Source organism: Drosophila ficusphila, unplaced genomic scaffold (assembly GCF_018152265.1).
Source record: "Drosophila ficusphila isolate 14025-0441.05 unplaced genomic scaffold, ASM1815226v1 contig_791, whole genome shotgun sequence".
Classification (NCBI taxonomy): Eukaryota; Metazoa; Arthropoda; class Insecta; order Diptera; family Drosophilidae; genus Drosophila; species Drosophila ficusphila.
The window spans coordinates 6984690-7505753 of NW_025064737.1; the positions used below are offsets into that span (position 1 = coordinate 6984690).

Below are 521064 nucleotides of genomic sequence, written 5' to 3' on the forward strand. Positions count from 1 at the left end.
TAATATGTCAATTCAAGTTTTTGGAATTGATTCAAAGAAATATTAAAAGCTATATTTCGAAGCCAAAGGTCTGAATATAAATATGTTTTAGGAAATCAGTGCTTCTTTCTAAAAAAAATGTTTGTTTCCATATGTCCTTAAATTCTTTTTTATGTTTCAATTTTATAAATATTATATTTTAAATTTTAATTAATTCGAAGCTAATATAATAATGCAGATAAATTCATGAATTTTATGAACTGTCAAATTTTTCCTTACCATAATTTTGTAAAGTTTTGCTAATCATGTACTATTTTACAAGCACGAAGTAATGTTCGCCTTCTTAACCTTTTATTTCAACTCTCCACCTTATTGTAGCCCAAATTCCCACATGCTAATTACAACGCTGAAAACTATCAATTACAGGCGATTGGATATTCAATTCACTCGCCGGCTTATAAATCAAAAAACATGTGCAAGCCAGTCAACACGAAAATATATCTGTTGACCATTCAGCCATTGTTAGCAGATGGCGGCCTCCTGAGCAGCGCGCTCAAACAATTGGCCAATTTATTGCATGATTAGGTTTTCTATAAAAAAGAAACAAACACGGCGAGCGAAACAAAACTGAAAATCAATAAAACAAAAGTTCTCGAGGCCCCCAGAAAACGAATTGAGCAAGAAATCAAAACTTTTCAATAAAACCCGAGCCGCGCGGCAATGGAGATGTGGAGATGAAGATGGGGATGTGGACGTGGATGTGGATGCGGATGGCAAGGCGACTAGTTAGCGAACACGGAGCGATATTTGTTTTATGAAGCCGCTGTCTGCTGAGGATTCCACTGCCAACCTCCCTCCCTCAACTCCCTTACCAAAAAAAAAGAGGAAAAAAACGAAAACGAAAACCCTGTTCGATGTGTTGATCTTCAGATTAACAGGCAGCAGAGCCAGCAGGCAAACTGGCAGCAGTTAACCGACAGCAGCCGCTCATGGAGATTCAAATGAGCACGACTTTAATCATGGGTGTAGCGCATAGCATACGAGTATATCGTGTAGGTATAGCCATACCCGGTGTATATTGGAGTGGTCAGCCTATTTACTCACCTGAGAACTCCTCCTCCTTCTTCTCGTGGCGTTGGCGTTTTGTGAGAACAGCGCCAAACTGCTTATTAGACGCAATTAACAGGCCCAGACGATTGGAGGGGGAGCAGATCGCTTTGGATGGGATCGTAGCGGATCGGAAAAGGTGTCCAAACTATGGCCGGGTGTCAGAATCAGAATCGTTGGCGGCGGCGTCTACAGGGGCATTTTACTCTTGTTTTTTTTTTCTAAAGGGATTTCGGTTCGTCATCTTTTGTCGGCATTTGGCGTTAGTTGGTTAGTTGGGTGTTAATTCTTCCATTCGCTTGTTTTGGCCTAAACGCCGCCGTCGCTGATTAATAGGATTTTGATTTCCCCGTCCCCGAAACAACTCTTTGAATTCGACGTAAACCCTCAGCCGTGATTTATGTATGTTTCTGGGCAGTTGAAGCTACCCGTTCATTCATTGATTTGCGGTCTCTGCAATTAAAGGCTTATGCGGGAATAATGCAATAATTTAGCAGTCTTCCGGTTTTTAATTGGAAACGACTGCCTTATTAACTGGGTGGTCTCATTTTGTGGTGGGTGTGAGACCTCTGATTATAGGTTGTGGCTCTTAAAAAACGACCAGAGTTCAAGGTTGGTCCACCACCACCACTGGTGAATCAGCTTTTGAAGATGTTTACTCAATGAAACCCTTTGTTTGAGCTTACGATACAGCAATATAGCAAAGTGGTTAACAACATTTTCACAACAAAAATTGATGCACCTTTTATATTAAAGTATTGTGTTTATTTAATTATAAAAGACTATAATTCAATTTATTCCTAAGAAATCGTTTAAGCTCCCAAGAATCTTGACGACCAACTAAGCTGGATTGTAATTGTTATTTTTAGTAAACAAATGTCATGTTGGTTTATTAACATTCAAATATTTTATAAAAATATACACGTTAAAATTATTTATCATATGATTTGTAAAAAAACAAATATTATAAAATATTTTATACATATTTTTAAAAAATCTTATCAGCTATTTTTTAGTTGCATTTCATGTGTTTCTTAGTTTACTAATCTAAACACTCCAAATCCCGTTGGTTTAAATAAGTTTGGGTACATTTTTAGCTTACCCCTTCTAAAGAATTTTTGATTGATGCAAATTCGAAGCGGAGACATTAAATGCAACAAAAATGAGCACTCAACGAGCTCATTAAAACCCTCCCAAATTCGATTACCGATCTGTGGAGGCGGGGAACCAAAGCAATTGGCTCCACAAAGACCTACACAAAGTCGGGGACGGACCCAACCCGTTATGCCATCCACAGCAGTGGCATAATCTGGAAAAGTTGTCTGCACTTGTTGCCGGTTGTAAGTTGCAAGTTGCCGCCGCAACTGCTGCCCCACTAAAAGCACTCGGTCGCACTGAAAAACTATTTCTACTTATATTTTATTAAAGTCGAAATGCTGCAAATGTCAACAAGTTGGACCGATGACGATGCCGAGATGCCGATGAGTGCTGGGCACTGAGCATTGAGCACTGGATATTGGGTACTGGATATTGGATGCCGCTTATTTCTATTTCACTCGCCTTGCTGTTTTGTGCGAAATCGATTGGCAACAATTTTTCCCTCTTTTTCCATTTGCCACAAGTTGGATTCAAAGCTTTTTCGAACTGGCAGCGGCTGTTTGGGGCCAGCCAACACGTATAAAGATTATTTTTAAGGTGCGCACTTTTGAGGTTGGTCCTCTCCTGATTTCCCAAATGCAACGCCTGTTAGTTTACCGTTTTCGCTTTGCTTTTGGACGCCGAGATGCTGAGAGATGAGGTTGCATGCAACGGGCGGGCGATGTCTCGCCGCTTTCTGAATGCTTTGAGTCATGACTGCCAACAATCGAATATCCAGCAGCAGTTAGAGCAGTGCCTAGTACAGTGGTATCCTTGCAAATAAATTACTTTTAATATGAGCTATGCATTTATGTAAAATTTAAATTCTAAAATAATCTATGCTTCTCCGATTGGTTTCCACTTTGCTTAGTTTTTTTACAGATTACAGAATAAACATTTACTTCGTATAAAAAACCTTGGTACTTTTTGATGAAACACAAAAAATGTAAGTCCGCTCTAAGTTTAAAAACGTATTCTTAATATATTTTAAAATAAAAAAAATTTACGTTTTTTAGTATATGTATGTAATATACTATGTACTTATTTGATAAAGGTTTCAAATTTAAAACCCTAAACATTAATAGTATTAAATCATGCGATACTTATTAAGGAGGTCTGAATTTGTTCAGAGATTTATATTACGACTATTATTATTTTTTTAGGGACTACTATTTTATATTTGCTCTCTGGTGATTTTGCCCCACTGTGACCTGTCTGCGGCGTGTTCTTTGACAATTTTCAACGCCTTCGTTGGCTGGATCTCGGCACCGCTGCCTGCATGAGATGGCAACTGTTGCTGCTGGTGAAGCTGATGCTGCCGTTTGATGGCTGGGGGTTCCTCTGTGTTGCATTATGATTTGGACGGATTTTTTGGGTTTGTTTTGCCAGCGGCAGCTGCCCCGGCTGTTTGTTATTGCGACTGATGATTTTATTATTTTCCCGAATGCATTTCCTATTGGGTAATATTTCGATTTGCATTCCAGTTGATGCGCATCACGCTGCCAGCCAGTCCGCAATGAATTGCATTTTAATTAGATTCATGATGGTTTCTAGGTGGGGTCCCAGAACAAACCCTACTCGCTCAAATGCCTGACCTTTATGGCGATGCCAAAACCCCGAAAAAAATAAAGAAATATTCAGCATTCCATAAAGTTAAACAATTGTTTATTGTGCCCATTCCACATCAAACTTGCCACCTTCCCCCGCCCAAGAAATGGCCAGTTGTTGTGTCAACAAGAGTCTAAAACAAAAATGCCTTCGGGCTGTTCATTAACACCTTTTTAAGACGGAGTCGGTCAGAAATACAAAATCTGAGTATTTCACAGTTTTCACAAATAGAAATTGGGATGCCATGTGAGCGCGGTTTCATTAATTGTGTTTGCTCACCTGGTGTCCGAGTAATGAGATGAGTAGGCGGCAACTCAGAGACTTGTTACAGGTTGCCTGACAGGTATGTATATACGGTATATCCCCCTTTTCACCGATTCTCCGATATGTAAAATTGTGGGTGTTGTCCGGTAATTGGCCGGACAGGTTTGTTCTGGCCTCTCCATAATGCTTAATTGTCTTCTGTTGTTGCTGGCAGTTCTATTATTAGTACTGATATTTCATTGTTATATTATCTCGACGGCAGATCAAACGTGTAATTTCCTAAATGGCGTCAATATCCTATAATTTTGGGTTACCAAATATTTCAGTTGGTTGTAAATGAATCTAATTATGTGTTACAAAAAGTAGCTTTGTCTTGCTTAAACAGAAACTTCAGCTGTGATGTATGTTTATTTTTATTTTATTGGACACACATTTCCATTTCATCGCTCTGGTTTCGAATTACTTTGTGCCCATAGATTTTCCTTTCTCTATCTGTAGGCCTAAAACTTTTTCTGTAACCCAGAACGAAAACGGCCAAACAAATAAAAAAGTCTCGAAACATTTGCAATGACTGCAACCAAGTAAAACCCCAATCCATAGCCGTAACCTTATCAGCCTGCAAAAGTATAAACGAAATTGTTTTAATTTCCAAAATATGAATGGCAATCAATAATCAAATCAACTTTCTACCTGGCACCTCAATCACAGCCTGGCAAGGTTATCCCTTGCCAAATCCTTTCGCCTGGCACTGCCAAAAAGCGCAGTCCAAACAAGGAAGGGGTTAAAAACGAAGAAGAGGCTATTGGTAACGTGACAAAACAAAAGGCAACAGAAGGTAAAGTTTTTGTTTGGCGTGCCGATTTACAAGGATATCGCTTTATAAACTCATGCACCTAAACTGAGAAAAAATAGGCTATACAATTTGGAAAAACTCAAAAAATAACTAAATCATATTAAATAAAAGGTTTAGGCTACAATTATCCTTTTTATTCTATTTTTATAGAAACTTCAAAGTTTTTTTAAATTGTTTAAATTCTTTCAAAATCGGCTTTATAAGTCTCCAGTATTTCCTTTAAATTTATAAAATGCCTTTTCCCTTTATTAATATTTCTTTAATTTGTATTTCAGTGTACCCACAGCCTTGCACGACATGGAAAGGAAATCATATTGATATGGCAATGGTGCAGCCCATTCAGAAAATGGACGGTGGGCGAAAGGGTTTTTGGGGGCGACCTGCCACTTTGTTATGTGCCGACACTTCCGAGTTGGAAATTTGTGCCATGACACGGATTCCCTGGACAGCCGAGACATTATGGTCGCACCTAGAGGCGAGTCAAGTTGAGTCGACTCCCCCGGAACTTCCCTCGAGTTCCCAGCCCAGAAGCATGTCAAGCCTGGGTTCAAGTGGGCTGCCAACTAGAGCAGGTTAATGGACATTGGGGGTGCCGAAGGAAGTGGATCCAAAATCAATAAGCTTAACTACTTTGAAGCTTAAAGGAGAAAATTGCATTAACTGCTTTTATTAAGCGAAAGTCTTGTAGTTAAGATTTGGTGCAATTATAACTATCAGAAATACATTAATGAATGAATTACTAATAAAAAAACATGAAAACAAACCAAGGAAATCAATTTCACAACTTTCCTCTTTTTTCGACTTTAAAGTAATTTATTTAATTATCTACCATTAGTTTGTTTATTGCAGCAATTCAGTAAACTTAATATGAAAGTAAAAGTCGACAAACATACCCACAAACCTTAATTTACCACTGTACATTCTCTATATTTAGCAATAGTTAATGAATCTGGGGCATAGGATTATAACCCGTGACAATAAGATTCTAAAAACAAAACCTGATGACTCAACATCTCTTTTTGGTTGCTTTTGAATGTTCATGGTTCGGTTTTGACTTTCGCTTTGATCTTCCATTGGACATGCCTCAAGTGCACTCGATGATAAATTCCTTCTATGGACATCATCGTCATCATCACCATTGTGGCCTCATGCAAATTTGTGCCAAAAACTCAATTACCTGACGTGTCAAGTCCCGTTTGTGTTTCACTTGTTTCTTATGCTGCCTCCTAATGTTGTTTCCACCGGCAACGTGTTGCGCAATAAAACTCGGCTTCGACTATGCTTCTTTCGGTGGTAATATTGATTTACAATGCTTGAAAACAACAGGCGAACAGCACAAAATTTTCGGTTTAGCATCATTTTGAAAGGCATTTGAAAGATTTACACAACAGAGGGCGCTGCTCATCTTTTAAGTGCTGGTCTTGACAGCCTGCAATGGATTTTCTTTTAAACTTTGAATATTTGTTGGTTTTTCCAGCCGTTTTCAGCCACATTAAGTGGTTATTCAAGCCACACAACAAGTTGACAAAAGTTTTTCTGTTAATTATTCGTGGTGATGTTTTCTAATAGCTGGAAAATTAAGGTAGTAATAAGTCAAACATTTTTAAAATATACAGTGGTCTTACGAAATATGCCAGTTTTTTTTACCACTAGTTTACTATCTGTTTAATTTTAGCTTGGCTATAAATAAGCATAACGACCACCCATATAAAACAAAATATATTTTTTCAACTTTAAAATTATTTTCTTAAAAGGAAAATCACGTAAACATATAATTATGAACATTTTGTTCACGATTGTTAATAGTAATAACCTTTGAATAGCAAAAAATTAAACAAAAAAAACCATAAAGGAAGATATGTACCTTCGGCAAGAAGAAGCTTATTTACCCTTGCATTGATTACAATTGTCGAGCAAAAGCATAAAGGCAAATCAACATTGAACTAATGACTATTTTTCAATTTATCTTGCCATTTTTCACTCATTGTTCCTATGACAGCTATATGATATAGCTATCCGATTTCGATGAAGTTTTATTTAATTACTACTTAAATAAAATCAAAAAAACAGAATTACTTTTAGAGGCTCGCTACTTCAAAACTGATTAAAATTAGAAAATTTATAGACTTAGAATTAGTACATTTTTGTCAACTTTCAGCAAACCCATTCTTTGAAAAGTTGGGAAGGCGTTGTACCAAGCCGACAGAATTCATTAGATGGGAGTTTTAATTGTGCAAATTTTGCAAAAAAAAGAGTATTAAGCTTTGGGAACAAATAAGAAATTCGAAGAGTAGCCACCTACTATAGCTTTGTGTTCGTCTGGTACTTCAAAATCCGTTTGTCTTCTTTACTGCGTTGAAAACTTCTGACTTAAATTATGAAACCCTCTGCAAGGGTATAAAAATTACTATCTTTTTGAAAACATTACGGTTATGGCGAAAAAAGTTTATGGCCTTCGCTTTTCTTTGATGCAACAGTTTAATTTCTTCCAAGTTCCCGGAAAATTTCTCTCTCACTCTGCAATGGAATTTCCCAACAGTTTTTCACTTGCTGCTTACCCTGCCAACTTGTATGCTTCCCCGGCAGATTCTCAACAATTAGCGAATTTATAATTTACAGTTTTCTAATCATTGTGGTAATGACACTTCTGTTGACGTAATTGCATCTCCGAGTCATCAGAAAGTCACACACAACTCTCACACTCGCCCAGTGATCAAGTTTTACAGCTTCCGTCATTGTATGTGGCATCTGTTTTGTGTTTTTGCTTTCCGCAGAGTGGAGGGAAATTTTTGCAACTTAATTTTTATGGCCAACGAAGCCGATGGCGAAGGGGGAAAATCTTTGCTTGTGGTTTCTGTCTTCTGTCTGCTGTCAACTGCTTGATTATTATTTTCCTCGAAACAAAACGGAAAGCCAGCGATCTGTAGGGGGAATAAACGATTTACGATGGGGCCACGTCGAAAAGGGAAAAGGGCGCCATTGGGTTATAAAATCTAGTGGAGAAATGTCAAGTGCAACGCCACTTCTCATCTGCAGCGTCATTCGAATCGATGATGCATTGCTGTTATTTTTAATTACGCCCCGGCAACATTGTCACCAAGTATCCGTAAGATACACACACACACACTCACACACCCAGTGTGTTATTTGCATATGACGTCACTACATTGTTGGGCTGACATTTAAGGCTACCGGGTCACTATTGGATATTTATTATGTTTTGTCTGCAGACTTCTCAGGTTTTTTCTCCCTGTTTTTCCTTGACTCTTTGTGTGTGGCGCCCCATTGTTGGCTGACTGGGCTGGCTGGTTGGTTGGAGGTGCCTCAAGTAGCTGCCTCATATGTACATATAAATGTCAAGGAGCTAGGCCCGCTGTGGGAAAAACTGCGCTTTGATCTCGTTTCTGGCCAGGCCATAAATTTCAATTAGAATTGCCTTCGCAGCACTTTGAACTTGAATCGGTTTTAACCATTAGCCACCATTGGGTGGCGAGGTGACCTCTTCGCTTTTGGGATATTTCCTGAATTGACCGGTTAACCGGGCGATCACGTCGTCACGGGCTTGAGGAATTTCCCTTCTGGCCTGCCCATCCACTAATATCACATTTAATTACTAGGTGTGTGTGTGTTGCTCCGTGTGTGGAAACATAAAAAATCATTTTCATATTTAATTACTGAAAAGCCAGCAAATGAGCTAGGAACTGGAAGATGGGAGCTGGGAGCTAAGAGCTGTGAGCCAGGCGGTGGCAGGTCATAAATGAGTCAACGACTGGACTGCACGGGCGGCATCTCCATAGGCCACATCAAACCAAAACCAAGGCAAGCCAAAAAAAAGGAAGAAAAGTACGGAACGCTACGATCGCTAACCGAATATTCATTTACTCTAGAATCGTTGAAGTAGGTTCTTTGTCTCCAAATAACCCGAATACCAAAGCCGTCTTTAGTTTCTGTGGCACACAACATCTCTTAACTTAATTCACTTGATTAATAGAAGGTCAAAAATTTATAAAATCTTCTTCCACTAAATCTTCCCAAGATATTATATAATTTTAAAGATCTTTAATATTCTGCAGTTAAGCAATCAGTTTGTAAGCTAGCCAAATATTTTTTATAAGATGCAAGACTTAGTAAGAGCTTGATCTATAAGCTCAAGTTTAATTGGTTAAATGGGCCAGAAGAAATCAAATTAGAATACCCCCAGGCAGGGTATTAGGAGAAACGCCAATGCAGAACGCCGTGAAACGAGTTAGCCAACGAACTGTTGGCGATGCCAAAGATTCTGTGGAAATGTTTATTAAACTTGGGGATTTTATGATTATGCCGCCAAACCCGTGGAAGAGCCTGCCAGTAGCTGGGGCCAAAGCCGAGGCCTCCTTCAGCCTGCGAAGACTTTAGACCGAAGATTTGGCCTTCTGCCTCCTGCGTCGGCAATTAAACTACCCGCTCTGTCGGCCGTCGATGAAATGCCATTCATTTGGCTGGCCAACTCACTGACTGCTTTTGGCCAGGCCTTCATGGCTGCCTACCTGCCTACCTGGCTGTCTGCTCGCTCGGCCAGCAACTTTGGCTATTCAAATTTCAACTTTGCATAGCCGGGCTCATTTGGTAATTATGTGAAAAGTGCATTTGGGTGCTGCCAAAAGCGTTTTTCCGAGCCGGTCTAAAGTCATTTGGCCACAGCTCGCTGACTACCGCCAAGTAAGCCAGGTTTTCGTTTTTGTTGTTGTTTTTTCTTCTTGTTTTTGCCAGCTGTCGATGCATGTCAACTCATTTCATTTGCGGCCAAGAAGGAGTGTTCCCACCTCCTGGAAAGAGTTTTCCTCGACTTGTGTGTCAAGCTTTGTTGTCATATTTGTCAATAATGTTGCGTTGCGTCTGCGGCCACCGTTAGAATGTTGCTAAGCTTGTTGATAAGCCATGGGTGATTTGTCAAAGTTTTTTCCCCTCTGGGGAAAATCTAGGAGAGGCACGACCATTTGTGGGGTTAATGGAGTGCACAATTTGAATATTTGGCTAATAATTCAGGCAAGCCACTGACGGCATAGCTGCATTAATTAACCAGAGGAAACAGAGGTAAGTAAAAGGCAGCCAACCAAGGAGTTATGAACCATATACAACACACTTTTGGACATGGAAAAGTGTAAGAAAGAAATTGTAACGCGAGAAAAGTACACAGCTAACATGAAAACGCGAGGAAATATTTTCCGCAATTTTTGCATATCTTGCACAGGACGAGAGCGACAACAACAAATCAAATAAGGAGAAATGTCGCCAAACTTTTCAATTCAACTGTCAATCAGTTTGAGATAGTGTCCGGTGCAGACTCTCGACTCCCGGCTCTCGACTCCCCATTCCCATTCCCATTCCCCAATCCCAATCCGAATCCGAATCCAGCTCTTGACTGCCGCTCAGGCACAGCGGCAACAATAATGACATTTATGCAAAATAGCCACCGAATGAAGGGGAGGGGAGTGGGAAGTATAGAGTGGATCGGATCGGTTCGGTTTGGATTGGATTGGCTGGAGCGAAGCCAAAGACTGGGGGTGACCATCGGGCATTGGCGAACCATCGACGAAAACTGGTCACCTTTTGCCATAATAATTGCACTTGCATTGCATGCAAATCAAATTGTCATCACGCTGAATCTTCTCGGGTCTCTGGATGGGCCCCTGCTGGGTATTTCACTGAAGAAAACTCAGTAAGAGTTGGCCCTTTATTAAATAAAATAACTCAGTTTTAAAATAAATAATTGGGGTCAAAAAAAAAAAAAAAAAATAGAAAGCACAAAAAATAAGTTGTAATTTAAGTACTTATGAGCCCAACTTATGAACTATTGAGCAAGATGTTTTATTTTTATATTTATAATTCTTCAAATATTACTATTGGGTAATATTTTATTAACTCTTTTGAGTATCCAATTCATATCTAATATCATAAATTCCATGAGAAACTGTTTTAAAACACATTTTTTTAAATTAAAGTACTTAGCTTAAAAATTTATTTCGAGTGTGGTATTGATATTGTATTGGGGGTTTGCCCAGGAGCGGCTTTTGCTTTATTGGCCCCAAAGGATAGACTTCTGTCTGTCTGTCAGTCAGTCATCGGATCCAAAGCGAAACGTTGCCGAATGATCGATGACAGAGTTTGTGTTTGATTGAAAGCAATTGGTGGCACCGTCACTTGGTGCCCAGGTTCCAAGTTCCAGGTTCGTTCTGCCGTATCTTTTGCTTTGTTGTGGGCGCACCACCATAGGCCACTCCCCTTCACTTTCCTCCTCTCCCAACCCCTTTCTGTTACCATATAGTTGTTTTTTTGCTGGCTCGGCCACAAAAAATGATTGCCACACGCGTCTTTCCATATAGAAAATTTATTGCCATTGCTTCTGCATTTTTTTTTTTGCTCTGCGTTGGCGTCCGCTAACGGTACATTTTGCGCTATGATTGTTTATGATCCGTAGGATTAGTTATGTTGACAATACCTAATTGTTTCGAGGCATATTTATACTGCATTGGGATCCATTACCATAATGCTTGGGTGTCCACTCTGATGACAAATTTTGTCAGTTGGATTTTCGAATATGAGCTATAGCTCCATTCAACTTTAACAACTATCATTTCACTTAAGATAAGAATGTGCAAATGAGAAATATTCTCAACCGAAAAATGTAACAAATATCAAGATACTAGTAAACCATTTTAAAACTTAAATTAGACATGCCTTGTAATTAGCTGAAATGGAAAATGGGCGAACATAAATTTAAGCATCTTGAGTGCCTTCAGGCATGAGCAATTACTAGACTCGGCTAAGATAGCTAAATACACCCTATCCATATACAGAACCTAATGCACAAAACATTAAGGTGCAAGGCAAATCCGGGTAACAAATTAATTTGTCATATTAACAATTGCCGCATAAAGTCACACGCTCACCACCACCGATCGTCGTCATCATCGCCCGAGGAAGCTGGAGGAGATTTGTGAAGAGGACGAGGATGAGGAGGAGGAGATCCCGACTCGAGGGCTCGCTGACTAACTAAGTGGCCAAGGCTCATAGTCATGGGCTTGTGGACTCGGAATCGAAATCGGGCTAGAGCTACGAGTAATGTGCCCCCAGCGAATAGAGTTGGCCGCAGTAGTAGTTGTTGCACTGCGGGCACTGTGATGCATTTTGTAGATTTTTTAATTGAAAAAACATGTTTTACGAGCGTCGCTAACCACGACAACGATGACTACAACTACACCACCAGAAACAACTCAAGGCGCAGCAGATGACGCTGTCGTTTGCCGAGATTTGCGCACTTTTTCATCCCGAGCTGCTCAGTCTGCCGGCTAACAAGTTGAATTTAAGTACTTCGAGTACGGAACAAACCCCGAGCTCTGAGCTCCGAACACTGAAAACTGAACACTGAACACCGAACAAGACACAGAACAAACGGCTTACGTAATGAGAGCCGGACTTAAAGGCAGAGCCCTTCATTCTGGAATGCGTCATGCATTCGGTGCATTAAACGATCATGTTAATGGAACAATAAGTACTCGAAACGGAATAAATTTGAGTTCCCTTGTCGTTTTTCTCTAGGGTCGTGACTGGACGATCGGAAAGTAATAAAGGGATAAGCCTATTTTTAGAAATTATAATTAGATAGATTTTGAATGGTAATTTAAGAGCGCGTTGTAGTAAAAAGTACGCTTTCAAAGTATGTATTCATGTATAAAGGCTGGTTGGGGTTTTGTTAGTATCGGGAAATATTTAAATTGAATATCCAAAAATTAATCATAATTTGTAGTGTTTAAAAAAAAAGAAATTACCATGTGCTTTAGGATTTTTTAATAACATTTTTCAAGTCATTATATTTAGCGCAATGAGCGGCATTTCCAAATAACTTATAATTAATTGTGATGGGTATAATTTACATAAAATATGTGAATCTTTTCAGTGTCGAACCAAAATAATATTTAGTTACACATACAAAATTCGAAAAATTTTCTTGTCTGAATTAAAATTTGATAAAATGTACATTCCCCAAAATGTGCACTATTTTTAGTTTAACTAGATACAAAGTAAGTAGCCCGTTTGATACGAGTGAGCACATGCGCATGCCTTAACCATAAATATATTCCGCTGTCCAAGTATGTCAACAACCGTTTAACCCCGGACACAACCCGACTGGCTAACTGACTTATCAAATCTCCAAGTTAATTGCCAATTCTTAATTAGTGGCCTTTAAGCAGCGACGTTGCATAATCTGCAGAATGCAATTGCAACTAAGTGCAAGGCAACAAGCGGAAAATTGAACCTTTGCGAGAGCGTGGCGCGGACAGAGTAAATCCGCGCAAGAATTAAATAAAAGTGCGGCAATTAAACGCAACTTGGTCGGCGTTAATCGCAGCGCCGTTGCTGTGAGAAATGCCAGGTGGAAAACGGCACACGCATCTCCCCAGCGGATTGAGACAGAGATGGAGACAGTGCCTCCGAGATGGAGTCTCTGACTGTGACACTTGCAACTTGCAACTTGGATCTTGGATGGCCGGCGAATGGCGGAAGATGAGGCGATTAGGCCGAAAGTCTGTTCTGCACTCAGAAAATAATCAACGCAGTTGATTACAAAAAGTTACAAAAAATAAACTTTGAAAATAAAGGATATTTTTATAATCAACCAAATTATGTGCCCAGTGGCATATCATGTTTTACAGAACTAAAATCTGTCCTAAATATTTTTCTATGCACTAATTATTTCTTTCAAACTTAATTGATTCAAATAAATATGACATTGAGCTTACTTAATATACATTTGTATATTAAATATATAAATAAATAATTTGCAGAATATTCGTTTGTTTTGTTCCCAGTGTAATGTTAAAGTTGATGTTAAATCGGGAAAGAAAGAAAGTTTAGCTGTGTGACCTGGCTACTGAGCCGTTGAAAAATGCACGCAGCGCCAAAAGATGGCGAAATAGAGAGAGATTTGTGGGGAGAATGTGGCAATGCAAAGTAAGAGCCATAACTGAATGCAAAAATCAGGCAAATGGTAATAAAAATTAAAAATGCCGAGAGTGGAAAGCTGTTGCCATTGCTGTTGCTTTTGCCTGCCGTCGTCTGCCGCTTCCCGTTTGCCGTTTGTGTGTGTAACTAACGGATAAGCCTTGGAAAATTGACGCTGACAAGGCTTGGCCAAAGTGGCCAACGTTGCGTATGCTTAATCTGCCTATTTACATCGTGCCCCTCCGTTCGTTCCTCTTCTTTTCTTCATTTTTTTTCTCGTGTGCGTGCAACTGTTGCCATGCTGTGACTATCATTAATTTTTCATACTCATAATCATCATCTAGTCAGCGCCGCGCTGAGTTTCCTCTTATTTTTCGGTGTCAAAATGTTGTTTCTTCTTTCACATTTTTCACGCGATTTATGCACATTCTGCCCTGGCCAGTTCCTTTCTCGCCTCGAAACCCATTTAGTTTCCATCTCCTGGACTTGCCAGCCCCTTGTTATCTGCCGTCGAATGTTTTACATGCAACATATTCTCTAAAATGGGTAGCCGCAAATTTGGGAAGACTCCTTTTTTGGCCGGGTGTTGATATTTTGATAAATGCCCCAAGGAAGATGTAAGATGGGATTCAGACGTTAGTCTGTTCGCTCTTACATGAAACAAAGTTTTTACCATTAAAAGGATTTTAAAAGTAATTTATTCAAAAGGGAAAATTCACTTTGTTTACCAAAAAGTTAAATGAAATGCTTATGAGTCATTTAACCTACCTTAAAAATTAACTTCATAGACAAAAATTCTAATTCAATATGTGAGCTTAACTAATAGTCAAAATTGCTTGTATCTGAAAAGCAGTAAAATATGTTAATGAAAAGATGCATTTCCATTTTCATGTTTTGAAAATATTTTGTAAAATAATACTCCTATGTGCCAATTTCCATTGTAAGTGGCAGCAAACACGTTTTTACACATGTAAATAAATGGCTAGGTGGAATGTGCTAAAAGTGCGGCAATAAAATCGCAAGGCGGAGGGGAGTCAAGCCCAAGTCTGGACCGATTCGTCGTTGAGTCGAACAAAATCGTTAAATTAGTAGAAAATAGTGTGAAAAACGACGCACACTCATGTGGAAGAGGAGGGGAGTGGAATCTGTTAGGCAAAATAAACTTTAAATGGCAATGGGATGGATTTCGGACGGCTGAATGCTTGAATGCTTGTACTACACAACCGAAGACAGTTTAATTACGGCGTGAAGTTGCGCACCGAGTCCGTTGTTTAAACCTCTTGGGCTCTCAGCCCCTCAAAAAACAAAAAAAGAAACAATACACTAACCCTCCATTGGATGGATAGGTTCCATACGGTTTTCTGCGATTTGTTTTCCGCACTTCGAGATGAGGTTTTAATGCAAGCGTGAATCATAAAACGCTCACTTGATGTGTTGGTGTCACTTCGGTTACTAACTTCGGCTTTTGGGCGAGTCTTCAAAGCCTAAAGCCCAAATCCGTAAGTTTGAGTGGGTGCCTAAATAATAATCTATTGCGAATTTCGCCCAAGATAATATTTGCTTTGTCTTTGCTCTGTGGGTCAAAGGTCAAGTGCTTGAGAAATGGTTTTTGGGTCAAGCTTAGAAGTGGAGTTGCTGAACTGTTGCATTAGATGTACTTAGTTTAATTCAATTTTCCCGTTCTACATTTTTAAGTGCCGCATACAAAGCGTTAAAAGTTCAGCAACTTAGTTAAACCCCTTCTTGACATTTTGCAGAAAGTTGTAAGTAATAAATAACCCAAGAAAAAACGTAAAATCTTTATGATGATAACCATCGATCGATTAATTATCCTACTTGACTGATCAAGAATCTTTCCCAAACATTTTGTAAAGAAAAAGAAATCAATATAAGCACGATGACTGAATATCAAACCAAGGAATTCAAATTGTCAGATGGCCATTAATTCTGCAATGACTAATTACTTTGAGTTACGACAAGCCAGGCAACTTTTTATGACCTTAACAAGATGGCCAGCATTCAAATGAAACTCCTTTTGAACTCCCATCAGGACCTCATGCCGTTTACACGACCATTAAAGCCAAGCTCGACTGGCCAAATGATCAAATGTCCGCTTGGCTAATAAATTAATTGCGGACGCGGGCAGAAAATACCCAGCTCATTAGATAGACTCCCAGCGATAAGGAGAAGTTGGAGCCCAGTTGATCGCTTTATTCAAGTTGGTTGGCGCGTGCCGATTGTATATTTTCCAATCTTGGCTCCTTCGCTGCCATCGATAACTCCGCAGTTAACGAACTCAAGCGGTGGTCTGACCAAGAGCCATTTAATAAAGTCAGCATTTGTATAATGTCTTGTCAAAAATTTATTGGCATTTTTGCCAATATTTTGTCGGTTCAATCTACCAATCTTCCCGGCCTCCTGCTCTCCGCATTGATCTGTTCCGCGATGGCGATGGTGATTTCGAATGTGATTGGGATCTCTGGCATGCTAACCGAATGCCTTGAATGGAGTGGACTCCAGTTGGTTCGATGGTTGGTAGTTTAGTTGCTTGGTGGTGCTCCTTGTGGAGTCTCTCTTTTCAAAGGGGGTGTGGGCAATTAAAACACCCATACCCGAGAGATCCCTGGCTGTCTGTTTAGGCCTGTGATGTTCGGCAATCGGGCGCAGGATTAAAGCTGAAAAGTTTTCACCTTTTGTCTCATTCCGAATTGATTAAATTATGCAAATGCTGGCGGTTCGCTCGCGAACAAAAATCGCAACTGTGACAAAAGGCGTTGCCATGCACGCTCGCCTGCATTTCCCTGTGGTTCCCACACCCCCAAATCAGACGAGACCCGGCCAAAAAAAAAAACAAGCAAAGCAAACCTCGAACCAAACCTCAAAAATGAATTTCAGTTTCCTAATTTCCATCAAACGGCGCTTTTTGGTTTTCGGCTTTTGCCATGGCGAAAAAAGATTCTCATGTTGTCTTTGACTCGATGTCGTCTTGCTCGTCGACGTCCTCGTCTTGTAGTCATCGTCATCGTCATCCAAATCCACATCCACATCGTCATCGTCATAGTCATTGGGTATACTTTGCTGTTTTTTGTCGGCGGCGTCGGCGGATTTTCAATTTCTAATGTAGTGCACGTTACGCCCTGAAGGGATTTTTATTTTATACCATTTTTTTCCTGGCTTTACGGGTTATTTATTTATGCTAGCGTTGCTGGGCTCCGAATGCACAGTGGGTTTTGAATTAGCTACGAAGTGGGTTGCTATTGATTAGCATGGCTTGTAAATGTTAAAATGGTTAGGCTTATACAGTAACTGCAAGCTGTTTTGTAAAGGTCCTAATGTTAATTTCCAATTGTCCAGTCTTTATTTGTAAAACAATTTTTTATGGTGGACAAAAAATGAGGAGCTTCAGATGGATAAGATTTGTAATGGCCCTTCTATCAAGTAAAAAAAAGGCTAGTTGACAACTGAAAACCCTATGATAAAATTTTGTCAAACTCAAAATTTGAAAAAAGGAAAAGGAGAGGTAATACTTGTATAAATATGAACTTAGAATCGAAAATCTTGTTAGCACCAAATCGTAGAAGCAAACGACTTTTATCATTTGCAATTCTTAGTTAAAGATCGTTTCTTATTTTTGGTATCCTTTACCACAGTGCCACATGAAGTTGTCCAAGGTATCCGAAAACGTCATTTGATGACAAACTTCAAAACTTGGGCATGCAATATGCCATTTTTTCCCTGTCGTCTTCCTCTTTTTTCTATTGTTGGTCGAGAAGTAATTTTTGTTGTCGTTTTCATGATTGCTTTGGTCTAGTTGTTGTTGCCGGTGGTGCTTGCACTGATGGTGGTTATATCTATTATTTTTTTTGGCTTTGGTGGTGCTGCACACTTTTAGTCATCACCATGTCAGCGACGGCTTCGAGAGTTCAGCCCGAATCCAAACAATCAAAATGATATGCAAATATATGTAAGAGTACCGCTACGAAAAAGGCGTGGGTTAATTGTGACTTTATCATGCGGCAGCGGGGCAAACGAATCCGAGCCAAGGGAAAATCGCAATCGAAAGGAAAAAATCAAATTTATTACAAATTTAAGCATAGAGACCGCGAATCGAGCGAACGGCAAAACTGCGACGGCGACGGCGACGATGGCGATGCGGCGAGTTATAGATTTCGTCATACCGCCGTATCTTTTTGCCCATTCGAGACGTGAAAATTTGAAATAAACCTGTCAACGAACACCAACGCCAATCGACTCCGGTCCCTTGTGGATCTTGTGTGAACTCCGAACCCGCGAACCGCCCATTCGGTGGGTGGGCGGCGCCAAAACTAAGCCACCAAATCGCTTTGAATCACATAAAACACATTAACACGGGGGCAGCACTGGGAACGGAACTGTCGTTCCCATCGAGACGCCGCTAAATCCCAAGTTGCCGAACTCCAATGCCCTCCAGTTGACCAAAGCGTGCTAAATTCCATATGTGCACTTGAAAAAACTTGATAAGGTTGGCATCCAACTTTCTGTCTAATAAAACATCAACTGTCTTTTTGAATATTTCCAATTTATAGAACTTGAACTGAAATAAGTAAAAGTTTTTAGTGAAAAACAAAAAGTTTCAATGTGTCCTGTTTAGGGACAAAAATAGATTATTTTTTCGAAAATCGGTTTAGTTAGTTTTCAGTTTGCTAAAATGTTTTGAAGCTATCAAACATTAATTTCATAATGATTAAATTTAAACAAATTTTATGATTGTTATTCTCCTTATTAAACATTTTTAGATGATATAATTACTTTTTCAATAACTCCAGTGACACTAGTTCAATAAATAAATTATAAGGAATGTTTTTATTATGATTTCAAAGCTCACATTTCCGACAGTGTATCAAAACCAAACAACGGTATAGCCGAGTCAGATCGAAAGTCAGCGGAACACATGCATCTGTGAACTAGTGATCGAGTTGCGGATCGCAGATGGATCTCAGGCACACAGTTCCTGTTTGTAGAGCAGTCGAAAGCCGCGACCCACATATTCGGCGTCGGTGCGAAAGGGTAGGATGATGGGACCTGCGGCGGTGTCCCTCACGGTGGCGTGCATGGTGAAATCTTCGGTGTCCCGTCCGTCATTGAACCGCTCCCCGCAAAGCGGCACCGAGTTGATGGCTATAAAGTCATCTGGGCAGTTGAAGATCCCCGCTCCAGCCTGCCCATCGGCGATCACATCGTTTTCGCCTGTCAAAGAGTGCAAAAATAAATATTTGTTTGAAATTAATTCAAAAGATACAACGGAATAAGTTAGTACCTTCATCTTTGTTGACTATTTGAAAGTCTGGCTGATCGCCTCCAAATTGCTCGGTATTATAGGCCACACTGCAAACGTTCTTTAATCGGTTTAGGCATATAGCATAGTTAAGGTTGTTCTAAATAAATAAAATCTTTTTAAATAAGTTCATAAATATATACCAGTTAATCATACAAAATATGTAGCTTCTCGGTTGTCCACAATCGAACCATCTGTATCGTAATTGAATGATTTTACGATACCCTCGGCTTCAGTGAAATATTGCAGGCAATTATTGGGAGATAAGTCGTCATCCAGCTGAGTGACTTTGATATTGAAGGAACGTCCACCTCCCGAGACTTTCATAAACACAGAAAGATATACTTTGCTCTCGTTGGAATCGCCAACGTGGATATAAACTGAAATGTAATGAGTATTATTTAGAAACTTAACTCAGCCTACATCTACTAACTATGCTGTCCTGTGTTGATGCCACACAAAATGGGAATCTGGAAATTGGTATTGTGCCCCGACACTATAAACTGATCATCTAGGCAATCACCATTGGTGGGACGGCTTAGCTGGAGATCAGGAGGGAAAATCAATTAGAGTAAGGAGTACACATATGGAATTAGAACTCCCACCTCGAACATCTGAAAATCCAGTCTCATTTGCTGCACTCCCTTCTTCACATTGATTATGAGTACACAAATCATCATTTCCCTTACAGCATTCGGATAGTTGGGGCTCTCGAAGTAAAGGATCTGCTGGCTGGTGACATCGCCACATCCATTGACGACTGTTGAGGTGAAAGAAGATCGGTGTTAGATCGCTTGTAAATCAGTGGATCAGTGGACTTTCACTCACACACACAACATACACCCACGCCCTCGGCACAACTCTCGGTGGGAATCCCCCCGAGGCTCTTGCACTCGAACTCGTGGTAGCAGACGCCCTCCATGCTCCGGATGTCCCCCATGGACACACTGCACCTCGTATTGGGGAACTTGATCACCTCGAACAGGCTGAGGAAGCCCTTGCCCTTCGGTCGCGGTGCATTCGGTTTCTTTAGGATTAGATTCGCCTCGATGGGCGAGCCAAAGAGGAAGTTCTTCAGCGTCTGTTGGGGCTGCATGATGGAGGTGTTCGTGGTGGGTGGCGGCGTGGGCACTGGCGGCCTCATCGAGGGTTTTGCACTTGGCCTAGGACTGGGCATCATCCCCGGCGAGCCACTCGGAGTGGGCATCATCATCATCGGATCCGTGGCTGGTGGTGGTGAGGGTTCCTAAAAAAGGGATTAAAACAAGATACTAATATTTATATAAACAGAAGATTAATGGTTTACTTCATCGGTTTAAACCATTATTATCTAAAATATTTTAATGACTTTTATGGTAAATTTATGAGAAATGCCACTCCTTTGGTAACCTTTTTTAATACAAAGGTCATGGTTGATTTCGTTGTAGTTCGTCTTAATAAGTTTTAATCTACTTTTTCTTAAAAAATCTTTGGAGCATATGACTTTTCCATACATTACCAAAATTGGATTATTTATTTTGAAGCAAACTTCAACCTAAAGTTGGGGTCAAAGACATTTTAATAGAGATTTTATTTATGTTTTAATTGAAGCTAAATTCACTTTCACACAAACTGATATTTTGGGGACTCTAACAACACAGCATATTTAAACCCTAGAGGTTATTAGAGTTCAATATTTTCTATAAGATGATTTTATGGTTTTTAAAGAAGAGCCACCACATAAGCTTCAATAAATATCACTTATTACCTCTGTGGGTGCTGATGTGGTACGCATGGGTATCGTTGGCTCCGGTTCCTCGGGCTCCGTGGGAGCTGGTTCAGTGGGTGGTGTTCCAGGAGTTGGCATGGGCATTGGTGCCTCCGTCATACCACCGTCTCCCATTGGATCCATGCCCCCGCCATCACCACCTTCCTGTTGGGCCAGTTTGTGGAGGTGGAAGCCCGGCTGAAAGCGCATGGTGTACTGGAATCCAACGCCCTCCATTATCATGCCACCGGGTCGCAAGGAATGCGACTGGCCACGCCTACTTCTGCGGAGATCGCCCATTGTCACAAATTCTGATGCGTTCCCATCGGCCACGCCCACATAATAGAGCGTCAAAACGAAAGCGCTTATCAACGCATCGGAACGCTTTGACAACATTATTAACGGAAATTCACGCGGCGACTGTGGCAGATGTTGCACTTGCAACAGAAATTGCTGCTGTCGCATGTTGCTGCTGCAGCTGCAGTTGCTGCTGCTCGTGTTGCATCTTTCTTTGGCTTTATTAGAGCATTAATTGTCGCCTTTCCAGCTTTTTTCAACCTTCACTTTTGCAGCAACAATCAAACAACAAAGTCACGCTACTCTGATTGCTCTTGTGATGTTGCTGTTGTTAATGTTGTAGTTGCTGCTGTTGTTGTTGCTGCTGTGAGTGGAGTTGCTGTGGGTAACAGGGTAAATGTTATTTGAGGTATTTCAGTAAGCTCTTTCGGAATTTGTGTTAATTTTAAATGAGAAATTAAAAGGCTTGAGTGCTGAAAGTCGTAAAATAGTATGGAAAAACTCTTGCGAAATGCACACTTCATTAGCAGTCGACCCATCGATGTCAGAGATTTGTGAAACCAATTCAAATGGTAACGAGAATATCGAATTGCGGCAACGATCTATAAATTAAGATAGTGCATACCCGACCATCACTGCGATTGAAATAAAACTTTCATAATTAATAATGCCAAACGACAGCCATTGCAATCACCAATCGATTATGCAAATGAGGTCGATGATGTCTCATATTTGCAAACACGGAATGCAATGCTTCGAAATTGAAATCGATTCAATTGCAAAATCGAAGAGCACTCGACGTGAGATGAAAATCGAAAACATTTAGCAGCTTTTTATGCATCAGCATCTTACTGCAACGTAATGATGATGATCATCAGCGGATTGCGGGATGATCGGAGTACTTTTGCAGCCACATGCATCATGAGCAACAAGGTTAAAAATTGTTAATTGCTGCTGCGACGAACGTCAAACGCCAGCAACTCGCCAATTGGTATTATTATGCACCGCAGCAACCATTTGGCGTTGGCGTCTCCAGTTGCAAAAAATAACTATAAATAATTGCGCACTTGACAAATAAAGCTGCGGAGCCTGTCTATGGAAAATATGATGAGCCAGTCAGGTAAAAAAAAAACTGAAATGCTTTTTTTCGTTGAATGCAGATACATTTGACGCGACAATGCGGGCGTTTAGTTTTAAAGATTATCATTATGAGTGGTTACTTTTAATGAGCGACTGGGGCTGTTCGAGGGGCGTATTTGGAATTTCGTGATTGATGCTCAACGTTTTCGAAATGAATTTGCAATTAATCATGAACGCGGCTACAGCTTCCATTTACTTGGCAAACGCGTCTAATCTTTTATTGGCATGCAGATGCTTTGGGTTTTAGTGCTATAATTTGCATAAGTTGTAAGGCTTAAAAAATATATTCGATCAGCTAAATTTAATGCGATTTACAGGTGGCCTCGAACTTATATTTAACCAAGGAAAAATATTTGCACAAATATACGTACAAAAATATATAAACGTAGCTATATTTTTGTGATTAAAAGCGTCTAAAGTCTATGAAAAGATCATTAATTATTTTCCAAGATTTGTTTCTTTATTCAAATATCCATAATATCAATTTAATATCCAAATCTGCCTACGTTACGTTTAATCTTATTTGCCAATATTTATTTTCGATTACTGCTAAGAATGGTGGTAAGAATCCCCTTCTCCGATTATCTTCACTTGCCATGCCGTCGAGCTTAGTAAACTCCATGTGTTTGCATAGCACTCCAGCTTCTGCAACATCTCCGACATAAAATCCAACTCCATCCACACATCAACCCATCAGCAACTGAAAAGTCTGCCCCGCAGTCTGCTTGATTCACAGACAAACCAAAGCAAAGAAAGGCAAACCAATGCTAAAACCAAAACCAAAACCAAACCAAAACGAACCCAACCCAATCAAAGCACACGTACAGACAATTCCCGTCCATTAATTGAATCAAATCGAACGTTACGCATGCGTCATGGCGAAATGACAAAGGGAGCCGCCAGCACCGCCACCGCACCACCAAAACCACTGGGAAAACCACTGGTAGAGTGGCTCACACATGCAGATGATGACGACAACGGTGATGGTGATTCTTCCCGCCTAGACAGCCCCTCCAAGTCCCCACCCAATCTCCCTCAAAAGCCTTGTGTACACAATATTGTTATAGCTATTACTTCACGTTATGTTATGTTGTGTATTTGTACTGGGCAAAGTGGAAATCGCAGTTGGAGCGAAACTTCTGGAACTCCTGAAAAGTGGAGCGGGAGGAGCCGAGAGTTGGGAGGCGGTGGAGCAGGAGTGGCGACCAAATCAAACTGCCCGACCATCGCGAGTAGTGGGTAAAGCCCACTTAATTGACGTTTAGTGGACACTCGAATGCAAATGCTGCAGCGGCTAAAAAGTTCCAAAGGACACACTGAGGAATATATAGACTGATAAAATGGTCATTGAAGGTCATTTTCGAAGTAATCTCAGAATTAAAACAAACAGCAAGTTCTTATGTTTAATTTTGACCATAACACAAATAATTTTTTTAATTGATTTCCCCTATATTCTAATCATTTTAATATTTTAAATATTTCGGAAGGTTTCAAACTTGGTCCTAAAAAGTTAACGATAAGATTATCGTTATTTCTCTTTCCAACATATCGTTTATAATTATTTATTTTTTCTATAATAGAATTATAGTTATTTTCAAACCGATTTCCTTTGTAAAAAAATTAAATAACTACGAAATCACATTAGTTCTTTTTAAATTTTAGTCATTTAAAAGTTATGAGATTTTTTGATCATATGATAAATACATTGGTTTTACTTTCTGAACTATATTGCTGAGCATGTATCAAAGATCAAATAAAAAATTAAAACTTGTATGCCTTGGTTAAAAAGGTATTTATTTTTCCGCAGTGCATCGATTGTTGGCAGCGAGTGTCAGCCAGGTGGAAGCTGCGTGGATTCGGCGGGCGCGATTCTCATCAGTGCTATAAGTAGTTTTCCTTTTCGAACTCCAACTCAGATGTGGATGGGGATGTGGATGTGTATGTTGATGCGGAGTTCTGTGACTCGGGCCACATTCTAATGCCCCCTCTTGGCCCAATCGCCGCCCAATGATGACGTTGATAATGAGCACGTTGCCCAGTTGCCATTCTTGCTCATGATTTCTGAAGATGCGACTGCAGCAAAAGCGGCAGCAGAAGTAGCCAAAGCCAGACATCATTACAATATAATTGATGGGTTATAGCCGGCTAACGGTAAAGCCAAAATGTTTCCTTTTTTACTCATTCGAGTATTTTTCGGAGGACGGGAGATGTGGAAGCCAGTTTTTGGTTTGGAAATTATCATTGTTCCGCCTGACAGCTCAGAAGTTGTGCGTATGGGCTTAAAGTATGAATATGGAAAATGGTTATAATGCCGCCAAATCGGGTGGGTAATGTGAGCGGTTGACATAGAAAACTACTTAGGATTGGATGGCAAGGAGAGGACTGGGAGGACTTGGATGGAAGCTTCTTGGGACGTAAGCCAACGGGTCAATAAAGTAAGAATTCATTGTTATAAGACATCGGATATAACCAGTTTTCAAAACAGGTGGCAAAATATGCGGAGTTAAAGTAAAATTATTGCACAGATTTATTGCGAATAAATTTGTTATTAAAAAATGTTTACACGGATTAATTGCGCATAAATTAGAAATCGTTATCATAACAATTTTTTTTTTTGTAGGAAAGTTTATATCTTTTGCGTTTGAATAATATATAGTTATACGAATAATAATATTTACAATGATTTTATTGTCTGTTAATTTATGAGTTCATTTGGGTTCATATATTTATTGTGCTTTCGCTCTGGTTTCAAGTTCATATATCAATTCCCATCGCAATTCAATGTCGAAAATCATAACAAAAACCCAACGAGAACCTTCTTCTACATGCCAAATCAACCAATCGATACGCCATCAATTTTTTTGCATCATTAAAAGAAAAACCCTATTCATTTCAATGTCATTTGGAGAAGGAGCAAAAAGCAAAAGGCCAAGAGCATTGAAAGTGTATCTTAAAAAACGTATCAGTATTTGTATCTGTAGCATATCGAATCGAAATCGAGGCGTTTAAGCAAAAACACCTAAAATTACAGCAAAACATTTGCGGTTACCGCATTTTTGTTTATGCGTTTTCCCTTTTGTTTTTGCCGTGGTCTTAGCCATAATGCCACCTAAACCGCAGCTGTGTCGGCTATTTTTTTTCCTTTCTTGTCTTCAGATACGCTGCACGCACCACAATGGAGATGTGAATGAGGATGAGGACCTCGGCGGAGAAGGGATCAGCGGAAAGGATCCACTAAGATGCGGAAAAGGAGAGGTGGAGGCCAGAAAGGTAAACTGCATTCGATCGGGTTGGTGGCCATAAATGGTGCGTTAATTAAATGCTTTATTAACATAATGAAATGCAGCAGGGTTTGGCATAGGAGGCACAACCTGATCCCTGAAAGGTTGAATAAATTTAGATACGATTCTTAAGTACTTATCCTGCAATTAAAAATGTTTATTTATACTTTAATCAGTAAAAATTTTTAATTAAAATTAACTTGATTTGAATGAAAAACAAATTAAGGAGATAGCATTATGTTAATTGTGGATTTTGAAATGAGTACAAAGCTGTAATTTTGATAAGTTTTAACAGCTCTTATTAAATATTGTTAATACAAAATAAAATGGAAAGGGAAAGCAAAATTATTATATGCTTTTAGAACTAAAATGTATTAATCCATTTTTTATATTTATCCCAGCAGCACTAAACAAAATTGAACTTCTGCAAATTGTAGGTTAGGGCAAGCATAAAAAGGTTTTAAATTCAAAGTAGCGCTCCTCGAAGTGCTTCTTGGCCAACACCGATACTTTGGGCTAATCTTCAACGGTCATTTAGCCTTGGGTCGTTGGTTATTTCGTTTCTGCTCCGCTTTTCGAAGCGGGCCATGCGAAATTAGGACCGAAAAAGGATGCGAGGCGGAAGCTTGGCCAACTCTGGATTGCTGGATTGTTGGCCAGATTGTTACCGTTGCCTTTTCGGCCTTTTTGCTCGGTTAGCCGGCAACACTTGTTGGCCTGACCTGGAGCCTTTGCCTTTGTCTCGGAGGGGTTTTCGGAGTGCGTTTATCTTGCGGTTCCTTTTTTCGGGGGTCTCACACACTCCACGCCATTGATCACGATCCATAATGAGCGATAACTGCAGTCGGGCTTTTTTTCTCGGCCGGCGCACTTTGCTTTTGTTAGGTCCTGAGATTGAGAGCGGTATTTTATTTTTGCAGCGCGCTTTTTTCTATGTTACGTATCTGGCGGATACATTAAATATCCGCATATCGTTTGGCTAGCTTGTAGCGGCATTTTTTGTTTGTCTCTTGGTAAATTAAACTGTTAACTTGCCATGTTTAGCTGCCATTGTTCGGCGGACCGGGCCAGCGGGCCGACATTGTTTTGGCCGCTGCTCCTTGGGCCGACCGATCGGCCAACCGATCGACCTACCGCTCGTGGGTTACATATGTCTTTCGGGGGATCGAGTATCTGTATCTGTATCGCTATCTAATCGCTTTCTAATGGTCTCCGCCAGCCACGGCGATCTATGTTAGCTGTCAGTCGGGCTTGTTTGCCAAATAGATTTTTTCCCTCTTTAAACATATTAATAAATTAGAAAATGTTTTTTCTTCTTGCTGCCGCTGCCGCTGGTGCTGCTGCTGCTACCGCTGGATTTTTTCTAAATGGCCTTTAAACTTTAATGCATGGAGAATTGCATGTCGATCGATCGACTCTGCTGCGGAATGGCCAACCTTCAAAATTAAGTTGTCTCGGTTATTTATGTTTAATTACTGGCTTCTGGCTTCAGAGTTTTTCTGCAAGTATCCGTAATTAATTACCGTCTGAAGTGTGATGAACTTTAAGCGGACTTTGATAGCGAATGGTGGTTTTAACGCCACGGATCGATTTGAATTTAAGCAGACGAGGATTAGATTTGGTATTTTTAAACTCAATGGGTCATTCATCAATTGGCTAAAGTGATCGCAGATAGTCGTGAGAAAATCGTAAATATTTAGATACTTCTGCCGCTGAAAGAAAACTCATGCATGTCTAATAGACCCATCTGCATCTGGCTGAACTTCCCTCGAACTTCCTTCGCCAGCCAGTCGGTGAAAAATTACACCCAATATGTTAGAGTCGTACATCAAGTATTTAGCAACTTTCTAACCATCTGCATAATAAATTGAATACATCAGAAACTATAAATAATTGCCAACAACTGCAGGTTCCGACCGGCAGCGAGTCGCTCACCAAAATGAAGAAATTTTGCCAGAATTTCGGGATTTGTGCGTGTGGCTAACACGAAGATGAAGGCGAAGGCTAATGGCCCCCAAACGACCGCAACGACAGGCATTTACAAGTTGGCCAACTGTGCGCGACAAGTGCAGAAAAGTGGCAATAAATACATCGAGGTGCTTTTTCTATACCCTTCGTTAATTATCCGCATACTTGGATTGAAGTGCCTGCTAATATGTATTTAGGCTCAGTTTTTTTCCGCCAATAGAAAGCATATTTATTAGACCGCAAAAACCTAATTACCCTTTAAGGACACATATGTTATAAGTACCTCAGTAGTAAATAATAATTTATATAGGCGAAAGATCATTTAGTTAAAGTCAAACATTCCACAGTTAACCTGATGATTAAATATTTTTTAAAAATTATTTAAATCCGGTGATACAACTCTTCCTTTAATCTAAAAAAGGCAGAGGAATTACTTGGTATTTGAGATTTTAAATTCTATAAAAAACTTCATTTACAAATGAAATTCCCTTTCACCTGCAGATGTAGTGCATTCAGCGAGTTTACCAGACCGCCTCCATCCTTCTGCCAGATGAGCAGCACAACAGTGTGCCACAAGCCAGGAGATGACCGCGACAACAGCAACATTGGTGAGCACAAGAGCAATATCAAGGCGACAGCAACAGCAAAAGCAACAACAACAGGAACCAGGCAATCGGCCAAACTGTCAGACATTGTGCGTTGTGTGCCAAAAGAGCAACCGCAACAGCAAGAGCAACTTGAACAGCAACACCAAATGCAACAGCAATTGCAACAGCAACACAACAGAAACAGCAACAGACAGCCAAGAGACAACGGACAAGCAACAGGCGCAAGTCAAGTGAATGGCCAATGACCACCAAATTGGCAGTAAAGCATACAAAAATAACTTCAAATGGTCAAAAGGTTAACAAAATCAAGCAGAGAACAAGAGGAGACAGCCAGCCATCCAGTAAGGATGCAAGGAGAAGCGGCTGCTGCAGCTGCACGCTCAACATGTTGCCAGCATTCCGTCAGAGGCAGCAACTGTTGCCAGTTGCCAGTTGCCTGTTGCCGGTTGCCGGTTGGCTGTTGCCGGTGTGCCTGTTGCAGCAACGAAGCGACGGGCAACATAATCCCCCAACCAATGCGCAACGAAAAAATGATTAATGAGTTGCCTCATTACCTGGCGAAAATCAATGTCTTGCGCATATTCTGTGGGCCAAGAACCCGAAGCGAGGCCCAAACCTGTCACAGCCACTTGGCCATGTTGCAGTTGCTGCTGCTGATGTTGCTGTTGTTGCTATTGCTGCTGCTGCCGTCGCTGGTTGTCGCATAATAAATCGATCATAATTCTCAACCGAGACTCAAATATCGCATGTGTCGACGCTGATTTCGATGCCGCTGTTGATTCTGATCTGGGACCAACGACAATCAGCTCCTGTCGCACACGACGACAAGCAACAGCAGCAACAACAGCAACAACAGCAACACAACAGCAACATGTGAGTGATCCGAGACGATATTTGCCGCACTTGGGCTTTGACTTTGCCCCTTTTCGATGCCTCTGTTTTTTTTTTTTTTTTTTGCTTTGCTTTTAATTGCAGTCGCGCGCCTGTCTTGGCAACCCATCTGGCTGAAACCGCTGGCTGATTTTATTTATTAAACTGTTGACATTCTGCTTTGCTGCCGCTGGCGCCTTTGATAGCCATCACTCGATATCTGGCCAATATCGAGCGAGAGGAGTGGCGCCTGCAACGGTGCCGATTTATGGCCACTTGCATTATTGATTAACTTCGCAGCCTGGGTTGTGACTTATTGGGAAGATTCTCTCGCGTAAATGCCCGATATTACAGGGGATTATGGCCTGATAAATAAATAAACGATCTCCGACCGGAGATTGAGTCACATTTTATCTTCCGTTCGATAAAGTGAAAGTGTGAACTCGTAAATGGGAAACTATTTAAACAATGATTACACGAATGCACTCGCACTCGCTCGGATATGGATTATTACAATCATTACACAATATTATTTATTTAAAGACCAAGAGTGAAGCGGCAATTGAACAACAAATGTGTGCGAGGCCAATAAACCGATGCGATTGAACTCTTTATCGCTGCCTTATCTACTCCATTGCAACTATGTAAATATGGTAAATCTATAAAACCGAACGGCAGTGCCAAATTGAACTTGATACCTTGAGATGGAATGGGGGAAATTCTACGATTTATGGCCGCTTTATCGGATTCCCAAGAGTGACTGGTTAAGGTTTACCTTTCCCACATAGAGCGCATATTTCCCGGTATCTCTGACGATTTTCAGACTATTTGATCTTGGGGGGATTGTAATAAACGAAGCCCGAAATATTAAAGTCAACAGCACGGCGTTGCTTGTGGTTGCCATAGCTGTTGCTGTTGCAAGTTGCTATTGCTGTTGTTGCTGTTGCTATTATTTTTGTTGCTGTTGTCGGCAGCAACAGCAGCAGTACAAACAAGTTGAATGGCATCCAGAGAGATGAGCAGAAAGAGAGGAGAGGGGCGGGGAAAAGGGCTTGGGTAATGCCAACAGCAGTTTGATTGTTATTGCCAATGAATGAATGCACTTGCTCTGAGGATTTGTCTGCCAGACGACCAACTTATGAGTTTCCATCTACAACTCCGTTCAAAGAGCTGCGGCTCCTGCTCCAGCTTCGTTGCCCCAAGGGTTGTGGCAACACAATTTTGCGGTCTGCAGTTGCAGCTTCTGCTGATTCTGACTCTGCTGCTGCTGCTTCTACTGCTGCCATTGTTTCCACTGCTCCACCGCACCACTGCACCACCGAAACACTGCCCCACCACCACCGACGGCTTGAAGGTTGTGCTGCTCCTGCGTAAGTCGCCTGCAGGGGGTGTTTATGCCGTTTGTTCCTCGCCGTTTCGCCACTGTGTGTTGGCAATGAATTGGCTGCAAACAACATTTCCGTTTTGGCCATTATGTGGCGCCCACTCCACAAATGGGCGAGTGCAATAATAACCGGAGGAGATAGCTCCCCGCCATTCCACCGCTGACATTTTCACACTTCCGAGTGGTGTGAATGGGTGGCCAGATGGTGGCTGGCAAAAGGATTGCCCTTGCATTATCCTTGTTCGTTTCCCTTATGCTTTTATTGTTGATGATTTATTGATGTCTCTTTGTTGTTGGCGCGGTGGAGTTTTTCATCAACTCTTTTTGGGGGAGTTGGGAGTTTAATCAAGGGGGCTAAGAATTATCGCTTAAAGGTGTCAGGGGTAACGAATTAAGAGACAAATAAATAAAGAGCCATGCGACATAAAACTGTTTGAAAAAAGCATTTGCCCACTGAAATATTATTCCCATACTTCATTGTATGAATTATAAAATTTTCTAAGCACACTTTAGTTCAAAAATTTAAAAAAAGAAATTGTAGAAATTTATTAAATTTATTAAATTACAACTAATACTTTGCATCGATGAGTTAATATGTTATGAATTTTAACATATTCGCAAAAGAGAAGCACCAAAGTCTTACCTTCTTTTCTCTCACTGTGTATAGAACGTAATTAATAATTGAATTATTTTAATGTTATGGTATGTAAATTGAAGCGATAATGCATATCTGTTTTTCAGAATTTCAACACCTTCGCCAGACAAAAGCAGCGAGCATACGCTTCGCATGCTGCAACTGCTGCAGCAATTGTCCATTGTTTCGGGTATCCTGGCAACCGGCAATACATAACTACATAAATTAACGGACTTCGATACCCGATTCCAGGAGGAGGAATAGGGGGGAGGAATCGGGGAAGGGATGGAGGGATGGCGCAGTGTCGACAGCAGGAATCGCCACCAGTTCTCCAATTGATTTTCGAAACCACTTTGTTGGTGGGCCCAAAACTCAGGAACGGAACTCGGCAGCAGTTACCGGACCAACGGACATCGGACATCGAACATTTGAAACAATGGGCAGCAGCATAACAAGGGGTATTGTGTGCACATATTGAATGAATTGCCTTTGGCTTTTATTTCAGCCATTTTTTCTGGGGCTGCAGGCTTTGGACTCGCTTTGTCCTGGCCGAGAAAACAGTTCGATTGCGGGGAGAAAATGAAATCAAAGCAGTATCAATTGAAACCTGTTTCGATGTCGTTGTTAACACATGTTAACCAAGCGTCGCCAAATTGCCACGAAAAATACATAAAGCCAGCTAAAGACAACAGACAAAGTGTTCAGATAAATTTTGTTATTTTTCTATCAAAAACTTTTTGTAAGATTAACATAAATTGTGATTTTCTTGGAATAATTTTTTTTAATTTGCAAAATATTCTATTTCTTTTTACTGTTCATTTGTTTACTTATTAGTTAAATAAATATATATCAGGTGATATTATTATTTGCTGTGTTGTAAAACAAATTGTCGGTGTCGTAAATTCAACCTAGTAATTGGTGTAACATTTAAATTATCGAAATCGACTTTTAGTAGGCTCCGAATTTTCTGGCACTTTGAGTCAAGCTCTTGGCCAGTCATATTAAACATATATTTCGCATAACCGAGCAATATTCAAACTAAAAAATATCCCTAAAATTTCGGTTGACATAGTGGACGAACATGTCCAATCTGCAAGAGATATCGCTTGCCGGACCTGAATGTCTTCCAGTGACAGAAACCAATGTGACTCCACCCCCAAAGTCCAATTCCTTGAAGCGCTTCTTCAAGATCAGCAAGAAGCCCCTTGTTCGTGACCAAGTTGACAACGATAGCGTATCCTCCTCCGAGGATAACAAGGAGCTGGGAAAATCCAGAACGATCAGTCGTTTTTTCACCCGCTTGAAGAAAACCAACAAAGGTAACAAATTTACAAAAACATACACTTAGCAAAAAAAAAACTTTTTAGAAAAATAATGTTAAGTATTATATAATATTATAAGTGCTTTGTTAACAAACCCCCAAAAAATTAATAACATTTTAAGTTCTTCTTTAAGCGTTAAAACAAAAGTAACATCTGGTTTATTAAGTATTCTAAATTTGATTAAGTTCTTTATTGTTAACTATTTTTTCCATGCCGGAAAATATCATATTTTTAATATAAGCTGTTTTATTGATATAAATAAATTCTTTAAGTGTCAGTTGATCAAGAACAATCGAGCTCCATTGCCGAACCTGAGGTCCGGGAGAAGCCACCTCCCAATCCGAAACTGAGGGTAAAGTCATCTATTTCATCTTACTGGAAGTTGCTCTTCCAACGCCAAAAGGCCCAGCGGCAGATTGCGGAATTCGGTCTCGAAAACAGTCCGGAAAATATGGTCGAGGAGGTCCACGAGCTGCAGCCGGTAAACCATGAGTCCGAGACCGAAATTCGGCCGACTGAGAATGTGGAAGAAACCGAGATAGACGTCAAGGCGGATTCAGAACCACCGCAGCCGATGGCCAAGAGAAATGTAGCCAACAAGGCTTCCGCCCAGGAGATGCTCAGTGCACTGGAAGGCGGCCAGTTGCCCACCGTCGAAGATGAGGAGGAGGAAACAATTCAGCCTGTGCCCACTTTTGTCAACGAATTTATCTAGGACATATCTGAAAATCACCTAGTATCTCTCCGAAACTCTCCATGAAACCGCTCATAAGTTAATATTTATACGGGGATATTTCCTATATTACACCATTACCACCTCTGTAAACATTTTAAGGATTCAAGATATTCAACCGGCCAATGAAGTACCAACAACATTTCCAATTTCGTTTCACTCATTATAATAAAACACACCTAATAAACACATTTGCTCAAAATACGTTTTAAATCCTCAATATTCCGATGAGCTATCATTCTGGTTAGTAAGCCCATACGTTTTTGGCCGACAGTGGGGTCACAGAGTTCAGTTAAATCGGTTGTTAAAATGTCTGCACTGTAGGTTTCGATTTCCCGAACGAGTTTTGTGTTTTGGGTTGCAAACGTTGGGGTTAAAAGGTGCCGCATAAGCCAGACAAAATACTCGACAACCCCCAGATTTTTTCAAGGTTTTTACTTTCGAAGAAACCTTAAAGTGAGACACCCCCAAATGGTGGCTAACTAAAATCCGTAATGAGTATTTAATTGTAGGAAGGTGTGGTTAAAAGAGGGTGCCAAAAGATTTATTTCGTTCTTATATTACATTGAAGAATAATGTTGTAATTTTTGACCGAAATTAATTGAAAAGGTTTGGGGTAGCTTAGAAGAATTGTAATGTTAGAGTATGCATACATTTATTTACTTGAAGGACTCTGAAATCTCTACACGAAACCGTGGAAAATCTCCAACAGATACCAGTTGCATATCGGGGATAAACAGCTGTGGCATATTTACAAACATTGAGCACAATCTGCGCAAACTCCAGACCCGGCTAGAAATAGTAAATATTTACATCGGCTAGACCAAAACAAACACTTGTTGGGAGTCCGCCGGTAAGTGCTGAAAATGTGAGATAAACACGCGATATGCGCATGTCCTACTTCTCAACAGCTGTTTTTCCGGGCTGCTGCTGAGGGTGGGTGGCAAAAGTGGGTCAAGCACCCACCCCCCAACATTATTTTTCAGAAATTCCTATACATTTATAATATTTATTTCATTAAATACAAAGGTATTTAATAATTGCAAATTTGTATAATACATTAAACTCAAAACCGCTTTGAAAATGTTTTATTTTATTCCATTTAAAGGAATATTGGATCCTGGGGGGTCACAACACGTCCAACAGATAGCCGAACTCTTGCACAGATACACACCATAAACTCAGTTTAGTTATAGAGATTTTTCTTCGTGGACGTGGCTTGCTGTAAAACCCGTAAAAAATTGCAAATCTATTGAAAAAACTAACCAATTTCGAGGTAAGCTTATTGCAAATATTATCCTTAGTTACTTAAGCATATGTGGTTTATGAAAATTCGGAGGTATCTATGAAGGTTTGTCTGCTTTGGAGTATTTTCCAAATGGTAGCATCTTTAAGGGTGCTGCATTACGTAATTCTGGGTGTGGACATTAAAATGTTTTTAGAAAGTATTAATTTAACTAAATTGCAGAATGCGAAGTCCCTCGGCAGCAGTTTCGGCAATGCGAAGGATTTGTCTGATATAATGACTGGCAGCTTTAAGGTGCAACTCATCAACATGGGCACTCGCGCTGCCGCCTGTAAGTTGTCCCCAGAAGTCTCAACTTTCCCGAGTGCTCAGTTCGTGTTTGTTTTTTTTGTTGTGCTTACAGTTCAGGCAAAACTGAGAGCCCTTCATGAATACCACGTTCGTCTATTGCACAACGTCTTACCTGCGCCCTCTGGCGTCGATATTGCTAACAATATCAAGTACTTTTCTCAAACTCTACTAAGTGAGTATACATTTTTCAACAATACATATTAATAATATGACGTTGGGTTCTTTATTTCCTTAGAAAATAAATCAGTTATGATTTGTTTTAAAACGGTGATATTAAAAAGTTGTTTATGATTTGAAACCAACATTTTATTTTCTTCTTATGTTATATAATGACTGAAAATGTTTTATACTGTTCCAAATACATAAGCAATGATCCTGAATAATTAAAAAATTTAATTTACAGCTGTCCTTAAAGATGTGCGTACCTCGCCGCACGAACTTATCCGCGATCCTCTCGAAGATCCCACTCGCATGTCTGCCTATCCTAATCTCGAATATGGCAACCTCTACAATGCTCTTACTATGCTCATCGATGTGGCACCTTGCATCCAGTATGGACAAATCGGTACGAATACTAAATACTATCCAATTTGTATTATATTATATATCAATGTGTTTTTATGCATTACAGTTTTCGGAAAAGCTCTTTTGCAGTGCCTAAGCTGCATCCTACCTTTCCTCGACAAGGATCTTATTGATAATCTACCCTATCTAGTCAGCTCTACTATATCTGTTCTACCGCCAGCGTTGCACCAGGACATTGTCAATGCACTATGCTACTATATCTTACCTTTTACTATAAGTGAGTAGATATTACTTTATCAGGACTTAGGCACTAATCATTATATTTCGATATCAGCCCGTCGCAGCGCCGATGAGCAGGAATGCCAGGCCTGCCAGTCAGTGTCCTCGGTCATTATGATGGTGTTGCAGTACTCCAACAATCCTGCGCACCACTGCCAGCTGCTGGAGTGCCTGATGACCCTCAAACACAACGTGGTCAAGGACATCCTTTGCGTGGTGGCCTACGGCACCGCTGTCTCCCGCACTTCGGCTGCGAAGCTGCTCTTCTACTATTGGCCAGCCTTCAACGCCAATCTATTCGATCGCAAAGTCTTGCTCTCTAAGCTAACCAGTAAGTTGAAGTCTGATCACCATCACCTTTCAAATATTATTTTATTACGTAATTAATTTCTGCCTTATTAGTTTGACATTACTATGATTCGAAAAGTTTAACGAGTAACAAAATAGTATTGGAGTATAACCTTTTCTTACCTGTTTTTAGATTTATGTTAAAATTTAATTGATTGATGTATCCAAATTTAGTTCTCATGAAAAGCAATTAACAACATTTAATTTTTTTAATGCAATATAGATGACCTGGTACCCTTCACCTGCCAGCGGGAACATTGCCCGAACTCCGGGAACGCGGAGGCGGCCAAAGTGTGCTACGATCACAGTGTTAGTATCGCCTACGCCCCCGATTGCCCTCCGCCCCTCTACTTGTGCATCGAGTGCGCCAACGAGATCCATCGGGAGCATGGGAGCCTGGAGTTCGGCGACATCCTGCATCCCATGCAACAGGTGTCGATGGTGTGCGAGAACAAGAACTGCCGCTCCAACGAGAAGTCCGCATTCTCCATCTGCTTCTCCACGGAGTGTGCCAGCTTCAATGGCAACCACCCGATTCGCTACTGCAGCCAGTGCCACAGCAACAGGCACAATTCCCGACGAGGCGGCGACCATGTGGTCCACCGCAGTCTGCAGCCCGCCTGGCAAATGGATCCCGAGATGCAGATGCACATGGTCGAGTCGGTGGTTAGCTTGCTGCGAGAAGCCAAGCCTCTCAACTTTGAACCCGGCAAGGAATCCTCGTCTTCGGATTCCAAGAAGAATGGCTCCCCACTTACGGCAGACAACATTTCGCTGGAGGAGCGCCAGCGATTGGGTCGCTATGGCATTTGGTTGCTGGTGGGTCGATGCACACCCACTGCGGACACTCCCGTCGAAGTGCTGGGCAGGATTCTCAGCATGCTCTTCCACTGGTTCCACGTCACCGCCTATTCATATGATGGTATTTAAAAACATGTATTACTTACTTTACTTTAATTACTTACTATTTCTCGATCACTTCCGATCTAAAAACAGTACCCATATTTTTACTCAGGGTCAACAAAGTCTAGCTGTCAAGATCTTAAAAAAGTATTAAAAAAAATTACTAATTTATCGTGTCCAGCCATGGCTTTAAAATAAGTTTTTAATATACACATCTCTTTGGTGTATGAAATACTTTTTAAACGAGGGCTTAGTAAGATTAAAGCCGCGGATCTCGCCACTAATTTTCCACTAATTTAATTATCAAGCAATAACAATGCTTTCCCTTCAGCTGCCGGTCAAGTGGAGAGCACCATCGAAAAGCTAAAAGTTGATCATGTGTGCGATTGGCTGAAGGACATCTGCCGCATCCACTACAATGTCTTCATCTCCTGCCTACTGCCTCATCCTCCGGAGTATGCTCGCGTTGGGGGACACTGGGAGACATTGGCATCTCGAACCAGTCATTTGAAAGAGGGACTTCAGCGACTGATCTGCCTGGTTCCCTACGAAGTGATCACCTCCGAGATTTGGGACTATGTGATGCCCCACTGGATGGAGGCCATCACAAACGATGTGGCCGAAAAGGAACTCAACGAGCTGAAGATCGTGCTCAGCAAGATCCTCGATCCGGAAATGTCGCCATTGGGTTTTGATGCCAAGACCATGTACAACTTTGTGGCCATTCGATTTGAGAAGACGACGGCCAAAGTGCAGCAGCAAGCTCTCCACTGGCTGCAGATCTTGACTAAGTTGGAGATCCTCATTCCACTGGTGCAGTTATTTGCCATGTTTGGCGATGGTGTTCGCATCATGAAGTACGGCATTCAGCACGAGTTGATGCGCGAGAAGGATGCTCAATCTCAATCCCTGGCCAAAGCCCCGAAGACTCCTTGTAAAGAGAGCAAGGAAACCAAGGCGGACATGGCCAATCCACCCAGACGCAGCTCCATTTGTGAGTGCATCTTAATTAGGTTTTTAAGTACCTAAAATGTAATATATATTTTATATAGCTCCTGTTGTTGAGGACGATTCAGGCAACACATCTGCCATCTCAGATGACGAGGCTCCCACCAATCGTCACACGGAATTCTCCACGGATGCTGAACACAACCTCACCTGTTGCATCTTGATGTTGGACATCCTGCTGAAGCAAATGGAACTACAGGATGTGGAGCAGCACATGGGCATCCACACGAGCGTTTGCGAGAATGTATCCAGGTTGATCAAGTGCATGGTCACCGCAGCTCGAGTGGGTCTCAGCAGTCACGTTTGCGCCTTGAAGGTAAACTAGTCGTATACTTAATGTTTTATGAATTTATAAAAATTATTCAATCCATTATAAGGTCGCGGAATGTGCTTATTGCGAGGCTTCAATCATGTGGCATCAACTCGCCACAAAGCTAGTGCAATTCATGGCTCCTTTGAATCCAGTCAGACCACCAGATGTAGGTCACCCACTTTTTTTAAGGCTTAACCTTTCTATGAGTTTCCTTGCAGGTTCCCATCGAGGATATCATTGAAGAGGAGAAGTCCTCTCGCAAATCTCCACCCGAATCCGACAAGGAAAAGACCCGCGATGTTTCCCTTTCGATGGCTCCATTGCCAATTCCACTGGGACCTCTTGGAGGATTTGCAGGTACGCCGCCGACTTTCCATTCACTTTATGTTTATTTCAAGCCCCCTAAAAGAATCCCGGTTGTATCATAAACCGTCTATAAAGACCCGCCCCAAGTTTCTTTCCCAAAAACCACCCAAAAAACCCACCCACTTATAAATAAACTAACCACCGTAACAGTAAAGCAGTGAAACGTCACCAAAAAGTAGCTAATTGTAGACAGTACTTGAGCCTGGACAATAAAATATATTACATTTTGCGGGCGAATGGTATGGAATGGCGACTCGCCCGTCGAGCGTCCCTATAAACAACCTACTTTAGCCTAAAAACCCACGTTAAAGCGCAAACCGAACTTTGTTACAACCTACAACTAGAAACCTGCACTGCTATGCCTTGTAAACTACCTACTACTTGACCAACCAAAAACTAAACAAAATCCCAGACTAAATCAAACAATCTCAGAAGTATGAACTAACTACCATCTAAACGATCATTCGTGAAAAGCATACCGTCATCCCGATCACCTGTACTTTATCTTTTTCAACCATAACTATTTGTCTATCTTGCTATCTCTCTCTACATATAAATATGTATATCTGTTTCTCTCTCTCTATCTCTAACAAATTCTACTGCGCGTCTGCCTGTACAAAAATAACATAACTAACGCTGTCTCTCTCTCTCTCGCTCGATCGCACCCTATTCCGCGCGTACGAAACTGTCTGTCTCTCTCACACACTCGAAAACTTCTCGTCTATGCCCAAAATAATCTACAAACTAATATCGACTACTACTCATGAAATACTGCAAAACTAATACCAAACTCAATTTGAAATCTATCAATCATTATCAGATATCTTTAAGCTAGATCAATTCTTTTCAGACGATGGAAAAATTATTATAATGGCAGGTGATGCACCACAAGCAAATTTTTCATTCGTTACCAAAAACAAAACCAAAAATCAAAAATACAAATTACAAATTTACATTACATTTTGAAGCATTTGTTGAAACATTTCGTTACTCAACTCAAACAAACCAAAACTACAAAATCTTTTATTAACCACACGACACGAACAACAGAAAAAGACCACAATAGTTTCGCTCGATCACTCCAACAATCTTTATATCCACAACTACACTCCACTCCACACACAACTCTCTATCTCTGTTTAGCGTTACTAGAGTATATGATTTAGCATATCCAAGCTTTTATATCTATTTGACCTCTGTAGATTGACCGCCCCTAGTGAGTTCAATTCCGTTTTGCTACAGATCGATTTTCTTTCGGTTCGGTTATACAATCCTTTCCCAAATACACAGAACTTCGAGTTATAGTCTAACACTACAAGCACAGCTACCACACACGATTTTTTTAACGATCTATGATTTCTCGGTAGGCAGTTTATTCCCTCCGTTGGATTTCAAAGTCTTAAAACCGCAGAATCCAAAATTAAGTACGCGTATGTAGTACCCGATTGGCAGTTTTGTGAAACCACTAGTTAAAAAACCTGCATGAGATACTTTCAGTGAAATTCCTATTTTCAACCTATCCTATAGTGTCATATATAGGATTTCTGTATGTATGCATGATTGATTTGTGAATGCCAATCAGTTGTATGTTGACCACTAAGCCAACTTCATTTTTAGCTGGACTCGTCTTCCCAGCTTCTCCAGATCCGATACTAATCCTATTGTACAATTTTCTTTGAAAAGGTCCTGTGCCAGTGGCTGTTCCCCAACCAGAACCGCACTCTGTGGGCGGAGTGCTCGTCCATATGCCCCACGTCTGTTCCGTATGTATTTCGATCATAAGCAATCCAACCCGTACACATTATGTTCTTTAGTTGTCACCCCCTTATTGACGACCATACTCGAATTTTAAAGTTCTTCACACAAAACAAAATAATGAAAAAAAAAACAAAAGAAAAAGAAATAATAAAATAACAAAATATTATGCGTTGACTGTAGGTATATTGAAACACCCCATATATACATATATATTTTATATATATTTGCTATAAATATTCAAAATAATTAATTACAGCAACAAAGCAATACTAAGTTGAAGTGAGCATTCGAGTTATTTCATTTAATCAACACATAATCTATTCTTGGTTGACTTGTTGATTTTATTAACACAAATTCCAATTCACTGTTTTATGTTTAAAAATTGAAAATCGATATTTGTCCAACGATTATACAAACGTTTTCATTTCTTCATGTATTTTTTATAGAATAACGAAAATGGGCATTCAGTTGATAGTAATGAATTGAGAAAAGTTCACGCCACAGACGAGGTACTTTGTGCATTCTTAAAAAGAAATACCAAGCAAAAGACAAACAATTCAACCAACAAAAGCTATACAACTTTGTTTTCAATTTAAGTTTTATCATTTTCCCAATTATTAAAACCCTCCTACGATTCGATAATTGTATAATTCGTTTTTCAATATCTATAGTTTTTTATGTCCAGTCAAAAAATCGTACTCTTTGTGTTAAGTGTAAATAAATGTACAGAGTGTTTTTCCTGCTATTTAAGTTAAATTTTTTATTATAAAAAATTTTTGAATTTTTTTATTTGGATTATTTTATAAATACGGAAGACTTAGAAGATTTATACAAGCACAATAGAGGTGTGTTTTTATAATTAGCCTTAGAGACATTATAAACGAAAACTAGGATCAAGCAGTGATGAAATAGTAACTTAATTTAGCAACGAATATTTATTGAGTTTTGTTTTAATCTAATTTTCCTTTCCTTTCTGCTAATAATTAAGGTTTAGGCTAACAGACATCATTCACGTTATCTGAAAAAGTGTTTTCTATTAGGGAAAATACCCAACGATACGCTTATTTAACTTAATATTTCAATAGCATCTTCATTCAAATAATAAATTATTTTGAATTAATTTTCGTTACTAGTTTTTTAATCATTTTATTCAACTGTGTCTCAAAGTATCTTGTATGTGTGTGAAAATAAATTACAAATTATCGTAAATCGAACAAAAAATCGAAAATACGAGTTTTATAAATGTACATTTTATTTAAGTCAATCTCAATTTAACATATCTTATTTAACATGTAAATATTGCGTTCAATGCTAATTTTATTCACATAACAGATAACTCTTTTAATTTATGGATCATTGTTGAAGAGCATGTTCAATGTACAGCACTGTCACAGTTAATTTCCTCACCCCAATACCAATAAGTGAACAATATAAAAAGTACTATTATTATAATCACAGAAATGCACAAACAAATGTAACGATTTTATGCAATTTTACGTGTGTTATGTAACGTTTTTGATGTAAATTACTTTGTTACCTAAACGAATCTTAAGACGGATATGTGAGTGTAAACGAAATGTCAAAGCTCCCCGAACATTGCATTTGTCTACATGTGTTGTCCAAGGAATGTAACATACCGTACACACCATGTAAACCACGTGTATATACGATGTAAAGCTGTGCGAGTCCCATGATTGTGATCTTCCCCGCTGATCAAGCCCCCTTTGTCTCATGCAGATCATGACGGCGACGGTTGAAACAGTTTCAGAACAGCTTGACCTGGCCTCCATCCTGCCCACAGACCGGGCCATAGCCCGCTCTATAACCCTTTCCGACGCGGACGTCGGCAGCGCTAACGTGAGCGTGACCAAGGCCTCGGTGATGGGTGAGAACGGCGCCAATGGCGGAGCGGCCTGTGGCGGCGGCGAGAACGGCAGCGGTTCCGAGGAGGACGAGGAGGAGGAGGACAGCGACGACTTCTGGCACACCTCCGTCGGCAAGTTTAAGTTCACCCTGGATACGCTGCCCCAGCCACTTCAGTACATCCATCAGTTGCTAACGGTAAGAGATTGTAAAAAAAAAGTGAAAAAGAAAAACTATAAAATTTGCTTTTAATACAAATTATTATAAATCTTTTGTTTACTAAAAAAAGTTAACACTAAAGAAAAATGTCTTTTTTTAGTAAATTATTTTATGGCTTTTTAAAAGGCAGATTTAGAAATCTTTGTCTATAAAATGTAATGTAAAATCTTGGTTCTTGGTAATTTTGTTTACATGGGTCTGTTTTTCTTTGATTTACGTTTTCTTGTCAACTTTTTTTAAACCTTTTAAAATAGTAAACTCTTGCTTTCGTCTTTGATGAGGCCTAAGTGTTATTATTAATTATCTTCTATCCCCTAAAGGAAATACCGACTATCAAGAAGCCGGAGATACTTTACTATGTTCTGCAGTGCTTGAACACGATGGCTCTTCATGGCGATGCTTTGGCTAAGGCGGCGAGGGAGCAACGTGGCTTCTTCATTTGGTGCCAGGAAAATCTGCTGATTAAGAAGTATGTAAAAATCATCACATTTACATTCTATTATAATCCATTAAAATACCCTTTCTTTTTCAGCCTGTGGGAGCTATGCAACGCGGAGCACTCTCACATCTGCCAAGTGGGCGTGCCCCTGCTGCTGCACTGCATCACGCTGCCACTGGGATCGGATGTGTTTTGGCGCGTGGTGCAGGAGGCTTTCCACGATACGGACTGGCGGGTCCGGTTTACGGCAGTGGAGCGAGTCACCGTGATTACCCGCTTCATGGACTCCACTCCGCTGCGCTCCGAGGTGGGTCTGCAGACGGCGCTGGCCACCGCCTTCTGTCACCTAATCGCCAGCATGGACGACATCAATGTGTACGTGGCGCAGCGGGCGACCCTTTACATTGGGACCATCCATGACACGGCAATTCGGTCGCTTCTCTTCTGCCTGGAATCTCAGTTCGATCTGTTCATCGTCGATCGTCCGGTGGTGCTGCAGTCGGTCTACCAGCTGCACAATTCCCTTTCCGATCGCAAGATGCTCGGCTGGGAGTTCTTCTTGAACCGCTTCGACACGCTCTTCGTGGAGGCACAGATCAATCTGGAGAAGTGCGGCGACATTTCGTATCTGCGCGATCTGAGGAACTCGGACAACGGCAGCGAAGCCCTCTCGGCCAAGATCCAGAAGGCCAGGGAGGCCCTTAGCCAGTCGGACACCAGTGGCAGCATGGCCAAGACGCTCAGCGCTTCCTTCGGCACCAAGTGGCCCTACAAGCGAACCATGTCCGCTCCTGCCAGCATGGCACCTAGACAGGATAGCAAATTCGGTAAGTTTATCAGGGTTTTAAAAGAAGAGTGAATTTTTACTTTTTGTATTTATTAATATTTGTTTTTATTATTATTTGTTTAAAAATAATAAATATATTATCTTGTTAAAATTTCTGTGTGCCATGTTAAAAGATTTAGTAGATAAGTATGTCAACACTGCGTATTAGGAATAAAATATAAAGATTATTGCTTATACGCACCGTTGATGCTTACTGCATATATTTTTTTTAAAGTTTCCCTTGATTCATTTGAATTATTTTCTGTATACACATTAAAATTTAAAATATATTTTTATATGATAGTACAATTTTGACATAACGTAAAAACAGATTTAGAAATATAGTATGCAGAATTAAAAGTCAACACTGCGTATAATGAATAATTCCATAAGATTAGTACTAATACGCACCGTTATTGCTAAGGGCTTTTACTTTTTTTAACATTGTCTTACGAAATTCGGATTTTAGTGATTAATTTCAATATACATATTAAAAATCTTGAATATCTTGAATAGTTAATTTGTAGAATTGCAAATAGTTAATTTGTGGAATTGCAAATAGTTAATTCATTTTGGTATTAGAAACGTTCTTATATTTTGTAACATATACTCCTAATATTTAATGTTTTTCTTCACAGTGCCCGAGAAGGAGAAGATCTACAGTAGGCAGGTGTCGGCGCCGATCCTCAAGCGGAAGACCTCGCGCTTCGGACTGGGTCAGTTCCTGGGCGGTAGTAGTGGGGGGGCTGCTGGCGTCAGCCAGTCGGGGAACCAAGCAGCAGCGGGGTCAGCGGGCTCCGCGCGGCCCAAGCCGCCGCCGTGTCCCGTCCACCAGTCGGCGCACACGGCCTTTCCCTATCACAGCTACACGCACACCTTCACCCACCACCACCCACACGGCCACCACCCGTACTCTCACGCCCATCCACACCACCATCATCCGCATCACCATGCCGGTAGTAGTGCACACGTAGCCTCCACCTCCAACTCCGCGGTGGCCACCACCTCGGCCGGTCTCGTGTCGACGCACAGCCAGAGCCACCAGTACCTGGTGCACTGTGTGCCCCCGCCCAGCCACCACAGTCCGATGCCGACGCTGCAGGAGGCGGAGACGCTGCTCCGCTCGCAGGCAGCCGCCGATGCCGCAGCGGCAAGTGGATCAGCTGGCGGATCGCTGGGTCATCCCGCCCCGGAATCAACGGGCGGATCGGGAGGCGGCTCGGGCTATCCGAGTGCGCACCACTCCTTCCACTCGCACTTCCAAAAGCATCCGTCGGCACCCAATCTGCTGCCAACGCAGCCGGCCGTCGTGCCGGCCCCAAGTCCCAGCCCCTCGACTCTGGCCTTCCCCCTGCACTGCACCTGCGATGCCGCACCCCATCTGCATCCCCAGGTCCCAGGTGCGGCGGCCACCGGCAGCGCGGCGAATCCAGGTAGGTGCTAGAGCATGTGTGTCAGTTCCGCCGTGTCAGTGCGTTCCATTCTAACCGTGCTCCCCTCCCCTCGGTGGCGTCTGATGATCGGTGTTCTAGCAAAGGGGGTACACCACTCACGAGGAAGTTTTTATTTATTTATTATTTATTTATTTTACATTTGATTATCATTTTAGAAAATCCAAAGCCAATGATATCTTTACCGATTTATTTTAAATTATGTCTTCTTATATGTACATTGCATTATAGGCTTATCAATTTTATATCAACGTTTTTTTTTTTTGTAAATAAAAAGTATGTCCCCTTTAGAATTTATATATGTGCTCACTATTAAAAAATAATACATCCTTGTGAGTGGTGGATCCAATTTTCGGTGTTGCTTTGGCTTGGTCAGTGTGTTAACACCATTCACATTATCATCCAGAACAACCAAGACCGGAGAAACTTTTGGTTGTAGATATATTTTAGGTAATTTTTTATTTTGAAATACATTTCTGAAAATTTTTTTTCATAAAAGTATGAATTTATTTAATAAACATAAAATCAAATTTAATTTTGAGTGAAATAACTTCCAAAAGTCTATTATAAAATAAAATTTATAGCTAGTTATACATTTTTATTGTATTTTATAAAATTACTTTTTTAATTTAGAATTTGAATAATTTAATTTGCATGATGATAGGAACAAAGTGTATTTAAAATCATATAAAACACTCAAGCATGTACATAAACAAAACCTGAAGCATCCCCATTTACCATATTTCCATTCATATAACTCCTTGCTCTATATAAGTGTTATATCTGTATTATCCAGCTATCTCAGCTTGTTATGTGTGTAACTCTGCTTTGCAAAAACAAATATCGTTCTAAGTGTGTTCCCCTTCGAACTGGTATGTATGCTCAACATTTCTATCGCGGATCACTCTACAAAAGAAAACTCTTTTTCTACCTCCAACTATTTCTATTTCTATCTTTTTGTACAACCCTCGACAAAATTAAATTGAATTTTAATTGGCTTTTACTCAACAGAGACATTTCTGTATATTATACAAGATTCATACAAAATTTTAAATCTTCATAAACGAAAATCAATCTAATTGTGAAATTGGCATGTGGCTGTGACCCCAAAAAAAAAAAAAACAAAAATCTAAAAGATATTGGTGTTTTTTCCCCTTCCCCCTCCAAACAGTTGTATATTTTAATGACATATCCGATTATTAAGAAAGTGTTTTCTCTGAATTCAATATAGATGGCCACATACATTCGTTGGGAGGTTTGAATGATGATAACCTCATTGGATTGCTTTCGAGGATCACGGAACTGGAGGAATCTGATCGAGAAACTATTCACTTACTGGTCTTTATGCTGATGCAGTTTATGTCCCGAACTGATCAGGCCTATCCTTCCGAGGAGAAACCCATGACGAAGACCCAGAATATTGTGCTGAAGCACCTTTTCCTGCTTTTAGGCCATAACCAAATTGACAAGACGTTCCATACAACTCCGGAATCCCTAAGGTAATCTTTAATCATACTCCTGAGTGGCTGATTTTTATTTCCTTAATTTTTCCCTAGGGTTTCTGCCGTGTTTAACGCCTTTTTGGCCAACCTTCCACAAGTTTTGGACCAGAACCACTTGATTGGCGGCCTCATTTTGCCCTCCGTTATGCAAATTATTCTGTATGCACCCAATCCGACGAGCACCTCTGGTGAATCCTACCAGAATATTGTCTTTAACTATTCTTTGTGGCACCTGGAACAGTATCCGCGTCGCAATTGGGTCTTCACCTTGCTGGTGGTGCTCTACAAGTACTCCTATACCCAACCACCACTCAGTGGATATGTCATCGCGGGAATCCGCTTGATCATGAACAGCCTGCGTGGTCATTTCCATCAGTGTCGACGCATTCCGACCACCACAATTCTGGATATTCAGGGCGTGGGTGGAGCAGCTCGATCTCGGGATGTCAGCCAACCCTCACTGGGCACTGATCCCGATGACAAGGAGGCCAGTCCTCCCGCAAGTCCAATGTTTCCCTCGGAGGGAACCAGTGCAGCTTCTAAAAGCAAGGGTCAGAATGTGGCCTTCACCCCGAAGCTGCAACATGCATTCCGAAAGTACAATGACTCCAGCTTGGATGCAGATGAAACGGAATCCGAATTGGTGGCCATTCCGGAAAGCGATCTCTCGGACAGCACTTTACATGGCAGCAGTGCACCAGTAAGTTTGATATTTTTTTTTTAAATTTTAATACCATAAAATGTAATTTTTAATACAAAGCGCTTTTAGAATATCGAAATTATTTGGTTTATGGTTTACTCTTTTATTTCCTCAAAAACCCAATATTTCATTATACATATTTTTCAGGGATCATTTGATGATACAATCCATTTCGAGGATGTAATGCCCCGCAATCGTCGAACCGTTGAATACACTGAAGAGGTAAAACCAACTATAACTTCAAGATCTTCCCAATCTTAGTAAACTAATCCTTTTAGAAATCCACGAAATCCCACAAGTCGATGATCACCACCAAGGTGGGCGATACGTACACCACCAAGATCAAGGCCACCACCACCAGCGAGACGATGGTGACCACCCACGCGAGGCACAGTCTGCAGGAGGGAGTTCGCATGATCGTCACTCCACTCGTGGGTGCGGAAACCACAGAGACGGCTATAGTTAGTCCTCCAGTGGATGTCCATCGGGCAGTGACCGTCCGCAACAAATCGCTGGAGAATGCAGCTGCCTCCACTTCGAAGATGTTCGCTGCCATAGCCACAAATCACCTGAAGGCACTGGGAGCTCTCCAGGATTTACCCACTCCGGGGGAAAGGAAAAATGGATCCAGCAGCGGAAGCGGAAGTCGATCGGCTAACGGAAATGGTAACGGCAGTGGAGGAAGTGCTCCAGCTGCCATCCAGGCTTCATCTTCTGCAGCTGCCAGCAAGCCAATCGGACGCCACAAGACGATTGTGGAGTGCAGTGCTGGAAACTCGAGCTCCTCGGCGGATGATTCGCGTCAGAAGAAATCACAAACCAAATCTCTGAAGCGCACGGATAAGAACTATGGCTCACCGGAGTCGCCGCTCTCCAAGATGAGTGTGATGCCGAATCCTCGGGATGAGGTGGATGAGGGAATTCAGAGCTTGCCACCACCCAAAAACATTGCTGCCTTGGAGATACCAACTCCTGAGCGCCTGCTGCCCATTGGAACCCAGGACACAGTGGCCACGTTGGTGGAGCGGGTCAGGGATGGTTTGAACCTGCCGGATATCAGTCATCTCAAACAGGACAGCTTGGATGTATCGGAGAGCACAAAGGATGATGTGACTCCCAGTAGCAGGACTAATTCCCCTCGTCGACTCATCAAGCAGGTGGCATTGGAATCGCCTCCGAATCCAAATGCTCAGCTTCCCACGCAGACGTCGACCGATCTGCACACCTCAATCCTGAAGAATGTCCAGCAGGACCTAAAGCAAACTGCAGGAGCCTCTGGAGGTGGTGGCCTGACCACCAGCAACAGCATCAAACGTCCTCGCCAGAAACTGGCTCCCTTCAATGTGGACAGCAATGCCATTCCGGACATCCGGTCTAGGTTTGCAGGCTCTTGGCCTCCGCCTCCTTTCCAGCCCGTGGATCCCGATCCCGACGATGACGAGGATGTTGGAGCTGAGGCCTCCAACGGGCATGGGAATCATTCCACCGCTCATGCTCCTCGTGGGGTAAGTTTAAAAAAAAAATTAATCGAAATCATTTTAAGCAATGTTCATAAAACAATCTAATGGTTTCGTTTTGTTGGTCAGAATGATTTATGTTCGAAAATTATTTTTGTGTGTTTAAACTAATAATAGGTTGATTAAAAATAATCAAAGAGATTTAATGGCGCTGTATGCAATTTAAACTTTGTTCATTTACACATTAAAGTGCCTAATTGTCGTACTTGGTGCTGAAGTTGACACTTTTATTTACGGTTAGGAGAATCTATAAAGTAAAAATTTTAATTCTTAACCTTTTTATTTACAGCAAAGTTCCCGTCGTGTGGGCAATTACACCATCGTGGAGCGATGCTCCGACTGTGGAGCCCACATTGAGGAGTACACAGATGAGGAGATCGGCATCTTTATAGTAATCCTGGGCACTTTTATCCATAGAGAACCCGCAATGGCAGCGCCTTTCCTGCCCGAGATTCTTACCATGACTTCTCGGTGAGAAAGATTATCCAAAATTACAATTTTCTGTACTAAGTAACTCTTTATTTTAGCATTTGTTTGAGCAGCACACACGCCTGGCAGGGCGAGAATGGTCCACCTTTGGCCAACAGTGCGCAGGCGGTGGCTCTTCAGTTCTTCCGCTGTGTCCTACACCAGTTGGCTCCCAATGGAATCTTCTTGCAAGTGTTCCAAACCCAAATGAAGAGTAAGTAACCTTCATAAAATAATTATAAATATTTATAAATAATTTCTTTACCTAACCCACCTTGCGTATTCAGTGAAAATCCGGCACAACCACTTCCGCAGCATTGCGAAGGCCCTGCAAGATTTCCAGGATCTGAATGCCACCAGTCCCATTTACATGGTCTGCGATTCGCTGACCTCCAAGAAGGCATTGCCAGTCGAACAGCTTCCCGTGATCTTCCGCAACATGGCCGAGTATCTGAATCTCCAGTGCGTTCCGGCGGAGGCGGGAGTGGGTTTGGCCGTCTGGTCACAGGCGATGCAGGCCATGGAGTCGCTCATGCGCCAGGTGATCGTAATCATGCCCAGTCTGACTAATGCAGAGTACATGCTAGACATCATGGCGGCCACTTTGCGTCTCAATTGCGTGCCAAAGACGCTCCTCGATCCGTACTCCAAGATCATGGCCTACTGTGTCCAGCACACGAATCTGGAATACCAAACGCTCTACGATCTGTGCACTCTGAACATTCGATCCTTCAGCAAGGATCGCGACAAGAACTTGTTATGCCGCCAGATGATCTTCGAGTTTGTCCAAGCTCTCAAGTTTAAAACTAACATTCCGGATCACAATCTGCTCACTATAATCGGATTTGTGCTTCTGGATGCTGGCGGAACTCTGCCTCCTGGAGCTGCTCCTGGTTTGCCCGATGCTGCTCCCATGATGACCACGAACTCGGCGGACTGTTTGAGGCAGTATATCAACGATGTTATTGACTTTCTGGCCGATTTCCACACGCTCAGCAAGATTAAGGTGAGAAATCTTTTGAAACTGCTTGTTAAAATCTAAAGATATATATTTTGTTTTATCAGAACTTTAAGAATGGTCAAACGAGCAATGGACTCGGCGAAGACACTTTGGGTGGAGTGCTTAAGGGAGCGGTGGCTCAATATCTGGCACTGGAGATGTCCCGCGGTAACTCAAGGGACAACAAGGCAGTTGCTCGATATTTACCTTGGTTAAACAATGCTCCATCTTCACTTCAACAGGGGTAATTAATTAGATTGACAGTACAAAGTCTTAAGACTCATTTAAATCACTAATTTTATATTCATACTCAGACCCAAGGAGTTCACCGAGTGCGTGGGCCACATGCGCCTGCTGTCCTGGTTGCTTCTCGGCTCCCTTACTCACATGGCACTGATGCAACGTCGCCAGGAGACGCACAGCATTCCAACGCCGCTGCCTCCGCAAACTGGACAAGGAACTGGTCCAACAGCCAGTGTGCATTATCAGCATCAGGGGGTAACCTACTCGCAACCAGTGCCACAGGAAGCCTCCTGCCATATCGCCGATCACATCCAGGTGATCTTTGCCGGGTTCGCAGAGCAGTCGAAGACCTCTGTGCTGCACATGTCCTCGCTGTTTCACGCATTCACCCTCTGCCAGCTGTGGACAGTCTACCTTGAGCAGATGGCCCACAACACCAACAGCAATGCGGAGGGCAGCACGTTGGGCGTGCTCTTTGAGTTCTGGGCAAAGGTGACGCCATGCATTCTGCAACTGGTGTCTCATGCTAAACCGACAGTCAATAAGGATCAGCCGCAGACCCCCTTGGACTTCCAGACGCAAAGCGCCAACTCCAAGCTCTCTGAGATGGTCAACCTGCACTTCCTTAGTCTGCTGGAGGCGCTAAAAGATACCAATTCCACAGTACTGGGCAAGCTGCTGCCCATGTGGAGTCCAGTTCTCTCCTCGCAGACGCAACTTTCGGACACGTTGCATGTTAGGTTGCAAAACGTGAGGGACTATGCACCGGACTACGAGGAGCAGCAGGCCTTCAAGTCTGAGGCTCTGCTCAAGTGGCTGCAGCGCCTGCAGTTCAAGATGGGCCAAATCGAGTTACAGGCCTCCACAGCCACGCAATTCTATTCTATCTAAATATCACACACAGTGGGTTATATATGCAGTCTTATTTAGTAATTGTTGCCTACGCGAATAAATAGTTCACAATGTTTGTTGGTAAAAGTAAGAGCAGAAATGGGATTCAATCACATGCTACTCCACCGCAGATTACTCGAAAACAGTGTAGTGAATCCCACTGGTGGCCGATCCTTTATCTTGAATTGAAGGATCGTGCACTTCGTTTGCCTCGCTGGCCTTTTGCCTGCCTTCAATAAGGAAGTTGGCTTGGGGATCACGATAATTGCGAAAGGACTCCTTTGTTTTCAAAATTGATTCCTCGGGCAGACTTAATCCGGCTGCCAGCCTGGACTCCTTGTGCCTGGCAAGCCGCTGTTCAGCCTGCTGAATGCGCACCTCCTGTGAATAAATTAGATTAAATTGCTAGTCCGGTGGGGCTATTTAGAATATGTTACCTTAACCCGTTGCATATAATCTATTTGCAGCGCAGCAGACTCCGCTAGCGGCACCAGCTGCACTTCCTTGTGCTGAATGAGTGGAGGAGTTGCTGCTGTGACCTCCCAGTGTTTGCCTTTCTTGCGCACGCGCTCCTTGTCGGGGTCATGAACGTTGGATTTGGTGGTCCGGAATGGCATAAACTTTTCTCTGGCAGGAGCATTGGCATTTGTTTCCGTTTTATCGATGAGGTAAAGAGCATGCTGATCGGGTGGCTGCTCCTTACTCAGCTTGGCGGCCACCTGACTAGCGTCTATTTCTATGATCTCTGCAGGCAGGGAGCTGGTGTCACTCTGTCCAGCCAAAGCGGAATCTGGAGAATCTGTTGGCTTCTTGAACTCCTCAATATCCGCTAAATCTTCAGCTGTAATAAGACTTGCTTGTGGGGGAATCACCTTCACCTTCTTTTCGTGCATGGTGCCCTTGGCAATAATCTTAAGGGGATCCATCTCCACCTCATCATCGCTATCCAAAATGTCGTCCACATGGGCGCCTTCGTCTGTGGCCCTGCCATTCCACTCCAGATTGTTTAGAGCGATCTTTCCCTTTGCCGCAATGTTGAGACCGCTCAGCATTCGAGTCGCCTCTTCCACTTCATCGCGACGCCTGATCTCGTCTAGCAATTTGTCGTAAGCCTCCTGCAGCCGCTTTCCCTTGTCCGGCAACTGCAGTAGTCGCTTTCTGGCGCGAAAAAGTGGGAAAAATCAGTTGGAACTCCACAGGTTGAGACCGAAACTCACTTGAATGAGAGAATGTGCGACTGCCTGTCCTTAATCTCAAGCAGTTGCACATATGTGAGAGTTTTTAGGTCCTTGCTGTGCTTCTCCTTCACTTGACTGGTGCCTGGGATTCGATTTAGCGGAGCAGCAATCAGATTTTCAGTCATTTTCGCAATTTCGCTTGTTTTGGTTTTGGTATTAGTGTGACCGTGGCATGTTTGTGTGGTATTACCATCGAACGAGGGCTACGCAAGTCCGCTGATTGTATATCGGTATCGGAAATGAGCGCGTTATTCAAATTTTTAGTTTTCTAAAGATTATTGTTCTAGGAGTTTTTTCGTAAAACTTAGATTTTATTCTTATTTTTGCCCAAGTGACTTTACTCAATAAAACTATCGCTATTACTTTTCCAAAGACAAAGCAAGTCATTACAAATAGCTCCTTGTTTCCAATGTTAGGACTCGACGCAGTTATTTAATTTCACATGCCAAACGACTCTATTATATATTCTGGACCCTACGAAGTTATTCGCCTTCGTCGTCGGCGGGATGAGCGGGTAAGGGAGTACCTTTTCAGACGGTCCATTCGCACCGCCGTTCATGAGCCCGAGTTCACCATGTGTCGCATCACCAAACTGGTGGCTTACTTCCTCGTCTTCTTCTTCTTGCTGGCGGTTTTCACGGGCGGATTGGCTGTGCTGGTGATGACCTACCGAATACCAGATGACAAGCCGGCATGTAGAAAGTTTCCTGGTCTTAGCACGGTGCCAGGAACGCATGTGGGCGATCAGAAGCAAATTGTGTGGAGTTCTGAAAACCAAAAGCAGCTGGCAGCGATTCGGCGGCAAATGTCGCGAATGCTGGAGCGGTACGGCCTTGAGGGGCCCAAGCGCGTGGTGGCCTGCAACCTGGATGACAGCTGGGGATACGCAAGCGGCCAGCCGTGCATCCTGATGAAGCTTACCCAGGTACTCGGCTTTGAGGCGATCACCTACAACGATGGCATATCTCTGCCCGATATGGTCCCGGATGAAGTGTACGACTATATAAGCGAACTGGGCATGGAGGAGCGGGTCAACCGCATCTGGCTGGCGTGTCAGGTGAAGCCGGAGGAGGGGGTGGACGTTGAAATTGAATATGTGCCAGATCGCTACTGGGACGCAGAAGACCTCTTTACCAAGGGAAATGTCTACCTAAACGACTCATCCGATAATGATGGTGGTAGCTACACCGAAAATCCTAGTGTGAGGCGACTTGTTGGAGTTAAATTCAGGAACATTCCGCCTAATAAGGACGTCTTAGTTAGGTGCCAGGTGTGGGCCAAAAACATTCCTCTTCACATGGGCACTGCCAGATTTTTACTCCACCATATAGCAGCTGTTGAGCCAACCACTCCGTTGTTACTAGATGAGTGGTACGAGTGAGATGTCTTGCTATTACGGAGTTAATTAATTTATTGTTTGGATTATCAGCTTGTTAACGAACTTATAAATGGCACATGCAATAAATGATTTTCGGTCTTGTTAATATAATCGTCTCGATCTTTTAATAAGAATTCCTAATTGTCTTATGCCTTTTGCCTTTCCTTATGAAGCCAAAATATGTTGCAAGCTGAAGATTTCTAATAAATGTTGAGAGACGGTATATAATAACCATCTGATTCATTGAAGCTTTTTAACCATCTTTAAGTTATCTGTTATTCTCCCTAGACTGCCTCCTTATTTTTTACTTTTAAATTGAAATTTGATTTTCAATAGAAGAAACTTTACTTTGCTTTTGATTTCACAGTGAATGGATATCACATATCAAGATATTTGTTTACAAATATAATCACAAAATGCCCGAGGATGTGATGGTCCCCGCGGGGGACTACAAGCTGGTCAAGCAGTTCCGCAGGGAGAACGAGAAGCGTCGCAAGAAGGACCTGCCGTGGTCGAAGCGGGTGTTTGATATAGACGAGCACAAGCTGTTCGGTCGCACAGCTTGGGCCTGGTTTCGGATCACGTTACTCTATCTGTTCCTGTACCTCCTAGTTCTCCTTATAGTGCTTTTTTGGATTGGAATCTTTTGGGTGGCGATCATAGATCCACATGAGCCGCGCTGGCTAAAGGGTCCTCCGGGATTGTCGGTGGTTCCGGCCAACAGGAGCACACTCACCTGGTACACCCACCTGATGAACGAAATCTACCCGATTGCGGATAAAATCGACGATTTCTTGAACTCGCTGAACGACAATGGAATCGACTTCTTCGGCGATGCAAACCAGGATACGATGTGGGGCTACGAATCGCGAAAGCCGACCGTTTTTATCAAGCTGAATAAGGTGATTGGCTTTCAGCCGGAGACGTATGACACTCCCGACGACCTGCCCAAGGAGGCCCCTGCGGGACTTGACGACACCGTGCGCAAGTACGGCGGCTCCCCGAAAATCTGGATGACCTGCGAGGTCACCGAGGGACCCAAGCCCGAACTAGTCTTTCTGCCGGGACCATTTTACGAAGCATCTGAGAAAATGACAGGCGTGCAGCGCGTTGTGGCCGTCCAGTTAAACAAAATGCCAAAGAACAAGGAGGTTATAATCGGTTGCAAAGTCTGGGCACGAAACATTCCCATCGATGAGAAGTTCCCTGGCAAGGGCCATGTTAGGATCTCGATGAACATGCGCGTGGAGACGGTCAAAAAGCCGAGTGCAGAGGACGTCAAGGGCTCATCAACCACCCCAAATTCTATAACAGCTCTCATAGAACCCGAAGAGCCGAATCGGGATCGCTATGTAGCTTTGGATATGCCAGCACCGCCAAGAAGGGAACCGTCCAGGAACGATAAGCCCGGGAATAAATTTAATAAAGAGCCACTGACGGAGCCCCCCAGCTAAATATTAATTTTCGATTTCAAATTTCTATGCTATTTATTTATGTTTTCAAATTCGGCGGTTTAAATCCGAACATAAATTCCACTTATGAGTGTACCAAAATTAGATCCAGTGCACATTTTCTTATATAATATAAGCTAGATAGTAACGTACTTTATCCAAATTGCATTTTCAATTTTGAAATTGCATAGACATGTAGCTTTCACATATTGACCGAAATTTGAATTTATTTGAATACGATTATTTTGCCTTCGGGTAACTTACTTAGTTTACTAGTTGGCAATTTTTGGTTGCCTTAAAGATCAAAAATAAGATATTGGAATAAACTTGCACCATTTGGCAAATGTAGTAGGAATCCTATATAAGAGTCAAGGGAGTTCCCCTTAAAATTGTAGCTAGCTGCCCATCCCTGACTTCACCTATCGATAGTCGGCACCGATAGGTGCCCTCCGCCTAGTGTGACCGTATGGTCTCGGCCAAATTTAGGCTCTAAAAGTATTTTGCATGAACATCGAATTTTATCTCCGCTTCGACACGCAGTAACTTGACAACAAAAACCCATTACTAATATATTACTGCCGTCGATTTGCAAACGCGTATAGTTCCCGAAACCAGGCAAATCGCAGCCCCCAGTTGTACGTCACCGTATAAGTAATAAATCAGCGGCAAATCGCATAATTTGGGCATTGATATTCCGCCTTGAAGTGTGCGTGTGCGAGTGTGTGTATGTGCGTATGACTCGTGTTTTAGCCGACAATTGGAGAAAAAAGGCATTAGATATAAATTTGGCAACTAAACGCCGCTAATTTGGTCAAACAAAAGCATAAACATAAACAAAGAGTGCAAGTGTTTAAACTTGGCAGCGAAACAAACGCCTCAGTGGTTCTGGCATATATATCTATATATATAAATTATAAATTAAATATAGAAAGTGCGTGCGAAGGTTAAGCGCCGAGTGCAACCGCATTTGCATTTGGAAATAATAAGTTCACCTGCAAAATCGCAATAAATCTAATTCTGTATTCCCACTCTCCCGCAGCGAATCAAGCAGGAAAATACCGGATAATTTTTCGCCAAGATGCAGATCAAAGAATTGTAAGTATGCATGTTTAAAGTTTTACTTTTAATTTATTTATTTTACGTTAAAATAACTGAAAAGCTGGGCATGCCGCAAATGATTTGTGATAAATCGATTTTTGGCTCTCTCCCCATGTCACATTCTCTCTTTTGCTCTCTTCGTCTCTCTCCTGTCGCGTGTCGATTCTCTCTGGCATTGTTTTTGTTGTATTTAAGTTTGCGGGCATTTTCCGCAACAACAACAAAATAATGTGTTTCTTATCAGCCCCCAGACGCCCCTTTCCCTCCCCTTTTCTTTCCATTTTGCTCTATCACAGGTATTTTGCAGCTGCGACTATGACGTAATAGAATTTAAGTTAGATCTGAAGCTATGAAATCAATCTTATTCCAAAGCATTACCACTGCTAATTAGTTTTTGGAATCTCCTCTGACTCATCAAAGTATGTTTAAAAAAAAAATGCTTTTCAGTTGCTCAAGCGACGCCACGTTGTCGATTTGGCCGTTTTCGTGAGTCACTCTCTTTTGCGCCTCTCTTTTTCCATAACTCTCTTTTCTCGGCATTTCGAACTACGATTTTAATCAAACAAGTTGTTAAGTGCGATAAGGTCGTTGCGTAAACCCCATAAAAATGACTCACTTGCGTCGCAAATCCTTTTCGGCGGCTATACATAAGATGATATTCTTCCCATTTGCAAATGGCTCACGTTTTCCTCCTTCTCAGTCCCCTTTTGGCACTGATACTTTTAATTTATTAACGGAAATTGCCAAAGGCTGAAATCAAATGGCCTGGCTTATAATTGCTTTGACTTTGACAGCTGACGAAAAAGCAAGAAAAATCTAAACAAACTGCACACGAGATTGCGATGGTTCTCTCAATAGGCACACAGTTTTAATCTCGTTCTTATAATTTTGCTTTCCTACATTTTAAAGTCGCTCCTACACAATCTTTCACATCAATCTGATAATTGAACTTTGATTGAATATAAAGAGAGCCTATTACTGATAATTGTTGATAAGTATATGCGGCTTGTAAAGCTTTTAATTCTCGTATAATTGGGGGAGCGTTTGTTGGTTTAGAGTTTTTCTCATGTCGAGGTTTTTTGCTTAAATATATTTTTCACCTCTCTCCTTTAATATTTTGAGCTTGCTAAACAATAACAATTAACACTATATAACAGGTTAACAAAGCATTCTCACACAACCTTAACTCTTTTTCATATATGTATGTATGTATATTGTTTAATGGCATATTAGTAGTAGTTAAAAATGTCCCATTTGATGACAGTTTTAGGCTAGACAAGTACCAAAGGCCGCTGAGCTATGCTACACACAAAAAGGCTTTTGGAGTGGCATTTTAACGGAATTTTATGAATTTAAGGACCTGTAGGCTGGCAGGCAATCTTCATGTAAGGCATTATCCTTTAATTATTCTCGATGCCTTTTGGCATTTGCATTTCGAAAAGCTTTTTTTCTGGCAGATTTTCTCGTTTTTCCGACTGCCGCCTGTTGAAGTGTAAACCATTTGGCAATGAAAATTTCAACACCATCATTAAATGAAAAACAAACGTGGAAATAAAAGCAACGCGTGCCGGACCAGGTTGCTGCAGGTTGATAAACAATTTTAAATTGCCGCGGGGCAAATTGACCAAATGAATCAAAAGCAGCAGAAAAGTAACAAAAACAAATTGTGATAGACAACACTTTGCATGTTTCATCTGATATTGTGTTTTATTGTAAACAGCAATGCTTTAAACGCTGCTCTTTATTTATTGACATGGTAATCTGAGTAGTGGGCTTAGCAAAACAAATTATCATAGATAAACTGTGTGGTTTTGACTATCTGATAGAAATCAAATCATTAGCATTGATAACATTGATGCAAATAATTTAAAGCTCAAAAGTTTACAGCTCACTTTAAAAAAATTAAATTCGTTTTTTAAATAGAGTTTTTCAAGTATTAGCCAGTTTACTTAGCTAATTTCTATATATTATAAGCTTTGATTTCCGCAAGATTTAAAAACCTCAAGTGCGAGAGTTTTCTACCTAAAACCTTCTCAAACTTTGCTCTCTAAAAGCTACAGTTCGTTTCAATGTCAGTCCTCGACGGTACTCATCAAAAACCAGCTGTAGCGTGACTTTTACTGCCCCAACTGATTGGCTCAGTTTGGTATACCACATATGTATCCGTCAGATACTGCTCTCCCCGTTCCCCTCTCGCCCTTCCCGTAATCAATTTGAAAATGGCACGAGCTCCAATTTAGTTCCACCATTTGTGTTTTTTATGTACTGCGATAAGATAACACGAAGCGTTTGGTTTTCGGTTTTGTGTCCGTGGTTTTACTTCGCAATGGCACGGTACTCATTACTTAGTTTGAGCGTGAAGTTTCAGTTGTTTCGCAAAAGGTTGGCAATTGAGTGTGACTGCTGCTAAGCGCCAGCATAAATGGTCACCGAAAAATGATTAGTATGCCGTACTCACATCTGGGTTAGCCAAAATGCTAATTTCAATAATTATTTTGTCAAAGTTAGAATAGTTATAGGTATCTCACGATCTTCTTAAAATCTACAATTATGGTTGAACTTCAAATGTAATTTGTATTTCTGGACGATAGAAGAAAAGTATTAAACAGATTTAAGTCACTTCAAACAAGCACCTCGTCGACAAACAACAAAACAATAAATTCTTGAATTTATTTTAACAGTAACTTTCATAAGCTACGCCTTTTAGCTAAAAGAAATTGTACTTAAATTCATTATTTGGTAGCAGGTTTAAAACAACAGATTTAATTTCAGGCTCGAATGACTCACTGCTCTGTTATTCATTGAGTCCACTGGGCAATCTCTCTGTGACATCTTTATTGCGGGTAAATCAATTATTACTTGGCTTCGGCCTTCAATTGCGGCTGTGGCCAGTGGGCGGCCCTCAATAATGGCCGCCACAAGAGCCTTGGCCGAGAGCTTTCCCCTCGGTCCGCCCACACGCGCCCACTCTCAGATGCGGACACACAGCGCCACACACACAATCACTTTCCATTTTCAATTATGCCAACAAAAGCAAACAATTCCCCTTGTTCATGGCCACAAAAGAGGGTTGAATGAGTAGGTCTCCAGAGTGTTTCTTTCGGTAACTTTGGTCTCATTAAGAGTTCTTCTTCAACATTCTCCTGCTATTGTTTTTGTTTAACACGACTCCTACCAACTTCCATCCACTCCCATGTGTGGCAATTTCTTTTATGTTTCTGTTTTCGTTTTTGCATAATTTCTTCATTTCTCTCATTGTGCTTTGATTTGTGTGAAAATCACGCTGAAACTTTGCTATATCGTTTGATCTTTGGCATTGGGATATTCAACACAGTTAGAAGTTGTTTTGTTGACTATTTCGTTTGCCCTCAACTCTTGGAAGTACTACACACATACATACATATATATTTGCTTTTTTCTACTTAACTTATTGGGAAATAACTTTTGTCACACAAACACGTTCTGCTTCTCTGTCTGTGTTTCCCTATAATTTTGCCTTCTAATGATTTTTCTTCTTCTGGGTTTTAAGATCGTACGAGTTTCCCAGAAATATGACTTCTTTATTGCCAAGGAAAAAAGTTTGGTCCATGAAGGCACAAGAATAATTTTTAATGGTTAAAAAAGTTTTACAATCGGATTTTATTAAACGACAAATGCTTCGTGGAAAATTGTTGAAAAGAAAAGTTATACGGTTTGGAAAATTAAAAGATTTGTCAAAAGAAAGAGGAGAGCAGAATTCAATTGACACTTTCAAGTTGTTGGAAATTGTTAACCATCGTGGTATAAATTCTTGCATTATAAGCAATTTATTTGTTCGTCGTGATCAGTAATTGAGCGTGATAAGAGATTCAATTTGTATTTATTTTGTTTACATGGCAAATTAAATTGTTTGACTATTGCCTTATAGGTTTGCTGTTTAATGAATGTTTAATTAAATACCCTAAGCGGAAGTGTTTATTTCACTCCGATGAACTTAAACTTCTAGAGCTTAGTTCCGTACGTTTTGATTATTCAATGATTAAGTCAAGTTCCAGATAACTTCATTAACAATTAAACACCGCAACCCAATGTTTTACCTTGCCCTGAGCCCCTTTATAGTTCTAACTTTTCCGTGCCCCTGCCCTCCACACGCACATACAGTGGCTCGCAGCTTATTTCGTGCAGTTACCTAAAAAAAGTTCAAATCGTTATTCCTGCTAAACTAAAGAAGATAGCTGAAAAATTTAAACGCAGTATTTTAATATGGAATATTAACTTATTTATTGAACGAAAGCGATTTTCTTAATCATAAAAACAAAAAAATTATTTAATAAAAACAAAATGTACAGGGTTTTTCGATGCCGCAGCTTATTTCGTGCAGCAGATTCTACTTAACTTATTATTAGTAATTTAACAGATACGGTTTTGTATGTCCATTTTTCTGGTTCAGGACATCTTTGAGATGATTTCCCATGGAGCAAAATAACTTTTTAGTGGTTTCCAGTGGAATTTTTTGCCATTCTTCCATAAGAACAGTTTTCAGGTCGTTTTTGTTCGAAATCTTCCTCTTCCTTATAGCGATGTCCAATATTTCCCAAAAATTTTCGATCTCATTTAAATCTGGAGACTGTGCTGGCGTTATAACGACATGTGGGCAGTTCCAGGTAACCCAAGACTTCACAATTCCTGCTGAATGCTTCGGATCGTTGTCCTGGTAAAATCGAAAACGATCGCGTATGCCCAGTTTTTTAGCAGTTTGCAGTAGGTTATCCTCTAAAATGTTGAGGTACATTGTGGCGTCCTTGATGCCATCCATGAAAATGACTTTGCCCATGCCAAAGGCTGCCTTACAGGCCCAAACCATGGCCTGACCAGCGCCATGTTTGACCGTAGATTTCAGGTGCTTATTTTCAAACTCTGTATTTGGTCACAGGAGCACATACTTTCACTAATTTTGATCTGGGATGACTTTATTTTTGCTGACGAGTCAAAATGTAACATTTTTGGTTCAGATGGACGACAATTTGTGTGGCGGCGACCAAATACAGAGTTTGAAAATAAGCACCTGAAATCTACGGTCAAACATGGCGCTGGTCAGGCCATGGTTTGGGCCTGTAAGGCAGCCTTTGGCATGGGCAAAGTCATTTTCATGGATGGCATCAAGGACGCCACAATGTACCTCAACATTTTAGAGGATAACCTACTGCAAACTGCTAAAAAACTGGGCATACGCGATCGTTTTCGATTTTACCAGGACAACGATCCGAAGCATTCAGCAGGAATTGTGAAGTCTTGGGCTACCTGGAACTGCCCACATGTCGTTATAACGCCAGCACAGTCTCCAGATTTAAATGAGATCGAAAATTTTTGGGAAATATTGGACATCGCTATAAGGAAGAGGAAGATTTCGAACAAAAACGACCTGAAAACTGTTCTTATGGAAGAATGGCAAAAAATTCCACTGGAAACCACTAAAAAGTTATTTTGCTCCATGGGAAATCATCTCAAAGATGTCCTGAACCAGAAAAATGGACATACAAAACCGTATCTGTTAAATTACTAATAATAAGTTAAGTAGAATCTGCTGCACGAAATAAGCTGCGGCATCGAAAAACCCTGTACATTTTGTTTTTATTAAATAATTTTTTTGTTTTTATGATTAAGAAAATCGCTTTCGTTCAATAAATAAGTTAATATTCCATATTAAAATACTGCGTTTAAATTTTTCAGTTATCTTCTTTAGTTTAGCAGGAATAACGATTTGAACTTTTTTTAGGTAACTGCACGAAATAAGCTGCGAGCCACTGTACTTCTAAATCAACCATCTCGTTTGGGGAAATCCCTCAGATGAACTTGAGCGAAAGTTAAACATGGAAGGGTTTCGTGTCCCCCCTTCTCATAAAGCATTGCTCTGCGAACTTTAACCTTTTCAGGGGCGGCGCGTTGTTTGCCAACTTTTGAGTGGGCAGAATTAAAGTGTAGGTCCCTGTGCCACGCCTACCAGTTGCTCTAGTCGGCTGGCAATTAGGAAACACATCATTACGAGTGTCAACAGTGGGCCAAAAGGTTAATTGCGTCTGCAAGACACCCAGCAAACAAAGCACCGAAATTCCCCCCATACTTTCGCGCCATCACTTTGATTGTTCTCGAGTCGTGTCGTGTTTTCTTGTGTCGCATTGTTTGGCATTTGTGTATTATATTATGTGGGGAAGGGAGAACGGATGACAGGCCATAAAGCCGGGCCAGCACGAGGTTCAGATTCTTTATGGCCAAGGAGCTCTAGTTCGCACCTTGCGAATGCGAATGCATGCCAAGGCTTCTCCTCGCACCGGGGGAGCAATTTAGTCTTTATTCGTCGGGAAATATTTCATTTGCCAAGCCGTTGACTGTTGACTTTCCTTGAATTACAGTTTGTAGCTAAATTTTACCTTAAAAATGTTCGAGGTTAGCTTCCGCCAGCAGTTGAGGAAATACCATTATTTCTAATAGACATTTTTATTACTCAACGAAGAATCCGAGCTATGTTATTAAATGAAATTTTAAAAATGTGCCATTATTTAAATAGCTTTTCAAAAGCTTGAATTCAAAAAAAAACGAGTGCCAGGTACTAAATGACTATTGTACAGAAAAATGTAAAAGTCATGATTAGTACGTTTAACACGATATCTGCACCATTAACTCTGATAATGTGATTATTATCAGGTATGTAACTAAAAAATAAAAAGGTTTACTTTTTGTAACCGCTTGTAAAATAAAAAAAATTTTCTAGAATGTAGGAAGCGCAAATCACAGAGCATTGCTCCTTCGTTGAGCTTATCCTTTAAAAGAGGCTGCTAAAATTTTTGCAATTAAATTGTCGCCGCCAAAACCGCAACAAAAGTCAAGCGATGCGAACAAGTTTCAAGGCTCGCATAATTATATGGGGACCAGAACATTTCCTACAGCTAACCACCCATTCCCATTTCACTCTTCCGCTGCCTGCCATTTTTTTTTCTTTTTTTTTTTTTGTTGATAATTAGAGGATGAGTGTGTGCCCCGGAAGAGGGTGTTCCAAAACTCATATGCATGCAAATAAATTCAGAGAAGGCTTGTGGAACTTTCATGTTGCCAGCATTTTTGTTCGGCTGGTTTAGCAATGCCAATGCAGCTACCACTTAATTCTGCTCTCTTAATTAAAAATGTATCATTTAAAATGTGCTGTTTCAGTAACTTTCTCCGTGAAGCTTAGTAAAGTGCCCCTTGAACTAACGTAATCTGATTTTCGTTTAAGTAGACTACCAAACTTATCTTAAGTATCAATTGACTTCAATTGCTTGTCTGCTAAATAAGTTGGCCATTTTAGCAACAAGCCTCTAGATAGTTTGTTTGCATACTTTGGGGCTTGAGTAATTGGTTAAGACAATGTAAAATCAACGGAGAGGACTTATAATTATGCAAATTTAAGGCAAATTTGGACAACACATCTTGGAGCTCCAAGGGGATTACGCAATCAAACAGTATTCATTTTGCCTTCCAGCTTAAAGCCTGAACATGTCAACTCTGTTAAGTAGTTATCAAATTGAATTGTTTATCTTATTGATGAAACAGTAAAACAGTCTGGTTTGGCTATATTTTGTAGTAAATAAATACAAATTCAATCAGCCCATAAACTATTTCTATGTAGTTATTGACATTTATTGTTATTGAGAGTTTTTCCGGTTTGTTGTCACATGACACACCGAAATAACCAAATACTGAACAGTAATCTGAACCGTTATTTGCCATTTGCAATTTAAACACGCTATTAATTGAATTTCTCTGGTTATTGTTAATTATTTTCATATTTCCCACTCCCACTGGGCCCGAAATACCTCGCTGCTCAGTGGGGAGTTAAGGGTATCAACAGCTCTTTATGCACAGGCCTGATATTTAATTAAAATTGTTATATTAAACTTAATTAAAACTGAGTAGCCTTTATGCATACATTCGCTGACACAATTATTCCTTTTTCTTCTCGTTGCAGCCGTGTGACTTTGCCATTGACGGTGGAAGAGGTAATATAGTTAACTGGCGGAAAGAGCGCTCTTGTGCAGAGAATAACTTTCCCATCTTCCCTTTTTCAGTATCAAGTTGCACAATTATTCTCGGTGGCCGAGGCGTCAAAGGAGAACACGGGAGGCGGCGAGGGCATCGAGGTGTTAAAGAACGAACCCTTCGAAGACTTTCCCCTTTTGGGTAAACTATTTAAAATGAATCATTTAAAACTTTAAATAATCCTCTTTCAATCCCCTCAGGTGGCAAATATAATTCCGGTCAATATACATATAAGATCTACCATCTGCAATCAAAAGTTCCAGCCTACATAAGACTATTGGCACCCAAGGGATCATTGGAGATCCACGAGGAGGCATGGAATGCCTATCCCTATTGTCGAACGATTATCACGGTAAAAGGGGTTAAATTAGGGGTACAACAAATATGGGCAGAAAAAACAAAGAATTTTTTCGTTGGTTGTTTTGTTAAGAAGCCCGTCTGATTATTGTGATTATATTGCATTTCTAGAACCCCAAATTCATGAAAGAAGCTTTCAAAATAGTCATCGACACGCTGCACGTCGGCGATGCGGGCGACTCAGAAAATGTAAGTCGGAGATCCACAGCATGATCTTACTAACTTGTATTCTCTTCTTTTCTCTCCACAACATCACATCACCTCATCTCATCTATGCATTTGATTGTGAATACTAACTAACCGCGACTAACCGCATTTGATCAATATGCAATATGATTTTGTCAAAATTCCACGACCCATGTGTTTGGCTTGTTTTGGTTTTGGATATTTTAATTTTTATGTTAAGAATCCTGGTTATATGAATAAGAACTTTAAAATAGACATTTATTCGAACCACATAGAAAATGACATTGGCACTGTTGAGAACGTGAGTTCCGTTTATTTTGTACTTTATTTGCTGTCTGCTCTGTTCAGCTTTGTAGTTCTAATCCGCCATCGATCCATGTGCATGTCTACGTAGTAAACGCTTTCTATGTTATGCCTTTCATGGCCGTAATGAGTATTTCTAAGATGGTTTGCCTTGGCTTTTTTCAGGTGCACGAGCTGACGCCGGACAAGCTGAAAATGCGGGAGGTGGTGCACATTGACATTGCCAACGATCCGGTCCTGCCAGCGGACTACAAGCCCGATGAGGATCCAACCACGTAAGCTACATTAAGTAACTTTCCTTTGGCATTGTTATTAATGTTTCAATTATAATTTTTTAGCTACCAGTCAAAGAAGACGGGCCGCGGTCCCCTGGTGGGAGCCGATTGGAAAAAACGGGTCGATCCTGTCATGACCTGCTACAAGCTGGTCTCGTGCGAGTTCAAATGGTTCGGCCTGCAAACAAGAGTAGAGAATTTTATACAAAAATCGGAGCGCCGCCTCTTTACAAACTTCCATCGGTAAATGTCCACAAATTTTGATGAAAGCTCTTTGTAACTAGTTTTCATATGTTTTGAATATGCCTCAACAACATATTTTCCAAGAAACCATTAGGAAACTAGGAAAATATTGCCTAGTTGATAGTGCATTAGTTGTGCATTACTATATCTTAAAACCTTTTGCTGAAAACTCTACTTATCCCTTTTTTTTGTTTTTAAACCTCAGCCAAGTTTTCTGTTCAACTGATCGCTGGTACGGTCTAACCATGGAGGACATCCGCGCCATCGAGGACCAGACAAAGGAGGAGCTGGACAAGGCGCGGCAGGTGGGCGAGGTGCGGGGTATGCGCGCGGACGCCGACTAAGTGTAGTAGACAATTGTAAACAAAATATGTGTATGTAAAAACCAGGCGAAACAAGAACTAAAAGGCAAAACAAAACAAACAAACAGATTAATGAAATTGAGATAAAATTGCATAAATAAATTTACGATAAAAAACTAACACCAAGCAAACAAAATGAAACGAAACGATATGAAAGCAATGTGAAGCCACAGCAGCGTCAACTGAAACAAAAGCAAACTAAGCAAACACCAAGTGTACGAAAACCGCAGCAACAAAAGCTTAGTTCTAGTGTAGCACACGACAACAAATTAAAGAACCCGAGAAACGGTTGCGACCGCAGTAAGTTAGTTAAGTTCCTTCCACTGCACTGTATGTAAAATGTTACCCGGATACCCGAGCAAACACGAAGGACATCTGTTGACGGCACTCTCCTCCACGCATGGCCTGCATCACGTCAAATCCAATTGTTTAAGTTGCATTTTGTAAATTGTGAAAATAAACCAAATGACAGTTAATGTAAAAAGTTAAACGCAAACATCCTGTATAACCTGTATGAATAACCGAGAATCGATGATAGAAGAAAGAGAGGGCGAGAGGTGGGAGCGTTTTGAATATGTGATTTTCTGAGAATATGTACATAGGAGCCTATGCAGCCATGTCTATTTGCATTCATTGGCTATGCATCTGTGGTCTGCATTTGATTTGCATTTCAAAAAGTCAATGTAACAATCCAATCCCAAGAAAGCCAGGAGTTGGAGGAGAGTCTGAGGGGGCCTTGGGTTTGATTGACTGAGCAAACAGTTGCCTTCCATGGGTTAGCTTGAATGATTTATGAATCGTTTGCGAAAGGAGTTAGCTGCGAGCCATTCGCTTATCTGGCTGCGAACAATAGCATTCCAAGATTGTAAGGGGATTTGCCCGAGAAAATGTGTTATTCCATTCTGAATGATGTTTTCAAACACACTAGGAAACTGCCAATACTTAAATTGCCCAAATAAGAGGATAAACCTTAAAAGAAACCACCTTAGACACACCGTACTCTTCAGCTGTAGGCACATATCCTCGAAATCGCCTCGAGTTTTTTACTATCTGCCACTTGATTCTGCTCAAACGAACAAATATCTCTTGAAATCTATGTAAAACTATTGATCTATCTATGAAACGTCCATTTTAAAGCTGTAACCTCTACCAATACCAAAAATATTTAAAGCTTTTAACAAAATCATTAGTGGAGCTATATTTTCATGATCGAAAAACACGCATACACGAAGATACCACGAGACACTTGTGTCCAGTTGAAATGATGAAGGAAAAATTAAAAGGCAAATGAATTTAATTGAACCTCATAGGCTTAAAGCAGTCAGCTAGCACCATATGGTAATGGGGAATGGAAATGGCTGGGGGGAAATCAGGGGGATTTAAAATGTATTGCATACGCAATGGGGACAAGCAGCTTTTTATTTTTATAGCCAATCGGTTCGAGCACAGACATCCACTTAGCACACAGAATGCATCAGCACAATACTATACATTTGTACATACATACAGAGAGGACACTTGAATCGGGGAGTACTTTAAAAAATATATAATAATGATAAAAGCAAAATGCGTTACGAGATATTCCATAAAGTATAAATTGCGTCAAATTGTTATTTGCTGTGAGTTCTCGTTCGTTCTCGTTCGTTGGTTGATTGAATTGGTTGGTTCAATTATTTATTCAGCTATCGTATACTACGCAAATATGTGTGTAAAATTTACATTTACCAGAAAAATAACTTTTTTGCCAAGCAACGCTCTTAATGTTTACTCGAATTTACTTCAACTACTTCAGAGGATGTGGAATGTCTAAAAATAAATGCTTATTCCCTACGAAGGATTTAAATGAAAAATGTACTTGTGCGGGGTAAGCAAAAAGTTCGGCCGGGTCGAGCTTATATTTTCTCCAACTTTATTTGTAGCAAACTGTCGAGGGACTCAAACTTCAACAATAACTCCTTTTAGGTCCCATCAACCCCTAACAATATCTCATTTGTATGGCACACATCTAGAAGGAACACCAAAATTTAGGCATTAAAATAAAATATACACAACAACTTAGACAAATTATAAGATACAAACGGAATTCTCATTAAACGAAAGACAAACGAAGTAAGGATCAAATAGATCGACATTAAATTATATTTCAATATTTGAAATAAATTCGCGTTCAATTTTTCTCGTAAAAAAATACAACTAAATGCAAAAACTATTTAATTAATGCTGTTAATTAACGTATAATTTGATAACGTAATACAAATGATAATAATAATTATATATATATACACCATAAACAATTTTTAAAGTAAGCTGAATAAAATTGATATATGAGTAACACGTTATAAGCTGTTAAAAATAAAACGAAACCAAATAAAACAAATACAAATTGTATTGTAGTACTTATTTTAATTGAAGAAAATAAAGCATTATTAATGATATATAATATACGAGCGGTAATAGTCCCTTTATTGTGTTCATTGCTAGAACTTTATTTGGGATACACTTGGGGCTACTTTAAAATGTCACATCTGCCAGCCAGAAGAACTGACGCACCTCCTCCTCGTTAGATGGCCTGCAATGCGGGGGCGGGGTGATCAAGGAGTTGCGAAGTGCCTTCATGGCCAGCATGTTGCGCTTCACCGCCAGGGAAAGGTCAATGATGCGCTCCGGATAGTGGACTCCGATCAGGCACTCATACTGCTCCTGCTGCTCGGCAGACATTCGCCAGGGCTCGTGGCTGCGAAAATGAAATGGTACCTAAAGATTAATACTGCAATTTTTGGGAAGGGGTGATTTTCTAATAAAAATCCTAATCACGGTATTTCCCTAATTGTTGTTGATTTTGCTTATTTTTGTGTGCTATTAAAGTTTTTAATTATTTGCCAGTCTTCTTGAAAAATATTCAAAGCGTATCTTACAAAATGTAAAATATTTTCCTTTTTCGTTACGTATACGACTAGTTGAACCTCAGATTATTATAATAATTGCTGTTCAATTTTAAAAACCATTCAAGTTTTAATACTTTTTAGCTAGTTCAACTTTTGTAAACTACATGCTCAACTAATAAAGTTGTAGCTTGTAAACTAGTTTTCTTGGTAGGAGACTTCAAGTAAGCAATGTTAAACATGCCGAATTTCAAACTGAATTACCTATAATAGCTATACTTTTTCAATTAAGAGAAACTCAGACTTAATGAAGTAAAGTAGCTTGAAATTTGCATCTGTTTTTAAATATGTAGTAATAAATATATTCACCGATTATCGTAAATCTGTTTTTGTTAAACTATCTTCTGTGGAAAATGTTTTTGATCAAGCTATACAACTCACACAAATTCCTTGGGAACATTGGCCAACTCCGGAACGTACTGCTTGATGTAGGTCCCGTCGGGGTCAAGTCGCTTGGCCAGAGCCACAGGACAGGTGACCAGCGAGGAGTCCAGCAGCCTTTCGAAGGCCGAACTGGAGACCCACATCCAGTTCCCAGCACACACTGACCAATCTGCATCCAGAAGATACTTCAAGAAGTGCTGCAACCCGTGCTCCCAGCTCTGCCACATTCCACCTCGCGTTAGGAAGGTAGCTACCGTATTGCGGAGCGTGTGGTGAAGCCATCCTTCGGCGAGGAGCTGTCTCATGGCGCCATCGATGAGCGGAAATCCCGTTTGACCCAAACGCCAACGCTGCAAGAGGTCCTCGTTCGGCTTTGCCCACGAAATGCTCAGGCAGATCTCATTGTTCTCCATGCGATCGTAATTAGGATTGTTTACCGACATCGTGTAGAAGTACTCCCGCCAGATCAGCTGACCCGTAATATGTGCTCCACCGGTCATCTGAACTCCTCGAACGCAGGCACGCAACTGCACGTTCTTGAAGAGATCATGAACATTCCAGTAGAAACGGCGAACCGAAAGGCAACCAAAGCGCAAATGAGCACTCATCGACTTGGGCGTGTCCAGAATATTTGGCAATGCCTGATTGGGAAGATAAAAACCCCGCTCAAAGGCGTGTTGCTCCACTTTAAGGCGCTCCTCGAGCAAAAGTAAGGCCTGAGTTTCTCCCCCTCGCCAGTTTATTTTGGCCAGGAAACCCATGTTGTCACTGTAAATGTTGAAATGCTCCGGCGAGGGCAGCTTCTCGAAGTAGCCAAGACTTCTGCGCAACTCGGGATCCAACTCCACAAAGGAGGCGTCTTCTAAACGAGCATCGGCGACAGGGCGCGGTGGTAGCCCGATGATCTGCACAGTATGCTGAATGTATAAATAAAAATAATGCTATTAACAAATAAATAATAATTGTAAAATCAATATGATCTTGATATTATCTTGTCGTTCTACAAAAACGTTAATATTTAGTTTCGCAAATATAATATAAGATTGTTTAAAACTTTTTAAGTTTAAAACTATGTAGTTATTATTTAAAAATATATTTATTTAATATTTTTATGTATTGTAAGTATGATTACTTACCAGGAACATCTGATAGGTAAGCGGCGGAATGCCACCGTTGGTGTCGATTACAGTACGGGGATCCCAGAGCGTGTGCGATACCTTCTCCACGAGGTCGATGCCCAGTTCGCGGCACAAGGATCGAATGCTCTCATCACGATCGCTCCAAATAGGCTCGCAGTCCTGCTCAATGCAGATTTTATAGATGCGGAATTGCTCGTGCAGCCGCCGGAAGATGTACGCCGGTTCGCCCTCGAAGATGTGCAGACGTCCCCGTCCTTCAGTAGCCGCCTGCAGCTGCTCGTCAATGTCCTGCAAGGAATCCAGCAGGAAGCGCATTCGGTTGAACCCCACGCACTTGGTGCCTGTGACAAGTAAGTCACAAAAACTTTTTATTAGGTTTTAGTATTTTCAAGCCAGAATTATATTTTTTCTGATTTTTAACCGAACAATATATAATTATAGAAAAAGGAAATCTTAACACTACTTCTCACAGCCATTATGCTTAACTGACAGCAATGCACATTTTTGAGATTAACTAGACTTCAAGCTTCAATGCTGTAGGTCTAATTTAGAGCTGAAAGGTACCTTACGTGAATTGGCAAATAAAATTAAAAAAAAAAAGAAGATTAAATTGGATAATTAGTTTGGTGAGCCAAGGATTATTCAGCACAATAAAATCAAGAAGAAAACTTAAAAATATTGCCGGACTACTGCTGCAAATCTGTGTTAATAATATTCTGCCGAGTTTTAATTGTTTATTCACGCAGCGTGCATACCATTTAAAAACACTTAAGATTGCATAAGTGTGGTCAAATTATGCATTTCAAACAAGTTTGCTTACTTAAGTGCCACCTTTCAGCAATTTTTTCAGCTTTTGCATACACAAAACGTTAAGTTTAACTCGTTTTCCATTTTCCATTGCAATAATTGTTGTTCCGCTTTTCCTCGCAAAAAGACTCTTATCGGTCAAGTTATGAGCTCTATAGGTACCTTCATTTCTCTCTGACTTAAAAAAAAAACTGTTTAAAAACGAGTACAAAAGCACTAAACTAGCATTCTGGTTTGTTCTCTAATGCCTTTTTACTCAGCTTTCATTGTCTTTCTATATCGCTCTCGACAATTCAACGGCGTTTTCGAAAAACCGCCAGCCGCAAATCGCATTAGAACGCATCGTTTGTTTTGTTCTGCCATGCAAAAGTGCACTAGGTTTCCCCCACCCCACCACAACCCCCTTTCCCATATTCCACGGGCAGGGAAAAACGCTGAATTCGCAGCGGTCGCGGAAAGAGGGAGCATTTGATAACCGATGCAAGTCGCAAAAAATGATATTAGCTCATACGTAGAATGAGCGTGTAATGGCAATCGAGCTAAAAGCCTTTAATTTTAACCCTTTGATGACAATATTTTACTTACGGACTTTTTAATATTTATTATTTTTTTTGTTCAGCCAATTTCTAAAAATATTTCATATTTCAGTTGTTTTTTTTATTAAATTTATTTAAATAGAAATGGTAAACCTTTGCTTATTTCTAAATCTTCAAAAGAGCGTGATTTGTTATCACAGTTTCTCGGTAGAAAAAATTTAAAACAAAATTTATATAGATTACAACCGCTTTAGAACTTTTCTTAATTAATCGAAATTCAATCTGAAGCCGTAAAATTAAATTTCAACGCTTACTATTTGTCATAAAAACTGGGACTTTATTGAGATTATATTGTATACTTTTATTATTCGATTGAGTCCACTAAAAATACCTAATTAAAAGCCTATGATCAACTAAAACCATTTTCCCCACATATGTATACTCATTTACTCATTGCTAACTAGACTTAGAACCGCTCACCTGCACTCTCTCCATCGAATATGAATATGGGTACTATTGATACACCCTGATCCTTATCGGCGAGGGCGGATAATAAGGCTGGATTATCGTGCAGACGCAATCCGTGGCGAAACCAAATCACATTTGCTCCCCTCGTGGCCATCCTGAATTTTTGGAGTGGAAAAACCAGAGATCACTCTCAATATTGATCGGGGAGAACAGTTTTCCGGCTGGGAAAAATTCCGACTCAGGAGAACTACTTTTTCCGCACACGCGACGATCTCGCGCCGGCTGCTAATTGGCGAATGAGAATGCGAATGCGAAACTTGAGCGTTGAGAGCGTTTCCTCCACTGCAGCTCAACGTTCCCAACGGCCAGCAGGTGGGAGTGGAGCAGTGAGAGAGAGAGAAAGAGAAGGAAAGGGGCCTGTGGGAACTGCGCACAGAAACAAATTGATATAAAATAAATAATATAAAACTATAAAACACTATGATTTAAAAAAATTAAATTAACTTCCTAATTCATTATTTTTGGATCAGAGAACGTTTATAGGTCAAGTCACACTAACCAATTTTTCCTGTATCATAGACTTTTGTTTAACAAATGCTAGAAGCAGCCAATATTGATTTTGGATGATCTATTTTGTTCTTAAATTCGCAGAGTACGTATTTTGATAAGGAAAATGGTTTCAAAAAAGCATTAACGGTTTCCAATTGTATTGGTAAATAAAAGGGTTTCAACGATACTTTGAAAAAAGACTCTATTTTCTCTCTGTGTGGAAGCGGGCACTGTGAACCGAACCGGTAACTTGAAGCCACCCGTTCGAGTGCATCAATACAAAAGCTGGCAATGTGTGTGTGCTGGTGCTTGTGTGAGCATAAGTGTGGCATTCTGCCCATGGCAGTGTGCACTTATACCACTGCACTGTACTGCGCTCTGCCGGCTCGGCCCCACCCCCCACACAATTCCGACCCCCCAGCTAGCTGACACCCCCTTTATCCGTTTTCTCAGAGAGAGACAGCATTCTGAGCATATAGAACTGAACCCAACTGTTGCCGCTTGTGACGTAGCGAGCTTTTAACAACGATTCGATCCGAGAGTAACCTTGGAAAGGGTATCAGGTGTGTTGTTAGCTTTCTTGAATTTTAGTGGAGCTTTTCCAATGAAATTTAATTTTATGGTTTAATATAAGATTTATTTGAATGGGCAAAACTGAATAAGGTTTTGTCCTATTATAAATTAGATATTTCATTAAAATCTAAAATTTTTTTAAACTATTATGGGCATTGGTTTAAGTAAAAACTTAAAAGTGAGATTTTGTAATGCTTAAAAAAGTAACAAAGGTAATTTGTTAAAGAGCGAGAAAGAAGCAAATGATGGTAAATACTTCTTTTTAACTAATCATTTTTTTAGGGTTGTAGTTAAGTATTTAGTTAAAAGTTTGCTTGTGTAACCAATTATGTTGGGAACATAATGGCTTTAACGGCAACCGCGATTAATTTTCTCTTTTTTGCCGCGCACTGCATTGGCATGGTAGCCTTAAACGCTGGCCATAAACCCTCTGCCAGCTTTGAGTGAGCATTCCCCCTTTAAAACCCCTACGCACACTAAATGCTCCACATCCCTGGCCGCCCTCGACGACCCTTGTTGTGAGCAAACTACGCAGTTGCATCACAAAAACTTTGGCATTGCATGTTGCCCAGACAACGACAACGGCAACTGCAGGACCAGCGGCAGAAGAGGCATCAGCGGCAGCAACAAGGACCAAAGGAGGCAACGTGCGTAACGGAATGTCAGCTGCAAAGCTCGACGACGCACGTGTCCTGGCAACAACACCAACGAACAACAGCAACAACAACAACACAAGCCACTGCATGCCACAATCAGGCGAAGAATTCAAATGATGACGATGATGAGCCTTCTGTGGTTGCACTTTGGCCAAAACCAGGATGGGACGGGAGATGGGGCAAGGGATGAAGTGAAACGGGTCAAAATGGACAAGGGAGTGGGGACGAACCACTGCAAAAGCTTTAGCACAAAAGAATTCTGCTTGCCTTGTTGGCTTTTATGAAACTAATTTACGTTCATCGTTTGGAGAAGCTTAGAAAAGGACTTAAAGTCCGGATATTTGAGTTTGAAAATGTCCAATTCAATTACTTTTAATGAATGAACTCATATTACCCAATCGCCATGTGTGCTTCCTTTAACATAGCCTTTACCAAATGTTTTTTTGCAGGTCCTTTTAATTTAATTTGAGGGTCCTTTGAAAAGCGACAATTATGGTGAAATTGACAAATGAAAATGGTCCAGTGTAAAAGTGAAAAAGAATTACTCATACGCCAGGTGGCACCAAATGTTCGTTGGCTTTTTATTTAACAATTGCAGATGGGTCGCCATGGTTTCCTTTGCCTCGAAATTTAAGCTCTTTTGAAGCTAATTGGCTTTCATCGTTTGACGTTTCAAAAAGGACTTATACAACAGATATTGGGGAAACCGAGTCGACAATTGCCGAATAATAACCATTATTTCTTACAAGCCGGAGTACAATATTAAAAAGCTTGGAAAATTAATAAAATGATGTTTGGGAATGACTATTAACATTATATAATTATTCAATTGCCTTCACTTTGAAAGGTTTAGGAATGTGAATTGCTATTGTAAATTGTGGTGGAAACTCAATAATACCTGGCAACCAGGTAGGTCCAAGCCTTCAAAGGGATTTCTTTTCTTTTTGTGCAGCTGGTTTGGTATGGTTTCCCCTCCCGAATAGTAAACTCTTCAGCTTTTGCTGGGGTTTCCCACACCATAATTTATCTTCCAGCCAGCGAGTTACGAGCTCAGGTGCAGTGGATCTTCCGTTCAAATGCCGGGCGCCGGCTGCTAGTTTCATTCTTTCGCTCAACACGTCACCAAGGACTTGAGGGGCATCCTTTGTGCAATCAGCAGCAGCACTGCCACTCCCACCCACACAGACCCTGTGTTTGTGTTGATGCTTCGCTACATTACATGATTGCCAGGCTGTAGATTGCCGCTTGTTAGTGAACAGTGTTGCCAGCAGTCGGTTTCGAACCCAAACAGATCAGCAAAAAACACAGGGGAGCAGGACAATTTTTATTTATTTATTTCAAGTTATTTGTAAAGAAAATCAGGTCATTGGATGCATTTTTTTGTCGTACTCTGCTGCATTAAGATTGACAGTCTTTTCAATACAGCATTTAAAAACAGAAAAACCAACGTAAATTAAAGAAATATAAAATTGGAACAAAATGATTTAAATAGATTAATAAATGTATTCGCATATAATCGTAAATCCTTTTCCGTTTTAAAATAAATAAAATAGCAAAACATGCCACCACTGTGTAGGGCTTTTTGCCAAAGGAATGCTCGCCTGCGTAATTCTCCTTTGGAGAATTTTTGTTCAAGTTACATAAGCAATCTGTAACAATTTATGTTTACGTCCCATTTTACACATTTCAAAGGATGAAGCCCTCTCAGATACAGACAATTGAATCTGCAAAGCAATCCATCACACTTTTGTTGACCTGTTATGAAATCGAATTTCTTGTTGAGTGATCCGGACAGGCTGACAATGTCAGATTGAAGTTGCTGATGGCTGAATATATACACAATTTAATTAATAATCATCACACACATTAAGCTTGACAGAAATCTGACAAATGCCAAATTGTCCTTATACTATTTATAAATTCGAAGTGCACATTCGCCTACGAGCAAAAGAGAAATATATGTCTGATGAGGAGATTATGCTGCCCAAGCTTGATTCAGTTGACAAAGCAAATCCCTATCAAACAGGGCGCTGCGCAGATTTTCGAGTCCTTGACTTAATCATCAAGGCTACATTAAAAGAGAGAATATATTTATTATGGTACGATTTTCAGAAAACTTTACTTTCATGTATTTACCTACTGTTTGCAGAAAGAAAGTATTAAACAAATAAGTTATAAAAAACATCTGCGAAGACCTTAAACAGAAATACTTAAATTTTGTAAATGCCTCAAGAGTTCTTATTTTATATATTCTTCATAAATCCTTTTTAAATTAACAGAACACATTGTTACCTCGTTTGCGGGACACAAGTCCGAAATACATTAAGTATGCTTTGTGTCTGCATTTAGCCTTTACTTCGGTCCTTTTGACCTCTTTGGGTATTACTTTTTGCCCCTTTGTGATTCCAGCAGGTTCTGTTCGAGGGCTTTACTGACTTTACTAATACAAGTTAAACAATCAAATATGTCAATTATACGCACCATTGGGTCCTTTGTGCCGACAATCCTATACACACAGTCTGCGAATGCCATGGAAAACCGTCCGTAAAGCAATAATATTTAATGTAATTTTATGTGAATATGTTTGTATAAACGGACACTGACAAAGGGTTTAACTACTCTGTGGGGAAAATTCGCAGGGTCTTTGAAAAGTATTTAATATGCAAAGGGAATTTAACTTAAAGTGTGATTTATTTGATGTGGTAATACATGCAGTTCATAAATAACACCTTCGAAAAAGCAATAGTTTTGTTTTAAAAGAACAAAGCACTTCAAAATTATTTGTTTTAATTTTAAAAGCATTTAATTAGGCAGTTAGAGTATGTAAATTTCCACTTACCAAGTCGAGACCGTATCTTTCACTTGTTATTTTTATGTGGAATTTTTGTAATGTGTTGTGCTTTTGACTACTGTTTATTTTTAGTCAAAATGGCAGCCGCACGCAGACTTGTGTCCACAAGTAAGTGACGGGTTGCGTGTCTGTCAGTGCGTCTGAGTGGGAGCGTGTGTGTTTTTTTATTTTTTGTATTTTTTTATGGCTGTCAACGACAGGCGTCGGCTGTCAGGGGGCGTGGCTCCCAGGCGGTAGCATATTGAAGGGCCTCGTCCTTATTTGTTTGTTTACCTGCGGGTATCACGGACAGACGAAGCATTCGGGCGAGGAAAACTACCCATGGGCCTTTCCTCTTAAAAGCAACATTTCCCAACTGCGGCACTCTGAACTCTACAGGCTGACGTCAACCGGTTGGTATTAATTCCTTCAAATTGTAAATATTGTTTCATGTCTGATTGATGGCGCCCCACTGACCCTTCTCCTTACCCTCCCCCTTTCCCTTCTCCAGCCGCCCCTCGGCCGTCCACCTCTTGGCATATATGCCGACAAATTAACTCGCATAAATATTTATGTAAAGCAGAAGGGACCTTTGAAGTCACCCGGCGGGAGTATCGGCTGCGCAAATCCTGGACCAGCATATGGACCTTCTCGAAGCCAGCGTTGATTGTTCAACAGTGGAAAGATACAGTGAGAGCTTTAAAGGGGGAATACCAATTTTCAAAGATTATATCTTGAATTGATGATAAGCCACTAAAGGATTTTTAGAACCACTGATATTGTTATTAAAACAAATGTATAATTTACTTTAAAATCTTTAAAGTCTAAACTTAGGTTGCCATAATTCTTTTTACACGATTCTTAATAAAATTAAAGTAGTATATTATAAACAACACATTTGGGAAGATTACAAAATGTCTTGCTCTAAATGGGATCCTATAAGCTTAACTAACATCACTGCCCTTTTCATTCTTTGAATCTCTCTTCTTTTTTTTCAGTGCAAATGGAAAAGGAAACATTCCGCTTTATTGGACAATCGAACCTGCAGCTCGTAGGGTTAATTAAATGGGGACTGTCGACAGCGCAGGCGGGCAGGAAAACGAGTTCTTTGAGCAACTTCATTTCAGGACTGCGGGCATTCAGATGGCCAGGACCCCGATATGCAGCAATAAACAACTTTAACAACTTTTCCGATGATGAAGCCTTAGCCGCATTTACGGCTGCCATAACGTTCACCTCGTTCCGGCCAAGAATTAAGCCGCATTATCGCGTCTGTTGGCTCGACCAGGAGTCATTTGTCCGGCGACTTAGGGTCTGACCCTTTCTGCTGGGAGCGTACTAGGAAATTGGCCAATATCCTTGAAATATTCGCAGCCGTAAATCCTCAGCCAGCTATTAATTTGCAGCCAGTCGGGTCGCAGAAAACAGCGAATGTCACATCGCTAAAGCGAGTGCGGAGAAATAAAGTTTCGGATAGAGATTCTCTTTTGGGAAACCATTTAATAAATGTTCCTTTTGCCGCAACCGAAGCACTGAGTTGGGAAAAACAGCGAACAACAGCAGTAAACAAATATTAATCACTCTTAATGAATTTGATGTCAAGCATGAATATTATTATACAACTTTTGCTCTGCGAGCGCTGACAGATAGCGAGTGGAATCCGCTCTGATTAAAAATGCCGACAGCCTGCGAGGCAGAGGGATATAGCAAAGATATAGCTTTGGCTTTGCCTTCGGATTCTGCAGCAGCATCGTCGGCGGCAATGGCAGTGGGAGCGACTCCCTGGGCATTCATAAAAGTAAATTATGTAAGCGAAACTTTCCTTCTACGGCTTTTTTATGCCGCTCTGCCCTGTAAAAGTTCCATTTTCATCAAGCTTCATTTACGTCTTTCAAACTCCTAGAATTTCCGGCCAATTCGAAAAGTTCAAATAATTGTTTTGAACTGAACCCAACTGAACTGAACTAATTTTCATGCGCTCGGAAAATTAAACTTTTCCGTTTACCGTTTGTTTGGTCTCTTCTCCACTTGGACCTGAATTGCTGCAATTGGTGCCAGGTGAAAATGACCAGGTGCAGGCAAAAAACGGACAACGGACAATGGGCTAAAACAGAAATCGATAAACAGCTCTCTGCAATCGAATAAACAAACCTTTGAAATAAAACTTAAAGTAAACCAAATGCTTTGATGCAATAATCTTATTGCAATAAAAATATCACAATAATGGGGACTATTGGATTGATTTATTTCTTAATGCCCTTAAAGGACTCCCATTGTGCAATATTCCTTTGCATCCTCCATTTTCTTTTTTAGGAGGACTCCTACTGCCGGACGACTTAAAGACAACTTAATCTTTGCGCTCAGATCGGGATTGAAAAATGGCTTGATGCGGCGCTAAAAAGATTTGGTCGCATTAAATGCTGTCGTTTATCTGGCACTTGGCTCACACCAAAGGAGCCACTCACACACCACTTCCCCTCCTCCCAAAACCCCAAAAATACACACACTCACACTAAGGCATTCTCAAAGAGGGGCCAGCACGTGTGTTAGTGTTAGTGTTTGTGCGAGAAGCCGGAGGCTTGTGTTTGCCTAATACGCTTCAACTTCTTTGCCCACAAGCCAAAACACAGGCAAACACACGCACACACACTTACACACGGTGGCCCATAAATAGGAACACGGACAAGGGATCGGCATGTCAAAGGCACGTGCAATCCAATATAAACAATTCTGCACATAGGCACACAGAAAAATATAGGAGTAAACTAAAATAAAATCAAAAAAACTTTAATGACATAGTGTGGCGTGTCAACTAAAGATTTTAAATAGGAGGAAGGATTTAATTGTCACAGTTTTAAATATTTTTTTAACAGATCTACAGAAGGAACAATTGTATAAAAAAGCAAAATAAAATAGATTTTGTATTATAGTACAAAAAAAATTAAAGACGTTTTAAACCGCTTAAATTATCTCAATTTCGCTAAACCATCTTTAATATAATACTATTTTTCTCAGTGCACACTTTCTCACATATACTGTTGCGTGCGGCTCTGTTGAACTAACCGGCGGCTTTTCATTTTTTTCCCTTCAACCCGAGCCAGCACATACGGGCCCACACACAAATTTTTCTGGCATTGGCCAGGTTTTGCTCCTAGTGCACATCAATGTGGCCATGTTCGCAATATTTTCCCACTTTTTTTGGTTGGAATTTCTCCTCTTTTTACGTTGCGCCGCCTTACAGGGCCAAAATCCGCCACGGGGGAGCCGCATGGCCAGTAACACCCGAATACAGCTACCAACGTTGCGTATACGTAATGTCAAAACTATCGATGGCGAATTTACACCGCGTTGTGAACACATTTTTTGCCACAGTCAATGTTGGCGTGGTCGTTTTTGTTGTTGATATTGTCGCGTTAGTTGTTGCATCCGCGAAGGGCTTATTTGCGGATCGTTGCCATTGACAACACCCTGTTGTGAGCATATCTTCGACATTCTGAACTTTTTGGTATAATAAAGCTATTTACATAATGTTATTCTTGTTGAGTAACCGTGGTTTAACTTGTTATTTATGTTTAAAAACACTCTTAACCTTTAAAGTCTTTATTAAAAATACAAGGCATTTAGAAAAAATTTAAGATATTGTTTGCAAGTTCATAAATTTAAATAATTTGGCTCCCATTTCTTCGCTCCATAGAGTTAAAAAACTTAATCCATAAAACCATAATATTATTTTCTAAGAGGAGAAAATGAAATATTTTTTTCAAGCCATTCCGTATTTAATTTTTGTATAATTTCGAGGGTACTTTATGGGCCATAACCCGCGATGATTTGATTTCTTTATAGCTGCCGCTCCGCGGGGGAGACCTTCCGCTTCTATCGCATATTTCACTATATTTTCATTTTAGCGCTTTCGCACAGACACACGCAGCGCAGGCACTCACATGGATGCACGCGCACGCATTCACACAAACAAAAACTCATACACACACACACACTTACAGAGAGAGAGTGGAAAGTCGTTGCGTACCGGACGTGTTTTATATTCGAGTGCGCGAAAACAAGTTTCCTACGTTGTGATCCGCGTGTGCGACATCTAAAATTGAAGAGAAGGGGTTGTAGCGACCCATAGTTGTGGAAGGATAAACATACCAGTGTGCGGAGGTCTTCCCTGGACCCCAGAATCCCTCTGGCTCCAGTAGCGTCGGCTCGGCACTGGGACGAAGGGGTGATACCCCCCTGCAGGTGAGTGAAAGCCCTTTTCACTCAATTTTCCGAATTGGGTGATTAGGTCTGCCATCTTCGTGGTCAGTTGACTGATCAGCTGCGCTGCAGAGTTACCAACTTTTGCGCAAGCGTTAGCCGAGCTGCCAACTCGCGGGGAAAGCTCTAAAGCAAGCTCTCCTCCGACCAAGTATAGCATATTTTTAGGCGACAGGTAGGAGTCAAAAGATTTAAAGGATGGCGAGCCGTGGCCCTGGCCCGGTTAGCATAACTAAGGAGACGACTCAGGGCAAGGCCAAAAGCGCAGCAGCTGAAGACTCTGCTGCGCCAGAAGCTGACCCATTTAGGAAGAGTAGCAAGATGGGGAGATCACCGACAAAGGTGCCAAAATCTCCACCCATCTTCTCGCCTGCAGTAGAGCAGGAACAGGCGGATACGGCGCATGCTGGAGGTCCCACAGAAGCGGGGGTCTTCCATTTCAGCGCAATTTCCGAGCAGGGACTGGCTCCGCTTATCGCCAATGGCGACATAGACGGAGTTGTTGGAGCGATCGGGGCGAAATTGTCCCAGCTTAACAGTATGATGTTAGGCAAGACGAGGGTGATGGTGACGATTCCTATGAAGGAACTCGTGCAGCAGGTCATCGCCCTCCAAAAGTCAGCAGTCAGGATTCTGGAGACGGCTCCAAAAAATCCCAGTGAGCAAAAGCCCACTCCCAAAAGGTCACGTGAGAGCCCTAGAGCCGGTAAGCTCTCAGCGCCAAAAAGGCAGAAGGTGCCGCAACCTTGCGGTACAAGCAATAAGGTGGTGAAAGCCATAACCTACGCAAGTGCAGCGAAGCAAATTTCCGGCCCCCTTCCGCCGAGCCATGCGGACAAAGGCACGAAGGAGGGTGCGGAGAAATGGTCGACGGTTACCAAAAAACCGAAGAAGCAGCAGCCAAAAAAGCAGCAGCAGCATAGAAAACTGCCTCCACGCACAGACGCACTAGTCGTCAAGTGTGGCGAGGGCATGCAGTATGCCGACGTGTTAAAGTTGGTGAAAAACAACCCAACTTTACAGCAACACAAAGATTGCGTCAAAGGCATACGGATGACTGGTAGGGGCGAGCTACTCATCAAAATGATGAAAACGGCCGACCCAGCCACATCCAAATTACAGAAGGCAATGCAGGAGACTCTGTCTGATAAGGCAGAGGTTAAAGAATTGAAGGAGCTAGTCCAGGTTGAGATTAGGGACATAGCAGAGTTCTCGTCGAAGGACGATATCATCCAGGCGGTTTTCGCCAACTATGAGGGCGACATCCCACCTGCGGCCATTCCTTCCCTAAGGAAGGCATACGGGGGCACACAAGTAGCCAGGTTGAGCATCCCGCCCGTTCTTGCGGAGAAGATCCTAGCAGAAGGAAAAATCCGCATTGACTGGGCGCACTGTAGGGTCCGTAAGTCCGATGAGCCAAAGCGATGCTATAAATGCCTCGCATTTGGTCACATGGCCTTGCACTGCCGTAGCAAGGTCGATCTGTCCAAAGCGTGCTTTAACTGCGGTGGGCTCGATCACGAGTCCAAAAGCTGCAGCAAAGAGGCACGCTGCCTATTATGCGCAAAAACCCAGGGCGCAAACAGCAAGCACCACACGCTTAGCAGAAGCTGTCCAGCTTATCAGCAGGCTCTCAAAGCAAAGGGGAGATGAAAATTCTCCAATTGAATTTGAACCATTGCAGAGCGGCCCAGGACTTGCTTGCACAAACGGTGCGAGCCCTAAAAATAGACCTGGCCATCTTGAGCGAGCCATACGCAAGTAAGCACGATGGGATTTGGTTTCAAAACTCCCAAGGTGGTGCAGCAATTTGGAGCTGCAGCCCGAGACCACTGCAGATCCAATGCCGGCATTCAGGCAGAGGTTTTGTCAGGGCGAAGGTGGGTAGCCTTACCATCTATTCGTGCTATATTGCACCCAGTGTCGACTCGCAGACATTTGGCAGCATTGTTGACGACATTCTGGAGGACGCCAGAGGACGACACCCCATCATCATTGCCGGCGATTTCAACGCCTGGGCAACGGAGTGGGGCAGTCGCCTCACAAACCATAGAGGCCACATATTGTTGGACGCTATTGCCCGGTCAGGCCTCACTCTGGCTAACACAGGGTCAGCCAACACATTCGAGAAGGCGGGAATGGGTTCAGTGATCGACATCACGTTTATGAGCCCAACCTTAACCAGGACGTCAGCATGGCAAGTCTCAGAGATATATACCGGAAGCGACCACCGGGCCATCACCATGGAAATAAGAGACGGGCGATATAAACGCAAAAACATCAATGCGTCCACTGGGTTCCGAGATTCTACCCTCGACCCGCAAGCCCTGATCTTAATGGCGGAAGATCTCGTGTATGACGAGCGTAAGAACGCCAACGAAAATGCTGTATGCATTAAAAAAGCAACCTGGTCAGCATGTGCAGCTTCCATGGAAAGGAGACGTGCTGGCGGAAATGGGTGTCCCCCGGTGTATTGGTGGACCGATGCCATAGCGGAGGCGCGCAGGAAGTGCCACCAGGCACGAAGGCAATATATGCGCTCTCGAGGTAGGCCGAACTTCGCCTCACTCCAACGCCTCTACAAATCCTTGCGGACGGCTCTTAAAAAGGAGATCTCCGCGAGCAAGAAACAATGCTTCGCTAAACTATACGATGACGCAGACACACGTCCCTGGGGCACAGCGTACAAGCTGGTAATGGGGAAGTTGGCGGCCTTCAGCCAGCCCACCCCAACATGTCCTGAGCAGCTCAGCAACATAGTGGCGCACCTCTTCCCGCCGAGTGTAGTACTGCAGCCACAGCAAGAGCCCTCCCCGCTTCAAAGTGAGATTTTTCCCACGTTCACAAATGCTGCGGAAGTCTTGGCTGAAGTTAGGAGAATCAAAGTCGAAAAGGCCCCTGGCCCAGATATGATCCCTAACAAGGCATTAAAGATAATAATGACGGAGAGATTGGAGATCTTCGTAAAGCTCTTCAATGCCTGTTTCGCACAGAGAACGTTCCCTGAAGCCTGGAAAATGCAGAGATTGGTACTATTACCCAAGGGCAGTCAAAATGACAACCTTGCGGCCTATAGGCCACTCTGCATGCTCGACACTGTGGCAAAGGTATACGAGAGGCTAATCTGCAACCGCATCGAAGTTGCACTGTCCGAGGGTCCGGGCTTATCCCACAATCAATTTGGTTTCAGGAAGAAGCGATCCACAGTGGACGCGATCGGGCTGGTACACAAACTGGCCTCTGAGGCAATCCAGGGAGCACGTTGGCGAGGCGGTAGCAAAAAATACTGCCTTGTGACTACCCTGGACGTAAAGAACGCATTTAATACTGCCAACTGGGTGCGGATACTCTCAGCCCTGAGACGTTTACAGGTCCCCAGCTATCTGGTGGACATAGTCTCAGAGTATCTTAGCAACAGACAGCTTCTATATGATACTGAGGAGGGCCGTCGAAGCTATGCAGTTTCAGCAGGAGTTCCCCAGGGCTCGGTGCTGGGCCCTACCCTCTGGAACTGCATGTACGATGGAATACTGAACCTACAGCTCCCTGAAGGAGCTACGATCATTGGCTTCGCAGACGATATTGCTGTCGTCGCAGTAGCGAAGCACCTAAATGAAGCCGAAGCAGTAACTAATGCGTCTATCGAGCAAGCTTCCCACTGGCTATGTGCTAATGGCCTGAAGCTCGCCGAGCACAAGACGGAAGCCGTCTTGATCAGCAGCAGGAAGGCAGTAGAAACCGCCCAAATAATAGTGGGTAGGACAATTATACGGTCCAAGCCCTTCATTAGGTATCTTGGCGTAATGCTGGACCACCGGCTTACGTACAAATTCCATTTAGAGGTGACGGGCAACAAAGCGGCCAAAGTTGCCACGTCTTTAGCTAGAATGTTAGGGAATGTTAACGGGCCAAAACAGCAGAGCAGGCGCCTTCTGGCAAATGTGGTGAAATCCACAATCATGTATGCGGCACCGATCTGGGCTCCGGCCATGACCTCGCCCACATATAGTCGCTCATGCAGGGCGGCATACAGACGCGCCGCACTCCGAGTTATATGTGGCTTTCGGACCATTTCCGAGGAAAGCGCGTTATTGCTAGCCGCCACGACGCCCCTAGACCTGCTCGCAAAGCAGGCGCAGGAGCTGGCCGGCGAATTTGCATCGATCGAGGAGAGTAGAGCCCGCGTGGTCTCAGCGTGGCAAAACCGGTGGAGTGGAAGCACAAAGGGTAGGTGGACGTACAAGCTACTGCCAGATGTGAAGCGTTGGGTTGAAAGAAAGCACGGACAGGTTGACTTCTACATGACGCAACTGTTGACAGGACATGGGTGCTTTAAATCCTATCTTCATAGGTTTGGGCACGAGACGGACCCGTTCTGCACACAGTGTACTGGGGCAATCGAAGACGCAGAACATGTTTTCTTTTTATGTCCGAAATTTGAAGCTATAAGGCATGAGCTCAGCCTAGCAATTGGGAAGCCGTTCACGGTCTCTGACCTGATGGATACGCTACTGGGCTCACAAAACAATTGGGATGCCGTCAGCAAAATGACAGTCTTTGTCATGAAATCCATGCGTCGCGCTGAACGTCAGCGCAACCGTCGTCTAACCTAGTTTAATTACTAGTTGCGGCTTTTCAGGCCATCTCCCCCTCGCGAAGTAATACCCAAGGTTAACCCCTGCGGTTGTACCGTGAGAAGGGAAACGGAGAGTAGGTTCGGGGTTTTACTGGGTGAAAGACCCAGACTTCGGCTCTTCAAGCTTTACCACCTACTATAAAAAAAAAAAAAAAAAAAAAAAAAAACACACACACTTACACCCCCAACAATGGTCGCACTTCCTGTTTCCGCTTGTTGGCGGCGGTGTTGCAAAGTGTGTGTGTGCGGGGGTTAGAGGTGACGAGAGATGACGAGGGGTAGTGGGGTCGGGTGACACCGGGGTCAAGGGGGAAATTTGCATAAATTTTCCGTACATTTCGCACAGAAGGCAAATTGCATTTTCAGCATAACACGTACTCCATTCTACTTACACCGACATCAGCACACGCACACTCACGCAGTAGTTTTTCCTTTCGCCAGGCCCTTTTTCACCTCCCCCAGTCCGCTCGCCCTCCCCCACTCCCCACTCTCCGGTGAAAGGTAGGCCGTGTTTTCCCGTCGCCATCATCCTTATTTTCATTTTCATCCTGCTCGCATCGTCAAGAGCTCCGTTCTTATCCTGGCGCTCCATTCGTCTGTGTTAGTTTAAGGCATGCAAATGTTACGAAAATTGCTTTTTACTTCCCATCATGCAGGTGAATGAGTTTTCTCCCCTTCTCACCACAACTCACACACACACAAACGAGCACGACATCCTCGCACCCACACACACACACATTGAAGTAAGTTAAGTGTTTGACTTCGAGTTGTTACTGCTAAATTACCTTTTGTTGTCATTTTTGGCCCTGGCCAGGTTTCTTTTCGCACAATGGACACAAAAGTTATTGTTAGCCAAAATCAAATAAATATTAAACTCATTCAACTTCATTGATGGAGCGCTTTTATTCAAAGTTCATGCATGTAGAATTTATTGTGTGTCTAGTGGTGCTGCAAGTTTTTCGCTGCAAAACATAAAATCATTCAAATTTCAATCAGTTTCGCATACAACACGAATGCCTATCATATGAATTTTTTATACTGGTCACTAGTAAAATATTATTTCATGCTTTAAATTGTTTTGTTTCCAGAGAACAGACCTCGCTCGAAATTCTGTTTCAGTATCATTTTTGCTGTACAAATGAAAGTTTATTTTGAAAGTCTGGTGAAACTAAAATCTCTGCATACTTTTTTGGGCAATGCATGTGCGTTCATTTAAACGAATTCCCGAAATCAATGAGGCCATTTAACACACTCAAAATTACTCAACGTTAAATTATTTATAGCTATATGTTTGCCAAACGTGATATAAAAATAAATAGTCAAAATTTAAAATGTACTTTTACACCTCATTTGTATTCAGGCAACAATTTGGGTGATTAAACAACTAGGCATTTTATTGTTAAATAAATATTTAAAGCACGAAATCTATTAAACACCATGGCAAGCAATTCGTTTAATCATTAAAACTAACAATTTTCAATTAAAGTTGGTAATCGCGATGCATGCCATAGATAAAAACTTAATCGCTTTAGTTTAAACCTTATTACTTATTTATTAAATAAAGCCATAAAAAATACCTTGAATTTTTTCAATAAAGGTTTTTTTAAAATATGAGTCCTCAAACCAATATTTTTGCCATTGTCTGAGGTCGTCATTTCGAGCCGCCCAGAAAATCCTGTTAAACGCCTTGTTGTGGGCCAATTTTAGCCAAGCAATCTTTCTCTGAACACTTCTGGCCATTTTCTCCCTCCCCAAAGAGGCTATGACCCATTTCGTTTATTTGCACTATAACATTTAAAACTGATTTATGCAGCAAATTGGAGAAAAAACATTTAATTGCTACAAACGTGTCTCACCTCCAGAGTGTTTTGCGGGTTGCTCAGCAAGAATGTAAAATGCAATGTCAACCAAAAACAAAACCAAAAAAAAAAAGAATTTTGAAGCGAGGGTGGGGAAAAGCCAAATAATATTCTGCATACAAAATAACTTGGTTTCTCTAATGGCTGAATTTTAAAATGCATGAGCTCCACTCCGGCGGTCACCCCTTCGACCCCATAACCCCCTTTTTCCCCTCCAACCCCTTTGGTCCTTCGTCCTGTGAGCATGTTTGTGTTTTCTGCTGTGCTTTGTGAACTGTTGAAGTTTATTTTGCCAGATTTTAATATGTATGAGTTGAAGATGAAGCATTTATGGCAACACAAAACAGTGGCAGATAGAAAACTCTTCTCAGTATGTGTTTGGCATATTTATGCAGGACTTCGACAGAGGGGCGTGGCAAAGGAGGAAGGGGAAGGGGGCGTGCCGGCCTCTCACTTCGGTAATAGCAATTTCCTCCAAAAGCCTCACAGTATTTTCGGCATGCTCAGCAATTTTCCCACTGGCAAGTGACTGACTAATGTAAGTTACGTGTATCCTATATGTATATCCTCGATGTGGACTCGTCCTGGCACTCCCAGTTCATTTCCACCCCTTCCATCCCTTCGCCATGCTCCAATAATGCAAAACATTTGTACTAGACAAGGCCATTCCATTTTCTTTGCTTCGGCCATGTTTCGTGTGGGAAATGTGGCTTCTTTTTTTGCGGCTCGTTAAGTTAGCCTGATGCCATTTGTTTTATGTTGCTAACTTAATTTATGAATACCACTCATGAATCATGGGGACTTTGAACCGCTCTTTTGGGGTTTCCCAGTGCAGCTTTGTTAACAAAAAAGGTTATTAAGATAAAAGGGAATTTCTAAATGCTGATTAAAATCATAAATTATTATTTTTTTCACTGAAATGAACCACAACTGAAATGCGGTGCTTTTTACTTCATTAATTTGAGTTCCACTTTGATAAGATATTAAACAAGAGTTCATTAAAAAAGTATTTGAACTGCATTAAAACTAATTTATTGTAAACAGATATTTTGTTGTAATTAAAAGTTATATTTTGAGCGACAAATTATTCATTTCCATAAATCACATTTACCTCTAAATCTTGTACCATAAACAAAATTTTTTAAACAGAAAAGGTAATTTAACCTTTTCGTTTAATAAATCTAAAGTTTAATGCAACTTGGTTTCATGCTCGTTAATTATCCAACAAATTCACACCCAAAGTCCAATCATCGGGATGAAACCTGATAGATACATATCCTGAGTAGCCTGTTTCTAACTCATACAATATACATCGTCCTGTTTGCATCTCCTAACTCTGTATCTTATTAACCGAATTGATGTGTTTGCCTACCTTATTACGGGGGTTATGTGTTTCTCTTAGTGAATGGGAACCAATCCTCCTTCTCCTTCCCCCCAGATACAGAAGGCTGAGCCGTGTCCTTGGCTCCCCCGGTTTTCGTCCTTGCGTTTTACGTGCTCATTATCTGCGCTTCCGAACAATTAGATTCAATTACCCACCGCACTTCTATTGAAGGGAACTAGGAGCTGGCTGGGAGTCCCCCGATCCGCTTGGCCCTATTTTCCGGCGTGTCTGCCTTTGATAAGATGCGACTTGGACCGGGGATTATTATTCCCGTAACGTTAGCCCGACAGGATTCTTCGCCACACACGCACATATACGTCACGTAGCCGAGAACATCCTGCTGATGCATCTGTTCGTGGCTCAGTACAACTTATCCATCACTATTCGCCGTACATTTTAAATCATTCACCTGGACAGGCTGGATGGGTGGGTAAGCGGGGCATTAGAGAGGTATTAACACCCATCAGAAAGTCAATTGCTTGTAAAATTCCCCTCTCAAGGATATTCCTCAGTCTTCAGTCTTCGACGGGGGACAGGATTTCTTGGAAATTTTTTGCAAGTGACACTTATTTATCATTCGTCCCCAGCCATATTTATCATCAGTGCACAGGAGCAGCAGCAGCAGAGACAGAACGAAACAAACAAATTGAACAAGGACTTATACTTAATGTCGAGTGATTTGTCAGCTCAGATGGAAGATGTCCTTAAGAGGATTTCAAAGGCGGCTGAAATTTAATTTCATACTTTGCCAAAAGGGCAAATCATTTGTAATCGGAGATTAGCGAGGCGAGATGAGTGGGTAAATTAATGAGAAGGTGCACGGATTTAATCCACGATAAAAAGCCACTCCTCGAGTTTCATACAATTACGTATATATATTTATTTTGAGTATTTGTGTCAAGTTTTGTTTGCTTAGCATTCTTAAAAGTTAATTATTGAAAAATCACACAACGAAATGATTTCCTTTTTTATGCCTTACATCTGATCTTAGTGGCTCATAAAAATGAATAACAAAAAAGGCGCTTTGCTACTAAGTTGTCTATTTTAGGTGCCAGAACTTACAAATTAATATCACTATAAATGCTCAAAGGGTTAAGGGTGATGATGGGTTAAATCTTAATTAGAATTCGGTGTGAAAACTATTCGCAGTGTCGATCATCTTGGATTGCAGAAATATCTCAGCATTGTCAGTCATCTGTGGTAAAAAAAAAACATTTTTGTAAGAATTCGATTATTTATTAAATGTAGTATACGATATTATGATATGTTTTATGTTTTCCATTAATTAGGATGTATAGTATGTATAATACATTCTTATATTTTAACACTGAAGGCTATTATTACTGAATTTACTGAACGGGGACCTATTTAATCAGATGCGTTTCTGTATTTTGGTTAGTAGGATATATTTACTATATTTTTCTCACCTCCTTGATGGTTAGCAACTCGTCCTTGTTTTCGTCGCATAGACTAAACAAAGTTGCCGCCTCTTGAAGAGCATATCGCGGAGTCTTGGGATTCACGTAGTTCAGAAGTTCCCCTCGATCCGCTTTGCCGTCGTGGTTTTTGTCGATGATCCGCTTGAACTCCTCGCGTCGCTCCACCAATGTCTTCGAAATCAACGACTTTCTCATCAGATCATCGTCATCGTCCACATTTAGATCGGAGAACTCCTCCAGAGTGAGCTGATCGTCTCCATCCTGATCGAACTGACGCAGCAGATCGTCAACGAGTTCCAAGAGATTGGACACACTGGACTCCGGATGACGGAAACTCAAGTACTCATCGATGGTTAAAGTAAACAGATCCGTTCGAGCTGCCTCTGACCATCGAGCCTTGTCCCTCATCATATCCTCCCTGGCCTTTCGGTTGAGAGCCGTGTGGCGAATCTCGTCGTGCTCATCGATGTCCGCCTCTGTCATGCCGTGTTCCCTCAAGAAGAACCGGTGGTACTCGTCCCAGGTGATCAGTCCATCGGCGGGTCCAATGTCCACCCTCCGGAACTCGCGGGCATTGTTCATGATTGCCTCATCGATGTGCTCCACAATCCGACGGTTGATGTACTGACCCAACTCCTGGATCGACAAAATGCCATCGCGATTGCGATCAGCCCTTCAAAAAATATTAACAAATATTAATAACATATATATAACTATACATATAAATGAATCTTTAAATCATCCCTTTAAATCATCCCCTAAAAGTGTTATAATAAATACTCTCTATTAAACCTAATTACTTTAGTAAGTGAATCAAACAATAAAACAATTAAAGATACATGAATTTTCCATTACATTAAAACACCTTCAAGGACTCCCTTAAAAGTTCCTCTAAATTGGGTAATAACTGCAAACACTTTCTGAATAATTTCAAACGTAACTGAGTTACAGCAGCCAAATCAAATGTACATTATAAATTAACAGCAACCTACTGGCTCCCCTGGCGTTTTGCTCGAGTTCCCTGTTGAATACCTGTCTCGTCCACGTTCTTGCCACACACACCTCACCGGAATCCCCAGCTTCCATTTGCCTCACCGCAGAGAAGTGGTGCCACCAAATGCTGCATGTGACAGCTGTCTAATGATTTCTCAGGCCCGAAGGCACTGTTTGCACTTGAAAAATGATCTAAGTAAGAGCTAGAAATTCAGGAAATAAACAAAGGAAAAGGTACTATATCCAAAAAAATTATACAATTTTTTTATTTTATGCAAAAAGACTTTATCGAGCGAAAATTTTGAATAAAATTTTACAAGCAAAAAAACCGAATACATTTAAAACTGAGTGTACTTTCCAGAAATTTTTAATGAAAGTTTACAATTCTTCTCTTTTTTCTTTCTTTTCTTACTAAAATATCTGTTATTTATTTATTTTCTACTTCTCCCCCGGTGTATAATAATTTAGAATATTTCTTCAAGTGCCCACCTCTCCCCAGCCATGAAGTGCGAATGCCCAAAACAGGTGTCAGATATTAAAGCTGCTTATTGGGGACTTGAGGAGGAAAGAGGAGGTGGCAGGGACCAGGGGGAATTTGGGGGAGTGGGAGTGGCAGGATGAGGCCAGCAAACCACTGGAATAATCAGCGGATGGCAGAGGACCGCGACCATTTGTTTGTGCGAGCAATTGTGTTTGTTTGTTTGTACGTAGATATATAATATATGTATACATTGTGTATGCGGGGAAGTGGGGACCAAGCGGAAACGGAAGTGGCAGCAGCAGCAGAAGAAGAAGAAGCGGAATCAGAGGAGGAGGCAGCCACCGCACAGTGGTTTCATTAGCATATAGTTGATAAATAAATAAAGTTGCAACTAAAACGGTTTCAAGTTGCCTCTTCCTTTGCCGGCGAGCAACTTTGCTCCGCTCCGCCCGGCTAATTCCTCTTTTCGGTCACGTCCTTTGGCTCTCTAGTTTGGCTGAAATGTATATGAGAAACGTTTGTGGTCGGTTCCCCCAGTTTCCGCCAAAGAGGGATCAAGGGGGCTGCCGGCTAAGTCCCCGAATATAAAAACAAAGTTTTCAAGCTTTGCATTTCTTCCTTTGGCGTCTTGTACGTGCAAGAAATTGACTCGCAAAAAAATGCGAATGGGAACAACTTCTGCCATTCGTACATCCCTGCCATTGAGGCTCTGAAAGCGAACCGAAAAAGGGGAAGTACACGATTCAGAAAGCCCTTTTGCAACAGTGGATAGGGGGGCAAAAAGGGGTGATGGAGATTTGTTACAAAGCGCAAAGTGCATTTTGCATAAGCCTGCGGTTCCACTGAAGTTGGCCAATTGCTTCTGCCACCGCCGTGATTCCTGTAGCTCGTTTTTGGGAAGGGGTTTTGTCTAAGGACTTGGCCAACAGGATGCCTCCTCGCATAGAAGGGCTTTTGAGTGGTTCCTAGCACTATTATTTGATTGCATATACACCAGAACGAGGGAAACTTGTGTTCGTATTTATCCGCTCAACTCTCTCGCCCCATCCTTCTCACTCTGATTGGCTGTCTCGCTTGCAGGTTCCTTACGTTCAGTTCTGATGGCAGAAGTTAAGCTCAACTGCTGAAAATTTAATGGGATTACTTCAAACTTGATACCAACTGTTTAGTCTAGGCCTTTCGACTGGAATTGCAAGTTTCAATACCTTGGGGCAGTTTCTAAAGTCACTTTGTTTCTCTCAATTAAATATGAGTCGAAGTTTTAAGCTCTAACTTTTTAGTCAAAGAAAATAAAAGTTTCTTGGTAAAATGCAAAAGTACTTTTCTGGCTGATAGTTTTGAATTGTAAAATACAATAAATTGTATTACAAAACTAATTGCATTATGTAAAGAAGGTTTTAACGAGTTATCCATTGCCCGCAGATAAATTTTGTTAAAATACAAAGTTATAATGAACACTGCCTTTTAATAATTAGCCTTCAATAGCTATAGTAAACCAACTCCTTAGAAAATCCATTCAGTGGCCTGCTCATTGAATTATATATTATTAAAAAGTTTCTACCTCATTAGCGAAGTGAAATAAGTTTTTTTCAGCAAGTCAACATAAGTCCTAAGGTGTTAACTTTTCGGAAGAGAAAAAAGAAAACATAAATCACATTACCGCACTACACACTTACTAAGCGCACTAACAACTACAATAGAAAAGCTCGCGCGAAAAAAGTTTTCCGCGTGTTGCGCTCAAACTTCTGGGAAAGTTTATTGCATACTTTGCTGCGCTCGCACAGGAACACACAAAATGGAAAATGGAAAATGGCGGGGAGGAAAATGGAGGGGAAAAGGGAAAGGGAAGCGTGCAATTTTAGCACAACGCCCAATCAATGAGCAACGTGGGCGTGGCAGGCTGCGGGTGCCGCAGGCAGGCCTAATTGGATGCAAAAGTCAGTCAGGACACGAAACGGAGGATACAGGACACGGGACACGGGACACAGGACATTAGCCCGCCTCACTGGTCGATTCGGTCATGCATGGGATATGAGATTGGAACTGCAGAACGGCAGAATGGCACAACTGCCAACTGTCGATGGCATGTGGCTGCCCGCAGGGAAGGCATCGAGGTGAAGGGACACCGACTGCTCACAATTAAAATTTATAACAATGTCCCTTTCAACAACCCGATGAGGCGACAGTTGCAGATAAAATTTAATTGCTCCTAAAAACGAACAGGACACCCACGGAATAACGAACTGGATGCTGAATCTCACGCCCACTGTCAACCGCATTATTAAAATGGAATTTACATACAGAAACGCGAGGGGGGCGGTTCAGCATTCGGGGGGCGTGGTCACGGAGGCGAAATGCCAGTGGGGGAATGGGGTCGTTTGCAAAATGACGGCTATTAATTTCAGGCAGCAACGCAATTATCACAACATTTTCTGGTCAGTTTAATTGCAGTTTAATGCGAAGGCGACAAGTGGAAATCTCCACATAACTCACTTTGGCCCCGAGGGGCCTTTAAGATCCAAATATTCTGCCAAACAATGCACATTTAAAGCCATTTAGTTTCACGTCCCAGTTGCGTTTTAATTGCCGCTTGGCAGAGTTTAAATTTAATTCGAATTCGATTGTTGGTAATTCAATATACCATATATAGTATGCAGCTATTCAGGACTGGCTTAAATAAATTGCAAATTTGCGGCGCAACAAATGCTATGCAAATAATTTTAATTTTGTCTGAGTAGAAACTGGAATAAATTCCGGTTCCCTCGGGTGTCGATGGTTTTAAATGTTGTCCTTCGTCAAATATTAATAAAGCCTGTGCAAATATGTGCGGCCACATACGCACTCAGCCATTTATCTATAAACAAATACGGACGGTAAATGCGTTTACGTCCGGATTCCTAGCTGTCCGATGAAGTTAAATACCCTGAAGAGGAATCCACACTGACCAACTGGCCCGCGGAGTTGGAAAAAGTTTGGTGTCGAGACCCTCGGTTCGTATTTGCTTTAATCCCTCCAGTGTTTGTTTTCACTGAAAACTAAAGTACATCCAGCGCTCCGTTGATGGACAGCTTTCAGGTGAATGCCTTCCGGAGTTTTAACTGGTTATCGTAAGTACCAAAGGTCGTTAAAAAAGGAACAAAGGCCAAAGGGAAAAGGAGACATTTTCCATGGCCTTGAGCCAAACCAAAATGCGATGAGGCGAAAGCATCGGAACACTTAAGGGGGGAAATACAATTAGAAGGCCTGAAATGAGGGCTATCTTTGGGAGTGGATTGCAAGAAGGGTATTAAATGAATCTTAGTGATTCTTTTTGCATGTTATTAGGTAATTATTGAGCAATTAAAATCAGTCAAGTTTTTTGAAAAATATTGTAATTAAGCCCATTTATGATCAATAATGTAGAGTCGTGTTTTTAGGGAAGGACTTTGCGCCGTGCAGTCTCCAGGTCCAGGATCACGACTTAAACAAAAAACAGCAACTGGGCTTTAAACTTAAAGGTACCGCGCACACCATGAATTAAAAAATATTTAAAAAAAATTATTTTTCCATTAAAAAATTTTAGGTTAAAAAAAAATTTAAAAAAAACGATTTTTTTTGACTTTGATTGTAAAAAAAACATGTTATAACAAACAAATATGAAAAACCGTTATATTCATGGTGTGGAGAATTTAATTTCAAACATAATACAAAAAACCGCATTCGATTAAAATAAAATCTCTGAGCTGTACATTGCACGGCGACTTTGAAAACACGACTTTTCAGGAGAAGCGTTTAAAGTTTACTTTTGTGCATGTCCGCCATATGAGACACCCTCACTAAATTGCGTATAACTCTGAAAATAAGTACCGGACGGCTTTATTCTTTTAAAGGCTTATTCCCAGATATATTTGGAGTACATTAGGCCAAAAAAAAATTTTTCGAAAAAAAAAATTTTCTAATTGTATTTCCCCCCTTAAGAATCTAGCTTGTGGGCAGACTTAAATTCAGAGCTCTCAAATGATCAGCTGTGCGGAAAAGCTATGAATATTGCAGGGTGATTCAACATGATTTATATATTAAATTTTATTTCAAATTCATTATTATTGACAAAATTGATATAGTTAATAATTTTTCTTATTTAGCTATGTCCATTATTTGCAAATAACAAAGTTAATTCATTTTAGAATATTATGCAAAACTCAAAATTTCTGTTTATGAAATATTTGTTGGTTGCCTAATAGAGAGTTTCTCTAACCTGCTTGACTTAACCAGTCATTTGATAAAACGCTCTTTTTATAATAAATGATTTTAAATAATAAATTAACTTGGACAAATAAAATAAATCAATGGCAATAGATAGATAGATTTCAATTCCCCCAATCAGAGAATGTCTGTTTGATTATCCCACAATGCAAATCTGTTAAAAGCATCATTCACTTTGCTCCAAACTTAATTAAACTAACATAAATTCTCATTAGCAGCAAAGGTCAATTGGATATCTCAGTTGGCATTTATAATCCTAGAAGAGCTGAACATCTCGAGGTCACAGTCAGACAGTCAGCCTCAAATCGAAAAATCCCAACAGCCACATGCCTTTCTACTTTATTATTTATTGAATTGAAATGAGTTTTGCCAAAAGACGTTTAAAGTTTACCAACCGCAACTTTGACTGCTTCCACTGGCTAAAGGAGGCCAAAACTTTCGGGTCGGGCCAAGAAGGAAATCGAATAAATATGAAATTGCAGTGACAGTTTGATTTCCCTCCGTTATTTGCCCCAAAATTTATTTTCTTTCAAATTCTTTTCAACACCTCAAGTTTTATTTTTTTTCTGGTTGGCATTTCTGGGTATTTCTGGTTGGTGAATTTCTGGCATACTGACTGCTTGATTACCCCCGTAACCCGAGAGCATCAAATTGCAATTTCAACCAAAACCATGACTGGAAACTTTTTATTTTCCGTCTGACCACCTCTCGCCCAAACACCGGCAGCCATCAACTAATCTATTACGACCTCTAGTGAAGCCAAGTAATTGGCCAATTGCCTAATCGCTTGTGCAGGAGAGCGTTGTGCAAGCGTTTTATATACCTTGTTCAAGTAATTAGGGGAATAGTGCCAGTCATGCGGATGGAAATCAAAGGGGCTTCCGGGAAACCAAGTAAGAGCAAGGCATGGACAGGAAAACATTACTTAAATAGGAAAATTATTAAAGCAAATATAAATATAATTGAAGTTCTTCTACACGAACTCTAATTTAAATTGGCAACTGAAAGTTAGTCTCCCTTAGATTTTGGTTAAGTTTCGTTCTACCAATTCCTGTTGGGTATGATAAATATTTCATTTATTCCCTTTGGACAGCTTTAATTTAATACTTCTTGTTTTGCTCGACGAAACTTTTCAATCAATGTTTACTATGTTCGCGTTGCGGCAAGTTTGTAATTCGATTATCCTGATTGCTCGAAACAAATCAAAAGCATGGCAGTCAACAAATCTCGGTCCGTGTCCTTATTGATTTAATCTGACCCAATCTGAACTAACCTTGCCACCAACTTCTTGGCCCCCTTTTCCTGCGTCAGAACATCCATCAATTCCAGCTGCTGTTGCTATTGCCACTAATTTTTACAATTTGTCCTACACAGAAGTTATTGAATGGTAAAAAGGGGGAGCCCTCGAAGCTGTTGGGGGGAGCGATGAAAGCCGCAGGCAACATCGTTATGCGCAACAATAAAGAAGCCACCGAACTAGTGCCAAATTATCAACCGAACAAACCGAGGCCCAGGGACCAAGGCCATAACTTACCGTTTGAAAGCTTTCGCCAGTATTTGCTTCTCGTTCACATTGCTGGCCGCTAAAATAACTGTTTCTGGCTGGTTAGGGGATTTGCTGGCATTGCTGCTAGCCGCACTTTGCACCGCTTTTTGGGGCCGAATCTGGTGTAGGTGGTGGTATCCGTTCCCCGCCAAATCCCCCAAATCCAAACTGTTTGCCACGGGCTCAGACCTCAGCCTTTGCTCGTGTTTTTGTTGCTGCTCCAGTTCCTGCAGCGAATTTTGTCCGCGTTGGCCGCCATTATGCCCCACGTTGGGCGCCATTTTGGACTCGGCCTGTGTGTTGATGCCACCACTGCTGCTACTGCTACTGCTACTTGTGCTACTGCTACTGCTACTGCTGCCCTGCTCCTTTAGCTGCTGCTGCAGCTTGTGGCTGGTGCTGTGCAGGATCAGGCCAATGAAGAACATATAAAACAAAATTGCGCACAATGTTGAGCAGCGCAGCCAGCGGAAGCTTTTGCTCAGCTTGTTAACGAAAGTCATTTTGTTGCCGCCGCCTTCGTTGTCCTTTTCGTTGCCGTTGCCGTTGCCGTTCTCTTTGTTGTTGTTGTTGCCGTTTTGGTTGTTGTTGCTCCTACCACCGCTGGACAATAGATGGCAGTGGAGTGGCTGATGGCGATGATGGTGATGATGATGGTGGTGCTGCTGCTGATGCCGTTGCGGATGCTGATGGCAATGGCAATGGCGACGGGGGAGGCGGTGGTCGCGTTGATGGCACCAGCTCGAGGTTCTGGTACACCGATTCCTCCTGCTCCTCCTGCGACTCCTCCTCCTCCAACTCCTCCTCCTCAGTCCACTCGACTTCCGGCTGCTGCTCCAACTTGGACCGCAGCTTTCAGGACTCGTTGCGTGTAATTTGCAGTAATTTCTGCCCCTCTTGGAGCCACTGGCCTCTCCTGTTGCTGCTCTTCCCGTCGTTGTTGTAATTGTACATTAATTGACTTTTATGTTGCAAGCAGCGGCAGGCTCCCTCTCCTTTTCCTTTCCTGCAATTTGTATTACTGTGGCCACGCCCACGAGCCGCCCACTTTTTATCCGTAGCCAGCTAGCACGGGGCGTCGGAGTAACAAATTCTAATACCAATTTGATGTGTTATTGCCTTCTGCGCGATTCCGTTGCCGCTTTCCCTTGTTCCTGGGCTCCATCTTGTCTGCGTTTTACACCAATTTTACATGATTGTCAGGGGCGCCATTTCCATTATGCGCGCCGATAATGCTGATGGTGTTTGCCTGTGGGGCGAGAGGGGAAAGAAGAGGGAAAATGGATTTTGCATGAGTAAAGTTAAGGAAATCGTCGCTCACTGCGAATTCGGGTCAATGGGTCTCGAAACTTATTGGGCCACAGTTGGGGGGCTTGAAGTGCATTGGAGTTTTAAGTTTAATAAAATTCAAAAGAGTGGAAGCGTTCAATAAAGATCTGCAAGCCCAGAAACAGCTAGGATTTTTTAAACTTGATATATTACAAAGACACTATTGTAATCTAATAGCTTTATAAATTTATAAAATATTTTCTACCACATTTAAAAACATTTCAAAGATACAAATAAAAGTATCTCGTTAAATTTTTCATTGAAAATACTATTTTAATTGATACAAAAGGCTTTAAATTTCAGGTCATTTTTGTATAAGGCTCATAGCCATTAAAGTTGCTTTTTAAACGCTCTTTAAACCTAATTTACCAAACCTTTATAGCAAGAACATCTTATATGAAGTTTTATGACACTGCTAGGTTATTTTCCCCAAGAAAAAAAGAGCAATTTATAACATTTTCCTTGGATGTCGACACACAGGCACGTAGCCATTCTTTGACATACTTTATCTCTTTTAACTTTATGCGAGTAATTTGCTCTTTTTGAAGTGGCCTCTTTGGCAAAGAATTTATGTTTTACAGTCGAGCGTTCCCCCTTTCAACCATTGCACATCTCCCAAAGAGTTATTAATTAGCCATTGCAAAATCTTTTTGCTCACTTCAATGGCCTCTCAAGGGGGCCAATCAAAGGAACCCAGGGAATGGGGATTCAGCCATTAAGCAGCCAACGAGCGAATTAGAAAGTCCCATAAATTTCCCTTCGTTCTCATTATCGAAGTGGTGGAGTTCTGGAATGAGAGGGGTACGGGGCAAAGTCATAAAACGAGGCCAACCTAATGACTTACATAATAGAAAGTACTAAAACAGCAGTCGTAAATGAGATCAGATGAGATGAGAGTTCAGATGAGATGAGTTTAGGGCAGCTAAGACATGAGATAGGTAGTTAATTTTAAAAGCCCCGCATAAAATTTTCCACGGAGCCCGTCATTAATGAGGCCACAAAAACAGATTTGAATGGATAGAGCAGTAATCAGAACTCGTGACGGGTTTTATAAACTTTGACAGAAAGGTGTATCACAGAGTCAGAGTATTAACATTCAAGATACAATAATATTGAAAACCATTAATCTGAATCGGACATTTTTTATTGAGTTTCTTTTAAAGCTTTCCATGACGACAGCTGCCATAATGTAATTCTCACTTTTATGAAAAGCACCCGCTGTCTGAAATCCATGGAAAGTGGAAATACTTGTCAGCATTTGCCACACCGATTTCCCGTTGTAACAGTAATTTAATCAGATATTTACCCCTGTATATATCTCTGCCATAATATTCCATTCACCAACTGCTCACTTCTTCATCGATATCAGGAATCCACACTTGCCGATGAACGTTTTTGCACCGCTCTCCCCACATTTTCCATTCAATTCGATTTGACTTACTGACTCAATTTGCGTTTCTGAATATGCTGCACATGTGTTCACGGGTCCGTACATTTGTGTGAATTTTATGATTTCTTTCCTTGTTTTTGTTGTTGTTGGACAAGGGTTGTTGTTGTTGTTGTTGTTGCTGGTCTGTTGCCACACTTTTTAACGCTATTGTCTCGCGCCGTTTACTTTTGCTTTCGTTTCGACGGTTGCGCTTGTCTTTGGACCACTCGTGTTGCTGTCTTTTATTGGCCAACACGAAACCAGTTTAGCATCATTTCAAAACCACTGTGCACTAAGAAAAATATCTTAGTTTAGGTACTAAAATTTCTAAGAAGTCTTTGTAAGATGCATTTTTATAAATATTACAATTAAACAAACATTAAATAACCAATTTTAAGAAATAGTCATCCAAAAACCAATTTCCTTTGCTGTTTAAAATTCTTTTTATCAGGGAAATGATTATTAGGTTTTTTCTTTTGAGTGAAACACTTTGGCTCACAGTCAATCTAGACACTCAAAAACACATAAGCAAGTCGCAGATGTTCTTCATTCAACGCTCGTCTTCTATTGTCTTGTGTTGGCCAGCTACATTTGGCCATTCATTGTTGCCACTTTTACTGTTTGTCCGTTTCATTTCTTTATTTTCGTTTGCTGTTTTTTATTAACTGCTTCTCGTTCGCATTCGCTTTTGTTGCTCCCCTTTAGCTGCAGCTTTGTTTTATGTCTCTGTGAACTTTTGTTGGTTATTAGCTTGTCCGCACTCCCAAACAGATGGCATAGGAGGTCCAAGGGAGCGTGGCAACCGAAGGAGATGGAGAAAAAAGTTGGTAATAAATTTTTAATGAAATTTCTGTGCAACCTTAATGAAAATCGACCAGAGAGAAAACGGAAATGGGCAAAGACAAATGGGAAAAGAAGCACTCCCCCAACCAGGAAGATTTTTAATCAAATTTACGTTCATATCGGGAAATCAAATCCAATTAGCAACTTTATAAGAACTTTCCACTTGCCTGAACATTTTACATTTCCCCCAGTCGAGTAACAAAATGGATTCGCTCCAATTGCTGCTGCTCATTAAAAGTGCCCCTCGCAATGAGATTGTTATAAGGATTCATGTCGAAAGCCCACTTTAAGGGACACCCCTCTTAACCCCCACCCCTTCACACTCCCCCTCTCGCCCAAAAGATAGTGTCAATTTCAATAAAAATCGATGATGTAGCAAAAAGAGCAGGGCGAAAAAGCGGAGAGCGGAACGAGAAATGGGAGTTAAAAAAATGCGTTAAACTTTATTGCAAAACTATTGCCAGACAAGTGGCACAGAATGTTGCAAGGGGAGTTGGTGGAATGAGGGGGGATATATCTGCCTGAGAACTCGGCGATAAGCTCCGGATGGCTGCACAAGTTTAAAGATTTGATTTAGCAAAAGCAGCGCCATCGAGAGCAGAAGAGCTATGGGGAATTCCCCGATACCCAGATACCCCGATACCCCGATTCTCCTCCTCGACCATTACAAATCGATGATAACGATGACGATGATGAAATGTTTGCTCAGCCATTGATGGATCTATCCTGGATGCATGGGGAGGGGGGTGCCATGGGAGGTGGGACGATTGGCCAGTCGAGATGGGAAATATCGCTCAGTTGGGGGGGCCAACAGTTTGATTGGGAATGCTTGTTTGCGCCAAGAGAAATGCAGTTCGCAGCAGCACAAAGATAACTTAAATACTCCTAGTTCAAGAATGTTTGAGCGATGAGGGAATGACGAACGGAGAAGGCTAATCTGCGATGGAGTATGCCAGCTTATCAACCGAGTGGGTGGGAAATTCCATCAAAGGACTCACGGTGCGCTGGGTTTTCAAGCCCTCTAGCAGCTTAAATTGATTGTGTAAGGTTGCTTTAATTTTGGAAATTTACTCTGCAGTTTTAGTTTTCTTAAGCTGAACTAAGAACTAAAAACAAAGTGAAAGGGAAAATAAATCTGCCACTATTTTAACAATAATTTACAATAAGAGTGCATTAACCCTTACAGCTAATTACAATTTTTTAGTTAGCTGTAAAATGACTTTATGATTTAAAAGACAACTTACCTAATTAACAACAAACTGTCGAACAAACTGCACATAAACCAATTACATTCAATTGAATTAACTTGCTTAAGGGGGGGGTAAGGTTTTAAAAAATTTTTTTGACATTTTTTTTATATTTTTTTCTGAATGACCAATGTGTCGAGAACATTGTGTAAAAATTTTGAGTCAATTAAAGTCAAACTAACGGAGTTAGAGCGTTTTAAACAACCGTATTTGGACGTATTTTCACGTATAAAAATACTTTGAATCGATTTTGCCGAAGACGTTATTTTGGAAGTCGGTGAACATCAGAACTCAAAATCTACTGAACCGATCCTTTTCAAATTTTTAACACAAATTCTCAATATAAATACGCAGGTAATCAGGAAGAGTTTTTTTTAATTTTTAATTTTTTTCTATTTTTAAAAAATAAATTAACAGCGATTTTTTAAGCGAAAATCGCACTTTTCACTTTCAAGTGCTCCCAAAAATAGACAAAAAATAAATTTAAAAAAAACTCTTCCTGATTACCTCGGGAAATTCATTATCTTTACAACGCATATCACATTTTATTTTTAAGATGATCCGTTAACGCCCTATGATGTTCACCGCAAAACAACTTTTTCTTTGGGCGCTTTGGAAAATTAACCGCCACAGGCTTATTTCTTAATATTTTTTAATAATTTTTTTTTCCTAATACTCTTCAAAAGTTAAACAATAACATGTAATTAAGCTCAATAAAATGAACTTACTCATTTCGCCGCACAAAAAAATCAAACATGGCCCTTTTTTTGGCCTTTAAAACCTTACCCCCCCCTTAATATAATAAATAATGAAACTTAGTACTGCAAATTAAAGCCTGCGTTCATTGGAAATTCTTAAATCTTTGAGCAAAGCAGAAATCGTTCATCGAACAATGTATTTGGAAATTTATGAATTTCTCTCTCCGCGTCAATTTCAATTTGTGCATAAATGTGTAACTCAAAACGGCCAGCCAACGATGGCTAATCAATTGTATTAATTATGGATAACTCTCACAGCACACTATCTCCGCAACAAACTATCTGTCCATTTAGCTCGTTTCTATCTCTATTCCTAATTGAACATCAACAAAATCACTAAAAACCAGGCGGAAACCCCCGACGGCCAATAAAGTATTGAAACCATGGAAACGACAAAACCAACAGCCCAAAATTGCAAAATTCCATAAAATATGCATAGGAAAATCCATTTCAATTTTTTGCCCATAACACTTTTCGAGACTCTGACATTTCAATTAAAAGTGGAAACGATTTGATGAGCAGGGATGACGATGATAATGATGTTGATGTTGAGAAGGATTATAATAGGGCAACACCCGAAGGAATGGGGAGCACCGCTGATAGATTTAATTTAACTTTTTAATGAAGTCGAGGGGCAGTGGGAGCCTATTTGCGGCCAGCATTTATTCCAATTAGCAAAAGAGTTTTTCCAGTTTTCGGATTAAGGATAATTCCCAAGCTGCTCGTAATTTAAGGACCCCACAAAAAATTCCCCTTTTGCTAAAACTGCCTTTAAGGTTCGTTTTCATTTGAATCGGCTTACATTTCATATTTTTATTGCCATGTTTTTTTTTGTGGCCATAATCAACTCTTCTTTTGGCCAAAGTCAAAGACCAGTTGCGAATGTATGTGTTGGCTGCCAGTTGATGTGTGCGAAAACTGCACTCAATCAGTGCCAAGCAAACATCCTGCAAGAGCCATAGCCTGCAACACCAACAACCAAATGCGAGTTGAGGGGAAAAAGAGCAGGGAACAGACAAATAAGTTGATTTGTTTGTTGTTTGTAGAGAATGAAAATGCCGAAAAAGCGCACTGGCAATGCAAATACCCACTAGGGAGATGAAAAGCCGTTGAGGAAACAGGAAAGTGCATTTCTGGATACCCTTCAATATTTGAAAACTATTTTAGAAGCAATAAAGCCCTCAAAGTATTTTAAGACCTAATAATTCCGTTCTTTGTTTCATGTTAGCAATTTATTTTAAAACATTTTCAAAACCATTTTCATCTTTCAAACTAAAAAGAAAAAATGGAAAAACATTTTAACAAGAGAAAGTATCGAAATTATTATTTAATGATTCCTTAAACGTTTTCAAATTCATTTAATAGTAATCAATGCTATCTGTGATAGTGCATCACCAAAATAAAATAACTAATGCTTTTTTAGTTCCCTTTTGCAATAAAACCAAACCCAAAATGATTGTTTTTTCCGCAAGTTTAAACAATAGAGAGATTTTCGTTACATCGCTTTTTTAAGCATTGCGCATTTCACAACTGACAACTAAAACAAAGCGAGTTAGCTGGCAGGCAACACATCGCGTATACGCAGCGTTGTCGGGGCAATGCAGAGCAATTGCTGTGACAAAGCAGCAGGTGGCATCATCACCATCAGCACAGAGCACAGAGCAATTCCGACTGGCAGAAAGGGAAGAAAAGCTGGCGAATGAGCAACGGCTGACCCAGCAAAGTGAACTACAAAACTTGCGATGCACTTGAATGCAAAAGCCTCGACCCGAGGACAAACAAATGAGTGCACACGCACACAAAACAGTTGGCATTCGGGGCCAGGACATTGACACTGCTCGTCGCCCTGGATGTCACTATCCTGCACACGTCCACATCCCGTCATTCGGATGTCAGGTGGTGGATTCGCCACCAGTTCCCAGGGCAACCGGCGACCCGAAAGGAGTTCATCTCGCATTTTTGCACAATTTACACACTGGATACCCAGTTCCGACGAGGCATTCATATGTAAATAAGCTTTTATTAGGTGTTCCCTGGCTGAACGAGAATGGAACTGAACCCAACCGAGTTTTTGGTAGATGCGGAATGGAAATTGAAGTCTGAGTTGCATATTGATTGCTGTTTTGTGTTATTGAATTGATTGTCTCCCTTTTCCTTTGCTTCTCTCAGCTATTTTCTTATCCCTTTTTGATAGTAGTTGGGTTTTGGATTTTTAGCTGAAAGGCATTTTCCAAACATCCGCTTTGGTTCCCTAGAACTTCCCATGATATGTTTTTTACTACGATACAATTTAACTTTAATTAACCTTCCTCTTTGTTTTTTGGCCCACCAAATCCACTGACATTGATAGATGGTGGAAGTTACGAAAAAACAACTGCATAGCTTAGGAGATAAGTTTCCCTGGCTCAGGCAAATCAATCAACTCGGACACTTTGAGCGAATAGAGGGATGAATTCGGAAAACAGATTGCCTCAGTTCAGAGATAATTACTGCAAAGTGGATTAACTAAGCTAATTCCCGCTAACCACCAGATGTCTAGCTCACACCACAACCAAATTAGATTACCAACCCACCTTATTCATTATTTCATTTTTGCCCTGCCTCCCTTTTCCCGGAGCTAACCTATGTTTAATTGCAATTTGATTAGGCTTAACCTGAATTCGTATCAGAACTGGAAAAAACAGTTTACATGAAAAACACATTTAGACCCTAATCTGATATGTTTCGTAAACAGATAAAGTTATAATTTGGTACAACATGACGAATGCGTAATATGCTTTTCATGCCCTTATCTTTTTACCTAAGCTACAAAGTATTGATTTGAACCGAAAATTGTTTCTAATTTTAATGCGTTTAGTTTGTCTGACTGGGTAATACCTGGCTTGAAAATGCAACTAGAACATGGCAATAAAATGCGAATGCCTTAAACTTTCAGTTCTAGTTTGGTACAACATGGCGAATGCGTAATATGCTTTTCATACCATTTCCACTTTTGTTTTGCGTTTTATTAAAGCTACAATGTATTGATTTGAACCGAAAATCTTTCGTTTCTAATTATAATGCGTTTAGTTTGTCTGACTGGGTAATACCTGGCTTGAAAATGCAACTAGAACATGGCAATAAAATGCGAATGCCTTAAACTTTCAGTTCTAGTTTGGTACAACATGGCGAATGCGTAATATGCTTTTCATACCATTTCCACTTTTGTTTTGCGTTTTATTAAAGCTACAAAGTATTGATTTGAACCGAAAATCTTTCGTTTCTAATTATAATGCGTTTTGTTTGTCTGACTGGCTAATACCTGGCTTGAAAATGCAACAAGAACATGGCAATAAAATGGGAATGCCTTAAGCTTTGAGTTCTAATTTGGTACAACATGGCGAATGCGTAATATGCTTTTCATACCATTTCCTCTTTTTTTTTGCGTTTTATTTAAGCTCAAAGTATTGATTTGAACCGAAAATCGTTTCTAATTATAATGCGTTTCGTTTGTCTGACTGGCTAATACCTGGCTTGAAAATGCAACGAGAACATAGCAATAAAATGCGATTACCTTAACCGGTTGCATTTAAGCACTGCCAAAAAACTTTTCGGCAATTGGAACGTTTCGTGGGAAAGAGATGCAAAAAATCGTTGGATGGAGGTTTAGAAAGAGGTAGATAAATATGTAGGAGGTTAAAGAGTGAAGAGACGGGTCACGATTGTCGTTTTGCCAGTTTTTGTTTACGGCTGTATAAAAAGTGAAAGTGCACTTCAAGCCAACAGGCCACACAGACAAGCAAACTGCTTATGCATACAGATAGAAATGCCACATGTCAACATGTGTGTGCTTGTAATTTTAACTGCAACTGTAGATGTGAGCCGACATTTAAACGTAACAGACACTTGAGTCGAGCTAGAAATGTCAGGCCTGGAAAAAAGTGGGTGGGCCCATCTAGCAAAGGGGGAGAGGAAGGGGAGGGGGTGTGGGTAACCCCCCACGAATGAATATACAAGAGTCAGCCATTCTGCAAATTTCTGTGTGTGCTCGCTGACGTTGGTGTTGGGGCAACAATAAACCGTAGGGAAGTGCAACAAATGCATGAATAAACAACAACTCAATTTGAATAAAGCAACAGCAGCGACGTCGGCAGAGGCAGAGGCAGAGGCAGAGACGTCACCAATGGTGGGTGGCAGTGGGCAGTGGGAGGTGGGAGGTGAGCTTTAGGAGGTGTGAAATGTAAACTGAAACTCAGCTTTAAAGTCAACTAAGCTTCTAGCTGCTACTGTGAATTTAACACGTTTAAAAGGCCCTTAAATCAAGTTGCAAATTCTTGGCTTTGGTGTATCACCATTTCAAAAAGGTAATTTTGTTAATTTTATTAAATCTGTATAAAGACTTTGTAAAAGGAAGGCTGGTTTAAAATGTATGCTGAGTAATAATTTACAATGCTGAAAACGCCCTTGGGGTAAGCAGGATACTAAATGAAGGATTAATTATAGATTTTGTATATAAAGGGTTTGGTTAACCACACTTTGCTTAAAGTTCAACTTAGAGGCGAGCTGCAGTTTCTTCTAAAAGTTTGAAATTCAAACTTGTGTGTTTTCTTTGGCTTTTCGGCCGTCGAAACTTCTTAAAACGTAATTAAAATTATCAGGCTAAAAGCGTCATATTTTTTATTGCTTTTAATGAAAAAAACTTATTAGTTGTACATATATATCAATTTATGCCCACAGATACATATCCCAACAATTAATGATTTGAAATTTTTTGTGTTTTGCCAATTATAAAATGAATAATTTAATATTACTAAAATGCCCTCTAGTTGCGCAAAAAGTTATTCGAAATTATTTAATACTCATTAAATACAAAACAATTTGCGAATTGTGGTTGATGCAAACTTTTTGAAAGCTAAAATCAAGCTCCGTCCGAATGTTTATGTAAACCAAAAAACTGATTTTGGCTCCGCTACAAAAACTGGTTGGCAGAGCTTGGACCGTCTTGCGTTTATTGCATACAACAATTGATTTTCGCCAGACGGCGGAAAGCGGGACGGCGAAAATGCAAATGAAAATGGCAAAGAGCTCAGCGCCAAAATGGGGTGGCTGTCAGTGAGAGCGACAAGGATGAAGCTAGCAATATATGTAGTTTCAAACAAACTTCAAATTGGCGAACACAAAAGCAACTCTTAGACACACACACACACTGGCACACATTACATAGTCAGACAAGTGGGTGGGTGGATTAGTGGGTGGTGGATGGTGGAGTGTAGTCGAAGGGAAAGTGGGAAAAGGGGAAGGCGCCACCTGCTGACTGGGCGACTGCAACAAAAATGACAAACGTGCTCTTGATAGACTTGTTGACGACAAGCTCCTGGCACTTGGCAGCTGTCAGCAACAGACCAGAAATGGGCTGACGTTCTCACACACGCATGCACTGTTCAAAAAGGAGGGCTTCAAGTAGTACTTAAATTATGCCACCTAAAAACTCATCGAGTTTTACCTACAAATGCAAACATAAAAATAGTAGAGTTAAATTGATGATATGACTAATATAATATTATCAGATTTATGACTGATATAATTTACTCAATTTTTAATAATTTAAATATGCAGAAATGTGCAAAAACCCCAATAACTAAGACTAAAAAATGTGTTCACAAAGAAAAGCAATTGGTAAAATTAAAAGAATGTAATCTGCATCTTAGTAACTTTATTAAGATTCTAATATTGCAAATAATGCATTAAACATAATCAATTTTACTCATTAAAAAATTATCAAATATCATAGAGATTAAATTCTATGATATTGATATTTTATTAGACACCTAAATTGAACAGTAAATTCACTTAATTTTTTCTGCGTGTATTCACGGTTATTTTTAATGTCTCGGCTTGTTTGTTAGCATATGAAGTGTGGTTGCCAAATGCCGAGCCAGTTGGGAGTTTTGTAAGCAGTTTTATTGCCGATCCTATTAATAATAAATGCTCAAAATCAATAGAATGACTCCTTGCGTTGGCCATTTTTACGGCCGCGGCCACACATTTAAGCTGCATGCGAGTGCGGTTTAATGTATTTTGTGGTCCAATCTTGGTAATTGCAATTACAATCCGCTTTGGACAGCCGCGCTAACGGTAATCAATTTGTTGTGTTATTATGGCCAGTTCATGGTTACTGCAGCAACGGTAACAAAAAATCACGCAAATAACTATCCCTTATATTGCACTCACTTTTGCTTTCAGTTTGTTTTGCTGCCTTTTCTTCGACCAGCTTTTCGTTTTTTTTTCTCTTTTAACTTGGTTTACGCGCGCGGGCCAGAACGAGATGACGACGTAAGTTTCGTAAACTTGTTTTTGGTATGGCCCAAATCAAAAATAACGCAAGTCCGGCTTCACGAACACGACCGTTTCGCAGCAGCAGCAGCAACACACTGGCTTTGTTTTGGCCAACTCGCCAAGCGGAGCCGAAGTGGCCAAAACCGAAGTGGCACGCGAAGCCGACAAGTTAAATCTTACTTATTAGCAAATTATTTAGCTCCAGTAACTTTTACTTATTCTGTTATTTATTAAATCCTTTTCGAAAAGTATAAACTCACTTCTTTCTTTTACTGTCACCATAAATCTTTAAGTATTTTAATGCTACTCTGCTTAATTGAACTACGATTACAATTTTTGAATTCCGATGGATTTGAATCCGGGTAAGATGCAATCAGTGTTGGTAAATGTTATCGATAATCGATAACCAAGGACAACTGGTTCCGAGCGCCGAAGTTGATAGATATATCGCTGCCGCGAACCAGTTCACCTAGAAAAACAACAAACTCATCAACCACATAAAACAGTTAGTCCTATTTTTTGGTACAAAAACTTATCGAAATTATGCCTGTGTAATGCTAGAAAACATTTCGTTGTGTGTGATCAAGATCGAAACCGACTTGGAACCCAATTCAGGTAAAATCCGGAACTGCGACTGCCGCAGACAAAGAAAATGGATTTCGTCACAATAATTTATTCATTCTGGAACAGATTCTGAGGGAGCCGTCTCTGCTGAACATCCCACCAATCCCCGAGTGCTTAAGGAGCGGGAACGTGATCGGGGTCTTCGCCAGGCCCGCGATATCACGATAGAGACATACACCAACCAGCGTTGGACGCGGGAATTGAGTGCTTCGAAGGATCAGGAGACGGAGGGCACCAAGATGAGCTGGGCGCAGCAGCACGTCAACAGCCCCTCGGCGGGCAGTTCTAGAGATACCACTCCGCGAAACGGAGAAGAATCCCAGACGGGCGGTCTGCAGGCGGCCTCCTCCAAGTTTCCCCAGGAGATCGGCTACTTCTCCGGCAATCCCATCGTCGAGGTGACCAAGGGCCTAATCCATCTGTACAAGAAAAAGTTAGTTTCCTTATAGCTTCTCCATATGTCAATACTAATTTTAATTTCATGTAAACCGTAGTGAACGGAAGGCCATCAAGGAGGCTCCATCCAATCAGCTCTGCCTGCTGGCTGTGCCAGCCACTCTAAACTGCCACGATCTGCTGAACTTCATTGCTCCCTGCCATGCGGAGATCAAGCACGTCCAGATTGTCCGCGATGGAAGCCCCAATCAGTTCATGGTGCTGCTTGAGTAAGTTAAATAAATGTGAAAAACTAAGGCATAGCTCACTGATTATTTTTTCATTTACTACTGTCAATAATTTAAACTTCTCAGGCACTTAAGCAGATTATCCTGCTATTAAATACCTATTCATCATTTTCCAATCTAATCCGATTTCCATTGCCTTTTAGATTCCGATCGAATGAATCAGCGTTGGAGTTCTACAACTCCTACAACGGCATTGCCTACAACTCCTTGGAGCCTGACTCACTGTGCCACGCTGTTTGGGTTTCGGCGGTGGAGAGGAGCGAACATGGAGCCCCGCCATTGGGGCACACGGAGCTGCCCACCTGTCCAGTGTGCCTGGAGCGCATGGACGAGAGCGTGGATGGAGTGCTTACGATCTTGTGCAACCACGCCTTCCACGCCAGCTGCTTGATGAAGTGGGGCGATTCCACCTGCCCGGTTTGTCGTCATGTGCAGACCCCGGAACTAATTGGGGAGTCCGTGTGCATGGAATGCGAGGGAACCGACTCTCTCTGGATCTGCCTGATCTGCGGACATGTCGGATGCGGTCGGTACCAAGGAGGCCATGCTGCCGCCCATTACAGGGCCACCAATCACACCTTCGCCATGCAACTGGGCACTTCGAGCGTTTGGGACTACGCCGGCGACAACTTTGTGCACCGTTTGTTTCAAAACAAGACCGACGGCAAGTTGGTGGCCTCTCAAACCGAGAAAGACGAGCGCGAGGAGAAGATCGACTCCATGCAGATGGAGTTCACCTATCTACTCACCTCCCAGCTAGACACACAGCGAAAGTACTACGAGGAGCGGATGGAGAGGCTGGAGCAGGAGTGGCAGGGCTTCAAAGAAACCTCCAACGACTTGCAGCAACTGCAGCAGACCATGCAAAAGGAGAAGATTAACTTGGAACGCAAGCTGGCACAGCATACAGCCAAGTAGATAAATATAATACATAAGCAATGTTTTACAATTGTTAAACAACTATTTCGTTGCAGGTTAAAGGAAGTGCAGAAGCAACTCAACGAGGAACGTGAGCTGTCCAAGGCCCTGCAGACCAACCAAAGTTCCTGGCACGGCAAATACAAAGTCTTGGAGCAGCAGTACAACGAGTTTAAGCACAATCACGACGCCGAAGTCACCGACCTAAGGGAACAGCTCCGCGACATTATGTTCTTTTTGGACAATCAGCAAAAGATGGCAAACTCAGAGCTGGCTGGCGCCTCCATTACTGGAATCGGCGAGAAGGAGCCGGAACCGAACACCAGGCGCGGCAATCGGCGCAAAAAGTAAAATTTACCTATCATACCATGCACATTCATAAATGTATTTTGATTAAGAGCTGCATTGTTTACTCGATTCGCAAAACGAGTATATAAATTTAGTAACAGCTCTTTACATATGTGATTTCCTTTGTGAAGCAAAAACCCAAGGATAAAATATACCTAGTGTACGTGTACTACTACTCTTAAGCTTATTGAAAAGTATTTGTCTGAAATGTATTGCGTTTTAAGTTGGAATCAATTAAAAGTTTGAAGTGATTCTCCGATTTTGGTTACATTTTGAATGTTTTGTTAAATAGATTTCCCCATTTGGCGTTACTCGGCTGGAGGACATGTGTCCTCGCATTGGTATGTAGGGTCCGACAACTCCTGGGGATCCGCTGTAGGATCCGCTTGAAAGATATTCAGCTTCGCTTTCATGTCCTGCTCGTTGCGATCGAGGTTCATTAGATATGCGGCGATGAAGGCACGTGGGTCCTGCGGCGAATGAAGGTGTAGTTGTGCAAAGGCTCGCACCAGGACATCGCCCATCTGCTCCTTGATTTCGCCGGCCATCGAGTCCACGGCCTCGAAATTCTTGCCAGTTGGCATCCAGTCGTAGCCCTTGAAACAGCAGCACTCGCAGTGGACCTTCGAATCGGATTCCTTGAGCAACTTGAAGAAGGGCAGCAGTTGTTCCTCACAGGTTTTCAGCTTAGCCACTTCGCGAACGAAGCGCTTGTGCAAATCGCACACATCCTTTTCGCAACCCCGAATGACCTCCGCATCCTGGGAAAGGGTCGCCGTGCGCTTGATGTAATCCACAGTGTTCTCGTGGAAGGACTTGAATTTGCACTTCTCCTCGTTGTAAGCATACATACATTGGCGGGCATAAAGGATAATGTTGTCCCGCCGCTTTCGGATTTCCTCGCTCCGCCGGGTGAAATGGATTTTCACCTCGTCCAGGTTGTTGATCCGCTCGGCGAACTTGGTCATATCCTCGACGCTCTCGCACACCACTTTGCCCCTCTTTTCGTGCCCGCACTTCTGGTTCGCCTTCTTGATCTTGTCCAGCTCCGCCTGCAACTCCAGCTGGATGTTTCTCAGCTCCGTGTTCAAGCGCTTAACATCATTGTCATTGCAGATCAGCGCCTGCAGCATCTCGTGCAGGCAGTTCTTGTGCGGATTAGGCAGCTCTTCGGGGCAGCCAGCTAACATCTTGTAGAATTTATCTACTTGGAAGCCTCCCCAGCGGAAAAAATAATGTTTTCAAAATATATAATAATTGGAATGAAGGTTTTTGTTCTCGTTTATCAACAAAAAGTGTTATATTTTGTCTCATTACGTAACTTTCTTACAGCTTGCTAAGATCATTAAAGGAATTTTAACTTTCAGTCGGTAAAAAAATAAACAGTTAAATCTGTGTCTTAAAATGGCGTATTAAAAGAAACCAATTCTTAAGGAGATTTTTTAAAAAGCTTTGGAAGTCAATTTAAAATGTAAAAAAAGGGTATTTTTAAATTAATTTTTATTGTTCTGGTAACTACAGTACAATTTAATAAATAAATAATAACGTTGCCTTTACGTTGTGAGGGCTAATTCTGCTTTCTTTTTAAATTTTTTTGGTGGAACAGATTGTGCTGCAGGAGAGTCTTCCCGTTTATTAAACACTTTGTTTATTTTATAATCTAAATCTACTGCAAAAGTAAATCTAGAATTTATCAGTAAGCAGATTTACATATTCCAAAAAAAGAAACCCAATGCAAACCGGTTTGACTAGAAACCGAATCTTCACTTAAATTGCGTACCCACAGCAACAACAAATAAAGAACGTAAATAAAAATTTAATTTATTTGGCGGTATACAAAGGCAGCAAAAAATAAATAAAATTTCTTAATGGTCTCCCCAGAAGCCCCTCATCTCTTAACTTTCGTCTTTTGTTCGTCTACAATTGGCACACGATCAATCATTATGTCTCTTCTAACAAAAGTCTACCTTGCCAAAAAATTCTGCCTTTATGCATAGATTGATACCCTATGGCAGTGTGTCGTTGATATTGTATTATGTAAACTAATTTTATTATTCTTACACTTTCTAGGGTATGAGTGTTGGCGATTGCCCAATGTGCTCTTCAAACACAACTCCCACTAATGGACACACGTTAAGCTTTCGAAAAATGTGTTTTGGCACAAGTCAACCTGTTTGCAGATAAGGAGAAAATAGGAAAGGGGAGATCGATCTTTGACCATCTTGTACCTGTAATTAAGTTACTTAATTAATTTTACGCAAAACAAAGCTCATTTTTAACAAAACAACAAATAAAAGCTGACTGGGTTTTGCAAAATTGTTATTTCAGCGTCTGAATAAATTTTGCATAATTTTCGGTTTGTATATATTTTAAAGAATTTGATGGATATAATTTCGCTTATCTCCTGATAGGGTATAATTTGATTAATTTTCTGCGATGAGCTTGAAATTTTTGGCGGGTTAGTTCATTTCATTTCGATTTGATGAATATTGCTAGCGCTTTATATCTCAAACCGATTGCAAAAACATTTTTTTTTGCATCAGACGTTACGTAAAAATGGACCATAAGGTGGTTTATTTAAAAGTCATAATACTTGTTTCTTAAGTAATAGTTACCTATTAGAGCCTATCAAGTTTTTTTTAAATTTATATAAATCAGAATCTTTGTGAACCCTTTGAAGTTTACACAGCTGCTTGATGCATATTTCTTTTTTCCCTTGAAAGCGGATGCAAATTATAATAATTAAAATTATTGAATGTGACTAATGATCAAATATTGATTTAGAATCTTGCCCAAGGTAATGCAAATGGGAGGATACAAAGACGGAGTATGCAAAATAGATAAACAAATAACCCAAGACCCACAGAATCCAAAGAAACCCAGCTCGATCAAAAGGATGTTCTGAGCTGAAGGTCCGGATCTTAGGGTGGTTTCAATCATTCTTCTTATTTTTTAACAAGAAAAGTGACCCAGATTTCTAAGGATGCTGACGATTTAAAGCATGCAGGACACCAGAGTCCTGCGCATTAACAAAAATTTAAGAAAAAAATGAAATTTAAATAATTTGCGTATTTTTCTATTTGAAAGCACAGCGTTTTTTTCGATTCTGCCTCGGTATTTTACGGAGGATAAATGAAAAATGATGTTTGACCCTGTCCTGCTCGACTCACCCTTTTCCTTGATCACGTATGCAAATGCATAGCGATGTCCCGGGACACGATCGCAGATCCAACCCTTTGAGGACAACTGGCGTCGTCCGATCCGCGGACGTGTTGTGCATAAATTAAGGCATCCTTTTGGTCCTTTTGTTATCGCACCCTTGGTGGTTCGGCAAGGAAACGCTTCCGCATGGAAATGAGGCAAAAAAATCCGGATTTTTTTACTTCTTGTCTTCTGGCGTCTGCGTCTTTGTGCGCGTCCTTTATCCTTGATCGTCACCCTGAGCCTCGAGCCCTGTGTCTTGAGCCTTGTGGGTAGCCTGGCAGGGAGAACAAAAAAATCGTGAGAAAATTTCCAGCGCCAAATATTCAAATTAGGTAACCGAATGCCGCCCATTGCCTACTTTTTTGGGTGATTTTTTTTGTGTCCGCACCCAAAACGACGGGAAGAAAAAAAATCATCAGGATGCACGCTCATCCTTGCAGCCCTCATTGTTAGGCTCATCAGTTTTTTAACCCATTTTTTTTTTTTTTTGAATTCCCAAATTTTTTATGCTTGACTACCGAAAAAAGTCGTTTATAATTGGAACGCTTTCTGCTGTTTTGCCGCGTCTTTTCGTTTTTGAATACTGAATCCTGCGTGGCAAGTTTTTTTCCTAGTCCCAGTGAAAAGGATCGGCAACTGAAATTTTGTTACTGCAGTTTTTTATCCATTTTTTTTGTATTTTTTTCTCTTTTAACAAAAGGCGGCGCGAAAATGTTAATTAAATTTTTGTTATTGCGCCATTTCAGAGTAAAATCCTGTTCCCAATTACACTTATTTCAATTACGCAGTTAATTTTCAGTTTTTATCTTATGAATACTATTTTTTTTCTTTATTTTTAACACGTGTTGGTTGTCAAGGATTTGAATTGTAAATAGTAACTGATTGGAGGAAACAAAAAATGTTAGGTTTTTTCGAGTAACTGTAAACATTGGTGAGTGCTTAAAAAGCCTTTTCATAAAAAATTATTTCATGGGAAAACACTTTTTAATTGAATAAAAAGAAAAAAAAAACAATTATGGGAAAGTGGTTTTTGAAATAGAACATCATAGACGACAAAAAAATGGTTGTGAAATAGAAAAGTTTCGTTTTTTATCTCGATAACTTAAAAAGTTATTTAAATATACTTTCTGTTCTTTATATTAAAATCAATTACTTGGTATCCTTAAGGACTTTTTATGGATTGTCTTTAAAGTAAATTTTGAGATATTCCATCTTGACTAAACCTTTAAAATGGTAAGGTAAAGACAACAAAGAAATAACATACCGTGGAAATTGATAACCTTTATCCAACATCTGTTAGTCTTATGGGTAAAAATCTAGTTTTGGTGCGCATGGAATATTCATATATGTGAAGATAAGTGTATTCAAGATATAAAAACTTATGGTACTTTAAAATGATTAAATTAAAATATCCACCGAACACTTAAGTGCTTTAAATCCGCATAGATCTCACACAAAATCTGCAATCCAAAACGCTTAATTTAAATGCCCCAAACCTTTTTTTTGCAATATGCCAATATTCGCTTAAGTATCAATTACATAACAATCGAAAGGATAAAGGGAAATCAATCCAAACACGGGCACAGAAACCTCAACAATAGAAAAGAGTGTGCCCTTCAGTTCCAATGTGCGAATATCCACTCAGTGAAAAGGGTGCAAATATGGATATAAGAATAGCTAACGAAAATCGCATCAAATTTCACAATATCGCACCTTATTAGAATCAAACAATACCGTGGATCACAAATCGAAATTTGGCGAGGAGCAGGGAAATGCAAATGCCACAGGAACAAGAAGTTATGGGAAAAACATACACACCTTCCATTCTCCTTCGATCTTTTCGAGCCTCGGGCTAATCGGTGGAGTGTATCCGCATATTGTGTGCATTGTCTAATAATTTCATAAATAGTTTATCCAAAAGAATTGCTGAATGGCAAACCGACTAAATGCCATTCGCGAACGGGTTACGAGAGAGAAAGGACTCCTCGACGAGGAACTCCTTTCTTATGCTAAAAAGAGGACCTTCTCTGGGGTGAAAGGTTTTTTCTTTCCGAGGTCCGGATGTTTTGTGTGCAACCCCTGATGATCGGATCCTATCTATGTATATCTATCCCTCCCTAACTGCGTGCCTGTGTGTTTTGATTTCGGGTCTGGAGTTTAGAAACCATAAATCTATTGATGCCTTTCTGCAGCACCGAAATGATCTCTTGGCATTGAAAACGCATAGACAATATTCAAATGAAAGTCGTTTGCATAATGCCCTTTCCCTCAACTGAAAAATGAATCAATATACACTGGGAAGAATGGCAGTGGGGAGTTATAATACCAAACAAACAAAACTCTTTTAGTTTGGAAATTTAGTCGTGAAATTTTAAGAATCGTGAGTTTAAACAGAAATCGTCTTTCAAATATAAGTTCAGAAGGATGTTAATAGCATTTATACAACAGCTGAAAATAATTGTAAAAGTATCTAAAAACTAATATAATAAATACCCTAATTAAAATTTAAAGCAATAAACCAATTTTACTCAAATCTTAACTTTTAGATAGTTTTAAATGTATGGCTCCATTTAATTGACTGGGATATATTTTTTTAATAGATAAATCATGATGGTTTTTTTATAAATAAAAAAACCGTCTCCCTGATTCTCACAAGCATTCCAAGATTTTTTTAATGACCTTGCTTAGGAACTCACATCCATTCGGACAGATGCCACTCTCAAGGAAGCCAGTAAGAATCCTTGCCAGCCTCGGGCACTGCATTCTAATTATCATATCGATCAAGCTGCAAGTAAAAGTGACAGTCCCAGGCCCAAGGATCCTGCCAGGATAGAAACGATCGTCGGCCACATTTTTTCTCATAGTTAGCATAACAAAGCCTGATGAGTCGCACAACGGACGGAATCGTGATGATTTCAGCACCCAGAGACAAGACAGTCCCAAAGAAAAGGAGGTGAGGAGCCACCCCGAAGAATTGGGTAGCGGGACAATAACCACCGAACAATCCCATGATCATTAGTGCATCTATAATAATGCGCATTGATATGCTAATCTCGAGAAGACAGGCCTCGAATGGAGAGACTTCACTCCCTGAATGCTTCTATGATCGATGACGATCGCTGGCAGAAATCAAATCATTTATCAATTAAATTATTGGCAAACATTGGGTTGTAGAGCCCTCGAAGCGAAGGGTTCGATGTGCTAAAAAGTTTCTCCCCCATTCGCCTCATTTTTGCATTGTGGCCTTTGTTTTGAATTTTGCACAACTGCCAAATGATCGATTATCGATCGGCAAACCCTTTGTCCCGAGCCTTTATCCTCTGCGGTGTGTTTGCCAATTCGGCTTTGATGATTTGTTGGTTTTCTGTCAGCAATCCTTGTTCTGCCCTCAAGGGCGGCGTCCTCATTCTTTTCCGCCAAAGGATCGTGCCGAATATTCGCACAATCCTCGCCGAAGACACCGATCTTTGTTGACAAAAAAAGACAATTGCCCAAAATCCTTTCAGGGAGTTTATAGCTCTATCGACTTCATTGTTGTCTCCCTAACTCTTTGTGGGTGTCTGTCTATTCGCTACCAACAATCGCCATTGTGTGGCCAAGTTTTATGAGCTGTTTAGGAGGGTTTACTTCGCCTTTATTTGAGGCATAAAAAGATCATAAATTCCATTTTACTTTTTGTGTATTTAACACAATTTGCTGCTATTTATAATCCATTCAAACGCTGCGCTCAGCGAAGTTGGAGGCGAAACAAAAAACATAAATAAATAAAGAGAGAAAATATAATAATGGAAAAAGCACCTGTTAACAACCTAAACTGGTTTTGTGTGGGATTTTTAAATTTATTGTTTTATTAATTAGCTATAAAATTTGTTTTTTTCTGCGGATTTTTATATATACACTTCAGATATATTCATAGACTGAATGGAACTTTGAAGTTCCTTTGTCTTTCATATAAATATCGGTTTACTAATCCGTCAAAGGTCTTTAGATCTCCGTTCATCATCAGTTCATCACCTACCATCTTCAAGCCATCCCAGAATTTTGATTTACTCAAGTACTTTGCCGATTTGAAGTTGCAAATCGTGACCGCTGAAGACGACTCAAAATTTAAGCGGCGACGGCTGAACTAGTTATATATCAGCTATAGAATACCCGTATATGCAAAGCGTATTGAAATATACTCAATGCGAATCAAGTCAAATGAATCACTCTCATTAATCTTCGCTTCGATCAGCCGAAAATTTTAAGACTCAATCAGTAATCAATCATTATTCGCCACCAGAACGAAGCCAGTTATTTCGAAACGAGGGAAGAATATGACGGACACTTTTTAGCGTGGATTGACCCCCTAAATCGCTCCTCGAACTACGCCACTGTCTTAAGCCAAACGACAGCTGCGAGTGAGAGAAACTCGGAGATAAACTTCGATACGATCGTAGCCCTACATTTCCCTGTGGATACTGAGATTATATGGGGTGAACATAAATCTCTTATGTCGCCTCGGGCACAAAGAAGTTCTTCTTGAGGCTGCTAAGCGGATTAGGTTGCATTTTTCTGGATCGTTGCATATATTCGATCCGCTTTCGATTCGCTAATGAAAATGCAAATCTTGTGGATGATTTAGAGCACCAAAAAATTAGTTTTATAAATTATTTCAAACTTTATTGGTTGAGTTTTACATTTTCAAATCGGTTTCTCTTGCCTAGCGAGTAGAAAATATCCTTACTCTACTAGTTAGTTCATAAATTAAATAGTTTTATCTAGGGTTTAAGAGCTAAGTTGATACGTTAACATGTACAGCACATTTTTAAATACATCTATGTACACTATAAAATATATATGTATAATATTTTACTCTATCGCAGTACTTTGTACGGCTCCTAAATCTATTAAAACTGTGAGCTGTTCAAAGTATTATTTAAATAGTTCAGAGTTTTAATTTTAATATTGCTTATGTATACTAAAAAGGGAAAATAAAGGGCATTAATATCGTGTAGAAAATCCTGAGTTGACCTAGAAATTATATACTTCATTTTGCAGTTGAAAGGGTCTGGGGAACTGGAGACTGCAGTTGGTTTACTTGTTGGTTTAGGCAGTGATGAAGTTGATATTGGCTGAATCGTATACAATATTAATGTAAGGTTAGCTTTGTGCTTGGAAGGAATCCTCAGGAAAACCAGTTGCAGTCCCAGCTCCTACGCCACTTTCAACTTGCGTCTAACTAATAGTAGCTTAAATTTACTTCATGTTTAAATTGAGATGCATTCAAAGGATAATTCAATTTGTGATCTTGCGCTTTAAATCCAAACCAGTTCAAACGGTGACCCTAGGCTAATGTCATCGTTGCTGCCTCTTTTGGCCACGACCCGGCCTGTACTATTGCGCCTTCTCCTTGGCGGCGTTCACAGCACTCAGGCCAAGGGTTAGGTGGTCGCCAGCGATGAGGCCCGCCGCTCCTGGCTGGTGGGCATAGTTCCGGATCTGGTGCAGCGAAATCAGCTGCGTGGGGAAGGCAGCCGCCGCAGCTGCCGCATTCTGTTGATACAAATACGCGGCGGTGGCCGCCGGCGGTCCGCGATGCTGTTGAAGATGTGGCGGCGGTGGTGGAACCACTGTGGCCGCCAGCGGAGTAAAGGCCGACGATCCGGGACCAGACGACGGCTGATGCTGCGCCTGTTGCTGCTGCTGCGCCTGCTGCTGTTGCTGTTGTTGCTGCTGCTGCTGTTGGAGGTGATGTTGGGGCGTGGACTGCCGCAGGACGAGATCCTCGCCAGCGGCCTCCTCGTGAGGACTGTGCGAATGTCCCGGCGTGTCGGCCAGCCGCTGATGATGCTGCTGCAGCAGTTCCTGTTGCTGCTGCTGGTGCTGCAGGGAGGCAAAGTTGCCGTATGGCTGACCGCCGGCCTGCGGCAACTGCTGCTGAATGGCCTCCGCCAGCGAGGCCGCCGCACTGTCCGCTCCCATTTTGGCCCAGTAGGCGGCATTCACATCGTTCATCGCCTGGCGCTGCAGATTCAAGCCGATCCCACTCGCCGGAACGTGTTGCTGGTGGGCTGCCACTTGCGTTGTGTGCCGGTGCTGCTGCTTCTCCGCCTTTTCGGCGTGCTTCTGCAGATGCTTTTGCAGGTAGGTTTCCTGCGTGTACGACTTGCCGCACAAACTGCAGATGTGCGTTTTCAGATGCTTGGAGTCCTTGTGCTTGGGAATGTGCTCCAGCAGGGTCATCTCGTCGCCGAAGCACTTGTAGCAGGAGTTGCACTTGAACGGCTTGTCGGTCTGATGGCAACGCGAGTGCGACTGCAGATTCGAGAGCTGCGAGAAGGCCTTGGGGCATCCGGCGTGCCGGCACTTGTACGGTTTGTCGCCCGTGTGCGTTCGGATGTGCTGCTGCAGGTGCGACAGCTGCGTGAACTTGCGCTGGCAGATCTCGCAGCGGTACGGCTTGATCCCCAAGTGGATCCGCGTGTGCTGCGACAGGTACGAGGAGTTCGCGAAGGATTTGCTGCACGAGGCGCACTTGTACGGCTTCGCCTGGTCGCCATCGCCCCGGCGGCTCTCCTCCTCCGGCGAGGATCCGTTGCTGCCGCTCCCACTGGCACTGCTCATCTGCTGACGCGGCGGCGATCGACTCGGATCATACTGCAAAGAAATTGGTAATGCGATTTGATTCATTTTAGCGGTTGAATAATTTAAGTTTCAGTAAAATATTGAAGTTCAAATTTGTTTTGGTTTAAGTCCTTTCCATCGAGGGTTAAATTTGAATTTAAAATAAATTATTTACTAAACCCTATTTCGCAGATTATTATTATCTAAGTACAAGTTCATTTCAACTATCAAAAATTTTTAAAAAATTTTATAGGATGCTAGAATTTTGGTTTAGTAATAACTTTATTAACCTTAGTTATTGGAAAATCAGTAACCATATAGAACCCCGTTGCTATTAAATCCATTTATGTTTCTAAAATGATATTTTAATTGCAATTTATTAATATAAATTTGCAATGTAGTTCAAACGATATTAAAACTACTTTTGAGTCCTCTTCTTCGTAAACAACTTTGCCTAAATCCAATTCCTTCAAATGTAAATATAAAACCACTTGATTTGGACACTCACCTTTTGCTCCTGCTGCTCGTGTGGCGTGGGTGGCGAGTTGGGCGCACTGTAGCTGACCTTCATCTGCGGCGGGTGTTGTTGTTGCTGCTGCTGCTGTTGTGCGTGGTGCAAGTGCTGCTGCTGCTGCTGCGGATCGGGATGTGGCGGCTGCTCCATGACCATCTGCTGCTGGTGTGGCACTAAGCCATTCTTCAGTGAGTAATCCAACCTTTCCGCAACATTCTGGCGGAATTCGGTGATGTTGAAGGGCTTGTAGTCGTGGACCAATTGGGCCGTGGTCAAGTGACCCAGAGAGCGCAGCTGATCGATGGAGCGGTGCAGGTAATCGCCGCTTGGGACGCCGTTTGGCGCCGATGGCAGTTCGGCCATAAGCGGCGTCTGATGGCCGCCAAGGGTCAGCGGGCGGTAGGCGATAGTGCGAGCGTCCAGCTTGGGGGCGTGGTCGGCGAACTGAGCCTTGCCGGGGTGGTGCGTGGTGCAAGTGAAATGGAGCGGCGGTGTTCGTCGTCGGGAAGTCGACACTCCACTGGCGGGCTTACACAACTCGGCGCGTTTTTGTGCTGAAAGTACAGAAATATTGTAATTCTTGAATCCACAAAATTGTGCCCAGTCGGCACAAGTGCTTAAACTACTTTTCGATTCCGCTTTGGCTCTCCCCGCCTTGGGTACATTAATTTCTGCACATTAACATAAATGTGCATGAATTAATTAATTGTTTGTGAATTAAACGTGCTGCGCTGTGGAACAAAAGTCCACAAGCAGCTGAAGATACCGCTGAGCAACCCAGTAAAAAAGTTGCCAGTGTAGCGCAAAAAGCGAAAAGAATTAAAAACAATGCCGGGCAAAAAAGAGTTAGTCAACGGAAAAAATCACAAGATAAACAAAAAAGGCGCTTGCGGCCAGAAATTGTTGGTGACAACAAGATGGAAAGCGAAATGGAAATGGAATCGCTTTTGGGCTTAAGAACAAAAATCGCTGTTACTCTAAAACGGGGGGATGTGGGGTGGTGATGGGCTGGAAAAAAAGTCAGGGGCGCCATCGGAACGTGTCAACAACCTCGAGAACTGAATGCAACTACATTCACCAGTTTTTGAGGCGGTGCAGCAGAGTTTTTAATGGACCAATGATGTTTTTTGGGTGTAATCTTAACCTAGGTGTGAACATGATTGGCACAAAGGTCGTTTTAAATGTGAAAAAAAGTGAACACAACAGTTTTAACACAGCAGTTTATGAATAAGTCAAAGCCTTTACATTGCCTAATCTTTTTTAATTATCAAGAAAAAAAATTTGGCAAAAATCTTTTTTTCTTTAAAAATGCATCATATTTTTCTAAATTTCTTTGCGTTGATTCAACAAGATTGAACTCAAAATAAAACCTAAAAAAATTTCATGTTTTAATAATGATGAATTTAATGCGAATCAGATTTATAAAAATTGGTTATATACATATATAAAAAAGATTGTAAGACATTTCAAGGAAATAAAAAGTTATTTTAATCATTACTTTTGGATCGTAAAAATTAAAAATTCAAAAACAACTACATACATATGTACATATTTATATTTTAACGATTATTATAGTTTAATTCAAAATTATTTCAAGCATTCGATAATTTCAAAACCCGTAAGGTTTCAAACTGATAAACATAATAAAAGTATAAAACATAAAAATAAATGTTAGGCATAATTTCACTTTTCTTTCATTTTTCCTATTCAAAAATTTGTCTATAATGACTAAAAGTTTACTTTGGAATGGTTGTTTGTAACAGTTCTTTATTTAACTTAAATATGTTATTAAAGAGCATGTGAAATATATAACAAAAAGTTAAATTTTTAGTCTTTAGAAAATAATCAATAGCAAAAAGGATGTTTCTTTGTGTAAGACTGAAACTTTAGCGCGCAAATTTGATTACGACTTTTTGGTCGGGTGGGTGTTGACGTCAGAGGTAAATTCAATTTTTTGGTTGATTTTTTTCTGCCTGGTCAAAATAACCGGTTTTTGTTGTTGTTAATGCTGACGTTGGACAATTGAACAGCATGGTAGAAGGAATTTCGTGAAGAGGGGAAGGAGAGGGTAAATGTAATGCAAAAAAGGACGCGCCACTCGCTTGTTGCGCACATTCAGAGCGAGACGGGGCGACAAACAATTGTTTGCGGCTCAAACAATCGCAAAAATAAGAATAAGCGAAAGTGTCGGACCAACAAAACAGAAGCCGGAATCGTGTTACTACAGATCTAGAAACACGGAAAATCGGCCACTCAACCTGATAATGCAAATGGGGAATAAATAAACGCAGTCGGGCAGGCCCCAAAAATACAACAAAACGAACAACAAAAAAAGAAAAGAGATGCCCAAAAAGCATATAAATAAAATGGTATACACAAAAAACCTACACACAAAAAACGAATCAACGAAAATTAATTGAGCGCGAGCAGCTGAAAAACAAAAGAGAGCAGAAGAGCGAGCAAGAGCGCAACATAAACAAACGAGCGGGCGGACAAAAACAACAACAATAGCGCCAACCGCAATTTGGACCGCTCTCTCTGTCTCTCTTTCTCGTTGGGGGCGACATGTGTGCGAAAAAAGCAGCGAATGATGAATACAAAAAAAAAGTGGAAGATAAAAAAGACACGACGGCACACAAACATAAAAAACCGCCACCGAATGAATGGGAACGAACATTAAAAAGTCAAACAAGCGAAAAAACGAATGGTCAAATAATGGAGCACGTTTGCGAAAATTACAAATTATTCCATCTTTATTATTTGTTGACAGACACATTTGACTTACAAGAAAAACGGTTTTACATATTTACATGATTTTAGAGAAGTGGGAATACGGAACTATGCCCAAATATTGTTGACCAAGGGAACAGTGATGCAAAATTAATTGATTCAAAATATAGAATTTTTTTTTAATTTTATGATTTATCTTTGGTCGAAGCCAAATACATATGTATTATAAAATGTTTAGAAGAAATTGTAACTTATAATTTTTTAAGATTGTACATTAAATAACAATTCATGTCGTTAAAGACATTACTTTAGAGGTTATTTGATTTATTTTATTTAAATAATTTGAAGAATTTCTTTTTATTAGTGCAGCATAATTTTAGATTTTTAAACGACATTTAAAAAACATTCCCACTGTGCTTTGAGCGCGGGAAAGAGAAACAAACACGCTCAATCCCCAAAGTGTTTGTCCAATAAGGCAAATAAATAAAACATGCTCGAGCATCGTAAAATACTTACCAATTTAAAAGTGCCTTTTATGTGGCGGCTTTGCGGCCGATGCAGTTGTTGCCCCCTATTTGTGGGCCAACTTTTGTTGATATTTTGGAGCACGTGTTCGCCGACTGATTGTGGGTGGCTGCGGGTGCGCTCACCTCTTTGCACAAAACACGCACACACTCTCGCTGAGGTAAATTGTTTGTGGTTTGCGGCACTCTATTTTCGTACGTTTGTTTGTTTGTTTTTGGCGCCCCCAGCGATTGATTTATTTTGCGCAAATTGGCGAATTTAGTGGGGATTTGCGTAGTTTGCTACGTTCTTCTTTGCGGTCGGGCCTCTCTTTCGCACACAGAAGAGACTCTTGAGTGGCAACAAGAAAAAATGGCCGCGCACGCCAAAAATATACACACACACACCAACGCACACCAACACACACGCGCTCGCAAGTTTCTGTTTTTTCTGCACTTGTGCTTTTTGCCCCTTTTTGTCACCGTTTTTCGGACTCCCGAATTTTTTTTCACCGACCAGCAACGATTAATTGCAATTACAACAAGCACGTTGTAAAGCCGGGGGGCGGTAGGGGGCGTAAGCTCCGCTCTTCGGTTGTTTACGTCGCGGGAACACAACGGAAGCACAGAAACTGAGCAAGAGGAGCAAGAATAACTGTTCGTGTTCGAGTCGAAAAATGGAATGAAAAAAATCACAGCGGAGAGCGTGTTTTTTCAACCAACGTCGGAGGAGGGAAATTGGGAGAGAGACACGCTCTCTCGCACACATAATGAAAAAAGGCTTGTTTATGTTTTTTATGTGTGTTGCTGGCTCTCTACCGCTCTTTCGCTCCCATGCGCTCTCTCTGGATTCCGGTTTTTTGTTCCCGGCTCTGGCGCCTCCAAGTTTTTTTTGCTGGTTTCGGGGAGGGAGGCGTGCTCGTTTTTTTGGAATACCGAATTTAATTGGGCCAAATTCTGGCGAGAGAAAATAAAAAACATTCAGCCATCCGCATCCATCCCTACATCCTTATCCTTCCGGGTGTCTTTGACCCTTTCGATTTCACCGACTCGATGCGGGATAGTAATCCTATGAGAGTTTACTGGCCAACTAAGCTTAGTTTGTATTTAATCTACATATGTATTTAAAAAGATTAGGATACCAGCATTGTTTACTTCTAATATGTACATATGCACATCAATACTAAATGTGAAAAGCTTGATATTTGGCACTCTAAGAGTTTTATTATTTTTAACTGTTTTTAACTTATCCCAATGGACCACATTTACCAATATTACCTTTTTAACACAAAGTTAAAGTCCTTTTGAAATCAATAAACCTTATAAGCCTCATACAAAATGTTCTTGAACTATCTTTACTTAAAGCTAATGTCAGTCTATCAAAAACAACAAAATTTACCTGTTTGCTATCTTTTTGTATGATCTTGTATTAAATGTTAACTCGTAAGTAAAAATATTATGATATAAAGCTCAAATTGTTTTTAAAGAATTATGAATCCCAAAGTTTGTTTAAAGAGACTACAAAAGATCTACTTATTTTTATAAATCTTATGAATTACTTAAATAATTTAAATGATTATTAATTTTATTTTTTACTTATTCAATTGTATATATTTTGCAATAGAAAAAACTTACAAGAAATTAAAGAGGGCCCAATAAGGATTAAACACGCTAAGAATTTTAAACTTTAACTGGTTCCCGCCGAAAGTGGGAACAGTAATTTTTTGATTTGGCAGTGCTTAAATATATATTATCGATGTTTCATGAAAACAAGTATCGATAGTATATGTGCGGAACGGTCACACTGATAGAAACAACACACACACGTGCACGTGACGAAAATGAGCAAATTTGAACACTCGGTAAAGGTTCCCACCCAATACAAGGCGACCGCCAAGATTCTGAAAAAGGCAATAGAGCAGCACTTGTCCATTAAGACCCTAATATCGGAGGAGAAGCATGCCGTAAGTGGGCTTGGCCCCCGGGCCAGGGATCAGGCAAATATATCTTATTTCCTTCATCTCTTTCGAACTTGCAGCGTGTTCGCAGTTTGCAGACGGTGCTGAAACTATATAGTGACAACCGGCCTACCGTGGAAAACGCCATTGAGGAAACAGGACTGCTCCAGGATAACCCAAATCTGGATGCCTGTTTGGCCAGAGTATTAGTCACCGAACTGGTCTTTGGCAGGAAACTACTAAACGGCGAGAGTAGGCCCGTCCAAACAGTGCGAAGTTATAAGGAGAAATTGCAGCAGGCGGTCAGTGGATCCGGGTTTCAGAAGAAAGGCAGGTTCACCTTCTTTCAACTACCAGTATTAGTCGGCTGAGATGGGCAAGAAGAACAAAAACAAGCAGCCTGAGACGGCAGCAGTTGTTGAAAGTGAGCCAGTGATTGAGCCTCCGGTGCAGCAATATCCGCAGGAGGAAGACACCAGTGGCGAGGTCTTCCTGTGGCTGCTGGCCTACAGTGTGCTCATGTTCACTTTGCCCTTCTTGGGCTTCTACGGCGTGCGCAGTTGGCTGCAGGAGTCCTTCCCTCATCTTGACCTCTTTACGGTCAACTGTTGGTCGGTTCTGACGGCTGTTTTGGTGGTTAACCTAGTCGTGGCCATGTACGTGCTGAAGGCCTTCCGAGAGAAGCCGCCTCCGCCTTTGGAGCATGTGCGGGAGGATGAGGAGGAAGAACCTGAAGCCATTGAGACCAAGAAGGAGCAGTAACTTTCATAATCCAACCAGCTTCATGTATATGTCATTTAAAAGAGAAGCTTTCCACAAAAGATCAGCGGAAAACCATTTCCAAACAATATCAAACATTTTATACCTTTGGCATTGAAGCCTCCTAAGGATCCAGTAACTCCATTAAATCTAATAAATCCAATTTTGACACACTTTTAAATGCTGTTTTGCTCTTGTTTACCCTAACAGAACCCAATCCCCGCTATGTGCGCATCAACACGAATCTGTATAGTTTGGCGGAGGCCTTAGAGTACCTGGCTCGTGAGGAATGGCGTCGCAAGGAGCTGCCGTCGGATGCCAGCTACCCGGATTTTCTGGCAGCGGTAAAAACCCTCGAGGAGGATGAATTCATTACGGATATAAATGTGGAGGGCGTGCTCGTCTTCCATCACAAATCCAGCCGGTTCTGGGTAAACCATGAATTAGTACAAAGCAAGAAGTTCATACTGCAGAACAAGGGCACAACTTTGGCTGCTGAGTTATTGGCTCCTCCGCCGGGGGCCACTGTGCTGGACATGTGCGCCGCACCCGGGATGAAGACCCTGCACATCTGCAACGTGATGCAGAACAAGGGACGCATCTACGCAGTGGAGCAGTCCACCGATCGCTATCGTACGCTGTGTAAAATCACCGAAGAGGCGGGTTGCAAGATTGTTACCCCCATTTTGGGTGATGCACTGACCATGAGTGAGTAGTTAAAAAAAAACATAGAGAACCTTATTGTACATATTTCTTTTGCAGATGCGAAAACCTGTCCCGATGTGGAGTACATTTTGGTGGACCCCAGTTGCTCTGGAAACGGAATGCAAAACCGCATGAGTGTGTGCGAAGAGGAAAAGGACGACAAGCGGCTCTACAAGCTGGCGGGATTGCAGATCAAGATCCTGAGTAAAGCGATGTCCGATTTTCCGAACGTCAAGCGCATCGCCTACTGCACCTGTTCTCTGTGGAGGGAGGAAAATGAGCAGGTGGTTCAGCGCTGTCTACAGATGAATCCCTCCTTTAAGATGCTGAGTTGCAAGAAGGCGCTGCGCAACAAGTGGCAGAATGTGGGCGACAAGGACTACCCCCAAATTGGCAAAAACTGCCTGTACTGTCGGCCAGATGAGGATCTTACCGATGGCATCTTCCTCGCCCTTTTCGAGAAACGCCGCGATGGAGACTTAGATTAGTTCTAGAAGCAACAAAAATAATCCCGCTCTTAGAATGTAAACTAAACCTTTATTTGGCACATACGCCACAGAATTGTTTCAACTTCAGTTTTGTACATCTTTTTAAAAAAATAAAAAATATTATATCATATAATAAGCTTGAATACATGTGTAAAGATTGATTGATGAGAACACGATTAAATAAATATATAACATTTATATAGATATGTGTGTTGGAATGAACATCAGTAATACATGTAGTAAAAAAAATGATTCGCTTTTTTTATCAAAATCTGAGTATGTCAAAAATTTAAAAACTTTTACAATGAGAATGTAAATGTAGCCGAGTTTAACAAAAGTGTTCCTTGCTCTTTCCTTTAGCAAGTCTAAAATTAAATTCTTATTTTTATTACGATTGACAGTTCGAAATTCAAAGTGTTCTTATTCAAATTTTAGTATAAATTATATATCAATTGAAGATATATCGAAATTTTTCGGCCGCAAACGAACATTTCAACAAAATGAGGGCGACGAGTTGCAGACCAGTTTCTTCCAATAACTTTCGGATTGTGAGATGTTTCTATCGGCCACGACGATTGAACAAATATAACGATATTGTGAGTACTCTTCCATTACAAAATTGGTTTCCTTCTCACAGGAACAGACATACATTTTTGAATTAATGACTTTGATTTGAGTGATCGATCGTTGACTATACTATAAAAAAATATAGGCAAGAGATATGATTCTAAAATTCTATAAAATCGAACGCGCCAGGCGCTTTTTAAATGTATCATCTATCTGGTAAATCCAGCATCGATCGGAACGCGTATATATATTTTGAGTTATATAAACGCTTCAGAAGCTGCCAGAGCCTCTGCTCCTGCTGGTTGTGTTCTTTACACCTTCATCTGTTGCTTGTAGTAACTGCTTTTGGCCAGGCGGAAAGATTCCGCCTTGATCGCATCCTCCATGGTGATGATTGGCTTCTTAGGGCAGTACTTTATGGTGTGCGCCGAATCCCCAGATGCCCCGCATATGGGACATACGTAGGTGCGCAGCTTGGGGCACAGCACTCTGTTGAAGTTGTCGCGCACTGTGTGGCTGTTGACCACCGCCTCAGGTTCGTTGTTGTTCTCACAAAAAACGCAGTGACGGCTGGTCTGTAAGAATAAGGAAAAGCATTAAAAAAAGGAGAGTTTTAAGTCGTAGTTGTTTTAAATAACGGTAAAAGAAAAGAGTTAATTGTTTATTTTTATTAAAGTTAATTATTTTACTTATTTCTTTGCCGTATTTCCGAATTGTCTGACAATTCAACTAGCCAAAATTAAAAGTTTTGTATTCAGTCAATGTAAGTCGAAAGCGTATATTTAGATTTTACTTTATAACGGTTAACCAAAAAAATAAATTAAATGTTATTCGACGCAGCTAAACGTTTTAAAAAGTTAAAGTTTAAAATTAAACTTCAAAACAAGATCTTAAAAAAGTTGTAAAGAATCATTTCCACCACTCACCTCTTTGGCCTTGTTGTTGTTGCTGTTGAAACGCTTGTGCCCCTTGTTAAGATTGTTGCTGGGAATGGTGACAGCTCGCAGTTGTTCCGCCTGCATGGGCAGTCCCAGTCCCATTCCCACGCCGAGATTCGAGCTCATGGCTACCGCTGCCGACTGTACTTGCAATCCTGCGGTATTTGTGGCGGATGGCACGTAAGACATGTGGCGCCACACGTTGTTCAGTTGCTCCCTGTAGTTGTGCAGCCAGGTTTGAGTGGCAAGTGGGGCGGGCACAGGCATAAAAGTAGCTCCACTGGCCAACGGCTGGGCGGAATTTCGTCCCAGTGGGAGCGAGATTCCTTGCTGCTGTTGCTGGGCCGCCGGCGGAGGAGTCTGCGACTGCGGCGGCACACTACAGCCGTAGGAAAAGCGGCTTATGTCGTCGCTCACATAGCCGTTAGCCGCGAATTCCTGCATCACATCCTGCGTGGAGCCAGTAGCGTTTTCTGCAAATTGGTAGCTTTTAAGTACGGCGTCCAGATCAATCAGCGGCATGTTCTTAGTTTTTCAGAGCGTCCGAGGAGTTTAACATTAAAGCTCGTTAGTTGCAGAAACGGGAATGAAACAGCTAACTCGTAGAATCGTAAACAGAACAGAGAAGAAAAGCCGGAACAAAAATGGCCTTCTGCATTTTTAGAAGAAGGAATAGCGCAAGTGTTTCCAAGGTCAACGACCGAAATGCCAGAGGCTTTTGAAAGTATTTCTTAAAAGGGATAGCTATAAAGCTTAGTGGAAATGGTCACTTAAAACTGAATATGATTTCTGAATATGATATGATGTACATTGAAAATGGCAAATGCAAAATTTTAAGATTACTTTACGAAGATTTATTATTATTTTGCAATAAGTCTCCAATTGGAGTGCTAAGCACTGTGCTTTTGTGATAGCCCTTTAAACTAAGCCGCTGGGTTTTGAATAACTGTACTTGCACAGCTAGTCGTCTTTCTCACGCCCGTTGTCTTTCCTATTCCTTTTTTAACGACGCCATTTCGCTAATTCTCTTTCTCTCTCGTTTCTTCCTTACCTGCTGCGCCCGTCGTCAGCTGCGCAAAAATTTTTAAGGATCGCGCAATCTCGTCCTGTTGCTGGTGACTAGAGCTGACCGCCGCCGCCGAGGCCGCCAAGGCCAATTGGTGTTGGGCCAGGGCGAGTTGTTGTTGCTGCTGTTGGAGCAGCAAGTGGTAGTGATACTGCCGTTGGAGCAGCATCGTATTGGCAGCGGCAGCACTGTCCGACAGCAGGGGGAAATGCGTTGTCTGGGCTGCAGTGGACGGGTCAGGGGTCAGCGGCGTCAGAGGAGTACTGGGCGGGCTGAGAGTGCCCGACGAGTTGGCGCCACTGTTATCAAGATACATGTCTTGCAGGCCCAACATTTTTAGTCCTCCCCTTGCGTGGAATGCAGTAAAGTTGTCCTAGAAGGTAGTCTTTTTGTAGGGCACAGCATGGGGATTTCCCGAGAATGGGACTTACTGCGGCGCCACTGCTTTCCAAGTTGCTGCGGAACATGGCGAAAGTTCGGGTCTAAGTAACCGTTATCGCGCACTCTACTTTCCACAGATCCTCACCCAAAAACCAAGCGGGATTTATTAAACTGAAGTATTCGCGATACTTCTTTATCTAAAAAAAAATGTACAATGTACTCAGTCTTGGGTTTAATCGTGGCGCAGAGTTAGAAAAAATTTAATTTGTCCCGGAGACAACTGAAATCAGGCAAAAAATACGTGGCAGGAACAATCTCGGCGAAATTCTTAGAATTTCTGACAAAGCTGCGCGCGCCAGTTAACGGTTTTAGTCTAGAGGTGGATGGCGCAGCGATATATGATGCAATCGATAAGTCTTTTCTACTTTACAAACCCTTGTTTTTGACATTTAAAAGGCGTCTAATTTTTCATTTTCTAAATACACAAATTTGTTTCTTTGTAATTAAATTAAAAATTTTCCGCCTAAAAAATCTACTTATTAATTCAACAAAAACATAGCAACTTAGCTTGACTTTTCAATATGAAATACAGAAAAGATCCCTAAAACTAGTCACCCACACGCGCCACACATCCTTCAAAAAAACAAGGATACACCATTTAAATATCGCGCGCAAACGAATGCAACGCATGCTATCGGACCGGGACTATCGGACCACTGACGAATCGAACTATACACGCGCAGCAAACTTCGGACGTTTACCAGCACAGGCACGCGCTGAGCGAAGAGAACAGCTGACTTGCGATACGTGCGTGTTTCGCGGCAGGAATTACATAAAGTTTTGAGCCTCTGACGCCATACTCCCGAACATTCTCCATCGGTCCAACTCCCTGCGAAAGATCACCCAATCCCCACCATGGTAGGTTCACTCAGGTCCTGGGTTTTGCGGGTGTGCCAAGAGAACTGCCCTACATGTGCACATTTCGAGGTTAAAACGGTTGAGCTTTCAATGATTTTTCTCCTTGCAGTACAGAATAGCTGCCCTTGCGCGGGATCGCGCGTGCTTCTTCACCTGCCAACAGGCCTCGCAGAATCTGCAGCAGCAGCAGGTTAGACTTGGGCTTATAAAACCCCAAGCAGCATCCGGATTAAGTCATGACTTTATTCCGCAGCCGCGCTTTTACAGCGCGCCAGGTCGCAGGGCCGGCTTCTTCTCGCAGTTCTTTGACAACATGAAGTCTGAAATGGACAAGAACAAGGAGATTAAGGACAACATTCGAAAGTTCCGAGAGGAGGCCCAGAAGCTTGAGGAGTCGGACGCTTTGAAGTCGGCGCGACAAAAGTTCAACATTGTCGAATCGGAGGCTCAAAAGTCATCAAGCAAGCTGAAAGAGCAGCTGGGCGCCATCAAGGAGCGCGTCGGCGATGTTCTGGACGACGCGAGCAAGTCGGACCTGGCCAAAAAGGTCACTGAGGAGCTGTCAAAGAAGGCAAAGGGCGTCAGTGAAACGATCTCGGACACCAGCGGTAAACTGGGCCAGTCGGGCGCCTTCCAGGCGATCTCTAATACGACGACGATCATCAAGAAGGAGATGGATAACGCTAGCATAGACAATCGGGTCTATCGCGCGCCCGCCCAGCTGCGCAAGCGCGTTCAGGTGGACCTGAGCGATAGCGATCGCGTTTTCGAGCCGAACACAGAGGCAACAGGTATGTGTTAAAAATCTGACACTAAGAAGTTCAAAGTTCATTCTGTATTAACCAATTATCTTTCCATATCGCAGGAATGGAGCTGCACAAGGACTCCAAATTCTACGAGTCTTGGGAGAACTTCAAGAACAACAATACCTACGTAAACAAGGTGCTCGACTGGAAAGTGAAGTACGATGAGTCCGAGAACCCCGTGATCCGCGCCTCCCGCCTGCTAACCGACAAAGTCTCCGACGTGATGGGCGGCCTCTTCTCGAAGACTGAGCTGTCCGAAACGATGACGGAGCTGGTGAAGATCGATCCGAGCTTTGATCAGAAGGATTTCCTGCACGACTGCGAAACGGACATCATTCCAAACATTCTAGAGTCGATTGTCCGCGGTGATTTGGAGATACTGAAGGACTGGTGCTTCGAAAGCACGTTCAACATTATCGCCACGCCCATCAAGGAGGCGAAAAAGGCCGGTCTGTACCTCGACTCGAAGATTCTCGATATCGAGAACATCGAACTGGCCATGGGCAAGGTGATGGAGCAGGGCCCCGTGCTGATCATCACGTTCCAGGCGCAACAGATCATGTGCGTTCGGAACCAGAAGAGCGAGGTGGTCGAGGGCGATCCGGAGAAGGTGATGCGGGTGCACTACGTCTGGGTGCTGTGCCGCGACCGCAACGAACTCAATCCCAAGGCTGCCTGGCGGCTAATGGAGCTGTCCGCGAACAGTCAGGAGCAATTTGTTTAGCGCGCTACCACGCGCTTCTTTTTTACCGAGCCGTTTAAGTTTCCCTCATTCTCTCATCCACAAAACGAACGAAAAGATCACTGGACACTGAGCATTGACGACGAATTGACCACGAACTCGACCCGCAGGACTCTACCAAGTGTGTACAAAGGTTTCGCTTTCGATTGCTTTGAAAGTTTTGTCCGCCACTAGTCTGGACTGCGTTCGCCCGGCAGGGGCTGCTGGTCGGTCCCGGGAAAGATTCCCCCACAAATTCCGGGCGCAGCAGGCTGCCGGCTTCGGCGCGGCTCATCACCCCCAAACGACGCCCCCGGTCGGACGTTCCTTGCGGCCACGCCCCCCACCGGTCAACATCCGGCGGAGAGTCGGCAATAACGATCGGTGCGGGGCTTGGCCGTCCGGATCGTGGTTCCTCCGCTGGTGTCCTCTCCAAATCTAATTACGTTGAAGCTTAAAGTGCTAACGCCGGCATAGGCGTACAAGTAGTAACCATAAGACAAATTGTTGAGTATAGTTGAGTTTAGGTATTTTAAGGCCCCACCCACCCCATCCCGACCCCATTATCTAGATCCCGACCCTGCCTCTTGTAAATATGGAATTCGCCCAGGGCGGCTTGGGCACGGAAAATTGACTGTACACACAGAATCCAAAGAGTTGTACGTACTCCCGAGCGCCACTCAGAATGTCTAGAAAAAAATAAAAACTTCAATATTTTTTACTACCATTGTAGAAACTGGTTAGTTCTTGAGATATAAGTGTTATGTTGCCTTACCCTTTTCACGGACATCCAAGGCGCCAGGCTACTATGTGTAGATAATAAAAACTCCAATACTTTTACATGATCTATTTACTTATTTGGGGATTTCCGGTACATTAAACATATCTTCTTAAACTGATTTACTAGGAACACTTAGTGGTACTTGTAACAATTCACTCAAAAGTTTTAAAAACAATATTCAAATGCAGTGATATTGCTGTTATTATTTTGATTTTCCTAATTTGGGTTTAGTATTGGGTTCTTATTTAAAATTGAAAAATCTTTAAGGATTTTATTACGCAAAAAGACATATATGCTGTTGAAAAAAGGGATAGTTTGTTGCTCAATTAAATATATGGTTTGATAAATAATAATAACTTGTTGTAAACAAAGGTAAAAGTAAAAACGGACTAGTGAACAATAGTAGCATTTTATATATGTATTTATGGTTAAATATATTGTAATGTAAAGAAAGATATATCTTTATCGACTACCCCTAACTTCAGTTAACATCAGGTATCGCGGTTACGATAAAAGCAATGTTATTGTTTGGGACCTTGATCGGTTAACATGGCTAACCGAGCTTTGCCAGTTGGGCCGACTTCGTGGGGCTCTCAGTTTCTCATTTCAAAACGAAAGCTCGGCGCGAACGCACGCAAAACTCGACAGCGGAAAATAAATATTTATAAGTGGCCCCGCAGAAAAAGGCAAGCGCTTATTCATCCAAAACACCCTGCGATCGAGAGGCGCGTAACTTGTGCGTGTGTGATAAGAAGCTAATTGATAAAGGAAGTGACGGTGCCCGCATATCATTCAACATCGCAAAATGGCTCTGCGAAAAAGTTTGGCCTTGTGCAGCGCACTGCTCTTGGTTTTGCTGCTGGCTGAATGTAAGTACCAAAGCCACCAAACAGATATATGGTATATCTGCAGTGACAACGGCCATAAAAGATAGATTGCCCCGGACCCGATCCGATATTTCCACTTCTGCAGGGAAACTAGTTTCGAGCGCAGCTGGATGAGATAGAGCGACCACTTGGCTAGACAGTTAACAGTTTACGGTTCACCCTTTGCCTTAAGTGCCTGCCAAGACCGAAGACCGAGCACTGAAGACCGAAGACCGAACACTGAAGACCAGGTCCGGTTCTTCGGGCTGTGTAAGCCAGGCTTACAGCGCATAAAAATGGGGGTTTTATTGAAAAGGGGACCGCCCGCCGTTTCATCGCCATATATCGTCGCCGTCCATTCCATCAAGGTCTCGCCGCCAGGTCGCGAAATTAAATTGCAAGACTTTAATTCCCGGGGACTCCAGCTGGCTCGCAATGCAGATAAGATTTCGCCAGGGCTTTTGCGTTATATGGTCAATGATTGATACGCAGTTATTGCAACCAAGGAGTAGAAGTCTAAATAATAGCTTTTGGTTTTGTGTCCATTCAGGAAAGGAAACGTAAAAGGAATGAAAACAGATTATTTTTCGATCAATTGCTTATTATTCTTTTATACCATTTAATTTTCTAGAAACTATTAGTAGCTTCTTCTAGACAGTAATTAAATATTTCAATTTTATAGGTAGGAAAAGTTTGGTGAAACCTTTTTTATCATAGCATAAAATTAATCTCTTTAAAAGACTTCTCGTTTTTCCCATAAAACTATGAGTTTGCTCATTATATTACCTACTAAACTATTAAACAACTTGTTGCCAAAAACAACCGGTGTTACCTTGAAGCTTAAGAGGTGTCAGAACTTTATAATCATGGTCTTAACTTATAGTATATGCCCTTAACATCTGAGCAGCAGGTAAAATATGATAAGGAACTCGAGACTCTTTGACACTTGTCGAAAGTGGATCAAGTTTTCTTTGGGACATGGCTTTGGCCTATCGTCACGTACCAATATCAAAACTGGGTGAATTACGAATGACAAATGCAATAAATTGCAAGACGTCATGTGCTCATTGGAATTTGTTCAGCTGAAGTGGAATTTTTTGGGAGCTTCCCAACAAGCGCGCGTTTTTGACGCGACTTGCAAGCGTTTTATGCGAATCTCATGGCGTTCGGCATTGGCAAATCGTTTGCGGCATTAGAAATGTGTTTATTGTTTGATTTGTGCTATATAGTATATATGGACTGGTTTGGCAAAAAGCAAACGTATCCACACACAACGTAGTGTGGATGGGTACAGTTAAAGTTAATAAAATAGGAGTTTATTTAAGAAAATTTTAGAAAGAAAAGGTATAAAGGTACCTATTTGAACAGGTTTTTTCCTAACTGTTATTAAAAAAGAATACATCAGCTTAATTCAATTTACATGTCTGTACATTGGGCATGCACAAAACTTGTTTTTGTCTTTGATTAATTAGCTCTGTTGAATAAAACATTTTTTAGAATGATTAATACCAAGAAAATAGCCGCGATTGTGCCAATTAATGCCGGTTCTTAAGCTCCAACACGCTTTCATCTTTGTTTGCCAAGAAGCGTAGCTCCGAATTCAGTGTCAACTGATAAAACCTGAGAGGAAAAATAAAATCGTATTGTCTGGGTCTGGTTAGTTCTGAATAAAATCAGAGCTGGCTGATAAGCAAACATATCTGGTCGTGTATTTAATTGCCCGCAATGTGGCTGAAAGGTGCTAGTTGCGAAATCTCGGCGCAAATATTTGCTCTTCCCCCGAAATGAGGAAGATCTGTGCAGGTAGTCTTATAAGCTGTAACCAAATACCCGGCTAATTCAAGCGAATGCATTCACTCATTTCTGGTTAATTGCTTTCTCTTTTTAGCCCATGCCAAGCCCTCGCAGGATTTAAGCACATCACAAACGGAGTTAAGTGATCTGAGGGGAGGCGGCAGCCTTTCCACAAATAAGACGACAGCTGTCGTAAAGGTGAGTTGGCCAACAACTGGGGGTAACTGGTAGCTGGTAGCTGGTAACTGGTAACTGGTAACTGGGCCAGGCTGAGAGCCGGGAGACAGAACGGGACAAAGCCGAAACCACTTCGACTGGATGGACGACGCACTGACGCACTCAGTAACGAAATGCCCCGCCGACGAGGTGAAATACGAGCCAATGCATTTCGGGTGTATTTTTACTCAGAACCGGAAATTTACGCTTTAAAAATGTTTATTTATTTTCACTTTGATTAAATGCAAAACCAACCGCAAGACACGCGCGGCGTTTGCCTTTTAGGGATCCCAAGAAACATTTATAAAAACGACGAAGAGAAAAAGCACACGCAATGAAATTTTGCATAAAATTAAAGAAACAGCGGCTATCACACGGCGATGGGGCTTTTCATCGTCTTAGTCACGAAATTCCATCGACCGGGGGTCTTATAATTGAGAAAGACAATAAACCGACTCCCCCACTTTTTTAGTTCGGTGAGTCATGGCGGCAATCGGATTCTAGGTAATTCCTCGGCTGCCGTGACGTTTGAATGCCAGATTTCTAAGCCCCACTTCCCCACCTGGGTAATCCCCGAATGTCTGCGATCAGATTACGATTTTCGAGATCTCCCAACTCGATCTCGTGCTTGTCACCTTTTTATATGGCCTGCCTTATAGTCGTTAGTTGTAAACAAATCGGGCAATTACACGAGATAAAGTAGCTAGCGGCAAATAAGATTGAGACAAAGTCGAAAACCGGTCACGTAGTCGTAAAAATATTGTTATTGCCAACTGCAAAAGATCACATCTCGACCCCTTCGGTCATCGGGGCCAGCAATCTACAAAGGGTTTCTGACATGCAATTACCAGTGAGAGTGATTTCTGGAAGTCCGTGTTTTGTAAACAACTTAGTTGCGGCAGCAATTAACATTTCTTATGGAAAAATGTGGGCAACAGATTATGCAAGATAAGCTCTGCCGACCTTACTGATAGCATGGATTTCATACTTGGCTAATTTAAACAGTTGTAAGCAGAGCTATCTCCACCTTAGTAAAAAATTTCACAGGTGTTTGGCAATCAAAACACGGCCGTTATCACTTTGACTCAGGTAATGGAGACTTGAGTAAGACGAGTCGCCTTTTAAGTGATGATTAATATGGGAGGAAGTTCGGATTACGCAAAGCCTCGAAATTTTCAGTTTGTGAGTCAGCGGGGGCTTTGATATCGTTGTGGTAATATTTTACTTTCAATTGTTAGTCTCGTTTCCAAGCCAACTATTTGCTTTAATAGTACACTAAGAACTTAAATTGCTCTCTGTAAATTAAAGAATTCCATAAATTGGAAATTAGAATGGAGTTTTAATTAGCTCAATTTTGAATGACATTTTTAAAAGTTTATGATCCTTAAAATCTTAATTATTGTACATCTTTTTTGTGTTTAAAACTTTATGTACTTAAATATTTTTATTATCCACTTAAGTTCAATTCAACGGAATTCACTGCAAAAGCCAATAAAAATTAGCGAAACATTCCAACAGCATGAACATTAAAATCTTTTAAGCTAGCTTTTTGTTTGCAAAAACATTGATGACATAAAAATGTAATGAGCCACTTGAAAGTATCTAAAATGCGCCCACACAACGTAGAGAAACTACTTGTGCGCCACCCACTTTCAAATGCCAGTTCCCAAATTCGGCATAGAACTCGAATAGAATCACGTGCCGGGTAAATCAATTACTCAACCGACAGCGAAAGCCAAACCGATGACACGAGCCTCTTTTTGTTTGGCGACATGTCTACACAGCAAAAGATTGCGATACTGTTTGTTGGAAAAACAACTCCATTATCTTTAATTGACTAGAATTATCTAGAGTTCCAAGCAAACAGAAATTAAATTTTAATTAAGCAATGAGAATGTGAACTAAATGTCATTTCCCTTTGCAGGATACACCTTTGGACTCGAATTCGGAAGCAGAATCGGAGGAACAGCAAAGGCGATCGTATCCCCACCGCGATGAGGATCAATTGAACTCGGCCACAAATTTAGTTCTGGCGCAGAATTACAAGTACGATGTGGAGATCCTGGAGTCCGGGGACGAGGAGCAACAGGACTCCAGCATGGATGACATGGACGACCTGGAGGAGCGGTTCAAGGGACGCGGCGTGGTCTTTAGCACGGACACCGACACCTTCGCCTCCGAGAACATCGAGATGACTCCCGTGGACACGCAGGCGGATGCGGTGAGCCAGGGACACGTGCTGCTGGGCATCGTGGTGGTGGCTCTGGCCTTGATCTCCATTGGCCTTTACGCCGGCCTGGTCTTATGGCGCTCGCACCTGGAGTAAGTGCTTAGCTAATTGTCCTAATTCCCAGAGAGTGCTAATTATCCACTCTTTTTTCCCCCTTCAGGCAGCGGTATGGAATGCGCGAGCGGTTGGTGAACCAAGATCTCGAGGAGGAGGCGGGCGGCGATGATTATCAAGTCTATGCCCCGACTACCACACCGGCTACACCCAGGGCGTAGTCCGTTCAAATCTGGTCCGATTTGATCTGATCTGGTGCGCGACAATTGGACCGGGTTTCGGTTTTAAGTGCGCACTCACCACACAATCCAGACGACAATCCCAGCGACAACGAGGATGGAGAGCAAGCTCAATCGTCTAATGAATGCCATAAATTTCCACGACAAGCTGAAAAGCATTCCACTTCCCAATTACCTTCTAATGGCGATGCTAAAGGTCATCGCCGAGTTCTAGAAGCGCAGTTGACAGCGCCAATTAGCTAGTAAGTTCCTGTGATATTGTTCTAGAGATTCTTTTGTACGTCCTTGCACTAACAATATGCATAGAGCCCAAATTTGTATTTGATAATAAATAACTAATTGTAAATGTAAAAGAAAATTTTATTCGCTTTAATTTAAATTGTTTCTTTTTAAAGATTTTTATAATTGGGGACAAGCCAATGGTTTTTAATTAACATTAAAGGCATATTTATGTCATGCCAAACTACAAATAAACACGGAAATTACGCATAATAGGAAAAAGCTTTCTACCAAAGTGCGGTTATACAATTGTTATGTATTTTTAAATTTAAATTCAAAAAAGGCACGCGCTTTTCAGTACTTAGGAACCCAAGAATTGTATCCAAAGCGCAGCCAACTTTGCGTTGCTTGTTCATAAGTACAATAATGTAGTGAACTAGTTCACAAAAATTAATATTTACCAAAATTACTTGCTATCTGAAAGAGAAGTAGAAAGAAATGATTGTCTCTTGCAACTTAAACTCTATTTACATTTGTATAATGTATTTTAATGTTGTAACACAGCTGCCGTGATCTCGACAAGCAACAAGTATGCTGCATCCCCCGGAACCAGTTCGCGTGAACCCAACTCCCGCCTTTTCCAACACTGCCATCAGCTGTTTTCTGGTCATCACGCGTTTTGGCCTGCACTTTGAACCTTGCCTCGCTTTTCGTGTGAATAAAGACAGGGATTTAAGTGCGCCTGTCCGCATTCCGGTTCGTCCTTCCCCGCCGTCCAATTGTCCGTCGCACTTTCGATTCAGAATCCCGCGGAACTCGCTGCCGTGCACATCGCATCGCATTTCACCAGCTGCGCAAGCATTTTCGTTCGCTCTCTCCGTTTTCTCCGCGCGCTCCTCTCTAGGATTCCATTGATAAGCAGAGCCCCCTCGACACAAACCCTCCGCCCCCGCTGCCCGTACGACCCCCTTTTTGCGAAAGTGCAAAGCAAAGCAAAGCAAATCAATCAATTAAAATAGTACGCCAAAAAAGTGCAAGTGCGTGTGTGTTAATTAATTTAGTTTGTCGTGTTTATTAATTAGCAGTGCATAGTTTCCGGCGGAAAAACTACTTTTCCGTTATTTTCGAGCTTCCGTTTGGCGGCCAATTAGCAAGGGAAGGATACAAAGAGGATAAGCCATCATGACGCACTGGGAGGATTTTTACAATACGCACCTGCCGCCCGCGGATTTCGAGGACAATCGCTCGCTTTTAAAGGAATTCTGTGAAAGGCACAACAAGTTACAGAACCGCATCGTCCTCGTCACGGTGAGCTGGGAATCCGGACGAGGGTCCCGGATTAGGATTAGGGTCTAAAGAGCCATATAATGGCGGCACTCCGTTAATTAGCACTTCGGCAGACAAGGGTTAAGCTGACCCCAAAGCGGGGGAAAGCTTTAATGGCAAAACGGGCGCCTGGGGCCTTAAAAACAAAGCGTATAGTAGTGTATGCATAAATTTAAGTCGGCTAACATGAAAGTCTTTAAAGTGGAGCACAAACAGAGGGTGCCAGAAATAATTTAAGTCTTTGCCTTTGAAGTAGAGAAACAAGGGAATTTTGTGAGGTTTTCTTTGGAAAATATTTGTTTTTTACAAAAAATTAATGGTTAGTGTTTTGAAATATTTAATAAAGAATAGAATATATGTACATAAATTAAAGAATATAAAATATACGTAATTAAAAGTTGATAAGCTTCAAAACATTTTTTATTAATTTTCCAAAGTGTGCAAATATAGCAAATGTATAAAAATAACCTGCTAAGTAATTAAAAACGGCAGAAAACAACATTTAATTTCGTCGTTCAATACATCATCTTTAGACTGGAAATGTACTGAGCACTAGTTTTTGTGTCAACCCAATCTGTGGGTACAGAGATTGTTTTCCATTTAACTAGTGATTATTCTCTGGGAAAGAGTAATCCTGAGATGATTTATGTGAATGGTAACCAAAAAGGCGTATTGGGGCTATCTTCCCAAGATTTATAGCCATTGTGCAGATATATGCATGTGCCACATTTGATTAACTACCTCAGATGAAATACTGTTTGGTCTTTTTCTGAACCATTAAGCTTCAAATAACACAATCAAACAGTATTTGCTTGGAATGCATTTATTACGATGCCTTATTTAGAATATAATTTGGAATCTATTCAGTTTATATATACAGCTTAAAGACTGCAAATGATTTTAGGCAAATTTTACTGGAAAAATTAAACTTTTGCATAAGGCAACAAACAAACACATTTAAAGTCTCGTTTCGTTTAAAGTAAAGAAGATTTTGTCTATCATATCATAAAAAGCGTGGGAATAACACAAAATTAAAGATAATGGAGAGTTCTTTAAAAAGAGATTAAAGTCTCTAATAGATCCTGTATTTCTGATCCAATTCCAGTCCGGTGGCACCACAGTTCCTCTGGAGCACAACACGGTGAGATTTGTGGACAACTTCAGTGCTGGAACGCGGGGCTCTGCCTCGGCGGAATACTTCCTTGACCACGACTACGCCGTGATCTTCATGCACCGCCACAAGTCGCTGGAGCCCTTCACCCGGCACTTCACCGGCCAGCAGTTCTTCGACATGCTGGACATCGCGGACAACAGCCAGAGCTCAACGATAGCCATCAAGCCCGATTCGGTGGATGTGTTTGCGCCGGTTTTGGCCAAATACAAGATTGCCCGCGAAACGCAGATGATCCTGTACGTGAACTTCACGAGCGTCGTGGATTACATGTGGCTTTTGAGGGCCGCCTGCGAATGCCTCGCCGCTTTCGAGGAGCGGGCTGTTCTCTACCTGGCAGCTGCCGTATCCGATTTCTACATACCCGAGGACATGATGGTAAGATGAGACTCCGTCCGGATGAGATGGGAAAGTGGGCGGCCATGTGGGAAATCTTGTAATTGATTGCGCTCGTCACTGGGCGAGTGCGGAATGAGTGAGTGGAAATTGGGTTTTATCGATTCTCAAAGCTGCACTGGGGGAAACAAGGAAATCCTACAGAGTACTTGAAGTAGAGCAAGGCAGAAGGCATAATGACTAGGGACTTTCATCGATTCTCAAGATGCACTGCGAAAAAGTGAAACCATTAGTAAGCAGTTTTAATACTGCTGTAGCTTAAGGCTTAGTGATTGCGCATTTTTCTCGATTCCTAAAGTTGCACAGCGCCAAAAATATTATTTATTTCTTTATGAAATGTTTTCTTTTCCATCCGAACGAAACTTACAATTTGGATGTTTTAATGGATAGTTACAATCAATAACAAAATCAATCATATCATACAATAATGACCTGTAAATGTTTCTTAAATCTTTGGCCTATAAATTGCTTCCACTTTATTGCAGTGTGTTCCTAGTTGCGTTGCCCTTGTGACCGGCACTCCTTCCGATTCCCGGTCGCTGTGGAAGTCCCTGGTCCGTGACACATTTCCTCTCCACATTATTGACGTTCGACTGGGCTAAGTCAACTATGGTTGCTGCTGTTCCTCCTGCTGAGGCTGCTGCTCCTCCAGCAGTATCGGGTCCTTCTTCTGTCCTTCTGCTGGCTACCAGGAGCCTTATCACGGCCTGTCAGTGTCACTCACGCTGGCCTTGTGGCCTTGTCCGCCAGCAGCCTTAACATTGTCAGCGTATAATTTGATTTGCATAATTTTGCTTGTTAGCGTGTTTCTGCCCCACGCTTCACTTGATTCTGTGTCACCCACGTTTTAGTTTTTCTAGTCTCCTTTCACCTTTCGCTATCATCCAGCTGTATATCGAGTGGGCGGTGAGCGGGCGTGTTTACTTGTCAGGACCTCCATCCCCGCAACCCCCGCAGTCTGTCAGCTGACTTGTTGGCGCAGCAGCAAAAGGCTTTCAAGTGCATCAAATGTCCATTGGTGGGGCGTGAATGGCTCCGCCTCTGTCGCCCCTCTTTATTTACCTACATACAGTCGAGGTCACAGTAATAGCACGGCAATTCCTCTGAGAACTGCCTGGTTTTTAATTCATCTTTCAGATGTTTTTTGCAAAAGTTGCAATGCGAGCGAAAAGCTTTCAGAAGTAAAACATATCCAAACTTTAAACGATACACTTTTTATAAGGCTTTATAAAGAATTGTTTAAAAGTTAAATGGAAAACTGAAAGTATGTAGGTAAAACTTAAAAAAAATCGTTTTAAACAAAAGCAAAAATAAAAAAACAAATGCTCTTTTTATCCCTAAATGTCCGTTCTTTAGTTTATTTAAAATGTATAATTATTTAGACATAATTCTAAAGGAGCCAGGTACTGAAACGCTACTTCTCAGATACATATTTTCAAGATCGAGAAATGCACGTGCTACATTGCACTGATTTTATCAAATCCTTTCCAGTTATGACCGTATCTGTATTTGACTTGGCAGATGCTGTGTGTGGTAGACACGGAAACCTTCCTCCCGCCACCGCCGTCTACCTGAACCAGATTCTGATTGCGATGCCGAGCAACGTCGAGGCATTTCCTACGCCTTGTTTCCGCTCAGCTCGTGCATTTCCCGTTCGCTCTTCGCTTAAGACACTCGCCCACTTTGTCCGTGTGTGCATACGTCTTGTTAAACGTGTGTGTTAGCCGCAAATGGTCCGTTCACTTGATTAAATTGTTAGATATTCTCACGGCCCGTTTCCCTGGGCGAAATGTGGAGTATGTCGAAAATGGCGAAAATGGCCTGTTGATGTTTATGCTCGTGTCTATTCAAAATGTATGCGCATATTTGGCTTCATCTTTGAGTGCCGCTCGAAGACTTTCCCGGGGGCTATACGATTTGCCTGCAATCGATTTGAATTTGCATAATAACCCTTGGCAAAGTATAAATAGAAGCAGTCAGGCCTGATGCATTGAAAATAAACCTCGTTCAAGTTGTTCTTCGAGTGGTTCAAGGACTTTTCGTGCTCAAAAGTAGGCAACTAAAATCTATTTTCCCCCATTAGCCCTTAGCAGCGTTTCGGGGAAAATTGAAAACTCATTCCCGAAGACCTGGCCGCCATCTCGTTAGCCTTAAAGCCAAGGCCGTCTCCCATACTGAATTTCAACAAGTCAAACCACAGACCAGACACGTTTGCCGAGCCGAGCCACTTGCCAAAGTTCGTCGCTGCCTACATACATATAAATGAGTGTATATAGTACTGCAAGATGATACTAAAAATTCAATTTCACAATCGCATCATCACGACGCACACGCCTCCAGAAAACAAGGCCTAAAAGCCTTTACAAATTTATTCACGGGCCGCGGGGAACGGCGACTTGCCATAGAATTTGAATTAATTCGGGGCGAGGGCGGGACGTTGGGCTTGAACCAAAAGTAAATTCTACTCGTAATAAGTAAAAACAAACAGAGAATTAAAAGAGTAAAGTTAGTGAAGGCAAACGAATGGCAGAGCAGGACAAAAGGCGACGTGCCGAAATCCGCAAATCAAATCAAAAGATTTTACAAGAGCACGCATCAACGCACAGACACACTGCAGTTGTGTTCTATGGGGGTAAAAAGCGGGAAAAGCAGGAAAAGCGAGAAAGCGAATTCAATGTCAACAGCTGCTAGCATTTCCCAGCAAGCGAGAGACGCACAACTTTTTCCCCCAAAAAGCTTAAAGTGCCCCTCCTTCGGCTTTTCTTTCGCTTTCCGTTGTCGACTTAATGCCTTGAGCTAAATTTTTCATTTCTCCTTGCCCAATGTCCCGGCTACTTAGGCGTGTCCGTCCGTTTCTCTGTCCGTTTGTCCGTTAGTCTGTTTGTCCTTCTGTTCGACCGCATTGTCCGGCTGTGCCCGCTTTTGTGTGCTGGATAAATTAGACTGGTCAGCAGCTTAGAGCAGCTTAGGGCGTTGCTCAGTTAATGAGAACGGACAGGGGGCGATCAACAAGTTGCTGCTGGCACACAGGGCGTATGAGCACTATTTTTTATTTGCAAGGCTTTAAAAAAAGAAAACCTTGTCGAGGATGTGCAGCCAGGCGTTGTCGTTAGCTCATTACGACTGAGTTATGCTTTCAATTAGTTGTAATTCATATGCCACGTGGCGGTAAAGGAAAATACTGCAAAAAAGCGAGAGCTGAAAGGCAGCCCTGGCCTTTCATTTTGCCGTCTGTTTGTTTATTTTGCAAGGACACTTTGCTGCTCGAGTGTGCGTGTGTGCGAGCGTCTGTGTTGCATTGTGTGTGCGTCCTTTTCCCATTTAAGAGGATGTTGCCGCGGTGGCTTTTGTGGGCAACGAACCGGCCAACCAGCCAGCCAGTTAACCAACCGAGCAACCAACGTCCCAATCCCATCACATCGCGTATACGCAACGTGGGCGAACGCAATATCATTCCATTAAAACACTAACCGCTGTCAACGGATTTTGCAGCCCACCCACAAAATGCAATCGGGAGATGGAGCGCCAACGATTTCGTTGCAGCTGGTGCCAAAAATGCTGGCCCCACTCGCCAGCTTGTGGGTTCCTCACGCCTTTGTGGTGTCCTTTAAGCTGGAAACGGACGAAAGCCTATTGATTGTGAAGGCACGTGACAGCCTCAACAAATACAAGCACAAGGTGAGTTGCCCTCGCTGGCTCGGTCCGTGTGCTCGGTGGCAGCCGGTAAACCTCTAATCCTGATTCTAATTTCTTCCGCGTCATCATCCAGCTGGTCATTGCCAATGTGCTGCAGACACGCAAGCATCGCGTGGTGTTCGTCACGCCCACAGATTCCTATGAGCTGCATTTGAGCCGCGAGCAGACGCTGCAAGGACTCGAGATCGAGGAGCCCATCGTGGCTGATTTAGTAAGTAAATGATTTGCCAAAAAAACTTAGATTTCATAGTCAAGCTAAAATGTGTAATACTTTTCGTGCTTAAACTTTTGCCATAAGAAATCTTTTGAGTAGTGTTATAATTTATTAAAAGCACATTATTAAATTATTGATTTCTTTATTTCAATTAAATGTCTGCCTAAAAAGGTATTTAAAATATTTTTCGAAGACATTTTTGTTTATAAACCAGAAAGAATTAACGGAGCATAACTAAATTTAAACGAGCACAAGTGTTCGGTATTGTATTTTAATTAATAACCGCTGCTATTTAAACTAGCAAAAATGTTTGCCTAACTATTAAAGTATAAACTTATCACTACTGCTAAAACTGTTTCTAATTGAGCAATAAATTCGTAAAGAAAATAATAATTCAAAACGGAATTTGCATATGCATATTTTGCTTTTCAAGTCAAAGCCAGCTTTACACAAATTTAAAATTATTTATTTAAGTGGCTTAGTTAAACAAAAATGTTGTGTTAAGTCAAATACCTTTTTTAATGCTTCTGTGTTCTGCAAAACAAGCGAGTTCACACGATTTACCTTTAAGAAAAGGGAAGTAAATCTATTATACAAGTCCGTTTTATCGTTTTTTCCAGGTGCAAAAGCACAGCGAGTTCATCAACAGCGCGCAACAGAGGCAATGACCGTTATCAATGCGCCGCCGGCCACAAACGCAGCAGCATCTGCAGCATCAACACCACCAACACCAACACCAACTGGCCACCGGCGACGAGGACGAGGATGAGGATGGAGGGGATCTGGATCGGGATCCGTATTGCGTGACCAGCTCGCATTATTGCCGTGTTCTGAACCCGGGCACGCCAAGCTTCGCCCGCAAATACTGAACAGGTTATAATTGTCCATAGTGAATACTGAAATGTGGATGGCAGCAGACATTTGCATATTCCGTTAACATTTAGGTTTTAGGTTTGAGTTGAGTTCCCGCCACAATTTGGTGTATCTATTTATGGTCGCGCCTCATAATTGAGGTGGCTCCGCTCGATTGAAACCATTAGTACGTTCTCTTGTTGTTGTTATTTTTGTATTAGTTAATGTATTTCCTTTATTGTTGTCATGAGAAATGATGTCACTTGTATGTATTCGCCGCCATCCGCCTGGTTCCTTTTTTCTTGCCTTCTTTTGTTTGCCGGCACGTTTATGTCATCGAGTATACGCAGCGTGTTGCGCGGACATCAATAAGCGATTTTGATTTATGTTTGTGACAGCGCTTATGCTGCTCCTCTATATATATATTTAATGAAGCATCGATCGATCGCCCGCAGTCGAAATTAAATCCCCTAAACACACGTGTTTAAAGTCCGTAAAGCGAAATAACGAAAAAGCTGCATGCAATCGCAATTTGCCGGACGAATCGTCCCTGGGCGAGTGTTGTTGTCTGTGGCAGGCGACGCGACAATTGATTTGCTGTTTTGCATATACACACACACTCGTAATGGTGGGGTGGAAAAAAGGAAAAGCTTGGCCCATCTAATGTCCTTGTCGGAGGAAATTTATGGCGGCTCAAACCTTGGCGCCTGTCTATCCGAAGCGGGTCAAGTGCCAACGGGCAAAGGTCAGCTTAAAGCACCTCAAATTGAGTTTGAAAACGGTGTGCAAAACCTAATTAACATCCCACACTCACATACACACACACACACACAGGCATAGTGAGTTATTTCTTGGCCCGGCTGAGATAGGCTGGGGTTCCGTATCCTCAGGGTCCTTTGCGGACTGCCGCCTTTTGCCACATTTTTATTGCATGTTATGTCGTTGCCACGCCTCTCGGCCAAACGCCGCCCGCTTAAACGGGTGAAGAAGGGTTGGCGGTGGTTTTGTATCCTCCTTTCATGGAGTTGTAACCACTTCCGTCCCGCCCGCATTTGTGGTTTTATTTTGCAGCGCAGAACTATGCAGTGTTTTTCTGTGCCCGGCTGTTTTGTTCTCGTTCGCTTGCGAGCCGAAACGGAGGGAAAAAATATAATTTTTTTTCTGTGCTTCCTGGGGAGGTTGCTTTTGTTTGTGCCTGCATCAAATTAAATTTTATTGCGCTCACACGCACCGCAAACACACAGACACGGAAAGCAGATACGAGAACAGCAGAGAAACAATCACACGTGTGGCTTAGGATTTAAGCCAGGCTCCGTTTTCCTTTCGTTTTCACTTTCCTGTTGCTCGATTTTCATGGCCCCGCCTACGTGCGCCCACATATCAAGTCGCCCCCCATGTGCTTTTCACCCGCCTGCCCCCGCGTATCGATTGTGCATTAAAGTATAAACATAAAAATTCAGTTTGCCAACATGAGTTGCGTACAATAAAATATGTATAACTAGCCAAGTGTGCGAACAAGATGGAACTCTTTGCGACGGGAGTAGCGGATGCTATTTGCCTTAAGGGGGGAAATACAATTAGAAATTTTTTTTTTTCGAAAAATTTTTTTTTGGCTTAATGTACTCCAAATATATCTGGGAATAAGCCTTTAAAAGCATAAAGCCGTCCGGTACTTATTTTCAGAGTTATACGCAATTTAGTGAGGGTGTGTCATATGGCGGACATGCACAAAAGTAAACTTTAAACGCTTCTCCTGAAAAGTCGTGTTTTCAAAGTCGCCGTGCAATGTACAGCTCAGAGATTTTATTTTAATCGAATGCGGTTTTTTGCATTATGTTTGATATTAAATTCTCCACACCATGAATATAACGGTTTTTCATATTTGTTTGTTATAACATGTTTTTTTTACAATCAAAGTCAAAAAAATCGTTTTTTTTGAAATTTTTTTTTAACCTAAAATTTTTTAATGGAAAAATAATTTTTTTAAAATATGGTTTAATTCATGGTGTGCGCGGTACCTTTAAGTTTAAAGCCCAGTTGCTGTTTTTTGTTTAAGTCGTGATCCTGGACCTGGAGACTGCACGGCGCAAAGTCCTTCCCTAAAAACACGACTCTACATTATTGATCATAAATGGGCTTAATTACAATATTTTTCAAAAAACTTGACTGACTTTTATTGCTCAATAATTACCTAATAACATGCAAAAAGAATCACTAAGATTCATTTAATACCCTTCTTGCAATCCACTCCCAAAGATAGCCCTCATTTCAGGCCTTCTAATTGTATTTCCCCCTTAATTGGCAAACAGTGTTTTTTTTTTTTCATATTGCTTACCAAGACGATATTTAAGCATGCCAACCATAAAGTACATACTCGAATAACTGATAAGTTTTCAACCCATAAATGTAAATCCAAGAAAAACCTTTTCATATCCATAACTTAGGACTGAATTTAAATTGATTTTATAAACAGACATCCAAAAGAACTTCTTAGTAGAATTGAAATCTTTAACCTCTTACTAAGTAAATAGCAGAAATTCAATAAATTGAAAATCAAAAGTTCAACAACTTTTCAAGTCATGTTTTTAACTTATTTAACTCAATCTTTAAGCATGATTGCGTTTCCATACTAATAATCCGATGGATCATCTCATTATATTTATATAAACTATATGAATCCAATACATATAATATCCAATCGAGGAATAAAACCAAGTGAACCAATTTGTTAAAGTTTCAATATCCAATTTGGACCAACCCATATGACAAAAGATAGACAACAAAATCGAACAAGCTATAAAAAAAATATATATCTATATGTATACCTTAAAGAAAAAGAAGAGAAACCAATGAATTTCCATTGAATATTTACTCTCTACAAGCATTTTGCCCTCTAAGCTAAATTACTATTTTATTGTTGAAATTGGTAAAAGAATAACACCTAAATTGTACGCAATGCAGTTATGGTCACTGCACCTGCCCTCTTTCTTACCGGAATCCAAGAGCTGTTTAACTGTAAAACTGTTGTAAAATGTTTACCACAAATGTACCATATACCGTATTGAGTGTACTAACGTCTAGTATCCGTATACTTATACATCTACAAAGATACATTAAAATATATATATTTGAGTGTGTATTAAACTGGAAATGAAATAGCTTTAAATGTATAGACAAACAAATGCGTTTTATTGATTGACAGTTGGGGTCAGGTGTTCCTTTAAGGCATTAAATATTAACTATATACATTCAATATTAATTCATTATAATAACACAACAGTATCACAACAATTTAAAACTGGCCAAATATAAATGGCTATTATCTCTCATTAAATTGAGGCATCAAAATATTAGTTTGGCAAATCGGTAAATTTAAACTTGAGCGGAATGTTTGGAAGATTTATCAATGCAGATCGGAAAGCATTCTCCGTTGGATAATTGAACTCCACGTTGAAGTTTCTAATGAGTCGAGCGGTGCCCAATTCTAACTCCATTTCCACAATGCGTTTTCCCACGCACATTCGAGGTCCAAATCCGAAGGGCAGGAAAACGAATGGATTTGTGGTCTTCAGATCATTTGCCGGGCACTTCGACTCGGAATCCTTGGGGCTTCGCAGCCAACGCTCCGGCAGGAATTCCGAAGCCTGGGGGAAGTACTCATCTTTGGTGAGGGCATTCAGAGGAACAATGGATATGTAGGTTCCAGCTGGCACTTGGTATCCACTGAGCACAGAGTCTCTGGCAAGGACACGGGCATTTCCAACAATCAGAGGGTGAACGCGCTGGGATTCCTTGATGCAGGCTCGCAGATAGGGAACGTTCTTCATCGAAGCCTCGGTGAACTCGGAATCCTTGTTGGGCAGGACCTTCATCACCTCCTCCCGGAGTTTAGCCTGCTTCTCCGGATTCTTGGCGAGGCACAGCATGAGTGCAGCAAAGGTGCTTGAGGTCTGTTAGGAAAAGTATAATTAGCACCACGCATCTTAAAGGATCACTCTATAAATAACTTACCGTATCTACTCCTGCCATCAACATATCCATCGCCATAACAGTGGCAACTTTCCTGTCAACTTTCAGCAGTTTCTCGAGGACACTTTGTTCATTCTCCGGACGCACCACACCCGCCTTGGCCTCCTTGTCCAATCGATCTATGGCCTCGTCAACGTAGGCCAACGTGACTTCCTGGATTCCATCCAGAGCTTTCAGCAATCGCTTCAACTTGGGGGTTTTAATGTAACGCCAGGGCGAGGGTTTCATCTCGAGATCCGCTGATATTATAAAGAACTCATCCAGGTAGTGGAAAAGCCTAAGCGCCTCGCTCTCCTTGTTCGAATCCTTGAGCAGACCCAGCTGCTTGTCCAGGGCCACCACGGATACGGATTCGAGGGTCCAGCGGTTGACGGTGTCTATGAAATCATCGGGTACTTCCAGAGTATTGGGATCCCTCAGTTCTTTAATGCTGTTAAAAGAATTTTATTATAAAGTTATTCCAGTTTGTTTAACATATCCTTACCGTTGCACAAACTCCTGGTTAACCTGCGACATCTTTTTATAGTACAATCTGACGTTCTTTGGTTGCATGAGAACGGGATTAACTACGGTTCGAAAGTCTCCCCAAGGTTTTCCCTGCGAGGGAATGATGCCCATGACGCCCTCGTAGAAGTCCTTCCAGTACTCCTCGCGATGATATCGTAGTGTATCGTTACCCGGACGGTGGGGCCAAATGCCCTCGTTGCGGAAAATCACCTCGAAGTCCTTGGGATTGTGGGTGCTCAAAAAGGGAGGTGCGCCCATCAACCCCGGCAGAAAGAATATGTCCCCGTAGTCCTCCCTCATGGCCTTCATCATGTCCATTATTTCCAGGTTCTTGTACTTTCCCCCTGGCATGGATAGTTTCATTATCAATGATATCGAATTGGTGCGAGGGATCTGATCAAATGGCTTCGCTTGCAGCCATTCGGGATCGTCTCTCGCCTCAGCAGTTGCAACATTTGTTTGCCAGCGCTAAAAAATTAAGATAGATATGAATATAACAAATATTATACATTTTTATTACGTTGTATGTGTTTTAACCCTTTACATGGTGGTGATGCATATCTGCATCATACCGTTCAAATTCAATTATTTTTCAACGGGCATTGCAAAACTGTCTGAAATCTTTTTAATGCAGTTCAGAAACTTTCGTTTTTTATATAACAAGTGTTAGTCAGTCAGAATTCTGTCCAATACTCAACAGCTGATTACTTTTCTCGCCAATTTGGTAAATGTGGAAATCTGAATTGGTTGTGCAGTTTCTCATCCAAATATAAATAACAAAAAAATGTGTAGTTGATTTAATTTATATTTTTAAACAAGTAAATATTATATTTAGATATATCTTGTCGAGTTTTTGTGTTTCTTGCATTATAATACGAATAAATCAACAATTTCGCTTTGTTGCAGATATGCATCAAAGTAGCTTAACACATAAAAAAATACTGCAAAATGTACGAACTTCACTGGATTCTCCCAAACGGAGTGCGAAAAATGTGTAGTTTTTTTATGTTTAAAAAAAAGATAATTGCTTTAAAAAATTTAATTTAAATTGACATATTTAAAATATAAATTACTATATTTTAATATTGAATGAATGTTATTATCTTTCTAAAACACATATTAAAAAAATTTTCCTTTTAAGCCTTTTGATGCAGAAATGCATCACACCCCTTTTGTAAAAAAATAAGGTAAAACCAAAAAAAATTAAAAAACTAAAAAGAAGTGTATTTTTTATTTTCACTTATCTACCAAACAAAAAAAAAATTAAGAAAATCGGAGTTATTGCCATGTAAAGGGTTAACTGCCTGATAACTAATGAGTAAAAACATTAGAAGCCACTTAAAAAACTGGCTATCAGAACTATCAGTCATAGATTAATTGTTTATATTTAATAAAAGTGTTTACCTTTTGAGTGCTGAGCGAGAGAGCCGCTTTTTGCGACTGAATTAATGTTAGACCACTGCGCACTTTTAGCATTTTCGCGTTGCTTGGGAACTTGGCTCGTTCAACGCCAAAACAAAACTGAGAACCGAGTGCTCGTTCCATTAGTTTAATAATTCTAAGGCTGCGAGAGCTTTAACGCTTTATTAGACGATAACAACACACAACCAGAGAGATAGCTACCCATAGAGAACTCTCTGCCAAACAGGTTCTAGAGAGCTAATTTGCCAGCATACATATATCAAAAATATGTGTTTCAATCAAACATAAACATGCAATGTTGGTTTTTTCCTTACATATTTAATGGGGAATTTAAAACAATCAATATTATAATTTTCCCTTGAAAAGTGTGCACATATCTAAAAAAATTCTTATCTACCCTTGACAAACAGTTTACCCCTAATAAAGACAAATAAATTAAGCGACCCCCTCCGCCGTATCGGTCATTGTCAATGCTAATAATACATTTTCACCATGACTAGGAAGTATTTTCATTCATTGGGGTAACAAGTTGCTTCTAGAGCTTAAGGTCGTTTAAAAAAATATATTCAATTCAAATACCACACTCAATTTATTGTTTTAACATATATTTCGTCAATTTAATCATTTCTTTGTTAATACTTTTAAAATATAGAATTCTGATTTCTACGATAAAATAAAATCTTATCACAGAAAACAACAAAGTTAAGGCTTAATTTATAATATTAGTTTGGCAAATCGGTGAACTTAAACTTGAGTGGAATATTGGGCAGATTGATAAGCGCAGAACGGAAAGCATTCTTCGTGGAATAATTGAACTCCACATTAAAGTTGCGAAGGAGTCTCGCAATGCCCAACTCCAGTTCCATTTCCACGATGCGTTTTCCCACGCACATTCGAGCTCCAAATCCGAATGGCAGGAATACGAATGGATTTTTGGTCTTCAGATCGTTGGCTGGACATTTTCCAGTTGAATCGTTGGTGTTTCGTAGCCATCGCTCTGGCAGGAACTCAGTAGGTTTCGGGAAGTATTCCTCACTGTTAAGGGCACCTATGGGAATCATGGACACGAAGGTACCAGCTGGAACCCGATAGCCGCTTATTACAGCGTCCCTCGTAAGTCCACGGGCATTTCCAACGGTCAGAGGGTAAATACGCTGGGATTCCTTGATGCAGGCTCGCAAATAAGGGACATTCTTCATCGAAGCCTCGGTGAACTCGGAGTCCTTGTTGGGCAACACCTTCATCACCTCTTCCCTCAGTTTTAGTTGTTTTTCAGGATTCTTTGCAAGGCAAAGCAAAAGCCCCGCAAAAGTGCTTGAAGTCTGAATAAAAATTGATGTATATAATGTATTTTATAGACTTCATGATATCCAATTACTGACTAGCTACTCACCGTATCAACTCCTGCCATCAACATGTCCATAGCCATAACAGTGGCCACTTTCTTGTCAACTTTAAGAAGTTTCTCGAGGACACTTTGTTCATTCTCCGGACGAACCACACCATCCTTGGCCTCCTGCTCCAAACGCTGGATGGCTTCATCTACATAGATTGAGGTAATGTCCTGAAGGCCATCCATTGTTTTTAGTGCTTTCTTTAGCTGTGGAGTCTGGATGAATCGCCAGATTGAGGGTTTCATCTCCAGATCGGCCGAAAGCAGGAAGAAATCATCCAGGTACTGGAATAGTTTTGTAGCTTCACTGTTCTTTCCCGAATCCTTGAGCAAACCCAGCTGTTTATCCAGAGCCACCACGGAAACCGATTCTAGGGTCCATCTGTTAATGCTTTCTAAGAAATTTTCTGGAACTTCCTGAGTGGTGGGATCTCTTATGTCTTTAATGCTAAGAAAAGTATGTTTAAATGCGGAATAGGAAAGAGTTAGAAATTCTTACCGCTGTACAAATTCCTGGTTAACCTGCGACATCTTTTTGAAGTACAACCTTACATTCTTGGGCTGCATAAGGACGGGATTTACGATGGAGCGAAAGTCTGCCCAGGATTTGCCCTGTGAGGGAATGATTCCCTGAACACCCTCAAAGAAATCTTTTCTGTACACGGTTCGATGGTAGCGCAAAATATCACTTCCAGGTCGATATGGCCATACCCCTTCATTTCGGAAAACGACTTCGAAATCCTTCGGATTGTGGGTCATCACAAACGCAGGACTTCCCAACAAGCCGGGTATGTAGAATACATCTCCGTAATCCTCACGCATTGCCTCGAACATTTGCATTACTTCCATTTTCCTGTATTTTCCACCGGGCAAGGCTATTTTAGGGAATAAAGATAACAAGTTGGCCCGTGGAATTTGTTCAAATGGTTTGGCCTGTAGCCATTCGGGGTCCTCTCTGATCTCAGCTGTAGCCACATTTGTTTGCCATCGCTAAAATATATACCAATTATTTGCTGAATTCAAATAAAATATTATATAAATTCCTCCACTGGAAAATGTTCTAATTATGAGCTATTAGATATAACATTTCATTCATTGTTTGGTTCGAAATATCATTTGTTTACCTGTTGACTGGCTAAAATGGGAGCAGCTTTTTGTGACTGCAAAATAATAAGACCGATACGCTTCCCTAACATTTTTACCAATCAATGAACTTTGCTCGCTCACGGTTAAAAAGAAACTACTCATTTCGTTTGCTTGTTCTATTGCTTAACATTTTTCTGAGTTTGCGTGAGCTTTACTGCTGAATTCGGCGAAAACAACAGACCTTAAGATAGATTGAGAGCGGGAGAGATAGACAAACAGGTTCGCGAGAGTTTGTGAATTGCAAACGAAAACATATGCCAAACATTCGCTCATAAACCAAATATACATATAACGATAAGGAGTCAAATATACCCCTTACTTAAGGGATTGCTCTATTCCTATAATAAGATATGAATTTTTGGTATAACAAAAAAGGAAAGTAAAATGATTTGTCATCATTAAAGTGCAGATTTCACTCCTATTAACAATACATACATTTTGAAAGAATTTGTCACAAATTTTATTGCAAAAAATGAACATTAAGTGCTTGAAATATATTGAGCAGTATTATCAATGATTGGATTGGTCAATTTTATTGGCATAGGTTCAAAAATTTGTCTAGGGTAAAAAGAGAATATTGGTGCGAGCATTTTATCTTATCAGCTGAACAACAAACTTAAGTTCAGCGAACAAAGAGTTTCCATAATCTTTCCGATTTGGCAAACAATTTCAAAATTTCGTGTGAAAACAAGTATCCATTGCATCAGACCAGTTGAACTTTTGATTCAAAGCAGTGTGCTTGATAATCTTAGTTTGGTATATCAAAGAATATAAGACATTTCCGCATCAACAAATAACAACACGGGCTTATATGTTTCCATTTATTTATTTAGACAGTATTTTGTTTATTTATACCATTATATGTATTTGTTCAAACACCAAAAAGATTTGTTTTGCTAATCAAACTGTTGGCATACTCATAGATAATAGTTGCAATCTGATGAAGTATACATAATTACGTACTCGTATAGGGAAATATAAATATTCGTTTAGATTAATGACTTAATGGTAGATTACAAATTAATTAAAGTTGCACAAATCGTTTGAGTTTTCATACGATGAGCATATTTTTACATGACAATTTCCGCGCGAAACAATTTGGCACGCTGGGCAAAGATATAGAATAATATGTATAGTATGTTTTTATATGGGGCGATTCAGAAGATATCATTCGTTGACTCTAAGGACTAAGTGTCTATGACAGTTTCGTATAGTATTTATAAGATAATTCCTTTAGCATTGAGCAGGGTTAGCCAGCAGTAGAACTGAAACTAATCCTGGCTGGCAGATCCATTCGTCTGCTGGTAACTGCACACAATCTTGACCGCATCGTTCATCATTTTGGCCGTGGAGCGGACGAGGAACATCAGATGACACTCGTCGTAAACGGTCAGTTCGACCCGGGTTCGCACCAATCCATGGAGCACGGTGGCTCTTTCCAAGTCCAACCACCGCTGAAGGGCCAATTCCCGCTCCTTGATGGATCCGGTGAGCGCCACATCCGAAGGACCCCACAGTACAAATTCCAGCACTGCCTTCGCCTTCGATAGGGATTCAGCTCGCTCCTGCTGCAGGATGTCCGCCAAAATGGGCGTGATCTTGGTGGCGGGCAGCATGTCGGTCAAGGCAGAGTGGGCGCACTTGCACAGGGTTCCCATGGGCTCATCATCGTCGTTGTTGTTTCTAGGGAAAAGATACTCCATTTAATAAGTGTTTTAATTAAGAAAGGAATTTAAGCTTACCCCTGCAGCACGCAGAGTCGCGCTTGGGCGTCCTTGTTGTCCATGTCCTTGGACAGCACCACATTGGAGAGACTGAGCGGCGTCTCCTCGATCGCCTTGGCCTGCAGGTTCTTCATTCCGTTGACCAGCTGCAGCATGATGAAGGCCACCTCGCGCGTCATCACATCATCGAATGCTGGCATGGCATTTGCACTCGCCGATCCCTCCTCTGCACCCATCGATGTGGCCGAGGATTCCTCGTTCAGGGTACTCAGATTCTGCACCGATACCACGTTCCTCAGATTCCCAGCCATCGAACTGTTCCCATCCTTCAGGCCACTCAGATTCGGAATGGAGCCACGGAAGTTGAAGTTGCTCTTGTCCAGCACCTGCGATTTCCCCTTGAGTATTGATCCAATAGATTGAAGAGTTTCCAGCTGCAATCTCGGCAGCACCGAGATGGTGGCCTGCAGCAGGGTGACTTCGGTGGAGGGCATCAGAGGCAGCTGATAGCTGGGCACCAGGTCGCAGAACTCCGTCACCGGGTTGAGCACATCGCTCACGCCGCCGGTCAGCTGGCTCAGCTCACCACCAACTCCTCCCAGTTGGTTGCAGTCGGCCGACAGGGCCAAGGTCACTGGCGAGGAGCTCCACAGGGCGGCATGGAACGCCTTCTTGCCCACGACGAAGGCCTGGGCTCCCTCCAGAATGGTGAAGTCCTCGTAGCGCAAGTTGATCGCATTGGCCAGAGGACGCAGGGCCGCCGGCACCACTGGAGTTTGCTGGAGCTGAAAGGGATTAAAATCAGGTGTATACATTAGTCAAGTTTTATTGAAGCTCACAAAGAATTACGTCAAATATTAGTTGTTAAGTAAAAAAGTGGTAAAGTTCGAATTTGTTTTATGGTAAATGAACGGGGTCTAACGGAGCCCTATAGATATTTAACAAAAATAAATAACAATAATAATAAAAAAGAAAGAAAAACCTTGTTAAAGATTGTAAAACCCATTAAAAGTTATGATTTAAATGAAAATATCATTTTTGGTGCAAATTCTATATTATTTTTAATTTTATAATGAAACTAACCTGATCTAGCACCTGGGCGAGGGCCTCGTGATTAGCCACAACCACGGCTGTGTAGTTATCCTCGATGGTCTTGTGCACGACACTGCGTCCTTTGCGCATGCGCAAACGATTCGTGGCCTTGCTGCGGTTCTTATTGGCCTAAAATAAAAAATACTTGGTTAGTTTGTGTACGATCAATATTCTGTTTAATAAAAAACTCACCTGTGGCATGCCCCAGACGCTGTCGTTGATGTCCGTGGCCACATCGCCGCCCGCCTCGCTGCCGTAGTAACTGTACGGAGCGTAGATATCGAACTCGCCCACCTCGCTGCCCGCATACGAGGCGGAGATGATGCGTGGAATGTTGGCTGAAAGGGATAATAAGGTTAAATTAGTGAGTGAATAAAATATAATATTTTAAGTAAGTTATCTTGGCTTCTGCTTTATTTTATTTTTCTTATTTAAAACTATAGTTCATTAGAAGTAAAGTGACAAAAATATTGCAATGGCAAAAAATTTAAATTTTTCCCAAATATGCTTTTAAGCTAACTATTAGAAAAACAAAATAAAAATAATTCAGTAGATTTTTTATGCACTATTTCAGTTACTTAGACTTTGAACTGCCTAACCTTATTTTCAGTTTAAGCTTTTAGTGAGAGAAACATTATATATTTCTGTTTTATAATTGTTCTGTTATATAATAAAAGTTTTTAAAAAAGGACCTTGAAAACCTACCCAAGCTGTTGTTCAATCCGTAGTTCCGCACCGGTCCGTACTCGCTGCGCGTGTAGCTGGCAATGGAGGCCGTGTCCGAGTAGATGTTGTTGCGCCTTGTGGCCTGGGTAAGCCGCTGACCCGCGACGGACAGATCGATGTTACTGCGCGTGGGAGGCGGCGGAGGAGTCGAAGTGGAGGGCGTGGGAGTGGTGTTGCCAGTAGCCGTGGGCGGTGGCGGGGAACCCATCTTCACGAACTCATACATGTTCTCGTAGTCGCGCTTGTCCTTCAGATAACTATCGATGGTGCTGTTGATCTTCCGCACCGAATCCTTGAGGCTGCTCCGTTGGGCAGCATCCGCAGCATCGATGGATCGCTGTTCGAAGATCTCCAGCTTACTGGAAATGGACATCTTCGGTTCGCTCTTCTTCTGCGGCGTTCTTTCAAAGGTGCTTGTCCTGCTGTTGGCAGTCGATGCGGACTTCCCTCCTGCTTCCTGGCCAGTCGCGGTGGCACTCGTCTTGGCCATCGCCTTGCCCTGATCCGCGGCACCATTGTCACCGTTTGACGAGCAAATGGAGATAGTGTCGGTGAGGACTCCGCGCTTGCGCACCAGCTCCAGTTGGGCCTCCCGCTCCCGCATGCTGGCCGTGCGCTCTGGTTTGCGTGGCGCGATTGAGGAGCGGATTTCCCCTGAGGATCACAGAAAACAGAATGGTAAGTAAAAGGTGTGACTAATATATTAATTATATAAAATTAGTATAGTAATTCTCCCAGTTAGTCAGTAACTTTTTTTTTACATTTTTCAAGTTTAATAGATCTTCGCTAGAGTAGATTGGGATGATTAAAAACTTCCTTATTTTTAAAAGCATTAAGTTAGTCAGAGCTCCAATTAATCTCTATATAAAAAAATTAAGTTTTAAAAAGAAATAAGGCTTTTAAAATTTGGGCATATATCTATAGGATGATTTATTTCAAATACATTTTTAATTTAATTAATTGTATTTGTTTTTTTTTTTATAAATCTGTTAGATAGTTTAGTTTAGGTTGCCAATTGCAAGTTGGTTAATATTCATGTGATTTATCTAATTAAAATTCTGTTTATTTGTTCTCATTGGCATTCATTTTCTTGCTTCCAATATTTATCCACTTTTTCAATTCCAAATGAAAGACCAATAAACATACAGAATACAAGTGGAACACCTCTTTGCTGCCAGAGAGGTAATTTATTCATAAGATTTCCCAGGCCGTCCTCAAATTTGACTGGCCTTCATGGGGCGATGCCAAATGGTGTTTGCTGGCACCTGAGAGCTGTGAAAATCCGCCGACAAATGCCAGCTCCACCCTCCTTCTCAACGGGCCGGGTTTAATGGTTAGACAACCTGTGAGTACTAATTGCGATTTTGACCCAAATTCGTGCTAAATTACAATTCGCATGGTGCTGATGGTCGGCTCGAATGTGGTTGCTCTTGGATCTGGGGCTCGTTGTTCTGTGGCGCTTTGTCCGAGATGTCTAACAAATGGTTTTGACCAGGTCTCTGGATCTGGCTGCTATTTATTTTTTTTTTTTTGTGTTGTTCATGACCAGATGCCAGGTGCAGCAGCGGCAGGTGTAACAAGTTCTCGCCGCATTCGCGTTGACCGCAAAGTGTCAGGCCAAAAGAAATGGGTCTCTGGTCCGCTCCGCCAGTTGCCAGTTGCCCGTTGCCAGTTTCACCAATCTCCGTTCTTTCCTCCGGCCAACCAGCCACCAACCATCGACCATCAACATGTGGTTGGGTTACCTCATTGCTCCGGCATGGCCTGGCTTATATTCATTTCGATTTTTTGTTCTGTCTCACTGGCAAACTATTTTGCTCTCTGGCTTTGGCCACTTAACCCACTTTGAGCCGGCTCATCACACTCGTTTTGGATGCGGCGGATATGGTCATAAGTGGCCTACCTGTATCCGTACTTCGGCGTTTGTTGTTTGTTGTGTTTTGTTGTGTGTTGTGTTGTGTTGTGTGTTGTTTGTGCGTCCGTTATATTGATTAAAATGCGTAACTTGTTCTGCGTTTGGTTTCGGGTTCTACTTTCAGAGGAGTTGCTGGCCCAGCTTTTACCATTTACGGTGATTTTATTCGTGTTCTTGTTTCTCGATTCTCGTTTCGTGTTTGTGGCTGCAATTGAAGTCAACAAGTTGGCAGAAGTGGGTGAAGTGGCAGAGACCCTTCAGACCCACATATCGTACACCACACACTAAAAGCATTCATGAGCTGGCTGTTTTGAAGGTCGCCCGATTTCTGGGCGCTGTCAGTGAACGTGATTTGCTTACGCTTTCTTTCGGAATGCGATCGCCGAGTTGGGGAGAAATGTCGCCCACAAATCGTGGAATCGGGTCAATGGGAACGAGATGGAAATTAACTTCATAATTGCCGGAATTTAGCTTACTCATTTTACGAGCATTTCGGTGGTAAAAAAGGAAATTTTTGCGAATTATATGGTTGACATTTTTAAAATACTCGTAGTTTGTTAAACATGCGTTTATAAGAAGCCTCCAAAATGTGAAGCCTATTCGTTTTTATGACTGCCCTTGTTTCGGTGCTTACTAAAGTAATTTAATTTAACTTTACAATGTTTATTAAATAAGAGAGGACTGAACGCTAGAACATTGTAGTATCATATCACATTTTTCTTAGCCCTAATACCATTTTTAAAAGATTTAAGGAAAGGTGACCTAGAATTCTAACATTGAAATTAATGATTATCGTATGCCATTAAGCCTTAGGTACACTCTTATATTTCGTGCATTAGATCAGTTTTTATTCGGAACTATTTGTTCGTCAATTTATTAATTTTTTAAGAAAACATGCTGAGTTTTTAATTCCTAGCAATTAGTTAGGAACATTTAAATTAGTTTCTAATAATATCCTACATTTTAGTTAACCTTTTTCAATACATATTTTGTAAGTATGTAGATTATTTATTTGTAAACTATTAAAAAGTACACTCACCTAAGTTGGCGTAGACGTTGTCGGCCTTCAGCTTGACGGATCCGGTGCCGGATGGCAGAGCCAGGACGGTGGAGTCCACGCTGCTGGAGCTCAGGGTGGCGGTCAGCTCGGTCTTCTGCTTCCGCCGGAGTTCGGCGCTCTTGGGCGGCGGTGGGCGTGCCGGCTTGTTGGCCTCGTGGGCGCGCTGCCCCTCACTGGCGCTCGATCGAAGGGGCGGGGCAGGTGGTTTGGTAGTAACCACGGCCACAGTTTGCGCCGAAACGGAGTCACCTGTCTTGGTGATGTCCTTCACCACTTCCACAGCCGTGGGATTAATATCGATTGGATGAATAATCACCAGACGGGGTTTACCCGAAGGACTGCCCTCCTCGGTTCCTGTGCAGATTTCCGTATACATGCTGGCCTCCTTTTTGGCCAGGGACTCACCGGACTTCGAACCGCCTCCATTGCTGCCCATGCGCAGGAACTTCTTGATGGAGAACTTGGACTTCTGCTTCTGGGGAGGCGATGCCGTTGGGGATTTCTTATCCAAACCGGCGGCGGCTAGGCACTCCTCCGACATGGAGAGATGACGATGGTTCCGGGGCGTTGGCTCTGGCGTCATCGGTTGCTTGAGGCTCAGCACCGAGCTGGCCGACTGCAGTTGCACTTGCTTGGCCGCATTGGCCCGCTGCATCACGAAGGTGTTGAGACTCCGGAACTTGGGATTTATTACGGCCCTTTCGCGTTTATCCTTTTCCCGGATGACGGGAGCGGCTGCGGCCACCGGAAGAGCTGGCTTTCGGGTGTACAAATTGCTGTTGCTGGTTACTGTTGCACTTGCAGTTGCAGCTGCAGCAGTGGTTGTTGCTCCTCCCGTGACTGAAGAAACACCTGTGGCTTGATTCTCGCCAGAAGATGATGATGGTGCTGATGATGTGTCACCCGGTGACGTGGTCTTTTCCGCCGGCTTTGCTGCCGCTTTCGTCGCCTGCTCGAACTCAACTACCAAACTGTAATCTCGTTCCGGCGTGGGCGGAGCGCTCAGTTTTGTCTCCGGCGGCGGATTCGGAGCTTTGCCCTTTTTCAGCTTTGAATCGTCGGCGGACAGATTCTCTTTGGCCAACATTAGACTCTCGCTGGACTTGGAAATGGCCGACTGCAGTTGGCTGATGAATTGCTGCTCCGCGCAGCTGGGTTGTCGCTTCCCCAGGAAGCTCTTCAATGGTGAGTTGCTGCTTGAATTATTGGGATGGCTGTTGACCAAAGGTTTCACTGGCAATTCCGGCTTCTTTAGGCCATGAAGAAACGAGGGCCGGGCATCGATTTTCATGGGGGGTGGTGGGGATTTGGGCAGCGCAGGAAGCTGTTGCTCTTGATCCTTTTGCTGGTTTAGTTTTTGCTTTTGTTCAAGGCTGTTATCCGGATCGGCACTTCCATCGGGTTCGCCATGGAGTTCCCTGCTTTTGACCGCCGGTTTGGTCACCGCCTGATCTCCTATTTGTATATCTTCATAATCCGAGTTATTGGTACTAGCACTCAGTTTCTTCTCCACCAAATTCTGTCGCTGTTCTCCGTTGATTGCTCCCTTGGCCAATCCCAGGTTTTTGTACTCACTTCCCAGGCTTATTCCGATTCCGGAATCCGATTCACTGCGAATCATATTGTAGGCATTCTCCTCGTCCGAACTGCCATCGAAACTGCTGCCCGTGGAATCCAAGGCGTCATCCGAACTGCACTTGGTGACAATCAACCCATCGGAGGTGATCTTGCTGGTCATGAAGTTCCCCTCGTGAAGATTGTAGCTGGCTGCCCGGGTTTTCGAACTCAACAGCATATCCGTAATGTACTGGGAACTGGAGTAGTGCGAGTTACCCGAACTCTCCGTTTGGGCGGCAGTGGCCACGCCCACCTGCTCGGAGTACTTGCCATCTGGGAGGTTCTCGTAGCTCAACTGGGTTTCCACCACATCATAGTAGGCGGAGACTCCGTTTTCCGTATCCGAGCAATTGCTGTCCGTATCCGAGTACTTGTGGCACACATTCACCTTGGGTTTGGCTTGGTCCCTGGTGATGGGCGCATTCCGTGCGATTGGCTTCTTAAGGTCGAGAAATGGCTTCGGGGAGTCACTCAGTGCACTCAGCTCGAATTTGATCTTGCTGTTGCTGCTGGAAGTGGAGATGTTGCTGCTGTTTCCGCCTGAAGTTGCCGTTGCAGTTGCACTTGTCTCACTCAGCTTCTGTTTCTGCTCCAAAGTCTCGGAGATTTCATCTAAAAGTGACTTCTCCATCGCTCGTTCTATGGGCGGACTATCTTTGCCATCTCGCGAAGATGTTGCCCCTGTTGTTGGCGTTGCAGTTGTGCTTTTGGCCATGGTTAGTGTGGGTGTTAGGGTGGTGGTCACCTTTTTGGTAACACTGGCAGTTCCCGTAGTTATATTACTACTCTTGATGGCTGTTGTTGTTGTGGTTGTTGTTGTTATGGTTGCTGGTTTGGCTTTTGCCGGTGTTGCAACCGATGTTGCTGTTGCTGTTGCTGTGCTGCTTTTGCCTTCCGCTGGTGCAGTTTTGGCTTGGGTTGCTTGCGTTTTGCCAATGGGCTGACCAAAAGGCATCACATTGATCGTCAGGGTCTGCTTCTTGCCCTCTTTGTCCACCTGAGGAGCACCCAACTTCAGAGCTGCAAAGGATTTCTTGATGTTCTCCTCGGCATCGCCCAGCAGATTGCCGTTGTTCATATTGAAATCGGTATTGGCCCTGGTGATCCTCTTCAGCTCAACGGTCTCCTCGTCGTCCGTTTCGGTAATGGCCATGTCATCGTGCTCGTTGCCCAGGTTCATAAAGTCGTGATCGTCGTCGTCATCATCGTCCTCCGACCATTCACCGCCGTAACCTATGACCTCGTGCAGCTGCTTGGGAAAGCACACCTTGCCGCCTTTGGAGTTTGTGGATTTTCCAGCGGAGGAACTCGAACTGGAACCCGTCAGCCTCACGCCGAAAGCCTTCTTAATTATGCTCTTGGCCGGGGTTTTGTGTTTGTTGGGGTAATCGGTCTTAACCTCCTTGTCTGCTTTATGGCTGCCACTCGATTTGGATGCAGCTGCTGCTGCGGCCGCCTTGTGTTCGTCCTTGGACTTGAAGCAGTTCGAGCACAAGTCCTTCTTCCAGGCATTCTGGGTGAAGTGCGAACAGATCGAGGACGACATCGCGATGGGGATTTATTGCTGCTTTTATCACGCCGACGAGAAACCTAAGGCCATATTCTGAAAAGGGAAAACGAAACGTAAGTCGTGAGTAATGGTTTGCTGGCGATGAGGTTGTTAGTTCGTAAGCCTAAACTTTCGTTGCCAAAAAATATTGCGCAAGCTCACAATTAACTTTCACTGCCGCCTGCAACTCAATCTCAACTTCTGCCGCATGACTCAATATTGATTGAGTGGAGAAGTTAAGCCCGGCAATTGAGACTGCGCCATGTGGTCATCCAGCCCCCGAAATCATGGCCACAAACTGCCTTTTGCCAGCAGGCCAGCCAGCCAGCCAGCCAGCTTATCAATCAATCTTCATCTTGATAATGGAATTATTGAAATTTTTCCTGATGATGATGTGACTATGGCTGCTGCTTTTGCCTCAGCCAAAAAAACCTCGATGGCAGTGGTTGGAAAATTGTGGAAAAAAAAGTAAGGGATAGATGGGCTGACAACCACACAATTATCTTTGATTGTCACATCTCTCCCGACACAAACATTCGATTGCAGTTGTTGGGTAATCGCCAGTTGCAGGCGCATTTTGTTAACCACTTGGCTTCTGTTTGCCATTTATTTTGTCGACTGCTCGCAAATGACTTTCTAAATCCAACCCAAACTGCATGTGCAACATGTTAGCGGGCGGAGCAATGGCTAACAAAAAAAACCTAGGAAATGACACACAAGTCAAGCGGACAGACAACTCATTTATAGCTTTAAAATTGCCGGCCACATTTGGTCAGAGCTTCTAGAAATGATTCAAAGGCAAACTGGTTTCCTTTTAAGGCGATAACCATAACTTTTGATAATTTCCCAAACAGGCAGAGAATGATTTGTAGTTCTGTGGAGTTTCCTGTAGAACTTTATTAGGCTAATTTAATGAGTAATTTGTGAGAACTTTTATGGAAAGATTTTATTCTTTGATGTTAATAAAACTACTTATTTTGTGTATGTACAATTGTGTGGTACCACTTGTTATAATATCATTGGTGGGTTAAATTACTCTCCACGAAATTACGTCTGTTTATCTGGAAGATCTGCTTAGAATGCCGCCAACAATTTTGGGCGTTTCCTGTGAACCACTTCACACTGCCGCCGACAGCAACATTGCCAAGCAACAGCCAACAATGTAACGATTTTGAGGTCTTTAAGCCATTAACTTCTTCATATGGCTGTGAGCATCTACGCAAGTGTGTCGCTTGAACCAAAACACGTAGTTAAGGCGCCTAATTGGGAGAGTGTTGCTGGCGTTGCTGGTGTTGTTGGTGTTGACGGTGTGCATGGTGGTGATGTTGCTGCTGCCGCAACGACAACACCCACAGCGGCAACAATGAAGATGACAACAGCCGTTTTTGGTTTGTTTTGGCCAACATTTATCATTGCCAGCGTCGAGGAAAGTTGACCCATTGTTAACTGCTCGACTTCTGTTGCTGCCACGCTTGATTTCTGCATCAGATGCTTATGCTGTTGTTGCTGCTGCTGCTGTTGCTGTTGCTGTTGCTGTTGCCGTTGCTGCTGCTGCTGCGGGATTTGCAGTTTTGGGTCAGCATTTTGACTTGACGTTAATATGCATAAATCTCGGCTCTGTGCAATGCGGTCGCAGAAACAATTGGCATTAAATGAAGATGAAGGGGAGAGAAGGGTTGTTTGGCAAATTGCATAACTGTGCCAGCTAAATGTTGCTGCCGCGTTTTTTTTTTGTGTTTTGGATTTTTTTTTTTTGTTCGTTTGCCCGCATTGTTACCCATAAATTTTAGCCTCCGCTCGCGGTTTTCGTTACCGTTTGCTTTTCTGTCTATTTCTGCCACGGTTTTTGTACGTTAATTGTTTGCATTTTTTTCTTTCACTCATTTGCATTCGGTTGCGGCATCGATTGGCCATTTATTTATGGCCACACACAAACTCAGCGAATGCAAAAGCAGGCAGAAGGCGATGAGAGTTGTGCCAATTCTCATGGAAAGCAAGTTGATCGCCGGATCGCATATGAGCCGCCAATTGAGCGAAAAAGTGAAATAGCTGGACATTTCAAAAACATTAAACATAGAAAAAAAAACACTATCAAAGCCCGAAGTAGAAATGCAGAAAAAAAATCACAACAAATTGTGCTGCCCATTTGACCATATAAAAGCCGTTTGGCCAAGTCCAAGTCGACCAGGTCCAATCGAAATGAAGATGGTGTGGCAGCGGCAGCTCGAAATGGAATGCAGCAGCCACATCGGACAGCATCTTTAAGCTATTTTCAAGTTTGGCAGTTGGCCTGGCGGAAGGAATGCTGTTTCTTTCCCCCCGTCAAGATTGCTGGCCAGTAAAAAGAGATATCAAGGCGTGTTGCTGCTGCTGCGGCTGCTGCTGCTGTGGCAAAAGTGTTACACAAATAAATCTACATAAATTTCAGGCCAGCGCTAAACTCCCGACCGAAAAGGCTAATTTATGCCTGGCCAGGATGTCGGCTCATTAGCCAAGTTTTCTATCTAAGGAGAGTGGATCACTCGGACTGACATTCGGAGACGGATTCGTCGGGAAAACTGTTGTCCGTGGGCGTTGCAAGCTAATTGATGCGCCATCTGATCTGAATTTGCATTTTGCATACGCTCGTACTGTCTGCCAATTGGACACACACGAAAATATCCGTTAAGGAAACCCGTTCTCAGTTCCCAGTTCCCAGTTCCCAGTTTCGTTTCGGCGGCACAGGCAACCCATTTCGATATTTTGCATTCTGGCTTGTTTTATTTGCTTTAATCTGATCGGCAAAACAGTTAGCTTGACCGCAGTTGGCCAATCGAGGCCAACAGGTTTTTTGGCCAGCGGGAGCAGCAGGAGAACTCTGCAGGCCATTCTTAAGAACACATCCTAGTCTTTGTCTGGCTTAGCTGGCATTTAACAGGCATTCCCGGTGAACAAGGAAAGTGGGTTAACTGGCAGCACTAAAATTTCCAGAACCGAATTTTAATTTTATTCACCGGCTGAGTGTGTTGATTCCCATTAAACTCGCGCACGAAAAACAGGAAAGCGAAAAGCGCAAAAGCACGAAATTGAAACGAAATCAAGCGCGAGATGAGTCGAGATACTATATGCTATATGTGTGGGGATCCAACTGGAAATCTGGAATCGGGAGGGGAGGGGAGGGGGGCATTTCGGGAGCTTTGTTCCACATTCGCACGTGAGATTTATGCGTGGCTGTGGCCGGGGAATGGCTCCCCTCATTCTGGTGTTTATTTATACATTTATCGTTATGTATACGCACGTATTAATGGTTCTATATGCACGGCAGCAATATCCACCTGTGTTATGTTCTCTCCGCTCGAGATTATGCAAAGCAGCGGCGGAGAGGAATGCTTTCCGCCCTGTTTACATTGGCTAAGTTATGCAGAGGCACTCGGCGAAGTTTTTGGCCAAAAGAATTCCCCTCTGGGTTGGGCCTCTGCCTCTACCACCAACGGATGTTGTGGGCGATCCACCAGCCAAATGTCAACTATTTGCTCTCGGCCCGATCCGTTGCCTTTAAAGGCAAACAGTCAATTAGGCGCCGCCAAAGTCTTGAAGAACCCGACGTCGAAGTATGAACGGCTTAGTCGCCATAATCTTTTGGCTTAAAAGTTCAATTGCCAAGTTCAAGCGAATGCTCTACACTCGGTTTTCGTTGCATTTCTCTCCCATGCATTAGGCCTAATTACGCTTTCAAATTTAATCAGCTGCTGCATATTGAGAGCTGTCCGTGTGTGGTTGAATTTCCCACAAATTATTAACTGAGATAAATTATGCGAAATGAAGTTCAAACTATACACACAGAGAAATGAATCAACAAAGCTTTTCTACAGTAAATTACTGTATGTAATTAGGTTAAGTTTACCATCTCGGGGTTATTAGAATTTTAAATGCAACTAAAAGCATATCAAATTAAAATAGAATTCTTTTTTCAAAGAATAAGAGACATAATGATAAAACCCATAACAAAACACTTAATAACGATTTTTAGATCTAAAAGAATAGCATAAAAGAATTAGGTGTTTCAATATTTTTTTTTAACTTGTGTTGATATTTATTTAATTATGATTCGCATTTTATTGCTAACGAGTCTTTTGAAAGCACAACAAATAGAAGAAACTGTTGACAATGGTAAATAAATTTTGCTTTGCTTTTTGGTCTGTGCAGCTTTCAATGCCAAACAGCAATCAAATACAACTGATATATGCTAAAAATTTATCCGCTTCCCTGTTCACACGCTCAGCCGAAACTCAAGTTTGGTTGGGAGATTGTTTAATTAAAGCCAAGTCAAAGTTGCTATTAGCCCAGGTTGCTGCTGGTGTTGCTGCCTCTCGAGAACTTGCCGGATGTTGGTGCAGGCAGGCAGGCAGGGCAATTTTGTCAACAGGTAATACAACAAACTTGTGCGACCACAATAATGACAACAAAAAGCCAGCAACAAATGCTGCGTCAAGAGCAGCAGCAGCAACAGCAAGAGCAAAAGCAACAGCAACATCGCAAAGCAGCAACATCCAGCGGAGCAGCAATTAAATAGTGAAGAAGTTGTTTGAAGAGGGGGAGTGGAAAATTGTGGTAGTGCCGCTGGCTGTTTGAAGCCTTTTAACCATAAACATAGCTGACGACTAACTGCTTTGCGACGAAGTCAACGCAGCGTGATTAAAGTGGAAAGATTGTATTTGCTGGTTTTTCGAGAAGCTGTTAACGGGTGGAAACCTTTTGGTCCCAACACATTGGGGATTTAATACGAACTTAAGTCCCCGGATTGACCACCCAAGAGCTACACGACATGATTTCTTGATAGCTTGACACATTCTGCAAATGGTTTTGGGCCAGAAGTTACTCGTTTGGCTGTCAATTATCCTGAGTAACGAGCCCGTCTCACAGTTTCGCGTCTAGCTGTCAATATTGCCAGTCATTCCAGTGCCCGCCAGCATATCATGTCGGGTTAATTGAAGTTGCGATACTCGCTAAGCCGCTAAACCGATGGCCCACAAAAAAAGGGCCCAGAGCCCAAGGCACTGGCAAATTTTTCGGTTTATTTTTAGCAGCCAGTTGATTACGGAGAAATGTTTTATGTTCATTTTCGCCAAGGATATTTCTCGGGAAAATGCGAAGGAGGAGCTGCCGTAATCAAGCAAAGCCCGTAAATTTATGCCTGTGAGCACCCACATCTTCCTGCCTTTTGCTGTTGCACAAAATAATGGGGGAAGTTGGGGGGTTTGGGGGAGGCTGAAAGAAACATATATTTCAAGGTTAAGTTCCCATGTCGTCTTCGTTTTCATTTGCTGTTGCGTGACGCAGACAAAGAGTACAACAAAAAGAACTGAGAGGAGGAACAAATGAAAGGAAGCTGAAGAAGACACTGGCAAGCAGCAACAGCAACAGCAACACATATTGCAGCAACAACAACAGCAGCAACACAAGCCATTGCAAATTAATAAATAAGAAACGCATCCATTGATGCAACTGTTGCCCGTTTGCCACTGCCTGTTGCTTCTGCTGTCTTGTTGATTTTCTTTTTTTTTTAGCCAGCACGCACATGTGTTGCTGCAACATCTTGCTTAATTAAAAAAAAGCGTACACTCCCCTTGAACCCTGGGTGAGTCCTAACTTTACCCCTCTGCTGCTCACTGAGAACTGGGATCCGATTTCCACTTTGTATTTAGTTGCCTTAAAGCCGCAACAGCTGTTGTCGCAGGCATCGTAACTTGACTTTACGACCAGCCCCACCAAACTCCCCACTTTTGCTTAATTTTTAATAACTCGCCGTTAAAATATTTTACGATGACGGAGTCTTAATGAATACGACTGTAGAAGAGAACTTTTCAGCTGTCTGCATTTCGGGGACAACTCATAAAAACCTGTTGCGTGGGATAGTTTTTTGGCGCCACATTCCCCAATTTGCTGGACAATTTGTAAGTGTCCGCTGGTCGACAGGCACAAATTGCAACTGCAACTGCAACTGCAACAGCAAACGGTAAACTTGTAATGGTGCAATGAGTCATGCTGGCGGGGCACACAGCTGCAGCTTTTTTGGTTTTGCCGCAGGCTGATGACTGCCATTTCATCCGGTTTTCAACAGAGATCTTGACCAGAACAATAAAACGCCCAAAAAGACTGAAAAAATAACAATTGTTGCCTCTATGAGTTTACTACCTGTTTCGCCCAGAAACTCTTTTTTGTGGCTGGGAATTATGTATGCCTGTTTGTTTGACTTTTATTGCACAATTAGAATATGAAATACCAGATATAAGCAAACACAAAACATTCGCAATTTGAGTTTGAGACAAGCGTTGGCAAGACAAGAACAGCTTGCCCATTTGGGTTGAGCAACTGGCAAGACACAATTTTCGATGTCTGCCAGCGGTCTAAAGCAATTGTCTCAGCAAAGCAATGGTGAAGGGTTTGCGGGATGGCATCGAGGAGGCTGGTGTAATTGTATGCCAAAGGTCAACAACTGTATTGGGTTTGGAAAAGGCAAATATGGCAAACACACCAAGAGAAAATAAAGTCCAAACAATTGTACAATGGAATGTGTATAACATAGGCTCGCAATTACAAAGTTGAGTTAGCAAAATAGCAAGTTTGCTCGTACATATTTTGCAACAGAAAACCGAATGAAGGTGTCACAAAAATCTTGTAATTGTGAAAGTTGTAATTTAAAACATATTCCAAGACAATCTTGGCTACGAAACAAATCAAAATCACATGGATATTAACAAACAAAAGTTTAATAGGAAGATACACAATTTTTTAGGTTATATCAAAATTGGTAAAAGGTTTTTCTTGTTTATACTAATTTTTGCTTATGTATACGTATACTGCTTATTATTGTTGTTATTGTATATTGCTTATTAATAGGGACTTCTGGAGAAGTTTGGTGTTTGGTTTTTATCTCCTCTAGAGCGATAATTACCGACTTTCTTAGGCATCAAAGGAGCAGAAGCTCGGATTCCTTTTTTAAGAACAAACGAAAAATGTGCCTGATATAAATGCAAACCGAATAAATACCAAAAGTATTGTTTATTTTTTACTCAAACTGTGAACTTTCTCCTTTAGAATAAAAAAGTATTTCAAAGTATTAATTTTAGTGCCTATGAAATGCAATTTATTAGAAACTAGTTAGTTATTTGAATAGGGCTAAAAGTACTTAAGTACAGCCTGGTTTAAAATTCATTTCACTTTTAAAGCCGGTCTCTAATTACGCAATCATGACATGTCTTTCGGTAAGATGAAAATTCTCAAGATATGACGGCGAATGTTCCGTCTGACAAGCAAAAGTCTGTGCAAAAGTGTGATGGTAACAACGGAAAATTGGGAACAGATTGCACGCAACGTTTGGCAAACAGGGGCCCGCACACATTACGTATACGCACTGGTGCAAGGCCAAACAATGGCTCATGATCAGGCAGAGACAAAAGACATGGGACTTACCAAGCACACACACATGACTGCCACATGAGTGGCAGCTGCAGCAATTGCTCTTGTTGTCGCTGCAGTGGCTGATGCAGTTGCACGTTGCCAGTTGCCAGTTGCAAGCATCGCCAGCTGGTGCGATAAACAACAAAAAGAAAGTCAGTAAACCACTGCGAGGCTGGCCAAGTTCAAAGTTCATTGGAAGAAGCGACAAAAGCAGCGATGAGCAGCGGCAACATGTTGACAGCGACAAGCAATTAGCCAAGTTGAGAGGAAAGGAAGGGTTCGGTTGAAGGGGCACAACGACATAGTTCAACTGCAGGGCAACGCGAGCGAATCAATTTGCATTTGCATTTGCAGTCGCCGCTTTTTGTCCCTGAGCAATGAACCTGCAGCATAAGCAGTGCATTAAATAATCATAAATAACTTTTTGTTTCGTGGCTCTTACCACATATGGTTACTTGTGTACACAACCAAATGAGCCGCCGGCAAACGGAGCGCTTTCCTCCTTTTGTTTGACGTAGAAAGTGCAGCGGACAAGACAGGCTCATGGGAAATTAAATCAATTGAACCAACCGGCTGGGCTGGTGGGCTTTGAACTTGGCTTAATTAATCTGTGCAGCCTTTCGAAAGTTTGGTCAGCAAAATTGAATTGAGTTGCCGGCAAAACAGGGACACGCCCAGCGTAAAATTATTTATTTTGTTGTTTGACATTTAATTGGCATTAATTACCCCCCTCAGCCAAGCGCTGCCCCTCTGACTATATCTTTTTTTCTTTTTAGCCAATCATGGCCACAACTTTCACTGTTTCGCCTACACCAAAATTGGTAACGAAAAGGGGGTGGTGCGAGGGGGAGGAGTGGGGAGGGGGAGGGGAGAGTGTGGCCACTGCAATTGACAGTTTCAATTGAAGCATTCGAGCGGAGTTTCGGCCTGGCTTATCGGTGTGCGCCATCCAGGCGGCAGCTTTACCAAAAACCCATTATCATTTTGACAGGCAACAGCCATTAGACAGAAGCAGTTCCAATTACACGCGGAGAAAAAAGGAGTCACTATTTTTGCAAAAAAAAGTAATATAAATCTCACTGAAATTTATTTAGTTAATGCACAGCTCGTATTAACCTCCTCAAGTTATTGCACTTTTTTTAAACTATGTATAAGATACAAATTATGTATAATTATATTAGGATGGATTTATTTGATTTTAGGACATCAAAATGTGTTCAATACGTTAAATGTTAAGAGTCTTTTACTGAAAAGGTATGCAAATATCAATTTCACATGATTGTGGTAATCATTATGCAACCTGTGATAAATCTTCTCCCTTTTCATCACCTCAAGAATTTAGGTTGCTGCAGCTGATTGAGAGCGTTGCATGCCAGCGGCTCATTTACCTCAATTAACAGTGGCCAACAGTTTAGCACCTAATCGTTTGCTACCCACTGGCAGGCCAGAAATGCCAACAGAATAGAGCCAAAATGCGCTCGTTAATTAATAAGCAGTTCCGCCACATAAACGACGCCACAAATCAGCGGGTAGCATACAAAATCAGATACTATTTTATGGGACAGAAGGGAACTGGGAGCTGGGAGCTGGTTGCTGGTTGCTGCTTGCCACACACGTGTGCAACATGTCACCTGGGATCGGAATGGAATTGTGTGGTGTGACGTGCAACATTTACGAGCTCGTTGCTGCAAAGATTTTCATTCGAGCTCCCCAAGAGTGGGAGTCGCAACGCAAAAAAAAATGAAGGTAAATGTACCAAATTCCTGAAAACAAATTCTCCGTCAGATGGATGTCGGGGATTGGAGCGATGAATGCGGCAACATCAGATAACTAGACGAATTTGTCTTGCTTTGTTTTCGTCTCGTCTTGAGTGTAATTTTGTTTGAAATGGAAAGTTTTATTGTTTGCCATCATTCGAAAGCAAATCTCTGAGACTAAACGCTGTCGAATGCAGCCAGCAGCTGCTATTTCTTCGTTTTCGTTTTCATCTTCTGGCGGTTGCTTCTTTTTTTTTGTCTACACACATTTTTTTTTGTTTCTAACTGGAAAAGTAAATCTGGAAATCTATTCAATTGTGACCGCTGACTGAATGTTGTCCGGCCAACTTGAATCGTCTTCCGCAACAATGGAGTGGAATTTTTTCCACAACTTCTGCACTTCTGCCGCTTTACAGGCGGTTTGTACAATAAATTTGCTATGAAATTAGATTTATCTCTGCATTAAATGAATATGGGATATATATGTATTTATTTATGTACGAACGCGAGCCGCAGAAAGAAACTTTGCTTCTAGCACAATGGAAAGTTTCTCAAGCTGGCCCGAAACAAAAAGGTTTTCGCAGCGAAAGCGATTTTCTGAGTCGCAGGGCGAAGAAGAGTTCGTTGGCATTTGGCATTCGCATAATTTCTGCGTCATTTAACACATATTGCCGCTGCGGCTCATAATAATCGGCCAATTAAGGCCGATAATTAAAGACACGGCTGCCAACAATTGCAACACTTCGAACACTTTGGCTGCCGTTTAGGCCGACTGCTATTGTTCGACAGGTTGCCAGTTGCATTTGCAATCCGTTGCATGCCATTTCCAGTTGCACGGTCTTCCTGGTCTTCGCCAAAGCCAAAGCCTGGGACCCGTCCAGATTGCTCTTCCCAATCCCCCAACCCCCGATCCCCCAATCGGCACCTTTGCACACCTGACAACACATTGTTAGCCGCCTCGAATTACCTGTGTTGTTGTGGCCTGGGAGCGCACCTCCAATTGGCATGCCAATTGCCCTGGCAACGAAAGTGCAAATTATGGATAACATGCCCAAGTCGGGCTTACCAAGTTACGTTTAGCGTTACGCATTTTTGCATTCTGTGTGAATTCGATTTTGCTTTCCCTTACCTGCTTGAACTTTATTCACCTGTCGCGTGGTTTTCCTCAGTTTGTTCGGTTGGTATTTACAATCTGCAAAGAAATAAGGAAGGTAGTTTAATTAATTAAAAATCCAAATAAATTCCAGTAGATATATATGTATAGTAAAATGGGTTGAAATTTAAATTATATTGTGGGAAACACTTTAAACATTTTCGGGTCTTAACCAAACCAGTACAGTATATTTAAATTTAAATAATAAATAAACATAATTTTCAACTGTGATATTAATTTGATTTATTATAAAAGTACTCCGAAATATTTTAGGCAATTTGTATATTTAAATTTTGATTTATTCATCAAGCCCTGAGTCCGTTTGTTGAGCAATCGGCGAGAAAACATTAAAATCTGGACTCTGTCCACTGAATACTGACCGGAGTTCAATGGCCTGTGGGCGCGCATGCAAAATTAGCCAATTTCGTTTGGCGTAACTCAAATCGAATTACAAAATGCTAAGGCGCCAGTTGTCCCTCGGACCGCCGAAAGCCCCTTACACTGATTTTAGCCAATGCAATGACCCGAATTCAATGCACGTCGAGCTCATATTTTACGAGTTGCACTGCCAGCAGACACCGGTTCCCCCTTTTAGCCCGAAAACTGTTTGGCATTTAATCGACGGCCAAGTCTTGAGTTGGGAACACCCCCGAACACCACCATCGAACACTGTAATCGAGCTGCACAAGCTACAAAATATTTATTGTCATTCTTCTCGCCTTGTCTTGGGGTTCGGCTTAACTTGGCTTGGCCTGCAGTCTCGACTTGGCCAGAACAAGTTGCAGCCAGTTTAAAATGCACTTGAGCTGAGCACTCCGGTTAAAAATTGGTGGCGAGGGGGGATTAGCGATAAAACAGAACTGTTCCATCAAGGTTAACTTGGCCAAGTGGCTGGCTTTTACGGCACACTTGTCCGTTCTTTCTCGGGGGATTGGCAGACAGTGGAAATGCAATTCTATTGTCAATTAGCATGGTGTGATAAAAACTGACCGCTGCAAGGTCGCCCCTGAGATCAGATCAGAGCTGAATAAGCGGCCATATTTTAATAGCATATTAGCGATAGAAAATCCAATTAAAACGATACTCAGAAGTGTGGTGTTTAAATCCTTATAAAAATAAACAGTGGTTGTGTTGGCTGCATTTGAGGCTATTATATTTTTAAAATACCTGAAACTTTGCAGCAAAATTAATTTGATTGCCAGCTCAAACATAAATTTGGTTTATCAACTTAACATCTCACAAACGCATGGCATTTATTCATAGGAAACAAATTGTGTTAACAACTTTAACATCTTAGCTTTAATTGTGGTGAACTTCTACTGAAATAGATGGGGGTTTTTTTTATTAAGATAAGTACTCAAGGAAAATGTATTGGTTTCTGATGCACTATTTCCTACTACTAGACCCACGGTAAACTGTAATCACATGGCTTATCTTAACCGCACCTCTGGGAGCACTTGTTTGCAGCCATTGAATGCAAATTGCATGTAGCATTATTCTGGCTTATCGGTTCGATTCGAAAGTGGCTTTTAATTAACTTCTCAGCCCCCAGAACAGCTGTCAATGTGCACTGAGTTGATATTCTACGCGGATTTACTGAGCGCAGTTCTGCGTTAGACGGCTAATTAAAATGAAATTGGCAAGTCCACACTTATTTAGACAAGTTGATTTTGTAAGTTAGCCCGAAGAAGGTAATTTAAAACGTGAGGAGGAGAAGCGGAATGAGAACTTAGCAAACAGACAGTGGAACCACGTTAACTTGGGCCACATAAACCCGGCCTTTTGTTATGCGATTCAGTGGAATTTCCAAGAGTGCTCCAAACGGAGTGGGAAGTTGGAACTGGTGGAGCTGGAGGAGCGGGAGGAGGAGCAGCTGGAGCGGAAGCGGGAGTGATAATAAAACAACACCGAAGGTCATTACTGGAAAAACGGGTTTTTCTAGCCAACCTCTACGGCTCTGCAGCATGAAGTGAGTAAGCATTTAGCATTAAAATACCGTTGGGATTATGGCGTTTGAATATGCATGGGCGAAGCCAGGCTGCCCCGGAATTCCCCGCATCCCCAGCCTCCTCCTCCCCCCGAAACAAAACGAAAAAAAAAACAAGTTCGCCTTAATAGTCAACGCGCTAAATGCCGCCAGTTTTGCAGTTGCAGCTCCCAGTTCCGAGCTCCGAGCTCCCAGCTCCCAGCTCCAGTTGCAGCGGCCTCAGCAGCCAGTTGCATCTGCATAAATTATGCACCCAGAGCCATTTGCAAATTGTCATTCATCGTTGGGACTGGCAGCAACTACTGGCGACATCTCCGCGGATGATGACGCCGATGAGGAGCTGAAGAGCTGCGGAGCCGGAGTGATGGAGATGCGGATGACATGGCTCTGTGCCCACGCCGGGTTAACGCCTTCTCTGCAGATCTGGTTGCTAATGGCCGACGGAGATGGTGGCGCTGATGCCATTAAAGGTCAACCGACGGGCAACGAAAAGCTTTTCAGATAAGATTAAACACAAAATTACAAGAGACACTCTTCACAGATTTATCTTAAAGTATCTCAGTTCAGCATGAAAGCATCCCTAAACTTTAAACAGCTTTGCAAACTCTGGCTTTTGTCTGAAGCAAATTGTGTCTGCACTCTGACATGTTGTCCATTATTTTTGTATAAAGACGTCAACAACATAAACGCAGCATGAAACCAGATACTTTTACTTTTGCGAGCTTAATGAACTAAAGATTTTCTCTAAATTTCATTTTGTCTCTATTCTCTGTTCTCTACAAACGGCAAAAAAAAATTCAACATCATTTGCTTTTATTTTTAATAGTTAACATTTATAATCAATTTTAATATTTATCAGTCAACGAAAAAGATATTTAAAAGGTATATGTATATTTAAGTTAAGAGAAGATTTTATGAACCTTTGTAAAAGTCAACTGGTAATTCGGTAATCTTATTTTTGTTTCAGTCATTTAAGGCAGTGGTCTGCTTTAGGAGCCGAAAAAAGAGCGTTTTTTCAACAATTTTTTTGAAAGGGAAGGAAATGATTGCGGTAAACGAAATTTTGAGACGATATAATATTATATTTAAACTTTAAAAAACAATTTTTATTATTGCAAATAATTGAAATTAGCGGAAGTTGTAACGATTTTTCTGGGGCGCCTAGAGTGTGCACTTGTTAATCGGTGCCGGTGATAGAGTTCGTGCGATGCATCTGAAACAGTGGAACCAAATTTTTTTTACTTTTTATAAGTTCCTTTTCTATATGAACTAAAAAAATTCCGAAGAAATGACGAAATTCCAAATTTATTCTAAGTTTGAAAAAAAATTCACTTTTTTGGAAAAAAAGTTCACTTTAAGTTGCAAAACAAGTAATTTAAAAAGTACTTTTATCCATTTTTTTTAGTTCAAATAGAAGATAATTCAATACTGAAGCTAGATCACTTTGGTTTTTTTCGATCGGACATATATTTTTTTACTATGGCCGGCACCGTTTTTCAAGACTTGTGAAAATAAAAACTCGAGAAAACGGGCTGTAAAGTTTGCCCGAGCATACGAACCTGCTCGACGCTCGGCCACTAAAACTGATCTAGCTTCGAAAATATGTCGAATTGGCCTCTAAAATTTTGAACACATATTCATCGATAGTTTTGGAATAGATTTAAGACAAAAAAAAAAAATCGATTTTTTGAAGTCTGTAAAGCAGACCACTGCCTTAAATTGTCAATGATTTTCGACAGATTTAAGTGACTGAAAAGATACTTTGGATTTACTACAGTTCTTTAACAACTTTCTTTGGCAAATAAAAGTTTGTTGTCAAACAGCTGTCGGAATTTTTATGAATATTTCTTTTTTCTTATCTCCATAATTTGCATATTTTAAGGATAAACTTTGGGAGAAAATCAATATTTTATTCACATGCTTAAGCTTAAGTTTTGTTCTTTGCCAAAAACCATATGCAAATATCGGATAATAAGAATACAGAGCAGATTTAAGAATTTGTTTGCTACTGAAGTGGTATTTAAAATGTTGGTTTTAAATTCTCTGGTTATAAAACGGTTTCTAGCCCATTTTATATGACCAGTGGAATTCCTGGCTTCTTTAGGCTTAGTAAGTCACACATTTTACCTAAGTCATAGGCACCAACCAATTTTTTTCTCGCCGGCTTTTATTTGGCTATAACTGTAAGTGTCATCTGAAAGCGGTTAACCGGTTCTTAACTCACTCGGCAAGACGTCCTCAGCAGCCAGAGGCGTAGTCCCAAGGGGGTTTAGTTCTGGTCAGTGAGTTAGAGGCACTTTCCTATGATAATTTGGCTTGAGAGATCCACTGTGAAGATCTCACACAAGCTATGGCCCCATAATCATCCGCTTATGACACCTCAATGCTTTTTTTTTGGTTTGGTGGCAATCCAAACGAGTTGCCGTTCTCTTCTAACCGTTAAGTGACCAGAGCCCCAATGCAATTCAAATGCAGATGAGTTGCTATCTGAAATCTTTCTCCTGACTGCGTCATTGCCACTGCAACTTGAACTGCAACTGAAACTTTCTACAGCTCCGGGTTTTCAAGAGGAGAGTGACTGAGTGAGTGCAGCGCCTCAATCGAATGCTTCAATGGAGCAGAAAACTTTTGGTGGCATCTCTCCATTCGCTTCCACTCCCTTCCTCCGCCGCTGTCGCAAATTAAGTTGAAGTCAATTTACTCAAGCATTGACATTGCAGCAGCAACTGCGGCAAAGCGGCAACGCGGCGAAGTTTCCAGTTGAGTGAAAAGGCTGGGCATGCAAATAGCTGCACTCACAGTGGGCCACATGTATATTTCGGGCCAATAACCAGTGCAACTCGGTTGGCCGTATTTAATTGCCGCTTAGCCGCACAATTAATTTGTCAAAAAAAAGTGGAGAGCTCAACGGGGGGAGGACAGAGGAGGGTAATCTGTCAAGGCATCGCGGCAGGTGGCGCAACTTTCACCTTGACCGGTTGGCCAAAATCCACATCCAAGCCAGCTGAAATTGCACTGGCCGGAGCCAAAGTCTATGCCCGGTTATCATCATTAAATTCGGCACATTTAATTAGACATTTTGCAGATGCCTCGCTTTATTCAGATGGAGAATCCGAACCGGATTCGAACAAAGAACTTCCCTTCACTGCCCATCACTCACAGAGCTCTTTGTAAGTTTCTGCTGGATTTTGTAGTTTTTTGTGTATTTTTTTTGGGTAATTTGCATTTCTAAGCTCGGCACATTGGACAAAGACAACTGCGAAAAAGGCATTGAAAAGTTTTTCGCATTTTTGTGCGCTGTTAATTAGCCACGAGAAGCGTAATGCGCATAATGGCTATTAAAAGATATATACCGATAGATACCTATGCATATAGGAATTTGTAGAAAGGAGAATCGGGAATGTTTCGCGATTGTAAACAAAAGAAGTAAGCCAACGGAGTGATTGATCGAAGGTTGAATGACCCCAAATAGCCCGTTCCAACATCCAACATCCAAGATCCAAGATCCAAGACGATCCGAGATCAAGTCAAATCGAGTCGAGTCGAATCGTGCGGTTCAGAGCATAATTATGAGCTTATAAATAAAATAGAACTACACGCCGAGGGCAGAACCTAATTAACAGGTACGTGCGAGCTGGTGTGTGTGAGCTCCATATCTGGACGCTATATTTATGGCGCGCACTGTGCGTGGCTAGTGGCTATCGCTCTTATGCCGACCGCTACTCAATTAAAGTCGGAAAGCAAAAGTACCGAAATATTTCAGTTTCGTTGACCAGCCGGCCATGTCGCAAAAAAAAGCGGGCAGATAAATATAAAGATATTTCCTTAGCATTCAAAATAGCATTTTCTACGGTTAAAGGTTAGCTTTCTTCTTCTGCATATCTTTATGACAATCCCCAGTTGTTATTATCGTTTTAGGGGAGTGCAGTCATAAATCAAATGATCATGCAGCACGTGTGTGGAGGATCCATATCTTTTGGACACTTGGAGAAAAAGAGTTTTAGAATTTATTTTTTTAAGGGCCATGTTGTTCTTTGAATCTTCCTAGACATTGTGGAGAATTTTAGTTTTAAGAAAGTTTGTAATTTAACTTAAAAAAGTGAAAATCTTATATAATGAAGTTTTTAAGGTTTAATTAATGTTTGATTTTATTATACATATTAGTATTGTAATTAGAAATATTTTTTATAGATAATTTTCTTTTCTATCATACTCATTTCAAAGTTTTCGTAATACTGTAATTTAATTATTTTTTCTGACATGCTAAGTAAAAGTTGTTCATTAAACAACAATTAAACCCAGTTATTACAAATATAATGAGAGCGTGTAATTGAAACAATCAAGAGCTGGTTTGACTCATATTTATATTTAAGATTGTAAACCATGTTGGTTTTAAAGGTACAATTTTGTATGATTTATTTAAATTTAAGTTTGAGCTCTTAAATTCGTTTATTCCTGATATAGATTTAAAATTTTTTCTAAGTGCTTAGATTCAATCAAAGCGCTTTCGTTGAGTGAAAAAACGGCCTGGGTGGAAATGCATTTCCATCGCCAGCGTTTGTGGGGGAGAACACGATGAACACAATGGCAGGCTGATGATTGCTCCTCGTTTATGCGCTTCCTAAGCAGCGTGCGCTTGAGCTGCGACTGCATTTTACATATTTTACATATATAATTAGACATACATATATATGTAGCTGCGTATCCCATGTAGCTATTATTAGGGCCTCTTTCCTCTTAAGTGATCAGTTCCGCTTGCGTTGGATATCCCTCTTCCTATTATAAATATTCCTCTTGCATTTTTATATATATTCCACCTAGATTGCACCCCGCCGTAAAATGGAAGACAATTGTCTAATAAAAGCCAACAAAGAGCCGCTTTTATGCATCTTTTCTGCTCGTGTGTGAGGAAAACGATGTCACCTTGTGCTGTTCCATTATGCAATCCACGTAATTGTAATTGACAGCATCCTGTAGATTTCCTTCCCGCCATGCATAAGTGACAACATTTCGATTAGCAGCCAGTTTTCATTCACCCATTTACCAGAACAACAAACAAGTCTATCAAGATTTGGATGCGGTTTGCCACTAATAAATTCTGTTCTTTAAAGCTCTACAAATTATTCGCAATTCTGAATTGTTTATGGATTGCTTAAGTACAAAGTGAGATCATACTTTTAAGAAATGCTACAAATAGTGCAATTTGTTGAAGATTGGAGTCTTCGTTTCGATTCCTTTTCTACACCTCAAATAAAGATGTACAGTTTATTAATGTTCGGTTGCAGAAGAAAGATACTAATCCGTTGTACTTCTACAAAGCTGTTTATACTATTTTTTACTACCATCGGCGTGTTATAAATATTGATACATAAACATGACAAATAATAAAATAAAACACTTAAAGATGTTATTAATTAAATTAAGGTAAAGGGTAATAACTTAAGAAAGAAGAACTAAAAGTTTTATATTGCTCTTCAGAAACTTCTTATGATTTGTATCCAAAATGACACTCATATAATGATGATACTATATTATTGTGTTATCTTTGATTCCCTCTCCCACTTGGATTGGCTATTTTTGGCCTGTGACACAAGAGTGGCTTTCATTGCCAGTGTTTTTGCAGTGTTTACCTATTAGCACTTAACATTGGCCAAACTTGCGCTTTAACATTGACTTAACAGCGCCCACGCATGCCGTCTCTTTTACTCTTCAGATGGCCTTAGCCTTCGTTGTAATTGTCCAAATGCAAAATAAATAAGCCACACAACAAAGCCACATTCAAACAACAATTTTGAATATTAAATGTTGGCCAACGGCAACATGAAGCATTGACCATTTTTTGTCCGCTTTTTTGCCGGCCACTAAGGTTAATGGGCCTCTGGCATGATAGCTCTCAAATATCTGTGCCGTGTTTTTCTCGACTCGGTTTCGGTTTTCCAGTAGCAGTAGCTGGAGTAGCTCACATTTGATTGCACCTTTATCTCGGGCCACCTTTTTGACCTCGTCGCATTGCAAAATGTTCCGTTTCTTTTAATTTCAATGTCTTTTTCTTGGGGTTTCTTAGCTTCTTTGGTAGCCGGCAACTTGTTGCCTCTTAGCCGTAGTTTTTGCTGCTGTTCGATAGCTGTACAAACCGGTCAAGAGCGGGGCATAAAACGCTTCGCTGGGGCAGGGAGCATAAAAAATGCGCACAAAAGCCGTTGTTCAGAGCGGCGATAATGAATCCCGTCCCAGCCAAATGCAAAAAAAAAGAAATAGAAACACCTAACCTGAACTCTCGGAGTGTTCGGTCAATGGCTGATCATCATAATGATTGGGATCTTCATCGTAGATTATATGAACGTTGAACATATGCATATTCATGGCGGGGATATTGTGAAATTCCATAAATGACCTTTACATGGCTTGCCAAAAGCCTTCCCCTTGATAATGCGAGCCATTGTTTATTTTTTACTCAGTTTTCCTACTCGTATGCAGTGTGCGTCGCCTTGGGCTTGAAAATGGGAAAATATTTTGATTGTATGTATGGCCTTTTGCATGTGGAAAACAAACGCCTCGAACTGCACGCATGCATGCCAGTCCAATCAATCGAGAGCAGCCCAGCACTGGGAAAATCTTAGTATAATAATGATCTGTATATATTTTATACAATATAGTTTACATCAGTAGGAGAGAAAAAAATGTTTGAAATCGTATTTGCTAGATTGTTCTGAATGGTTCTAAAACCAAAGTATGCCTTACCAAAGACCAATGAGAAGAGTATAACGATTCAAGCAATAAAGCAATTTAAAGTTTAAAAAAATAAGGATTAAAGAAGGTCATGATTTAAGTATAAAATATGTAATAATGTAATTAAAAAGAATTTATTATTAAATTTATATAACACAGTTCAGTTTAGCAGTCATTATGAGGTTCTCAGTAACCAAAGATTTATATCTTGTTTTTAATATTAATAAATGAATGTTTTGGAAAAACAGCGGTCAACTGTGGCTTGTATCAATGACTTTTGCATCTAAGTGTAGTTTTACGTTATATGTGAGTTTTGCTTTCTTTTTCTCTGTGTAAAACTGGGTGGAAAATCAAGGGAATATCCAAGTGCATAATTGCAGTCGATGCCCTGGACTGCATCGCCAGCGAAGGGCCAAATGCATTAAGTGCGGTAAACGAGGCAGGGCAACAAGAAGATGACGATGCTAATGGCGAGCTGGGGTCGCATTCCCCGCAGTGGCAATTGAAAACACTCAAGTGCCGCTGGCTCCCTGGATGATCCCTAGTCCGCCGGATCCCAGTGCAACTCAATCCGGCAGAACGCAGAACGCAATCCGCAACAGAAGCCGTCGCCAACATTGAGGTCGTTCATCTGCAGAAGGGGCAAAATAATTGCTCGATGCAATCTGGCGCTTATGGCTGCAAAACTGTCACACACAAGCAGTCAGTCAGTCACTCATTCATTTGGGAGCTCAGTTTTGCATCGGAGTGCCAGTGATGTGGGTCTATGGGTCTAATGGACGACTCTTGTCATAAGCAGGAAGTTCGAAGAAAAACACCCAAATCGGCTTATGTCGGTGTTATGTGAACAACAAAAAATAAAACTGACTGAAAGAGCTGCTCACACAGTAAACCCAAATCGAGACTCATGAATGCTGTATCTGTGAGATACTTTTGGTGCGTTAATTAAAACACAAGCTGGGCGTTTTTTCTTCCCATATATCACTTGCATAATTCCCAGTTGTCGCTCTCAATTACCAAAACCCACTAATTGCAACAAATCGAATTTGATTGCTTAACTGCTGCAAATTAGTCGCACCAAAAAACATTAGACGCAATATGAAATTGGTTTAGATTTAATTCGTTTAATTAATTACAAAATATTCGATTAAAATGTTCCCCTGTTGAAGCATAATTCATTCGACAAGCCTTCGAGAGCCTAAACGGAAGCAAAAGTTGATCGAGTTTCATCAAGATTTTTCACAATATTTCCAAGCCGTTTGGAATTGAGGAAGTCTCTCTGGAAATTGTGAAGTTTTTCCAACTTGCTGGCGACCGAAGCCTGGGCAAACAAACAAGTTTTCAATATTTAATTGCACAACCTGGTAATTGTGCCTAATTGTTGGGTAAACAAAAGTGAGCAACAGGCTGACTCAATATGTTTGGGCGTTGCATTTGGCCAAGTTCCACAGCGTTGGCAGTGCGAACTGGAAATTGGATTACGGTTTTTAATGACATGGTAGGATATGTAGGGCTTCAGTTTTTAGGCTAATATTAAAGCATATTTAAGTATGCTCAAACTGTAATCAAAAAGTTTTGACCCTGACCCCAGCCAAACTTGGTAATTATTTACACCAACCAGTCTGCCATAAATCAACGCATTTTGCTCATTTTAGAAATGCAAAATTACTTCATGTTACCAGGCACACACTCATACAGATGATTGCAGCGAGAACATGAAAAACATTTCCATGTGCCACTTAAAACGACTTTCAAAATGTTTTCACTTGCCACAATGAGCGCACACCCACATACACTGGGAGAAAAATAGTTCAGATAACTAGAAGAAATATATTTCTGACAGTTTTCTGTGGCAAAAGATTTTGTGTACTTAATTGATAACAATTAAATGAGCACCTGATTTAATCTGAATATGAATTATAAAGGTTTTTTAACATTAAATTAATTTCCTTACATTCCTAAATTAGAGAATATTTGAGACAAATATTTTTCAGTGAAGGAAACAGGGAAAAATTGTGCAGATTGGTGAGATTTTTCTTTAAGTCGCTTTACAAGTTTCTAATCGTATTGAAAACTTCAATTTTGTTTCGGTGCAGCCACAGTTGCAACTAGCTAACTGCGGCCACAAAGCCAAAAAGTTTGCCCGACCAAAGTCCAAATTCCAGGCCAAGAACAGCCCACACGAGTGCAGCAACAACTGGGGCTTGGGGTTTGAGCCAAAAAGCGAGTGCAACCAACGTTCAGCTGAGGAATTATGCCGGGTGAAATTCGCCGCACGGCTCGCGATTCATGCCCCACTGCTGCACGTGCCGTTTGGGGATTTGAAGGCATCCACTAAATCACGGATTTGAAGTACGATTTGGAGCGATTTGGGAATCGCCGAGGCCCATCTATAAATTAAGCGACCGCTACGTGACTCTGGAGGATAGCACTCATGCAAGTTGGACCATAAATCGACGATCTTCGATCGATCTGGAGCGGCAACAATTGCCGACAATCGAAGCTGTTTTTCTTATTGATTAAGCGCGCTTTTTATTGACGTTCGCCGTCCATCACTCTCTCCTCGGTCGGCTCTCCTTTTGCGAAATCGTGGCCTGCAATTATTAGCCATTACCATGCAGGCCAACTGCCCAGCACATTCACCAACTAACTACGTAGTCGAGCCGGAACTGCTTCGACTGCTCCGACTGCGAATTCAACTCTGATCGAGCCGCAAAACAAGGAAATCTGCTGGCCACATTGTATCCATTGTTGGTAAGACCACGGCTCAATGAGTTCGTAATCGCCGGCAGATAATTATGCGAGTAAATATTGCATTGTGTCGGTAGCAAGTGCAACACTTATTAAATTCAATTAGCGGCAAGCGAGTTTCAAGTGGCGCCGCCAGGTGGGCCATGAAGCAAGAACCTTTATTGCCAGCTAAGAAAACGAATCGATATCGCAGCTGTTTTTTGGCCAATTAGCAGACAAACAGCCAAGCACCAATCGCAGATCGTAGATCGGAAATTCTAGCGCAAACCAACTGACTTGGGAGCACAAAACCTGATTGCGTTTAGTCATCGCCATTGTGGCGAAAATTATAATGAGCCGCAAAGCCGTTGACAACTTGGCTTTTTGTTTGTTTTTGTTACTCCGCACTCTTTTTCTTCGACAGCACGATGAAATCACTCAGACCTCGACCCGACTTGACCACAATTCAAGGCCATAAATACCAGACCAAATGTGATTTGGCAACGGACACAATTGAAAGTGATTTCTGATGTATTGCTCATCCGCTAAAGGGTTACAAATGCAGCCGGAAAGATTTCTCAAGTCGGCCAGTGATAAATTATGCAAGTCTTCTGCGGACAAAGATGCATTCATAGGGCATTACCACATTTTACTGGAGCCCAGCTATTGACAGCTCATTTTTTATATTTATGATGACAATCGCCGCTTGTTGGGGCTTGTGACCTGACCCACATGGCGTATACTTTTTCGGTCATTAGGCAGCAATTAAAGCTGGCCAAGATCTCGATTAAAGATTGGGATCGTGCTGGGCCCACGGGCCAGAGCTGCTGATCGTTAGGGCTAGAAGCGCTTTACTGTTCTTCTTGATTGACATGCTTAGCACTCGAATGGTATCTCGTATCTGGTATCTTGTATCTCACAGCTCGCATCTGGCAGCAAGCAATCTGTAGCCCCAGCAACCTCATTTACAGTTTGCAGCGCGGCAAGCCGTTCAATAGGCTCTTTGTTGCTGGCTTTTCTTCCGCTTTCAACGGTTCATAATTGAAATTATAATTCAATTTGCCGCCGTCGCTGCCGTGGCCACACTTTGCTTTTCAATTATTAGAAAATGTCTGGAGTGAAAGAAGAGCGCGATCGGAGTTGCAGATACATTAACCGATACAGATACAGATACACATTGCTCACGCGGCTGCGCATGCAGATATACTGAGTATGTACATTTACTAAAATCCAATTGTTTGTGGCGTGCCAGCCGCTGCGCATGCGCAAATAAATTTCCAATTTGATTGCGAGGATCCTGAACAGATATTTCCATTCCATGCCCATAAATATTGAAGCGGGCGTAGGAGAAAATAGCTATGTACATAAAAAAATTACAACTGACGTGTCGTCGTTCGCAATTAAGAACGCTTTCATTTTTTATTTTCCACCTTCCTTCTTTCTCCCGCCTTTCCGGCTCGAAAAAGTAAATTACTTTTACTGAATATAATTGAATTAACATTACAGCTCTGAGCTGAAAAAAAACATCTCTTTCAGCTTTAATGGTTAATGGAATTCTCTTGTTGATCAATATCCATGAGATAGAGATTTATTTATTTATTAGCTACTTGAATATGTTTCTTAATTGAAATCCCCTTCTGCTTTCTGAAACGAAGATAAATAGTAAAACTAGGCAACGCATTTCTCCTGGCCTTTAAAAATAGAATTGGGAATTTTTGAATTTGAAATAAGTTTCTCTTTCTGTTTTTGGGGTCTTCTGGCACTTGAGAATTTTCCATTTTCCCCTCATAAATTGCAGAATGTCAGAAGTGCAGCTCCCCCTTTTCTTCGTTTTTCCCCAGCTGATAAAGCAATAATGAGGGTCAGACCTTGGGCTTTGGCTGCCTCAATTATTTACAATTTGGTATTGATTTGCCGGGGAGCAAAGTCCAAAAATTGAGCTGTGCCCGCCCGCTTTTATCAGTTAATTTCGAATGACCCCGGGTCATTGGGAATCTGATGTAACTCAAATGTTTGCCCTGCTTTCGCTGCACGCGTTTTGCATGCGTTTAAAGTCGCTTACGCAAGAACCGCGTTTAGTTGGGGCGGTAGAAAGTGCCGCCCTGCTCGACGACACATTTGTGGCATAAATTAAGTAATTTACTTTGATGGCCATGCGTGGAATGTTTGTGAACAAAACTGGTGGCTAAAAAAAAAAACAAAAAACAAAAGCAAACAAGTCTTCAGGCATTTTCCCCCATTCAAATTCAACGTGGGGAGTTGTTATGTTTTTTTGCTGCAGATATCGAAGAGTGTCATCTACTTTTGATTCATTTGATGTCGCTGATTGTTTTTCTACACTATTAATTGTTATGCGTTTTTAATGCCTCAGTCAATATCTTATATAAGTCGCATTTGTGTGCATGGATATATAATCACATGTTTTCATTGCACACTTTACAGCTTTGTTGCGTTTTTTGCTCGCCTTTGTTTGTATTTTATATTTTGGCGTTAATTTTTTTGGCTTTATTTCTCGAGTTTGGCAAAGAAAAAGAAAAACTTTCTCCCGCCGCCTGTCGTGCCAACTTGACGCACCACGAAAAAAAGAAGATAGGCAAAGAAAGAGACGGCACGACGTCTGTAGAAAGAGAGGTGAAAAATTAACAACAAGCCGATGATTTACTGGCAAAAAACGAAAGAAATGATCATTGGTGGGTTTTCTGACTTATTTATTTATTTTGCAAAAGAGAAGCTTCAGAAAAAAGAAGGGTGTCAGAGGAAATTGAACTTTTAACACTCGGAAACAGACATAAATAAGAAAGAAGTGTCATCGTCATGAAAGAATAATTGTTTTTATTGTGGTAATAACCTTCACTCACTCGCTATTTAAGCTTAAAAAAGTGGCAATAAAAAATGTATTCTTTTCGAACCTATGAAAATAACCTATAAAAAAGAAAGCAACTTAAAGTATCATAATTTGGTTTTAAGCTGCCTGTATAAATTTAAGTGCAAGCTGAGTAGCTTAAATCTCACTCGATAGCTAAACTCTTTCTAGAATTTCAGATAGAACAATGTTTGACAACTAAAAACAAAAAACCTGAACATAAATCTATTTTCAAATCACTTTTAACCCAGATTAGAAAACACGAATTCGCAAAGTTCAAGTTTGCAATTACCTGTGAGCAGTATCTGCAGCTGTTGCTTATCTTGTGGGACCCGAAAACCTGTGATAAATCACCTACAACGGGGGCAACTGATAAAGGCCAGACCCCCGAGAGACCCAGACCCATTACCCATAACCATAGCCCCCCAGTCGATGTCCCAGACCTGTCATATCTCTTTTCTCCCGTGTTGTCTTCAATCAATCACGTTTCGCTTATCGCCCACTCAGCGTGAGACGATGGCGGAGAAAAGATGAGGCTGGTGGAAAATATATCAGACAAAGGGCACAGAAATCCATGACCACAGACGATGAATCTGCATCGTTTCGATTATTATGCAAACGGCAATGAAAGCAAACAATTTAAGACATATTTGGTAAACAATGAGCGGCGGTATAAAAAAAGTAGTAATAGAAACGAAACACAGACAAGTGCGTGCCTTGGAAATGCTCATCAGTTTTGGGGGAAAAGTGGAAAGTTGGCCGAGCTTTATGTGCATAATTTTGTGCGGTTTATTTCTCTTGAATTTTACTGCGTAACCCCCGACATCCTCCCCGCACACCCCCTAAAATATTCGTGCCAAAATGCAGTTTTCCATTTACAAACTTCTTGTTTGCTCAGTTGATTTGCCTGCCTTTTGTTTGCCTTGCCTTCTTGTCTTGGTTTGTTTGCGTTTGGCACGTTGCTAATAAAGCAACTATGCGCCAGGCTTGAACAAACAAAAAAAAACTCCAACAAAAATCTCAGAAAATTGCATAAAACGAAAAAACTGCGGCAAATAAAATGCTCATATTTGTGCCATTTGTTCGAACGAGTTTTTGTGAAAGTACGGGTATCTAGCGGATAGTTAATACGAATTTACAGTCGCCCCCTGTCCGCGCTGGCCACTTTGTATCACGATTGCACTCGATTCGAGCTGGGTTGGGATGGGCCACCAAGCCCCGTGGCGCTGCAACACGTTTCTCTGTGGCAATTTCTGTTTCTTTTCGCCTTTTTTATGTTTTTTTTTCTTTATTTTGCCCAGCCAGCCCGACCGACCGTCTCCTTTTGCACTTTATTGACAATTTCTTTTTTCTGCTCGCGAACGTGCGTAGCTATTGTCGTTGATAGGGGAAAACCACACACGAAAACCGGCCGTTGGCCACCGGCTGCGTCGCATTCAGGCGTTGACGGCCTGTAATGAAATGCGAATTTCATTCATGGCGATTGGCTATGAGTTACGTCTCGATTGGAGTTGGGCAACAACATCCAGGAGAAGTTTCACAGGCCCCGGTTGCTTGAAAATTAAGAAACCAACATCTAATGCGCTTCGACAAAACTGCTAAGATCATAAAAACCACTGCAAGAAAGATATTACTAAATACTACAAAATAATTTCAGCATGAAAAGTTGGATAGAGAAACAGCTGAAGATAAAGCAAAATCGAATCTAAATTAATATTGATTTCTATATCTGAATGCTAACAACAATAATCTTGAAATAGCTCAAGTCATAGAACAACAAATAAAAATGAATAATGAACCTCAACGCTATTCAAAAATTAAATATCAATTAGTCAAAGTGTGTACATTTAGGAAATTATGTTAAATCCCTGAACATATGTTTATAATTATCAATCACTTGAAAAAAAACCATCCCTTACAAATCGTGTTTTCTAAAAATATCACCAAAAACCAACAAAAATACATCCAAGTGCTTTCGCTTGGCAGAACATTGAGTCACTTAGAAATTCCAGTAAGAGATATTTACCAGATTTGAGTCATCTAAACCAGAGGCTTTGTCACTTAGCAGATCGGTCAAAGCTTTCGTTACCTAAACCATCTCGAATTACCGATTTCATTCCTAAGACTTCCCAGGCAACTCGTATTTATTTTATAACTGAAACCGAACCCGTTTACAGATATATTGCCGAAAAATAACTACGGCCAGATCGAATAACATAAATAATGGCTGTTTGTTTTTGTACACATTTCCGCTGCACGTTTTTTATTTTGCGTACCTTAAAGGAAAGTTGCAGAAATTTCCAAAAGTAAGTTATTTAAATTAAGTCAAATACGCTCCGAATTATCCGCTAGGTGTTTATGCAAACGAGCGCACAAAAAGCAACAAAAACACCAACAGCAAACATCGTTGCTTTAACGCAAAAATTTCACAGAGTCAGCGCCGGTCAAAGCAGCTTTAAGCCAACAAGCAACAAAAAATATGCCAGACGAGTAATAATTATCCAAAGAAATTATAGCCCCTCCGAGTGTTATGGCAGTGTTTGTGTGCACTGGTGAAATGCGAAACTGAGAAGGCGTTCGAAGGTGCCAAAGTTATGCCGCCAGACAGCGGATTATAAAATATGGAATGCATGCCCCAAACTGGAGGGCTCCGGGGAATCGGTTATGGCCTCTATATACACGCACATTTCAAGGGTATTCTTAATTTGGTGGTTTTACATAGAGCTACCGCAAATGGTAAAAGTTATTAAAAGTGATTTGGATTAAGATATTTTTTATAGATAAATCACTCATTTTGGCCAGTCACAAAAAATTATGCTTATCGGTTATTACCCACAGTAATATTGAATGTGTGCATTTGAATCGGATTACTTTTTTTGTATCCCTAACCATTAGGATTATTCATAATGTTTATTAATGGTTATGGCGGCTGGCATTAAATTATTTTCACTCCAATAAAATAGTTTTAACACTCCTTAAGTTGTTAGGATAAAAAAGCTAGGAAAGTTTGTAATTACTTTGTTTGTGATCCCTTAGTAAGTTTAGTAAGTTATAAAAAATTAATTCAAAGAAAATCGAATTCGCAGTATTGAAAATTCCAGGCATTGTGTTCTAACTCGCTTTGGCTGTTGAGTATTTGCGGGCCTATCGATCGTTGTAATTTAGCCGCGTCTTGTTAACTCGTTTGCAGAGCGGCGAAAAGGGAATGCAAAAGGCTCCCTGCGAGCTATGAACCCCCATTATGGTTGTTGTTTTAGTGCGATGATGATGTAGGATGGTGTAACTTACCCGGTCTGTTTGCAATCCGTACTTTGTTGTTGTTGTTGTGTTTCCTTTAAGCCGAGTAGATGATGCTGCTGCTGCAGTTGCGGTTTCAACTGACTGACAGTCGTTGGTCGGGGGCGTTCCAGGTATCGTTAACGCTTCCAGTGCGTTTTCCAGTCAACTATTTTTTTTGTTGTTTCTTCTAAGCTTCGATTTACCTAAGCACTTCACTTTGAAGAAAAAAACATGAATCACTTGCACGTTATTTGGTGTTATTTGCTCGGCATTATTTGCTTGTTAATTGGTTTCGTTGTTGCTGAATATCGGTCGCAGTATTATTCTTTTTGGCTTGTTTTGGTTTGGTCGTTTAGAAAGTGGGTTAACTGACAGAGCGCGTCTTAGTTGCGCCTTATGCAAATTGCGGGTATTAATTCGATTCGAGACGTATTTCGACTGCTGGTGGCAAATTCCAACTTGGTTCAACTTTGTATTTCAGCGATGCACAGATACACTCCGTTCGCTGCGGTTAGCGCTACAACTTGAGATTCCGCTTGAGACGTTTGCTCCAACTCGATTCGCTCGCGACTGATCGTGCGGCTTCTGCGGGCCCCAATCGTGAATTTCGCTCGCGACTGATCGTGTCGCTTTTGCGGTCCCACTCGTGAGTGTGCACCTCCAAGACAAGTTAAGACACGCTGCGGCTGCGCGAAAGGTGCGCTCAGGTGAGCGAGAGCACTGTAGATTGAGTATAAGGTAGTCTCGTCAAAGATTTGGCACACAGTTTCGTCCGCTAGAGGCGCTTTTTTCAAACTGGTTAACAGAAACTTCACATACATTGGACAACGTTTTTCCAAACGAGAAAACAAGGACTGCGTTTTCTAAAACTGGTAACAAAGGACAAAGATTTCGCAAGCTGGTAAATCCTTTGAGAGAAGTCGAAAGAGACACCCGATTGTTAAAGGGATCAAACGATTTTAGCTGGGGCTTTTAACGGATTTTTGAACGTACACACTGCTTGGCTCTCTCTCGTTCATTAACTCTCGCGAATCAGACTGGCTGTCACCGAACTTTTAAATAACACCAGAGGATATTTAAAAAATATACTAAAGCGATCGTGGCAATATACTAAATAGAATGCAATAGAAATTTCACATAGGTGGCAATATTGAAAAGCCCACAGGAAAGCCTTAGTGAAAACGAGACATAGGTGGCGTCTTAGCAAGGCCCGTAACCTAGCGAATACACCTTCCCCTAATTCTATTAGTCTAGTGAATACACCATCCAAGCCTAGCGGATGCACCCTAATGACTTAGCGAGCGCACATTTCATGTTCCATATAATTAAAAGGTCAGATTTTTGAATTTTTGAAATCACAGTTAGTGTTTTGTTTAAACAAATATGTTGTTAGCATCTTTAACCAAAAGGAATCTTTAAATCCTATAAATGTTAAGATTCATGAATTTATTAACTTGAATAGTTTATTTTTGATTCAAACATTTCCGTAAATATGTGTTTATATTGATGCCGTTGTCATTCTTCCCAAAAATAAACTTTAAAATAATGAAAATAAATAATTTTGATTTTATCACACAAAATATAACTTTATATATTCTACTTTAAACATTAGTTTAAGTGGATTTATTTTTAAATTTTTGTAATGTAAATCCTTTTTGAAAACTGCCCATTACATTCTTAATTTCATTCCGATTAAAGTTCGTTTAATTTGTGTTTCTCGGTTTTAAAAAACTACATTTGAATGATTTAAAAAAAAACCGGGTTGTTGGTAAAGTGAGTTAAACCAAACACTTTTAAGTCCATAACCAACTTGAACACCATTTGGAAGTCGCATAGATTTCATCGATGGTAATTGTATTCTTAAAAGAACTGAATTCGAAATTGTTTAAGGATAGTCAACATTGATCTTTGACCAGAATTGTAGTAAAATTCCAAAAACGCTCAATAACCACCATCATCCTTGAATAAGCAAACAACATTCATTGAAATGAATTTAATTTGGGTGATTTACTTCAACGTGGATTACATTTCGAATCAACAGACGACCAACGAAGCCAGAGTCCTCCTTTTCGATTTTTTTAATGGTGTCCCTGGGCCTCGGCTTCCAGCTGCTCCTTGGACTTGTAGCCGACCTGCTCCTCTGGAGTGTGGGGCCAGAAGGTGGGCTTGTTGAGGGGGTCGAGGGCGCTCTCGGGGAATGCGTCACGGTAGTCCTCCATGGTCATCTGGTCGTAGGGCAGCAGCGACTTCAGATGGGCGATCTCCTTCTGGTAGTTCTGGATGCGCTGCTCGGAGGCCTTCTTGTAGGCATCGATCTCGGACTGGGAAGCCTTGATCTCGGCATCCACCTGGGGGGAGACCTTGTCCTGGGGATAGGGCACCTTCAGGGCTTCATACTGCTTCTGGAAGTTGTCCACGAGACCGGCAACGGGGATCAGCTTCTTGTAGTTGGCCCAATCAATTTGAGGCGGGCATTCGGGGTTGGCCAAGACGGCGCGGACATAGATGTCCGACTTGGTCTTGAAGGCACCGAAGCTGCTCTTCTGGTTGGCGGGCACTCGCTCGGCGAGAGCGGACCAGTTGATCGAGGATTGGGCGATGCGGCGGGCAGCCATTCTGAACCACTAGCGCTGGAAAACAACAACAAAAGCGAATGGATGAGGTTAGGTTGTCAAGGGGGAAATAGTGTCTGTTTTAAAAGAAGCGATTTTAAGTTTGCATAACTATTGTGCTTAGCTTAAGTCTATTCAGTTGTTTTTTTCAGTAAAAACATTTGGCATAACACTCGAAAAATTATGCGTGCCAAAATTATGTAATTTTTTTTCCGCTGCAGTTCTTGGATACTTAAAACCAAAACTCTTCTTATTATCCCCTCTGGCTAGGACTGCAGTTTAATCACTTGTTTTAACTAGTTTCCTGCTTTTATTGCTTATTTTTGATAGCTTTTATGCAACGTACTTATATATTTAAGAAAATAATAATTTCTACCCGAGCACCAACACTTACTATTTGAGAACGAGTGTAACCAGATCAAGGCAAACACCCAATACAATAAAGTGCCAGGGCGGCAAGATATTCGATAACTTCTCTGGTATCCTATCAAATTTGGTCATACTATCAGCTGTTAAGTAACAAAACAACTCGCGTGCGGCTCAATTAAGCTAAAATTGTATTCATACTGTGATTATCAATCAAAATGTTACTGAAACAGTTGCCGCAAGCTGTGCAACAGCTGCGATGCATTTCGTCGGCCACGACGGCAGTCACCAGACTACATCGCTCCGTTTATTGCCGGCTCTATCCCACGGTAGTAGTTCAACCTGATGGATCTACGATAAACATTCGCTACCATGAGCCCAGAAAGATTATAAAGGTAAGATGGGTAACCAGCATGTCGATTAATCACTAATTTACTTTTTCAACTAATTAGCTTCCCTTGGATTTGAGCACTTTAACCGATGCCGAGCGCAGAGCTCGTCTGGAAGCTCGTAAACCTCGCAAGAAGGTCAAGATCATGGAGGAAGTGGAGGACAATTTCAATGCCAAGAAGTACATGAAGTACATCAAGAAAAAGTAGCATTTAATTGTTTAATAAAACACAGAAACTTGTTATATAAGCTTAAACTTGTGCATTTAACTTAAAAACAAACTTTAATATCGATAGCCCGAATTATCGATTAACGTCTCATTTATCCAAGTTCTCCACCACTCAATGGTGGTATTTTTTAGCACCATAAAACTTCAACCTTTTCTTACCATCACGCAACAGTCACTCTAATCGAGACGGAAAACAAAATCGGACGTTAGCTGCGCGTCGCTCCCGAAAAAATTGTTAATTTGTGGTCGCTTTTTCGCGAGTGCAGACATAAATGAAACCAACATGTCTTTTGCTCCATTCCAGACTGGATAATCGGTTATAACCAAAGCCAAAGTGCAAGTGAATCGGCTTAAATAAAAAGTGTCGCCCAGCGTCGGCGGAGAAATGTTGAATGGACAGCAGCGTCGCGTCTAACAAGAAAAAAACAAGTACACACAACCATCGAATGCACATAAACAAGACGAGACAGCAAACGCAGAATCGAGTGAAAACCTATTTTAAAACGCGGAGCTATATTTATTTTGTTGACGCTCAGGATTTTCGGTGTTCGCAACTGAATGTCTGCGGGTGCGTGAGAGTGCGCGTGTGTGGGTGCATACCACGGCAAATAACTGCAATTGCAATAGAGAGCAGACACAAATACACACATAATTGGATTATGGCCACACGGCAATAAGAACAGCGAGAGAGCGAAAAAGTCGCCAAAACCAAACGGGTAAATAAATAGTTTTAGTTGGAATCGGTTAAATCCAAGATTTAGTGGATTAGTTATTTAGTGGAACTGTTGTCGGTGGCATTTTCGTATCGTTTGTATGCGTATGCGTGTGCGGAAGCAGCCTACAGATGGAGGGCCTGACCTTAGCTTTCGCACAGTGCCTTCAAAAAGTTTCCTTCCGTTTAAAGTCGGGGTTGTAAGGTATGCAAAGAAATTTGTGATGCACAAAAAGTTATAATTTCTTATAAATCGTGATAGCTTATATACAAAATTGAAATTAAAAAAATATTGGTTTAATTTTGCTTTAATTAATTAGTTAGCTCAAATTATTGAGAACATTAGTGCATTAGTTTTGGGAGTTAAATTACATCCGTTTGTAAAGGCAAATCCAATATTATTACCATATTTTAACTATTTGTTCCCTGTCCACCCCTTAAGATATTTCTCTTAAAAAATTTACATATTCATTATAATCGAACCTGTTGGCACCATTTGATGCACTCAATCTTGCGCTCATCTCTAACACGTGCGTGTGTGCGAGCGTCTGGAATTTAAGATTCGAAATGGGGAAGGTCTGGTGCGAAGGGGAGCGTAAATATTTTCGTAAGCAGCGGAAATGTAAAAATAACACAAACACATTTGCAAGTTATGATGAAGTTGCTTCCGATGTTTGTGTTTTTCCCATCTCTCGCTCTTTTCCTCAGCGTTTCTCAGTTTCTCCCTTTTCCCCGATTCGGCGGAAAGTCGGATTTCCACGTAAAACTGCGACAGATGTTGCGCTCGTTATTGCAGAGATCGAGAAACTATAGCTCCCAATCCGAATGCATCCTCCACTTGGCTATGGGTTTCCCACAAAAATGCAGCTGCCCTATTGGGATTTTTCCGGTTTGGTGGTTGTTGCTACTGCTGCATTTTTGTGGTGTTTTTTTTTTTTTTTTTGTTCATTTGTCCGTTAGTGGTCCTCCGTGGTGTTTATAAAATTAACAATAAACTCCCCCGTACTTCCGCCCTCGGCAGCCGGCTGTTAATGCTGCCCAAGCTAATTTGTTTTCATTTGTGTGTGCGCTTGTGCCCGCATAGAGGGAAAAAATAAATAAAATAAAATAAACCATTTGTGCCCATTCTCCGCACCCTTCTGTTGTTGTTTGGTTTTTGCACCTTCTTTAGCTGCATTCATCAAGTGTTTTGTTTTGTCCGATCTTCTTATAGGACTTGCACTTGAGGCTGAAAATAAACCCATTTTTGTTGTCGTTCTAGTTGGGTTTCTTCGATCTTAAAGTTCATTTGCGACAGACAACGTTGTTTTATTTTGGGTGGATAGTTTGTGCCGATCGATGGGCGGCACGTGAGTTCCCACCCCCCGAAAACGAAATGTCTGCCAATTAGTTGAAATGCCTAAATGGCGCAGTAATCGTTGAACATTCAGAAATAGCTTATAATCGACCGTTCTGTACCCGAAGAAAGTGAAACTTGTTTGTTGGCTAATTAAGCTTATCTTGTGCTTTCTGACCCTGCATTCCATTCCATTCCTTTGCCTATGAATTTGTATACATAGATTTGTGTATTTCTCCTCGCTTTCCATTTCGTTGCATGAATCACTTGTTTTAGGGCCCCAAAAAAAAAAAAAAGAGTACGATAAAGCCTCACACCTTCGATGGGCTTGGAATTTATTCAAAATACACAAATTTACATAGATTCTTTTTTATAAGTTGGGCTATAGACACATACAGCGGATGCAGGCAGCACCTCCCCGGTTGAATGAGTTGCTAGTTTTTCACCGAGTGTGGGTGTATCTTTCAGATAGTCAGCGATACCGGGCGCATATAGGCGTAGAAGAATTTATGAGCGCGACAACGACATGAATTTCATTCAGTCTTTGTTGTTGTTTCTGTGGGCCCAAGAGTGTGCCATGTCCCATTTTCCACTTCTTTTTTTTTTTTTTTTGTTGTTCTTTGATAATTTTGCTCTGGCTCTGCGTCTCATCTCTTTGTTTATAGAAATTTCTTCTTCTTTAGCTGCCTTGGCTTCTTTTCGCCGTCTTCTCGTCTTTGTTTTTCTTTCTACTCGGCGGTGGGCATGAAGTGGCACTTTTTGTTTGTGCCGCTGACCAACTTTCCTTTTCATTAACGCTTTTTTCGGGGTCTAGGGGCTATGGCGCACTTCCTGAACGCATCAGTTCTCGGGGCATTATGCTCCCTACTTGAACGTGTTGTCTGCAGAGCAAATCATTTCCAATTTCATAACCAAGATTTATGCCTCTTTAATGGCTCAGCTGGAACCGAACCGAGTGTGTATTGCACACAATTCTCCAGGCACGCGCCTACGTAGGCGAAGATGTGATGATGAAGCTGATGGCGATGATGGTGATGGTGTGATGGTGGCCACGACGACCCTTGGCCCCATAAAAATGCAACTTGATCTCTCGCACAGCAACAGAGTCACCGCAGACGGCAGCGGTTTATTGACTCGAACCTTGTGGCGGTTAACGGTTTAACATTCGATTTGGAGAATGCCTCCAAACGCCATCAAAATCTAATGGAGATAAGTGGTGTGCTGAAATTAATTTCATTGGTTTCTCTGGCCAGAAACACTTTGCAAAAAGCATTTATGGCTAACAAATATTTGAAAATATTAACTTCATTTAGTATGATTAATACAGTAAATATTTGATGAAAGTGGTTCTTAAAATTGCAGCATAGTTTCTAGAAATTAAAAATAACTCTTAGGGTAAATTAAATTTCCCTCTTTTTGAAGAAAAAAGTTTGACTATACATATGTTCTTATGGGAAATGTTTTTTATTTGAACTTGCGCAAACCTAAAATATATATTTTTTAAATGTTCTTTATTTATGGCACCTCTTGCTCGCTTTGTTTTTAGATTTCTACATTAAATTCAGCTGCTACCTGCTCATAGGGCATTTCATCTTCGTGAAGCTGCTGAGTTTTCAGATTGCAGCATTCCGTTGTGGGGCTTAACATCTATTTTCCATATGTTTGGCAACAACCGCGGATGCCGACTGACCTTTGTTTGGCTGGCATTCCTATTAAAACATAAATATTTTGATGTTTCGCCGTTGGTTTTCCACACGAGATAAATAGTTTGGAACGTGATGTGAAAATTTATGCATGCCCCTTTGAAAGGGTCGTAGAAAACCGTCTGCTTAAGTGTTTTTCTCGACTCTATAGATTTGCAGTCGAAAATCGTTGCTTGGGGGCCTTGACTTAGTTTGCGGAGCGTGCTAAACTAATTTTTGTGGGCCACGGAATGGATGGATGGATTTCCCTCCATCGGCAACACTATCTCTTTCCATAGCGCTCTTCTCCAAGATATCAAAGCTTAATGTTTACTATTTTTTACAAAAATATTTAACTTTGCAACTCATTAGGTTTTATGGGAACTTTCACAACTGGCCGTGGAGATAGCACGTATCCATTTCATGGCCCAAACGAGATAATTTGACAAAGACCTGCCGGTAATTGGACAACTGTCGTCGGGGGCGTGGCTGAAACCGATCCTTAGGTAACCGTGGGGCAGGCTGCTATTAAATCGGAGCCACGGCCCCACTTTCCGCTGCAAAACTCTTCGTTTGTCATGGCGCCTAATGAAGTGTAGCACTTTTTCCCCGGCCGCTTCATTTGGCCAAAAGCTTTCGTTGTCGTCGATTGGCGGCGGTTAGCCGCAATTGACCCTAATTATGGCCTGCTGCCGGCTTTAACATCGACTTTGGCTGCGGCTCGTTGTGTGTTGTGTTTGGACAGATTTCGCAAAGTAGGAAAGACACACAAAAAATGCCAAATAGCAAATCTCAATTCGCATAACTTCCCCGTTTGCCGACTGCAAAAATGTGCTTGGTAATTTGTGTTTTATTTTGACTTTGGCCAGCGGAAAAGTGAGAGCTGTGTGCTCGCTTCGCCCCTATCATTATCATTATGTCGAAATTTGGTGTAATTATTTTGTTATAGTTTTAATTGTAAGCTGGCTCTTTTCCGTTATCAGATATGATCGCCTTTTGTCGCATGATCCTTTACGAGCCCAATTTGTGCTGGATGATTTTATATTTTGTCGCCCAAAATTAATTTCTCTGTATCTTATCGCCGAATATATATGGCTACATTGTGATAAGGAATGGCAAATCGAAAAAATTCCAACCTGTTGCCGTTGTTCTCCGGTATTATGGCAGCAAAATATTTGGTTATATCATTGCTAAACTTATCTCTGGAGTGGAACCAACCAAGTGCTTCGAGGTAGGTGGTGGTGTTTTTCCGATTGTGAAGCCCTTTAGAGACCTCCCTTGGGGATTTTACCTCCTTCAACCCACTTAACCACTCCGAGTTTTCAAGCTCGCTGCCAAGGTTTCAGTGATCGTGTTTATCTCACTTATTTGCTGATGAACTGAACTCATTTGCCCCCTCAAACCTCCGGCGGAGCAACGAAAACAAATCACGACAAAAGTCAGCGAAATGATAACCGAATTGCTGCTAAATTACATTGTTTGTTCGGAACAAAAAAAAAAAAAAAAGCAAAAGCAGAAAAGAAGTCAGTACATTTGTGAAAATGAATGTTCGTGTGTTTTATCGCACTTGAAAAGTCGTTGTTATCAAGCCGCAACAAAACCTGTATATAAAGTAACTGGTGGTTGTGGCTATCACCTCAAGAGTCCGGCTGATAAGCACAACTTTGCCAATGGAGTCGACTTTGACCCTGAATATTTATTAGCAAATTCAAGCAGGGTCAATTAATTCATTCTTGTTAGTTTGGGATGTTTTTTTTTGTTGTGTGCTAATCAGAAATGTCTACGAAAACTGGAATAACCAACAACACTGTTGCGATGATAAATAGAGCACCGATTTATTTGTACCCTTATCTGATGATTTGTTTAATATTTCCTTGAAAAAATGTTTTATCTGCCTTTAATCTTGCCAAAATTAAACATAGAATTGCTTAGAAAAATGTATTCTGAGGCTTTAGGCTTTTAGGTTTTCTGTTCCCTTTAATTTTGCAAATATCTCGAGTTCCTGCTTTCGAGAATTTATTGCTGGCACTTGGGTATTACTTTCTGCTGCGCGTGACAACAGAAAATAAGGCGAATTCTTTGAAGTATTTTAATTTGCACCCCATAAAAAAAGAAGGGGCTAGCCGAGTTGAGCAGAAAATTGAAAAAAATTGTCCGAGTTGAGCAGAAACGATTTTTGGACATAAAAAATGAACATCCGAGTTGAGCAGAAACGATTTTTGAACATAAAAAATGAACGTCCGAGTTGAGCATAAAACCGATAACGGTAAAAAAAAAAACATCCGAGTTGGGCAAAATCAATGTCAGAGATGCGTCAAAATCATTACTTATTCATATAATTATTACATATTTATTATTCATTTATTTGAAAATAATTATTACTTAATAATCATATATCATATATGATTATTAAGTAATTAAAAAAAAAAAAACTAAATAAAAAACTGAAAAAATATCCTTTTTTTTTTAGAAAAATTACTTAATAATCATATAGCATATGTATCAATGCAAATGTGCGCGCGCACTTTTGCATTGATACATATGCTATATGATTATTAAGTAATTTTTCTAAAAAAAAAAAAAAACTAAAAACAGAAAACATAACCTTTTTTTTGAATAATTACTTAATAATCATATAGCATATGTATCAATGCATAAGTGCGCGCGCACTTTTGCATTGATACATATGCTATATGATTATTAAGTAATTTTTCAAAAAAAAAAACTAAACTGAAAACTGAAAAAAGAACCATTTTTTTGAAAAACTAAATTATTTAATTAATAATGATTTTGTGGCATCTCTGACATTGGTTTTTTATGTGGAAAAGGCGTTCATGCGCAACTCGGATGTTTTTTTTTTTTTTTACCGTAATCGGGTTTCTGCTCAACTCGGACGTTCATTTTTTATGTCCAAAAATCGTTTCTGCTCAACTCGGAATTTTTTTTTTACCGTAATCGGCTTTCTGCTCAACTCGGTATCGCCCAAAAAGAATAAACACAGAAATGTTGATCACGCGCATCGCTTCGTTGGCTTTTCGAACAAAAATATACCTATATATAAACGTCCTTATTTGCATTTCATTAGAGCGACGAGATTGAAATATATTAACTTGTATACCTTGCATTTTTTCAGACTTCCAACTGCGAGCGCTTCCAGTGCAGCTTCCACAACTGCAACGTGCCAAGAATCGAAAAAACAATCCAAAACATTCCAAACATCGATAATAAACAACCAACTAAGTACACAAGATTCTACGAAGCAAACAACAAACAGTGATTGATAGTTAATTTTAGCAAACAATTTTTTTTATCGTTTTCAAAATTTTGAAAGTTGTCAACTCGGGCCTATGTGTCCGATAAATGTTTCGTGCTGCGTTCCATAAATAAACAATAAAATAGCATCCGTAAATAAAAGCGTGCCCGTCTAACCGTCGCGTTAACCCGCCAAATATTGTGTTATCATGGACGATAGAATGTTGTAGCCAAGAGCTCCAGCATCAGCCAATACACACACAGAGATCCAGCTCGATCGGCAGAGATCCCAGCCACAAGCAGGCAACGCAAGGTCGTCCAACGCCAAACGCAAACCAACTCTACACACACATCCGGATACGACAGCAACATACGTCGTAGCTGATAAACATGAGCCTGAATCAGCACAGTGGACCCGGACCGCCGTTGGAGATGTGCACCCTGTCCGTGGACCAGGTGGACTCCTCCCGGGACTCCCCCTTCGTCTGGCCCAGCACAGCGGGTATGTGCGGCACCATTAGCACACCAACACCACCGGCGAGTGCGGCGTACAAAGGTGCAGGGGCCACCGTTTCCAATGGAGACGGCATCAACGCCGAAGCTTCGGCGAAGCATCAGCCGCTCCACAATGGCGGTTGGATCGGAAACGGTCTGCCGCCGGCTCCAGTGACAAGGACCATATCATCCGATCGCCTGGTCACCGGCAGCTCTTGTCGGGCACTTCGAACCGCCGTCTCAGCATTATATTCCGTGGATGACTTCGTCAAGGAGAAAATCGGATCGGGATTCTTCTCGGAGGTTTACAAGGTGAGTGGCATAAATAAATAGATTAGTTACCCAGCAAAGTAGTGAGGATATAGGTATAGCACAGTATATAATGGCAAAAAATAAGTTTTTCTTCAAGCAATTACCGGTAAAACTATCCAGTTACTTCTGCTTTTCATGTCAAGTTATTGAAACTCGTCAAGTGTGAAACGGTGAGCTCTTCAAAAGACTCTTGTTGTTCCCACAATTGAGCATCAAAATTTAATGGCACTTTCATTTTCGCAAGAGTAACACCCGCCTGCGGTAACAAAGCCAAACAAATACGATTATTTACACAATTTTAATTAAACTTTAAAATTTTTGTAATTACTCAATAGGTATTGTGGCGGTTCGGTTGCTCGGCGCATCATTCATTATCATCATCGTGCCACCGCATCCCCCTCTCTCTTTCTCTCGCTTTCTGGGCTAAAATAAAAACAAAATTGCAAAACAATGGCCCAGACGAGAGCAGACCACACCAGACCTGACTCAAATCCAAACCCATTGCCACTGCAGCTTAGCTGGGAGCTATAAAATTCAGAGCCGCGAGCTCATGAAAAACGCATTCGAACTGCAGTGAAACCGTGTGTAAAAATTAATAGCGTTTAGTTTCAGTTTCGGCCCAACACTTAAGAGTGTAAGCGGCTTTGTGTGGGGTGTTTTTTTCTTTCTGTTTTTTTATTTGGGCATTTCGTTTACAACTCGGAACGGTTGTTGGCCCCAAAAATTAATAAGTTGCAACAGATGTGGTGCATATGATGCGATGCATACGATGGGAGGGCCCCAAGCACGATCGGCGAGGCAAAGACTTTGACATTATCGCTTTCCAATTACGTAGGAATTAGTGACGGTCAGATGATTATGCAATCAACGGTGACATTGGGACTGAAAAGTACACGGCCATCTAGATGGATAAGTGCACAAATCGAAGGGAAATGGAAATTGTAATCAAAGTGACACCCGGCGTTTCTGAATGAATTGACAACTCTTTCTCGTGCTGAATTGAACTTTCTCATCTATTTTTCAGATACGTCTGAATGGATGAATGAAAACGGTTTCACTTTCATTTTCATTTTTAAGTGATATTTACACATTTCTTTGCCCGTGTGTGTTTATTGTGTTTCACGGGTATTATTCGGTTATTTGTTGCCATTATTTTCCCCAGCTTTCCCATCGCCAACAAAGACAGTCACTGCTCTTTCGCTACCCTTACTTGCAATTATATTTCAGTTGTCTAATGAAAGCACACAAAAAGCTGCGGTTAAATGGAAATCTTCTGCATTCAATGCACCAGCAACGCAACAGCCACAGGAATCCTTTGCTTTTGCCTTGCATTTCTATCTATTCATGTGCGCATATTCTAATGCCGCAAATTGCATGCGAGTTGCGCGTATCTCATGGATACTTGTGGCGGTGAACGACCGACCTGTGGGTCTGTTTTTCTACCTTTCCGGGGACTACCTGCTGATTTGCATAACTGCTCGCCATTCGCCTTTTGCCGTTCCCTATTTACTATTCACTATTCACTTTCTTCACCCCGCGATGAAGAATAAATTGCTGCCGTGCATCCCGGAGATAAACTCCAGACCAACAACGGCCTGTTTATTTGCGTGTGAAGTGCGTTCGGTTCGGTTCGATTCCATTCCATTCGGATCCATTCGATTCGATTGCATTTCCGCATTGTAATGCGCCAGCTGCCGCCAGACAATTAATGGGCTGCAGCAGCTTCAGCAGCAGAACTTCACTCACTTCACTCCTTCCTATCGATAAAAAAAGAAAAATAATTGAAAGCCAGCTCCCTCGATCATTCGGTTAGAGTTAATTGAATTGCCAATAAATTCAAATCAATATCTGCCTAATGACACCACCAATTTGTGGGTTCAGCGGCGTCAAGTGCACGCATGGATTTTCATCTCGACTGCCACGCTTTTGGCCCCAATTTCCCCCAAAGACATTTCGAAATGAAGAATCTCTTCGAGATTTATTTTTGGCCCTCGATCGGAGGGGCTGCTGCTGCTGCTCCTCACTTCAATTGCGTGTCAAGGCAGCCGCGAGAAAGATATCAAACGGAGAGCGGCCAGCGTTCCCACTTTGATTAAAACTCTTTCACAATTTCCCATCTATTTCCATCTGTTGCGTGCAGCGGATGCCAACTGTAAACGATGCGGTTCGTAAAAGTTGGCGGATTTTAACCTCACACAGATGGGGGTTAATCAGTCGGGAAAGCGTATAAGTGGAGAAATTAATAACCGAAGGAAGTCAACAGATTGTAACCTCTGCGCATATCCCTGATCCTAATCGGACAGCACCGTTTTCATTTGTTAAGAGCGTTAAAAATTCATATCAAAATCACAGCATAATTCACTTAAATCATGTCGTATAAGGAAACCGCCGCAGCCAACACACAATTTGTTCGGACATAAATCAGGAAAAACTTGGTTTTTCGTTTAAGTTTTGTTTCTCTCTACTTTTTTTGTTTTTGCTAAGTTTTTTGTAAGTAAGTGTTGTTGGTAAGTGGGCCAAAAGCAACGGTGAATGCATAACGCCGCGTTAGTGTAGACGGCACTCAAGCAGAATGGGAGTAGAGTAGAGTTGAGTGCTTAGTATTTATTTGATAACTACAGTAGACACAATGCGGCAGGCACCTGCTGCTGCTGCTCCTATGAGCAAATTGCAAGCTGTCAGCGAAGACAAAGGGGATCGCCGCCACACAAGCTGCAATTTGTTGTAGTCTTCGGCATTAAATTTATTATGTAAAATGATATGTATTTTGAGCCAGGAGAACACCATCCATCCTCTCGAAAGTACAAGACAATCATTGTTTTTTCTGTGGGTGGTTGGGTTGGTCGGCGATGGCAAGGCTGCGAGTGAAAGTTCTAAATTGCAATTCGAGAACTGGGCAATTGGGTTAGGCGATGGCAATTAGATTAGGGCCAGGCGAAATCGTACTCCAAAGAGTCGGCTGCCTTTGCTTTTGCATGACTTTTCCAAAGCGTTCCACAAAGTGAATGTATCTACGATGATGGCGGGCATCCTGTTGGGGCGACTAGCTCTCTAGCTCTCTTTTGACCAGCTACAGTTTTGTGACCAAAAAGCAACATCGGACAATCCAATCCGCAGCCAATTGACATTGCTCCGCTGGCGGCGAATGGCCGAGCGTCAAGAGGCGATTCGTTGCGAATTGATGAAAGTAAACATTTAAGTAGAACTAAATAAGTTGATACTGGCATTCGATAGACGGATGGCTTGCAGTCAGTCCGTTGTTTGTTGCCACAATTTCTTTTCTTTTGCGCCATTTTTTTTTTTTGCTTTCAACTCGGCAATGTTGCCGTGGTGGTGCTTTGTATCTTTTGCATTGCAACCGTGTTGATGTTCACGCGAAATTGATTGCCATAAATTATGCAAAGTTTGCATTCTCGTTGCCGTTGTTGCAGCGCTCGGCTCTCGGTGAATTGGTGCGCGGCGGCATTTAGAAACTGCAACAGCAACATCAACAGCAGCAACAGCAACAGCAGCAGCAACAGCAGGCAGCAACATCTGCATTCGTCCGGGAGTGGTTGGTTTGTTTCTTCCGCCGGCCACTCGTTTTTCCCTCCTTTTTTTCCAAGCTGCACACATTTTCCATCTTCGATTTGGACTTACCATTTCGCCAAACAATTTTTCAAATGATTTTGATCTTTTGCTGCTGTTGTTGCCTGTCGGCTGGCTGTTTGTTACTTTTTGCCGGCCAGACTAACATTCGGTTACAGTTACTTTTGATGTGCATGCAAATGTTTACACAAAAGCGAACATATCCACCAGATATTGCCTCTATTTTTTACAGACGGACCCTGATGCACCCTAATTAATTTCACTGAGATTTTAATACATTTTGCTCTTGCGCTTGATTGGCAATGGGGGGGTATAAGCCCTGGCTAAAAATAAAGTTCGATATGTTCGAGCCCCAGGCCTATAAAAACCGAGAAAATCAATTTACATAACAAGAGGCATTGTCTTTGGCTCGAAAAAAGTAAAAGTGTTTTACGCACTAATCGGCCAAGTCGAATACAGCGATTTCAATAACAAAAGCCTCGAAAAGAAAATTAAATTTTTGCACTCTTTGAAAAACTGCAAACAAAACAAGTTATGCAATGGACCGAAAATATACAGCTAAATATTTACCGTAAACATTTAACAATGAGCTGAAAAAATATTTGATTTCCTTTCAAGCATCTCCGCAAATCGCTTTGCAGTTAATTAAGTTATAATACTTAACGAGCCGCAAATCTCGTTGCTCACTCACTTTGGGATCGCCCACGTAGAAAATACTTTTGTGTTTCTCGCCTTTTTTTGGTAATGGCGCCGAGAACGAGTTTCATAATGTGGCTACCGCCGATTTGCCCAATTTGAATGTGATACATAATAAAAGCATGTTAATGCGCTAATTGATTGGAGTCGGACTCGTAAATATGATTTTGAAATATGCAAATATTTCAGCGTTGTTTCGGTTACGTGGGCAGCAAGGCACTTCATTCATCAAAAGATTTATCGGTGTGAAATAGAATGCTGTTAGTCATTGCAATAGTACCTGGTGAAATACGACAAAATTTCACAACTCGAATCGATAGGTGCAAACAATCAGTTATTTGTTTGCACATGCCCACCATTATATGGCGTGCAAATCAAGGGTCAGGTAATTTATTAGATCAGCTGTCCCATTAATTGCGAAACGGCAAGCCAAATTTGTCAGAAATTTATCTACAAACATTCGGCCAAATGTGTTCATAATTAATCCAATTGAAGGTTCATTAGTTGTACAAACATTCGATATTTCGCGTTTTTTGAGGATTTTCTGCTGCTTTGATTTTCACCGCAGTTGTTTTGAATATTTATCTTGATAAACAGCTTCGACGGGTGGGAAAATTCATGCAAATCCCAGGTTTATCCACCCCAAGGGCGGAGTGATGAATAATCGAATCCAATTAGTTGACTCTTGTATAATTTATAAGCATTTTCACTCCTTCAGCTTGTGTCGGATGCGTCATGCACGTTAAAATTTCATGCATTTGGAAAAAGATTTGTTGCTGCCTTCCTTTTTAGTTTTTTTTTTTTAGTTTGCAGTTTTGCCGTTTTCTTGTTGTCTTGTGAGGCATTTTCACGCTTGGCCATAAAAAATTTGAAATTATAAATGCAAATATATACGTGTGCTGTTCGGGGCTCCATAAAGTGCATGATAAATAATAAACTAAGAGTAAATGCCAGCTGGGCAGCCAGCGAGCAAAGCAAGTCAACCAAAGTCCACAAAACCGGCGCCAAAGAAAGCAAAAAAGATGGCAATCATAAATTCTAATAAGACGCGCCGCCACCACAGGTATGTGCGACTGGGAGGAAGGCAAAAGCAAAGGCACAGGCACAGGCAGATCCCCACTTTGCCATATGTCATCCGCCAGGGAAATAATAATGTCCGGGGCCCTAATGCCTCTAACGAGCTGCTGCATTTTTGAGGAGCCCAGTCGTTGAAAAATGGGCAGCGGAGCGGACGAGCGGCAATGATTTTCATATTAGAGCCCATAAAATGCGACATTTGTGTGCGAGAAGTGAAGTCAGTCTGCTGCCTGGTTATTTCAGTCGTGTGGGTGAACTAGTTCAATAGTTTTCCTCGCCAACTGAATATTATGTGCAGTCTTTAAAAATATACATTTTTCTGTTTGGAACATTGTGTTTCTTAGTTTGTTTGTTTTTAAATTTGTTGTTTACCCCAAAAATCGTATGAATATTAAATAATATATTATAAATTCAAAAGCTCTGAAAATATTCAGTGCTCCCAAAAAATCTTCTTGATGTTTCTTTTATCTTGTATATTTATTGGAGATATTTTTAGAAAATTCACAACTGAATAATGTTTGCCATCATGTCCACAATTAAGTTAGCCGCGTAGAAATTCCACTTTCTGAGCAGTTAGAACTTTATGTCCCTTAGTCGGTTCAAAGAACTTAAGCCCACAACTCCATTTAGATCCAGTTAGATATTGCGACGGGGATGCCGCCAATCAGCAAGTCAAAAAAAAAAAAAAAAGAAAGAATAAATAAAAAAGCGCTAGGAATGCATCGGTGGTGTTCGCATCTGTGTGCAGAGGGAAGTTTGCCTGTATGTGGGTTAAGCCGAAGATGCCGCGTCGAGCAGCCCACAGACTCTGGATCCCAATCTCGAGCTCCTACTCCGAATAAGAGCCCGAGTGTGGAGCCTGAGTGACTCCCATAACCGAGAGCGAGGTGCAGCAACGTGCAATTACGCGCACAACTTGCGTGCAGAAATATTTTTGGATTCATTCACCTTTGGAGCGGAGTGGCGGAGCCAAAGATACCGAGAAGAAGATATTTTTATATTCAGCAAATAGGGATGGAGGATGGTGGATGGATGGTGGGGGATGGAGGATGGAGAATGGATAGGTGGGGATAGGTCCAGGCCCCTTGGGACGTCCTTGCACTTTGTTTGGCTCTTAACTGTGGCATAGATGGCATTCCATCGAGCCATCATCCGGCGATGATGATGTTTTCGATTCAGATGCCAATGATCATGATGACGATGATAATGATGAAGATGCTCGCCCACGTCTTTCCGCCGATTGCGAGTGGCTATTTTTATTGATCTCGGGACGCCAGGCCCCCGCCAAACGTCGCGTGCCCCAATGATTTGTATTTGGTTTTTTTTTTCATCTTGCTTCTCCTCTTAGTTGAATGTGTGCCAAATATTTCACGTTGATTTTTCTGTGATTCAAAAATGTAATAAATACCCGTGCTAGCTACTTGCACTGTGGACAGATCCTCGGGAAAACATTCGGTTAATATACGTTTTGTTTATGAGTTGTTGGCTTGTTTCGTTTGCCTAACTTCAGCGGCGATTCGTCTCGTGTCTTTATATTTTTTTCTGTTTTTCAAACATTTTTCTTTTGCCGTTTCATTTCACGCCGCTTGGCGTTGCCTTAATTTGTGGGGACTCGCTTTGTTTAGCACCGCGATCTTTATACATATATGCACGCCTATATTTCCTATTTTGCAAGATCTTTCGACGGCGATGATTCAGGCCGCGTATATTCTGGGCATTTCCTTTGGGGCCCGCATTTTTGTTTTGGCCATAAAGCACCGAAAATAAAACCTTTGCGAAGGGTTTCGTTGAGACCGCAGCTCACTCGGATGACCTTGCCATCCATTTAGGTTGTTTCTTATGTTTTATTCGGGGTTTTGCCTTTCTCACATACATGTGTTCAACAAAACTGTTTGTCTTGTCACATTTGCGCAATAATTACAGACGGTTTCGAATTGAAATGTTTGCGCAGGGCCAACAAAACTCCCACATAATTCACATGGCGTGCGACGAGATGGCCAACAAAAACAAGTAAATGGCATTCGAAAACAAATGCGGGCCGCGAACAAAACCGCTGATGGCTGAAAAATTTCAAAGAAAATAAAAACGGCGGCGATGGAGCTCATCGATGATCTGGCTTCTCGGGAATGAAATCGAAGTGTAGTTTAGTAAAAGCGGCAACGAAGTTGAGTTCTCATGATTTATGTGCGCCCATGGATCAGCTCTTATTTCTTCGTCCGCCGCTAGCCGCAATTCATTAGCCAAATGGCCATATAAATCTGCCCATGACTAGCCAAAGCCATAGCCATAGCCACAGCCAAAGCCAGAGCCAATGTTCAGGGCCCGAAGGAGTGCACTCTGCAGTTTGGCTGGCCCTGTTGTCGTCTTTTGGCCGAAACTACTTAAATTAACTTTTGCAATTCGCGTGTCAATGATGACAGGCAACGCAAGAAGCAGCCAGGAGGAGGAGCAGGGTCTCCTTCGGATACATAGATAGACTTGGACTTGGACTGGCACTAAGACCAAGCGAACCTATCTGGCTTTGGTTGGCCCTCGCCTTCCTGAGCTGCGCCCTATCCAACTGTCCAATCGAGCGTGTCCAGTCCTCGAGGTTCTGGGCAATATTAGCACGACATGATAAATATTTCAATGCCAAGAGCGAAGCTATTAAACCAGGAACCCCGACCAAAGCGAGCCAAAACGATCTGAGCCGAGCTGAATGCCGTGCCCTATTCGAATCCCTCAGCCAGGTCTGCAAATGACTTAGTTCATGGCTTTTACACTTCGGGAAAACTTTCCTTTAAGGGGTTATATACCTTCTTTGTCGAAAAAAAAGAGGAAAGTTCGGATTTTTTTTTAGGTATGTAGCAATTATTTAATTACACGGGTGTTTTAATTTTTTGATAGTACACTTTATTAACTATGTTTGTGCAAAATTTCGTGGAAAAATATCAATTAGTTTTTAAGGGGTGACTGTTTCCCATAGAGGCCTTTTTTTTTAGAGCCTTGCGGTGATAACGCTCCTGGTCGAACCGGTCAATTGAAACCATAAAAGTAAAAAAATTTCATTAGTTTAGAGTAATATCTGGTGCTTGAACGAACGATTTAAAAATTTTTTATTTTTTTATGCATACGGGAACGTTTTATGCTAAAAATGAGCTTTTTGGTCTCTAGAAATTTCACTAAAAAATTAATTTCGGCGAAAAAAAATTTTTGCGTGAAAAGTCGATCGTTCAAGCACAAGACAATTTCATTACGAACATTTAAAAAAATTTGAAGTAAATCGGCTTAGTAGTTTTCCGCCAATCGTTATCACCGCAAAGTCATTTTTCAAGAAACACCATTTCGAGATATTCGCGTTTAAAGTTCCAAGTTCCGGTTCTAGCCGCTACGAGGCGCGCGGTTAGGAGCGCTGTAACTTTTTTCTACTGCTCGAATCTCTATGAAAATTTGGGAAAATATTCTCAAAGAGTTGTTCTTTAAGATAAAACAATAAAAAAATTTTCGATTTTTTGAAAATAAAAAAGGTATATAACCCCTTAAATAAATTGAATTTAAATTGAGTTTGCATTGAAAATAATTAATAAAATAATTTACAACATTCAACAAATGCAATGGAATATTATAATTTCTAAATGAGAACATTTCTGTTAAACCTTGAAATATTTGTATTCAAAAATGTTACTGGGCCGTGAAAAATATTGTGTTAATGTTATTAATTGGCTTGATTATAACCCACAAAAGTAATTCAATTATATACATACTATTTATAATAATTCAAATAAATTAAATTCAATCAAGAGCAAGAAAATACACTTCTGTACTTAAAGCATTGACTTAAAAGATTTGCTTGCTTATTTGTTTAATCAACATTAATGAATTGGTTTTGGAATTAGCTCTGTCTGTCCTATTTCTTTTGTTTTTGGTGGTTTTTTCCGGTACTGTCTAGTGAGACTTTTGTATTCTACCCTCTGAAAAGCGCCCCGCCTCCATTTCATTTTCCTGGCCAAGCCCCCGAAACATTTTTCGCAACTGAACTGACCAGCACTCGTGGCTGTGTGACTCCGGCTATTGGAGTTCGCAGTGCGATGTGCTTTTTATTTAGTTTTGCTGGCTGTGGCACAACCCTCGCAGACTGTTTAATTAAAATTTCCTTTTCATGGGCTGCACACCAACGTGCTCTCTATTCGACTTTGCATAGACGTCTCGACGGGGCGGGGTCTAATTAAAAAGTGAAACTGTAATTTAAAACGCGCTGCTTAAACCAACGGCAGGCAGGACTTTGGTAATACGAACTTTAAGGGGTTGCTGGCCGTGGATAAAGGTTTATGCTTGGCGAGTTTAGATGCCCTCAAAATGCAGTCTATGATGTGCATTAATTAAGGCAACTTTCGCTCGAAAATTAATTAACTTTCCCGGCGCCCTACAGACCCAATGCACTAAGGCCAAGACAACGGGCCTTTTGGCCCCGAAGTTACAGCCAAAGTGAAAATGCAACCAAGCTCCCTTTTTTGGAGCTTTTCCTCCCAGCAGCAGATCTTCTATCGCCGTTCGGTGGAAAACTGCATTTGCAACAGCTGCAACATGGTCATGGTCAGGGCACCAGCAGCGAGTCCCAATTTTGATTTTTATTTATTTGCAATGAGATAAAAAACAAAATCGTTCGTTCGTTCGTTAGAGCCAAATGTTTGCCCAAAACGAAGCAGCCGCCGCCGAATCTCCAATGTTGGAGTGTGAGAGACAATGAGCAATTCAAATATAATCATCATAAATCACGATTTAGTTTCGCTTTTTTGTATTGTTTTGTTGCAGTACGTGGGTGCCAGGCGGCGTCGACCTTTGGAATGGGTGGTGGACCGTCTTGCAATCGGTATTGTCTTCAAAAGTTGGTCAACGAACATATCTATATATATAGGCATCGATGGCTTAGGCGTTCCCACCCTGGCCCACTGTTCAAGTTCAAAATAAAAAACGATTTCAGTGGCATTAGCTAGCTACAATGTTGCAAGTTGCCAGTTGCCAGCTTTGCTGGACTTTGCCAGAGCACCGCGACATTGCAATTAACTTAATCTCTAGTTCTTCGAACGAAGAAGATGCATTCGTTATGGCTTGTGCTCCTTGGCTTTGTCAGTCAGTCCGAAGTGTCATTCTTTAGTCTTTATCGGCTATGCAAATAATATTCAGAAAAGGGTGTATTTAGCCAGTTCATATCCATAAATTGCGCTTTATATATAGATTGTGGCATACTTTATTGTGCTCACTCCATATTCCCCGCATCGTAAACAGAAAAACCTGCTGAAATTTACTTATCTTTTCTGGGTGTAAACAAACAATTAAGCCAAAAGGAAAACTTTGCGCAAGGTGGGTTAATATCGGAATAATTCCAATTACCTGTCGGCTTCTCTGCCGGGTATTTCCGCACTCCCCTCGTTATTTTCGCAAACAGCAATTTGGCCACGTGAGCGTTAAGTCACCTAATTGCAATTACGATTGGGGGAGTGGGAGTGGGGAGTTAAGTAAGTCAATTAACGACATTTTCGGTCTTAAACATCTGTCGGTGCAAACAATGAAAATCCATGAATTGCGAGCACAATGCAGACAGAATCGGAGCACAAAAGCCCAGTAAAAAGTGCCCTAGACCGCATCCCAGGATAAAGCGGCATTACGTCGGCCCCTCTGCCCGATATATACTCTCGTACACACACTCGTCGTAATACACACAATGGTCTACCCCCTTTCCAGGGAAATTACAAACGATCTTGGCTGACCGTGTCATTGAACTCGTGGGGCGCCTTTTGTACGCACTCGTCGTCGCTTGAAAAGAAAGCACTCCCCCTTCAATGGTTTCCAGTGAAAAACGCAACTACAGCACACAACACAGAACCGATCGAGGGGAAAACTATATGCGTATTTGTTTGAAAACTCCCTGACAGTTGAAAAAATGACCAAAAATTTGAGACGAATACGGCGATAGTATCGGACTGAGTCGGAGCCAAAGTCAAAGTCAGAGGCTCGGGACACGACAATCGATCGACTGTCGCCGGATCGTAATTAATTATGGTTTATCCAGGGGCCGAACGGCGGTCCCGAGCCAAAAGCTATCCATCAACCCGAATGTAAATAAAATCGCCGGCTTTTTCCTACGGTTTTCTACAAATCACTTGAACTAAATATACCCTTCGAAGCGGTCAAGCGTTTCACAGCGAAGTCGGAGACATATTTTCGAATATTTTTTATTGAACTGCCGCTCGGGACTGGCTGTCTGTTTTCATGGTCAGTTTGGTTTTGGCTCGCGGCATAAAACAAACAAAGCGGTTTGAATGGGAAAAATATCAGAGAGTCGAACGGCGGTCGCCAAAGGAGACATTGGCGTACCAAATTGGCGTGACAATTGTCCATTTGGTTAAATATCCAAGCGTTTCTATTTGTGCTGCAAATTTGTTGAGCCAAATTGATTGACCGAACTCTCCAAACGGGTGAAACTCAGGCATGGCTTTGAGACCCATAAGATGTATCTATCGATGGATCTAGGTATCCCGTATCACGATGGAGCATCTGGGAGGCACTTAAATAGAACTAAACACTCAGCCAGCTGTCATAACTCAATTGTCTGGGTGTCAGACAATTTTGAAATTGAAAATTTCCTCCTTTAAAGTGGTGCTGCTCCCCTTTCGATCCATCCATAATTTCTATTCCTCAACCCTTTCTCCCTTTTCTCGCAGTTACCAAACATTTTTAGTGACTCAAGTGCGTACTTTTCGGTGCTCTCTTTTTCCGATTGTTTTGCCACAGATAAATGTATTTATTGCCGGTATGTGGTGGAACTGCGTCATGCCACCAGCAGCGATTCGTCAGCGGGTTATGGCGCAAATTGAATGAAACAAAACGAAACAACGGGTATAAGTATGCAAATAAACTATTCGACAATAGTAAAATGACAGCTATAATGCGCGCACCCCCGTATAGATAGTATCTTCCCTCATAAATCCGTGGGACAAAGAGCATCTCGAGTGTCTCCCCTTTGAAAAAAGGAATAAAGAAACATAAAGAAAATAAATAAAATTCGTACAGCAACAATGTGTTTATAGCTCTGACTGCTCATTCCCACGCATCCGTTGCCGAACGAAAGTTCGAGTATATCACAAATATAGTATTATCGACGTCTTCTAATATATTCCTTTGTTCAATTCCTCAATTGAGAGCCCATCAAAGACCCTGCCACCGCCTTAACTTAACTAACCGATACGAGTCTTGGGGCTTGAGCTTCCCGTTCTCGGACTTGGGCAGCGGCAGAGCTCTAATTAAATTTAAATTTCCGCCAAATGGCCTGATAGTCGCAATAGGGGTCAGGGCAGCAAATGCATTTAACAGGCTGCCACCCAAGCACTGCCCCTTGGCGATGCGATGGATGCTCGATGTTGCAGCTTGTGGTGGTGATGTTGCTGCTGGTGAGGTTGCTGCTGCAGTTGCAGTTGCAGTTACAGTTCGTGTTTTGTCTTTGTCTTGGGTGATGCCTCTCTTTGATATCACTTACTAACTTACACTGAGAAGAAATTAAGAAAGTAAATACAGAAAATAATTATGGTATTAATGCATGACATTAACTCAGTAAATTTTTAATTTAATGAAGTCTAAGCCAAAAGTTCTGCATTGTATATAAATAAATTGCTTGTATACTTTTTGGTTACTCTGATAAAACCGTATACCTTTTCTTCTGGAATGTTTTATAAATCATATGTCCCTAAGATTTTAGTTAGTTTTTCTCTGTGTACGATCTTTTCATCGGATCCCGCATGTATCTATCTGTATCTAGTCTCTGGCAGGCTCTTTTAATTAGCAGCAGCGGAGAACTCTGGACGCGGGCACTTCTATGGCCGTCTTCAGTGGCAAGGAAACCCTAAATAGAAGCACTGGTGAATGGCAAAGACATGGAACCGAGTTCCCGGACCCTTTCTTCCCCGCGGCTCGAGATAAGCTGCAGTTGCGCACATTTGGGCAGGCAAAGAAAATGGAAATGGAAATGAAAATGGCACAAGCAAGTCGCATTGTATGCAGCTGCAGCAGCAGCAGAAGCAGGAACATCAGAAGCTCTTCCATCCAGCGGAAGCAGAATCAGAATCAGAAGCACAACGAGCTATCGTTTGGCACTGCCACCACAGATAAACAATGACAAGTTGCACTCGACGCTTTCTGCGCAGATGCAACAGGGAATGAAGGGGCAATCGCAATGGGAACGGGAATGGGAATGGGAATGGGAATGGTGCAGGGAGCGACTTCCTCCAAACCTCGGCAACTGGCTGGTGGCTGGTGGCTGGTGGCTGGTGCATAATCAAATTCCAGTCAAACAAACAGAATCACAACCAAAAACCTGCGCTCACCCAGGGGAGTCAGTCAGCAGCCCGCAGGCTCGGGATCACATCAAATGCCATCACCGCACACAGTTCTGTTCTCCCAACCAGGTTCACGATTAATGAAGGGCGCAGGCAGGCAACAAGTTTCGTGGTGGCTGTAGAACACTGAGAGAAATCATAATATATTCATAGGTAAAGGTTGTCTAGTTCAAATAGCATATGCCTATTGCTTAACTATCTTGATTCTACTTTATAAAAGTTGTTTGTAGTAATTAACCTGTGTGTCTAAAGGTTTAACTTACGAATTTACTTATAAGTTGAACATGGAGAAAATAGTAACTAACTTTTAACTCGTGCAGTAGATAATATCAATTGTTTTAAAATTAATCAAAATAGCTATTGCAAATTTAAAGTTTTGTGGTCTGTAGCTATTTAAATTTCAAACTCTGTAAATTAATAATAGAAAATGAAATGTATATTAATTTGTTCAGAATATTATTGATGAGACTGGGCCAACCTAAAAAATACCGATAAAATTAACTGATGGGTAAAACTGATTGTTATCTGATTGGTTAAAAATGTAAATACAAAAATTTATTAGGTGTTGAAATCTTTGACCCAACTTTAAAATAGGATTTTCAGCAGTGCAAACATAGACCCAGACAGTGCTGACCGCAGATGGTGGCTTTCCCTGTGGTTCTCGGTTGTTGGTCCCCATCAGTGTCAACTGCAGTGGCAAATATGGTGACAAACGACACTAAAGATTGCACAGCCTGTTGTCTAATGGCTGGAATACAGCAACTGAAAGCCCGGCAATTTATCGATTGAGCGCTGTAAGGCACTTTTTCAGTGTGTTGTTCGTTCGGAAATTGATTAGAAAATATCCGACATTAACGAAGGGAGAGAGCGCAGGTTAATATTGGCGAGGGACCGATCAGCTCATAACTTCCGCATTTCGAGAACTATGTAGGCATTGCTCTGGGGAGGATGGCCAATCAAAAAGCCATTTCCAGTTGATAGTTGAAACGTGACCGGCTGCTCACTCTTTCGTTCGCTCGGGGAGGATGGGGCCGCCCAAAAACGATATCCTACCAAATACCAAATAGGCAACACAACCGGGCTGGCAAAAGCCAGTTGGTAATATCTGCTTTTAGCAGATACTCGAATTGAATTGAATGGAGAGTCGGAGTCGGAGTCGGATGGAATTGACTGTTGAGCGTTTAAGCGTTTGTTTGACTGCTTAACTGGTTGATCCATCCGATGCTGGGGTTCAATGCACCGCGCTATCTCCGCCGCAGTGGCAATGGCTTTTCAGCGAACTCCGGCAAATTCCGAAATCATCGAGGATGCTGGCAATAGTTCAGCGTTCAGCTCCGCTGAGATCTCGGCTATCTGCTTTAGTTTGCTCGCCAGCGATTGGCGGAGCGTTTAAGCGCATTCAATACGTGTAAATTGTATGCCTTCGCTCGCTGGCGTTCATTCATAAAAATTCTGACACAAGGCCTTGAGCATATTGCCCCACGACGATTATTGCCCTGCCTCCATCCGCTGTAAAACTGATTCATCGCCAGCGATGCAGCACAGTGGGTCCGTTCGAGGTTGATAATGGTGTTGTAACCTATATCTGTTTAGGTTATAAATGAATTTAGACTTGCTAAACAAGTGAAAAATATGATAACAAAGCAACGATCCCTTTCTTCAACCTTGTTTTCTGTATAAATAACTTATAAATAATAAGGTAATGAATCAGAGATAAGATTGGAGATAAAGTATTGTTCGTGTTTATTAATTTTAATATTTATATATTTACATAATGATACCATTCTTTATATGTTAGAACCTTTCGTTGAGGTTTGTTTTAAAAGTTATAAAGGGTAATTGGTTTATATAAGTGGGGGACTTATTCTTGTTATAATTTTGATCTTAAATTCACGATTTTGACCACAGTGCACCGCGGGCAGTGCATGTCAACTGTGTTGTCACATTTGTTGCTGTTGGCGCTGTCGTTGCGATATGCATTTCATAGTTTGCATTGATTCATTTCGGAGCTTCGGGCAGACGCCGGCGATCCAAACACATTAGTAACATATGACCGCATTATTATTACTATTTCGCTGTTGGCTGTTGGCTTTTCTTGTGTCCCAGGGGCTGCACCCAAAAGCGACGCTCATTTAAATTTGTCACGGCGCCAGAGCGACCACGAAATGTTATTATATTTATTTTTTGGTTGCATTTTCTAAGCCCTGGCTGAGACTGAAACTCAGACTCAGACCGACTCGCCGTTGTGGGGCAACAAACGCATCTGACGGCTTGACAGCTGCTCCCAGCAAATGCCCCAAAAAAGAGGTAAAATAATTAAATAAATTTAAAGAGAAGCAGATACGATACGAGTCTCTCGACTTGGCGCAAAATGATTGTCAGCGGCGGCGTCATCGCTTGCCTTCATTCAAATTCGTACACGTACGGATATGGGTGTTGTGCAACTTTATTATTATTATTTGTTTTGAACGCATTGGAAAAACACAGCGGAAAAACCACCGAAACTCAGAAAAGACCGAAAATAATGAGCAACATTTTTCGTGGCTGGGTGCGGCGTCTGTAAGTATTTTAACGAGTCGCCAAATGGGCCTGGGAAAAACAGACCTCTGTTTGTTCTAATTGATTGCGAGTTTGCTCTTAGTAAGTTCGTATGTGTTTGTATTTGTATTTACATTCCATCCGGGCGTAGCATTTAGAGAGCTGCATGAAGGATATATCCAAATGAAATTACTCACCGAAAGGCCGGGCTCGGTTCGGCTTCCTCTGCTGTTTGTTGTCACCAACTCTTAATTAACGAAATGACAGGCAAATGCATTCCAACTTGCACCATAAATCCAAGCTGCATTGCTGCAGTCTCGGGGTTCAATGGCCCTCCTCGTGGCGAGGGTGAAACATTGTTGACACACGACTGGCTGCCTCGCTGATTTAGCCTTGAAATAGTTGACATGTCGCAGGCTTTTTTTTTCCCCCCAACCCAGACAATCAGCCATCCAGCCATCTAGCTATCCAACTATCCAAGCATTCAACCATTCATATCCCTCGGCTGCAATGAAGTAGCAATAAAAACAGAAGACCACGTTGTAAAAGTTGAGCGACGAGCGACATGACAAGATGCTATGCAGATGTTGCTCCTGCTGCTGCTGCTGATTTTGCTGCTGCTGCTGATTTTGCTGCTGCTGCTGCTATTTTGCGGCTCAACTCATTGTCATTGTCGCGGGTCTCGGGTCTCGGGAGTCTAAGTTTTCTGATTTATCTTGCAGTTATTTTCGAAACGTATTTGCCGCAATTTGCCAAAAGAGCTGAAATATTTTTACACATTTTTCGCTGCCGCCAACCAACAATGGTGTGGAAAATGAAACAAAGCAATTATAATGCAGACTTTCTTTTTGAAGTCGACTTACACGCGACACAAAGCCCGCGAAATGTGTAGCAGGCATCTGCGTAGGTTTTTCCAATACAAACTAATTTATTGCCCTCGTGTTTTATGAATTAAACTTCCACTCGGAGAGCCAGAAATAGTTTTAAACATTTTCTCACATTCGCAAGATGAAATGAAAATGTAATGAAATTGAAGCGGCGCTTTTCGGCCTGTCTTGGCCAATTTCAAATGTGCAGCCAACTGTTGTGGGCCGTGTCTTTGTTTACTCGCTTTAGCGAAATACGATTATTCATTTTTGAGTGTTTATAACTGCATTTCACTTTTGTGTACCGCACTCGATGCTCAAGCGATGCGTAATTAAATTGTTTATTGTTTGTTTTTATGTTTCTTTCTTTCCCTCTGCTTTCTTTATATGGAGCGTTAGCTGTGGATGTTTTGTTTCTTTCTTTTTTTCACTGAAGTGCACAATAATTTATGCGCACATTTTAATTATCAAAAGTAGATTGCTGAAAAACTGTTTACGTCAAGTTAGGTTCATTGCCACTATTCGTAGCACGATATTAATAAATGTTTTTCTCTCTCTGCTTTCAGGTGAGCTTTTGGTTCCTTATTGTCAAATCCTTGGAATTAATTGCACGGCAATTGTGAGGCAGGTAACTGAAACCAGGTAAATCGCACGACGCAGTTTGCGGCGGTGCGTGAGAAATTTCCTATAAATATTTGCGACAATTAAAAAGCTATTTTAGCCCGGCTCTGCTGCCCATGGCTCACTCACCTCCTAAACGAGCCGCTGATTGATGGACTTGAGCTTGAAATGCCACCAATCGATCCAGTCCAACTGGTTTCTGCACTCAGAACAAAATCTTAATGATCGATCAATAGGCGGTGTCAAATTTCAGCATAGTTTCGCTTTTGGATCGCATACTCTGAATAGTTTCGGAGCAAGGTTGCCTTGTTTACTTCTGAGATAATAGATTGGTTTTGCAATATATTGTAATGAAATTGTTATCATTTTATCTGTTAAATAGAACTTTACACTTAAGATGATAATAGGATTTTTAACCTTGAAGGCTCAGTGAATGATTCAAAATAAATTGCAAGTTAGTTATTACAGATAAACCTGAATAGTTAATCATTCTAGTCTCCTCACAAATATTTGATAACATCTTGCCTTAAAATGTTTTCCATGTCCTAGATGCCATTGTTTTTTGGAGTGTAATACGATCTGGTTTCGATTAGAACTAGTTGGGTGCTGTTGATCACTATGGCGATGGCGTTGACGTTGGGCGACACGTGTAGCCACCGTCCAGTCCGGCCCACTTGACATGAGTTGCACAAACTTCGTCTGCGCAGAGGGACGGCCAGGAAGGGGGAGTAGCAGGGCCTTCCATCATACGGACTGGCTACTGTAGTAGCGGGCAGCATGTGGCACTTCTTCAAGGGCAGACGGCAAAGCCGAGACGTCGCCACGATCTCAATGGAGAGTTTGGAGTGCTGGCTTGGCTCCGTTTGGCCTGGCCTGGAATTCTTCGGTGTCTCGCTGGGAGAACAAACGCTGCCGCCTTTCCGCGGCCGTGGCATGCCACATTTAAAATGTAAACGCCAATTGATTATTAACGCGCCAAACCAATTACATTTCGTACCCGATCGCACTTAACAAGCCGACAAAGTTCAGTCGCAGTGGGTATGGAAATTGCGTGGAACCCAAATGCAGCTCTTTGTGCCAAAAGATCTCTCTAGAGATTAGTGGGCTTTCTAGTTGGTATACCCTTTTAACTTAAGGGGTACTACTACTTAGTCAGGTTTAGAAAGTATTCTTTTTGGAAAGCAATAACTCTTAAAAATTGAATGTTATTTTTATTGGCTTTGACATTACAACATTTATAATTTAATCTTCGAGATACCGCAATAATTATTTTATTTTGCATTGAAAAATATGGGTATATTGTACATTTTAAATTAAATAAGCATTTGTTTTTAAAATGTATTTAATTTTCATTCATGAAAATGCTTAGATATATGAAGGTTGGGATATATAAGCATTTCTTTTCAATGAAAGGTAATAAGCCTTGAACTGTTTGTATATCAGACTAGGGTATTCCTAGTTTGAATCCCCAAATGCAACTTTCCCATCTTGTTTCGTGTTTTCGCTAGCCAAATAGGGAGGCGAAAACCCTTTCGACTGGCATCCCGTGCTAATCGCCAGCAGCATGCCAGTGACCCTTTTATGGTCTTTATGCAACGGGCAGCGATCCGATCGCATTCGATTCGAGCCGTCTTGATTGGATCGCTTTGGCTTTCGTTCGGACCAAGTCGAAAGGAGGCGACAGGGCGCTGGGAGTCAGACGCACGACTGACTGACTGAATGGCTGACTGGCTGACTGCTTATGGCAAATGCGCCACACTTAGTGAAAAAGTCGGGAGAAAAGCAATGGAAACGGAAGTGCTTGTTGTTGTCATTTAATGAAAACACAGGGGGGGAAAGCAGCGGAAGGCGTGCGTCTGGACTTTATGTTGATTTTAATCACAGGGACGTGTCACAACTGGCCAAATGCATCGAATCATCCAGTCGGATCTCTTCGCTTGTTATTTGTGTGCGTGTGTGTTTGTGTGTGCAACTGTCTGTGGCAAAAGGTACTCACACTCACGCGTGCTTTTCTAATTTAATTGACAGAGAGCCCACATCGACTGATGTTTTGCGATTTAAGGCGTGCGATAAAAGCAATTAAATTGTATGACTTACTCGCCGCGCATAAGTGATCAAAGAGTCAAGGGAAGCCAGCAAGAAGGGATTGGCAGGCGCCGACGCCACAGAATGAAATTAATAATGAAAACCCACTACCAACCAGCTATCTATCTGTTCGATGAAAGTGAATTTCCCACCCGAACCGAACCCCCCGATCAATTGGCAATTCGATCAATTTGGCTCTAAGGTCAATTTATTTTGTTTTGCACCACCACACACCCCTAATCCCTGCTGACGTACTTGAAAACGCACTGGAAAAAAAAAGAGGGGTAGGTGTATAGTACGTACAGTTTGCGTTCTTGCTTTTCACTTCCACCTATCGATTGACAGTCGCCACATCCAATTAACAGTTCGCTACTGTCTTGTGCGGTTTTTCTGTATTTTTTCTGTATTTTTATTTCATTTCTGGTATTTAGCACAGTTTGTTTGACGCGACTTGTTGTCGATTTCCAGTGGTGTATGTGTGTGTTGTGTGTTGCCTCTGTTCATGTACAACAAGACGTCTTTAATTGATTTTCTGTTACATTTATCCATTTAATTGCTTTAGCCGTGTATTAAAGATTGAATTATTTTCTATGGCGACAATGACACGCTCTTTATAAACGACACTTTATTTGGATTGCTGTTCGACATTGTTAAACGCTTTAAAGGTGTTTGAATAGGTGGTTCCAAGATTAACACAGCTCAAATATCATTATAACCCAAAGCATTTGCATGACTCTTAAGTGAGTAATTTCTTTTAATATATTCCTCAAGTAATAAAACTTTATTAGGGGAAGGGTTGCAATCCAACCATTCGCTATTCCGTTGATTGCATCATTCTTAATGAATTTAAAAATGCACTGGGTTTTATTTTAATTTATGAAAATGTATCCACATGAGTCAGGCAGCTATAAAAGCCCGGTCATGTGAGTGTTTCTAACACTTTCTAAGGTTATCCCGTTAAAACTTAACCGTCAGGGTTTTGCGGAACTACCTTGGGGAGTTATACTCGTACTCGTACTCCGCCGAATATTAGAGAAAACGAAATAGCTGAAAACCGTAATGCCTATGCAATCGTTCCGCGAGTGCGGTTATAGTATCTACGATCTAAGATCCCTGGAAATAATGCCCAGCTATCTGAGGCACTCAACTCAACGGGCTCGAAACGTCGTCTTTTAATGACGTTGCTTGTTTTTAGGTGCGTGTGTGTGTGTGTGTGTGAGTGTGTGTTTGCTTAACCCATTTATTATGTCTTGCCATGCCATTGATGCAAAAGTAAACAAGTTAAGCGGCTTTTAATTTTATTATTGTACCGTACCGTAGAGCACTACATCACAGTATCGTAAAGCAAAGTACACAAATAGAGGTGAAACGATAGCTGCTGCTGCCACTATAAATCAGTCTAATATATTGTTCGGCAAATTATTAAGTCATTACCTGCCTGTTTACGAGTATGTGGAAAAGTGTGCGGATTGCCCATTTCAGCACATTCCTCGACCGCAAATGATTGATACCCCAAGAATAGGAATAATTATGACCTTCGTCGGTTCGTCGAATGGGATAGGAGGTAATGGGTGTACTATAACTTTCAGTCTTGGCAGGGGGTCGTCGACGTTCTCCGTTTGGAGGTTCAGTGCTTTTGAGGGAACTATGCAGCCGGGCAAGCCCATAAACAAATCAGGTTCGGGTTCGATCCAATCCAAGAATGTCTTGTTGTCGTGCCTCTCACCTAAGCAAACAAACACACACAATGTTCAGTATCTATAGAAGGCACGTAGTCCAGTTTATTAATTTTTCGAGGAGCAGTAGGAACAGCTTGGGTCTCTCTTTTGGATCCGCTCACGAACCCTTAAGCGTATGCATGGCACATTCCCCGTCGAGATCCACCTCAAACTGGAACTGAGCTGCCGAGTCATCCCAGATGACGGCCGGATTGTTCCTATTGTGACATTGTTATAATTCAATATGTAGAACGTGTTCGATTTTGAATGCTTTTTATGGCCGCTACGACGCCGGTCGTGTAATCGTAAACTTCGCTGTCGTCCGATGTCATTAAAGCGAGTCCTAGAGTCTCCCAGATCGTGAGAACAGCATTACGCGGTGATTTGGAGTGGGATGACATAACACGGGACATTAAACTATACTTAGTTATAAGAGAGACTACCAGATAGCCCGACCCAAGTCATCCAGCCAACGTGCAATGAACTGCTGAAGGTGATCTCGAAGGCTGATTAGAGGTAGTGAGGCCTCCTTGTCAGATTTAATTGATTATGCAATGTTTGTTATTATTACTTTTCGCTGGCTCGTTCGGCGGCTCAGCTTAGCTAGCTAGCTGATAAATACATGAGATGTACTGCCAATTTCCGCATGTTCGTGATGCATAGCGGTTGGGTTTTTAGTATGCGTTAATTGTCCCCGCCTCCGCCAACACTTTTTCCTCGGCGTTTTCAATTTGGTATCGAATTTCCATGTTGCCAACAACTAACAGCTAATAATTGCTGTGTTGTTACAAACTAAAAGGAAAACTGCCAGCACCCACCTCATCCTCCCACTAAAAGTTGTGCAATATGCGTGAGCTGCTGTTGCAGTTGCAGCTGTTGCTGGTTGCCGGTTGCCTTTGCTTCCTGCCCCGGCAACATCGACTAGCAACAGCATTTTACTTGTTAAATTATTTGCTTAACACGAAATAAAATTTTGTAAAACATGTGCCACTAAGGAAAGAGGTGAAACAACAGGCAGGAGTTGCAGAGCAAACAAAAAACGCCAACCGCCAAAAAAACCAAACAACAACCAACAATCCAAAACAAAACAAAAGCAAAAAAGATTTGCATAACTGCGCTGAGGCTTCCGTTAACAATTAAAAGCACAAACACACACACATATGTGTATATATATATATACGACCACCAAGCATAATGATCATCCGAAGTCCGAGGCGCATTACCTAACTAGTTCAATAAAAGGTTGCATAAATCTGAAAACTGTATCTTGACCGCGTATCCGTGCCCCGCGATAATTGCAGCTTGCAACATCTTCGCTTGAAGCCTTAAATATTCTTTGATTTTCACTGCTCAAACGGACATTTCCTGATCGCCCACACATGCTGCTGCTCACATGGAACCGCCTACCGCCCACCGCCCACCTACGATTAAAAACCAACTGGAAAGTGATGGTGTGAATGTACAAGGTGCAACAGCGAATTCCGCTCGCTTCACATGGAAAACCAAATTCGAAATCGCTTAAAACGGCACTTGAGCTTATAGTTTTTTGCTGCCGTTGTTTACGACTCTGTTTGTTGCCCGGGCATAATATAGCGATATATATCTGCTATTTGGGGGCTGGCTGGAGTTTTATCTGCACTTGTGTTCCGCTATTGCCGGCTTAATAAATGTTTATGGGTTATTATGATTGATGCACGCGCTCACTCGCTTTTTTGCTAATTAATTCCACCGAATTCCCATTGCTCCCTTCTCCTCTCGCCAGCGGATGCATCTTTATGGCCAATCATAAGTTCGCCCTTGGGCAGCTGAACTTTACGTGGGCCCGATAAGATTGGGCCGAAACCCAGCGACAGCTGATTAGATTACCCATTAAATTATAATCCTAATACTCGACCAGCCTGATATGGAGTGCAGGTTTATGCCATATATTATAATATATAGTCCGATAAGGCGCATACAATTTGACCGTATCATGATGTCTAAAAATATTGGGCTCTACGTCAGTCGAGTCGTCAAGGTTAATTTTAGTTCGCTGACTTTTTGTTTCACTCTCCAGTAAAATGAAGAAGCTAATTTTATGAGGTACCTCTGACCCAAATTCTAATTTGCTCTTCCAACGCTTTCGTGACAATAGAGCCGTGCAATATTATCCGCATTTAACCCGTTTCTGTGCCCCATGCAAATATCCAAACACAGTCACCTGCCTCGTTATAACTGACCATAGCAATAAAGGCCATTTAGAGCGGCCCCTGACGCCCAAAACCAAACTGAAAAGAGCCAGTTGGCTAGAAATGAAGACAACGAGCGAGCCAGCCAGCGAGCCATTGAGCCATCTACCATCAAGTTGGTAGAAAGAAGAAAGCAAACTGGGTTAAATTCCATTCAAAGCCGGCTTCCAGCTCTCCTCCGGCTACCAGCTGGTTCTTTTTGCAGGCAGCCAACAACTTTGGAATGGGAATGGGAATGAATGACCAGAAGTTGGTGGCAGCAACACCTCTCGCCTAATATTTGTCTTACATGGTTTTAGCCGACATTTGTCCGTCGTGCGTGTGTATTGCTTGCTTGGGGTTCGTATTCGTATTCGAGTTCGCACGGCGGCGTGAAAAACGCGACGGAGTGTGCCAGAACACGTTTTGGCCAAGACTTCAGACCCCGAGACGACTCCCCTTCCTTTCCAGCCAGCCAGCAAGTCGTTCCGCTGGTGACATTGTACCGCTAACTCGTGTTGCCACATGTGAAAGATGATTGACCAGACGCGCTCTCTTGCTGAATGAAAAAACAAAAAAAAATAATAAAAAACCCAACTGTAAATCGCATTAAGTATTTGTTAACCAGCAAAACGAAACGCAGCAGCATCAGCGTGGAAATAGCCGGAATATTTTCTCTGGTAGCCGGTGCAATCGAGTCGCAGATCGAATGTCACACGTGTGCCCCATGTCGAGTCCGTTGGCCAAAAACGCGTTTTTCGGCCAGCAAAATATACTCGGTACTCGGTACATGTAACACCCAACACACAATCGCAAAGAGGCCCCGAATCGAGCGGGTTTTTCCGCTGCCTACTGCCTGCTGATTACCAATTTTTTCGTTGCCGGCTAAAATGTCAGTTTGAGCCGCCTCGCTTCAAGTGGACACCGACTGGTTTCGGCCACAAGAGCAGCGCGCCTGGCCTTTTGGTCAAAAAGGATGTTTTTTTGGCGAGCTGGTGCGGCAACTTTCGTTGGTGTTGTTTTGTTTCCGCAAACGCCACCATTTTATTGTGGACGCTGTTATTTTCATTTTTGCCTCAACTGAAAGTGAAAATACGAGTATTTACGGCAAAAGGCAAGAAATTTGTTTGCATGCCGAGATGCTGCCGCTGCTGCTGCTGCCTGTTGACATAACCATCGATGCAATCCGATGAGGAGCCTCTCAGCTGGCCATTAAAACTGGTTAAGTAATAATAATTTGATGAGTTTCATTTGAATGCGCAGAACGGATGACTTAAGGGGGGAAATACAATTAGAAATTTTTTTTTTTCGAAAAATTTTTTTTTTGGCTTAATGTACTCCAAATATATCTGGAAGTAAGCCTTTAAAAGCATAAAGCCGTCCGGTACTTATTTTCAGAGTTATACGCAATTTAGTGAGGGTGTGTCATATGGCGGACATGCACAAAAGTAAACTTTAAACGCTTCTCCTGAAAAGTCGTGTTTTCAAAGTCGCCGTGCAATGTACAGGTCAGAGATTTTATTTTAATCGAATGCGGTTTTTTGCATTATGTTTGAAATTAAATTCTCCACGCCATGAATATAACGGTTTTTCATATTTGTTTGTTATAACATGTTTTTTTTACAATCAAAATCAAACAAAATTCGTTATTTTTGAAATTTTTTTTTTAACCTAAAATTTTTTAATGGAAAAATAATTTTTTTTAAATATGGTTTAATTCGTGGTGTGCGCTGTACCTTTAAGTTTAAAGCCCAGTTGCTTTTTTTTGTTTAAGTCGTGATCCTGGACCTGGAGACTGCACGGCGCAAAGTCCTTCCCTAAAAACACGACTCCACATTATTGATCATAAATGGGCTTAATTACAATATTTTTCAAAAAACTTGACTGATTTTTATTGCTCAATAATTACCCAATAACATGCAAAAAGAATCACTAAGATTCATTTAATACTCTACTTGCAATCCACTCCCAAAGATAGCCCTCATTTCAGGCCTTCTAATTGTATTTCCCCCCTTAACCTTCTCCTTTTACTCAAGGTTTTTGTTGGCGGCACTTCAAGTTGAAAACTGTTTAAAGTGCTAACCAAAAATTTAAAAGCATTTCCATGCTTTGAAGTAAGCAAACAGAACAAAGAAGCTGCGTGGTTTTTAAATCCGTCATAAATAATTTCTCGTTCTGATGTTTACGTTCGGCGATTGTTTATCACCCATTTGGGGGCAAATTAAACGACGTGAGTCGTTTTGGGAGGTGCCAATGAATTTCGGTGGAAATCTCTAGATTTTCTAAGCTGCTCAAAAAGCTTTTAGAACCCAATAACTTTCCCACACACGACGACCCAGATCAACGGAGGAGGGCTTCTTTCACTCGAACACCTTCCTTTTCGGATTTCGCCGGTAATTGATTATTTTGGAAGCCCATCGATGGCACGATGTATGGGTATGTTTGTGCCGGTAATTCTTTTCTCACGTCATTGCTGGCCTAAACGCTTTTCAATAAGAAAAGACCGGCTGGCCGATCGACGGACGGACGGAATGGTCTTTTGAAGCTGGCCGCCGAGCAAAAGATCAATCCACACATCTGTGGACCGAGTAGTGAGCTCTCTTTTAGCACAGTTGCAGGCCAAGTCTTTCGGACTTAGGAACATGGACGGTGGACGGTGGACGTGCCACTTTTTGGTCCACTGCACCACCGGCTGGGGAGTCAGTCGGCGCATTCGCTTTTGTCTGCGGCACGAACGGTTCGAATATTTTCGGATAAATACACGTAGCCGGCGTGCATTTTGTGGAAACTGCCCCTTTTCATCTGCAGCGCTCATTAAGCGCTTCTAAAGCATTCTAAAATGCATTTAATGGGTTAATTGTCCCGGCAAACACTCGTTGGTGGGGAGTGGCTCTTTTGACGGCCGCCTGGGATGACAGCCTGTGACAGACAGTCAGTCGGTCGGTCTGTCTGTAAGGCAGGGACTCATTTAATGCAAATCAATTTGGCAAACATGCTTAAATGCTTTCGGGCTTTATTGGTCACGCACGGCGCACAAATAATTTGGTAATTAAAGAATGAAGTACAGTGGAACTTCTTTGGTGAAAACAATTTTGTGATACATCCTACTGATAGGTATAATAATCTGTTGTTAAAAACTAAAAGAAAGCACAAAGAGCCATAACTTAATCGAATATAGAAGCAATTGGTTCTTATAAACATCCCTTCTTCGGAAGCTAAAGCAGGTTTACTTACAGAAGTTCACCTGTAAAATCAATATGATGAACGGCAGCGATTTAAAAGAGAACTGCCAAAGTCAAATATATATTTTGAGTCCATCCGGCTGGGTGTGTCAGCATTATGAGGCGATATTTTATTGCGGAAAACATATAGGTATAAAGTTAAGTATAAGTATATTGAGTGGCAGATAAGCAAATGAGCGGCTGACATGGACAGCTAGCCGAAAATGAAGTGACAGAAAGCGGAAATCGAATTCTGAGCCGCCGAGTTAAGAATCTTGGGAGCACCTCACCCACCTCTGCTCCCTTCCCTTTCCCTCCTTTCGATTGCCACATTCTGTCGCAGAGACAACAAGCCAAACAACTCATGACTTGCAGACCGCCGTGAATTGGACTTTGCCCGCTGGGCGTAAGCAAATAGCGAAAATAGCAAATGGCAGCAGAAACTTCATAAATTTGTTAACACCGACGCAAAGGCAACTGCACAGGCAAAGGCAACTGCAAAGGCAAAGGCAAAGGCAGCTAGCAGAGAATGGATTGCCGGCACAAAGCCGAAATGAGCTAAAAGCGCAACAGGACAATAAAGAATGACAATGACTTGGTTACGACTGTTGTTGATACTGAAGTTTTTATCGCTGTGTGCGGGTCGCGGCGTCGTGTGTGTCACCCACGCAACACACGTGTCCCCAGGCCCCATTTCCAGTACCCAGTCTCCCCGTTCCCCAGTATCCTATCCATCCAGCATATCGGCTTACTCACCTACAGACCGTTCTTGAGGAGATCGCAAAGGGGAATGGGAAGGGGAACTTGCGCCACAAGGAAACTTAATTTGCTGCCATTAGCAAAGAGCCGAGAAATTCGCGCTCAAGGAATAGAAGTGTGTGTCCGCTGCCTGCTGTTTGTTTTCACTGACTATTTGCCCTGCTCGACGGCATAAAAATAGAATAAAATTCAAGAAGAGTTAAACACTAGTTGCCATTGTCGACGGCGGTCCACATGTGTATGGTACGTCTACTTGTGTGTCTTGGCAGCGACTAGGGGCTATTTATTTAAGTGAATTGTGAATAATGTTGTCTGGCGCCAAGTGGCAATCCGGGCTCAGACGACGGGCTCTAAACCGAGAATAAGTCTCTCCTAAATCAAAAGTATTATCTCCGAATAAGGACGGTGTGAAAAAACATTAACTTATAAATGTTCTTTTTTATTAACTGGGAGCTTATTGGGTGACAACTTTTACAGTCTATAGTGGCTATATTTATATTTATAGTACCATTTATAAATATATTTCTGTGTTTATTATTATTATTACAAGTATTTAAGTATATACAGTATTAAGACTATACAAGTATACAAGTATTTATTTTATTTTATAAATTTATAAAGAAGTCTTTAAGTTTTCCATCAGTGTAGTAGGATGTACAGAAATAGCACCTACACGGGACCTTCCGGCCAAGCCGGTCCAAATGACATTTAACCCTAGTGAGGGAGGGCGTACCTAAAACCCAACCCACATCCAAAAGGCAAATTCAATTTACAATTTTAATTGTGATTGCAGACATCTCTCGTTTGCTAACCGCCGACCGTCAAATTGCACTGGACCGAGAGCAGAGATATTCAGACCGGTTTATTGATTTTTCATTTGGTCTGCAGAAATCCGTGAAAACCACTTTGCTTGTTGTCTCACTTGTTTCGATGCAATGCAATTATCCTCCGGCCATCGATATTTGCTTTGCACTCGCCGGCAACTTTCCACGCGAACTTGACCCTGGAACATTGAAAAATCGCATACTTGGTTTCAGTTAGCCGTGTCCTCACATTTTGCACTTGAGTTGTCAGCGCCGGCAGAACGAACGATTTATGGATCTGCCACTTACTACAAGCTATATAAATTCATGTATCTGATTTTGGCAATGTTTTTCGGATTCGTTTTTTCCAGGTCACACATCGTACAACCGGCCAGGTGATGGTGCTCAAGATGAATCAGTTGCGGGCCAATCGACCCAATATGTTGCGGGAAGTGCAGCTCCTGAACAAACTCTCCCATGCGAATATACTGAGGTAAGTGTGAAACAATATCATACGACTGATGCTAGAGTCCAGCTTATCGGGAAAGAATAAGCGCTAAATATAGCACAGAAAAATATATTCAATCTAATCGCCAGTAAACAATAACATAAATATGGAAGAGCATCATCTTATGGGTCAATGCCATGCCCTCCTTTTTCTGACTCACTCTCCGATTTTAATTGCAAACTTGACTGCGGCACTCGTGAATGGTTGTTGTTGTTGTCGACTCTAAATGAGCTACACTCGTATGTACACAAAAGTATTCCCTTAGCTTTTGATGATCATGTGGTCCGATTTGTGTTTACGCATTCAGTTCGCACCTCGTCGCGAATTGACCATTCATTTAAATGGATTACGTAAACAATTTAATGGGTTCAGTGCGCGGGGTCTTTATTTTGAATTCTACGCAAATAATGTTTAGAGAACATCAACATGTCAGATTCAATTCAGTTTTGCATATTTTACCCTCGATTTCAGTAGTTGTTAGGGGGTAAAAGCTGCTGGCATCATCAAAAACACTGACCTATGCTAAAAACTCAAGCTGAAAACAGCTTTTGTATACGAGTTGTGCTGGGGTATGATTCACTTTTCAGTGACATCTGCTGCTCACGAAACTGACATCATTATGGATATGATTTTTATTGAAAATGTGTGTGCTTTCAAAGTAATGCCTTGCAAATATTTACTGTTTACCGAAATGAGATTGGCTTGTTATGGTTTTTGGCGGTTTGTTTATATTTTTCGGTTGGCCGTTTGCTTTTAGCATTTTAAAGAGCTCCAGTTGGAGTTCAGAGCGGGTTCAAGACCAAATCCGCACAAAACATTTCCGATGCCCGCGGAAAGGTCAAGTTCACGGGCTGCTGTTGTTGCACCGACTTTTCTGTAATTACCTTGGCAGTGACCAGGTGTGTTTTGGCTTTCAGAGGGGGCAAAAATCAAGGGGCAGAGTTTGGGGGACCCTCGCACGGGTCACACAAAACGAAAAAAAAAATAACTGCTGATGTAATTGGCTGAGTGGCAAAGTCGAAAAAATATGGCTAAGGCTCATGACATTGTTGTCTGTCTGGCCTGACTAGATTTAATTGCCAAGCTGCGTAGCTTACTCACTTTGCTTGATTTTTTTTTGTTCACGAATTCATTTATACTATTTTTTGTGATTTTTTCTGATTTTTTGTTTAATCCTCACGTGACTGCACGCAACAATGAGTGTCTGATGGCAGCGACTTCCAATTGTATGCAATTCTCAGGGACTTTTTGCGGCTGCTGTTGCTGTTTTCTATTTAATCTTTTTTTTTTTTTTTGTCGTAAATTGCCAGTCAGACAGAGAGACCAATCCATTTTGCACCGCCCATCTTTTCCTGTTTGCTGTTTGCCATGAATATGCAATTTCTGGCTTAGACCTTTTCGGTCCCGCCCTTTCATTAACAATGTTAACACCCCGAAAATGGGAGAAGACATGTCTTCTATTGGCTGCCATTCTTCCCACAACATTGTGTGCTCGCCTGCAGCCATTCAAACTTTAACCTCATAATCCGGGAGAATCCGTTATGGCAACGTGTCTAAATCTCCTCCAGAACTCCTCCAGGCATTTAAGAGCCCACCTGATTTTATGACATCTGTCATCGGCGGCGGTTTTCCTGGCCCAAAAACAGCTGAGTGAAACGTGCGGCGAATCGTAGTCGGAGAATTAAATGCAACTACGGATTCTGTTGATTAAATGCCCTGGCCAACTTACTTCGCTGTGTGCCCGGATCGTTGAGAGATGGATTTGGGTCAGCGGACCAGCCAGCCAGCCAGCCAGAATTAACAACAACAACAGCAACAACAAGAGACAGCAGTGCACAGTCTGCAGCTGCCAACTTTTTCTTTATTCTCGTAGGCATTAAATGAAAATTCTGAAATCGCTGGAATGCAGCTATGGCGCCATAGGCCGACTGGATAGAGAAATTAAAATTCAGCCACACGCATTTAGTTCTTTGTTTTATGGATCCCCAGCAGCAAAGCTATTTATACGTGGGCCAATTAATTCGACACTGGGAAAACAAGTAAATCCAATCAAACTAAAAGGGGATAAATGGCCTTAAATGAGATTCTATTGAAAAAAAGCCATATTTATAGGAAAAAGAAGAGGAAATATTTCTTAAAAAAAGTAAAGCTCACATAAAACGTTTTATAGAAACCATAAAAAACCGATGGTTTTTGTCTTCTTTAGTGATTACTGTCACTTCTTATTTAACAGCTAGCTACTCAGTCGTATATTTTTGGGAAGTTCATTTTAATTACCTTAAGTATAGCTTTTCACAAGTCGCTTAATGGCTTAGTTATTTGCCTCAGTGTATTCGTATGCTGGCTACTTATGTTTCTATAGTTCCACCCGATTGAACCCTGCTTATATCCGCAATCCTCGATCCCCGATTGTGAGTTTATCAGTGACGTGGATCGCTAAACACTCCGCTCCCAACTCGACTAACTGACTGACTAACAGACTGACTAACTGACTGACTGACTGGCAGCTAGTAGTTAGTTAGGCGCTGCTCTCGTTGGCGGGCATGTTTAATGATGCTTAACGATCGCGGCTGTCGGCTAACTGTCAAATTTTAACAGCTACACCGTTGGGCGTCCATGCGGGCCAATGAGCCACCGCCTCCCATGACGGACTTCCAACATCCCCGATACCCGATCTCCTATCCCCGATCCCTCATCCGAGATCTGAGATCCGGCTAATGAAGCCTATTGATTGGCGGCTAGAACTAGCTGTACCGTTGCATCCAACCAACCCATCCCATTCCATTCCAGCCCATCCATTTTCCGCCTCCCCGCCTTCTAAGTTTAATGCCAATGCAGTCGAGCGTCAATAGAACTAATCTTCGGGTAATTGAAACCACCTTTCTAGCCGGCAGCATGCCGTACGCCCAGCCACATGCCGCCACATATAGCAATAGTATGCTATATAGTATACAGCAACCCACCCACGCCCGAATCGGTGACTTATTGGCCACAAAACTGAAACTGAAACTCTCACACACTCGACTGAGTAGCTGAGTAGTTGCCGTTGGCGGCGTGTATTTTTTATGGGCTTATCACGCGCCCGCCGTAATGCGGAATGTCGCACAATGAGAACGCAGTCGAGCAGCCCAACAACTGAACAACTGAACAGCCAGCCAGCAAGTCAGGCAATTGCAATTGCATTTGTCCCACCAGCTCCACCACTTTGCCCCTTTTCGGCCCACTGGAACACCCACCCACCCACATGGCTTGTAGCTGTCGCCGCTCCCAGGCAGCCGCCAACTTGACAGATAGTCACTCTACTTACCAGCAGCTCCATGCACTCAGAAAATAGTCAGGCACTTCTTGGTCGTAATGTATTTGGTTTCACTTGATGCAGTCTTAAATTTATTGGACTTTTTTAATTTATGGTCAAACTTTAATTACATTTCTTGCATAACAAGTTTATGTGTGATTAAGTTTGTAAGCTGTCGATAATGGATAGTTTGCTAAGATAAATTGATGGACATTTATTAACCATACAAGTCAATAGAGTTTAGTTCATTAAAATACTGGTAATAAAGAAAATATGTTTATTTTTGTGATATAAGTTTAAAGGTTTCCTTGTACCTTAAATTAAAACCCAACCAAACAACACAAGATGAAGATATATAGGTGTACTCAACTTGCTAATGTTAATTTAATAAATAATTCTTGACAGTGCATTATGTGCATTGTTTGACTCACAGATCCCATTGCTAGTTGACTTCCATTGAGTGCCTTTCTCGAAATGTAAACAAAAGGCGATGGCGATGGTGGCGCCCGGGTTCTCTACGCTTTTTGTTTTGCCCCTCGATTTCGTTTTTTATTAACTTCGCTAGTAACAGACAGCGAGCAGGGGAAAAGCAAACACGCTGCCTTTGCCTTTGCCTTTGGCTCAGAGCCATTTAAACGCTCATTTAACGCGACTAAGCCCGAGTGAGACATGTGACAGTTCAGTTCTTGGCCCGGCTCATTATGGCCACAAACAATGGTAGAAATTCCGCAAAAGCCGCCGTGTTTCTCTGCCGTTTCTGCTGCTTTGGCGGCACTTGATCTTTGCGCCTGGCTGCGATGCTAAGCAGGTGATAAGTTGTGGGCAAATGTTGACAAATTGTTGGCATGCAAATGTGCGCGGGTTAATGACTTTAGGTGTCGCTCGTTTGGACCACCTCACCAGCTCTCACGCTTCCGCACGAGTTGTGCGGTGTTCAAAGTTCAGCTTTGACCCCGATTTCCAGCTACTTGGGCAATCCGCGCAGAAGCTATTGATAAACCCGATTGCGGCATGAGTGGAACCTCTAAGGTCAGATTGCACTTAATTGAATGCATCGATTGCCGAGTCAATCGAGCCACTCATCTGGCGATGGCGATGAGTCGCGTCCCGCCGCCAAGTGAAGGTCGTCTGTGGTGGGGGAATACCTACATATAGTATATATTGTGTAGAAGATGCGATGCGATGCGATGTGGTGTGTCTGCCACAAGCATCCATTTTTCGAGGGGCCAGTGCACATTGTTCGGCGTCTCTTGGCCTCCCGGCCACTCGGCCATTATTTGTCTTGGCTTGATTTGTGTGTCGCCGAGCGTTGGCGGCTCATTTCTGTCCCCTTTTATGAAATGAAATGCTTGCCAATAAACTGAGATGGCTGGCCTTGAAACGAACGGATCGGGCGCCCAGTGGCACATTGTCGGGCTAATGAAAAGATTGCCGAGAACGAGCAAAAAAAAGAAAGGAAAAAAATTGTTGACAATTTAATGAGCATTTTATTGTGCAAGATGGGGTTAAATTGGCCATTCATGCGCCGACCCGACGACTTAAAGAGAATTTCAAATTTCTATTTCAGAAAATCACAAATCCTCGCATACGACTATATAATTATGGGCATAATGGGGGATTTAGTGTCTGGCCGAATTGAGTCCTTAATTTCTAGCCTCTGGTAGATTGTACAGTTACCAGACTCCGACAAGTTGCAACAGCAATAGCAGCAGCAGCAGCAACACCTGCAGCAACATTGAAAGAGAGCGTGTCATGATTGCGGCCACATAAACATTTCTTTTTATTGCTTAATGGATACATGAATGCCAGACTAGACTGGTTGACTACTCACTACTCGCAGTGCACTTTTATCAGCGCAGCTTTTCATGTTCGCTCCTCGATTGTGGATTGTCAATTGTCGATAGCCTGTAATTGAAGCTGCTGCCTGTGTTGCCGTGTGGCACGGATCGAATCGCCTCAAATCGAACCGAATCGAATCGTTTCGAATGGGATCGTTGCCATTGCTGCACAGTTGCCAGTTCAAGAAAGCTAAATTGGGTTAATTTCTGATTGATGATCAACATGGCCTGCTAAACTGTCGCGCGCAATTTCATTAGGCAGCTTGTTTTTAGACGACGCCCGGAGATCAGGTTGTTCGATCTGGATTCGATCGTCAATAATTGCATTGACGTCAATATCTGTGGTATTTGCATTACGGATTTTCGTTAGCACCTGCATCCGAACGTCTATTTTTGGCCCATAGGAGTGGGCTATATTTGGAGCAGCTGTGTGTTTACAGCAAACGCGAAATTATGTATTCACAAAGCCAACAATTATCGATGGCTCATTTGTATGTTTTGCGGGGGGTTTTGGCCTTTTTGGCAATGCCAAGCTAAACTAAACTCCACTGACCCAAAACTGGGACACATATTTCAGTGTTTTTGTGTATTTATTTCGGTAATGCTTTATGTCTCAGGCACAATAACATCTACAGCGACGCAATTGCAAGTCATTGAACCCGCTGTATTGTTACATTTTGTTGTGTCTCTGCTGTAAGTGCCAACACATGTAAAAAAATGTATAAAAAAGAAGCGCAGCAGCAGCAGCAGCAGCAGCAGGATTGATGTGCCCGAAAAAATGAGCATGACTAATAATATGTATCTCACAGTACACAGTGTTTCGGAGACAGATGCAGATACAGATACAGATTGGAATTTATTGAGCTGCCTTGCATTCCAGTTCGCTTTGCAGTTGTTGTTGTTGTTGCGTGCTGCCGTGTTGTAACAAGTTTCTTGACGGCAATTACTCACTACTGGGCTTGCTGGATTTTTAGTTTATCTCCCAGCGATAAATCGCCTCGTATTTGTCTGCATAAATCGCACTTGAAATTGTCCACTTCCGCATGAAAAAATAAAGCCATAAAGTTGTGAATAAACGTGTCAGGCCGATGTCCCATAAAACATCTCTCACCAAACGGACGGCGTCTTTTGGCCAACGTTGTTGGCTGCCAACATTCACTTCCAATTTGCGTTTGCGTTTGGCCATTTGTCTTTTGTCTCTGGCCTGCGTTTCGTACGAAATTATGTCATCAACTTTCAATCAATTTCAATACACTTCAATCAATTTTGCACAACAAAAAGCGAGCATTAGATATTCAGATTTATGCAACACCCATACCATGAGCTTTCTTTTTGGGCCGCATGCACATCTAGCCTGGAAATCGGTCAGCGGAGAAAACAAGAAGAGGAAGTGGCAGCAACTTATTGTTTGTTGGATGTTGCTGCTGGCTCACAAACACTGGATGTTGCTGCTGCTTGTGTTGCTGCTTGTGTTGCTGTTGCTGCAGCTGCAATCTGCATAATATTCGCATCACGTTTTGCATATTTTTCTAATTGAAAACCAAATTCAATCATTTCATTTCGAAATACTGTTGTTACTCCAGCATTCGCAAATACCGAATGGTAATTGCAGTTGGCAGCGTTTAGGACCATTTATAACGCCCATTGCCACGCCCCCGTCTGCTGCTCCACTGCCACCGTCTCATTTGGAGTTTGGGTATTTGGATATTGGGCCTGGTCTTTGGGTTATTTGTTGCTTGCCTAAAAGCGAATTTTGTTTACTTTGTGTCAACCTTTTAACCCCCGATCGTGCCGTTTTTCCTGCTCCTGCTTTTGCTGTTGCTGTTGCTGTTGGAGTTGCAATTTGTGTTGCTGCTGTTGCTGCCGTTGATGTTGTGGTAATAATTTTCAATTAAGCGCAAATGCTTTAATGCTCCAATTCGATTTGCCGCCGCGGTGGTTGCAACACACGAGTGAAAGAATTCCAAGCGGGATTTTGCATTTTATTAGCCTATCTAATAACCAAGCTGGCCAGCGGCACTTAGCGGCTTTGGTTCGACTCTCGGCAGTGGCGACTCCGTCTGCGAAAAGTCTGGGAAACCAATTGGCGCAGTCTCTCCCGAGAGAAACGTGCAAACGTGTCAATTTATGGTTTTCATTGCGACTTGCAAGAGAAATGCCGGCTGCCAATTGCCAAGCGAACGAACACCGTTTCCCGGGAAAAACAGTGTAATGCTTGTAACAAATATTGTAACACCCAGCAAACCAAAGCAGCAGCAGCACATTTCAATTTAGCACAATCACATCTCCCATTTGCAATGGAAAACTGGCGAAAAAAGAACTGAAAAACCAACGAGAGACAAAAAAAAAAAAAAAACCTAAAACCAAATTGAAAACCTAAACGCTGCCAGAACAATGCTTCTTCGGCAGTTTCAGAGGTTTATAGCCGCTTGAGTAGTTCTCGCTTCCTGCTCTCGGCGTCTTCTTGAAGTGGGCTAAAGTCTAGGCACTCGACGTGTATTCATTTCCTGCTGCAAGGCGTTTAGAGAATGCACACCGAGAGACACCTCTTCGTCGTTTGGCCACCGCCGAATCGCATTTCCAGCCAATTTGATGTCGACGAACTCATCGCCTCTCAATGTCTGGCACCGCCCACTGCAAAAGGCTTTGTTTTCGCTTTTGTTAACTAATTAATCGCATTGCGTTCCAAAAATAATAACAAGTTTGCACCCTGGCTGATAAATGCGTTATAAATTAATTGCCCAATTAACAAAGTGCTCGTCGTCGTGCAATCAAACATTGTTGGCTTGTTTTTTCGATAGTCGACGTTGCTTTCATTTTTGGTTTCCATTTTTGGAGCCAGTTGGTTTGAGTACTTTTCAATTAAGAGACCCCGAGCAGGTTAAATCCTTTCTGTCAACAGATATCTTCTTCAAAGCCACGTTGAGTTGAGAACGGCTTAAAGCACACATTAAAAGTGTTAACGGCAGGCAAATCCTCTTAATGTAAGCCGCTAATGGGCAACAGGAAAAGGGCGGGGGCAGCTCACTCGAGGCGCTAATCGTGTATCACGCAGGGAAATAAATTGAATTAGAACCGTAAATCCCTGCGATGGTCATGCAAATGGATGTGCAGCCTGCTGCACCCACGGTCACGAGTCGGATAAATGAAGGTGGTGGAAAGAGGTAGAGGTGTGCCCTGTCGTGGATTCAGTGGAGTTGGTGGAGAGGATGTGCGGCAGACAAAAGCCCTCGGGCCTCGGTTCTCGGTTCACAGTTCTCCGATCCCCTGCCGCCTTCCTTCAACACCTGGGATCGAGCTGTCGCGCCATTGTGATAACTTCATTTCAGATCCGCGCTGAGCCGAGCCCTTGGGCCGTCTGAAGGGCTGACATGTGTCTGCCACACACTGGCGTGGCATCTATCAAGAATCTCAAAAGGGTCATGCCCTCTTGCCCAAGACATCTCAATTTTTTATATTTTTATGCAGCGTAATAGCGTTTTGTGTACACAAATGCAGTCAGCCCTCCGCAGTCGAAACCAAACTAATTGATTGTGAAGAGGAACAGGATTTTTAGAGGGATTATCTTCGATCCCCCTTTTATGTTGTAGTCAAATTAGGAATCCTTGAGGGCATACAAGTCTTAAAGGTTTTGTAGTTTTGAATATATGTCTGAATCTTATTCATTTGTTCAGAAGAAACAAACAATAAATAGAATTCTTATATGTGATTATATGTTTCCAAGTTTTTTTAAAAAATATATAATTTGTTTATCACAACGATAATTAATTGGCAAGTTGAGCAGGATAATACCTTTTCTTTTTTTAAATAATTTATTTAAAGGCCTATTATTTGGGTGTTAAATTGGTCAAATTTGGCTAACATGCTTATAATGAATGCAGTTCCCCTGTACCCTTTACGTGATGCTCATGTCCAGGCTTAATTGCCGGAAAGCCATTGACCGGACTAATTTCAATAAAGCTGGCCCCAAAGGGCGCTGATGGTTCTATCGGGCTGCTGTGATTCCTAATGCCGCATATCACGCAAGTCGGTTAACGCCGGCGAATCGCTATGCAACTGGTGGCACAGGCCAACCCAAGTCAACCCCTTTTACAACCCGTATGTTAATGCGTTGAGAGACCCCGGGGTTATTGTGTGTTTTGCCGGGGTGGCGGTAACATTTGATTGCCCTGACGTCACGCGCACCCTGGAGACCCTGTCATGTCCTTATTCCACTTCCATTGACAGCCTGATAGAAAGGTGTCTATTCCGGGGCGGTTGGGGTGACAGGTTGCGTGCTCGAAACAATTACTTCCACCCTGCACACAGTTTGCTAAATTTATTACGGATTTGATGCGCTGCGGCTAACCTAATGAAATAAATTCTTATTTTAAGTGAAAATTAATGGCCCAAACGAGGCCACACAAACGTAAATCAAACTTTTCAAACGCCACTTGAGTTCTTCTTGTGCGCTTATACAATGTGCTGTGTATATATAGCATACTATATAGCAAAATTGCTTGGCGGCATGATGGACGATAAAGCTTATCTGGCACACGCTTTGGGCCATGGCTTTAACCTGGGGCTGGCCAAAATGAAGCATGTGCCGAGATAAGCCTGAAAGTCCGATTTGCCCAATTGGCAGAAGTCAAATTTGAGGTGGAATGGCGTATGTATTGAACACCTGCACGGGATCTGAGTCACATGCTCCAATAGGTCGTGGGTATATAGTTCTATAGGTATATCTATCTCAGCATGATGAACCAAAAATGTATGTCTTCTTTGAAGTATTTCTACTTTCAATATTTGTTACAATTTTCTTGAGTAAACTAATTGTTTCCTATGATAAGAAAGCTTTTGTTTTGGAGTTTTTAGCAAATTAGTTTATTCTTAGGTGTGCTCCGTTGTCTAAAGGCATTTTCTAAGGGTATTCCCTTGATGATGCAACCGGGCAAGGTTCCGTACTTGAGCCAAAGTTCATTGTCACCTCGGAGCATCGTTGTTGTTGTTGTTGCTGTTGGCCCTGTCTGGCAGAAGTTAACCTTTTTTACCTGACTACACACTTTGTGTGGGGGAAGGAGTTGGCAGGAGGCAGACGCATGCGTTGCCATTTTCTTAATAAGCTTACAGTTCCGGTTCCCAAGTTGCCTGGTGACCTCACCACCGCGTCCTCCCTCCTAGCATGAGTCAGAAGTAGATGGCTGGTTGAGCTCCTTAGGCTTAGGAGTCATTGACATTGTCTGAACAGGAAGTACTTAGGATGTGGTTTCTTTGTTCTGCAAATCCTAGGAGATTGCGTTCCATCTCAACGCTCCCAAGGAGCCGAGCGAGCTGTGTGTCCAGTCGAGGGAAAACTTTCTCTTTTTATTGCGTGCTCCTTGCGCTTCATGGGGCCTCGAATTACAATTTCATTTTGCAGCGAATCAAGGCTGAAACAATGCTAACAATCAGCGGGAGGTGGCCGATGATTGCATGTCGACCGGCGATAAGAAATCTGGGCTCTGGGGAGCTGCAGTGCCGCCTGTCAAGTTGTGTGATTGAAAGTGAAACTTATTCGGGCCACACCGAATCCAAATCCGAATAGTTGCAATGCAGTGGCAGTGGCAAACTTTAACTAACTAGCTTTTCGTTTCTTCCTTGTCATTTTTAGCTTTATGGGCGTTTGCGTGCAGGAGGGCCAACTGCACGCCCTCACCGAGTACATCAACGGCGGCTCCCTGGAGCAGCTGCTGGCCAACAAGGAGGTGGTGCTCAGCGCCACGCAGAAGATAAGACTGGCGCTGGGTATTGCGCGCGGCATGTCCTACGTCCACGACGCGGGCATCTTCCACAGGGATCTGACGAGCAAGGTAAGCAAAGCTTGGTAATACTTGGAGGTTCCTATTCTAATCTGATTTCCTTTCCAGAATGTACTTATTCGCAATCTGGCCAACGATCAGTACGAAGCCGTCGTGGGTGACTTTGGTCTAGCCGCAAAGATACCAGTCAAATCGTAAGTGTACCATTCCTTAAAACTTAAATATCAGCTTTGAATTTTAAATTTAAAACAACACATTCGAAAAGAACACAAATCTTTAGTTTATAATGTGTTTCGAAATAGTTTTCTTTGACATCCTTGTTGTCTTCCTGATATCTTATTACCCTTCAAATATCAATACCACATAAACTAATCCAAACTGGGCTTGCTTGCAGCAGAAAATCACGCCTGGAGACCGTCGGCTCACCGTACTGGGTCAGTCCCGAGTGTCTGAAGGGCCAGTGGTACGACCAGACGAGCGATGTCTTCTCCTTCGGCATCATCCAGTGCGAGATTATAGCCCGCATCGAAGCCGATCCGGACCTGATGCCCCGCACCACCTCGTTTGGCCTGGACTACTTGGCATTTGTCGAGCTGTGTCCCATGGACACACCCCCCGTCTTTTTACGCCTGGCTTTCTACTGTTGTTTGGTAAGATTTGATTTATCATTAGCCCAAGAATGCAACTGAAATGTATTTGATTACTTACAGTACGATGCTAAGAGCCGCCCCACTTTCCACGATGCTACCAAAAAGTTGACCTTGCTGTTGGAGAAGTACGAGCACGAGTCTTCGGCAGGAGCGAGTCCATTGAGTTCTCTGGAGCTGATTAACTGCTCGCCAGGAGGCAGCGACTCGGAGAACGTAACAACGACCCCTCGAGCTTCAGCACCCACGGTGGCCACCATTTGTACGGCACCAGCTGGCACCTTGACACCGCGTCACCTGCAAGAAGTGGACGAAGATGGCTTTCGTTTTCCGAGTAAAAAGTCCGCCTCGGCTGCGCTGCCGGGAACGCCGAATGGGTCCGCCGGAAGCACTGGCTTCGATGATCACGTACTGAAGTCTAGGGTGCGTCGTGCCACCCAGAAGTTGGAGGCCGAGATCCTGCTGCACCGGCGCTCGCTGAGCGAGAACATCATCCACTTCCCGATGCACACGTCACCCAGTGACAAGGCGCGTTGTCATCAGATGCAGCGCCAGCGCTCCTCCACGCACTCGCCAACGCCTCCCAGGCAGTTGGCCTCGGTTCAGTTGCCCGCGACGGCTATTCCAGATCCTCCGCCACTTCCGCAGCCGGTTTCCGCGGTTCTTACGCTGCGCAAGGTGGGCGAAACGATGTGTCTGAAGGATCCGCAGTACAAGCCGACCTCCGAAAAGGATCACAACGGCTCCAAACCGAATCCGTTCGAAGCGCTGGCGCAGCTGCGTGGCGTGAAGAAGATCCTGGATGCAAATCCCAAGACCTATGCAGCCGGAGTGGGAGATCTGTTTAGCTCGTGCTTCGAGACGCTGGCGCCGTTCTTCAAGGAGCTGGCCGCCATGCAGAGCAAGGCGGTGGCTCAGGGAGGCGGTGCGAGTCCAGAAGAAGCCACGGCAGCCAAACCAGCGGGAACCGCAGCGACGCCCAGTGAACCAAAGAGCCTGCCGGTGTCGCCGCACATGACGCGCAAGTACAGCTCCATCGAGCTGCGTTTGCCCCAGCGGATCAGCAATGCGGCAGCTCCAGCGGCCAGTGTGGTTGCTGCCACACCACCTGCAACATTGCCAGCGGATGAGGATGACTGCGACGATTGCACTTCGGAGGGCGAGGATCCCGACGGAGGAGGAAACTGTGCGGATGCGGAGTCCAGCAGCGATGACAGCGCCGTGCGTCCGTCCACTGTGCCCACAACACGGAAATATCGCGCGAATTCCCTGTACACACATCCGCTTTTTCGCGGCTCCAATGGCACCAGCATGAAGAGTACCAGCACCGGGGAATTCGAGAGCCCAGCTCTGCTGAAGGCCAGTGCATCCACCATCACGTTGACCGCCTCAGCGGGCGCGTCCAATTCCTGCGAGGATCTGACTGAAAGCGCCAAGAAATCCAAAGACCAAACGAGTTGCAGTGCAGCTGCCACGGCCCTCACTTCACCCACTCCAATCTCCGGCTGCTCGGCCAGATTGGTGGAGACCCCGGCGTCCGTGTCATCCTGCACAGATCTGGAGCTCGACGAACCGAAGAACACCTGCGATCTGAGCGAGCTGAAGAACTCGTGCGAGCAGCTCCCCCTGAAGACGAACCTAACGAGACGGGACTCCATCGAAAGTGGCTTCTTTTCGTGCTTCAACGAGGAGTCGGATGCTGCGATAACCAATAATAGCTTCGGCGGACAGCTGTACGGGATTGGGTCGTTGGGGTTTGGCTGCGGCGGCGGGGCCAGCAATAGCAACTGCTGTTACGAGAAGTTGAAGGCAAAGCTTATGCTTGATGCATGTGTCAGCGCGGATAGTGAAATCAAGTGAGTATATCAGGCCCTATAAAACCGTATAATTACTTCATTAGTTTATTGAAAAAGATTTTTGAAATAACTTAAAAAAAAGTGGTATTTAGATATATAAATGTTTGGGATCTTGCAAATCCTTATATCTTCTTTTATCTTCATTTTTTGACTTCATTTAATACTTCGGGTATTAATATGCTTCCTAAAAATGGGTGTTATTTTTATGTCACTACTCAAAAACTACTAATAGCATAAACTTGGTAGTTGTTGTTAGCTTAGTAATCATCGAATAATAATTTCATCAATTATCTTAAAAATTTTAAATATATGTATAGTAATTGTTTCGACGTATCCCAGGTTGAACACAGCAATGGTATAAATATCGAGCCTCTAACGCACAAACGACGTAAGTGACTTAATTTGCTAAAAGCATTGAAATCACGCTGCCATAAAAGTCACCTTATCTCAAAAATATCCAGGGTTTTATGTGGTATTTGTGTAGAATCATCTTATACGTCGATACTTATAGAGAAACCATAAAAAGCTTTGAAAATGTTAAATGTTTTGGTACCATTAAGCAGGGTCTGAACTTGTATCCTTGATTACCTTTTACTGATTGCGAACCTTATCTTTTTAGCGATAAACTTGCGAGTCTGTGTCGCTGCTGCTACTACGCCTCCTCCACATCGAATGCCGCCGTAACTGCTGCCGCTGCGGCGGCCCAACAACAACAGCAAAGTCACCGGTTGAACGACACCTCGTCCACCTCTTCGTCCGTTTTGCTGATCGACAACGATACCGCCGTGATCGGGGGCAACACCTCTTCATCCACGGCGCTGGACTCGATTGACGACTTGGACGCCGACATTGTTGCATCACGACCCACTCACCAGCGACGCTACACCTGCCACCATGCGCTGCTCAGCGGAAACGGAGGTGACTCCCAAATGGCGGCCACTGCGGGACTGATCAATCGTCTCGCCTTGGACTCGGAAATTCATACGCTGCTCCAGCGCAGTCCATTTGCAACGAACCAGCTGCTGTACTGCAAGAATCGCACTTCGTCCATCTACACGGACAGCTCCGATGATATCAGCAGCTTGGCAGGATCGGATTCATTGCTCTGGGATGATCGCTCTTTTACGGCGCTGCCCAGTACGAGATCCGCTCAGATTGCCAAGATTGTGGAGTACTTTGAGCGAAAGCGTCAGGACTCCTCGCCGCCATCGGTGCACCATCGCAATGGAAACGGAACGGTGGCAGCTGCCGTGGCTGCCTCCGCCTTGGGATCCAACTACCTCTCGTACGAGTCGCGCCGCTATTCGGACTTCAAGCGGCACCTGAACGCGGACACCCTGTGCTTCGATCTGGACAAGAAGCCGGCGCAGCAGAGGATGATGGTGTGCGAAGGAGCGGTCAAGTCGAAGCTTCCCATATTCGACAAAAAGAAGCAGCAGCAGGGCGGCTAATTAACCGAATTCATATTTATCAACCTGTTTTTTTTTAGTCTGCTTACGACTAAGTTAGATTCTGTGAGATTTTTACCCGCATACCCGATTCCTTAACACCTGGCAGTACCACTTGATAAGAATACAAACAATAATCGCAAATTAGTTTGCCCACAAACGTTGGTTAGTTTATGATACCTACAAGTGTAAATTAGTTTTTACTTTATATCCTTTTTGTCATGTGTATAGAGCGCAATTGCAAATAAGCCAAAATGTTCTACTAAAAATTAAGCATGCCCTTTACGATAAGAGACCACTTCGTTTGTATTAGTTTGAAAATTTACATGCGTTAACATAAACATAATCATATGTCGTACTGGTTCCTAGTCCTTCAAATCTACATTGCTACATACGAGTATATTGTTCTAAATTAGCGAGTATTCAGAAACCAATCATGGAAAGTATTTATTCTTATTAGTTAAACCCGTCGCTGGTAAACTCCTATGAAATGGCATAGCTGTTCTTTATAAATACGTTTACATACTATATATATTATTAATTTTATCGCGCTATTTATTTGATTTTGTCTAAACTCTGTATAAAAAGATTATGTTTAAAATACAATACAAATATACATACACATACATACATAAAATGGCATATTGCAATACATATATTTTACCTGTAGCGACTAATTACCAGTTAAGGTCAAAGTTATATCTATGTAGACTTATCCACTTGAGGTTTTAAGACTTGAAGCTCCCTTCCCCTCGAAAACTGTACAGATGATTCCGGATCAGTTCGAGAAGCAAGCCCGTTTATCATTGGCCAATCCCAATCGACTTAATCACGAATTAGGAACTTAGTTTTAGTTATTATGTTACAAGCATGTGGGTATCTGCATTACAAATAAATACATATGTATACATTACATCCAGCAGATCGATATCATAGACTTGCTGAACGATTGGAGATTTTATAAAAAGCATATTATGGACATGATGTATGGTTTTACTTGATTTCGGAGTGTCCTTTATAATCGAACTTACATATACGGTTGATGCATTCGGCTGCAATTATACTTCAATTATTACACATATTGCAAGAGCAAGGCGAAGACTGAGCCACCTTTTTCGATTGGCTAGTAGTTTCCAATATACTAATGATAGGAAAATATATCCCTAATCTGATTGTTTATCGAAGGTTCATTAGGAATTAATTGCTCCAACTGAAGCATCTTACTTTACCAGCTTAGAAACTGTTCAACAGAAAAACGTATTAAGAAAGAAGAGACTTCCGAGGCAGCTGTAAATAACGTACTATACTATGTGTGTACATACGATTCAGCAGATATAGCAAAGATTGTTAAGAAATGTAAGTCGTCCATTTGAGCATAACACGTCAACCTCATTGCAAATCATCGTCTTGTTAATGGGTTATAAGAGAAGCCAAACATTAGAGAATCATGAATTTAAAATTCATTTCCGGTTGCCAATCAAACATTTTAATGCACTTACAGACTTCGGTCGATCATTAATAAGTATTATATATATATTATCCACATTGAAATCACAGTCCATCCCAGACATTTAAATGAAATCAGTTTCGGTTGTGAGCATTCGCAGTCGAAAGATCGAAGAACGAAAACATGTCAGGCGAAAATTGAATTTTGAAAACTGTAAACTGAATTGTACTCGTATAATAAAGATACTGATAAAGAAAATAACGTATTTAACTGAAGGAAAGGGATTAACCATGAATCGTAAGTAAAAGGCCTGAAAGTATGCAAGCAAAACATTTTTTAAGTTGCAGAAAATGTAAAATAGATGTGTAAATGATTTTTTGTTTCTTCTGTTTACAGACGTAGAAAAACGTAAAAATATGGTATTTTAGGATATGGATAATCCTAATTCTATATTTTATAGTAAATATAACTTCACCCCATATTTTTACTTTTTACCAAAGACATTGAATTATTTTATCAGAATTATGTTTATTTTAAATGGTTTTCTATGGTACAGTAATATTGTAAAATGTGAGTACTATTTAAGGTTTTGTGTTAAATTGAATACAAAAGCGTTTATCTCATTTTCGACGATTCGGGAGTCCAATGAGAAAGTTCTCAACATTCGTATTTCAAATCAGACTCGCAAAAGTCGCTGGGATCGTGGGATTATGGTGGTGTTGTTTGTTGGAGGCGTCGGTCTATATATCTGGATGGTGAGCTTACTAACTATAAGCTGTAGAACAGAACTAGATTACCACATGGTCTACCTCTAAGCGCGGCTTCTCCCGGCTGTCTCAATAAACTTTGAATAAATAATACGAACTAAAATTGGACTACACTAGATTTTTGGAGGAGGGTAAGCCCTCTCCCGCTTAACTCAACGTCAGACTCCGGGGACCCATGCGTGGCACATTCCTGGGTCCCGCTTGGGCCTTTGGCTGCTCCGCCGACTTGCGTGCTCCATCCTCCTCGTCGTCCCCGAAGAGCAGAGCCGCCAGACTCGTCTCGAAGGTGGACTTCTTCCGCTGCGTGGGCTTTGGACTGACCCCCGGCGCCTTGGTGGTGGATACAATGCCATCCGACTTGGTTACTCCAGGCTGGTGAGTCGTCGAGGTGGTGGAGGTACTTGTGGAGGATGTGGAGGTGGAACTGCTGCTGCTACTGGTCGAAGAGGATGATGTCAGTGGCTTTGCTGTGGTGCCCACGAGTGCCAAAGCGATTGGCTGATCTTGGGCTGCATTCTTGGCCCCTGCGATTTCCTCCTGTTCCACCTGCTCCACGTGCTTGTAGCCCGGCGGGTAAATGGGCTTGAAGCCACCCTGCAGCTGTGGCTGGAAGCTGTCCATCTCCGAGGGCTTCTCCGCTGTCAGCGGACTGGCCGTGGGCTGCTCCTCCTCCGGTTTCTTTTCCTCTGATCGGTCCACATCAGCACGGTTTATGTTGTTCTTCTCATAGAGCGCCTGATCCGTAGTGGAAGGCACAATGTTCCAGTTACTCGGCGCTGCGGGGTTGACTGCTGCTGCTCCACTGGCTCCGCCGAGACTCACACTTGGATAGAAGGGCGCCATGAAGTCCTTCTCGAAGTTCTGACCGCGCAGATCGAAATCGCTGCTAAGACCCTCCTCTGTTTGGGTGTCCTGTCGGATTTCGTTGATCACCGAAGTGGCTAGATTAATGTTGGAGAACTTCTGCCCAGCTTGTTCATGACGGAATGGATTCGGCTCCGTTGGAGTATAGGCAATGGCAATGGGGGTCTCAGTGCCGGTTCCCATAGCCCCAGTGATGATCCTTGGAGCAACGAGAACTCCCGGAACAGCGGAATGCGATTCGGGATGGAGCTCAGAATAGGATGGATCCGGCTTCTCGATGGGATAGGGGAACTTATCCTTTGGCTGCACTTTGTTTTGCTGCTGCAGCGACTGAGATTTCTTGTTCTTCAGTATCGGTTCCTGTGGCTGATCGCGGATGACGGAGAAGGGAGTGTTCTGATACTCAGCAGGAGCTGAGGGAGCCTCTCCCTCGGCCTGAGCCTTCTCGGCGCCCTTCATCGGGAAGACCACGTACATTCCGCTGGGATCCAGCTTCTGTTGGGTTAGCTTGGAAGCCTCAGCCTCCTGAGGATCGTTGTCGGCCGTCACCTGAATTTCTCCCGCTCCCGTATCATCGCCGGGCAAGCTAACAGCCTTTTTCTGGGACTGCAGCATTTGAAGGGTGACAACTGGTTCCAGTTTGGTCTCCTCCACTCCCTTGCGATCCTTGCCGGGGGTTACTGGCTGTGGTGGGTCGTTGATCACCAGATCCTCCTCCTCGAAATCAGCTGCCGCCTCGGCATCGATGGTCTTGAAGGGTTCAGCAGAAGGAGCGTGTCTCTCAGCGGGATAACCATCAACAGATCTCAATGGAGCGGGACCATGGGGACGACGGGGATACATGTGGTCGGGCAGGTAGGGCATATTCTGTCCACCGTACGGGGGCAGCCTGTAAACCCTCCTGTTCACTTCTCCTCCCGGACTCGGACCCACTGGGTACTCGGAGATGCGATTCATGGGATAGCGCTTCTGCAACATCTGCTGTTGCAATTGCTGTTGATGCAACGGCTGGCGGCGGTGGGCAAACTGTGGTGGCACTGAGGGATTATAGGGACGCTTGGGACCACCTTGCTGAGGCAGACGAATGTTTCCAGGTTCCTGCTTCAAAGCAGGAGGATGTCCGCTCGAGATTTTGGCATTCGGACGGAACTGTGGCAAAATATTGGGCAGGTTACTGGGCCTCGGTCCGTTTTGTGGCTTTCTATTGAACTCGTTATAGAAGTTTGGTGGTGGAGGTGGTCCATGTGGTCGCTTGCCAGGAGTGGGTGGTGCCTGGGGCACTGGCAATGTGGTGGGATACCGCGGAGGTGGTTCCATATCCAACGAAGGCTGCTCGCCAAGTCCAGGCTGCTGGGCAGGGAATTTCTAAGGAGAAAGATATAAATAATTACATATTTTCTGTTTGTTATTAACTGACTCACCAATGGTGGTTTCTGCTGACTCAGGTTGAGCACTTCGTGCTGCTGGATCTGCACATTGCCACTGCCAGGAGCCACTTCGTCCTGGGGCTTGGGAAAGACAACGGGATTGGAGTTCTGGATTTGCTGCAGGCTAAGAGGCTGGGCGTGACCATTGATGTGTGGACCCGCTGGAGGGCCTGGCATCACGGCAGAGGAGGAAAGTTCCAGCGACTCTTCGTTCTGAGCAGGGAACCGAATGTTGGTGGAGACCAGGAGCTCCTTGGTGTCATCACCCTGCTTCACAGATGAAGGAGTTGGTTGTGTCTGAAGAGGCGTCGAAGTTTGTGGTGGTGGGAAGGCATGAGGAGGCTGTTCTGGCTTGGCAACTGGTTTCTTTGATGGACGCTTGTTGGATCCAATCATAGGCAACTGCTGGAAGGGACTCGGTGCCTCTGGAGGCGGTTCTTGGTATGAAACCGTTCCTGGAGCTCCCGATGCAGGCACATTTCCGTTCTGATGGAAGTTGGAGTTCTGCTGGAGGCTCGGCATCTGTTGGTAATTTGGTGGCATTGCCGGTTCCTTGGCAGGTCGCTTGATGTTGCCAATGTCCTCGTTGATCACCTGACCATATTGCACTCCTGGCTGCTCCTTAGCGAACAATGTTTCCTTCTCCACACTTGGATGTCCTACGCTCACCTGCTGCACTTGGCTGCCAAGAACAAAGGAAGCCGATTGCTGACCAGGTGAAATGACCACGTTGTTGATTTGGCCCGGAACTGGTCGGTATTGCATCATATTTGGTTGCTGCACTTGGTAGGACACGTACTCATTGCTGTAATTCTCCTGGCTGCCGGAGATCACCTTCTGATCATTTGGATGGGGTCGCTGTTGTTGTTGTGAGCCTGGTTGTTGGGATCCTGGTTGTTGGGATCCAGGTTGTTGGGATCCTGGTTGTTGTGATCCTGGTTGTTGCATGGCGAAAGGCGATGGCTTTGAGGGTGCAATGGGTTGAATGAGATTACCCTGGGCATCAAATCCCTGATTCTGCTGGTAGTTCTGTGCCACATTTGATTCCTCTTCAGCCAGGCTGTTGAAAATATCGCTGAGGGTCATTGGAGGCTTTGAAGGTTGTTGTTGCTGAGTTGGCGGTTGAAGCTGATGTTGCTGTTGCTGATGTTGCTGTTGCTGAAGCTGCTGCTGATGTTGTTGCTGTTGTTGCTGCTGTTGCTGTTGTTGCTGCTGTTGATGTAGCTGCTGCTGATGTTGTTGCTGCTGATGTTGTTGCTGCTGCTGATGCTTTTCCAGTTGCTGCTGGTATGGATGCTTTTGCTTTTCCAGTTGCTGCTTCTCCAATTGCAGCTGATACTGTTGCTGTTGATATAGCTGTTGCTGCTGCTGCTCCTGATATTGCTGGTGCTGCACCTGTTGCTGCTGCTGCATTAGCTGCTGCTTCTCCAGCTGCTGCTGCTGCTGCTCTTCGGCTTGGGTGTTCTTCTGTCCCAGCGTGTGGTAAACATCGGCTGGATCTAGGTTGGGAATACCAGTTCCCGGAATGGGACTGAAGGCGGGTGGTGGCGTGGGTCCCTCGGTGAACACCACTGGTGGACTGGTGCTCGAGGTGGTGTACATCTTGGTGGTGGTGGCTGGTTCCGTTGGGAAGATGGCCGCCTGCGGAGTGGCATGGTGCGTGGTCATGGCCACATCGATGCTGCTGGGCGTTGGTTTCGGTGATGCCTTCACTGGACGCTGCTCCTCCTGGCTGATTGTTGGCCTTCCACTGGTGCTGGGCACTGTAGGAGTGTACTTCTTGTTGGGCACAAACTTCTTACGGGTGGTGCTGGTGCGCGGTGGTTGCGGAGTCGTAGAAACCGTCAACACTGGAATGGGTCGTCGGGAAGTGGTCGTATACTTAACCGCCGGACTGGTTGCTTCCGTCGTAGTGGTGGTGGTGCTAACTGGTCTCCTCGAAGGTGGCAAGGTTCCCCGGGTAGTAGTCGTTGTTGTAGTGGTTGTGGATGTGGATGTGGAGGTGGTGCTAGTGGTAGTGGGACTACTGGGATAGTAAGCACCTGCCGTCGGTGTCACAGCAGTTAATCTAGTAGTTGGCACTGTGAAAAAGTTCGAACTGTGGTAGTTTGGCGGTGGTGGGGTGACTGGAGCCACCACCGAAGTGGGTTTCTTGTTGGTGATGTAGTTCTTGTTGCTGCCCTGGTACTTCAAATTGGCATACGAGCTGGAGACCAGTGGGTAAACAAACTTCGACGACGAGTACTTCACGGGCAGGTTCAAGAAGTCATGGATGTTGGGAGAACTGCCTCCGCTCAGCACAATCTTCTCGTTGGGATCTACCACCTCATTGGCCTCCGGCTGAATTCCCGCCGGTTTCTTGGCACTGAAGTCCAGCTGACCAGAGACAGGATCCTGGCGGGGATAGTAGGGCTTTCCCTCGTTGAAGATCTGATTGGGCAGCACGTAGCTGGTGGAAATTACATCCTCCTCTCCGGAAATATCGGCACTTCGGGCCTCCAATGGCAGCAGGGCCGAGGGAACCTCCGTGGTGGACTCACCGCTGGATGTTGCCGCTGTGACCAGTAGCAACACAAGTGCCAGCAGCAACCTTGAGTTGCTACTGCCTCCCATTTCGATTGGCTGCAATGAGAGAGAAAAGAAACGCAATCTTTAATTTGAATCGCAGACCTTCCGCCCAAACTGAAACCACTCTTGATTTTAAAAGTCTGCACAAGGCCGCTGTCACTTCAAAAGCTTTGACAACGGACCGCTTCCACGTTTATGGTGCGAAAATTGCAGCCAGTTGCTGCTCAGATTGCTGGTGTTGCTGGTGTGTTGCTGCCTTGAATCTCGAATCTCGAGTCCCGACAGCAACACCGCGGCCTCTCGGCAATTTGTCAGCGGACCAAGCACCGTAGGTTGGCTTAATTGAGACATGACCGTGTCTGCTTCTATGCGAGAAGTGTTTTGGCCAAAAACAAAGAGAGCGCAGTACTATTCGACGGCTGCCTTTGCGTTATGATTGCAGATCAAAACATCGGCTGGCAGTGTCGCTTACAATTAACCCAACTGGTGCAGTCCCGATTTGGCAGTGACACTGGTCCGCGGTCCACAACTGGTGACTGGATGGGATTGCTTTGATTTTCATAAAAAGCTGCTGCAACAGTCGTGCGGCCGGGCCACTAAGCAAATAAAAGGAAAAAGTGAAATTTTACCAAATGTGAGCAGCCAGTTTTTGCAGCGAGTGGAAAACCCGTCTGGGAGTTGTGGCTTGTTGTTTGTTGTTTGTTGCCGTTGCGGCTCATTGTGGTGGTTATGTCAAACGAGCCAAATGCCAGCCGCTGGCCTCCTGGCCAATAGTCTTGGCTATTGTCTAACGCTCTTCGATATTCTGCCGCAACGACAAACCAAAAAAAAAAAAAAGAAGAGCCGAAATCGAATGGGCCGCGAGTGCTTTCGATTCGCGGCGTCTTCTGCCGTGACAAGAAATTCACTTTCAAAAAGCACAGTTCAACTTTCATTCAATCATCGGAATACATCGATAATGTCACCCAGCCGACCAGCAGACCAACTGACCAGCAGACCAACCGAACAGGCGAACAGCCGAAATACCCAGCGCTAATTATGACTGACTCACCGGCGGAGAGCGAGCACATCAATGTCAAAACCCAAGCCAGCCAGGAGCGAGTCTCATTATGCGCTTAATCGCGCCGGACTGTCAATCAAGCCATGTAGAAATTTATTCAAAGAGCCGCGGGTACACTCAGTGTACACTCATGGCCACGTTTACTCGATTTCGAGCGGCAAGAATCCCAAATGAAAGTGCAATTGCGGCAATTGGCAGTGGTGTCTCCAAATTGCCTGGCTTATTATTATGGTCTAGATTTCCTCTCGATTGCATGCGGCATGTGCCACACGAAACAATTGCGGCAGTTTGATCTCCGATCTCCGATCTGAGACTTCAGTCCGTTTCGCTACCAACTTTCATTTCGATTGTCAATGAATGGGCCAGCAATTTGTGCTTTCTTGCGTTCTCGAGTGTTATGCAAATGCAGCGCTCAATTCTGCATGCCTCGCTTAAGGGGTCGTAATTCATAAGGCCAAGCAGAACTTGTATCAACAGACTGGCTAACTAGGTAATTGGGTCACAATTTAGGAACTCGTTTGCTCTTTCCATCATTTTGAAATGTCCACAGCTCGCGCGCACAAACACGGGCGAGTTCGCTTTTATCAGTATGCTAATAAAAAAGAACAACCCGAAGACGAGCAGCGGCAAAAGCAGAAGCAGCAGCAGAAGCATCCTCCTCGAGAACACCGAATGCCAAATAAAAACCTGTCATCGCCGCTGGATTGTTAAAAGAGCACGCGTTTGCTCGAAAAGCAAACGAAAGACTCAAGACACAAACTTCTTGTCAACGAGTCTTTGAATATGCGAACGTGGTTTCATTGCACATTTGAGCCGCACTTGATTGCCACTTTCCATTGCGAGTGCCACCGCACCGAAGGAATTTCTGGGCGGCAAGCGATGCATTTTCATTTTCATAATTTACGCATCTGGGTCACTGTGCTAATTGTTTGTAATTATTATTCAATATGTGAGGCACGGCTTTCTTGTCGCGTAGAAAGTGCTAATTTAATTAAGCTAAAATATTGAAACGAGTTATGGTAGTGCGGCATTCCAAGGCATTCTGGAATGGAAGGGTTCAACGAACCCAGCCCGATATGTGACCCAGTTCCTGGGTAAGGAAGTCGATGGATTAGTGTAATCACTTCCCTGCAAGCACTTTGCTTTCACATTACACAATTCACCTTGGTATCTCTCACTCAGTCGGATTAACTCATTTCGCCCGGGGTTCCCACAATCAAGCTGGCAAAGCTCATAAACACCATAACTTTCCCCCTTTTCCCACCCGACGCCAAGTTCCAACTTCCAAGTGCCAAGTGCCACTCGCTGGAGGAAGACACCCCGAAAAAGTCGCACGTCTATTACGGGCCACCGCAATTAGGTGTAATTTTTAATGGCACCAAAATAGTAACAATCAAAAGCGTGGTAAACATAATTGCGGGCTACAAAACGAAACACATAATAGCGAAAATGCTTAATTCCCCCCTGCGGTCGGTCGGTCAATGTTGACAAAGAGCAGCTAGCGCAGAGTCATTAGACACCCGGACCAATCTGCTGCCCAGACCCTAAGACTCAACTTTAAACTGTCTCTAGCGAGCTGATTTTGTTTCCTAATGGAAGACAGGGGGGAAAGAAGCGGAGCTCGGCGCTTTCCTACGTTTCTTATTGCTTTCAATGGCACGGCCAGCAGCAGCTGCAACTTTCACTTTTGGCAGCCAAAAATTTCTCGCTCAGCTTCTGAGTGCTGCTCCGGCGGTGGTGCTGGACGTGGATGTGGATGTGAATGTGGTGCGGCGCCAGAGAGAATTATTTATGGCTTACCGAATTTATACCTCAACTTTAACCGCAACGCAAAAGCAAGAAGAAAACGCACACGCGGCAAAGCAGCCAAACCAGAACGGTAGGACGCAAAATAAAAATAATTAAAATCAGTGAAATTTTTGATTGCCCCCCGTTGAAGCGACGCTCCACCAGATGAGGCAACTGGTAATCCCAAATACCGAGGAAGGCTGCCTTCCTGCCCGCCTGTCTGCCTCACGTTTTGGTTTATTTCGTCTCTTTGCTTTTTCGGTGAATCAGCCAGGCAAGATGCCAGCCAAGATACCCAATACCCAATGCCGAAACCCAGGGGAGGTAGCACAAAATAAACCAACAGCGGCGGCGAGAAGCGGCTGAAACCCGTGTACGTAGCTCAGCTGACCCCGTTAACGATCATTGGACAAACAGTCGATGGCGAGTGTGGCTGGAATGTGGCCGAAGCCTGGTCTTAAACTTGGAAACCCTAGGCTCTTGGCCCCGCCAATTCCAGTTGTATTCAAATTCGTAAATCCACAGAGATAAAACCATTTAAACAGTTTAAACTCAGTTTAAAATGGTTATTAAGCTCATTATTATTGTTCAAATATGTTTATATATATATTTGGGTTAGTGTCTCTTTATAATAGGTGGTCTGAAAATGTATTGCTTTCTAATAAGCCAATTAAATTGCAGTCAAAATAGTTCCGTGAAATCCGTGACTTACAAATAAATCACAACTAATTAACTTCGTGTAAAACGAGAGTCATTTTCCCGACCCTAGGCAGTTTTCATTTTGATGGCCCCAGGCTTAAATCATTCCCAAAATCGCCGCCGTCTTAGTCATTGGAATTAATTTGCATTTCTTTCTGGCGAAAAAACGAAAAGCCGAAACAAAACAACACGAGAAATTTCACTTTTTAAGGTGCGTAATCGCTCTTGGCCGCACCACACACACTCATAAATTCCTGCTATGATCTCGGCGGCCTGTTGGCTGATGTTAACGTTAACAAATGTTGGCAAGTGCACACACCTTGGCCAAAATCTCGTGAATCATTCGAGTGTTGCAATCACACGAAATTTCGAGCGAATTCCCGTGAACCAAAGGCAATCAGAGGCCAAGGAAATCCGTGATCGGATTTCCGCTCTCTCGCCGGCGAAGATAGAAAGTGACGCCCACATGCTAGCTGCCGATTAGCATATAGAAATGAATAACCCCGTTGGCCAAAACGGGTGGAATTCCTTCGGCTAGAAGACCAATAAACAAAATCCGAAAAACTAAGAAATCAATAAACCGAAAAAGCCGCTGACCGCGTCTAAAAAATGGCAATGAAAGTCAAGGCAACGTGCCTGAAATCTTAATTATAATAATGCGCATTCGCAGGTTCTTCAAAGAGAAATGGTGAAATTTCAGCTTGCCGCCAGAGTGTGAAGTTCAAGCCGAGCACTTCAAATGCCACACACACTCGAAAACTTGAATTTGTTGCTATTTTATTAGTTTATAATGAAGTCGACGACGGCGAGTCGAAATTTACAACCACTTATGGCACAAAGCGAGGAAATTATGCGCTGCACACATGCGCAGTCGGTATGGATTTTACAATGGAATTGCTATTATTAAAGTACTGTCCGAGCCATCAAATGGAAACTGCTCAAGTGCTGATTCGAGGAAAAAGCGTATAGAAAATCTCACGAGCGTTGAGTGACAGCTGGATAATTGGCATTAAAGTTGGCCAAAAACTTGGGGTGCATAGAAAATATTTGAATCTTTAGTATGACCACTAAAATTGTTGGTGCCTCTTAAAAAAAAAATATTTTTTATCCTGTTAAATGTTTATGAAATCAGGTACCATATTTTCTACTGTGTAACAAAAAACTGAGCACGAGCTTCGGGCAACCGCAATGGCTCAAATAAAAAGGAAAGTGCTGAAGATGCCCGAGTCGAAAGACAAATTCAGAGAGCACAGCGATAAGGCAGATAAGCGAGCGATGATTGACTACGCTCGCCGATGGATATATCCCATTTGCAGAATCGCCGCACGTCGCCGATCTGGGCAGCCAATAAATCTTTCAAGGCTGTCAGTTCGTTTTTGGTGGCGGAGTGTGACTTCCTCGGCAAGAAGAGCCACCCATAAATGGCCAGATCTCGAGTGTGGAACGCTCGTAGGTAATTCGGTTTAGGCCTGCTGCCTCTGGCATTTCTTTTATGGTCACTTGGCTTTTTGGCTCACTAATGCAATTGCAATAGCTGGCGGCGGCAGTGGAAATAGCTATTCGCCGCACTGCGCCCGCGCGTGTCATCCAGTAAATGGGTTGGCTCCAAGTTCTGTTTTATTTTTTTTTCTATTTTGCTGTTTCTGATTCCACTTATGTTTGGCTCGGCATAGCTAAGCATATAGTACGCTTCTGGCTGGCCGGCCAATTTGGGTCGCTGGCGATGGCTATAAATCAGGCGGCGGGCTCCTTAGCGGCCTATTGGGAACGCTGCACCGACCTTTTGGGAAAGTAATAAATTAGTTAACGGTTGGCTGCCAATTGATCTCGTTATCTCCTCGCCTGTGTATTAAATAATTCGCGCAAAATGCATAACAGCCGCCAACACGCAACACATCCGATTCCATGCAAAGTGTGAATTCATTACCAGAAATCAACTATTGTGCACTTTACATAACGACAGGCAATCGACGATGGTCAATGAACCTCACATTTTTTTGGCCAAACGAATGCGGAATCTCGGGAACAAGTTAACGTCAATTAGCATGTAGTCCACGATTTGTAGGTCAGCCGAATTTGATGGGGAGGAAAGTAAGCCATCGCGAGGTCTGAACTATAATAAAAACCCGTGTATCAGCAGTAGTTGCGTACATAATTATTCTGGTACAGAAATGTGAACAACTTTTTTCTGCCGCATGCTGTTTTGCAGAAGTGCAAGGGCCGGCGACAAAAAATTAAGCGAGTCGCAAAACAAAAGACTTAAGGCACGAACTCGTGTGGGTTGCTGGGCTTGCCCTGATTTCCAACTGGTGACCAGCGTCAGCCCGCTGCAGTTTACCTTTTTTTTCTATTTTTTGTGCTTTGTTAAGTGCAGCATGCTAATTAGCTGCAACCGTAAAGGCCGACAAGCATTTCTAACCGCCTAACCCACAAATCTTACCCGCAAAGTGGCTGAACCGCTGATATCCTTGGCTGCAGTTGGCCCAAAGTATTCCACAATTAGTTGGTTGTTTTCAAAAAAACCAATAAAGTTCACCAGGCACTCGCGGGAAATGAAAGAGGCAGAGCTCACACACACACCAATTACCGTTGTTGCGATTTCCGTTGACGGTGCCGTACGAAATTCGATTCGATTTTCCAAACACGTCTCACACTTTTCTTTTCTCTCGGCTCGCGTTCAATATTGAATTTCTGGTATTTGCATTTCTCTCACGATTGAATCTGAAGACCACGACGCGACCGCTGCCTTCGACGGTCAGAAACTGAATGAAGTTGCGCGGCGACAAAAGAAATTTTTATTAAAAAGAAAGCACGGCCAGCGACAGCAGCCAACAACAGGTAAGACAGCTGACGAGCGGTTAAAAACGGTTAACAGAGCTGCTGTTAACTCCAAACCGAAACTGGTGGTGGAAATTCAAAAATCAAATCTACTGCAGTGGAACATTTTAATTGTTAAATGCAATCCGGGCTCTCTGATGTGTAGGCTATAAACGCTTTAACTGTTTAGGGTCTAGTGATAAGAAAGTAAGATTAAAAGACCCTTGAACCCAGCTAATGTCTCAATTGAACAAGAAAGTTTCTGGCCAGAACTTAAATGCTGACTTCCACTTCAATAGCTTTGTACAAGACAACAATTGGTTTCCCAAATGAAAGCTGACCAGGCCAAGCTATTAAGCCAAAAACTTTTTATTTGGAAAATCGCTCAATTAAGCCCTTAATATCTTATATAAAATCACATTTAATGCGCAAAAAGAGGTGCCTAATGGCTTTAAGCTCATACTTAAGCGTCTGATGTTACGTGCATTTGTATGAGGTAGTCAAAATATTTTGGTGGCTCTGGCTCAGAAAACGCCACCGAACTTCCAAGCAGCAGTGAAAGCGGAAGCACTTATTATTCTCTGTATTTTGCACCACTGAAAAAAGTGATGGACAAAACGCTGGAACGACAACGGCAATCAAAGCAATACATATAATTACTTCATTCACAAACGCAACCGGAATCGGATCAGGGCCACAAAGTTTTGAAGCACTGGCGAATAAAAATTGGCCATTAAATAAGCGGAGAAAAGCTGCCGGTTATCACTTTCAGACTTTACGACTCCGATGCTTAGTTTATTCGCGCGATTTTGGAATAACTTTATTGATTTGTTGCATAACGAAGCAGTAATTTCTCTTTAATTTATTTAAGAAGTTGGATAAGGGAAAGAAAACCAAAGTACCATAGAAATTTATACCCGCCAAACAAATGCTAATTTTGCTCATCGAAAATTATTAATATCAAGATTATTAAATGTTCTCTAACGTTTTTTCTTAACCTCTTGATAAACCATTTAAGAAGAGCCCCTTGTGCAGTTAACACATCTTTTACTCACTGGGCTTAAATAAATAAATACATTTATTCCGTCCATAATTTTATGTATAAACTAAATTCTGCGTATAGTTCGAAAGGTGATTTGGAACCATTTGATAAGTTTTTTGCTGCTAGGCAGCAAACAGTCACTAGAGTACGCACACTCGTCGGATGGGTCGGTGAAATTCGTCCTTTTTCGCATTTAGCGTCCCTGGTTGAAGGGATTGTCTGGGGACTTATTCCATTCCTTCATAAGCAGCTGCTTCCACTGAGACATGCGGAGCGAAGGATTCTCGGCCTTGATGCGGGGCAGATTGTTGGCTTCAAAGGTCTTGTAGGCGGCGCGCATTCGTTTCTCAGGATGTTTGTCTTCCTCATTATCGTTGACGCTAAATTTAAAGGTCAAATTTGGTCAAATTTTTAATAAAGTGGTAATTTCTTCGGAAAACGTACCTTAACACAACCAGCGCCTCGTCTATGTTGGAGGCTACATCCGTGTCGGCCATGGATCGGTTGAGGTTCTCTTCAACAACATGGTTTTGGACCACAACTCGTGTGGCCGCCGGTTTGCTGGCCTCGTTGATTGCCTCCATCACACGCTGCTTCTTCTCTATCTCCTCGAGAATCTGCTGCCGGTTAATCTTGGCTAGCGGCTGCTTGCGCTGCGTGGAGATGGAGCTCATTTCCTGGTCAAGTAGCGCCTTGGCCTCCGCCTTCCGTTTGGCCGCCTCGGCCCTCTTGCGCTCCTCCTCGTCCTTGCGCTGCTGTTTTTTCGCCAGATTCTTGTCGTCATCGCGCCACAAGCGGTCCTCCGCCTCCTTGGTCTTCTTCTCCTGCGTCGCCTTCTTGGTGGCCTCCTTGCGCTCGCGGGCCTCCACTGCCTTCGAGTTGATTCCCATCTTCTTTGGCATTGTGTCCTTTAAGTGTTTGCCTAAAAAATTGTATATTTTCTTATTGATTTGGGGCCAGTGTGACCAGGGACGGAGCATTGAAATTTATTCTCCCAGTTAATAAGTACCGTAAATAAAATACTAATAATAATACTATTTCTTTTAATTAAGTATTAGTTTACGATTCGTGCATTTTAACTTTGTACATGTTTTGATCGAATTTAAGATCAATTTAATTTTTTTACTACTTGATTCCTTAAAAATAAAATACAAATTTTAATTTGTATGAAAATGTCGGCTATTGTTGTGACCTCTATTGTGCGCTCCTTATTCATTTTGCATAATCTGGTCATACTTCAAAACCTCGCATTCTGTTTTGTTTTGTTTATACCGTATTGTTATTGACAAATCTCCCCTTAATGGATATTCTAAAAGCAGAAATAGCTCGAAAGCGTAAGCTTCTTGAACAGAAGCAGCTGGTAGACGAGAAAAAGAAATACTTCAGACGTGGCGACCTCAACGCTAAAGACACGGAGGAAGTGCTTCAGAAGGTGGGTTACAAAAAACAGGAGTCTGTGGAAGCGCAAGGACAAACCACCGAAGGAGCATATAGTTTCGTGGCCGATGGGCAGAATATTTTGCCACGCGCAGAAGTCATCCGTCGGTTAAGGGAACGCGGCGAACCCATCCTCATCTTTGGCGAAACGGAGCCAGAAGCCTTCGACAGATTGCGACAGTGCGAGATCTCACAGCCGGAGGCCAATCGCGGGTTCCGCAACGACTTCCAGGAGGCCATGGAACAGGTCGATGCCGCCTACTTGCAGGAGATGTTCGCCAACACACCCACAGCCAAAGAAGACAAAAAATCGGACTTTGCCGAGCTAGACGAATCAGTTTCGTGGGAGAGCATACAGACAATGGCCCAGAAGATGGGTCGAAATAAGGATTACGACATGGATGTAATCATCACGCTCCTCACCTTCCTGCTCAAGCTGTGGAACGACCAGATCGCCAATTACAGCAAGCACGAGAAGATGTCCACCAAAGTGAAAATGACGAGGGTTATTTACACGCAGACCAAGGAGTATGTGAAGCCGCTGTTTCGCAAGTTGAAGCATCACACGCTGCCCGAGGACATCCTGGACAGTCTACGCGACATTTGCAAGCACCTTCTCAACCGTAATTACATCACCGCTAGCGACGCCTACTTGGAAATGGCCATCGGCAATGCTCCGTGGCCCATTGGTGTCACCATGGTGGGCATTCACGCACGTACGGGTCGTGAGAAGATTTTCTCCAAGAACGTGGCCCATGTGATGAACGACGAGACTCAGCGCAAGTATATCCAAGGTCTTAAGCGACTGATGACCAAGTGCCAGGAGTATTTCCCTACCGATCCCTCCAAGTGTGTGGAGTACGTCAGCAAAAAAGATCGCGAATAAACTCAAGCTTTATCGTAGTTGTAATTGTAATATGAATACCAAGCGTTTTACTTTAAGTATAGAGAGCAAAGAAGGTTATGGAGTAGCTGCAGGCTCATTTCTTTCCCAGTTCAGCGGAGCGCTGCGAGGATTTCTCCACGGCGTTTATTAAAGTTGCCCTAAAAGGCAGAAGCGATAGATAAAATAGACCACTTCAAGGAGTTAGTGCTACCCACCTAAGGTTTCCTTTTTCCAATTCGTGGACGCCGACAATGGTCGACCCGCCGGGTGAGCAAACCTCGTCCCGAAGGACTGCCGGATGTTTGCCTGTAAGGAGGACTGTTTTTGCCGCTCCCAGCAGTGTTTGAGCTGCAAACTGCAAAGCCATTTGGCGGGGAACACCCTGCTTAACTCCACCATCTGCCAGTGCCTCGATGATGGTGTATACAAAGGCCGGGCCGCATCCTGCTACCCCGGTGACGGCATCGATCATGGTCTCAGGTACTTGCTGGGCCAAACCCAGAGCATTGAGCATCAGATGGATCTTTTCTAGGTCGTGATGGCTGACGCGAGCATTGCCAGTATACACTGTACATCCCTCGCCCACCTGCATGGATGTGTTGGGCATGGTCCGGATTATCTTTACATCGGAGCTGCCCATAAAACTAAGGGCATCCTCCAAAGTTTGAATACTGGTACCTGCCAGTACGGACACAATCAGCTTGCTGGCGTCTTTGGCCGACGGCACATGCTTGTACTTGAGACCGGCTGCGCAGGTGGCGAGCATGTGCGGCTTAACGCAGATGAAGACTACATCCGTGTGCTCCAGGACCTCACAGTTGTCGTCGCTCGTCACGGCTCCCAAGTCCCGCCAGCGCTGCAGGTTCTCGATGTGCGGGCCGGAGACCAGCACCTGGCTTGCCTTCACGATACCGCAACGTACGAGTCCGGATCCAATGGCAAAGGCCATGTTTCCGCCTCCAATGAAGCCGATCCGTTCGTCTAACTTGGCCATATTTTACAAATCGTTTGAGTTGCTTGGATGCCTTTGCCAGCTATTTACAGGCACTCTAGATAATTGAGAAACGTTTGATTGATGTTAGATAACTTTAAAGCCCCTCGAGGTTGTCCTATTGTCAATAATCGCGGTGGCTGGATTTTTATCGCTCCTCTAATCAATAACAGCTGCCGGTTGCAGGGGTGTAGCAAGAAAACAGTGATTTTGCTGTGCAATAGGGGATATGTTTTTTTCTTAAGTTCAGAAATAGATTTAAAATACATAGACTACATCATTTTTTTTTAATTGGCATTTTATATACTAAACTAAAATATACGATCCCTTAATCAATTACAAATAAGAAATATTTAAAACTATACTTTTTTGTAAGTCCCCACAGTAACGCCTATGAGCTTTGGTGTGCCCATACATTTTGGCACCAAAACATAAAAAATACCAAATAAACGAACCACTCTTGCAACTTGAATTTATTTGTTATGATTTCTTCAACGAATAGGTGTTCAAGAACCGGGTGATTAAACCAGTAGCCCGCTGAACTTTAATTCCTAAGAATGCGGCGTCACCTGCAGTGGAGTATTAAGCAGGTTGGTTAATTCATCATCCGTCCAAAATCATTATAAACCATTAAATTTATCAGCTAACGGCCAGTTATGCGGATGGCCAGTTGTCTCCTCGCCGGGTTACGGAGCAGGCTCTGGAGGACGCGCTTCGATTGACGACCTTAAATGCTTTTGTGCGTCTCACACCAGAACAGGCGATCCAACAGTCCCAAGAATCGGAGCAGCGCTATCAGCAAAAGCATCCAAATGGCACCTTAGACGGAGTAACTATTGCCATCAAGGATAACTTTTGCACCAAAGACGTCCACACAACCTGTGCCTCGCGGTAGGAATTAAAGTTACACAAACAATAGAATATTTTTATCCTTATATATCTTCTTGCCAGGATGCTGCAGGACTTTGTGCCTCCTTATGATGCTACTGTGTGTTCTAGGCTTAAACAAGCTGGCGCTGTAATACTTGGGAAGACTAACATGGATCAGTTTGCCATGGGCGCTGGCACTGTGGACTCTTTATACGGACCAACCAAAAACATATGGAGCGAGGAACTAGATCAGGATCACTGGCGCATCGCTGGAGGTAGTTCTGGAGGCTCTGCATCCGCCGTAGCCGCGGGTATTTGTTATGCGTAAGTATTCGCTTGTTTATGTTTTGACCACCTAACCTCAAATACGAGGAAAGGCTATATTTTCGTATAAAGTAGAAATTAATCACAAGAGGATTCATAGCCAGCTTTGTCCACGCCGAGACTTGCAGTTTTATTAACGGATAACTATGCGGATACGCACTGGCCGCGCTTTTCGTTCGCATTACATAACAGACTAAGGATAGATGCACTAAATGTTTAGATGATGATCTCGGTGTCGGCCAGATCCTCGTCCGAGGGCAGCGTTATATTTGCGGGGTCCACATAGTTTGGGCTGACCAAATCCACGCCGGCCTGCTCGCGACGACGCAGCTCTAGGAATCCCTCACGCTGGGCCCAATCGCGGAACTGGGTGTCAGGCAGGTAGGCCCAATAGAAGGTGCCCCACACAAGGCACAGCGTAACTGTGACGAAGAACGTCGATTTCGTGGCCTTGCGGTCCTCAACTTGGTCCTTGTAATCGAATCCGTAGCTCTGCCAGTTCTTTGGGCTCGGATTGGCAAAGTCCTCAGTGGTAATTGAAGTGGGTGCCGCAATGGTCTCGTCCTTCTTTGGGGACGTGTTAATGGCGCGGACCACTGCCGCCTGATTGGCCAACAGCTGGGAACGCTGCAGCGCCACGGCGCGGCTGGTCAGACGGAAGAGCGCAGACATCGCTTCGGGGCAGCAATTTGAGTCGCAAATTTAGTAAATAAGCGAGTTTTTCTTTGATCGTTCGACTTCTGACAGCTGCGCAGTGTGAACGTTTACGCACATTGTCAGCTGGCCTATGAGGCTGCCCACTCGATGCGGTATTTTTTGTTTTGGCCGCTTTTATGGAACTAGCTTTTATTCAAATTTAAGAAATCTAAATAATATCCGTTATTTTTATAAATTAACGTCGTGCTAGGTCATAAAATAATGTTGCACATAAATAACTTTATATTTTACGATTCTATCTTGTATGAAATTTTGCTGGTTACATATATTTTTTATATTATAAAACTGTCTATTCTTTCTTCGTTTTATTTCAGTGCCATTGGCTCGGACACTGGTGGCTCCACCCGTAATCCCGCCTCCTACTGCGGAGTGGTTGGCTTGAAACCTACCTACGGTTTGGTTTCGCGTCATGGCCTCATCCCACTGGTCAACTCAATGGACGTGCCCGGCATTTTCGCCCGCTCAGTTAGCGACTGCGTGGAGGTGCTGAATGCAGTGGCTGGTCCGGATCAACTGGACTCTACCACCATTAGAAAACCGTTCACAAAGCTGAAACTGCCGGAGATCGGACAAATTGATCTTAGCACTGTACGCATAGGAATACCGAAAGAATACCACTGTCAGGGTCTATCAGCTGAGGTGTTGGAAACGTGGTCAAAGGTGGCCGATCTCCTGGAGGGTAGCGGCGCATCAGTGCGACAAGTTTCATTGCCAAATACGGCAGCAAGTATTTTCGTATACTCGATTCTCAATCAGTGCGAGGTGGCCAGTAATATGGCAAGATACGACGGCATCGAGTACGGCCATAGAGCTTCAGACGAGCGTAGTACAGAGCAGTTGTATGCTCTTTCCCGAGCTGAGGGATTCAACGAGGTAGTAAAGACACGCATTCTAACCGGAAACTTCTTATTGTTAAGAAAGAACTACGAACACTACTTTGAGAAGGCTTTACGGGTTCGCCGGCTAATCGCAGAAGACTTTGTAAAAGTGTTCGAGACTTCTGCCAAAGAGGAACGCGTGGACATTCTTCTCACACCAACAACTCTCACAGAGGCACCACTTTACAAGGATTTTGCCTCCCTCACCAACAGAGATCAGTGTGCCGTGCAGGACTTTTGCACTCAGCCAGCCAACATGGCAGGTATTCCTGCCGTATCCATACCCATTCGCTTGTCGCAAGCTGGCTTACCACTCAGCCTTCAGCTAATGAGCAACAGTCTCAACGAGCAGTTACTGCTCACCGTGGCTCGCTGGATCGAGGACCAGGTGGGATTCGATAGCCTGGAGCACAGGCAACAGTTAAAAGCCAGTGTGTGAAATGAATCTAATTTTATTCTGGTCTTTAATAAATTATGTTTAACATTAAAAGGTTACAAAGATTAAAAACAACGAACTAAACAAACTTTGCACTGCGTATAAAACCATCACTGCCCGCTATATAAATTGTGTTGTTGTCGCCAATGCATATGCTGTTAACCCAGCTACCCACATCCACTTCACCTAAGGCTTTCGGCTGTTTTGATCCCAGATCGGTCCATGCCTTGACTTTTTTATCATAACCTCCGGAGTACAGAAAGGCTTCATCTCCGCTAATGGCATTTACAATCCACTCGTGGCACTCCTGTAATGTGTTTAATATATCATTTATCTTATCCAGGAACTTATATTTATTAAGTTAGAACTTAACTCACCGGCAAGTGCCAGATTAGAGCATACTGTTGCTGCGGCAAATTATTGACCAGTTGTAGACCCATCCCAGATCGATCCGGAAAGGCAAGGAAGCTGCGCTTTCCATTCACAATTGGTCCAAGAAGACGAAGCGGAGACTTTCCTGCAATCACCGCTTTGTTGCTATATTTTCCGGACTTGCCCTCCGTCACCTGGGAAATCACCACGTCTAGATCGCGAACCGTATAAATAAGCTTTTGCTCCCCAGCCAGCGATTTGACTTCCTCCACCAGGTTGTATTTAAAGAGCATTCGGTCGTTGCTCCAGGTGGTCACCACGCCCTTGTCATCACCCGTATAAAGCACAGATCCATCACAGTACATGGCCTGGATGGCGTCGTCACAGCGAAAGAGTTCCTGGACTGCCTCGTCTCCATAAGGAGGTAGCATAAAGCGCACCTGGCCGTCACAACTGCTTGAATATAACTTTCCGTGCTGATTAATGGCCATGCAGTATATGTAAGCCTCGTGAGCGTTCACAGTGGCTAGTAGTTGCAATTCCGGTGACCAAATCTGCAAGGAATTGGGCTATGTAGACAGGCATTAAAGCAGTCCTAAGATACCCACTCGGATTTTACCGTCGGCGCCTCCGGAGAACAGCTGCCCGTCGAAATACGCAACGCAGGTGGCATCCCCTTCATGTCCCTCGGAGGACGTGTGTTCGATACGCGCGTTGTTGGCCATTTGGCGATTCAGAGCGGACTGAGCGTTTCCCATGCCATCAGTCTTCCGACATGATCAAAATATACATGTGTATGGCATGGAATCGCTCTCTGCAAGTCTATAAATAAAAACCACGAACACTAGCCGGGATAAGTTAATGTTCACAGATTTAGTAAAGTGTTTAGTGGCGTTCTAAATATATACATTTTTTAAGTCGCTCTCCAAAATTAATTCTTTAAATTTGCAATAAAACCTTGCGAATTCAAAAAGAGTTAACCTGAGCTGATTTTCATTACTTTAAAATGCTGATATAGCCACACAGTTATAAAGTTTTAAACTTCTTAATTTTAAAAGAGTTCTTATTAAGTATTGAACATTTTTGTATTAGCCTTTTATTTGGATATAAAAAAAACATTATCCGGTTCTTTTCAGCCGTTCTTATTATAAACTAATTATTTAAATTCAAGCCTTTGAAGTTGATATTATTGGCCGAATCCTCTTCGATGGAAAAGTTGAACTTAAAAGGGCTTCCGGAATTGTCCTGCTGAAGACTGCTGAATTTAAAGTTTGTTTCCGGATGAGACTCCTTTTTATTAGTGTCTTCCGAGGGCAAAGCAAAGTCGAAGCGGAAATCCTTTCCAGAAGTCAGAAGCGCGGACTTTTTTACGAAGCTAGACTTCCTGGTTGTGTCAGTGGTAGGTGTAAACTTAATTTGCTTGGAGGCCAGCACCATTTTGCGTTCCTCCTCTTGCATTTTCGATCGGTAGTCGCCCATGGATAGTTTCATCACTTGGCGCTTCCTAATGAGCGGGGCTGTTGTGCTGGTCAGGATCTTCAAATTCTTGGCGGTATCCTCGGCCACTTTCTGGCTTAGTTTTCCGCTGTCGAGGGCAATCTGCAGTTGCTGCACACACCAGCAGAGCTCCACTTCAAATTGAGTGACTAGGTCCTCGTCGATCGGAGGTTCCGCTACTGGCACGGGTTTCTTCACTGGTCCTTGGATCGGTGGTGGTTTATTTATTGACTTGGCAGTTCTTCGCTTGTGCATATTTATGGATTTCAATGTTTACAAAATGTGCTCGCGGAATAAGTGTGACCTTGTTAGCATTCAGTTCGATTTCCAGTCATTTTTAAATATACTGAAAATTGTTGTTGTTAATAAGCCATACTTTCTTATTTAGCTATCTGGCAACTTTTATCTACCAGCTGATTGTCTTTTTCTTCAACTACGATTCAACGATTTATTGTAATAGTTAAACTGCAGTCAAAATACAAAAAAGGGACATAAATTCAAAGAAATGGCACAAGTTGCTTTTTTTGGACAACCTTTTAAGGGAGTACCTAGTTTTCCGTGGATTCTCGAGTACTTTAAAAGCCTTGGACTTGGAACAACGAACTGAAAAGGACCAACACTTTAGGGCGGAAAGAATTCTGGAGCAATTCAATAATGCTGTTCAAAATTCCGACCTTCAGACTCTGAGAAGTTTATGGTTCCATCTAGACAATAACATATTTTCCAAATTAGAGCACACTTATGCCGTTGGTAAGCTCAATACTGTCAATACTTATTCTCATAACATTACTCATCGTTAATCCCCTGCAGCCGTCAAGAAACTGGAAAACAGCTTGCTAAAGTACTACTTGATAACCGCCTACAGCAGCAATCGTTCCGAAAAGGTGTCCGAGTTCTTTAGCAAGCTGGCAGGTGAACTGCAGCAGCAGAGCGAATGGAAGGATTGGTTCTGTAAGTTGATATTGAATATTCCATTTGTAAGCCTTCCTTGACGACCACTATTTTATTGCAGATTTCCCCTTTTGCAAAAACGCTGAGGAGTCGCCTACCTTTGCCCTGTTTTTCACCAAACAATGGCAGGATACACTTCTCCTGTCGATGCGCAACTTTCTGACCACCGTTTACCAGTGCTTGCCGCAGCCCACGTTTGTCCGGGCGGAGCAAGAGGCAGCTCACATGCAACGCCTTAGCGAGGACAACGCCGCACTGCGCACACGCCTGCTAAACCTGCAGCAGGAGTTGCACCAGGTTACTAATCAGCAGCCGGGAACTTCGGTCACCAGTGCCAGCGGAGGCTCTCTCGGTGGTGCTGATGGTGGCGCTCGCAGGCGGAGCGTCTATCGCCAACAGCAGAGCCTAAGCGACATTCTGCCCTTCGATATCAGTCCTCCTGGCCATATCGTTGATGACTTCTGCATTATTGCATCCGAGGCAAACAGCGTAAGCCAAGCGAGCGATGCCCAAGCCCGGGGTCTCAAATTGCTCATCCGAAACATCGGTTCCGGCAGTTCGCCTGTAATGGGGCGCAAGGACCAGACAGCCAGTTCCCTTGGCGATAAGTCCTCTAAACGCAGATCAGGAAGCGTGGGACGCAGTTGGATTTAAAAAGATCAGTAAATAAGCCGTGCTATCTGTATTTACAGGTTGGATACAACTTTGTGTAGCAATACCTTTAAATTATCATCAGAAAGACAATTTATAATATGATCAAATTCTGGTCGAACAAATTAGTGAGTACATTAATTCTTAGTTTTTAAATTAGTACATCACCAGCATTCCTTATTTAAAGCTTAAAATCAGCAACGTAAATTTAAGAATATTTTACTTGAATTAAAAAAAATAAATTCCCAAAAATTGTAGTTTTGTAGTAAAGTTCTCTGAATACGATATGGCTCTCGGCCACCAACTAATGCATTCTGTAGAACTGGTTCTTAAGTCTCAGTCCTAATTGCACTCATCAAAATTGGTCAGCCAAGTCCACAATTTTTGGACCAAATGCATTTTGAAGCACCAGGCGAACATAAAGCTATAGTAGTATAGTATAGTTCGAATTTCTTATTTGTTCCGAAAAGTATGCCACACATTTTTTATGGAAAGTCTTGTGAGTCTTAAATGCGAGTCTAGTCAATTAACTATTGTTTAATTTAGAATCCAAAGCTGTGTCCCCGTTCACCGCCTAGGCTGATGCCATGTGGTTTTCCCTGATGAGTCGGGAGACCAGTTACAAATCGAGAATATACTAGTTATCATTAGGTTTTTTTTTTGCCGATATTTTCAAATTTTTAAACCAAACTTTGCTGTCGAGAGTGGAGTTTCATAAAGCTTTGGGAATGCAACCAAGATAAAATCGACCATTAGAGAACCCCATATAGGCAAATATACCCTCCAAAGAAAAACTGCCAAGTATTATCAAGTATGTTATCCAATGTGTTTAATTTATAAGCGATTCTCATCAGTTCGTAGACGTACAAGTGTTGTACTACAAAACAAAGAGCAATGCGTGTAGCGTAATACATAATTGCAATAAATAACGTAAAATTACAAATAAATATATTGTAGGTGTATAGACGATTTGTATTCGTGTATAAAACATCTCCGTTTATACAAGCAGCACAATTTAAAAAATACAGTTTATTGTATAAAGGTGTTGTGTATATATAGTGATATATGTATATGTTGCATAAAGTAGCATCGCTTTTGACTCGTTTCCGTCCGTCAATAAATGCAGTTTCGGCTTGGCTACGGAAGGGAATTGCTCATCTCGATAATTTGATCGTTTTCTTATGGAATATGTATAATCGCTGGCTACAGCAGTGGGTTTGACCCACTCTACAATGCCGTTTCGAAGGATGGCAGTGGAGCTGCCACATACTTGTTGCCTTCGGTGCTAGCCACTCCTCCTGCTCCATTTGTCCTGGCAAAACTGGGCTTCAACTCTCCGCGCATGAAGTTGTTCTCCTCGGTTTGCAAGAAAAAGTTTCGCTTCAGGTCGAAACTTGAGGGTGCTGTGGTCTCGCCCGCCTCAGAGCTGGCCCTTGATCCTCCGCTGGTGTTGGAGTGATCCTCCTCGCTATTCGCCTCTGGAATCGTAGTGGACATGATGTCCGTTCGCGGTGGTGCTGCTGCAGCAGCTACCATATTCACTGGTCCTCGCACCTTTGGGGCGAAGGTCTTAGAGGGAGATCCAAACTGTCCCTGGCGCAGCATCCTCCGGTTGGCGAACGTTTTGGGCGAGCCACTCAGGTCCAGCAGCTTGAGGCTGCTGTTGATTGTGGGTTTGCTTCCAGCGGATGTTACTTTCTGCCCAGCTCCAGTTGATTTCAAGACGGGGGGCGGGTTGGGTGCGCTTGGGGTTGACTTCTTCAGCAGCTCCACGGCGGATACCTTTCGTTGGACAGGACTCGCCTTGGCGGACTTGGCCAGCAGTAGCTTCTTAAAGTCCATCAGCGTGGTCTTGCTCTGGCCAATGCGATCGGCACAGGTGTTGAGGCGTTCGGGGGCATCGTCTGTCCAGTTGCGCGATGGCTGTTTCATGGGGGGAAGTTGGGTGTTCTCCGGATCTCGCTCCCCCTCTCCGCTCCTCGTGGGCGTGGAGGTGAGGAAGGCTCCTGCTCGATTCCTTGGCACAATTGGCGATATGTTGCTCCTGTTGCCTTCGGCTGCAGGTGATGCTGCTGCTGCAGCCACTGGGCGTGGCAATCGGTCGGCACGTCGAATGGGCGTGGCATAGAGGTCATCCCGACAGGTCACGTTGCCAGTCGGCTGTGGCCTTGGCTGGCTGCGTCGACTCTGCAGCGTCCAGTAGATGGGCGCACTGCGCTGGAAGGGCGTGGCAGTCGCATCTTCCTTTGGCTGGGTGCTCGGTGCTGGCTGCACTTGCTCATAGATATTAGAGAAACGTTGATACCCTGCGGATGGAAGAGCATTCAAAAGGGAATTAGAAGCTGAAGATGAGATTCTGATACCAATATTCTCTTTTTCGAATTAGTAAGCGTTTTCAAGTGCGGTTCGTTAGGGTAATCAACTAAAATCAGGCGTTCGGGGCAAGCGGTTCCATACGTACCTTGGTGTTTCGGATGACATTACCTGGGAATCCCCCAAATCCCCATGAGCTGAGCGAATATTTACAAATGCCAAATGGTGCTTGGGTGCTGGGATGCAAATGCGAATATGGTTGTGAATGCTTTGGGTGGGATGGTTCGACTATAATAATGGGAGTTCCTTTACCTTTAGACCAAATGCCAATGATAATGTCAATGCCGAATTTTGGTTTCTTTTCGATTTATTCTTTTTTTTTTTGTAAAAACATTACTTACGATCGGTGGTAAATTGAATTTCGTATATGGAATGTGGGTTGAACTTAGCCGAGAACTTAACTGATTGAACCATGTGCTAATCTTTCAAACTACTCGTGCCACTACTGATCATTCGTTAGTCGGAGGAACGGCGTGCAAAAAACTACTACTACAATTTAACATAGACAAACACACAAGCAAATGGTTAGGAAACTGCAGTAGAAGTCTTTTGCACGCCTCACAATCCGTTAATTTTGAAAAATGAGTAGATGTGAAATCAAATACTCGAAAAATTAGCATCATAGTCGTGGGCGAACTTAAGCTTACGTACTAATCGTGATAGTTGAGTATTATTTCGATGTACAAGACGTGAACGGTGCAAAAAACTTTACAAAATGTACAATAGTCATGTGTTGGTTTATGTTAATTATAATTAGTTACAAACGCTTTTAGGAGTAAACAATTAACATTTATTAATCACTAAAGCTAGGGTTAAAAACACATACAAAAAAGGAGTTAATTAACTGATTAAACGAGCTTAATTCGGCGGAAATAAATTACAAAACAAAAGGCATTGTTACTTTGTTTATACAAACGGTTCGATTGGAAATAAAGAGTGTATCTTTTATAATTTTCAGTTCTGTGTGGTCCGAACTGTATAAACAGAGTAAGGTATTTAGTCTTGCAAGCCAGCTGACATATAAACTTAGTGATTCAGGGAAGTTAACTTTGAAAATAGGAGCTCGCCTTCGAGCAGCATATCAAGTGTGGAAGGATTGGACATTGAACCCCGGGACGGGCTGACCCAACTTGGCCAATTGAACACGAACGCGTCTGGCCAAGTGCATGCAACTTTAATGAGGCCCACACACTAGGTGGCTCGAGGGTCTGGTCTGGTGTGGCGCTCCTTTGAGCCGTGCCAATCTCGGCAATTGTGGTGTAGTGTTTGCTCAAGAGGCAAGAAAAGGGGCTAACTACCAGATCTCGGTAACCTCGAATTTCTGCAAAATGCGCTGGCGACGGTTGCCGTTCTCGTCGCTGGGCAGGATAATTTTGAAGGGACGCAGCAGCACGCTGTCGACAAAGGACTTGTGATACTTCTGGGCTGGCAGGGGGAGACGAGGTGGAGCTGCTTCCTCCTCATCCTCCTCGGACTCGGGGCCCGAGTCGGAGTTTTCGTCTGGCTTTTGTTCGGCAGCCAGCACGGACAAAAGGGCTGGTGAGTCATCGAAGTTCTCGAGCGACTTGTTCTTCAGATACGAGGAATCGTCACCGGTGGTTAGCGACAGCGAGAACTCATCCACCAGGCGCTCAAAGGACTTGGCTATCCTTCGCTCCGACCCACCGCCACCACCACCGCCAGGTGAGTGGGTGGCGGGCAGGTGGTTGCTCAGGTTGCGCAGCTTGAGGGAACTTGTTGCGTGCTGCACGGAACTTGGGGGCATTGCACCCGAACTAGGTGCTCTCTCACAGCCGAAGGACACCGAGAGGTTCTCCTTGTTCATCTCCAGCTTCAGCTCGTCGTTGGCCAGCCGGTAGCTGTTGTTCCGCTTGAGGGCGGTGCGCGGCTGGCCGGGATTGGAAAAGTGCAGCGCAATTGGGTCAATCGATAGGGGAGCTTCGCTGGGGGCGCTTTACCATTTACTTTCGCCCTCGGCGGCAGGGGTGGCACTTGCTCCCCCCGCTGAAATTCACCCCCATGGGGTTAGTTTCCATTTCAACAACCCTCACTTTCGACTGGCAATCTTTGGGGTTTTGCTGCTGATGCTGCTGCTGCTGATGCTGCTCCCTCACACTTGATATGCTGCCCACTGACTTGCTGGCTATGTGCTGATTAAGGGTGCTGTTTTCGGTGTTATTTACAGGGGGACAGGACGGGGTGTTGGGTGGGCGAGCGGTGGGGCAGCTCTGCTCCGTCGCTGGCTGCTCTGGCTTACCTTCTTCACCGGAGTGGCCCGATGCCGACGAGGAGGAACTGGTGGCCGTCGAGCCCGTCGAGGAGTTCGACTTCCCCGACGGCGAGGGCATCATCAAGTTGGCCACGGGTGCGGCAATCGTTTCGTAGAAGGGATTCGTTCGGTTGGCCAGCAGTTGCTTCTGATCCTGGTAGCTGCTGGCTGCCTGATACGCGGCCATGCCGCCGGTGTTCCTGCTGAGCGGTGATTTGGCCACAATGGGCCTCACATTGGCCACCTTGCGATTGCCAGCGATTAGTCCGCCTCCGCTGAGTAGTAAAAGCTTGGCGCTCTTAGTTGTTGTTCCAGTAGTGATTCCCGAATCCGCTGATGCTGCCGCCGTCGCTGCACTTTCTGCACTGTGGAGCGCACTTTCGGTTTCCTTCACGTACGGCCCAGGTGCGAAGGTGGTGTGTGCGCCCTTGCGCCGCTTCAGACTGTCGGAGTCGTAGACCAGCTTCCCCTCGGCGTTCGGGCGCAGTCGACGACTCGCCTGCGATGCGAGCGACTTCTCCTCGTTTAGCTCGCCGATTTCCGCGTACATCGGCACCCCCTCGCCCTGGCCGCTCATCCTGCCGCTTAGGGGTGGCTGGGCGCTCGGTTGGGCGGCAGCTGCCGGCTGCTCGGCTCCTGGCAGCTGCTCCTGTGCCCGTAACTGTTGTTGTGCGCAGGACTCGCTCTCCGGCGGCGATGAGACCGCATGCCGACGCAAGTGCTGCGGCAGCTCGTTCAGCGAAACGTACTCGGACGTGGGTTCAACCCTCTTGGAAACTATGTCATTGGAATAGTATATACCCATTCCCGTGGGCCTTCGGTTGCCGTTGTTAATGTTATTGTTGTTGTTGTTGCTGATGTCTGCTATAGTGACGTACTCGCCGGCAAAATCGTAAAGCTCGTCGTCATTCACGGCGCTCGCGTTGGCGGGCTTCGGTTGGATCTGGTTCTTCGCGGGGGAGCTTTTGCCCGGAACCAGTTTCACCCGGAGCTTCTCAAACATGCCGCTGAGCGCCTTCGTGGGCGTCTGCTTAAGCTCGTTGAGGTTGTGGTCCTTGCTGTTGGTGGGCGTCTTCTGCTCCGGCTCGTCCTCCTCCGGCTCCTGGTCCACCTCAATGGTCAGACTGGTGAGCGTTCGGTTCGGGTCATTGGCCTGGTGCTCATCGTCGTCGCTGGTTGTCGGTGTAATGATGCACATGGAGGGAATCCTCTTGGAGCTGATGGCCGTCTTCTGTTTGATCCTCTCGATGCGTTCCACGCCCTCCAGGTCGGAGCTCTCGGAGAACTCCAGCTGCTGCTGCTGGTCCTGCTCCTGCTGGCCCTCCTTCTCCGGCATTTCTCCCTTGGCCGGCGACATCTTCACGTTCCTCTTGATCGTACCCGTGCGCTCCAAGGTGCTCCCGATGGTGCTGCTGCTGTAGCTCCTCTCCAGCGTGCTGCTGCTGGCACTGGTGCTCTGGCTCCTGCTCTGGCCACTGTGCTTGCCCAGCGAGCTGCTCCGCTCGGGCACATCCGGTCCAGCGGCCGCTCCGCTCATCAGAGCCGTGCACACGGTGCCCGCCGAACTGGTGGTGGTGGAGGTGGATCCCCTGCCGAACAGCTCGTACTCGCTCTCCGCATTGAGCACCGTCTGGTTGGACTGGCTGCCGAAGGAGTAGCTGCTGGTGTGCAGACTGGCCTGCTGTGGGGTTCCCGGCAAGGGAGAAGGCTCCTCCTCCTTCAGAGTGCGCAGTCCGCTGTCCATGTGGAAGGAGGTGTAGTATCCCTCGGTGTCGCAGCTGTAAGCGGAACTGGTCTCATCGTCCAGGTGACCTGGATACGCACCCGCCTCCGCCTGGAGTTCCGGGGTGGCAGTGCCCTCACTGGTCACACTGCTCGAGGCGGAGGTGTTCAGGAAGCGCCTTCTGCTCAACATCGAAGACGGGGGACCACTGCCCGCTCCTCCCGGCTGGAAACTGGACACATTCAACGAGGTGCTCGAGGCACTCGACTTGGGCTGCATGGTGATCTCGCTGCCAATGGAGGCGCGTCCCGACTCCGAGCTGGCACTCCAGTTGCCGCTCGAGGAGTGGGGCTGCTCCTCCTTGCCGGCGAGAGCATGCAGGCCATTCCGCCGCTGCCTGTTCAACGTGGCCGTTTCCCGCATCTTGACATGGGCCGCCGCCAGCGGTCCGGAGGAGAGCTGCAGTCTGCCCCGGAGTTGGCCACTGCTGGACACACTCATGCTCTTCTCCGAAGAGGAATACGAGGGCTTTCGTTCGTGCGAAAACCGAGATTCACTCTTCTGGGCCACCAGGTGATGCACCACGCACTCGTCGTCGATGTCCCGCTTGGGCGTCTCGCCCGATCCCGGCGAGCCATGGTGGCTGTCCGCCTTTTCCGCGGAACTGTTCTGCGAGCTGCAGCCACTGGTGTCCAGCTGGTCGCCCAGCTCCCCGGTGCGCTGCATGAACTTGAAGCGATTCCGGCCCCACTGCTTCAGGGAATTCAACCGGGTCAGCGTGTTCTTCCCCTTGTCGTAGGGCAAGGCAGCAGATTCCTTTTTTAAGATGTCGCTGGACTTGCTGCGTCCGAATTTCTTGGACTTCTTGGCATCCGCAGAGGAGGACTCCGCCTGGTGAACCTGCGCCACCGGCGAAGTGGCATTCGAGGCATTCTTCGACTCCCCATTGCTGTTTACATGGTGGAATTATTTGTGGTTTTTGGTTGAATTTTTTTGGTTTTGTGTGCAAAATATGTTTGTTGTGTTTAGGAGAGAACATAAAAGAGAAAATATGTTTGGTATTTGGTTAGCATTTTTGGTAATGATGGATGGACATGTGGCAGATGAAGGGGAAGAGTGATAGAGACAGAGTGAGTGAGAGGGAGAGAGAGAGAGGGAGAATGAGTAGTACAGACTTGCCTTCCTCATGGAAATTATTGTGAGCAATTTTCAGACATGATTTTGATTTTGACTTTGATTCGGTTTTAAATTTATGGTTCTGGTTAATTTCACGCACGCACACACAGATGCTAAATACACGACGTGCCTGGGGGAAAAACGTAACAACAACAACAACATCGGGCTGAAAATTAATTAATGGCACGGTTCAAAGTTTAATTTTCCCGAATACATTTGTATTTTTCATTTTCCCCATTCTGCTGCCGAGGCTGTTCAGTGGATTATTAAAGGCGATTACAACATCTAAGTTTTCGAGTGGGTAAATTCTCCCAGAATTCTTCCCCCACAATCTGTGCGGCATGCAGGGATCGATCGGGAGGAGGGAACGCACAATATTGGCGATAAGAAGGCGACTCATTTCGATTCTGGGCCAGCAAACAACTTGAATCAAGGGGATTTCAAAGATTTGTAGAGGGGCGGGGGCCCAAAGTGAAGTCATTGCTAAAACATTTCCAATGTATCTCAGTAAACAGGAAGAAAAAATCTAGATTTCTTATAAAAATATTCTGATATCAGAACGACATATTTTAATTTGTATGTTGAAGCCAAAATATTTGCATTTAAGAATATATTTGTTAAAATGTAACAAAGTTACGAAATCTGCAATAAAAATGTATACTTTTTGATTAAGAATCCTTTATAAGTTTAAGAGTTTCTTTATGATTTGGTGGTTTTAAATTCTCTTGGTTTACCTGTTTTAAATTCTGAGTTCAATTATAAAATCAAATAGCTTAAAAAAATTGTAGGTCTAAAAGGTAAAGAACTTCTCTCTGTGTATCAACCGAAACAGGCAATCACGAAATGCACTTACAGTTTGACAGCCACTGGCCGGTGCTCAAAGTTTTCGCTGTGCTCCGCATTTTCGACTGCTGATCGCACAGATATTGAACAGCATTGACATAATGGGGCACTCGTATATGTATATGTGTGCTTGGCAGTAAGTTTGTTTTGAGTTGGGGTCTCAAGTTGCACACACAGCACAGCATAGCGTGGTCTATAGTAATGTAGAACGCAGTCAAATGGAATGACGCCGTCGCCGAGCTCGGGACTGAGTTAAAGTTGGTGGGCAGACGCCAGCCGAAAGTCGGGCCAACAAAACAAAATAAGATTTATGAAACTTTTAGCAAAAGGCGTCGTGTGTGCCGTTTGAAAAGCCCAGGAAAAGCAGTGAGCCCAAGTAAAAACATCTCGACTGCGACAAATGTTGTTGCTGTTGCTAGTTTGGCTGGTGTTTTTGGTTTGTTACTGCGGGGCTTTTGTTGCCGTTGGCTTTTGGCAAATCCTACGGTTCCAGCCTCTCTCGCATGATTTATGCTGATGATGCACCAGAAAATGGCCGAGAGTAGTGGGCCGACTGACTGACAGACCTGGCCAACAAGCTCCAATGTTGCTGGCAACAAATGTTGCCGATGTGTGTGGGTGGTTCGCGACCAGGATAACAATGCGGGGGCGGCGATTGGGGTGGGTGTCTCGGATGGATCATGAGGTGTATGACTGTGTGTATGTGTGTTAAGAAAATTATTTATTATGCGGCTGCTGAAAATTTGTTTAATTTGTTAGGCTGTTTGCAAACTCGCTTTTGAAAATCATCCAAAAAGGCATTAAGTTTCCGCTGCCAAATCGTTTTCGAACTCAAATTCGCAACAAAAGGCGGCTGAAATCTGAATTTGGCTAGAGTTTCTAATTACGTACGGCTAATGAACACAATTTATTTACAATTTTTCTCTGTACAACATTCAATTTTAGTTTAATCGTAATTTAGACACATTCAGTTGGTGGCATGCAATTTGTGCTGCTAATTGGGCAAATAATATATATGTATACGCTAATAGTTAATGGCGTAATACTCCGATTTTTACAGTCGGCCAGGCAATTGTTTAAACAAAAAAAGGCGCAATTAAAGTACACGAAATTAGGCAAACGAAGAAAACTAAACAGCATAACAAATTGTTCAGCTAACTGGGCTGATCACAATAATCTCATAAGAAAATGCAATTGAGAATAAGTCGGATAATACGATTGTAAATGACGGGGATCTCTGGAAAGATCCGTGGGGAACTAATCCAGGGTGTATGTACACATGTATATACGAGGTTTAGTATGGCTTTATGTACAGTTCGAGAGGCGAACGAAAGTGGGAAAGGAAGTAACAGGTCCGAATCCGTATATGGAAACACATAAAGACGGATCGGTAGAGAGCTGCGATCACATACCCATTGGCCGCATCCTGGATCTCCTTCTGGTCGATTCCGGCTATCGTGTTCCGCCGCTTGCCGCGCACCTTCCGCGACCTTGACCTCCGGCTGACCGTCTGCACGTTGTCGTCCAGGTTGTTGCCCTCCGCCTGGCCGGCGTTCTCCGGCGAGGTGCTGCTCGAGGATCCGGCCGTGGTTCCGCCCGCATATCCTCCGCTGGTGGACTTCCGAGCCGCACACATCCGCTGGAAGTGCTTCCCGCTGGTGTTCACCGAAATCAATTCGGCGGGGTATCTGTTGTGGGCGGGAGAACACATTAATTGTTTAGCTACGCCATTTATCATGATTTTAAAATGATTTAAAGAGCTATTGTTTTGTAAGATCTGCCCTAAATAGACTTCTGGCAATCTAATTTTCAGATCTAGATTGTTAGTGTATTTATACAACAATTTTTAATGAGACCTTGAGTTGCAGATGTTTGAAAGATTAAAAAGACTTAAAGAATTTTCAACATAAGATAATTTAGAAAATGTACAAATTATTCCCAAGTCATTAACCAAAAATTATTTTTTTAAAAGTTTCTATTACTATAACTATACTAAACAAAAGATATGCAGCAACGCTCGATCAAAAGATTTAAATAACAAATGTATACACAAAAACAATAAACATTGTTTATTCCTTAAAATCAAAAAAGTTATAAAAGCGATGCATTTTTGTGAGGGCCTGATGATGTGAACGTTCGCTGCCTTTTTGTTATTTTAAATTACAAATTATAACCAATTGGGTTACATAACAATAAAAGCAATACATAACATAAAAGCAGGTAGTGAAAATACAAAATAAGCTTTATTAAATGATATAAAATCCGAAAACTCTGTTTCATATGTTATGAAACTGAAATGTTTTTTCGAGTGCCTGCAGATGCGGACTGATCGATCTGCCGGCGGAATGGGAACCTCGCACAGTTTGGAGTGCACTTTTGTGGTTATCCAAACAACAATTTGTTTACGCTTTAATACCAGCCACCCAACCACATTTTTCGTGCTCCAAATCAGTGGAGCGTAAATACGGCTCGTCTGTGGCTGCTCCGTTTCGGAGTTGCCGCATTTTAAAAAGCCGAACAAATGAGCCATGGCCGGGATATCAGAGACGGGCGTGTCCATTGGCCAATGGATTGGCAGGGCGCGGGGTCGGCGACACTTGCATAATTGTGTGGCCTGGCCGCATTGTAAATATTCATACGTAATTGAATTAATTTATTTAAGCATTTTTTGTTGGAGCGATGCGCTCGCTGAGCAAACATCTCGTGCTCCAAACGCAACTGACAATCGGGCGCTGAAAAAATGTATAGCAGCAACAAACAACGCTTTTAATAGCTATTCTTTTTGTGCGTCATGAAACAGAAAAACAAACAATAGTTGCCGCGAAATTTGCATAAAAAACGCATTAAAATCGTGTTGAAAATTGGAGAAAAACGATAGGCCAGCTAAAGTCTTTGTAAAACTGTTAAGCTAGTAAAGTGCTTCTGAAACTGTTGCAAGGTAAGTTAAGAAGATTATAAAGTCAGGGATTTAGTTTAAAAATTGCATATTAAAGCCAATAATTTGAATCGGTTTTAAGGAGTTCTTATAAAAACTGCTTCTAGAATTTACATTTAAATAAAATCTTCAATCTGCACAAATAAAGTTAAAGCAAAGGCTTATTTCCATTAAAGAGTACTCACTTTAAGGCAATCTGTTTGGTTTGTTCCTCGGGTGAAGGCAAGCGATGGTTCAAAGGCACATCTTTATTGATATCGTTCGGGATGAGGGCCTGTGGATGGTGGTTGTGCCGGGAGCTGTCGGCCGCCTGGCTCAGATTCTGGGCGTAGAGGGCATCGACGGCGTCGGCGGAGAGGACGGATGGAGACAGGGCCGGAGTCAGGATGCCGTTCTCGCCGATGACCAGCGAGGTGCTGACCGAGGTGTCCACGTGGTGCATGCAATCCGGCGTGACGGTGACGTCACCCAGCGCCTCGCTGGACGTCCACTTCCGCAGATCCTCGATGGCGGCGGGCTGAAAGGAGGGGAAAAAACAGGAAAAAGAGTTAAAACATCGCCTTATTTAAGCATTTGGAATGCGAAAATATTGTTTTATGTTCCACGTATGTATGCTTCATGTTGCGGTGGACAGGTCCTTAATTAGCCGCACAGGAGAGCCGCCTGTCACGAATATCCTTTTATGAGAAATGTGCGCTGCCACTTTGTGCTCTGTTTGCGCAAACATTCCCCATGCATCCGCAAATTGGGACAAGTCACGCGATTTTTAAATCTTCCAAAATGTAACACGCGTTTCTACACTGTGTTACGAAAGCGAAAATCAATCAGCCTAATTAAAAACAATAAAGGGAAATGGCAGTTAGCTTTCGGAAAAAGGGAAACACCTAACAGCTTTGCTCTAGTTGAAAATCAAGTTTTAAACACTACAACGTTTGGTGGAAATTGTTTGGCTACACAGAAAACAACTATACTTCAATGATTCCCTTTACGAAGTAAGAAAACATTGGATAAAAATCTACTTCTAAATAGGTTTACGTTTTTAGACAAACAAAATTAATTCCAATCCATAAAAGTCAAAGAAAAGTATATAAATAAATTGGAGGGACAATTTAGACCCGATGTTTTTCTCTTCGCCCTGAAAAACACTCCCCGGATTCGAATTGTCTGCTGGTCTTAAGTGAATTACGCGCATAAAGAAAAAGCGCAATCGTTTCATTTGATTTTCGGTTCGACTGCCCGAATCAATTGTAACAATTGAAAAATAACTGAGGAATGGGGGACTTACATAGTCCCCCAACTCAGCGGTTTTCCATCCCCTCGTTGCCCCAGTAACACCCACCCACGCCATGGAAAATCTACATAAAATAACACTTGAGCTAGATTTCCAATGGCCAAAGTGAGGCAGTTCGGACCATAAAGAAATGCCTGAAACCGACAATGAGTCTCAGTCTGGGCTCTTTCTCCTTTCTTTCGTGGCAGCAGCCAAATTCTTTTCAGCGGCTCTGCGGCCTTTTCCCCGTCAATGGATGAGGCGGAGCAAATGTGGCCAACTTTTAACGATAAAATATTTGCACATAAATGTCGAGCCGTATATAATAATGCAATTTAAGTGCCGTCAAGACGGCAACAACAAAAACAGCAACAACAGGAACACAAGTCACCCAAATGGGCCATCTTGGAGATAGTTGCTGCCGTAACCAATAAACCGCAGAGCGCAAATGGCCAGCTCAGTTGTCTTTGACTCTGGTCCCTGGACTCCGGTCTGTGGTCTGGATCTCCTCTTTGGGGATCTCTCTTTTTTTTTTGGGGTGTATCGGAGCGGAAGGCCGAGGCCAACTAACGTCAAACGCAATGCGAAAAGGATTAAAAGTCATTTTATTAAGAAGCCTTCGACAGAATGGAGCTGGATGGCAAAAAAAAGGAAAAAGAGGAAGGACAAGGAGGAGAGTTGGCGACAGTCGACTGGGATTGACAACCGGCGTTGTTTTTGCCAAAACAAGTTTGGCAACCTATTGAGCAGGGATCCGAGTTGTTGTTGTTGCTGTCGTTGTCGCGTCGATTTTGTTTGTGCCGGAGTTACTGCTAGTTGCTCGTTGCTGGTTGCTGGTTGCCATTGGCATCCCCGTCTGCAGATATTGGCCATTGGCTGTTTGTCTTTGCGCAGCTTATCTAATGGCCCGGCTAAAAGATAAACAAGCGACGACGGCGACGACGACGACAACAAAGTCGGAGACCAAATGGGACGACTGCAAAGCGCGTTAGCTCAAATTAACTGCAATTTTCTGATATGAGCTCAAAGAACTGGCGACGAAAAAATCTCTGTTTTTGCCAAGAATTACTTCAATCTCCAGTTCAGTTCAAATGGGTTTAAGTTGAAGCGCTTGGTGGAGATGTTAAATTCTGCAAGCTAACGAATGAATAGATTTTAAGAGTTTACTTTTTTTCCCTACTACATAATTTCAAAACAATTACTTGCCTTCAATAATAATAAAGTAAAGTAATGACGTATTCAACTCAACAATGTCTAATTAAGGTTCTCTAATAAAACTGTCAAGAGCTAATAGATTTATTCAGGCCAAAATGCAGACTGCAAAATCTTTCCCAACGGCCGCATCACAGTTTGCGAAGCCACAATGGCGTGGGACGCCAGTTGAGCAATTAAAACGAGTCAACTAACTCGAAATGATTTGCTGCGCCGTTGATGGAGTCATGCCATGAGCTGCTCCTCGTCGGCCATTAGCAAACTGCAGATAGGCGATGGATGACAGAGTTGTGTGTGGTCTCTGTGCACCCATTCCCGTTCCCGTTTCAGCCGCCGTCATCATCGTCAGCACCAAAGAGCCATGACAATGATTGGGTGCCCGTGTGGGCCATGTGGACCAGATTGTGTCCGACGACAGTTGGCCGGCGCAAAAGGGGGATTTGGCATTAGCTTTTGGTGGCAAACCAGCTGGTAAAAAGATGGAAGTGCTCAGCCGCACAGACCACACACACAACGGAGAGGTCGTCTTAGTTTGTGGTTTGGCCGGGTTTTTTGTTTTTGGGCCGTTCAACAAACGTATTATTTATGCATGGAGCATAACTGCAGGCCGGGTACCGAGTACCTGTAACCAGAAACTGGCCTCTAACGGTTACCAGTTGCCAACGGAACCAGTTAACCCGGCAAAATGGCTAAAATGGCTAGGTACTCACCAAACGGATTTCGATCTCGGCATCGATGCGCGTGCGCAGCTTTCGGTTGGCATTACCAAAGTCCGACACGCACAGCAAGTGATCCTCCGTTGCCGAGGATCCGTTCAACTGTAGGACTTCGTTGTCGCTGGACAGCACTTCGCCGTTGAAGGAGATGGAGCGGGTCGGGATCAGAGATTGCGAGTGGGCCAAGGAGGCGAGGGCCACCGCCGTGGCTCCAGTGGCCACCGGCAGCTCCTTTCCAGCCTCCGTGTAGAGTTTCCGGACACTCAGAGGTCGCGTTTCGCCCGTGAAGAGCTCCTGCTGGAATGACTTGTCCGTCTCGTAGTGATCCTTGCGCTGTGCAAAGGTTAGCAGGTCGCTTTCAGCTGAAACAAGAGGAGAATACGAATTAGGTATTTAATTAAAGAATATATTCGTACTTAATATTATACATTCAATTATTTTAAATATTTGCTTCTATCTTGACAAAGAATTTTCATTTAATTTCTTAAATTTGAATTTACACTTCTTTCATTATTAGATAAATTTAACATTTAGTTGAGAGGGGCTCTTTTATCTCACAATTGCTACTTTTATAGAAGTCGTTGGGATATTTCTTTCATCGTAACTACTACTAAAAATTTATGCTCGAAGTGGTATTCTGGTAATCTGTTTTCAATAATCCGCGACGAGATCAGAGGCGGCTTTTATCTCCGGCCATTTAATGCGAGCATCGATCACTATCATCAGCAGATAATCAAAGGCTTTTCATGCAATCTAATAGAAACCGCATGCCCGCCCATCTGCGTGTCTGCTCCAGTTTGCTCCTCCACTGGATTTTCCCCCGAGATTTACAACGGCCAAGCCCATTCCACCCATCGATTCAGTTTCAATTTGGCCCACATGGCGATCGCTCCTCCGCCGATTTTTACAGTCTGTAAACAAAGGAAGCGGCAGCTATGCGATGCCGCAAATAAATCAACGCGAAAATTAATAGAGTGGAAAAATCGCCACAAAAGCAAGGACATGGCATTAAAAAATCTGAATTATCGTTACGAGAAAAAACGAATGCCATGAAAAATTGTAATTAACTTTAATAACCCGGCCACATGCCATGGAGTTGGGCAGCCTCGGTAGAAGCGGCATCGGAGTTCCTGCAACTTGCATATTTAATACTCGTGACAGTGGCGGCCAGTTTTGTGGAATCGCAGGGAGCGAATGGGGAACGGCGACCGTTTGTCTTTCTGGCTGTCTGCACTTTTTGCATTTAACCCTTTACATGGCAATAACTCCGATTTTCTTGATTTTTTTTTTTGTTTGGTAGATAAGTGAAAACAAAAAATACACTTCTTTTTAGTTTTTTAATTTTTTTTGGTTTTACCTTATTTTTTTTACAAAAGGGGTGTGATGCATTTCTGCATCAAAAGGTCTTAAAAGGAAAATTTTTTTAATATGTGTTTTAGAAAGATAATAACATTCATTCAATATTAAAATATAGTAATTTATATTTTAAATATGTCAATTTAAATTAAATTTTTTAAAGCAATTATTTTTTTTTTTTAAACATAAAAAAACTACACATTTTTCGCACTCCGTTTGGGAGAATCCAGTGAAGTTCGTACAATTTGCAGTATTTTTTTATGTGTTAAGCTACTTTGATGCATATCTGCAACAAAGCGAAATTGTTGATTTATTCGTATTATAATGCAAGAAACACAAAAACTCGACAAGATATAGCTAAATATAATATTTACTTGTTTAAAAATATAAATTAAATCAACTACACATTTTTTTTTGTTATTTATATTTGGATGAGAAACTGCACAACCAATTCAGATTTCCACATTTACCAAATTGGCGAGAAAAGTAATCAGCTGTTGAATATTGGACAGAATTCTGACTGACTAACACTTGTTATATAAAAAACGAAAGTTTCTGAACTGCATTAAAAAGATTTCAGACAGTTTTGCAATGCCCGTTGAAAAATAATTGAATTTGAACGGTATGATGCAGATATGCATCACCACCATGTAAAGGGTTAATAGGCCGCCATGTGGACTTGGTCGGTAATGAAAACAAAGCCCGGGGAACAGCAACTACCAGGAAGACCAAGCAGCCAAGCAGCCGAGCAACCGAGGCAGAATCAGAAGCAGAAGCGGCAGCCACTCGTAGATTAACAAGCCCAGAGCAAAGACACTTGACATGGGCGATGGAAGCTGGGAATGGAGACGGGCATGGAGACAGGAATGGAGATCCAGTCGGAGATGGAATAGAGGCGGAGATGGAAATGGAGATGGGGACAAGGCTGGACCGCTGCCAGGCAAGTGGAGATGGGCTAGAGAAACGGCGGCAACCTAGCGCTAAATTCAGGCAATTTTATGGCAACGGGGCCGCATTTTGACGTACAGTGCGCCACTGGAAGATGCATGGTGCATCGGAGTCTGGGGCAGAAAGCAAGCAATGCCAGCGGCAACATGCCACCGCTCCCCATTAGCCATTTCAAGTGCGCAGACACTGGCACGCACAGCATCCCAAACACTGACCCCTGTCAGCCCGGCCAGAAATAGCCAGAAGAGCCCCTCAAAATAAACAAACTCTTCAGCTGCACCGGCTGTTAATTTTGGCCAAATGCGAAATTCAATTAAGCATGCTCAGGTGCAAAGGGAGCCAACGAAACCAGCAAAGACCAAAACGGAAGCTGACAGCAGCCGTTGCCGGAAATGGCAAATTAACTTGGCAAAAATTATTTTTCCTCAAAATATGCTTCCAGGGAAGAGGGCCCCGCAGGGAAAGGAGGAGGCGTCGTCACGTCTGGGTGACGACCATGGCCATGCCATTGCACATTATTTATGACTCATGTACAAGAATGTCTCTGCACATATAGTACGGCTATACTATATACACAAAGGCTTGGCCAGATAGCAATCGTTGCCCAAGAGATTGCCGCAAGTCTCGTCTGGAGATTGCCTTAAACTACATTGAACGCCAGCAGGACCGAGATCATAGCCTGGCCAAAACCACAATCGTGGTAATACAAGGCATGGCCCTCTATATGGCTATTATACACTTTTATGGCGATTTAGCCGTTATCCGACGACAGTTGTCAAACATGTTCGAAGTGATTTGTGGTTAAATTGGAGTAGGTCGTACCAACTAATACTCTTTTTGGCCATGCTATTTAATTTAACTTAAATTGGTAATGCCTAAAAAAACTATTTTGGTCAAGAACGATTCTACTAAGGCTGAATAACTTACACATTAATAGTAATAGCCTTTACAACCTACTTTTTATCATAAATAATTATTACTCAGCATTATAAAATTTAATATTCCTATAAACATTTTCTGCCGTTAGTAAAAGCATAAACTTTTTATTGCTAATAAAATATTAAACAACCGTTCGAGCCTCATAGTTGAAAATTGTGCAAAATAGTTATTAAACACGAGGCTAATTTGAGTAACGCAATCCGTTTTAGCTAGATTTGCACGCCCCAAAGAGATCATACACACGGGGATATCCGATTTCCATGCCGCTTGTCGTCTTCTTCTGTTGACATCCCTCGATTGTCATGTCAAACGCTATGAAATTTATAGGAGGCCGTAAATCAAGAGCCCCAATCCCCACCGCCCAGCCAAATAACCCAGCAGTCGCGATGATGTGCGCCAGATGGAAAACCAATAAGCCCAGAGCCAATATATCAAAAGTGCATTTGCCAAGCAGCAAGCAGCAAGCAGCAGGCACATTGACACGTATCCAATGCTATGTGGCGGCAGAAACTCCAACTCGTGTGTGACTAAGGCAAAGCCGCAGATAAATGAGATTTGCACAAGATGTTGGCCACGAGAACCGAGCACCCAGCTGGTCCAAAGTCGGTGTGGAATCATTTTTATTTTGTTGAATTTAACCCGGACCATAAATTGACACCAAGCTCGAGATAGAAAAGGAGGATGAGGAGGATACGTGCGGTACGTGCAGCATAAAAGCTGCGCCGGCACGTCGGCATCTACGATGGATATGCTGTATCTAGCAGATACAATCTGTCATAGACTAACGCGTTCCGTAGCATAATTTGTGCAAAACGAGTTCTCAAAGGGGGCGGAGTGGGCTAAGGAGTCGGCTGGCTACGTGTACCAGCCGTCGATGGCGATAATGTCTTGGCAATAAATGATTTATAAGCCATTGCCGTTTGCTGCCTTAATTACGCTGATTGCACCAGGTTAGAGGTCATTGACTTCGCTCGATTCGCTCGTTTCTGCTCAGATTTGCAGTTCCTCTTTCTTTTCTTTTCCCCAGCCGAAAAACAATTGCATCGAGTGGCAGTGAAGAGTAATGGAGCTCCTCCACCGGGGCCTCCTTCAATCAGTTGACTGCCCACTTTAATTTAATTATTTAAAGCGAAAACAATTGCAGGCGCAGCGAGGGAAATTAAAGACCGAGTGCCGATGCCCTTGGCCCTGCAATTCTGGCTGACAGCCAGACACAGAACGTGGACAATCGCCATGGTCCGCACTCCGAACTCTGAGTTCCAAAACTCCAGCGGTGCTCTGTGCGTAAGTGTCGTAATGGCATTTAAAGCAATTACGGGTCACTTTGGGTCCGGCCTCCAGCGGAGAGCGGCGGGAAATGAAGGTCCTGCGACATCCGATGCGATAAAAATGAGAGCCAAGTGATAAATTAATTATGTACAAAAGGGGAAGTAAAAGAAACGACGCTTGGCTGCAAATGGCAGACGAATAAGTGCTCTTTTATTGGGGATAAAAAACGTATTTTACACATTTCGCCTGCCCTAAAAAAGAAAACGATGTGATTCAAATCAAAACGTTTGTGATATAAGCTATTTGTATCACATTTAACGTGTTATTTAAAACGTATTTTATAACACATTTTGATTGCCCTAAAAAGCAAACGATGTGATACAAATCAAAATCATCAAGCTAGGAAGTATTTTCCAAAACAACATGTTTAATACTTTTACTGGTAATAAAAATTTAACATCTAAATAAATATGTTTTTGAAGATTGTGTGTATTTTTCTCCTACAAATATGTTATGTAATGACAGCTAATTTAAACATTAAAACTGATTTGCTTGTGAGCAACATAAACTTACATAACTGCCGCGTGAAATTTCAAGGGAACATTCATCAATCTAAGCTTTACATTTACCAACAATGATTTCTTTCAGCTGCTTTTATAAACCCAAGCATAAAGTATAATGTGAACTTGTTTGATAACCTTTGTGGTTAATTTATCAAAGGAAGCAGGAAAAAATGCTTTACATTTTGAATAATGCCAAGCCCAGAGCATCCAAAAAAGCAGAGCTCTTATCACCCAAAGATTTTCAGCATTCAGCTCCGAAATGATTTATGAGCAAACATTCGGCCGAGGAAAGCTTAAAGCCAGTAACGGGAAATATGTTGCACAAAAACTGCAAAATAAACAAACACATTTTGGAAAACACATATCCATACGCAATGAGCAGCAACAACGGGATGCTGATGTGGTAGTCACATGTGCTTTATGGCCAAAAGTTTTTGCGCTCGGATTTGCTCGGCTGGGGTTACTATTTCGGGTTGTATTTTAGCAAATTTTCGGCAAGCGAACACAACAGAGCCACCGCCACATTTTGGGGCGCCACAAGCGCATAAATTGTAGAGCCAGGCAACAACAGCTAGACAAATTTATGCAATGCCCTCGGGTTTAAGTGGGATGAGGAGGAGCAGGGAGTGGATGGGGGTTGGCTACCCCAAGCAATCAACGGGCAAATGTTGCACGTAATGCGACAGTAAAAATGTTGCCAGCCACCAAAACAAGCAAGGAAAAAGAAGGCAAAACAAAACAAAGCTACGGCGAATCGCTGACAGAAATGGCAAATAAAATTGGTTTCGCTCGTTGCTCTTCCGACTGGAAATCTCATTAAATGGACTGCTAAGTCCCATATGCGTATCCCCGTCACTGTTTTCGCTGGTTTTTTTTTTTGGCGAAGACACAGGCGACTCGAGTTTCCCAGCTGCACTATTAAAACTGATTTATGCGCTCCGCAACTTCTTAGCCCCTCCTGCGAAACACTATCAATGGAGGGCAAAAGCCGGCACACCCACGCGAACGCATTGCCAATAAAAATGGGCGAGTCACGTGATTCTGATTTGCCAAGCCCACATTCGTGAAAGGTCAATGTGGTCGGTGGGATGGCTTTGGTGGGCTGAGCGGATTGGGAGAAAGTGAGTAAGCCGGCCCAGGACTAATGATCTGAATTATGTGCGAGGGCGAACTCTTTCATTAGGTCTCCCGATGACAGATAACGCACGACTCATGGGGCCTAAAGAGGATTAAAGATTAAAGCGGTGTCAAAGGCTGCATGTCCTTTTCAGGCATATCAAAAATAGTTTCACGGAATTAGCCGAGCTATAATAGCGAACCAATAATCCCCAGCTTATGGGTAAACTATAGCTCTCGATGCTTTAATCTTTGAAAGGTTGAATGACATGGATTTACAGAAATACTTGTCTTGAATAATAATGTGTTAGCTTCAAACTAGCTTAGATAGTAAAGGTAAAACTATTTAAGGGAATACAACCTTCTAATATAAATAATAATACAATTTATCTATATTTTCTTATGGATTATTTTTTAAAATGATCGATAGCTTGCTAGATTTTTTAGTCAACACAATTCCTAGAAAAAACTATAGCTATGAATCATAATAAGAAACAACTGAACTATTTCCTCCCCCACAAACATATCGATGACAGGCTTCGCACAATTTTAATTAAGTTCGTTTTTCTTTAGGCCATCGGATGGCCTGACAGTTTGGCTTTTATTTAAATTAATTGACCCCGAGCACTTGTCGTGATAGCAATTAGCGTACTTTTTGTCTTCAGCCCGTTTTGCGCTCCAATTACGAAGACTTTGAGTCGGGCTTTCGGGTTGATTAAGTAAGACTTGACTTCCGCCAGGCTTAATTATGAAATGGCTGGCAAAGAAGGAGTGGGGGACTGACTTTATGACTTTACGGCCATGTAAAGTAATTAAATGAAAACGTAAAATTTGCTGCTAAACATTTTGAGGGCCGCCCCCGCAGACGAACTGCTGCTGTTTGGCCCCTCGGCGTTCGATTTCAATCATAGGCCGTGTCTATCAATCGATTTTACAGCCCCAGGGCGAACATAAAATGCAGCAGACGAGACTGAAAATTGAATGAAAAATGCATCTCACCAATTGCCGCTGTTCGCCGTTGGTTTTCCCAGTTGCAGTTGCAGTTGTTGTTGTTTTGCGGCCAATAAATTTAAGTGACATGCGTTTTTCAGCGAGTACCCGCGGGATAAGTTTACTTAAAATTCCATCAACTACGGGCGCTGAGGAAGGAAAAACGCTGAGCAGAAGAGCCCGCGATCAGCGCGACTGATATCATTAAGAGCTGCATCCTCATCGAGTGCCTTTTCCTCCGCTTTTCCCCCGCTTTTCCTCCGCCAACCCTGCGGAAGTGGCCAGGGTGAAAAATAAAAATAAATGCACCCAGCGGCAGCGGCAATTTTATTGGGTTTTGTGTCTAAAATTAAATTGAATGCCCAAAAATGTTCTCGGGGCTCGACAGTTTTTCACGTCCCGTTTGCCGGGGTTCCCTTTGCCATTGCCTTTGCCTTTGCCAGATGTGTGCGAAGAAGATTTAGTTGGAGAGAGGCAACCACTTTATCGGGGATTTCCCTTCGTCCCTCACTCCCACGCGGCGACATTTTCCGGCTTTGTCGGGCTCCCTTTGTTTTTAACAGCTCATTTGCCTTGGCACCTCGGCATTCTGTATTTTTGGAGATACTTTTTCGGAGCCTGCCTTCTGCGGTCTGCTCAAATATTGTGGATAAAAAGTGGCGCAGCTGACGCGCGGGGATTATGGCCAATGTTTGACTTGAACTTGAAAAAAAAACAGATAGGGAGGAAGTGAAAGGCAGCCATTGAGCGATGCGCCGCATCCGGTTTGGGTATAGATCCTTAACCTATCCCATTCCTATATGGCTATATTCCCACATTCCCATGAAAGCATCGCCGAGATGCTAAGTAAGTCGTTTGCTTTTTGTCTCGCCTCCTTTGTCTCGGATCTAGGAAAACAAATTGCCAACCCGGTGCCTCCCACTCGAGAGTGCCTCAATTGGCTCTGCCAGGGCAAATGGAAATGGTTAGACAGCCAAAGCTGTGCAGCTATGGCCATGTAGCCCTGGGCCAGAGCAATTGAGTTAGCATTGAATACAATTGAACGACACTCCGCTGCCGAGAGGCTGAGACCCGAAACCCGTTTCGCCATTTCGTGGAAGACTCTTCAGTCGAGTCGAGTTCCGTCGAGGGCTCCTAAGTGCCCCCCCGTTGAGGCATGTGTAAGTTTCTGGGTACCGAAGAAGGTATCGATCAGTGCGGAATGCTCGGATGGATTCCTATTTGCTATTCATTGGAATTGGTTGAAGGGGCAGCCAGATTTATGTAAATCGTAGATACGTTTTGTTCCGCGGACAACCTTGAACCGCGGTTTCTACTTCTCTTCGAGCTTGAGAACTGAGCTCAAACAGTAGTTACAATCATGATTGCATACGCGAGATATAATGGCCTAAGCCTTTGGGTCAGCTTTAAACTACGAATAATTGAAATTGCCGTATTGCCTTTGAGTTTCAGGGGTATTACCTTACCTAATGTTTTTGGGCATACTCCGACTTTTAGCACCTCGCGGTAATTAAAATATATTGCCTGTAAAAAACATTTACTCTCCGCATCCGTTCCATCATATATTCTCTATTTTACTATTCGCCCGTCTAAAGTGATTACTTTCAGACAAAGTGCCTGGCAGTTTATGTTATTAACACTTTCCCAGACGCTTATTCACTTGGTTGCTTTAATGGCTTCCATGTAAAGTTTATTATTCGGCCCGTCTTCATCAGCATAATGCTGGCTCATCACTTTTGTTCTGTGTTTATCTAGGGAGAGCCTCGGCTTCCTGGTAACTAATCCGATCCCTAGACAAGTCAGTTTGCTAATTGGCCTGAACGAGTGAGCACAGTCTAATCAAAGTCAAGATATAAGGTTACCCGCTCGGGCAATTGAAACACAACTCGCACTTGCGCTCGCATTTGCATTTGAATTTATGCGAGCGACGGCAGTATAAATACTAATTAAATGCTCAGCCGGAGTGACATGAGCCAGCGACTGTCCTGGAATTTCCATTATGCACCAGCACTTGGCCAGAAGTGGCCTAGTGTCACCCGGCTCCTACTGCAGCTCCAAATCCTCAGTCTTTCGAGTGTCTGGCACCCGGAGTTCAAGCGGGCGGCGTAATGCATTTTGCATTAACATTTTTCACTCCAGCCCAGCCAGGAACAATGCTAAGAGCCTACAGGGACACTTTAGCCATGGCCAAAAGCGAGTGCGAGTGCGAGTGCCAGGCAGTCTGACTTTCAAAGGGGGCAGAGCTGCAAAGGGTATTAAATTCAGGCAAAGGCTTCCTCGCAGTCTCGCCTCTCGTCCCACAGTTTATACAACGAGTATTATTCGCAAAAAGTTCTGCGTTTTTTTCGCTCCTGACACGTGCTAAAAGTTAAAAGACGAAACTTTGGCGAGGAGTAGACAACAGGAAATGCTGCAAACATTTGGCAACACTCTGCCCGCTGAACTGCCTGCCAAAGGTGCGGACAAGGATACGGCAGGGAAGTCGGGCTGTGTCGAGAGCTAAAACAAACAACAAGAAACACGAACCTAAAGGCGGAAATATTCCCCTAAAAAGCAAAGGCAAACGGCAGAAAAAGTGCCGGCGAGTATTTCCCCAGTTCCCAGGCAGGTAGCAAAACAGGAACCGAGGAGCAGGAGCAGAGGTCCTTCGGCAAACACAGACTATGGTACATATAGTACATCTACCCTCGAGTCCTGGGAACGTGCATTCCTGTGAATGAAACCCAAGGCATTCCGCACTCATCATTCATTTCTCATATGGCTGATTTTTACGGCTTCCTGCGGCCCCTTCAAGACGTTCGACAAGGAGTTCGACCCTCGAACGGGGACGAAAGAAGCCCTGTCGACGATTGAATTACACTCCTTGCGCATCCTTACAGCCTTTCGGTCTCTTTCGTCAATGTCAACCCTCGAGGGCCTCGGGTAAATATTTGCATTTGCAGCAGGGGAATCCGGAGTGGGGTAGGGCGGTAGGTGATAATCACGGCTACTGCAATGCCACTGAGGCTGCTAATTGCTGAAACAAACATCGAGATTGCCGGTGCCACAGCATTCCCATCGGTATATCTCGGCAAAGGGGCAAACACAAATTGCCACACTGTCAACTGCCTTGTTGCACGAACGTTTTTAGAAAGTTTCCATGCTCTGGCTGAACTTCTGAACTCTGCGGCCGGAGGAGGAGATATGATTCGGATTCGAGCTTGGATCCCCGGGGGCCAGATCCGATGTCTACGGCCTCTCAGGTGACAACAAACTAAAACGCTAAAACGCAGATTTGTCCGCTGCAGTTAGTCGAGCGTCTAACAGAGAAACCGCATCGGATCTAGTTACCCCTTCCAGCGGCAATGTGCCAGTTATTTTTTATCCACCTCCTCTCCGCTGGCAGCTGCTGCGGTTAATTAAACTCAGCCTATCGGAGGAAACCGAAGCGCGACATCGAAAACAATTTGTTTATTAGAAAGTCCGCTGATGACGGGCCTTCGGGGGAGGATGAGAGATGTACCCAGATACCAGAACAAGGACAAAGTGAAAGCCCGACACCAGAGATCACCGATGAATATGAGAAATTGCCTTAAAGCCAGCCAATGATCAGGATTCATTAATTTCAAGGCTGCAGTGCGGGTAAATAAGTAGTTTCTCCCATAGTTTGAAAATATTTTCAGGAACAAAACCTAATTAAACTGTCCAACCAAGCTGTTTAAACTCTTCCCATCTCTGTATTTTAATATTCTAGTTTAGCCACTAGAAGTTTTAATGGTCTGCATTCTTTTCCCACCTACGACACTCGTTTTAATTTAAAGAATTTGCGAAAGTTGTTTTTCCACATCGTCGCCGGGCGAAGAGCTTTCCACGGAGAATAATGTCAAGATTGTGGCCGAGGACTCCTCCGCAGATGGCCAGGTGGAGATTAGCCGAATGCGGCTGGCAAGGTGTTGGTCGGCTTTGGGACTTCGGGCTATAAGCCTGGCCAAGTGAAAGGCAAAACGGTGCTCACGGTTTTAGCCCCGGGTCCAGCCATGTTATTTGTCTCAAAGCGGCTATAAAGGGGGTTCAAATTGTGTCAACTTTCCCAAAAATTGGTCGGGAATGCGAGTGCTTCTCTGATTTGCATAGGAAAACTATGAGTCGAGGCGAGTCGAGTCGAGTCGGGTCAAAACAGGCCATGGCGCAAATGTTTATCGCTTGCCATTAAATGCAGACGACAATTTCGAGATAATCGGAAGACGGAGAAATAGAAACAGGGAGATACAACCGAAGCCACGGCGAAATATAGAAGGAGGATTCTGGCAGCAGGAAGCCACGAAGTGCCGACGATGTCTTCGTTCCCCAGGCGCATATCAAGTGCTAAAGATCTGCAATTTAAGGTGTCTGTTTAGGTGCGTTGACAGCCGAGATGGGCACGAGATGGCTGCTGCGAGGGATACACAGGGAGAAATAACTAGGATAGCAAGAATAGCTAGAAGGCATAGCCAAAGGTTCGTAATCTCAAACATGTCAACATAGTATTCGCAAATATTTTAAACAAATTAATCTGATGTGTCACAGAAACATGTTTTAAGATAATGACAGATTTAAATGTCACTAGGGAATTAGGTGGCCTCGTGTACTTTTATACAAATAATAGATTGAGTACAAGCAAATATACATTTATATATTTAGAAAACCTTCTGGTTGAAGGTCGGAATTTCCATGCTATATTTTCAGTTGAGAACCTCTTAGATTGCTGAGGTGTAAGAACACTTTTTCCTATTTTTCCCGTGTAAATGCTAGTGGTGTGGCCCGTTTAGCGCTAATCTCCTGCAGGCAGTCCCAGCCTCCTCTTCCTGGCCCCCAACTCCTTCGCCACGTCTGACTGCCGCACGAGTGTTGGGTCCTTGAGACACCACAAGCTTGTGGCAAGCTCCGTTGCGGAGATGAGAGGCTCGGAGTGGGAATGGGAATGGTGAGGGGAAAGGGGACCGGACCAAGACAAACCTTTGTCTTTGACGCAGCGCTATCTCAAACATAATTATTGCCTCATTATGCGACGATGGTGTCGTTAATGTCTTCGGCAAACAACGCATCCAATGGAAAGGCAAACAGCGCAGCGTTAATAATGAAATTGTAAATAAATTGTAAACATTTCGACTGCGCCAAGCGCAAATATTTGTCCTCAACTTGCTGGCAAGTATCTGTATCTCTTGTATATATAATCTTTGGCTTCGACACATACGTTTTCAATTTTATTTTCCTCTTTTTTTTGAGGTTTCGATGGGCCGCTCTCGGTTGTCAACACTTTGACAATTTTCCCTTTCCAATTCTCGGTCTCGGACAGGAAACAAACAAACAATAAACGACATACAGAACTGATAAAGCGAAAGGCGAGTTCTACTGAAGCGTTTTCACATAAAAATATTGAAAAATTCGAAATTAACCCGAAAATGGTATAATGGCTTTTAAAATATCGTTCGCTGGGGAGCGATAAGAACGGTTTGATGGCTGCATTAGGCGCGCTTTACTGTTGTTTATGGAAATGCTCGGTCATAAAAACGTGGCTCTGAAAACTCGATCCACGGCTAAAACCAGTTAGCGCAGCCGTCAATGATTTGTTCGCGTTTTATTATCACCTGTAACGGTGACAAAATCAAATGCCGATCAAAGTGCCGATAAGGCCAGACCACACACATCATCCATCCATCCATTGGACTTATCGGAAAGGTCACATGCTAGTGCGAGTTTGTCGGCATAATCTCGAAAATGGATTGCAGATTGCCAAAGCAAATGGAATCAAAGGGACAAAGCCCTCCGAAGCCCGCCTGTCAACAAATTCTCAGCGGAGAACTTTCCAATGAAGAAATTAATTTTGATTTATTGGCCCAAACATGTCTACCAGCATGAGCTCATATATGGGAGGTAAACGAACATTTTCCTCAATTTCCAACGCCATAAAAAGGAGGAGAGAAACAGTTGCAATGGCCCCATCCCCTTTCCAGTTGTTCATTTCAATTAATTATTTGTTGCACTGCGTTTTCATCGGATATTATGACATTTTTATGTCCCCCGAGGGCTGGAGAATCGCCGGGTTGGGGGACTTACTTATTGAAACATAAATTAGGCAACACATGTCCATAAAACATTTGGAGTCACTTGTCATATCAGCGAACTGCCTCCAAATTTACGACATCTCCGCCACTTCGACACCAACAGGACACCATTCAATGCGAGTATGTGTGGAATGGCTGGACTATTGCTGATAAGGACACTTGAAACCGGCCCTTAATGCCGCATTTAATGGCTTTACCGCCGGCCGCCACTAATGCTAAATCAATTTTCAGGCGCATAAATCAGCTGAGATTCGAAAGAAACCAATAAAGAAAAGGAAACCGAAGAATAAAATGCTGCAGATAAAATAAAAAATCTATTAGTAATAAAACAAACAGCGGAGTGGACCATAAATTTCGGTGCGGCCCAAAGAGAAAATCCAAATGGAAAATGGAAATTAATACGACGAGATAATTAATGAAAATTAAGAGATCCCCAACTAATCCAGCTGTGCAATAAACCATTAGCCATCCGGAATCGGGGGATATTACAAGGGATTAGTCTGAGGTTAAGGCAAACATTAAGTAGGTCAATTGATGCCAATTATATATAGTTAAGCCAAATTGGAGTGCTTCAAATCCAAACATTTCTTTACTAATTCCCTGGGTGCGCAATCATCAGCTTTCTTGGGCCCACAAAATCTCGAATTTCTCGTCTGGTTCCCCGTAGTTCACACGTTGCTGTTGAAATTCAACAAATCCATCATTTGCCATTGTGTCTGGCATCAGAGAAAACATTTTCCCAGGGCGTTAGATAACTAAAGAAACAAATTTCCACCATGTTATGTTTCTGCTCTCTCACTCGACTCTTTTCTATGTTTCCCAACTATTTTTGCCGCCACATAAAAAGCAATTCATGCATCTTGAAGACGGCTCACCCTTTGGATATCCCCTCCATTTTCGGTTCTCGTAAATCAATGCCAACGAATCTTGGACCACTGCTGCTCCTCTCGCCGATCTCCAAATTGCCAATGGGCCTCGAACAGCGTCTCATAATAATTAAGAACAAATTCATTTACACTTTCAAACGCCGCCAAGGGAGGACCAACATATATGTGCTTTTGTTTTTTGGGTGGAGCTCGGGGCAGTGAAGTGCGTGTGTGTCGTTGCTCTTGACATGTTTTGAACACAGGGAATTTATTTATTATGGATCCGAAATGCATTTAGTATCGCACATAAAAAAGCGACAAACAAGCAGGCGGAACGGGGGCGATCGCAGCAGCCCACAGATTGAATGGGAGTGTGCGAGGATCACACTGAGCCAAAACAGGCCATTTCAATGCGATGATAAATTCAGAATTTAAGAATACCTAAGCGCGGAGATTACACCATTAGTCAAACAGAAAATCCCAGTGTTGAACAAGAAACCTTGGTTGGGAAAAGTTTAATTCTTCGTTTAGTGTATTTTAATACGTAATTGGTTATTCTTAAAAAAAATAAGATATCTTTTATTGTTGAACAAAAATAAATTTAAATAAATATTTAGGAACCAAAATAAATTATTAAAAATTATACTGTAGACTTGTTGTAAATTTATAAGCCCTTCATCATCGTTTTGAATTTTATAAAGATTTTTTCGAAGTGCTGAGGTCCACGCAGATTGCCTTTGAGGCGCAACAACAGCTGTCGCGGCCTCTGTGGACTTCACTGGAGCACTTCTGATGCATTAAGTTTATTGAACTCGGTGCGCTTTGTCCCTGTTCCCCCTGCACCCAAAAGCAGTTGCAAAACAATGCAAACTCCCCTTCTGAGGGCGCGAAAATGGGTCAGCGGGCTCATTAAAATTGAAGCCGTGAACTTTCGCTGATCTCTGGCGTTCGTTTATTGCCACAATTTGTTGTGTTTGGACTGCTTAAGCAGCAATTCATTTCAGCCGGCGGACCAACGAACGTTTTATGCCTTCATTAATGCAGCGCACGCATTTGCTGGCCCCGCCTCCTTTTTGGCCCATAAACGGGGGCTTAACTGCTCATTAGAATGGCATTGTGCACACACTTCGATTTCGAATCAAATCGAAACGCCAGGTTGCATTTCCGGTTGTGACAGTTCTGCTTTTTCTGCGTTGTTGTTATATTCCATCTAGCGCCACTCACCGGAAGTGCCAAGTGGCAGGGGCTCTACAAAATCGGCGAGGGAAACGCCAAACAATGTTCGATGCTAACAAAAAATTAGGGCAAACACTCGAGGGTTGAACGGCGGCGGGATTGAATCCCGAGTTGATTATTGTGCTCTGTTGCATTGTTAAACAATTATGCGGCGTTTCCTTCCGATGCGAATCCATTCGATGACACTTTGAGTGCCGGCTGCTGCGAAATGGTTCGCTCAAACCTCCCTCCCAGAACTCCCAGGAATAATCACCCAATGCAGAGCATAACCACCACACAGCTGTTCCTAACTGCCTGACCCACTGCGAATCTAATGGGCGTTGGAATTCCGCTTCCCCATCCGGATTCCGGATGCGCAGCTCACTCTTTACGGCTCATTGAAGTGCGGTAGGGAACAAAAGCAGCCAATTGATGGATGGTCTGCATTTGGCTGTCTAAACAAAGAGCAACAGCTTTGAATTGGTTTACTGTTACCGTATTTCAATGATTGCCTTCGTTTACCTTCGAGTATCCCCTTTCGTGGATTCATCGCCAGCTAATGTACACAACTCCAGATATATATAATGTATTTATCCCCCTCAGATAAACAATCTGCTTAAGACCGGCTTTCCCTGCCTGTCTTTCTGCGCCGTATCCGTCGTGGGTTATAACATAATTTACGTCTCTTCCGCTTGGCAGCTTCGTAATCATTCTCCGCTTCCATGGCCGCACAAAAATGCGGCTGGCCAACTCTATCTGACTCTCTGGCCAGCTCCATCGAAGTGCGGCGTGTATCTTCTCGATTTGCCCTAATGTCAGGGCATTGTAATTGCATTTCGTGCTGAACTTCTGGTCCTACACCGCAGACGAGACGGGGCGGGCATCCCGAAAACGAAAACTCCGGCATCCCAAGCACGACTTCAGCTTCAGCTTCGGAGCTTTTTTTTTGTGTTTCGGCTCTGTCTGTGGGCTTGGAGCTGTGTGTGTGTGTGTATCTGGGTATCTTCGAGATACAATGGCGGCACAATGTAGCCAATATCTAAACGTCGGCATCTTTGGTGGCCGACGCCATCATCGTTGGGAGTCAGATTCAGTTTCAGAGCCGCAACTCCAGTACTTGGTCGTCTCTCTTGCTAGATTTCAATCTGCCAGCTTTGGTTTAATCGCTTTGGGATTGGTTTTCCTGAACTCTATGAAACCTTGAATCGACTGAACTGGAATGTGGCTCAAAACCGCAACATATGCCTATCCAACCGGGAGATCTCTCGGCTCACATCTGTCGACCTAGCCCACGTGTCGAACTGAAGTATCTGCACTCGCATTTGTATTTGTATCTGTATTTGCTGGAGCAGCTCCGAATATATCTCTATCTGGTTTTCGGCTTAAGAGCATTAAAGAGCTGCCATAAACTAGACAGGGGCTGCAACCCCTAATCGACAGAACCTCCAGCTGCTCAAAACGCCAGTTCATCTCAAGTGCCAGAATGGATTTACGTTTACGGCCACGGACAATCTAATTACAGTTTTCAGTGTGCATTTAGCGTAAATGATAGCCTAAAGCGGCCTAAGGCGGCCTCACCCGCTCACACATGTGCGTAATTAATCCGCAGGGCATGGTGTTATGCCTGAGCAACTTCCCCCCAAAAAAAAAGTTAAAAACCTGCCCACCTGCATTTTAGCCGTTTTTCCCCGACACGGAGCTTTTCTTTTTTGGGGCTTGCAGCTCAGTGCGTAGCCTCCCACTCTTTAAGGGGCTTACAACTCCGAATTCCGGCTCCAAATGGGGCAGCCATGACTCGGCATCTGGTCTCGAAATGGAGGCGACTACGATGGCAGGTCCCACGCACTCGGCTTCCCGCTCGAGCCGATCGAATGCAGCTTCAGCGGGCTGGCTGCGCTGGCTGGGGATGACTGGGTTGACTGACTGGTTGACGGCATGACGCGGCTTAATTGGCCATTACGAAGCGGCTGCATAAGAGGCTCTCCGCTTGCGCAAGCCCCATTCCAATTTCAATTCCCCCAGAGAGATTCTCCTCGGCGTTTCAGGTTTTCCGCGCTTATGGAAAATCATTTTTACCGTTGCAAAGGCGTCTTGTCTTTATGCAAATCAAGTGAAAGCAGCAACAAGTTTTCCCCAAAATCCAAAATCCTCCACTGGACACTTCATTGAACCTAAACTGAATTTGGGTCATTGTACTCTAGAAAATAGACAGAACTTTTACATTCCTCGGGGCAATTGGATTGAGTTCTCGTTTTTATCCGTTTAGGCATCCGAGAATTAGAAAAAAGTGAAAATGAACGGGGGGAACAGCTTAGCTAAGCCAGCTCTTGACCCGAAAGCCAGGGAACATTGTTGTTCTTGCTGTTTTGCTGTTGCAAAAGGATTTGGATTGTTTGTGCCTCATGTTGTATGCCCGCCTCGCTTGCTACAGTTGTTAACATGAAAAGATAAACATCGGAAATGATGTCAGTCAAGCTGACAGTGCCCAGCCTCCACGGCGAGTACGTATTTGTACGTATCTGCCGCCCCAGCCCCTCAGCCCCACTGTTTTTTTCTCATTTCATTTCCATCTTCACGCATTCCCCCGAACGAACATGCTCACAGAATGATGTAAAACTTATACAACAAAAAGCGCAGAAAAAAGCGGAGACGAGAAGCTGCTGAAAAAGCTGAGCCCCTTCAGTAGTTTCAGCTGTTACATGCTCGACAATCAGAGCAACGTGTTTCGTATCTAATGAATTGCGGCTCTGGGGAACTCTGTTTCCATTGTCGGCGCAACAATGTTGCAAGCTCCTCTCCTCTCTTCTGCTTCCGAGGCATCGTTTAGCGGGCTAAATGCCGCACTTTTAGTTGGAACTAACCACGGCGGCAGACACACAATGAATAAAAGATAAAGAGCGGCGAATTAGATCACGCGATTGTTGCCTGAGTTTCCGAGTAGCGAACGTGAGCAAAGCCTGCTGAATCTAGGGGATGCGGTGGGTTAAAAGGTAAGCTATCTGCAGTTTCCTGCTCGGAAGGTGACTCACAAAGGAGGCAACTCTAAGGGATGGGATTACGGTGGATATATCATTTGCATAAGTGATTAATAAAAGAAGTTGGATGTCCCCAAAATAAATTAGGTGAGAACTCACAAACTACACCAAACGCGTTGAGCCATATAGAATTTTCTTGAAATGGAATGTATTTTTCAAAGGAGTGTTAAGTAAATTATGCAGTTTGCAATCTATTTTCTATTGTCTTGAATAAAATTGTCAATCCTCGGAACAAACCCTTCAAAACATAAAGCAAAATCCTGAAGCTAAAAGATGCTTACGGCATTAGTGAAAATTCCCTTAGCAAACACTTGAAATCGATATCTTTGGCAATAAACAATATATTTAGACCAATGCCTCGTGCCAAGTGTTACAACACTGTAGTTCAGCACCTTGGGCTGCAATCGAAGGTGTGTAAACATATGGCGCAGATAAGATATATGGAACGATAACGAAGAATCCAATGCAGCATTGGCAAGGTTGAACAATTGGAAAAGGGTTTAAAGCAGCTGCTCAATGCCATCAATCCCCGATTTCCCATGCAATTACGGCTTAGGAACCGAACCCTATAAATATAATATACCGCACCCAAGTCGTGATTAATTTGCATATGACATGAGCGCGATCTGATCAACGCATCAGCTGTTCCCGAGCCAAATGACAGACCCTTCCTTTCCATTCCCATTACTTAACTCCCTGCTGCGGGAAACTCGACAATTTCGGGCTGGGAGAACTTGTTTTTGTGCCACAAACAAAGCAATTTTCGCACTGACGCTTCCTCCATCCATCCATCCATCCACAGTCCAGGTGAGTAACCCCCAACCCAAATAGGAGGGTGAATTATGAATGCAGCCCTCCCGAAGGGTTGAAGGAGAACGGGTTGCATGCAACATAGCAGCGAGCACATTTTGGCAGGACCATTTGCTCACAGTTTGCGGTTTACGATGGCCGGAACCGGGCTTACCTGAGTCGCAAGACAAAACACTGGCACACAAAACGGTGAAACGGTGAAACGAGACAGGGTCAAAAGCGACGGGTCTTGGCTCATCTGTCGCCTGGCATTGCGTGATGTTTGCCAGATGAATGAGAGTGAAAAATGAAACACGAGTTGCCGCTGCAATCAGTCGTCCGGAAATCAGCACAGACAGCCGGCAAAGGAAGAGGACTTCCAGGCGAGACAGTCGGACAGACAGACAGACAGACATTAAGGCCGCATTATGAAACCAGCAACGGGCGACAAAGTGTTTCCATTTCCCATTTTGCCGGCTTTTCTTCCCCTCTCTCTCTCTCTCCCTCTCTCTCTTTCCCTCTGTTTCTTGGCCCGTTCCGCAATTTGTTTGCCGCAAACACACATTTACGTAATGCCAATCCAAAAGGTTGGCTGGACCTTAAAGCTGCCCGAAAACAAAAAACAAGGCAGGAAAGCACTTGAAGTTCTTGCGATGAATTCCGAGAAACAAGTTGGTCTTCGAGGCCAAGAAGGTAGCACACTTAGCGAAATGCAAATTTAAAAAAGTAAATTGAATGTTTAAAAAATAATATATCAAATAAATTTGCTCTCAAACTATCATAACTTTATAGGTCTTACGAGATTATCAGTTGCTATTTTGTTACTGTTTCAAAAATTTTAAAGTTAATTCTCTTAAACCAATAAAAAATACAGAAATAAATACAGTGCAGTTTTCATTCATATTTAAAAAAAAGTGCTTTAATCTTATTCGTAAATTATGGAATTGAATAAAAGTTTAGTTGTTATTCTTCGTTTGTTCTCTGTGTATTAAATGCTGCTGCTGCGGAATTCCAATGGTAATGCAAGGTAATGGTCTTCCCAGGGTTTGTGATGGTTCCTGGACCTCCTCCTCCTCCTCCCTCCTCCTCCCCTGCGATTCCTACTCCCCTCCCCATCCCCTTGATTAGTGCCGCTGTTTACCTGTGCCAGCGAGGCTGGCTACGTGTACAGGTTTCTGGAACGAATCTATAAACTGAGATCGCACGCTGACTGTCTGAATGTCTGACTGGCTGACTGTGTTTTCCGCTTTCCTACGGCGTACAGATGGAATTCCCAACGCACAATTTGCGCTTTTCCCCGCCTCGCTTTTGTTCTTACGCCCACGTTCAGTCGCATCTGCCGGTCGTCCGAATTGGTATTTGCAAACACGTTTTTGGCTCGGGAAAATGAAATTTAAATGCCGTCAAAAGCGGAAAAGATTGAGTCGAGAAAGGCGGGCCCGTGGGCAACATTCTCATGCCGATTAGAAAGTCGTGCTCCGAAATGCGGGTGCAGCGTTACCAAAAGGTGTTTACGAGTTGCCGCTGAACTTGAAAACCGCCAAAGAACTTGAAACACGAGACGACAGTTGGAAAGGGCTTTTAACGACGCCCTTCAACTGCGGCCACAGGCTATTAATCAAGGCAGCACGAATCGCATCCGTTGCACCACTGCGACACTATCGAACCACCGAGCCATCGAGCCATCGAACCACTCAAATTTACAGCCCACGGCGCTGCATATAAATACTGCTTAAGGTAAACAGACAAAGCCCAGACAGACACATTAATTTCAAGTCTTTCGCCCATTCTCAACGTTGTTAAGAATCAAAAATTGAAAAGCGCTGTGCTTCAAATCCGAGGCGAGCGATCCTCTTCCAATCTCCGAAGTTCGAACACATCGATGGGTTTCGTTTGGGACTGGGGTTGGGGCTTTCGGTTGGTGCTTCGGGTGGGGGGAAGTGGGCCTGAAGTGGGGGCAATCAACAATGGAGCGTTGGGGCTGAGTCGTCGGACGCATAGCTTAAAGTTCAATGACTGAAAAGGTGCGTTGCTGTTCTGTTCTGCGGTTGTCGTTGATGTTGCTTCTGTTGTTGCTGCAGTTTAAGTTGTTGTTGCTCTTGGAGTTGCTGCGGTTGCATAGGAATCCATCAGCAGGCAACTTTGACTCGGACCCCATTTATATTGGCCATTTGCTTTTGCTTCTGCCTTTGGTCTTGGTCTTGGTTTTGGTTTTGGTTCTGTGCGCCTCGCTAGGCGAACGTGCAAAAATGCGGCATAGGCGGCCTAAGCGATCGGCAATCAATCTGCAGATTCCAGACGCAACTGCAACTCGTTGCTGCTGCCGCCGCCAATATTGCTGCTGCCACTCGAGGAGGCATGCAACAAGCAATTTCTTGCAAGAATCTCCTTCTGCCGTTGAACTTGTGGCCTTAAGTGGCTGCTACACTTGCGGCCAAGATGGTTAAACAAGCTGGCCAAGAGTGTTAGCTAAGCGCAAATGCAGCAAGTATTTGCGGCTAGAGCATTGTAAAAATAATCAGGGAAAGAAGATTTTGCATTTAGGGGATACGATTTAGTGATACCTATTAAGCCACAGTAACTTTAAGTTAATAAAATTATAAAAAGAATAAATTGGAAAAGAATAAATTGGAACTAGATCTTTGCTATACTCTTTTTAAATTTTCTTGGATATTATTTTTTGGGGCTCAGACTTGCACCCAAGCCTCTCAAGTTCAGGGCCTGGATTGCGCCTGCAATCGGGACTCAGACTCTTATCGGGCCTGGAACGAGACTCCTTCCTCCTCGCCGCTGTTTACATGCACACGATGACAGACGCGTCTATTTATCTGTATCTGGTTGGCTGGACTGGTTGTTTGGTTGGTTTACATTTCGGTTTTGCGCTTCAAGTGAGAGAAAAATGTTGGGAAAATAAACAAGAGGAGCCAGCCAGAATTCCAGACGCAGCAAAAGCAAAACCAACCGCACGACTGGAGTGGATTGGCCCCAAAAAAAAGGGGGGCCCTGGGCAAACTTTGGCTGCAACAATCAAATGCTCATCAGCGCACTTGAAAAGTAATGCGTTGCTGGTTAAGACAAAAAACAAAAAAAAAGTACGCGCTCTCGCAGAGACACAAAGATACAGATACTGTATCTGCGTACCAGTATGTATCTTTTTTTGGGCTGTGTAGACGAGGCATTTTCATAGCTGGCTGTATTTTTCGTTGGCTTGTTTGTTTAGTTTTCGAGGCAGCGGCACTCACACACACGCACACACACACACACGAACACGCAATGCTGCAGGTGGGAACAGGTTTTTCGGTCTCGGTTTTTCGTGTATCTCTGGGATGCGGGCATCGTATCTGTTGGCCTCGCGTTATTTATGCCCCACTGTGGCTGTAATTACAAATTTTAGTTTCCTGCAGAAAACAATCCACGACCATGTGTGCCTTCTGACTGGGCATCTATGTAGTAACTCGGTATCTCCGGGATGCCCACGCACATGTGTCCTCCGAACGGGGATCAAGTTCCCATCGAGTGACCAAAGTGGGCAAGTGCGTAAGTGGACAGCGGTGCCTCAAAGGGCCTCCTCTTTTGCGAAAAGCGCCTGCTGCGCCCAAACATTTCGCCGGCTTTTCAACATGCCACTCACGTAGTCTGGCCGCTGCAACATGTTGCCCGCCAGTATGGCCTGTATGGATCGATTGACAGATATTCGTAGTTCATAGCTAGTTGGCCATGGTTACCCGTAGGCCCGCAGCAGAACGGTAACAGCCGGAGAACGAATGGGAATTACCCTCGACAACTGCTCCGCACGCTTGGCTGCACTTCTCCACTTTCCACCCAGAAAATAACCACTTCGCCGAGTGGCCATGGTGGTGGTGGTTAGCAGTTAGCAGTTGCCACAAATGGCGCGATGTAATGGCATTTCTAATATGGGCACATTAATGGCCCTGGGGCAAAGGCACAGGTGAGGGGCACCAGGAGTTGAGAGGCAGTTGCAAATTTCAAAATTAACAGCACACAATAAAGGTGAAAATAATAGCTGTGCCAGCGGTTCTTTCTCGCCCTGACAATGACTATAGAATATGTAACGTTTTAGTCAGCATAAATTGGCTTGAATTTTATTTACCTCTACTATATTGTGATTCAAGTTCTATTTTTGTAGCTCTATAGAAATTTCAAGCGCTTAGAATAATTTTATCATTTCTGGCCGGGGTATTAACGGATACTAATAAAAATGAATAAACGTATACAAAAATGATTGGCTAAAGAAAAGCCCAACCTTAATGGTTTCCAAACATAGTTTTGGTTACGAATATTAGAATTTGATTGTAGATCTTAAGGTAATCTTTATCATTATCATATAATAAAAGATACTATTGAATTCAGTTATCATAACACTCTGAATAGCAACACTGTCTAAAACTCCATGCACTACGAAATTTGTGGCATTGCTTCCAAATAAAGCTCAATTTAAAACAAATAAAAATGAAGCAATAAATTTTCCAATTTAGTGAACACGGTTCCCGTGCTATAATTTTGCCCCCAGCTGTGGAAGCCCGTGTGTGCTGCTCTTGTTTTTCCTGGGCTTCATACCTGAGCAATTAGTGCGACTTTTCGATTGCGCATGCAGTAGCCCAAAGAGCAGCAGCTGCTGTTCGGCTGTTTCTGCTGTTTTTGCTCTTGGGCAGCTGACAAGGAGCCAGAAGACGAGGGGGGAAGGGAAGCGTCGTAAACAAAGTGAGCTCTTGCAAAATGACAGCTGACAATGGCTTGCCACGTTTCGCCCCTCGCTATGAAAAGCCAGCAGCTAAGTGCACAATTATAATGGCCGCAATATCTGCGCGAAAAAACTGTAGTCAGCGTCGCCGGTCTGCCGACGAGATTTCATAAAGTTATTGAACGTTTTCAAGCGAAAAATAAAAATTCGGATTGCAAGCAAAAAACGATAAAGTGCCAAGCAAAGCAAATGGCAAAATACGGATAAGCGAGAATAAGAAATCGTTTTAGGCATATCCAGCAGTTTGACAGGCACTGTGGATAACCTGTTGCTGTTGCAACTTCCACAACTGCAGCACTTGCCTCATAAATGGCCATTCGTGTTGGCCGGTATTTAACACAAGGTCGCGAAAACAATGAGCCAAACGACTTTAGCCGCTTATCTAAGTGCTCGAAGCCCCGACTTCGCAGTGGAGTAATTGTAGAAGGCTCCGCTGGACGCGACCAAGAAGCTAATTGTGTGAGCAGGCCACCCAGCCCCACCCACACATCCACCTTGGAATAATTGCAGGAGGGTCGTGGGAGGAGCACAACTGCGGAGGCGACAAAGTAAACAAGGTGTTAATTTCCACTGCTTCAGTGTTTCCTCGTTTTCTTTTCACGGATTGCTCTACAAAATTAATAAGGCAAGGGTATGGCGAATTATAGTCAAGTTTGCCATGACAAAATGCTATTACAATTAAGCTAAGTGCGTGGCTAATAAATGAATATTTTATGATAAATAAATATGTTTGCGTGTATGCAATTAGGAAAAAACAAATGTTACTTATATGTTTTAATTAAGCTGAAGAATATTATATTAACAATTTTAAATAAATACAGTACTATAGTACTGTAAACCTTGAGAGTTTTGGGAACCATTTGAAAGTTCAGCAAAGCCCATGTAAAAATGTCTTTCTATCGAAACCCCGTGAAATGTAAGGGTATTTCTCGCCCTACCATTGCATCTCCCACTTGTTATTTATTTTTCTGCTCTCCCCTTTTGCGCCTTTGCAAATTGAATTCCCCGCGTGTTGCGAAAGCAGATAAGATTGGAGCACGTTCTCCGGCAAACAGCCACCCACACAGAAGCGCTTCCCCGCATACAAAAGGCGGCAGATGACAGGCGATAAGCCGCCAGTGATAACGCACTTGACTTTGCCGAGAATCGTGTGCTGAATTTAGTAGAGCTCCCACTTACTACACTTGCTAACTATGGATTATGGATTGTGGCTCGAAGCCAGACAAGATGAATGGATCTACTTACGAACTGTGACCGTTTTCGGATCGAAGGCACAGACGCGTCGCTCCACGGCGACAATCTTCCGCTGCACCCGCCCCGCCCGCTCGCCCACCGCCTGCAGATCCCGCTGCAGGTCGTCGAAGATGTCGCTGGCGATCAGGACCAGGCTGGCCAACTGCCGCAGGGCGTTGCTCAGAGTGATGTTGCTGATCGAGTCGAACTCGTGGCCGGAGATGACCTTCGAGGAGCCGGCGGTGGGCGACTGGGGGGCACTGGCGATCCTGGCTAGCGCTGGCCGCTGCTGGCTGGGATGCCGCGAGTTGGGCAGGGATTGCGATTGGTGGCGAGTGGGCGAGGTGGAGAGGAACTCGACGTGCTGCTTCAGCTTCTTCATGGGCGCCGGCGCGGGCGGCACGGGCTGCTCATCCTCCTGACCCGCCGCCTGGTGGACCAGGACCCGCGTCAGCGAGGTGGGCGATCCATGGCCATTGAGCACCTCCCCGACCTCCGGCGACTGCTTGTTGATGCAGTTGTTGTTCCGGCACTTGCCCGGCGTACAGTGGAATCGGCCGGAGGCGTGGCCCAAACTGGCCGCCGTCGCCTGGGCCACATTGACGGGCTGCACCACGCGCTGGACGAAGGGCATCTCTCGCTGGGAATCGCTCTGCTGGTCACTACCTGCTCCTCCTCATTCGCTCCGTTTTCCCAAGACACCGACGTCACCGAAACAAAAAAACCAAAGGTAATCCAAATAAGCCAAACACACACACGCACACAGAGGCCCGAAAAAACTGGTCGGACAACTTCTGGACTTGAATCCTCCGCAGTTACAGCCTCCTTTGCTATTGTCTGTTTTCGGCCAAATTCCTTGGCCTTTTCACACGCACTCACAAACTAGTTTAATTTAACTGGTTTATTGGGCCCCCTTTTAATTATTTCTTTCTTTTTTCTGGCTAGTTCTCAGCCTCGCATAATTGGCACGCCGCGCTCGAATTGCCCGTGATTATGGCGATTTTATGGCCCGGCCACCGTTACGCGTCGTTCGAAAGGTGTGTTAGCCGGCAAAAAGGCCGACGGTCCGCGCTCACGTCCTCTTGTTTCGCCGGTTTCAAAAAAACTGTCAGTGTGCCCAGTTAGAGGTGGAGGCAACTTCGATGACAAAAACGGTGAGTTAGGGCTGCACAATAATCATCCTCTTAAACGATAATATCGATTTTTCGACATAGCGAAGACACATACCATAGTTATCGATAGTCACAGCGTTGCCATACCTCTCAAGACAGCCCTAGCCGAAAAGGGTCACACCTCTGTGGAAAAAATAAATAAAACTTCAATTTATTCAATTCCACGCTAACTTAAATAAAATAGTACAATGCCAAAGTACTATTGCGATTACTGTGACACCTACTTGACCCACGACTCGCCCTCCGTACGGAAAACCCACTGCACCGGTCGCAAGCACCGCGACAATGTAAAGTTCTACTACCAAAAGTGGATGGAGGAGCAGGCACAGCATTTGATTGACGCCACCACTGCCGCCTTCAAAGCCGGAAAGATTACGAACAATCCGTTCGCGGGTGGGCCAGGAGCGGCGCCTCCGAAGCCGGCGGGTGTGTCCATCCCGCCGCCCAATATGGGTGCTCCTCCACGTCCGGGAATGCCAGGAATGCCCTACATGCCGCCTCTAATGAATCCAATGATGGGCATGCGTCCACCACCGATTATGAATCCCATGGCCATGATGGGACCACCACCTCCGCTCGGCACAATTCCCGGCGTCCGACCGCCGATCATGAATGGACCCAAGTGACGGCACAATGAATCACGATCAGATACAGGATCACTAAGGGAACGCACCTCGTGAGGTGTCCTAATTAAGCTGTAGCAGTTAAGTAAGCCCATTAGCAAACCAAACTATGGAAATTTATATAAAACAAATTTACTCAACAGATGGCATTTTTTTTTAATTTGGCAGGGGATTTTTAAAAATAAAGTATTTTCAAAACAAAAAATAAATTTAACAGAAATTATTTATTTCGAGAAATGGTTTCTTATAAAAGTTGTTTACTACAATTTGTAACTCTTGATAACAGAAATATAGGCATAGTGCGAATTTAAACCAAAACCTTTTAAAATTTGGAAGAGACAACTGTCCAATATAAAATGCTCTGACAAATGCTTCTTTCTTGCTAAATGAAATGCTTTAAGAAATTGACAGTTATTTAAACAGATGTATGTATGTATGGGACACATAAGTACTCACAGTTTTTATTACAATTTTAGAGCTTACAAACTAGGTAGTGTGAAGAGAATATAATGTGGATTATAATTGTTAAAATACGAATGCGTTAATCAGGGGCTAAAATAGTTAATGGATTATTCTTTGCCTTTGTCCCGCGATCGGCTCGTCTGCGCCTCTTATATTATATTTAGTCTGTACTACACACAATTAGGTACTAAATTGGTTAAGCGTTTCTGCATTGTGGTCCTCACTGGTTATCTGGTGACGCGTTGGCGCTTGCTGGGCGAGACCATCACCGGAGACGGCTGGTGGTTACTTGAGATAGCGTCAAAAATGCTCGACTCCGAGCGCTGGTACTCGCTGCCAATGTTCTCCAGGTTCAGATCGGCATCGAGGACGAGGACCTAGTAATATGCATTTTAGGCATGTTGTAAAACTATTTGTGCTGTGTCTGTAGCTACCTTGCACGACTGCGGTCTTCTGTGGTGAATCAGCCAATCCTCGTGCAACTCGTGCAGTTCCTCAAGGTACTTAAGTGGTACACAGCTTTCCTCGGATCGAGCACGCTGTCGGATTCGCTCGTGAGCCACCTCTGGTGAAGTGCGTAAGTAGATGATAAGGTCCGCCTGCACGTGTATGGACTCTTCGATGAACTTGTACCACTCCTCGAGCGTGTTAAACATGCCCTCCTCCAGGGAGCCATTCCTTCTCATGTTCTCCACAAAGCAGTAGCTATAACAAAGGAATGAAATTTTTGGCATTGTGGTCAAACCGGAAAAGGGGACATTGCACTTACCGCGCGCTAAAAATGGATCGCTCCATTATTTTTAGCTTCTTGTCGGTAGGCGCGGTGTGCGACTGCAACATGGTCAGCGTGACATAACTCTGAAAGGGCATGGCCCACTTCTTGGGGTCCTTGTACATCAGCTCCAGCAGATTGACCCCGTTGACGTTGCGCCACTTCTCGACGGGTTCGGTCAGCAGGCAGATGTCGTCCCTGTACTTCTCGAAATGGTTCAGATAGGTGGTCTTCCCGCTGCCGATGTTGCCCTCAATGAGGACCGTGAAGGGCTGGGTTCCCTCAGCATATTTGCGACCCTGCCGGGCACTCGATGCTGCCGCCGCCATCAGTCCGGATAAGCTGCGATCTGCACGTGAAATCGGGTGAGTACGGATTAGATTTTATCAGTCTCGATCGGGTCGGGGTGGGATCTTCCGTATTCAATGGAGTACTGTACACGGCGGCGGGAGAACTTGGACTGAAACAGCCCGAAAGAGGCAGTTTACCGCCGAAAACTCAAAAGAGCGGGAACAACCGCCATTTGCTTTTTTTTTTTGATTTCGTTCGTCATGTTTGTTTTTGTCAAGCGGCTGATCAGTGATCAGTAACAGTTCGGGTGTGTGTGCGCATTACCGGCACAATTTGATTTTTTATGCACAAACTTTACTTTTAAACTGAGTTCAATTACCTATGAATGTTATGACCTCCCTTCTCCACATATCCTTGCCAGAAGAGATTTTGTATTTAAGTTCCCCAGTTCGCAGATACTCAAATAATTCTATATTTTTTAAACGCAATTGCTTAAAATATTTCTTACTAAATTTCACAATACGACTTTTTCGCTGACCATCAGCTGTTCGCGATAACAACAATGGCCAGCTGTTTTGGTAAAAGTTATCGGCCGTTTTGCCATCCCTAAGAAGACGCATTTTTTATCAATATTATTGTAAAATTTTAAAAACTTGAATAAAAACTTCATATAAGAGGCACTTTTACAAGGGAACTTGATCAACAATGTCCATAGAAATCGAATCAGCTGAGTAAGTAATGAATATGCTTTATGGTCAAGAAGTTTTGGCTAATTCCGTTTATCTTTACTTAAAGTGTGATCCGGCTTATCCAGCAGTATTTAAAGGAGTCAAACTTGATGAAAACCCTGCAAACGTTACAGGTTAGTAATAATACCCACGCAAATATAAAAATTAACTGATTTATGGTTTCTGATTTCAGGAGGAAACGGGTGTTTCCTTAAACACAGTAGACAGCGTAGATGGCTTTGTGCAGGACATCTCCAATGGGCATTGGGACACCGTGTTGAAAGTGACCCAATCTCTCAAGTTACCGGATAAGAAGCTGCTTAATCTTTACGAACAGATCGTACTGGAGCTGATTGAACTGAGGGAATTGGGTGCAGCCAGGTCCTTGCTTCGTCAAACGGATCCCATGAGCATGTTAAAACAGCAGGAACCAGAGCGATACATTCATTTGGGTAAGATTTAGAGCACACTACCATACATATCCTAATATCCACCTTTTCTTATTTAGAAAACATGCTGCAGCGCGCCTATTTTGATCCCAGAGAAGCCTACGCGGAGGGCAGCAGCAAAGAGAAACGGAGAACGGCCATTGCCCAGGAACTGAGTGGCGAGGTGCATGTGGTGCCCTCCTCCAGGCTATTGGCCCTTCTCGGACAGGCCTTGAAATGGCAGCAGCACCAGGGACTGCTCCCGCCCGGCACCACCATCGATTTGTTCCGCGGCAAGGCGGCTATGAAGGACCAGGAAAAGGAAATGTATCCCACCCAGTTGTTCAGGCAAATCAAATTTGGCCAGAAATCTCACGTTGAGTGCGCCCAGTTCTCTCCTGATGGTCAGTACCTGATCACGGGGAGTGTGGATGGCTTTTTGAGGTGTGGAACTTTACCACTGGCAAAGTTAGAAAGGATCTTAAATACCAGGCGCAGGATCAGTTCATGATGATGGAGCAGGCTGTGTTGGCATTGAACTTCTCTCGCGACTCGGAAATGGTTGCCTCCGGAGCCCAAGATGGCCAGATCAAAGTGTGGCGAATCATCACCGGTCAGTGTCTGCGGAAGTTCGAGAAAGCGCACACCAAGGGAATAACCTGCCTGCAGTTTTCTCGTGATAACAGTCAGGTGCTTAGTGCATCCTTTGATTATACGGTGCGACTGCATGGACTGAAGTCCGGAAAGATGCTAAAAGAATTCAAGGGCCATTCATCCTTTGTGAACGAAGCCACCTTTACGCCGGACGGTCACAGCGTGCTAAGCGCCTCTTCTGACGGCACAGTAAAGGTGTGGTCCCTCAAAACTACCGAGTGCGTGGCCACCTACAAGCCGCTTGGCAATGAGTTGGCCGTTAACACCGTCCTCATCCTGCCAAAGAATCCCGAGCACTTCATAGTCTGCAATAGATCCAACACGGTGGTCATTATGAACATGCAGGGCCAGATTGTGCGATCGTTCTCGTCCGGTAAGCGCGAGGGAGGAGCCTTCATTTCAGCCACTCTTTCGCCTCGAGGCGAGTTCATCTACTGCGCCGGCGAGGATCAGGTGCTGTACTGTTTCTCCGTATCGTCTGGCAAATTGGAACGTACTCTGAATGTAAGCAGTTATAATCAAACTTTCTAGACTGAGTCACCATAACAAATTTTTTAGGTTCATGAGAAGGACGTCATTGGTCTGACCCATCATCCGCATCAGAATCTGCTTGCTAGCTATAGTGAGGATGGCCTGCTGAAGCTGTGGAAGCCCTAGATCATATAAGCAATTGACTTACACACCTAGTTTTAGTTGGCAGTCTCAGTTGAGCTACCAAAATATACCTACTGACCCCAAAGTACATGCAGTTTTTTCTCATGCCCTCTCCCGTTCTGGCACATCAATATCTTCAATCATGTCTATATGAAACAAATTGACTTTAATTAAGCATTATGCAAAGCGCCAGCCTCTCGGAGCGCTAATCCACAGAGTGTGCTTCAATTGCAGGCACTGCGCTTGAATTAGTATAACAGCGACACTCAGCCGGTTCACTTGCAATATGAAGAGCGACGAGATCATCGAGAAGATACGCCACAAGCTTAAGGAATCGGACCCGGCCCGACGTACCGTGGTCAACACCTTTCAGTTCAACTTTACCGATGCGGACGGCAATCTCATCAAGAGCATGGGTGAGTGAGGAGCTGGCCTTTTTGTGGGTCAAGCCGCCGTTGACCGTCTCATCGTAGTCTTTGATTTCAAAGCCCTGGACATCTACGAAGGGAGTGCGTCCGGTGCCGATGCTCAAGTTACCATTTCGGATGAGGATTTCTTTTTGGTGGGCACTAAGCAGAAGACTTTTCAGGAGGTTTTGCAGGAGGAGAAGGCCAAAATTGATGGCGATGAGGAAGCTATAAACAAAATGCTGGAAAAGTTTCGCATAAACTCCAAAAACTAGATAGGAATATGAAGTAAAATTGCATGCTTTTTGTTTTTTAGGTGATAGTAATCAAAGCTTCCCAATCATGTCTGCAATCCCAAAAAATAAAGGAACACTATTCATACCATATTGTTACTTACAGCGTTTTTTTTTTTTTTTATTTAATGGGAATTTTAATCATTTTTGTTTATTGTGAATATTTTATTATTGTGCAATCGAAAACAAAATTTAATTTAAACCATTAGTTCTTACAGAATGAACACAAATCAAGGCTTCCCCACTTAAATAAAAATAAAATATTACTAAATCAATTAGTTTTAGTATTCATTTATTTAATTACCTTTATTTATATTTAATGTTAACATGGAATTGTTTTTGTAGGTGTTTCCTTTTTAATTTGAAATTTTTGTTCTGCCTTTTATTATTCAACTATTTTGTTATTTGGATTCCCTTTATCTCTCTTTGGCAAACGGAGCCATTTTAGTGCCAATAAGTGCGCCCGAGATTCAGTTTCTCTGACTTCTGCTTCTTGATTTTGAAATTTGAAAACCGTCTCTCAATTTAAATGTGTTCGACTCTTTTCTTTGAGTGGCTTATTTATAGGTTTAATTGTAATTTTAACATTTGCTCATTTGGGGTGTTTTAATTTAACTTTGTGTTACTTTAGTAAACTTTTTAGTTTAGAACATTTTTGTTTTGGGATAGGTTTCTTTTGGGGACTTTCTTTTTTTCAAACATTTTTAGCTTTATGTTTTAGTACTATTTTTTCTTTAAATTTATGTTTAATTTTTATTGCTAGAACACAAATTTAGAGTTTTTATTAACTAATTGAATTCTTTGCTTCTGGGTTTTCTTTTCGGTTTTAAATACAACAACAAAATTTGTACACTTAAACTAAAGTTTATTTTTAAGAATTAATTCCTAGGAGTTACTTGATCATTATGCTTTTTTATGCAACAATTTAACAACGTTTTACTTCATCAATGTAATTGTATTTATTTTGGCTTTATTTATCTTTTTTATTTAATTAGTGTAGCTTTTTGTAACACCTACATACGTTTATTATAAATGTTTTTACGTTAAACGGGTTTAAGTTTCCATCGCTGATTTAAGCCATATTCATTAATTTTTTCAGTTTTCTTTTGCAAAACGTACGTGCGCTATGAAACCAATAATTATTATTTGTTTTTCCAAATTGTAAAGAATTTATCATTTGACTCCAAAACGGAGGAAACTGATATGAACTTAAACAATCTTAAAATTCACAATGGTTTTGCATATGTATAAATGTGGTAAAGTAAAAAAAAAAATAATAAACACAACGGCAACTCAATTCAATATTTGGATTCTTTGTGTTTAGATTCTTGTTTTTAGCTTCTTGTATAATTTACTTTATTATTATCGTTCCCTTTAGCGTATACATTTTTATAAATATTCTTGTTCGCCTTAAATGTTTATAAAAATGTGCTTAAATAGACAAAAATCTTTGAATTTATTTTCTTTCCATTTCTCGCTTTTGTTTTCCATATTCAGGGCCGCTAATTTATTAAATGTCCTCTTTTATTTTCATATAAACTTTTCGATTTAGCGTCATTTAACTCTTTGCTTTTATTCTTTGCTGGAAGATACAGTTTTGATAGTCACTAATTCTTTTATTTATGCATTATTTCTTCGTCTCCTTTTTGTTGTTGTATGTTTGATTTGTGTAGCCTCAAGGGTCGAAGATTTTTTTGTACAAAATGTGTAAATAAAAAGTCATGCGCGTATGTAAAGGTAGTTAATTATTATTGTTTTATGCCCTTTAGTATGTTGCTGCCGTTATTCGTTATCGGTTTATCTATCGGTTTGCGAATGTGTGTATTGATTTATTAACGATTACGTTCTTCGTTCCCTCTGTTGTATAATTAATTCAATTTATGCTTCACCTAAATATTACTCGTATCAAATATAAAAATCAACAACTTTATTTTATTCTTCGTCTTGTCTGCGGTCTCTTGTGGCTATGAAAATGATTCGTACTTGCACTTCCGCCTGCTACTGTTTCTGGCTCGTTTCCGGTTCCGCTGCACGGATTCCACTCCTTGCTTTTTACACATCCTGTGCTTTTTGTGCGCCCTTCCTCCATTCCGCTGTACGTATTTCGCTATGTGTATAATATAGTTATTAAATGTAGCTATTATTTGTTTCTTATTCCTCCATCATGCCTTACTTATGTGAAACGCTTCTGGCTAATCGAGTTATCGCCACTACAATATGCTCGCCCTACTGTACTTATTTAGCTTCGCTTTCGCTTACTCCACCTAAAATGCCTACTAACCTTTCCGTTTCGCTCGTTATTAAATTTATGTCTTAATCAATTCGCATTTTTGCATAATTTCTTGTCTTTAGGTATTGTTAACTTTTGAATTTCTGTTTCTGTTCTCCTCTCGGGTTTTACTGTATCTGTGTGTCATCCTTTGTCTGCGTGTCAGTATGCGTTGTGTGGGAGTTCTGTGTAATCTACTGCTCTTGCTCTGCAAAGTTGCTTTGTTCGCCATTACCTAGTTAGCCTTAGTCTAAATGCGTTTTAAAACCGAAACTGAAGGTTGCGATAAAAGTGCCTAAAACTGCGTCGAACCATCGTTAGACGTTCGCCATTTGGTTGACATGATCGATGTTGTCCTCATCGAAGTGCACATCATTGATGAAAATGTCTGCGTCCAGCTGGTCCTCGTCGAGCTCCAGATCGTCCTCGTCGTCCTCCCCGTTCGACATCAGTCCGTGTCCCATGCCCATCCCCATTCCCATGTCCACGCCGGCGATGCAGATGTGGGGCGGCGGCGGTACGCTGGTGGGCGGCAGTGGGGCGGGCGGTATCATCAGGTTGCCGCTGTTGATCCCATGCAAGCTGCCCGCGATACTCGCACCACCACTCTGCAAATGCCTGCGACTGGAGCTCAGACCGGCTGCTCAATTTAAGAAGGGAAACCATTATTACTTACAAAATACATAGTTCATGATTCAGTTTTATATATAAATAATTCTTATTTAACTGCTCCCTTATAAAAAAGCTGTACTTTAAAGAAAAACATCAATGAATTTACTTATAGATTGAAAAACTGTGAATATAAATCCGAAATCAATTTTTAGTTAAACAATGCATTTGTTTCTGTTATGTTTTAAAACTAAATAAAAAATAAGAAAACAAATAAGAAACAGTTGTAAAAATACATAAATAAAAAAAAAATAAATAAAAAATCTTACCTTGAACAAAATTAAATAAAACCAACTCAGAGAAAACCTATAAAAAGCATAAACAAAAATCGTACAAATCAAGAAAATATATCATTAGAGGACTCACCTGTTGCACTGGTCTGCGAGTCGTAATGTGCATTCCGATGGAGGCCCAATTGGCGGACATGGTTCCTACGGTTTCTTCTGGAGTGACAGAGTATGCATAGGAGACAGATTAGGGACGAGACGACGAGAAGCGTTATTATAATTAGGACGTCGTAGTCCTCCTCGGCCGCTTCCGTGGTACCTGATTTGAATCAATAAATTGGGAGGGGAGAGCAAGAGCACAGGACAACAAATTAATCAATGATTAAATAATCATTATGATTAAGAAGATGGTCTATAGTTAGGAATGTGTGTTGATCTCTAGTTAGCTGAGATTTTCGAGAGTGTGTCATGTGGGTGAGTCTGAACTTGATGTTCTTGTTCTGTGTGCTGTGGTTTCCATTTCTTTTTGGCTTTTTAGGTGGGTTTCACAAGTTTAGCATATCAATAGATTTAGGCTTGGGCGGTTTAGAATATTCAGTTCAGTTAATCAAAGGCACCAGGAAGATAAATGTACTATATACATCTGCTAGATGCGGTGCGCATGACAAGTGGGGGAAAGGTGCGGAACACAAAGAAGCCAGAACCAAAAAGACGAAGGCATGCTCATAAACTCAACACCCAAAATGCGATTAAGGTGAACTCAAAGATGCAACAAAGGAGAAACTCGGGATGGTCGTATTTTCATTGGGCTGTGAACTGTGATCTCCTTGTTCTGTGACGATCTACGGGTTTTCGGGTTTTGGGGGTTCGGGGTTTGATCTCTAGATCGGGTGACATGTATCTGGTTTGAACTCTGTGCATGTCATGAGCGTGGAGTGTTGATTGTAGACAAGCTTATGCAGAACTCACGTGTTAATTGTTAATTGTGACCAAAGAGTTTCTTTTTTACTTAAGTATTAGAGTTAATATTTTTGGTTTGGTTGCTTCGTTTGGTTTGGTTGTTAGAAAAATGAGTACAAATTCTTGCTAGCAGAATGCTCCATTCATGCTATGTTAATTTGTTATCTTAGTTATGTTTCACGTTTTTGATTCTCGTGGCAATTCCAATTTCGATTTTAAAATTTTGATTTTTCGAGTTTCGTTCTCTCAGGAGTTTGTTTAACTTTAGTTGTACGTATTGAACACTAATGCCATAATTGCTAAAACAAATGTCTGTAGAAATGTGGGCAAATGCGTGGAGTTTGCGTCACCTGTGCCAAGGGTTAGGATTTTTGTTTGATTTTAGCAATTTGAAGTTCGAGGAGGGGAATTTATTTTGTTAATACAGTTTCACAGTCGAACAGTTTGTAGTTGGTAGTGGTTTTAGTTTGTTAGTGGAGACAAAAGAAAGAACAGAGAGAAACAGAGGGAGAATTAGACAAGTAGAGAGAGAAAGAGAGAAAGATGAGTTTAGTGTGGGCGTGGCTGTAGACATCCCCCAGATGATATATGATATGATATCTGGGTCTGTCAGTGTACTGAATGCCATTCGCGGTGAGAGTGTGAAAATACTGAGAAATCGGGTGAGAGATATAGAAATGCAGTGGTGAAGCTCGGGTGGGTGGAACTCAAGGGATGGGTTTAGTGGAGCACCCTAGACTATCGAAAAAGGTATGTACAAAAGTCTGGCCATCGAAAGGAGGAAAAAAAAATTAACTATTTAAGGTTGAGGACAACATACGAATACTTAGGTGCAAAAAGACTTAGCAAGAAGTACAGGATATAGTTTCAGGTGGGCCCCTCAGCGGGCACATTAGTTAGTTAGTATTTAGATTAGTTATGAATTAGTATTATAGTTGGTATATTTAGTGGTTAACGTTTTGCAAGTGTTTCGTCGGGTTCAAGTTTTCTTCACGCATCAAATGAAAAGTGTAAGGAACGCAAGATCGCACATGATCGGTACATTGTAACCGTGGAAAACCAAGGGAAATTAAAGTGGAAACTGAATGGCTTGCCCCACAGCGGACGCACTGGAAACACAAACACGAGACAAACTTAAGATACTCGTTACGTAAACTTAGGCAAAAGAAGGCAAATAAAAATTGAACTGAACCGTTCGACTCACTCACGACTCACAGTGCAATTCGTCAGTGTCGTCGCCGGGTCCGCAGTTCTTGACCCCGTCGCATCGCAGCTTGTCGGAGATGCAGTATCCCGCTCCGCACTGGAAGTGGTACGTGGACTCGCAGTGCAGACCCACGGACGGCGGACCCGGCCCGGAGTCCTGTATCTCGGTCCACACAATGCGGAAGCCCTATTAAATAAGTGGTTAAAGATTAGGTTCTTTAAAGATTCTTTTCCTAATTATAATGACTCACCTGGGCACCCACTGTCTTGTCGCTGGTGGTGAAGCTGATGCGCGCCGTCTGCCCGGTGGAGGTGTAGTGCCACTGCTCCACGGGCGGCTTCTCGCCGCAGAGCTCCATCGGCGGCTGGTCGGAGTCCACGTTCATCCACAGCCGCAGCACGGCAGCGGGACAACCGCGATCTGGGGGAGGAATAATGAATATAAACACAAGGAAAACAGAAGGAATTATGTGAATATCATCCTTTAAAAATAAACACCTTTTTGCTTTCACAACGCAATAAAACCAATAAATTCTATTCAACTTACTGGCTGGGTCTCCTTCCAGGCCGAACTGCTCAAAGTGAATGGACAGCTTGTAGCCGGGACGGGCCTTCATCACCCAGTTGCAGGCGTTGGAGGCCATGCCCCTGCCGGGCGCCTTGTAGCCCGCCGGCCAGTTGGGCGAGGTGATGAGCCCCGAGTCCTGGTTGCTGAAGTTGCCGCCGCAGTCGCCGGCATCCGACTTGGCCGACTCGAAGAAGTAGCGGGCCTTGAAGCCGCTGGCCACGCTCTCCTGGTCCGTGTGCAGGGTGATCCGCAGCCCCACCGCTCCCCGCGGGCTCTCGACGGGTCCGGGGGCTGTCTGACCGCAGTAGCGTCCCAGCAGGCGGTCGTTGTTGTCCCGGTAGACGACGTACATCTCCAGCCAGTCCTCGAAGCAGGCACCAGAGCTTTAAATATAAAATTGATTAAAATAACTAACTTAAAAGTGAATTTTTCTCCACTAACCCGTAAGCTCCCGCCGTGGCATTTGCATTGTTGTCCGCCTTGATCTTGAAGTGATCGAAAACAATGGTCACCTGCTCATCCGCCTCGGCCAAGAAAAGGTAAGAGCAGTTCGTGTCCGAAGGATAATTGGAGGGGTACCGCGGACTGTTCAGTTCGCCGCGCTTCTTCGAGCTGCTCACATAGGTAAAGCTGCAGGTTCCGTCCGGAGCCGCCGTTCCCGGAATTTTGTACTCCGTCTCGAAGGTGTACTTGCCCTTGAAGCCACGCCCCTGCAACTCCCCCGAACTGAACACCATGGCCAGCCGAGGACCCTCGCTAATCACACGCTGTGTCTCGTTGCCGCACAACTCGTAGTCAAACTTATCGTAGGCATCGGCCGTCTCCTGGCCCTTCAGATAGATCTTTAGATAGCCGTCCGTGCAGTTGGACCTTTGCATTAAAAGTATATTAGTAAATTAGAATTTAAAGGAATATAAGATTCTTATGCTTTTAAGTACCAATGGTTTACATTTTTAAGATATAAGTTTAATTTAAAGTTTATAAAGTTTTAAAATCAATGATTTCTTTGCAAATGATTATTATCAACGTTCGTAAAAGTTTTTTCTTATTTAACTTAGCTTAGCTTTCATATCTATTTACATTTTTTTTTTATTTTAAATAGTTTTTAATTGCTTATATTTGTTATTATTGTGGTGAATAGTTCTTTATTATTCAATTAAACTCACTCGCTCTTGTCTTTGTGCTCCACCTTGGGTATATTGAAAGCGTTAAACTCGAGACGTACACGCTCCAGATGCTGGGCATCCTGCATGCCATAGATGAAATATCTAAATGGTAATCAAAACATTTAAATATCTATCCAATTAAAACCAGCAGATTAAGAAGATTGCACTTACCTACACACAGTTTTTGGTATATAGGGATAGGGATAGTTTGGTGAGAGCACAAAGCCAGTGGATTCCTTCTTCGATAAAATCTTTTGATCACATTCTGAGCCACGTATGTGAATGCCATCATTTTCACCTGATGTACGCATTTTCATTACAATTTATAGTTGCATTTTTGTAGCGAATAATTGGTGGTAATTTCGATAGAGCAGTCAGATCAGGTCGAATTGAAGAGTAGATCGGAAATCACCAGATAGCGTAGAAATAGTTTTTTGGTTTTCGAAGTAGAGAGAAAGTGTGGAAAGGTTAGAATTTTGTAGAGTGTCAATGGGTAGGTAAATTGAAATTCAAATAGCACACAAAACGAACAAAGCCAGTGAAAGGTTGGTTCAAGCACATACAATTAGCTGATAAATGCTATTCGCTTTGGCAAACATTTTGTGGCGCCACAATAAGTAGGCAACATTTTTACAGAGAACCTTTTTAGCGCACCACAAAATGTTTGCGGGGGGATTGGCATAACTGAAACGACATACAAATTGTTTACAATAAAGTTGTTCGGCAATACTTACGTATAAAATCTAATTTAACAAAACTCTCGCTAAATTCATAAATTCCTTTAAAGCCACGATTTTGGGTATTTGCGGTGCGCGATAACGTATAAAAATGAACAAAAAGGCTCGACTCGCTCGAATACAAAACTAAGTTTCTTTGCTGCCCGCAATATGTACCGATTAATGCTGACGAATTATCTGGACCATCGTACACTTTCACATAGTCAAATGGGCAGCTGTTTTTCAGTAGTTGTTCATGATGTGGATTGTGGTTGTTGAAATTTTGTTGTAGACAAATTGCAGATTGGGATAGCAGATTGGATAGAGAAGAGTTGGTTTTTAGAGACATTCGAATGAGAGTAAATTTGGTCTAGATAGGTCACAGATTGAGAGTGTTGGCTGCCAACCAGAGCAAGTTTCGACCAATAAAAAAGCGGACAAAACTTGCTTTGATCTTGACTTGTTACCGGTAGTGTGGGTGTGTGTGTTTGGGTGTTTCAGTGTGTTTCTCAGTGTTCTGTGTTAATTGTGCAGCATTAGAGGTACTCACTGTGGTCCACCAAAAAATAGATCAAAATCACGAAACTCTAATCTAACCCTCTGATTCGATTCACCAAGAAATTGATATGTGCATGACATATCCTTCGGATAGGCACCTGGATAGGTTGGCGATATGAGCGCGCCAGTTTTGTTGACGCTCATGCTGGGCGTTATCGTGTAGGAACATGGCGACCCCGCAATGGGAATGCCAATTTCATATTCCGCTTTTCGACGAAATCACACAATAGAGAGTCAGTATTGAAGGAAGAATGTTATACTTTCACTTGGTTGCTACTCACATGCATTTATAAACCTAAACGTGCCCTCGAACAGGTCCGTGGTCACGTTCTTGTTGCTAAAAAAAGAAATCGCAACTGCCCGGTACATGGAAATGCGACGACGCGGCGGAATGGTGCCGCAGTAGCGGCCTCCGAATGGCGAGTTGATCAGTTCCGCCGGCTCCGACGACTGCACCTCCGAGTAGATATCCATGTACTCATGAACACAACTGCGGGGAGAAAAGAATATGAAATTTAAGTTTAAGTAGGTTTTCTTATAACAAGCTTCTAAGACAAAAAACATTTTTATAATATATAAGGTTCAAAAAACAATGTATATCAGAGATTTCATTTACTCCTTTACATCCATCGACACATAAATTTAAGAAGTATTAAATATAATGTAAATTAAAATAAACTAAGAACGGATTGAATGTTTACATATAAAATATACAAAATGAAATAATGAAAATATTTTCCAATCATGTTTTCATGTATGGTATCTTCCGTACTACAAAAGTTAAAGTTAATATTTACCTTGGTAATTCACCGACGGCCGAACCGCTGCAAAAAGGGAAAAGGGAGAAGAAGTTGAAGCAAAGTTAGTTCCTGGTAAGCAGCAAAAACAAATAGCCTTCTGGCACTGGCACTCACTCTGGTGGACTTCCTCTTAAATTAAACGATTTAAAAACTACTTCGACACGCTGACCAGGTCCTGCTAAGAAGGTGTAGAGGCATTGGCGCGAGTGATTGCGATGGTTGTGCAGCAGCGGAGCCGAGAAGCTGCCGTTCTGGGGTCCGCCGATCCGCGACACGAATGTCTGATCACACTCTGTGGAAAGGAGGAAAAGAGAGGGAGAGAGCGGCAGGCGGTTCCGCCATCGATAAGTTTTAGGATCTACTTTGTGGCCACTGGTTAGACATAGACACACACAGCAATACAGAACACATACACAGAACGTAGCATCGGAACAAGAGCTGTTAACAAGGCATCTCAATGTGTGGGTGTGTATGGCTTTGTGTGCACAGAGAAAAATATTATCAAATTTATGATGACTTCGTTTTAAGGAAAGTCGAATTTAAATCTCAAAATATCAGGATGGTCTTCAAAGCATATCAAAATGAGGTGTCAAAGTTAGTATTTAAATTTTTCATCTATTCTTATTGTCCTACACTTATACGTATATTTGAACTGATTATGTTTTACTGGTGTAGAAGTTTATACTTCTTTATATGTTAAAAGAAAACGTAAGATTTTTTTATGTGTGTAATAATTTGGACTTTGCTTTTTAACATGGGTAAGTAAACAAAGCTGTATATCTATTGCAATCAAACAGATTAGATAGCTCATTAACATTTAATACACTTTAGCGCCAAGCTGATATGATGGGATAATTTTGATGGCCAACAACTGATATGGGATAATTTAGATAACGTTATGATTTCTTCTCTGCTTGGTGTTCGTTTCTCATTCGATGTTGTGTACAACTAGTAAGCGTTTTTGATTGGTCAACTAGGGCAACTGGAACTACGGGTGGACACTAAAACGTAACTGTAACTACGGGCACTCACACACCAAAAACAAACACACACACACTCTAGCGGCCCAAGGTGTACGCACACACACACACACACCCACACTCAGGCAACGTAACATCGAGAACGGGGAGGTGAGAGTGTGTGAGCGTGTGTGTGTGGGTGGGAGGGAGAGAGAGAGGTAGAGAGGGGAAGAGAGAAAGAGTGAGATGGCGCCACCTACTTGGCGATTTCGTGGGCCGCGACGACACCTCCAAATAGGCCAAAACCGGCTGCATCCAAGGCTCCCCATCAACGACGTTCGACTTTAAATGAGCACCGCCTTCGACGGCGGGTGGTGGTGGTGGTGTTGGTGGGTGGTGGGTGGTCGGGCAGTGTTTTCGAGGGGGTGGGTTGGAAACGGGGAGGGGTAGACAAATACACAGCGTTAATGATTTCGATTTGCATGGGATTGGAATACTGCTCTAATTCAGTCACAACTTGACACCCAACACGGAAATGCGCTTCCCGACTTTATGACAACCTGTCCGTTTGTCTGTCTTTCTGTCCATTTGTTTGTTTGCCCGCACGCTCCGCTCTTCACCTATCTATCAACCTCACTTTCGCTTTTGGAGTGGGCCCAGCGATAACAGTATCCCCTAATAGTGCAGCTGGCAAAAGGAAATTCATGTACCCAACGTGTGCTGGCAGCCAGGGCGTATACGCAACGTTCGTTAGGAGTGCCTGTTTGTGTGCGCCAAAGCCAGCGGAAATTATTAAGAGCTTTCTAAAACATACATACACACACTCGTACACTCGACTGCATTGTTCAAGGTGATTTGAGCAGCAGCCGTTTCCATTTACTTACAAAGCCCGATAAGCCTTTTATTAGAGCTCCTCGTACAGAAGCACCAAAGTGTTACATTTTTAATTAACTCTTTATGGAAATTAGTACTGTAACGGAAGGCTTCCTAGAAATTCCCGCCCTTTAGATTGAGAAATAAAATCGAACTTCTTCGGTTTCAACTGGCTCAACTTAAAATGTTTGGAATGCCATCACAAACTGAAGCCAAAGGGTTTAAAGACATAAAACTTCCGCAAGTCGAACAAAAGTTCTGACAAGAAAAGTAAAGTCCAGACTAGAAAACTTTATGGTGCTGTGCAGCGAAGGGATGCTCTTTTTGTAAGGCTATTTATTTTGAATTTTCGTTTGGTAAATACTTTTTCTTAGCCCTGTTATTTAAGGTACAAATTGTTATGAAGAAGTGATTAGTTTCTCCCAAACTTTTTTAAGCTTTTTAAGCAAGGCGAAACCCTTTTGAGTCCCCATTTTGATTGAACCCAGTTGCTCAAAACTGACAGCTTCGAATTACACATAAATGGCTGGCGCTTCGGTTAGAAATTAACCGACGCCTTGTGGGCTTCGCTTGTAATTAAATTCGTTTTGAAGCACATAATAAATGAGTTGGCCGGGATGTGTTTGATGTTTCGGGTAGAAGGTCGGTCTGGGTTTCAGGCCATGCTTTGTGTTGGCTTTTGCGGGCAGCGCAGTTGCAGCTGCGGTCTAATGTTGCCGAAACTGTAGTTTGGGCGGAAATCAAATGCGGAAAACTACTTGGATAAGTGCCGGCCTCGAAATTAACCGGCTAAACGGTTTGCCTATTGATTTTGTGATGTTAGCACCGAATTCCACGTCAACAATGTGTTGGCCAAAGCCCCAACTAAGCCGTTTACATAATTTCCACTTAATTATTCACGCAACCAAATAGAATCCCTTTAGGCAAGCGATCCGGGCGATTATCCCCCGCTTACCGCCTCTGTGTTCTGTGAGAACGGGTATTTTAAATTAATTTTCCAAAACCCCACACACCCACACACACGCACACACAGAAGGGACACTTTATCTGAAATGCAGTTTACTAAACAGCAAATAAATGGCGCACGAGCAAAAAGTTTGCTCATTAAAATGTGAGCGGATTTGTGTGGCCCACACATCCAACTTTCGCTCAAACACACAAACACACGTTGCGTGCATCGACATAAGCACCGCGTGTTAAAAAAAATATATAAAAGAACCCTTTAGGGAAGTTCGTACACAATAAAATACCCTGCTTTAAAATATATTGCTCATAGTTGAGGGCCTTGATGTGTGCAATATATTTTGTGTTTTTAATTTGTTACTGAAGTGGGCTATGCGGTATTTCTTTTGAAATCTGAGTTGAGGATCGTATAATTCCAAAAAATTTAGATAATATTTAAATTGCTAAGAAACACAATTTACAAATTGTGGCACATAATTCATACTGATTTATGGCTTATCAACCACAAAACTAATACTTAACTTATTCAAAGATCTAATTTGCGGTTTTGCGTATATTATTCTCTTTTCACGAACATCCTTTTCTGCACCCTTGTTATCCTTGCCTATAGGGCTTAAAAGCTAGGGGCGTGGCCGTGACGATGGGCGTAGCAATGTCAACCGCAGTGCCAAACGCTTGCGAACGGAAGCTGCACCACTCCCCCCGCCTCCGTCAGCTTGCACCACCTGCACCACTCCCCTTGGAATCACCCACCGCCCCCTTTTCGCACCGCAATGACAATGCGCAGTAAAGTGTCAATAAATTTTATGCAGACGCCATTTGCATTGCCATAAATATTTTTGTTGTGTTCGGCAACGGTTTGCACTTCTGCTCTGGCATTTGTTTTCTTGCCATCAAAATCCCCGTTCTTCCCCCGTTGCCCCTGTCATTATGTTAATTTACACCTTTTGTTGGCTGCGCCTCAGTTTCAATGCCAACCTGCCCGAACAAAGCCTGCACAATGCTGCAGCTTTTAATTGCGTGCCGTAAAAACTAACTGAAGCAATGAAAAGCTGCTAAATGGCAGCAGCCATTCCATTGGGCAAACAAGTTGCCTGCTAAATATATTTACCGTTTTGCGAACAGGTGTAATTGGGGAGGCGGTGGGCGGTGGGCGGTGCTCGGTGGTCTGGACACCTCGGCCTTGCGGTCTGGAGCAAATAGCACCCCAAGGATGCGTGTCACTAAATGCTCCCGAACCCAAAACCGAAACCGAGACGCATAATGATGCCGATGACGAAAACGTTCCCCAGGAGGCACGTAATACCTCTAATAACCCGGCAGACACTCACACACACACACACACACACAGTTAGCCAGGCGACAATCAAGTGGAAGGGAATACTCCTTGGATTCTCCAGAATTTAATAATCCTGAACGGAATTGTCGCAACAGTGAACTATTTGCACACAGAGGGAAATAGGTGCCTACATTCTTTGTGATTTAGAAGCTCCAGAAGATCCAATTTAAGTTTTAATTAATTTTGTAGAATTTAACATTTATATAAGAAATTGACGAAAGAAACATATGCATTTTTAAACCTTTTTTCTCTGCATGTGTGTAGTTCATCTTCTGTTTATCCACTGCACATTTTCACTTACTCATCAACTTGGGCTAAGTAAAACTTAAACCCTTATATACTAACTTTTTTGAGTGAGTTTAGTGAAACTTTTTGAACTTTAGTTTAGTTATGGGAAAACTATAATAGTAACTTGAGGCGTACGTTCGAGTTGCTTTCCGAATCAAGACTTCCGTTATTGGGTAATTCCATTGCGACACTTTTGTCGCCCTTCAGCGCATATAATCTTTAGTGGCTCTGTCTGTCTGAGGCCTCCTTTCCCCCTCAAATCCTCATTTCCCCCACCTGATCCTGCCTCCTGCTGCTGTCTGCCTGCGTTTCCTGCTCGAGTACACACTTCTTGAAAATTTAATGGCTGCCACTGCTGTTGGCACTTTCATTGCCACCCGCTGTGTCCTCAGTCGTCCCCCATTTACCCAAAAGCCACCCAACCACAGACCCATTCTACGCTGCCATTCCCATTCCCTCGCCTGCCCCGAAATTCCCTTCGTCACCTCCGTGGAGGAGCTCATGTTACAGACAATTTGCGTTAAATTTACAAGTAACACCGTTCGCCAAATACCAGGTCCAAAACCAGAGACGGCACAGCGCCTTATGTTGTTTTATTGGTGCCCGGCATGCTGTTCTGATACAGCCACTGCCACGGATTCCTGCCGGGCTCACTGAGAGAAAATACTACCGAAAGACTGGCGAAAGTGACAGGCTGAGCCGTTCAATGTTTTATTAGGCCTCTCTGATTTGACAGTTTTTATTTCTGACAAGGTCCTTTCTCTATTTTCGCTTGTCATGCCAGAAATTTCTTGTTGTTTCACTTCGAAACATATTGTGTGTTAGGTACTTTTAAGGAGGACAGCAAATAATTGCTTGTTATTTTTGGCATTGCGTATTTGCTCCTTTTAATCTGGGATAGAAATGATTTTCTATTTGAGAAATAGATACGCAACAAAAAAATAAGGAAATTTCTATATGTGATTAAAAAGAGCTTATAGATTAAGCGAGAAAATGAATGTATTTATAAGAGAACAAATCTTGTATGAAAATCTGAACTTCTATCTCTGAGTTTCGTTTTAATTTAATAGTATTTCCTCAGTGGATTATATCTGGCTGCCACGCTGCCACAACCACAGCCCCAGATGGGGCAAAAGCAGCAAAAGCAACAACGGTGGCAACAACACCGACAACAGTAACAGCAATTAAAGTGGATTTTCATGAAAATGAGTTTTCCTAATAGTTTATTCCAGGCCGAAAAATAAAATCATGGCGATAAAACGCGTTGATTAAGACGAAGGCAGGTAAGAGACGAGGTTTTACGACGATGATGAGTTTCTATGACCAGAGATAGGCATCTCAGACACAGCTGGCACTTGAGACTTGGTGCTGATTTTGGTTTTGGCCACGGGCTTTGGGCCTGGTTAGTTCGGCTGGGTGGCTGGCATAATTATGCATATTATGTTGCAGGGTCTTAAGTGCATATTTGTGTTAGCTATTAGGTAAATTGAGTCTAATTTATTGCCAATTAGCAGGGTTATTAAAATCAAGTGATTATCCTAGAGCTCGTTAATGGTTTCACCGAGCGGGTTAAGTTCATAATTAATATCACGCATACGCCCCGGAGGTCACACAAAAAATCTAAGACTCTCGTTGCCGAAGTACTTTCAAACTTTTGGTCAACTTTCTAGTGCATCTCGAAATTTTCATCTTGCTCTTTTGCTTTGGTATAAACTCTCTTGCATTTATTTATGCACTTTTTCGGGACCCCTTAACTCGATGGCTGCAATTGAGGCTCGCTTCAACTTTGAACTTTTGACTACGTCGAACCAAGAACTTTTATATCGATAAGTGGCAAATAATAAAATTGCCTGTGGCAGCTACTCACGCTTTTGATTGACTCTTGGGAACGTACCTGCAACGAAACAGAGAGGAAAGAGTCAATATGAATTAAATGCTTTTCTGAACATTAAGAAGCTGCACAGTAAAAAATATTAAAGAGGTATTAATAAGGTGTAAATGAATGGATAAGATTTGTATAATAAGATATGGTTTAACAATTAGCACACATTTTCATACATTATATATTGATTGGTTATCTCTTATTAATAAATATTTAATATGATGTCTGGCAATGAGACCTAAGTAGTATAAAATCAATTCTGGTGAAATTGAATGGAGTTTAAAGCTCCTAATAAACTCAAGTGAGTTTTAAGACACTTTTAACTATATATTTAAACAATTTTTGTAGTGCATAGGTGCTCGATGCATGTCTTCTCTGTTCAGGGGTTAATAAGGGGTGGCAATTAAATGACCCGAGAAGAAGGAGAAAATTGACATAATGGAAGTGCTGGCGGCAGTCAAAGAGATTGAGGGGGCGGATAAGAACGGCGACTGCCACTCGAGCATCCTTGAGTGTCCTGCCTGCAGAGGCGATTCCAAAGATACAATGCAGTATCACCAGCAGCCAGTCCTGTGGCCCTGGCACGGAAAAGAAAGCAACGAATGGAGCAAGGGCAGCTGGTTGCTGGTTTGCTGGGCTGCTGGGCTGGCAAAGGACTCAATTCAATAAGCGCCATATTATGCTGTCTAGTCGGGTTTCAGCTGAAGCACCTCGTGTTGCATGCCGCTAATCAATCATGGCGTGGCATCGCTCGGGGCAGCCAACCAACTACTCTTCCACCAGCTGCCTTCAATGGGCAATTATTGATTGATGCCAAGTGCACATCGCTGGCGGGGATTGGGCTCGAGTCTTCTCGCTTTTCTATGGGCTGCAGGATGGGATGCGACTGCCGCTGAAGTGGCTGCACTGTGCCGTCGTAACCCTGATCTAGTGCCCCTCTTTTTCTGCAGCATCTGCTGTCAATGTTAAGATTTTAGACATTGAAATTATTCCTTTGCGGCGCCTCGAAGCTTTAAGTTTTTAATTTCTTGTTTTCCCTTGCTAACTGAGTGTATATGTGTGTGTGTTGGCCAAGTTTCGTGTCGGTTTGCCATTCCGAATGCAGCACTTCATTGGCTTCTCTTTTCCTGTGTGGTCCTGAGGTTTTTGCGGCTCTGGACCTTATTATTTTTTTACCAAAACTTTTCCTAGGTCTTCTCGACCGTTCTGGGGTTTTTTGTTATACTTAAAAGAAAGAAATACAATTTATAGTATTTTCCATAATTGCAAGTCAATGTTGCTGTTGGCCCCCCAAAGAAGTATGCTACAAGAAAATTATTTTCCACAGATTTTACCCAAAACGTGTTCTGCATACTTAAGGCCACCGAAACCAAACAAATTTATTTAAATGAGTCAGGAAAATTAAGTGGAAATGCGTGTGCCACAGAAAACGGGAGGAGGTGTGTGTTTGTCGGAAATGAACAAAATACGAGAGATGTAGATAAGTCGAAGCGGGGCAAATTTTAATGCCGCACCAGCAAACCTTAGACAAATAAAACTATAAATATAAACGAAGTCAGCGAGACGAGGGGCGGCGTATTTACATAAGTGCCCTGTGACTGGCGCACGTGTTTGATATTTCCTTTAGTTTTATGTCAGACAATGTCAAACTCACCCAGACCCACACACACATCCGACCGTTGATAATTCAATAAACTAAACAAGATTCTGTGGCAGATTTATGGGTATGCTGAACCCGACTTTCGGCAGTTGAAACTGCTCCAGGGCGGTTTATAAATCTTCATTTCGGCACAATGACGCACACATACACACACACACACACACACACACACACACATACAGAGAGAAACATGGCGTTCTTAGTCGCTTATTAAAATGCCATTTTAGAGTGGGGGAAACTGGGCGCGGCTGGTTCATAAATTGCCAACACTTATGCTCAATAAATGGCCATAAATCTGAGCCCGACTCGCTGGCGGCATTAAAATGCGTAGCGACACGGCCAATGGGAAGGCCCAGAAGTGGCAGAGAAATCTGGGACAGGAGCGGCAAAAATTAGCTACAGCTGAATATGCCACAGATGAAAAATATGCCCATTGTGAGCGAGTGGGCCAAATCTCTGTTTGTTGTCGAATCATTTTCCACGGCTGTAATTTGGTTTTAAAAACGCCAACATTTGTTACATCCTGGCAACGGTTTTCTGTGTCCTTAACGTGCCGACATTAAATTGATGGCCCAGACAGCTTGAGGGCTGGCTAAATTGATTAATTGACAGTTGACTCAGCGCCATTTCGCCGTCCACTTTTGGCCATGGCTTGTGCGAAAATGCTCGTCCTAAAAAACTAGCCAGCCAATTTAGACTGCTTCATTTCACAAAAGTGCATTAAATTTCGAGTCATTAGGCAGCAGTTTATATCTCTCCCTCGATTTTGTCCTTGGGAGTGCCTTCCGCCTTCTCTAATATTGCCAACATTAGCTGGACATCTTCTATCTGCGCTTTACACATCGCTGGCTGCAATTCTTGGAGCTATCTTGCTGTGCCATTGCCATTGTGAGGCGTTCGCCATGCAAATGTAGGCAAAAATAATGAGATAGTTTTACTTATGCGCAATCATCGAAGGAGACAACGTCTTTTCGAAGGGAAATTCACTAAAATGCGAATTTTCTATTATTATCTGTATTTTCTATCTTTCAAAAAGGAATTCAAGCCTTTAAGTTGGCAATAACTAGTTAAAGTGCTATGAACGACATTTAACTATATGAATCCTGTAGTGTTGCTTATAAGCTATTTTATAAATATGTTAAAATAATTTTAGTTTCTCACTCATATCACTCATTATATTATTGTTTATTTATTTTGACATTATTATTATATATTTTCTAAATGAATAAATAACTCAAAGTATATAGAATATAATTAGATTCTTCAAAATTCAATCCAAATACCTATTTGAATTCATTTTCCTTGCGTAATGAATATTGAAAAGAAATCAGTGAGTTTTGTCCTTGTGCAAATGTCCTACTTAACAATCTTGTCGTTCAGCTGTATCTGTCTCTCTGTGTTTTCCCCCGTTTTGTGTATTTTAGTTTGGCTTTCGATTTCGACTTTCTAATTGAGCAATTTCCTTGGGATAATTGCTTTTGCGCAGAGCAGCAGTGGGACTTGGATTCGGATTCCGATTGGGAATCACTTCCGCGCCCACCGAAACCGCCCACTAATGCCAGCCGACAATCTGGACTGGAATTGGACAATTAATTAGTGTTAGTAGCAATTCATAAACAAACAAATTGAAATTGGAAGGAGCGGGCCATTTGCATAATGCTGACTAAGTGAGAAACCAGATGGGCACTCGAGCATTTCGAGTGTTTCTAGAAGCGGATGCAGCTCTCACACACACACTAAACACACACCTTAAGCACACACAAACACTCACTCACACATACACAAACGAAATTGTTGATATGCAAACGCAGTCATAAAACGTGACATTTGCCGTCAGCTTCAATTTGGCCAAGCCATTGAATGGCCATAAAGTAAGCGAGTGTGCGAGTGTGTGTGTGTGCCGGCTTCTCTGGCAAAAAGGTAGCACAAATTCAAAATGAAACGTAATTTGCATATGGAGGGGGGAAGGCGGTGAAGGAGGCGGGGAGGCGGGAAGGGGCGTGTTCAAGCTGCTCGGGGGCGGCTTTTTATGCACACTCAGACACACAGGAGAATCAAGTAGATGAAGTCGGTAAAGCCAAAAGGTAAAGGTAGAACTTGCCCTAATCTGCATAATAATAAACCACACAAAAACGCAAAACATGAAAACACACATAAATTGCCGCCACCCCCCAGTTTTCCCATTTTGCCATATTTAATGCTGTGTAAATTGAATTTCCATCACTTTATGATTTCTTGATGCGGACTGAGGTGGAAATATTCATCAAGTTGACTTTCTGTCGGGCATCCTGAAGTTTTTCCCTCACTTAATCCCCCGGGAAGAGATCCTCCGTCACTCCGTCACGAAACTATACAAACGACTTCCGATTTCGGATCTAGGACTGCAGTTTGCCCAAGTAACTGGCCATATCAATTTTAATCAAATTGACAGGCACCTGCAGTAATGAAACTTTATTGGCCGCCCTCGCAGGAGCTGGAAATGTTTTCAGGTTTCTCGGTGCTTTATACCTCAAGTGGTCCTTGGGTATTAAAAAAAAATGTATATTGTAAAACTCTTTGGCAAAAAGCAATTCGGGGAAAAGTCAATTTTAAATGCATTAATATATTTATGCTCGGCTTACCTTTCTCTATTTTCTGACATTGGCCACAGTTGTTGATGTTTATACTTAATTATAATATTAATTTATGCGCGGCGCGTTGATCATTTGTTCAATATTGTGTTTGCTGAGTCTGGCATTTGCATTGATTAAAATTGAGTTGAGTTGAATTGAGTGGAAGTTTTTTTTCATTATCGTTTACGGCGCACGTACGTTTTGCATTGAATTGATTTAATTGGAGTAGTTGTGGTGTTGGGGCTTATTTAATTACATTTTATGGGCTATCAAAGTTTCGTAATTTGATTTTAAGTGAGTAAGTTTCATAGTTGATAACAGCTTATTTTGGTTGTACACACGAGATTTTGGCTACAGCTAGGTTCACGTACACGTAAAACTTATCCAAAAGTTGTTGATATATAAAATGCATATCTCGGCTATATATAATTCATGTCTCCTATGCTCCAGTTCCCGCTGAATCCCATTTGGGGGATTTTGGCTCTTCTTGCTGTGCAATTAACAAGTGCAATTGCTGGCATCGCTCCCACTTGATATGATCTTACGGCATAATAAACAATTGAGCTCTCCAGTTGCATTCCCTATTGTCCTGCTCATCCGATCTCCGTTTCCGCATCCTGCGATTTCTGGTCGCTCCGCTCATCAATTTTGACATCGCTGGACTTTAATGTAAACTTATTCCACTTGCGTGTGTGTATGCATGTATATACGTTGTATTCAACATCAATAAAACATCAATAAAAATCGGTTTTGTTAACAACACTTTTATAAAAAAGAACGCAACGTTACGACGGTTGGGTTACACATATATATATATATATTCATATATAAGTACATAAGTCTGCCTAGATATCTATATATTTTGGTATTCATAGATTTTGTGTCTAGTATATATACATTTATATTAACAACACTTAACACACAGAAATGCGTTATGAAGATGTGTGTGTCCTCAGGATGCGGAATGTTCAACAAATTAAGTTGCTCCTTTTTGTTGTTTTTGTGTTGGGTTGATTTCTCGATTGATTTTTGCTTCACAAATTCTAAAAATTTCACATCACAGCCAATGGATACTGACGATGGGACGCATTTCCTCCGCTCCTGATCCTTCGCTCCTCCTTCTGCTCCTTCCTTCTAGTTTTTTGGTTAATTTTTCAGCCTGGTGAAAATGGCGGTGATGATTTTGCGTATGCTGCAGATGCTGTTGAGGTGGCAACGATTTTTTGCTGGCGGCCCCAGCAAACTAACAGTTTGGGGGCCTCTGTTATCCATCTGGGAAGTTGCCAGGTCCCAGCTGGAGCATGTCTCACTTGGGCTCCTCGATGGTCTGCCCGACCACTATGATGATCACGATGAAGACGGCCAGCAGGACGAGGATGCAGCAGATGGCCACGGCCACCATGGCGCTGTTACTCATGCGGGCTTCTTTTTTTACTCCCTCAGCGGTTCACTTTCGAAATGGAATCGAGTGGTTTATCTGGTTTGGTTTTTTTTTGGGAAAGAAAGAGTGGGAATTTACATACTGCCAGCGAAAGCGATAGAGATTGAGATTGCCTTGCCGTGCACAGTTGAGATTATCGGTGGATCCACTGAGCCATCACTTGTCATAAATCCCCCACTCCCCTGAACTCCCGACGACTGTCACTGACAAATGCCATAACCACCACCTATCGCCAACCACCCACAGAAACAAATTGCCTGCCATAAATTGCGAGCGCTGCCTATCAGCCGCTCGACTGTGCATGAAATGCCCGACAGCCTGTGGACAGCCCAAAACTTGTCGCCTCCACTGCGTATGTGTGATATCCCTCCCCCTTTATTCCACCCCATCCAATCCTCCCCCCTCACACACTCACGCACTTCATCAGGAGTGTCCCTCGAGTGGGAATTCGCCCAAAAATCACAGTCCATAAGGGCGAGCCGAGCTGTCCGGGCGAGTCAGAGTCCTTTGTCTGCCGGTGACACATGATTAATGCTGTCCTGCCGGAGAAGGGCTCCCTGCACTTCCTGCCCGCCGGCTGAATGCAATTTCAAGTGTCTATTATCCTGTCTAATAGCTGCTGAGCTGCACTGCTCATCTGCTGCCCAGCCGACGACGAGGACGATAATTGCCAGTGCATTATGAGTAGTGACATGGCAGCCTGGCACACGACACGTATACTTAATTATCGCTGCTGCGCGCTCCCTCCGAAGGGGCGAAAAATTCAATTACATCGAAACAAAACCTGACAAGCCATCCATTCGATTCATTGGAAAGTGAAAATAAAAAATACAAAATATCAAAGTGATTCTGAAGGTCTTTTGGCAGCTGACGAAGCTTAAATACTCTTTATGATAGTGGAAAACTGAAAATTATAATAGCAAATGTTGCAATGTTTGTGAATGACGAGATATATAAAATATTCCCCTTTATTTAGTTAGTTCCTTAACTCATTTTTTCAGATGTAAATATATAGAGTATATCACCCTTTTTAAAAGGTTTGCAAGCAAACCGAAATATCGAACTTGTTTGAAAGAGTATAAAAGCATCAAATAAATGTTCACTTTCGCGCTGTTCTCTCTTTTTTTTTGCACCAGTGAAAATGGCCATTGAAACGTCGCTGACACTTTGGCCAAAACAGGAACCAGACGGGCAACAACCGTTAGCAAGTTTTGATAAGTTTTTGCTGTGCCAAATGGAAGGTGAACGGAATGGAAAATAAAAACTAATGCAGACCCAGTGCTCGCATAAATGGACACAGCTGCTGTCAGTCGTTATCAATGGCAACACGAATTCAATTCACTGCCAACAGCCAGCGGGCCAAAAGGGCAACAAATTCAGAGGGCTTACGGGCTGGAAGGTGGTAGGTGCTTTAAGCTGGCATTTTGGGGGTCAGTTGCTGGAAACAGGCTTTTAATTAAACCGCTCACGCAAATAATTCGGCCTGCTTGACATCAAGAGCAAGTCCTGTCAATGTTTGTGGCAGCTCCCATTTTTCCGTTTGATTTTACCGCACTTAGTGGTTTCCCCGCTGAGCGGATGCTTCAGAAAAAGGCTTGGCTATTTAAATATTTACTTTTATTTATTTGGGCCCATTCGTCTGCGCTCCGAGTGCGTTTAAAGGAGCTCTAAATAAGCCGGGAACTAACTGGCTTTTCGGCCTTTATTGCGCCTCGTTTTCGTGACTCAATTGCTCTTTCTTACTGTCCCTTTGAATTGGTCAATTAATATTAATGAAATGCTCGTCTTCCGCCTTCCCCACGAACACATTTTACCTGGGCCCGCGCCCTGCATAAATTATGCTTTCCCGTCTGCCTTTTTTTCTCCACATACATGTTTGTACATCAAATTTGGCCAACAAAAAAACCAGTTCACAAAAAACTTAAAATTTTCCCCGACTGCTGGCGAATTATGTTGTAATAAGTCAATTTATCAGTTTATTTTTAGCTTACACATGTAAGCCGCGGGCGCATCAATCAAATTATGTTTGCCAAGCGGCAGGCGTAAAATTAAATGAAATGCAGCCACCGCACGGCCAACGTGTCGTATACGCAACGTGGGCAAATACTTGACTCAATTGCCAGCGTTTTGTGTTTTATGGCCGGCGATAAAAGGACGAAATGGTATTCTATTGTTGTTTATTTTGACGAACGAACTCGTGGGCATCGAACGAAGGTCTGAGTCACTTGAAAAGATTTACAACACATTGCAGTGACACACATTGTTGGTCCGTCAGGCTCCTTTGCCTATGAGTCTTAATTAAATTAGCGCCAGAAGGCGACGAGCCACAAACGCAGATAAACAAGGGCCAAGATGACAGGATACCAGCCCCTCATATCAGTCGGCAAAACAAAAGGAAACGTCGAGCAAAAGGCGCTTGTCACTGCCACGCTGTGTGTGTGCTGTGAAATAAAATAAATTTTTGCAATTTCGTAAGTTTTATGCGCACATTTGCAAAATTTGTTTATGCTGGCAAAAGGAGCGGACCGCGCGAAGGGTGGGAGGTCATAGAACAAATGGGCCATGACGTGGACACCCCAAAGACCCGTTGGGAAAAAAAGAAAGTGGGTGGCAGGGAAAGTGGGAAGAAAGTGGGGAAAGGGGTGGAATGGGGATGGAATGGCGCCCTGGAGTGCGTAAGCATCGCCCATCGCCGACTGCCAGTGACGTTGGCAACATTTCTGCGTGCCCTCGTGTGCGCTGGCACATAAATTCAATTTGTTTTCGCCAGCAATTCGTTGAAGGGTTAGGCTCTGCCTGCCTCCGCAGAAAAAAAAAAATTATGGAAAATTGCTGGGGTCGAGGAGGAAAACGTTTATGAAATTGCATGCAGAATTAAAGCCGCCAGGCGAATGGCGAATGCCAAGCGAATCCTTTGTCAAGTTCAACTGCACGGCGTGACCTTGGCAGGATGCGACTCAAGGAGTCCTCTCCGCCGAGTGCTTGTGCTTGTATTTGTGTTTGTGGCCCCTCACGAGTGTGTATGTATGTACATATGTAGTGTGTGTGTGTGTCGGGACAATAGCCGCATAAATGCTCGAGCAGTGCTTTAAGGCTGACGCCGTGTCTTGCGATGTCAAAAGTCAAAAGTGCATTAAAATAATTGCACTTGTTTAGGCGCCACTTGGCAACTGCCAGTGAGCGGTTCTGATTTAAAAGCGGGCACCAATACACACTCAGGTGGAGCCCCGCCCACTTTGACAAAACCTTCCCTCGATCAAGTAAAAAAATATTGTACAAAAACTGCCACTTCGACCATATAAATGTTCTAATGACACCTACTCTATTTTAATTATTGCTATGGAGTAGGGAATAAAGGGAAAAACACGTTTTAATTTATATTTCTATAGGAGTGGTAGAAATCGAATTGAATTTTATTGGTTCATCAATTTTGTACTGTTTGTTTTTATATTTGAAAATAAATGTTTACTAACAAATATCTTTTTATGTGCTTTTCAAGGTTAACAGAACTTCGACTATGCTCTTAATAACATTGGAGATACTAAACAACCTAATCAAAACTTAAGAAACTCAAATCATTTCTTTACGTTGCTATACAGCCTCACAGAATATTTCCTAAATTAAAAAAATATTAATTTAAAAACATATGTGGTCTTTTCAAGGCCATTCAAATATGTTGTTAGCATTTGTTGGATTTCTGGCGGTGTACGTGTGAGGCTCACGTTTCCGCCTTCAACTGCACTTAAACTTGATTTCTGTGTATCCTTTGTCTTAGTTCTTTGGACAAGCGTCTGGGCCTCATTGTATCCCACATGAATGGGGGATTTGTGCTCGTATGCAGGCGCGTGTCTGTGTCCGTGAGAGTGTATGTGTGTGTGACAGTGAGAGTGAGGGTGTAGGTGTGGGTGTGGGTGTGGGTGTAACCTCGACATAGTAGCCGGTGGGTGTCCTTCTCTTGGCCCGCTTCCTGACCCAGCTTGTTGCATGTTTCACGTTGGCTTTTATGGAGGAGATTTTTAAAGCTTACACAAAGATGCTCGACTCTCGTTTGTCTCCTGTCGCTTTATATATTCACGTATCACAAAGAGATATTTTAATATGCCGAGGAACGTGCGACAAAGATTAATGAAATTCCCGCCTTAAAGCCTCATCTCCTTTTGGATAAGTGAATTCAGTTTCCTTGGCTCCGGAAACAGTGCGCATTTGTAGGCAGCACATCACACCCAACAACGGCATATTTTGAAAACCAGGTTGAAATTAAGATTCCCGGAAATGGTGAAAATTGAAATTGTGTAATCGGCCATAATGCCATCTCGGGCTCTGTTTGCCAATGCCATTAGAAATTGGGAATTCGCGAACAGTCGCTGACTCGGGCTATTTGAATTGGCTTCCTGTTCGGGGTTTATTTTGCCATGGCAGCCTCTGTTTATTTATAATTCGATTGGAAATGCGTTCGGCCAAAGAAGTTCATTTGGATGGCGCCACCTCATCGGATTTTATGACCATTTGCGGTTTGTTTATCTTTCTCTCTGTTTAGCTTAATTACCGTGGCATTTCATTCATATTTAATGTGTCGGAAAGTTCTGCCCACCCACACAGAAACTCAATCGAATCGAATCGCTCTTTGAGTGCTCGGTTAATGATTTTTATTGAAATCGGCATAGTTTTCGCTTCACTTCCCAGGCACCCATAAATTCATAATGCAAGGGGAAACTTTAGTTGGCTATTTGCTCTGTCCAGATTGATTAGAAGATTGATGGACCGGCTGCAGCTAAGTGAGAATGACTTCAACTTTGCGAACTACTCGTAATTGATTGGCCTAGTCAATTTCTATTAGTCTTAGAAGCACCAGAGACGAGCTAAAAGGTTTGCTAAAATTGTTTGATCGCGGCCTGCATAAATTATGTGTGTTTTTTGCCCGCTAATAAAGTCTTAAAGCTCGTGAACCTTGTGCAAATTTAATTCCAGCGGTGGGACATCAAAAGACGGTCCCTTTTTTAATCAGCAAACTCATTAGCATCGTCCGCTAACTAAATACAAATTAAAGAAACAGCATCCACAGCTGGCAAAGCCAGTCGCTTTCCCCCCTTTTTCCCGCTTTCCCCCAGCTTTTCCGACTGCTCCTGCTGGTTGCTGAAAAGTTTTCACTCGGCAGCCGTCAAGTTGATGTAATGAAAAAGTTGCAGCGTTTTTCTAACAATATTTCCCAGCTCATATCACATGACGTGGACGTGGACACGCCGGCTACTGGCAGAAGCTGATGCGGAAAGCCTTCAAAACAACAAGCACTCGGCACAGGGCGCTAATTAGTTTCGAGTCGGGGTTTGAATAAAAAAATAATTTGCAAAAAACGTGGCTCATACGCAACGTTGGCCCGCATCCATGGCGCATTATTAATACACACTTTGTTGGTAAATAGCAAAAAACGGAAAGAAATACTTTTTTGAATGCCAACAAAAAGCAGAAATAAATAAACCCCGGCCATGCCTCATGTAGTTTTTCTCTGGACCAGCCGGCGGAAAAATCACTGGCAGAGGAAAAGCCGAACAAAGAGGCAAAGGAAAAGCATGTGAGCAGTGGGTTAGCCGCCTGGAAGTGCAGCTCATTATAAAATAGCCAAGGCAACAAAAACCTATTTCCGATTCGGGGGCGGGTCAAAGGTAGGAACCCCGGTCCCCAAAAAATTCACTTTGAGAACCCAACAGAAATTTTAACGATGCATATAAAAGCCCGGCGACGGCAAATGAATAAATAATTTATGCGTAAGGGTCCTAAACACTCGAGTGGCTGGCAACATTATTTGCAAAGTTGCTCGGATCTTCTCCTTTTTTACATTTTTTTACACATTTTCCACACGTAGCAAATTTTATCTCTCTATTACCTGGCGGCACTGGCTTGATTTAGTGGCGATGTCTCAGCTGGAAAAAAGGGTTGAGCTTTTCCCGCCCCTCCGCTGACTTTTCCCGTGCGTTGCCCGTCGGGTTATGTTTGCTTATCACCTGGCTGGCTACTCAAACAGAGGGAAAAACGATTGGGCCCTCTGTTTGCACATTTGGCACGTTTCAATCTCGCAGCGATTGCCGAACTGCATGCAAATTGCAGGCCGAATCCCCCTTTTTTTGTGGCTAACGGACTTAATCTTCTTGGGAAAGGCAAATAAAAACTGGCCAGAACGCACTTTCGATTAGTAATGAAGTATTTCCCCACTATTAGTAAAAAAAACATACAACGACTTGATCTTCTGTTTGAAAACAACTCCAGTGAATAAGTGAAATTTTATTTACTTATTTAACTTTTAAGTGAACAACAAAATAAAAAAGTTTTCTATTGAACTATCCAATAATATATTGACAAGTTAATATTCAAGTGAGTTTGTAAAGTATTATTCCATGGTTAAGACTTTAAGCTGATATTTCTGTAAAACGTGAACAGAATTTTTAATTTAAATGGAGTGGTAATTGGAGATTAAAGTGGCAAGTCCGTTTGAATAAGTAAATTGCCAATATTAAAGGGCGATAATACAAAACGTGGACTGCATTTAAAAATGAAAATAGATTAAAAATTATAATTGAGTAGCTTTATTGTTATTTATATATTTTATTTATGAGCTGTTATCGTTGCTTAACTTGAATTTAAGCTTAAGCTAAACGCCTTAAAAGAATATATTCCGGATTAGGAGATGGGCAGTGGGTTCAACCCGGTCCCAACTCAAAGTTGTCACTTGTCAGTGGCAGGCGATGCACGAGCGGAAATTGGAAAGTTCGCCCAGACATTGACTCCAATTAAGCAGCTGGCGAACAGGTGAGCACCAGGACAAGTTGTCATAACTGAATTGGACACATTCGCATCGCCGTCGCCCCTTTTGCTCGACCTTTCCGCATTTATCCAGTGTGTGTGGGATTTTATTGCTGCATTGCAAACAATACGAGGGCCACGTTGTAAATCCCCCAACAATTGCCTGCCTCCAATTCGTTTTGTAACCTTTCGTTCCCCAGATTGCTCTCCTGAGTAAGGACGTTCCAAGGAAGCTCTCAGGGCTACCGATTAGGAATACGAGCATGTAGTCATTGTGCATGTGAACTAATAACGCATTTGTATGGCTGCTTTTGAATGGGGAGTTCGCTTGAACCTGAATTCATCCGAAGCAGATTCACTCATTGGAAATAATATCCTTCTCTTTGAAATGAGAATTTTGATGAGATGCGCAGTTATTGTCTAATTCCTAGGAATTGGGGCTGCAATTTACGTTAACTTTATCAAAAGCTCAAACGGGTTAGGTGTCATAATTTTCTTAGGAATTAACTGGCATGGAAAGTTAGTGCCCGAGGCTGCATTAACAACAACTATATTCATATACTCGTATATCATGCACTATTGTTTCACTAATAAAGAAATTTCAACTTGAGTTCTATGGAAAATGCAGATTTCCTTTTAAAAGTTGAGAGCTAAGAAATACAATGCTACAATTCTACAAAGACTATATTCATTTTGAATAAACGAAATAAAAAATATAAAGCTATCATAAAAATTAAGTTAAGAAAGCTATTTAGTAGTTATTCCCAGAACTATTTTGATTGGCTTAATCTTTAAACCAACGGATTTTAGCAATGTTAGCTGTGATTGAAAAATGCTTTTAATTCCAGCAGACAATTTTTGGAGGATCCCCTCTCCCCTCTGCCCAATCGATCACCATAAATTGCCCAACCCACTGTCTTAAGACCCAAATATCTCAATTGCGCACCGCAGCCAAGGCAATTTCAAAAGAATATGTAAATCAGTTCCATTTGAATATTTACGTCTCGCAGCGGAGGGCTTTCTCAATTGATTTGTAATTCACTTTTGTGTTGTACAATTCTGCGTCAAGCTCTTCGTTTGCCCGGCAGTTTCTTATCGCCGGGATTGGTTTGGTTCGGTTTGGATTGGATTGGGATTCGGAGATGCTTTTTGACACCGAAACGGAATGGTTAAGCAAACATAAATATGCAAACTAGAGGCACCGGAGCGGTCAAGGCGATAAGGTGGAAAAACGAGACCGTTAACGGAGTTTCGAAAGCGGGAAAAGTGCGCGCGTTGCTGGGAAAACTGGTTTGCGGGTCCTGTCGCACGATGCGATTAATGACGCGATGTCTGCTGTTCGCAAGCTGCTGTAAGCTGAATCCGGAGCTGGTTGAGTTGGCTGAAAAGCGCGCTGTGTGTTTGCCGCACGGCCGACAGAAATCGACTGAACGCATTCGGCTGCTGCCACGCTTTTTAAGACTGAGAGAAAAGCGGAAAAGTCGGAAAAGCCAGCGAGCGAGAGAGAGAGAGAGAGAGTAAGTGAGAAGAGGACCTGCGATGACATCAAGCGAAAGCTTTTCCATTTGAATCTCGAGGCGGTTAGCCCTCGGCCAATACTACCATACAACTACACAACTGAAATAAATCAAATTGAATTTATGATTTCGTTTTTGTGCACTTCTTCTTCAACTTTTTGTGTTTTTTTTCTCGCATATCGAGTGGCTCCTTGGAGTTGTTTGCCCCGGGATTTCATTTCGCGTTCAGCTCAATGAGCCGTCGATTCTGTTTGTTCGAGTGGCCGACGAGCGCTTTAATCGCCCGTCCAAAGCCGCCACTTGAGACAGCTGGCAGGTGGCAAGTGGCAGATGGTAGATGGTAAACGGGAAAACTGAAAACGGTAGGTGGCAGGTTTCCTTTTGCCAGATTCCAGGTGGCAGCCATCAGGAGTGCAAAGCTGACAGGTGAGAATCTTGTTTGACTTCGGCTTCCGCTCATTATGCTCCGCCCGTTGTGTGGATAATTGCCGCCTTTGCCGAGGCTCCGATTTAAATTGCCAGCCAGCCAGTCAGGGCTTCATTTTCGATTTCATTTAATTTGGCGAAAATCTCATTAGGCCGGGAAAACACACAGTCGACAAGATAAATGGCAGTGTGTTTTGGTGCGAGCCATCCACATTGACTTCGACATTGGCATCAGTATCGTTGAGTCGCAGATACTTTGACCTGTGCCCGGGGCACTGGCGTCTTGACTTTTCCCTGCTCCCGCCATTATTGGTGGTCCGGCGTGCCAAGTCAGCGATTTATTTGGGCCAAACAAAGGCCGGATAACCCAGCAAACAATCGCTGAACCACTGATAAGCGGCGGTGGCTCTTCTTTGTTGATAAGATGGAAATTTAAGAAGCGCAAGCGCGAGCTTTTCCGAGAGCGAGAGCGGAAAATCCCGAGAGCTAACAGCCAACAGCTCCCATCCACTGGCTTAACTGATAAGAAAGCAGACTTCTACTGCCTGCATCTGCGGCTTCAATTGTCTTTAATCGCTGCTCAAACGTCGATGATGTTGATGATGATGATGATGGTGGGAAATGTCCTGGGGATGGGGCGGAAAATTGGGGAGTGAAAAGCCGGGGGACCTTTAACGAATTGTCATTGATTTCTTTTGAAATGGCACCGCTTTTGTTTGCCTTCGCTTCTGCCACATTAGGCAGCTGAGCAGCTGAGCAGCAGCTTCCCAGCCGCTTTTCCCCTGATTACTGCACTCCCGTTTTATCGGGCAATGATCACAAATTGAATTTGCTTCGGCGGAGCAGCTTGGTTCAAATAATTACGGGCGCGTTTAATTAATAAGTTCGCGGCAGTTACAAAGGCCAACCATTTGGGTTTTCCCCTCCGCGAAAAAGGGTCCGCCGGAATATGCTGTTATTGTTTTTGATGCTGGCAAGCAATTAAAAGCACCCAGCACATTGTCTTCTAGGCTTCAAACTCGCTTGACCCCAACTTTGTTTTAATTTGCCTTTGTGCTTGTTTTGAAAAATGAGCAGCCCCAATGTCGAAATAAAAAACTGTCACACAAAGAGTTTGCAAAATGTATACGTATATAAAAAAAAAGAGGAAAACTCGGATCCGGATGGCCAGGGGCTGGGTGCCGGATTGTTTCCTTCCTCCGCTCACTTTTGCCGGTCATTAAATTTTTTCCATTGCCTCTGGCAGTCAATACATATTTGGCCGCGTGCATAAATAATGAGCTCAGTTGTTGTTTGTCCAGATTTGCAAATGTTCTTCGACAGTTTCAATTATTTATTTACCAACCCGAGCAACTACAGTGGCCACTCAGTATGGCATTTTAAACTCTCGTGGTGAAACATGGCTAGTGGTCACTTGAGACTTGGCAATTATAAACTTGTTTTGCCTGAGTTGGTCAGGAGGTATACATAGTTCAGTAGTGAAATGGAGAAGGAAAAACTTTTAAACAGCAGCTTGAGGGGAAATATAATATAACGATGCAGTCGCATTAAAATTGGTTGCAGGTTAAATTTAAAATTCTTCGTTAAACCAGGCATGCCATTTAAAAGTTTATGTGCTTCTCTTAATAGTTAATTTATGTTCATTAAGCTTTAAAAGTGAAACAGAATTCAGATTTAGCTTTTTCTCATATCAAAATTATCACATTCTTAAACATTTTAACCATATTAATAAACATTGTGGCATAATCTCTTTTTAAACTCGAGTTGATTTATTATGGAAACAGTAACATATTTCAACAGTTGGCCTGTTAATTAAGTACCCCTCAATCCCCGCTTAATTAGTATTATATTATTCAACTTTTTAGCACCACTTACCTGCATAGAACAAAGGCAGCAAATTGAAGATGATAACCAGCGGAAATATAGAGCGTGCAAACTTTTGCACATCCATGAGGATGCTGACTGCCGGAGCCGTCGAAGTTGGAGCATCGGAAGCAACCCGTGTGGCAGGGCCGTTTTGAAAGAGCTTTCGTTGTTGTTTCGTAGAGTCCTGGCTGACTTTGGAAGATAGGCGTGATAGGCAAGGGCTCGTGGCGAGACGATCCTGCTGCGAAGTCCCTGGAGAAGCGGCCAGAGCAGCGGAAGGATCAGCCACACGTTGCAGCTGCCAAGTGGCAGAAGCAGCAGCAGCAACATCGCAGGTTGCAGCACTGCCGTCCGAAGGATATCGCATCCTGTGCTGGGTGTTTCCCTCGTTGGCAGCGATCTCATCTGTGGTCCAGGATTGCCGACATTCGCTGGCCGGTACATCATCTGTTGCTGTTGCTCTTGCTCCTGTTGCTGTTGCTCCTGCTGCTGTTGCTGTTGCTGCTGCTGCTCCTTTTGCTGATGTTGCTGCTGCCGCAAGCGTTGAGTGGCATAATGTTGTTGCTGCTGTTGTTGTTGCTGTTGCTGCTGCTGCTTCTCCCTCCGATTCGCTTTGTGTCTGTGTGTGGCACAGAAACGTATCGCTTTGAAATTGCTTCCGTTTGCTGTTGCAGTTGTTCGTGTGCTGCTGCTGTTTTTGTTGTAAAGGTTGTCGTGTTGTTGTTGTTGTTGTTGAAGAAATTGTTGTTGGTGTGTTATAGAAATGTCGTATCTGTGCTGAGGCCATGTTGTGCCCTGAAATGAGATTTGAAAAGGCAACAAAGACATAAAGTACATGTTAAAGACCAATAAGTAAATGGTGTCCACTGAAAAGGGATACAAACACGCACAAATTTAACAAATGGCGTTGACCGCCGTTCAGTTTTGATAATCCAATCGCTTTGATTATCGATTCCTGCAGCGCTTTTTGGAGGGATTAACCGCCACAGGGAATCGGACGGCATCACAAAGCATTTGGGTCCTTGTCTTTTTAATCAATTTCCACTGGAACGCCCATTCGGTTAACGCCGACGGGCAATCCTTTTACTGTTTTCACAAATCCCCGACTCCCATTTAAAAGGGGTTCGCACTGCAAATTCGGTTCTTCATGTTTGTTTTTCAGCTCTCAACAGAGTTTTTGTGTGATTTTCGTTCATATTAAAGCGGACCATCAAATCCGACATTTAAAAGGTAACAAAACTATAATACTATGCTATTATATGCATTTCAACAGTTTAAATTTGGATGCTGAGATTCTGTAATTCAATTATATATCTTGTAGTACACATTAAGTATACGCCATGTATTATGGCAAATGTATAGCATACTGCGTTGAGCTTTCCTTTTACATGCTCGTGTAAAACTTGTAACTTGGTGTAAAAACTCTATAGTTTACATCATTAAAGCTACAAGCGAAGTAAAAGTTACATTTACATACATGTTATACTAGCACAACTGTAAGAGAAAAGCTTTTTCTGTTATCAAAATGTAACCGAAAAGCTTGCAAGGACATACATACTGACACAATGACTCTCATAACAAGGAAATGATAAGAAATTGACTGAATGTTTGCCTTTCCTGTTGTACATTTCTTTACCAATACTTGAAACATTAACCAAGTTAATCCCACAGCGTTCATCCCCTTAGTACTTAATAACCCCAACCAACTACGCCCTTGTGTCGAATACACATTCCTCATTTGCAAGCCATAAAAATATGCGAAATAATCATAAATAACCTACAAGTACACTAGATAAACCCTTGGCGAGTGCCACGCCCATCGGGTCAGGCCAGGCATTTATCAAATTTCCGCCACTCAAAATGTTTTTGGCCGCAATAACAGACGCCGAAACAAGTTTGCTAGCCATCAACCCCGAGGATTCTGCCACTCGGGTTGTGCCTCCCGTTGTTGTAGTGATTACAGACGCTGATAATAAAGTAAAAATTGCAACAATGAACGCATAGACATCATGTCTACGCCAGTCTTGGCCAGATCCAGATCCAACAGCAACGCCCACACGTAGCACGGAGCCATAAAGTGCTCGTAATCAACGTGAAACTGCGACGCACGCACACACGTCTATTGCCGAATGGGTGATGGCGACTTTGTGCACCGAAAAAAATAATAATAATAAGTAATAATAATAGTATTACTTTTCCCTACAAAAAATTGTATCGTTTGTTTTATATTTTTAATTCGGCCATCTCATAAAAAAGCATTATTTATATCAACGCTATTAACTCCTTCTTTTTGGTTTACTACCACAGTTCTTTTAATTTCATCATTTAATAAACATTGGATTAAGTTTAAAATACAAAATACTTCATAATGGGCAACACAAATTTCGAAGATTGGAACAAATATTATTTTTTCAACAGTTACTAATCTTTTTATTTGAATATTTATTTTGTTTAAGTTGTTACTAAAGTCATTAAATAGACAAAAATATTTCACCTGTTTTTATATTTTTTATAGTGTCTGCAAATGCATAATTGGTTATTTTAGAATTTCGATGGACTTTTAAAAGTTTCTCAGCATTTTGCATTTTTTATGACATTTTTTCCAGTGTAGTTCCGCGTGAGTCTTTTCGGGGAAATGTCGGCCACCGGTGCTCTACTGACCGCTGGACGGTGGCTTTCCCATTTTGCCAACGAAAATTGTCTGCAATGCTGCACTAATGTCATCAGGGCGTATGCGTAACTAGGTGAATGTCGAGTGCGGAGTGTTGGAGTGCTGGAGTGCCGGAGTTTTTCGGAGGCGGGAGAAAGAACGAGAAGGGGAGGGAGTGGGGTGGGATGGGGTGGCTGAGTGGTGTTTTCTGTTACGTTTCAGCTGTATCCATTAATTCCGGGCAGCTGGCAGCAAAGGATGTGAGCTCATGTGTGTATCCTGCTGAATAATTAAGGAGGCTGGCAGGACGACTCGGCAGCGGGACTTTTTCCCAACTGTCAGAGCTGCGAATGCAGAAACATTGCTGCCGCATAATTGGAAATTATTCGCTGCACTCGGGAACTACTGTAAAATGCTAATTGCAGTCGAGGGTAATAGTAACGATGCAAATAAATTGCAATTTGTTGCCGCTAATGTTTATTCAAATGTCCGCTCTGTTTTCGCTTTTGTTTGCCCTCAAACACACACTCACAAATACACACACACACACAGTAACACCTGCGGCTGACCTGTTTCTGTTTTTCTCGCAATTAGTCAGTTTGTTTGGCATCGCACGGCGATGGGGCGATACTTTGACCCGTATCTGTGGCCCAGCTAATTGTGCACTTGGCCAGCGGTTTAATGAGTGCTCCTCCTCGTTCAAAGGCAGCGAATGCGAAAATAATAAAGCCGGCAAAAATTAAAAGCCAGCCAGAGCCAATTAGAAGCGACTAAAGCGCAGGAACCACTTCAAAGCGGCAAAAAGTGGAGAAAACGCAGCAAATAAAAGGGCGACCACGGCGCCACTGACTTTGGCTTTTCCAGATGCCCTAACAGATGGTCTATGGGCGTTTTCTAGGCACCCTAAATATGAGTTAAACACTAAAATAATATAAGCGTTCTCATCAAAAAGAAACTTGTGTATTCCGAAACTAAAATAAAACAGCTAAATTTCCAAACTGTAAGATTAAGTTTGGAAATTTTGCTTTCGATTCGTGTACTTTGTAACACAGCTTCTCTATCCGAGTCTTGCAAACTTGCCTCAGCTGCAGAAGGGTTTTTATTTAATGTTTTTCTCCCTCAGCAATCCTCTAGCAGCAGCAAACACTCCAAAATAGTTATTAAACCCTTGGAAAGGGCTTTGAAAGCCCGGGCAATGGTTGGCTGAAACAAATGGCGCTCGATGCAGCACAAAAAGTTGCCATCCACAGCAGCGCATCATCATCATCATCAGTGGCAACAAGAAAAGAAAAAAATACAGCAACGGCAGCAGTCTACACTTCAACGCCGCGAGTCGGTGGCATAAATTTAGCCATCTTCAGTATCTCTATCTGTATCTGCATTTTAGTCTTCGCCAGATACAGATGCATTCATGTATTCCGCAATGGGGCATTTACATTTCTGATGCTCACGGAGCAGCCACAATATGCATTCACTTGGTTGATTAACATTCGGTCGGAATTAAAGCCTTAAAGTTGCAGTGTGTGGCCAACAGCCAACAGCCAACAGCCACAAAGGCTGTCACGCGTTTTGTGCATTTATCCGGGAAAATGAAATGCAGGCGTGCCTCCGCCTTTAGTTGCTAGTTGCAAGCTGCGCAAACTGCAAAAGGAACTTCATCATCGTGAATGCCGGGCGGAATGGAAATTAGCCAGGACACAGAGCCTTGTAGTCGAATGTTGCATGTCGTGCATGGCAACCACCGGCAGCCGCAGTGACAAATTGCAATTTAAATTTGGCTTTCGCGGGCGCAGCGAGATTTAAGTGCGCCATGTGTGTGCTCATTACGAGTCACAATTATTTGTAGTTTTTAATTAGAAAACTTCGCTCGTCGCCCCACATTTCCATCTCTATTCCTGTCATCCGCTGCAACTTGTGCAACAAACTGCACTTCAGCACATCAGAAGGCTTTCATGAATACGCAATGCGCTTGTTAATAGTTCTGGGCATATGCGGCGTATGCGTAATGCATGATTTATGCAACTGTCTCTCTGTGTCATAGTGAGCTTGAGTTTCAGAGTGTGTACTATATGGTTGCAGGCAGGTGGGTGAATACAAAATTAATCAGCCGGAAGGCTAAACTTGTTGAGCTGCACTTCAGGCTAATCAAAAGTTGTGTAAGTTAGATTTTCAAAACAAAAATATCAAAATGATATTCAAAAAAAGTTGCAGTTAATTTGTATTTAAATGGAATATACTTCAAGTGCTCTTTTTGTTTTACAATCTTTTCTGAGAGCATGTATTGTATAAATAATTTATTTATTATTTAGTCAACTCACCATATCGTCTGCATTTAGAGCGTTAGGGTACAACACGTCCTAATCACGGAGTCTTCTGAGTTTCTGCAATGAGAAGAGTGGTGGGGAAATCTTTACAAGGTGAAAGACAGACAGTTGGCAGGACTTGTTCTTAACTTTAGACCGGTTGCTTTGCATTGCCAGAATCCCGGCAAACAGCTGGCAGCGCTTAAGTAAAAGTTACGAGCAAAACATTTGCAACTGCAGCATTAATGCGACTTCGCCTGGAAGTTGGAAAAGTTTTCGGCAGGCGTGGGCGTGTCAAAAAGACTGTAAAGTATACACCAAATAAAAAAGGGAAGCGGCGAAACTTTGCAGCAAATCAATTTCGTAGCAAACTAAATTAAACAACGACAAGCAAAAGCAGCTGCCAAATAGATAAAAACGCCAAACACACGTGTCAAAAGGGGGCGCAAAAGGGGAGGGGAGTGGGGAGGGTTTGAGAGGGGGGGATGGGTGTAAAAGGGGGCGGGACTCGACAGGCGAAGCCGCAAACAAATTGTAAAAATGTAGGGGAGCGCCGAGAATCGCGCAAAGGCATTTTGCCATTGGCAGCGCCTTGAGTGGAGTCCCAGAGCAATTTATCATCTCTATGTTTAAAATTTATTACATTTATTTTATGTTGTTCTGCCTCCTTTTTTTGTTTACTTTTAACTGTTTTCCTCGCCGCCGCTTCCCCTTTTCTGTTGGGTTTTCCTCTTATATTTTTTGTTGTTGCTTCCTTTTTTTTTTGTTGTATCGTGCGTGTCCGTGTCTCAGTTTGTGGCAGCAGCACTTTAAGAGCCAAGTCAAGTGGATAAAGTGGCGGAGGCGGCAAAGAGTTCTGCCGCTGTCAGTTGAGTTATAGCGCTCGACTTGCCCCACTCGGCTCTTGTAATTGAATTTATCGCTGTAGCAATATTCATCAACGTCAGGCTCTATGTGCCGCCGTTCGTTGCAAGGAGGAGCAGCAGGAGCAGGAGCAGCTGTAGCAGCGGCAACAGGACTTCAGCTGGCATCGAAGGCCTTACAAATGCCCAGCGATCAAGTTGAAGTGCCAAAGATTAGGCCTGCAGTTGCGCATACGCAGCGTGTGCCGCGCTGCCTGAAATTGAATTACTCGCTCCCGAAAAACCCAATGCCAACGGGCCATAATCCAGGGGGCTAAAACTGTCGGAATCCCCATATCTCTCATCCGCAGGGGGCAGCGGTGCCAAATTGCTTTCGATATCAATTTCCTGGCAAAAGCTTTTGTTTCCCTGCCAGCTTTTTGCCGCAGCTGCAACGAAATCCGATTAGAATTCCTGCACTGCCACGCCCCCCTCCCATTTGCCCCTCCTGTCTCGTGTGCGTTGGAATCAAATTGTTTACGATTGCCACTCTTGTCGGCGGGCAAACAAGCAGCACAGAAAATCGTAGAAAAAAAAAACACAATTAAAATAACTGACTTTGAGATACTTAACACAAAGGACTGGTATAAATTTATGGAGATTAACTTTCCTTTTTGCAATTTATAAATATCATGACCTTTTGCACAGTTAGCATAAGCAAATTTATACAGTTTGCATAACATATAACAACCATTTTTTACTTGTTTTGTTTATTTTTCACTCATGCTAGTCAACATCATTTGCATTGCATACTTGATATATGATAAATAAACTTTTGATGCACTGAAATATAAGCATTTGTTTTCGAAACTTGTAATCTAATAACTTATACATTAATATAATTATTGAATATCATCTTATTTAGGTTACTATTATTCGTCATGCACTGAAACCCTTTTGTTTAAAAAATATATATTCTGTTTATAAAAGATATTCATATTCTCTCTGTTACTTTTGTGAATGACAAATTTACCCCCTTCGTTTCTGATTACTGGTGGGATTTTTCAAAAAACAAAAAGGAAGGCAATTCGTTTGCAATGCAAAAATCAATGGAACAGCGGAAGTGGCCGAGAAAGGAAAGGGGAATCCCGCCATTGGCCCCGCTCGTGAAAAAATCATGATGAAGTTGACTGCACATAAAATATGCATATGCTGCAGTGGCCAGCAGATCTGAATTCGATTCACCGCCAGGGCAATGCAATTACCCGCAGTTGGACTACTAATGAAACCAATGCCAACTCAGCAAATTAAATCAACTTTCTACGGAGCGGGGACGACGGAGATCGTTTCCCCCAAACATTTAACAAATCGCATTTAATTTGAGTACAACTTTTGCCGCACTTCGATTGCTCCGCGCCTGTGGAACTGGCATCCAAACTCGTCGAAACAGTCACAAACTGCCGAACTAATTGATTGGCATTGCAATTTATTTTTACACGGAAAGTCCATTTTCGAAAAATCGAAAATGTGGCTATTGAGGTAGCATAAGTTTTGAAGGGGAATTATTTCTAATATTTATTTCCACAACCATTAATTGCTAAGTCAATTTTGGTTAAGGTAATTGATAACTCTAATGGGTAGAAGTAATATCTTGAAATTATTTTAATGTTTTTTAATAATTTTGTAAATTTAGAGCTGTTGACATACATATGTATCTGATATTTCAATATCCACAATAAAGAGTATATATACGTTGCAGATTTAAAAGGGTAATTATTATTTCACGCTTCAAACATTTAAACATATGTTCGGCTTATTGTTACCAACATAATGAAATATGTTCTGTTCGTGAAATGTATTATTTAAAATAGTATTATTTTAATCAACAATTTATTCGAATAATTTCACGCTTTAAACATTTAAACATATGTTCAGCTTATTGTTAACAACATAATGAAATATGTTTTGTTAGTGCAGTGTAGTGCCGCCGAAGGCTGATGAAAGCCAAATTAAAGTGACCACCAGGACAGACAGGTGCAGACTTCCATCTGTTTCCCTGATTGTCGGCTTAATGAAACAAACACAATGCTGACAGCGAAGCCCATGGAGCAATCAGCAAATCACAATTCGAATCAGAAGCGAAATGCATATCGATTGCAGCTGTCGGTGGCACATGCAACGCGGATTCGGATGATGAATGGAGCCGTAATGAGTGTTATTAGAGGACGTCACTCGCACTGACCGATTGTCAATTTGTGCGGGCGATTGTGCAAAAACGCCGTCGATGATTCTCGATTCCTGCCGCTCTCCTCCTCCCCCTCCCCTTCCCTCCCCCCTCCCTACACTTTCGTCCTTGGCCAGCTGACAGAGCGTGTGACAGGATACGTCCAATTGAGAGCGAAACTGAAGCCCCGTAAGATGAGTGTGTGTCCTTGACAGTCGGCATAATCAATCCATTCGCCTGACACCATGTCCTTTGTGCTGCGCATTCGTGAAAATTGAAAAAAAAACCGAAAAAAAAGTGGAAAGAGAATTCCCCATGCTGGCTGGTTGACAACGCCATCCTGGGATTCCTGCCAGTTGCCAGTTACCAGCTACCAGTTACCAGTTGGGAGGAGAAATAGAGGCTGGCAGACGTGATATATGCTTATGGCCACCGTTGCCAGGCCGGATGCAACATAAATTATCAAAGTGCAAGTTGCAAATTGCTTGGCCTTCAGCCTGCGGCACGAAATGTGCACATAATTTCAAATTTATTACGAATTTACGTGCCATGCGATATGAAAGGGAATCCCGGAACACTAGCACAAAAAGGCCTCCACCTTCCGCCGCTCAAACTTGTATTACACTGGGAGGAAATATGACATATTCAGTACAGATAACTCAAAAGAAATGGCTAGTCCATGAAAAGTGTTCGGTGGAATTATTAATAACGGCAGTAACTTACACTTTGCCATGTACAACTTGCCTTTTGACAGTTTTATCATAAAATAGTGCAAAGCTACATTTAAACAAAATATATTGTGTTTTTAAAATTTAGCTTGCACCAGAATAATGGAAAATCGGTCCAAATTCTATGAAATATCTTGTCAAATATAGGGGATATAATCAACAATATTTTAACACATTGTATAACTATGTCGGTTACCAGAAGATAAAAAGATATAAAATTTCAAACATCCATGAATTTTTTTTTCGTTATATATTAAGTAGGTTGTCATTTAATAACCTTTATATTTTGTATTGAAACCAATGAAATGTTTCCGTCATGAAGAAACTTACTCTTAACTTTAATTCTGGGCATAATCCCCCATATTTTTCCCAGTGTGCTGAACTGCATGGCGGCCACCTGCATGCTCAGGTATCCATGGCACGTTGGGGGCGTGTGTCACATGCAAAGCAGGTGAGAGCCACACGCCCTCCGAGTCGTTACCCGCTTAAGACAAGCCAACGCCGGCAGGAGGACCATTGCCTTTGTGTCGACTTCCGCTCTCTGGTCGATGGGAAAGACCACGCCCATTTGCCGCCCTCTCGTTTGTTACTGCTTAGTACATCCCCATGCCGCCCTACTTTGCACCATGGTTTCGATTAAATGCATCATTTCCCCGCATTTCAGATGCAGCAGCAGCAGCAGCAGGATCCATAGCCACAGTCACCTAAAAGGATCTGAAAGGAGCCACAGGAGTCGAGGCCACCGCATTTGCCATCCCCATTCCTCTGGCTAACACGATGCCCAGCAGGCAACGCCACTCGTCCCATTTTTCAGAACCTACATTGAGAAAAAACAAAAACAAATGACGGAACTCAAAAAAAATAGGAATCCAATTTATTTGACAAAAATTAAATTACAGGTGCAAAGTATGAAAGACAAGCAGGCCGGTATTAAAAAGGTTTTTGTGTTCTGAAGTTAATAAGTTTACTTTTAAAAGACCAAAAAGAGATTTGGTCACAATAACAATAATTTGAGATGAAAATCAGGACACCTTAAGACCCATTTTTAAATTGTTATAAAATTGGCATTAGCTATTTAATTACTTAGCAATAAATTTTGATCAAATTATTTAAATAAATTTAATTATTTTAGAATTAAAAGAAATTAGTAAAGGGTGATACCTACAAAAGCTTTAGCAATTCAGTAAAATTTCTTTACTATAAAGAAAAAATTAATTAAAAAATTAAAAAAAAAAATAATATTAATCCTTGAATTAAGACCCAACTAACAAGACTTAAATTCTGGATACCCCGTTTTCCCGCAGTGTACCGAGAAAAAAATGTTGTGCATTTGTGTTTGCCTTTGTGCCCATGCTCAGCGTTGTCCTGGCTCCTGCTGTGTCCTGCGCGCTATGCTAACAATCTTGTACTTTGGAGCCCGCTTGAGTTTAACTATTGACGTTGTTGTTGCTGCTGCTGCCTGACTGTCCTGGGTGTCCTGGCTGTTCGGGCTGTCATTGCCATTTTGCCGTTGTCCCCGGTAATGTTACACGGCTTTTTATACTCCTCGGAGGCAACGGCGACGACAACGACAACAATAAAGCAGGTGAAGGATTCACATAAAAGTTGTAAAACTGATTTAGCCAAGGCGCACACATACTACATTTATACAACGGGCTTGTGGACCCGGCACGTCGATATTAAAAATCAAATCAAATTTCAGCTTAACACTTTAAGGCAGCAGGAGATGAAGGAGAAAATGGAGAAAAGGACAAAAGGAGAAAAGGATGCAACTTTGGCCCTGGCCACGTTGAAGTCCTGAACCAACTTTAATCCGAGCTGATTGAGCGCAAACTTGTTAGCCATTGGCAGGACTCGGCGATGATCATTAAGAGCTGTTCAAACACTCGTTGCACAATCGGATAATCCGGGGCTGGTGGCTGCAAATCAATCTCGTTTTTTGGCACTTCGATCGATGCACTCGCCACTCGCCATCAAATTACCATTTTCGGGCCAGGCAAACATGGCATCTTCTTTTGTGCCAAGAATCTATTTGCTGCCGATTCAATAAGTTTTTCGGGCCCAGGGCCTCCGGCTATTTGGCAAGCTGAGCCGGGCTGAGCTGAGCTGCATTTCATATCAGTTGATTAGTGCTGCAGGGAAAACGAGAGAGAAAGGCAATGGGAATGGAAATGGGAAAGAATGGGTAAGGACACAATGAGGCCGCTGCCAAGGAGGAACTTTAATAATGGTCGGGACAGACGGACAGACTGAAAATGAAATGCGAGACGCCAAATTAGTGCCAAGCAATTAGATGGCGGCCAAATTGAAAGCAAATGAAATGTTCCGGCTCTTACAAAAGCCCACAGCTTCAAGATCCCAGACTTGAGCAATTAGCCGCGACACCAGACCCCATTTTCATTTTCATTTCGTTTTTCCCCCGCCACTTTTCCACTCGCTACTCCCATTTCCATTGGCGTTCGCGTTCGCATTTCCCTGGATTCAGTACTCACGTTTATGCTAGTTGCATCGCATGGCATTTGCTGTTCCAGTTGGGCCATGTTCTTTCCCTGCTACATTTGTTAATTGCTTCAGCTTGGCGACGAAGACGAGATTCTTGCTCTGCGCTGCAATGAAAGCGATGGCAACAGAAATGGGAATGAGGTTAGCGAGGGTATATTGTATAACTAATTGCAAACTGCAATGACAAGAAATAATGTTTGAAAAGAAAAGGTTGGAAAGGGGTTTGAGGGGTGAATAAAAAAGAACTAGCATTATTAAAATGAAAAAAATAACTAACGGTATCCAAGGGTATTTTATGATTGATTAAAAAAGATTTCTGGGATCCTATTTGATGGCTTTTGCAGACAATAATTTAAATATAGTTTAATAACATTTGCACATTTGCGTTGTTTGTTTTTATTGGATAATTAAATGAAATTACTTACAGCAGTAAATTAGTCTTATTTTGAAAATTTATGCCTTTTTTGTGTATTGAAGGTACTAATATTAAATTGTTTATAACATGAAAGTGGCCTGGGATATCTTTATAATATTGTTTGCTAATATCCGAATGCTTTGTTTGGCTTACTTATGATTGAGTCAAATTTGTGCTAGCCTAGTTTTAATTATCTAGCATTTTAGTTTTCACCAGTCTAAAAGCTTTTATTCGTTATGATTTATTGTGTCATTTTATACTACAAATTACCGAATCGCAATTAGCATTAATACTTTAATCCTATTGCACTCTATTAACAGATTGTTCAAATCCGGATATTTAAATTGGCCCCTCCTTATTTTCATAATATAAATTCTAGTTTATTTGTAGACTTTGAAATTATTTATGTCCCAACAGTAGCTGCTGCTTACATCATCAATAATGTATTTGCAATTTTTATGTGACTTCTGCGCTGCATTTCGCCGTATTCCACATGCATTAATCCATAAAACATTAGCTCAGAGTTGGCCGTAACGAACCAATTATGCGACTCACGTACAACTGTTTGTCTGTCAATGTGTGTGTGTGTGTGTATAGATGGCCATAATTGGCCAATGACTATGCAAATTGCGACTGGCCGCAAAGTATGCCATACAAATAGTTGAGCCGCAAATGGCATTAAAATGAAACACGCATCAACGAAAGTTAATTGGAAGCCTAGAAGAGAAAGGCCGAAGGATAATGGCGGAGGGAAAGGCAAACAAGGTTCTCGCATAGGCTCCGTATCAATCACAACAGAGCACACAAACAGATACAGATACAGATACAAAAAGACAAATACACACACACATTCAGGGGCTGGGAGGAAACTAAATTACAACCAATTTTTATTGCTGTGAAAACAAAAGGCGCAGCATATTATCACAAAATGGCGCTGGCGGAGGGCGGTGCGGTTTTTTCGGGGCGTGGCTGGGCTATATCTGCGTCTGTCCGTTGTTTCGTCTGTCTATCTGTGCCAGGCGCACGTTTTCACACAAAAGACACAATAAATGATAACACATAAATTCGCACACAAGTTTGTCCTGTTCGAGCGCGCATGTGTGTGTGAGTGTGTGCGTGTGCTCGGGTGTGGGTGTGTGGGTCGTATCGTTAAAAGTCAATTGTAAACTTGCCCGCCCAAAGGCAGAATCCCAATCTGCAACTATTTACGCACAGCCAGAAATATTACAATTTTAAATTTAAAAAAAATAAGCTTTTCCAACTCGTTTAATCCCATTACTGAAGTAAAATATGTTTAAGAGATTTAATAAAGTAGTCATGACACTGAGATTGACGAATTATAAAAGAATATTATTATCCGTATTTCAGTTCGTTTTTATAAAAAATTTAAACTTGTTAAATTGACAATGTATTAATAAATTAATATTACTAAATCTACGCTTATTAAAATGAGTATAGCCAGTTTTAATTTAATTTTGTGTGTAGAATCGCTAGCATAGGGATGTTAAAAAGAATTTCTTTTTTTTTTTAAGCCCTAGTTTGCAAGAAATTTTTGTAGCTTTTTGTCTGGTAATATTGTATAGACTACTTATATTTATGTGTGAAGAAAGAAAGAAGTAAATTTTAGTTTTTTATTAAAGCATGGTTTCCTGTAGATGAACATCTGATTTAAAAATGTAAATACAGTACTCCTTTTTTCACAGTATGTCGCGAAGCAAGCACTCAAGCAGCGGAGCTGTGACTAAGGCAGATCGAATTATAATGCAAAAGGCAACCGCCCCAACCTCCACCGCCCGTCGCAACTCCCCCGAAACCTATGAGCGCCCGCAGGAGCGCGTAATGCCACCTTATCAGTGGCATTCAAATCAGAGCATAAACACACGCACACAATCTCGTCGGGAGGCGCTGCAGCCAAAGGAAAGCAGTGAAGCGGCAGCAGGATAAAAGTTACATTGACATTGCCCACCATTCTTTGTGGGTGTGCATGTGTGAGTGAGCCTGCTAGCTGCTAGGATGGTGCGAGATTGTTATGAGAAAAAGAGAGGCTGTGAGAGAGAGAGAGAGAGCGCCTGCGCTGGTCGGCTAACGGTAAAGCATAAGAGTCGCTGGGATAGACACGCAGAGAGCGGCGGCCAAAAGGATTTTCCACCAGCCTCTCTGCTGAGCCGCCCTTTTCTTCCTTTCGTTTCGTTTCGTTTTTTTTTTTTTGATTCGTCCTTTTTGTTTTTGGCCAGGCATGTTGTTTACGCTTTGCCGCATATGTCGCTGCCAATGTATTTAATTGTGAACTGCGCACAAAAGTAGGCAACGATAATTTCTGCTTACCCAGTGTGCCAGTGCGTGTTTGAGTGTGTGTGTGTGCTTAGGGCGTAGGAGTGTGTGCGTGTGTGATTGTCTCTTATTTATTTATTTTGTTTGCTGTTCTGGGCCTTTTACAGGCAGTCGCTTAATGACGTAACAATTATCTTTGGACGCATGCTTATGGCACTCACGGGTGCGCTTACTGCAGCCCGAGGTTGCCAATTGAAATTGCCACAAGCACACACACACAAGCACACTCCCTTACCCGCAAACACGCCACACATATACGCAGACATACACACACACGTACGAAAAGGGAGCAAAGATGTCACATTATGGCTTAGACGCCCCGCATTATATATGCCTTATTGAAAACTTTTTCAATTATGAAACAGCTCCTCGGCTTTGGGCAAGCGGATTCCAGTCCATTAGCGACCAGCGGAAGCTTAACTCGATGGAACTCCCTAATTGACCGCTCTCTCAGCACCCCCTGGGCTAAACGTTTTGCAAATAAACTATTTTTTATTCATAAACAAGCAACAACAGTGTGGCGCACTCTAAACGGCCACTTAAGTGTGTTGCCCCAACAACAACGGCAGCAACTAAAGCATCCACAGCATCACTGGCAACAACGATGTGCCAAAGATGCAAGTCTTACACGGCGAGAACGAGCGGCAACTGGCACACATTTAAGTGATTTGGGAGACCATTAGCGAATTTGGTACTAATTACCTGAAATTAATACAAATGAAGTGGTGTGAAGCACGAAAGCGTTATCCTCCTTAATTTCAACGGGGGATTAGTTTTGTCTAATTGCAATTTATTAAATTACTATGCCATGGATGTGTTATTAACAGTTTAAATTCGATTCTCTTGCAATTTATACTTAGTCATCTGAAAGACCTTATAACTTGGAACAACTTAATTTTTAATATAAGTACAATCACTAAATTGCCCTGTTTCAAATTGCATGGGTTTCAAATGCAGTTCACTTTGTCGAGATGTTTTCAATTATTAAAGCAACACTAGCTGATGATAAATTCAACTTAGGGCTTAGGAAACCCCTTTGCACTCAACCAGAACCAGCTCGCCCGCATTTCCCGCTGTGTACGCCACCCACTTCCACACATCCGGCGACATCGCAGTCGTCGTCCAGAGCGCATGAATGGGTGAATGAATCCCTGAATCGCCACTGGCAGCCAGACAAGCCAGCATGTGAGGGGCGTGGCCAGGACTTGGCCCCATTGTTGCTGCGGTGGCAGCCCCTGTTTGCTGTTACTGTTGCTGTTGCTGTTGCTGTTGCTGTTGCTGTTGTTGCTGGTGCCTTCGTGTTGGTGTTGCTGCTGTCATTACTCAACTCGCTCGTCCTGCCCGTTGTTTCTGCTGCTCTTTGTTGTGGACGCTGCTGGTGCCTGTCGTTTTCATCTAAGTGCATGCGAAGAGCGCTCCAAAAGTTCTTTCTTTCTTTCAGTCCGCATTTCCCCGGTGTGTTTTCCAGCTCGCTCGTCCGTTCGTTTGTGTGGAGTGCAGGGCTTGTTGCTGCGGGGACTTCATGTTGCCGCTGTGCCATTTGTGCTTGATTATTTTTGCATGCCTCGGCCAAAGATCCGGGGCACCTGCTCACGACTCTGGCATGTCAGCGCCGTCCTTTGTCTATATATATTTTATTTCCATGCGGCCATTTGCAGGCAATTTGTATGGAGTGCGGTGTTTCGGACGAAATGCTGCTGCACATCTTTGGTAGGCCAGAAAACCAGAAGATCCAGCAAACCAGCGAACCGGCCACCAGGCACCTTGACACATTTGGCCCATCGAAACACGTAATGGGCACCAGATTAACCTTGAACTGTCCATGCAAAAGAACACTTAACGCCCATCGATTGACAGCCGCTGAGGGGATGTTTTTTCTGCCCATCGTCGAGTGGTGCGGGCGACACACAGAAACAGACAACAAAACATTTGTAATTAAGAAAGTTTTCAGCTGAGAGGCACTTAAATGAAATTTTAATTTATTTCTAAAACGCTGCCATCACCAATAGTCAACGGGGGGAGGCGGCAAAAAGGGAGCCAAGCGAACATGAAAAAATAGGGAAAACACAAAAACAAAAGCCAAGGCAGCTGCAAAAGTTTTCCAAAGTGACAGGGACAAACGAAACGGAGAAAGGGAAAGGAACCGAACCGAACCGAGCTGACTGACTGACTGACTGACAAACAGGCAGACAAACAGACAGACAGACAGACAGTTGTCGCTAGAGAAATTATCTGAGAGCCTGCGAGCGAAGGAGGAAGAGTTGAAGGAGCCGGAAAACCTATTAAATATTTAACCTTATCGCAGTCGTTTCCACGGCATCAAGCCGGAAGTCTCAATGCGGCCAAGAAACCATTGCGGCCAATCTGCAATTGCCAACAGCCAACAGTGAACAGCGAACAGCAACAACAATGCCTCGCAGGACAACAATTGGTAGCGTTTTAAAAAGCGCCTCCAGGACACGCCGGCCACATTATGGCGCCCCATGAAACGCTTAAGCCATCAACACAATGTTCGGTAATTAACCCGGCTAAATACGATACGACGGCCAAATTATGCCAGGCTCAGGCGAAGACGAAACGTGTGCTCCCTTAATGTCCTGTTCCAGATACTCAGGCTCCTTGCGGAGCGGGCACCTTTAATCGCCCCCCTCCGTTTTCTGTCTAATTCCACGTATTTATCTCGGCCTATCTCCATTATTAAACAGCTACTACATTTTACGCATTTCTTTATCTTAAACAATTAGGAAGTCTGTTACGACACAAATTCTGTAGATTTTCACTTATAGTGTTAACAATCAATGTCTTCATAAGTTTAATTTTAAACATGAACAGGGCCAAAAATTTCGCCCATAGAAAAAGAACATATGTATAACCAAGTTTACATATTATAGCAAATAAACTTTCCTAACAAAAAATAAAACTGATAATTTATCTTACCAATATTTAATACGAAAAGATTTTAACTCTGGAAAAATGGTGTTTAAGGATTTATTAGTAACTAGTGTCAAAACAAAATAAATTTATATACACATGTGGACATCGTAGTTTCGTGTTTTTGCTATATTGTTTAACCTGATTGTGGGAAGAGCTAACCTTGCTTGAAATTTGTACCCAAATATTATAGAAAGGCAATGTCAACAATAAAAAAATGTAACTAAAAAACACAGTTGAAGCTTATAAATTTTGTCAAAAAAAATAAAAGAGGTTTATAATATTCTTCTTTATAAAGGAGAGCTAAGCTGAAAACTTATGATAACCATATTCAGATTCTTTCCACAAAAGGCTTAACTTTTGTTCCTATAAACTGTTCCAAGGACGTCCTACTTAACTGTATTGTACTGTATATTGGAGTTCCTGAACGAGTGAGTGCTTCCTATTTACTTTTTATCGGCCGCATTATCACGATTAAAATGTTGCAATTTGAAGGCTGGCTTTCAGAGCCATTAACAACTGTGCAGCATTCTTATCAGCCACAGGATGCAAACCCTCTGCCCACACCCACTCTCACACTCTCACACTCGCACACAAACACACATTAACCCACAAAGGACTCGGCAGCACAAAGTGAGAGCGCCGAAGAGAAAGCGTGTGGCTGAGCTCTGTTGTGGCGAGAGCGGAGAAAAGAGACAAAAGAGAAATGGGCGCTTTGTGTGCGTGTGTGTGTGTGTGTGTTGGTGGATTACCACAAAAGTGAGAGACGGTAAACAACAGACTCTTGACTCCTGGCTGTTTGGCTGCTTGGCTGTTGTCTGTTGGCTGCTGGCTGTCGACTCTCGGCTAAAAAACTCTCCGAGAAGACGGATACGAAGACCGAAAATCGCCCATTATCCATTTTTATTTTATCATCAATTTTATTACACACAAAGTAAAGAGGCGCAGCCGAGCAGCAAGTTGATGATGTACCAGGCCATCAACATCAATGAAAAACGCCAACAGCAAAAACAACAACGAAGGATGGAGAGAAAGCTCACGCACACACACAGAGAAATATATACATATATATATTTGGAAAAAAGAGATGCCGAGAGACGTGGATACAAAACACACGCCCTTTTGGAACGGAAAAGCCAAAACTGAACCGAAAACACTCGGCTGTCGACTTAGTGGCTAGACTAATGCTAATTGCAGGCGTATAGTACTTACTTAGGGCTGCATCTGTGTGCAGGCTGCAGTCTGGCGGATCCTTGGAAAATCCCAAGCCCGATGCTTATGCTATGTTACGAGTATATATATCCTGATCCAGTGACCGGGGCGAGGAATGTTTGTTGCTGAACACTTTCGTTTGCTTTGTATTATTTTGGTTTTAGATTTTTTGTATGCTTTTCGGCTTGCACTGGGGCCTTTGGTTTCTTGGAAGCTTCACAGCTTCTCAGCTTGGCACTTCACACTCGAGACACTTTCCTGGGGAAATCAAAGGATTGGGGCCACTTTAGACTGGGGGGTTCTGTTATTATTGTTCCACGGGTCTTGAACTCCTCGCACGGCTGGCAGTCGGGCAACTAAACGCAAATCACCTCATCTGCTCACGGGCCATAAAACGTCTTACGAGTGCTGCTTTGGCTGCTTTGCTTTGCTTCACTTTGCTTTGCTATGCTTTGCTGGCAAGGCAGGCACCTAAGAAAATTCCCCTCAATTGACCGAACAATAAACTCAATTTGCATTGAGCTCTCTGCATTGTGTGGCAAGTGTGCGAGTGTCTTTGTGTTTGTGCTGGCTTTCGCTTGATTGAATCAACAGCAAACAAGTGAGCAGATTTAGATTCGGACACTTTAACTAGTCGCACTGGATTAGTGCGCTTAAGTGGGCCTGAGGAGCGCTATTTGCCTCTATTTGGCACTTATTCAATTGAGCCGTTTTGGGGACGTTTTGGCAAATGCGCCACCAGGAGCGAGTAATTATGTACGAGTACCTCGCCCAGGAAAAATACACGCGTCCAGCTAACGACAAAGACCTTCAAGGGATGCTAAGTAGGTCGTCTTGTAAAAGCTACAGATTCACTGATTTTAACCCATAAATGCTGATTAATATTATTTTAAATTGTTTACATCTAAAAACTCGACATACCTAATCAGTTTAATTTTCAGTCAGTTATGATTTATATTTATCTAACTAACAAATTCAATACATCTTTTATACAAATTTTCGTATTGTTGTAAAAGCTCTGTAAATCTACAATTTGTGCTATTGCTGTTTATATTTTTTATTTATCTCCTTACTGCTTTACTATACCTATTAAACTTTTTCTTGTAATTTATTGTTATATCGTTTTTTTCAAATTTGTATACTTTCAATTGCACTTCTGTGAAATAGTTATTAAAAACCTAACGCTCTGCCCTTTTTTAATTTCCGTTCCTTGATTTATAATAATTTTTTCTCGCATTTCTTTGTCTGTTGTTGTGGTTGCTCTTTCTTTATTTTCTCCTCGTGCTGCTTCTTCTTGCCTTTGCTCTTGTTGTTGTTGATAAATTCGGATTTTTTGGGAGCGGCTCATTTGCTTTTCTCTTAAACTTTTCTTTTTTTCTCGCGTGGAAAAACGTTTTTGGCAGACTGGCTGAAGAAAATATACAAAAATGTACGCTAACTAGCAACAAATTCGATGGTGGGATAGAAAAAAAGAAAAGCACAACTCCCACATTATGTGGGAGATTGATTTTTTCTGGGTTTGTCAAAAAGGGGGTTTTCGAGTTTTCAAGAGGCTGCGGCCGCCGATGACGCGTTGCCAACTTAATATTTTTAAAGAAATAATTTTCTTTTATTGGACAAAATTCTTGTTTTGTTGTTGACCATTTTTGAGGCTGGTTTTTTTTTCATCACTATTTGTATTTTCTTTAGCTTTTCTTGAGGACCGCACATGAAAAATGCTTGCAAAATGGCACACTGACCACACATAAACACTCGCACACACACACACACACGGGGATTACATGCTGGCAGAGCAGCGGCAGCGGCGTTGGCAGAGGCAGCGACTGCCACCATTTCCATTTGCCTATTCCGCTACGTTTTTGTTGTCCTGCCAGAGGATGTGGTTGTTGTTGCCAGGATCCTTCTTTCTGGCACAATTTACCGAGCCAAGTTTCCTTTGAGCCGCCGTCGCTCTCGAGTCGCAAATTCACACTGAGCCGGAGTTTCGTTTTCGGCTTTGGTCCTCGGATGCTGATTCTGAATCTGATGCTGCTGCTGCTTTGGTCCTCTGCTGCCGCGGCCAAGGACTCAGGCGCAGGCTGTCGGCGCAGAAAGGCAGTCAACGAAACCGAAACCAAAACCATCGCCCCAATTCTCTTCGTCCTGCGTTGAAGAGCGAGGCAAAGCGGAAGAGAGCCGTTCAAGTGGGGAGCGGAAGCGCGTGGTGGATTAAGCACTTGAAAACTGTGGCGCCCGCACTTCAGCAAATGCGTTATAAATGCACATTACAATTAAGCGTAATTAGCTATATTTAGCCTGGTTTCCACTATTCAGCATTACAGTATTACGAGTTGAACAACGCAGCAAAATCCTTCAACTTTTTTTATGCTGGATGCATTCAATTCTGAGTTCAAAACAACAATTTAGAAAAAAAATGTATTTATTTGAATTAATTTTAGCAGTTTTAAAGTTTTTTACCGAGTGTCAAAATTAAACAAATGTTAAAAAGCAAAACACTAAAAGTCTGCTGTACATTTGAATGTATATTTTTAAAACGAAATTCTCAATCGAGTGTTAATACCAATAAATGTGATAATAGGTTATATAACCCTATATTGTACTTGTATAATCGAACAGAAAACCAAAAAATATAAAATAGGTATAAAAAATTTGCTTTCACTAAAATAAATGAAAACAGGCGTTTAACAACTTCAAATTTGGCAGATAGTTGGGTACAATCGGCTGCATCGTTTTAAAAGTGTTCTCGGTAGATGTACTTGCTAAGCCCAGAATGTGTACCTGCTACAATCGATAGTTCTAAGTTCGATAACAACAGTTGGAAGAGCGCCATCGATTTATTACCATCTCTACTGCCTATACTTTCCCAACATTTTTATATAACTTTCGGAGTGTCAGCGACACATAAACAAAATACAAAATCATAGCTTGTGCAAAATTAGATATTCCCTTCCCACGCCTGCAACCTGTGCTGCAACTTTAAATTTTCTGTATTTTGGATCAAGGTGATCCAGACATAGTAAACAAACAACAACAGCTGACACAGGGACAACAACAACAATAACAGCGAACAACCTGTAAGACCTTGAGGGGATTTTTCGGAATTATATTGCGCGACAGAGACAATCTAATCTAAATTATTCAACCAGGTGCGCGTCTGATTAATATTCCCGCTTAGATAAATTCAATTGGCAGACAAGTAGCATCATGTCGATCAGGAGAACCATGTCCACAACGGCCTCGAAAGAGTGGCGGGATTACTTTATGAGGTCAGTGTGCTTATTACTCCAAACCATGACATATTGTTAATATGACTTTTTGGATACGCAGCACCCACTTCTGGGGACCGGTCGCTAACTGGGGTATTCCGGTCGCTGCTCTGGCCGACACACAGAAGAGTCCCAAGTTCATCTCCGGAAAAATGACTTTTGGTAAGGGGAATCACTAGAATTTTGTCCACAATCAGAAGCCCTAACACGCGTAAAAGATGTCGTAATCGTGGTCGCTGTGATATTTTCTAAACAAATCACTCTATATTGCCTGATAAGCCAGATACGGAAACCGCCAAACCGGCTGCCGATAAGACTGCACAGAGAGAAATCCCTATCTCACATAACGCACAAAATCAGTGTCTATTGTCTGCTTAGTTTCTACCTAAAGTTGAAAACAAAATTTCGGTCTCAGTTTGGAATAACAATTAATTATTAACACTTTCATCTTAATTCTAATCTTATACACTCTTTTAGCTCTCACGCTCTATTCGTGCATCTTCATGCGATTTGCCTACAAGGTTCAACCCCGCAACTGGCTGCTCTTCGCCTGCCACGCCACCAACGCCACCGCCCAATCGATCCAGGGACTGCGCTTCCTCCACTACAATTACGGCGCCAAGGAGCAGCAGGCGTAAATAATGCAGCCTTGCCTTGAGACACACTTCCCCCGAGAATGACGCGCGATGCCACATCAAATGTTTACCCAACAGCAGCAGCTAGCGTAATTTACTGCCACCACACGCAACAAACATCTAGCAAATTGCACTGCCCCCGATTGTAACCCAAGTGGTGGAGTAATTGCCGTGAAGCACACCCGCACAAATGGCTGAATCTCGAATCGCGAATGTGTCGTGCCGCTGTCGTCGTTTTTCTGGGGCCAAATCCCAATTCCAATTGAGTCTATCCCAAACCTGTTGCGTTGCTACTTAGTTAATTCCGTTTTGGCAGTCGCTCAAAATTTGAAGTCGGTGCAATTTTTAGTTTACGAAAAAAATAAGTGTACAGAATATGGTTTAATAAAAAATGACAAAATGTAATTTTGTCTTCAATCTTCGACTCCAAAATGGTTGTAATAAAAATTGTATATGCAATTCTATCGAAAATATAACATTTTTAAAACCCAAGGCCGTCGAGGGAAAATCCAGGTGTTAAGCCCATCTATAGAAATGATCGCGATCGGGGAAAACCCGGTCTTCAAAGTTTTCTTTATATTAAATGTAAGGTACTAAATAAACAGGTTGTTTGATTTTGTCATGCTCATGGAACATGCTTTTATTTAAACGATTACGGTTATATATGTTGATAAAATATACATTTCAATTGTTCTTAACAATAGCATATTTTTTTGTTGACATTTTTGTAACTTTTTTTGTTCTTTCAATGGGGTTAAAACATACGAAATCGTAATCTCTTTTTTTTGTGCTTTTCTGGGTTTTTTTGATTACATTTAGGACAAAAACATATACTTGGGTAAAAACATGTTAATTTTTAAGGTTTCTCAAACATAATAATAATTATAGTTAAACACGCCTCGCGCTTTATTTGCGCCCTCTTTTCTATGCCTAGTGTGTGGCTAAAAATTGTATGTTTTACATCAATCCAGATGGAAATTGGACTTCTGCTCTCGACTTCTTCAACGACAACTTAACTAACTTAAAGAATGGATGACGACGAGGGGTCCTCGGACTAAGGCTATGCACCGCAATATGCGACAATCGGTAGGTAACGACAGTTGGCTCCATCTATTCTGGCTATGGCTACGAGAATCTTAGTGCTGCTCCTGCTTGATGTAGGTGCTGTTCTTGCGCTGGCGCTCCATCAGGTACTTCTTGAACTTGCGTTCCCGGAACGCCACCTCGTCGGCGAGGGCGCGCAGACGCAGATTCTCGGCCACCAGCTGGTCCTCCGCACTCTTCTCCTCCTCCTCGCGCTTCTTCGTCTTCCGGCGCGAGACGCGGCTGGCCTCGTTGTTCTTGATCCTGTCCTGGTAGGCCTTCCTCTCATCGCCGTTCATGCGCGACATGAGCTCCGGATCGGGTCCGTCGGCATGCTCCTTGGCAGGGCGTCCGCGCTTCCGCTTACCGTTGGCAGTGCCGCCGGCTGGCGAGGGGCTGAACTGTGAGGTGCTGGCCACCGAGAAGGCGGGTGAGGCGGGGGCAGTGAGGAAGCCGCCGAATCCTGTCTGGCAGGTTGGCGCCGCACTGCTGGAGGTGTTGGAGTAGTTGCTGCGCGGTGTGTTCGGCGGTGAGAAGTCGTTGGTGGTCTCCTCCTCGGCACTGCGCAGATCCTCTACGATTGCTTCGGTGATGGTGATTATGTTGTTGGATGTGTTGTTGGTGCTGGTATTGATGCCGCCGGCCATGAACTGTAAAAAAAAAGATACAATTGAGATTAGAAGATATTAGTGGATGTATAGGTTTCGTTTTTGTAAAGTAACTCTACATTATTAAATGTATATAATACACAAATAAAATGCAATCAAAAACCACTTGAAATAATTTATTTTCACAAGAACTTACCTTATCGAAATCCAGGACATGGTCGATGATTTCGGGCGTGCTCAGGTTGACGGTGGGCGTTGGCTGGCTGTTGATCTGGAGTGCCAGCCGGCTGCGCTTGAGCGGCTGCTCCTCGACCACGGGAGCCGGAGCGGAGCGCTTAAGCACAGAGATGACAGGGTGTATGATGGGGGTTGGGATGGCCACGTCGACGTCGTCGCCGCTGCTGGCAAAGCTGCCGCTGGGCTTGGCGACTTCCCCAAGGCCGAAGCCGAGCGACTCCTGGCTGCAGGGGTAGAGACTGTCGCCGTCGCAGCTGGCCATGTCGGGGACGTGGGGCTCCTCGATGATGTATTTGGTGTTACTGCTGGTGGAGGTGGCTTGAGAGAAGGTGCACAGGAGGGGGTCCTGGGAGGAGGTCAGCATGGCCGACAGCTGTTGGTATTGGGGGATGCTGCTGATGAGGTCGGGACCGCCACCCTGGTTGAAGTCGATGCCGTCGTCCATGGGCCAGGACGACATGTCCATGGTCGCCTCCTCGCTGGCCAGTGGCACGTCATCCATGCCTAAGAAGTCGTTGTTTATGTTGTCGTTGTTCATCTCGTCCATCGCCGGACTGTTGGGATCAATCTTCTTGCCCTCGAGCTCAAGATCCTGGGCAAACATGTTTATATCAAAGTCAAGAATATCCGTCTCAGTAAAAATCTCCTTTCCGTTTTCGCTGCTGCACGTCGATGACGTTGCTTCTATATCTTGCAGGTATTCTGTGACAAAGGAAAATTATCATTAGTATTGGGCGTTAATATAAGGGGCAGATCGTGGTAGCAATTATTGTGTGTAAATACGATTTAGTTTAAAGTACCCAATATTTTTTGTTTGGAGAAAGGGTTGAGGTATCAGTAAACGGTTATATTCTTCTCAAGTGTTCACATTTGCAACATATTAAAATAATACAACTATTCAAACCGAATCGTTAAAATAGATTTCAAATGTTTATCCAAACTAGGTTACATCTTTTTAATAATTCTAAGATATTTTACATCTACAAAACATCTACGCCATATTGATTCTACACAGTTTCGCTACTGAAGTGTTGCCAAATTCTTCCGCAGTACATTGCCATGGAGGCGCCAGTGTTATATTTACTCGACTTAAAAACTCTACACAGTATGGCTGTTTGTAAAGCGGACTATTGAGAGTGACTCATAAGCCATCTCGCTTACTCGCTGCTTTGTTGTGAAATTAAAACAACGAAGGAAAAGAAAAACAGAAAGCAAAAAAGGCGAACAACAACAAGAAAAAGAAACAGTTTTGGATAAAGCAAAAAAAAAAAAAAAAAGAAATTTCAACCAATAATTTTCTTAAATATGTATATACATTAAAAAAATTGAGATTATAAAAATAATAAATTATGTTAATTACTAATTGGTTAGTTTTATATTTTACATATACATATATTTATTATATATATGTATGTATGTATGTAAATATGTACGTGCATATAAAATATTAAAATCCAATTTTCTTTACTTTGTTTCCAAAACATAAGTAAAACAAATGCCTTCAGTGCGCCTATGTGCATATTTGTTTAAAACATATTCATAGAACAGATATGTACCTCTATTGGCATCCCCACATAATGACCAATTCGCATTTTGCCCACCGGCTGACAACAAACACATGAAAATCGAACACGATCGTTCGTGCTCGCGTGCGCAACACTTGTGTGTGTACGTGTGTGCCTGTGCCAAGTTAGGGGTTGGCTTCGGACTGACACACATTTTTAAATACCAAAAACATGAAACTGACAAAATAAAGTATGTAAATATATCTAAAATGGAAGAAATGCAAAAAGAAAACAAAAACAAATTTTTAATATGATTTGTTGCCTATCAATGCCAAGTGCAATTTAAAACTAATAAAAAATTATTCAAAAATGAGTATAGATTAAGTTTCAGAAAATATTCACCTTTAGCTGGGAGTTATATATCTGCGCCTAATATTGTCTGTATTGGAACGTATCCGCAGATCAAAAAAGGGCTCTTACCGCTTGAACGAATGAAAACAAACTGTGAAGAACAGCCGCGATTTGGAGCTCAAGAGCCGGCAACATCGTTTACCTTGCATTGGTGTGTGAGAGGGTGAGAGAGAGCCATCGCTCATGCCTCTCTACACAGCTGTCTGCGCAACAAGTAGCGGTTGTCTTGCTCACTCCTGGGCAATACATGCACGGAGTTGAGAGTGAGAGGAAGAGCAAGAGCTCTGCCGCGTTGGGGCTTGCTCCTCATCGCAGTGTTCTTTCGCCAATTACATAGATTTTTGACGGCCATAGGCCGGCGAAAATAAGTTAACAGTTCGGAATGCACCAATACAATTGCTACTCGAATTTCACCAGAGCGAAGAAGGTTCGCGAATGTGTGTTAATACCATTTAAGGCAGTGCGTTTGTCCCATAACAAGTGCGATTTCTTAAAGGGAAGTGCATTAGTCAATTGGGTGATCTTACAGAGATCGCCAAAGTTAAAAAAGTCAAATTTTTTTGTTAATAAGGGTAGAAACTCTAAAAATACCAGTAAAGAAAGATTAAACCTTACTAATAGTTTAATTAAAATGAGTAAAAACTCCTTTTAGCTGAAATATTGCGTATACGCACTGCATATTGGCAAAACCTAACATATACCTATGCATGAGAGAGTGAGAGTGAGAGAGCGGCTGAATCGAGTTACAGTGTATGTGTGAGATACATTTTCATTGCCGGTGGCAAAGAATAGCCATCTCTTTCTTGACAGAGGCTCGAGAGGCTTGTGCTTCACATAAAAGGTGGAGAGAGAGGGAGAAAGAGAGAGGAAACTGGTGCAAGGAGTCTGGAGAAGACCCACACACCCCCACCACGCAGGTGTCCGTGTGTGGCGACAAACTATCTCTCCCTCTCTCAAATTTTGCCGATCATTCTAAATGAATTTCACAACAAATTTAAAATAACCCTAACAACTTGTCAAATTAATAAAAGATCTTCAAAACTACTACTGAATTCGAATTTATGTACATCATAGATACATAATTATGTACCAGTATGCTCATGACTAAATAGAGATTTTCTTGCAATTGCCGGCTAGAAACACGTGCGAGAATTTGGGTCATGAATCAGCTGTTGCACTCTTTCGATTTTGACGTCACAACGGAACGAGCCTCTTTGTTAAATTAACAAACAATTCAATAATCAACATAAAAAGATTATATGTACATACATAGTATGTACCTTTAAGAATAGCCTATCCAAATATGCTACCCATGGGAATGGGCTTAAAAAAGGCTGACTCAACTAAGAATCAACTAATTATTACTATGTGATTATCTGCAATATATATATGCACATATGTGTATGCATTGCAATATATGAACATTGTGAATATACAAAAATGTTTGTGGTTTTGCACTTTTTTGCACTACTTTTACAGTTCAAGCTAGCGTGGAAATACATGGGTAACCTGAATGTATGAAATCAATAAAATATATACAGAGAAAGGCAAAAAGAATGCGAACAGCTAATCAGATACGAATGCATATATCCGAAGGCAACAACGCACATAAACGAGTACATTTAGAAAATTGATCGTACCTCTTCAACTCTGTTGCTGACTAGGCTGAGAACCAAATATTATATATAAGCAGTTTACGTCATTTAACTTGTTCGTACATCTTGTCGCTTATCGCTGTAATTCGCACTGTACGGGTGCCAAAGTTGGGAGACCAACAAGAATATTTAAACTGCGCAGTTAAGTACGATTCTAAGTGAATCACTCCGGTCGCCAAATGCGAGCCTGAACTTCATCGATAAGAGATTGAACTTTAGAAAATGAAAAAGGCCAACATGTTGCTAACCGCAGACACTTGACCATAAAATATTTCAGGAATAAAATAATGGAAAATCTACTATCGAATAGTTTATTTTTCCAAAGAGCAGAAAACTATCAGGAAAGCGAAGAAACTGTTTTTAAAAAGAATTGTTTTAAAAAGAAGGTTGAAAACGGATAAAGTTTTTAATTAAAGAAATAGTTATTCTGGTTGCAACTAACAAATTTCCTAACACTTCGGCATAGCAAAAAATTTAAAAAAAAAGTCTACAACACTTTGGTACAACGTAAAAATTAATTGAATTACACTAAAAGCTTAGTTCAACTTCTTAAGAGTTTTCAGTTTTTTTTAGTTCCTTAATAAACTAATAGGAATAAATAAATAATGTTTAAAGCAAGTTACTTTAAGAATAAGTACAGGAAGATTTTATAGTTTCAGTTGTTGAAACTGGAAACTACAATTGCCAACTAAGCGGCTTATGATTCTACGAGAGACACAAGAAACTCATTTATATAAACAACTTGGCGAAAGGTTAAACTTTGATTTCTAGAATTTTATGGCGACAAACTCAAGACAAATTAAGATGGCTAGAAACATTTGAAAGAAAGAAGAGACCGATAAATGGAAGTACATAGATCGAATATCTGGCAGATATCGATCGTACGAGTTATTACGTTGCCATTTACCGAGAACAGGGGCGGAGTGGGGGCGCCTTTTGCCCCCAGACCCCCCTCAATCTTTCACTCGTTTCTTCAATGGGTCATTGCACTGTGATTATCGCCTTCGTCCGCTAAGTGGTTACTGTACCTCGACGTCCTTGGCAGAGCGACAGCGCCGGATCCTTGGGATCCCGGGCGGTGCTCGATGCCTGCTATCTGACTCTTTCTCCAACTGATTGTGAATTTTTCGCTTTTTTTTTGTTTACTTTTTTTGTAGCAACAGTAATGAGAGAGTGCTGGGTACATAGGCAACACACACACAAAACACAGTACTCACCATCAATGAACACCGGAACGTCTATCTCTTCAACTGTGGCAGTAGGCATTGCTCCACTCATATCCTGGCGGAATGGCGGCTCGTCCGCACCTGGTAGCAGGATACCAGCCATGGCTGCCAGGGTCTGTGTCTGAGGCTTGCTCGTCGAAACCGGGACCGTTTGGTTCACCATTGCCGTAGTCGTGGTAGTCGCTAAACCTGCCACCGTTTCTGGTTGCTGGGGGGATGTTGGTATCCCAGTCGTGAGGCACGTTGAGATACGGGACCTCCTCGCCGAACCTGTCGGATTTACTAAAGGACTCGTGGCAGGCGAGGCCACGTGGTTGGACGGCGGACGCGTTGGTACCGACCCTGGTAAAAAGGGTATTCTGATGACGCGAGTTCGAGGCGCCCTGTGCTCTGTCCCGCTGGAATTGCTGTTGCTGCTGTTGTTGCTGCTGTTGCTGTTGCAGTTGTTGTTGCAGTTGTTGCTGTTGCTTGTGGGCACTCTGATCAGGAGTATTCTGGGATTTGGCTTGCTGTCTATCACGATCGGTATTGTGGTGATCGTCGACGTAGGCAAATCCCTCATACGCTCCGTTGGCCTCGTTCTCCTCTGAGAGCAGCAGCAATTGGGCGACGAGTTTGTCGCGCCAGTTATCGGGTCCTGGGATGTTGCGTGCCCCGCCCGGATTGTCGCCTCGTATGTGGGTGCCTGTTGTACTCGTGCTTGCGGCTCCCGGATCGTCAATATTATATCTCTTGGATTTTCGGTAGCCCTCCTCGTTGATGTTGCACTGTTTAGGGGTCTCGTTGGCAGTACAATCTGATGGGTTGCTCTTGGTGTTGCTCTTGGGGGTGTTGTTGCTGTTGCTCTGCTCTGGGATTGATGCGTTGCTGCTGCTTGATTCGCTCTTGGGCCTGGCTTGGCTGGATTGGGCTTCGACGTTGAATGCCATTTTGAACGTGGCTGTTTTTTGTTGGTTTTTTGTTTTTATGGCAATTTACGGTTTGGTGTACGGTTCGTTTTCAATCGGTTTCGGTTCGACAGGATTTCAGAATTTATACGTGTGTTCGTATAGTTTGTATCGATTTCGGACAGGATTTGGCGATGAGTGGAGCAAGCGCAGTTAAGAGTGTTCGTAATATTTGTTTTGATTTTTATGTGAAAGAAAATAGACAAAAGAAAAAAGATTTCGTTATTACACAGATCGACGACGGGCTGAAGCGCTATCCTTTTTTCGAAGGGTTCGCGCCCCAAAAAATCATTTGGCTTGGGTGGGTTAGCAAATGTACAAGTTGTGGGTTGTGGGCCTCAGTGTCGCAAGGATATCCAAGGATATGCCTGGCCACCGATTTACTGAACCCTCGTGTTTGATTGGCGACTTTCATCAGCTTGGATGTTTGATGCTTTTTGTGTCGAGATGGGTGGATAGGTGGTTGGTTATGTGGATGGGTTCTTTCTTGGCCATGTTTTGTTAGTTTGCTTTCCTTTTTTCATATGCTTTTCTTTTTTCCCATTTTCTTTCTGTGTTTTTTTAAAATCTTTTCCTTTTGTTTTTTTTAGTATTTTTTGTATGGATTACTCCTTTTTTTATTTGGAATTACTCCTTTTTTAATGGAATTGCTCCTTTTTTGTATGGAATTACTCCTTTTTAAATGGAATTGCTCCTTTTTTAAATGGAATTGCTCCTTTTTGTATGGAATTGCTCCTTTTTTCTTTTTTTCTTTTGTATTTTGTCTTTTTTCTTTTTTCATAAAACATTCTTACTCACTAGTGGTGCAAGGACTAAGAAAGTCGTTCAATCATGAGGCATGGCTTAATAATAGGCGACGAAAGGATAATGTATACTCACTTTAAGTTGACCGTTAGAAAGAAACAATGAAATTGTTAGGGTCCCTCTAAACAAGCTCTAAAAGAGTCGTCGACACAAGTTCCCCTTAAGCTGTAAGCAAAGAAATGGAGAAGGCGCATTACTTATAGGCCCCACAGTACGGTGATCATTATGATAAGGGCGATGGGATTTCGCTAAGTACTCTTCAGTTACAATTAAAGATAATTTTGTTTTTGAACCTCAAACGGTTCCTGATTCGATAGGGGCGCCTTTCAAATGTCAGATAAGATTCTTGGGCCCCCAAACACACGCCTATTTTTGGAGGCGCCTTGTGCTACGAAAAGCTTTTGTTGAATTTCACAACAGGCCCGCAAAAACAACAACATGGCGGACCCAACAGGTCTTCATACACCAGATGGCTTTATCAGCGGTGGGAAAAGGAGGGGTGGGGGGTTAATCAGCAGTTGGCAACCCCTGCATACCGTTTCCCCTCCCCTAATTATCACTTAGATAATTAAGGCGCGCGTTCGTGTCGCTACATTATTATCGCGCTCCGATATCTTGAATCGTGCGGCCGGTAAAACAACACCAAAAGCCAATTACCGGCCAGTGGAAAAATTTCCCCCAAAAGCTCACGCGAGCTTTACCTAATTACTCACTAATAAATGTCATAGGAACATATAGCGCCCTATAATTAAATGTTTCGAATCAAAATCCCCTACGAACTATTGTTCATTTCGATTGTATCTGTATCTGTAAATGTATCTGTAGCTGCGTTCGCTCGAGGGCAAGTGACGTCAGCAGTGCACTTAAGTGATTCAATATGGCGACGTTTAAAAAAACAAAGTTAAAGCTCTCTATAACGTATGGTACATATATGAATGCCTAAGATTTTCACTTTAAGTACTTTTGCACTACTTACATAAATTCGGTGAATGTGTCTTCAAGAGCGGTGGTCTGGTTTATTGAAAACCCGACCTTTAGTTCACTTGTCCTTTCTGCTGCGCAATAGGTTGGGTGGTTCCTGGCACCACCACTGGGTTACTTGATCAAGTCCGGCCGTTTCTCGGATCTGGTATATAACTTTTGCCACCGACAAATGTCCAAAGTTGTTGTTCCGCGTTGAACAACAACGATTGCTAAGTCTTTGCACTTGGGTTCCTTGCGACAGGAACGTGGATGATCTGTATGGCTTCACTTGGTTCTGTATGGGCAGAACTATACACTTTGGAATCAGCGTTAGTCAACCGACTGCTTGGAGTTTTCACTACGTATTAAATCGAAACAACTGACGGCGGTTGGCTGCTAGTGGCAAACAGAATCGAGACTGTCGGACTTCGTGGGCACTGTGAATTTCATTCGTTGTGAAATTCAAAAAGCACCCCAGAAACCGGTTTGCCATAGCCAGATACTTTTCGTATCGGTGTGCGAGCGAGCTTTGTGTATATCGACTCACACTCAGATACCTGCTATACGAACTGTGAGATACGTTTGGTGTACGAGCGAGATGGCGCTAAATTTCCCGTGTGCCAGATGGGCTGCTTTTAGCAAATTTCCCTGGCATATACGAGCTACATGTTGAAGGCCTTTGTCCCAGCCGGCCGGTGTTTTGCTTAAAGCAAAACATTGGCAAGTTGATCTATATGGGTATTCATGAGTTAGTGCAGGGTTCATTTCAAAAAGCTACTGTGTGGGAAGCATTTTCGCTATGACTCATTGTTTGTTTGGGTGCGCGAAACAGAAAAATTAAAATCTGTCATTGCTTGTCAACTGACCTATCACAAACTGAATGCATTAAATGGATAGACATCTAAAAACTGTGGTTCGTTGAAAATAGCAAAAGAAGTATTATTTCTTAACAATTTAGAACTAACCTACATATGTAAATAAATATGTAGCTACATATATAAGACTAAAAACCGAACTTTCTAAATTAGGCAACATTTAGTTATTTCTTATGACGTAATAATAAACTATAATATTTTTTTAATACATATTTAAAATTCAAGGTATAGGTATTGTAAATTACCGAAGAACTAAAAAAATTATATAAAGAGGAATATTCAAACAGTGAAGACAGCTAAATTGCTATAGGTACTTGTTGAACTCTTTTTTGCTAAGAGCTCTTCATTCGATGCCGGTTTTGAAAGTGCATAAAAATTCAACCCTAATTGTTTTATTTATAATGCTTGTTTGCCTTTTGACTGTGAACCCCACGACAACCCAAAAGTCGTTGAGTATTTAAAAAGGGGATTTTTTTTAAATAGTCTTTCTCTTTCTGTTAACTTCCACACACTCAAATAAGAAAGCTCTTTTGTTGTAGTATTAGTAGCCAGTTTGTAACTGTGTGCGCAGATAAAAGCTGTTTGAATTCTCGGAATCGAAGAGCTTCCATCTCCCACAAGCCTACATACCATGATTAAGCTTTTACTGATAATTAAAGAAATTCATGAGTCACGCTGAAAAACAGAAATCACCAAAGCGCAAAATGAGCTTCATAAAAAAAAACTTGGCAAAAACTGTCATCATGTGATATTTGTAATGGGCTTCATATGCAGAGAAGTACATGGCGTGGGGTTTTTACCTTTGGCCACGTCTGATTTTGATCGCAAAAAGCTGTGGAGCTAATTGCCAGTCCAAATTGGTGCGCAAAATTCGTGGAATTTTCGCCCAAATGGCACGCAGACACTGACTTTCAAATGCTAATCTGGCACCGAGCACCAACTGGCACGAGATCTTGGGCGATCGAAGACGACCATCAACAATGGTCGGCCTCAGTTGGCAAATACACAAAATAAATGGCCAACTGGCTGGGGGATTTCTTTCAGACTTTTCACGGTGACTGAGCGTTTTTCGACCCCAATAAATGGCTAGATAGTGGTGTTCGTAGCTAAACTATTGGCGCATAAAGTCTCTTCCTTGTTTGCAATCTTATCTGGAATTTGCTATCAATTCAGTATATCTGTAACGTGAGCCAGAAATGTGGGAAAGAAAAATATATGACTAAGTTTGAAGACATTTTCAATAAACGTTTGTCCGGTATTTCCAAAAATGGGTATTATATCAAACTTGTTCAGTGTGCTCATTTCTCAAGGTTGCCTACTTATTTATAATTGTTATGCTATAACTTTTGGGTATTTGGTAAGGTCTCATACAAATGCAAGGTTTCAATTTAAGGATTAAACTCATGTTATAGTTGGGTTGCTCCATATTTTTTTAAGTATCGCCAACTAATTGAAAAAGTTTACGTTCCCAAACATGATTATTTTTCAGCTACCATTACTTGTAGCAACTGTTTTCATAAAACTAAGGTACCCCCAGAATATATTATTGATTACCCTATCAATTTGTAAGTTTACAGTAGGCCTAAAATGGAGGTCTCGACCACCCCCGTGTAATTCATAAGTAGTGCCAATGTCAATGACTCTGTAGTAGCAACAAAAGTCTGGCAACAAATGTTGCTAAATTCGATATAGTAAATGTTGCTGGGGTCAGGAACCTGATAGTGGATATGATAGTATGATAGTTAGCTTACCCTTCATCATGTTGCTGCCGTTGTAAGCAGGTTCCAATGACGACGGCACAAATATGTTGATCCTGTTTGCTCCTTGTTTCCGCTTGATTTCGATTCCTTCGTATCTCTTCAAAAAGAAGTAACGCTAAAGCGACGGCGAATGAGGTCCCGCTTCTTCCGTAGCAACTTGGAGCGCTTCAAGATCTTTGTGCCCGTACCAGTACCGGTAGTAATCGTCGGAATAATGGTCAAATTGTTGCAATAACAGTTGTTATTATGCCAGCCACGCATACGCATACACATAAAATTGTTGAGCATGGGAACCTGCTGCTGCGAATGTTGCACACACATGAAGACAACGACAGGCGAATCTTGCATGACGTCCTTGCTCGATGGGGTGGAGGATTTTCCGCTTTTCCTCGCCACTGCTGTTGCTGTTGTTGGTCTTGTTGCTCCAACCGCAGACAGAACGAACATAATATTGGGGCTAAAACGCCTTTCGAATTGGTATTAATCACACACGCGGCGGACTACAGACAGCTGTTGCTATAGTGAATCCGTTTTTAGATCGGACTTATGTTTAATGTACTCGACAAAGTGTTAATTCACACACGCTTATTTGTTTAGCATCTAGATACAACTCTTATCTGAGATACTGTATGTAAAGTATACTGCAATTGTTTGTTTTTTGCCAATTTATTGCGTCTTTCGCAAATGTTTTTCGGGCAAACGTAGGTTTATCACTTTGAACTTTGCACTCAACGTTGAGTTTATCTGGTAATCTTTTACACGAAAAGAAATTATTGTTCTATGAATAAGAAATCTTTGTAACGATGTTCAGCTTTTGATGCCATTAAGAATCGCACTTGATCGGCGTTTGGTTATAGAAATTCGAATCGAAGATTTCACAAATTCCACATTGACTTGCACGCGCTGTTGGGCTTTATCTGATTTGACTCACTGAAAATGTTGTACTGTTCACGATGAAGTATTGTTACTAACTGACTCAACAGCGAGCGCTGGACGAGTGCCGCTGTCCGGGGTTGATATAAAATCCGCTGACGTCGTTGCCGATTCTCCTCCACCGCCATGTCCACATACCCTTCCCCCTGTCCATTTCACTCACGCTCTCAGCAGCGTTGTCTATTTCTATGGCCGTGCCCCCAAAAACATTTCCACGCACCAATCTCCTGCTTTTCAAGATGCTGGGGACAGGCCACATGGACATGCGTCATTCCGAATCTATCCTTAACTGGTTTAAAGTTGTATGATTTAGCACACAAAGGTGTTAACAGTGTTAACTTATGTATATGTTTCGTTAACACTATAAGATCAATAAATTTCTTAATTTTAATAATTTGCTTTACTAAAAGATAAATATTTTTGTTAACATATAATAACCAGTAAAAAAAACTTTAAAATAAGTAACAAATTTTTAAGAGCGAAATAGTAGAAGATATATTATATTATCATTACTTTTTCAACAAATTTGGTGAAGATATTGTGAAAATCGTAGTGTGTTAGATCATAAATATTATTATTGTTGGCTCGCGACACTCAACGTCGAAGTGGCCTTAATAACGTTTTGGCCACACTGGGGCTTATCAAACGCCGCCGAAATGGCTACAACAGATAAGGGGAGCTAAAAAAAGATTATTAAAAAGATAATTTACAAAAGTACCTACGATGGTTGTAAATTATCGCAAATTTGTGTACCTTTATCTGAAAGGTTAATAAACTGGAAACTTTTTGGTATCTGCAGTGTAAGTCAATACAAATAAATAGAAAAGAACAGTTTTTTATTTATTAGAAAAGCAGTTAAATATTAAATGACAGCAAACAAATTAATACATTATTAAAACATTTGTAAACTTTAATATTTAATGTTTTTTTAGAAATAAACAATAAAAATGTATTTCGATTATGAAAAATTTCTTTTTGAACAATGAGCTGCCTAACTTAAACAAATCTAATGATTGGCCGCCTATGACCGTTCCAAAAATCGTAGGGCAACTGGTTTGGCGGCTTGCCATGGAGCAACAACAACTGAAACAATACAGCATTTCGCACTCTTTCTCTCCCACTGAGTGAAACTCTCTCTCGGTGTTTTTCAGCCAGATTGGCTGATGCAACACTTGCCACACGTTGCAACAGCTGTGTGGGCCCGGCCCAGCTGATTGTTGGCTTGTTGCCAAAGTCAGAGGAAATCTCTTGGCAACATGATTCGGAAAATTCAAAATGTTGCTAAACATTTTTATCGAAAGTTCCGGTTCAATTTCCACGCCAATGTGGGCCAAAATGGGGTGGCTTAAACCGTTGCTACTAGGCAGCTAAAAAAAGCCGGCAAATGATTCATTGTGGGGTGTTCACCAATTACATAATGTTCTAACATAACCCATCGCTGCCTCGCTGTAGTCGTTGAAACAAATTGCGCTTTAGGGTATTAAACAGTTTGTGGGTTCACCCTATACAAACATATGCATTTTTTGCAAAAATGTATGTATATGAATTAGCGGAAGAACACTGACGTGGTTCCATTGGGGCACTGGGCCTGTTTTTATCTTGTGTGTGGGGCAAGATAAAATCAGAAACCGCAACGTGTTGATCAACTAATGGACAGCGTCAGCCAAAAATTATGATAATGCAGGAGTTGAATACATTTTAAATGGATTTTCCATGTCAGTCCCCAAATAATTTTTCTTATTATTATACTGTTTTGTCTTTATTCGGAAACTGTATAAAACGCACAAAAACAAAAAAAATACAATTTTTGCAATTATCGTGGTTTGGTTGTAAAATAATGTCAACCACAATTTACAAAAGCTTGTCCGAGTTTAATTAAATATTATTATTAATTTCAAGAAGAGGCCCATATACCCACTTTAAGTCTTGTCTTAAAGGGCTTAACCGTTCCCAGGTTGCCAAGAACCAAGTTACATGCCGCAATTCAAAAATTCAGCACCATAGCCGGTGTCCTATATCACATGTGGGTACTGGGGATCTATCGAAATATAAGTTTAAAAGAAATTTAAGTTCATCAGCTGCTACCATTTTACTGGGACACACACCAAAAACCTGGAATTAAACAAATCAGAAAAATAGTAATTCCCTGTCCCTTTGGTCTCACACCCAAGTAAAACGGAATCGGGAGTCGATGATATCGAAGTAGACGGTATCAAAGGCTGCCAAAACTGTTGCCTTATGTTTTAACTAACTAATTCTTAATTATACAACATTTTAACTAACTTATTTTTATAAATACATAAACAATATTTACATTTATTTTTTTAGATTTAGTATTGTTTACTTGAAGTTAATAAATACAAATAATACACCGTATAAAGTTGCGGTTCTTTAAAAGGTTACTTTATTTTAAATATTATTTATTTAAAAATTTAAATAGTCAATAGCGAAATCAATAAATTTGTACATCTTGAATTAGTCAAGAATTATTTCCTCTCAATTTAACCTTTTTGGTAAACATAATGGAAAATGGTTTATACAAAAGTTTCAAGAGTGTCAATATACAAAGGCAACCCATGCACAAACAAAAATATTTTCTGACCTAAACACTTGCTGCTGTAGTTTTATTTATTGTGCGGGCCCTGTAGTCAAACCGCTCTGAAAGAAAGTCGGGCCAAGTGAATGTACCTAGCAGAGTTCCCGCTGAGCTCTTGTTGTGAACGAGAGATTAAACTGGAACTGGGAATGGAATTGAATGTGACTTAAACCGAGGCGGAGAAATGAGAGACTTTGTGGCTGCTTAAAAAGTATTTCACTCTCTCAATCCGGACTTCAGTACGGTGACGACTTCCAGTGAATCGTCTTGTTCCCCGGACTCTTCTAAATTTTATTTGGATTTTAAACTGAATTTATAAGTAATGCAGCTAATCCTGTGGATAGTTCCACTTTTAGCGATTGGAGGCTGCTCTGCTGGCCCCCAAAATGTGCTGCTTCTCCTGGCTGATGATGCCGGCTTCGAATCGGGCGCGTATCTGAACAAATTCTGCCAGACTCCCAATCTGGATGCGTTGGCCAAACGCGGCTTGCTGTTCAACAATGCCTTCACTTCGGTGAGCAGCTGCAGTCCCAGTCGCTCGCAATTGCTCACCGGAGAGGCCAGTCACTCGAGTGGAATGTACGGCCTTCACCAGGGAGTCCACAACTTCAACGTTTTGCCGGAGACGGGTTCACTGCCCAATTTGTTGCGTGATCAAAGTGGCGGTCGAATCTTGAGCGGCATCATTGGCAAGAAACACGTTGGAGCTGCATCCAATTTCCGTTTCGATTTCGAGCAGACGGAGGAGCAGCATTCGATTAACCAGATCGGCAGGAACATCACTCGGATGAAGGAGTACGCCAGGCAGTTCCTGAAACAAGCCAAGGACGAGCAGAAGCCCTTCTTCCTGCTGGTCGGTTTCCATGATCCCCATCGTTGTGGTCACATCACCCCGCAGTTTGGGGAATTCTGCGAACGTTGGGGCAGCGGCGAGGGGGGAATGGGCAGCATTCCCGACTGGAAGCCCATCTACTACGACTGGCGGAACTTGGAGGTGCCCGCTTGGCTGCCGGATACGGATGTGGTGCGTCAGGAACTGGCTGCTCAGTACATGACCATCTCCAGGTTGGATCAGGGAGTGGGTGTGATGCTTAGGGAACTGGAGGCAGCAGGTCTTTCAGACGACACCCTCGTTATCTACACCTCCGATAATGGACCTCCTTTCCCCGGAGGCAGAACCAATCTCTACGAACATGGAATTCGCTCACCTCTTATAATTAGTTCGCCAAAAAAGGAGGATCGCCGTCATGAGACCTCAGCAGCAATGGTTAGTCTTCTGGATATTTACCCAACAGTATTGGACGCTCTCCAGATTCCCAAACCTAATGACACCAAGATCGCTGGAAAGTCAATTCTTCCCGTGCTTAAGGAAGAACCTTCTATTAAAGAGAGCGATTCTGTGTTCGGCAGCCACAATTATCACGAAGTAACCATGGCCTATCCCATGAGGATGGTGCGGAACAGGCGCTATAAGCTCATCCACAACATCAACTACTGGGCCGACTTTCCCATCGACCAGGACTTCTACACCTCACCCACCTTCCAGCAAATACTGAACGCCACAATTCACAAGCAGCCCCTTCCATGGTACCGATCCCTATTGCAATACTACCAAAGACCTGAATGGGAGTTGTACGATATCAAGGCGGATCCCTTGGAAAGATCTAATCTGGCAGAGAAGGACAAGTTCAGTGGCACCCTCAAGCAGCTTAAACAGCAACTGTTCGACTGGCAGGTGGCCACCAAGGATCCCTGGCGATGTGCTCCGCATGCAGTGCTCCAGGAGCAGGGCGTCTTCAAGGATCAGCCTGTCTGTCTGACTTTGGGTCACGAGGCTCTGAACAGGCCCAGGCGCAAGATCCTCAGCCAGTACGAGGAGTATGTGGTCCTTTCCTAGACCTGACTAAGTATTTGCGAGATAGTGTTTGTTGTCTTATCGCACCCACAACAATAAATACTCTTAAGTGCTGATAACAAAATAATTCCGATGTTTTCCACTTCACAAGCGATTACGATTCTATACAACCACATTTGATTAAGCATGCAGCAAATTAAAAGGCTTTATAATATCAGTTTTAAGTTTTAAGTAACATTAATCAAACAATTTTTAATACAAAATAAACAGTAATTACAAAAATAAAGTGAAATAAGTGGTAGTCGTTAAAAATATTATTCTGACATTAATATCCACATTTTAATAAAAATGTAGGTATACCTGCTCATAATACCTCATCATAATTATTAAAATCACTTTCTTGTTATCCAAACAAATAACCAAAATTTGTTTATTTTGTTTAAAATATATGAGCTTATTAATTATTATACTATGTTTTTTCAATGCCTCATAAAATAGTGGAAACTATTTTCTTTAAATACTTTGTATCGAAATTTAAACGGAAACTCCACAGGTTTCAGCTTTAATTACAGAGAAACAAATCAATGTTTACAAAAGCATAGGAACAACAAATTTCAAAGCAAATATTATATAAACAACCATTTTATTTTGCGATTCTAGCATAGATTCCTTAAATCAATTTCCTAGTTTACAATAAAAACTAAGTCGTTAACAAAAGCAAACAGATTCTGTGCTGTTTTGCTTTCACCTTCAGAAATGGCAGAGAATGAAAACGAATTCCCCGAGCAGCAGCCTGAAAGGTTGCATCAGCCCAGACTGACAAACACTCGTGTCCTGGCAGCATGACCTCAGCCACTTTGGGGTGGCAGGATGGGGTCCTTGGGGCGGATGCTGCGTCACGTTTCAATGTCATGCCCACTGGGTGGCCGATGCTGAGGGGAAGGAAGCGGTTGTTGCTGTTGCCTTGTGGGTGGGGCTAGCGCCCACTTTTCCGCTTCTGTGTCTGTGTGGAAAATCGAAAATTTCAATGCTTCTCTGGTTTATTGGTGGCGCCGCCTGCGAATCCCCAAGCCCATCGTCCTCATCCCCAATCATCCCAGCACAATGGCATCCGATTCCGAGTGAGTGTTACACAACAGGCAGCACGTTTTAAGGTCAGCTGATGAAATGTGAAAGAGTAAACGCACGTTGGATTTTCTCATTTATGACTTTGAACGAAAGACACATTAAAAATTAAATTTTATTATTTTGGTTTGCATAAATTAGGTTCATCAGTTTTAGCGTAATTATTATATGTATATGGTTTATAATGTATATTATTTAAGTTACCGCCCACACAAATGCACAATTACAATAATTATTGTTTACACTTCTGCCCTCGTGAGTGGGTCGAAATTTGTGTGTGCTTGGAAAGATAATGCCAGGCGATGCTGAGGGTCCCCAGATGGAGCCCCCTCTGGAAATATTCGCACTGGCTTTCTGTCCGTTCACGAGGCAAAGTTTTTTCATCATCGTCGCTCTCCAATATAATTCTTTAAAATTGTTTTTCCCGCTCTTCGGATTTTAACTAATTTATTATCAACACAAGTTGCATGGATTTCAATTCAATTTCGCGTTATACGTAAATATATCTTGTGTATATCTGCTTAAACGTATATACATTCGTATATAGTGCATAGCTTGTTTCGTTATATGCCAACATGAGACTATTTTAATAATTTTATCGGTTTGTTGTTTGAATTTTTATTTCTGTTTCGGGTTCCTCTTTAAGTATATAAATATTTGATCTAGAGTTGCGGTTAGTAAACGCGTTAGTAGGTTCGTAAGTGTTGCTATGCTTCGATTGACTTGACTGGATTTTGCTTACGTTTAGAGTTATTATTATCAACATTTTTCTGGAAATCGTTTAACTAGTTTTATGCTGGTTGGTATTCTTTAGGAGGATTCTGTTACATTTACTTGCCGCTAGTACTGTTTATCAGTTGACATCGTTTTTAAATATTCTTTATATTGTTTTACGTTGCTGCTCAGTATAATTTATAATAAATACATAATAATAAATATACATGTAGATAATACGCTTAATAAATATATTTATACATATATTTGATTTCATTTAATATATATATATAGTTGTTATGTATATAATTAACAAAAAAACAACACACATAAAAAGGAGCAAAAAGTAGGATACAAATTTCGCTTGTTTCATCCTTGAAGAGAACTTGAATTATTCCTTACATTGAACAACGAACATCAAGAACGGTAATCCGTATGCCTTTTTTAGAATAAAGTGTGGGGAGTATTGTTTTTGCACAAATATACGTAGGTAGAGTAGGTATAGGTATTTCGGGTATATAATAAATATATGTGGGCGTATGATGTGGATACGAAGCGTTAGCCTTCAAAGGGACCTTGCATAGAGAGCGCAGGGGCGTAGGAAGGTTTTCAATTACAACGATGAGACCGGATAAAAGTATTAGGCGAAGGAGTAAGAACAACAAAAACAAAAGACGCGCCTCCATGGGTGATCGATAGTACGGGTAATTTAGTTAATTAGCTAAAGTGTTTGCTTGTTTTTGTTTGCCGCCGGCCAACTGTTCTAATACGTGATCTATTTTGTGTGGAGTTAGCACTAAAACGTTCGCACTGCAGCGAACAACGACGCCGGCAATTGAGAATTAAAAGTGAAAACGCAAGGAAGTCGCATTGCGCGCGTAACATCTTGTAAATTTAGTTAGTTAATACGTACATTAATTTAACTCGTAATTAATTTGTTAATTATTGTGTTGCCAACTGGTTCAAATTTCGCACATAAAATTTAGTTAGCTTGCTTCTTATGGCCACCATGAATTTAGCCTGCTCTGTGTGCTGCTAGCTAGCTAAGCCGTATCGTAATATCCGTAATCGTAGTTAACCCGCTCTTCTAATTCAACTATATATATATTTGCATGTATGTGCTGCTAGCTGCTGCTGCTGCTGCGTTTGCTTCGGCTGCCCGATTTTGCGCCTCTGGTGGCGAAACCAACATTAAGGTTATTGTTCTCCAATCCGCGATCTACGTACGTCTTCAGCCAGTTTGATAGGATGGGATAGATTCAAGGGATGGGAGTGCGGGATCTTGTTTCGGGGTCAGTTTCAGGTTTAGGATCGGGCCCAGCTTAGTTGCCGTTGGGCAGGGGCACCTGAACCTGGACGTAGGACTGCGGGAAGTAGCCGGTGCGGCCGTTCACCGCGCCCTCGTACCAGTTGTCGTCGACGCGATTCAACAGTGTGATGATGTCGTTCTCCTTGAAGGCCAGTTCGCCGGGGTTCTCCGGCTCGAAGTCGTAGAGGGCCTGGCAGCAGGGCTGCTGCTGACGTTGCGGCGTTACGGCCATCGACTTGGCGGGCGAGCGCATCGGCGAGGGCAACGGCGAGGCGCTCGAACTAATGTGAGACGGCGTGCCATCTTCGTTGAGGCCGCCGCCACCGCCGTCCAAGTTCAGATCGAGCAGCGTCTTGGGCACGAACTCGTTGCGTGGCCGGCTCTCCGCCTCGGATCGCTTCTCCTGCAGCGTCTCCTGCAGGCCGCGCAGGACGTCGGCGCACTGCGAGTGAAAGTCGTAGAGTGCCTCGGCAAAGGTGACCAGCTGGGAGACGTGCTCCGTGTCGTTCTCCAGCAGATTGAACATGCCCACTTGGGCCAGCTGGAGCGATTCACCAAACTTGTCCTCGGCACCACGAATCTCATCGTCCTTGGCCTGCCGGCGACGCTTGCAGTCGAAGTCCAGGCGCCGGCCCTGCAGCTTCTTGCGATGATGCATTACCTCCTTGAGGTCTTTGGTCTGCATATGATGCAGTGGCTCCAAAAAGTTCTGCTTGATGTTGTCGTCCAGCGAATACTTGACGTCGGCCATCTGTTTAAGCGCTTCGCCGAATTCGACGAGCGCCTGCGCGAACACGCTGTTGTCCTCGCCGAGCTTCTTCCCATAAGTCAGCATGCATTCCGCGAGCAGGCCCTCCGGCTGGGGGGTACGTATTGGACTTGGCCTGTCCGGACAGCTTCGAGATGCCCTTGACCGCTGCCATTTTGGCCCGTGCCGTGGGATTTGGTTGCAGGAACTCCTTCGTCTTCAGCTGCAGCTCCTCGACCAGCTCCACGGTGACGTCCGTCTTGCGTTCCATCTCCATGAAGTCCATGTCCAGCTTGGTGCCCTCCGCACCGCCCATCTTCTCGGTCATGTACTGGTTGGCCTTGTTGATCTGCTTTTTCAGTCCGGCGAAAGCCATGGTGCTGCTGTTGTTCGTCTTCTGGTTTCTCCTCTGGCAAAACGAAATGGACCTCGACGCGGTTGCTGTGAACGGGTTGGTTGGGTTAGTCGGAACTCGATTTCGGTTTCGGTTGCGCTTGTGCGCCTATACGATTTTCAATGTCAATATCAATTCATCAATGGGCTGTGAATGGCGCTGGACGAGCGCAGCTATTTTTAAAACGTTTACGTTTGGAAGACTTACGCGGCACCTGCACTTCTCCTCACTTCTATGCGCGGCTGGGGGCTGTTTTTTCTATCACTCTGGGGTGACTTCCACTTTTTCGTGTCTTTCGCTTTTTCGACGGGAGGCTGCTAATCGCGTAGCCAAAACGGAGCACTCTTCCCCGAGTTCGAGTTCGAGTTCTACTTTTCCGCTGGCACTTTCACTCGCTTCGCTTGCTCTGCACGTTCTGCCCTCTTTTCGCTGCTCTTCAGCTCGTAATCTTCGATTTTTTCCAGAACCTTGGGCTGCGTAATGTTTGAAGGACCGTGAGTCGTTACTACTACTACAAGTCGCGCGCAGGGGGGCGGGGGGCTTTGGGTCGCCTTTTCCTCTCGGCTGCCAAAAATCAATAACTTGCCTGTGTACAACAATTTCGGCGTTGCCGTATATTGGAATGCCTGGCCCCCTTGGGGCCCTTGCCGTGCAACGAGATTACCCTAAAAAATCCAGTTTCCCCCTACTGGCAGCGCTAAGTTAGCGAGAAATCGCTCCAATTTAGCGGACGCACCCTCCTTTTTATGGCAGTGTTGGGAAGGTGCCTTTTTATCTACATGAGCGAAGGCATTTATTCAACGTTCTGTGTATAAGTATAAAAGAAGTAAGTAAAATACATGTTCAAAAATGTTTTTTCTTGTTACTGCTACAGTTTGAAAAACGTTCTATTATAAACAAATTATGTTAACCATACCAAATTAACAACCAAAACTGTGCAAATTATAATGTCATTTAAGAAGAATAATAATTGTTTTTTGTAATTATTTTTTGTTTAATAGCTTTTTTAGCCCTGTGAAAAAATTCGCTTAAAAATTTGAGGCAAATCTGACTAGTGTAAAGTTTAAGTAACGATGATAACGCAAATAACTGGAATCATGATATCAATGCAAAACTTTATCAGTTAACATCTTCACATCCTGTTTAGCAAAAAAGATTCCATAGGCCTTTTAATTATCTACCCCACTTTGAAATAAAACGATTACAAATGTTAGTTTAAGTAACAAGTAGCGACTTAAAAAAAAAACATTACAAAAATATGAGATAAGACTGATGAATCATAACGGGATGCAAAATATAATTAACTCTTGTTGTGCAAAAAATAGGTAGCAACATTCCAGCAAAACAATCAATTTTATCTTGCCAAAGTGTGCTAGAGATTTCCAAGGGGAAAGGTCTAGATAAGTCATTTGTTATTGTAAGATCTGGTGACGTCACAGAATGAAGTAGCAACTTTGCAACATTCCAGCACATAACTTGGCATTATCTTTGGCAGATAACCCCCAGAAGGGTATAACACCGCCAACTGCCGAACAAACAGAGGACATGTAAATCAGTTCAATCGCACTAAAAAGATATAGTGGAGATACGAGAAGATAAGATCGTAATCTATGGTGTGTTTTTAATTGCGTATAAAAGCGAAGAGCCATTGTGTTTTTAGCAATTAGTCTCGACGAAACCACAACGACTGAGAACCAAACGAACTCAGAATAAGATGAAATTCGCAATTCTTCTACTGGCGGCCAGCATTGCCTGCATCAGCGCTCAGGTGAGGCGATACTATATAGTGGAATAAAAGTGAATGGTTATGCAACCGGATTTTCGGTTAACTTTTTGCAGGGACCTGGAGGTCTTGTTGCTGGCAATCCCCTGGCCGGAAATCCCTTTGCCGCTGCCAATCCCTACGCAGCTGCCTTTAATCCCTTCCTGAATGGACTTTTCGGTGGTGCTGGCACCGGAGCTGCCGCAGGAGTAGCTGCCCCAGTTGCCCCATCCGCTCCGTTTGGCGGCGCCTCGATTTCCTCCTTCTTCCAGGCGATCGTCCTGCAACGGGAGGCGGAGCGTCTGCTGTCCCAGCCCGATTTCCCCACCGATCTGGCCGAGCGTGTCCAGGAAGTGGTGGCCAGTTCGCAGGAGGCGATCAGCGGTTGCGACAACGTCACTCTCCCTTGGCTGCAGATCCGCTGCGTGAAGCCCCTGCTCTCCACCGCCAAGAACCAGCTCAAGGTCATCGATGACGAGTGGCAGGCGCGCCTCGCAGCCGCCACCACCCCCGCAGCCTCCACTGCCTAGGATCCTTCCAAGACCTGTCCCTTTCAAGCTGCCCCACTTAATATCCAATATAACCTAGCTAAGCAATCGACCAACATAGATGCAATAAAATTTAAATAAGCTTAATGCAGGAATTCCTTGTGCTTCTTTGTACGCAGAAATTTGGAGGGGGAAAGGGGAAAACGGATGGCTAAAAGAGTCCTGACCTAGGATATGCTTTGATGTGGCCGGCCGAGCTTTGCATTCCGCCGCTTTATTAAATTTCCCATCGGGAATTACAAATTTTGGCGTTGCCTTCTTGACGCTTTTCGGGGCGCAAATACTTGCCTGCTCACGTCACCGTCACGAAAGTCCTGCTTCTGCCCGTTTGACCTCGACTGAAAGGATGCTAATGCTCTAACAAATCAGTGATGTCATTAATTGGGACTCCAAGCCAGCAGGGGAAGTAAGGAAATTAACAATAATAGCTCTTTGTTAATAGGAATGAGAAGCAAAGTCAAACTAAGTTTATTTTCGCTCACAAAAATTATTATTTTAAATAAAGCAGAATAATACTTTCCTTACTTTTTCATTTGCTTTTAATCTGCTAAATAGCCGTATAAGATAGATTCCAAATTATTGCAAAATAATTTATAATGAGAAATGAGGTTGTATCTTTTCTATGTATCATTTAGTTTTTGTTTTTTATACTAGTATAAACATTTTTAGATTTTTGTAACTATGGAAAGTTTAAAATACCAGGAACTCCATAAAGACCATAAGCTTCTTTGTGCAATTAAAGGTTGAATGTTTTTGAGTCTTGAAAATGTTTGTATTATATATTGATTCACGTTCATTCAGATTTATCCTCTCCAAAGCGACATCTCTGTGACGCACACTTGACTCGATCCAGGGCATCGCTGGAACTTGACGCATTTTGGTCAAATATTTGAGCTGCGTTCCTCCGCTTTAGCCGTTATGCTTGGAGGTCCTTCCCCTTCCTTTTCGGGGGGCTATGACAGCCCTTTTATGGATTTGTCAATTGGCGCTGGCAAATTGTTTCCAGTGCATGATTTGGTTCTCGATTGGTCCTCCGTCGATTGTCGGGAGTTGAGCTCGCTTGAGTTGCGTTCAGTTGCAGCGGTAATGTTGATTTATGTGCCAGTGCAGCTGCAATTATCCAATGTCCTCAACCAAATTGTCGTCCAGACTGCCCTTTCGATTCAATTCAATTCGATTTGATACGGCATTTGCATTTGAATTCGAGCCATAAGCCAGGACCTGTGCCCATTAAATGGGGCGGCCTAACGAGCCAAAGACTGGCCCTCAATTGGCCAACTGGCCAACTCCAAGCTGTCGGAAGATGGATAAGCCAGGAACAAAGCCTGAATGGGTGAGCTTAAATTCAAATACAAATTCAAATTCAAATATGTAATTAAATGTAAATTTCAAACATACACAACACCCTGCGGGTTGGAAGGGGAGTGCAAAGTTTGAGCTTGAGCCACTTAATTGAAATATTTCGAGATTGAAACTTGAGTTGGCCGTTGTCATTACAACAACGAGAGCATCAAGCATCCGCCACCGCAACTTGTAAAACTTTCGGGTAGTGTTAGCCGCGAACTTCTCGGCCAGCCCTCTCGACAAACCCCAAACTGAACGAGCCACCCCTAAGCTCTGTTTTGGTAATGCAAAAGTTGTGGCATTTGAAATTCTCTCTTAGCAGCGGCGGCAAAAAATGGTAATGCTCGGGCACAGAATAAAATCCAGCCACATTCGGGATGCCCAACTAAGTGAGTATACATATATGTGCCAAAATTGGTTAGAAAAAACAAAGTGCGACACACGCTCCCTTCCAAAAACTGCATGTATGTAAATTTGTTTTGGGTTTGCGGCTTTTGTTTTGATGCAAAAGTTGTGCGCCCTCAAATTTTCCGGAGTAGGCAACAAAATCTCTGCGGCTTTGGCCAGTGTCAAAGTTCGTTAGTTCGCCGGCGATATTGTGGTGCCGAAAAATTAGTGAAAAGTAAATCTGCTCGGCCAGGGTCCGAATCGAATGAATCATCCGCGAGCCGCATGGTGTTTATCCGCTATTTGCTCTTCGCACTTGCTACTGTTTTTCGATCTCCGAGTGCCACTTCCGTTGGCTGCTGATAAAGCTGGCTAATTATCTCGAGAAATATACGGCTATGGACCAACATAAAAACATAATGGGGTTGAGGTTATCGTGCTTTATCTCACCCAGACAGATAGAGATATAAAGGTGGCTGTAAACACTACTAAAATGCAAAGAGAAGATAAGCTTGGGTGTCTTTAGAGTTTCGGAAAATAGTGCTTCAGTCGCTCAACGAAGGTTTATAGAAAATGTCGAGTGCAACGCTGATCGCATTCTTTTTCTTGGTTGTTTTGGTAAGTAGAGTATGCGTATTACCAATTATGAATTATCATCTAATTTTTTACTTTCTTAACAGACGGGTCAATCCCTTGGCCAAAATGTGGCCGTAGATACATCAGTTGATTGGGCCAATGAGTTGTTTAAATCCGCTCAAGTTATTGCCCGGGAAAAGTTACCCCCGACTACTGAAGCTCAAAATGATGCCAAAGATCAACTAGACTATTTACAAATGGCTGTATCTCATTGTGAAACGGAGTTGAGGACCACTGGAAATGTCGACAATCACAAAATATGTGTTAAAGCCGTGTTTTCCGCGTTTTATACTTCTCTGGATCGCTTGGCCTCTGAGAATTGGGCCATTTATGGAGCCACCTCAGGAGCATCTCGCATTGGCTTGTTTTGGTAACTCCAAAATACCAAAATATCACATGTTCAAATAAAAATTAAGATTCAAATTCTGTAACTCTTACTTCTTGATATGTATGTAGTATATGTTTGCCAAGGTTTTCATCTCTAAACACTGTTTAATGTAATAAAAAAATTAAATCAAAAAGTTAGCTTGTTAAATGTTGGTTTTCAATCATATTTACTTTCTGCTAATAAAATGAAAATAACGTTTTTAATCTAATTGGATTTCTTACAGAATTTTCAAACAGTATTAGGAACTTTTGAGTTAAAGGTCAACTAAAAATTCTTTCGGTGTATAAATATAAAAATAAATTTTCTCTTTTCGCTTGAAAGAGATTTTTTATGACACCCCAGAAAATGGTTATTTCGTTGAAATTTTTGTTTAGATTACTTACATAGTTATGAGTTGGCTGTCAAAAATATTTGGATTAATTTTTATTGGACTGTTTATTGTGTTTGTAGCAGCGCATCCGCGATGGGAGCAACTGGCCAGAGTCGTGGCCGAAAGGATGAACGTATCAGAGGAGTACAGGATTCAGGAGGCCTGGAAGGCGGTCATTTCCGTGGACACGCAGCTGCATGAATACTTCCACCGCAAGTTGGGCAATGACAGAAAAACCGAGGCGAACGATATACTGAATAGTGCGTACGCCGAAACGAACGCCTGCGTACGTGAATTCTACGCTGGAGGATTGGAGGATAGGTTCAGGGACTGCATCCGACACGTGACCCATCTGCACATGGACAGATTGAAGTCCCAGAGGGATAAAAATTATGGTGTGCAACAGGCTAGCGGAGCGAGTAGACTTAAAATCTGGCATTGATTACTGTGGAGCCGTGGAGCCCGATCGCTGGCAGGCGTCAAGTCTGCTCCCTTTGTGCCTTCTGCCCTCCGATGTACTTTAATTAGACAGTTAACTCGAGAGCCAAAGCACTGCAGTTTCCCATCTCCTCCTGTTTGGGTTCGTACTTGGGTTTCTTTTGGGATTGGATGGAATGGGTTGGTTGGGCTGGGGATGCCAGTCTAGTGCTCATTAGGCAAATGTGTGGTGGGGCGGAAGTCTGGGGACGGGGATGGAATGGGATGGCATCGAATGGCTGCAAGGGCTGCTGTTTCGTAATTATAATCATTAGACGCGAGACAAAACCCTCACAAAGCAAATAGCGACATTAGCTGCGTGGAAATGTGTGTCAATGAAGATGAATCTGCCCGAGACGCCAGATTCTGGGTCCCGAGATCTGGGAATTGCGCTGCGGATTTTGCCTCATTCAAGGGAAGCTCCTTGGGGTGAGTTCCAAGGCTGTTCGAATAATGACAATGCAAGTAAGTGGCGCAATGCATGCAAGTTTCCATTCAGCTGTTCAATCATTTGCTCAGCTTTAATTACATTCTTAAAGGCTGACGTAAGGAGCTCGAGAATGTACGCCAATTAAAACGGGCAAGGATTGCAAGTATCTTGTACAATTTGGCAAGAATTACAAATAGAAATTACACAGAAAAACTTGAAAATAAAGCACACTAGAAACACTGATAAATACATAAAAGAATCCGTAGATTGTGAAATGTAGTTCAAATTATTAAAAACCTCAAAAGTTATCTTAATTTGATCTTTTGTTATGCTTAAATTTATTCAATTTTTTTTACATTTTTGTATCACTTTATGATATTGCTCTTCTTTTTTCTGTAGTTTTTGAGCCTCTTTTAGGCAATTGCGTGAGTGTTTTAGTGTTTTTAGGCCTTTGAGTCCGCCTCAGAAGTGGTTTCCGTATCAGAGGCAGGGGCATCCGGTTTCGGCTCATCCGTGTTGCCAAACACACACATTGGACACTTTTCCTTGAGCACTATTCGGTACTTAGGATGACTTGAAAGGATTCGGAAAAACGTATGATAAGAAGGCAAATTCTGGAGGAATTTACCAAACATTCTTACCTTATTCCGTACACAATCGGATTGTAGACCGCACTCGTCTTGGCGAATGTGGCTCCCCAAATGGTTGTCAGGGGTGTCAATCCCTCGATCTTAAAGAGGCCAAAGTAGCAGATGACCAGGTAGGGGGTCCAGGCCATGAACCACAGCGAAATGGTGGTCAGAGCCACCTTGGCCAGCTTTCCCTCGGCGCTCTTGTCGCAATCCTCTGAACTCCTAAGCGACTTCACATTCATCTTCTTTGCCTGTTCCCGCATCGCTTTCTCATGAGCAGCCACGGCAGCGATGATGAACCAATAGGAGTAGCAGATCAGGAACAGAGGAGTGTAGTACACAAACAGGGAATAGGTAATCAAATAGGATCTTGGATTCCACATTCGTGTCATATAGTCAATGCTGCAGGCAGTCAGGTTTCCTTCCGGCACATAGGCACTCCATCCAACTAAAGGCATCACGGTCCAGAAAACAGCCATTAGCCATATGAACAGTATCTTCATTATGGACGTCTTGATGGTCATGGGTGTGCCATTAATTCCCTTCACAATCACATTGTACCGATCGAAGGCGATCATGCACATGGACCAGATGGACACACAACCGAAAAGGGATCCACATCCCGCGTAAATGTCGCACCACAGCGGTCCCAGCACCCAAGTCTCGTAGTAGAAGTTGATGATCATCACCGGTGACTGGGAGGCCATCATGCAGAAGTCGGAGAAGGCCAGGTTGAGAACCAGTAAGTTTGCCGGCGTGCGCAGCGACTTTGTCCCTCCGAAGATGTAGACCACCACTCCGTTGCCACAGCACGAGATGATCAGGATGGCTAGGGTGAAGAGGCCCAGGATTTTGCTCATCATCGGATCCATGGGAGCGAAGCGGCTCCAGTAGGGGTTCACCAGGTGCGCCATGTCGGGCAGCACCTATAAAAAAAAGAAAAGGATATAAATAGTCAAAGAACGAACTGAGAATTTAACATAAAACAAACTAATAGTGTTCCTATTCTATTGTAAAAAAAATTATACATGCATAAAATTAAGCTTTTATTATATAATCTCAATCTCTAATTGTAAGTGACAGCAAAAAAACAAATTAAATATTCTTTGTTCTTATAAAAGTGTTCTTATAATTTTTTCAACAGAAAAAAATTGAATCGATTAGTAACCCCTGAAAGATAAAAATTTATATCTTGTTAACACAAAAGTTACAATTTGTTCAATGTTTAAGGATTAGAGAATGATAAGTATCTATAAAATTATGCACATTCCTTCTTAAAGCAAATTATGGAAAATTGACTTGGTTTTAATTTTAATTGTTTTCCATTAAGTATTTTATATTATATATTTCACTCACATTATCCAGCACGGAACCATTGCCGCTCGACTGGGCCTGAAACCTGGGCCCAGAAAGGGCCAAATCGAATGGCGTCTCCGGCAAATGACTGCGCTCCATGCTCAGCTGCCCGCGACCCCTTCGACCACGCGAATGCTCATCGAACTAGATCTGAGCCAAGAGCCCGGATTGCCAGCCCTTTATAGCTGGTTCTTAAGCCAATTAGTTTCGAATCAAAATGGAAGACAAGTGTAAAAAACAACGGACAGCTGCCGGATAACAGTCAGTTTTATTTTTTCTTTAAGAAGCATACACTACATAACCTAAGGGCAAGATTGATTCGTATTTAAAATGGTTTAAGTTTGTGTGCAAGTCAAAAAGAAAGATCTTAAGCTCAAAGTGCTGCCAGAAATTTCTGTCCGCATTTCTGGCACAACTTTCGCTGTGTTCCCTGATTGCAGAAGTTGACCAGACCCATGTTCTGCAAATTCTGCGAACAGGAAGCATTGGTGGATGTGGAGATCTGGCCGGCAGAGGATCTGAGCTCCGCTGGAAGGACAAATAGATTGCTGTGTTTGCTCGTCTCTGGCATCGGACCAACACTTTCCCGCTCCGCTCTCTCCTTGTTGGCGTAGTAGAGCTCATCGTCCTCGGAACTGGGCAGCTCGTACTTGACAATGTCCACCTTTTGGCTGAGGATGAGTTGCTTGCAGCACTCCTTGATTTGGTAATAGGCAGAACGGAAGGTCTTCAGCTTGCGGGTCTTCAAGGATTTGTGCAGGTTTAAGATACGGATACGAGATTTAATGTTTAGACAAACTCACTGGTGACAAACTCTCTATGAAAGCGGGCAGTCCATTCTTGCCAAATGAACTTAGAAGTAGCACCTGGCAGTCCCTGCTGTCTCGGTTTCCACTTGCCCAGAGCAAAAGCTCCTTGTAAACAGCCTCTTCCATGGCCACAATGTAGTCAAAGTATTGAAAATCGTTAGCAGAAAGCTTAAGGAGAATATATAATATTGTTCATAAGTTACCAAAGAATATTTTGGCTCACCTGACGACAAAAGTGATCGGATCTCAGTCCATGTTCACGCAGAATTTGCAGGCATCGTTTGTGGGGTCGGCGACCAGTATTCCAAGTCCTCAAACCAGCACTATCCACTTCCCAATAGAGGCTTGTCTTGTCCATCAGATTTTGCATGATCACCTCGGCCATTGGGGAGCTACATGAGTTGCCTTCAATAGCAAAGTTTCTTTAAAATAAATATTAATATGTCTTAATTAACACACTATTTACCCATGCACACAAACACAATCTTTTTGTACGTCATCTTTCCTTCTCGTATTTTCCCACTTTTAAATAATTTATAAAATTTTTACACGTTCTTTACCTCTAATATAATGTTTGACTGGGTTTTAAATTTTGCCATCTAGATGTCGAAGCCAAAATGACCCAGGTTACTGGGTATTTGACTTTTTGCTCGCTGGCTTGCTCCGTTTAACCCCAAAGAATCCGAATTGAAGGTGCGCTAAATGACCACTTCCCGAAATTACGATCCCCACTAATGCACTTTTTAAGGTACTCGCAGTCCTCCCACTAGATTGAAGTCCTTTTGCTAGGACAATGGCGCTTGTTCTCTACTTGTGTGCCACGCCCACAAGGGCGCGAAAAAGGGGCGGGCGGCAAGATAGTGTCACGTGGCTGTCAGGTGTTGGCCACGTAGAGTCTTCTTGTCGCGAGCTGCATTCGAAATTAGTGAACAAGTTCAGCGAACTCTCGGTTGGTAAGGGGAATTGGATGAGGCAAGAGCCAATCCCACCCACTTATGCATAATGGCTTGGAGACATGCAGTGAAAAGAAATACGCTTTAAGGTTTCATATGCATACATTAGAGAATCTTTAAATAAACCAAAAGGTATGAGAACATGAGTGGAAAGGTGAGCAAAAAGGTTATTTGGTTGCACAATTAATTTGCTTTTGAACTATTAGAGTTTTCTTTTTAATTTTGCTGTTCACTTATTTAAGTATACATTTAATATTTTTTTATTATATAAAGTGGTTGAAGAAATATAACTTCTTATAGAAAAATGTATTTTACATTCAATATCACATAATATCAATATCAATATCCTATAAATATAATATTTTCTATTTTATGTTGGTGCAACACTTACTTATCTTGACGATACCCCTTGATTAGCTGCACTCTTCGGTTCACTTTACCCTTTCTACCTGTAACAACGATTTGTGCAATCCCTTTTTATGCTGATGTCATGTCACGAAGGCACTCACCGCACAATGCAGCTGGAATTCATTTTATTTCAGTCTCAATTAAACGAGTTCTGTCTGAACGGATCAGTTTTGAACATTTCAGATGGCAAGTGCGATGCCACCGCCTTTTTTATTTCGATTTGGCTTAACCTCTCGGTTGGCTTGTAACTTGGCCATTGGCAATATCCAATTGGAATTGCATTGAACGACTAAATTGAAAATGCAGCTGAAAAAGCATATTTCACTTATCACTTTTCACACAAAACACACAAGCAAAGGCCAAAACAAAGAGCGTTGGCCGAAAGGGGAAACGGAAGGGCGGGGCAGGAAGAGCGGGCCAAATGAAATTGTAAGCGCAAAAGTAAAACACAACAGCAACATGCAGTAGTTGCAACAGCAACAACAGCAGTAACAACAACAACAACAACAGGAGCAACAAAAACAGGAGCAGGAGCAACAGCAACAAGTCAGTCAGTCACCGGGTGAGTGGGAAATAATATGTGCTCGCATGCAGGAGCGTTGGATCCTGGCTGCTGGCTGGTGGATGGTGGATGGTGGAAAAGCGGGTTAGATGCCGGACGGAAGTGTGGCTCTGGCAGTGCATTGTTGTTTTAATTAAAAACAAACCTCCCGAGTTTCTGGCCCGACAAAAACAGAAGCTGGCAAAAAGTAAAACCAAAGTGAGCAACCTGAGAGGACGGAAAATGCATGGAAGCGGTTGGGTGTCTGCGAGAAAGTGTTGAATATTTAGAGCAAAGCTGGCAAAACAAAAAGCAGAATTGTGGGGAAAATCCCAAAAAAAATGTGGCACGAAAATCGCTCACAGAAAGAAAGAAAGAAATAACGAAAACCCAACGGGCAGGCACACACAAGCGGAAATGTGCGACTATCTGCTCATACATATGTAAGTGTTTGCCGCTTATGTGTGCTCCTGCATTGGCTAATGGCGACCGTAATGCTGTGGCATTTGCCAAATTAAAGGATGAGTCGGCCAGGAGCCGCACCTAATGGCAATTTAAATGAAGCAGCCAGGACGAACAGCTGCAGAACAACAGAGAAGAGAAAGCGTTTCTGTTCGAGGCCCGAACCGACTGGCAAATGCTTTTTGTCGACCACAAATGCAATTTACAGCAAAACAATCGGCGGTGGACGCAAAATGCGCCAGCAGCCCCACACAAGAAACTAATAAAACACACAACTTTGTTGCCGGCACTGCCAGGAACTGCATTAACTGACCAGTTGGCAAGGTGCAACAGCAACATCAACATCAGCGGCAACAGCAACATCCACAGCAACAGCAGCAACAATGGGGCAACAACAGGAGCAACAAATGCTGCAACAACACGTAAACATCAACAGCATCCTCATAGTTTTGGCCACAAAAGCACATACAATTAGACATCGGACGGGTGGAGCCAAAAGTGTTGGGTGTTGGGGAAAAGCCGAGTGGCTCGGAAAAGTGCAGCTCTGCCCGCCGTGTTTGCGGCCATTTCCCGCTGATTGAGGTTCAGCATACATACTATATATGTATTTCCGGGTTTGCTTTTTAAAATTAAATTTGCCGTGAGCAGATGAGGATATTTGTGCATGCAGGACTTTCTCCGTGTTGCTGGACGGCGCCAAAGGTCTCTTTGCATTGCTAAATAAATGCCACTACAACCACTTTGTGTGGGGTTTCGCTGTGCGTTCAGGTGTAAAAATTAAATTAAAACGTCTGCCCAAAAGGGGCGTGTCCTGTGCTAACTAATTAAATGTGTGTATGTGAGTAGGATAAATGTTTGTTGTTGTTGAACCCAAAAAGGTGAGCTCTAAAATATTACGATTTCATTAGTCCAGAGGTGAACTGCAGATAAGGAGAAGAGAGTAGAGATTAAATACTATCGTTTAAAGATTACGAAATGATGTCTGAAGATTTTATACTCTGATAGAAGAAACGTTTCTTGAGTTATACAAATCAAATTAGTACCAAATATAACTCATACGACACGTACGTCGTTATGAGTAGTACAATTTACAGCATATTTTTAGGCATATTAAAGAGTTATTAGAGTTTAAGCAAAATGTACAAAATAAGTTATTCCAAAGGATTTAAGTACATAAATAATGGGTAAGTCAAAAAATTTGATAAGTAAATATATAATTTAAAGAAATAATGTTCCAGCGAAAAACACAGAACATTTTTATAAATCCTATAAGTGAGAACCAGCTTTGTTTTTCGGTTTTTAATACGCTTTACGGAACCAAAGTACCGAGTACAATTTTTCTCCTACCCACATTATCTTATCTGTGACGCATTCTTTAGCTGATAAATAACAATATTATTGTATTGCCGTCTTTAGGACTTCGGCTGCTTTGGGTTGAAATATGTCTGGGGAAAACATTAACAAATGATGCAGGCAAACAACGGAAGCTGGCCGCAGATAGGCGGATCGGAACAAACCCAAACAAACCGGGTCTCATTAAAAAGCCAAAGGCAAATATGGTCGAGCGTCTTGGCAATTTCCTCAGCCCTAAATTCGACCTCATCAATAGCAATGGCGGTAGCCAGTTGAAAAGTCGTCTGGCCGAGATTTTTTGTGGCCGATAATGCGGCACGTAGCGGCAATTCAGCAAATGATGCAGGATACGGCGACTGGAAAGGGAAAGGGAAGAGAAGGGAAAGGAGCACGTTCCGGGGGCCAAGTCAATCGTCTGGAGCGGCATCTTCATCTTCGGACCAGCTCGTAAGTCATTTGCCATTTTGAGGTATTTAATGAGCCAAAAACTTTTCGCCGCACATAAATTAAAAGTCGGCCGGCCAACCTGACCCTGCCAGCCGCTTTCCCACCAGGATACGGATTTCCACGGGTTCTCGAGTCTGCATTCTGGGCTCAAGGGTCAGGGTCAGGTGTCCGTCTGACCAGCAATATGGCTCTATTAGCATGCCCATTAAAATTAGACAAATGGTTGCCATTGCCGCTTTGCCGTTTCGCATATCCGCAACTTTTGCCCAGTCCGCAGATTTATGGCTGCACGAGGGGTCTGAGTTGGCTGGATTTTGCGACTGGCCGGGCTTTTGGCCAGCCTTTCGGCCAGCATTTCAGCCTGGCTTCTGCCGAAATCACATACGCCACTTGAGAGAAATGCGCCGCTGCCGCTGCTGCTGCCACTGCCGCTGGTTATGATAAATGATTTTGTTGCCCATCAACCTAAATGCAAGTGTGTGTTCGCGGCAAAGTGATTCTGAAGGTCGTTCAAAGTCATTTGTATGGTTGGTAATTGGCAACTGAAGTCGTAATAGTCGAATAGGAACTGGAAGCGTATTTAAAACTATTTGTATTCTTTAGAATTAGTTGTGTTTTATAAAAAAGGATAAATACTTCAAAATATCGATAATGTTCTAAATTTTACTTTCAAAATACATGAACACTTTATTGAACATAAAAGGCTTAACCACTATATATTAAAGTTAATATGCTAGTCCAGGGCCGGAGAAACAGTTTTGAGTGGGGTGATGACCTCACAAATTTTCAATATCCCTCCCCCACCCCTTTTGTTTCAAAATCATTCCAAATCATGATGAGGGAAACACTGTTGACATAAACATTGGCGCCTCCTTGTTCGTTTTTCTGAGGCGCAGCATTCCGCTCTCGCTGTTTTCGAAAACTATTATCGCTTTTCAGGCAAAGCCACATATGATGCAATCGAGAAACGGCAGGAGGTTCCGTTTGAGTTGTGCTTTCCACGGTGGTCGCAAATGAAGTTGTTTGTGGCACGATATATGATGGATCCTGAATTGAACAGAATATATTTTTTAAAAGCTATTTTAATAAAACAACAACACCAATCAATCAAAATGCAACAGGTAAAAAAAACTATTTTAAATGTAAAATGTTAATTAAAATCCATTTAATATTACAGTCGAATCCCGATAATTCGTACCCCGCTAAATCGAAAATCGCGATAATTCGTAAAAATTCTGTTCCCTTGAAAAAAATCCCTTGAAAAAATCTCGATAAATCGAATTCCCGACTAATTCGTAAAAAAAGTGATCCCCTTGCCATTTCGAATTATCGGGACTCGACTGTAATATAATGTTAATTTAATGTTAAAATAATGTTAATTTAATATAATGTAAATGTAATGTTAACTAAATGTTAATTAAATTAATATGGCCACGTCAGCGACAATGATAATTAATTAATTTTTTCGTTTTCTTGCACCTATAATTCCCAAGTGGTTCTGGCTGATTCGTAGTGGGATACCCCTTGAGTTTGGCCAATTTCTCAGTTCTCCGGGATGACCGGCAGTTTCTCTAAGAAACTTTTTCCGGTCTCTGGAAGTGTGTGTGTGTGCGTGTGTGTTAGTGACGTGGTTCCAGAGTGGGAGAGAGTATCTGGCCAACTCCTCCTATTGGAGTCCACTCCCGGATGCAGTGCATCATGGGTCGACTCCTCCTACTGGAGTCCACTCCCGGATGCAGTGCACCATGGGTCGACTCCTCCTACTGGAGTCCACTCCCGGATGCAGTGCATCTTGGGTCGACTCCACCTACTGGAGTCCACTCCCGGATGCAGTGCACCATGGGTCGACTTCTCCTAGGATGCACTGCATCATGACCTGACTTGGCATGAACTTAAAGGTGCCCGATCCCTTTCTGCATGTAGTGGACTCCAGGATGCAGGGCATCCAAACCTGAAAAGGTGAGTTGCAGTTTTTTTTAATTATGTGATGACGTGGCTTTTGTAAAAAAAATGCAGTTAATTAATTCAATTTTTTTTATATTTTTTTTCAGGTTTTTGGTTGTGTATTTGGCTGATTGGAGAAAATAATTGGTGACACCATCCAACTTGTAACTTGAAGTTCGACATCAGGATGCACTGCACCAAGGTTATTACGCAGTGAGTACATCCTTTAGACAATAAATAATTAAGTTATATATTTTAAGAAATCATAAATATTTTGACAAAGAAACTAAAAGCAACAGATAAAGATCTGAAAGTTTTCAAGAACATGAAAGAAATTTTAAAGGTAAATTTGATCAAATAACGAACTTGAAGTACGTGAAAAGCAAACACAATTAATAATTGTAAACAAGTAGGGACATATAATATAAATATATTTAGTAAGAATAGTTGTAAGAATGCGGTTACCGGAGATATATAGTATGCTGACACCACATAAATGGACTGGACAACAGGCTGCAGGATCAATTATGAATGGCGTGATCTTCTATTGAACTCCACTCCAGGATGCAGTGCATCACCTCATTGGGGTATGTATTTTTTAAACAACCGATTTGTATAAAATAATCTAACTAATATTTTGGAATGCTTCTTTTCATTACAGGTGATAACTATACCTTTCTACTTGGAGTGTACTTCAAGATGCAGTGAATCAATAACCCAAAGAGGTAAATACCTTTTTTACTAATACCTTTTTTACTAACAAATTTATTCTAACTATTATTATTTGTTACAAATTATTTATTATTATTTTTTTTTTCTTATTTAATTTCAGGGTAAAGTGTAAAGTGTACATGTTGCGGATAAGGTGGTTGCAGTGGTTATCTTATTGAACTCCACTCCAGGATGCAGTGCATCACCTCATTGGGGTATGTATTTTTTAAACAACCGATTTGTATAAAATAATTTAACTAATATTTTGGAATGCTTCTTTTCATTACAGTGATGACTATTCCTTTCTGCTTGGAGTGAACTTCAAGATGCAGTGAATAAAAAACCCAAAGAGGTAAATACCTTTTTTACTAACAAAATAATTCTTGTAACAAATTATTTATTATTATTTTTTTTCTTATTTAATTTCAGGGTAAAGTGTTAAGTGTTAATGTTGCGAATAAAGTGGTTGCGGTGATTATCTTACTTCAAGAAGACGAAAGATTGCAGTGCAGATCAAGGAGCTAACTGAGTAAGTACCAATCTGAAAAGATTTATTTATGATAATCTCATAATTATTTAAGTAGTTGTTACATTAAGTTGGAAAATGCTTAACTTGGGAAGTATTTGGGAGAGTTACTATCTATCTATTTAAATATAAACTGATTTAATTGGGCCGTGGTAAAGTCGGGATTTCTCTTCGTTTTTCTTTGATATACTCTATATGCAGGGCCGGAGAAACAGTTTTGAATCATACATTCAACTGATAATAATGGACGTAAATAAATTTTTTTCTACAAGTCAAGCATTTTGGGGTGTTGAATTCCACACCCGCTAAGATTTGGCGTGTGGAGTGCTCAACACCCGGTATACACCTTTCGCCGGCCCTGTGCTAGTCATCAATAGTTTGAGTTATGAATAGAAAAACTTTGAAACAAGTTCGAAGACTAGTTAGCTTTGTATGAAAATAAACAATTAAATATAATAAATCAAAAGGAAAATAATGTTAAAAATTATAAATATAAATAAAAACTTACAACTAAAAAAGTTTAAAATAAATAAAATTCATTTTAAAGCAGAACAAAAGAAATACAATGCTTAAATCGGAATTCTTTTTATAAATTTGACACCTTACTTTAAGAAGCCGACGCTTTCTTGAATTGAGCCGCCCGAATGGAATGAGATTTTCCGCCTTGATTCCCTTTACCAGGCTAGAGTCCTTTGTGTGTGTCTAAGCGGCTTCCACTTGGCATTTTCTACTGTGCCGGGACCCAAGTCCTTGGCAAATTTAACCCTTCACTTCATTAAACGTACTTGCCGATACCCCAAGGGCACACAAATCACTTTGGCCGCAGATACAAAGGCTGGCTAGGATTGGATTGGGTGTGGCCATAGAAATTCGACATATAGCCAAACAAAAGCCTAATCGTGCAGCTGCCTCTCCCCCTTTCTCCCCCTGCCCCACCTAGCCACGCCCACAATGACTCGAGGAGGAGATCTGTGGAAGCTACCGCCTTTTGGTTGTAATCCATCAACCTGCTTTGGTTTTGATTCGGGCCACTGTCACAACAAATGCGGCAAACAACAGAGGGAGGAATTGGCATGGAAAGGGTGAAAGGGTTCTTTTTTCCAGAAGTGGAGATGAAGATGGAGCTGGAGCTGGAGATGGAAGTAAAAATGAAGACGTATCCCTGCCACAATGAGCCCAAAACGTTGCCAGCAAATTGTTTTCCATTCTCTGTTTGCCGGTGCGTGTTGTTCCTGCTTCCGTTCGGTGTTTTAGGTATTTAAGCATTTAGTCAGTCGACTGAGCCTCTTTCACTCCATCGGCTGGTCCATCGGCCCTTTCAGTTGTCATTTCATTTGCTTTTCCCTTTCCATCTCCGGCTCCGGTCAGCCTTTGTGGATGAAAATGAATTTGAAGCGAGGAAGGGGGGGAGCATATGACAAATTAAGCCCCCAGGCAGAAGCTATAGCCTACTTTTTGTGCTGTCAAATATTGTTTAATTTGTAGGTAGGATGGTGACAGGCCGGTTTAACATTTGAAATTCAACAAATAGAACAATTTATGTCATAAATACCCATACAACTTGCTGAGTTATTGAGTTACAAATATTTATAAGAGTTTAAATTGTGGCTCTTTTCGTTTCATATTTCCAGTTTGTTATTTGAATGCAATGAAACGTAAAAAGTTGAGTGTTTATAAATACATACTTAACATTGACTTAATATTTATATTCACATTGAACTCATTGTGCTTTAAAGTAAAATTATGTTTATAGGATCATACAAAGCCCAAGTCAATTTTTTTCAATTAAGTTTACTAATTCATTTTACTAATTCATTAATCCTAAGTCCATAACTTTTCTTATTTTATTCATTTTTTTAAGTGGTCTCTCAAATTTCTATGTTTTTTATAAAAATTACCTTTGAATGCAAATGTTAAAATGTTAGAAATCTTGACGCGACCACCTACCAATGCATTTTGTTGGTCTGTTACTTAAAATCCTAGTAAAATACCAGGCGAACAGAATGCAGTAGTAGATGGCTACTCTATGGATTTCGTACTTGTTCTCTTGGAGGCAATTCCCACAATTTTCACGGAAAATTCCCACAATTAAAACTCCCATCCAATTAATTCTGTTGGGCTGGTATTTGAAATCTAAAAGTTCCGATTTGTCCAATGTTGTTCATTGTAAGAAAGCGATTTGCTGCAGAATGAATAATTGGTTGCAGAAGAGTTTCCCAATGATTACAACCAAATAAGACCCGCATAATTGCTAGCTAAATGGACAGCACTGGAAGGAAAGCCTGGGTCAATGAAGAATGCGCAATTAATGTGGTTTCTATTGTGGACAGCACCCAACTTTGCAAACATCTTTGACACCCAAAGCCCTCACTCAATTTTTACCACATTTCTTGTTTTATCCTCGAGCTGTCAATCATTCCGATGATGTGATGCGTTGGAGATTGGACCAACTTCCGATTTGGATTGCAGCTGCGGTGGCTCCTCATCCTCCTTTTTTTATTGTTCTTATTGTTGGCGCGTCAATTTCAATGCCGCACGCACATGACTTGGCCACAAACTTTGTTATTTGGCCATGACTGTCGGGCCAGCCGCAAAACCATGGGCAAGCGCACCAGCAGCAGTTGGACAAAGTTTCCTGCACTTTTCGGAACTTGCAACTTTTCTCATTTGTGCGTGTGCATTGGTAAGTTGCACAGTCTTCCTTACTTCACAACTCGCTCTCTCTGCTTTCGAAATGATGTCTAGCTGGGGGTTCGACCCTCTTGTGGCTCTAATAGGACAAGCACGAAACTAATCCGCAACATGACGACAAGAAAATTGAATTCTCGCAACTGTCAAATTGAATCTGCCTGCGCCTGACCCATCCTCCCGGCGATTGTGGAATCAAAACTTGAACATTTTTGACTAAAAGGGAGTAATCCCAAAAGCTTCGTCCAGCTGCTGGCCTTTTGTTTTCGAAAAAGTGGACGTGCTTTAATGGGAGAGTCGTTAAAAATGAATAGAATCTATTTATTTTAAGCCTCAAACATTTGCTTTTATTATTTCTTTCATTTAAATCTGTTGTCTATGGATACACAGGTTACAACAGGGTGCAGATAAATAAGTAAAGAGTATTTACTAGAGTTAAAAGGATACAAATCTGGGTACAAAAGAATTTGATCTTAAAGTCATGATCCTTGGAGTTTATTAGGTATCTTAATTCTCCATGTTTGCATTATTGAGTTTTAGGTTGAATTGAAGTGTTCTGTTTCACAATTTAAAAGAAAACCGTTCTCAAGTGGTTTTCATATGAGTAATGTTGCTGTTATTGGCTTCGCTGGCTTTTCATTGTGAGTTTCGTTTATTGACTTGCCTTGGCTTGTGATAATGACAGACTTCATCGATTACGCGATTATCGCTGTGTCACTTTAGAATTTTTCGCAAAATTTTCTCATTTCGGGGCGGAAAAGCTTTTAGCCTTCGCCCTCGCCATCGCTCCCGCCCACTCCTCAATCTCAATCTCAAACGTATTCGCATCGCCCACTCTGCGTCATTCGGCGGGATGAAATTGCTGCGCTTCAAGTGTAATATCACTTAAGCTTTTAAGCAGTCAACACGAGGCAAAATAAAAAAAAAAAAACAGGAAAAGAGCCAACCCAAACCAGCCGCTTCAATTGCCACACTTTCAGATGTTTGGCCTTGCCACGCCCCCCGCTCCACCACCTCCTTCCCACCCACTTGCCCTTTTCAAAACACAACACTCCCGACTGTCTCATCCAGAACGAAAATAAAATGTCTCTAATGTGCTGAGCTGTTTAGCGCTAAAAGGATTTTGCAGTTGGCAATGCAGTCGGCAGCAGTGCAATAATTGAACAAAGAACATCTGAACACAGTGTTTGCTTTTGCATTTGCTTTGGCATTTGCATTTGCATTTGCTGCATTGCCCAGCCGTAAAATGGGCCAAGTAAGAGCGCCACTAGCGACAGACAGGTGAAATAAAATGTGATTTGCGCGGTAATGGCAAATAAGCAATCAACAAAAACAGCAGTGGCAACTAGAACAACAAAAACAACAAAAAATTGCAGCGGCAAATTAGTCACCTGCTCACAGTCAATAGAAATGACAGGAAGTGTAGCGGAAATTTATGCTGCAAATGCTGGCAAACAATAAAATAACGAGCTGTCTGTGCAAGCAAATTGCATCAAAAGGAGCGCCAAGCCAACAAAAAGAGGAGTTAGGAGCACAGAGCGGGCTCGGGTTTGTTGCACGTGCCAAAGTCAAGGAGGCAAATGTCTCACGCTTGCCTGGCTCCTCTAACAAACGTGGCAACGACAACACTCAGACGCAGACAAGCAGGCTAACAAGGACTCCTCCCAAGGAGGAGCCACTGGCAGGACCAGGCGGCAGGTGAAATTCGGCGCTTGTTTGCATATTTGTGCTCCTGTTTGTTACCTTTGTTGGCCGAGGCGCACGGCAACAAAGAAACGGGTTAAGAACGGAGTGCCATTCGGTTCAGGCACTGAGAAAATAGCATACATTTAAATAATACCACAATAAATTTCCTGATAACTATATACCTGATTTAAAAAAAATGAAGCAGCCACCTTTGCAAATATTAAAGGTGGTTGAATATTATATATTGCTACACATGTCTTTCAACAAAAGACAGATTGAAAAATAGTATCTTAAGCATATGGAATTTTATAGTTATAGAACGTAGTTTTATTCTTCCATTGCAAAATTAGCTAGAAGTATTTAATTAACAAGGTTGAAATAAATAATTATAACTCACTCACAAGTTGCAAATTTTTTTTTCACTGAATATTTTGCTGTCAATGCAGACAAATGATTTCTCTGTTCGATCTCTAAAGCTATCAGTGAAGCAAAAATAATTTTATTCCCCAACAAAGCTGCAGTTAAGCCCCACCAAATAAATTGCCAAAAATAACATATTTCCGATCAGATTTCGCAAATCAATTACCGCGCTGTCCGCAATTGTTTGCATCTGCACCACGCGAAAGTATCCAATTTTAGTGGCGAACTTTACGCAGTAGAATGTTGCGAATCCAATCGATTGGCCAACTATGTTGGGGCCTCATTAGGGAAATCACATTCCTGTGCATGTTTAATTTAAAGCTCGAATCGAAATGCTGCGTGACTTAATTAAATTGCAATGTTATCGAAAGGGAGGCCCGCATTATCCTTTCGCCCCCTGCAATCCGCCATCCGTAATCCGCCGGGGGCAACGCCACTGGCAATAACAATTTAGATAAACAATGAAGGCAGCCTGTGGCGCGTGATATGCAAACGTGGGTAATTAACCTTCTAAAATAGATACCCAGGTGAAGCCCCAAACTCCCCGAATGGCGGCAATACACACACATTCGGAGTGAATTTCCCCTGGCTAATCACCAAGTGCAACTGATGAGTCGGTGGCTCCTAAACACTGCACGTTTCGAATTGAAATCGCCGCCGCGTCGCTGATGGCGCTAATCTAGATTCCGCTCCACTTGCCCCTCAGAAGGAGTCTCCCCTGCACTATCAGCAAATATCATTAGGCATAATTATCAGTTAAATGCAACAACTATCGAGGCCAGATGGCCGTCGTTTTGGCCACAAGGCTGGGGTTTCCTCGCCCAATGTCTTCATTGTCGTTGCCATCAAAGGGACTTGCAAATGGCATTTGCGATGACATTTGAGCCCTCATCCCGCACCACCACCACCACCAGCAGCACCACCACCACCGCACATGTGTAAGCCTGAAGGATAACGCGCTGCGAGTGTGACTAATGTTGACTTGATGATGATTAAGTTGTTCGTCCCCGAACCCCAAGAGTGCGTGTTGATTGAGGGCCGATGTGGGCGTGTCCCCGCCTCAGAGGAACTATCTTGCAAAAGGAATAAAGTGACGGCCAGCGCGTCGTCTCAATTTTCGACCAAACCTAGTCCCAGTCCCAGTCTGCGGTGAACGTGATTCAATTAGAAAGGAAAATACTGCAGCAAATAAAGCGAAATATACTTAAACACTTTTTGCCAATAATCAGTCAGTGGGCCCGCCGGGGATTGTCACGGCACCTTTTAATTATGTTGATAATTAGTTGGCGACGTGACGGCTTTGAAGCCAAATCAGCGGCAGTTGGCCTTGTCCCCAGGGGCCTGTAATTGCTGGCTAGTGTCGTCAGTTCTGAGCATTGATCTTTTCGCCGCAACCGGATGGACATGCACTGGAAGAAAAGTTGAAAGTTCCCACTAGAAAAATTTCATTTACACTCTATTCAATGGTTTTAAGGACAACCATTTATGACAAAAAAACATTTAAATATTTTTTAGTATTGGTTGCATTATAAGTATAGCAAAATAAAAATACGTAGTGAGGAAATATGTGAACTGGGGTAGTAATTGATTAATAAGCCATTCAACATTTGTAGTAACTACATTTTCTACGTCTTCATGCACCAATTTGCATGCTTATTTCCCTTAATTGCTTACCATTATTCTCGATACATAGTTATACAATTAATTCAATTAAATATGAATGCAAACTTTGATGACAAGTGATAATAAGTATTAAATGAACAGAGTTCATTTCTGGATTGCTTAACAGGAGTTAAATAAATAATTTAATCCTTTAATTCGATTGAAATGAAATATCTGAAATATTCCTACCCCTAATGAGCTTAATATATCATTGCTATTTATGTATTTAACAAGACAACATTCTGTTGGATGAATTGTTTGCCACACACTTAACGAAATCGCTTAGCACAGTTCTGTTTAACAATTACGTAATTTATTTCCCAGGTTCCTGGTGACAGTGAGCTGACACCTGTTAAAGTAAGATGGGTTAGCAGGTTCAGGTGCGGACGAGAAAAATTGTCGAGTTACGTAACACGGAACATGGTTGCATTTCGGACATTCGTTACTGGGCTAAGCCTCCACCCGAGCTGCCAATCATGCAGAGGGCTCCTGGCTCCCGGCTGCTGGATTCTGGATGCTGGATGCTGGATCCGGGCTCCCGGTCCTCGTGCAGACAGCTTCGATAACAAGATGTCCCGGCAGCCAACTGAAGGACCTCCGCCAGGAGCAACAGCAGCTGAATCAGGAGTTCAAGCCCGAATGGAGTGACAAACACAAACTGTGGGATAAATTTTGCCTGGCAACGTTCCCATTCCCAACTGACAGCAGCAATTCGAGTTTGGCACTCGGATTGAACCTGATGCCCTTCCATTCTCCTGCTGATGCTTAGATTCGAGATCCGAGTCCTTCGTCCTGCGTCCTTCAACTGGCCCTGCAACTTCAAATCCGCTCGCCGCATTTCGTTTGTCGCACGTGTCAATGCGTCTTTGAATGCTCAATTAAATTCTTGGCTGGTTCGGTTTTGGCCTGGAGGCCAGAACCCACGAAATCGGATTGTAATTGGGATTTTTGCATTTACCTTTTGCCATTTGACAGCTACTTTTCGACCCCTTCCCACTAACTGCTGGTGGGTTAACTTTATTGGTGGCTACTCATGAATTATACACTTTAAAAGGCATTAGTGCAGAGGATAAAGGAATTTGTTTTTATGAGATTATTTCCTTGAGCTTGTGAAAATTTTTACTGACTTTTTTAGCCTAAATAAATATTAAAATAATATTGTAGTATTTTATTTTTCTATGCATATATTTATATTCATTGAAAATTCATACTGCCATTTCTTCGCAGTGCTCTTTTCCTATTCCCGATGCTGTTGCAATTTACTTTCCGACCGGGAAACTCGCAGTTTATTGATATGTTGGCAGGGGGCAATGCATGCATTTGTGCAAAAATATTGGCAGCCAATTGTATAAGTCATGTTTACAAAACACTTACAGGTCGCACCCGCTACGACTGAATGACTGACTGGCTGCCTGAGTGACGAATGAAGTTAATGAAAGTTTATTGAGCACACGGCATTGATTGAGCCATCGATGTATTGCTGGAGTGGTGGAGCGATGGAGCAATAGAGTGACTGAATGGGCGGCCACTTGCCAGGCTTAATGAATTTTGCCAGTTGGGCGGAAACGGAAATACATCGCCTACCATTCGCGAAGTGAGTGTGTGTGTGTGTGCTAAACAAAACACTCTTCGATGTTTGTGGGGGTGTGCCTGTTTGGCTGAAGGGTTTTCCACGTAGCAACTGCTAATGAAACTCTTTTCATTTGTTCCTCCCCTTTGCACTTGCTCCTTTGTCCCTGCCATTAGGGAGTCGTCCTATCGACACCTCCCATCTGCCCCACACTCTTCGCTTTCTTTGCCAACTTAATCATTTGACTTTTGTCTAAAGTTTTCTTTGGGCTTTTTTGCTGCTATTTGTATTACATTTGTGATCTTAACAACAAATTTACATGCAAATAACTTTTTCAACTTTGGCACTTCGCCGGGACACACAGATACAAATTCGAATACAGATGCAGATACACAGATACAAATACACACCCGCACGCACGCGTGTCGTCTCAATTGCCACTTATCAGCTCATCGATGAGGTTGGTGAAAGTTTTATACTTTCCTTTTTATATATATTTTTATTTTTTTTGGGCGAAACTTCAGCAGTTGTTATTCCATTTCTGTTTGAGTTTTGTTGTGTTTTATTGAAATCGTTCGGGGATCCGTGAAACAAATCGCCCAGGCCTGGCATTAATCTGTGATTTTAATGCGAGGCCATTAATTCGGGCTAAGCCGAGTCCTTTAATAGCCGTAAAGTGTTGACGACGGCCCCCCAAAAGTGTCCTTCTCAATGGGAAGAGGACCACTCGCCCGCACTCGAGTGGGAATTGCGGTAGTGTGGGTTGTGAGGTCAGAGGTCGGGAGACGGGAGGTTGGAGGTGCCTATAATCATAAATTACGACCGAGACCACATGCGGTCGCCTTTCGCAGGCGAGTTCGCGATATCCCACTGACAGCCGCCGGGGGTCGAAGGTGGAAAGACGAGAGGGTTGAGTGGGATGAGTGGGTTGGATGGGTTGAGTGGGTTGGGGGTGGCTCCTTTGATGCACTGCCCGGACTTAACGTGAATTATTTGCATTGCGGTCGGCTGACCACAGCGCTGGCCACGTGAATAGCGACCACTCCAGCGGCAGGTGCAGTTCCTGTTGCAGGCGGAGGTGCGGAGCCAGCGAAGCGTTGACCTTTGGCCCGCAGGCAGCTGGCGGGCAAAGAAGCTGATGCTGCTGCCGCACACACACCGTTTATAATTGCATGCCCTTTTGGCCAGTCAAACACACTTGCAGCTCCAGCGATGCAGGTGGTGGTTAATTAAAACGCATTTTGCTGCAGGATTGCACAACTTAAAACACATGACATGCTCTTCAAAACTTCGCCAGCTGGAGGGACTTGGTGTTGCCAAGGAAATGCAGACGCTCCCTGCGGCGACTCGAAATTCCCCTTCCGATTTTTCCACTTGCCATTGCCATTTCCATTTCCCACCCGGGCTTTAGGCAATCACTTCGAATTTCCGCTCGGCGCCACATGACGCCATGTTGTGTTTTTTGCTGCATGTGCGACCCATTCGCCCGCCCTTCGCATTTGTATTTGGTAATTTTGATTTGTTTGCTGCATTTTATACTTATTTGCCGCTCGAAAGGAAAATTGATTTCGCCAAATGATGCTGGCGTTGCCAATGTTTTTCCTACCGCCTCTGTTTGCCAACCAATTTTGCTCGGTTTCCTTTTTTGGCAAGTAAATATGCGTTTAAGCAAATATTTTAGCTTGTTGAGTGTATGGCTTTTTGTACTCGCCTCGCGTTTTTTTTATATTTTGGTGCCTTGTTGCCTTGTGTTTTTTTCCTGGTGGCATAATATTTGCTTTTAATTCCGACCAACTTGCAGGCCGTCATTATAAGAACGATAACAAAACAGGCGGATCGAATGTAAAGTTAGCATACCCTTAGAACACATAACCCTTATTAAAAATTATTCAATTTACCAATTACATAAGCCAATTACGGCAGCTAATTTGTAAATTTAATCTATACTAAACATTCTGTCAGCAGAACTTTATTTATTTATGGCCATATGTGTTGGGCCAAAGCTTGTTAACTAATGCAAATACATCATTCATTAACCAAAGTTAATTGCTGCCCTTTGCGAAAAAACACTGCGTGTGGAAAAAAAAGAACGCTTTAAAATGTTTGCTCATTGGTTGAAACTGAAGTCAAAACAGTTTGACTTTCAATTTTAAATAATTCAAAAGGTTGCGACCAGAAATCTGCGGATTTTGTGCGGCCGCATTAATTTGCTGTGACATGTTGACAATGGAATTTTCATTTAAATTTTCAATTTGCCGTTACCAATACAATTTTGCATTAATAGTGAATGAGATAGCATTACAATGGCACTGCTTACGCACGACATATATATTCAAACATATATAGTATGTGGCTGTCGGGCGAGCAGCGTGAAAAGCGGAAGTTGCAAACCGGAAATCCCATTGACAGCCACCTCATGAATTAATGCGGCGTGTTTTGCTCCGTTTCACCCGTGTTTTGTGTCCTCTGTGATACGTTATTATTTAATTTACGTATTGTTGAGATGTTTCCCCTCTTATCGGCCACGTAATTTAAACCCGGCCAGCAACAGCTCATTAATAATTTATTTTTAATAAAAAAATCAATCGGCGGCTTAATTTTCGTTTTCCTGGTTAAGCATTCGGAAACGGTTTAAATGTGTTTTAAAATTCTCTGGGGAATTAATTTGTGGACTTTCTGTTGGTCATAACGAGGAATCGCAGAACATATAAGGGAAGAAGCTCCTTCGACAAGTTTTGCTGCGCTTTCACGTTTCAGTTTTTTTCCACCATTCACTGTTGACATTTCTCGAAACATTTGTGTGTACTTCGTGATTTTTCAGTCCCGTCTGCTCCAATTTTTCATTGGTTTTTTGTGGCTGAATTTTATTAAAATCTGCTCCCATTTGCCATAATTTGTAATATTTTTTTTTTCGCCCCCATGCCGAATGACAAGCTCCCTTTCCCCGGGGCCGCAGATGAGTTTGACAAGCAAATAAGATGGCGAGAATGCTGGCTGGGGGCAGCGAAAATAAATGTACACAAAAGAGTCTGCCATGAATATACATACATGTGGAGGTCCTACCATCCCACCTCCCCCCGTTTGGGGGTCCCTGAAGCCCCATTTGTTGCAATCAAATGAAATGCCAGGCAGCCAGAGGAGAATTGACAGACACTAAACCACCCGGTTCCCCATTTTCCCATTTCCCCACATTCGGAGCATTTATGAAAAAGCATTTTTAATTTCCACCGGTCGCCGCTGAGAGAGAGTCTGCTCTATTAAGCGGGTAATCCATTTAAAGGTAAATGCATTTATATTTGCACTCTGGGCGCCTTTATTAAGCATCGAGTGTTTTGTTTAATGAATCACGGCAAATGCGCAATTCAATCAGCAGAGTCCTTTATGCCACGTCACTCATTCGCAGCGTTGACATTTGATTCGGCCTGCATGATTAATAAGACCAAATGGCTGGCGAGGCCAATCATTCAAGCAGGCGGCAAGCTGAGAGCGATCATTTATTAATGCTAATGCATTTTGCATTAATCTCGAGATATGTCTCGAAAAACCAACTTGATGCATCGGGCCATGGAATGAAAATAAATTGCTGTAAATTAGTTCAAACGCATTTGATGCCTCTAAGTTTTGCGCTAAGTTTGTTCAACGGGCTAAGAACAGTTGTGGTAGAAATTCTAGCAGATATTGGGAGTTTCTCAATCAAAAGTTGAGTATATATGAAACTATTTCATTCAATATTATAAGTAAATGTAATTTGGTATCATATGATAGATGGCAAACTGTTTATTTGTTTATTAGTTAAGATTTAAGAAACAGAGAGTTTTTTATCAAACACTCTTAATCAATTTTACTAATAACTGATCGATTGTAATGCAAATCTTTACTTTGAGTACTCAATACTATAATTTTGACCCCAACAGTACCCACACGAGCCTGCGAACTGCAAGTGGGGGGAGTTGGAGTTCTGCGAGCATTAATAGTTGTACAACAGCTGACATATTGATAAATGAGCGCATTTCCAAAGCGCCGGAGCAACAGAAGCAGCAGCAGCAGGAGAAGCTGAACTATTCCAGTGGCAAATGGCTCAAGCCAAAGTTCGGGGGGCTTTTTGGGGTGTAAGGTTGGAAATGGGTTTTCGGCGAAAAATGGCTTCAGTGCCGAGCGTGAGAAATTCCCAACCTCGCACACACACACACACACACGCACCGGCGAACGTCAGGGGTGCACAACAAATGCTTGTAAATATTTCTGCAGCTGTGATTCGTTTTCGCTGACTTTTCCACTAAGGGAACGGCAAAAGGAGCAACGCGGTGCTCTCAAATGCTTTGCAATGAGTCAATTTTTTAACATTTATTTGACAGAAAATTTCATTTATTTTTTGGCCAGACTGAAGTGAAAAAATTTAATTAAATTGAAATTAATTTGACAGGATATTGCAGGCGCTACCAGAACTATTAATAATGTTCCATGTGGAGCCGGCGGGAATGCGAGTGTTGGTGTGGGTGTGTGGAAATGGAAACGGGAGTGCATGTGTGTGAGTCGCGTGCGGAAGACAAATGTGAGCCAAATAAATTCTCATGTTGCGCTTTTGAGTCGCTCGCCGCGTCAAAATTGCACAGAGAAAGCGAAAGCGAAAGCAGAAAAGCGGAAAAGCGAGCTGAAAACCGAGCAGAACAGACAAAATAGCGAAACGAATCATTGCGTACCAAGTTCCCCTAGGGAAATGGTCATAAATCATTGCATACGTTTTCCAAGCCAGGCCGAGAGTCTACACAATTTTCCAGAGGCAGCAGCAGCGGCACATAATTAATTAAATTTCACTTTTAAACGCGCGCAGGCAGCCACAACAAATATCACTCATACGCACTGTGGCCGGCCTTGGTGGCGCCACCGACACTTGGCATTGACATACGCACAAATAAATAGACGCTATAAATTCAATTCTCATTCTCGCGGTGGCACTCGTGTTTTCCTGTTGCCACTGCCACTGCTACAGGCATTTCCCATTTTCCATTTCCAATCCGAATCCGAATCCGAATCCAAAACCCAATCCCCTATTTGTTTGCTCATTGAGCAAACGTGCTCGAAATACATTCCTCCCATGCAAAACTTTTGTCTAGGTGTGCTATAAATCGCGTGCCCTTTCAGTTTTGGTGCCGCTCGACTGCTGACAGCTCTACAGCTGTAAGACTTCGAGTTCTGAGCCGTGGGCGTGGCATATCATTTTAAGGTCTTCTTTCGGCAGAAAAAAAAAGAAAAGGGGAGTGAGAACGGGCGTAGAAAGTGCCACGCAGGAAAACGTGCTAGAGTCAAATAAATAACAAAACATTGGCGGACAGCGAATGAATTTATGGGCCAGGCCATAGGGTACAAAAAGTGAAAAATTTTCAAGCAATTGGATTAGGAAAAGGCCAGTGGTTGATCATCACATCGAGTGGCGGCGGAGGTCTCCAATCCGCCGTTCTATTTCCCCCTTCCTGCCTTTGGCCAGAAATGAGATTAATGATTTTTTAAATGTCTTGCAAGGCGGATCCGCCCGGGAATCCGAATCCACTCGCCCGGACTCCTTGACTGACAACTGGCAGCGACAATGATGGAAGGGCCGCCCGTCGTTTGTCGTTTCTCGGTTGTCGTCTTCGTCGAGGGTCCCGTGTGCACATCATTGGGCATTAGGTATGCATGCCGTTGAGCCTCGCACTACGAAAGATGTTGAGCAATGCGACCGGAGACAATGACTACACAGGGAGAAAACAAGAGAGATTAAAGAAATTTAAAGGTAATCATAAAATATGACGTAGGGCCAGGTAATGGAAAACGTCATTAAGAATTGAGCATAATAACAATGTTAATGGGAATCTTTTTTAAAGAGTATCCATGATACTTATTCCTACAATAAGTTACACAAATTTATTTAAACTATTTTAAAGTTACGATTTATAAATAAAAACATTAATAGCCAGAAGAAACAACACTGATGTATTGGATGTTGGTAAACAAATGATATTATGTCTTAAAAACAGCATCCTGTGATATATAAATCTTTAATGGTTCCACCTTAGACTTCTTAAAATTGATTAATGGTTCATTATTTATTACTAACAATTTATGACTTGCTTTTGAAAAACAAATAAATCTAAGAGCAGCTTAAACAAGGAGTCTTAATTTTAAAAGATATCTTTAAAACTCAATGCTGATTTTCTCCCTGTTTACGAAGGCAAAGAAGAAGGGGAAAATGGCAGCCGGGTTCGATAATGAAGTTAAAAATTCCATACATACAAATACAAACAGACAGGAGAGGGAGCGAGAGGGACAGAAAAAGAAAGAGAAGGGATGGGACGAGGATGCAGTTGTTGTTGCTGCTGCTTCTGTGGCATTTGCCTTTGGTATTTATGAGTACGTTGTCCTTGATATGCCTGCGGAATTACTAAATGTCCCTGACTTGACACTAACTCACACGCACAGTCAGTCAACACACACTCACAAGCACTCCAATACAGTCACACAAACTCACACGCCAGCACACACACACTTGCGCATCATCAGCCATTCACTCATTCATTCACTGCGAGAAGAGCTGTTGCTTAACTCTGTCGGCAATATGTTTGTTGCCACGCCCCAAATCCCTCGCCAACGCCCCCCGCCCACACACGCACACCTTCCTTTTTTCGTACTTACTTATACATATATTTTTATCTTCTACGTGCAGCAATGGACCCAAGGCGAAATTTAAATAGAAATAGCATGTTGATGTTATTTGGAGTAGGTTCATATTTAATTTAATATGCGAGTCTCCTCCTTTGCATCGCCATGTGGCCGTGTATAAATATTTTAATTTACTTTTTTGAACGCAAAGGCGACATCAAACTATCATCATACATATGTATGTGAATATATGTAGTAGCCAGCTGTATAAAATTGTAGTTGGTATAAAGCTATTTTAAAAACATATCTTATTTTATGGTGATATGCAGTGCTTTTAGTTTTTAATTAAAAATACGTGAATCGTAAAAACTGAGTGCTAAAAACTTAACCAATTATATTTTCTTTGCACTTTTTGGTGCTATGAATAATATTTTTAAGACTTTCATTAATACTTTTAAACCTTTTTTATAGAGACTTGGTCTTTAACATCTTAGTATGTTAAAAAAAATTTAACAAAGAATTTTAATAAGCATTGAATAAATTCGCCTAAATAAAGCTCACCTGAAAGGATTGCTACTGACGATCTTTTTCTCGCTTTCGGTAAAGAAAAAGATTTTGTAACGCATAAAAAATAGTTGTAGTTTTTTTTTTCTGCGCGAAAAAGTAACTACAATTTGGTTTTACAGAGTGGCATAAACCCTTAAGCTACTGTAGACAATCGGAGTCGAACGCAGTTTGGCTTGGCACTCAGTGTAAGTTTTTACAGGAGAGGAGCAGGAACAGATAAAGTCCCGCAGGATGCGTTTGGGGGATGGCAAGCGTTGCATTGGGGATAATGGTGCAGCGGAGCCAGCTTGTTTGCCCTTGTCACACACATCGATTGCGTGAGCAAGCATCAGGAGCGCGAAAATTCCGCAATTCCAGCTAGATAAATAAAAACGTGCCTTGGGTCGTTCCATATATTTATATATAGAGTATATATATACATATATGGGCAAGAATCGTTACGGATAAGACCACGCCCACGAAGCAAACGCGGAGGTCGAGTGGCAACAAGTGCAAGTGGGCTGATCGGCCAAAGACAGATAACAAGTCAAGTGCTTTGTGCCACCGTGCAGGTGCCAACACTCTGACTAAAGTATTTGTCGGCAGAAAAAAATATATTTCTCAAATTTTGTATAAATGAAAAATTTATTTAAATTGCGGTTTTCCAACATTTCCAAATCTTCCTCCTCCTGTTAAAATTTAAAATGCATTTCTTTTTATGAATTGTTGTATTCTTATTAAAACAAACAATTAATTTGCATACCTGTCAAGATTTAGCTTTTGAAACCCCCAAATTTTTTTATTCAAATGTGTGGGTAAGCTCAAAACAAACATTGAGCTTCAGAAATAAGCCTCAAATTGTATAAAACAATCTGTATTTCATGTTTGAAAACTTTTTATAAGTTTCTGCATTCCTGACTTTCCTTTCAAGCTCTGAATTAAAAGTATAGGATATAAAATCCTTGATTTTTTCCTCTGATTTTCAGCTGGAGTGTGGGTTTTTTGCTGGTATCGGTGGTATGGCACCTGAAAAAAGTCGTCTACAGATTGTGCATGAAATCAAGCAGAATGAGAAACCAATTTGTGTGGAAAACACAAAGGCAACAACCACACCGGCGAAATTAAATTGGCCAAAGGGTTTAAGTTTTTCCACAGTTTCCACAGCTCAACATCGTTTCGCCGCGCATTTCGAAGGTGAAGTCAGTGGAAAACATAGCTAAAAGCAAACTTTTTATAAGTCGCTAGAAAGTCGATGGCAATAAATTTCATCGGTAACTTTCTTCTTTCGCTTTCGTTTCGATGGAGGAGGAATTTTAATTTAATCCCGAAGGGGGAAAGGGTCGAAAACATAACTAAGACTTAACCACAAAGGAGCACCTTAAAATTGTTTAAACGGAAAAATAGTTAAAGCTCAACTGCATAAGTTCAGTTGGCCGGGCCAGCTGGCATTATGTGATCCGCTCTCCCTGTCTCTCGGGAAAGCACATAAATGAAGCCCCAAAGCCAGTGGGGAAATCCAGTATGCAGGGGTGTTCGGTTGTTTGGATCTCATGCCACACTGTTCGTGTATGTGTGTGTGTTCGTTTGTGTGTTGGCCATGGCCACTAAACGTGGCTGACTGCGGCTGAGTGTGCGACGCAGTGGAAATGCACTCGAATAAACACAAAATTTATATGAACACATGCAAGACAGATTAGGGAGCCAAACGAAGGGGGGTTTTGCGGAAAAGAAACGGTAGTCCATGGATGGGTGGACCATACACCCATTCAACCACCCAACCACCCCCTCCTTCACCGCTTTGTGTACTTTTTGTGGGAGCAAACAAAAGCAATTTTTGCGTTTTACAAATTCCTTTGGTTCATGGCTTTAGCCTGCTTTATGGCACACTTCCATTTATGCAATACGAAAACGGGCATCCGAACAGGCAACAACCATACAACCAAACAAACAAACGGGCAGCAGCAACAATTCTGTTTTCCATCTAAGCAAAACATTTAGAATAGCATACTTTTGCGAGCTTTGTCAAAGTTCCTCCTGCTTCCGTTTTCCCATCAGAGAAAACGGAAACTTTTTTGATTGACCAAAACCAAAAGTACGGCGTCTGTTTTTTTTTGGGTTTTATGGAATTGCAACTTTACAGGATGCCCCCCAAAACGACAACAAGTGCTGCAAACTCAATTGAAAGCACACCCCCGAGTTTCCATCTCATCATCATCAGCCAAAAAGGGCAGATAGCCGCCGCCGCCTCCCGATTTCTGGTCGCATAAAACCGAATTGAGTCGTTAAATGTACAAAAATGTGATAAATAATCAAATTACATGCATTTGATGTCGGCGCAGATTTTGGGCTTTAACATTTTACGACACCGAAAATTCTCGTCGATTTTCATTTTTTCCGGCTCATGCATCATTTATGGCGCAATCGCTGATTATTCGGCTCTGGGAGCTAATGCCTAGTGGATTTGCCATTTTTCAATTATAGCGCCAAAGTGGCCTTTGTCTGCCGTGTGCGTGCTTTCCCCGGTTCGTTCGCTCGTTTTAAATTTCCAATTAGATCCGAACGCAAACTAATTTCATGCAAATTGCTGGCGAAAAAAAGTGGCTCTTCTTTGCACGTTGCGAATTTCCTTCTGCCGAAATTATGCGCCGAGTAGTTGGTTTCTGCCGGCAAAAACGTACCTCAACGCTCGGTCTTTTTTGCGTTCTTTTTGGCGAAAATTGCCGGGATCGAGAGCGAAGTTTTAGCACATGACTCGGGTGAATTTCTTTCGGAATTTCCCCATTTCGTGTGATTTTTTTTCTTTGCCAATACCCTGAGTGCTGTCATTTAAACAGATTAATGTGTTGCCATCAGTGGCACGTCATGTTGCGTCTCGTCTCGTTTCGTCGATGCTATTATGCATTTGATTGGCATTTGTTTGTGCACAGCAATCAAGTTGCTTACCACCAGCCATTCCCTTACTCCTGTCCAAAAACAAAGGCCTGTCAAAACCGACGTATGCCGGCAGAGCAATTAATGCTGTTGCAGATGCCCCGGTTTAGTCAACAGGTAAGAGGTAACAGCCGGGATGCAAATGTATATCGTTCTAATTAGCCGTAAGTCGATAGCCGCAAAAAAGGGCCGGTGTCGACGGCTCTTTGATGTGCGTGACAATGGCCAGCTGGCGGTGGGTGGCCTCCCTGTTACCCACTTTTCCATTTTCCTGACAAAGTCCAGCCGCATCACAGAGGTGGCAGGAGTACGTCAGCATCACGATGGGCATTAAAAGCCCGCGGAATGGGTGGCAGTCACAATCTTGGCGACACTGTCAGTGCCATGTCAAGGGGCCATTTGATATGCCACTGACAGTTAGCACATTTGGCGCATTTTTTCCCCAGGCCCGCTTCGTTTTTTTTTTTATTTTCTTTTTTGGCTTTTTATACGGCCCTGACAGTGAGCAAAGTGCCGATCCAACGCTGACAGCTTACAACATTTGAGTGTCTATTTTAAGGCGGCATTTAGTCAAAATCCGTTTGATCAAAGGTAGAAACACTTAAACACTTGAGCTGATTGGGCGCTGCCCGACGAGGTAATATGGTTAAACAAAGGGAAATAAATGTGGATACACCAAATGCATAAGACACTTGAATAAAATAATCATAAAAGTTGAAAGATTACAATTTGAACAACAGTTAGTTTTTTTGTGTTGAAATTTTATTTTCCGTGTTTTAATTCTTTGATTTATAATAAAAGCATACTTTAAAATGATTTATGAAATAAAAAATGATTTACATAAAATAGGTAAGAAATAAAAGGTTTTTGTGGATAAAATAAGTTAAGCAAAACAATAAATAAAAAACAATCACAATAAATTCGCATTTGAAAACACCGATGCTAATTTCCAAAAATTTACTACATTTAAAAACAAATAAACACCTAAAATTTACAAGTAAAGTTAAATTAAATAAAAAAATAATTATTTTAGTAAAAGTTTAGAAAGATTAGTGCTCTTTGATTAATGACGAAATGACTTTTTTTGTTTAGTGTGCGGTGTGATTTCTAATTGCTCTTACTCTAAGCATACGCGTACAAACTTATCGACTAGGTACGGAGGAATATACTCGTATATCCCATATATCCGCTAATGCCAATCAGTCGCCGCAGCGCGAATCGCAGCTCTCCTGCGAGCAGAATCGATTGCGATTGCCATTGCAGCCTTTGTAGTTGAAGGGCTTGCAGACCCCCTTGTCGAAATACCAGCGAGTTACGGCCTTGGTCTTGTCCTTGCTGCTGCAGAAGTTGCCCTCGTTTCGGCCCACATAGCAGTTGACATTGTCTGAAAAAGACGCAGAAGCGCAGATTCATTGGTTAATCGCCGCCTGGAAATGCTCCACGTCCGCGATTCGGTTGGTCGGCACGACTGGCCTCATTAAGAGCAATTACGTTTGTTTGTTTATACGGGCCTCGGAGCAGACGACAGAATATTTCATAATTCCCCGGCCACGTTGTAGTCATAAGCGGGAAAATAGAACAATTTCGCAGACAAAATTGACTTTGGCCGGCCAGAATACAACAAAAAAGAAAGCAGCGTGTGGACAAAACTTGGCAAGTACCGACATTTTATTCTTCAGGCGTAATTGCTATTTACCTTTGCAATAAATAATAACCAAACTACTTTGTAATTTTGTAACTTTTAACTGTTACATTAAGAAAAAATGTAATTTACTAGATCATTTTAAGGAACTAAATTATAGAATATATTTTAATTATGGTTTGCAATTCAATTTAATACAAGAATTAGAAAACTTAGCACTCTTTATACCTCCAATATTATATATTAATTTCTTATTGTTGAATGTTTAACCTTTTAACGTTGTTTACTGGTCAAAGAATTGTAATCATGAAAGACATTAATATTTATTTTCCATGTTTTATTTGTTCAACAGTTTTCAAGCGATTAAATCATTTTATGAATAAATCACTGGTATAGTTTATTAAATTGTGAAAAATAATAAATTGTAAATCCAACCTTTCTCTAACAATTGTTCTGCAAATTGATTTTAGCTTCGGCAGAAGCTATTGATGTGTATCAACTTTACGTCTGTCAACTCAGTTTTAAACAAAAAAGAAAAATGTTAAAGCAGCAAAAAATCTGGAATATCATGTTTGCCACTGATCAATTAAAATGAAACCTGTCACTACCAAACAAAAACTGCCGCATAAATTCGGGAATTTGCAAAACTGTGGAGTTCGCACCACCTAACATAGCATTTGAAAATATAATCTGCCAATCCATCAAATCCATTTATTTTATCTAAAATAAAAAACGTATCGCAGCATTCTTAGACACTTACTCAGCTCTTTGCATGACACCACGGCCCCGTTGCCAGAACTGCCGCCTCCAAAGGCCTCGGCTTCCGCGGTCTGTGTCAATAGGATGATGGACAGGATGCCGACGAGTGTCGCACAGAGGAACGTCAGATTGATTTTCAATTTCATGTTTTTCGCGCGGCCAACAGAATCGGAATGAGGAAAATGAAGCACCACCGGCGGCAGATGGTCGTTGTACTCGCACCAGATGCGAACGCAGAATGCCGGATCCCAGAGTCGGAGAACCCAAGAACTGAGCAACTGAAAAACTGCCGCCAGCTGAGGCTGTTCCAATTTGTTCGGTTTTTGGTATTTTTAAGTAATCTGCGCTACTTTCGGTAAGGAAAACGTGCCGCCAACTCACGAACACGGTCCGAAAAGATCCGATACGAACTCACCGGCGGTGGCGCATTTTCGTTTTTGAATTGTTTTTGTATTATATTCGAAATGCCGGAAATTGTTGCTAACTCGAACGCGAACTGTTCGCCCTGTCGTTCCCATTCGTCTGATAGTTTCTCAGGCAGCTCCGAAAATTCGGAAAATCTTTCAAGCATTGCCAGCCTGACAATCGTCTGGTATGCCCAATACGCATATCCATTCATCCAACCATTCATCCGTCCATCCATCCATCCATCCAGTTGTCCATCCGTCCGTTCCGCCAATCGTCCAACGGACCGTGTCCATCAATGCTAAGTAGGAGAAGATATTTTTGGTCAACAAAATGTTTGACGCTCCCGAAACGAACGGACGACGAACGAGGCGAAATTGCACTTAGTTTTATCTTTGGGGCGTTTACTTTGCGCTCGTTTGCATAATTTCCAACTTATTGAATATTTTCCACATAATTAATTTTAATTATTTGTGTTTCTTTCAGGCATTTGAATTAATTTAGATAAGAGGGCCGCGAGGTCGAGGGTTTCGCGGAGTAAAAGGCGAAAAGGGTCGCACATTGCAGTCACAAGGGATGGCTCTTCCATTGTCTCTAATTACAATGGGCAGCATTTGTTTTGGGGTTTTTTTCTTTCTGCTCCCCTTTTTTATTCTCTTCGGTTTATTTCATTTTTGGTTTCTTGGCAAGTGGCTTTGGCATCGCTTCTCGCCTTTTCACCGCTTTTCCCTTTTGATTTTTGGTTGCCTCTATTGCGGCGGGTCGAGCGCAAAAATCAATCTTCATTTAAAATTCAATTTAATGCGCTGCGTGCATAAAAGAAGTTCCCCAGCGCCTTGGTCATCAAGCGTATTGGATTCGCCGGGACGAAATTAGAAAACAATTGTGTTTATTTTGGACAATCTGACGCATCAAAGAGAAATTGCGAAATGGTGTCGCATGTCGTTGAAAGCCTCGCAAAAAGGGAATTTCGGGAATATTCTTTGCCAGTTTGGTGGAAAAAAGCCAAAGAATATTTCAATTAACCGTGAATCATTAAAAATAATTTAAGTCCGGGAATAGTACATAGTGTTGTCGATATATAAAGAATGAATTTTTAATTAAAATATAAAAACTTTCAAAACAAGTCTAATCAGGTAACCTAGTTTTGCATAAATCTTAAAAACTAGATAAAAAGAACTAAATGCGATATTTTAAATAGTTATTTGCAGACAGCATATAAACAGATATAAAAACAAATATGTATTAAAAGGCAAATAAATTTAGTTCACTCTATTCCTTATTTGTAATACTTTAAAGTAACCTGTTTTTTTTGAAAACCAGTGATGAGGAAATCATGAAAATTACAGCAAACGGAAGACTGAAACTCCGAAAGGGATGTGCTTCAAACACAAATCGGAAGTCTTAACTAAAAACGGTAGCAGGTATGCGAGGTCAGTCGAGTGGAAGAGCGGATGAAGACCCGCAGTCGCAGCGCACTCCAGCTTGGGCATCAGTGCGTATACGTGATGTATCAGCGTGAGTAAATCAATACTCAAATGTGGCCCTCTAATCAAACGGGATCGAGATCGGGATGTCAGCCGAAAAAAGCTAAACAGAAAAAATTAAAAAACAATGCGAACATAAAGAGTGGTTCAATCGAGTTTATGCTCTTGGCCACGTTTTAGGTTTTTTTTTGTCGGCCACAATTTGTGATTTTCCACTTGTTTTTACCAATTTAGCGATTTTGTGATTTGTCGTCTTTAATTTCCACACAATTTTTGGAAGCACTCAAGCAAGAGATATTTAATGGCTGCACTTGAACGTGCCGAAGGACAAAACCAACTAGCACAAAAAAAACTAATAAAAGGGTCTGGGGGAGAAATCATTTTGCAGTTTGAAATTGAGTGAAATGCGCTGACGTTTTTCGTATATTGAGAATATTCTTTGCATAGATTTACCTTTATTTGATGCATCTGCCTTCCGTTTATCCCGTTCCTGCAAAGTCGTTCAGTTCTATAGTCACTCGTTTTGCGCTACTTTGGAATTATTTTTTTCCCCAATCCGCTTTCATTCTTTTTGCGCCGAAGAAAAAAGATTTTCCCCTCGCTTTGGCCAACCTCAAATTGAGGAAATGAAACATTTCAATGATTTGCTTCCGGCTTTTCCTTTGCGCCATCCTTCGTGCAGCGAATCATAAACAAAAAGAAGAAAAGAAAGAGTTTTGTTTATTACTTTTAAGGCGCTTTGGACAACTTCTTGACCGCCATGCAAAAAGTTGAGCCTTAATAAATTATTCAAATTGCAATCTTTGATCTGTGCTCGGGGACTGCACAAGAAATGCACAAAAGTGCTGTGCGCAAAGTTACTCTGCGATGCCGACAGTTTTGCAATTTTCATGTTTTAAAACTTGCAGAGTACACGTTCGGAAATGTCAATATTTCAGTCCAAGAATTTACGTTTAATAAAATGGGGAAAAAGCAACTGGTTATTAAAAATAACCATGCCTTTGAGTTCTTTTGTATGCATGAAAAATTAAAAAATAAAATTGAAACTTAAACGAATCTATAACACGCCAATAGTCATAGTAATTAACCTTTAATCTTTTTCCAATTAAAGATTATAAAGAAGAATATTAAAACCTTTCTTTTGGTTCTAAGTTGTTCAAGTAGATATTTTGCTGAACAGTGTTATTGATTTTGGTGACACGAGTAGCAATTTCTTGCAGTGACACTGAACATTTTCTGAGGCATTTCCCAAACAATGGGGCAAGGACTATGACTATGTTCATCGTTTTTACTGGCTGCGTTCTGTTTTTTTAGTTAAAATTTCGCAATTTGCAATAAAAATTCCAGTTTTGCTTTTCGGAATTCAGTTGGAGCGTACGCCCCAGCTAAGCTGAATCTGAAGCTTCGGCTTGGGAAAGCGGGCTTGTGGCCTTGCGGCTTTTCCGGCAAAGGAAAGCGATGCGAAAGGATACGCATCCTTCCAACGGGCTGGCGGAGCTATCAACCGGCAATTATTATGCGTCCTGAACTGCACGTGCCTCATATAATCTGTGAGGGTAAGCCAATGTGTGTGTGGGTGTGAGTGTGTCTGGGGTGTGAGTGTGTTGTTGTGCTGGCTGCTGGGGCGTGCCGACAATAATTTAATATCAAAACATATTTCACTTGCATGCCGAAGAAGCTGAGGAATGCGCTCTAAAGCTTTACGGAGTCGAGCCAGTCGAGCAAGTCGAATGGAGGCGATGAAGCGTTCATCTTGTCCTTTTCCCCAATACAACCCAATCCCACCCCACTCCTTCTTCCCGTCGCCCTCTTTCCACTATCCCCCTTTCTCCCCTGCTTCTGTGTCGCCTCCTGTGTGTTTCGTAATTATTTTAAAGCCACCGAGGAGCCTTGACATTTCCCAAAAATAATTCTGCCTCAGCCACAAAAATGCGTCGCCTGATGTGAAGTTATGGCACGACCTGCTGCAGCCGCCGGTATTGCGTACACTTAAGAAAACTAAGGAGTTTGACAAAACAAAATAATTCTGTAGGTTTGATACACAGTAGAATTGTGAATATAAAATAATTAGGGTACATAAAAAAATAAGACTTTTTGCAGGGAAAACCATTCGGTCTCGATAATAAATTTAATTATACGAGTAAAATTTGAAGTTTCTAATTTCAATTAAAATGTTCAGATATTATATACTATAATACCATACAATTAAAAAAGAAATAAAACCATAACATCTATTAACTATGGAATATGAGTGTTTATAATTTTCAGTACCTTTTTATACCCTTGCAGAGCAAAGGGTATTATAATTTCAGTCAGAAGTTTGCAACGCAGTGAAGGAGACACCTCAGACCCCATAAAGTATATATATTCTTGATCAGCATCACCATCTGAATCGAAATATGTATGTACGTCTGTCCGTCTGTCTGTCTGTCTGTCTGTCTGTCTGTCTGTCTGTCTGTCCTCCTGTCGGTTTCTATGTAAACTAGTCTCTCAGTTTTAAAGCTATCTCGCTGAAACTTTCCCAAAAGTTGTGTAGTTGTTGCACGCAGTATATATGTCGGAACGAGCCGGATCGGGCGACTATATCGGATAGCTCCCATACAAGAGAATGAAATAAAAAAATTTTACATCGTTGTTTTTGATCAGATCGACTTGATTCCTTCCAGATGGCGTTTTCTAACTGCTATTGAATTTCGGATTAAATTTTATCAAAATCGGATAACTCTATCATATAGCTGCCATAGGAGAGATCAAAAGATATATATATAAATAATGGAAAAAAAATTATAATGTCCTTGTTTTTAATGCCACGAGCATGATTTTTGGAACATAAAGTTTTTTAAATACTCTTAAGTTGAGAAAAAAAATTCATAAAAATCGGAGTACTATATCATAGAGCTGCCATAGGAAAGATCGAAAAATCTATATAGAAATGACGGGAATATAAATATAACCTCGTTGTTTTTCATCAGACAATAATGATTTTTGGAATATAGAGTTTTCTAATGAGTCTTGAGTTACAAGTTAAATTTCATTAAAATCGGACGACTATATCATATAGCTGTCATATGAACAATATAGAAAATTAATAGAAAAATCGTCATAGCTTCGATGCTCTTTAGCTTTTATGTATTTGTTCGACATATTTAGTAACTGCAAGGGTATATAAGCTTCGGCTTGCCGAAGCTAGCTTCCTTTCTTGTTAGCATTGTGCTATGTGTTTTAATTTTTGTTCCCACAAAAAGGATTATTTTTTTTTTGTAAATTAAAATAAAATGGAAATCTTGTTTTCTTGTATCTTTATAGTTAAATCTCCCAGTGTAGCCATGAAAATATCCGCAATAGGAAGAGGACAGGGATAAGCAGCGCGGTTGTTGATTTCGCTCATTTCCGACTCAAATGGATTTTGATTGTCTGCCTTGGCCTCGGAGTTGGACTTGTACTTGTACTTGGACTTGGTCTTGGTCCTGGGTGCCCCTGATGCCCTCTACGTGTCTGCCATTTGTCTGCGCTCATTTCGGCCAGCTCATCCCGAGCTTCAGTGCTTCAATGCTTCAGAGCTTCGGAGCTTCGGAGGCTTCGGAGGAGCAGCCAAATGCCAAATGACTTTCTTTTCTTGGCCATTGGCTGGCTCGTTTGGCTGTTGCTTCGGGCCCATTTGGTTTTATTGTAATGATTTCTATTACCACACGACCGTGGAGCTCGCCGTGTCCGTAGTTTGCTGCAGCTGCAGTTGGCCAACTTCGGACTCGGCCAACTCCCCGACGCTATTTCTTAGCTCCCAATGGACTGTTGGCCGTTTACGTGGCCATCGCGCTTAATGAGTAGTTATTTCCGCCTGTATTTCTTGATCAAGTCGTGCATGGCGCAGCTTTGGCGGCAGTTAAGGCTAATGCCGGGGACACGTTCGCCATTAATTGCCGCCTATTCTATTGCCCGGCATCATTTCATTAACCTGCTGAACGCTCCATAATTGAATTGATGTCATAATTTCCCACTTGGCCACAATTTTGTCAATGAATTTATGCCATAGTTTTTCTGTGGTTTTGTGGCTCAAAGCTTTGATATTTATGAAATTCATTTTGCAGCTGTCACAACAATAGATAGTAAAACGAACACAGAAAAAAAACTGCGGACACGATAAAAAATTGTTCATGTTTTTGCCTTCTACTTCTGTGTGCGCTTTTGAAAATGGAAAAGCATAATTAATTTTAATGCGCTTTTCCGCCGCTTTGTTTTTACTTGCTTATCATTACCATCAACGGTTGGATTTCATTATGCAGATGATGCGGTTTTGGCCAAGGACAGGTCTGATTTACTCGCGACATTGCATTGTCGTATTGTCATTTTCGCAACAATACTTGCTCTAAATGCTAACCAACCATTTTAGACCACAGGCAAGGACTGAAATTCGTTTCTGCTTCTCTTCAACCCGCCGATCATTATCAATTTGCGAAATTCATTTCGGTGCGGAAAATTGTTTACCCGTTTGGCAAACGAAATGAGCGGGTCCTCGTACCCATTCCATTTCGCCTTTGTGGCGGGTAAATTGAAAAAGCAAACAAACAAACACACATGGAAATTGAAGTCGTTTGGCTAAGGAATCACTGGCTTCCTGCCTGCGAGCAACTCGCGTCACGTTTCGCCTGGCAGCCAGGATTAATGGTGGTGTAATTTATTGAAGTTTGCCAATAAAGGGGGTGGCAAGATTCAAATTAAACTCGTATTCTCTCCTTTGGCTGTTCCTAATGGCAAGTGCATTTCCCCAGATTTCCCCTAGATTTCCACAGATTTCCGCAAACATTTGTTGCTTGTCAGCAGTAATGGCAGTGTTCGTGGTGGTGGTGATGGCAAGGGGTAAAAGGAAGTGCCACGCTCGCTTTCCATAAAGTTGCCCAACTAGCGATTGCCATAAAAGTTGCTCAAGTTTTAAACGCAAACGGCGAACCGTCGAGTGCCGTTCGAAGCAACAGCGGAAAGTTATGCAAATTTAATGCAACCGAGTTGTGCGCTTGTTTGCCTGCAAGTGATTTATGTGGCCAGAACCATGACCGCGCCCATTCAGTGTGCATAATGCGCCACTTAATGTCGCGCTGCAACAAGCAATGAATGCTGCACAGTTGCAACCGCAAACGAAGGACAACATGCAGCCAGTTGCAGAACGACACGTTGCGCATACGCCGCGTGTGCCGTACGTCGATCAGCCTTAGATTATAATCGACAAATTGGTGGCCAGGAAATGCGAAAGTTGTCTCCATTTTCCTGCAGCAGCAGAAGCAGCTGGCGCGAAACTTCCAATCGAATTTGCCGCTAAAGTGGCGTAAAAGCATTTCAACAAATTCCCACACAAACAGTCGACCTCATGCGCATGTCTTATTGCCGGTAGCATTGGGGCACGAAAGGGGAATGCTGCACCAAAAAAAAAAAAATTAATAAATATAATATTTTATAGTTCTCTTTCAAACGAAGTAGTGCTATTAATATTGATTGTTAATTGTTAGAGGTAAATCAATCTATTACTGGTTCTAATTTATAAATATGCTGAAAGCTCTCGGGTTAGTTAATTTTATCAGGTCATTATTGTTTTCAATATTAAATAATTTGTAATAAATAAATTAATAATATTATTTTATATTTTTTATTTTATTATTATATTATTATTATTTTATTTTTTTAATTGGTAGTTATTTCTTGAAGTGTTCACAGGCCGGAAGCATCTCGTCCTGCTGTTGTTAGATGTGAGATATGCAAATATCCAAAACTTGTTAATATTTGATGGGATAAAAGTTTGCCAAACTGCAATAAAAGCATACACACAACAGCTCCCGAGCAACAATACAACAGTTTCCCCCCTCCCCCCGAATTTCCTCCTTTTCCGCCCACTCTGCCCCGCACCACTCCTTCTCTTTCCATTCGGGTGGTGACCCCTGGAGTGTGAAATATTTGACTAGCTGCTCGAAACTGAGCTGCTTACGCTTGGCCGCTGCCGAAGAGGGAGTTTTCCCCATCAATATTTGATGGTGCAAGGCTCCATCGCCTGACCGCAAGTTGATTGCCTTGCGGTTGTCCGGAATTAATTAAAACAACTTCCAGATGCGTTGGCCAGCTGGGCGACGACGATAGTTTCCACTGGATGTCCGAGTGGAATTCAGACATGTTAACGCCATCGAATATTGTTTACGCATAATTTGGTTATTAACGAAATGCCGGCTCAAGACTGTAGCCAGAAAATCAATTTACCCCGCAATTCATGACAGACGCTTGCCGTCCATCGCCACCTTGTGATTTTCAGGGCTCTGAATGCGAGTGTGAATGTAAATGTTGGATGCGGATGCAATCGCTGGATGTCTTTATGCGAGGATAACAACAACAACAATAACAACAAAAGCAAAAACAACAAGAAGAGGAACAGCATTAACATAACACCTTCATACTGCTTGCTTGCTTGTGTACGAAAATGATGTTTTTCGCTTAAAAGGGGAAAATTCTCATTTTACATGCGCTGCAATTTCTCGCTCACTTCAATTATGCAAATTGTGTGTATGTCGAAACCAATTCGCAGTGCCTCCGCACCAGCATGTGAGTCTGGGACGAAGGAAAAGCGCATCGGGGTTGTACATGCAATTAACATCATGGCGACAGCCCAACCGACAGATATCCTGATGGCCATAGTCTATAGTCGAACCAAGAGCAGAGGAGCTGTGGACCACGGACTGTGAATGGCAGGGCGACGTTCGTCCGAAAAAACTTGACGCTCGCCGGAGAGAAAGAACTCATTATAATTTTCTTCGTTTCAATTTTCCATTTGCCATTCAATCCGACGATGCGCATGTGGACGGGCATGTCCTTCCGCTAGCCTTCCGCTTGTAATTCAATTTACATGAGCTCTGCGCTACATCAAAATTATCCGAGGGCAAAAAGTTGTTGGCCATCCCATCACATCCGCCCGGCTTTATTAATTACTAATGTGAAAGTTTTCTGTGTCCCCTTTCAGCGCTCCATCATCGGCTGAAGCAAAGACGTTATCCCTATCTTGGGTTCTTGGTCCTTGCTCCTTATCTGCCGTTGCCAAAAGTTCAGGCAATTATGAGTTGATTTTGCAGCCCTACGATTTCTTGGCTTGTGCCCAAAAGCGGAAAATCCCCACCAATCCCGAGTACAAGCCAATTTTGCAACTCGGCCAAGAAGTGTTAACTCAATCAATGTGTGCAAATATTGATGGCCGGGCCAGACGTGGTGCGGCAGCTGCTGGCCAAATTAATTTAAGTTTAATTGGACTCCGGACTCGTGGTGGAGTCAAGGCTTATTTGCTTAACATTTAACCCCGAAACCCCTTCGAAATTCCCTTCTCCGCACTAATCAGACCAATCTGTCTGGCAGCCTTTGGTTTAATCAGTTCATTTTTAATTCCACCTCAGTCTGTGGCTTGTTTGCAGAGGCCATTCCCGTCTTGAACCGGTCAATTTGGCTGCCACTAAGTGGGTCAGACATGGCAGCCACTCAAGTGCATACAAAGTGCACGGATGGCGGAGTAAAGTTTGCCAGGGGAGGCGGCCATAAAACCTAAACGTGGTCTACATTTTTCAGCTTCAATGGAGCGCACGTAAAACTAAACTCAAATGTTGCATTAAAAAGTTTGCAGCGAAAAAGCAGAGAGCAATTCAATTTAATTAGAGAACATTTCGCTGGCTCGAAACAGCCAAATCGGGAAAAGGAAATCCTTCGCCCCACTTTTATGTGCCAATTTTATGGCATCAGTTTTCCCCACCAAAAGAGAAGAATAAAAGAAAAACCCCCGCCAATCTCGTTCGCATAGCAGCATATGGCCCAGTCATGGCATATTTTGAATTCCGGAAAGCGAAGGAAGCGCGCATCAATGGAAAACTTGCGGCCGGGCCAACAGCTTCTTAAATGGAAATCAAGTTCGGCCAGGCCAAATTTGATGGATCACCGAGGGCAGTCAATACCAATGCTCCATCCCCAAAACTTCTTCTTTATTCTTTCGGCATTTCCCCAAAAAGGACTTTTAGCTTGGGGCAATATTTCATATTTCTAAACTGCCAGCTTACGTTTCCTCTCCATCGATTCGGTGATGGACTGGGCATGATTTTTGTTTTGCCAGCTCATTATTTGTATTTCAATTTGGTGCGCTGCTACTTTCATTCAGAACGCCGCCCTCCTTTCACCTGATATGCCTTTTACTTTTCGGATTTTGTGGTCGGGCTGCCACTTTGAATAACAATTCTGGGGAAAAAGTTTTCTGCGGTGGCTTTTATTCTCGCATATAGTATGTATGTAGATGAAGACGCAATAAAAAAGTTACTTTATTCTACGTCTACGTGTGCCTGGCATTTTCCTCCGGCTCCGAGTGTCTTCTCCCATCGGCAGTGTGGGTTAAGTGCGCCCTGTTGCGGCTGGCAAAATGTAGATTTGCTCCTACTTTGGCCTCTGCCGATGCCCGTTGGCATGGGCCACGACCTGCCTGTAACTCCTGGCTTCCAAGCTCCCAGTTCCCAGTGCCCATTTCCCATTTGCCAGAGCCTGTCTCTCCGGCTTGCATGTTGGCTTGACATTGGCAGCCGGTCTCGTAAAAGCCACTCACAGGCTCATCGGCCAGCGAATGCAAATACTAAGCTCCATAGACACACAATCATTTATCAGCATCGAGATGCACACAGAGAAAAAGGCAAGGGTTTCACTATGAGAATGAATACATTTTCAAATTAAATATTTAAATAATTTAAATTTAAATATGTATCAAGTATTTAAGCTACCTAAAATAAATTTAAAATAAACTTGATATATTTCTGGTTTTCTTTATTATGTAACTGTTTTTTATGTTTGCTCCTTAACGTGTAATTTTTCCAGCTGTTTCCTATAAATTGAACCAATAAAAGCATCTTAAAAACAACCTTTGTATAACGTATGAAAAATAACATAAAACCAGCTTTTATGATTTAAGCATACCTATCCATGTAAATATATTCTTTAAATTAATATTCCCGAGATCGCAGTTACTCCATGCTAGAATATTAAATTCATTTAATATTAAAATTGAATTTTATAGTAGGAATATTCCCAATTTTTTTCGCAGTGATGCTGTTCCTCTCGAAGAGGTCAAGCACAAGGCACTTTCCAGCAAATGGTTGGTTAGCAAAGTGACCAGCAAGAGATGCTTAAAGCTGCTCTTTAAGAACCGTGAACCGAGAAGTGTTTTGCTTCCGGGCCGTGAAGAAAACAGAACTGAAGGCAAACAAAAAAAAAAAGTGTACGCCCAGGTGTAATATTTGCATTTAGCCAACAATTTGCCGTTGTCCCACTGCCTGGCAGGCTGTCTGCCGCATTTTGGCCTGGCCAGAAGACAAGCAGCGGCGGCCTGCCTGGTTAGCATCTTAAATTTTTATTGCAAGGAAAGCGGAATCTTTAGTAATTGCTCTCCTGGCGCTCGTAAAAAATGTGTAGCCAGGTAAGCAGAAGAAGTTGTTACGAGTTGAGCACGCAAAATACCCAGAAACCGGCAGAAACTATTACGGGCTTGTCTAATGCCAACCCACGGATACTCGGATATACGGCTACATGGCCGAGTGGTTGTGCTTGTGTGTGTGTGTTTGTTGTTGTTGCGGGTGTGTGTGTCTGGATCTGGATGGGCGAGTGTATGCTGAAGAGGCCCTCGAGAGTTGGCTGCTCACTTGGCTGCCGGCAGAGTTGGCCAATCTGTGCCGGCTCCTTCACCGAAAGACGAATATTGCAGGTGTTTACTGTCGACGAGTGCACGGCAACTTGCTCGATGCTCGAGGAGGAAAACTCATCGGTTTGGGCCACAAAGGGCCAAATATCTTCGAGTCAACCGTCTGAATAGAGTGAGCGAGCAATGAAAACAACTCCGGCGGCCAGTTCATAATTTAGCAGGCGCCAACTGCTGGCAACAATTGCAAATTGACAAGCTTATTAATCGCTTAATCGGCCTGCAAAACTTGCCGTAAGTCTTTCGCATTAAAATGCGCTTTGTTTTCATTCCCCCAACATTTTTCGGTCTTGGGGTTGGTGGAAAAGGCTGAAAAGTTTATTCCCAGCCAGGCTGCCTGAATGGCTGGCTGGCTGGATTGCTGGCTGTTCGCAAAACTTTTTGATAATTGCGCTCGAATGGTCCCGGCCTGAAAGGGTTGCCGGCCCCTGATTGAGCCGAAAGCGGCAAAAAAAAAAAAAAAAACAACAACTGCGAAACTTTCTGGCTCACTCCAACCCTCTCCCCCTCCTTTTTTGTAGCCTGGCAACTGTGCGTATGATTAATATGTATACAAGAAATGCAGAGGATTCGGCTTTGCTTTGTTGTTTAGCTTTGGGCTTAGCTTTAATGAGCACTGAGCACTGGAGCTCGGCAAAAAGGCGCTTAATGACTCGAACATATCAGGCTGCTTGTCTGTCTCCCTGTCTTTTTGTCGGACTGACTGGCTTATCTAGCCCGAGGGGCCAAGAACCGAAGCACTCGTCCTTGAGTGCGCTTCCCTCCTCAAATCTCAGGACACTCGCTTTACATTCCACAATCACATAAATAGGAATAAGAGCGACGCTAAATGCGACTTGAATTCGGATGGGGTCCTCCCACTTGGTCACGGAGTGAGAACGGGGTTCCCAATCGGCCAGCTTGCATTCTGCAATTTCTGCTTTTTCCGCTATTAACGGTTCTGCAATGCGGCATTGTCTTCTGCCCGCCCGAAAAAGTTCCGGCCGTGTAGGTGTGGCCAAAGTCGTAACTGATTCAGTTTTCCCCTTAAACTCCGGCTTCTTATGGCCCACAAAGGCCACTAAACCGATAACAAACTCAGATGTTTTTTTTTTATATTTTTGCGAAGGGTATTAGGAATTTATAAGGCATTCGTTGTGAGGGGATTTTTTGGTCAGATTATGGCGCTTCAGCTCGATTCAATTAAAGTACTTAGCGTACTGAGGGGTTTCATGCGCTGAGTTATGTAAATCCTTTCGCCGTCCCGGTTTCTAATCAAAAGGCAATCAAAACTTGGTTCGATGGCCATTTCCAATTCCAAGTTTTAAGTCCCTAAGCGAATTTATTAAATTTATTTTGTTGTTTTAAAATTCTCTCTATACCTCCATTGTGGGGCAGCGAAAACAATCAAATATATGCAAGTTATTCCCTTTGCCAGCAACTTTGAAGTTGCTGCCAGTGTCCGCTGCTCACCTAAAATAATTTCAGGGGAAACTTTGCCCACACAGTTTGTTATGCATTCTACTATACAGCTTTTTTGTTGTCCAGTCCCCAGTTTCGCCAGCGGGGGACAGGACATCATCTGGCACAGGATTTGGGTTGCTGTTTCCTGCCCGGGGTGTTCTTGCTGCGGAGAATGTCTAGGTGTCGCTGGGATTTTAATATTGTTGGCACAGCAACAACCGCACTCGGATATATTCCAATAAGCGTTTTTCCTATTTCGTTTTCCTCTTTGAGTTTAGAAAGATTTGAAGTAGAATCAATAAATATCTGCAGGATGTCCTTTAAATTTATATGATTTAAAAATGCATTACAATGTATGTTTGTTAATTCCATAGAAACTCTGTAATATTTCTAGCCAAGCCTTTCCAATTAAAACCAAGCACCGATACTTAAACATAATGAAATATTTCAGAGCTCTGCTATTGCCTCTTTACATATTCGCAAGTTTAATAAACCTGACCAATGCTAGATTGCCATTTCCTAACCCAAAACCAGTAACGAAAACAATTTGAATAAAATCGTTGCGAGAACATTCGCGCTAATCAACTCGATAAAGGGATCTGAATGTTTGGTGCTTTCGTTTAGGGAAAACTCGTGCGTGAATAAGCCATAATATGCTAATGGAGCAGCAGAGGTGTTCTAAACACATTTGGCCACACACATTAAAGTGCACACACACGGACAGTAAGCCACACATTCGAGACCGGATGTGTGAACAAATATTTTCCGGTCCACAAAATTATTGTGCAAATATGGAAACTATGTGGGGGAACAAAGATGTGGCAAACAGGTGTGGGAATATTCCAACTGACTGAAAAGTAAGCGATATCCTTTATTACAATCATATATTTTAAACGTCTCATCACAATAAAAATATGAATCGGAATCATTAAGATGTGGATTAAGATATATTTAAATAGGTAAAACCCTTTATTAAATACCGGAACTCAGTTTGTTAAGCAAAATTATTTATTATCTTTATTAAATGGAGGAACATTTTCAGTAGGACAAATATGCCATACCTTTTCCAACTAAATATATTCTCCGGGTTAAATCCAATTTATCGTAGTCACTACAACGAGCAAATCTGTGAGTGAGTAGTATGCCTCATTAGGCCGTGATGCCGTGCTTAAGTGTGATTAATGTTAACCAAGCTGTAAAGATTGATACCTGGCACGCCCACAGGAAAACTGATTTCCCATTTAGTTTGCATCTCTGGGGGCATCGGGGGAGCCCTTAATAGTTTTGTAAACCGCCTCAGACCGTAGCAATCAAAAGTCTCAAGTCCTATTTTAACCCGAAAAAGGGTTTCAATTTGATTTAATGACGCTGCCGGGACAAATTCAACGCCACGCATTCGCGACTTTCTCCCCTTGGACACAAAAGTCAATTCCATCAAGTTCCGGATGCTGCATTGAATATCAACTAGTTTGGGCTAACTTTAGTGCACTTCAAAAAATTAGCTTGCCGATTAACTTGTAAATAGAAATAGGTTAACCTCTATTAAATAGATTTATTTTTTTATTGATGTTAAAGTTCTATGTTAATTTAATTTTTTCTATAATAAGGTATATTAGCTCATCTTGATCAAGAATAACACATCAATATAATTTTTATTTATTACTGATTTTACTAAAATAAGATCTTTATAGATAAAACTCCCTTAAAAACACCTTTAGATTCTGCAAGATACGTTTGTCTGAAAAGCTTGAAATATAGAGAAATATTCACCAAAAGGATGCTGTAGATCCAGATTGCTTTCCAAGACAACTTTTCCAACAATTTCATTCCCCTTAAATCGAATTTTTCGAGTGCATGGCACCAGATACTGGATCAGAACCCGAATCAAAGGCAGCCGCAGCCCACTTAAAGTTGTGAGGTGAACGACTGCCGATGACGACGACGGATGTTGCGTTACAGTGGAGAGCCTTTGGCGAGGATTTCATGTCAGCGGAAGTTTCCGTTCCACTGGCAGGTGTGTGTGTATGTTTATGTGTGGGTGGGTGTGGGTGGTAGAAAAAGTTCATTGGGTTGGGGGGTTGTATCTGCTTTGTCCTGCAGGTGCTAGACAGTCCTTCGCTGGCTTCATGCATAATAATGAGCCCCTCGGCCAGCTCAATACCCACTCAACCCGACCGAGAGTTTTCCTGGGAATCCGAATCCAGGAACCCAGGAACCCAGGAACCGGAACCCGTATTTCAACCCGAAAAATATACTGAAACCGAATGTTTCTTGGCCGTGGGGCAATGGGGAGGAAGAATGTTTGATTTCTGCCCGTCGTCCAAAGCCCCATTGAATGGCTCTTTGGTGTGTATTTCGGTTTTGGATTTATTGTGCGATGTTGCTTGTTGAACATTCGCAGAGACAAGAAGCCCCCAAATATTGGCCATAGCAATTGCGGGCGATGTTCGTGTTTGCGGCTCCACTTTTTGACATTTTCTTGAGCATTTGCTTGCGTTGCATTATTTTGTTTGTGCTTGCTTGGACAGTTGAAAATTCGCCTTTATTTGCTGCCGTTTCAGTTTCGGGGTTGTCACAAACACAATTTATCAACATAAATGTCACAAATTTCATTTTGCTGCTATCAATTTCAATTACAAGGCTCTGTGCGGAGATCTCGGCTTTCTGCTTTCGGCAGGCAATCAGAAACATGCAAATCGAATTGCATAATGCATTGCCAATTTTTGAGGCTCTGGCATCCAGTGCCTTGCGGTCATGAAATAATAATCGAGTTTTGGGCCGAATTGAAGATATTGAATTGAATGCCACAACCTTTGGCTTTGAATACGCAATTAGGCCCTCGATAAATGCTCGAATAACGCTTGAATGCTTGACTTTCGATTGGTATCCTCACACGGCTAAGCCTCAACTTTGGCCATGGCAAATTGCCCGACAATTGGAATTAATGAGCACTTTAATCAAATTTTCCACGCAAAAGCACGTTCATTAATTTTGTACGCAATTATTACTTGGAAACGCCTTGGTCCGCCCCCGCTGAACTCACTCTGAATTAAGTCCACAAACAAAATACGCACAATCAAGCGAATATAGCGCAAATTACTTTTCATTACAAGTGTACAAGCGCCGGCTGACCGGCATGCCAAGTGCCAGGTTCTGCCCCAAAATCCCGGGCCAAAGCACCCACTCCAGCTCCGAGTGCCAAATGCCACCGCAGCATCCGGATCTCACTGAGTTGGCCGGGCATTTAAGGACAACTTCATCATCATTAGCACTACAATGGCATGGCGAAAAATGGAGAACAACATGACGGGCATATAATGCTGATTATGGCATATAAATACGGACATGCACACAGCGATGCATAGAGAGAATTAGGATTTACTTTGAATTGAATGTAACAAGCTGGTAAAGAAATTAAATTTAAATTTATACTTCTCCAAATCAGTTTGAAATGATTTAGTTTTCTTAATTTTTATAGTAATTTAATTTCAATACATTTTCTTGGCCATGGTTAAAGCTAAAAACAAACTTTTATTTGCATTTATTTCACGTTTATTGTACGCATTGAATAAGAAAGTAGGTCCTAAATCTTCCCCCAGTGTACATATACAATATGTCGGCATTAGAGAGGCTCGCTGGCTTCTTCCTGCTGTGCGGTAAAATCATATTGAGTGTAGATTAAATGGCGGCACGTCGACCTCTCCTCCAAGCCGACGCATAAAAATCCATTAGAGGCGGAAATCTGCAGTGCGGGCGAGTGGGGGAATTGGGTCGAAGGAAGCCGCAGTGGCACTACAACTGCCACTGGCACCACTCTATTTCGCCACTCGGGCGGTTCGACGTGGTTTAGTAATTATCACAGTTGCAAATGCTTCGATAGCACCCAACTATGTCATGGGTTAGGAGTCTGGGGCGTGTGCGTGTGTGTGTTTATCTGAGAGCACTTAACAAAACGTTCACGTTTAATATAGCCTTGACTCCAATACGCCTGCTCCACCGCCCACCGCCCACCAAACCCTGCACCACCCCCTCTAACCCCCCCGCGATGTTAACGCCCTTGTATGTATTTAACCCAATTTTTGTTAATTTCCCCAGTAACACAGTGCGAAGATTGTGGGCGATTCGACTGGCTCTGCGTTCTGTTATTAGAATCCGAAGGGCTTTGATATTTGCTTTCACTTGGCTGACAGAAGGAAATCAGTGTAGGAAGTGGCAATAAACATTCGCTATTGAGAGCCAAAAGAAATGTAATTGGTATATAAATTTGGCAGAGAACACTTCGAAACTAGATTTATGGATCAAATTAAGTTTAATTTGGCAACCTGTGCAGTCTAGAAAATTGCTTCTTTATTAGTAACAAAAAAGTAAAAACTATTCGAAAGTATAAATTGCAAATATTTGACTATAGGAACTACAAAATTAATTTAAAGTTTCCATGCTTTTAATTGCCTAACATGCTGACGTGTTTAGCCCAATTTTGGGAACTCTTCAATTAGAACGGAGTTGCCGTTGCCTACCAGATGCAAATATGTTACTCCAAGTGCTTGACTTTTTTGTGCCCCCTACATTCTATTCACAAGTGTGTGTCTGCAACTGACATTTATTCCTTGGGCAAACAGACAGAAAGGCAACTTCAGCTATCAAAAGCATAAGCTCCTGAATGCGGCTCTAGAGATAAAACGCACATGTGCATCATCTTCGAGGTCTTGAAGAAGCCCTGTCGCCAAAGGCGGAAACTTTCGCACAAGAACTATGGCTGCGAACCCCAAAGAGGGCCCAACGTCGATGGGAGCGAAAAGTTTTTGCGATCCGAGAAAGTGGGGCGGGAAATTTCGCGCTAGCGACAAATAACTTTGCAAATTTTTATGAGCTTGCAATGGGGCTTGTCAATTATGTTCCCTGCGCTGTCCCAGATGTCACAGAATGCCGAGGAGAAATGCATAAAATGTCAGTCGTCTTTTATTTTCCATGACTTGGCTCGAAAGTTTTGCCAGCGCCCCAAAATCAAGAGTCACCTTTTCCGCCAGAAAGCCTCGCCGGCTGCCTGCAAGCGAATGCTTGTTGAATATTTTAACTGCTTGGCGAATTAATGACAAGCATGCGGAGGGAATAAGGGGGCGTGGCATTCGCCTACTGCCACGCCCTAATGGCGACGGGCCTGCATTGACCTGAATGCTAATGGATATCGCAGCCCGAGTAGGGATTTGGCCTGCGAGTGGGATTACGCTAATGGAGCCAGCGCGGCGTGGCCCACAAATGATATGTTGCGCATACGCCGCGTGCGCCGTTGAGGCAATAACTCAAAATCTTAGACTCGTAAGCCAATTTTCGTTGATTTAGTTTATCTGCAGTGCTCCAGCATCATCAATACAAATGCCTCCGTGCCACTGATTCCCATTTGACTACTCGCCCAACTTTGATTTCATTTGTTGTCGTCGACGCTCGGCTTTCCAGCTTTTCCCAGACCCGAAATCCTCTCGAGTCGATCGAGTTTATCTGCTCGTCTTGGGGGTTGGCGGACAATTTGATTTATTGGCACAAATTGCGTTACATTACGTTATCGCTTTGAGTGCGACTATGCCTGCGTGTGTTTGCGATTGGGTTTGCGTTTGAGGGGTTTCCACACGGGTTGGGCACTCAAAAGCCAAAGGCTCTTAAGCCGATAGCACCATTCCTTAAGGCGAGCGATTCACTTTCACTTTGACAGTGCACTTTTCAATTACTTGATAGCCGGATTTTTCAGCACGTTCGTTTTCCGGCTGCAATGCGAGCCATTTGACAAATCTAAACGCCCTTTTACGCATTGGAATTTAATGGATTTGTCCAATTCCATTTGCCTCGGCTGGGAAAGCATCACCACACTTTGCAAAAATGAGAACCCTTTTGCAGCAGAAAAAGGAAATATAAATTGTTCAGTTGATAAATCTAAGATAGAATTTACAAATGATTAAATGACTAAATCAATATTAGAATAACACAGAAAATTCCCTTTATATATTGATATAAAAACTATTATGGGGTGACAAATGTTTCCTTCCAACTGTTACATCATATTCAACAAACTCAATATACCCTTTCACCCTACGAATGATGGGTATAATAAATTCTAAATAATTCTTAAAAGGGAGGAGAATTTTTCTATGTGCACACGACCTTTGCAATGATTTAAAAACAAATATTTATAAACGGCAATAAATAAAGGCGAAAAGGTTGGTATAATTGCTGGGATATGTAAAACAGATTTTTGTATCGTCCACCAGGGACATTGTTCCACCGAGAGATGCTATCCGGTCGGGCTGAACTTAGTCCCGAGCTGGACCCTTCTCGTCCCCTGGCCTTTGGACAATCTGATACCTGAAATTGCGACAGGTGTCAGATTGTGCAGATGCGCCTGAGTTGGGTTCGCTTTTTTTTTCCGAACGCAATCGTGCGGATTTCAGTGAGTTTTAATTGAAATTCAAGCTCGCAATCCGAATCCGATGACCGATTCGAGTGTCGCTAATTAAGTTGTCTATGCAATAATTCGCGTGTTTCAGTGCAATCCAATCGAATTAATTAAATATGCAATTTAAGTTAAATAGGAGCAGATTTCAACGGGCGCTTTCAAACTGGAAATTCTTGCCTCCGGCGCAGCAGGTGCAACAATGCCAACTACTAAATGGGGCAGGAATTACTTTGGCGCGTTTGGGCATAAAGTGAATTTGTAAGCAATTTGGCGCACTTAAACTCGCCGGAGGGAAGGCAGAAGTAGGTTTTTATGAGGGAGTCAGCACTAGAAAAAAAAAACAGTTGGCTACTTTAATATATACCTTTGATTTCTTTTTATTTAAAGATATCATATATACATTTTATCAAGGTAATGATATATAATATTCCAAAACTTTGGTGGATATTTCAACTTAAGAAGGATTAACAAATTAATACAAATTACAACCAACGAATGTATATTGATACTATAGTTTTCCCTAAGTGCATTGCTGTTCATTCTTAGACCAGCAAATGGCCAAAAACTTTTGCCTCCGGCACACACTTTTACATAATGGCCTGTTCCCTGGGCTGTGGCTGGCAGTTATTTTGGTAGAGTTCCATTGAGCTGGAACGTCCCCCTACCTCCATTAATTAAATGCGGCTTGCCGCCTGCAGCTGCAGCTTTTGTGGCTTTCAGCGCAGCCATAATGAAAGCCAATAAACAGCAAATTCTGTTGCTGCACACGGCTCATAAAAGTCCATTTGAAGTCGCCCACCTGGATGCCCGGATAGCTGGCTACCTGGAAAACCAGCTCCGCTTTTTGCTCCGAAAAGGAAGCGAAACAAGCGAGTGTCCCAATTAAGTTTCATCACGTTTCGCATGTATGCGAAAGGAAAAAGTTTTCCTTTCTGACCAAAGCGCCAAACGAAGCGAAAGTCAAACTGAAGCGGTGGCCAAATCAAATGTTATGCCGGCTGCCGACTGCCGACCCTCGGGCTCATCGACGGGTTGCGAAAAAAAAGAAAGGTTAATCGACGACAGGAAGTTCATTAGACCGAACTCCTCATCAGCTTTAAAAACGTGGCAGTTTTATTATGGTACGAATATATGGCCACAAAAACCGCTTCGACCTCCGCTTAAAATCGGTTGGAGATGCGCTTCGATTGATTGCAATACAATTGCATAGTTTGGCCGAGTAAATGCAATTAATTACGAACTTTGATTGCATTTTTGTTTGATTTTGCCAACTGGCTGGCATCGAATCTCGATTGCAGTTATTTAGAAAATTCAATTTGCGTAGCGTTTATTCCGCACAAAGGGCAACCGAAGGCCAAGCGAAATTTTGGGGGGCCACAGCCCCAAACAAATAATTGCAATGTTCGTAATGTGGCCAAACATTTGTGAGATTGCAACCATATTGGCAATTGAAATTCGAACCGGCTTTTAGCTGCAACTCCGCCCTGGGAGACCGGGATCTCCGGCTCGGTTCGCTGGCTGAAAGCTTTTGCAGCTGATTAAAGTGACCTGGGCCAAATGAGCCTTGAGTGCCGGCCAAAGGGCGTCAGTCAACCGGCAAGGCAATCGCAATCGCATTCGCAGGTTGCTGCCATCGCTGCTCCGCATCAAGGTCGCCTCTGATTGAAAATCAATTGCCGGCAATGACGATGCAAGCCACTAATCTCTGGCCTAGTTTATGACCGTGTCTAATGGTCATACCGTTGGATATGGCTCTTTGCATCGAACAACCAGCTCCACGCCCCTTTTTGGCCTCCTTTCAAAACGGTGACAGCTGAACATGTTGCATTTAATGTTGCCGGTTGTAATTCCACATGTTTTACAATTCACTCGCATGCCCATTTTCTATGCAATAGTTTTTCCCCAGCTTTTTGTTATGCAAGAGTTACACAAAAAAAAACAGAATGCAAATATTTGACAGCGCAGCCAGGGCGTTGGCCTTGAAAACTGCTCCAGGGCAGCGGCTGGTCATGCAAAACTCTCTCGCAGATGTCAGTTTATGTAAATGGATTCGAAATTAGTTTCGGTTTGACTGTGCGCTGCCCAACAAGATCCAGGAAAAATGGCGAAGCCAGCTCTTTGTTGCCGCTTGGGCAGCATATGTCGGCACCGAATTGATTACCAACTTTCGCCGAACAATGGGAAATAGTTCTCGTTTTGGGGAAAAATCAAACATATTTTTATGTGTTTAACTTAATGTTTGGGCAATAAATCTAAAACTGTATGCATAATTCAATTCATCATGTTTTTTGTTGGTAAGTTCATAAAATAGTTACCAGTTGTAACAGGTAAATATTAAAATGATAACCCCTTACTTTTCACAAATAATTAATATTGTTTTATAATTAAAGGATGATGTGGTGGTAATGAATAAGTAGAACACAAAATTTGAATTATTTCATTTCACATTTGTACGTTCATATATTATTTAAATATAAATTAAATATCACATATTTAAATACTGATATTAGAAATAACAATCGCAAATATATTTAACAAAAATCATCAGTAAAAAGTTATTTTAATGAAATATTTTAATACAAATACTAGAAATAAAGTGCATAAATACAATCAACACACTTCCTGGGTAAAAGGTAATTTTGCTAATCAGGCAATATTTGGGAAAACTTTCCACACTGCAGGAGGCAGGAGGAAAAGGACTCGCAGTAGGGATACAAATGCATTTCATGTGTCGGCGCAGCGTCAAAGGGCGTTGGAGGGCATCGGTTGGAGCATTGGAACATTGAAGGATTGAAGGCAGCCGAGGGCAAACTGCGCCTAACCGTGTCAGGAACATTAGTAGCTACACAACATTCTAATTAAGTCATGGGGTTTTGTGCTTCCTTCAGCGCCACAGGCACTTTGTGTAGCAAATTTTTGTGCAAGCTTCCAAAAATTTCGCATAAAACAAGCGCGCAAAATGCGGAATTGGTAAACAGGGAGAGAGTAAAATAGAAAGGGCTGTGAAAAGGGCATAGGGAAGCGCAGTTACACTAAGAAAAAATGCTAGGTGATTGGTAACAACAAAACTCGTTGCTTAATCTTAAATGATTTGCAATAAAATACAAAATTTATAGCATAAAATAAATGATAACTTATCTCTTTAAAGTGACATGTGATTTATGTAAAAGATGAATAAAATATAGTGATCTTTTAAGACTTTAATTATTAGCTGTTTTTTATAAGTAAAAAAACAGTCGTTTGTGTTTCATTTATTTTAAATGCAACTCATATATTTATAATTTTTTAATTGCAATGAGGAGTGGACAAAAAGGGAGGCGGGGAGCTTGCCAGCGGGTTCTCCAAAGAATTCGTCTTCCTGTCGTCTCGTTTGGCTTCCCGTTTCGCCGCTGCCTTTATTTGCAAGTCCAAGCTTGTTTCATGGCTCGCGGTGCGTTCTGTGAAACAAAGCGACCAACGCGCCGCCCACTGAAAACCACCCAACCACCCACCTCAACCCCCACCTCAACCCCCACCTTCAACGCCCGCCGAAAACCACCTCCTTTCGCCGGTTATTACCTGTTTTTCAGCTCGGGCGCAGCATTTGTGCTGCGCCGCTTTTGTTTGGAACTTTTCGTTTTGTTGTCAGCGCAGCTAATTAAAAGAATGTTGAAAAAGTGTAATATGTAAGCAAATTTCTGCCGAGCCACATAAATAATCCCGATTATTTTACCTGGCCGCCGCAGTACCAGCAGTATTTTACTTTTCCTTTTGACGCTTTGTTTATTTCCGTCCCGGCCCGCACAAAATTTAGATGAACATTCGGGGCATTAAAGTCACGAGGTCCCCTTTGTAAATACTTAGTTGACCGGCATTGGGTCACTGGCCATGGAAATATGAAAACCAGTCAGTGGGGAGTTGGTGTGGGGGTGGGAAAATTGAGACAGCAATGGGAAAAAGGGAAACTGGAGAGCAAAGTGGCAGTAGTGGAAGGAGCCAAAGAAGGAAGGCAAACGACCCTGACTGGAGGCTAGACCTATGAAAATGGCGCAATTAGCTGCACAACTTGGCCAAAAACGAAAGATTAATGACAGCCCCCCGTTTTTTGCAAAGTCTTTTGAGTTGTCGCTGCCTTATTGACTTAGCCCCAAAGCCAATCGTCCGTCGTGTCAATAAAACGTTCGTTGTGTACATAAAAATAATAAATGACGTCGCCGATGGGTCCATCAAGACGAGGAGAACGAAAAGCCAGCTACACAAAAAAGTGCAAGTAATTAGACGCATAAATTTTATGACAACTTGGCCCCGAAACTTTGGCTTACGACTCGACTTACAGGGGCGAGATTTACGGCTCCTGCCAGGCGAGATGCCTGGCCAACTATGCACTTCCTGTGGCCATGTAGGCCGCTCCTCGAATTTCCTGAATGTCGGGCCAACCCAGGCGTACTATATGTATGTACATACCATACTCGTATATAACACACCGAGCTGCTTTGGGATCAGGCGTTCCGGAGTCCTCGGGCATTGCCGGCACATGTTGCCCAATGTTGCTGCTGGTTAATTGCCAAGCTAATGCCGTTCAGAAGGCCTTGGGCCATTCGGTTAAATGCGTCAAGAGATTAAAACTTTAAATCGTTTGACGATAAACACCGAGCGGGCCAAAGGGTTGGCAATTAATTTAATTTCGCTGCGCATTTAACGCCAGGCGACTGCCGTTCCATTTAACGCCAAATGCGGATTGATCCGACGCACTTATTGTTTTAATTTTATACGCGCCTTCCGCCAAGGCATGATAATATTTCTATAATATTTCTCAGCGGTCTGTGGACCTGGTGGCGGGGATATAAATAATTGCTGCTGACAGCTTGATAAATGGCTTTTCAGCCGAGTTAATGAAACTAAAACACGGCGGCAAACGAGCAGACAGCCTTAGCGCTGTAGCGAGTTTTTAAATTAAGATAATGCAGCAGACGGGGCCACAGTGCGTATGAGTAGAGCAATTTCCTGCCTCACTGCCACGAAATGCTGCCATTTACCATTTCGTTCTTTTTTTTCTCTTTTTTTTTTTTTTTTTTTTTGGTTTCTGGCTTCCACAGCGTGCATGCGAAAATCTCTTGGCTACAATTTTGCCAGCTAATGCGAATGATAAGCGGGCATAATATATTTGCTGCCATTAGTGTGCTGCATTTGAGCATTCCTCAAAATGCGGCATTATCCGCCCTGCCACATTTTTGGGACCTTCCTCGGCACAGTCGCAGCATTTTGGACCGTGACAAAGCGCAGCGTGCTGCTGAGTGCTCAATTTATGGGCCCACCCTCCACCTCCACCTCCTCTTCTCTGTTCACCGCCTTTTCCCACATTTTCCCACGGCCCACAAATCCGATTTCATTATGGAAAACGTGCGGTGAATTAAAAGTGGATATCGCACAGTTACAACAAAGGACGGGGCGAGTGCCGCAGCAAATCTCAGTGCAGTTCAGTTGGGTTCTGGCATGGAAGTCGTCTTCCATTAGGAGTTCCTCAATTGGCAGGATGCGTGACGCATGAAGAGCCAGCCGGAGAAGTTGCAGCGACAGCAACTGCAGTTGCATCCCTGATATATGTGCATATAATTTAATGTATGCGCATTCGGAGTCGGTGAATAATCTGTAGCTGCGATGCACTGGGAACGCACTCCAAACTGCAAGTCACCAAGTCACAGCGCTCGGATATTGTAATATTTCAAGTTTTATTATGTATTCAGAGGGGGAAAATCCTTTCTAGAGGATTAATATAATCTTTTAAAGCCTTAAAAATAAACATGGATAGTGTTTATTTATATTTATCATATATATTAAGTATGTATGTATGTTTGTTAAACTTTCTTATGTCACACAATCTGTATTTATATGAGTACTATAAGAAATCGATAAATACTGTGTGTGATCGTCATTATGATCACGATCATTTTATTTTTAATCAGATAGATTTTTTGCATCCTGAAAACGAGTCTTAAGAATAGAGGTTTATAAAAATATGTTGCAGATGTTAAACGATTGTTTTAATAAACAAACCAAATCAGTTGTCCTAATTAATTATTTATATTATTATATTGAACTAAGTTGTTTATAACCCATATGTTAGAATTTAAATATAATATCATAGATTTTCAAACTACGTTTCTTGGAATTAAATTTGTATTTTCAAATCAGAGGAGCAAGTCCTTGATGAATTATCTCACGTGTTTCAAAACCCTGAGTTCTGATACGGAAATCTCTTTGTAATTGTTCCAGATGAATATATTGCCATATCAATGTATGGTATATATTTATTTATTATATTTGTAAATCATCTATCTATGATATCTTAATAAAATATCATGGTTTATTGGAATAATTTTTGTAGAATTAAATTTCTATTCCTCTTAAAAACAGTTTTGAAACAGACGAGCAAGTCCAAGATGAGAAATCACGCGTGTTTCATTACCCCGAGTTCTGATCCGGCGGCACCTTCGTAGGCAGTTAACATAATCAGGGCCTGACAAGCAATCTTGCGCCGTGCATTGGAGATGAGTGCCCGATGCCAAGTTTCAGCCGCTGTCGGTTGTTGTTTCCGGAATTTGTCACTCTGCGAAGTGGAGGGTATCCAAGGGAAGGGGAGTGGAGTAAGTGGGTGCATGTGCGGGTCTTAGCTTGTTTGTCTGGCAGCGGCCTTTTCGGATTTATTATGTTGATGCTAAGATGGTAAGATGCTCAGATGCCCGGATGCTTGGATGCTGATGTGTGCTGCGCGTAATTTGAAATTATGCGCGGCAGCGCCAAGACGTATGCTTAACATAATCAAATAACTCATACGCACCGTGTACACTTGATGAACAAGACGATGGTGGATGATATAAAAAGCGTAGCGTAGCGAAGGTGAACAACATCCAGCGCCTTGGCTTTTTCATTATCATAATTTCTAGCTGATTTCATTGAGCAGCCAGAAAGGAAAGGAGCAACAGCACAGGCAGCACAGGCAAAAGCAATAACAACCTGTTTGCCCGATTGATACGCTCAAGTTCGCTTTTCAATTATGTGCCCAGCAGACGTGACTATCGCGCATAATGTGTCTGATATGTTGGCTGTTTGGCTGTTGTGCGCCGTCCTCGCTTTTTTCGATGCCCGCACACCTTTTGCAGGTGGATGGCTTCATTACGCCTTTATTACCTTCCCCGGATTCCCGTTAGAAGTGTTTAAAGACTGAGCCTGGCCAACATTTGCCATGAAAACCGGGCCCGTATGTGGGTTAAAACGAAAATGTAAACAAAAGGTGGCACACATGGCCAGCGAATCTGGCCAACAGCAACCCTTGGCAAACATATGCACGAGGCAGGGGCTTTTACAAGAAAAACTGGAAAAGGGTTCGCTGCTCTCTCCCCCTAAAAATGGCAAAACGTGAAAAGTGCTGCCACAAAAATAAGTTTCGGTTTTGGGTTTAGGCCACTGGGACAAAGGCAAACAAAGCACAACAGAGCGCAACACAGTGGGGAATGCTTTGGGAAACGGAACACCGAATGACCGGAGAGAATTTCCCCACAAAACATTCGGAGAGCGGAAAAGCGATGAATTTCCCAGTGAACATGCACTTGTGGAACGTAGTTTTCGAGTGGCAACAAGCGGTGCAAGACAAGTGGAAACCGATATCTAAACTAAATAGTTTGGTTGCAAGATAACGTCTTTGTTATTTGGGTTCATATTTTGCCGGAATGAAAGTAATGCCTTGAACTTTATTAGTTAGTTAAGGAAATAAATATTTTAACATCATTTTTAATAAATAATTTCTACATTTTTTTTAGAGTTTAATAGTGAAATATCGTACACCTTTTAATACACTCCGTACTGCAATGAGCTTAAGCTGTAAAAGAAAAACATTTATAAATGTTTTAAGTTACAAAGAAATTCCAATTTTTATCTAAATTTTAACAGATACATTTTCTTATTTTTTATTTACCCCATAAACAAGTTTATTTTGCTTTATTGCATTGCTGATGTGTAGTGCTTGTTATTCGAAATAACAATACAATAATATTGACCCCCATAAAGAAAAGCAAATGTAAATATCAACATTTTATAATTGCTTTTTTGTTCATATTTACCCTCTGCGTTATTTATACGAGCACAATTTTGCCGTGCTGTTTACACAGCCAGAAATTTAATCTGTTGACACCGCAACACTTGCCAATGGAATAGGTAAACAAAGGCGACCACTGCAAGTGCGGGACACTCAAGATGAGCATTTCAAATGAGCCACCACATGGAACATGGGACCACCACACAACTTGGATGCTTGCTTTCCGTGGAAAAGCCAAAGAGAGTGAGAGAGAGTCGGAGAGAATTTCCCTTCGAGGAAAACGACGAAGGCGAACGAACGAAAGCTGCCACACGCACACGAAGAACTGGCGATTGTGGACGGCATTTTTGGTAGCAAGCTGGGCCGCAATGAAACAGCCAGCGGACGGCGTTCAGTTAGGATGTGCAGTTCCAGCGGTGCGAACGTGTTCCGGGCGCGCCAACTGTCGGCCAAGTAGCCGAAAGCAGCCAATAAAAATAAAAAGAGCCAACCAAAAGCAGCCGGAACGGCAACAGTTTCTCTTGAAATATGCCAACGCCTGACTGAGGGCCACAATCGCGGGTCGCGCGTTTTTGTGTGTAAATAAACAGAAAACCAGATGAAAAAATCAGACGAAATCGAATCGAAAATCAAGCGGAACAAAAAAAGCAAAAGTCTCCTCCATTGGCGGCGCATCATCAATCAAGTAGAGATTCGCACAATTTATTTTCCGGTTTCAGTGAAAGAGCACAAGTTATTCAATTAAAAATTGATGCCAGCGGGCGGAATGTCTGACTGATGTGTTGGCGAGCAGCGAAGCCGTAACGCATACGCCATGTGAGCCGGATCGATGGGATCGTGTTCCGGCCAAGCCACAATGCCAGTCCTCCTCCTGTAAATAGCCAGCAGCCTTGTTATGTGTCCGTGTCCGTGTATCCGCCACTGTACATACTCTAGACTCTAATTGATTAGACCACAATATAACAACAAAAAATTGAAAAAAACACCAAGCAAAACGATAAATAAATAAATAAATACATAGAGGAAGAAGCGCGCGTTTCGAAAGAGAACGAAAGCGCGCCACACACAAGTTTCGGTGCAAAACGGGTATAAATAATCGAAATAATAATATTCGAACGCTATGCTATGCTATATGCTGTAGGAATTAGTTAAATTATTAGGATAAAACCGATTGGAATTTCGCGCGCAATAAGATTTAATTGTAAACACACGGGCAGCATGGGACCAATCAGACTCTAAAGCTAGCCACGCATCCACAAAAGTTAGTTAGACGAAAGCAGAAAGATCACAATGGACTACGGCCGGCTGAATGCGAACATCAATACGGGCAACATCAGCACCGATGACTTTCTGGCCGTGTTCTCCACCGGAAAACCAGACAATGCCACACTCAATCCGCCGCTTCTCAGTGTCGATGGGCAGTTGACCCTGCCACCGGGATCGGGATATATTAATGTAAACGACACGATATTCCTGCTCAATGGCAGCTTCTACAACAGCAGTCTCCAGCTGGCGGCAGGTTACTACAACCAGAGTGGTGGAGCTGGCGGGACATCGGGCAATCTAACCCATCCGAACCACACAGAAGTCCACTGGGATGGAAGGTATCCCAGTGGCTATACGCTCACCCAACTCGTGATCGCCTCCATTATCGTGACCATCCTGATGATCATCATTGTGGTGGGCAACATGCTGGTGATCATAGCCATTGCCACGGAGAAGTCGCTGAAGAACATACAGAACTGGTTCATCGCCTCGCTGGCGGTGGCCGACTTCTTTCTGGGCCTCATCATCATGCCCTTCTCGCTGGCCAACGAGCTGATGGGCTACTGGATCTTCGGCAGCTGGTGGTGCGACATCCACTCAGCGATGGACGTGCTCCTCTGCACCGCCTCGATCATGAACCTCTGCCTCATCTCGCTGGACCGCTACTGGAGCATCACAAAGGCCGTCGACTATCTGAAGTCAAGGACGCCGGCGCGGGCCGCCGTCATGATAACGGCGGTCTGGATAATGTCCGCCCTCATCTGCATCCCGCCGCTGCTCGGCTGGAAGGTGAAGATGCCCGAGGGACCGCTGCCCAAGTGCGAGGTAAGTGCCTCCGATTACCGGAACAATCCACATCACAATCCCATTCCATCCCATTCGAAATTGACGCCAATTGACCGCAATTGACGTTGCCGCACCGACAATCGAACAATGGAAAAACTGGCGGGCTGTGGGATTGAAAGGCATTATGTGTGTGCTGCCGAATTGGCTATTTTCAGGTTGATTTGTTTAGAATAGCTGCCCTTCAGCTGCAATATAAAATCCGATTCAAATATAGTCAATTGAAGCTTATAATAGCTAAGCCAAAATAAGTGGTTCTATTTTTGTTATAAACATTTTTGTTTAACAGCGATATGAAAGCCGATTACGATATAACCAACTACAACCTATAATAACTACACAAACAAAGTTGTTTTCATTGTTCTTTCAGAACCAAAAAGCCAGAAAAAGTTCAATATTAGCTCTTCAAAAAAAATATAACCAAACCTTGTGGGCCTGTTAAACAAGATAAAATGAAAATAACAAACTGATAGAGATTCACTTGGACAAATTTAAAGTTTTATTGATAATGAACTTAAACCTTAAAATTGTGAAGAATATTTTCTATAAAATGTACTGATCTTCTATTTATTAATAACAACAAATGCCATTTCTATTTTTTCTGTTTCCTGTTTAAAGTGTAAAATACAATTCCGACGAAACAATATGCTATGCCCAAAGCTTTAATAAATTTAAAATTTTATGGTTAGAACCTCATAGAAAAGTCTTGAAATGTACCAATAATTATTGGGATCATCATAATTTTGCTATCTCCATGCACAAATTGCCCAAAATATCTTGGTAATTTACTCTTGCTATTTTTAGCAGCTTTTCCCAACCTAATTTCGCCACTTTTGCACGTCAATAAATGCCATCGTTGCCGAGTATTCATATTTGCAAACAAAATAGCGTCGAATGGCTAAAATGCTGCCAAAAGCTTGGCTAGCAACATGCAAAGCGCAAAATTGCGGCCTCTCTCTATGCAAATTTTGCGAGTTGCCGGCACAATTGTCAGATCGTTTGGCGGTGCTTTAGTTGGTTTTTCCCGAAAACCTAAACCCAAACCCAAAACCAAAAACCCATCCCAATCCACGGTACTCGGGTCACGCAGAGAATAAACGCAGAGATATTTATGCATATGAGTGGTGGATACATTCCGAGTGTGTCTAATTCCACCAGCTCGAAGCCCCCGACTGTCTAATACAGTCGGAGAAGGCTCCAAGCCCAGCCCCAAAAAGTAGGCTATAATCCATAGAAATATGCGCATTATCATGCGGGTCTTCTGCCGGTTACTGAATTTGAATTTCTGAGGGGCACAAGCGATATACTACATGCAAACCCTCAGACACGAGAGTGTATATATGTGTGTGTGTGTGTGTGTGTGTGCTTGGGGGGAGAAAGCGAAACAAACTAGCTGGAAAATTCACAAGAGAAATTCCTCTGCTGGGGCAAGACAACACATCAGTAGCTGCCACAAACTGCCGTTCTTGTTGATGCTTTTACTGCTTCAGCTCCTGCTGCCACTGCTGCTGCTGCTCTGTTTTCGGGAAAAATTCTTTAAATTTTGCCACAAATTGAAAACGTCCTTCAAAAGGAATCGATGCAGTCACTCACCGAAGGCAACGAGTGGAACATTCAATCACAGTGACTGACCCCTCCTCTGACAGCTATTGGCACACGATTCGCCTTTCCCCAGAGCAACCAAAGAAATTCCCCCTTAAAGTGGCCTTTTTGCGCAACGGAACTCGGAACTCGTGGTGCCAAACGCTCGCAAAACAGTTTAAAACGTTTAAAAACTTAACTGTCTGGCAGGGAAAACACAGAAAAACTGTGGACAGTGAATAAAATGGTCAGCGTGTGGGTTAAACCACAATATTATTTATTGCAATCATGATAAATGCGGAGCGAAATGGAAAATGCAAATATACCAGGGCATTCCCCTCCATATCGTTCCCATCTGAATCTCTCGCCTGTCTCCAGAATTTTTGATTAATTTTTTTTATTTTTCTCTTCCCCCCCCTCCAACAATGACCCCCGACTACCAAACACACACTCGTTGGACAGTAAATAAAAAAGACGAACAAAAAGTAGCAGAATATAATAATAGAGTGGAGAGCGAAAGCAGAACGAAATAAAGTATCCTAATATAGAAGAATGCTTACGTAAAGTTTGCCATTCAAATTAACCTTGAGACAATAAAAGAGCCAGGCCAGTGGAGGGAACGTTTTTATTTACGATGGCCAGCGTCCAGTTTTGCCGGCAGAAGCTGGCACATTAATCAAGCCTAAGTGGCCCGGATAAAGTTCCAGCCGAACCAGGCGAACGGGCAAACATGTTTTTAGCGAATTTTAAGCAGTCTAAACAGCACAAAATGACAATTTATAATGGCAAAAGTTTGCCACTTACGGACACGGGTTTTTGTGTCACTCGCTCACAGGCATCGATTACCGCCCATCCTCCGGAATCACTATCTCGGGGCACTCAAATTAGCTGGGCGGTGTTTTGACCAACAAAAGTCAGAGCAGTCCAACCAAAAGCTAAACTAATCAGCCAACTACAAACTACAGAGAGAATAACACTTTTCATTATAAAGTTTCGACGTGAATACACATTGTCAACAAAACGTTACAAACGTTTCAGCAGAAATTAAGTTTTTATTCCAGAAAACATTTTAAAAAATGCTAAAAGCAAGAACAATAGTTTTTTTTTTTTTTAAATACTTATATTTATTTTATATTTTCTTTTATGTTAGTATTGCCATTTCAACAGCCTAACTAATGAATTTCAGATATGTTTTCCTTGAAAGCTTCTTCTTTCCTTCCTTTTCTAATTTCAGCGATTGAATTTATATAGATATTGATTTCAAAACCCACTTAAATTTAAAATTTATTTCATTAGATTATATCATTCAATTTCTTGCCAGATATCCAGTTGAAATCGATTTTCCACTGTGCAGTGTCAGTAACGAGACATCGGTTCAGCTCTGTCCAATCATTAAACATGTCTCCCGGCGTGTTCTCTTTTTTTTTTTGGTTTTGTGAGGAAATGGCTGTCGGCAATGGCCTTGTCCGGGGTTGGCATGTAAAACCTCCAATTTGCAGGCCCAATAAGAGGAGCAGAAGGGTGAGGAGGAGCAGAGAACGAGCCTCCGCGTCGAGTGGCCCGGGCTGGTGAACATTTTAATTATGACACCATGTTGACATGTACAAAATTGTTGTTCGTCGGCGACGTCGTCATCGTCGCACATTGAACCGCAATACAAGCCGCAGGGGAGGTGGCAGAAAACCGGGTTAACCGGGGTTGTGGGGGCGCTGATTTGACACTTGCCTGCTCGATTTAATTAATAAAATAGCATTTTAGAGCGCGCGATGACGCTGATTTGGGGCCCCACTCGAGATTGTCTCGACGCCAAACTATTTTTGGCTCCCTTTTTTGTTTGCAAGCCGCGGGGGCGGACAAAATATTTTGACAGGCGCGTTTAATTGACATCATCTGGCAGGCAGTGCGGTGAAAGTTGGCGCTCCCTGATTAATGCGGAACCTAATGAGGTGTATCCCGATATGCGTGCGTGGGATCGCTTGTTATTTTTAGAGGGCACAATTCAGAGCCCTGCGGCGAGGCCCGAAATCAGCTGGCATTGTTCGGCTTTCGCCGTAATGACTGCAATTTTGCCCAGCAAGTGCCTCAATCTGGGGCCAACAAATCTACAAATAAACATACAAAGGAGCCCGCCTATTGAATGGAGCGAGGACCAGAAGAGAAATTCTAATTCCAAGAAACTACATTATTCACTGCCCGCCCCACGGAGCTCGGCAAACTGAAACTCAAACTCAAGCTGGCGGCCATTGTGTCCTTTGTGCAAGTCGGTGGCAAAGGGTCGCACAATGGACCTTATTATAATCCGTAAAGGGGCAAACACTTTATTGAAATATTAATCGAATATTATATACCATTTTACGGAACATGCACAAAAGCCAGCCAGCCAGCCAGTCAGCGCACAATGGGAGCAACAAATGGCCAGAGACCGGGGATCAAAAGCGAGGCTCAATCGGCTTTTGGCCCACGGGCAAGTTTTCCCCCAGTTACCCAGTTACCATACTCGCAGTTCGTAGTTCCCCGGCGAAAGTTTTCAAGTAGTTAAGACAAAAACCGAGGACTTGGCAAGGGTTTAGCTCTACTCTCGAATTACGGGCCAACAGTGCGTGTGTGTAATGTAATGTGTAATGCGATGATATGCGGCAGCACAATAACGACTTAAGTCATTGCCTAAGTAGCTCATTAGCGTCAGTTTTTTCTGTGCCGGCACTTTAAAGGAAATTAAGAGAAGGCTGTCGAGGGGGAAAAGGAGGGGGAGGTACAGAGGGGGGTAATAATGGCTTTTCTCAACCTCAATGTCGTGGCCGGCGGCAGTCGGGCTGCAAGGGCTTTAAGTTGACATTGAGCCACTGGACGGGTTCCAAGTCCAAGTCCACAAGTCCACGGACTAAATGTGTGTGCGTGAGCCTGGGCACTTTTGATATTTTCTCATTATTCCCGTACATGTGCATGTTGAGGCTGTAATTCTCGTTAGGTCTTTGTTACATTTCATACACTTGACTTGCTCGACGACGTTCAAGACTCGCTTGTTGTTTCTGTACTTACATTTGCTATCCTGCAAACAGGCGAATGTATTCGTGTGTGTGTGTGTAGCTGTAGCCTTTATGTTGGCTAAAGTATTTTACATTTTCTTCTTTTTTATTTCGGCAGCATTCTCATGCAAAAGCAGCCAAAGAAATGCCAGCAGGGCCCGCAACGAAAAAGGTTCAGTTCAGCAGCAGTGAGCTAATGGGCTTAGTCCTTGAGATACTTTCCCTTGCAGGCTTTTCGGGTGAGCTTGTGTATCTTGGCCTGCACTAGGGGAAAAAGTAAAAAAATATTTGCTAGTTAGTAGACTAGCGCTCACTTTTGAAGAATTTTTCGAGTTTCCATTCTTTGTTTTACCATGGTTCATTCAGAAATCGATAACCGAAAAAGTAAACTTGCTTTGGACAACGCTTAAATTTAAATTCGATTACACAAATAATTTATTTAATCAACAGAGTTGAAAATTAATAAATTTTAATTTTGGCAACCTGTAACTCGTTTTTCGCTCACTGTATTTTGTAGGTTAGTATGCTCACTATGTGCCCCAAACCACCTTTCCACATCGTTGAAAAAGTTCACTTTTCTCGGCCATTACGGTTTGAAATGGCTTTTAAGATCATAATCAGTGGTATTTATTCTCGAGCAGATGCCGAGAGTTTGGGAGCGGAGACAGCAACATTTACGCATTGAACTGCGTTATTACATCCTTGATTTGTTTATAACAGGAAATTATTAAAGAATATATATATGCGCCCAGGCAGCGGCAGGAAAATCGGGACAAAATCAAATAACAAGCATACGCCCCGTTTAGATTCACTTGCTCCCTCCTTTTTTTCGGCTGCTCAAATCGTTTGCTAATTTCCGCTCGCCGCGAACTCATCGCCGCTGAATTTTCAGATAGGATGTTTTGTTGGCTAGCGTCAAACAACTGGCGGCAATGCGAAAAAATGAAATGGAACACACAGAGGACATCGTGCCTTTGAGTGCCCACCACAAGGCATATGCCTCGGCACTTTATGCGTGGCATAGGCAAATATTGACATTTTAGCTTATGGAGCACGCACCACTAACTGGCGCCCGCCATTTTTTCCAACTTGCCACCCAGCTCCAAACTCCGGCTCCCATCGTTGGTTAAATTAAATTACAGAGCAATTCTTTCCGGCTGCTTTCGGGGTTGTATGTTTGTCTGTGTGTGTGTCTTTGTGTGTGTGTGTCTCGTTATTGTGAGTACTGCACGTATACCATTTGTGGTCTCTTCCCATACTTGGGAAAAAATTCAATTATCCGTTAGCATTTTCCAAAAGAATAACGATTATATTAATTTCTGGTTCATATTTTTGAATGAGCTGGATTTGTTATTAAAATTAATAATTATATTCCTCTCATTTAACCCCCTATTAGAACCACTTTTAGTACTCTGTGACCACATTTTATTGATATTGAAATATCAAAAAATAAATAATAAAAATTACCAATTAAATTTTAATTAAACACTTATTCAAAAAATGTAAAAAAAAATTGCGGATATATTTAATACAATTAAATTTTAATGAAGTTTATAAAGATGAGCATAGAGCAAACCTTAAAGGTTAAAAATTAAAAATGTTGAGTATTTCTCAATTCAGCAAACTGCCATCCCAATTTTCCATTCCCGTTCCGAAAACTGCCATATGCAGTGCAGCCACAAATCGGCATTTGTCATGCTCCGGCAGAAACTTAAAGTCGGCCCGATTTGAACTTCATTGGGACCAGGATATATATGCCCCATCCCCCCATAAGCTTATCCCCCTTATCGTGGCTGTCGCGTATTTCGCCAATGGCTTCTTTTTGTACTTCTCGTTTTTCTGTGGAGGGAGCGCGTGCGACTGGCAGCTTGGGGAACTTTTCGAGCTGCTCGCTCCGTCGGTTTGATTAAAATAAAGCCAAGTTTCTAAGCCCGGATTAGTGTCCGAATTATTATTATTTTTTCATTCTTCTCTCTGTTATTTTTTTCGGTGGGGAACGCGTTCTCAGTCAATTGTTGTTTGGCTTCGTGGCTTAGTCAGCTGGCGTTTATTTATTTATTTTGTGCGGTTCTTCACTGTGGTTCCTTAAAGTCGCCCGTTCGTTCTCTACACAATTTGCATTGCACACTTTGGAAGGCTGTCTGAAAAGTTTTTTATTGCATTCCATAAAATGCAGGGGCGATGCCCATATCCATTTTTCCTGAGGCAAAGTCTCACATTTGTTCGTGTGCCCTCTTATCGCATCAAGTACTTTTCCCCGAAAAGTTTCCCAGAGATACACGATATATATATGTATTTACTCGCATACATGTGCATGCAACAGTGTGTGTGAGCTGATGTCATCTCGGATGAAATATAATTCCTTTGGCAAAGTTTAATATCATTATTTTTGTTTCGGCTGCTGATTCGTGCGAAAACCGTCTGAGAAATTCGCACGCGTATTAACTTTCACTTGCCAGGCAACATAAACAAGCTTAAAGCAATGGCCACAATGCCAACTGAAGCAGATTTGGTATTTATGAGCTACCCACAAGAATCTCGCCTATATCTGCTGCCTAAGTAAATTATACTCGCCGAAATAAATTGAAGAAAACAGGCCGCAAAGGCCGGAAAACGGAGGATGGGAAAAACAGGGGGGATGAAAGCAAAACTCTTTTACAATTGACTGGCGTTCCGCTGATGCTAATTGAATTAAAATCCATTGGAAAGTTGTTGCCTGCCCGCTTTATGGCCTTAGGGAATAAACGGAAAACTCAATTGGATGATGACAGCCATTGCACAGAACAAAAATACAATATTTCTTAAATAATAACTAAAGAAATACACATATATTAAAGTATATAATAAAAAGGATCTTTTGTATTTAAAGTTCCAAATCCGTTACTATAATAAAGAAATGTGGAAGGGTTACCTGTATTGGGTTTATTTATTGTGACATTGCACAAACATGTCAAAAGGAAATTATTTGCCGTGTGGCGTTGGCCAGCTGAAAGGGTCAAAGTTAATTTATTGCCGACTGAATTGCGAACATTCTGTCAGAGTTCTTTGCCGGTTGGACTTTTGTGGGAACTGTTTCGCAATCGTAAAGTCAAATGGCGCCTAATTGGCAAAACAAGCGGAAAATCGCAAATTAAAACAGAATCTCACCAAGTCCAAGCCAAAGTTGGAAATAAATTTATCTTGGCCGAGCGAAGGGCTCTGTAGCAGCACAAATAAAACAAATTGCGCATACGCCCGGCAGCCGCTTTAGTTCTGCCCCTTGATTTTCACTGCCGAGCGAGCGGCGGCGGCAGCTTTATTAAAGAAAACCAAATAAAACGAAATGAAATATTTGCGCCCAGGCTCTATTCATTTTTCTGGGGAAAAGGCCTGGCGCCTTAAGTTTCGGTTTGGCCAGATGCCAGCATATTGGTCATAATTAAAGAGTAAGCCGGCTGCACTTAATTTTACACGCATGACCCAACACCAATCGCCGTTCGATACGATCATATTTCTCCTGGCGAAAAGAGCCCCGAAACGAAAAAATCGCTTGACATTTATGACAACATTTGCACACATGAACACCATAAATTAACTTCACGCAAAAACTTTTCGCCATCGCAGCGACTACGCTGTCATAACAATGTCAAAACTTAAATATTGACAATGCCATTGACATTGCCATCGACATCCACATCCACATCCACATGGGCATCGGCATCGGCATTGCCGTGCACCGCTCTGTTTAGCCGCGCTCAGCTTTTATGGCCACGCATAATTTTTCCATATTTTCAGCCGGGCGAAAGCCAAAGATTGCCGCCGAAAAACCCTTTCACACGCCAACGGGCTCGATTTTGGCTTTCGGTTTCCGGCTTTGGCTTTGGTTTTGGTTTTTGGCTTTGACTTTGGCTGGCTGGCTTTTATGTGCAAATTGCGCGCAGTAAATAAAAATAAATGAGTATGAAAATTTTTTACTCCTATCAGCAGTATTTTTTTATTTGCTCGCCGAGAGTTCAAGACCGCTTGCCACACATGTCGTGTGTTTGGCAAGAGAATACCCCCTTCCCCTTCCCCTCCCCCTTAACCCCCTCCACCCACAAGGCACCTCCTCCATAATAATCGTAATGAATGGCTTATCACGCCAGCTGGCGTTGTCACCATCCTCAGTGATGACAAGGCCATCGTCTGGCGCCTTTGTTGGTTCGATATACACAAAGTCGCGGGAAATGGTTAATAAACGAAAGAGTTATGCAGTCGGAGAAGCAGGAATCCCGGCGAGAACTCCTTGCACGAACCAACAATAAAATGAAATTTAGCAATTCAATTTAATGCATTATTTGTCGTAAATTTATACCGTGCCGAGCATATTGATTTACTTTCACTTAAGCGAGAGAAACTGGAAAGCTGGAGGGGCGAGATAATTGCCAGTCGAGTCAGCACACATGGGACCGCCAGCCAGTTGCCAGTTACCAGTTGCCAGTTTCCAGTTGGTCATATGAAGATTTATGGCCGCACCGAAATCAAACACCAATTTCGCCATTCATTAAACTCAGTTTTTAAGTGCTCGCTTTAAGGTCGCAACGCTGCCATCGTGGCCAACGTTGCCACCGTCGACTGGGGCATTATCAGCATTATCCAGGAGTGGGAACGCAATCGGGTCCTTGGCACTTTGTCGCATAAACATAAACACTTACAAATTCAGCGGCAAAAACGAGTGAGGGCACACAACCAGCGTAAAAACAAAACCGGCAACCACCGCACCACCGACAACAACGCGGCCGAAGTGGTGCTGAATTATTTTTTGTGTTGTTTTCTTTTCACTCGAAGGCGGCATAATCCATTTTGAATAAAATTCCGACTGAACAGACACGGCAAAGGAGCCAAGCAGACCCCCAGAGATGAAGGACACACTGGGAAAAAAAATCTTTGAAAACATGAGCGTTTTAAATCCACATTTATACATAAAGTGGCATAGGTTCAGATAGACAGTATGAATAGGTTTAGATGAATTATTAAAACAATAATTTCATTAGAAAATTTGTAATACTATTGTTCTAAAGTTCTTAAAAATATTTTAGAAATAAAACTTATAAATTAGGAATAATTTGAAACTAGGGATAACATTAGCCTTAGATGTTGCACAATTAGCACAACTATCTAAGAAAAGACTATAAAGACTTATTTACTTACAAAACTATACATTACATCAATGATGGCATAGTGATCTTATTTTTTTCGCAAGTGTACCCGAAGCAAGAGGCTGTTGAAATCCGGTCGCATCCTTTGTTCTGACGGTCGGCGTTTGCCTTTTTTCGGCGTTTGTCGAAGGCGATGCCAACACACTTAAAACATGAGCACGAAAAACATTTACATAAAATCGTCTTAAAGTATTTGCGCGCCTCATCGTCGTCGGTGGCGGAGGACGAAACAGGAAAGGCGAAAGGACTCCGATGCGCCCGTAGGCCAAATAAATTACACAAAATGTCGTCGGGCCCCATTTCTGTGGGCCATTTTGTGCTATTAAGTACGGTGAAGTGGGGCGGACCAAAAAAAAAAAGTGGAGCCGCAAACGGAAAGCGGGGGAAAAGACCCCAAAAGAAATTATAGAAATTGCATTTATTCGGCGAAAGCATGAATAAGTTTTTAATTTGCATTGCGCTCTTAATTCAGTGTACCATAATCTGGCACTAAATGCGAACATAATTACCCCAAGCGGCGAGATAAACTTTCGTTTGTGCGAATTGAATTAAATTTGCCAGCTGAAATTGCATTGCGTAAATGAATTTGTAGTTTAATTTGCTGCCTTTGCGCAGGGGTAACTTTGAAATCAACTTTTTCACTCGCCGCACATGTCGTTGGGGAGCCGTTCGGCCACCAGAGAAATCAAAAAGTTCAAAATTAAATGAGACAGAAGAGTCGGGGGAAAACGAGGAGAGGGGGAAACAAGGCCGCAGGAGGAGAAAAGGGGGCATCATAACCTTGTTCTGCCACACAGGCTCACAACAGCCCAGTGGCTGCAACTTTGGCCCCGAGTATCATTGACTCAATGGGGCCCAGACTCAATTTAGCATATATGAGTTTAATTTCGACATTCATAAATCCAAAGCAAAGCCCCGGATGATTTATGTAGTCCCTGCCCCGCCTAATTATGCAAAAGTTTGCCTGTTTCCATCTCGTACTTTTTATTGCCGGGGCTACTCCCTTGGGTCAATTTTAATTACGCTCATTTGGAGCCTTTTAATGTAAATGAAAAAACAAAATGGGAAAAGCGTAAGGAAAACAAAGAACGGAACAAAACAAAACAAAAGAAAAGTGAAGTAAAGTAAAGTACGGGCAAATGGAATTGCTGAAATTTTAAATTAAAAACAACAAGCCGTAAAGCAGGGCGTGTAAAATTTGACAGCGGCAACGAAGTGAAAATTGCCTCAGCATAATTGAGAGAAAACCCGCATCAAGCCAGTGAGTCAGTCGCACTTCTCCTTCGACTTTTGTGCATAATTAAAAATATGCACATTGACATTTGAGGACAGGCCATGTCATAAATATTAATTTCCTGCCTTTTTTTCGCTTCTTTAAAATTCCAATGGCGTATATGCTGGTTAAGCCTTTGACTTACTTACCTCATTTGGGCTGCTTGCATATTTTTTTTGTTGCCTCGTGCTGTCAGTCAGCTTTTGGTAATCCATCTAATTTTGCATGCCAAAAGGGAAAAAGCCAAATACTTCCTTATACCCACACACACACACGGAGAAACTTCTGATCCTGATCCTTTTCCGCTTCTGCCCCAACTCTTGCTCCAAGTGTATAATCGTCAATCATCATAATTCCGGGCACTTTGCCGCACACGTTGCGCATACGCCCCCATGTCGATGGCTCATTTTTACAAATGAAGCGCATTTTACAGTTCACTTTAATGCTGGCCATAAAAGCAAGAGACGAGGCACTGCCATCGCCGTTCCTTTGTCTTGCATTAACACGACGCCACGATGAAGACGGATGACAGTGTCGGGAAGGATATTTCTCTGCTGAAATGGCGGGTGGGGCAAAGTGCCAGCCAGACTTGAAAAGAAGAAGTGGGTTTTAGCCAACCCCACGGCATTGCATTCATTTGCGCTTTGTCTGCGGCGCCAGGATTTTATTGAGTTATTGTTGCCATTGTTGGCACTAAGCCCGCCCGACCTCAGATTTCTTGCCATCACACTCAGCCGGAAATGGCGCACCCATTCCGAGGCTTTGATCATTTCCCCTGTTTGCCCAGTGAAGCTCAAAACTGCATTTGGTAAGTGCCTGATTTTCACAGCAAAAGTTCCCAAAAAGCAAAGGAATCCCCTTCTTTTTAACCACATATTGAGACCACCATAAATTCCGTTCCCACACACCCAGAAGCTGACTTTCTAGACTGTCACATCCCCTTTTCTGTACCGTTCTGTTCTGGTCTATTCTGTTCCACTCTGCTGGCATTTTTATTTCATTTGGCTTTATGAAATTAGTAAATGCCAGGCCGTTGTTGCTGCTTGCGAGGAATTTCATGCCATCAAGGGAACGAAGGGAAAAATAGAATAGGGAAAAAGCCAAGGATGGCGAAGACAAAGCTGCCGTTGCCTTTCTCTTGTTGTTGTGCGAATAAACGTTAAAATATGATTTGATATTATGGCCAGGACAGCAGCCATGTAGCTTTGCCATTTGTTATCCTTGTTATGAATTCGAGAGTGCCATGATACCACAAAGCACGCACCGGAGACGAAGTGCTTCACATCAATGGCATTTTGATTGCAAATATTAAGTCATTCGACAGGCAATGTAGATTAAATGCCCTGATCTGGAGCAACAAGTGATGGGATCTTTGGTTGCCAGGAATACTCAATTATTTAAATGGGGATAACAAAGGCAGAATAAGGCTGGTTAAATAAGAGACAAGAAAGTAAGTTAAGTAAGGACTTAAACAACCCTTATTCAGAACAAGTTGAAGTATGAAAAGTAAGTAGGTTTTTTTTAGATACCATACAATTATTAAAGTTTCCCTTCTTTTAAATAATTTGATGACTTTAAAAAATCGTATAAACAATAATATTTATGTAGAGGACCCTACAAATATAATTGAAATGCCAAACGCAAAGCACAAAACTATACAAAGAGGATATTACGGTTTTCTTAAAGGTAAAATGCTACGAAATATTGGTGGGCAGGAAATAAAACGTGTCATTCACACAGCATGAGAAATCCCCTAGATTTCCTCCTTCTCCGGGGCTCTTGGCTGTGATTCTGACCGCATTGCCGACTTATGTTCTGCGTCAGGCGCAGTTGCCGATCATAAACTTGCCACACACTCGCACACCAAAGAACGAATAGGCAAATAAATAAGACGGAGCCGGGAAAATCCGGAGGAGAGGCAAGTCAACGGACCCAACCCAATCCCATTTGCAGCACCTTCAACCTATGCTTCGCACTTGTCTTCCGAGGCACAAGGAACAACTCGCAGGACACATATCATTTGTCTGTCTGACTGCCTTCGACCGTGTGTGTCCTTGTGTATTTTTGCCTCATTGTTGCAGTAGTTGTAGTTGTAGCTGTATTTGTTGATTGTAGTTTGTTGCCGCCTTCGTTGTCGTGTTTGTGGTTACACTTTGCGTTCGGTGTGTGAGTGAGTATCTGTGTGTGTGCACTTTGCCCCCGCTAACCTGCCTTTCGCCAGTAACCAGAAACCCACCCGGCGTATACGTTCTTTTTTTCCAGCCCTTTGCTTGCGGTCGACCCCTGCCGTTTTTGTGTGTGTATATATGTGTATGTATGTGTGTATATATGTGTGCCAGAGTGCGGATAAGTGCGCATATGTGTGCGTTGGCCTATTGTGCTAATAGGCAACACTATCGTATTTTAACAGCTTTTATTTACATGTACGCTCACTCCGACGCCAGAAAGAAGAATAACTTTTTATTTCGTCCTGCGGTGATGATGCACTTGAATAAAATCCCTAAGATTTTCTTTTTACATGTGTATCTTGCATCAAAAGTACCTTTATTGGTCTAAAAATAGGGGATTTGGCATATTTCAAGTGTATATCAGAATAAGGATATTAAAGTATTAACACGCATTATGATTATAGTTTCAACGAGTCGAATATATAAAATTGTTTTACAAGACTTGTTTAGGCTTCAAAATTTTTGATATTGCTAATAAAAACAAGAAATCAATTTGTATACAAAAAAGTCAGTTTTTTTTTAACAAAGGTGCCTCTTTCATTTGCATCAAATATTTTAATAAAATTTATTAGCATAACATTTACCTTTAATTTAAATGGTAAAACTTTAAAACTACAGAGCACTCAACCGAGTTAAAGCGTAAATGAATTTTTAATTAATATTTTTTTATATTGCCTCGCTTTTCGCTGGAATTTAATTTTACAGCTGGAGTCGCACTTTAAGCGCTCGCAGTTCACTTTATGAATTAAAAGGGTCCCGCCTGTCTGTCAGTCAGTCATTCACTCAGTGAGTCAGTCAGTCATTCAGTCGCCCACTTATCCACATGTCATCCACGAAGAGGCGGGACTTCCACTTGGTGTTCCATCCGCCGGTCCTTCGTCCCTCGTCCTTCGTCCTTGTCTGTGACCCGTTCCCTACATGATTGGCATTTTCAAGCGTCAACTCAGACCGTCGAGCTTCCTCATTCCCGCTCTCGATGTATGGCCCTTTTGTTAACACATTTTCCTCGTTCTTCGATACTCGGTTTTTTCTTTCTTTTTATTTCGCACACTGATAAAAACGGTAAAATGACAGGTTTTATAATTGGCGATAAAATGCCATTAACAAGGGACATTGTAGGTCCTGTCCAGCCTGTCCGGGATGCCATGCCCACTGGTCACGTGTTTGCCGGCCACCTGCTCGCCAGTTTTGAGTGGCATGCCAAACACACATTGTAGTCCAAGAGCATATAATAGCATCCACATCAAGTGCAGCTGCTGCCCGGAATTCTTAAAGCCGTTCCTTAAACTTTCCACTTCGAGAATTGCGGATGGGGGCCCAAATAAAGTGATGAGTAATAAATTGCCTTTTTGGGCTGTTAAGCATGTGAAGTCAATAAAATTTTTAATGGGTCCATAGCACTCGACTTTCGCCTTTAATAACTTAAAAAGTGGAAGGGAAAGAAAGGGAAAGTGTGTTGGCAGTTGAAATGGAAGTTATGCTCACAGTTGAGCGGGTAATTCAACTAGGAGGCAGCGCCCGGGTTTCCGGTTGATACTTTTACATCCATCGTTTGGGGAAACCCAACGGAAGTAGCAAGTAACAGAACTTCCTGCGCCGGGCGCCAGTAAACTGTAATAAACACTAAAACGTAAAATGCTGTTGCACAGACTCAACTTGCCCCCTCGCCAGTGCCATTTGACTGACAAATGTGGCCAAGGAAATGGCAAGGAAATTAAAACAAATATAAAATGCTAGGCAGACCCGGCAACACCCACAAAAGAACAACAACAGCAGTTGGGAACACTGTAAGAAAAACAATTATATACTTGAATTATAACTTATCTTTTGTGTTGTTCAGGTACCATTGTTACATAAAAATATCTTCATAAAATGAAAATAAAACTTTGTAATCTTTACCTACAATTGTAATTTAGTTTTTATTGCAGAAAATAAGTATTGCTCTATAAAAGTTTTAAATAATTAGTATAAAATAGATTTCTGATATAAGTTATTGTAAGACTATATTTATTTTGAAAAACAATTTTCACAGATAGCAAGTCTTACTTTAGTTTACAATTTGTGTGTGTAATATTTTATTAATATCTAATATTGTCAGAAAAAGATAAAGAAAAGGTTTTTCATTATAAAGATTTTTCAGAATGCATCCAAAAGTGTTTTTAAAAGTCACGCAAACTTAAAGTGTATTTAATTAGAAAAGGATTTATTCTCAGTGCGCTTAGGACTGTGGACAAACTTGCCGGGCGAAATGAAAATAAATATGGGGCTAACTTTTCGCTGGGAGTTGAGCGCGGGGCAGGCGTGTGCTTTTCTCTGTTGCGCTAGTCATTTGCCATAAAAGTCAACAACTTTCCCTGGCGCAACGCTGATAAAGGCCAGCCCGTGACAGCCGGCTTCCTTTCGGCCCCGCCCATTCATTTCGATTGAATTACGCGTAATCGTTGCGAGTGCTTAAAAATTAAATTAAAATTTTATTTACTCCAGTGCCGCGCTGGCGGCGGCGGATTCGAGGAGCTATGGGATTGGTATCGGTGGAAGTGGGCGTGGAAGTGGGGCCGGGTTTTCCCACCTCAACCTTATCGCCGGCACACGCACACGATGCCATTGAGGGGCCATAATGTACCGCTGGGTGATAAGAAATCGATTTGTCACCGGTACGTGAGACTCAATTGGCGCTTAAACAGAAGCCAAAGCCGCGAGGGCATAAATCAGCCGTTCGCACACACACACACTGACACACACGCGGGTTGAATGTCTCCTCGCATCCTGTGCGCCTGTTTGTGTGAGTGTGTGTGTTGTCTAAGTTTATTACAGTTGTTCCTGGGAGTTGTTTTGAATCAAATCCCCAACAAAATACTCACAGCTTTTGTGGCAAATGTGCGCAGCCCAGATTTTCTGAGAACGCTCGAAAAAATTCAGCAAATGTGTGCAATAGTTGTGAATAAGAAGACTATAAGATACCCGGTATTAAGATCGTCATAATAATATATGTTTCATTCATAAAAACATTAAATTAAAAAATTGCGGAGTCCCACAAATACATATATTCTAAAAATAGTTACTGCAGTTCCTATATTCGGAAATAAATTCAATAACATAAATCAAATTTAATAACATTATTATAAATTACAACTCCTTGATGGCCTAATTGTTTATGCTGATGGTTTTAGTTTGCCATTTTGATAACTAATTGATTTTTTACAAGGTCTTCTTTCTTATCTTGATTTCGGTGCATACAACTTTAAAAAGTGAAGCATACCCTTGAATTCCGTTAATCCCGGATACGAAAAAAAAATTGAAACAAATTTCCGAGCTAAAGCATTGTCAGGCCTAACTATGAGCCCCTCGGCTCTAATGATTATTAAGTTGCAGGTGTTCGTTGTCTGTGTTTAGCGTTTAGTTATCCCCGATTTACAGGAAAATCCTCAGATGAAATATAATTTCCATGTGTTTGTTTTCGCGAAAAATTCAACTGAATGGATTGAGCGATGACAAGAGCAGCTGCGAGTTCTGGCCGAAGGGGGAAACAAATGCCAGCGCGCTTTGCTTGATATTCCCGGTTTACATATTTTCGCGAGTAAATCCCCTTTTGCCAGACAGTCAAAGCAAGGAAAAGCGCCAGGATGAATGTTCTGCGTAGTTGTTTCTGGATTTCCTCTAGCTTTCGCTGCCCGCCTTTCTTTTTATGGCGCACCAGCGCTTTCCCGCATTTCCCTCGTTTTTGGTCTCCACGGTAATGTTTTCGCCTCAGTTGCACGTCGAATATTTTCAGCGATTGCCTCAGAAGCCGCAGAGTAAACAAGCGCGCTCACATTAACTTTCACTTACTTTTGGCTTGAGCGTGTGTTTGTGTGTGTGTGTGCCTTTCTCTTTTCTCCTCTCATCCACTTACACACACACACACACACACAGTCGCTCACAATTTAAACGCTTCATTTCACTTTATTTCGACTGCGATTTCAATTTAAATTCCATGGTTTTTCATTTTCCTTTCGGCTGCTGCCGCTGATGCTTAAACATCTTTTACTTTGGCTTTTCCTCGGCTGTGGCTTTTCCAGATTTCCTTACCACTCCCATCGCACGAAAAGCGCTCATGAAAGTGTGTGGATTTAGGTGATTTTAATTTTTAATTTGCCGCTTAGCAGCAATCCATTGATTAGCACAAGTTTCGCCCCAGTGGTTTTGTCCTTAATCAAAAATGCAACCGAAAAGGTTCAGAAGACCGTCAGTTTCGAGTGCTACACAGTGTGTATAAACTTTAAAGTGTATAGAAACTATGCAGGATGTGATTTCCATTTCGCGAAGTGTAATCATGGTTGCCGGAATGTTTTAATTAACTTTTGTTTGCCTAGAAGTTTCCGACAAAATATTTCCGAATTTCTACCCGGCATCTTTAGCTCTGAACGGGGCTCTCTTCCGAAAATTTCGTTCCACATGCAGAGAGCAAGGATTGCCGCGGAAATCTGTGAACCCAGGAAAATGCAGTTTCCCGCTTTTCGGCTGCGGTTGACAAGGGAAGACTGCGATTGCATCGCTTGGGAAACGCCACGCATTAAAATAGATTGCTGTTTACTTTCAATTTAGTTGAACGCCATCTCAATCTCAATCCTTTTCGCTGTGCGGCTTCGGCCCTCGGCAAATATTTGCCTTTTATTAAAGTTTTCCGCGGCGCCACTTCCCTGGTGGTTCGTGGTGTCCTGCTGATTCGATTGCATATATACCTGTCACCTCCCATCGCGGCCAGTCGCCAATATTAACTGACATATTTCACCGGCATACCCGTCAAATAACTAAAGCTGTCACTAGCGCCCGCTGGCTATATGAAATTCCCAAATTCCCGAAGCTGCAGGGAAAACACACAAAAAAAATTATATATAGAAAAAATATGCATAAAAACTAGCCAGAGCAAAACGCATTGTTTCGCCCTCGATGGCTTGCAAATGTCAGTTTGGCGACAGTGACTCCACTTTATACTCTACTACCAAACTATGCAGCGCAAACTTTGGCATTTTTTTGCTCGCAGTTGGAATTTTTTATTCGGAATTTATTTCATTAGCTTAATGCCCAAAGTGGAATTTCTGAGCTCTGGACAAAGTTTTGTCATAGTTAATGAGCAGCAGGGAGCCCATGTTGCCTAAAGTATCTTCCCCTTAACCATCATCACTGCTTTCTGGCATCTTTTCCAGAGCGGATGAGTGTCAAGCATTTGGGGCTTGACCAGGTGAAAAGTTCCCTCCGTTGGCCTTGTCCAACGCACTAACATTTCACTTTGTTGGCGGGTTTGGGCTTGTGCCCTCATCATAGTCGAGCAATCAAATTCATTACGATGTGGAAATACGCAAAGTTGGCAGAGTGTCAGCGGGAAGGAGTATCAAGTCTAAGCCCATGGGCTGGGTCACTACACTGATATTAAAATTGCAACTATAATTTACAATAAAATATTTGTTTTATTGTGATATCTTTTTATTTAAAGATGAAGTAGAAATTTATTGAAAGGAAGTTATTTAAAACTTACTTCAGAAAGAGCTGTTTACCATGTAAAAGTTAAACACAAATATTTTCTTATTCCTAAAAAGTGTAATATAATATATAAACAAAATATTTAAAATTTCTTAAGATGTCTACACTATTTTAGGATGGTTTATTCTTGAAAAAAGCTAGTTAACCACATTTTAAAATTCATTTAGATTCACTATAAGCCAACTTAAATACCTGCACCATTCTTAATTGAAATTCCGCGAATGAACTAAAACTTTTAAAGTTTCTGCTTTTATGATTGTTTCATCAAAGTATTACACTTAATTGTCAATATTTTTCATAGTGTAGTGGTTGCTGTTGGCTTTGAGGGGCCATTATCACAGCGAGGCGGCAGGACGACAGCGCCGTAAAGAGATGCGGCCAGCATGCGACCGTAAATGGCTTTTGGTCTGGTCGGAAGAGGCCGGGGTTTCGCTGGCAAACAAACTGACAGAAACAAGCTGCTCCAGCTCCTGCTCCTGCGTGGCTCCTGTGCAAGGAAGTAGTGGCAACAGCAGCCACAACATAGATAAACAAGCTTCTGTTGCTGTTGTCGCTGTCATAACCGCATATATCGCTCATAAACGCCGTCATAAAAGTGACACAGACAAACACCCAAAACAAATATGTGATAAAGACGGCCGGCGCGATACAAAACAAACAACTAAAACATTGGTTGTTCTTTGTTTTGTGACTAAGTAAAAACTTTGGTTACTTGCTGAGTATAAAAGCTAGCAACTCTCCCCTAATTTAGTGTCTAACATGTTATTTTATTTTATTGGTTTACCCAGGACAAGCACATTTCAAAATTCTATTTCTACATTTTTTTTATCGGCACCCACGCACACGCACTCTTCAGGCGTTTGTGTTACGTAGAAAACTTGCTCGTTGCACGGGTCGTATGCGTAATCTGAGTGACAGGGACTGGCCTAATTTTCAACGCTTCCGCTAATTAAACGCTGCAACAGAAAGGGAAACTGAGCAGATTATTGCATTTGTCCTTCTCTCCGTTTCTGTGTGTCTCTGTATATATGTGTGTGTGTGTGTGCCTGTGTTGATAAACGTTTAGCGTCATTAAAAAAGCAACAACAAGGACAACAGCACAAGGACCCAAACAGGATCCGCATCAATGTTGGCCAACTGCCTGGGCCAAATGGAGAAATGCTGCAGATGGATGCGGAAGGAGGCGCCGGCAGCAGTTCTCTCGGCCCTTTTCACTTGGCCACCGCCACCGTCTCATCAACCCGGTTCAGATTCGCCATTCGCCCGCTTTTTCAACCCGACGACGGATGAAAAGAGTCCAGTTTAGCCGGGAGCAACTTTAGCAGCTGCAAGTTGCTAGTTGCTAGTTGCTAGTTGCCAGTGCCAGTTGCTAGTTGCCAGGGCCTTTCCATATATCTCTCTCGGCTCGCACAGATACGCAGGATGCACGCTTTTTGTCCTTGTTGCCGGCCATTGTTATCGCTGCCTCGTTGAAGAGACAACAACAGAAAAAGAAACTAGGCTACGTCGTCGTCAGGTCCTGTTCAAATTAAACTGAAAATCTTGTCCGCCCGCCAGACAACGCCGCCTTGTCTGGATGGCCATGCCACGCCCACTTTGCCCGCCCAAGCCGCCACAACGGCCCCACCCACTCGCCCTGCCATTCCCTCACTTGTCAAACATTGTTATGAGCCAAAGTGGCAGCACTTTTTCTAGCGCAATTCAGCACGACCAGCAAAAAGCACCCAAGACCGTTTCAATCCATTCACTCAGAATAATAATTGTCGCTGAGGTTTCTTACGAAATCCGGATTTAAATTGTTACATAAATTCAAAAGGAATGGAATAAATAGAAGTATAAAAAAAATAAATAAATCCTCTGGGAAATAATCTAAAAGAAAATAAAACAAAAAGTCCAACATACATAAAAAAGTTATTCACGATTAAAATTTCATCCATCATGGATGGAAATAAAAAGAGCTTTTTAATGAACATTTTTTGTGAAGAAAGTTATTTAATCTTTTAATTAAGGTAATTGAGATAGCAGATGATTGCACGTATTTTAACATCAAGAGTTTAAGGTATTTTCGAAACCCATTGATTTCCCTGAGTGTTTCATGCCAACTTTTTACTTGCTCAATCTGCAAATGTTGTAATTAAACTTAAAGAATCGAGCTCAGGGCCAAGTTTGGGACTTGTTTTCCAACCAACAGGCAGATAGCCGGAAAAAAGGGAATAACGTACAAAAAGACTCTTAAACAAAAGCCTGAAACAAAACACCGAAATAAAGGGGGAGATAGGAAATTCTCTGGGGCCAATCGATAGCTCTTTAACTTTTACCCACGACTTTGGCACTGATGGGTTAAGCTTGTGCCTAATGGCCGCCTAAGTTGACACAGCCAGCTCTGAATAATGGAATCAGGAAAAAATCAACAGCAGCAGCAGCAACAACCCATCAAAAGCAAAGGCAGCAAAAGTTTTGTGTTGATTTATTAAATTAATTGCTACCTCATGGCTCAACGATGGAAGAGCGGACCGAGTGGGAGCATGTGAGTTAACTTTTATTTGTCTTTAATTTAATTTATACGAAATACTGCGAAACTTTTTTTCCCTGACAGACTCTTTTTTTATGCATAGGGGCAGGGTGAAATCTGAACTGAGCAGTGAAAATGCTAGAGAAAAAAAAACAGAACTATAAAAAAGTTGTTCTTCTCTTCGCCATAAACGATTTTTGGTTTATTTCGTGTGATATACGGGGAAATGAAGATTGCGGAGATGATTTATTCACAGAGTGCACGCCACTCCAGAAGGTGGAAGGTGGGAGGTCATGAGGGGGATGGAAACCGAAATGAATTGGGGCCCTACGTGTTGCTGTTCCACGCAATTTCCGGACAAATATCCCAGCGCCCCGCCGCGCTCCTTATTTCCCGCTTTCCCTGACAGCTCACACTTTATCACTCAGCCGGGCTGAGAACATCGGTTCGCATCGCATCGCATCACATTTCGCAGACATTTTGCACTTGATTTAATGTCAACCCCAGGCAGAAAAGCCTAAGAAAAGTGGGTCTTCCCGTTTCTCCCATCGCCAGCTTCCTTTGCACCCGCTTCGATTTGTTGCGTTTGCCAATTTTCCAACAGCTAATGGCGTTACAATTTGCCATTGTTATTCTAGGTGTTCCTGATGGCCTACACTGAAAGTCAGAGGCGGGATTGGATTTCAGTAATTCAATCTGCTATTACAAGTTTTTATAGATTTTGTTACAAACAAACAAAGAATTGATTTCTTTTCATTGATTGATTGATAAGCTTTTAGTAGGTTGTTTTCCGCTTTAAAAACTAAAGAAGTTGTTGAAGGATTAAGTTATTTATTAGAAAAAAATAAAAATAAAAAAATTTCTATAAGAAGTTTAAAAACTTTAGTTAGTAACATTAGTTAGACAAAATATATGCCTTGTTTTTTACTGTCCAAACTTATTTGTATTTAATTTTTAAACAGGATTGAATATGTTTTCTGTTATTATAGTGTATTTTGGGGCTCCCCTCCAATAAGGGACGAGAAAAATGACGCCGCAAAACCCCACGGTGCGAAATGCTCATTTATTTCAAAAAGGGGGAAGCCCATCCGAGCCTCTTAAGGGGAAGTTAACTGCTGCTGCTGCTCCTCTTGGTGTTGTTGTTGTTGCTGCTGTTGTTGTTGTTGCTCCTGGTGTTGCTGCCTTTGCTGTTGCCGCTGGAATATGTTGCACGTTAAGCGTTCGCTTCAGAATTTATTGCTGGGCGTCTGCGTGGTTGACTGTCAACCCATAAAAACTTCGACTCTCAACCTGGCCGAGGAGAACAGGAAAAGGAGGCGGCTCCTTTGGGTCTTGTGGGTTGGAGCTCGAGTTTTGTGGGGTCTGCCGGGTGTGGTCGTTTATTGCATTTACAGTTACTTAATTCTTTTGCATGAACTTGCCACACAAACAACAATTATTGCTCACCTCAGAAAACACCCCATATCGCTCGCCCCTCCTCCTTTTTAATGGTGACTGTCGTGACACTTGGCTAAAGAGGCTGACTGGATGGCTGGCTGACTGGCTGGCTGGCAGGTGGTAAAACATTTTGATCGTTTAAAACTTTCGCAACGACTTTAAATGGCGCTCGCAAATTACAGCTCAGCATTTTTCGGGGGTGGCAGAATGAGAGTTTTTGGGGCCCTGATGTTGCTTTTATTACTGCTGTTACGCGCATTGATTGTATTTTGAGTGACGGGTACCGCAAAAAAGCTTTTAAGTCATTAATTTCATTTCGAGAGCCAGCCAACCAGCCAGTCAGGCATCCTCAAAGGATTTTGAAGAGAACATTTTCGCTGATGATGCCTGCAGCGTATGTCTGTGTGTATGTGTGTTGGGGGAAAATTCTGGTTAGGGGTTTTCCGGCAACAGCTAGAACCGAATTTTCCCCATATAAATACCTCCCATTTCGGCAGCGAAATGAAGTTGCTCGGGGTGCGTAAAAATGTCTGGCGAATATAAATCCACTAATAACAGAGATTTATGCATACATCCGGGCAGACACAAAACAGGCGAACTTCAAAATGGAAAGCAGGCGAATGGCGAACCCAAAACGAAAACATTTAAAACTGGCAAATGTTTTTGGTCCAGAGATAAGACCGGCTATAAATATGTGAGTGCGTGCGTTCCAATGTAGGTAATCGGAAAACACAATCTGCATCCAAATGAATCAAATAAATTAGTTTGGGCATTTTTGAGGCCAGAAACCAAATGTCGGCAACGAAGCGTATGAGCAATTTTTCTAGCCGACCGCTCGGGAAACTGTTGCTTTTCGGAGGTTTCGCCAACGGCCATAGGCTTAGCTGGGCCAAAACTTTTGCGCCTGCCGTCATTTGATTAAAATAATTTCCACCTAACCTCTCACTTCACCCATCGCTGGTTAGACAACTTCTTTGGGTTTATCAGTGAGCATCGCCGCCAAAGGACACAAAAAGGCAATGTAATTAAGAGAGCCACAGGAGCACGCACACACGCAAAACTATCCGGCAAATTAGTATGGCAGAACTTAATACATACGCCGAAAGCCAAAGTGGAAGTCGAAGGCAGAGCCAAGGAAATAAAAAGGTATCCAGGCACACAAAACGCCCAACATCACTGACTTTTGGCATAAGCGGCTGGCATTGATTGTCTCTGTGAGTGTGAGTGTGTGAGTGTGAGTGTGTGAGTGCGACTGTGAGTGTGGGTGCTAAGATGCCCAAGTGTGCGCGTGAAAAATATGCCAAAGAGCTTCTTTGCCCACTAACGAAAGTGTGTAAGTGTGCAGTGCTCATTCCTTCAAAGCGTGCACTGAGAAAAAGTTATCAAATAAATATATATATATATTCTTCATTTGTTGTTCGCACAATGTCTAATAGACATCATAACAATCCTATTGAATGCCACTTTTATAAAATTTAGTGTGAACATAAAACTTTAAGACGTCTTACAAGACAATTGAAAGTTATTTATTGTTTTTTTTTTTTTATTGTTACTTACAGCAGTTGAAAGCGTTTGTTTATCGATTATGGTATGTTATTTGATATTTGATGTTAATGTTTTGTTGTTCTTTGTTGATACTTTTCTCTCTTATACAACAAATATGAACAAATTATTAGACATTCTCGGCGAGTGTATGGATACACTTCAAATGAAGTGGCCCAGTGTCTGTACGTTCTGACAGTAAGATTTACAATGTGGCCATCCAGGCACGCATGTGTGCGACAGAGAAGAAGAGGATAAAGGCCAGGACGAACGGGGCGAGATCGCAGGGTAAAAGCTATGGGAGAAGTCGGGTTATAAATGTCTAGGTGGCGCCATTTGGCCGAGAGCTCAGCAGGCCCGGAATGGGTTGGGTTGGCCAAATGGAATCGCTGGAATGGCAAAGAGGTTTCATCCGGTGTGGGAGTGGGGGAAAAAGGGATATGGAACAAGGGTTCGCAAATTGTATTGTTTTTGTGTAAATTAGTTCACTTTGTGCGTGTCTGTGTGCTTCAGCTGCAACTAGAACAAACAGCTCGCAGGACGACGACGTGTTTGGACCTTTTAATTTGCATGTTTTATGTTCACTTCATGAGATTTGAGTTGGGGTTGAGTCGGTCTTGCGGTTTGGGTGTTAGCATAAAATATTCAGCCGGCCACGGCCACATGTGTGTTAGCTCATGTGTTTGTGTGTGTGTGTGTGTGTATGTCTGTGGGCCATGGCATAAAGTTTAGCTGTGATCATAATTTATAGCTGGCCCATGTTTGTGCCAGCCACACCGAACCAAACCAAACCAAACCAAACCGAGTTTCAATTTGACTTTAGTCTAAGCAAAATCCCAACCACAACCTCAATTCTCTTAATATTTTTCCTCCCTTTGTTATTTATTTACGTGGCTCGGTGAAACCACTTTAATCAGACCGGGTCGCTCATCTGGGCTGGAAATTAAGTTCTCTGCACCTTAGCGCCTAATCCAGCCCCCATATCCGGACCCGTCCCATGTAAGCCGTTTAGTTATAAGCCAAGGCAACACGCACGCGCCTAATGACGAGCGTCAGTCAGTTGGCCAAGCCGGCCAGTCGATTTTATTTATGGACACATTTTATGACACTTTTAGCGGGGCCAATGGCGCCTAACGGTGCAGAAGCATGCAAAGGATTTAAACAAAGCCTCTGTGTGTGTTTAGTTTGCATGGTGCTGGCGTTTACCTACTAAATCAAATGACTACCAAGCATTGCTTTTATTTTAGCAAAGTCACGGGTAATAACTAAATTTATCTATGTTTTTTGGAAGATGATTTTAAATCTCTAATGTTTGAAATAAAATAGTGAACATCATCATGAACATTTCGGAATAAGACAAAGCTTTATTTATGTTCTTAAAGAGCCTTTATTTAAAGGTCATTACACCATTTCAAGCTTATTAAAGACAAATACATGCCAGCTTTTATATAACTTTCCCAAATATATAAATATACATATGTATATATTTGTAGACCAACTGGGATCCCCCAAATCATCATGTCCCACATTAGCAAAAACAGATTACCAAAGTTGCGTGACTGGATCAAAACCCAGTGGCAAACAAGTGAGAGATGGCAATTACAAAATCGCCCACAGAAATTTGACTTTGCAGCAGCCAAACATGTCAATAATTTTCGGCCCCGGGACACAAAAACCAAGAGAACAGAGAGCAGGATGGCAGGGTGGCACAGGGTGGCCAGGATTGAGAGATAAATTCCATTTGTAGTTATATATTATAACTGGATTGTGTACGTGCTGCCGCAATGGAAGAAATATGCGATTTGGGTTGTGGCAGGACACGAGCAGCCAAGCACATGTTAAACTCTTTACACGGACATAAACAGCGAGCGGCAATACGTGCGTGGAATCCCTGCTCGCTACGAGTAATTGAAGCCACAAATACGGACAAAGACCGTGGCTCCGAATTGATGAAAGCACAAAGAAGGATATGTCGATGGGGCATTGCATCATCTCGCGCCACAACAGAGTCGTATGATGGTATTTAATTCGAGGGGTTGAACAATTTTAAATTACATTTTTACCGCAGAATCAGTTTTAATTTCTTTGAATCATAAAAAATGTGTACAGGCCAACATTTCTGTATAAATCTGTTTAATAACAGATCTCATTACGATAGGAGAATTAAATAAATCATTTAAATTGGTTTAACAGTTAATCTTCTTATCTATCGCCTTTTTTTGTTATTGAAAGTGTTAAAATGTTTCAATTTTTTTGTTTTGCGTTTCCACAAATCCAGCCAGATACATTTCTCAATTTGTTGTAATCCATTAATAATGGTATTTATCTTCATTTGAAACGCATCAATAGGCATTTAGAGTTCAAAATTCCATTATAAACTGTCAATTTCTGCAGCTGGGGTGTATTTGAAATCCCCTCCAAATCCCGGCACTGCAACACACACCGCAGTCGAACGAACATATCACATTGTGTGTGGTCTTTGCCTTCGACCGTGCTTGTCATTTGTTTGTCGGGGAAAGTCAGATAAAGAAAGGGGGAATTGCGGCAAGCAATCAAATGGAAAACGCAGCAACAATCCGCAATCTGTTGACATGTTGCGCGAGTGCAGCTGAAGTGTTGTCAAGCCGAAGCTAGAGCTGAATCTGAAACTGAAACTGAATCCGAGCCCCAGACCCGGAGATATAGCGCATCTGGAGCAGCACAAGTATGCTAAAAAAAAACTATATATATATAAGGAGAGCCGGGAAACGAAGCTCGAAGAGCAGAAGAAATGACACTGACGCTCGGCGTCAACGGAAATTGCTGTTACTGTGCATTGGGCAGCCAAGGAGTCACCGAGCAGGACACTTGACTTGTACACTGAACCGAAATGGTAATCCCTTTAACTGGTAAATTGAAAGGGAACACAATTTAAGATTTATAGAATAATATATTTGTAAACAACAAAGTAGAGAGCCTAAAATAAACAAGGAGGATTCAACAAACTTTGCATTTAGACGGCGTATCCCTTTCCCTTTTTTAAGAATAGTTGCTACTCAACCAACAATGTTAATCTTTATTTATTTTATTTTCTCTCACTGCATCGTTTGAGTTCTCATGGAATGGCTGGGTGGACACTTGCGATTCTCACCATAAATCTGGAAATGAAATAAGTGTGTGCCGTTGTATATTTGGCATTTGGTCACTCACCAGCGCAATGACAGTGAACGAGTGTCTGTCTCTGCTTTTTCGATGGCAGTTTGTTTTTGTTTGTTTTCCCTGTTTGCCTGCGTGGTCAGCAGAAGCACCCACGTACGCACTTGTGTACAGAAGGATATATATATATATACATATATATTTATATATATATATGAACAAGGCAACCACCTTGTTGGGCAACCCAACGCCACCTATTTATCTTGATCCGAGTGCGGTCAGACGAATGTGTGAGAAGAAAAGACCAAAATGGGAATAAATGAGATATTACCAATTTGTATTGAATGCCTCAAATGACATAATGGAGTGGCTTACATGGAGCCATCGCCTTGGCCCTTGGAGCCCATCGTTCTGGTCGTTTGTGGAGCGTTGGGCAAACACAATTAGGAAGCCAGCCAGGCAAATACTCGCCAGTCATTTACCGTGGCAAAGGCGTTGCCAAATGCCAAAGCAATTATCAAGCATACGCCGTGTGGGAATGCCAGCAGGGGCAGCAAAGCGAATAATAAAAAAAAGAAATGCTAGAACAAAAACAAAAACAAAAAAAGAATGGAGGAAAGCAACACCCAGCGGATCAAGGGACACATAAACGAGAAAAATATGTCAAAACAACGTTTCCCATTTCCCCCGAAATGGACAAAGCATGTGCACCCTGCCAGCCAGCCAGCGAGGTCCTTGATGGCATGAATTAAATGGACTACAAAACAACAAAAGCAAAAAAACAAAAGGTTCTGGCGGTGGAAAAAAAAAGAATATAAAAGGCATTGCGGAAAATCGTAAACCAACCGGCGGCAGAGGGGGCGAAGTGGCACACAAATTCGTACACAAATTGTAAAGGAATAAAATTTTAGTATGCGCATATTGATTTTATGATCAGACATAACTACGCATAGGACCTAGGATACATGGCATTTCTGAAAACTGCAAAGCAATCACGAACGTCGACCGACAAAATGAAAGCGAGCAATCGCCGCCTGTCGTTGCCAAATACTCCTGTGCCTCCCCTCGTCGTCTGAGCCATCAGTAAAGTATCTGCCGGTTTGACAGTTGTAATAAATTTCTGTGTTAGCAACGCATTTCTGTCTCATCTTTCTTTTTTAGCATTTTTTTTTTTTTTTGCTTTTTGCGGCGGCGGCCTTTGTGTTTGTGAAATTATGCCGAAACATTTGCCATGATTTTCATTTGTAGTTGTGTCTGTAAATATGGTTTCTTGCTTTTATATTTTTCTGCCTAATGCAAAATTGATTGGACCCGAAGAATTGTGTACCATAAATATTTATACTCTCGCTTGATTGCACCGCTGAAGTGCCAAGTTCAAGTCATTGCTCTTCCTTAGATCTCAAAAAAAAAAATAAATAAAAAGAAAGAAAGGAAAGCTGACAGTTAATAAAGGGGCGAGCCGAAAGAAGGAACTTTTAATCTCGTTTGCTCATTTCTCGCATTATACGCTTCATGAAAAATTCTTTAATCCGCTAAACCTTCTGCTCAGCCTGCCGGCAAAGTTCGGGGATAAAGCCAAAGAAACGAGCAACAATGTAACGAATACTTCAGCCCAGACAGACACAGGGCAGGCCAATAAAAAGAACACCAAATAGCTGGCCCCGGCCTCAAAAAGTAGGCTGCTGTGCGTCTGTAACCGAAACCGAAATCGAGACGAGGCGAGTCGGTCGAGTCAAGCCAAAAGCAAAAGAAGCCAGCCAATATATATGGGGCCAAGCAACAAAAACAGGCAGCAAGCAGCGGCTGTCCCAAATGTATGCCACAAAATATTGTTTACAAATCTCTTCAGCAACGCCCACAAATTTGTATGCGGGGCATTGTTATCCCTGTTGTTCGTCTGTCATGCGGGTCAGAGGTTGTAGATTTCAATATTTACTCTGGCCTCTCCGCCTCCAATGATGATGGCTGGCGAAACTTTCTGCCGAGCCTGTTTGGCCCACAAGGCAAAGATGGCTTAAAGTTTCTTCATCTCTTGATTAAATTACATGGATGCCGCTGCCGGAGGGCGGTGCTCTTGCCTCTTTCCATTCTGCTGACATGCGAGTACAATTAATGAAAACTTTCCTGCTGACCAACCCTCCGGCACACACATAAATCGCCAGCCGAGTGGGGACATGTCGGAGGCTCACGGCTGCCATAAAGAAGAGTAGAAGTAGAGCAGAGTACTCTAAAAAATATTACATACACTTGCGAAAAGAATTTCTAGAAAAAATACAATAACAAATATCAAGCCTTCCAGAATTTAGTTGTAGATACTTTGTTAGTCATTAATAACTGCAAAATCCTTTTCAGGATTTCAAATATTTTTTATATTAATATTGAAGCTTTACAGCATAGTTTTAATTATTTTTTGATAATTTAAAAATTAAATATCAAAAATAATATTTTTTAGCGAAGTGAATGCGACTATTTATTATTCCATTAACCTAATATGTAGGATATTATATATACGCCATTAGACAAAATCTCTAAAAGAAAATACAAACTTCACTTAAGCTTGCCTTGAAAATCTTGCCAAAAAAGTACGGCTAAATTAAGATCTTTTCTGAGTGCACCAACAGCCGCAGAAGATGACGCCTAGGCTCATCTCGACGGCACTTGTCCCTGCCCTTCGGGGACGCCTTCATCCTCGAGGAGTCTCGTGCTCCGCTTTCGCTGTGCGGACGAGTGTGTGTTAACAGAGCAATAATTATGTCACATTCTGAGTAAATCGATACCGGGATCCGCAGCTGACGCACATTTTCACAGTAACTTGAACTTTAACTTGACTTTAAATGCGGCGCCAAGCGGGGCACAAAACAAAAAAAATAGAAAGGAAACTTTTCGCTCGGCAGGAACGACCGCCATTATTGTCCTTTAAATGACATTTGCCATGACTGCAGCGAACGGCGACAGATGCCGAGGGTCCCGCCCGGAAAAAGGGAAATGGCAAAATAAAACGGGGCAAAAGCTCTGCGGAAAAGTGTCAAATAAGAAACTAAATCGCATGTCGTCTGCTGGCTGTTGTCTGTTGCCTGTTGTCTGCTGGACCCTTTTGTGTGCTGTCGGTCAAAGCGCTTCGAAATTTAAAGCTTTTCCCCTAATCCCCGCAAACCCAAAGGAATGGGGAGGATAGGAGTAGAAGGATGAGGAGGAGCTGGTGGTTAAATCGGTGTCGGTGTCGACTGACGATTCCATCGGGGTCGCAGCAGCAGCAGCGGAACAACGTAGCAGCTTTGTGCCCCAGGGCAGCATTTAATTACGCTCGTGTTGCTTGTAATGAGGCAAATTGCTTTTTGCTGTCAATTAAAGTAAAGTTTTCGCATTTGGCCGCCTCCGCTCGCTCGCCCTCATTTAGGGCCAATCAAATTCGTTCAGATTCCCATAGCCACTTTCGCCATGGCTTTTGCGGTAATGTCGGTTGTAAAATGTATTCTGTACCGCCTCTAATTTCACGCAGACCCATTCATTCTCTTTCTATCTCTCTCTCCCTTTCTCTCTGCTTCTGCCGGCACACTTCCGTTTCCGTCCCGGAGCAGTTGCTCCTTCCGCAGCAGCGTTCTAGTTTCGCCAGTGCAGAAAATCACGGCGAATGCGTGTCCTTACACTAGCAAATAAAATATCCTTTTTGATCCATAGATTTCATTATTTATAATTATTATTTACTCACAGTTTAAAATAAATAATAATCAATAATAACCAATGGTTATCTTAGTAATTATCAATACAATCCAATATCAACATTTTTGAAATGCAGTTTTAAATTTCTTAAAAACTGTTTTAATTTAAATTATTATGTAGGTGTACAACATCTTTACGAAATAAATATGTCAGAGCTTAGAAAAGGACGTATACACCTTTTCCTAATTTAAAAATCAGCTGTTTACCTTTCCCCCCAGTGTATAAATATCCGTGTGAGCTCGGGGGTGTTGTGTGCATCGTCTCAGAACACGTTTGTAAACATCTTAAATGTGCTTTTAATGGGCAGCTTCCCAGGCAAAGGCAGTCAGACAGGCAGCCGTGCAGCAGCTGCCACGCGTTACACTTGTTTCCCTCCTGCCCCGCGGCCCCATTTTTCCACTCCCCCATCCACCCTCCTGCCCCGAAGGATCAACCCACCCCCTCCCCCTTTGCGACTCTGGCTGGGACACAGTCTTTGCCGTTATTTTACCGCCGAGGCTGACGACTCCGCCGCCATTGCCGTATTTTAATAACGCTAATTAGTGTTCTAATTAGTTGAAGCTTTAGTTCCTCACTGGCAGGCGGGTGTATGTGTGTGTGTGCAGGTGTTGGTATGGATATGTTTGTATGTGTGTGCATGTTTAACGATTTTAAAACACGCAGAGAGCCTTGTGCAATCGCTTAATATTAAGTGCACTGAATATGCAATTGCCCACAAGCAGCTCTCGTGCCAAGGAGCGGTGCTTAAAAATTAATAAAAAATTTAAATGAAATTATTGCCGGAATTTCGCATAACAAAACGCATGCCTTCCTGTCCTTATGACTTTTTCCACCTTCTTTCATTCGATGGCTCTTGCGTGCATCGAGCGCATTCCGCTGCAATGCAAAATGGTTGGGCTGCCACTGCGGACAGACCGCGAAATAAAGTTGCAATTAATTAGCCATTAATGAAATTGCACTCACGCACACACGCACATTCCGCTGGACGGTGGGATAATGAAAACGAATGCTGCCAATACCGATGCCGTTAGTGGTCGTAAATGTCCAACCGACGAAAACAATCATTATCGTCGTGCTCTGGTCGAGTAGGATTTAAATTTGCAATCCTTCCACTTAATCAAATTGATACACTCGAAGAGTGCTAGTGAAATGGAAACTTTTTAATTCCACTTGATTGACTTAAGCAAGCCGATCAAATCAATATTGTCGTAGGATGCCGTAAGGATTCATTTCAGTTTTAATTGCAGGTACATATTGCGTATGCGCCATGTTGGCAGCACTTCGAAGTTTTTCTACAGCTACAGTCAAAATAGTAGTGATAATATTTCCAAGTTATTCTAATTTAAATGTTTTAAAAAACATTTAATGAAAAAAGCTTAAGGCAAATGCCAGAAAAACGTTTTTTGTGTTTAATAAAAATTTCACACTGTAGATTTTATTTAATAATTATTAAATTTAACTATCAAATCTATCAGGATAACTGGTATCAATATTTATTGGATCATTATAAGTTTATTTTAGAAAGTTAATTAATTTAACAACATGTCTACTATTAACATATACTGAACTATATTATATAATGCAAAAATACACTCCAATATACGCACATATACGTTTCTAAGTATTTAAAACCATAAATAACAGCCATAGGCAGAGGAAAACAAACAAGCGTAGCAATAGAAATTGCGTGATATGTGGAAAACTGTTTTGCTTGTTGAGTGCCGGGCGTTCTTGTCGTTGTGTTGTGTTGTTATCGTCGGTGTCCTGGCTATTGGACTGCGGTTGTGTCCCCCTGGAACTACCCTCTCCGAACAGCCCACAAACCACCCACAAGACCGCCCCCTTTTAACCCCCTTCAGCTGTTCCACCCTCATGCGTTTGACCGCATGGCCAAAGCCCCAGTGGCAACTTGTCCATGGCTGCAACAGCGGTTGTTCATTTGTCCGGCTTTTGCCGACGAGTGTCATGCTGTTTGCTCCACTCACCACCCCTCAAACATCACCTCCGACCCCCTTTTACCCCCCGAACCATCGCTTCCTGTGTTCCCCAGTTGGTTTGTTTGTGTGTCAATAACCATTAAGCGTTAAAATTTGTGAAACATTGTTGTTGCTGCTGCTGCTGCCGGTACTGCTGCTCCTTCTGCATGTTGTCTACAAAACCAAACAAGATTTGTTCGCCCGGCACAACACAGTAATTATTTTCGACCCTACTGGGCCGGCCGGTTGGAAATTGGACCAACCGTTCGGCATAAACACGTTTTGGCCTGATTTTGATTTTAGCCACATTACGAGTGCGGAGCATTTTCGTGCGGCTTCCGCACGAATATATATCATTTAAAACTTCCAATTGGCTTGGCAGTCAGCCACTCACAAAAACAAACATTGGGACAGTCGGTTTCCATCTAAAATGCACTTAAAAGAATACTCCCGTTAAATATTTTCAACATCAAAAGTTAAATACAAAACAAAAACTTTTACCCAGACTTACATACTAATCGGTTTTGTATGGATCCAGATCAAATTCTATTCGGATTGTTTACAACAATTTTCTTTATTTTTAAAGCAAGCAATCAAAATAAAGAGAAGTCAACAATTCAAGGGAAATACTCAAATATAATAAAGATCAACTGCAACTTTATTTTACTAATAATGTCCAATAATATATTTAAATAATGTATTTTAAATAAGGAGAAGTTAACATCAAAAAAAAAGTTAAGGGCATTTAAATTAAAAAGTGCCTTTAAATTAAATGGACTTCCTAAATTGAACCACTTTTCTGAAATCTAAATTTATATATTTTCCAGTGTTTATGGCTTTGCCCGGTTAACTGCCTGTCTGGGCTTGAAACACGGCTCAGTGGCAGCCTCCGCAGCCAATGCGAAAAGGCTCTTATTTAATTTACTGTTAAAATTAACGATGCCGTTGCCCGTTTTCGGTCGCACTTGTGTACAAGTTTGCGGAGTCCCAAACAACCATTTGGCAACAATTTGTTACAACTGGCAACTGCAGATGATTAACAATGCATGCGACATTGTGGTTAAAGGCATAATATTAGCATACATTTAGGCTCACACGCACACTTACACACCATACACCCCCACACTCACACGCATTCCAATTCGAGGGACACCCTAAAGTCATATGAAAATTAATTTTCTGCTATTTTGCGTTATATCCCTTGGCTCGCCCCCCCGAAACATTGGCTTATAGTGCTATTTATGTGACTGCCATTATGGCAAGACAAAAGCCCGTATTAATTACACAACTCATTTGTTTTTCGTGAGCACCGAAACACCAATGACACAAAATCAATAGGCAGTCCGGAACAGTTCGCTTATCGCCACTAACCTCCCATTTCGGTTGGTTATTCGGTTGGGAATAAAGTCATCAAGGGGGAGGGCCACAGGCCACACAATGAGCCCGCAACCGGTAATCAAATTAAACGCAAGTCAAATCGTGTTGCATAATTATAGTCATCTAGGGCCAAACATCAATCACAATTTGTGTTCGCTAAAACAAAAAGGTGGAGCCATGGGGCAAACAAAGAAGAGTTGAATTAGAAATACTCTTCAAATACAAAATTAAAATCTATACAAATTTGTTGAATAATATCAAATAATTTCTGCTCATCGATTTATGGAAGAAAATAAATAAAGAAATGACTATTTTAACCAACGTTTCTTTACAAAAGAAATAAATAAATTTGTATACATATTTGTTTTTGTTAGATAAAGTATATATCTCTTTGAAAGAGTAAGTGGAAAAGTGGAAATCGGTTCAAAAATGACCAAGGCGGCAAAGTGAGAAAACAAATTGCCGTGGACTAGGTCAGGCACCAGCAGGAAAACGCCAGACCTCCCAATTTCCCACCCACACTCTGCGTGTCAACAAGCAATTTCCGCAGCCGACGACGATTCATAAAAGCAACAAAAAATCCTTATTTCAGCTGCAATGGGCAACTACAACAACCACAACAACAATAGAGCAACAGTTGTTCAGCTGTTTTGTTGCTGCTATTTTATTTTACGATAATATTAAGCTGAGGCGGCTGGCAATCAGCATAAAGTGGTTGCCATTAAAAATATCAGGCCGCATAATAAAAGCGCCGTTTCACAACGGATACACACAGCATAACCAGGAAGGGAAAATCCTCTCGGAGCTGTGTAACTTCGGACGGACGAAATCAAATAATAAAACCATAAAACTGGCCACAACAATTAAAAAGCCCGCAGCATAATTCCGGAAACCCTGTTTTTTTTTTCTTCCACTCCAGGCAGTACGAGTTTGTTGCCTATTTTTTAGTGCATTTGCATGGCTTAGCGGATGACTGGCGATTCTGAAAAATTGCAATTTAATGAACCATGCCGTCAGCCGCAATTAAGCGGCAATAACGAATCGGCACGGCCCATGGCCTAAAAACAGCCTCCAGGCCAAAAGTTTTTGCAATCGGATTAATTTATTAAATTAAAATCGAAATGAAAATCGCAATGACTTGTAGATAGTGTTTTTACAAGCACTTCACTTTTCGATAGGTATTGATTGAGAATGTTTTTCTGGAAACTTTTTTATTCAAGCCTTCAATAAATTTCAATAAATTCTACTCGATTAATTTTAACGTGTTAAAATAAAATCAGGATGACGTGATGATTGCCTTTTTATGATTCTCTGAAATTAGCATTTCCAGTGAAGCCAGGTGATACTAAATACAGAAATTAGTAGGTATATAAAGTAGTCAGCTTTTCTATGGCTGTAATAAATCAATAGACTATAATTTCAATTAAAAAAATTTTAGTGATTATTTTAAAGTTAATTTTTTTTGGCAAGTGTAAGACATCTCTGTTTTCCTTCTTTCTGCTCATCGTCAGTGGGTTTTAATTGTTAAAAAATTAGCCCGTGCTGGACATTGTCGTTAGCTAAATGGCGCGAGGAGATGGACTACTCGACGGATCCAAGGATTAGCCATCTTTTGAGTGGCACTCCAGCTCCTGGCCGAAGGAGCCACTTGATTTACGTTTATGGCGTGTGCGGGCAAGCGTTAAGTTGTGGAAATGCGAAAAGGCGAGGCGAAGGCAAATAAAGTCAGCTGGCGATGACGACAGCCTGGCAAGACGGAGTGAATACTCTAATAGGAAATAAGGAATGGCAATGGGCAAATGCCAATGCGAAAATGCAGTCAATTGAAATGCAAGCTCCAAGAGGATGTGAAGTCGCACGCAAGTTCAAGTCAAAAGCGACTACGAGGAGAGAAAAGAAAAACTACAGCCGGGCAAATTGGCTATGCAAACTGTGCAAAATGGCTGCTTCAGCGAGCAGCGACAAACAAGAGGGCAAAACGAGCTGGAGCGGGAAATCTAGAAGAGGGTCGGTATTGGCAAGAGTCCCCCTTGAAGTATTGACAACATTGTCAAAGGGGCGGAAACGAGGGCCAAGCAGCGAACATTTCTTTTGGGTCGAATCGAAAAACTGTGTTCGCCGCCTGTAGTTGCACTTTAGATTTATTGATTGTCTCAGTGCGTTGCCGTCCTTGGCGTGTCCGAATGTGTCCTGCAGTCCTTCGCAGTCCTGGCTTATTGCTGTTGAAAAACTTGCACAAGCACCGACAACAATGCTGATGATGACAGCAGCCACTACCAACTCTCAGCACATTTTTTTTTGTATCCTGCTGAACGTGTAGTCCTCGAACGGAACGCACTTTTTTTGTATACACACAGCAAACATATATTTCTCATCGCATTAAAAAGATTCCTTCTCGTAAACCTATAATGCGAAATTGCGGGAAATTGTGTATTTATTGGCCCATTTCTTTAAAATATAACCAGCTGGAAGTGAAAACTTATCTTGTTATATAATAATACTATTTTAAGTTGGCAGTTTACTTATTTAATACCTACAACATTTAATTTTGATCATTATTATATATTCATTTTACAGCTCATTTGTTTGTTTGTCCGAAAATTTCGAGGTCAATAGTTCATTTAATTTTCAGTATTTCAGTTTTTCCAAGTGTTGTACTTACACACACATTGTGTTTTTGTATACTTGTGAGCTTGACTCAACTTTTTTTGTTCTGCGTTCTTTTTTCAAGCTGGCGCGCAAAACTTTCTGCAGTGCAATGCGGATTGAAATTCTTTTGTGTTTACAGCGGAATTTCTTCTTTATTTTCTTTCATTACATATTATTTGCGATTGCTGGCAGCTATTGGTGGTCATAAAGCCCCAAGCCAGTTGATTTACCTTTTAAAGCGTTGATCATACGCCACGTGGACGAGCAAAGAAAAGTGAAGGGATTTAATATTTTTAATTAAGCTCATTTTAGCCGTTTTTCCATGTTTACATTTCAATAAATTTCCACTCGGTATCCGCCAGCCCTTTCATCATTTCCCCCCGGCTTTTTTCTGGCTTTGCAATCGTCCTTCGTCCTTCTTCTATGCCACTTGTCATCATCAACACTTTTAGCTGTTGCTTTTGCTTTTGCTGCTGTTGGTAGCTCGTGCTCCTCCTGCTCGACTAACGAATTTGGTGGCGCATAATGAGTTTTTGTTTCCGTCAGCTTAAGTTCCTCAATGCAGAGGAAGCAGCAGCAGCAGCAGCAGCAGCAGTAGGAGCTGAAGCTAAAGCGGCAACAACAATTACCATTGCCATTTAATTAAAAATTGCAGAATAATTATTTTTCTTTTTCGCCTTGCTCCTTGCTACTTGTTTTGCTTGGCTTTTCTCTCTCTGCTTTCGCACGCTCGTTCTTCGGCGAGCGCGTGGAAAAACTTTTAAATAAACAAAGGCGCCCTCTGCAATTTGAAAATCAGCAAATTAGCACAAATGCAGCTTGCGGATGGATTGAGGGGATTGGGGGATTGCAGGATTGCAGGATAGTGGGATTGAAGGAAGCATCCAAGGTGCATGGAAATGGAAATGGTTGAAAGGAGGGAAAACAGACCAGCGGACTGGAGGGGAAATGCAGCGACAAAGTGAAGTTTTCAATTACATTAAATCCGCTGCACAAAGTTATCGTCACGCACAGTTGACAATTTATTTGTTCGCCCACTAGTTTCCTGCTTGGCTAACACGTTCTTGGCCCGCACAAATGTCAGTTTAAGAGCTTTGTTCAAATGCGTTAATAAAATATTGTTCCCCAGTTTTTCCTGCCGGTCGGCCCAACATCATTATCACAGTGCGCAAAACTTTCGGCCCGCTGTTGCTACAGGTGTTTCCTGAGCTACGTGCACACACGTGCCCACGTCGCGTATGCGCAACTTTTCGGCCTACCGACAAAAGTTTTTGGCCAACTTTGGCTTTAATGCCACCGAAACTCGTTTGGCCCAGAACACAAAACTCAACTGTGGTTCGGGGCGGTGCGATTACAGTTCGCTTCGGTTCCGTGTGAAACGCTGACAAATGCTGTCAATATATCAACTGAAAACCGTAAATGATGAGACCATTTATAATGCTGCTGCAAGAGCAGCCGAAACGAAGTTTATTTTGTGCAACTGCAGTTTCTACACGAAAAAAAAAATGTTTGCCTATTCAATCCTGTGTTAATCCACTATTGATTATATATTTCACGGTAAAATTTTGATCAGAATAAATATATGATATGATATATGATCCCAAGAATTGTTATACATATCAAGAAGAGATTTTAAAATTATTTTAGTTTTTTAAACATGTTGATTTCTGGTTATTTTATTAATAAATAGAACAATGAAAAATTTTAAACTTTATAAACGTTACAAACAGTTAACCTTTAAAATGCTAAGATATTTTTAAGAGCTTCTCAGAACTATATTTCTACTTTATTAATATGTATTGAACTATCTTTAACAGTTAGCTAACAAATCGTGATGGTAAATACATAACTGCCTTAATCAAGTTGTCACAACTAGGAATTACCAAGTTCCCAAAAACATTTGTTTGAGTGCAGTTTGCGTGCAGGCTCTGTGGCAGGCAATAAGTTGAAAACCGAGACAGCCGGGCTGGCAGCAGCGTCAGCATTCAGGAATCCAGCTTAAGTAGCTGTTGGTGGCTCTACTCATCTCCTCGGAACCGCTGCTCGCTGCTCCGGTTCTGCCGCTCGTCTCAACCTGCCACTTGATGTATATTTCGGCAACATTATACCCGGCGCTTAATACTTTATGCTTATTTTGTTGCCACAACCCGGAAATTCCCGGGAAAGGACGACGTGGAACGTGGGGAGGCTGGCAAATTTGTATTCTGCTTTGGCAGCAGGATAAAGTTGTCTAGCTCAGCCTGTTTCTGCTGCAACTTCGCCTGCGGCTTATGATAAACTGGTCTGCACTTAAGCTGCATCCGCATGCGAGTCCAGCTCCAGCTCGAGCCCCAGCTATGTGCTCGTATTTACAGTTTGCTCCCCGGCAATTCAATTTGCCTGCCTGCATGTGAGTGTAAGCAGCTTAAAACTTAAATAAATTTCGTTTGGGCCCGAGCTTCTTTCCCCAGATATCCTCGTGTAAAAAGTACGTAAAGAATTTTTTATAAATTGCTGCTCGATTTCTTAACCGGCTACTGCAGTTCGCCAGTGGGAGGAAGCTTAAGTTGACCAACTGATGTCGGGTACAGATTTCCGATGCCAGTCTATAGCAAAAAGATGACTTCACTGGACAAAAATTGTCATATGAAATTAAAATGTACGACAGTTTTATTGGCATTTTTTGACACCAACGTGGTCGTATATTTAAATATGTCGTCTCGTTTGAACAATATTGTTGTCATTAATCTTTTAATGATGTATGAAAAAACCTAAGCCTTTGTACTAAATAGTTTGAAAAATGTGAAAGCCAGAAAAGTAATTTCTGGGTTCCAGGTATTTCAAAGTATGCCAGTTTTTAGTTTTAGTTTTTTGAAATATATTATTACGACATTGCTAATTTCGTATTACATAAAAATGCGAGTTTTCTCGAGGAGGAAAACAAATATCTCTATTTTGAGTGCTCCAAATCCACACTATATACCAAATATCCCTATCCATATATCCCTATATCCCAAACCTCAAGAATTAGATATTTAAAAAGAGCGTTCTTAAGTCGAACGTGATTTGTAGCATTCCAATACTTGAGGGATTTTCCGAAAGTGTAGAATTATGCATTTTCCGGGAGCGCTGAGTAAGGATTGAGGTGGGCAACAAGCAGTGGCAGTAACAACGGGACAAAAGCTTTTCATTATGCACGCCACTCGCCGGCGAACAACACGAACAGCAACTGAAAAGGGCAAAGCAGCTCAGGCAATCCCTTCTCAACATCAACATCAGAAACCCAACCCCAACCTGCTGCTCCTCCTCCTGTCAAGTGCACTTTTTCGAATGCCTTTCATCAAAACACTTAATTTGGTCGGGTAGAACCAAGAGCAGAAAGTATGAGACGATTTAATTCCGCCAGCTTTAATAAAATGCAATTGCTACTACCGGAAAATCTGCCACACAATTTAGCCTCAAAAAAGTTTTTGCTGGCAGGTGGAAGAAGCCCTTTGTGCGGTGCGGTAATCTAATACTTTTACTTCATTTAACGTTATGAAATTTCATGCACTTTGCATTTTTCACATAAATGCTCCGGAAAAACGAACCCGGGTCGCAAAATCAACGATAGAAGGCAGCATCATGCAAAAATATTTTCGGCCAGGCAGAAAGGGCTAAATGCATTTTTCAGTAAATCAGCCTAATGCACTCAATGACCCCACTATCAAGCCAGAAAATATGGCCGAAAGCAACAAGCCCGGCTAAAAGGATACAGAAATATGGAGAAAAGAGAGATACAAAGCAAAGGATGTTACGTCGTAAATTTAATCTGCCAAGCGATAGTTGAGGTAACTTGGTTAACTTAATGCTCCATAATCTGCAACAAAAGCCTTGAGTCAAGTTCAAGAAACCCAATGAATGGAAAAATTAAGCTTGCTAAGTGATGGCAGATAGGGTTTAATTTAATAGGGACCATGTGGAAGCACGCAATCAATACATCCTGTAGATGTCGATAAAGAACAATTAAGCTTGGGCAAAGTTCTTTTATAAGCGGCAGTCAAAAATCAGTAAAAGGTCATGCATAAATAACGTTCAATATAAATTCTTTTTATTGCTTTTAAGAAGTATTGGAATAAAAGTGAGCAAACAAATCACTGTTTGTTATTAGCTTTGAGAATTATTTATAGAGAAATGTGGCTGCACAATAGTCAGCTCTTTCAATTGTATAAGTCAGAATAGCTGAACAAATATGGCATTTTAAACAAGCATTAAAAATTCACATGTGGTCTTAGTCTTTGGCATTGGAATCGGATTTAGTTTATTTTAAAGATGAAAGGGCGGTTATAATAATTATTTTCGGTGTAAAAGATTTCACGTAACCTGCCTTTAATGACCGCGATGCCTTGGTTACTTTTTAATTAGGGGAGAGTGGGGCATTGTCGTCCCTTTTTTTTAATTGCGTAATTTGTTGATAAAATAACTTATTTTTATCATGTAATATACATGGTTGGATTCGGAAAAGATCTGGCTATAAAATGCAGTAAGTATTTCGGACATCCTCTCACTTGTTTATTAATACGAAACTGTTATCTGAAAGAAGGCAAAATTGGAAAATTGAAAAATCGTGGGGCAAAGTCGTCACCCCCCTGGGGCAAAGTCGTCACATAGAATAATGAATGCAAATATAGGTATCCATGTGCACAAAACTATTTCAACTTGTCAAACACACATTTATTGATATTCATACATATAAAAAAGTAGAACACAATACCTATTTTTTGCAAAAATTTGACACATTCAGATCTAAGTGAAGGATAGAAAGCAAAAATCAGAATTTCTTAAAGATTTTTCTTTGGGCGACCTCTTTTTTAGAATTTTATTTTTTTTGAAGAACATTTTAGAGAAATTATATTTTATATTTAATACTTTACATAAACAATCACAAAACAATAATAAATTGATACGAGTTTGTATTTCAGTCTGAGATAATACAGTGACGACTTTGCCCCACCCGTTGAGTGACGACAATGCCCCACGCGACATTTTTTGATAAAAACATGAATAACAAATCGAAACTCGAATCAGGTGTTACACAACCTACCATCTCGTGTTCGCCAAACATTTCTCATCAATAATAACTCACCTTTATACTTCTTTAATCAAAAATGTACTTGGAAGAAAAAAAAGTTCTGCGCCGGAGAAAAATTACTTTTGAGGCTCCGAAACACTTTCTGATGAATAAATAATTACACATAACCTATAATTCTACCAAACTCCGTCGGTAATGTAGGAATAGTGCAATACACTTACGCTAAAAAAATTGGGTTGGTAGCCCTTATATTTTTTAAGATAATAGCGAGTGACGACTTTGCCCCACTGACGACATTACCCCACTCTCCCCTACTCGTTCATTGGGACCTTTGACATGACATTCGACACTGCTGACATCACCTTTGTCGCCCATTTGAGCAAGTCCATTTAGCCCACACCGATAACCGTCTAACCTGCACCCTTTTCTTTTGTTGCAGCTGAGCGAGGACATCGGCTACGTGCTCTACTCGGCACTGGGCTCCTTCTACATCCCCAGCTGCATTATGGTCTTTGTGTACATACGAATTTACTTTGCCGCCAAGGCGCGGGCGAGGAGAGGCATTAAAAAGCATCCCCGCAAAACAAACAACGAACAGGTGAGTGAGTGAGTACGAGAGTGAGTGAATCACTGGGGACGTCATTTAGTTATTATTTATGATTTTTGGCCCGGCCAAATGTGCATATAGTACTACATGTCCCCGCTGCCTAATGAACTCTGACGAAAGCTCTCCCCAATTGCACATCGGGCGGTTAATGCGGTTGGCCGCAAAATGTGTCAGGCATGGAAATTGGAATTTTTACGATTCAATGGACAAATGTAATTCTTCTAACCGAGTGCGGCATATGCGGCGTATGTGTAATATTTGTTCACCTTTCCCTGGGATTTTTGGGCAAAAGTAATTGTGCATTACCCCAGGAAGCTGCAAATTGAGCACACATGCTTCGCTTCAATTTTCCATCAACAACTTGTGGGCTACGTGTCGTATGGAATCCCATTCCTTTTGCCGAGCCATCAGGCATTGCAGCTTGCGAACGTTGCAATTTTGGCCGCTGCACCAGTTGGCCACGTTAGCAGGGGCATTATGCAGGGCCATTCAAACCAATGGCATTTGCTGACTCCACACACCCGCTCTTAACGGCCTTTGTTGGAAAATTATCGCTGCAAATTTAATCGAAGCTCCGCCCCAAAATCCACTGATTGAGTGAAAAGTCTCTAATGATCGTCAATTACCTGCCGCAACGAGTGCCAATGTGCTTGCCGACCAATTTATACGCAATTTGCATTTTCAATTAACTGTATGCGCAATGCACACGGCCGAGAAAAAAAAAATGAAAATGCAGCGAGTGTGGTTGGAAACATTGCCGTCTGGACAGTGCTGGCAATATCAACGACACTTCTCGACCATTTTGTGCAAACAAATTCAAGAGCAGCGGCCCAAACGAGCGATTAACGGACACGGAAAACGGGGAGCTGCGGAGGGGCGTTGGCAGTGGGAAAACAAGCAGAGAAAGAGGAGGAAAAACAGAAAGCAGGGAAAACAGCGGGGAGATTCTCACACATATGCTGACAGCGCGATTTGCTTCAAGCATTGTTCTTATACCCATTACGAGGGTATGACAGCTGGGAAGATAAAAGTTTCAGATAAAAGTCTTTAAGAAATAACGAAATAAATTACATTTAAAGGTAACAATTTCCCACGCTATTTTTTGACAAAAAAAAAGCCCAAAAACTAAGTAATACTTTCAGTGTGCTTAATAATTATGCTAAAATATATGTAATGTAGTTCATCAAGATGAACATTTTTAAATAATTATGCAAGAAAATTTAAGTCTAGATAACTGCTTGTACCTATTCGCTATTTTGAATCAAGAATACCTTGTTTCCTTCATTTAATCACTGTGTGGAGACAACAATTCAAAATATTTACACCTAAGGATATGAAAGTAATTTTTGTGTTTAAAATATGCAATAAGAAATTTCGTTTAATTCAAGGGTATTTATGTTCTCGATGCACGTCCCTCTTTTATTTTATTTTCGTTTTCGGTGGGGCGCTCTGTGTCTCTGTTAATTGCCCGGGGTAATTGTTGCTGCTTTCCGAGCATTGAATATGCAGAGCCCCCGGCTTTGCCCCTTTGCCCACGATCCATTCCACGGCAACAGCCAGCGCTCCATGTTTGTGTAATCCGCGCGCTCGGACGCGTTTCTACTGCCAGTTGGCTTAAACAGGATTTTCGAAATGGAAAACTGCTGTAGCAAGTGTTGGGCCATCTGTCCCTGTTCTCGATGCTAGCTGCACTTGCACGGCTGGCAGATCCGCAACCTAATTTGCAATGCCTGAGCATGTGCGACTGTTTATCACACAGAAACACTTTAAAAATCATGAGATCTGAATGCTCAGGAAAAATAACAAAAATAAAAATCGTTCCCTAATGAAGAAAAATTTAAATAAGAATATTTAAAACTTATAAAAATGTATAAAATTATTTAAAATATATTAATTTATTCCAACAATTAAAAATTCATGTTAGTTGGTGAATATAAAAAATAAGGATTATTTTATGAATAAATTATTAATTATTCTTAACCTTAAAAATGATGTTTAAATTTCTTTCTGAATTAAAGTTTCTTCATCCTTGACATTTTCGCTGCAGGTAACGAGCTTCACCACCGCCAAGAAAACAATACCGATGCCCTCCTCCAGCGGCGCGGCCGCGTTGCAGCTGCACCAGCAGCGGCAGATAGCCACCATCGAGACACCACCGAACAGCGCCACGATGCCGATGCAGATACCCACGGTGACCATGGACCTGGCCTCGGACATCTCCACCTCGGAGGCCGGGGAGCTGGAGGCGGTGGCCGCGCAAACGGTGCTGGCCTACGCCAATCCCAACGGATCCGGCACGAATGCGGTCACTGTGGTGAGCAGCGGGAATGGAGGTGGCGGCGGCGCCACCTGTGCCACGCCCAGTTCGCCCAAGGAAACGTTGCAGGTGAGCACGATAGCCACCGGGCGGGTGGGCCTCAATGTGCCCGTGCCGCCGTCTATGGGCAGCAACAACTCCATCAACGCGCTGAACAACAACAACGGCAGCGTGGCCCTGGATGGCGGGGCACCACCACCCACCAGTGGTGGCAACGGAAGTACAGGAGCGGCTCCGGGTGGCTTGCAAGCCTCCGGGAATGAGCTGCGCGTCTCGCCGATCGCCGGACGGTGTCGAGCTCTTTCCGTGGGCGTGGACACGGACATGGTGAGTGAATTCGATCCATCCAGCAGCGATTCGGGCGTGGTCAGTCGCTGTGCCGTGGTCAAGCCGCTCAAGTTTCGCCTTTGCCAGCCGATCTTCGGGCGCAAGTCCAGCAATCAGCAGCGTCGCAACGAGGCCAAAACGGCGGCCAAGAACCAACATCCCGCCGCCTCGGCGACGACGGCTGGGAAAAATCAGCTTCAGCTTCAACAGCAGCAGCAGCAGGTGGTGAAGGCGGAACTGGAGCCGGCCATTCCGAAGACCCCAAAGCCACGGGATCCCGAGAAGGAGAAGCGGCGGATTGCGCGCAAGAAGGAGAAGCGGGCCACGTTGATCCTGGGCCTGATCATGGGCAGCTTCATCGCCTGCTGGCTGCCGTTTTTCTTCCTGTACATCCTGGTGCCGGCCTGTAGCAGCCACTGCAACATACCGGAGTCGGCGTTCGCCGTCGCCTTCTGGCTGGGCTACATGAACTCGGCCCTCAATCCGGCCATCTACACCATCTTCAACAAGGACTTCCGACGCGCCTTCCGGCGCATCCTGTTCAAGTGATGTTTGGCCTACGTGTGCTGTTACAGGTGCGTTTACGCCAGCATCGAGAAGGCAACCGAACGTGCCATGGGCAGCACACCCATGGGCTATGGTCATGGCATGTATCAGCACTACAGGCGTTAGATTTGCTTCGTTTTGGCAGAGCCACCAGTCCCGAAATCCCAAAGCCTTCCATCCCAGAGCTGCAGAACTATCGATCTATTGTTTCTTTATTCCGATACGATGGCCTTTAAAGTCTCTTTCGTTTGAAAAATTAAAGGAAAAATATATAAAATCCATCTTAAAATTATTTGTAAAGTAATTTTTTAGGAACTTTAACTTTATTATTTAAACTGTGGTTCTTAACTTTCAAATTAACGCATTTTTAGCCTACGCATTTAGCATATTGTTTCTGCTATCAAAGGTATTGAGTAAGCTCTATAGTTTTTTATTTAAAGAAATGGTTCTGACTTTCACTGTTAAAATTTTTTTGTTCGAAAATATCTATCGGATTGACAATCGATAGTTTGGCAGCTCTACCCCCTCCCATTAGCTTACTCCTTTCCCATTCTTTTTTTGCATTTTTTGTTTGAAAAAAAAAAAGTAACGAACATTGTAGCTCATTTCAAAAGCAATGAACGGCTGTGAATTTGATGGAATCTCTCAATTTCAATTTACGCATTTTGGTTTCGTTTCGTTTGGTTTCTCGAGCACCCTTGAACCCAAAGACCCCAATCCCAGAGGCCCCAGAATCCTGGCAACCCGTCAACCCGAACCCGCCGCAGTCTTCCAAACACTTTTCACACTCGACGAGCTCATAGAAATGCATGAGCTGTGCAAACAAGAATTTGAGCTGGGCAAACATCTATTATGCTCCCTGAATGGATGTGTCCGCCTGCGACGTCTATGGCCATTCAACTTGAAATAATTTCGCAAATTTCCATTTGCGGCTGCATTGCATTGCCAATGCCGAACATCAGTGCAGTGTGCAAATGTGTCAAGAGTCAGGTGGCCCGAAATCCCTTTCGGAGCACCAGACCACCATTGTTGTGCGTTGGCAATCAAAATTGGGGTCAACAAGTGTGTATGTGTGTGTGTGTGTGTGCGTTGCAGTCGTCGAACGTTGGCAGCACATTAATTTAATTCCTTTTTAATATTTCGGCAAACCTCTTATCCACTCCTTCGACGAGAGAATCTCTTCTCAGATGTGGGGCGCCTGCAATTGCGAGGCTGCATTTGGCTGGCGGCCAAATCAATAATTCCATGTGCACATAAATGCAACTATAATCCAGCACAACAGCCGCACAAATTGGTGTAACAAAGTGAGCACACAGCTATGGAAACAGAAAGAGCGACAGATTCCACCAGCCAGCCGCAGTTTTATTCATTCACTCGAAGATATTTCACTCAGCGCCACAGAAAGTGCAAGCCCCAAAAAAAATAAACCAAATGTATGGGAACCAATGCCTAATGGGCGCAGACCGATGCAAATGCAGATGCTTGGCTTTTACACTTAAAAAAAAGAATGCTTTTCAGACAGCGTATTTTTTTTGTGGCTAAACAAATATTTTTGGAAGGCTAGGTGTTTTTTAGTATCATCAAGATTTTAATAAGAGATTTATACATATTTTTGAAAGAAAAAAATAATTTTACCAAAAAGAGGGCAAAAAGTTAAGCATTTTTTATTGGTTTGACAAGAGTTGTATGTTTTATTATACCAATTTAAAGGATTGAAAAAAATATGTTTTGTATTCCAATTACCATTTTAGTAAATTGAATTGCAGTTTTTATCAGTAAAATGTAACACATTTTTGGTATAGTAGAGTAATACAAAAAAAAGAATACAAATTCAATTGAAAAACATTTTTTTTTGTTGTGTACCCATTCCCTTTCAACCTTTTTTCCCACCATTTCCCACTTTAGTTTTTGGCTATGCATCAGCAAATGCATGCGCCTGGCCGAGTGGAATAGACATCCCGTCACCCAGTCAGTCATTCCGTCAGTCAGTCATTGCGTCAGTCAGCCAGTCAGTCATCCAGTCAGTCGAACGGACTGACAGTCGTCACTGGAACGCTACAATGACACCAAGTTAGATGAAGATGGAGACAGAAGAGCTGGAAGGGAAAGGGGCCGACAGACAGACTCTGTTTTTGGCATGTGGCCCAGAATGGCTCTCCATTTCGTTTGCCTGGTTGGACTTGTTTTGCTAGCCAAAGCCAAAAAATGGCAAGGAAAAAATATATAGTACGGCCCACAGAACCCCCACACACAAAAACAAGGAGCGTCAGGCTGACAGTCTATGCATAAATTTTACGTGCAATTTATTTTACTTCCTGTGTGATGGCTCTGTGCCTCATATTTTCTGGACACTTTGTGGCAAGGTGCAACTAAAACTGCGAGCCACTTGTAACCTCCATCGTCGGAAAGTCCGAGCAAATTGTAATCTGCTCAGAGCAATCTTAAATCTCCCATATTCCATCTAGAATCACCTTGTACCATCTAAAGCGCCCTAAATTTATGAAAGCTTTTAGCTTTGCTCGACCTTTCCACACATGCCGGCCAGATCCCCAGATTGATCAGATTTATAGCACTGGCAGTGAGCAAAGTGCTTGCCGAAGACCTCTTAAAATTGTTTAAGAACGCATAAATAATGTGACCGAGATCGGTTGTGTGCAGGGAAGTGTTTCATTTGAATAAATGGAAGTCGACGAAAGAACTTTGATGGTGTCGAAAGACAAACACCGAAGGCTTTCGGTGCCTGCATTTTTTATGGATCACACAGCATCCTGCCGAACGTTTTGGCATTGTCAGCAATGTGTGTACAACAACTGCACTCAAATGACAATTTGAACAACGACTGAAAGTCCAACAATAACAGCTACAACAACAAGCTAAATGGCAGAACAAAAAAAGGACCGTCGAGCACAAAGCGAAATCGAAAACAATTGAAATCGACAGCGAGGGAAAATGCGAATGGTGGAGGTGGTGCAGGAAAAGTGGTGCAAGAGAAGTGGTGCGAGGAGGGTGGTGCAGCAGGTGCTGCAGCAGGCACATTAAAATGCGCGACGTACACAGAAAGTAAAAAAAATCAGGCTTTCAACGCAACTTTTCATAAAAACAAAATTTTCAAGTATCCGAAAAACATCCATCATAATATGAATTTTTTTCAACCACAGAAATAACTTTCCATAAAAAAAATCAAGAATCCCGAAAACATTCGTCATAATATGAACATTTTTAAACCACAGAAACAATTGCCGTTTTTTAAAATTTATGATTTCTCTGAGCTTTGATTGTTAACAATTATTTGATTGTTTATTATCCAGAATTTGTATGGGTCTTAAAAAAAAACTGATTTAACAAAACCAAACCGTCGCTCTAAAACTTTAGTTGGTCCCCTTCAGGAAAATAAAGGGGTAAACTTTTTGGAAAAATGTTTATTTCTCTCAATGCAAGCACAAATATACCCCATACACACACAGCACTTAACTGCACTTAGGTGCGACAGCCAGATGAGTGTCGAACGGCATTCCACGGATGGCATTGTTTTGCCTGGCACACTGAAAGTCATTTTCACTTAAAGCGTAAAAAGCTGCCAGGCGTTTTAGAACACCCGGCGTATACGCAACGCCGTCCTTTGTGTCCCTTTTTTGGGGGAGCTACTTTTGCGGTCTTTACTAAGGCCCATTAATAAAATTGCAATTAACGTCACAATTAGCAATCACCATAAATAACTTCCTCGACAACCGTCTAAAATTTATCATTGCAAAGTAGAATACAAAAAAAATACAAACAAAAGGAAAAAAAATGAGATGAAAAACATTTTGAATAATGCAGAGCTATTTACATTAATTCCCATAATTTAATTATGAGATTTGGTTTGGAATGCAAATTTTTTGCCTTGTTTGCCTCAATTGTTTTAAGTCAACAAGGGAGTTGCCCGAAAACAAGCAAATAACAAAATTTAGCGTAAAATATTTACAATAATTACATAAAAACATTTTAGATTACTGCACTCTTATTGTTTCATTATTTTTTGTAACATTTTAATTCCAACCGAAAGGGGCCGAAAGTTCGCTCGGGAAATTTAATTATTTATAGCGCAAAATGTGTAAATTAGAATTTGCATTTCTGTCAACATCTATTTCGACGCCATAAGCCAATTTAATGCCTGATTAACTCGGCAAATTGCAGGCGAATTTATAGTAAATCGGATAGTCAGGCAAAGGTTTTTCAAATTAATTTTTGTGTGCAGCTGCAGAGTTTTTTTTAATGTTTTGCAACTGTTGGTAAATATTTTAATGCATTTTTCGGCAATTACTATCTATCATGCAGACAAAGGCTTATTTATGCGTACCAAACGGCCAAGCGCGCGACTCATAATTACGAATGCTTTCAGAAAAAGCAAATAAATAACACTTAAACACAAATGAGTGCGAATAAAAGCATCAAAGCCATCAATAAAACGGCATTCACTTTCGTTTATGAGGCTCCCACATGATAAACACGTGAAGAGTGCATACAGAGAAAATTGCATTGTTGCCGAAAACGCATGAGCGCTTCAGTGGCACCCGAAATTTTCGGCGGGTCTGTGATATAACTATATTTATGTGTATACATTTTTTGGACGCTCCTGGAGCAATTATCGTGACCATTAGGCTGCAGAGGCATGAATTACGAAAACGCCGCTTGCTAGCCTGCATATTAATTAATAAAGTATAAAAGCCATAAATGTAAAACTCATAACGACAAATGTTGGACCATAAATATGCACTTAGGTATTTATGCGCATTGACAGCATGAATATTTATGAGGCAATGACGACAGCTTCAGCGGCCATTAAAATGCGCCCCCCGTTGATTAATTGGAAAAGTTGAGATGGTTGTGCTGGTTCGGTTCAACGGGTCGTATGCTTTACGCTTTTTCCTCCCTCTCCTTTTGCATGTCTGAAATTGCCGCCCAAAACTAAGCAAATCCAATGCCTGTGTTCAGGTTTAGAAACGAAGAGCAAAGGAATTTATTTGTTTGCCATTAGATAAGCCATGCGACCATCTAAGTTCAAGTTTTGAGGCACGTTCTTCAAAACGAAAAAAAATACAATGACTGAAACGTTTAATGAAATTATTTCATTATAAAACACAAAAACCAAACAAATCGCAAGTAACTTAAACGTATTTCAATATTTAAACTTAAACTTTTTGCTAATTGTAAACTAGACACAAATATTTATATAAAAAAACAAACAGATATATATATATATTAAAGTTGAATTTTGAAATTAGATAAACGCAAACCGCGGGTATTCAAATAGTTCAGATATATTTAGCATAATTTATAGTTGCCGATAAATAGAAACGTTTACTCATTTAATTGTATCGTACGACATATGCATAGCAAAAATTTTAACTCATATTCTCAAATGTGTCTGTTCCACCTAGTTGTGCGTAGATAAAATATGAGCAAAACAAAAATACCACCAGATAATGAGCAAACCATAGCGATTCGTCATGGAACCGAGAACATGTGTACAATCTGCGAGTATTCATGTGTATATCAAATCAAGCGGAATAAAATCAAATTTCGGAAATCGACGGAATAAATGGGCATAAATTAAATCTACCTACATTTTAAGCGGAAGTCTTCCACTACAATTACGCTCTCTCACTTGCATTGAATTCGTTCCCTCGATTCACCGACTCCAACTTCTGTTTCCGAGCAGATTATGTAACTAAATGTGTGTATATTGAATAAGTGTATGTATTTCGAAAGGTTTCTTCCCAAACAAACAAAAAAACAAAACGATAACAAAATCAGAAAACTAGCAAAAACTAAATGAAATGTAAACGGAATGGAAAGCGTAAGCCATAAATTTACATTACTTAGAAAAATGCTGCACAAATTTGCATGTTAGTTTCCCTAGTCATGTAAGTTACGATTAATAAACTGTAGTTAACAAAGGGTAAAATACACAGAAAATATGCTACGAATAAGTGAGGAACTACGTTTAAAACTAGACATTGCCGTTGTTGCTTTTGTTTTCATCTGTTATCGAGGAGCAATTTCTCATTTCGTTATTTATACGTATTTGTAGTGTCCACATAGCTAACAACGAAGTAACATGGTGCTATGAGTTTCGATTCTCCTCGGTTCATCGTGCATCACTCATCCACTCAGGGTGGTCAAAACGTTAAAATCTGAGCCCCTTTTAACGTCTTGGTTGCATGTAGAGCTCCACCAAAAACTGAAACACGACCACACACTCACCGACACGGCAAAACCCAAAGAGAACTCAAATCAAAATTGAAAGTTAGTTAAGGGATTTAAGAGCATTTCAAACATACTTAGCAGCTAAGCATTGTAAATACCTATAAATTATGCCATGTTATAGTTCATATATCCTAAATATAATACGATTACGATAATGAAATGTAAATTGAGCAACACAAAATTGCAAATTGAAGCCACCAAAGAATTGAATTTTCGCATGTAAGTCGAACAAGTAAACTAAAAAGTATTTAATTATACCAAAGCTAAGACTAAGTATAGACAGAGGATAAAACCAAACATCAAAGACCCCTTTTCTTACCCCCAAAAAAAATCAACAATAGTCGACAATTTTTAGCATTTAGGCAATCATATATCATAGTTCAACTAAACTAAACTAAAGGCGATTCCTCCCAAAACTAAATGTAAATTTCTGAGAATAGCGAAACTACAAAACACCAAGAACTAAGAGCGCATTTAAAACTTTAAGTTTTGTTGTTTTTCTACCCCCACACCAGTTGAGTTTGAGCAAACGTAACATTTACCCATTGTATGGGACAAGTTGTTTTCCTAAGATCTTGTAGGCTAAGTGAAACTTATAATATAGAACATACGATACATGATAACTACGAGAAGTAAATTAAAACTACTAGCTAAGTGAATACATATGTCCAGTAGAAAGGACAATAAAGATTTAATTAAATTATACAGTACGATTACAATTACCACTAAACAGCCGACGAAGAATACCTAAAGAGGCTCCAACTCGAACTCATCAAAACAAGCTAAAGCTACCAAACAAAATACTAAAACAAAACCTTTTAAAACTTACTCTCGTTAAGCGAATAAGAAAACCAGTGCGGAGGGGCAAAAATCATAACTGAATAATAAAAACCGAAAGTATTCTTAAATTCTTTAAATGCATTCGTCAATTTATTTATTGTGCCCGTGTTTTCTGCAAGGCGACAAATACTTTGAATTTCAGTGAAAAGCGAAAGTGACATCGCAATGAAGGTCGTCGAAAGAAAGGAGTGAAATAAGTGAAAACACTCAATAAATTCTGCAAAGTTTATTTGTGAAGAAGGAGTAAAACTGCGAGCGGGCGATGCGGCGTTTTAAATGGCATTTTAATTTCCTGTATGCGCAGACGCCGCTCCAGAAGAACCGGCAATTCGGCTCCTCAGCTTATTGATTTTCCCCAGCAGCCTTGACATTGCCGTCAAAGTCGGCCATTAAAAATGCAGTCTAACAAAAGGTAAGATTGCTCCTAAATATAGCGCACTTCTTGGAGAAGATGTTAAAGGTAGGTATGTTAAAAATTCATAGCACACCTTAAGGGGTAAGTCTAATTTTACTCTCGTACTTTACAGGTAGAAAAGATATAGCTTGACTCACTGAGTTGACATACTTGTATAATTAAAATGAATAAAAAATAGTGCTTTAACTTCGTTTACTTTAATAACAGATTATAGATAACAATATTAAATACCTATAAAGTTATTGTAAAAAAAAAACTAAAAAGCTATTAATTCGATTTAATAATTCAAGGAAATCAAAAAAAATCAATTTCCACAAGAATGCACAAATGTTTTACCCTTAATTACACAATTCACTGCAGTCTAATGCATTCCCAGAAAGAAAATACAAAACGATGCGTCTAAAGTTCAGATAGATAAATTGGAAACCCCAACCGGACACAATTATCACACTTTGTTGACTCAATCCCTCGGCGATTCATTAGCAGAGTGTACTCTTACTCTTGAAAAAGAAAAATTAAACAAGTTCCAGTGCGATCAATTGTTTTGCGAGCGCAATTAAATAATTAGCGACGAATACGCGCTTTTAGCGCCACGGAGCCGCAACAGTTTCATTAATCAAAGCGCGCCAGCAGCATGCAAAGTTTGTCAAGCCAGTTTGTTTGCCTGTCTGCGAGTCAGCCAGGTGCTAATTACACACGTGACGCCGGTCCGCGAGGTGCAAAAACTGGGCTAGATGCTACAACTTTCGTGCAGCCCAACCCACCATCCATCCACCTACTCACGCCAGAGAACCTGCGGGCTGAACCTAAATGGCAGCCACAGTACTAATTGTTTCAGTTGTTGCTCCCGAAACTTGTGCAGCGTTTATCAACCAGGTCAGAAGTCGCTGCCAACATCATTTTCCAGCGGCATTAGAAAAAATTAAAAGCACCCGCGAATAATTGTCACGAAGCAAGAAGCTCGTTTCTATGGTAAAAAAAGAGGAAGAGAGAGAGATGGCAATATGAGTTGTGCAAGTTTTAATTAGTTAATTTAACGCCTGGCACCAACAGGAGTCCCGTTGCACGCTGCGTATGAGTAATGAGCGAGCTGGCTCACCCGCGCAACTACACGTATGCGTGATACGGAAAGACGTCTAAATACGTACAGTGAGAAACAAAATTAAAGCAATGTTGGAAGCGTTGTTAGAAATCGAATAACTAATATAATTCTATATTTAAATATACATACAATATACATAAATATTTATTCGTCAGGTATGTGTTAGCAATTATTATCTAAACTTCTTAATTCCAAATAATTGTGGATGAAGTGACTGCAGCTCGTCGTAATATTTCTGCACTTCCCTCAAGTAGACTCATGTTAGAAATGGTTCATCTTAAATTCAAGCTTTTAATCAATTTGTGCAGCAATTAATTTCAAAGTATATCACAATACAGATTTACCAGTACTTGTCTGCTGTACAAGTATTCGGAAAACACGTGTTAAACAAATTACATACTCTGAATAAGTAATATAAACTCTAGAAGTTGTTTATGTCAGGAGTTCATAGTTTACAACTCATGAATGTAAGTGACGTTAAATAAGTAAGTATCTTGCATTCCTGAATTAGTTCAAAGAAGGAGATTCACAAATTTATTCAAAATAAATTCATACTACATTTTGCACAATTATTAAATTAAAATGGTAACATAATTGTTTTTCTTTAACTTTAATGGTTTAGTACAGTATAAAGCATCGGCTTATTTTTGCCAGTGCCTAAGGATTTGTGAGCCAGCTACCCTTAATGAGTATTTCTTGAAGCTGTCAACATTTTGCCAACGCTTGAACTTTTGCACCAAACCAGGCAAAACGGCTGGCGGGAAGGGAATGACAGAAACGGAAGTAAAGAAGCGGGAAGATGGGGGTTTCTGGGGGGAGGGACTTTTGCGGTTGGCTGTGCTAAGTAATTTCCCCTTGCGGATGCAACTAATTACTAAACATTTCGCATAAAATTCTCAACTTGACAGCCTCTAACTGCATGGCTAAGGACACGCGCCCACACCCGCAGGACAACAACACGAACGTGTCTGTGTGTTTTTGTGGGCTAGTGCGGCGTAGTGGTGTAGTTAGGATCTGAGGTGGTGGCATGTTATCAACAAATCTAACATGCGGTTTGTGCTAATTCACTGGCACAGCCAAGCCAACCGCCAAACAGACGACCGCCGCCCTGCTTAGCGGTCATAAAGTAAACGCTATGCGCAGATAGAAACTGGGCGGCAACACTTCCGCTGAAGATGATGGGCGGGACTAGCCACACAAGCCGGCTGCCGGTTGCCGGTTGCCCAACGCGGACTGCCGACAGGACTAAAGGCCCACGACGAGAGAAATGATCGTAAAAAAGCTGAAATTATTTAACACTGTTTCGTATTTAATGCAAAAACTTTTCTTGGGCTGCGTGGAAATTGTTGCCGGAAGTTGGCCAAAGTTGCAAAGTCTGCAACATGCAACTCGCCGCAAATACCAACAACTTGAGCGACAAACGGAGCGATTAATAGTGAACAACACTGAAGAGAAATTAAAGTCTTAAGTACTCAAGAGAAACTTGCTCTCGCAACTTTAAGTTTCTAAACACTAAAAAGTTACAAAATGTTTTAAAACTGAGCATTTCAAGGAAAGTAAGTAGTATTAGGAATGAAAAATAAGTAGCTTTAAATCAAGACCTTTAAACGGTAATATTAACTTAAATTGGTTTCCTTATGGTAAGAACAATTCTATATGGTATTCCGGTTCCTATTAAGTTTTAATCTTTAAATCATATATTTATATATTTTCACTCCTAATAATTCTCTCTTTTTCAAGCTTGACCTATATATTTATCCCCGGTTTTGTTTCACTGATAAAATTCTGAAAGATTTTTTATCAGTGTTTTTATGGCAATTGCTTCTTGAACCTGCCACACAAGCAAAGTATTTATCTGTGTGATGGTGGCCTACAACATGTTTAGTTGTAGACACAATAAACGTTTTGATAGACGTATAATTAACGCTTCGACGATGAGACATGAGTCACTTTTGCTTGGGGTCCAATAGGTAAGGAAATTCCCCCTCTCGAGAGTTAGAAATTTTAATTTTTGCCCTGCACTTGACTCCGCCCACTAAAAAGCCCCGCTCCTTCCCCCTTTTCTGCCAATATAATTGGGCAAAGGGCAACGTCGACAATTGTTGTTTGTTTATCTACATTTGTCGGTGTCGTCGTTAGCGTTGCATGTGTTAATTATATCGCGTTACGTTGCCATGTTTGCACTGGCATTTCGAATATTTTTCGTTTCGCAGCCGAACGAGGCAAATGCACTCTGCGCCGCGTGGAGCAGAATCCATTGCTTGGCCAGTGGTCAGTGGATCGATCGGAACGGAACGGGCTTGTGGGCTGTGGGCCCGAAAAAATGGTCAAAACCGGCTCTGTGCCACCGCCACAGCCAGTGCGTAAACAAATCCACAATATTTGCCTGTGCGACTAAGAGATGTTCGCTCATTTCAGTTGTATTGATACTTAGTAATCGTAGATTGCACGGGTATATCATTGGACTTTTTACCCTTAAATGTTTAAAAAACATTTTTTGAGGAGGGATTAATATGCAGACTAGTTCAGAAAGAGAAAACAGAAGTCAAATAATATATTATTTCTTATCTGGGAAGCTATTTAT

At 42.2% G+C, this 521064-nt stretch overlaps 53 protein-coding genes and 2 long non-coding RNA genes across 85 annotated transcripts; 26 read left to right on the top strand and 29 right to left on the bottom strand.

The window, feature by feature from the left end:
- Window positions 1–18905: 18905 nt before the first annotated feature.
- LOC108101047 lies at window positions 18906–21387 on the bottom strand. The gene is made up of 7 exons (XM_017205225.1): window positions 20992–21387; window positions 20073–20490; window positions 19850–20004; window positions 19678–19786; window positions 19401–19624; window positions 19227–19344; window positions 18906–19156 (listed from the first exon to the last, which is right to left on the bottom strand). The coding sequence occupies exons 1-7, from the start codon at window positions 21385–21387 to the stop codon at window positions 18906–18908; spliced, it is 1671 nt and encodes a 556-aa protein (XP_017060714.1).
- A 10763-nt stretch (window positions 21388–32150) lies between these two features.
- LOC108101030 lies at window positions 32151–33430 on the top strand. Its single transcript, XM_017205199.2, has 2 exons — window positions 32151–32492; window positions 32768–33430. Exons 1-2 carry the CDS (start codon window positions 32255–32257, stop codon window positions 33208–33210), a joined length of 681 nt encoding a protein of 226 aa, XP_017060688.1. The 5' UTR covers window positions 32151–32254; the 3' UTR covers window positions 33211–33430.
- A 977-nt stretch (window positions 33431–34407) lies between these two features.
- LOC108101091 (protein unc-79 homolog) lies at window positions 34408–51535 on the top strand. Of its 6 annotated transcripts, none has more exons than XM_017205294.1 (27): window positions 34408–34504; window positions 34697–34805; window positions 34878–34997; window positions 35229–35390; window positions 35457–35627; window positions 35685–35960; window positions 36201–36899; window positions 37212–37874; window positions 37933–38204; window positions 38266–38367; window positions 38420–38558; window positions 39388–39444; window positions 40251–40330; window positions 40772–40834; window positions 42063–42386; window positions 42728–42876; window positions 42940–43673; window positions 44311–45105; window positions 46355–46622; window positions 46680–47325; window positions 47473–47547; window positions 47604–48830; window positions 49132–49313; window positions 49370–49524; window positions 49598–50316; window positions 50376–50554; window positions 50625–51535. In XM_017205294.1, the coding sequence occupies exons 2-27, from the start codon at window positions 34751–34753 to the stop codon at window positions 51442–51444; spliced, it is 9132 nt and encodes a 3043-aa protein (XP_017060783.1). In that variant the 5' UTR covers window positions 34408–34504; window positions 34697–34750; the 3' UTR covers window positions 51445–51535. The 6 variants fall into 6 exon arrangements, with proteins under 6 accessions (XP_017060783.1, XP_017060784.1, XP_017060788.1 ...); XM_017205295.2 differs by having other exon boundaries at window positions 44311–44388; XM_017205299.2 differs by lacking the exon at window positions 40772–40834 and having other exon boundaries at window positions 44311–44388.
- Window positions 51462–52856, bottom strand: LOC108101092. Its single transcript, XM_017205302.2, has 3 exons — window positions 52662–52856; window positions 51882–52602; window positions 51462–51825 (listed from the first exon to the last, which is right to left on the bottom strand). The coding sequence occupies exons 1-3, from the start codon at window positions 52805–52807 to the stop codon at window positions 51577–51579; spliced, it is 1116 nt and encodes a 371-aa protein (XP_017060791.1). The 5' UTR covers window positions 52808–52856; the 3' UTR covers window positions 51462–51576.
- A 210-nt stretch (window positions 52857–53066) lies between these two features.
- Window positions 53067–54171, top strand: LOC108101033. Its single transcript, XM_017205201.1, has one exon. The coding sequence runs from the start codon at window positions 53125–53127 to the stop codon at window positions 54061–54063; it is 939 nt and encodes a 312-aa protein (XP_017060690.1). The 5' UTR covers window positions 53067–53124; the 3' UTR covers window positions 54064–54171.
- A 239-nt stretch (window positions 54172–54410) lies between these two features.
- On the top strand, window positions 54411–55616 carry LOC108101026 (sodium/potassium-transporting ATPase subunit beta-2). The gene has a single exon (XM_017205193.2). It carries the CDS (start codon window positions 54477–54479, stop codon window positions 55512–55514), a length of 1038 nt encoding a protein of 345 aa, XP_017060682.1. The 5' UTR covers window positions 54411–54476; the 3' UTR covers window positions 55515–55616.
- A 381-nt stretch (window positions 55617–55997) lies between these two features.
- On the top strand, window positions 55998–66877 carry LOC108101085 (phosphatidylinositol transfer protein beta isoform). 3 transcript variants are annotated; one of them, XM_017205284.2, is made up of 9 exons: window positions 55998–56146; window positions 56551–56606; window positions 64591–64621; window positions 64691–64802; window positions 64862–65013; window positions 65425–65505; window positions 65673–65782; window positions 65846–66025; window positions 66231–66877. In XM_017205284.2, the coding sequence occupies exons 2-9, from the start codon at window positions 56590–56592 to the stop codon at window positions 66367–66369; spliced, it is 822 nt and encodes a 273-aa protein (XP_017060773.1). In that variant the 5' UTR covers window positions 55998–56146; window positions 56551–56589; the 3' UTR covers window positions 66370–66877. The 3 variants fall into 3 exon arrangements, with proteins under 3 accessions (XP_017060773.1, XP_017060775.1, XP_017060774.1); XM_017205286.2 differs by lacking the exon at window positions 65425–65505 and adding an exon at window positions 65130–65207 and having other exon boundaries at window positions 55999–56146; XM_017205285.2 differs by lacking the exon at window positions 55998–56146 and adding an exon at window positions 56222–56239.
- Window positions 66878–68770: 1893 nt separating this feature from the next.
- Window positions 68771–72962, bottom strand: LOC108101084 (cryptochrome-1). The gene is made up of 4 exons (XM_017205283.2): window positions 72676–72962; window positions 70850–71193; window positions 69711–70630; window positions 68771–69121 (listed from the first exon to the last, which is right to left on the bottom strand). Exons 1-4 carry the CDS (start codon window positions 72815–72817, stop codon window positions 68899–68901), a joined length of 1629 nt encoding a protein of 542 aa, XP_017060772.1. The 5' UTR covers window positions 72818–72962; the 3' UTR covers window positions 68771–68898.
- A 3286-nt stretch (window positions 72963–76248) lies between these two features.
- LOC122320781 lies at window positions 76249–81959 on the bottom strand. Of its 2 annotated transcripts, XR_006245828.1 has the most exons (3): window positions 81421–81959; window positions 81299–81364; window positions 76249–76267 (listed from the first exon to the last, which is right to left on the bottom strand). XR_006245828.1 is itself a non-coding variant. In XM_043209273.1 (2 exons), exons 1-2 carry the CDS (start codon window positions 81689–81691, stop codon window positions 81309–81311), a joined length of 327 nt encoding a protein of 108 aa, XP_043065208.1. In that variant the 5' UTR covers window positions 81692–81959; the 3' UTR covers window positions 81274–81308. The 2 variants fall into 2 exon arrangements, 1 of the variants encoding a protein (XP_043065208.1); XM_043209273.1 differs by lacking the exon at window positions 76249–76267 and having other exon boundaries at window positions 81274–81364.
- Window positions 81960–90251: 8292 nt separating this feature from the next.
- On the bottom strand, window positions 90252–98614 carry LOC108087995 (45 kDa calcium-binding protein). Its single transcript, XM_017185599.2, has 3 exons — window positions 98100–98614; window positions 90838–91522; window positions 90252–90605 (listed from the first exon to the last, which is right to left on the bottom strand). Exons 1-3 carry the CDS (start codon window positions 98612–98614, stop codon window positions 90531–90533), a joined length of 1275 nt encoding a protein of 424 aa, XP_017041088.1. The 3' UTR covers window positions 90252–90530.
- Window positions 98615–110326: 11712 nt separating this feature from the next.
- LOC108087994 (BRCA1-associated protein) lies at window positions 110327–112864 on the top strand. Its single transcript, XM_017185598.2, has 6 exons — window positions 110327–110394; window positions 110594–110647; window positions 110723–111089; window positions 111151–111321; window positions 111483–112253; window positions 112314–112864. Exons 1-6 carry the CDS (start codon window positions 110379–110381, stop codon window positions 112606–112608), a joined length of 1674 nt encoding a protein of 557 aa, XP_017041087.1. The 5' UTR covers window positions 110327–110378; the 3' UTR covers window positions 112609–112864.
- On the bottom strand, window positions 112790–113907 carry LOC108087997. Its single transcript, XM_017185600.1, has one exon. The coding sequence runs from the start codon at window positions 113793–113795 to the stop codon at window positions 112914–112916; it is 882 nt and encodes a 293-aa protein (XP_017041089.1). The 5' UTR covers window positions 113796–113907; the 3' UTR covers window positions 112790–112913.
- Window positions 113908–120445: 6538 nt separating this feature from the next.
- LOC108087956 (zinc finger protein squeeze) lies at window positions 120446–126924 on the bottom strand. 2 transcript variants are annotated; one of them, XM_017185545.2, is made up of 3 exons: window positions 126176–126924; window positions 122924–123483; window positions 120446–122448 (listed from the first exon to the last, which is right to left on the bottom strand). In XM_017185545.2, exons 2-3 carry the CDS (start codon window positions 123290–123292, stop codon window positions 121186–121188), a joined length of 1632 nt encoding a protein of 543 aa, XP_017041034.1. In that variant the 5' UTR covers window positions 123293–123483; window positions 126176–126924; the 3' UTR covers window positions 120446–121185. The 2 variants fall into 2 exon arrangements, with proteins under 2 accessions (XP_017041034.1, XP_017041035.1); XM_017185546.2 differs by lacking the exon at window positions 126176–126924 and adding an exon at window positions 123556–123680.
- A 1050-nt stretch (window positions 126925–127974) lies between these two features.
- Window positions 127975–130215, top strand: LOC108087959 (28S rRNA (cytosine-C(5))-methyltransferase). Its single transcript, XM_017185552.1, has 4 exons — window positions 127975–128126; window positions 128201–128450; window positions 129090–129587; window positions 129642–130215. The coding sequence occupies exons 1-4, from the start codon at window positions 128004–128006 to the stop codon at window positions 130070–130072; spliced, it is 1302 nt and encodes a 433-aa protein (XP_017041041.1). The 5' UTR covers window positions 127975–128003; the 3' UTR covers window positions 130073–130215.
- Window positions 128375–129060, top strand: LOC108087962. The gene has a single exon (XM_017185556.2). It carries the CDS (start codon window positions 128493–128495, stop codon window positions 128880–128882), a length of 390 nt encoding a protein of 129 aa, XP_017041045.1. The 5' UTR covers window positions 128375–128492; the 3' UTR covers window positions 128883–129060.
- On the bottom strand, window positions 130102–133377 carry LOC108087960 (protein nanos). Its single transcript, XM_017185553.2, has 4 exons — window positions 133075–133377; window positions 132629–133016; window positions 131566–132050; window positions 130102–131214 (listed from the first exon to the last, which is right to left on the bottom strand). The coding sequence occupies exons 1-4, from the start codon at window positions 133108–133110 to the stop codon at window positions 130951–130953; spliced, it is 1173 nt and encodes a 390-aa protein (XP_017041042.1). The 5' UTR covers window positions 133111–133377; the 3' UTR covers window positions 130102–130950.
- LOC108087958 (mitochondrial import inner membrane translocase subunit TIM44) lies at window positions 130383–136309 on the top strand. 4 transcript variants are annotated; one of them, XM_017185548.2, is made up of 4 exons: window positions 130383–130668; window positions 134052–134132; window positions 134196–134733; window positions 134808–136309. In XM_017185548.2, the coding sequence occupies exons 1-4, from the start codon at window positions 130573–130575 to the stop codon at window positions 135470–135472; spliced, it is 1380 nt and encodes a 459-aa protein (XP_017041037.1). In that variant the 5' UTR covers window positions 130383–130572; the 3' UTR covers window positions 135473–136309. The 4 variants fall into 4 exon arrangements, with proteins under 4 accessions (XP_017041037.1, XP_017041036.1, XP_017041039.1 ...); XM_017185550.2 differs by lacking the exon at window positions 130383–130668 and adding an exon at window positions 133640–133942; XM_017185547.2 differs by having other exon boundaries at window positions 134052–134733.
- A 542-nt stretch (window positions 136310–136851) lies between these two features.
- On the top strand, window positions 136852–142016 carry LOC108087961. Of its 2 annotated transcripts, none has more exons than XM_017185554.1 (4): window positions 136852–137119; window positions 139005–139108; window positions 141051–141448; window positions 141517–142016. In XM_017185554.1, the coding sequence occupies exons 1-4, from the start codon at window positions 137056–137058 to the stop codon at window positions 141629–141631; spliced, it is 681 nt and encodes a 226-aa protein (XP_017041043.1). In that variant the 5' UTR covers window positions 136852–137055; the 3' UTR covers window positions 141632–142016. The 2 variants fall into 2 exon arrangements, with proteins under 2 accessions (XP_017041043.1, XP_017041044.1); XM_017185555.2 differs by lacking the exon at window positions 136852–137119 and adding an exon at window positions 138754–138919.
- A 511-nt stretch (window positions 142017–142527) lies between these two features.
- LOC108088056 (phosphopantothenate--cysteine ligase) lies at window positions 142528–151251 on the top strand. Its single transcript, XM_017185694.2, has 5 exons — window positions 142528–143176; window positions 144300–144743; window positions 148254–148439; window positions 148531–148668; window positions 149292–151251. Exons 1-5 carry the CDS (start codon window positions 143051–143053, stop codon window positions 149337–149339), a joined length of 942 nt encoding a protein of 313 aa, XP_017041183.1. The 5' UTR covers window positions 142528–143050; the 3' UTR covers window positions 149340–151251.
- Window positions 151252–152689: 1438 nt separating this feature from the next.
- Window positions 152690–155559, bottom strand: LOC108088040 (probable cytochrome P450 12a4, mitochondrial). Its single transcript, XM_017185675.1, has 4 exons — window positions 155464–155559; window positions 154037–154527; window positions 153535–153982; window positions 152690–153473 (listed from the first exon to the last, which is right to left on the bottom strand). The coding sequence occupies exons 1-4, from the start codon at window positions 155533–155535 to the stop codon at window positions 152874–152876; spliced, it is 1611 nt and encodes a 536-aa protein (XP_017041164.1). The 5' UTR covers window positions 155536–155559; the 3' UTR covers window positions 152690–152873.
- A 94-nt stretch (window positions 155560–155653) lies between these two features.
- LOC108088042 (probable cytochrome P450 12a5, mitochondrial) lies at window positions 155654–158216 on the bottom strand. The gene is made up of 4 exons (XM_017185676.1): window positions 157999–158216; window positions 157374–157864; window positions 156875–157322; window positions 155654–156803 (listed from the first exon to the last, which is right to left on the bottom strand). Exons 1-4 carry the CDS (start codon window positions 158068–158070, stop codon window positions 156204–156206), a joined length of 1611 nt encoding a protein of 536 aa, XP_017041165.1. The 5' UTR covers window positions 158071–158216; the 3' UTR covers window positions 155654–156203.
- Window positions 158217–158827: 611 nt separating this feature from the next.
- On the bottom strand, window positions 158828–196496 carry LOC108088016 (serine-rich adhesin for platelets). Of its 2 annotated transcripts, none has more exons than XM_017185629.2 (8): window positions 195651–196496; window positions 178049–178092; window positions 164517–167757; window positions 161542–162216; window positions 161029–161174; window positions 160828–160965; window positions 159763–160529; window positions 158828–159703 (listed from the first exon to the last, which is right to left on the bottom strand). In XM_017185629.2, the coding sequence occupies exons 3-8, from the start codon at window positions 167698–167700 to the stop codon at window positions 159292–159294; spliced, it is 5322 nt and encodes a 1773-aa protein (XP_017041118.1). In that variant the 5' UTR covers window positions 167701–167757; window positions 178049–178092; window positions 195651–196496; the 3' UTR covers window positions 158828–159291. The 2 variants fall into 2 exon arrangements, with proteins under 2 accessions (XP_017041118.1, XP_017041117.1); XM_017185628.2 differs by having other exon boundaries at window positions 178030–178092.
- A 1123-nt stretch (window positions 196497–197619) lies between these two features.
- Window positions 197620–198733, bottom strand: LOC108087927 (ATP synthase subunit d, mitochondrial). Of its 2 annotated transcripts, none has more exons than XM_017185515.1 (2): window positions 198648–198733; window positions 197620–198271 (listed from the first exon to the last, which is right to left on the bottom strand). In XM_017185515.1, the coding sequence occupies exon 2, from the start codon at window positions 198254–198256 to the stop codon at window positions 197720–197722; it is 537 nt and encodes a 178-aa protein (XP_017041004.1). In that variant the 5' UTR covers window positions 198257–198271; window positions 198648–198733; the 3' UTR covers window positions 197620–197719. The 2 variants fall into 2 exon arrangements, with proteins under 2 accessions (XP_017041004.1, XP_017041003.1); XM_017185514.1 differs by having other exon boundaries at window positions 198600–198655.
- A 10-nt stretch (window positions 198734–198743) lies between these two features.
- LOC108087929 (39S ribosomal protein L55, mitochondrial) lies at window positions 198744–199265 on the top strand. The gene is made up of 2 exons (XM_017185516.1): window positions 198744–199014; window positions 199072–199265. The coding sequence occupies exons 1-2, from the start codon at window positions 198838–198840 to the stop codon at window positions 199216–199218; spliced, it is 324 nt and encodes a 107-aa protein (XP_017041005.1). The 5' UTR covers window positions 198744–198837; the 3' UTR covers window positions 199219–199265.
- A 134-nt stretch (window positions 199266–199399) lies between these two features.
- On the top strand, window positions 199400–251872 carry LOC108087926. Of its 2 annotated transcripts, none has more exons than XM_017185512.2 (8): window positions 199400–199954; window positions 206102–207027; window positions 235947–236068; window positions 246846–247044; window positions 247102–247187; window positions 247388–247643; window positions 247704–249496; window positions 250116–251872. In XM_017185512.2, the coding sequence occupies exons 2-8, from the start codon at window positions 206611–206613 to the stop codon at window positions 250945–250947; spliced, it is 3705 nt and encodes a 1234-aa protein (XP_017041001.1). In that variant the 5' UTR covers window positions 199400–199954; window positions 206102–206610; the 3' UTR covers window positions 250948–251872. The 2 variants fall into 2 exon arrangements, with proteins under 2 accessions (XP_017041001.1, XP_017041002.1); XM_017185513.2 differs by having other exon boundaries at window positions 247391–247643.
- Window positions 201586–206196, bottom strand: LOC108087930. Of its 2 annotated transcripts, none has more exons than XR_001771196.2 (2): window positions 206087–206192; window positions 201586–202486 (listed from the first exon to the last, which is right to left on the bottom strand). It is a non-coding gene; the product is annotated as an uncharacterized LOC108087930 (long non-coding RNA). The 2 variants fall into 2 exon arrangements; XR_001771197.2 differs by lacking the exon at window positions 201586–202486 and adding an exon at window positions 205859–206034 and having other exon boundaries at window positions 206087–206196.
- Window positions 251873–252899: 1027 nt separating the features above from the next.
- Window positions 252900–264337, bottom strand: LOC108088055 (protein split ends). The gene is made up of 3 exons (XM_017185693.1): window positions 264005–264337; window positions 255444–258071; window positions 252900–255387 (listed from the first exon to the last, which is right to left on the bottom strand). Exons 2-3 carry the CDS (start codon window positions 258060–258062, stop codon window positions 253306–253308), a joined length of 4701 nt encoding a protein of 1566 aa, XP_017041182.1. The 5' UTR covers window positions 258063–258071; window positions 264005–264337; the 3' UTR covers window positions 252900–253305.
- Window positions 264338–265441: 1104 nt separating this feature from the next.
- LOC108087904 (coiled-coil domain-containing protein 124) lies at window positions 265442–266393 on the bottom strand. Its single transcript, XM_017185481.2, has 2 exons — window positions 265868–266393; window positions 265442–265803 (listed from the first exon to the last, which is right to left on the bottom strand). The coding sequence occupies exons 1-2, from the start codon at window positions 266323–266325 to the stop codon at window positions 265617–265619; spliced, it is 645 nt and encodes a 214-aa protein (XP_017040970.1). The 5' UTR covers window positions 266326–266393; the 3' UTR covers window positions 265442–265616.
- A 272-nt stretch (window positions 266394–266665) lies between these two features.
- LOC108088005 (pre-mRNA-splicing factor 18) lies at window positions 266666–267782 on the top strand. Its single transcript, XM_017185617.1, has one exon. It carries the CDS (start codon window positions 266724–266726, stop codon window positions 267744–267746), a length of 1023 nt encoding a protein of 340 aa, XP_017041106.1. The 5' UTR covers window positions 266666–266723; the 3' UTR covers window positions 267747–267782.
- Window positions 267749–268991, bottom strand: LOC108088007 (pyrroline-5-carboxylate reductase 3). The gene is made up of 2 exons (XM_017185619.2): window positions 267962–268991; window positions 267749–267904 (listed from the first exon to the last, which is right to left on the bottom strand). Exons 1-2 carry the CDS (start codon window positions 268738–268740, stop codon window positions 267841–267843), a joined length of 843 nt encoding a protein of 280 aa, XP_017041108.1. The 5' UTR covers window positions 268741–268991; the 3' UTR covers window positions 267749–267840.
- Window positions 268992–269190: 199 nt separating this feature from the next.
- LOC108088004 (glutamyl-tRNA(Gln) amidotransferase subunit A, mitochondrial) lies at window positions 269191–272050 on the top strand. Its single transcript, XM_017185615.2, has 4 exons — window positions 269191–269327; window positions 269381–269628; window positions 269689–269931; window positions 270963–272050. Exons 1-4 carry the CDS (start codon window positions 269295–269297, stop codon window positions 271963–271965), a joined length of 1527 nt encoding a protein of 508 aa, XP_017041104.1. The 5' UTR covers window positions 269191–269294; the 3' UTR covers window positions 271966–272050.
- LOC108088009 (NADH dehydrogenase [ubiquinone] 1 beta subcomplex subunit 11, mitochondrial) lies at window positions 270025–270702 on the bottom strand. The gene has a single exon (XM_017185621.2). The coding sequence runs from the start codon at window positions 270601–270603 to the stop codon at window positions 270148–270150; it is 456 nt and encodes a 151-aa protein (XP_017041110.1). The 5' UTR covers window positions 270604–270702; the 3' UTR covers window positions 270025–270147.
- On the bottom strand, window positions 271963–273285 carry LOC108088006 (F-box/WD repeat-containing protein 1A). Its single transcript, XM_017185618.1, has 3 exons — window positions 272943–273285; window positions 272340–272888; window positions 271963–272269 (listed from the first exon to the last, which is right to left on the bottom strand). Exons 1-3 carry the CDS (start codon window positions 273090–273092, stop codon window positions 272042–272044), a joined length of 927 nt encoding a protein of 308 aa, XP_017041107.1. The 5' UTR covers window positions 273093–273285; the 3' UTR covers window positions 271963–272041.
- A 115-nt stretch (window positions 273286–273400) lies between these two features.
- LOC108088008 (UPF0488 protein CG14286) lies at window positions 273401–274141 on the bottom strand. Its single transcript, XM_017185620.2, has one exon. The coding sequence runs from the start codon at window positions 274084–274086 to the stop codon at window positions 273487–273489; it is 600 nt and encodes a 199-aa protein (XP_017041109.1). The 5' UTR covers window positions 274087–274141; the 3' UTR covers window positions 273401–273486.
- A 154-nt stretch (window positions 274142–274295) lies between these two features.
- Window positions 274296–276583, top strand: LOC108087938 (WD repeat-containing protein 91; the record flags this gene model as incomplete). Its single annotated transcript, XM_017185526.2, has 3 exons — window positions 274296–274581; window positions 274642–274782; window positions 274844–276583. Coding segments are annotated over 3 exons (1020 nt in total), but the record flags the coding sequence as incomplete, so codon positions are not given.
- Window positions 276238–316214, bottom strand: LOC108087936. Of its 2 annotated transcripts, XM_017185524.2 has the most exons (6): window positions 315127–316214; window positions 289945–290312; window positions 286938–287269; window positions 285230–285505; window positions 280064–282747; window positions 276238–277739 (listed from the first exon to the last, which is right to left on the bottom strand). In XM_017185524.2, the coding sequence occupies exons 1-6, from the start codon at window positions 315746–315748 to the stop codon at window positions 276661–276663; spliced, it is 5361 nt and encodes a 1786-aa protein (XP_017041013.1). In that variant the 5' UTR covers window positions 315749–316214; the 3' UTR covers window positions 276238–276660. The 2 variants fall into 2 exon arrangements, with proteins under 2 accessions (XP_017041013.1, XP_017041014.1); XM_017185525.2 differs by lacking the exon at window positions 280064–282747 and having other exon boundaries at window positions 277614–277739.
- Window positions 277746–279917, bottom strand: LOC122320768. Its single transcript, XM_043209208.1, has one exon. The coding sequence runs from the start codon at window positions 279629–279631 to the stop codon at window positions 279101–279103; it is 531 nt and encodes a 176-aa protein (XP_043065143.1). The 5' UTR covers window positions 279632–279917; the 3' UTR covers window positions 277746–279100.
- Window positions 316215–316368: 154 nt separating the features above from the next.
- On the top strand, window positions 316369–317053 carry LOC108088045 (U1 small nuclear ribonucleoprotein C). The gene has a single exon (XM_017185680.1). The coding sequence runs from the start codon at window positions 316475–316477 to the stop codon at window positions 316910–316912; it is 438 nt and encodes a 145-aa protein (XP_017041169.1). The 5' UTR covers window positions 316369–316474; the 3' UTR covers window positions 316913–317053.
- Window positions 317054–317339: 286 nt separating this feature from the next.
- LOC108088044 (deoxynucleoside kinase) lies at window positions 317340–318961 on the bottom strand. The gene is made up of 4 exons (XM_017185678.2): window positions 318814–318961; window positions 318141–318492; window positions 317806–318076; window positions 317340–317748 (listed from the first exon to the last, which is right to left on the bottom strand). The coding sequence occupies exons 1-4, from the start codon at window positions 318842–318844 to the stop codon at window positions 317599–317601; spliced, it is 804 nt and encodes a 267-aa protein (XP_017041167.1). The 5' UTR covers window positions 318845–318961; the 3' UTR covers window positions 317340–317598.
- A 49-nt stretch (window positions 318962–319010) lies between these two features.
- On the top strand, window positions 319011–320986 carry LOC108088043 (WD40 repeat-containing protein SMU1). Its single transcript, XM_017185677.2, is given in 6 exon segments — window positions 319011–319165; window positions 319230–319296; window positions 319356–319614; window positions 319671–320027; window positions 320030–320748; window positions 320803–320986. Coding segments are annotated over 6 exon segments (1527 nt in total). The 5' UTR covers window positions 319011–319139; the 3' UTR covers window positions 320902–320986.
- Window positions 320987–321178: 192 nt separating this feature from the next.
- On the top strand, window positions 321179–321697 carry LOC108087965. Of its 2 annotated transcripts, none has more exons than XM_017185563.1 (2): window positions 321179–321314; window positions 321372–321697. In XM_017185563.1, exons 1-2 carry the CDS (start codon window positions 321185–321187, stop codon window positions 321578–321580), a joined length of 339 nt encoding a protein of 112 aa, XP_017041052.1. In that variant the 5' UTR covers window positions 321179–321184; the 3' UTR covers window positions 321581–321697. The 2 variants fall into 2 exon arrangements, with proteins under 2 accessions (XP_017041052.1, XP_017041054.1); XM_017185565.1 differs by having other exon boundaries at window positions 321387–321697.
- Window positions 321698–321899: 202 nt separating this feature from the next.
- Window positions 321900–373501, bottom strand: LOC108087963 (cubilin). 9 transcript variants are annotated; one of them, XM_017185561.1, is made up of 20 exons: window positions 373418–373501; window positions 371497–371754; window positions 364598–364711; window positions 358327–358389; window positions 353368–354153; window positions 331957–332055; window positions 330852–331029; window positions 330735–330761; window positions 330219–330427; window positions 329930–330143; window positions 329398–329615; window positions 328835–328961; window positions 328664–328765; window positions 327939–328367; window positions 327477–327880; window positions 327181–327350; window positions 326939–327116; window positions 324903–325082; window positions 324806–324842; window positions 324423–324507 (listed from the first exon to the last, which is right to left on the bottom strand). In XM_017185561.1, exons 5-19 carry the CDS (start codon window positions 354143–354145, stop codon window positions 324832–324834), a joined length of 3324 nt encoding a protein of 1107 aa, XP_017041050.1. In that variant the 5' UTR covers window positions 354146–354153; window positions 358327–358389; window positions 364598–364711; window positions 371497–371754; window positions 373418–373501; the 3' UTR covers window positions 324423–324507; window positions 324806–324831. The 9 variants fall into 9 exon arrangements, 7 of the variants coding, with proteins under 7 accessions (XP_017041047.1, XP_017041046.1, XP_017041048.1 ...); XR_001771198.1 differs by having other exon boundaries at window positions 324431–324507; window positions 326932–327116; XM_017185558.2 differs by lacking the exon at window positions 324806–324842 and having other exon boundaries at window positions 321900–324507; window positions 364598–364706.
- On the bottom strand, window positions 330937–351192 carry LOC108087966. Its single transcript, XM_017185566.2, has 3 exons — window positions 350551–351192; window positions 341323–342790; window positions 330937–331029 (listed from the first exon to the last, which is right to left on the bottom strand). Exon 2 carries the CDS (start codon window positions 342728–342730, stop codon window positions 342620–342622), a length of 111 nt encoding a protein of 36 aa, XP_017041055.1. The 5' UTR covers window positions 342731–342790; window positions 350551–351192; the 3' UTR covers window positions 330937–331029; window positions 341323–342619.
- On the top strand, window positions 347032–351190 carry LOC108087967. 2 transcript variants are annotated; one of them, XR_001771200.2, is made up of 2 exons: window positions 347032–349555; window positions 350398–351190. It is a non-coding gene; the product is annotated as an uncharacterized LOC108087967 (long non-coding RNA). The 2 variants fall into 2 exon arrangements; XR_001771201.1 differs by having other exon boundaries at window positions 350401–351190.
- An 840-nt stretch (window positions 373502–374341) lies between the features above and the next one.
- LOC108087981 (mitochondrial pyruvate carrier 1) lies at window positions 374342–375802 on the top strand. The gene is made up of 4 exons (XM_017185583.2): window positions 374342–374570; window positions 374643–374762; window positions 374824–374924; window positions 375240–375802. The coding sequence occupies exons 2-4, from the start codon at window positions 374701–374703 to the stop codon at window positions 375398–375400; spliced, it is 324 nt and encodes a 107-aa protein (XP_017041072.1). The 5' UTR covers window positions 374342–374570; window positions 374643–374700; the 3' UTR covers window positions 375401–375802.
- Window positions 375803–376006: 204 nt separating this feature from the next.
- Window positions 376007–387819, bottom strand: LOC108087885 (nuclear pore complex protein DDB_G0274915). The gene is made up of 4 exons (XM_017185463.2): window positions 387586–387819; window positions 382114–383062; window positions 377285–378027; window positions 376007–377130 (listed from the first exon to the last, which is right to left on the bottom strand). The coding sequence occupies exons 1-4, from the start codon at window positions 387817–387819 to the stop codon at window positions 376534–376536; spliced, it is 2523 nt and encodes an 840-aa protein (XP_017040952.2). The 3' UTR covers window positions 376007–376533.
- A 3432-nt stretch (window positions 387820–391251) lies between these two features.
- On the top strand, window positions 391252–394120 carry LOC108087941 (N-sulphoglucosamine sulphohydrolase). The gene has a single exon (XM_017185529.1). It carries the CDS (start codon window positions 391323–391325, stop codon window positions 392895–392897), a length of 1575 nt encoding a protein of 524 aa, XP_017041018.1. The 5' UTR covers window positions 391252–391322; the 3' UTR covers window positions 392898–394120.
- Window positions 394049–397725, bottom strand: LOC108087943 (endophilin-A). The gene is given in 3 exon segments (XM_017185531.2): window positions 394049–396868; window positions 396870–397192; window positions 397353–397725. Coding segments are annotated over 2 exon segments (1110 nt in total). The 5' UTR covers window positions 397128–397192; window positions 397353–397725; the 3' UTR covers window positions 394049–396016.
- Window positions 397726–398820: 1095 nt separating this feature from the next.
- LOC108087947 lies at window positions 398821–399550 on the top strand. The gene is made up of 2 exons (XM_017185533.1): window positions 398821–398913; window positions 398985–399550. The coding sequence occupies exons 1-2, from the start codon at window positions 398860–398862 to the stop codon at window positions 399435–399437; spliced, it is 507 nt and encodes a 168-aa protein (XP_017041022.1). The 5' UTR covers window positions 398821–398859; the 3' UTR covers window positions 399438–399550.
- A 2158-nt stretch (window positions 399551–401708) lies between these two features.
- LOC108087949 lies at window positions 401709–402253 on the top strand. The gene is made up of 2 exons (XM_017185535.1): window positions 401709–401804; window positions 401867–402253. Exons 1-2 carry the CDS (start codon window positions 401760–401762, stop codon window positions 402194–402196), a joined length of 375 nt encoding a protein of 124 aa, XP_017041024.1. The 5' UTR covers window positions 401709–401759; the 3' UTR covers window positions 402197–402253.
- Window positions 402254–402463: 210 nt separating this feature from the next.
- Window positions 402464–403129, top strand: LOC108087948. The gene has a single exon (XM_017185534.2). It carries the CDS (start codon window positions 402600–402602, stop codon window positions 403020–403022), a length of 423 nt encoding a protein of 140 aa, XP_017041023.1. The 5' UTR covers window positions 402464–402599; the 3' UTR covers window positions 403023–403129.
- Window positions 403130–403797: 668 nt separating this feature from the next.
- On the bottom strand, window positions 403798–405607 carry LOC108087942 (opsin Rh2). Its single transcript, XM_017185530.2, has 3 exons — window positions 405476–405607; window positions 404129–405045; window positions 403798–404060 (listed from the first exon to the last, which is right to left on the bottom strand). The coding sequence occupies exons 1-3, from the start codon at window positions 405572–405574 to the stop codon at window positions 403931–403933; spliced, it is 1146 nt and encodes a 381-aa protein (XP_017041019.1). The 5' UTR covers window positions 405575–405607; the 3' UTR covers window positions 403798–403930.
- A 117-nt stretch (window positions 405608–405724) lies between these two features.
- On the bottom strand, window positions 405725–406905 carry LOC108087944 (low molecular weight phosphotyrosine protein phosphatase 1). Its single transcript, XM_017185532.1, has 4 exons — window positions 406751–406905; window positions 406508–406689; window positions 406279–406452; window positions 405725–406217 (listed from the first exon to the last, which is right to left on the bottom strand). The coding sequence occupies exons 1-4, from the start codon at window positions 406782–406784 to the stop codon at window positions 405849–405851; spliced, it is 759 nt and encodes a 252-aa protein (XP_017041021.1). The 5' UTR covers window positions 406785–406905; the 3' UTR covers window positions 405725–405848.
- A 20072-nt stretch (window positions 406906–426977) lies between these two features.
- Window positions 426978–434665, bottom strand: LOC108087908 (kunitz-type serine protease inhibitor Hg1). Of its 3 annotated transcripts, XR_001771195.1 has the most exons (3): window positions 434171–434652; window positions 432907–433152; window positions 426978–427384 (listed from the first exon to the last, which is right to left on the bottom strand). XR_001771195.1 is itself a non-coding variant. In XM_017185491.1 (2 exons), exons 1-2 carry the CDS (start codon window positions 434313–434315, stop codon window positions 427347–427349), a joined length of 183 nt encoding a protein of 60 aa, XP_017040980.1. In that variant the 5' UTR covers window positions 434316–434665; the 3' UTR covers window positions 426978–427346. The 3 variants fall into 3 exon arrangements, 2 of the variants coding, with proteins under 2 accessions (XP_017040980.1, XP_017040979.1); XM_017185491.1 differs by lacking the exon at window positions 432907–433152 and having other exon boundaries at window positions 434171–434665; XM_017185490.2 differs by lacking the exon at window positions 426978–427384 and having other exon boundaries at window positions 432491–433152; window positions 434171–434650.
- Window positions 434666–462160: 27495 nt separating this feature from the next.
- Window positions 462161–511108, top strand: LOC108088015 (alpha-2A adrenergic receptor). The gene is made up of 3 exons (XM_017185626.2): window positions 462161–463856; window positions 506517–506675; window positions 508732–511108. The coding sequence occupies exons 1-3, from the start codon at window positions 463056–463058 to the stop codon at window positions 509875–509877; spliced, it is 2106 nt and encodes a 701-aa protein (XP_017041115.1). The 5' UTR covers window positions 462161–463055; the 3' UTR covers window positions 509878–511108.
- Window positions 511109–521064: the final 9956 nt, after the last annotated feature.

Bases quoted from the DNA above. Each gene is read 5' to 3' on its own strand.
- LOC108101047 (XM_017205225.1), bottom strand. From the start codon at position 21,387: ATGTTGTCAAAGCGTTCCGATGCGTTGATAAGCGCTTTCGTTTTGACG. The intron at 20,491-20,991 runs GTAATAAGTGAT...TCCCTTTTTTAG, and splicing joins CCACATCAGCACCCACAGAG to GAACCCTCACCACCACCAGC. The intron at 19,625-19,677 runs GTTAGTAGATGT...ATTACATTTCAG, and splicing joins CATCAACACAGGACAGCATA to TTTATATCCACGTTGGCGAT.
- LOC108101030 (XM_017205199.2), top strand. From the start codon at position 32,255: ATGTCCAATCTGCAAGAGATATCGCTTGCCGGACCTGAATGTCTTCCA. The intron at 32,493-32,767 runs GTAACAAATTTA...AAATTCTTTAAG, and splicing joins CTTGAAGAAAACCAACAAAG to TGTCAGTTGATCAAGAACAA.
- LOC108101091 (XM_017205294.1), top strand. From the start codon at position 34,751: ATGACTGGCAGCTTTAAGGTGCAACTCATCAACATGGGCACTCGCGCT. The intron at 34,806-34,877 runs GTAAGTTGTCCC...TTGTGCTTACAG, and splicing joins GGGCACTCGCGCTGCCGCCT to TTCAGGCAAAACTGAGAGCC. The intron at 50,317-50,375 runs GTGAGAAATCTT...TTGTTTTATCAG, and splicing joins ACACGCTCAGCAAGATTAAG to AACTTTAAGAATGGTCAAAC.
- LOC108101092 (XM_017205302.2), bottom strand. From the start codon at position 52,807: ATGACTGAAAATCTGATTGCTGCTCCGCTAAATCGAATCCCAGGCACC. The intron at 52,603-52,661 runs GTGAGTTTCGGT...TTTTCGCGCCAG, and splicing joins TCGCACATTCTCTCATTCAA to AAAGCGACTACTGCAGTTGC. The intron at 51,826-51,881 runs GTAACATATTCT...ATTTATTCACAG, and splicing joins ATTATATGCAACGGGTTAAG to GAGGTGCGCATTCAGCAGGC.
- LOC108101033 (XM_017205201.1), top strand. From the start codon at position 53,125: ATGCCAAACGACTCTATTATATATTCTGGACCCTACGAAGTTATTCGC.
- LOC108101026 (XM_017205193.2), top strand. From the start codon at position 54,477: ATGCCCGAGGATGTGATGGTCCCCGCGGGGGACTACAAGCTGGTCAAG.
- LOC108101085 (XM_017205284.2), top strand. The intron at 64,622-64,690 runs GTAATATAGTTA...TCCCTTTTTCAG, and splicing joins TGCCATTGACGGTGGAAGAG to TATCAAGTTGCACAATTATT. The intron at 65,506-65,672 runs GTGAGTTCCGTT...GGCTTTTTTCAG, and splicing joins ACATTGGCACTGTTGAGAAC to GTGCACGAGCTGACGCCGGA.
- LOC108101084 (XM_017205283.2), bottom strand. From the start codon at position 72,817: ATGGCCACGAGGGGAGCAAATGTGATTTGGTTTCGCCACGGATTGCGT. The intron at 70,631-70,849 runs GTAAGTAATCAT...TTATACATTCAG, and splicing joins TTACCTATCAGATGTTCCTG to CATACTGTGCAGATCATCGG. The intron at 69,122-69,710 runs GTGAGTTGTATA...TCATTTTCGCAG, and splicing joins AATGTTCCCAAGGAATTTGT to CCACGAGCCCTGGCGAATGT.
- LOC122320781 (XM_043209273.1), bottom strand. From the start codon at position 81,691: ATGCTATACTTGGTCGGAGGAGAGCTTGCTTTAGAGCTTTCCCCGCGA. The intron at 81,365-81,420 runs GTATGTTTATCC...CTTCAATTTTAG, and splicing joins GGGAAGACCTCCGCACACTG to ATGTCGCACACGCGGATCAC.
- LOC108087995 (XM_017185599.2), bottom strand. From the start codon at position 98,614: ATGACTTTCGTTAACAAGCTGAGCAAAAGCTTCCGCTGGCTGCGCTGC. The intron at 91,523-98,099 runs GTAAGTTATGGC...TATTTTTTGAAG, and splicing joins CTGGCGAAAGCTTTCAAACG to GGCTGATCGCAATCGCGATG. The intron at 90,606-90,837 runs GTGAGAAAAATA...TTTTTACCACAG, and splicing joins AGTTGCTAACCATCAAGGAG to ATGACTGACAATGCTGAGAT.
- LOC108087994 (XM_017185598.2), top strand. The intron at 111,322-111,482 runs GTAAGTTAAATA...ATTGCCTTTTAG, and splicing joins CAGTTCATGGTGCTGCTTGA to ATTCCGATCGAATGAATCAG. The intron at 112,254-112,313 runs GTAGATAAATAT...ATTTCGTTGCAG, and splicing joins CTGGCACAGCATACAGCCAA to GTTAAAGGAAGTGCAGAAGC.
- LOC108087997 (XM_017185600.1), bottom strand. From the start codon at position 113,795: ATGTTAGCTGGCTGCCCCGAAGAGCTGCCTAATCCGCACAAGAACTGC.
- LOC108087956 (XM_017185545.2), bottom strand. From the start codon at position 123,292: ATGGCCGAACTGCCATCGGCGCCAAACGGCGTCCCAAGCGGCGATTAC. The intron at 122,449-122,923 runs GTGAGTGTCCAA...ATTTCTTTGCAG, and splicing joins ACGAGCAGCAGGAGCAAAAG to TATGATCCGAGTCGATCGCC.
- LOC108087959 (XM_017185552.1), top strand. From the start codon at position 128,004: ATGAGCAAATTTGAACACTCGGTAAAGGTTCCCACCCAATACAAGGCG. The intron at 128,127-128,200 runs GTAAGTGGGCTT...TCGAACTTGCAG, and splicing joins TATCGGAGGAGAAGCATGCC to CGTGTTCGCAGTTTGCAGAC. The intron at 128,451-129,089 runs GCAGGTTCACCT...TTACCCTAACAG, and splicing joins ATCCGGGTTTCAGAAGAAAG to AACCCAATCCCCGCTATGTG.
- LOC108087962 (XM_017185556.2), top strand. From the start codon at position 128,493: ATGGGCAAGAAGAACAAAAACAAGCAGCCTGAGACGGCAGCAGTTGTT.
- LOC108087958 (XM_017185547.2), top strand. From the start codon at position 130,573: ATGAGGGCGACGAGTTGCAGACCAGTTTCTTCCAATAACTTTCGGATT. The intron at 130,669-134,051 runs GTGAGTACTCTT...TTCTCCTTGCAG, and splicing joins TGAACAAATATAACGATATT to TACAGAATAGCTGCCCTTGC. The intron at 134,734-134,807 runs GTATGTGTTAAA...TCCATATCGCAG, and splicing joins GCCGAACACAGAGGCAACAG to GAATGGAGCTGCACAAGGAC.
- LOC108087960 (XM_017185553.2), bottom strand. From the start codon at position 133,110: ATGTTCCGCAGCAACTTGGAAAGCAGTGGCGCCGCA. The intron at 132,051-132,628 runs GTAAGGAAGAAA...ACCAATTTGCAG, and splicing joins GCTGACGACGGGCGCAGCAG to AAAACGCTACTGGCTCCACG. The intron at 131,215-131,565 runs GTGAGTGGTGGA...TTATTCTTACAG, and splicing joins ACAACAACAAGGCCAAAGAG to ACCAGCCGTCACTGCGTTTT.
- LOC108087961 (XM_017185554.1), top strand. From the start codon at position 137,056: ATGGCTCTGCGAAAAAGTTTGGCCTTGTGCAGCGCACTGCTCTTGGTT. The intron at 137,120-139,004 runs GTAAGTACCAAA...TTCTCTTTTTAG, and splicing joins GGTTTTGCTGCTGGCTGAAT to CCCATGCCAAGCCCTCGCAG. The intron at 139,109-141,050 runs GTGAGTTGGCCA...TTCCCTTTGCAG, and splicing joins AGACGACAGCTGTCGTAAAG to GATACACCTTTGGACTCGAA.
- LOC108088056 (XM_017185694.2), top strand. From the start codon at position 143,051: ATGACGCACTGGGAGGATTTTTACAATACGCACCTGCCGCCCGCGGAT. The intron at 143,177-144,299 runs GTGAGCTGGGAA...ATCCAATTCCAG, and splicing joins ACCGCATCGTCCTCGTCACG to TCCGGTGGCACCACAGTTCC. The intron at 148,669-149,291 runs GTAAGTAAATGA...CGTTTTTTCCAG, and splicing joins AGCCCATCGTGGCTGATTTA to GTGCAAAAGCACAGCGAGTT.
- LOC108088040 (XM_017185675.1), bottom strand. From the start codon at position 155,535: ATGCTAAAAGTGCGCAGTGGTCTAACATTAATTCAGTCGCAAAAAGCG. The intron at 153,983-154,036 runs GTAAGGATATGT...TTCTTTTAACAG, and splicing joins AACCAGGAGTTTGTGCAACG to CATTAAAGAACTGAGGGATC. The intron at 153,474-153,534 runs GTAAGTTATTTA...TTTTCCTAACAG, and splicing joins TGATGGCAGGAGTAGATACG to ACCTCAAGCACCTTTGCTGC.
- LOC108088042 (XM_017185676.1), bottom strand. From the start codon at position 158,070: ATGTTAGGGAAGCGTATCGGTCTTATTATTTTGCAGTCACAAAAAGCT. The intron at 157,323-157,373 runs GTAAGAATTTCT...TACTTTTCTTAG, and splicing joins AACCAGGAATTTGTACAGCG to CATTAAAGACATAAGAGATC. The intron at 156,804-156,874 runs GTGAGTAGCTAG...ATTTTTATTCAG, and splicing joins TGATGGCAGGAGTTGATACG to ACTTCAAGCACTTTTGCGGG.
- LOC108088016 (XM_017185629.2), bottom strand. From the start codon at position 167,700: ATGTCGTCCTCGATCTGTTCGCACTTCACCCAGAATGCCTGGAAGAAG. The intron at 160,966-161,028 runs GTGAGTTTTTTA...TTTTTATTTTAG, and splicing joins GCGTCTGGGGCATGCCACAG to GCCAATAAGAACCGCAGCAA. The intron at 160,530-160,827 runs GTTAGTTTCATT...AATCCCTTTCAG, and splicing joins TCGCCCAGGTGCTAGATCAG to CTCCAGCAAACTCCAGTGGT.
- LOC108087927 (XM_017185515.1), bottom strand. From the start codon at position 198,256: ATGGCTGCCCGCCGCATCGCCCAATCCTCGATCAACTGGTCCGCTCTC.
- LOC108087929 (XM_017185516.1), top strand. From the start codon at position 198,838: ATGTTACTGAAACAGTTGCCGCAAGCTGTGCAACAGCTGCGATGCATT. The intron at 199,015-199,071 runs GTAAGATGGGTA...TCAACTAATTAG, and splicing joins AGCCCAGAAAGATTATAAAG to CTTCCCTTGGATTTGAGCAC.
- LOC108087926 (XM_017185512.2), top strand. From the start codon at position 206,611: ATGAGCCTGAATCAGCACAGTGGACCCGGACCGCCGTTGGAGATGTGC. The intron at 207,028-235,946 runs GTGAGTGGCATA...CGTTTTTTCCAG, and splicing joins TCTTCTCGGAGGTTTACAAG to GTCACACATCGTACAACCGG. The intron at 236,069-246,845 runs GTAAGTGTGAAA...TGTCATTTTTAG, and splicing joins TCCCATGCGAATATACTGAG to CTTTATGGGCGTTTGCGTGC.
- LOC108088055 (XM_017185693.1), bottom strand. From the start codon at position 258,062: ATGGGAGGCAGTAGCAACTCAAGGTTGCTGCTGGCACTTGTGTTGCTA. The intron at 255,388-255,443 runs GTGAGTCAGTTA...CTTTCTCCTTAG, and splicing joins GTCAGCAGAAACCACCATTG to AAATTCCCTGCCCAGCAGCC.
- LOC108087904 (XM_017185481.2), bottom strand. From the start codon at position 266,325: ATGCCAAAGAAGATGGGAATCAACTCGAAGGCAGTGGAGGCCCGCGAG. The intron at 265,804-265,867 runs GTACGTTTTCCG...CTTTAAATTTAG, and splicing joins GAGGCGCTGGTTGTGTTAAG to CGTCAACGATAATGAGGAAG.
- LOC108088005 (XM_017185617.1), top strand. From the start codon at position 266,724: ATGGATATTCTAAAAGCAGAAATAGCTCGAAAGCGTAAGCTTCTTGAA.
- LOC108088007 (XM_017185619.2), bottom strand. From the start codon at position 268,740: ATGGCCAAGTTAGACGAACGGATCGGCTTCATTGGAGGCGGAAACATG. The intron at 267,905-267,961 runs GTGGGTAGCACT...TCTGCCTTTTAG, and splicing joins TTGGAAAAAGGAAACCTTAG to GGCAACTTTAATAAACGCCG.
- LOC108088004 (XM_017185615.2), top strand. From the start codon at position 269,295: ATGCGGCGTCACCTGCAGTGGAGTATTAAGCAG. The intron at 269,328-269,380 runs GTTGGTTAATTC...TAAATTTATCAG, and splicing joins TGCAGTGGAGTATTAAGCAG to CTAACGGCCAGTTATGCGGA. The intron at 269,932-270,962 runs GTAAGTATTCGC...GTTTTATTTCAG, and splicing joins GCCGCGGGTATTTGTTATGC to TGCCATTGGCTCGGACACTG.
- LOC108088009 (XM_017185621.2), bottom strand. From the start codon at position 270,603: ATGTCTGCGCTCTTCCGTCTGACCAGCCGCGCCGTGGCGCTGCAGCGT.
- LOC108088006 (XM_017185618.1), bottom strand. From the start codon at position 273,092: ATGGGAAACGCTCAGTCCGCTCTGAATCGCCAAATGGCCAACAACGCG. The intron at 272,889-272,942 runs GTGGGTATCTTA...AATTCCTTGCAG, and splicing joins GCGCCGACGGTAAAATCCGA to ATTTGGTCACCGGAATTGCA. The intron at 272,270-272,339 runs GTGAGTTAAGTT...AACACATTACAG, and splicing joins CTCTAATCTGGCACTTGCCG to GAGTGCCACGAGTGGATTGT.
- LOC108088008 (XM_017185620.2), bottom strand. From the start codon at position 274,086: ATGCACAAGCGAAGAACTGCCAAGTCAATAAATAAACCACCACCGATC.
- LOC122320768 (XM_043209208.1), bottom strand. From the start codon at position 279,631: ATGAACAAGGAGAACCTCTCGGTGTCCTTCGGCTGTGAGAGAGCACCT.
- LOC108087936 (XM_017185524.2), bottom strand. From the start codon at position 315,748: ATGCCCTTCGTCCAGCGCGTGGTGCAGCCCGTCAATGTGGCCCAGGCG. The intron at 287,270-289,944 runs GTGAGTACCTAG...CCCTCCTTTCAG, and splicing joins CCGAGATCGAAATCCGTTTG to CCCGCCGCCATCGAGGATCT. The intron at 282,748-285,229 runs GTATGTGATCGC...CCATGTAAACAG, and splicing joins ATCCAGGATGCGGCCAATGG to CAATGGGGAGTCGAAGAATG.
- LOC108088045 (XM_017185680.1), top strand. From the start codon at position 316,475: ATGCCAAAGTACTATTGCGATTACTGTGACACCTACTTGACCCACGAC.
- LOC108088044 (XM_017185678.2), bottom strand. From the start codon at position 318,844: ATGTGGAGAAGGGAGGTCATAACATTCATAG. The intron at 318,493-318,813 runs GTAATTGAACTC...TTTCACGTGCAG, and splicing joins GGAGGTCATAACATTCATAG to ATCGCAGCTTATCCGGACTG. The intron at 318,077-318,140 runs GTAAGTGCAATG...CCTTTGTTATAG, and splicing joins CGATCCATTTTTAGCGCGCG to CTACTGCTTTGTGGAGAACA.
- LOC108087965 (XM_017185563.1), top strand. From the start codon at position 321,185: ATGAAGAGCGACGAGATCATCGAGAAGATACGCCACAAGCTTAAGGAA. The intron at 321,315-321,371 runs GTGAGTGAGGAG...GTCTCATCGTAG, and splicing joins CAATCTCATCAAGAGCATGG to TCTTTGATTTCAAAGCCCTG.
- LOC108087966 (XM_017185566.2), bottom strand. From the start codon at position 342,730: ATGAGTAACAGCGCCATGGTGGCCGTGGCCATCTGCTGCATCCTCGTC.
- LOC108087963 (XM_017185558.2), bottom strand. From the start codon at position 354,145: ATGGCCTCAGCACAGATACGACATTTCTATAACACACCAACAACAATT. The intron at 328,962-329,397 runs GTAAGTATTGCC...TGCGTACATCAG, and splicing joins TGTTAAATTAGATTTTATAC to GTGAAAATGATGGCATTCAC. The intron at 327,351-327,476 runs GTAAGTTGAATA...TTCCTCCCCCAG, and splicing joins CCTGGAAGGAGACCCAGCCA to ATCGCGGTTGTCCCGCTGCC.
- LOC108087981 (XM_017185583.2), top strand. From the start codon at position 374,701: ATGTCGATCAGGAGAACCATGTCCACAACGGCCTCGAAAGAGTGGCGG. The intron at 374,763-374,823 runs GTCAGTGTGCTT...TTGGATACGCAG, and splicing joins TGGCGGGATTACTTTATGAG to CACCCACTTCTGGGGACCGG. The intron at 374,925-375,239 runs GTAAGGGGAATC...ACACTCTTTTAG, and splicing joins CTCCGGAAAAATGACTTTTG to CTCTCACGCTCTATTCGTGC.
- LOC108087885 (XM_017185463.2), bottom strand. From the start codon at position 387,819: ATGCAAGATTCGCCTGTCGTTGTCTTCATGTGTGTGCAACATTCGCAG. The intron at 378,028-382,113 runs GTGAGTACTGTG...CCTTTGTCACAG, and splicing joins CGTTCCGGTGTTCATTGATG to AATACCTGCAAGATATAGAA. The intron at 377,131-377,284 runs GTAAGTTCTTGT...TTTTTTTTACAG, and splicing joins ATGTCCTGGATTTCGATAAG to TTCATGGCCGGCGGCATCAA.
- LOC108087941 (XM_017185529.1), top strand. From the start codon at position 391,323: ATGCAGCTAATCCTGTGGATAGTTCCACTTTTAGCGATTGGAGGCTGC.
- LOC108087947 (XM_017185533.1), top strand. From the start codon at position 398,860: ATGAAATTCGCAATTCTTCTACTGGCGGCCAGCATTGCCTGCATCAGC. The intron at 398,914-398,984 runs GTGAGGCGATAC...AACTTTTTGCAG, and splicing joins TTGCCTGCATCAGCGCTCAG to GGACCTGGAGGTCTTGTTGC.
- LOC108087949 (XM_017185535.1), top strand. From the start codon at position 401,760: ATGTCGAGTGCAACGCTGATCGCATTCTTTTTCTTGGTTGTTTTG. The intron at 401,805-401,866 runs GTAAGTAGAGTA...CTTTCTTAACAG, and splicing joins TCTTTTTCTTGGTTGTTTTG to ACGGGTCAATCCCTTGGCCA.
- LOC108087948 (XM_017185534.2), top strand. From the start codon at position 402,600: ATGAGTTGGCTGTCAAAAATATTTGGATTAATTTTTATTGGACTGTTT.
- LOC108087942 (XM_017185530.2), bottom strand. From the start codon at position 405,574: ATGGAGCGCAGTCATTTGCCGGAGACGCCATTCGATTTGGCCCTTTCT. The intron at 405,046-405,475 runs GTGAGTGAAATA...TTTTTTTTATAG, and splicing joins ATGGTTCCGTGCTGGATAAT to GTGCTGCCCGACATGGCGCA. The intron at 404,061-404,128 runs GTAAGAATGTTT...AATCCTTTCAAG, and splicing joins CCGATTGTGTACGGAATAAG to TCATCCTAAGTACCGAATAG.
- LOC108087944 (XM_017185532.1), bottom strand. From the start codon at position 406,784: ATGACGTACAAAAAGATTGTGTTTGTGTGCATGG. The intron at 406,690-406,750 runs GTAAATAGTGTG...TTGCTATTGAAG, and splicing joins GATTGTGTTTGTGTGCATGG to GCAACTCATGTAGCTCCCCA. The intron at 406,453-406,507 runs GTGAGCCAAAAT...ATTCTCCTTAAG, and splicing joins CCGATCACTTTTGTCGTCAG to CTTTCTGCTAACGATTTTCA.
- LOC108087908 (XM_017185490.2), bottom strand. From the start codon at position 434,315: ATGAAATTGAAAATCAATCTGACGTTCCTCTGTGCGACACTCGTCGGC. The intron at 433,153-434,170 runs GTAAGTGTCTAA...CGTCTTTTTCAG, and splicing joins GGTGTCATGCAAAGAGCTGA to ACAATGTCAACTGCTATGTG.
- LOC108088015 (XM_017185626.2), top strand. From the start codon at position 463,056: ATGGACTACGGCCGGCTGAATGCGAACATCAATACGGGCAACATCAGC. The intron at 463,857-506,516 runs GTAAGTGCCTCC...CTTTTGTTGCAG, and splicing joins GACCGCTGCCCAAGTGCGAG to CTGAGCGAGGACATCGGCTA. The intron at 506,676-508,731 runs GTGAGTGAGTGA...TTTTCGCTGCAG, and splicing joins GCAAAACAAACAACGAACAG to GTAACGAGCTTCACCACCGC.